The sequence below is a fragment of the Symphodus melops genome, assembly GCF_947650265.1.
Source record: "Symphodus melops genome assembly, chromosome: 23".
In the NCBI taxonomy this organism is placed as follows: domain Eukaryota; kingdom Metazoa; phylum Chordata; class Actinopteri; order Labriformes; family Labridae; genus Symphodus; species Symphodus melops.
Window position 1 is genome coordinate 2,484,964 of NC_136713.1, and position 427,260 is coordinate 2,912,223.

Below are 427,260 nucleotides of genomic sequence, written 5' to 3' on the forward strand. Positions count from 1 at the left end.
GTGTTTCCTCTAAAGATGTGTGAGAGGTTTTGCTGTGATGTCCATTTAAAAGGACAGATCTGGAATACATGCTCAAGGTTGTGCTCATTTACTTTATTATTTGTTGGAAATATGTGCAAAGCTGAGCTGACTTCACCAGTTTCACAACGCTTCAGTGTCTGAATATCACTGAGCAGCATTGGGGGTGTCCTTAGACTGTGTTCTGAGTCGATTCAACAACTCTGCAAACAACATCTTTTTGTCTACCTATTATTGTTAATTCAACAACCTTAAACAGACTAGACCAAAAGTTCACCCCGTCATCATCTACATAAAGAGGTTTCCCTTTCACCGGAGGCAACTGGAAAAAATCTCCAAAATTTGGGAAAAGTCCCCAGTCTGTTTTATTTGCCTCAATCTGCCATGGATATAAATAAACAGCCTATGATTAACAATAGATCTCATCAATGATCAGTATCTGAAGATCACTATACTTGGCTCGCAAAGTATTAACCTTTTCCTCACCCAAAGGAGTGTACGGTAAGCGTACATCCTTTCCAATAGAAAAAGTGCTATGAATAGTTGTTGCATGCAAATTGTATGCAGCAATCCCTGTAGGAGCTGTCAACAAAACACAAGTGTTGTCAGGATGATGACAAGCTGTTGACGACAATCTCGTGGCCTCATATTGAATAGCCTTGATTAAATGGCTCTTTCCTGTACCAGCACCCTCTGTGATAAACGCGTGCAAAGGATCTGGCTTGTTACCTCCTATTTTTTTTTTTTTTTTTTTTTTTTTTTTTAAACGCCACTGACGGATCTGATTGAAGACAGACAGCTGTTTTTCATTCAGAGATCTACACTATAAAAAAGGATTTTTGTGGGTAGTAAATAAAATCCATATCAATTGTTTAAGTTATACTTAAAGAATATAAGTCAGCAAATGAAATGCAATATAATAGGTAGATTTTACCCTCTTTACCTATTTTTTAACAGTACCAGTTTCTCCACAAATAAATTGAATAATATCTACCTAAAGATTTTAGGTGTATTGAAGAGTGCGCATGCGTCATCACGTCTTTGCTGAGGACAACTTATTGGCCGGACCCACCAGTCGTGGTTTGGCATTGCGGTGGAAGGTAGGATTAATATTGATCATAAAACAATGTCATTCAATGAATGAAAGTATGAACACATTTATTAGTTTGATATATCGCACGTTTAATCTGGAAGCCATTGTTAACGAATATATTCAGGTGACTTTCCTTAATGTTAGCATGGCTAACACAATTATGTTTTGTTTCTGGATAACAAAAATACGTGAGTTGGTGGTCAGAATGTAGATTCACTAAAAGTAAATAAGCTACATAATGTGATATTTAATTGGGGGTTAAATTCACTGCTCCTCTAGCTAACTTTCTATGGTCATAATAATGTCATATGTGGCACTGTATGTCCTTCCTCGACTACCGTTGCCACCATTGCTATGGTGACACTTTTTTGTCACACAGTCACAACGTGCAACATGGTGTTGGCGTAATATTGATCAAGCGTTAGCGTTAACCTCCTGTACATTTAGACAACCAACAGAGACGGGATAAACTTAAATTTTCATATCAGCTCTGCGCGTGCAGAGAGAGAGAGAGAGAGTCACGCTGAACAGACAGCAGTTCAACCGGATCAGAAGTAAGATGTAAAGTAGTAATAAATGTGCAATGATGAATTCACGTTCTTAACCAAGATAGCACAACAGCTCCTTAAAAAGTCTGTGCGTTTGCTTCCTAGCTGCTGGGTAAATATTATGTTACTTTACACAATTATGTGAAGCTCAACTACTACTTGAAATGCTTGATGTGTCGAGGCAAGTGTGTAATATTTCATGAGTTTTTGTCAACATGCTGCTAGCCAAACTATTTATGTCCTGACTAAATCTTAAAGTTTTAACACAATCCAATGTTCTGTTTGTTTCTTTCTGTTATACAGCATGATCTATGAAAAGCATTACTAAGGTACAGTATGTCAATTTTCACAAAAGATAGATAGATACACTTTAGATACATGCACTGAACACTGAGCCTTCTAATATAAAGAAAAATGTGTTTATTTTCAGCCAAATTAATTCACTGTTTTTTAATGTAAATAAAATGTACACAGGATCTGTTTAGATGCTGTTCATGTGTGTTCTTGTGTGCTAAATTACAAAACATTTTCTGCCAAATTACTGATAAACTAGCACTTTTTAGATGTATAGTAGTGTCTGACATTCTGTTTGTCTTTTGCAGTTGGATCTACTGTATATTGAAGGGCTATTTGACAACCTGGTGAAACACAGGTATGTTTTCCTGGCATGAATTTACCAGACTATGACTGAACACTGTGTTGACACGTCAAACTGAGGAATGAATTGGTTGTGTAAAATATGTACCTTTACTACATCAAAACGCCTTCTGAAACACTGTCGGTTACAACATGGGCATTTTGGTCGAAGCCTGTCTATACCATGTCTGCATGCTGATTGTCCTTGCACCTTTAGGACCTGGGGATCATTACGGACACATTTGTCCAGGTATCACTCACAGAACAATGAAGCAGGACAGCCCCTCTCTTTTACATGCCTAGTGTGCAATTCATGCTGTTTCCACACAGAGAGGCAATATTTTGAGCACCTTGGTGACCACCTGAAGAAAAACTGTGTCTTGTGTTTTTCAAGGATGTGAATATAAAACAAATTTATACACAACATTCCACAGTCATAAGAGCAGGAAACATAGTCCACATTCACTGGAAGATTTCAAGAACTCTGTTTTTCATGAAAACAGAGACAAAGAAGAAGAAGAAGACAAAGAAGAAAGCGCTTTTGAGGAAAGTGAAAACTACTGTGAATCTGTCCTTGCAGAAGAAGTGGATTTGAATGAGACAATAACAAAGAGGCTGGGCTTACTCCTCCTTAAATTGAATTGCATTTACAATGTATCAAATTCATGCATCAATGACCTAGTTGATGAACTGAATTTCTTGACCTCACAGGCATCTGGCCCAGTCATCAAAGACATCATACTGAGCACTTTAAGTAAGCACGGCTGTGTTTTCCAAGATTCAGTGATTTCAGAGCTGGTGAAAGATCTATGCCAGCAAAACCCTTTCACTGCAGCCTTAGGTGTGGATGGACCTTTAAGCATGTTATCGAAGAGACCAATTTGTAAAGGAGCAACTGTTAGTGACTGAGCCTGTTGAGTACATACTTGATAGTAGCCAGAATAAAACCTTCCAGTATGTACCTATCCTCCCAATGTTGTCTCAGCTTGTGGACAATACAAACATTCAAGACACAATACTTCAGAATCAGAGAAAATCTGATGTTTCTTCTGGATACAAATCACTGCATGACGGATCTTTCCATAAAAGAAACAGCTTTTTATCTGGAGAGGAACTTACGCTCCCACTCATTCTTTACATAGATGAGTTTGAAGTATGTAACCCTCTTGGGACGTCCCGCAAGAAGCATAGAGTCACCTCTGTCTACTGGGTGTTTGCAGACATCCCTGCAACCTTGCGATCTACTCTGTCTTCCATTTACCTTGCCATCCTTTGTAAAGCCACTGATGTCAAGCAATATGGATACCAAAAAGTGTTGGAGCCCTTGCTTAGAGATTTAAAATACTTGGAAGATGATGGTATTTTTGTGCCAAGTCTTGGCAAAGTGGTTAAAGGCACTGTATTTTCGGTGGTCGCTGACAATCTCGGTTCTCACTCTCTGGCAGGGTTTGTTGAGAGCTTTTCTTCCTCATACTTCTGCCGCTTCTGCCTTGGAGAGCGTTCAATGATGCAGGAGCATGAAGTTAGAGAAGGACTGTTTCCTCTTCGGACTATGGAAAACTATTCTGAACAAATGGAAGCTGCATTGGCTAACAGCACTCAAGCTCATCACTGTGGTGTGAAAAGACAGTGTCCCATCAGTGACAGATTGAGCTTCTTTCATGCCACATCAGGTTACCCCCCTGACGCTTTGCATGACTTGCTTGAGGGTGTGGTACCTTTAGAACTGGCGCTTTGTGTCAATGTCTTTGTCAAGAAAAAATATTTTTCTCTCGAGGAACTGAACCACACCATCTGTCGGTTTCCTTACAAGTGGAGCGATAAATCAAACTGTCCACAGCCCATTCCTCTAACTTATGCATCATGCAAGAGTGTAGGAGGCAATGCGCATGAAAACTGGTGCTTGTTGAGGTTGCTAGCTTTTATGATTGGTGACAAAGTACCAGAAGATGACACAGCCTGGCAACTTTTGATGACCCTGAAAGATGTTGTGGAGCTTGTAATGGCTCCTGTCCACACAGATGAGACCCTAGGATACCTGGAAAGCAAGATAAATGAACACCGCTACAGGTATTTGGGTGTGTTTCCAGATGAGAACTTAAAGCCTAAACATCACTTTCTTGAACACTATCCATGGCTTACAACTGCTTATGGTCCTCTTGTGGCTCTCTGGACTATGCGTTTCGAAGCCAAACACAGATTCTTCAAAAGGATTGTGAGGCAGACTGGGTCCTTCAGAAACATTCTTATGACATTGGCAAAAAAACACCAATCGATGATTGCACATCACACACACACTAATATTCAACGGCCAACACTCTCCATTTCTAGCTTGAGTAAAGTAGCAGTGGAGGTGTTAAAGGACAACATTAAGGAGCCCATTGCAAGGAAGTTTCCTGGAGTAGGGGTTGTGAACATGACCAACAAAGTCACCATTTTAGGCACTGACTATTGTGTCGGAATGTTGTTGCCTTTCGGATCAACGGGAGGACTGCCTGACTTTGCAGAAATACTCCAAATTATGATCGTACATGACAGACCTGTCTTTGTTCTGAGGTTGCTAAGTGGGTGGTACCATGAGCACTTGAGGAGCTTCAAAGTTGAGCCTACAGGAGATATTGAAGTCGTTCAGCATGCCGAAATGAAAGATTCATACCCCCTGGCTGCTTATAATACAGCAGATGGTTGAATGGTTTCCCTGAAACACTTCATTTGCACGTCATAGTAGGTTTTACACTTTCAATGGAATAATTCAATTATAATGCCATATCAGTTATTGTGCTTATACAATGTACAGTAACTAATACGATTGTAAAAAAATCTATTCTTTCTCCTTCCAGCTGATTCAACACAATCTCCAAGCAACAATGTCAGTCCAGTTGCGAGTCATCATCGAAGACCATGATATACGAAAGATGAAGCTGCCCTTGGGAATTCTTGATACAGTGGATGATCTTATCTCAGTAATCACTGACACATTCCAATTGCGAGGGGAATTTGCACTATTGTATGAAGACAAAGATTTTGGCAGCCAATTTTTTAGTGTCACCTCAACAGCTGACCTGCATGACAAGGCCACTGTGAAAATGGTACGAAAAGAGCCATTGATCACCCTTGACTTGCTTCCAGTCGATGATTCAGGTCCTCCCTCTACATTGAGTTCAGCAGATTCCTACTTTGCAGATCACAGTGAAGTGGACACGTCCCTTGGAGAAGATTGTGCATCATCGAGCTCTCAGGACACAATTATTCTTCCTTCTTCGTGCCGTTCTGCTCCTTGGCCAGTGCCATTTGTGATCCCGAAGTTTTCCCGTGATATTGAGCTTATTCTGGCAGAGGCAAACAAGACATATCATGACTCCGGAAGACACTTCCATGATCCAAGTGTTAAATCGGCTATTATGCAAAACCTTGCAGAAGCCATTTTCTCTTACTCAGCTTATCCTTCAAGTCTGCAAATAAATTCTGTTGCTCAAGCCCTTGTTGAGAAGTTTCCATGCCTTAAAGAGCCAGGGTCCTTTGCTGGGATGTATGGTTGGCAGCAACGCCTCAAGTACAAGATGCACAATTACCGTGCCAAGTTGAAATCGCGAAAATATGCCTATCCTGAAATAGAAGTGAACACATTAAAGAGGAAGAAACCAGCTGATGCCGCCCCAGCCAAAGCCATAAAAAAACCAAAGAAAGCAGAGGTTAATTACCTCCCTCCACATCCTGTTGGAGAAAATGAGGACTCATTGGAGAAGGAAAGGGTTGATTTAATCGACGAAATAAAGAAGAAAAACAATGCAAAAATAATTGGGGAAAAGATGTCTAAAACCTTTTCAGTCCGGAGAGCTGAGGTTGTGACCCTGAGCCCTGCTGTCAGTGTCTTCAAAGAGAGGTGGCCCGGATTGTTCAGTAAGGCTCAAGTAAGAATTTTTTTTTTTTTTTTTAAATTGTCTTTAAACCATAAATGTATATTTGTATTTATAAAATGAATCTGCTAGTTTCAGGTATTTTAGAATTCCAGAGAAAGTTGTGATTGTTGAAAATTCTTTCCCTTAATGGATTTTTAGATCAAGAATGAATTCCGACGCATAACCACTGTACCCTTGGAAGAGACATTCATGCGGAAGCTGGACGACTACACACCACGCCTTCTGCAGCTGATGCGTGTTAAAGGAGGAGCTGCTGCTGCAAGGATGCATCATCTCCTCAACACTGTAGATGAGGTAATTCTTCAGTTTTTCTTGAAATTTGCAAAACTGTTTGCAGATATGAGTATAGTAACTTAATGCATTTCATTTTAGTCCCTTAGTATTTAGAAAAAGAGGGATGTGATTGTCAGTTGCATCATCGACTATCTGGGTGAGCAAAAGGAAGAACTATTCCTAGACTGCCAGGTATGTTATTAATTAATAGTTAACTCTGCCATAATTTTTACATTTCCGACCACTCAATTTTATTAAACAGATGAATATGACTGTTTTTTATTCATAGGAAGAACATGCTGTACTTTTGATCCAGTAGATGTCACCCTTGAGCTCCAGCATGAGACCAAAGCAACTCTAGCTACATTGTTGTGTTAGCAGGCTGATGGGAGCACTCTTTGAGTTGCTCGTAGTCTCACACTACACAAAATTACCTTGATCAAATAAGCAATGAATGCAGTGTGTCCTTTTTTCTATAGTCCCTAAATTAAACGTTTTTATATGCAAGAGGATGAACACAGTGTAAATACAGCTCAGAGAACATCACAGACACTAGATAGTTAAGAGAAGAGCGATATTTCCAGAGAAAATACCGGATTTCTTCTTTATTTATGTGTAGAATGTCAAACATTCATCCTTTAACCGTATGGGACGAATACCTCTGGATTGCCTTAGTTTGTCACCTGCTTGTAGTAAATCACTAAGTCTTCTTAATGACCTTTTGTTTCTAAATAAATGACTTAAACAAGAAAACCTTTAATGTAACTCAAAAGCACAATGTTTATATAGATAGCTTAAATAAAATGGATTTTTTGTTTATTTTCTTCCAGGAGGACGTACATGAGGACCACACAGACAAAACCATGAAGCTGCTGGTGAGCCATAACCCCATGGCTGAGGTTGATCCAGTAGTTCTATTTCGTATAGGCTTCGCCCTCTAAGGCTATCGCTATTGGGTTTATCCCTCGCGCGCATGCGCAGCACTGAAAAAGTTGTAGTCCACGCCCACCCACGATGTGGGCCCCTCCCACGGTCAACCTGCCGGTATATAACCGGAAGGGACCGCGTGTTCTGTTCCCTCTTTTCTTCAGGCGTTTAAATATGCACAAGCACCTGCAAAAAGAACATAACGTAAGCATGTCCACCTCCATCCGTGTGTGTCCACAATGTCAGACCGGGTACATCTTGCCGGCTGACTCTCACCGTCTCTGTGAGGCCTGCCTCGGGCCGGAGCATGCCAGCTTGGCATTAACCTCACGGGCGACGTGTAGCAGCTGTCTACGCCTTCCCCGTGATGACCTGCAGCGGAGAGTGGAAACCTTCGCTGTTGCTGCAGAGCCGGTGTGGCAGGTGGGGGAGTACGCAGGGGGTCGGGAGATGGGCATGCTGGACCATGGAGAGGAGTTTGCGGATTCACCGTACTCCATCCGTGGATCGGTGTCAGGGTCTCCCATTCCTCCCCTCTCCCTGCCGGGAGAGCTGGAGGATGCACCTGACACCGTCACCGAGTCAGATTGCCCAGGCTCTCCTGGGAATCAGGCTGCGAGCCGCTCACAGCTCCCGCCGATGGCGGGGGGTCTGCTTCAGGAGCTGCCGGGTATCATTAGAACGGCTGCAGCTCGACGGGGCCTCACTGTGCCGATGGCACGTGAGGAGGAGCCAATCGATGAGATGGCGGGGGATTTTCCGCTTCTCCGGCCGGTCCGGCGGGACCCGGTGTGGCCGCGGTTCCCGGCTCTGATCCCCTATCAGGAGGGGGCAGCGGCGGATCCGAAGCTCCTGAGGGCTCCGGTCGCAACCTATACATCCATCACAAAAGTGGAGGGGTTTACAGACCGTGGGTTCCCTCCAGTGCCGCCTTTGGAGGCTAACCTGACGGCTTTTTTCGGGGTCCGTGCGGGGGGCTTGGGGAGACGTCCTGTCCCTCCATCAAGCCAGGATCTGTTAACAGCGCGCCTGACAGACAGGTCGCACCAATGTGCCTACCAGGCCTCTGCTGCAGCTAATAATTTGTCCTTATTAGCCCATTCTATGTCGAGACTGGCGGTCCAGTCTACAACAATGGCACCAGAGGAGGCGTTGGAGATCAGAAAGGCATCCAGTGCTGCCCTTTCTCTGTGTGCCACCATTGCGGTTGCGACGGCGAGGATTGCAACGTGGCAGACCCAGGTGCATCGGCACATCTGGCTCCAGCGGTCACCCATCCTCGAAGCTGCCAGGAGGCAGCTTGTTGAGGCTCCGGTCAGCCGTGAGGGGCTGTTCGGGCCACAATTCGGGGCCTTGGCGGATAGTCTGCGGGTGGCAGCAGAGGAGGCGGAGGGGCTCCGCCGCCATGCTGGTTGGAGCAGGCCGGGGCCACGTCAGCGCGGTGGCATACAGCGCGGCTGGCAGCAGGCCAGATGGGCTGATAGATCAGGAGGACGTCCAGCTGCGGCGACAGCTTCCCGTCCAGAGGAGTTTCCTCGGCGACAGCCCCCACCAGCGCAGACACGCAGGGGTACAAAACGCCCTGCCACTTCCCCCGCCGACCAGCCTGCGAGGCAGCAGTGGCGGCGCTGACATGAGGTGGGGGGTGTTGAGTGTATGAGCGGTATTGATAATAAAGCAGTTAATACTGGTTCCATGGGCTCCTGTTCTGAGTTTGTTCAGTCATGTTGCCCTGTCACCTCCGCACCTCCCACAATGAGCATACAGCCAGCTCGTTTTTTTGCAGAAAAACCAGCTGGGCTGTATGAGTCAACTGCAACGTCTGTCGCGAGATGCATGCCATCTCCTCGGTCCTCTCTTCATCGGAGTGTTTCCTCACGAGGTGAGCTCTTCGGTGGACAGGTGGGGGGCCACCATGAGCCCACGAGTGCTGGTTTGGTACGTCGTGTGGACTTGTCTCTTCCGTCTCCATCCTCTGTGTGTGAGCCTCTTCGGGCTCCCCAACAGCCCTTTCAAGTCGGGCCCCCCTTGGGCTGCACGGGAGCTCGCTCCATGTGCAGCGGCGGTCGGGGCTCTGATGTGGCTGATGGACAGGGGGGCGGAGCCTCCTCTACAGGTACGCCCGCTCTCGGAGCATTACTCCGTATGGCGGGATGTATGTTCCCTGGACAGCTGGCTGGACAGACTGCTCCAACGGGGTTACGCCCTGCAGTTTGCGTCTCCCCCTCCACAATTCAATGGGGTAGTGGAGACGATCATGCCATCCAGGGAGGGGCGCCTGGCTCTTCGGTCAGAACTGCAGGAGCTCCTGACGAAGGATGCCATCTCCAGAGTGGAGCGAGAGGAGGAGAGCCGGGGTTATTACTCCCGCTACTTCCTCGTGCGGAAGAAGACAGGCGGGATGAGGCCCATCCTCGACCTGTCTCTTTTCAACAAGTCAATTGTGGTCAGATCATTTCATATGCTGACAATCAAACGGGTTTTGGAGTGTGTTCACCAGGACGACTGGTTCACGTCCATCGACCTAAAGGACGCCTACTTCCATGTCCCCATCCTCCCGAAGCACAGGCAGTACCTGCGCTTCGCGTTCGAGGGGACATCGTATCAATACAACCGTCTGCCGTTCGGTTATTCCCTGGCCCCGCGCACTTTCTCCAAGTGCATAGAAGCAGCTCTGGCTCCGCTTCACCGGGCAGGGATGAGAGTGTTATTTTATCTGGACGACCTGTTGTTACTGGCTCGCTCCAGAGAGGAAGCAGCTCTCCAGACGAAGGCGCTCGTGTCTCATCTGTCGAGATTGGGGTTCATTGTGAACTGGGCAAAAAGCTCCCCCATCCCATCCCGGTCCATAATGTACCTGGGGGTGATGTTGGACTCGGCCAATATGTCAGCGCGGCTCCCTCAGCAGAGGGTGGAGGCGCTGAGAGGATTATTAAGCCGAGTGAAGCCACACAGCACGGTGACAGCTCTCACTGTCATGCGGCTGCTGGGCATGATGGCGGCAGCCCATGTTGTTATTCCTCTGGGCCTGCTCCACATGAGACGTCTGCAGCGGTGGTTTATCCGTCAACGCATCGATCCCCGGCTGCAGCGGAGACGTCTGCTTCGCGTTCCTTTATCCGTTGCGTTGGACTTGGGGGGGTGCCCCTGGGAAGGGCTACGTCACGCATCTCGGTGTTCACAGACGCATCTCTCTCCGGGTGGGGAGGGACGTGTCTGTCCCGAGCAGTAGGAGGAGTGTGGCCGGCGCGCATGTCCCTCCACATAAACGGGTTGGAGCTGCTTGCGGTGTGGGAATGTTACGAATATTGGTCAAGATTCAGATTGATCAGATCCAAGAGGAGTCTGACATTCCTCTGGAGAGGCCGGAGGCCCTCATCTTCACCCTCCACCAGATGTCTTCACACAACTCAACTTTATGATCCTCCTCCCTCTCTGCTTTCGACAAGACCCTCAGTTTGAACCCTTCAAACCTGAAGTCATAAAGGCTATCGCATCCCATGTAAACATTTTCAAAGGGCTTCATTACGCAGAAAACATATGGAACCACATTTTTTCCCTTCATTAATAAATCGTATTGACACTTGGAAAACACTTCTGCCACGAACCTCTGATTTGCAAGACAACTTAATCTCTCCCTAAGGAATGTCTGAACCTGGACTGAACCCCATTAAAATGAGGGGAGATCATATGCTCTCATTTTCAGATGTATATTAACCAATATGTATTTCTCATTTTCAGATGAACAATCTTTCTAAGGACATTTCAACTAATGCTGTCTTTCAAACCAGACTCAGATCGGACACTCTATCACGAAGTTATTAAACAATTGGGTTATCGTTTGAAGTCACGGCCTCTGTTCAAAGATTGTCATGGAGCACCAGTGCCATCTAGTGGTTCTTTTAAATCAATGTTTTATTCAACAGGCAAGACATCAATTCTACGCTTGAAAATTTTTGCATTCATGGTCTGATGTTATGTTTCGTTTCAGTTTCATGTCTGTACATGTTGTTTCATTGTTTACGTAGAATTAAGAACTCTGGTATGGTGTTTTGGTTTACGTTAGTTTAGTTTCAGAACTTTAGAGTCATGTTTCAGCCCGCCCAGAGACGCATCATCCTGAAGGGGCGTGGTATCCTCAACACTCTATTAAAAAGGCCGTGCAGCCGTTATATCTTCGGCTGGTCCCGTAATTTCGCTTTTAACTTTGTGGAATTTGTAAGTTTTCTTTTGTTTTACACTGACTTTTGTTCGAGATAAATGATTTTTGGACTTAGTACTTCTTGTTTGCTTCAATTGAAAGTTTTATCACTTCTGGACGATAATTTTTGGATTTCTCTTTTCAACAAAGACTTGAATGATTCGTCATCTGAATTAAACTGAATTGGCCATTTCAGTTTAAGCAGAGAATTGACGAACGTTTATCAATATTTTTTTGGACATTCATCCGAGCTGGGAAAAGCTGACGGAACGCACCACGACACTTCTGGGTTCATCGCTAAATCGACTCCGACCTGTTCACTAAGGTGGACCACGGGCTGTAAAACTGGACAGAATCTTCTCAGAAATCCCTTCTCCAAATTACAGTACCACTGGGCGGACTCGTTTTTCAGCGAATACAGTAAGATATTCAACAGTTGGTTGTTACTCAGAAACAAGTGTCGAGAGTGTCCTTCGTTTGAAAATTTCCCCTGGCTCTATCCACCGTAATATAGTTCCACCCTCTTCTTTTATAATTTTTATTTTTTTTGTTTTCGTTCAATAAAATTCTGATCCTAATCTAGTTAATAGTTTTGGTTAGACAGACGTAAACAACACCATACTGAATTGAATAAAGAAATAGTATCTGTTACCTCTGGTTTTACATATATATCCGATGCTCCTTTAAGATCGTTCATTTCTTTGTTCATCCTTATTAATTAAAAATAATCACGTATAAAATTCAAAGGTGTGTTCGTGTTTGATTCAGTGGTTGAACGTTTTGAGAATTCATATACTTAGATTGAGACTGGTTAGAAATAATAAATCCCTGAATTTATGGTTTTTATAAGAAATAAATTTATCAAATTTTTTATATCTAATAATTTTATTGATTTCCAAAATTAATAAAAATTGTTCCTGGTGAGCCAGGTGGTGCCCTTCTTCTTACGAGGTTTGTTAATCCATTTAACGCAATATAAATGGTAGTTTTCCGCGACAGGAAGTAGTTGTTCACTTCTTCCCCCTGCTAAAGAATCATCATGTGCTGATCCGCACAGACAACAGGGCGACAGCCGCCTATATCAATCGCCAGGGCGGGGTGCGTTCAGCCCAGCTTCTCGGCATAGCCAGGAAGCTGCTGGTCTGGGCGAGTACACGGTTTCTTTCTCTCCGTGCTCTGTATGTCCCCGGTGAACTGAACCGGGGAGCGGACATCATGTCAAGGGGGGGTCCTCATCCGGGATCTTGGACCCTTCACGCAGACCTGGTTTCCCAGTTATGGGAAAGGTTCGGCAAAGCAGAGGTGGACATGTTCGCAGCACGCGAAAATGCACAATGTCCCCTTTGGTTCTCCCTGAGCGCAAAGGGCGACCCTCCTCTCGGGGTGGACGTTTTTCGAGCTTCCTGGACAGAGTGAGGAAGGAGAAGCTGTGCGCCATTCTGATCGCCCCGCTGCGCGAGCATGCAATATGGTTCCCGTGTCTACGTCAGATGACGTCAGGCGAGCCCTGGGAAATCCCTTGGAGAGGGGATGCCCTCTCGCAGGCAGGGGGCGTGCTCACGAGCCACCCGATCATCGGCCAGCGTCTCTGGGCTTGGCCGCTGAACGGACACATCTGGTAAGTATGGGGCTGGCTCAGGATGTGGTGCGCACTATTCAAGGCGCTCGGGCTGCCTCCACAATGGCATCTTACGCTGCAAAGTGGGCTGCGTTTCAACGCTGGTGCGGAGAGAGAGAACTCTCCGCTACTGCGTGTCCTCTGCCTCAAGTGCTTTCTTTCCTCCAGTTTTTAGTGGACCGAAATCTGGCATTTAGCACTATTAAAACATACACGGCGGCAGTTTCATCATGCCACGAAGGTTTTGGTGACCGTTCGGTGTTTTGCCACCCGCTGGTGAAGCGGTTTTTAAAAGGGGTACAGAGGCTTCGGCCGGTGGTGCGCAGCCTGGCCCCGCAATGGGATTTGGCACTGGTGCTGCGCGCACTGATCGTGGCGCCGTTTGAGCCTTTGGATCAGATTCCCCTACGTTTTCTGTCGACTAAAACGGTTTTGCTCTTAGCTCTGACGTCGGCAAAACGTGTCAGTGAGCTGTCAGCTCTCTCTGTGGCTCCGTCCTGCCTCAGGATTCAGGAGGACGGTAGTTCGGCTGTATTACGACCCGGCGTTCATGCCAAAAGTCATCACTAGCGGGTTCAAGTCGCGAGTGATTACGCTGGAGGGGTTTTTTCCTCCTCCCCATACATCTGGGGAGCAGGCGACCTTCCACCTGCTGTGCCCAGTGCGCGCTCTGGCATGCTATGTTGCGCGCACAGCTGCCATACGCTGTTCCAGCAGCTGTTTGTACACTACAGGGCACATTCTGTGGGACAGCCCCTGTCAACACAGCGGCTGTCACACTGGCTGTGTGACGCCATCACACAGGCTTATATCGCCTCAGGAGCTGAGCCTCCGGTGGGCATTCAGGCGCACTCCACCAGGGGAGTTGCTTCCTCGGCTGCCCTGCACGGGGGCGTGACGGTGGACGACATCTGCACGGCAGCTTCGTGGTCCTCTCCGTGCTCCTTTGTGCGTTTTTATCTACGGGATGCTTCCCGTTTTCTCAATGTCTCACTCAGTGCTCAGCACTCTGTCTGCGTAAGAGTGGGATGTTCCATTTTTTCCCCTGATGCTGTCAGGCGGAAAATGGTTGTTCGGGGTGTTGTTGTGCTTGTGGTACCTTCCGGACCCAGTGTGGCATTGACTACATCCTGCTTCGCCTCTAACCCAATAGCGATAGCCTTAGAGGGCGAAGCCTATACGAAATAGAACGTTAGTTACGTACTGTAACTCCAGATTCTATGAGTATAGGCGCAGCCCTCTAAGCGGTGGGCCCCACTGACTCCGTAACGGCTGAAGAAAAGCCCTTTATTGGGGAACAGAACACACGGTCCCTTCCGGTTATATACCGGCAGGTTGACCGTGGGAGGGGCCCACATCGTGGGTGGGCGTGGACTACAACTTTTTCAGTGCTGCGCATGCGCGCGAGGGATAAACCCAATAGCGATAGCCTTAGAGGGCTGCGCCTATACTCATAGAATCTGGAGTTACAGTACGTAACTAACGATGTCTCTATTGTGATAGAGGGCAACAAGGTGCTGAACGGATGTAGAAATCGAACCGAGGCATGTATGCTGTTAATGGGAATCATCTACGCTCTTAACCTTGAGTATCCTAAGAGTCTGAAATATACCTTTGAGGTATTCCAGAAGCTTTTTTTGGAGCTTGATGGATCAAAGCTGTTCAAGAAGGTACACAGTCTCAAAACTAAGCTTTTGGAATGAACTTTTGCACATGCGGACTATCTTTTGCACACTGTTTTATTTTGTCAAACTAACACCATAAAGTTAAATGTTTTATTTTGTATGGTGCAGCACTGTTTTTGCTCAACTTTATTTTAATTTGTGAAAGATATTTGATGCATATGTTCTGCATATTTGTAAGATAAAAAGTAAGTAATACAAAAAGTTATTTTGTTTACATGTGATATATTTTGTTATATATTTTGTTTACCTAATGTTTATTTTGAAAAATAATTTCTTAATTAAAAACGTAATTGACAGTATATATATATATTGTCTCTTGTGTCTGGCATTAATTTTTGAGTTAAACAAAGCTTATTTTAAAAAGCATTGACTAATTAGTTATTTTGGTTAATAAATATTAAAAAATATTGGGTACATGAAATATCCCTTTCTACAAATATGCTACAATCATGAGTAGATAATAATTTTTAAAGGGTATTTAGTTGTAAAATTTATTTCAAAAGGTTAAGTAGACTCTACCTAATATATTTACGTATATTATAGTTGAAACGTTCGGGTAATCTTTACTGAAATAAATAGGGTATAATTTACACAATCAAACTGGATGCAAATTGTTACATCAATTTTATTGAGTAGATTCTATAGGTAGCTTTTTATAGTGTAATTAAAGACAAGCCATCAGGTCGAGACATCACGTTCCTTTTCTCCAAATGAGAAACGTCTTTACTGCTAACAGCCAAATCTGGAATGATCTCTACTTCTTCCTAGACGTGTTCGTTGATGATCCGGTCTTGCTGACACTCTAAACGCTCTGCTTCCAGCTCTGGACACAGCTCCCCCCAAGCATCTTCAAAAACACCTTCAGTACCAACTTGATTTTGAATATCATCCAACTCATCAGCTTCCATTTCAAACCTCCTATTCTCATCAACACATGACTTGACTGAATGTCTTGAGCCATCGCTAAAACAAATGTGACCATTCTTCTAAAACTGCTCATATGTCTCACAGTGTGGGGGTTTCAGATGAATGTCAAGGCGGTATGGAAGAAACAACTGCATAATACTGTGATGAAATAATTCTGTATTTTTTGTTTCAGAAAAACGTGCGTGCCTTACAACAGCAGGTTGTGTTCGTGTTTTTTTTACAACAAAACCACAGTTGTTCTGAACTTGTATCCGTTTTTTTGACTTCTCATTTTTACTTAAAATGCGGTACTCGGAAGCAAAAGTTGCCATGCACATATTGAAGACACTGTCATCCAGCCTGTTTTTGTAGCGATCAGCAAAATGTCTTCTGACGTCAGATCATGTGATGATGATGAGGCCTTCTGTTGTAACACTTTTAAAGGCAACCTCATTTTAGCTATATTGTCCCCTGTTGGTACAAACACTACTTTCCTTGAACATTCCTTGAGATGCATATTTGTCATTAGTCTACAAACAGCCTCCTGAGCAGAGACATCTCGGTTATGCAGATAAACACTACCTAGTTTTTTTAAGAGCATTTTTAGCATTAGGATTTTTATCTTTTGAGGCTTCTCTTTGAGCATTCCCAACAACAACCCCATCTCCCTTTCCGACTTAGACGTATAAGAAACGACGTAGACAACACGCGCATATGGATCCACTACAAACTATATATGTATATCTAAATTAGCTGACCATCACTTTAAGAGTGGCTTACTGTAGGGATTGATCCAAACTTCATCGAGGTCAATTTTCCACACCGTGTATTACAAGCTAGTCGTATGTATGCAGCCTCAAAAGTAGATTGACTAATGCCAACACTTTTAAACATCGCCTACAAACTATAAAAACTAAACTTCTCATCTGATTGAGCCTTCTTTAATGCTGTCAAAATTTCTGCTGCTCGCTCTGCCGACATTACATTTGGATCGTTAGGAGTCTGTTTTACGCATTAACAAGGTGCTGAAGAATCAGTCTTAAGACAAGACAAGATAATCCTTTATTCATCTCACGAGCTGAGACATTTTGTGTTACAGCAGGATAGCAGAAGAAAATCACTCCGTGCAACAAAATTAATAGATAAAAATATAAGTGGAGAAAAAAAAAAGCATCAAAAACAGTAATCAAGAGCTAGTACGAAAAAGAAATGTGCATCAATTAAAGAGCTATTAAAAAACATACCTCAGAAAGGAACAGTTGAAATCCCAGTAACTTAAAGATGTAAGTCTGTATAAACAGAATGAACACTATCATGCACACAGTGCATATAAGGAGGGAATGTTATTGCACAAATTGTCCCATAAATAAATGTTGCAATGCAATCAAATTTAAGAATAAAAATACAGACACCACCAGAAAAAATATTGCATTTGACTTGGATGTTGAATTTGACAGCCATAGCAGAGCTCGCCCCCAAAGTCCTGCACAGCTAGATCATAAAAGTGATAGACCACTGTTTTCACCCCGTCGTAAAGGTGTAATATTGGGCATTGGTTGGCACATTCAGCTTCCTGTAACCACTGCTACTGAGAGGGATCCATAGGAGGGGGTACACTGGTTAGAGGACTGAATTCTGAGGAGTCTGTGCCGCCTGGAACATCAGAGGAGAATGACAATCCAGAAACGATTCCACGCTCCATGCTGTAGAGAACAAGGAGACATTTTATATGATATACCAATCACCCCCAATGCTTATGATAAAACGCAAAAAACAACCCACCTATTAGTTATCATTTGTCATTGTGGATGATGATCTTTGGGGTACACAGAGGAAGAGGCCTCGAGATTTGTGTGACAGGCGTGATATCACCAAAAAACAGACGCTTTCTAATGCTTTCATAGCAAGTATTGATTCAGTCTCTTCTGATAATCTCGTCAATTTCATTGAACACTCTTTGCATACTCCTCAAATCACACCAGTGAATGAAAAAAGAACAAAAACATTTTAAACCAAGAGTCACATTTTTGAAGTGTTAAAGGATAAGGATGTAATCTCCATTGCTTCGCCTCAATCGTCACAAACATTCAGGAAAATAAACCCATCTGATTATATTGTGTAGCGATCAGCCTCAACTCTGTAAAGCTCAAGCCCCGTCACACTCTCATTCACTGTGAGACATACTCTGTCTCAGGGAATCCACACTGCTCAAGGTCCGGGCACAGAACGAAAAACTTTCCAATCTTTCACAGACAGATGCTCAGTTTGGATAACCGCCTGATAAGTCTACACTGATATGGCTCCCAACCCACATTTTTACACAACCATCCCTATATTCAACAGAGTATGCATACCCATTCAGTCCAACTGTGTCAATTGATGCCAACTCCGATGAAGTAAGGCCACGTGCTCTACGCCTTCTAGGCCTACGTGGGGCATCAGTACATGTCTCAAATGGCTCGTCACCGGTAGACATACCTGCAGCATGGTTGTCAGCGAGGACATCCAAACTTGCAGAGGTATTCATGATCAGTCTTTCCAAATATAGGAAAACAGGCATTAAAAAAGAAAAGAAAAAAGAAAAAAAAGAAAAAAAGTGAATGGGTTGAAAACACCGAAAAACTACATTTATATTATCTGTGAATTCAAATACACCCACTAAGGAAACAAACCTTATTGACGAGTATTCTGATTGGTGTTTTTCTCTTTTTATGATTGACTCAAATTCTACTCCTCCTTTCCGATTTCCTAACACACCTTGTGAAACTCTTACCTATGGCAGGCCTCAAGGGAAAACACCATAGAACACCAAAATCAGTTTCACTAAGAGACCTTGATGAGTCCTACTGAGGGCTCAGAGTTCACTAAATATCCATTGTTTGTTCAGGGTCAACAACTTGAACATTTGTACGCCTATAGTGGACTCTTGGGTATATCCAAATCCACTCCATGTATCGATGTTCAGCAATTTCATCCACAGATAACCCGATTTCATCGGGTCACGGATCAAGCATTTTCACATACATGACAGGTAGATCTGGAAGTGGCCACATAACCGGTTGAAAATGCTCTGGGTGCACGTACGGGTTCATGATCACATAATGGATCATCAAAACTAAATCTTTATCCGAGAAACACAAAGGCAACCCCCCTATTTTTTTCATGTTTGGTGCAAATCCCCCACATTTCCTGCTGGTCAGCATCAGGGGGGGTCACACAAAAAAAAAAAAAAAAAAAAAAAAAGACATTCTTGGAAATAAACCTGGAGAGAAAAAAACATTAGTCACCCCAATAAAACAATTAGGTCAGGTCATGACTCTGTTAACTCCATTAGACCCTTTAAATAAATACACTTTTGATAGTGGCCAGGATATTTAATGAAGTAGTCCCCTTCTGGTTCATGTCGCTGGAACTGGCCAATGGTTGTTTTATTCCCACATGTGCCACCCACAGCACCAAGACACTGGGGGAGGCCATGCATCTGTTCAGATTTCTCCAAAAGTGAATGCACTGAAGTTTCAGTTGTTGGCAGTCGTATGTATCTGGGTCCCAAGTGCACCGTTACAGCTTTACACACCTGCCGAACATTTTTTGATTCAACCTGCCCTGACAATCCAAACGCATTTGCCGTTTGTTTGGTAATCTCCCTTCGTCTGCTAAATAATGAAGCATGCGGGACACTTTTTTTTTTAACACCAACTGTTGATTGCATGATAGTAGACCGCACTTCAATGTGAGGACGAAGTAACTCCAACAACGGCAGGAGTGAGGACCAGAACATACGGAAATTTTCACAAAAAAGTGCCTGAACAAAAAAACGTTGTGAGGGCATCCACTTTTGTCACAGGCAGTGACGTTTCAAAACGCAAAACCCCGTTTATTGACGTCCATGCAAACACAAATTGAGAATTCGCAAATCTTCACTTTGGTCGGAGAATTTTAAAAGCTTCGTTTTTGATGCTGTCAATCTGCATTTTCGTGTGGCTGAGAGGCAGAAACATCTTCGTTTAGTGAGATACCCGGCTACGTGTGGACGGGGCATCAGTTATTCTAACAATTCCACTGGAAAAAAAACAAAAACAAGTGCAAACAATTCTTTGGTATGATAGGTTAATGGGACTTGCCAATGTTTCGCAAGTACATTTTTTTAATTATTTCCCTGACAAGCCCTCAATTGTTATGAAGGACAGAAGTCACAGAGAGGGAAACTAACAAATAGGATATTGCACCTTCATAAAATAACAAAAATAAGGCCTTTGGGTTTCTAAAAGGAGAGGTGGAGTTATAAGTCTCCACAGTCATCTACTAATTCTACTGAAAGAAAGCAGACAAACTAAAGAATCTGGCCTCAAACAAAAGTTGGAACCTTTTGCAACTTTTTTTGAAAGCCTCTTCCCCATTCCCAACCTTACAACACTCTTTCCACAAACAGAGACGTAAACTGAAGGTGTTGACTCTCTGGTGTCACACGCCTAACTGAGGGAAAGAACCTCCTTTTATAGAGCAGCCAGGCTGATGAGCAAAGGCTGGGTGCAATGAGGACAGGTGTTCTCAATGATCAGCTCGTTAGAAGCGCTGGAGGTCACAGGCTACCTCCATCTGTAACAGTGACATATTAATCTGGAACACTGTAGTTAAACTCAAACCATAAACACAAATAGCTAGTATCAAAAAATACCAATTCCCCATTAGAAAAGCAAATAGTTGTTAATGTTCAGAACAACACAAATTGCCCCACTGTACTGAGTAGAGTAAACTTCAGCCAAAAAGCAAATGACCAATCATTCAAATATGAATCGTGACAGACAATGAGCAACTAGAATGTTTTTTCCTGTACATGTTGGATTTTGCATCTCTTGCAATGCTAAACTTCAACAGAGCAACCGACGGTTAGTGGAGGCAGACCGCTGCAGAAACAACAAAGGGTTTTACATTGATGTAGCTGGCATCTATGTCGAGGAGAAAAGGATGACTAATATCAGGAGCTATTAGTACAGGTGCTGTGGCTAAGAGTGCTTTTATTTTTTTGAAAGCAATCCAGTATTCTGGGGTCCAATGGTAAAAGACCTTTGAGCTGGTGAAGTGTGTAAGGGGGGGCTGCTACTTACGCAACATTTCTGCAAAATTCCATGTCATAGCCAGCCATCCCTAAAAACCATTTGAGCTCCCTGCGGGAGGTAGGCACGGGAATGTTTATAATGGCCTTTACCTTTAATAATAATACATTTTATTCAAGGACGCCTTTCATGACACTCAAGGTCCCCTTACAGAAAAAATAAAAACACAACAAAACATTAACACTATAAACTACATAACCTTTGAAGCCATATTTAGCACCTCCCCTGTCCAACCACTTTTCCCAGGTAATCAACAGTGGCTTTAGCAATCTCAGAACTTTCTAAGTTGGCAGTTAGGTTAGCTGTTTTTACCTTTCAAACACCGCTCTGACAGGCTTGAGATGTTCGGACAAGGAGTTGCTGGATACTACATAATCAATGTACGCCTCTGTATTGTTGAGACCCTGCAATACCATGAGCATTAGCTGTTTGAAAGTGGCACAAGCGTCCCTTAAACCGATTGGCATCCTATAGTCAAACAATCCATCTGGAATCACAAATGCAGATATTTCTTTGGCATGCTGGGTTAATGCAGCCTGGAGGAACATGTGAGTGATGTTCGCTATAGTTTTTTTATTTAAATGACCATGTGAACCATACTATTTAAGCTGAGAAAACAATGGCTGTACTTTTGGACAGCTGAATATTTTTCATGGCACTAAAACAGCAACAAAAATAAACTTCCCCATCGGTCGTCTAGGACGTCGGTTTTAAAGATAATCTTCTGGAAGGAGATTCTGTGACACGTGGACGATTTTATTTTGTAAAGTGTCTTGAGATAACGCCTGTTATGAATTGACGCTATATAAATAAAGATTGATTGATTGATTGATATGTAACTGTTATAGATGGAGGTAGCCTCTGACCACCAGCGCTTCTAACGAGCTGATCATTGAGAGCACCTGTCCTCATTGCAATCAGCCTGTGCTCATCAGCCTGGCTGCTCTATAAAAGGAGGTTCTTTCCTTCAGTTAGGAGTGTGACACCAGCGAGTCAACACCTTCAGTTGACATCTCTGTGTTTGTGGGGAGAGTGTGCGTGTGTATGGGGAAAAGGGTGGAGAGAAAGTTTTTGAATCAGTTTAGTTCTTCTGGGATTTTCACTGAGGAGTGGCAAAAACATTGGGAAGCATTTTTATCATATAAAGAATGAGGCGGCACAAAGAAGGGAGGAAGTTATTACTAAGATCAGACTTGGGCATAGTACTTCAAACAAGATACTGCAAGAGAGTATATAATGCACTTCTTGTCAAAGGGACAGGTCAATTGTTGTCATTTTTCAGTTTGAACCAATGAGAACACAGCATTAGGATTAAGGCCCTCTTCTTTCATCCAATGGGATGTTTCCACATCACAAGTGTCTCTCCCCCTTTCATCCAATGAGACTGCAGCATTAGGATCCTAGCTGTCTGACCAATGAGAGGATGCTCTGTCTGGATCAATGAGGCAGGAGGGGGGTCAATGAGACGCTACATTGTCTTGGTTTTTAAACCAAAACTGAAATAAATAATATAAATAATAAAAAATAATAAATTATTAAACTAAAATAAACTGTGAAATGTGATGTGAACTATAAAATAATTTCATGCATGCATAACAAACAAACAAAAAACACCATTTGAGGAATTCACTCTCCTAGCTGTACACTGTAGTGACCTATGCATGAAAGGATTAAACAACACTTCAAGTGTCAAAACACCACAGAAAGATGATGTAGGGATTTTCAGGAGCGAATACCTGACCAATGATTAGATTGGGTTTTATAAAATTTAGTTGTCAAATTAAATTGAATAAGTTTACTTATTAATAAAAATCAATAATTATTATTAAACTGAGTTTAATAAACCTCGGAGCACCACCCTGTAAACGGGGAACAACCAAAATATTACAAATATCAGTCTCAAAATACTTAATTAAATACCAATATCATCAATATACCTTCTGTATTCAATTGAAGGTGGGAAATCTGAACACAAAGCCCTTTCACCCAGCCTAAGTCACAATGTGAATACACAGTAATCACAAACAACTGCTCTTTAAATTATAACAATTTATTTAACAAAGAAACATCAAGTTAATCAATGAAACTCAATCAAACAAACAACTATTATAAACTAAACTACAGGTAACAAACAAAACAAACAAGCGTGGCACGTGTGTGCGTGTTTCTCTGAGAGAGAGAGAGATCAAAATGGCAGCGTGGTCACGTGATGGCGGACACAGAACACAGGTCTATTGTCTAGAGACGGAGTCAAACTCTGTCTCTACCTGATCTATGTTTCTGCAGCGTCTGGAAAACCACAGATCTCTGTGTGTGTGCGTCTGCCGAAAGGTGTGTGCGTAAAAGGTAGAGAGAGAGAGAGAGAGAACAGCGCACCTTGAAAGCTCAATCTCAGCCTGGAACTCACGCACAACTCAGAGCATAGTTAACTTCACTACCAGAAGCCAGTGGCTGAGTTTGTATCAGACGGCGTTCACACTAGTCTTTCTGATAATGAGTCTATTACCCGGTTATGACGCGAGAGTTCACAGAGAAACACACGGGACGCAGCGGCCCAAATAAAGAAAACAAAAGAGGTTTTACTCTCATAAAACCTAAGACACAGTGGTCAAACACCAAGCAAATATTATCACCGTTTCACAAAAATAACTCAGTTATTAAACACACTCTCTATATCTAACTGCCCAGACCTAGCTAAGCCTCACTTGGAACCGTTTTGTCCACGGTTGATAAAAGAAGCAACAAAAGGGTCCTACGCTGGGACGGTCTCTAGCCGTCTCCCTGCAGTTGTTTGGAGATGGCGGCGCGTCAAAAGGGGTTGAGCAGGGCCGTGGTGTCCTCCGTCGAGCGAGGTGATCTCCGTGGATGTCCTTTCTTTACAGGACGGAACGAGACGTAATCCTTACCATCTCTCTCAATACCGTTTTAATACGGGAGAAATAGACGCTCTTCTTGGAGATGCGTTCAAATGGATGATCTGAGCTCGGAATTTAGGATGTCGGTATGCTTCAAGGCCTTGGATTAGCTGCGCGCCTAAACTTTTCCAGGTACGAATATTGGGATCAAATGTTCAACAACACCCATAAAGGTATCAACAGTCAGCAGTGGACACAATTCAACTGGAAAGTCAAAATCAATTTGAAGTTGTGTTACAGATCCCTCTGCTGCCCTCTGCTGGAGACAATGCAGTAAAACAGGTGATCTTATGCACAAACTCTGGGACTGTTATTTCAAAACACTGGAAAAATATTAAAGAGGAGAAAATTATGAAAAGTGAAATTCCATGAAAGGTTAAGTTCAACCTACTTGGTGTTATACCGGACGATATTTTCACTGCTGACAGAAGATATATTCTGAATATTTTATTATTGGTCGGCAAGAAAAATAAAACGGCAAAATGGAAGAATGTTAAACCAGCGAATGTGGCTGAATGGAAGCAAAGATTGAGACAAGTTTATCTCATGGAAAAAATGACGGCATTATTACAGATCATTGCATGATGTGTCATAACGCAGAGTTGCATCATATGCAGTATGTTTTCTACCTGTCTTTTTTTAGTTGTTTTTTTCTCTGTTGTTTTGCATCACTGATCTTGTCTCAAATTCTGTTCTATGTTTTGAGGTGAAAAAAAGATAAATAAAATTTTCAAAACAAAAATGTTTTAACTACCTTCCAGTGTCATTCCCAGCCTCTCCCATGAATTGAACCTTTCAGGGGTTGACTGGGGAGCTGTTCTTCTGGCGCTGCCACAGCATCAGTCCAGGAGATCCATTCTAGACACGTGTGACCCGTGTGTACGTTCTGCGTTGTGTTCTGCTGTTTCGGCAAAGTCTCAGGAGACAGCTTGTAGTTCTTGTATTCTGTATTCAACAGATAAAAGTACAATCAACAGGTCGTGTGTGGAGTCAAGCATCTCCCCTCTGAGCAAACTGTCAACGGCTCTGCGTTTACAATCATACATGACACATTCATTCATAATAAGTTCAAATAGAGAGATACATGTACATTAAATACAACATCATACACATACTTAAGTCAGAAAACCTCTTTAAGGACCAAAATGTTCTCAACTACATGAGAGAACATCAAATGTCACACAATTCATCTGTCTGTGGTGTTTTGACACTTTGTGTTGTTTAAGTCAGAAAACCTCTTTAAGGACCAAAATGTGCTCAAATACACTTCTAGACTTCTTTACTGCAATTTGCCCGCAATAGTTTCTTCCATCTAATTTTATCTGACTATCTTTCTAAAATAGGTTCACATCTATGATCTGTTAGACATATATATGTTATATGATCTGAGATTATTCAACAGTGTGAAAGTAAGAACGAGGAACAGCAGATCGAAAGTGTAGAAGAAATAATGCATAGGAGGTATATTACTTACTCAACGGAAACCATAAATAAGTTAAAATGTCATGAAAATATGTTTTTAAAACTGTCCCCCCCCAAGGCGACCCGGCCCGCGGGAAGTGAGTTTTGACGAAATATAAAGTACAAGTGGGTCGCGAACCCGGACCCGTTGGGCGACAACGCGTAACGCTACCTCTCAGCGTCATTGACCAAGTATGTTGTCCATCACCAAAGTAATTAAAAGTATGCATTTCGACAGACACACACACACACACGCACCTATAAGCACACTTTACCATGTTGCTGTCCGTGGTGCTGAAAGTTGATAAATTGTATAAAGCACTTTTCAGCACCTGGTGGTTGCTCAGCTTCCTCCATGTGTTCAAATCATCCATGTTACATTTTATTTAATGCATTGACTGCACATTATTGATTGATCATTGCGTCAGGAGAGAGAGAGAGAGAGAGCGATAATAGGCTATTTTATCTTTTGTCCTACCCTCTCCCCTACATCTTCTTGAAAACTGAAAACCCTGAGAACACATTACTAGAACCATAAAACAAAACCCAATATGATGACTCCTTTAATCTTCCTCCTTCTTTTCCCACTCTTCATCCTTCTTCCCCTCCTCCTCCCCCTTTTTTCCCTGTCCCTCCTCAACACCTCCGGGTTTTACCATTTTAACAATACCCCCCTTGACCTGAATGTGGATTGGGAAGGGTAGCGTTTTGAGATGAACTGATAGTTCATCCCACATCTCTGTTTTAATCAGAGGCATCTCGTCACTCTCCAGCAGGAGAAGGAGCCAGCCAGGTTTGCCCTCCACTTCTCCAGCCCCCAGGCAGTTAACAAATTGGTCGGTGCAGGTGTCCTGGTGGCAAGAAACTAACATGAGTCAAAACTGCTGAATACAGTGATTGGTGCAATAATGAAATCATCATTCTTATGGCTAGCTATTAAAACAAAAACAAACAAAAAAAACCCCAACCAGTTATTTTTTCAGACTGAATTTAGACTGCCTTACCAATTTTAAACGATAAATGTCGTTTACATATCCCTCCTTGAATTTCAATTGTACACAAATCTTAAAATGTACAGTTTTTTGTTTGAATCTCTGCATTTATATTTGCACTTTAGAAACATTCCTTACCTGAAACTGTGACTAGTTTAAGATACCAGATTAGGTAAGAAAAGAACAACCAGGAACACCAGTTTACTGTGCTGCAGACCTCGTCTGTTTTCTAACTAAAGTCAGCAAACAAGCGGGTGAAACGGGACATGAGCAAAGAGCAGAGCAGTGTAGTGTTAGCTACATTTTCTCCTATTAAAATCAATAGCTAGCTGAGAGACTTCATAAAAACGTACCTGCAATGTTGTATATTGGGTAGACTGGGCATTAAACCCATAGACACCGTCGTTCCCCTTTAAGTGACTTACAGTCAACATGGACCCAACTGCCACTGGCAAGATGGCGACCTCTCTCCATAACGTGACCTTCATCCTGGAGCTGTCCTTAAATGATAAGATAAAACAGAATTACGTTTTAAATGGGGTTGATCTAGTTTGCATACGTTTCAGAAAACAACAATGTAATGTAATGTAAATCATTCCACAACGATAGAATAAATGAGTTACCTAAAACAGGCCAAACATTCAAATTGCAAAATAACTACAATTAGTTAATAAATAAATGAAAGAGCACTGCTAAGAATCTGTCCAGTGCATTCTCATCAATCATTTCTGTTTTACTTAAAGAAATCTTTGGACATTTACTCTCGATCTCTGAAAGGAGGATTATAACTTTCATTGTTACAGGTGCTTCTATTCTCTCTATTTCAGTCCAATGCTGAAGCCATCTATGCTGCTAACACACTCTAAACAATAAGACAAAGACACAGGCTGAGAGAGAAAAGGTAGAGAAAAAAGAGTGACAGACGGAGAATGCTTACTAAATCTCTATTACTCTACTTACTGCCTCGAGCACACTTTCTCTCACCTTGTCCCTCCCCACATTAACGGGTTTGATGTTGGAAACCTGAAGATAAGAATTTATTTTTTGTAATTGAACATTGACAATGCACTGATCTATGTATGAACACATTTGTGTGCATGTTGTACTGACCTCTACCACCTTCCCGTTCAAAGTGAAGAGGCCTTGCAGCCCCCTCACTTCTCTTATTGCCCTCTCTGGACTCGGAGGGGTCAGCAGAGACCCTGTATACGCAATTCCTCTGCGATATGCAGAGGAGCACTTTTGAAAAGGCGTGTGTCACTGGTGATTGAAACACCATATGGAGGAGCGGACCCATGGAGTCTGTAGGAAGGATATACCCTTGCCCCAACTGAAACTTTAAAGTAACAGATTCAAATAGGGTGGTCTTTTTAACCGTCTGTCCATCTGTGAACACAACAACCCTATTAACTTTTTTTAATGAGGGTAGCACCTCCTCTCCCTCAAAAGTCCATTTCAAGGCCCTCACCTCAGTTTTTTCTTCCAGAAAAGAAATGTGAAGCGGGGGGGTTTGAAGTAGCATGGGTGATGCTGGTCACACACTTGGGTTATTTTCATCTAAAAGAAAAAAAAAAAGCAAATACATTTTGTTAAAGAGGATACGCTCAAATACATACTGTAGTATTACCAATAATAATAAAAGTTGCAATCATTTATAATGTCATTTTAATTATCTATAATTGTCTTTGTACATTAAATATATACAGTATCATTAAAATGATATCAAAAATAAAATTCAGAAAATAATGAACACAATTAATTATAATTAATAATATTTTAATTTAATGCACAGCTATACTGTTATTATTTTAACATATACAATACTATTATTTAACCAATCTCTTTTTTTATCTACCATTTTGTAAATTCCTCATGACTGATTGACGGCAGCCTCACAGCCCCTCCCTGTATGTGACCGACTCTTTGTTCATGTACCAGCTTGTCCATGTATTTCCGCATTTACTCATTCATGATACAATCCTCTCTGTTATATAAAATTTGGCAATTAATATAAATAGTTAATATATTGAGCTATTAGGAAGACGATATTGAACCAACATTATTCGTGAAGTCAAAAGAGTGGCAACTTGCTCAATTTTAATTTAGTTCTAAGTTCGTTTCCTTGGACATTACTCGACATATAAATATTACATGTCTTAAGCTGTATTATATTCCTCACAATGAATACACAATATTATATACACATAAGACAATAAGCTAACATTTCTAGCATAAAGGCTATAATTAGAAAATCTTCTCCTTACCATTGTTTCTCTCTCTCTGGATGATCAAAGACTGACAGGTGCCTTTCAGCAGTTGAGAGCAGGACAGACAGTTTGTACACGATTGGTCAAAGTTTATGTTGCTATGTGAAAATTGTTTGTCCAGACAATGAAAGTAGCCAATCAAAACACTATCTGAAAACCCATTATACATCAAAGCACATTTTAGTGTTTGATGTTACCCACTCCACCGGACACACACACAACTGTTAAAAACTTCACAGAAACTTCAAAGTCAAAGTTATGAGGCTTTGAAGGAGCTTGAAAAGTTGAACATTTCTCCATTCATTTGAATAGCGACTCATTTTGTAGAGACTGCATGAGAAGTGGTCTGCTGGGGAGGAGGGAGCACAGAGAGAGAGACAGGAAGAGACTGAACAGACTGGTCAGGAGGGCCAGTTCGGTCCTGAACTGACTCTGTAGAGGAGTCAGTTCCCCCCCCCCCCCCCCCCCCCCCCCCCCCCCCCCCCCGCCACACACACACACACACACCCCTGCATGACACATTAGCAGAAGAGCTATAAACAGTGTGAAGTGTGTGTGAGACATTTGAAGTAACATTATGTTTAAAAACTTCATAAACCAGTAGTGCAGTGGCAGCATGTGCGTCACCATGCATAGAGGCCACACAGAGAACCAGGGTTCAACTGTGGCCTGTGGCCCATCTCCCACACGCCTACCCCCTCTCTCTCCCTCATTTCCAAAAAAATCCACTTTCTCTCCAAATGCAAGCCTGAAAAATGTTTTTTAAAAAAATAAATCACAAGTAATTGGAGTTTGACTTTCATGTATTTTTAAAATGACCAGATAGATAAGACCACACTTGGGTAGTATAGCCTAATAGTTACCTCTCTCTAAGTTGTGTGTGTGTTGGTTTATATGGTATCGACTGACAAAACACCTGACATTTCACCTGGGGAAAGTGGATATTTGGTATTAGGGTGACACGGCCAGTGTCGGCCTAATTCAAGACTTGTTTTTACATTTTTTTGGGTCAAAAATAAATATTGTTTCTCAAAAACAAGTGCAAAATGAGCCCACTACACAGCTGGGATAATAATCAGATGTTGATTCATTTCTAAACATCATATAAATAAATGTGATTTTTTGGAATACCCAGACCTGTAATTTTGTGTGTGTGTGTTGCATCCAAACGGCAATTTTAGATTTTTATTTTTTTTTTAATTTACACACACTCACACACAAACCCGGAAATAAGCTGACTTCATTTGAATGTGGGCGTGTCTGAGACCGGAGTCGCGGGAGACTTTTCTGGCAGTGAAAGTTAAGGTAAGCAACACATTTATATATTTTCTGACATCTGGTGTAAGTTTGAAATGAAGTGTAAGGTCATTTTTTTAAGCGCTCCGGTAACTTGTTAATGGTACTTTCACTGAAAATGACGCGATATTTAATGCACGTTAAAATAAAAGGGGGATTTAAACAGTTACGTTACTGACAATGTCCAATTCCTATCCCTAGTGTGGCGTTTTTAGTTTACAAAATGTTATTAGACCGGAACACTTTACTCTACTTGTACCTGTAACAATGACAATAAATGCATCTGATTCTGATTCTCTGCTGATTTTACTTTCATTAGCGAGAGCTGCTGCGTGTCTGGTTAGTGTAGCTGTGCACCGACGCGCACGTGATCACGGCGGCCTTTAAAGCCACAAGTAGACCTGCTCTGATCAGCTACAATCAGCTGGGTCCTTATATACTATTAATTGTTTCATTAAAAATCAGACCAAATAGGAAAAGCAATCATGTAAATAACAATGTCCCTAAATTATTGTGAGTAGTGTGTATACAAGTTTTCACAATGTAACCTTTCCATCAGCAGAAAATCTACAAAGATGTACACTGGAATAAACACTAACATAATAAATCAAAATTCAACTCAGTCGCTAAAAAATAATTTTAAGTTACATAATGCATGTATGCAAGACAATTCAAAAATTTAAAGTTTCTGTGTGGAAATCACATTTTTACTGTAGTGAGCTTTCACATGGATGCATGCTTTTAAAGGTGCTATATAAATATAGTTATTAATACTATGTCTCTGTCTAGAAGGTGATTATGTTAACCCTCCCTCTGTCTCTGGACACATAGGGTTACAGTACACACAGGAATGCAGAGGCGTTTAAACCCAAAGGAAGATGCAAGGTGCTGTATTGCCTCTGGGAAGGACAAAGGTGACCTCGATGTCAGGTTCATCAGCTCTTTTAAGGGTAAGATAGGTCTGACTAAGGACTGTTGGCCTTATAAAATGTCCTGGTTCTCCTGACTTCATCACTTGTGTTTGTGTTTTAACAGGGCGGGGCGTCTTTGCTTGTGCTCCGTTTGAAAAAGGAGACTTCCTGTTGGAGTATCGTGGTGAACTAATAAGCAAACAAGAATGTGAGAGGAGACAGCGAGTTTATCACAACAAGCTGAAGGTCTTCATGTTTGAGTTTCGCTATAATGGAACATTTTGGTGGTATGTATTAAAACAGCTTTATTTCAGTGACTTAACACAGAGCATTTGATAGTCCAGATCTTAATAGGCTCTTAATCCATAAAATATACATGTGCATGCTTTGCAAAAACACTTGAAAAAGGTGAATATATGTAGAGCTTCAGAGTGCTCTTGAACAGCTCATAACTAGGTTTTAATAAAAATAATAATAATGATATTGATGATAAATGAAGCTGTCACAATGCTGTGATGAAAGGTAAACACTTACATATCTACCCTACATGTGCTTTACTCACGTTAAACACTTGACTTATCATACGTTTGTTTTAAAATGCCTAAACAGCCGTGTGCTTTATCTTCTTTAGTAAAAACTTCAGATGATCTATTCATATTTATTTTATTCAACTTTTTACTCGGTCCACTAAAGTCCTATAGTCCACTGTCAGTTGTTTACATTCTTTCATTGTTAGTGAACTTCGTGGGTTTTAGATTTGTGTCTCTAATTATCTTCACAATAAAGCAATCAAGACTGTTTTCTTTTTAAGATGCTTTACCAAATGAGTGCATCAAGACTAAATATTCATTTTGGAGACTTGGACCAATAATCTACCAGAATTGTTCTCCAAGTATTTCATTTGCGGCATTTGGTGCTTTTTCTGAAGTATGAAATCGGATGATAATAATAATAATAATACATTTTATTTGTAAAGCACTTTACATTTTTAAAAAGCTCAAAGTGCTACAGAGTTTAAAAGGATAAAACAGGTTAAAAAAAAACATTAAAAAGCGAAAAAAGGTTACAGAAAGGCTTTTCTAAAAAGATACGTTTTGTCGCAAGAGCGCGGGGATCTCGGCTAAGCAGTTGGCATTTTTAGGAATTATTTTAATATCCTAGTTTGTTGCTCTTATATACTACTTGACCTTGAAACCTCGACCCTGCCTCACTTTGATTGCTTGGTCTGGGCCGAGTGTGAATCTCGTCAGGAGGACCAATAACTGCCTTTCATCAAGATATCGCTGCTGCCTTGAACTAGAACATCACTATTGGTTATTAGGAGCGGTTAAAGAAATACACAGTTTATTCAGCTTGTATACCTTTAAAGTTATTGAGTTATTACAGTTTTGAAGTCATTCCCCTCTATGGTCAGATCATAGGCTGTTAATACTGGAAAGGCCGCCTTCACAGCCGTTACCTGGAGGGGACTCTCCTTGGGTCTCTCACACCCTAGTGGGTCCTAACCACTTTAAAGTGGAGTGTCCCTCCCCAGTCTATGTTTCCTCTCTGGTATTGGAACAATGGGGACAAAAAGCTTCTTACCTTAGTCTTCTATCCCTTTGGTCCGTCGTGGTCCAACGAGAGGAAAATATAAGATCTAAAAGGAAAAGGGTTTTTGTTGGAAAGTCCTTACAATGGAAGGTTTCCTTTTATTTTATAATAACACAATTGATTAAACACAGAGATTACAAAATAATACAAATCCTACAAAAGAGTGCTATTCTCACAGTGAGTGACTAGAGCTAAATAAAAGAGAATATAAATCAGTTGATCACAGGTGCAGAACAAGTGTAGAGCAAAAGTCAAGTCCCAAAAAGGAAGACTGAACCAGAGAGAAGCTTGTGCTTCCCTCCTATATACTCTGGTTGACTCTCAACATCTACGTCATGAAAATTTCAATATTCATTTTGGGTTACGTCAAAAATAATGTAGCAAAACAAGACATGTGGTTATATGTGTGTTTCTCATGCAGCTGTAGGACTCTCCCTTATCTCTAACAGGGCACTTCTACGCACCCCACTATGTGAGCAGTCCATTACCCCCAATAAGATTTACAGCCTGCACTTCCACAAGCGGTTTTATGACCGCCAACTATTCTAACACATAATAATATGACACTCCTTACAATGTTATAAGTAAACATTATGCATGTTATACATATCAACTTTTTATGATCAGGTTTATAAAAGTTAAAATATGACTTGTGATGAGCTAAATTCAGCCTGAACTCAGCTTGAGTGGAAATTCTCCTGCGAGGGGGTCAAAGTGTCAGCCGAGCTTTCAGCTGTTGACGATGAGCAGTCTCCCTCGCTTCAGACCGGTGTGGTGAATCATCTGGGATCTTTCAACAAGCCGACAGCCAATCACCACGTACGCTCTGAGCATGCCTGAGAGGAAGTCCCCACCACAGCACAAAGAAAATCACTCATGAGTTTCTCCTCTCCTCCGACGCTAGAAAACCCTCAACATCCTCATCTCCACCCTTCTGTCCTTAAACCACCTTTAACACCACCTGCTCTCTGCTGGCTCAGACAGACAGCAGAAACACTGTCAATCCCCCAGCGCTCCCCTCACCGCCCACAGGTGGCGCTCTCCTAGGTAAAACATTCATAAAAACAGCACAATGACAAAGAGACATAGATATGAAAGTAGAGCATGGATAGCATCATGATGGACGTGAGTGGGATGAGGGACACAAAGACCAACAGGACCTCCTAAAAGTGTCCAGACAACCATGCCTACAGCTTATTAAAAAGCCATCAGCTGATCAGGTATGTGTTAGATTTAGGCCTCCTAGCATCAGTGAGCCTCCTCCCTGTGCAGAGAAGTCTAAACTCTGCATGCAGGGGGCCTTTGCCTTCTGAGTGGCTCTTACAGGGTTAGTTTGTGTATTTGTTTGTTTCAGTGCAGGAGGCTCGAACCTTCATATCACGTCTTCCTGCTCCTCTGCAGCTTCCGCCTGTGCTGCAGAGTCGGCCGACACGTTCTCATACAGGACGTCGAACTGAGGGGAGAAGATTTGATCAGAAACAGATTTCATCATCTCTCTCTCTCTCTCTCTCTCTCTCTCTCTCTCTCTCTCTCTCTATCTGTGTGTCTCTCTCTCTCTCTCTCTCTCACCTCGATCATCTCTGCAGGTTCGTCTGGTTCAGTGGTGGAGTTCACACTTTTCATCCACCTGGGTTCAGTCAGAAAACAATAAATCCACATAGAACAAGATGGCAGTCATAAAGAACAGAATGAATGTTGATGGTTTGACCTCGTCCACAGAGCCAGGAGGAGATGAGGACTCAACAAGAGGAGCAGCAGAGTCCACCTGAGGATGGTTTTTACTGAGTATGAGATCCCTAAGAATGAAAGAGAGATATGTGAGACACTTCAGAGGAAGGAGGAGACTGAAACATCACTTTTCCTTTCTGTGATCCTCTCTGTTCATCATTCAGTCTGACACCATGGACGAGACAAGGATGTTTTTTGAAGCCGGCTGTAAACATGTTCATGTCTGCTGTAAAAACAGGCTGTTTGAATGGGTGTGTATGTGACTTCCTGTGCTGCTGCAGCCAGCCTCTAGTGGACATTCCAAGAACTGCAGGAGTTTATATTTCTGCTTCAGCTTCATGTTTCAACAGTGGAGGTTGCTGCTTGGTTGGTAGGTAGAAGTATCTTTATATCACTCTATTTATTGAGTGTTTTACTCACATGGGAGGTTGACAGAGACGTGTTTGGAGGTCGTTCTCCCCAGCGTGTTCTCAGCTTCACAGTAAAACTCCCCGAAGTCAGACGACTGGATGGAGCTGAAGACGAGCGTTGCTCCTGAAGATGTGTGATGAGGGTTTAGAGGTCTGTCCACCTTGTACCAGGTGTAATTAGCTGCTGGGTTAGCATCACTGCTACAGGTCAGATTGACTGAAGAGCCCTCCTCTATCTCACCGTGGGAACTCAGTGACACAGAGGGAAGCTTTGGAGCATCTGGAGGGGAATCAGAGAGAGCGTTGTCACTCACATCAGATGGTGATGTGTTATATAGAGCAGCTTTGGTTCTGAAGTGGAGGATCACACCTGCTGAATAAACCTTTTTACTGTTGCTTGTTACGATTAGGAGTCTAAAGGAGAAATATGTAACGCTGACACCTAGAGTTCAAAATGGGTACTGCAAACCAGAGCCGGCCGGAGGCATAAGCGAACTAAGCGCTTGCTTAGGGGCCCCCAAAGAGCACTGTCGTGGAGTGTGCAAAGCGCAGGTAGAGTCAAAAAAAAGAGACGGACAAATCCTTCAGGTGCAGAAAAAAGAAAAGATGTGTAGCCATAATTAGCAGGCAGCTAGCTGGAGAACAGCAGGAGTTTACAGGGGTTTGCTGGTGGCACAGTGGAGCCGCTCATGTCTTCTTTTGCTTGGCGCGGGCGGCCCAGGTTCACGTCCAGCTCGTAGCGGTTTTTCTCACGTCTCTCCCCACCACCCTCCTCTGCATTAAAGGCTGTAAAACTCCCCAAAAATATATGTTTTTATAAAAAAAGCTAAATGTATCTTTTAACTGGCCGTTCAAATATTCATGCTACAGGAATTTAAGACTAATAGACTGTAGACTGACTAATAGACTGTAGACTGACTAATAGACTGTAGACTGACTAATAGACTGTAGACTGACTAGTAGACTGAGCTCTCTCTCTGTACACAGTGAACATTAAATATCAATTAGCTACAAAAAAAAGGAGTTAATTTAAGACCAATATGTACAAGACTGATGAGACCAGATGACTTTTCAGTAAATACAGAGCTTCAACCCCAGGCCTCTCTTACAGCTGTTTTACATCAGGAACAATATGGACACCCTGGACCGGTCTCATTTATGTTCTCAACTGGGCCCCCACCATGTCTTTATAAAGGACATATGTGAAGACATGCCAGGCTGACCATAGGATCATGTAAACAACCCTGCCAGAGCCACGAGCAGTTTATAATAGCTGTGTGAATGATCAACAATCAATATTATTGGCAGAAATAGAGGGCCCCAAAATCAACTTCTGCTTAGGGCCCCATGGAGGCTCGGGCCGGCTCTGCTGCAAACAAAAATAGCAGAGCAAACAGACGTTGTTCTGTCTGGTCCTGTGACAAACTCCTGCTTGTAAAAGTTTACGAGGTATGTATTGAAAGTGCATCAACCGGCAGTGGAGGAATACGGACGCCATTTTGGCTGCATTTGGAGCAGAAGCGCTTTGATGCAAGTCGGCGACACGAGAAGCGTTCAGTGAAGCAGGAGGAGACTTGTGTCTCCGGATGCTGGAAGCATTTGAAGAGAGAGACGACTGCTGTTATTCACCATCAACTTCACACCTACGTGTTCAGTATCTGCAATGCATGCTGGGAGTATGAGTCTTTTAAGAAAAATGCAGAAATGTCCCAATGCTCGCTCACACACACACACAGACACACACTCACACACTCACACACACACACTCACACACTCACACACTCACTCACACACACACACACACACACACACACACACACAGTTCCCTGGTGATGCCCCTAAAGGTTCATTAAACTCAGTTTAATAATAATTGTTGATTTATAGAAATAATCAACCAAAAAAACTATTAATGTTAATTTGTTTAAAGCTCACTTTATCATCTCGCTCTCTACACAGCTCCTTGATTGGCTGATTGATCATAGAGGAAGAGAGCCGCTCTCTGATTGGTCCTTTAAAGGCTCTGTGTGATGGTGTGAATCAGTGAAGACTATAAATAAACTCACACAGTGGAGGAGACGGGAACTTCTCTTGTCCTCGTAGAGCACAGGAATAACTGTCTGTATGAAGAACCTGATTGGATGAATAATCAGGTGATGTTTCATTTTTGATTTCTTCCCCATTCTTGAACCAGATGAAGGAGGGATGACTATAACATCTGGTCTCACACGTAAAGATGAGTCCAGTCTCATCTTGTCTTCTCACCTTCACCTTGAGATCTGAACATGAGTAGAAATATCAGCACACAAACATGCAGAAATAAATACATGTATATACAGCATGTTAGAAACTGAGCTCAGAGAATAAAGTCTGAAATGTTACCTGTGACGTACAGGTCGACCTCATCTCTCTCTAAATATCTCCTCATGTTTCTCTTCATCATGAACCTGTATCCACCCCCGTCTCTCAGTCTCACGTTTGTGATGGTCAGAGTACAGTTGTTCCTCACACAGGTCCTCTGCACACGGCCTGAATACAGGGGGTGTTCTGTAACATCTTCATCATGTTCAGGATATGTAGACCAAAATGTTTCCTGAGTGTTAACTTCATGGTTTATTCCCTCTGGGATTATGATGATGCAGCTCATCTTCACAGTCAACCCTTTATAGGCACAGATCCAAGAAGGAGAGCACGTCACTCCAAAGACCTCCTGACCCTGAACCGCTGCAACACAGAGCACATCAGGAACAACCATCAACATTCAGAACTTTAAGAGGAAAAAACCTCAACATATCTGAACGTCTAAAAATCCTCTGATCATGATTCTATCAGACTGTAATCACTTTAAAGACTCAAAAATATATAAAGACTTTTTTAAATGGGTGTGTATGCATCTAAAATGTTATTTTTTAGCAAAACACAAAACGTGTTCGTCTCTCCAGAATAAGATGCTGTCGTTGCTGCTGCCATGTTTGTTTTGCGTGGACGTCACTTGGCTGAGTCTGCACCTGTGCAGGTGTTGGCAGCTGTCAGAAACCAGGGTAAACAGTATACATGCCACACGATCACGTTTTCTTTCAGAGTTCTCCAGGTAGCAAAATCGGGTTTCTCAAAACCAGGATGAGGGCGTATCCAAGTTTCTGAAATCAGGATCGGATTTACACGCACAAATACAAAACCAGGAAACTCAAGTCCATGTAAACACACTGAGTGTTTGTCGTGTTACTGAGAGTAACAGGGATCCTGAAACACAAAGAGCAGAACAAAGCGCTTTTTGACGGTCTCTGCCTCAGGCTGGATGGACTCCGGATTTTAAATCAAGTCCAGTCTAGACCACCACGGATCCACTATTAATCCACGTCATTACTGAGATTAGAAGGGAAACGTCTCTTTCTAAAAGAACAAATAACTTCAATTCTTTTGTAGTTAGATTTTTATCCCCCGGTTACAGACGAAACCTTCCCCATGTTACGCTTCCATCGCTGCAACACCTGTTGACCTGATAACTGCTCTCATATCTGGCAAACCCAGGGGCGTCCAAAACGACCTTCAAAGCCCCGCCTACCTTCTCTGGTCCAATCAAATCCAGAGCATTCAGGAGCAGAATCTAAAGTTAGAAGGAGGACATACTGGCTGCTGCATTGTTGTCAGAGAAGCTTCAACACAGCAGGTTTCCTTCATGATCACACAGGAAGAGAACAGCTCTCTGATTGGCTGATTGATCATAGAGGAAGAGAGCAGCTCTCTGATTGGCTGATTGATCATTGAGGAAGAGAGCAGCTCTCTGATTGGCTGATTGATCAGAGAGGAAGAGAGCAGCTCTCTGATTGGTCCTTTAAAGGCTCTGTGTGATGGTGTGAATTAGTGAAGACTGTAAATAAACTCACACACTGGAGGAGACGGGAACTTCTCTTGTCCTCGTACAGCACAGGAATAACTGTCTGTATGAAGAATCTGATTGGATGAATAATCAGCTGATGTTTCATTTTTTATTTCCTCTCCATTCTTGAACCAGATGAAGGAGGGATCACCAGAACATCTGTTCAGACACCTAAAGATGAGTTCAGTCTCATCTTGTCTTCTCACCTTCACCTCGAGATCTGAACATGAGGAGAAATATCAGCACACAAACATGCAGAAATAAATACATGTATATACAGCATGTTAGAAACTGAGCTCAGAGAATAAAATCTGAAATATTACCTCTGACTCTCAGGTAGACCCCAGATCTCTCTGAATATCTGCTCATGATTCTCTTCATCATTAACCTGTATCTACCCTCGTCTGTCTGTGTCACGTTTGTGATGGTCAGAGTACAGTTGTTCCTCACACAGGTACTCTGCACACGGCCTGAATACTGGGAGTCTTCTGTAATGTTTACATCATATTTAGGACGTTTAGACCAAAATGTTTCCTGAGCTTTAACTTCCTGGTTTGTTCCCTCTGGGATTATGATGGTGCAGTTCATCTTCACAGTCAATCCTTTATAGGCGCAGATCCAATCAGGAGAGCACGTCACTCCAAAGACCTCCTGACCCTGAACCGCTGCAACACAGAGCACATCAGGAACAACCATCAACATTCAGAACTTTAAGAGGAAAAAACCTCAACATATCTTAACGTCTAAAAATCATCTGATCATGATTCTATCAGACTGTAATCACTTTAAAGACTCAAAAATATATAAAGACTTTTTTTTTTGTGTATGTGACTTCCTGTGCTTCTGCAGCCAGCCTCTAGTGGACACTGGAGGAACTGCAGAAACAATCAGGAGATAGAAACTGTTTCAGAGCAGATCTGTGAACAAAGTCTGCTTTAGAACAAATGCTGCAGGAGTAAAGTCTGAGAACATGCATGAATAATAAAACACATTTTCATCTGTTCTTTGGTTTATGTCAAGAAAAGAGGCGATCCAAACTGTGGCGTCTCTCAGTGGTTTAAGTTTGTACCAGCTTCACCTACAGGTACATGTTTCTTTTTGCATAGATTTACTATATATGTAGTCTGTTGTTTGACTTGCACATCGCTCTGTATATATACACATATACTTACTGTTATTTCCTGTTACTACACATCTGTTCATCACTGTTTATATTTCTGTTTACATCTTTAGTCCAATCACAGTCAACTTATACCTCCACTCTTCTTTGATATATTTCACTTTGTAATTTAACATTTTGTATTTAAATTTCGACACTTTTGTTTTCTTTGTCTCATTTTAGCATCACTGCACTGTCGTTCATTTACTGCTCTGTTTGCCCCCCGACGAACAAATAAAGTTTTTCGAATTGAATTGAGGTCCAAATAAAGTCACCTGAAGCTGATCCACTTTTCACACAGGTGAGCTTCAGTGTGCATGAATCCCTCCCACACTTCCTCTTTTTAGTCCCAAAGTGAGTGAAAGTGTGGATGTGAAGTACCTGACACAGAGAGGAGGACGAGGACGATGAAGAGACTGGCTGCTCGGATCAAACTCATGGCTGCTCCTCTCCTCTCTCGCTGGGACTTTACGGACGATCAAACATGTTAGCAGGTGGAAGAAGAAGAAGAAGAAGAAGAAGAAGACAGCAGCACTCAAACATTAGCAGACATGTTGAGGAAGGACTCTACTTCCATGTGAAGAAGAGGATGGTCTGAAAGAAGAGTGTCCTCTGCAGGCAGTGAGCCCAGCACACAGATCACACTGTTTTTAATGACTACACTTCCTGCCTCTTTACATGATCAACATATTAGATAAGACAAAGAGCAGGAAGAAGGGGGGGGGGGGGGGGGGGGGGCTGAAGCTCCATCCATCCATCATCTATAGCTCTTTGAGCTGCAGGGGGGCTGGAGCTGATCCCAGCTGTCATGAGGTGAGAGGCGGGGTTACACCCTGGACTGTTCACCAGCCAATCACAGAGCTGACATGTGGAGACAGACACTCACATTCACACCTCCAGACAGTTCAGAGTCAGCAGGTAACCTAAGCAGCATGTGATTGGACGGTGGGAGGAAGCCGCAGAGAGCGCACGCCATGCAAGGGGAGAACATGCAGACTCCACCCAGAGAAGTCACGCTGCACCCGTGACATCACACACACACACACACACACACACACACACCATGTTCACTCCCCTGCTCTCAGGGAAGGATGCTGCTCGCACACATGAGCAGATTCCGGAACAGCTTCAACCACAGAGCCGTCTGACTTATGGGCGGGGGGGTGCAAACACTCTGCAAACACCCCCCACGGACTCAGAGACATCAACACCCTCAACTCACAACTCAGTGCAAAATATTGATTGAATTTCCAAAACTTTATTTGTCCCTGGGGTCAGTTCAAAGACACACAGAGCAGTAATCTCCCATGAACATTGTCATTGGAGTTTTGACTTAAACACAGGATATGTGAGGGTTAGGATATGAGCCCATCACTCTGTAAATGTGTGCATGTGTGGAGGAGGGACGAGGGCGGAGCCTGGATGCTCCAACACAAACTTTGTTCTGCTGTATTTCATCTGTTAAAGGACACAAACGGGACGTGTCTGACTGGAATGTCTTATTGTATGTTCACCTCTTTGCTGCCTGGGCTTCTTCTTTGTCAATGTGACAACCTGCATTCAAATGTAAACATTCATTACATTTCATCAGCTACATTGAAGACGTCTCTGCATGTTGGCTCTCATTTGCATGGCAGAGTCCCAGATAAGAACAGAAGGAGATGCACGAGTTGATAAGTCTGCGTCTTTACGGGCACTGATATCAGATATGACAGGATGTTGTGCTTTTGTTGCCTGCATGTTTTTCATGTTGCACAAACTGGTGAGAAATGTCTGACGTTTGTAGACGACCGTGGAAATGAGCAGGAAGAGAAGCAGCAGGACGCCACGATCACAGTAATGACAAAGGAGGAGCCATGTGCCAGAACATACAGAGTGTTATTTCAAAGAGTGGACAGCAGAGAGTCAAAACGTTTTCATGATGATCAACAGCCACCACTTTCTTCTTCCTTTTAGACATCAGGGATTTCTGATGTTTGTCAACAGGCTGGCCAGTAGGGGGCGTCCAAGAGCTAACAACATGTGCAACTCTTGCAATGAGTGTAGGAAAGCTCCCTAAGAGGCCCCGTGTGACTGTGAAGTGGCACAATATTCCTGTGAAAGTGAAGTTTGTAAAAGTCCCCTGTGCTGTGAGTCCAGAGTCCAGAATCAGCACTGAGCTGCAGACTGAACAAACGCCTCTTTCAGACACTTCTGACAGGAAGACCACCATCAATCTGAAGTGTCAGAGCTCCTCTTCATCATGTGTGTGAAGTGTGTTGTTGTAAATCCACTCTGATCCTGTATTTGATCTCGTCTATCAACCCCTCTATTTCAGCCCTGCTCACAACAGGCTGTTTCTGTGTCTGTAGCTTTAAATATGTAAATGAGCTGTGTCTGACCAGCTTTTATTAAGTTCATTAGTTTTTTAAATGTCAACAGAAAACAGACAACACGTTTAGGTATTTAATAAGCTGTGTGTGTTTGTGTCAAATGAAAGTCAGCAGTGTTCAGTAACTACGATGACATGTCAAGTTTAGTGTCATTATATTTCTCAGAAGAAGAAATAAAAGCAAAGATGATGGAGGCAGGAAGAAACATGCTTTTCTTTCTTTCATTGACTCAATGAATTTCCATTTCAGTCCTGCAGACCGACGTCCTGCTTTATCTCTCTCTGTTGGTTGGTCTGTCTGCCTGTCTCTCTCCTTTCACCAGCCAATCACAGACAGAGTAGGGCGGGTCCTCGTGGGACGTGAATGATTTTTGTTTGTTTGACCGTCTGATTGGATAGATAAATAAACTCAGGTGTGAAAGATGACAGATGTTCCCCTCTCTCTTCCTACTTCTGCTGAAAGTCTCCGATCTGAACCAGTTTCTAAACCTGCCTCTTATTTTTTTAGGGCTTTTATGAATTTTAGGCTCAAAAAGATTTCAAATCATTCGAGCAGATCGTTTCAGTCTGCAGCCGAGAAACAGGCTGAAACAGAGTCAAAGCTGACGCGTTTGTCCCTGACAGGCTCCGGTTGTTTATGACACTATTACAGAAAGGAGCCTGCAGAGAGAGAGAGAGAGCTATTATTACACAGGAAGTCATTTAAAACATGAAAAGGGCCGATGATGAAAACAAGCACCTTGAAGAGGCGCAACATGCAAACGTCCGACGTTAAAGGAAGAGTGTGCCACATGTTCCTCATCAGTATCTGATAACTGCAGTGTGTCCTGTGTGAGTGTGTGTGTGTGAGTCCTGACTGTCTCCAGTGAGGGAGAAGCTGGAGTCCTGCTGGCTGTGTTGTTGTGAGAGCTGTGTTTACATGGACAGGACGGCCGGCTCCTCCCCTTGTGTATAAAAGCTGTTTGAGTCAAGAAGAAGAAGAACATACTCACTGATTATTGGATGAAGAGTTTTTACATGATTCTGTGTCACTTTACATGAAGCTAACTAAAGAGCACTAACATTAGCATGCTAACACTACAGTGGAGGAGGCGTGGCCAAACAGCTTTAGTTTGTTTTAGCTTCATGTTGGAGCTCGAGGGCGACACCTACTGGTCGCACATTCTTCCTTTAAAAAGTGATTAATTACTGGAGCAAGATCTGAGCCTGTTTGTCTCCTGAAGTGACAGTCCTCATCGTGTTCATGTTACTTTAAAGCCCCGTGACCAGCCGGCGTTTTCCCGCCCCTGTCGAAGAAGAAGAAGAAGAAGAAGAAGAAGAAGAAGAAGAAGAAGAAGAAGAAGAAGAAGAAGAAGAAGAAGAAGAAGAAGAAGAAGAAGAAGAAGAAGAAGAAGAAGAAGAAGAAGAAGAAGAAGAAGAAGAAGAAGAAGAAGAAGAAGAAGAAGAAGAAGAAGAAGAAGAAGAAGAAGAAGAAGTTAAAAAAAACTATGCAAGAGTCTGAATCAGGGCCCAGATCATAACAGTAAGACATGTGTAAATTAGCTTCTGAGTGAAAGTTGGCTTTCATGGGATGTAGTCTGATTTGTGAACTGAATTATGAGGGTGATAACTAAAAGATAAAGTAAACGTATAGTCTAGTCTAGTAAAAAGTGAGAATTGAATGATGCTTTAAAAGAAGAAGTGAAACGTTTGGCCAAAGTGAATCTTTGGTGATCAATGAGAGAAATAGAGGAAAATTGTAAATGAGTCGACTAAAGAGAATGGTGGAGTTCTTTGGAGGTGTGTGTGCTAATGGATCCTGGGTGTGTGACAATGTAGGCTGCAGGACAGTCTTTTTTTGTTTGTTTGGTTGGGTGTTGAGCTCTGTGTAATGTCTGTGTTTATGTGTATCTGTTCAAATGTGTTTAGCTTGATGTATTGGTGTGTGCTTTGTTTGTGTGATCACTTTTTGTGGTGTTGGTTTGATCTGACTTTAAGAGGATCTTTAGACAGGATGTTCACTCTCTGATGGTCAGCTCATACTGGAAGTTGTTGTTAAATTTAAGAGGTGGAGCAAGAGGAGGTGCTTTAAATGTGTTAAAGAGTTTCTTGCTTCTGAGAGAGGAGAGAGAGCCACCTCCCTTCTTTTTCTCTGTGTTAGATAAGAGAGATACAATAAAGTCAAGGAGATATCAGAGTATCAGAGATCAATTTAACTCCAGTTCAAACTTCAACAACTTGTACATTTATCCCTCATCCTGAAAATGACCCATTTAGTTATTTTTGGGAAATAAATAATCATTGAAATATTCAAATATTGTTTATTGTTTACATCTTTTATCTTATTGGTAAGATAATTCAATTAAAAGTACACTAACATTAATGATGAACATAAAATAAAGCTGAACTACATTGTGTCACACTTTTTAAAACAAAAATGATAATAGTTCTTTTTAGTTTTGAGTTCACTTTTATTTTTCGATCTTGAATTGTCTTTTGTTTTATATGTGAAGTTTAAATATTGCATTGTGTTTTTTAGAGTGATTAAGACATGAACCTTCTGTCTTCTATTTGTTCTATGTTGTGTGAGAGCTGGTGTAAAAGCAGTGGCAGATGAGAAGACACCATGCAGTGATTCATGGACACTGAAGCTTTGCAGATAACAACTCAGAGGAATCCTGAATTCAGCTTGATCAAGGCCAGTACCATTTTATTCACAAACTCTTTCAACAAACACCTGCATTTATCTATGAGCGCATGCATTTGTAAACTAGTAGTTTATGATATGTGTGGTTGGTTTTTGCATATAGGATGATGGTAAATTAAAGGGTAATTTTGAGGAGGAATCTTGGCAACAGACTGATTAATTTATGCATTTGGTTGATTAATGAAGCAGTGTTGGTTGGGTTGCTTATTGTGTTGGAAAGTTGATTTGATCTGTTGAGTGCTGTGAATGTTGGTTTCATTATCTGAGGAAGGTTTAGTTTGATGTGAGTTGTCTTGAGATGGAACATTGATTCTATTTCCATAGTTTGGAGATAATTGGGTGTGATTGGATGTGTTAGGTGATACAGAAGTAATTGTACTTTCATAGTAGGAAGATTGTTTGTCTCTTTTTGGAGTTGGTCAAATTGTTGTTTTTAGTGTGGTAGCAGAGTGCTATATTTGGTGTCTTAAATGTCTGCTATATTGATACTGGATGTTTCAACTGGATCAATAATTTGTCTATCTAGTTTTTGATTAACGCTGTTTGATTGACATTTCAATGAAATAAGAGGATCAGTCTCATGTCAAAGAGGACTTGAGGTTTCAGTAGGAGGCAGCAGAGACGAGGGCGCAGGAGAGCGAGGAGCTGATGGAGAAGAAGTTCTCCCTGCTGCAACGTTTGATAGAAAAACTATATCAATAAAAAATTCAAATAGGAATGATTTATTTTGTTATATATTTGTTATGTTTGCTATGTTTAATATTATTTTAATATATGTTTTAATTTTATCTGGACTATGAATGCATGAAAGTGATTGAACAAGAAAAGAATTGAATTGATAACTTGTAATTCATTGATTAACTCATTTGGAGAAAAGCAGCATGATTCACTACAGGTGCAAACTGAATCACAAGAAAATAATCTGAGCTTCCTCGCTGTCACGCACTGCTTTAATCCTCCAAGAAAATATTTAGATTGCACATTATTTACTGTACTGCCAGCTACCTAACTTAGAGAACAGACGATAAGCAGACTTGTCTCAATATTTAAAATGATAAATAAAAGGATGTGACATAAAGCTTCAGTCCCAGTGATGAATAAGTATCAAGGAGTCGCTACTCGTACTTTGCCTCAGGAAAACAAGGTAAGAATATCAGAAATACAAGAGCAGGTTGGAAGCATCTTTCTCTTCTTCCAGTCCTCATAGCTTCTGTATACAGTTAGCCTGGCACAACAGGGAAATGGAGTTTCTGATGGAATTAAGAAAAATTATAACCTAATGGTAACAGTATGAAGAGAATTATTACAACCTTGCTTCACAGTATCCTGTCTATTGTGGAGATTATCAACATGAACTAGTATAGCTATAATAAAAAACAACCAGCAGAAACGAAGTTAAACTAAACTTTGATTTATTTAACACAAAAAGGTAAAGTCTATTTCTATTATTTAAAATCTATCGCTAATATTCTATATTTATTATATTGGGGTATTTACATTTAATTTTAATCAGACTTAAAGCTGATCGTTTGCTCTTCCTGACGTTGTTTCCTCTTTTCTAGATCCTTGCTTGTGTTGTACTTACTCTCTGATGTACGTTTAGGGTCAGCAGTTGCTCAGTCTGTAGGGATTTGGGTTTCCAATGCTTCCAGTGGGGCAGCCGCCGCACTGACATCTCTCCAATAATGGAGATTCAGGCCTGTGTGTGTGAGAAGCATGACTCTACAACAACAGAGTGTGAACCACAACTTCCCCCTCTGGGATTAATAAAGTATTGAAAATAAAAGAAATAAAATGTTGTTGTTGCTAAGTGAATTGTAGAATCACCACCTCTCACCTAGCTACAATGCTGTTTTGAATTCTCACCCAAAACAACTGAATCCCAGTCCCACCTTGGAACATGTGACCCCAACGACCCACAGATGACTGGGGGAGGTGATGACTCGAGGCTTAAGTAGGTCAACATCTCAGCTAATGACTCTGATGGGAGTCATCCTTGATCATTGGTATGCTAATGATCCACAGAGGCTTATATTTCTAGCTCCGTCCTCCAGATAGTTTAGAAGTGAAGAAGCCTTCTGGAGGAGAGGTGAAACGTCTTCAAGATCTTCAACCAGTCCAGTTGTCTTTGGATCAAGCTTTGACTTTTCCTTCTGGGAGTCTTGGATGTGGGGTCAGATGTCCGGGTTTCAGGATCTTAAAGAGCTCTTCAGACGGCGGCTGCTCACTGCGGTTATCACAGATATATCAGAACAAACAACAACAAGTGGATACGAAGAGGAGCTCCACCGACAAAGAAAACTGCTGCAGGTGATGTTAACACCGGAAATCAAGCTGCACAGAGCAGGTAGGTTTTCTTCCCACTGCTGGAAACGTGTTTCATGGAGCAGAGCCATTAGCTAACATCCATAGACGAACAGAGAGTCACAGTGTTAGCCACAGCTAGCTCCTGCTAACAACATCATTGACTTTACTGGACTTAAACTCTCTTTAGTCTGGACTTACTGGACCTCAACACTCTTTAGCGTCCTTTACTGCTCATCTCAGTCTGTAAGAAGCTGCTTTGTAATCCTCCGTCCTGCCGGTGAGAAATGACGAGTTGTATGAAGCGGTCCGTTCATTCACAGTAGTGCATATAGATCTATCCACCCATGGCTTCTGGTTAGGGAAAGTCCTGACAGTTACCATGGGAACGGCATTGTCTACTAGCATTGCTATGAAGTCCGTCACAACTGATCAGTCTAAGTTAATGTTTGTTTACTGTGTCCTGCAGATGTCCAGCAGCTGTTGGTGAGTAAAGAAGAGCTTCCATCTGAGCAGCAGGAGTGGAGCCACATTCTGGACCAGGAGGACACTAAGCCCGAACACATAAAAGAAGAACATGAGGAAGTGTGGATCAGTCAGCTTCAAGGACTGGAGGAGGCTGATACCACCAAGTTCCCCTTCACTCCTAAGAATGAGCTCAAGACTGAAGACACTGATGAATCAGAGACTGAAGTCAAGACTGAAGACTCTGATGAACCTCAGATTGTTGACAGGGATGATTGGCATGAGACAAGAGAAAATCTGACAGACATAAACTTAAAAAATAAGAAAATAAAGACTGAAAAGAGACCATATATGTGTTCTGAGTGTGGTAAAACTTTCACCCAGAGAGGAAATCTCAGTCAACACAAGTTGGTTCACACTGGAAAGAAACCCTTTAGCTGCTCTGAGTGTAGTAAAGGTTTTACCCAAAGAGGAAATCTGACCCGACACATGTTGGTTCACACTGGAGAGAAACCCTTCAGCTGCTCTGAGTGTGCTAAAAGTTTTACGCAAAGAGGAAATCTGACACAACACATGTTGGTTCACAGTGAAGAGAGACCCTTCAGCTGCTCTGAGTGTGGTAAAAGTTTTACCTGTCGAGGAAATCTGACCAAACACATGTTGCATCATGGTGGAGAGAAACCCTTCAGCTGCTCTGTTTGCAGTAAAGCATTTTATCAAAAAGGAGACCTAACCAAACACATGATGGTTCACAATGGAGAGAGACCCTTCAGCTGCTCCGAGTGTGGCACAAGTTTTACCCAAAGAGGAAGTCTGACCAAACACATGTTGGTTCACACTGGAGAGAAACCCTTTAACTGCTCTGAGTGTGGTAAAATTTTTAACCAAAGAGGAAATCTGACCAGACACATGTTAGTGCACAGTGGAGAGAAACGCCTTCTGCTGCTTTGAGTGTGGTAAAATGTTTAGTTCTAAGGTACATCTGACCCAGCACGTTAGTTCACACTGAAGAGAAACCTTTCACCTGCTCTGAGTGTGGGAAAAGCTTTTGATTTAAGCGATGTCTCACCAGACACATGATCATTACATGAAATGCTAATCCTGTTCAATGGTAAAAGATCCAAAATGATACAAGTGAATAACATCACTCATGTGTATTCATCAGTATGTATTGACTAACAGATGTATAACGGCTGTTAAAAAGGGACATAAGACAGTTCTATTAACAGAAATCTGTCTCTACTTTGTTGACATTGATGTGTTGTTGCTGACATATGAAGCAGTAAGTTGGGAGCAGCTATGATGTTTGAATGTAAAGGCTTTATATGAAACAGTTACAGTGTAAGGATCCTTCTTCTCTCCTGATATCTTCTCTTCTTTCTGTCACTCTGTTTCCTTGGAGGCTGCTGTGTTGGGTAGTTCAAGTTCTTCACACAGCTCATGTGTAACCTAGTAATAAATAAACTGATGGAGAGTGAGAGAGTCTACTTGTTATTTTGTGTCTAGAGTCTAAAGTCTCTTTGCTAAAAAAAAGGGAGTTCAGCAGATCCTGATGCAGAGTGACCACAGTCAGATCAGGTCCAGGTTGAGCTCACTGAAGACCTTTAACCCTCAATAAGAATCCTGCAGTCAGAATACAAAATCAATAAAATGCACAGGATGAAAGAAGAGTGCAGAGGATACTGGGCACAAAACTGCTGCAGTCTTTGAACACAAACTGAATGAACACACCTGGAGATGTCATCTGTCATTCTGGATTTACTCCACAAATTGTTAGAAGAAACAATTGAAAAGCATTATAACCTTCAGTGTGTAGAACTAAATGGAATATGGAAAAAACCCTTCAATTGTGTGAATATTTGTTCTGGTGTCATTTCTCTCTTTGGCTTCCTTTTTGCTGCTTCACTGTGTTAAAAAGGCCAGCTCCACTTGGACTGTTCTAAACCTCCCTCCAACAGTGGTAGGTTCAGACTCTGTAGTGTCTGGCAGTGTTTGAATGAGAGAGACCGGAGAGTTAAGAGTACATTTTTTTAAGAGTGACAACGTTAGAGAAAAGGGTGCTACTTAGTTTGATTTTATGTTTTGTGTGTGTCCATTGAATTATAAGTACATTTAAAAGTTAGTCAGTGATGAATCATCATTTATCCTGGTGGATAAGGAATCAACACAACATACTGCTCTATCTGGTTTTACTTCCTCCACCCATTGAAGTCCTATAATAATAGCCATAATTTCTTCTGTATATACTGACAACTGATCAGGTAATCTTTTCCCAATATTTATTTTTATTGATGGTATGCTTATTCCTATACCTACCCGATCCTCTTCGTCTTTAGATCAGTCTGTATATATATCTATATAATTGTAATATTTTTTTTAATATACTGACTTACCAATATTCCTTTCTCATTGTCTCCCCATTTTCTTTTGAGTTCAATTAAACTCAGATCTACCTCAGAGTCCGGAAACATCCAAATAGGAATAGGAGATTTCATGCATATATTTTCAATCTTATATTCCTTTACTTTTGCTTTTATTTCCCAACCAAATCCATTACCTTTAAAAGAATGACATTCCCAACAATCTTCAATTACACTTTTAGCAGGATTTGTACTATCACTATGTAACCTACTCCAATATGTTAGCATGTGTTTATCACTTCTCAGTTCTGAGGGGGCTTCTCCGAACTCAACCTGGAATGCCTGAATTGGAGTTGATCTCATTGCACCAGCACACATCCTCAGTGCTTTATGAATGACTCTATGTATTTTTAATAAATGAGTTTTGGCTGCTGCTCTGTACACAAAGCATCCATAGTCTATAGTTGACCTCATCGAAGCCCTATATATGTACATGAGTGATATTTTATCAGCTCCCCACTCTTATTCAGCTATTGTTCTCATTACATTTATAATTTTCTTATATTGAGATTTTCATCAGAGTCGTTAGCTGAGTCGTTGACCTACTTACACCTCGAGTCATCACCTCCCCCAGTCATCTGTGGGTCGTTGGGGTCACATGTGTTGGGGTTTTCAGGAGCGAATACCTGACCAACGTTAGGAGCACCACCCTGAAATCAGGGAACAACCAAAATATTACAAATATCTGTCTCAAATTGATTAATTAAATACCACTATCATCAATAATTAATAATCTATATTTAATTGAAGGTGTGAAATCCGAACACAAAGCCCTTTCACCCAGCCTAAGTCACAATGCAAATACACATTAATCACAAACAACTGCTCTTTAAATTATAACAGAATTTATTTAACAAAGAAACATCAAGTTAATCAATGAAACTCAATCAAACAAACAACTATTATAAACTAAACTACAGGTAACAAACATAAACAAACAAGCGTGACACGTGTTTCTGTGAGAGTGAGAGATTTGATTTAACAAAAACACTTTATTTACACTCCTTAACAACTAACAACATACTGTGCAACAAAAAGAAAAACGTTAATTACAATTGAATTTCAGATGCTGAAAAACGGATTGAAGATGAGTTTCTCCTCTTTTACTGAACAGATAATTGCTCCATGGCACCATGTTTCAATAAAATCTGGAAAATTAGCCATAGCTGAATAAAACTTAAAGTCCACCCACACTCTGGCCCTCACCAAAGACAGGAAGAGGTCAGTGACTTCCTTCCCTTGCCTGTTCTCCATCTCTTTTTTCCGGCTAAGGTAGATAGCCACTTTTGCCTGTTCTGACAAAAAGTTTAAAAGTTTCCATTTTACTGCGTTTGTTTTGTTGTACCCTGCTCCAAAGATAAAAACTGTCATGGACCAAGACTCTATAAAACCCATAAAAACATTCTTTAAAACCCCAAACAGATCCCTCAGTCAAACACACTCTGAAAAATGGTTTCTGCAGCTCCACAATAAAAACACTCATTAGACACAGAAGGGTTAAAATGAGACACTAAAGAGTTCGTGGCTATTGCTCCATTTAAAATCCTCCACTGCAGATCTTTTGTTTAGAGGACTTTTATAAAAAAACCTGCCACACTGGCTTGATGTTGTCAGACACTTTTAGCCACTTTGGTGTCGACTCTGTTCTTCTAAACATTCTCATTTATTGTTTTAACACACACTAAAACCAAACCCTTACCTCTAACATTATACAAGTTCAAACATTTATCATCAGTCACTTTAAAATGTTCATTTGGTGCACTAGATTCCATTGTCAGTCCTATTTCAGGAAACGGATCACATCGGGCACTTCCTTTTTATTCCAGTAGTCCTGCAGCATCTCTTTCTCCTCTCTTGTCCGTCTGAGATGCAACAGTCCGAGCACTCTTTCTATGAAACGTGCCGAGCGAAGACCAAGGGCAGAGGTCACCGCTGTTACATTATTCAGTTCAGGCCCAGCTATGTCCACAATCTGTCTCAGTGTAACATTAAAAGTGGAGACGAGAGCATGAGTGAGGCCCATTAGTGATGTGTCCTGAATGTCCAGACGGGCCACCACCATACCTTATTCCCCTCTGACTTTTAAAAGGAGCACTCAGCCCTCCATGCTTCCAGTGGGGCAGCCTCTCCATTAATGGAGATTCAGGCCTGTCTGTGTGAGAAGCATGTCTCTACAACAACAGAGTGTGAACCACAACTTCCCCCTCTGGGATTAATAAAGTATTGAAAATAAAAGAAATAAAATGTTGTTGTTGCTAAGTGAATTGTAGAATCACCATCTCTCACCTACCTACAATGCTGTTTTGAATTCTCTCCCAAAACAACTGAAGCCCAGTCCCACCTTGGAACATGTGACCCCAACGACCCACAGATGACTGGGGGAGGTGATGACTCGAGGTGTAAGTAGGTCAACGACTCAGCTAACGACTCTGATGAAACTCTCTATGTAAGAAAATGATAACTGTAATGAGAACAATAGCTGTATAAGAGTGGGGAGCTGATAAAAGATCACTCATGTACATATATAGGGCTTCGATGAGGTCAACTATAGACTATGGATGCTTTGTGTACAGAGCAGCAGCCAAAACTCATTTATTAAAAATACATAGAGTCATTCATAAAGCACTGAGGATGTGTGCTGGTGCAGTGAGATCAACTCCAATTCAGGCAGGGTAGGTCAACAACTCAGCTAACGACTCTGATGGGAGTCATCCTTGTTCATTAGTATGCTAATGATCCACAGAGGCTCATATTTGTAGCGCCGTCCTCCAGATAGTTTAGAAGTGAAGAAGCCTTCTGGAGGAGAGGTGAAACGTCTTCATGATCTACAACCAGTCCAGTTGTCTTTGGATCAAGCTTTGACTTTTCCTTCTGGGAGTCATTGATGTGGGGTCAGATGTCCGGGTTTCAGGATCTTAAAGAGCTCTTCAGACAGCGGCTGCTCGCTGCCGTTATCACAGATATATCAGAACAAACAACAACAAGTGGATACGAAGAGGAGCTCCACCGACAAAGAAAACTGCTGCAGGTGATGTTAACACCTGAAATCAAGCTGCACAGAGCAGGTAGGTTTTCTTCCCACTGCTGGAAACGTGTTTCAGGGAGCAGAGCCTTTAGCTAACATCCATAGACGACCACAGAGTCACAGTGTTAGCTACAGCTAGCTCCTGCTAACATCATTGACTTCACTGGACTTAAACTCCAGTAAAGAAATAAGATGCTCTTCATGAAGATGCGTTCAAATGGATGATCTAAGCTCGGGAGTCAGGATGTCGGTATGCTTCACGGCCTTGGATTAGCTGCGTGCCTAAACTATTAAATACAGAGAAGCGTGTTGAAACAGGAAGCAGATGGGGTATCCTCGGACGTCGCCAGACGACGTTTGAAAGAGACAGAACACAAGTTGTTCTGGGATTTTGTAACTTGGGCTGTGTGGGGGATGGGTGCACCTTCAGGAAACAGTGAAACAGGAAGCAGAGGGGTGTGGAAGAGAGTGAACAAGGGGAGACGGCCGGTTTTATCCCTCACAAACTTCACACCTATGTGTTAGGTGTGGCAAAGCATTCTGGGAGCACCTACAAGGCATGCTGGGATAAAGAGTCTTTTGTCCTAGTTCTCCAAAGGGACACAGCCTGAACTTTGTCATCCTGGCTGGAACCAACATCTATAAAGAATTTATGAGTTTAACACTTTGTATAAGTTTTCTCTTCTTTATTCCTTTCAGAAACCACACACACAGATTTCTTTACACATTCCTTTAAATGTGTGTGTACACCCTTTCAAGGATTTGTCATTAAACCAATATCAGTGGAACCTGCGATTTGAACAGTGATTTGAACAGTCACATCAGTGCTGGTTGGATTTTTCTCTGAAGTGTTGAGAGAAGCCTCAGTCAGCTGATCTTTTACACTGCTTTTTACACATTTTCTGCTAAGAGGAGAATGACTCTTCCAATCGTCTAGAGGTCAGAGGTCACCGGCCCAATCAGCCCTGTGGTTAATCTGTGGAAGCAGCTCAATACAGTTATGTTACTGTATCAGAGAAAACACCAAGTTATACAGAAGTGAACACCAGAGCTACACACACTGTCAAATTATCATTCACTTCTTTTGAATAGTTTGGAGGAAACTATTATAGTAAAAAGAAAAAACATCTGGTTTAGTTCCAGTGTGAACAGTACAGAGTCAGCAAACCTCTAATCCCAGTCAAGTCTCCAGTCCCAAGAACTCAAGTCCCAGTCAGTGAAGATGAATCCAAGTCCAGTCCCCTGTTAATATCAGTTCATATCAACCCTCAGGTTTCTGGCTGAGGGCTTCACGTATACTGGACTAGTTCTCCTAGGTGTGCAGTAATTAACTGTCTTTGTGATGGGGGATTGATGACTAGTACTTCAGATTTTGTGTGGTGAGTTGTAAAAAGTTGTGTGACATCCATGAGTTTCTTTCTGAAAGGCCCCTTTAGACACACATCTGTGTTGCTTTACAGTGAACCATTCATTTCAAAGCAAAATGTGGTGTGTGAGTGGAGGGTCCATGGAGTCACTGTCTCTGTAACTGTGACACTCATTGATGTTCCTCCACTCATTTGCACCATTGAGTTAGGATTGGCCATCTTAGACTGCACTGTGTCGACCTCCTGGAAAGAGCATTTAAGACAGCAATTTCAACTTGAAAGCATGTACTTTTGGTGACAGCTTTATCTCATTCAGGTCCAGGAGAAGTTCCTGAAGCAGCTCAAAGGTGTAGCACAGAGCCGAGGGCTATGCAAGGTTGAGGGCATCAATCAGTCCCATAAGCAACGTGCAAGATTTGGCTGTGCTGCTGCATCCTGTCAATACCTCCATCCCTTCAAGAAGAATGGAAACATCTACTGGTTCTTCTCCATCAGTACCATGGACCACCAGGATCTTGACTATGTGTTGAGTGGCATCACTGTGACTGTCCTCCTGCAGAAAATCCAAAACTATACGTGGCCTTCTATAGACTATTACAAGAAGTGTTGTATGAAGTATCTTAAAGTCATGCCTGAGTAAACGTCTTCACATTTGGTGGTAAAATACGACTTTGATGCAGAACAACATGTGATTCAAATCACCTGGACATGTGGTACTCAAGTAAAGCTCTTCAGCTATTTGATATGATACTGTGCTAAGAACAATGTGATAACAGACTGATGTGTAAAACAAGGACACAGACATGTGAAGCATACATGTATTTACATGTATTTGTTTAGTAGGACAAGCTCAAATGGGTTGCATGACTACTGAGTTTATTTTTCTGGTTAAAGTCAAAGTTTCTTCACTCAAAGGTTATTTCATGAAACAATGAAACCTTTCTGTGTTTGTTGTTTCTTGCTCTACCAAAAACATAGTGAAGTGTGACTTCAAAGCCAGGTATAAGTGAGTTTAGAAATGAAGAGGTAAGCAGGTTTAGCAGGCAGTCTTCTTTCTCACCAAGGTGTGGTATGAGTCTGTCACGTCTCAGCTCAGTGCCTGGGTTCTGTGAAAAGAGTAATAGTGTCAGTTCCAAACAATCCTTGTACACAAGAAACCATCATGTCAGAAGATATGAATACCTGTGCAGTGAGCAGTGGTTTGTTTTCAAAGAGCAGAGAAGGAGAAGGATGTCACACAGAGTGAGAATTTGTGTTGTGGAGGACAGGGACAGAATGTGTGTGAAACAGGAAGCCTTTAAATCCAACAGAGCTGACTCAGTTGATCCAGATGGGGCCTCAGCCTGGTCTCCACAACACCTCCCCTGCTCTCATCAGGGCAGTAAGCTGGGCTGTATAGTGGTCCAGTTTGGACATGAAGCTTTGCTCCAGATAAATCCTAGCTATTCTCTGAAACTCCTCCTTGATCTGAAATGACAAGGATTCAGAAGTATGACAGTAGTTCATGGTAAATCAGTGACTCATGAATTCTACAGGCGTTTTGAATGCAGGTCAGGGTGAAAAGCTGCAAGCAGCCACTTGGAGACAGAGAAACATTTGGCCTCTGGTTTGAACTTTGAGAGAGAAGTCTGTTTAAAGGTTCTTCATGTTCATGCATTGATACAGGAATCCTACACAACATATGTCCATAAATACATTCTTGTTACAGCCTTAAAGGAACAGAGAACAATACAAAGGCTATACAAATTCATCTGGCACAGATTCACAACACAGAGCAGGCCATCTCTCTTTGAGCTCATCGCTGCTGGACTTCAACCCACAACCTCATGCCTTCAACAGGAACAGGTTTTTTCTGGACTTCCTGATCTTGACTTCCTGAAGAAGCTGCTGTCTCTCCATCTCAACACTGTCCCTACTTTCTCCACTCGGGTGTGGAGGAAGGTGGTTGACCTCCGCCCTCTTTGCTCTCTTGACATTTTTTGCAGGATTTTTCTCAGCAGGGGATTTCCTTGGTGATATCAAGCTCAGGACCAGGTACTTCACGCCTTCTCATTTTGGAACAGTAATCAGCCATCTTGTAATTCAGGTGCTGCTGCCACCTGTACATGCCTGAAAATGAGCTGCCAGCTTCTCTAAGGCATGGAGGCTTTTTTTACCAGAGCTTCTACAACTGCCAATATTTGAGGAGCAGTAGGATAGGCAGTGAAGTGGAATATTTGGTCAGCAAGTTTCTCAAGTATGTCAGAGTTCATGCTTGGATTCTGAAGGAGGGAGCCATCATTTTCACAAGCCACATGTCCTGCTTGAAGGAGGATGTCAACATGAAATGAAAAGGTGGGTATCACAACATGAGTTGGCCATGGTTCAGATGGATGCTCTGGTGGCTGTGCTAGAATGATGGTGTCAGATGAGCTAACCGAGGAACTGTCATCCAAGAAAGACAGAGTCATGGAGTCGGGAGTGGAGAATGCAGCAGGTTCATTGATGGGGCTCAATGTGAGAAGAACAGAAGGTTCACTTTGAACCACTTTGACTGTGTCTTTGTCCTGAATAATATCAGTTGATGTTAGAGTGAAGAATTGGTGATCAAAGTCTTTGTCCAGGTTCATAACAGTAAAACTCTGTGATAGATTAAAGCCAAAAGTTCTTCTACTGTAAAAGGAATCCCAGCTGGTAGGGTTCACTTATGAGTTTGAGTGTCTTCGATTATAACTCCAAGAGAAACTGTTAGAAAATCATGCTCCTGCTTCTAATGCCATCTTGCTCCCGTAATAATAGATCTTAGTCTTGTTGATTGTATAATATGTCATGTGTATCTACCTCTGATGGTTTTGTGAGGGTGCTGTGGGTTTATGGGCGGGATATGTCAGCGAGAGCCTTTATGTGTGTACATTGTATGTAACTGTGTCTGTATTCAATTGTACTGATTGTGTTTTTGTATTCTTAAAAACGAGATGGATCATCTCAAGGGGATATCCAACAAATAAACAGAATGTGTATGATTAAAAGTCGTAGCTGGGCAGGGCCTGACATCTTCATAGCCTTGGTCAAGCAGAACTGAAAAAAAAAAGATAAAGAACAAGGAGACAATTCAATGAGACGACAGGGAAAGAGACTGTGACATGTAACAGCAAGCATTTTAAAAAACAGTTGAACTGTGGAATAATTCAACAAATAAGTCAAGAGGAGACGGTTCATAACAATAAGGCACAAACTGGTTTGAAGGGACCTACTTTGATAAACAGATATGGTGTTTAAGAGAAACCATTCCTCCAGCGTATAGATGTGATGATATCCTATGATGACATCCAGCTGTACTGCTCTTTTAAGCCTGAAGCTGAGCTCCCTACTCCATTGTCTCGTAGAAATTAAAGAATAGCTGAGCGAAGACTCTCTGCAGCTCAATGCAGACACAACAGAAACACTGGTTGTTGCCCCTGATGACTCAATTCCAGGGATTAAGCAGTTCTTGGGGGACCTAGGGCAGTCCGTGAAGCCTAGTCTTAGAAACCTGGGAGTTACCTTCGACAAAGACATGTCTTTAGTGCAGCACTGTAAGCAGCTGACGAGGAACTGAGGAAAATCTCCACACTCAGAAACATGGTTTCACAGAATGATTTGGAGCTTATCATCCACACTTTTGTGTCTTCATGTTTATACTACTGTAACAGCTTGTTTTCCTGTCTGAACAAGAAAGAACCCTCCAGAATCCAATTAATACAAAACTCTGCAGCAAGAATTCTGACCCGTACTAATACTAGGACCCACATGTCCCCTATTCAAAAAGAACTCCACTGGCTGCCAGTGTCCTATAGGTTCAGGTTTAAAATTCTGGTTCTGGCTTTCAGAGCCTTGCATGGTCAGGCTCCCTCGTATATCAGGGATCTGATCCAGCCTTACACTCCTGTGCGAGCTCTGAGGTCTATGGATCACAATCTGATGAAGGTCCCTCCACCTCTTTATCGCACTAGAGGTGACCGGTCTTTCCAGGTTGTTGCTCCGAGGCTCTGGAATGAACTTCCACCGTCTTTGTGCTTTATTGAATCACTTGACACCTTCAAGAGTGAACTGAAGACACTTCTATTTGTCCAGGCTTTTAATGAGCTCCTTTTAGGGCTGCTAGGACTTTTGGATTGTCTTGGCTTGGTATATTACGTGTGATGTTTTTTTAAACTTTGTTGTGAAGCACTTTGTGACCTCTGTCTGTGAAAGGTGCTATATAAATAACATTTACTTACTTACACTTTCATCAACTTCTATCATCACACAGGATGTCAGATATCAAAGCAGTGAAGAATCAATCTGACACCATAAACAAGCTTCCTTCAATAAACACGTATCAAGCTGTGACCTTTGACTCCCTGTTGCTATGGTGATTATTAGACTTTGGTATTTCCTGGTGTCAGGAGACTCTGTCCTGTTGTGACGCAGATCTGTTCTCTGTTGAAGGTAAGAGACACTTTTACCTGTTTTTAAGACTCTTTGTTTAAGTGTCTAAAGAGCTGTAAGCTAACAGTTAGCCACCAGGTTCATTAGCTGCTCTGACTACAGTAGAAGTGAAGGAGACACAATGATCCTCAGTCACCATGCAGGCTATGCTAACCATGCTAACATGCTAACAGGTGGACTGAAGACGAGCCCGCTCTGGAAAGTTTCTGTCACTGAGTTCATCACTTGATCTTCAGTGATTGAAATATTTGAGTGTTGTTCTGAACATCATTTTGATTTAAATACTTTTCTTAGTAAAGTTTTTTTTTACAGTGAAACTCATTCTGATCAAATCCATAAGAAGTTGTTGTAAGTTAATCAGCTGACTGTGTTCTTGGTTAATCAATGACTTGATGAAGGGGTTTGAAGGTTGTTTTTAATCCTTTTATGATTCAAAGTCCTGCAGTGACGCCTCCTCTGATAAGATCAAACTTTATTGATGCTCGAGGATTAATTCAAATGTTTCAGCAGAACAAAGACAGAAAAGAGTTGAAATAAAAACGATAGAATTCATCAAATGACAACAAGATGATGACAGACTTTTTCACACAGTGATTCATGTCCCAGTTTCAGACTGTGCAGTGAAGACATTCAGAAGATACAACTAGTTTAGTACTTCAGCTCATAGATGGATCAGAGCATGGGCAGAGAGGGGGAGGGCCCAGGACGCTGACCAATGGGAGACTTGGCCTTCACATTTACATATTTTTCTCTATGAACACTTTCTGTGCTTAAATGAAAAATTAGATGAAATATGTTGTGGTTTCTCGAGGAAAGGGGCGATCGACAAGAGAGAGAGAGAGAGCTGCAAACCACAGTCAGCTGTTTGTTGGTACCAGTTAGGGGCAATCGACGAGAGAGAGAGAGAGAGAGCTACAAACCACAGTCAGCTGTTTGTTGTACCAGTTAGGGGCGATCAACGAGAGAGAGAGAGAGAGCGCTACAAACCACAGTCAGCTGTTTGTTGGTACCAGTTAGGGGCGATCGACGAGAGAGAGAGAGAGAGAGCGCTACAAAACACAGTCAGCTGTTTGTTGGTACCAGTTAGGGGCGATCGACGAGAGAGAGAGAGAGCACTGATTTTTTTATGACAATAATTAGTGAGGCGCGAGGGGAAATCCTAAATTAATTTGGAGTCAGTTAAAGAAGCTCCTGGGTCAACAAACAAAAGCAGGAAAACAAATTGAACTAAGCCTGAATGGAAACCTGACTAAGGACCCAGCTCAAGTAACTGGAGCGCTTAATCAATACTTTGTTGATTCTGTCGCAACTATTGCACAGAGCTTTTCTGCTAGGCAGGTTAATCTGAGTTTGGCAAACACAACAGAGCCAGCTTTCAATTTTAGTAATGTTCATGAATTAAAGATCACAGAAATTATTAGATCCCTCAAGTCATCAAGAGCAAAAAATGATTTTGGGATGGACACAACAATGATTAAGGATCTTGATCCAGCATTAGCCAAACCCATCACCAAAATCATTAACCTCTCAATATCTCAGAGTGAATTTCCAAGGGTGTGGAAATCTGCAGTTATCACACCAATTTACAAAGCTGGTGATCCCCATTCCCCCTGCAATTATAGGCCCATCAGTATTCTTCCTATTATGTCTAAAGTTGCAGAGAAATGCGCTGCTGAGCAAATTATACATCACCTGAATAACAGCTCTTTCCACCTGCATTCAATGCAGTTTGGATTCAGATCCAACCATTCAACAGAGACAGCTAATTGCTTCTTTATTGAAAAAATCAAATCACTGCTAAATAACCGTGGCTTTGTTGGTGCGGTCTTTCTGGATCTCAGAAAGGCATTTGACACTGTAAATTACAGGGTTCTTCTATCTAAGTTATCCTCCTTTAATTTCTCGGCCGCTGCCCTGAAATGGGTAGAATCCTATCTCTCCAACCGCTCTCAAAGTGTGCGAATACTTAATTATCAATCTGACGCCCTCTGTTTGTCCACTGGCGTACCGCAGGGATCTATACTGGGCCCACTTTTATTCTGCCTGTATGTAAATGACCTGCCAACTGTATGTCCTGAGGTTAACATTCAAATGTATGCGGACGATACTGTTTTGTATGTGCATGGTTTAACAAAAGCAGAAGTTGCTTCCAAACTAACAACCGCAATGGTCAAAATTACAGCAGGGCTTAATCAGTGCTGTCTCCAACTTAACGTGTCTAAAACTGTTGGTATGTTTTTCACAAAAACATATAACTTTAAAGAAAAAGATCCAGACATACTTGTGTCTGGTGATAAACTACAGATTGTAAAAGAATTAAAATACCTTGGCATTATACTTGACTCCAACCTCAACTTTAAAACACATGTAAAAAAAAGTCTGTAAACAAATTAAATTTAACCTTGCCAACTTCAGATTGATCAGAAACTCCATGTTCACTGAAGCAGCCATAATGTACATGCATTCAATGATTTTCTCACACATGACCTACTGTTTGACAAGCTGGTCTCAGGCGAGTCACACCACATTACAACCACTTGGTATAAACAGACAATAAAAGTTTTAGACAAAAAAACAAAGCAATTCCACCACTGTTCAATCCTCACAAAATACAACCTTCTGAGCTGGGAGAACATGATTAAATACCAAAATGCCTGCCTCCTTTATAAGATCATACATGGTTTGGCTCCTCCCCCACTCAGAGATTTTGTAGTCATGCGAACAAATACACATCACTTCACGAGGGGTGTCTCAAGAGGCGACTGCATTATTCCTCTGAGGAAGTGTGCTTTTAGTCAGTCAGCCTTTTCTGTTACAGCCTCTCGTGAATGGAACAACATCCCAACATTGATTAGAGAGCGCAACACTTACCACTCATTTAGTTCTCACCTGAAACACTGGCTAATTAATAACCACATCTGTCAGCACTGAATCAGTTCCGCCCGCTACTGCCATCTAGTGTCTGCTTGTTGGTGAACGTGCCCTGTGTTTTTAATGAATGTGGCCTGCATGTTTTAGTTTGTATTGTTGTGAGCTTCAGGCATAGCTCACTCAATGTTTCATATGTGGCCTGGTGTCATCTGTGTTTATTGTATAATTGTGTTTCATGTTGTCCTGTGTGCACGTCACATTGACTTTGGGATGTTATTGGCAACGTGCTTTTACTAATACCTGTTAAATTTTGTATATTATGTCTGCTCAATGCTGGACAGACGGTCCTGCATGTTAGACATTTTTTACCAAATGCTGCTTCTTGTTTGTCCTGTATGGTTTATGTATTTTCACCTGTGACTGCTTGTCTGTCCACTTAATTACTCTCATGTTGTTCCATTTGTGGCTTTTTTCAATGTTTGAATTTTATTGTGTTTTTTTTAGGGAGCCCTTTATAAAATCTGGCCAGGGACAACAGATGAAAATTAGCCTTTTGGCTAACTCTGGCAAATTTACTGAAATGTTTATTAATATGCACTGTCCCTGTAAAAAAAAAAAATAATAATAATAATAATAGAAGCTGTTTGTGCGTAAATTAAAGTGTGAGTATTCATCTCTTGCATATTTGTCATATTGTTTACTCATATGGATGTTGTTTGGTTGATATGAATGAAAGTCGGAGCCCGCGTGCGCGCGCTATGATCAGACACGTTAATGACAGCTGATTGCGTGCACGCTAATTTACGTCCCTCTGCTCACGTGACTCTGCGCGTCAGCGTGAGATGCGTCATGTTGAGTTAAAGGCACGTTCATTTATAGACTTATTACGTAGTGTTTAGACAGTTGTGATTGAGCCCAAAGTGTTTAGTGTTAATTAAGTATTGTTATTTAGCTTGCCTTTCAACTACGCTAATTCGGCAACCGGATGTAGCAGCTTGCCTGTATGTTTCAAAATAAAAGCATCCTGCTGGTTCCGGCAGTTAGAGGATTTCTATAACAGGAAATGCTCTGTCAAGTTGTTAGCAGTAACTTAACAGGACTGAAATGTTAAAGAGACCTGTGCATTGTGTGTTTGAGTTTGTTAGTTTAAGACAGTGTGAAGAGAAATGTGATTATAACTACTGAATGGCTTTCTGTGTAAATGTATGGTTATATTTGACTGACAATATTACTTTATATAGGTGAAGTCATTTATGTTATTTATGATTGAGACTGTATTTTGTTATTCTTTCTTTTTATAGAAAACCACACACACACACACACACACACACACACACACACACACATGCATAAGTGAAACAACCAGTTCCAACTAGCTGTATGTGCTGCTCTATTGGAAAGTAAAGAAGAGCTGAACAGTGTGAAATCTCTCTCTGCCCTTTCTTTCATCATACTCCCTGGAAACGTGGCCTTAAGTGGTGTTCTGGCCGACACCTTGGTGTGAACCTAGTGACAAACACAGAACGAGCGCCCAGCCTGAGCTATTGTTATTATCTCTACTACAGTGTGTGTGTGTGTGTGTGTGTGTGTGTGTGTGTGTGTGTGTGTGTGCGTGTGTGTGTGTGTGTGTGTGTGTGTGTGTTAGATCATGTCTCCTGTTTCTCTTGTGTTGATCTCTCAGTGAGTGTTTCTGTGTTTCCTCTAAGACTGACTTCAGATCAGATCATGGATGTGAGTTTAGAGGAAGAGGAGGACGGAGCAGAGTCTCCTGGACCCAGCTGTCTGTCTCTGAAGAGTGATCGGTCCAAAGTTGAACCTTATAACTTCAGAACTAAACGTGGACCCTCGGACACAAAGTAAGTCTTCTTAGCAAAGAAACAAACCATGAAAGCTTCTCATCATCCACAGCTGTAGCCCTTTTTATATTTACAGCTTCTTTTATAGTTTTGTCCTCAGAGAGTTTGTTAAAGATTAGAGCTGAAACGATTCCACGAATAACTTTACTAACTTGATTACAAAAATTCATCAAGGAATTTTCGCTGCCTCGAGGCGTCGTTAAGTTTTTGGGTTTTTTTGCGTCATCAAAACTTTGCTATGAGTATAAAACACGTTTAATGTAGCTGCAGCTACCTGCTCCTCTCTCTGACACACAGACACTTCAGCGCTAACACACACACACACACACGAGCGCGGCCCGCCCCTTTTAACTTTTAGTCAGTACACAGTTGATCCGTGATCCATACGACCGACCGAGACCAAGTCAAACCGTCGGCTTTTCTCCGTTCACTCTCTCCGTGTTTGCAGCTAACATAACGATAGCAACGTCCTCTCACAGTCTCTGTCATAGACGAATGTCTATGGTCTCTGTAGTCTGTGAGCGCGCTGCAGGAGCAGACAGAGATACACTTTTAACAATATACAGGCTGATTATCTGAAATGTCTAATGTCTTCAAAGCTAAATCAAGACTGAACTTGTTTGTGGAATAATAATTTAGCAAATTGCTTTCTCAATTAAATGTACTGTAACAGATGTGTAGGCTACACAAAACAGTATTTGCTATTTCAGCCATTAAAACGTGTTTGGCCTGTATTTTTCCATCTACCTGCCGCCTTGACCAGTGAATCAGAAAGTGAATTTGGGACCCTGTCAGTAATATGGTGAGCATCATCAGCAGCTGTAGAGCAGAGGTGGTTGGCTGTAACAAGCAGGCGTTACCATGGTAACTGCAAAGAAGCAGGTTTGTAGGGACGAGCCAAGACGAGTTAAACCTTAATTAAGCAAAAGTATGATTTATTTGATTACTCGATTAATCGACGGTATATTCGATAGAATACTCGATTACTAAAATATTCGATAGCTGCAGCTCTATTAAACATTCATATACATAAAAATATCAAATGTGTTGTTTTTTACAGAGTTCAGAGGAGCAGACAGAGAGCAGAGTCTCCTGTACCCAGCTGTCAGTCTCTGAAGAGTGATCGGTCCAAAAGTCATCCTTATAACTTCAGAACTAAACGTGGACCCTCGAACACAAAGTAAGTCTTCTTACTAACTCTTTGTCTCAAGGGTGGCCAATCAGATTTCATGTACAGGTCACAGTGATGAGTAAGGCGTCTACAACCTGTCACAAATCTCAACGCGCATTGATACACGGTATCCAATGACTGTAAACATTGAGCAGAGGCGCCCATGTACAGCACATCGCCATAATCCAACAAAGGAAGGAAGGCAGAAGAAACAAGAAGTTTCCTCGCCCTGAGTGAAAAGCAGGATTTATTTCTATAATAAAATCTCAGCTTCACTTTGAGTTTGGAGACGAGTTTGGCGATATGTGCTTTAAATGATAGTTCATATTCCAGAAGCAAACCCAGGTACTTGTAGCTTTTGCAAGCTCAATTGTATTTCCTTGGGATGTAAAATTCAAGGGTACATTTGTTGGTTTTTCACGTAAATGTGAAAACAACACGAGCTTTGTTTCATCATAGTTTATGACTAACTTTAGTTCCCTCAGCCGAGACTGGACAACATTAAATGCTGATTGCATAAACTCAAAAGCTTGTGCAACAGATGTTGAGCAACAATAGATGATAGTATCATCAGCATCAAAGTGATACATGGCATTCAACACATTGTTAATATGAATGGAAAATAAAATGGGTCCTAATATCGAACCCTGGGGGACCCCCTTTGAGATTTCTAAAAAGGACAAAGTGGATCCTGCCGATAGTTGTCAAAACATTGTGCTGCTTGCTTTGACAGGCCAATTTGATGTAAGATGTTGATCAATAATCTGTAATCAACAGTATCAAATGCCTTTGAAAGGTCAATAAATAGAGCTACACAACATTTTTTGAAATCAATTGCTTCAAAAATGTCATTCCAAACCTTAAATGCAGCTGTAACAGGGTTATGTTGTTTTCTCAAGCCTGACTGATATTTAGAAAGGACATTATTATCCTCCAAGAAGTCCTTCAATTGATCACTAACTAAAGTGTTAGTCTCGTCGTCTACCTGGCCGCTCGCGCTAGCATTAGCATTGTCCTCATCTTCTCTATCCAGCGAGGTGCGATCTTTGCTAGCGTCGTTAACGTCATCGACTTCACCCACTTTTTACGGTTTATATTTACGTGCGTTTGGCGTTTTTGTAGAGAAAGTTGTAATATACTCGGTACTGAGGCAAGCGTGGGCAACTGAGTGACTCCATGTTGAAATGGAAATTCAAACTGAATCTCGCTGCCATTCAGGTAGACGCCATAACCGGAAGTTAATCTTCATATTTTCTATCAGTCAACCATCAGTTTAGTTCTAAAGACATGTCTTCACAGGGGGATGAAGAGGACTCATGTTAGAGAGGAGGAGACGTCCTGTCCTCAGTATGGAAAAAGATCCAGACCAGGAGCTGGACTGCAGACAGTCAGTCAGAGCAGCACTGAACAAAGTAAGACTGTACACCTTTGTGCTTCTGTGATCTCCTCAAACACGACTTTTATTGGTCAATGTCAAAAGGCTAGAAATTAAAACTCTTTTTACTTCTTTTACAAAAACATCTGAAAACAATAATCAGATTGTATCATTCTCTCTTTCAGTAGATAGAGGTCAGCAGGAGGTTTTAGATCAACATAAGGTCAGTCTGAGGACAAGATGTGAACATGTGACTGAAGGAAGTGATGAAACAGGAAGTAGAACCCCCCTCAAAAGGATCTACACTGAGCTCCACATCACAGAGGGGCAGAGAGAAGAGGTGAACACCCAACATGAGGTGAGACAGATGGAGACAGAGTCTGAAAAGAAGACCGTCCATGAGACTCCAATCAAGTGCCAGGACCTCTTTAAAGCCTTACCCGACCAACAGGAACCAAAGACAGGAGCTCAACCCGCCCAACAGAAACCAAAGACAGGAGCTCAACTCGACCAACAGGAACCAAAGACAGGAGCTCAACCCGACCAACAGAAACCCATCAGAGTGGTTCTGACAAACGGCGTGGCTGGTGTTGGAAAAACCTTCTCAGTGCAGAAGTTCACTCTGGACTGGGCCGAGGGCTCAGAGAACCAAGACGTCAGTCTGCTGGTCCTGCTTTCATTCAGGGAGCTGAACTTGGTCAGAGATAAGCGCTACAGTCTTCTTGAGCTGCTCCGTGTTTTCCATCCAACATTACAGAAGGTGGCAGCAGAGACGCTCGCTGTCTGTAAACTGTTGTTCATCTTTGACGGCCTGGATGAAAGCAGACCGCCATTGGACTTCACAAACAGGGAGGTTGTGTCTGATGTCACGCAGAAGTCATCGTTAAACACACTGTTCACAAACCTCATCAAGGGGAATCTGCTCCCCTCAGCTCTCATCTGGATCACTTCTCGACCTGCAGCAGCCAATCAGATCCCTCCTTCATGTGTTGACAGGGTAACAGAAGTACGAGGCTTCACTGACGCCCAGAAGGAGGAGTACTTCAGGAGGAGGTGCAGTGATGAAGATCTGTCCAGCAGAATCATCTCACACATCCAGACATCCAGGAGCCTCCACATCATGTGTCTGATCCCGGTCTTCTGCTGGATCACTGCCACAGTTCTGGAGCACATGATGAGCACAGAGCAGAGAGGAGAGCTGCCCAAGACCCTGACTGACATGTACTCACACTTCCTGCTGGTTCAGACAAAGAGGAAGAAGAACAAGTATGGTGAGGGACATCAGACGAGTCTACATGAGCTGACGGAGGCCGACAGGAAACTTCTTCTGAAACTGGGGAGGCTGGCGTTTGAACATCTGAAGGACGGAAACATCATGTTCTACCATGAAGACCTGGAGCGGTGTGGTCTGGATGTCACAGAGGCCTCTGTGTACTCAGGAGTTTGTACAGAGATCTTCAAAACAGAGTGTGTGATCTTCCAGAAAACAGTCTACTGCTTTGTTCATCTGAGCGTTCAGGAGTTTCTGGCTGCAGTCTACATGTTCCACTGTTTCACCAACAGGAACACAACAGTACTGAGGACTTTTCTGGGAGAAAAACATGTAAATTCAACTCTTGATGTTTTCCTAAAGGAAGCAATGAAGAAATCCCTGAGAAGTAAGAACGGTCACCTGGACCTGTTTGTTCGCTTCCTTCATGGTCTTTCTCTGGAGTCAAACCAGAGACTCTTAGGAGGCCTGCTGGGTCAGACAGACAACAGTCCAGAAATGATCCAGAGAGTCATCAACAACCTGAAGGAGATGAACAGTGATGATGAATCTCCTGATAGAAGCATCAACATCTTCCACTGTCTGACGGAGATGAAGGACCTCTCAGTCCATCAGGAGATCCAAGAGTTCTTGAAGTCAGAGAACAGATCAGAGAAGGAACTCTCTGTGTTTCAGTGCTCTGCTCTGGCCTACATGCTGCAGATGTCCGAGGAGGTTCTGGATGAGTTGGACCTGCTGAAGTACAAAACATCAGACCAGGGACGACAGAGACTGATTCCAGCTGTGAGGAACTGCAGGAAGGCAAAGTAAGTCCAGATGTGATGAACATTATAAATCAGTGTCATGTACTAATAGTGCTGGTTGACCTCAAATCAATATCACCATTTATTGAACATGTGACCTCAGTTAAGATTAAGAAAAGATGATTTAGTTTTAGTTTTTTCCCTCATAGTTCACTGACATGGTCTCTACTGTAAATGTGCTCCACTATTAAAGCTGGGATATGTTTCTAATGAAGGAGTGAATATCTGATGAACTATCGAGTGGTTATTAAGTGAATATTTAGAATTGAAATCAAATCATCTCTTGAGATGAAAACTACACATTTTAGTTTTAAAGGAGAAATTAACTTCTCTAACAGAGAAACTTTTTTCTTCAGTGTTTTCATTTGACTTGTTTTTGTTGGACGTCGTCTTCCATGAAGACAAAATGTGTTCAAACATCCAGGTCGTGGATTGGACGTGTCTTCACGTGACTCTGTCCTGAAAATAATTAAAATAATTGACATGGGCGAGATGACATCGATTAATTGTTCTGAAAGTCAGTTTGTAATAATGTTAAATTAATTTCCCAGCCCTATGTAATAATTTAATAAACTAAAGTAAATCCTCTCTGGTCACTAAAAACTGTTCCTCTGTTAATGTTCAGGAGAAACAGTCAGTGGTAGTTTTTTTCAGACGTGATGTTTTTGAGGTTTTTGTCCTGAGTTCATAAATGTTTTTGATAGTTGTTTTGTGAACACATTCAGGAGAGAATTCCCAAAGAAGTGACTGAGATGTGTGATAGTGTTAATCCCTGAAAAGAGAGATGCTGTGAGCGCCCCCTTCCAGCCTCTGCAGGCATTACTAGTCAATCATGAGCATCATCTCTGAACATGTCAGCAGGTAGATCACAGATAAAGTGTTCTTACAGGAGATCCTTCACCTCACTACATTTGATTCTTGGCTGACTTGTTTGATTTCTGGATCATTCTGCAGCAGTCTCTGTATTTTCACCTTTATAGAAGTGAGTCAGACGGCTGGAGAATGAGATGGTCCTCCTCCAGAGTCACTGTTCAATGACTTTCAAATGGTTTTCTACTGCAGAGAGAGTCCTCTGAATAGATCCCACTTTAGATCACTATAGACATGAGCTCATCCTAAATCAAACTCCATGTGTTTCCATGTGTAACCCTCCTGGATAAATGCACGTCTTTCTAGGTTCTGGAGGAGCGAGGTCCTGAGCACAGTAACCATAAATCTCACACACACACACACACACACACACACACACACACACACACACACACACACACACACACACACACACACACACACACACACACACACACACACACACACACACAGTTTAAGGAACAGCAGCTTTGTTTGAGTCAAATCAGGATTTTGACCTCTAAATGAAATCATGAGCATGAATGATGTTTACCTTTATTAGTTACAGGATCACTAAATCACATGAACTGGTTTGAATGACTTTGCAAAGCCATAACTTGTTTGCTAACAGGCAGAAAAACGAGCACAATGAAGTGAGCAGCTGGCTGACTGAGACATGTGAAGTGCAGCTTTTTAAGATGACACACACTTCACTCAGTTTCATGACTTCTACAGGAACTCTTCTCACTCCTAACTGATGAATTATCCTCTGTCCATCTTTATCACTTAGTGCTGCTGTTTATCAACTTCTACATTTAACAAGGTGACAACATGGTGACCATCTCTTACTCACTCTGGCTTCATAAAAAAAGAATCTCTCGTCCTGCATCGCAGACTTTTACTTTGCTGCACATCAATCTGCACTGCAAAACTACTGTTGATTTTAGTCGTACAAAACTGCAAAAATAAACTCACTGACTTAGTAATCACAGCTCGAGTGTGTTACATCAAATAAATACAACATGAACTGATGAACTAAACCAATAATTATGTTGTTTATGACTCTTTTAATAACTATTTTAAGCTGTTTTAGCAGCAGGGTTACACATCTGTAACATTTAGTAAATGATTGAAAGATGAAGAATGTGCAGGTTTGAAAAGCAGTGAGGAGACTCAGTGAGCGATTCCACTGATGTGTAAAGTTAAGACCAAACAGGACCTGTCAAACTTCAGTCACCAGATGTGAGACGTGAATATCAACACTTCTTTCATTACTCTTAATTGTCTATTATATGTGTCACTACAGACTTTTTAACTGTGGACTCTCAAAGACTCACTGTGACGTTGTGGCCTCAGCTCTGAAGTCCAACCCCTCCCATCTCAGAGAGCTGGACCTGAGCAGGAACCGGAACCTGCAAGATTCAGGAGTGAAGCTGCTGTGTGAGGGACTGCAGAGTCCAAACTGCAGACTGGAGACTCTGAGGTCAGATCACTGACTGCATTTCACTTTTATGCCGATGACACTATTTTGTATTGTTCTGCTTCATCATTAACAGGTGCCAGACAAAAGCTACAATCTACTTTTGATGCCATTCAGATATATCTTAATCAATTAAGACGTGTGCTCAAATCTGGCAAAACTAAATTGATGTTCTTTTGAAAATCAAGGACAGACCGCTTCACACTTAATAATATTCAGCTCATGCACGCTTACTTACTACTGTGTGTGTGTGTGTGGTCTGAAGATGCTGGATCACAGTCTGAAACTCGTGCAAAACTTGTGAATAATGAAGTTGAACACTAGAAGCCAGAGGCTGAATTTCTGTTAGACAGTGTTTACACTGGTCTTCCTGAACATGAAGATATTACCCGGATATAACGCTAGAGTTCACAGAGAAACACACACGGGACGCAGCGGACAAAGAGCTTTTAAAATAGTCAAACCAGAGACGCAGTGGTCAGATAAGAAGCAAATATTATCTTCACAACTTCACATGAATGACTCAGTTATTAAACACACTCTCTAAAGCTCACTGCTCAGACCTGATTCAGCCTCACTTGTAAAGCGTTTGTCTGCGGTTGAGGAGGGGAAAGGTCCCACCATGAAATCAGATCTCCAGTCTGTTTCCGTGCAGATGAGTTGTGATGGCGGCGGCGGTTCCCAGAGGATGAGCAGGATCGGTGTGTTCTCTGTCAAGCGAGGCGATCTCCGTGGTTGTCCTGTTCATTGCAGGATGGAACCAGACGTGATCTTTACACTCTAAATACCGTTTTTAATTCGGTCTGTGAATAAGACGCTCTCCGAGAATCTCCGTCGAGATGCGTTCAATGGATGATGCAAGCTGGGGATTCAGAACACTGTCATTCCTTGAGGCCTCGGGTTGCCTGCACGCCAAAACATTGAAACAAAGAGCAGCGTGCTGTGAAGCAGGAGTAGACTTGTGTCTCTGGATGCTGGAAGCATTTGAAGAGAGAGAACAATGGGAGACGACTGCTTTTATTCACCCTAAACTTCTCACCAGCATGTGTTAGGTGTTGCAGAGCATGCTGGGAGTAAGAGTCAGCTAAATAACTACTATTCTGGCTGTCCTCAATACAAACAGGGCTTTGTTATCCATTGAGTTTTTTGAGTTAGGCTCAGAGAGAGAGAGAGAGAGAGAGAGGAGAAGGAGGAGGAGCAGGGTGAAGAGGGAGACACAGTGAGATGAGAAATAGCTGAACTGTCAGCTCTACAGAAGACGTGTAGAACTATATTTTAATGCAACATGAACTATATCCATATTAAAGATATTGTCTTATATCATGTTTGAATATATATCCATATATCTTAAAAACTGGATATATCTCCCAGCCCTAATCTGCCGCCAAGACAAGACACGTCCAGTTACATCTCTGATATTTCTCTGACTCTGATCACTGTTGGAAATATTTGATGTAATGTAAATACTAAATACTGGGTTTAGTCCATTTGAAATGAATTCAGATATTTAAATTCGAGCTGAAACGATTCCTCGAATAACTTGATTACAAAAATTCATTGAGGAATTTTCGCTGCCTCGAGGCTTTGCTAAGTTTGTTTTTTTGCGTCATTAAAACTTTGCTAAAACATGTTTTATACTATAAAACATTTCAGCGCTAACACACACACACACACACACACGAGCGCGGCACGCCCCTTTTAACTTTTAGTCAGCACACAGTTGATCCGTGATCCATACGACCGAGTCGGGAACACGTGATCCGGTCAAACCGTCGGCTTTTCTCCGTTCACTCTCTCCGTGTCTGCAGCTAGCATAACGATAGCAACGTCCTCTCACAGTCTCTGTCATACACATACGTCTATGACAGACTGTCTGTCACTGTCTACAGAGACTACTCTCTGTAGTAGTGATGGGAATTCTGCCTCTTTTTAGAGAGCCGGCTCTTTTGGCTCGGCTCACCAAAAAGAGCCGGCTCTTTCGGCTCCCAAGTGGCTCTTCAGATTTTTTGTAAAAATATGCATTATATCAAATGTTTATGATATAAACACACTTTTATTTATACACTCACCTAAACACATAGACACTAAATGGTGACAATGAAGGAACACTGCATCAAATCCTGTCTCTAAAAAATCAAGTTCAAAATAAACATTTCTCCTCTCCTCTTTGCCTGATCATCCCCGGCCTTTCTTGCTGCTACAAATAACTTGATTGACGCTGCCTCTTAAAACTGCGTTACATCGTTGCTCCGATTCATTTAATTGCCGTCCTAAAAAAAAACCTGCAGTCACGTCGGGAGACTCACGACTGTGTTTACTTTCAGTTTTAATGAAAGGAAACTTAAAGAAAAATACGAGGAGGACATAACAGATGTGTCAACCTCTGTCTCTCTCTCCTGTTCGTCTGCTGTGTGTATAACCCCTCCCCTCCCCCTGCTCAGTGAGGACACAGACGCAACCGCACATCTTCACCAATGATATCCGGCTTTAACAGAAAAAAGACAAGACAAAAACTAATCGGCTCCCATCTGGCTTCCAATGACGAGCCGGCTCCTGTCGTTCACTTCAAAGAGCCGAGTCTTAGAGCCGACACATCACTACTCTGTAGTCTCTGTAGTCTGTGAGCGCGCTGAATGCACACAAGCAAATTTTCTCAATTTCCTGATCTGACAAAATGATTGAATCTGTGACTGATCCAACAGAACATAATGCTTTCTCAATTAAATGTAACAGATGTGTAGGCTACACAAAACACTATTTGTTATTTCAGCCATTAACTCTTTCCCCGCCAGAGAATTCTAGAATGTTTGCCAGCCAGCGCCAGCCTTTTTCACCATTTTCACCAATCTTTCAAGACTCACAGAATATTTTGTTCTTTGAATATGTAAATATTGAACACATCAAAAGAAAGATCAGAGCCTCTGCTTTCATATACAAAAAACTATTTTATTCAGTCTTTTTTTATCAGCACTTGAATATCGGCCATTTTCACAAAAAAACAACATTCCGGACAAAAAGCTGAGAAAACAGCACTTTTGTAAAACACACTTATTTTCAAGAAAAAAAAATTTGATTTTGAGTTTACATTTGGATTCTTTTTACTTTTATTTGACAACTACAGTTATATTTTAAAATAAATAACTAAAATAAATAAAAATGATTACATAAAATTATAAAATTTCTTTGAATAGTGTAGCACTACAACATTTACAAACTATATTAGACATTTTTCTTCTCTTAAACACTCAGAAATACTTTGTTTTTACAAACACTTAAATATCATTATTATTTTCAATAAGAAAACATTAGTTGAAGTAAAAGCTTATCAAGAAGAGAGACAACTGTGTCTCCCAGGGAAGTGCCTTCTCCGCAATAGGGTTTCATGTTGTAACAGTACCCTGTGTCAGAATCGCAAATGATGTAGGATTTGAACCCATATTTGACAGGTTTTTGGGGATTGTACACCCTGAACGCTCGCCGTCCACGCCACAGAAGCATACCCTCATCAATGCAAATGTTGGTGTTAGGTTGATACGTTTGACTGAATTTAGATATAAGGTAATATAAGACAGGGCGGACTTTGTACAACCTGTCAGTGCTATTTGCTGGCCTTGATTCATAATCATTGGAGTGTAGAAATCTCCATATGATTTCAAACTGGTTGCGGGACATGACCTTGTTGAAGTAGGGGGTGGCCAAAATGTCATCTGTAGACCCGTACATTTCAAGGTCAGGCTTAGGAATGATATGATCAAGAGCAGCAGCATCATTTAGAGGTCCAGGATTCTCAGTGAAAAGGAAAGTCTTTTGGCTGCCAGTTCATTTCTTTCCACATCAGATTACCTGGACCAGGACCTGCACCTGGCTGGTTTAAAGACCCTCTTGCTTGGTCACCAGGTACTTCACCTCCACCACGCCCATAAGATCCACAGGTCCAACCTCTGCCTCTTTGCTGTGATCGACCTGTAAATAATTAAAAAGACAATTTTTTTATTCAACAGTGTGATGTGCACAAAGAGAGGAACATTATTTTTCGACCTCTTCATATCATATCTTACCTCTTTCACCTTGGGTAGTTCTGTGTAAAGGAGACCTGGGCCTTGAATCCCTGGACTCTGTGTGTAAAATGACAGTAAAATGTCATCAAATATTCATTTGGTAAATAGTTTGTGTACAAAATGAAAGCTAAATTATTTCTTTTTTTTTTATCTTCTCTCACAAATTAGCAGATGCTCTTGTCTTGTAGTATCTAATAATCATACAATCCAAGTAACATACTATCAAACTAAATAAAATATGTTATCATGACTCACCTCTTGCACCTACGTGTGTGTCTGGACCTTGGAGACCTGGATCTTGGAGACCTGGACTCTGTGTCTGGAAATTACAAGAAAAAGTCTGTCAAAAATTCATTTGGTACATCGTTTATGTACAAAACTGAGGGATATGTTATTTCCACGTCACATTATCTCATGAATTAGCAGATGCATATGCTATCACGGTGAATCAAAAAATAACGTGATCATATCTTACCTCTTACACGTCCTGAAGCTCTGAATGTAGGTCCTGAATCCCTCCGCTGCTGTCTTCATCCAGATCAGTTTCACGGAGGTCAAAAAATGAGTTATCAGAGTCTGTATCGATAATTAACTCTAAAGCTTCCGCAGCCGAATATCTCCTTGCTGGCGCCGGCATGTTTGTACTGTTCAAGAGCTTTTATCTCATATATACGGCTAATGTTTACTTTTTGACGCGTGTCAAACTCACATATAGACTGATCGAACTCCACCCGCTAGAAAATAAGGACGAAGAAAATGTTTGTTTTTTTTCTCTCTACTTTCCCGCGGGTGGTCTTGTTTGTTGGTTTTTGACCCCACAGTCCTGTAACTTTTTCACAACATCCGTCAGAGCGCCCCCTATCGTATTACACTGAAAACACCAAATGACGGAAATTTCTGGCAATGGCGGGGAATGAGTTAAAACATGGTTGGTTGTAACAAGCAGGCGTTACCATGGTAACTTCAAAGAAGCAGGTTTGTAGGGACGACCCGAGACGAGTTAAACCTTAATTAAGCAAAAGCATGATTTATTCGATTAATCGATTCGGATATTCGATAGAATACTCGATTACTAAAATATTCGATAGCTGCAGCTCTAATTTAAATGTAAAGATTCAAATAAAATTCAACATATTGTACGTTTCAATCTAAGAATGATCAGGAAGTACAAAAACATGAATGAATCACTATGAAGTCCTTCACTGTGTGAATGAACAGATGATGTGTTCATGTGGACAACATCACACATTCATGTATAAAGCTCACTGTCATCTACATTTACTTCTGTTATTCTTTATTCAGATTGAGGAACTGCAGGTTGTCAGAGATCAGCTGTTCTTCTCTGGCCTCAGCTCTGAAGTCCAACCCCTCCCATCTCAGAGAGCTGAACCTGAGCTCCAACAAGCTGCAGGATTCAGGAGTGAAGCTGCTGTGTGATTATCTGCAGAGTCCAAACTGCAGACTGGAGACTCTGAGGTCAGATCACTGACTGTAATATAGATATGAATATAATAGAAACTGTGTTGACTGTGTTTGAATTTCACCCATTCTTGAGAATTGGGAAACATCATGTCCCAAACAAACAAACTTAAAAATACCACTTACATATGAACTTATTCCTTTTTTTAATGAAAATTCCTTTAAAAGATTTTCATGATGAAACTAATTTGAAATCCCAAATGTTGGTTCTGATTTCTTTGTTTCATGTCTAAACCTGCCCGATGGCAGAAAACAATTTAAAACTTTATACTATTTAAAAAAGAGTCAAACTCTTCAAACTATAAAACCTTCTGATACTAAAGGTGTAAAATACTATTATAGTCATCAACACTTTAAAATGTTGTTTTTAGGAACATTTGGACCTGTTAAAGTTGTGTCCCAGATTTGAGTCAACTCTGTCAGACTTTTACAGAAACATCAAATAATCAGACATAAAAAGAGGTGAGCTACAACATGAAGGACCCCCGTCTTATCCCTGCTTTTAAAAAGGGGGGGATGCTGTTCAAACATGGTTCACATTTTGATTTGTTGAGAACTTGATGAAATGATTTTACTATCAGCTGTGTCTCTACTCGGGCTGTAACGCTACACAAACATTTGGGTTGGGTACGGTTCTCAGTTCTGAAGATTGGGTTGGGTACATTTTGGGTCCAGTAAGGGACCTGATGCAACACTTTCTTTTTCTTTATCAGGAACATTTACAACTTCCCTTTTACACATTGTCTTAAGTTCAGCATGGACAGTTCAGACTTCACCTGCTCAGGTTTCTTTTTCATGACATTTTAAATGAAACATTCAAAAATAACATCAAATCAAATATACTTATAACCAAAAGAGTCTCCAATCAATACAAGAAATGAATGAAATAAAATCATCCATATAGCCTATAGTATATATAAAAAGATGTGTTTTAAATGACAGAGACAAACACTGACACCTTTCTGTTTATGAAGTCAGCACTTTTTAGAGCACAAAATAAAGCTGGGACAGTTTCATCTCACAACTATTCATATTTCCCTCTGTCAATATAAGAAGCTGTAAAAACACAAAGTCCCATTCTGCATGTAATCCACTGTAATAAAAACAGCAGTGGTGTTTGTTATGTCTTTGGCCCGTTCAGAATCATTATCAAGAGGCTGTTTAAATGCAAAGGAGACTTGGCTTTGCTCCACACTCTCTTTGTTCCTGCTTGCAGTGATGTTCACGTTGGCGTGCTATCTTTTTGACTGCCTTAATAAGTTGGACGTGTTGTCAACGTACCCGACAGCTTCACTGCTGTCACTCCTGTGAGCGCTCGCTACACTTGAATTGTGCACTGGCACACAGATTTTAGTCCAGGCTTTCTGTCATGAAAAAGACTTTTGGTTCAAGGCTTTAAAAGCATCAGATCCCGACAACAGACGGGTTCAAATCAAGATTGAAATGAAAAAAGTCCTGAGAAGAGTGGAGAGTGACAGCAGGGCACGAGGACAACAGGAGGGAGAAGAGAAGTTTCAGCCACAGTGGCAGACAGCTGGAGCTGGAACACGCTGCAGCTACATTTCTACTTAGATTAAAGACTAGATCCTGGTAAAGATCAAGGTTATTCACAAAGCATGTCAGTCCTTAAGAGAGCTCCTAAAGTCCAAATGTAAGGATGAAGAGTTTCTCCCTCAGAGAAGAAAGGAGGAGAGAAAGGTGACAGCTCTATCACAGCCTCATATTAATATCAAATAGATTCAGTCCACTCTTACAGTTACCAGCATGCTGAACAAACACTTTAACATCACAATGCTTCAAGACTTCATTGTTGACTGTTATTTTAACATGGGTTTAGTCCATTTGAAATGAATTCAGATATTTAAATGTAAAGATTCTAATAAAATTCAACATATTGTACGTTTCAATCTAAGAATGATCAGGAAGTACAAAAACATGAATGAATCACTATGAAGTCCTTCAATGTGTGAATGAACAGATGATGATCACATCAGTGTGTTCATGTGGACAACATCACACATTCATGTATAAAGCTCACTGTCATCTACATTTACTTCTTTTATTTTTTATTCAGATTGGGGAACTGCAGTTTGTCAGAGATCAGCTGTTCTTCTCTGGCCTCAGCTCTGAAGTCCAACCCCTCCCATCTCAGAGAGCTGGACCTGAGCTTCAACTACCTGCAGGATTCAGACGTGAAGCTGCTGAGTGATCTTCAGAAGAATCCAAACTATGGACTGAAGACTCTGAGGTCAGTCTCTCAGTGTTCTTTAGTAAACCCTCCACATATCAGCTCATACATATATTTACATTCTTGTTGTTTGTTGTTGGAGAAATCCTTTTCTTGGTTCTCTACTACAAAGAGAGTTCAACATATTCAGGGTTTGTTTTCTGTGATCTGGCTTCACTAACCCTGACAGAAGAGATGGTGTTGAACAGTCACATGAAGCTGGTGATCAACCTGAGAAGAGTTTCATAAAAGGGGCGGAGCTATCTTTATATCACCATATATCACCATATCTCACAGACTGTGAACAAACGATATGAATCATATGAAGAAGTTGAAGACAAACAGGCTCAAAGACTAAAGTTACACAGCTGCAGGAACAAATGCAGGAAGGACAACTGACAGAAACAAAGAAACATCAGAGAGGATTCATGTCCAAACTGCGCCTTCTTCTATTTTCCTCCCATGGTTAGTTGACCTTTGACCTGACTATAATAAGTCCTGTTTCTTCTCTGAACTGAATGTGTTGCTCTGACTCTTTAAAGTGGAGAGGAGAACAGTCGGCTGTCAGAGCTGTAGGACAGAACGACGCTGTGTGTGTCTGAGTGTGTGTGGACGTGAAGCTCTCATAACTCAGTGTAAACTCACACTCAGACACCAACATGAAACCGTTCAGTGTTAAAGTCCAAAGGTGGAGTGGGGGCGGAGCTTAGTTACAGCGCTGTGGGGGAATCTGATGACTCCCAGCTGATGAAAATGATTTCTGTCATCTCTCTTCTTCTCTCATTAGCTGGAGATGATCTCTGTGATAATGTGAGTGATCAGGACTCTGGTGGAGCAGAGAGGAGCAGCTGATGATCCACAGAGGAGGAACCTCCACCATCTTGTGTGTGGAGAAGCTCTGCAAGCTGAGGAGAGCTTCATCCATCAGGGACTGACAGAGGAATCAGCTCGCACTTCATTTCAGTCATATTTCTTTTTTTAAATTGTATTTGTAATCACACATATTCAGAGACATTTGTACAGTACAGTCATATGTGCTTAAACAATAGAGTGATTCCTCCTTTTATGTTTTTGTGCTTTAACACAGAACAAAATAAATCAGATGTAAGAGATGAGGTGATCTCCCACTGAAAAGAAAAACAAAGACAAAAACAAAGTATACAGGGGTTCATAACTAAAGGAAAAGCAGTTGAAAGAAAAGATGGGAGTTTAGGGGAGATATAGGATTTTCATTTTATCCAGAGATCCTCAAATGAGTTTTTGTGAAGCTTCAGAGAACAAGTGATCTGTGTCATTGAATAGATTCCATGAACTACATGGTAGCAGTCTTCCACTGGTGGAGGAACATTTCTTTGTTATGGCCTTTCTGCCAGCAATCCTCAGGCTTCCAAATGAGTATTTGGTTTAGTGGATGAATGCAGGTTAGCAAGGAAGACTTGTTCCCATTCCTGGGTAACATCTGACTTTAAAGACATCTGTTGGTTCTCTGTGGATCTCAAAGCAGACGCTGTGTTTTTTAGGACAGAACAGGTGGTAGTGATTTGCTTCCTGTGAGCCACAATTCCTCCAGCAGCTAGAAGAGTCTATGGGTACATCTCAGTTCCCTTAATTGCATCCTAGTGTCCTCCACTTGTGTCTTAGTCCCTCCCAGCAGAGATGCACAGAGATATTGTCTGTCAGTAAAAAGACTTGGGTAAAGTCAGCTCTCTCCTCAGATCTCCTTCCTCTCTCCTTCTTTCAGTATAAGAGCTTTGGGACCATCCTTAACATGGCCGGTCTAGAACTATGTGGGGTTGGGCCCAGGAGCCAGGAGATAGCACTGAAGAGAAGTGAGATAGAGTCTGTGTCATGAGATTTCTGAACAGCTTTAATAAAGTATCTGATCAGACTCTTCCAACCCAATGTTCTCCAGGAGATGGAGCTTGTGATCTTCCACTCAAACTCACAGTATTTTCCCAAAAGCTTCTTCACAGATGTGGAAGTTAGTTTCCTTTTCCCGTTTGTGTTTGATGTAGGTGGTATGTTCTCTGTTTTCCTCTTGTAGCCCTCTATACAACCTGTAAATGATTTGAATCCCAGAGTCCCCTCTATAGGCAGCTATGAAAACTTGTATGAGATTATTGTCAAAGACTTTTTCAGTCTCTGTCATCAAACTGTTTAAATGGTGGCGTATTTGACGAAATCTTGAAGCAAAGAGTCTTTTCAGTGTTTGGAAATGTTTGCTGGTTAAAAAAAGAAGAGTAAGAGGAGAGGCCTTGTTTTGAGGTAAGGTACTTTAAGTACCTCACATGGTTAGTTATTCTCAATAATTAGATTATCTGAAATTATAGATAATCCCCCGTTCAGTGCGACCAACTCCTGCTTTTCTTGTTCTATCCACACTCTTTGGATTTTAACCTTTGTTACTCCGTTCGTCAAGACGGAACCTTTAACTTTTAGCGCGCTAACTTTTCAACTTTGTTTTTTCCAATTTTTGTATTTTATTAACCAACGTTTCTGCTTCAAGTTTTCAATATAACCAGCGGCACCTTTAAGCCTTGAGAAACTCCCGTTAAGGCTCGTGCACGCGCATTTTTAATTAAATCGTTTTTCATCATTTTTGGACATTTTTGGAATTCTTCCTTTTCCCACCATTGACTCTTAAACGATCTCGTTATCTGAACTAACTGAATTGGCCATTTCAGTTAGCAGGAAGTTAGCGATCGTTCATCAACAGAAATACTTTTGGATAAATCTCAGAGCTCTCCGGGAGGCCGTTGGACACTCAGGACGCGACCCAATTGCACAGTAGAACCGACTCCGACCTGAATTGTCAAAGCAGTTCTGGACCGCAGAATTCTTCGGTCCCTCTAAGGCGGATTCGTTGATTCTACAACAAAGTAAGACTCATTCAACAGCTGGTCAAACCTGCAGAGGGTCGTGTCACATCGTGTCCTTTTTACTTCCCACTCTCCTTTAATCTAAAGTTTTTCCTCCGTTCACTCCACTTTTTGTCCCGAACTAAATTAACATGTTTATCAGACAAAAGTTAAACCACAATACCATACTCAAGTCGTCATAATAACATTTATCATTTCTGGTGTTCACCTTCATCAAATATATCAGTCACTGTATTTTGGTTCCACATTCATAACACATTTTATTCATGTCATTATTCTGTTATTGTTCACCTTTTCTTTCATTAAATTCTGCACATAAAACTCAGAAGCTTGTTCGTGTGATTTCAGGTAGTCGATTGATGCAGAATTCATAATTCAGATATGAGGTTGATTTAATTCATAATTAATAACTATCAAAAATTCATAATAACTTTATTAATTCCCATAATTAATACAGTTGTTCCTGGTCAGCCAGGTGGTGCCCTGGTTTTCTTACGAGGTGTGTTAATAATCATTTAACTTTGAAACATTGCACAACACTGGGTAAAAAAAGAAGAGTAAGAGGAGAGGCCTTGTTTGGTCCATCTCTTGTAAGGAACATCCAGTTTGTTGGGGGTGAAGTCGGGGTCATGCCAGCACCACCTCAGTATCTTTATTTCATCAGACAGGCCAGTCCTGCTGATAATACTGAACCATGTTTTCAGGGATCAATTCATCCAGCTATTCCCTTTATCCAGGAGCTTTTTTAACCAATTGTTGATCCCCTAAACATGCCTGGATTGGGACGCTCTCTGACAACTTCTCATCAATAGTTTTCCATCTGGCTCGATAATCAGACCTGCACCAGCAAACCAGGGTTCTCCACTGTGCAGATAAATCATAATGTCTTAGAGCGCCCTTCTTCTTCTGCAGTTGAAGAGTTTGAAATCTTCTCCTTGGTCTTTTCCCTCGCCATATGTACCGTGATATTAGTCTATCCCACTCATTGAACTGTTTCTCTCTTCTTTCTATTGGAAGAAGAGCTATACAGCTATACCATGAATCAGACTGATAATAAGACAGCTTCTTTTATAAGCTCCTCTTAGCACAGGAAACATTCAACCATCTTTTAACAAAGAAGACAACATAATGCCGGCCCACAATGCCTTGCTGCCGCAACGTTTCCATCCAACCGTTGAAGAAGTAAGGATGAGTGAAAAGATCCTTCACAAGATCCTTGTAAATCATCATCATCCAAACAGGCACACATGTATCCTTAAACACAGGCTGATGTTTTCATCAACAATAACAACAAGTCTGCCTGAGCGTCACAAACAAAGTGAATCACTGAACTCATGAACTTCAACAGTGAGTCACTTGTGGACGCGCTGGACAAAGAAAGAGGAAACAGGTGTGATTTGGAGAGCAAAGTGAACAATGAGCTCTCCTCCTCTTCTGAGAGGCCTGATAGGAGGGAGTGGATTCACCTGTGTCACCTGCAGCACAGCTGTTTCTGCTGCTCCTTCAGCTCAGGGATCGAGGCATGAAGAATCTGAACAGGAACAAGTCATCATTGGTCGTACTATCATACTTATTGTGGATTCATGTTGATGTTGGAGTGGACAGGAAGGTGAGCCAGAGCAACCCTTCTCAATGTGACAACCATTCACTGTTGTTACTCCTAGCCTGCTAGCATTTTTTCCTTTTATTTCAATTCCAACCTCTTGGTAGGAGCGGATTATTTCACCGCTAAGAAGGCACCGGGGAACGTTTCTTAGTAGTCCATTTTCACCACGGCAGAGCCACGCCATTAAAATCCACCGTCACATAAACGACACACGTACAAAAAGAAAGAAGTCCCATTGTGGACATCAAGCTAATCTTGGACCCTTCACTCTTTATTTCAGGTAGAGCTCCTCATAGCAACATGGACAGAGACTTGATTTCCTTCCTGAACATGGAGCTCTTGTTACTACTGATAAGAATGTAGTGATACTAATGACTTTCATTGATATCAAATAAGAAGGTCACTCTCATGTTTAGTATTCTGGGCTGCATTGTTGGGCTAGCAGGAAATGATCTCAAAAGGCTTCTATGAGATTCAGATAATCAGTGAGGACAGTCTGTTCTTCTTCTTTTCTCTCCTCCCTCACTTAAACAGGAAGGGGAGGAGCCAGCGCGTCCACGTGAACATGACGTAGATACGACTCAGGCAGCGTCACAGACAACTCGCCTGTCACTCCTTGTAGACAGTCATGACTCCCAGATATGTTCAGAGCATATATTGGATTTCTGCTGTGTCAAATGTGACCTAATCTTCCTTTAACAGTTCACATTGTAGGGACATGATGTTGAATGATGACCATCTTCAACATGTCCTTTAAACATGTTCCAGATGTTCTTGTGGGAATGTTCCCTGCTAGTTGGGCTCTTACTTCCTGTTGTTTGATTGAACCTCATTTTCACGCTTTCGTTCAGTAATAGAAGCAAAGAAAACAGATTTTATTTTCATGCTCCCTGCTCGAGCTGACGCATCACAACACCGCTGCTCGCTACCCGCTCTTTGTGGGGGAGGAGTCAGACGAGTGTGACAGTGACACTGACCCTACCATTGAATATCAGCTTGAAATAAAGCTGAGCTGTAGAAGGTCAAGCTGTGTGCCAGTCTTTTAGAAGTGCATGAATATTGTGATTGGAGGTGGAGTTGGTAGCAACAGGCTTCAAGGGGCAGCAGCTCAAATCTCACCTCGGGCACCAAGTGGGTTTGGGCCGGCTCTGGTAAGTCGTTATGTGACGGGCCTTTAAATGTGTTCCACTTTGCTTGTTCAAAGTAAACTGGATGAAAAGATATAAATTGCTAAAGCAACTAGCAATGCCTTTTCACAGCTGCTAACCAAATCAGCCTCGGATGATGCAAAATGAGGATTTTTTTGTGTCATTGGAGGCTCCTTTTAAGACAAAGAGATAAGAAGCTTTCCTGTCTCAGTGCAAAATGAGGCTGGATGCACAACCATTAAAAACTACTACAAAATACCACCATGTTTCTAATGATACAAGGCTTAATGCATATGGGTGAAGTATCCCTTTAAAAGACGACAATGGCAAGAGTCTAAAGAAAAAACACAAGCACCAGATCTGTCTCTGTGAGAAACACACACACACACACACACACCTATAAGGAGCGCAGTGATGTCACAGGAAGCAGAGATGTTTGAGTGACAGGAGAAGAGAGGACATGGTGATGATGTGAAACATGTGTAGCGTAACTTCTAATGCAGAGTAGCATCTCTAGTGCTTGTTTGGATTGTTTATAATGTGCCAACATGACATGCTCGACCTTTGAACTTTGAAAGATACGTGGTATGATGAGGATGTAAATTCAGAGACGTGCAGAAAATGACGTACAGAGAGAGAGACAGAAGCTCAGTGTGTCAGTCTCAGCTCGTGCAAATCTTTGGCCACAAACTGAACATCTAACTGGTCTCTCTTCTGTGCAGCCAAAGGTCGCCTGAAATCTCCAATTTATTGAGCAAATCCTGTACTGCACAGAGAACACTTCAATCCTTATTGGATGCTTGTGGGTATCATAACCTCAGCTCTCGTTGGATTTCTTTAACAGTTGAAATGTTTCATAAAGCACTCTGTAAGTGGGTCAGTAAATATCGTTAACAACTTGCCAATTTAAAAAATACAATCAAAAAAATATTGCAATCAAGAATGTTTATTGTATGTTAGAACAGTGTTTTTTATCCATCCATCCATTTTCTACCGCTTATCCGGGGCCGGGTCGCGGGGGCAGCAGTCTAAGCAGAGACACCCAGACTTCCCTCACCCCAGACACCTCCTCCAGCTCTTCCGGTGGGACCCCAAGGCGTTCCCAAGCCAGCCGAGAGACATAGTCTCTCCAGCGTGTCCTGGGTCTACCCCGAGGCCTCCTCCCGGAGGGACATGCCCGGAATACCTCCCTAGGGAGGCGTCCAGGGGGCATCCGGACCAGATGCCCGAACCACCTCAACTGACTCCTCTCGATGTGGAGGAGTAACGGCTCTACTCCGAGCTCCTCCCTGGTGACCGAGCTCCTCACCCTATCTCTAAGGGTGCGCCCAGCCACCCTACGGAGGAAGCCCATTTCGGCCGCTTGTATCCGAGATCTCGTTCTTTCGGTCCTGACCCAAAGCTCATGACCATAGGTGAGGGTAGGAACGAAGATCGACCGGTAAATCGAGAGCTTCGCCTTTCGGCTTAGCTCCTTCTTCACCACGACGGACCGATACAGCGACCGCATGACTGCAGACGCCGCACCGATCCGTCTGTCGATCTCACGCTCCATCTTCCCCCCACTCGTGAACAAGACCCCGAGATACTTAAACTCCTCCACCTGGGGCAAAGACTCCCCACCGACCCGAAGAGGGCAAACCACCTTTTTCCGGTCGAGAACCATGGCCTCAGATTTAGAGGTGCTGATCCTCATCCCAGCCGCCTCACACTCGGTAGCGAACCGCCCCAGTGCGCACTGAAGGTCCGAGCTCGATGGAGCCAACAAGACCACATCATCTGCAAAAAGCAGAGACGAGATCCTGTGGTCCCCGAACCGGACCCCCTCCGGCCCCTGACTGCGCCTAGAAATTCTGTCCATAAAAGTAATGAACAGAACCGGTGACAAAGGGCAGCCCTGCCGGAGGCCAACGCGCACTGGGAACAGGTCCGACTTAATACCGGCAATGCGAACCATACTCCTGCTCCGGTCGTACAAGGACCGGACCGCCCTTAGCAAAGGGCCCCGAACCCCATACTCACGGAGCACCCCCCAGAGGGCGCCGCGAGGGACACGGTCGAAGGCCTTCTCCAAATCCACAAAGCACATGTGGACTGGTTGGGCAAACTCCCATGAACCCTCGAGCGCCCGCTGGAGAGTGTAGAGCTGGTCCAGTGTTCCACGGCCAGGACGAAAACCGCATTGTTCCTCTTGGATCCGAGGTTCGACTAACAGCCGGAACCTCCTCTCCAGTACCCTGGAATAGACTTTCCCAGGGAGGCTGAGGAGTGTGATTCCCCGGTAGTTGGAACACACCCTCCGGTCCCCCTTCTTGAAAAGAGGGACCACCACCCCGGTCTGCCAGTCCAGAGGCACTGTCCCCGACCTCCACGCGATGTTACAGAGACGTGTCAACCATGACAGCCCCTGCACATCCAGAGACTTAAGATACTCAGGGTGAATCTCATCCACCCCCGGAGCCTTGCCACCAAGGAGCTTGCCAACTACCTCGGTGACTTCGGCTTGGGTGATGGACGAATCCACCTCTGAGCACTCAGCCTCTGCTCCCTTGGTGGGAGACGTGACAGTGGGATTGAGGAGATCCTCGAAGTATTCCTTCCACCGTCCGACTACATCCTCAGTTGAGGTCAGCAGCTCCCCACCTCCACTGTAAACAGTGTTGGTGAAGCACTGCTTCCCCCTCCTGAGGCGACGGACGGTTTGCCAGAATTTCCTCGAGGCCGACCGAAAGTCCTCCTCCATGGCCTCCCCGAACTCCTCCCAGGCCCGAGTTTTTGCCTCCACGACCGCCCGGGCTGCAGAACGCCTGGCCTGCCGGTACCCGTCAGCTGCCTCAGGAGTCCTATGCGCTACCAACGCCCGATAGGACTCCTTCTTCAGCTTGACGGCCTCCCTTACTTCCGGTGTCCACCACCGGGTTCGGGGATTGCCGCCACGACAGGCACCAGAAACCCTGCGACCACAGCTCAGAGCAGCTGCTTTGACAATGGAGGTGGAGAACATGGTCCACTCGGACTCAATGCACCCAGCCTCCCCCGGGATCTGTGAAAAGCTCGTCCGGAGGTGGGAGTTGAAGACCTCGCTAACAGAGGGTTCAGCCAGACGTTCCCAGCAGACCCTCACTACACGTTTGGGCCTGCCGAGTCTGACCGGCTTCCTCCCCTGCCAGCGCATCCAACTCACCACCAGGTGGTGATCAGTTGACAGCTCAGCCCCTCTCTTCACCCGAGTGTCCGAGACACACGGCCGGAGGTCAGATGACACGACCACAAAGTCTATCATCGACCTCCGGCCTAGGGAGTCCTGGTGCCACGTGCACTTATGAACATCCCTGTGCTCGAACATGGTGTTTGTTATAGACAGACTGTGACTAGCACAGAAGTCCAATAATAGAACACCACTCAGGTTCAGATCAGGGAGGCCGTTCCTCCCAATCACCCCACTCCAGATCTCACTGTCGCTGCCCACGTGAGCATTGAAGTCCCCCAGTAGAACAATGGAGTCCCCAGTCGGAGCACTGTCCAGCACCCCTCCCAGGGACTCCAAGAAGGCCGGGTACTCCACACTGCCGTTCGGGCCGTAGGCCGAAACGACTGTCAGAGACCTGTCCCCTACCCGAAGGCGTAGGGACACGACCCTCTCGTTCACCGGGGTGAACTCCAACACCTGGCGGCTGAGCTGTGGGGCTATGAGCAAGCCCACACCAGCCCGCCGCCTCTCACCGCGGGCAACTCCAGAGAAGTAGAGAGTCCAGCCCCTCTCAAGGAGCTGGGTTCCAGAGCCCAAGCAGTGCGTGGAGGTGAGCCCGACTATATCTAGCCGGTACCTCTCAACCTCCTGCACAAGCTCAGGCTCCTTCCCCCCCAGTGAGGTGACGTTCCACGTCCCGAACGCCAGAAGCTGCGTCCGGGGATCGGGTCGCCGAGGCCCCCGCCGTCGACTGCCGCCCGATCCACACTGCACCCGACCCCTACGGCTTCCTCTGTGGATGGTGGGTCCACAGGAGGACGGGCCCGCGTCGTCCTTTCGGGCTGAGCCCGGCCGAGCCCCACGGGCAGAGTCCCGGCCACCAGGCGCTCTCCTGCGGGCCCCAACCCCAGGCCTGGCTCCAGGGTGGGGCCCCGGCTCCGCCATGCCGGGCGACGTCACGGTCCTATTCGTGTTATTCTTCATAAGTGCAGTGTTTTTTATGAAGAAAGCAAAACAAACAGTTTGAAAACAACTTGAAAACTGAACTGCCAAATGGAGCCTCAGTTCGTTTTTGTGTAAATGTTTACTACAACCTGAACAACAACATGGTTTCTCTCCTGTGTGAACCGCCAAGTGTCCCCTAGGCTGTCCTTTTAGTGCAGATGTTTTACCACAAACTGAACAACTAAATGGTTTCCCTCCTATGTGAACTGCCATGTAGGACTGTGAATCTTCATTTCATGCAAATCTTTTACTACACACTTGACAACTAAATGGTTTCTCTCCTGTGTGAACTGCCAAGTGTCCTCTCAGCTGTCCTTTTAGTGCAGATGTTTTACCTCAAACTGAACAACTAAATGGTTTCTCTCCTGTGTAAACTGACATGTGGGACTTCGGATCTTCATGTTTTTCTCCCATGTGAACTACCAAGTGGAGCCTCAGAGTTCCATTCCAGGGAAATCTTTTACCACAAACTGAACAACTAAATGGTTTTTCTCCTGTGTGAACTACCAAGTGGAGCCTCAGAGTTCCATTCCAGGGAAATCTTTTACCACAAACTGAACAACTCAGTGGTTTCCCTCCTATGTGAACTGCCATGTAGGACTTTGAATCTTCATTTCATGCAAATCTTTTACTACACACTTGACAACTAAATGGTTTCTCTCCTGTGTGAACTGCCAAGTGTCCTCTCAGCTGTCCTTTTAGCGCAGATGTTTTACCACAAACTGAACAACAACATGGTTACTCTCCTGTGTGAACCGCCAAGTGTCCCCTCAACTGACTTTTTAGTGCAGATGTTTTACCACAAACTGAACAACTAAATGGTTTCTCTCCTGTGTGAACTGACATGTGGGACTTTGGATCGTCATGTCATGCAAATCTTTTACTTCAAACTGAATAACAAAATGGTTTTTCTCCCGTGTGAACTACCAAGTGGAGCCTCAGCAGGGCCGCCCCTGGCCAAGTGGGGGCCCTAAGCAGGATTTTATTTTGGGCCCCCCCTTCCAATAACATAATAATAATAATAATAATAATAATAATAAATTACAATTAATAACGATTCAAATGAAGAGTCTCTATCCACAGTGGAACAAGAACTTTATAGATTTGTTTTTGGTTTTAATGGTAAACAACACACTGAAATGATTTTAAATACTAACCTCACAAAATTAAATTGCAATCAATGCAAATATGATTACAACTAATAATAATATGATTGAATTTGATGATATTTCTACATTTAAATATTGTATGTACTTATTTTCACATGTTGTACTTAGGTTCTACATTTCTACACTTTTATACTTCTATTAAAAACATAGATTGATAGGCTATAAACCTGAGCCAACATATGACCACCAACTGGTCAATTAAAAACTCCGTTTTTTTCAATAAAGCTGAATATATTCAGTTAACAAGACATTTACTAAATGGTCATCAGGGCCACTTGAAAATGTCATCTCCAGTCCACATCTAGACACAATTATCATCTCTTCTGTCTCATGATTAGCACGAGCAGACATGCCAGCAGTTTATGTTTATATGTGACTAAGTTTTTTTCTTTTTTATTTCAACAACATACCCACCTTCAAGTGAAGCACGAGCCTCTTCTTGTTTGGACTTTTTCCTTCTTTTGCTAGCTCCCGAATCATATTGACATTTGGAAGCCTGCAAAAAAACTGCCTGCCGGCCCATCTGACCAATCAGCGGGCTTTCAATCATTGCGACTCTTTTTTTTCTCTCTCTCCTGCCTCAGGCTGACTTGGTGGCGGTGCTCTACGCGCGCCTCTCAGCAAAATTCACGCGCACCCTTTGTGCATTTGCAGAGAATGATCATCCTTTATTGATCCTGAGGAAATTCAATTCACTTGCGCAAAATGGGGCCCCCCATGGATCGCGGGGCCCTACGCACAACGCGTGTTCTGCGTTTAGGGAGGGGTGGGCCTGAGCCTCAGAGTTCCATTACATGCAAATCTTTTACCACAAACTGAACAACAAAACAGTTTCTCTCCTGTGTGAACCGCCATGTGGACTTCAGATCTCCATTCTGTGCAAATCTTTTACCGCAAACAGAATAACTAAATGGTTTCTCTCCTGTGTGAACTACCAAGTGTCCCCTAAGCTGTCCTTTTAGTGCAGATGTTTTACCACAAACTGAACAACTAAATGGTTTCTCTCCCATGTGAACTGCCGTGTGGGACTTCGGATCCTCATTTCATGCAAAACTTTTACTAAAAAACTGGACAACTAAATGGTTTCTCTCCTGTGTGAACTGCCATGTGGGACTTCAGATCTCCATTTCGTGCAAATGTTTGACCACAAATTGAACAGTTGAAGGGTTTCTCTCATGTGGGTCCTCATGTGTACCACAACAGCTGCTCGAGAAGAACAACTTATTTTACACACTGAACAGCTGAATTATTGGCAAGTGAAAAGTTTGTGGCTGTAAATGACTGTCTGGATGAAAGTCTCTGTCTGGTTCTGCTCCTCCACAGTCCTCTCCATCAGCTTCTGTTTTTATATGCTGTGTGTCTCTGCTCTCTTCAGTTTGGTTTTCATGAAGCTGTGAGGACTGAGGTTTCTCTTCTTCTTCTTCTTCTTCCATCTTCACAGGGAGAAGTTTGAATGTTTACCATGCTGATATCAAACTCCTCCAGTTGATGGCTCAGTTCCTGCTACTTGAAAGACATAAAGTTACACAAAGCTGAATTGAACCACTGAGAGCATTACTTTACAGAGGGTGGGCAGGAGATGTGTCAGTGGGCGAAGTCACTGTCAGGAAGCAGTATCTGGCTTTAAATCAGATGAAAAGTACCGCCTTTTCTGTAATGATGGTTCAAGAAAGATTCAATCAAACCTTTTTTTTTTTTTTTTAAGAATTAAACTTGTTATAAAGGGTACAGGAGAGAGAGAGAGAGAGAGAGAGAGAGAGAGAGAGAGAGAGAGAGAGAGAGAGAGAGAGAGAGAGAGAGAGAGAGAGAGAGAGAGAGAGAGAGAGAGAGAGAGAGAGAGAGAGAGAGAGAGAGAGAGAGAGAGAGGTGTCCATCAGCCGGGGTTAAAGGTGGAGCTAAACACTGCAGTCTGTTGATTGGTCCCGTAAGACAGCAGCATTAAAAATCCCGGCTGTGTTTAAACAGCTGATTGTTTATTCGTCTGTATTTCTCCTGGCCGCACACAGCCTGCTCTGAAACACAGCTGGATTGTGTTATGTAACAAAGAGCCACATGTCTGCACAGTTTCTCCCTCAGAGCTGTGTTAACTGATATGAAGCGCAAAATACGACGAGGAAGTGACAACTTGAAAGGACATTTTCACCTGCTTTTTGATTGGACGAAGAGCAGCGAGTGGACATATGCAGCGGTGAGTTACTGATTTTGCTTCTGAACAGAAAGTAAATCCATGCTTTCTTGTGTTCTTCATCAATACAGGAGTCATTAATGATGCAGATTACCGGATGTGACATGATGTCGGTTTGGGTTGTCGTTTTAAATCAACGTTCACTTTCACCAAAGCGGTTAGTATCAACACTTGAAGTTGTCAGTGATTAGTAACTTTTTAGTGCATAAGGTAAAGTCACTGTTGGCATGTATGTGTTTGCAGCGTTATAAAACATTGTTGTAAACTCTGTTGTTGCAAACGTTTCTTTCTGAACTCACAAACGTGATATGTGAGACAGCCAAGCTACCGACACGATGCAGCAGCACACCATGATGTTTTCCCAGAGGTCGACCAGCTCATTCATGATGTCACCTGTTGAAGTGCACAAGTGGGATCACAAGGTGTCAGGACTTTATGGCACAATTGAAATGTGTGTTTGTCCACCTCTGTTGTGTACTAAAGCATATAAACAAAAGGAATAGGAAGTGAAATGACAGAGAAACAGCAGGCTTCTGCACCATCACTACTTTTATTGTTGATACTAGTCAATGCTCTTTCTAACATAACATACTGAATGACTCAAGTGTCTTCTTTCACTTTCACTTCACTATGTTTTTGAACGCCGGACTTGAACCCGTAGTGTCATAGTCATTATTTCTTCTTCTACATACGTAAGGCCTCATGTACACTACCTGCTGTAAGTGTCCATTTTACCTGTAAGGAAAGACAATCTACGTCTGCAGGCTGTATACATTCATTTGAATTGAAGTTCATGTAACAGAATGCATTTTATATCCTCTTTAGATGCATCATTGGATCATTCAGTGAGGTGGAAAGCCTGCAGTGGAACGCTGCACGACATGCTGCAGCCAGGTCCACTGCTCCCTCTGTCCCAAAGACAAGTTCAAACCAGCCAGACTTCAGAAGTTCACCTCAAGGAAGCCATTGCATTTGAAGGTAATGCTGTTGGATTTTAGATTAAAGACACACACAGAGAGAAAAAAAGAAAGCGCCTGGACTTTGGAGCGAGCTGAGGAGCATGTTCACATCCTTCGAGCTGTGACGTTTCCTCTCTGCAGCTTTAATGCAGGATGACTTCATGAATGTAATCCAGGCTTCATCACATCTTCTCTGATCTTCAGCTGCTGCTGATCCAACACAGACCATGTGCTTCATGTGTCAGGAAATGAACTCTAGATTCTCCTCAGAGGTTACAGAGTCAGTAACTGATGGTTGTAGACTGAAATCATTGAAGGAACATAAATCAAAGTCATGGCTTCAACAGCTGCAAAATATAGTCTTCCTGACTGAACTTTCTCGAGAAACAAATTCCTCATCCTTTTCTGTATTTATCACTTTCTGCATGTGTTGTGTTCATCTCTTTATTAGAGTCCTATATACACAAGTCTTAGCACAGATTAGGTCGACAGTCAGGACAATCACTGACACACAAAAGATGGTTTGAATGAAATAACATCAGATCACACTTTACAGATCCAGCTTTATCCGACAGCTTCACACAGTAAAACACCTCACTGTTAAATCACACATTAAAAAAAAAACATGTTAAAGCCTCGTGCAGTTTAGAAGAAGAGTATGGAGCGTGACGGTGGAGTTGTTGTGGAGGGTTTTTGGATCCTCTGGGAGTCCTCCTGATCAGGCTTTAAAAAAACTGCTTCAGTCATTTGAAAAACGTTTTCAGATCATACTGTCAAGGTTCAAGGTTCAAGGTTCTTTATTTGTCAATTCCAAAATATGTCAGACATACAGTGAAATCGAAATTACGTTTCCCCCCTCCCCACGGTGCAATGTAGATAAGAAAAAGGTAAATAAAATAAAACAAGGTAAAAAAGAGGTAAAAAAGATAAATAATATTTACATTAATAAACCTAAATGTGCAAAAGTATTAAGTTAAATAAAATGGAGTATAGAACAAGATTATAAGAAAGGTGAAACTTGTGCATGTGTGCAGTGTGCAATAAGTGACCAGGGTTCTGTTTCAGTGTTCAAACAGGAAGAGGTTCCAATGTTCAGTGTTCATGGGGACGGAGGGGAGGGAGGGGAGGGAAGGGAGAAAGGGGAGAGAGGGGAGAGAGTTCAGCTTCCTGACAGCTTGGTGGAAGAAGCTGTTTCTCAGTCTGGTAGAGCCGGCCCGCAGGCTGCGGTACCGTCTCCCCGATGGCAGGAGGCTGAAGAGGCTGTGTGAGGGGTGGGTGGGGTCACTCACAATGCGGGTTGCTTTGCGGGTGAGGCGGGTGCCGTAGAGGTCCAGAAGAGAGGAGAGCGGGACACCGATGATCCATTCAGCCGCCTTCACTGTGCGCTGCAGGGTCTTGTGGTTGGCAGCAGTGCAGCTCCCCAGCCACACAGTGATGCAGCTGGTCAGGATTCTCTCGATGGTGCCTCTGTAGAAGGAGCACATGATGGGTGGGGGTGCTCGTGCTCTCTTCAGCTTACGGAGAAAGTAGAGGCGCTGCTGGGACTTCTTGGCCAGTGATGTGGTGTTGGCTTTCCAGGAGAGATCCTCACTGATGTGGACCCCCAGGAACTTGGTGCTGCTCACTCTCTCCACAGCAGCACCGTCGATGGTCGGGGGGGTTTGGGAGTGGGGGCCCTCCGGAAGTCGACAACAACCTCCTTGGTCTTGTCGGTATTCAGGAAGAGGTTGTTGTCTTTGCACCACGTGGCCAGTTGGCCCACCTCCATCCTGTAGTGCGTCTCATCGTTGTTGGAGATGAAACCGACCACTGTTGTGTCGTCCGCGAACTTCACAATGTGGTTGCTGCTGAAGGATGGAGTGCAGTCGTGGGTCAGCAGCGTGAAGAGCAGGGGGCTGAGCAGACAGCCTCGGGGCCTCCGGTGCTCAGGATGGTGGTTTTAGATGCGTTGCCGCCAACCCGCACAGTCTGAGGCCTCTTGCTGAGGAAGTCCAGCAGCCAGTTGCACAGGGAAGTGCTGAGCCCCAGCTGGTCCAGTTTGCCAAACAGCTGCTGAGGGATGATGGTGTTGAATGCTGAACTGAAGTCTATGAACAGCATTCTGACGTATGAGTTTTTGGAGTCCAGGTGGGTGAGGGCTGGGTGAAGAGCAGAGCAGATTGCATCCTCGGTTGATCTGTTTCCCCGGTATGCAAATTGGTAGGGGTCCAGGGTGGAGGGAAGGGAGGATTTGATGTTGGCCATGACTAATCTTTCAAAGCACTTCATGATGATGGGGGTCAGTGGAACGGGTCTATAGTCATTGAGAGTGGATGGTGATGGCTTCTTTGGAATGGGTATAATGGTGGTCGTTTTGAAGCATGTTGGAACAACAGTCTGCCTCAGAGAAGTGTTGAAAATGTCTGTGAAGACATCTTTGAGCTCCTCTGCACAGTCCTTCAGCACACGGCCAGGGATGTTGCCTGGACCTGCAGCCTTGCGGGTGTTGATGTTGGAGAAGGTTCTCTTCACGCTGGCTGCAGTCAGGCACAGGGTCTGGTCGTGGGGAGGAGGGTGGTCTTCTGTGCGGGCATGATACTGTTTGCTTCAAACCTGGCAAAGAAGCTGTTTAGGTCGTTCAGCAGAGAAGTGTTGTCACAGGTCTGTGGTTTGGGTTTGTAGTCCGTGATGGTCTGGATACCACGCCACAGGCTATGCGTGTCTCTGCTGTCCTTGAAGTGTCTGGTTACTTTAAGTGAGTAGCTATGTTTAGCTTTCCTGATGCCACGGGACAGGTTGGCCCTCGCTGTTCTCAGGCCGACTGCATCCCCAGCTCTGAAGGCGATGTTCCTGGCCCTCAGTAGCCCGCGTACCTCTCCTGTAAGCCATGGCTTCTGGTTAGCCCGGGTGGTGATGGTTCTGGTGGTGGTGACATCATCAATGCATTTGCTGATGTAGGAGGTAACAGTGTCAGAGTACTCCTCAATGTCTGTGTGGTTGTTGTAGGTGGCTGCCTGCTTAAACATCTCCCAGTATGTGGTTTCAAAGCAGTCCTGTAGTGCAACAGAAGCCCCCTCTGGCCACACACATACCTGCTTCAGAACCGGTTTGCTGACTTTAACCCTGGGTCTGTAAGCTGGCATTAGCATTACACTGATGTGGTCAGAGTGGCCAATGTGGGGGAGGGGTGACGCCTTGTAAGCACCTTTAACAGATGTGTAAATCATGTCTAAGGTGTTACCTTCTTTTGTGGGGAAGTTCATGTGTTGATGGAAGTGGGGTAAAACCGTCTTGAGATTTGCATGGTCAAAATCCTCCCGACAACAGGCATCACTGATGTAAACACAGACCCCACCACCTTTCTTCTTTCCTCCTTTAAAAAGGATTCTGTCCGAACGGTAGCATGTGAATTGTTCAAGCTAAGCGGCGGAGTCCGGGACATCATGAAGAAACTCTTAATTTGAAAACAGTAAACATAGTTATTTGAAATATTTCTGTTGAAATGCAAAGTGTGAATAAAATAATAGGTTCAGGCAATAAAAGGGTAATCTTAATTTCATGAATTCATTGTAAAAGATTCTTAAGAACAAACTGTGCTTTAACAAATCAAATTATAGACAATGGAAATTTGTTTACAGTAATAAATGCTAATCAAAATCACAGCAATTAGTTGACAAAGATTTTAAAAATTCTAATTGGTCTCTCAGATGATGAGTTGTTGATTTATAATCTAGCTGTACCTTGTACTTTTTGTGTCCTACTTTATAGTAGATTATTCAAAATTCTGTCCCTGCATGTGTGTGATTGCGTGCGTGTGTGTGGTGCACATATGTTCAATATAGGGTTTCAACCAATTTTTGCCAGACTGACGCTTCAATCTCCATGTGACGTTTTGACTGGTAAAGGCTCAGGGATAAGGCCTATTACATCCACAGGTTGGTATCAGATGATGTCATCTCTTGATGGCCAAAAGAATCGATTGTTGCCTGTGCAGCTCATTGTTTTAACAAGAGCACTGCTCTAACCATCAACATATTGTATGATGCCAGGGTACACATCTCAATCGTAGTTGACTGCACACCACTGACCAATGAACCCCTCATGTAAGTCCAGAATTTTGTGCAGACCTAAATTGTGGGATTTGTCAGGAAGCAATGTGCTGGTTGAGGGGCAAGTGCTTTCCCATGGTTGAAACAGCACTGTTTCTGGACTGAAGCATTTACAGGCATTAGGTACTAAGCAGAAACAGCTCAGGATCCTCCAAGACATTTGACTTGGCTTTTCAGAGATGATCTGAAAAAAATAAAAATCATTCATAGTATGAAATTAATATCAGAAATTATATGTTGGGAGAGAACTGAAAACCATTACCTGATGAATTTTCATATAGCCACAAAATGTCTGCAGCTGAGATGGCACATGCACGTCCATTGCCTCAATGTCCTCTGGCTCAACATAGAATAGCTCTATAGTGGATTTTTGCTGCTGAAGCTCCTTAAACAGCACTCAACATTAGGTACGTCCTTGTTTGTAATGCTTTTTATACTTTACTATTTAAGTGTTTGCTATGTTTGCTATGTTTCCTTTAACTGTTGTTGCACCAAAACACAAAGACAAATTCCTTGTATGTGTAAATTTACTTGCAATAAAAATAAATGGCAATAAAAAAATTCTGATTAAAAAAAAATACACCCACATTTTAATTTTCTAAATAGAACAAAATAAAATATGAGTGTTGAACTCATTGTGTATTTAGACAAGCACTATATCCAATAAATGTATAATTATTATTAACAAACAAAAGTAAATAAGTAATTAAGTAATTAAATTGTCTGAACTAGTCCAGTTCCTTCTCTAAATGTAACCCAGACTTTATATTTACTTTATATTTACATTTGTCATTGTTTCAAACCTCAGCCTTCAGCCTGTCCCTGTATTTGCTTTCATTAGTTGAGATCTAGTTTTTGGCATGAATTATAATAACTGATGATAGTAATCTGTCCTAAATCCATCCACATTTCTATGACAAAGAATTCTTCTTCCCTCCCTTTACTCACCACTCTGAATGGTATATTTCCTTAATAAATGTTGCACATCCTCCTCCCCCCATTACACCTCACAACAATGTAATTATTCACTCTGAAATCTAAGTGATTTTCACGTTTTTTCTTTTTTAAATTCCACATCAGATTGTCTGTGATGTGGTGAACCGAAAGTTTGAACTAAAATTATTCTTTGCAAACAGCTGATTTAATTTCATCTGAAAAAGGCCTTGAAGTGTATATTCCATATTTCCTATCGCTTTTATTTTGAAACGTCATATCAGATTGTCTTGTTATTTCCTGTTTTCAAGCGAGCGCCCATCGCTAGGATGTAGCGTCTATTTCCGGCTCTTTCACAGATAGCCCGTATGTGTGTAGTTTCCGGGGTTGTGTTAGTGTGCGCGTGTGTCTTTAAGGTTGTAGGTAATCACAGTAACGTTGAGTTGAGTTTTCCTCCCGTCAGTCTTGGATGTTTTGGGTCAGATGTCCGGGTTTCAGGATCTTAAAGAGCTCTTCAGACGGCGGCTGCTCGCTGCGGTTTTCAGAGATACATCAGGACAAACAACAACAACATGTGGATACGAAGAGGAGCTCCACCGACAAAGAAAACTGCTGGGTGTGATTTTAACACCTGAAATCAAGCTGCACAGAGCAGGTAGGTTTTCTTTGCACTGCTGGAAACGTGTTTCAGAGAGCAGAGCCTTTAAGCCCTGTATCCACACAGCAGTCTGGTCCGGCTCAGTACAGTTCGGTTCGATTAAACCTGGTCTCGTATGTGTTTCCACAGCCACCCGTGCCCTGTTTTGTAGGCGACGTGTAAGCCGGATGCCAATAGCTGTAATAGCATCACATGATAGCAGCTAACCGCTAACTAATATATTCCACAAAGGAGAAAAACAAACAAACAAAACCAACAATGAAAGACATTCAGCAATGAATCTCCTCTGTCACTGACACGTGACTCTTTATTACTCAGTTAAGCTTTGTTTCAAAGAGGGCTGTGCGCAGCAGAGAAATACAGACTTAAACAAAGTCATTAACAATTCCGTGTCTCGTTTCTTTCCTCAAATCTTTTATCGGGGAAATGTAGAACCTGGGTCTTTGCAGACTCACAGTGACCTAGCTGTCTTTCGTCTTTCTCGCTGTCTCCACCCTTTTGACTTTTTAAATGAACCGATCTCTGTCCTCCAGCAGAGTGAATGGACACAACATTTTCACCTCAGTCCTGTTTGGTTTGGCTAGCAAGGCATGTATGAAGAGGCGTGCCACTGACAAGTACGGGTCCTTCAATGGGCCAAGTTTGAAATGTGCCTTTCTTACAGTCTATGGTTTCTGGTTTAAATGTGCAGTGAATTTTTTATTCAAGTGTGCTATAATTAATCTTGCGTCAATTTTTTTATAACGTGTTAATTTGTGGTGTAATTGATACATCTAATTAACTCGTCAAAGTGATAGCTCTATAAATTACATTTAAATATTATGCATTTCGTTTTACTTTAAAATCATAAACATTTCATTTTTACAAGAGTTTTAATGTTACAACTCCGTATATTTATGTCCACAACTCTTAAATTGATGGAGCTCATGTCCTAAATCATCAAAATATTATAAAATATGTTTTGTTCAAGAGAGGGGGACAGTGCAAGAGAGTTAAAAAAAATACAGTATTAGGTACAAATGAGGTCTGCCAACAATGTGAACACCAGGGTACAACAGTGTGCCTTTTAATATTCATTTTATTAGATTCAGTGTGAAAGGAACTGTGTTACATTGATGAACCTCATGAAATGAAAAATACAGTACAGGGTACAAATACAATGTGTTAATTGATGTGTGTGTTGTAGTATACACTACATTACAGCAACAGGATTGTGTTGTTTGGCAACACGGTGCACAAACACATGAAGCTCCAGAGCCTTGGTCCTTCTGGACTCTTTGCTCAGGACACCAAGATCACGGAGTCTCCTATCAGTAGTGGTGGACCACAGGAAGGTTTTCATCTGTTTCTGAGTGGAGAAACTGCGTTGACAGGAAGGGTCTAAAGAGCTCAAAGAAAACTTCTCTGTATGGTTCAACAAACCAGCTCAAGTGCACTGCATGGCTTTAACTTCCCCACTCTGTATTTTTCTGTTCAAAACTCTGTTGAACTGATGGAGCTCATGCTTTGAATCATCAATGCTTGCATTATACAAACAGTCAAACGAAGAGACAAAGCCATCACTCTGGGGGTTGAGAGGCTGTATGTTTGTCATGAGTTCACATTTGGTATTGGAGAAATGTCTGTTCAACTCACTTAGCATGTTATCAATTACAGGATAGAAAAATGATGTGTGAAACACATCTTTCTCACGTTCTGCCTCCCTCTGACCAACAGTGCTTAGTGTGCATTAGCCACTGAGTCTAGGGCTTGGCATTGTCTGACGTTTTGACACTGATGGAGCAGAATCACACTGCTCACAAATATCCAATACTTCATCCCACAACTTATCAAAGACTTGCCTGTGGTCTTTCAATGTCTGGACTAAGACATTCACTAAGTCAACAGCTCTTGCCAGATCAACACTTTCTGACTGTAACATGTCAGACTGTAGCTTTGTCTCCCCAAACAACTTACGCATGGTCACTAGGTGCACAACAAATTCAAAGTCAATTGGAAGTAGAAGATCACGGGCCTCAACAGTTTTTTTTCACCATGATGTTCTTGAACAATCTGTTGCAGTAGTCGTTTCAGGACAGGTGCAGTGTTCATAATATTGCATAGGGCTGGAAATCGGCATGCCCAACGTGTGTCGCTTAAATGTTGCAGCTCTCTTGTTCTGCCATGTATGTTTTGTGTAGCTGTAAGTTATAGCACTTTCACAATTGTTTTAATGTATGCCTGATTTTCTTGTGCTTGTTTAGCATGTTCTTTGTCAAGGAGATCTGCTAATGTTGCATCAGTTTTAACTGCTCTTTGATTATCCCTCCATGGTATCATTGCACACTTGTGTCGTTCAGACTTTGCATAAACTGAAAACCCTGCATCTCTCGTAGTTGCTGTTTTTTTCCAGTTTCGAAACCCAGGTGGTGAAACAAAAACAGTGTCTGGGGCATTTGGTGTACTGAAATGTCTACATGCAAAGCAACATGTAGAGTCCATTACAGCAGAATACTCGAGCCATGGATGAAGATCATACTAGTTTGGCCTGAAGCTCCGTCTTCTGTCCCCAATCAAAGTGGTGGGGAATATATTTAAGTTGGGCTGCGCTGGTACATCGTTCTTAGACTTGCTGATATATGTAGTAAGATGCACAGTAAACATAGAGCACAACTTAAACACTTGTTTACTTTTGTATACATCTGCATAGAGTTCAAAGAGTAGGCCAAGTATGTGCTTAGAAAAGTAAGGAGAGGTTGCGTGGGTATCGTTTGACTTGTTTTCCCTATCTGATGCTGGGGGTGGGGGGGTCTGATGGTTATGATGGGGGAAAAAATGGGAACATTAGCAGCAGGAACATGGTGTTCAATGCGAATGAGGTTGATTATGAGTTAATGCAATTCCTCACAAGTTACTTTTTATTTTGGTTAATAAAAATTACAAACGTATTTTACATATTACAGTATTTTTTGTCACCTCAGTGGCTTCATTTTTCCAGTTAATTGCGATAGACATAGTGGTTTATCTTATTTTCCTTTTTAGATTGTATAAAATGAATGGATTTAAATGTCCAAATCACATCAACAGACTGCTTTAATCCCTTTGAGTTGAGCACACAAATTGGTGAATAAATTACTCATATAGCCTGTGAATTTGCACAGCGACATTGCCATTATAGAATTACTTTTTCTTAAGTGAAAACAAACATGAGAAAGATGCACACTGCAAGTCTATGTTTCTCTTCAGTTGATTTTTGTTGTGACTGCTGTGCCCGATGCTCTGTGCATGTTTTTAAGTGTTCTGTGATGTATTGTCTTCGCCTGCATTGCCAGAACAGCACTCTCTCTCTCAGTGTGTTGGGATCTTAATGTTTACAGTCTTTGGCCGAGACCTCAGGGTTTACAAGTTAACCACTGGTTATGGTTCTGTCTGGGTAAGCCAGTCATAGGCAAAGTATGGCACCAAGTACAGCAAGAAACAGGTGAGGCAAGATATTAAAGGGGGGAAACAGAAAAAGGTACTTTTTTGACTCTTACTGTGTGAAATAGGAGGAATGTGAGGACGAGAGATGCTTAATTGAGTGACTCTCACTCAGAAATAGTGTCGTGGTGTCATGCGTGAGACTTGGCAGCTCTGGTTATAGAGTTGCTGCGTCAGACTCGCTGGAAGTTCAGTGTGCTTTGGAAAGGTCCACGCAGATCGCCATTTGTATCACAATGGGAGCTAAAGTTTGTACCAGCGTTTAAGATGCACCACCCCACCTATTGTACTGGATGTGTTGTGCGTTCTGTCTGGAAACTCAAGTCTGACGTCACTTTCCTATGCCCCTACATTTGTTTTTTGAGTTTATTTGAATAATGAGAAAGACCTTTTCCTTTAATTTGAATTATGTCCTACAATTCATCCCTGAAGAGACTTTTCTAAACAATGATGAATTTGTTCAAATTGGTGAATAAATTACTAACATACTTATATATGCTAATGTTTTTTTACTTTGTCCTGCAGATGTCCAGCAGCTGTTGGTGTGTAAAGAAGAGCTTCCACCTGAGCAGGAGTGGAGCCACATTCTGGACCAGGAGGACACTAAGCCCCAACACATTAAAGAAGAACATGAGGAAGTGTGGATCAGTCAGCTTCAAGGAATGGAGGAGGCTGACACCACTCCTGTCTCTGTGAAGAGTGAAGAAGATGAAGAGAAACCTCGGTCCTCACAGCTTCATCAGAGACAAACTGAACAGATGGAAACAGGAGCTGATGGAGAGGACTGTGGAGGAGCAGAACCTGAGAGGGACTCAGATCCAGAGAGACGTTTACAACCAGAGACTGAGGTCAAGTCTGAAGACTCTGATGAACCAGAGACTGAGGTCAAGACTGAAGACTCCGATGAACCAGATACTGAAGTCGAGACTGAAGACTCTGATGAACCAGAGACTGAGGTCAAGACTGAAGACTCTGATGAACCAGAGACTGAGGTCAAGACTGAAGACTCTGATGAACCTGAAACTGAGGTTGAGACTGATCAGAGTGATGATTGGCAAGAGACAAGAGACGATCTGTCAGAATTAAAGTTGAAAAATAAGACACTAGAGACTGGAAAGAGACAACATAGGTGCTCTGAGTGTGGTAAAAGGTTTAACAGAAAACAGACTCTGACCGCACACATGTTAGTTCACAGTGGAGAGAAACTCTTCAGCTGCTCGGAGTGTGATAGAAGTTTTACATATAGATGCAGTCTGGCTGCACACTTGTTAGTTCATAGTGGAGAGAAACCCTTCAGCTGCTCTGAGTGTGGCAAAAGTTTTGTTCATAGAAGCGGTCTGGCCGCACACATGTTAGTTCATAGTGGAGAGAAACCCTTCAGCTGCTCTGAGTGTGGTAAAGGATTTATTCAAAGAGGACATCTGACCCGACACATGTTAATTCACAGTGGAGAGAAACCCTTCAGCTGCTCCGAGTGTGGTAAAAGTTTTGTTCATAGAAGCAGTCTGGCCGCACACATGTTAGTTCATAGTGGAGAGAAACCCTTCAGCTGCTCTGAGTGTGGCAAAGGATTTATTCAAAGAGGACATCTGACCCGACACATGTTAGTTCACAGTGGAGAGAAACCCTTCAGCTGTTCCGAGTGTGGTAAAAGATTTACCTGGATAGGCAGTCTGGCCACACACATGTTAGTTCACAGTGGTGAGAAACCCTTCAGCTGTTCCGAGTGTGGTAAAAGTTTTAAACAAAGTCAACATCTGGCCTCACACATGTTCATTCATAGTGGAGAGAAACCCTTTAGCTGCTCTGAGTGTGGTAAAAGATTTAAACGAAGACAACATCTGGCCTCACACATGTTCATTCATAGTGGAGAGAAACCCTTCAGCTGCTCTGAGTGTGGAAACAGATTTAGACAGAAGGGGATTCTGAAGAAACACAGTGAAGTTCACAAACAGGAGGAAGCTAAAAAAGTCTAATTTTATCCTTCACATGTATCCCAGCTCACCAGGCTGCGAGGTATGTTTTCCACCTTTACCATCAGCATTTGAAACAAACTACTCAACGATTGATCGCTTTAGCTCTGTACCCCTTGAATACAGGTCGCAGGTCTGGATACTCTGTAGTTAACCAGAGAGAGGAAAAAGAGAGAGAGAGAGATCTCCACTGTGACGTCTCTTTGAATGCCCTCTTAACTTTGCAGTGGCATTAACCCAGATACCAAATTAACCCTTTCAGAGAACAAGAGAAGTTTAAGAACCGTTGCCTTTTGAAGACAATAAGAATACCTTCTCACAAGCTCAGCAAATGACTCTTGGTTTCTGGTGTGAACCTGAAACTTTTCTGCCAGTTTTCCCTGAGGGGTTCTGTTTCTTTCTGACGTAAAGAAATCCAAATCTCCAACATGAGAATAAAGGGGAGGTCTGAGCAGACTCTGCCAGTAACTGTCCTTGAAACAGCTGGTGCTAAACCATCTTGTCCGGTTGTCTGTTTGTTGGAGTTGTTCTTGGTTTTCAGTTTTCAAGTTTTGACATTTTGTCTTAAACGTGTGAATTCTTTCATTTGTTGTGTTTGACCTACGGATTCTTCTTATGTAAACCGTAATCTTGTGTCTACTTTATTCTGTCTGTTACAGATCAGAAAGTGTTATGCAATCGTTGAATTCGTTTTATTATTTTTGAGTTTATTTCTTCTATGACCCTTCAATCCATGTATCATTTAACTCATATATCATATAATCCTAAGTGCTTTTACATGTTCCATTCATCATGCATGCATGCATTCGTTAGGTGCCTTTGCACCTGCGAGAAAAGCAAAACCACAAACCAACTTGCTCGTGTGAATGTAAGACGCCTCAGTTTGAACTTTGATACAGGTGATGTGACCTCAATTGCTTTTGAGAGTTCAGATGCTGTATGACACCTCAGTGCCCTCGAAGGCACCTCTTTGTTTAAATCACTCACACAGAGGAGTTCACACACTAAACTGTGTGTTAAACTTTGAAATCTTATTTTTTACTTTTCTTTTTCATTTAACTTTATTGATTTTGAGTTTTAAGAAAAAGAACAGTGTCGGATGTTTAACCTTTTAAATAAATCTTTTGAAATCCTTTTTTGACTGAGTCAGCCATTTCTGCACGTCAAGGACATTTTGGCGTTGTGGTAAGCTCCATTCCCAAAGGCTTACAGGTCAGCAGGACTGACACGTTTCCCCCTCCCCTGCTGAAGCCGGGGGAATATCATATTCTACTTGCATCCATCTCAACCTGAGCCGGAAATAGACGCTACATCCTAGCGGTGGATGCTTGCTTGAAATCAGGAAATCACGAGACAAACTGATATGACGTTTCAAAATAAAAGAGATCTGAAATATGGAACATAGACAACTCACACAGCACATTGTGGGGAGCAAAGAAAAGCGACGCAAACAGGGAAATAATAGAAGAACTTTTGAAAGAGTCTATTGAAAGTCACTTGGTGTGTATAAATGATGGTAGAGGAACATAATTATTATGCATACAGGAAACAGTTCAGCACGTAATAGGATAACATCAGACAGGTTTGTGTGATGGTGGACAGGAGCAAGGGACGAGAGAACATGTTCTTTACCCTGTCAGAGATTTCAATCCCAAAGAGAAAAGCTAAATGAAGAGCTGAGAAAAGGTGGGGTTGAAATAATGACTCGTGTTAAATGAGGATGGAAAGCCATGTTTACATTTCTAGAAGAAACTGGATGAGTTCAGACAATTTAATTCATTTACTTTTGTTAAGAATTTAAATTTATTTTATACAGTGCTTTTCTAAATACACAAAGACTTTGACACTCATTTTATGTTCTATTTAGAAAATCAAAATGTGTGTGTATTGTTTTTCATCAGACTCATTTTTTTTTTTTTTTTTTTTGCCAAGTACAATACACAGGAATTTGTCTTGGTGTTTTGGTGCAAAAACAGTTAAAGGAAACAAAGCAAACATTTAAATGATAAAGTACAAGAAGCATTACAAACATTCAAACATTGTAAAGTATAAACAACACAAAGTAAAAAAAAATGTACTGAAATCAAATCAATCTTTATTTATAAAGCGCTTTTCATACTTTAAAAGTAGCACAAAGTGCTTTACATGTTAAAATCACATTAAAATCACATTAAAATCATTCCCACCCTCCCCCCACCCCCCACGCATACAAACAGTATCACACTCATACTCACAAGCCACCCCACTCTCCAACACACACACGCAGACCTACACACAAACACACACATGCACACACACCAGCATCAATAATATGGACAGAAGGCTGAGTACGGATGAACCAGGTAAGTAAACGCCAAAGAGGAGCCGTCTGCATCGAGAGCAGCAGATCGGCCGCGGCCATCAGGGGCACCATCACAGGGTGCCCAGAGGAGGCGGGGCAGAGACCCCTGACTTCCACCCAGGCACCGCAGGACGGCACCCAGGCAGCCACAGCCCTCCACTGCTCCCGACACAGAGGGCTCCCTCGGAGGAAACACTGGCAAGAAACGTAAAATACATAAAACTTTAAAATGAGGCCAAACAATAAGCTGAATAAAGCTAAAACCAATAAAATAATGGTAAGATATAAGTAAACATAAAATGCTAAAATCATAACAGATAAAATGAATAAATATTATTTAAAAGCTAGACTAAAAAGGTGGGTCTTGAGCCTGCTCTTAAAAATATGAGCGTTCTCTGCGGCCCTGAGGTCCTCCGGCAGGCTGTTCCAGAGGCGAGGGCCGTAAAAACTGAAAAAACTGAAATGTTCTGCTTTATTTAAAATATTGATTCAAACATTCATTTTTCAGTATTAACAACCATATTTTAGTCAAAGAAACAACTTTGTACTCACTGAGTTTCCTTAATTACATTTTAATCGGCATAAAATCCTGTTCTGTTAAGTATATCTAATATCAATCTAAAATATAATCTGTGAAGTAACAACAATAGATGTTTATGTTTTTAACCAATCAAATGCAACCCAGTGAAAGTAATACCCTATAAGTCACCATACTGAGATAAAAAAGGACATGTCTCAACAGAAGTTCATTAACCTCAAAGCAGAGAAGAACATAATATGTCCTTATTCAAGACACATTCATATCATCTTACAAATATTTAAACAGGGTATGACGGGTAAGTAAACCTCCCTGCTTAATTTTCAAACAGATAATTTCGAGACATATTTCAAGGTTCAAGGTTCTTTATTTGTCAATTCCAAAATATGTCAGACATACAGTGAAATCGAAATTACGTTTCCCCCCTCCCCACGGTGCAATGTAGATAAAAAAAAGGTAAATAAAATAAAACAAGGTAAAAAAGATAAATAATATTTACATTAATAAACCTAAATGTGCAAAAGTACTAAGTTAAATAGAATGGAGTATAAAACAAGATTATAAGAAAAGTGAAACTTGTGCATGCGTGCAATGTGCAATAAGTGACCAGGGTTCTGTTTCAATGTTCAAACAGGAGGAGGTTCCAGTGTTCAGTGTTCATGGGGGCAGAGGGGAGGGAAGAGAGTTCAGCTTCCTGACAGCTTGGTGGAAGAAGCTGTTTCTCAGTCTGGTAGAGCCGGCCCGCAGGCTGCGGTACCGTCTCCCCGATGGCAGGAGGCTGAAGAGGCTGTGTGAGGGGTGGGTGGGGTCACTCACAATGCGGGTTGCTTTGCGGGTGAGGCGGGTGCCGTAGAGGTCCAGAAGAGAGGGGAGCGGGACACCGATGATCCGCTCAGCCGCCTTCACTGTGCGCTGCAGGGTCTTGTGGTTTGCAGCAGTGCAGCTCCCCAGCCACACAGTGATGCAGCTGGTCAGGATGCTCTCCATGGTGCCTCTGTAGAAGGAGCACATGATGGGTCAGGATGCTCTCCATGGTGCCTCTGTAGAAGGAGCACATGATGGGTCAGGGTGCTCGTGCTCTCTTCAGCTTACGGAGGAAGTAGAGGCGCTGCTGGGACTTCTTGGCCAGTGATGTGGTGTTTGCTGTCCAGGAGAGATCCTCACTGATGTGGGCCCCCAGGAACTTGGTGCAGCTCACTCTCTCCACAGCAGCACCGTCGATGGTCAGGGGGGGTTTGGGAATGGGGGCCCTCCGGAAGTCGACAACAACCTCCTTGGTCTTGTCGGTATTCAGGAAGAGGTTGTTGTCTTTGCACCATGTGGCCAGTTGGCCCACCTCCATCCTGTAGTGCGTCTCATCGTTGTTGGAGATGAGACCTACCACTGTTGTGTCGTCCGCGAACTTCACAATGTGGTTGCTGCTGAAGGATGGAGTGCAGTCGTGGGTCAGCAGCGTGAAGAGCAGGGGGCTGAGCACACAGCCTTGGGGGGCCCCGGTGCTCAGGATGGTGGTTTTTGATGCGTTGCCACCAACCCGCACAGTCTGAGGCCTCTTGCTGAGGAAGTCCAGCAGCCAGTTGCACAGGGAAGTGCTGAGCCCCAGCTGGTCCAGTTTGCCAATCAGCTGCTGAGGGATGATGGTGTTGAATGCTGAACTGAAGTCTATGAACAGCATTCTGACATATGAGTTTTTGGAGTCCAGGTGGGTGAGGGCTGGGTGGAGAGCAGAGCAGATTGCATCCTCGGTTGATCTGTTGCCCCGGTATGCAAACTGGTAGGGGTCCAGGGTGGATTTGATGTTGGCCATGACTAATCTTTCAAAGCACTTCATGATGATGGGGGTCAGTGCAACGGGTCTATAGTCATTGAGAGTGGATGGTGATGGCTTCTTTGGAATGGGTATAATGGTGGTTGTTTTGAAGCATGCTGGAACAACAGTCTGCCTCAGAGAAGTGTTGAAAATGTCTGTGAAGACATCTTTGAGCTCCTCTGCACAGTCCTTCAGCACACAGCCAGGGATGTTGTCTGGACCTGCAGCCTTGCGGGTGTTGATGTTGGAGAAGGTTCTCTTCATGCTGGCTGCAGTCAGGCACAAGGTCTGGTCGTGGGGAGGAGGGGTGGTCTTCTGTGCGGGCATGCTGTTGTTTGCTTCAAACCTGGCAAAGAAGCTGTTTAGGTCGTTCAGCAGAGAGGTGTTGTTGTCACAGGTCTGTGGTTTGGGTTTGTAGTCCGTGATGGTCTGGATACCACGCCACAGGCTCTGCGCAGCTCTGTTGTCCTTGAAGTGTCTGGTTACTTTAAGTGAGTAGCTGTGTTTAGCTTTCCTGATGCCACGGGACAGGTTGGCCCTCGCTGTTCTCAGGCCGACTGCATCTCCAGCTCTGAAGGTGATGTTCCTGGCCCTCAGTAGCCCGCGTACCTCTCCTGTCAGCCATGGCTTCTGGTTAGCCCGGGTGGTGATGGTTCTGGTGGTGGTGACATCATCAATGCATTTTCTGATGTAGGAGGTAACAGTGTCAGAGTACTCCTCAATGTCTGTGTGGTTGTTGTAGGTGGCTGCCTGCTTAAACATCTCCCAGTCTGTGGTTTCAAAGCAGTCCTGAAGTGCAGCAGAAGCCCCCTCTGGCCACACACAGACCTGCTTCAGAACCGGTTTGCTGACTTTAACCCTGGGTCTGTAAGCTGGCATTAGCATTACACTGATGTGGTCAGAGTGGCCAATCTGGGGGCGGGGTGACGCCTTGTATTCACCTTTAACAGATGTGTAAATCATGTCTAAGGTGTTACCTTCTTTTGTGGGGAAGTTCATGTGTTGATGGAAGTGGGGTAAAACCGTCTTGAGATTTGCATGGTCAAAATCCTCCTGACAACAGGCATCACTGATGTAAACACAGACCCCACCACCTTTCTTCTTTCCTCCTTTAAAAAGGATTCTGTCCGAACGGTAGCATGTGAATTGTTCAAGCTAAGCGGCGGAGTCCGGGACATCATGAAGAAACTCTTAATTTGAAAACAGTAAACATAGTTATTTGAAATATTTCTGTTGAAATGCAAAGTGTGAATAAAATAATAGGTTCAGGCAATAAAAGGGTAATCAAAATCACAGCAATTAATTGACAAAGATTTTAAAAATTCTAATCGGTCTCTCAGATGATGAGTTGTTGATTTGTAATCTAGCTGTACCTTGTACTCTTTGTGTCCTACTTTATAGTAGATTATTCAAAATTCTGTCCCTGCATGTGTGTGATTGCGTGCGTGTGTGTGGTGCACATATGTTCAATATAGGGTTTCAACCAATTTTTGCCAGACTGACGCTTCAATCTCCATGTGACGTTTTGACTGGCAAAGGCTCAGGGATAAGGCCTATTACATCCACAGGTTGGTATCAGATGATGTCATCTCTTGATGGCCAAAAGAATCGATTGTTACCTCTGCAGCTCATTGTTTTAACAAGAGCACTGCTCTAACCATCAACATCTTGTATGATGCCAGGGTACACATCTCAATCGTAGTTGACTGCACACCACTGACCAATGAACCCCTCATGTAAGTCCAGAATTTTGTGCAGACCTAAATTGTGGGATTTGTCAGGAAGCAATGTGCTGGTTGAGGGGCAAGTGCTTTCCCATGGTTGAAACAGCACTGTTTCTGGACTGAAGCATTTACAGGCATTAGGTACTAAGCAGAAACAGCTCAGGATCCTCCAAGACATTTGGCTTGGCTTTTCAGAGATGATCTGAAAAAAATAAAAATCATTTATAGTATGAAATTAATATCAGAAATTATATGTTGGGAGAGAACTGAAAACCATTACCTGATGAATTTTCATATAGCCACAAAATGTCTGCAGCTGAGATGGCACATGCACGTCCATTGCCTCAATGTCCTCTGGCTCAACATAGAATAGCTCTATAGTGGATTTTTGCTGCTGAAGCTCCTTAAACAGCACTCAACATTAGGTACGTCCTTGTTTGTAATGCTTTTTATACTTTACTATTTAAGTGTTTGCTATGTTTGCTTTGTTTCCTTTAACTGTTGTTGCACCAAAACACAAAGACAAATTCCTTGTATGTGTAAATGTACTTGCAATAAAAATAAATGGCAATAAAAAAATTATATTCTGATTAAAAAAAAATACACCCACATTTTAATTTTCTAAATAGAACAAAATAAAATATGAGTGTTGAACTCATTGTGTATTTAGACAAGCACTATATCCAATAAATGTATAATTATTATTAACAAACAAAAGTAAATAAGTAATTAAGTAATTAAATTGTCTGAACTAGTCCAGTTCCTTCTCTAAATGTAACCCAGACTTTATATTTACTTTATATTTACATTTGTCATTATTTCAAACCTCAGCCTTCAGCCTGTCCCTGTATTTGCTTTCATTAGTTGAGATCTAGTTTTTGGCATGAATTATAATAACTGATGATAGTAATCTGTCCTAAATCCATCCACATTTCTATGACAAAGAATTCTTCTTCCCTCCCTTTACTCACCACTCTGAATGGTTTATTTCCTTAATAAATGTTGCACATCCTCCTCCCCCCATTACACCTCACAACAATGTAATTATTCACTCTGAAATCTAAGTGATTTTCACGTTTTTTTATTTTTAAATTCCACATCAGATTGTCTGTGATGTGGTGAACCGAAAGTTTGAACTAAAATTATTCTTTGCAAACAGCTGATTTAATTTCATCTGAAAAAGGCCTTGAAGTGTATGTTCCATATTTCCTATCGCTTTTATTTTGAAACGTCATATCAGATTGTCTTGCTATTTCCTGTTTTCAAGCGAGCGCCCATCGCTAGGATGTAGCGTCTATTTCCGGCTCTTTCACATGTATGTGTGTAGTTTCCGGGGTTGTCTTAGTGTGCACGTGTGTCTTTAAGGTTGTAGGTATCCTTTTGGTAAAGGCGAAATTAAGGCATTGATCAAAAAAGAAATGACAAAGAAATGGCCAGTCAGATGGGACAGGAATAAAAATGGGAGGAAATATTACAATTTACAGAAATCTATAAATACACAAGGAGTAAATAGGAAAAATAGAAGAGAGGAGACAATTTTAACTAAAATGAGATTTGACCATACAGGGTTGAATAACACAATGTTTTTGTTAGGTAAAAGAGAAACAGATGAATGTGAGGAATGTGGAGTCACAGAAAACGTTGAACACGTATTGTTCCATTGCAAAAAATATAGAAGAATGAGGATCAGACTAAATCAAAAGATAAGAGAGGTAGGAAGGAAATGGAGTATTGAGGGATTGCTTGGAACTTCAGGAGAAGGAATCAAGAAAACACAGAAAGCTGTGATACAATTTTTGAAAGATGTAGAGATATATAATCGGATTTAGGTCATTATTTATTTATTGTTATTTTTATTTTATTTTATTTTATTTATTTTTTTATTTTTTTAATTTATTTTTAATTTTATTTTCATTTATTTGATATTAAATAGAGAAATATAAAATCAAGCTACATACTCCGGTACAGTAGGTGGCGGTATACACCTTTAAGATATGTTTGTAACCCGCCATTAAACTAAAAGAAGAAGAAGAAGAAGGTTGTAGGTAGTCAGAGTAACGTTGAGTTGAGTTTTCCTCCCGTCAGTCTTGGATGTTTTGGGTCAGATGTCCGGGTTTCAGGATCTTAAAGAGCTCTTCAGACGGCGGCTGCTCGCTGCGGTTTTCAGAGATACATCAGGACAAACAACAACAACATGTGGATACGAAGAGGAGCTCCACCGACAAAGAAAACTGCTGGGTGTGATTTTAACACCTGAAATCAAGCTGCACAGAGCAGGTAGGTTTTCTTCCCACTGCTGGAAACGTGTTTCAGAGAGCAGAGCCTTTAAGCCCTGTATCCACACAGCAGTCTGGTCCGGCTCAGTACAGTTCGGTTCGATTAAACCTGGTCTCGTATGTGTTTCCACAGCCACCCGTAAGCCGGATGCCAATAGCTGTAATAGCATCACATGATAGCAGCTAACCGCTAACTAATATATTCCACAAAGGAGAAAATCACAAACAAACAAAACCAACAATGAAAGACATTCAGCAATGAATCTCCTCTGTCACTGTCACGTGACTCTTTATTACTCAGTTAAGCTTTGTTTCAGAGAGGGCTGTGCGCAGCAGAGAAATACAGACTTAAAGTCATTAACAATTCCGTGTCTCGTTTCTTTCCTCAAATCTTTTATCGGGGAAATGTAGAACCTGGGTCTTTGCAGACACACAGTGACCTGGCTGTCTTTCGTCTTTCTCGCTGTCTCCACCCTTTTGACTTTTTAAATGAACCGATCTCTGTCCTCCAGCAGAGTGAATGGACACAACATTTTCACCTCAGTCCTGCTTTGTTTGGTTTGGCTAGCAAGGCATGTATGAAGAGGCACTGACAAGTACGGGTCCTTTAATGGGCCAAGTTTGAAATGTGCCTTTCTTACAGTCTATGGTTTCTGGTTAAAATGTGCAGTGAATTTTTTATTCAAGTGTGCTATAATTAATCTTGCGTCAATTTTTTAATAACGTGTTAATTTGTGGTGTAATTGATGCATCTAATTAACTCGTCAAAGTGATAGCTCTATAAATTACTTTTAAATATTATGCATTTGTTTTATTTTAAAATCATAAACATTTCATTTTACAAGAGTTTTAATGTTACAACTCCGTATATTTATGTCCACAACTCTTAAATGGATGGAGCTCATGTCCTAAATCATCAACATCTTGTAAAATATGTTTTGTTCAAGAGAGGGGGACAGTGCAAGAGAGTTAAAAAAAATACAGTATTGGGTACAAATGAGGTCTGCCAACAATGTGAACACCAGGGTACAACAGTGTGCCTTTTAATATTCATTTTATTAGATTCAGTGTGAAAGGAACTGTGTTACATTGATGAACCTCATGAAATGAAAAATACAGTACAGGGTACAAATACAATGTGTTAATTGATGTGTGTGTTGATCAACACTTTCTGACTGTAACATGTCAGACTGTAGCTTTGTCTCCCCAAACAACTTACGCATGGTCACTAGGTGCACAACAAATTCAAAGTCAATTGGAAGTAGAAGATCACGGGCCTCAACAGTTTTTTTTCACCATGATGTTCTTGAACAATCTGTTGCAGTAGTCGTTTCAGGACAGGTGCAGTGTTCATAATATTGCATAGGGCTGGAAATCGGCATGCCCAACGTGTGTCGCTTAAATGTTGCAGCTCTCTTGTTCTGCCATGTATGTTTTGTGTAGCTGTAAGTTATAGCACTTTCACAATTGTTTTAATGTATGCCTGATTTTCTTGTGCTTGTTTAGCATGTTCTTTGTCAAGGAGATCTGCTAATGTTGCATCAGTTTTAACTGCTCTTTGATTATCCCTCCATGGTATCATTACACACTTGTGTCGTTTAGACTTTGCATAAACTGAAAACCCTGCATCTCTCGTAGTTGCTGTTTTTTTCCAGTTTCGAAACCCAGGTGGTGAAACAAAAACAGTGTCTGGGGCATTTGGTGTACTGAAATGTCTACATGCAAAGCAACATGTAGAGTCCATTACAGCAGAATACTCGAGCCATGGATGAAGATCATACTAGTTTGGCCTGAAGCTCCGTCTTCTGTCCCCAATCAAAGTGGTGGGGAATATATTTAAGTTGGGCTGCGCTGGTACATCGTTCTTAGACTTGCTGATATATGTAGTAAGATGCACAGTAAACATAGAGCACAACTTAAACACTTGTTTACTTTTGTATACATCTGCATAGAGTTCAAAGAGTAGGCCAAGTATGTGCTTAGAAAAGTAAGGAGAGGTTGCGTGGGTATCGTTTGACTTGTTTTCCCTATCTGATGCGGGGGGTGGGGGGGTCTGATGGTTATGATGGGGGAAAAAATGGGAACATTAGCAGCAGGAACATGGTGTTCAATGCGAATGAGGTTGATTATGAGTTAATGCAATTCATCACAAGTTACTTTTTATTTTGGTTAATAAAAATTACAAACGTATTTTACATATTACAGTATTTTTTGTCACCTCAGTGGCTTCATTTTTCCAGTTAATTGCGATAGACGTAGTGGTTTATCTTATTTTCCTTTTTAGATTGTATAAAATGAATGGATTTAAATGTCCAAATCACATCAACAGACTGCTTTAATCCCTTTGAGTTGAGCACACAAATTGGTGAATAAATTACTCATATAGCCTGTGAATTTGCACAGCGACATTGCCATTATAGAATTACTTTTTCTTAAGTGAAAACAAACATGAGAAAGATGCACACTGCAAGTCTATGTTTCTCTTCAGTTGATTTTTGTTGTGACTGCTGTGCCCGATGCTCTGTGCATGTTTTTAAGTGTTCTGTGATGTATTGTCTTCGCCTGCATTGCCAGAACAGCACTCTCTCTCTCAGTGTGTTGGGATCTTAATGTTTACAGTCTTTGGCCGAGACCTCAGGGTTTACAAGTTAACCACTGGTTATGGTTCTGTCTGGGTAAGCCAGTCATAGGCAAAGTATGGCACCAAGTACAGCAAGAAACAGGTGAGGCAAGATATTAAAGGGGGGAAACAGAAAAAGGTACTTTTTTGACTCTTACTGTGTGAAATAGGAGGAATGTGAGGACGAGAGATGCTTAATTGAGTGACTCTCACTCAGAAATAGTGTCGTGGTGTCATGCGTGAGACTTGGCAGCTCTGGTTATAGAGTTGCTGCGTCAGACTCGCTGGAAGTTCAGTGTGCTTTGGAAAGGTCCACGCAGATCGCCATTTGTATCACAATGGGAGCTAAAGTTTGTACCAGCGTTTAAGATGCACCACCCCACCTATTGTACTGGATGTGTTGTGCGTTCTGTCTGGAAACTCAAGTCTGACGTCACTTTCCTATGCCCCTACATTTGTTTTTTGAGTTTATTTGAATAATGAGAAAGACCTTTTCCTTTAATTTGAATTATGTCCTACAATTCATCCCTGAAGAGACTTTTCTAAACAATGATGAATTTGTTCAAATTGGTGAATAAATTACTAACATACTTATATATGCTAATGTTTTTTTACTTTGTCCTGCAGATGTCCAGCAGCTGTTGGTGTGTAAAGAAGAGCTTCCACCTGAGCAGGAGTGGAGCCACATTCTGGACCAGGAGGACACTAAGCCCCAACACATTAAAGAAGAACATGAGGAAGTGTGGATCAGTCAGCTTCAAGGAATGGAGGAGGCTGACACCACTCCTGTCTCTGTGAAGAGTGAAGAAGATGAAGAGAAACCTCGGTCCTCACAGCTTCATCAGAGACAAACTGAACAGATGGAAACAGGAGCTGATGGAGAGGACTGTGGAGGAGCAGAACCTGAGAGGGACTCAGATCCAGAGAGACGTTTACAACCAGAGACTGAGGTCAAGTCTGAAGACTCTGATGAACCAGAGACTGAGGTCAAGACTGAAGACTCCGATGAACCAGATACTGAAGTCGAGACTGAAGACTCTGATGAACCAGAGACTGAGGTCAAGACTGAAGACTCTGATGAACCAGAGACTGAGGTCAAGACTGAAGACTCTGATGAACCTGAAACTGAGGTTGAGACTGATCAGAGTGATGATTGGCAAGAGACAAGAGACGATCTGTCAGAATTAAAGTTGAAAAATAAGACACTAGAGACTGGAAAGAGACAACATAGGTGCTCTGAGTGTGGTAAAAGGTTTAACAGAAAACAGACTCTGACCGCACACATGTTAGTTCACAGTGGAGAGAAACTCTTCAGCTGCTCGGAGTGTGATAGAAGTTTTACATATAGATGCAGTCTGGCTGCACACTTGTTAGTTCATAGTGGAGAGAAACCCTTCAGCTGCTCTGAGTGTGGCAAAAGTTTTGTTCATAGAAGCGGTCTGGCCGCACACATGTTAGTTCATAGTGGAGAGAAACCCTTCAGCTGCTCTGAGTGTGGTAAAGGATTTATTCAAAGAGGACATCTGACCCGACACATGTTAATTCACAGTGGAGAGAAACCCTTCAGCTGCTCCGAGTGTGGTAAAAGTTTTGTTCATAGAAGCAGTCTGGCCGCACACATGTTAGTTCATAGTGGAGAGAAACCCTTCAGCTGCTCTGAGTGTGGCAAAGGATTTATTCAAAGAGGACATCTGACCCGACACATGTTAGTTCACAGTGGAGAGAAACCCTTCAGCTGTTCCGAGTGTGGTAAAAGATTTACCTGGATAGGCAGTCTGGCCACACACATGTTAGTTCACAGTGGTGAGAAACCCTTCAGCTGTTCCGAGTGTGGTAAAAGTTTTAAACAAAGTCAACATCTGGCCTCACACATGTTCATTCATAGTGGAGAGAAACCCTTTAGCTGCTCTGAGTGTGGTAAAAGATTTAAACGAAGACAACATCTGGCCTCACACATGTTCATTCATAGTGGAGAGAAACCCTTCAGCTGCTCTGAGTGTGGAAACAGATTTAGACAGAAGGGGATTCTGAAGAAACACAGTGAAGTTCACAAACAGGAGGAAGCTAAAAAAGTCTAATTTTATCCTTCACATGTATCCCAGCTCACCAGGCTGCGAGGTATGTTTTCCACCTTTACCATCAGCATTTGAAACAAACTACTCAACGATTGATCGCTTTAGCTCTGTACCCCTTGAATACAGGTCGCAGGTCTGGATACTCTGTAGTTAACCAGAGAGAGGAAAAAGAGAGAGAGAGAGATCTCCACTGTGACGTCTCTTTGAATGCCCTCTTAACTTTGCAGTGGCATTAACCCAGATACCAAATTAACCCTTTCAGAGAACAAGAGAAGTTTAAGAACCGTTGCCTTTTGAAGACAATAAGAATACCTTCTCACAAGCTCAGCAAATGACTCTTGGTTTCTGGTGTGAACCTGAAACTTTTCTGCCAGTTTTCCCTGAGGGGTTCTGTTTCTTTCTGACGTAAAGAAATCCAAATCTCCAACATGAGAATAAAGGGGAGGTCTGAGCAGACTCTGCCAGTAACTGTCCTTGAAACAGCTGGTGCTAAACCATCTTGTCCGGTTGTCTGTTTGTTGGAGTTGTTCTTGGTTTTCAGTTTTCAAGTTTTGACATTTTGTCTTAAACGTGTGAATTCTTTCATTTGTTGTGTTTGACCTACGGATTCTTCTTATGTAAACCGTAATCTTGTGTCTACTTTATTCTGTCTGTTACAGATCAGAAAGTGTTATGCAATCGTTGAATTCGTTTTATTATTTTTGAGTTTATTTCTTCTATGACCCTTCAATCCATGTATCATTTAACTCATATATCATATAATCCTAAGTGCTTTTACATGTTCCATTCATCATGCATGCATGCATTCGTTAGGTGCCTTTGCACCTGCGAGAAAAGCAAAACCACAAACCAACTTGCTCGTGTGAATGTAAGACGCCTCAGTTTGAACTTTGATACAGGTGATGTGACCTCAATTGCTTTTGAGAGTTCAGATGCTGTATGACACCTCAGTGCCCTCGAAGGCACCTCTTTGTTTAAATCACTCACACAGAGGAGTTCACACACTAAACTGTGTGTTAAACTTTGAAATCTTATTTTTTACTTTTCTTTTTCATTTAACTTTATTGATTTTGAGTTTTAAGAAAAAGAACAGTGTCGGATGTTTAACCTTTTAAATAAATCTTTTGAAATCCTTTTTTGACTGAGTCAGCCATTTCTGCACGTCAAGGACATTTTGGCGTTGTGGTAAGCTCCATTCCCAAAGGCTTACAGGTCAGCAGGACTGACACGTTTCCCCCTCCCCTGCTGAAGCCGGGGGAATATCATATTCTACTTGCATCCATCTCAACCTGAGCCGGAAATAGACGCTACATCCTAGCGGTGGATGCTTGCTTGAAATCAGGAAATCACGAGACAAACTGATATGACGTTTCAAAATAAAAGAGATCTGAAATATGGAACATAGACAACTCACACAGCACATTGTGGGGAGCAAAGAAAAGCGACGCAAACAGGGAAATAATAGAAGAACTTTTGAAAGAGTCTATTGAAAGTCACTTGGTGTGTATAAATGATGGTAGAGGAACATAATTATTATGCATACAGGAAACAGTTCAGCACGTAATAGGATAACATCAGACAGGTTTGTGTGATGGTGGACAGGAGCAAGGGACGAGAGAACATGTTCTTTACCCTGTCAGAGATTTCAATCCCAAAGAGAAAAGCTAAATGAAGAGCTGAGAAAAGGTGGGGTTGAAATAATGACTCGTGTTAAATGAGGATGGAAAGCCATGTTTACATTTCTAGAAGAAACTGGATGAGTTCAGACAATTTAATTCATTTACTTTTGTTAAGAATTTAAATTTATTTTATACAGTGCTTTTCTAAATACACAAAGACTTTGACACTCATTTTATGTTCTATTTAGAAAATCAAAATGTGTGTGTATTGTTTTTCATCAGACTCATTTTTTTTTTTTTTTTTTTTGCCAAGTACAATACACAGGAATTTGTCTTGGTGTTTTGGTGCAAAAACAGTTAAAGGAAACAAAGCAAACATTTAAATGATAAAGTACAAGAAGCATTACAAACATTCAAACATTGTAAAGTATAAACAACACAAAGTAAAAAAAAATGTACTGAAATCAAATCAATCTTTATTTATAAAGCGCTTTTCATACTTTAAAAGTAGCACAAAGTGCTTTACATGTTAAAATCACATTAAAATCACATTAAAATCATTCCCACCCTCCCCCCACCCCCCACGCATACAAACAGTATCACACTCATACTCACAAGCCACCCCACTCTCCAACACACACACGCAGACCTACACACAAACACACACATGCACACACACCAGCATCAATAATATGGACAGAAGGCTGAGTACGGATGAACCAGGTAAGTAAACGCCAAAGAGGAGCCGTCTGCATCGAGAGCAGCAGATCGGCCGCGGCCATCAGGGGCACCATCACAGGGTGCCCAGAGGAGGCGGGGCCGAGACCCCTGACTTCCACCCAGGCACCGCAGGACGGCACCCAGGCAGCCACAGCCCTCCACTGCTCCCGACACAGAGGGCTCCCTCGGAGGAAACACTGGCAAGAAACGTAAAATACATAAAACTTTAAAATGAGGCCAAACAATAAGCTGAATAAAGCTAAAACCAATAAAATAATGGTAAGATATAAGTAAACATAAAATGCTAAAATCATAACAGATAAAATGAATAAATATTATTTAAAAGCTAGACTAAAAAGGTGGGTCTTGAGCCTGCTCTTAAAAATATGAGCGTTCTCTGCGGCCCTGAGGTCCTCCGGCAGGCTGTTCCAGAGGCGAGGGCCGTAAAAACTGAAAAAACTGAAATGTTCTGCTTTATTTAAAATATTGATTCAAACATTCATTTTTCAGTATTAACAACCATATTTTAGTCAAAGAAACAACTTTGTACTCACTGAGTTTCCTTAATTACATTTTAATCGGCATAAAATCCTGTTCTGTTAAGTATATCTAATATCAATCTAAAATATAATCTGTGAAGTAACAACAATAGATGTTTATGTTTTTAACCAATCAAATGCAACCCAGTGAAAGTAATACCCTATAAGTCACCATACTGAGATAAAAAAGGACATGTCTCAACAGAAGTTCATTAACCTCAAAGCAGAGAAGAACATAATATGTCCTTATTCAAGACACATTCATATCATCTTACAAATATTTAAACAGGGTATGACGGGTAAGTAAACCTCCCTGCTTAATTTTCAAACAGATAATTTCGAGACATATTTCAAGGTTCAAGGTTCTTTATTTGTCAATTCCAAAATATGTCAGACATACAGTGAAATCGAAATTACGTTTCCCCCCTCCCCACGGTGCAATGTAGATAAAAAAAAGGTAAATAAAATAAAACAAGGTAAAAAAGATAAATAAGTTAAATAGAATGGAGTATAAAACAAGATTATAAGAAAAGTGAAACTTGTGCATGCGTGCAATGTGCAATAAGTGACCAGGGTTCTGTTTCAATGTTCAAACAGGAGGAGGTTCCAGTGTTCAGTGTTCATGGGGGCAGAGGGGAGGGAAGAGAGTTCAGCTTCCTGACAGCTTGGTGGAAGAAGCTGTTTCTCAGTCTGGTAGAGCCGGCCCGCAGGCTGCGGTACCGTCTCCCCGATGGCAGGAGGCTGAAGAGGCTGTGTGAGGGGTGGGTGGGGTCACTCACAATGCGGGTTGCTTTGCGGGTGAGGCGGGTGCCGTAGAGGTCCAGAAGAGAGGGGAGCGGGACACCGATGATCCGCTCAGCCGCCTTCACTGTGCGCTGCAGGGTCTTGTGGTTTGCAGCAGTGCAGCTCCCCAGCCACACAGTGATGCAGCTGGTCAGGATGCTCTTGATGGTGCCTCTGTAGAAGGAGCACATGATGGGTCAGGGTGCTCGTGCTCTCTTCAGCTTACGGAGGAAGTAGAGGCGCTGCTGGGACTTCTTGGCCAGTGATGTGGTGTTTGCTGTCCAGGAGAGATCCTCACTGATGTGGGCCCCCAGGAACTTGGTGCAGCTCACTCTCTCCACAGCAGCACCGTCGATGGTCAGGGGGGGTTTGGGAATGGGGGCCCTCCGGAAGTCGACAACAACCTCCTTGGTCTTGTCGGTATTCAGGAAGAGGTTGTTGTCTTTGCACCATGTGGCCAGTTGGCCCACCTCCATCCTGTAGTGCGTCTCATCGTTGTTGGAGATGAGACCTACCACTGTTGTGTCGTCCGCGAACGTCACAATGTGGTTGCTGCTGAAGGATGGAGTGCAGTCGTGGGTCAGCAGCGTGAAGAGCAGGGGGCTGAGCACACAGCCTTGGGGGGCCCCGGTGCTCAGGATGGTGGTTTTTGATGCGTTGCCACCAACCCGCACAGTCTGAGGCCTCTTGCTGAGGAAGTCCAGCAGCCAGTTGCACAGGGAAGTGCTGAGCCCCAGCTGGTCCAGTTTGCCAATCAGCTGCTGAGGGATGATGGTGTTGAATGCTGAACTGAAGTCTATGAACAGCATTCTGACATATGAGTTTTTGGAGTCCAGGTGGGTGAGGGCTGGGTGGAGAGCAGAGCAGATTGCATCCTCGGTTGATCTGTTGCCCCGGTATGCAAACTGGTAGGGGTCCAGGGTGGATTTGATGTTGGCCATGACTAATCTTTCAAAGCACTTCATGATGATGGGGGTCAGTGCAACGGGTCTATAGTCATTGAGAGTGGATGGTGATGGCTTCTTTGGAATGGGTATAATGGTGGTTGTTTTGAAGCATGCTGGAACAACAGTCTGCCTCAGAGAAGTGTTGAAAATGTCTGTGAAGACATCTTTGAGCTCCTCTGCACAGTCCTTCAGCACACAGCCAGGGATGTTGTCTGGACCTGCAGCCTTGCGGGTGTTGATGTTGGAGAAGGTTCTCTTCATGCTGGCTGCAGTCAGGCACAAGGTCTGGTCGTGGGGAGGAGGGGTGGTCTTCTGTGCGGGCATGCTGTTGTTTGCTTCAAACCTGGCAAAGAAGCTGTTTAGGTCGTTCAGCAGAGAGGTGTTGTTGTCACAGGTCTGTGGTTTGGGTTTGTAGTCCGTGATGGTCTGGATACCACGCCACAGGCTCTGCGCAGCTCTGTTGTCCTTGAAGTGTCTGGTTACTTTAAGTGAGTAGCTGTGTTTAGCTTTCCTGATGCCACGGGACAGGTTGGCCCTCGCTGTTCTCAGGCCGACTGCATCTCCAGCTCTGAAGGTGATGTTCCTGGCCCTCAGTAGCCCGCGTACCTCTCCTGTCAGCCATGGCTTCTGGTTAGCCCGGGTGGTGATGGTTCTGGTGGTGGTGACATCATCAATGCATTTTCTGATGTAGGAGGTAACAGTGTCAGAGTACTCCTCAATGTCTGTGTGGTTGTTGTAGGTGGCTGCCTGCTTAAACATCTCCCAGTCTGTGGTTTCAAAGCAGTCCTGAAGTGCAGCAGAAGCCCCCTCTGGCCACACACATACCTGCTTCAGAACCGGTTTGCTGACTTTAACCCTGGGTCTGTAAGCTGGCATTAGCATTACACTGATGTGGTCAGAGTGGCCAATCTGGGGGCGGGGTGACGCCTTGTATTCACCTTTAACAGATGTGTAAATCATGTCTAAGGTGTTACCTTCTTTTGTGGGGAAGTTCATGTGTTGATGGAAGTGGGGTAAAACCGTCTTGAGATTTGCATGGTCAAAATCCTCCTGACAACAGGCATCACTGATGTAAACACAGACCCCACCACCTTTCTTCTTTCCTCCTTTAAAAAGGATTCTGTCCGAACGGTAGCATGTGAATTGTTCAAGCTAAGCGGCGGAGTCCGGGACATCATGAAGAAACTCTTAATTTGAAAACAGTAAACATAGTTATTTGAAATATTTCTGTTGAAATGCAAAGTGTGAATAAAATAATAGGTTCAGGCAATAAAAGGGTAATCTGAATTTCATGAATTCATTGTAAAAGATTCTTAAAAACAAACTGTGCTTTAACAAATCAAATTATAGACAATGTAAATTTGTTTAAAGTAATAAATGCTAATCAAAATCACAGCAATTAATTGACAAAGATTTTAAAAATTCTAATCGGTCTCTCAGATGATGAGTTGTTGATTTGTAATCTAGCTGTACCTTGTACTCTTTGTGTCCTACTTTATAGTAGATTATTCAAAATTCTGTCCCTGCATGTGTGTGATTGCGTGCGTGTGTGTGGTGCACATATGTTCAATATAGGGTTTCAACCAATTTTTGCCAGACTGACGCTTCAATCTCCATGTGACGTTTTGACTGGTAAAGGCTCAGGGATAAGGCCTATTACATCCACAGGTTGGTATCAGATGATGTCATCTCTTGATGGCCAAAAGAATCGATTGTTACCTCTGCAGCTCATTGTTTTAACAAGAGCACTGCTCTAACCATCAACATCTTGTATGATGCCAGGGTACACATCTCAATCGTAGTTGACTGCACACCACTGACCAATGAACCCCTCATGTAAGTCCAGAATTTTGTGCAGACCTAAATTGTGGGATTTGTCAGGAAGCAATGTGCTGGTTGAGGGGCAAGTGCTTTCCCATGGTTGAAACAGCACTGTTTCTGGACTGAAGCATTTACAGGCATTAGGTACTAAGCAGAAACAGCTCAGGATCCTCCAAGACATTTGGCTTGGCTTTTCAGAGATGATCTGAAAAAAATAAAAATCATTTATAGTATGAAATTAATATCAGAAATTATATGTTGGGAGAGAACTGAAAACCATTACCTGATGAATTTTCATATAGCCACAAAATGTCTGCAGCTGAGATGGCACATGCACGTCCATTGCCTCAATGTCCTCTGGCTCAACATAGAATAGCTCTATAGTGGATTTTTGCTGCTGAAGCTCCTTAAACAGCACTCAACATTAGGTACGTCCTTGTTTGTAATGCTTTTTATACTTTACTATTTAAGTGTTTGCTATGTTTGCTTTGTTTCCTTTAACTGTTGTTGCACCAAAACACAAAGACAAATTCCTTGTATGTGTAAATGTACTTGCAATAAAAATAAATGGCAATAAAAAAATTATATTCTGATTAAAAAAAAATACACCCACATTTTAATTTTCTAAATAGAACAAAATAAAATATGAGTGTTGAACTCATTGTGTATTTAGACAAGCACTATATCCAATAAATGTATAATTATTATTAACAAACAAAAGTAAATAAGTAATTAAGTAATTAAATTGTCTGAACTAGTCCAGTTCCTTCTCTAAATGTAACCCAGACTTTATATTTACTTTATATTTACATTTGTCATTATTTCAAACCTCAGCCTTCAGCCTGTCCCTGTATTTGCTTTCATTAGTTGAGATCTAGTTTTTGGCATGAATTATAATAACTGATGATAGTAATCTGTCCTAAATCCATCCACATTTCTATGACAAAGAATTCTTCTTCCCTCCCTTTACTCACCACTCTGAATGGTTTATTTCCTTAATAAATGTTGCACATCCTCCTCCCCCCATTACACCTCACAACAATGTAATTATTCACTCTGAAATCTAAGTGATTTTCACGTTTTTTTATTTTTAAATTCCACATCAGATTGTCTGTGATGTGGTGAACCGAAAGTTTGAACTAAAATTATTCTTTGCAAACAGCTGATTTAATTTCATCTGAAAAAGGCCTTGAAGTGTATGTTCCATATTTCCTATCGCTTTTATTTTGAAACGTCATATCAGATTGTCTTGCTATTTCCTGTTTTCAAGCGAGCGCCCATCGCTAGGATGTAGCGTCTATTTCCGGCTCTTTCACATGTATGTGTGTAGTTTCCGGGGTTGTCTTAGTGTGCACGTGTGTCTTTAAGGTTGTAGGTATCCTTTTGGTAAAGGCGAAATTAAGGCATTGATCAAAAAAGAAATGACAAAGAAATGGCCAGTCAGATGGGACAGGAATAAAAATGGGAGGAAATATTACAATTTACAGAAATCTATAAATACACAAGGAGTAAATAGGAAAAATAGAAGAGAGGAGACAATTTTAACTAAAATGAGATTTGACCATACAGGGTTGAATAACACAATGTTTTTGTTAGGTAAAAGAGAAACAGATGAATGTGAGGAATGTGGAGTCACAGAAAACGTTGAACACGTATTGTTCCATTGCAAAAAATATAGAAGAATGAGGATCAGACTAAATCAAAAGATAAGAGAGGTAGGAAGGAAATGGAGTATTGAGGGATTGCTTGGAACTTCAGGAGAAGGAATCAAGAAAACACAGAAAGCTGTGATACAATTTTTGAAAGATGTAGAGATATATAATCGGATTTAGGTCATTATTTATTTATTGTTATTTTTATTTTATTTTATTTTATTTATTTTTTTATTTTTTTAATTTATTTTTAATTTTATTTTCATTTATTTGATATTAAATAGAGAAATATAAAATCAAGCTACATACTCCGGTACAGTAGGTGGCGGTATACACCTTTAAGATATGTTTGTAACCCGCCATTAAACTAAAAGAAGAAGAAGAAGAAGAAGGTTGTAGGTAGTCAGAGTAACGTTGAGTTGAGTTTTCCTCCCGTCAGTCTTGGATGTTTTGGGTCAGATGTCCGGGTTTCAGGATCTTAAAGAGCTCTTCAGACGGCGGCTGCTCGCTGCGGTTTTCAGAGATACATCAGGACAAACAACAACAACATGTGGATACGAAGAGGAGCTCCACCGACAAAGAAAACTGCTGGGTGTGATTTTAACACCTGAAATCAAGCTGCACAGAGCAGGTAGGTTTTCTTCCCACTGCTGGAAACGTGTTTCAGAGAGCAGAGCCTTTAAGCCCTGTATCCACACAGCAGTCTGGTCCGGCTCAGTACAGTTCGGTTCGATTAAACCTGGTCTCGTATGTGTTTCCACAGCCACCCGTAAGCCGGATGCCAATAGCTGTAATAGCATCACATGATAGCAGCTAACCGCTAACTAATATATTCCACAAAGGAGAAAATCACAAACAAACAAAACCAACAATGAAAGACATTCAGCAATGAATCTCCTCTGTCACTGACACGTGACTCTTTATTACTCAGTTAAGCTTTGTTTCAGAGAGGGCTGTGCGCAGCAGAGAAATACAGACTTAAAGTCATTAACAATTCCGTGTCTCGTTTCTTTCCTCAAATCTTTTATCGGGGAAATGTAGAACCTGGGTCTTTGCAGACACACAGTGACCTGGCTGTCTTTCGTCTTTCTCGCTGTCTCCACCCTTTTGACTTTTTAAATGAACCGATCTCTGTCCTCCAGCAGAGTGAATGGACACAACATTTTCACCTCAGTCCTGCTTTGTTTGGTTTGGCTAGCAAGGCATGTATGAAGAGGCACTGACAAGTACGGGTCCTTTAATGGGCCAAGTTTGAAATGTGCCTTTCTTACAGTCTATGGTTTCTGGTTAAAATGTGCAGTGAATTTTTTATTCAAGTGTGCTATAATTAATCTTGCGTCAATTTTTTAATAACGTGTTAATTTGTGGTGTAATTGATGCATCTAATTAACTCGTCAAAGTGATAGCTCTATAAATTACTTTTAAATATTATGCATTTGTTTTATTTTAAAATCATAAACATTTCATTTTACAAGAGTTTTAATGTTACAACTCCGTATATTTATGTCCACAACTCTTAAATTGATGGAGCTCATGTCCTAAATCATCAAAATCTTGTAAAATATGTTTTGTTCAAGAGAGGGGGACAGTGCAAGAGAGTTAAAAAAAATACAGTATTGGGTACAAATGAGGTCTGCCAACAATGTGAACACCAGGGTACAACAGTGTGCCTTTTAATATTCATTTTATTAGATTCAGTGTGAAAGGAACTGTGTTACATTGATGAACCTCATGAAATGAAAAATACAGTACAGGGTACAAATACAATGTGTTAATTGATGTGTGTGTTGATCAACACTTTCTGACTGTAACATGTCAGACTGTAGCTTTGTCTCCCCAAACAACTTACGCATGGTCACTAGGTGCACAACAAATTCAAAGTCAATTGGAAGTAGAAGATCACGGGCCTCAACAGTTTTTTTTCACCATGATGTTCTTGAACAATCTGTTGCAGTAGTCGTTTCAGGACAGGTGCAGTGTTCATAATATTGCATAGGGCTGGAAATCGGCATGCCCAACGTGTGTCGCTTAAATGTTGCAGCTCTCTTGTTCTGCCATGTATGTTTTGTGTAGCTGTAAGTTATAGCACTTTCACAATTGTTTTAATGTATGCCTGATTTTCTTGTGCTTGTTTAGCATGTTCTTTGTCAAGGAGATCTGCTAATGTTGCATCAGTTTTAACTGCTCTTTGATTATCCCTCCATGGTATCATTGCACACTTGTGTCGTTCAGACTTTGCATAAACTGAAAACCCTGCATCTCTCGTAGTTGCTGTTTTTTTCCAGTTTCGAAACCCAGGTGGTGAAACAAAAACAGTGTCTGGGGCATTTGGTGTACTGAAATGTCTACATGCAAAGCAACATGTAGAGTCCATTACAGCAGAATACTCGAGCCATGGATGAAGATCATACTAGTTTGGCCTGAAGCTCCGTCTTCTGTCCCCAATCAAAGTGGTGGGGAATATATTTAAGTTGGGCTGCGCTGGTACATCGTTCTTAGACTTGCTGATATATGTAGTAAGATGCACAGTAAACATAGAGCACAACTTAAACACTTGTTTACTTTTGTATACATCTGCATAGAGTTCAAAGAGTAGGCCAAGTATGTGCTTAAAAAAGTAAGGAGAGGTTGCGTGGGTATCGTTTGACTTGTTTTCCCTATCTGATGCGGGGGTGGGGGGGTCTGATGGTTATGATGGGGGAAAAAATGGGAACATTAGCAGCAGGAACATGGTGTTCAATGCGAATGAGGTTGATTATGAGTTAATGCAATTCATCACAAGTTACTTTTTATTTTGGTTAATAAAAATTACAAACGTATTTTACATATTACAGTATTTTTTGTCACCTCAGTGGCTTCATTTTTCCAGTTAATTGCGATAGACGTAGTGGTTTATCTTATTTTCCTTTTTAGATTGTATAAAATGAATGGATTTAAATGTCCAAATCACATCAACAGACTGCTTTAATCCCTTTGAGTTGAGCACACAAATTGGTGAATAAATTACTCATATAGCCTGTGAATTTGCACAGCGACATTGCCATATAGAATTACTTTTTCTTAAGTGAAAACAAACATGAGAAAGATGCACACTGCAAGTCTATGTTTCTCTTCAGTTGATTTTTGTTGTGACTGCTGTGCCCGATGCTCTGTGCATGTTTTTAAGTGTTTTGTGATGTATTGTCTTCGCCTGCATTGCCAGAACAGCACTCTCTCTCTCAGTGTGTTGGGATCTTAATGTTTACAGTCTTTGGCCGAGACCTCAGGGTTTACAAGTTAACCACTGGTTATGGTTCTGTCTGGGTAAGCCAGTCATAGGCAAAGTATGGCACCAAGTACAGCAAGAAACAGGTGAGGCAAGATATTAAAGGGGGGAAACAGAAAAGGGTACTTTTTTGACTCTTACTGTGTGAAATAGGAGGAATGTGAGGACGAGAGATGCTTAATTGAGTGACTCTCACTCAGAAATAGTGTCATGGTGTCATGCGTGAGACTTGGCAGCTCTGGTTATAGAGTTGCTGCGTCAGACTCGCTGGAAGTTCAGTGTGCTTTGGAAAGGTCCACGCAGATCGCCATTTGTATCACAATGGGAGCTAAAGTTTGTACCAGCGTTTAAGATGCACCACCCCACCTATTGTACTGGATGTGTCGTGCGTTCTGTCTGGAAACTCAAGTCTGACGTCACTTTCCTATGCCCCTACATTTGTTTTTTGAGTTTATTTGAATAATGAGAAAGACCTTTTCCTTTCATTTGAATTATGTCCTACAATTCATCCCTGAAGAGACTTTTCTAAACAATGATGAATTTGTTCAAATTGGTGAATAAATTACTAACATACTTATATATGCTAATGTTTTTTTACTTTGTCCTGCAGATGTCCAGCAGCTGTTGGTGTGTAAAGAAGAGCTTCCACCTGAGCAGGAGTGGAGCCACATTCTGGACCAGGAGGACACTAAGCCCCAACACATTAAAGAAGAACATGAGGAAATGTGGATCAGTCAGCTTCAAGGACTGGAGGAGGCTGATACCACCAAGTTCCCCTTCACTCCTGTCTCTGTGAAGAGTGAAGAAGATGAAGAGAAACCTCAGTCCTCACAGCTTCATCACAGACAAACTGAACAGATGGAAACAGGAGCTGATGGAGAGGACTGTGGAGGAGCAGAACCTGAGAGGGACTCAGATCCAGAGAGACGTTTACAACTAGAGACTGAGGTCAAGTCTGAAGACTCTGATGAATCTGAGACTGAGGTCAAGACTGAAGACTCTGATAATCCAGAGACTGAGGTCAAGACTGAAGACTCTGATAATCCAGAGACTGAGGTCAAGACTGAAGACTCTGATGCATCTGAGACTGAGGTCCAGACTGAAGACTCTGATGAACCAGAGACTGATTTCAGTAATGATTGGCATGAGACAAAAGAACATCTGACAGACCTAAACTTTAAAAATAAGAAAATACAGTCTGTCAAGAGACCAGTTATGTGCTTAGAGTGTGGTAAAACTTTTACACATCGAGGAAATCTGAACCAGCACATGTTTATTCACACAGGAGAAAAACCATTCAGCTGCTCCGAGTGTGGTAAAAGTTTTACCCATAGAGGAAATCTGAACAAACACATGTTCATTCACACAGGAGAAAAGCCCTTTAGGTGTTCCGAGTGTGGAAAAATGTTTATTTCTAAGGGACAACTGACCAAACACATGTTAGTTCACAGTGGAGAAAAACTATTCAGCTGCTCAGAGTGTGGTAAAAGTTTTATCCATCGAGGAAATCTGAACCAACACATGTTAGTTCACAGTGCAGAGAAACCCTTCAGCTGCTCCAAGTGTGATAACAGTTTTAGATTTAAGGGAAATCTGACTCGACACATGTTCATTCACACAGGAGAAAAACCCTTCAGATGAAGGAGTAAGTTGGGAGCAGCTATGATGTTTGAATGTAAAGGCTTTATATGAAACAGTTACAGTGTAAGGATCCTTCTTCTCTCCTGATATCTTCTCTTCTTTCTGTCACTCTGTTTCCTTGGAGGCTGCTGTGTTGGGTAGCTCAAGTTCTTCACACAGCTCATGTGTATCCTTGTAATAAATAAACTGATGAGAGAGACTTTCATCTACTTGTGTTATTTTGTGTCGAGAGTCTAAAGTCTCTTTGGTAAAGAAAAGGAGTTCAGCAGATCCTGATGCAGAGTGACCACAGTCAGATCAGGTCCAGGTTGAGTTCACTGAAGACCTTTAACCCTCAATAAGAATCCTGCAGTCAGAATACAAAATCAATAAAAAGCACAGGATGAAAGAAGAGTGCAGAGGATACTGGGCACAAAACTGCAGCAGTCTTTGAACACAAACTGAATGAACACACCTGGAGATGTCATCTGTCATTCTGGATTTACTCCTCAAATTGTTAGAAGAAACAATTGAAAAGCATTATAACCTTCAGTGTGGAGAACTAAATGGAACATGGAAACAAACCCTTCAATTGTGTGAATATTTGTTCTGGTATCATTTCTCTCTTTGGCTTCCTTTTTGCTGCTTCACTGTGTTAAAAAGGCCAGCTCCACTTGGACTGTTCTAAACCTCCCTCCAACAGTGGTAGGTTCAGACTCTGTAGTGTCTGGCACTGTTTGAAGGAGAGAGACCGGAGAGTTAAGAGTTAATTTTTTAAGAGTGTCAACGTTAGAGAAAAGGGTGCTACTTAGTTTGATTTTATGTTTTGTGTGTGTCCATTGAATTATAAGTACATATAAAAGAGACAGAGTTAAACTCTGTCTCTACCTGATCTATGTTTCTGCAGCGTCTGGAGAGCCACAGATCTCTGTGTGTGTGCGTCTGCCGGTGTGTGTGCGTGTGTGTCTGCTGAAAGGTGTGTGTGCGCAAAAGGTGGAGAGAGAGAGAACAGCGCACCCTGAGAGCTCGATCACAGCCTGGAACTCACACACAACTCAGAGCATAGTAAACTTCACTACCAGAGGCCAGTGGCCGGATTTGTATTAGACGGCGTTCACACTAGTCTTTCTGATAATGAGTCTATTACCCGGTTATGACGCGAGAGTTCACAGAGAAACACACGGGACACAGCGGCCCAAATAAAGAAAACAAAAAAGGTTTTACCCTCATAAAACCTAAGACGCAGTGGTCAAATACCAAGCAAATATTATCACCGTTTCACAATAATAACTCAGTTATTAACACACTCTCTATATCTAACTGCCCAGACCTAGCTAAGCCTCACTTGTAACCGTTTTGTCCACGGTTGATGAAAGGAAGAAAAGAGGTTCTGGAGCGGCCTTTCTGCAGTTGTAAGGTGATGGCGGTGCGTGTCCAGTGGGGTTGAGCAGGGCCGTCGTGTCCTCCGTCGAGCGAGGTGATCTCCGTGGGTGTCCTTTCTTTAAAGGACGGAACGAGACGTAATCCTTACAGTCTCTCTCAATACCGTTTTACTACAGGAGAAATAGGACGCTCTTCTTAGAGATGCGTTCAAGTGGATGATCTAAACTCGGAAATTAGGACGTCGGTATGCTTCAAGGCCTTTGGATTGCTGCGCGCCAAAACTTTTAAACAAAGAGAAGCGTGTTGTGAAACAGGAAGCAGATGGGGTATCCTCGGACGTCGCCAGACGACGTATGAAAGAGGAAGAACAATGGGGCATGGCCGGCTTTATACCTCCCAGACTTCACACCTATGTGTTAGGTGTGGTAAAGCATTCTGGGAGTCCCTGCAAGGCATGCTGGGATAAAGAGTCTTTTGTCGTAGTTCTCCAAACGTACACAGCCTGAACTTTGCCATCCTGGCTGGCCCCAACACTTTGATATGGCTCCGTTCACTTTGATTCTTGCACTTATGAAGTGCTTGAATAGTCTGAATGAAGGTCTGCTGAAATCCAAAATGTTCTCCTACTCTTTAAAGAAAGTCCCAGTTGAGCCGATCGAAGACTTTTACCGCATCAAGACTCAACAATACTGCCTGGAGTTTATTCTCATCGATATGTTCAATGAAATGAAATGTTGGGTGAATATTATGATGATAGTATGGTGATAATAAAACTGAATGAACTGAAGAATACACAGAGTATGTGTCTCTTTCTTTGTTTTTCAAGGACTGAGAACCGTAGCCAACCCAAATGTTTGTGTAGCGTTACAGCCCGAGTAGAGACCCAGCTGTGTTAGTTCACTGATTTCACATACACAGGTACATGTGGAAAGGGCGACTCTTTTTGAGACATACATAAATGGCACAGATGTTTGGTCAGAGGTAGGTCAATGATGACTCACGCTCAGTCAATAAACTCATTTTTATTGATTAGATGTAATCAAACGGTGGTCTTCTGTTTCTGATCATATTCGATTTATCCTGTATCAGTTTTGTAAAGTTTTCAATATTGTCATGATCTTGATGTCCTGTCTTGTCTTTAGTTGTCATGTTTTCAAAGTGTTTCCCTGTGTCCAAGTGTTTCTGATTTTTATATTTAGTCTTTGTCTTGTTGTCAGTGTTTCCCTTGTGTGCTTTAATATTTCATAGTCTGGTATTTACGTTAGTCTTTGGTGTTTCCTGTTTTATTTTATATATCTGGTTTTGGTGTTGTCAGTGTTGTGTTTTACTTGTTCTTGTCCTCAGTTTCTGGTCTTGTGCTCTTTGTTCCTTGTTTCCCTCCTGTCTGATGACCTGATGTGTCTCACCTGTGTCTTGTTAACTCCACCCCCTGTTCAGTATATAATGTCTGCCTTCCCCTCATTCTGTGCCAGTTCGTCTTGTATTTTTGTCTCTATGTCGTCTTGTTCCCAGTGTCTGCGTTCCAGCATTTTTCTGTCTTGACTCTTGGAATCTGAACCTGTTAGTGTTTGACTCCCGTGTACCAAACCCTGCGTACAGTTAAAATGGATTTTTGAAACTGCCTTTTACCCTGGAGTCGTGCGTTTGGGTCTCTTCCTCTGATCCGTGACAAATATCATATATAATGTTGTTCATTAGTTTGGTAGCAAATGTTAGCGGCTGATTGATTATACTTTCATCTGGTATGGAGAGGTGTTTTTGAGTCTTAATATATGTCAGTTGTTAATTGATTGATGTAGAGCAGCTGTGATTAATTTTTCTGTGTAGATATCAAAAGGAACTGGTTTTCTGGCTTCATTTTATTAATCTGCTGTTTTAGTGCATAATATATTGAAGTTAGCTTTCTACATGTGTATGATGTATTCAATGTACAGTATGTATCTCTCTATTTGAACTTATTATGAATGAATGTGTAATGTATGATTGTAAACGCAGAGCCGTTGACAGTTTGCTCAGAGGGGAGATGCTTGACTCCACACACGACCTGTTGATTGTACTTTTATCTGTTGAATACAGAATACAAGAACTACAAGCAAGATCTACAAGCAAGAAACACCACAACACACCGCAGAACGTACACATGGGTCACACGTGTCTAGAATGGATCTCCTGGAACATGGACTGATGCTGTGGCAGCGCCAGAAGAACAGCTCCCCAGTCAACCCCTGAAAAGTTCAATTCATGGGAGAGGCTGGGAATGATCCTTGAAGGTAGTTAAAACATTTTTGTTTTGAAAATTTTATTTATCTTTTTTTTTTCCCACAAAGCATGAAACAGAATTTGAGACAAGATCAGTGATGCAAAACAACAGAGAAAAACAAAACAAAAAAAAGACAGGTACAAAAGATACTGCAGACATAGACACTGCTGCATATGATGCAACTCAGCGTTATGATGCACATCATGCAACTTAATAAGAAAGAGAACTAATCAGAATCAGATTTATTTGTCATTGATACAGGTACAAGTACAACAAAATTGCTTTGGTCAAAGAGGACCGATCTGCAGCGATACTTCGCGCTGACCTGGCTTCATCTCGGAACCTTTGGAGAGGGAGGGGGAGGGCGTGTTACAGGTAGGATGCAGGGGGAGGGGGGGCATAAAAAACACTACTTCCATGCTATGCCTGTAGAGGGAGGCACAGATTGAATGCAGGGAAAAAACATTGCCCTTAACACAAACATACAGTAGCAGAGTGTGTAAGGGTGGGAGGGAAGACGGTGTGTGCAGGGAGCGTGGGTCATATGTTTGTGTGTGCGTGTGCCTGGACTCCCCGGGCTCGCTCAGGTCAGAATGTTCTCACTCGCGATAGCCGGCAAAAAACACTGCGTATGCTGCGGAGACAACCTCGGTGTCTCTCAGAGTTAGCTGATAACATTGCGAAAACACAGTCTCACTCAGTGGAGACGTCCTTGGCCTTGGCTCCTCCGGCAGAAACAACAGGTGCATGTGGGGGTGGGGAGGGGGGTTGGAATGGGTAGATCCATCACGTACCCAGCAGCGTTCGTTCCGTCCGGGCAGGTGGACTCCCCCGGTCCAGTTGATCTTGTAGAAAAGATTTTGTCAATTGCGTTGAGAGACCAGCTTATTAATTTCATGTTAGCTAAATTCCGGAGAGACAGAGAGAAGAAACACTCCAGTATCAGACGAGACAGAAGCAATGGGAACACACACAAGGATGAGATAAGATAAGATAAGAAAAGATAAGATTTTTCTTATCTTAAACAGGGCTCATTTCCACGACTTAGAGTTCAACCTTGACAGCCCAAGTTTTTCACTTTGTCAGGTATTTTCCGACTGTGCTCCACCTCCGATCAAAACACTCCCTTTTCATCTGTAATGATGCCATCATCTTTTTCCATGAGATAAACTTGTCTCAATCTTTGCTTCCATTCAGCCACATTCGCTGGTTTAACATTCTTCCATGTTGCTGTTTTATTTTTCTTGGCAACCGATAATAAAATATTTAGAATATATCTTCTGTCAGCAGTGAAAATATCGTCCGGTATAACACCAAGTAGGTTGAACTGAACCTTTCATGGAATTTCACTTTTCATAATTTTCTCCTCTTTAATATTTTTCCAGTGTTTTGAAATAACAGTCCCAGAGTGTGTGCATAAGATCACCTGTTTTACTGCCTTATCTTCAGCAGAGCGATCTGTAACACAACTTCAAATTGATATCGACTTTCCAGTTGAATTGTGTCCACTGCTGACTGTTGATATCTTGATGGGTGTTGTTGAACATTTGATCCCAATATTTGTGTTCTATAATTATATTAGTTTCCAGTTCCCACTTTTCTTTGATATTATCAGTATTCTCTCTACCATCTGACTCAAGTCTTTTATAGAGATGGGAAACATATTTACCTGATGGAAGTGGTTTTTCTGGCATGTTAATAAAATATTGTTCTATTCTGTTTGGATTTTTACTAATTTGTTCTTTTTCTTTAAGATTTATAATGTAGTGGCTCATTTACAAATATCTGTAGAAGTCATGAGAGGGAAGGCCAAATTGTTCCTGAAGTTGGTAAAAAGGATTTTAAGTGAACGTCTTTGAATAATTGATTAGACTTAGACTTAGACTAAACTAAACTTAATTGGTTTATTAATCAGTTCTAATGTTTTTTCACTCCATAATGTCCCGAGACATGATTGCTAGCATAGAGACTGGGCTGTTTGAGGGAGAGGATGGCAGGGGGAAAATGCCTAAATACTTCTTAAATGACTCTAGTTCTTACAAGAATGGTGTCACAATTTCCTTTTGACTGGAAACCTAGAAAACAGCACCAAAGATGATGTTCATGACCTGGAGTTTACATCACTGATCAAGGTGGTATGTTACTATACAAATGATGAATCCTCTGAACGATGCTCTCTGATGGATTGACTTGATGCGGTGCTGCAGATCCTGGCTGTTCCTTTGAATACCATTTATCTGAGTCTGTGGTGAGGACTGAACGTGTCACATCCACTGTTATCTGAGCCAGTCGACTTTGATATCTTCTTCTGACACAGTTAGTGGCCACTCCTGTGGGCGGCAGAATCTGTCCTGGAGGAAGCCAATCATATGGTTTCTCCAGACTCAGCGCTGTTAAGGAGTGAGCGTGTGAATTCCCCTGTTGTCTGAGCCAGTCGAGTGTGATTTCTTCTACTGGCCCAGTTAGTAGCAACTTACTGGGCGGCAGTTATGTCTGGGAGGATGCCAATAGTATGGCTTCTTCAGACTGATGGCTGTTGGGGAGGGAGTGTGTGAACTCCCCTGTTGTCTGACCCAGTCAACTCTGATATCTTCTCCTTGCACAGTTCATGGCCACTCCCCCGGGTGGCAGTATCTGTCTGGGAGGACGCCAATAGTATGGTGTCTCCAGAGCGTGTGAACTCCACTGTTGTCTGAGCCAATCGAGTTTGATATCTTCTATTGGAACAGATAGTGGCCATTCTGCTGTGGGAGTGTCTGTCTGGGAGGCAACAGTAGCATGGTTTCTACAGAGTGTGTGAACTCCACTGTTGTCTAAGCCAATCGAGTTTGATATCTTCTACAGAAACAGATAGTGGCCACTCCTGTCGGGGGCAGAATCTGTCCTGGAGGAAGCCAATCGTATGGTTTCTCCAGACTCAGTGCTGTTAAGGAGTGAGCGTGTGAACTCCACTGTTGTCCGAGCCAGTCGACACTGATATCTTCTACTGGCAGAGTTAAAGGCCACTCCCCCGGGTGGCAGTGTCTGTCTTGGAGGACGCCAATAGTATGGTTTCTGCAGACTAATTGCTGTTCAGCAGTGAGCGTGTGAACTCCACTGTTGTCTGAGCCAATCGAGTTTGATATCATCTACTGACACAGTTAGTGGCAACTCCCTGGGCGGCAGTTATGTCTGGGAGGACGCCAGTAGTATGGTTTCTTCAGACTGATTGCTCTAAAGGACGGAGCGTGTGAACTCCACTGTTGTCTGAGCCAGTCCAGTTTGATATCTTCGACTGGAACAGATAGTGGCCACTCCTGTGGGCGGCAGAATCTGTCCTGGAGGAAGCCAATGATATGGTTTCTCCAGAATAAGTGCTGTTAAGGAGGGAGCGTGTGAACTCCACTGTTGTCTGAGCCAATGGAGTTTGATATCTTCTACAGAAACAGATATTGGCCACTCCTGTGGGCGGCAGAATCTGTCCTGGAGAAAGCCAATCGTATGGTTTCTCCAGACTCTGTGCTGTAAAGGAGGGCGCGTGTGAACTCTACTGTTGTCTGAGCCAGTCGAGTTTGATATCTTCTACAGACAGTTAGTGGCAACTCCCCGGGCGTCAGCTATGTGTGGGAGGACGCCAATAGTATGATTTCTCAAGACTCATTGCTGTTAAGGAGGGAGCGTGTGAACTCCACTGTTGTCTGAGCCATTCAAGTTTGATATCTTCTCCTTGCACAGTTCATGGCCACTCCCCTGTGTGGCAGTATCTGTCTGGGAGGACGCCAATAGTATGGTTTCTCCAGAGCGTGTGAACTCCACTGTTGTCTGAGCCAATCGAGTTTGATATCTTCTATTGGAACAGATAGTGGCCATTCTGCTGTGGGAGTGTCTGTCTGGGAGGCAACAGTAGCATGGTTTCTACAGAGTGTGTGAACTCCACTGTTGTCTAAGCCAATCGAGTTTGATATCTTCTACAGAAACAGATAGTGGCCACTCCTGTCGGGGGCAGAATCTGTCCTGGAGGAAGCCAATCGTATGGTTTCTCCAGACTCAGTGCTGTTAAGGAGTGAGCGTGTGAACTCCACTGTTGTCCTAGCCAGTCGACACTGATATCTTCTACTGGCAGAGTTAAAGGCCACTCCCCCGGGTGGCAGTGTCTGTCTTGGAGGACGCCAATAGTATGGTTTCTGCAGACTAATTGCTGTTCAGCAGTGAGCGTGTGAACTCCACTGTTGTCTGAGCCAATCGAGTTTGATATCATCTACTGACACAGTTAGTGGCAACTCCCTGGGCGGCAGTTATGTCTGGGAGGACGCCAGTAGTATGGTTTCTTCAGACTGATTGCTCTAAAGGACGGAGCGTGTGAACTCCACTGTTTTCTGAGCCAGTCCAGTTTGATATCTTCGACTGGAACAGATAGTGGCCACTCCTGTGGGCAGCAGAATCTGTCCTGGAGGAAGCCAATGATATGGTTTCTCCAGAATAAGTGCTGTTAAGGAGGGAGCGTGTGAACTCCACTGTTGTCTGAGCCAATGGAGTTTGATATCTTCTACAGAAACAGATATTGGCCACTCCTGTGGGCGGCAGAATCTGTCCTGGAGAAAGCCAATCGTATGGTTTCTCCAGACTCTGTGCTGTAAAGGAGGGCGCGTGTGAACTCTACTGTTGTCTGAGCCAGTCGAGTTTGATATGTTCTCCTTGCACAATTCATGGCCACTCTCCTGAGTGGCAGTATCTGTCTGGGAGGACGCCAATAGTATGGTTTCTCCAGAGCGTGTGAACTCCACTGTTGTCTGAGCCAATCGAGTTTGATATCTTCTATTGGAACAGTTAGTGGCCATTCTGCTGTGGGAGTGTCTGTCTGGGAGAACGCCAATAGTATGGTTTCTGCAGACTAATTGCTGTTCAGCAGTGAGCGTGTGAACTCCACTGTTGTCCGAGCCAATCGAGTTTGATATCTTCTATTGGAACAGTTAGTGGCCATTCTGCTGTGGGAGTGTCTGTCTGGGAGAACGCCAATAGTATGGTTTCTGCAGACTAATTGCTGTTCAGCAGTGAGCGTGTGAACTCCACTGTTGTCCGAGCCAATCGAGTTTGATATCATCTACTGACACAGTTAGTGGCAACTCCCTGGGCGGCAGTTATGTCTGGGAGGAAGCCAATGTGGTTTCTCCAGAATGATTGCTGTTAAGAAGGGAGCATGTGAACTCCACTGTTTTCTGAGTCAGTCGACTTTGACATCTTTTACTGGCACAGTTAGTGGCCACTCCAGTGGGCGGCAGCATCTCTCTGGAAAAATGCCAATCGTATAGTTTCTCCAGACTCAGTGCTGTAAAGGAGTGAGCGTGTGAACTCCACTGTTGTCTGAGCCAGTCGAGTTTGATATCTTCTACAGACAGTTAGTGGCAACTCCCCGGGCGTCAGCTATGTGTGGGAGGACGCCAATAGTATGATTTCTCAAGACTCATTGCTGTTAAGGAGGGAGCGTGTGAACTCCACTGTTGTCTGAGCCATTCAAGTTTGATATCTTCTCCTTGCACAGTTCATGGCCACTCCCCTGTGTGGCAGTATCTGTCTGGGAGGACGCCAATAGTATGGTTTCTCCAGAGCGTGTGAACTCCACTGTTGTCTGAGCCAATGGAGTTTGATATCTTCTACAGAAACAGATATTGGCCACTCCTGTGGGCGGCAGAATCTGTCCTGGAGGAAGCCAATTGTATGGTTTCTCCAGAATAAGTGCTGTTAAGGAGGGAGCGTGTGAACTCCACTGTTGTCTGAGCCAGTCGACTTTGATATCTTCTACTGAAACAGTTAGTGGCAACTCCCTGGGCGGCAGTTATGTCTGGGAGGATGCCAATAGTATGGTTTCTCCAGAATGATTGCTGTTAAAGAGGGAGCGTGTGAACTCCACTGTTTTCTGAGCCAATCGAGTTTGATATCTTCGACTGGAACAGATAGTGGCCACTCCTGTGGGCGGCAGAATCTGTCCTGGAGGAAGCCAATGATATGGTTTCTTAAGAATAAGTGCTGTTAAGGAGGGGGTGTGTGAACTCCATTGTTGTCTGAGCTAGTCGACTTTGATATCTTCTACAGAAACAGATATTGGCCACTCCTGTGGGCGGCAGAATCTGTCCTGGAGGAAGCCAATCGTATGGTTTCTCCAGAATAAGTGCTGTTAAGGAGTGATCGTGTGAACTCCACTTTTGTCTGAGCCAGTCGAGTGTGATTTCTTCTGCTGGCCCAGTTAGTAGCAACTTACTGGGCGGCAGTTATGTCTGGGAGGACGCCAATAGTATGGTTTCTCCAGAGCGTGTGAACTCCACTGTTGTCTGAGCCAGTCGAGTTTGATATCTTCTCCTTGCACAGTTCATGGCCACTCCCCCAGGTGGCAGTATCTGTCTGGGAGGACGCCAATAGTATGGTTTCTCCAGAGCGTGTGAACTCCACTGTTGTCTGAGCCAATGGAGTTTGATATCTTCTACAGAAACAGATATTGGCCACTCCTGTGAGCGGCAGAATCTGTCCTGGAGGAAGCCAATCGTATGGTTTCTCCAGAATAAGTGCTGTTAAGGAGGGACCGTGTGAACTCCCCTGTTGTCTGAGCCAGTCGACTTTGATATCTTCTACTGAAACAGTTAGTGGCAACTCCCTGGGCGGCAGTTATGTCTGGGAGGATGCCAATAGTATGGTTTCTCCAGAATGATTGCTGTTAAAGAGGGAGCGTGTGAACTCCACTGTTTTCTGAGCCAGTCGACTTTGATATCTTTTACTGGCACAGTTAGTGGCCACCCTAGTGGGCGGCAGCATCTCTCTGGGAAGATGCCAATAGTATGGTTTCTCCAGACTGGTGGCTGTTAGGGAGGGAGTGTGTGAACTCCACTGTTGTCTGAGCCAATCCAGTTTGATATCTTCGACTGGAACAGATAGTGGCCACTCCTGTGGGCGGCAGAATCTGTCCTGGAGGAAGCCAATGATATGGTTTCTTAAGAATAAGTGCTGTTAAGGAGGGGGGGTGTGAACTCCATTGTTGTCTGAGCTAGTCGACTTTGATATCTTCTACAGAAACAGATATTGGCCACTCCTGTGGGCGGCAGAATCTGTCCTGGAGGAAGCCAATCGTATGGTTTCTCCAGAATAAGTGCTGTTAAGGAGTGAGCGTGTGAACTCCACTTTTGTCTGAGCCAGTCGAGTGTGATTTCTTCTGCTGGCCCAGTTAGTAGCAACTTAACGGGCGGCAGTTATGTCTGGGAGGACGCCAATTGTATGGTTTCTTCAGACTGATTGCTCTAAAGGACGGCGCGTGTGAACTCCACTGTTGTCTGAGCCAGTCGAGTTTGATATCTTCTCCTTGCACAGTTCATGGCCACTCCCCCGGGTGGCAGTATCTGTCTGGGAGGACGCCAATAGTATGGTTTCTCCAGAGCGTGTGAACTCCACTGTTGTCTGAGCCAATCGAGTTTGATATCTTGTACTGGCACAGTTTGTGGCTCCTCCTGTGGGCAGCAGAATCTGTCTGGGAGGACTCCAATAGTATGGTTTCTCCTGTCTGATTTCTGTTAAGGCGGGACCGTGTGAACTCCACTGTTGTCTGAGCCAGTCGACTTTGATATCTTCTACTGACACAGTTAGTGGCAACTCCCTGGGTGGAAGCATCTGTCTGGGAGGACGCCAAAAGTATGGTTTCTCCTCAACTACTCCAGTTTTGTTAGTTTATAACACACTACGTGTTTGTCCACACACATGTCCACAGCGTACAGTTGATCCGCACAGCAGCCATGTTGGATTCTATCTCGTTCATTTCGGACAACTCCGACTTTCGGAATATTAAATGTGGAACTTGGAATTTCACACGTCCCAGTTCAACTCGAATGAAGCACAAGTACTCGAGTTGAAATCAAAGCAAATAGCCAATCATATTTTAGGATTTTGGGGTGGCCAATCAAATTTCAAGGGTGGTGCGTGCCACCCTTGAAATAAAGAGCCCAGGACTCACACTAGGTCATCAATGACCGGGCAATGTACTGGAATTCACAGGTTCTCTTCCCCCTTACAAAGAATGCACGTCGGTTGAATGAACAAGAATAAGAAAAAGCATCAAAGTGAAGGTGTAAAAAGGATGAAGGAGATGACCAGAGATTAATTACCAGTAGCCATCAACTTTTAAGTCCTCCTAAATGACTATTTTTATTCCTAAGACTCATAACACACCATAGGTGGACAAATCTTTGGACCCAAACCTTGCAAAGAACCCGAACACTGTCATAGAAGTAGCGCCACTCATCGGGACAGAAACTGACCTTCACCGTGTAGGAAAGACCCGGAATGAGTCGATACTTGAAAAAAATAACAACAGTTAGAACACGGCTGAACAGCTTGGAAAAAAAACCCAGAGTGGTTTTCTGGTCAGCAGTTTGCAATGAAAAGAAGTACCTTTTTTGTGTATGATGTTTTGAAGTGCTTCGTTTGTGTTGGAATGATATGAATATCCATGACTTCAGATGAGATGTTCATTATTTTCTGAGAAAAAGAAAACAGAGAAATGAACTGAAAGTTTTTTAAAGGTTTGTAAAAGTACCGACTGGCTCTGAATATAGCGACTGATCAAGAGGCTGCTGAAAGTGGCTATGAAGCTCGGAGTGAACTCTGAGCGCTTTCTGAGGCCACATTTACAGTCAAGACACCAGTCATTTTAATTCAACCCTCTCTTTCCTAGACTCTGTAAACTTGACCCTTGACCCCGACACAGCCCACAGACGTCTGGTTCTCTCTGAAGGCGACACAAAAGCTCCTCTTCAAGGGGCGGCGCAGCCTTGCCTCGACACACCGCAGCATTTCGACGGCTGGACCCAGGTGATGTGCCCGAGCCCGCTGTACGACCAGCGCTCTTACTGGGAGGTGGAGTGGAGAGGACGGGGCTCTTCCATCGGCGTAGCGTACGGGGCGTTGAGCAGGAAGGGCTCAGATGCAAGATCCGTGCTCGGCTACAACGCCCAGTCCTGGACCATGGAGCTGTCGGACACCTGCTGCTCTGCCATGCACGACAACGAGAAGAAGGACATACCGGTCATCTACTCCCCCCACCTGGGGATCTACCTGGACCTGTCTGTGGGGACGCTGGCGTTCTACTGCGTGGCGGAAAACATGACACACCTTCACACATTCCGCGCTAACTTCACCCAGCCGCTTTTCGCCGCATTTGGGGTCGGCAGTGGAGTTGGCGTCGGTCTGGATTTTGCCCTCGGACAGTTCAGCTCCAGCTCTGACAGCATCAAGATCTGTCCAATGTGAAGGTCTACATCATCGAAATGTTTGTCAGTGGGTCGACCGCTCATGTCCAGATTAAATAAAAATAAAAGGAAATATTTGGAAGATCTTTTCTTTGATTTTTTTATTATCTTACAGGTATGAGTTGTCCCTAAAAAATACTTGTTAGCAAAGTCGTGAAATCGATTTTAATTCTGTCAATTTCTCCAAAGAATTGTCGGCAACATATTCACGAGTTACAATAAGCAAATGTAGCTAAAAGGCTCAGATTATGAGCTATGAAAATTTGACACTTAGTGTCTGTGTGTTAGCATACTGACGTTATTGTGAAGTTCAGTGTCTCAACAATCAAAGCTGTAGACTCAGATTTGTTTTGAACTGGTGTGGCATTACTGGCTAACTGGGACACTGACTGATGCAGAGGTGAGCTGATGAGTAATGTGCGAATGAAGTAGATGAACAAAGTTTTGTGCCAAAAAAAAAAAAAGCTACGAAAAACAAATTTAAATTGATTCTTGGATTAAACATAAGTCCCGCCTCCGATAGGCAAATGACAAAACAAAGTTTCGACCAATCAGATTTCTGGATACGGCCATGCCCATCATATTCTCAGCTCAGAAAATATACCATTAAGTTGATCATTCAGTTAACACCCAGCTGTGTCACTTAATAAAAGAACAGAAAACAGTCAACGTTTAAGTGTGATGAAGGCTCTCATCCTGCAGCACTGTCCCTGCTTCACATGCTTTACACTTATTCCAAATGTTGTCCACTTGTTAGGTTTTTATAAATCACTATGAATCATTTCTGATGCTGAAACTCAGAGAGCGCTCACTTTGAGGTGGAAATAAAATGTTTGATGAGCGAAAAAGTCAGGATGTAAAGATGAATCGTGACAAAACCATTCAAAGGTGTCGAGGTTCACATCCATGCTCTGAAAAATGACTCTCAATGACACGGAGAACTTCAGCAGCTGCAGAGACAGATTTCCAATTCAAGGATGTGCCGTCGTCTTTTAAATCAGAGCTGTGGAAGCGTTTCATTGTCTCCTAAATGATTTCTGGCTGAACAAACAGAACTTCAAACGCTGCTTCGTCGCACAGATTCAGAGCTTCCCTGCTTTAGTTTGACCAAAGGAGCGTGAAAAACTAACATGGAGAGTTACGGCAGTTTGTGCAAGTTCATCTTGGTCTTAAACGGCTATTTCTTAAACTTGCTCTCTGGTCCCTACGTTTGAATCCCAGAGCTCAAACTAGACTCTCTCAGGTCGTCATGGAAACCATATTTGAAGCTTTAAAACACCCTGACCAATCACATCAGAGGGAAAATGGTTTGTTTGTTTTTAAACACAAACCAAGAGTTTGGAGTCTTTTCTAGAACAGAATCCTCAATTGAGACCTAAAAGGAAAGCTAAGGTCATAAAGCGCCCAGAGTTCACTCCAATTCATAACCACTTTGAGCAGCCTCTCGATCAGCATTAACATATAATCCATCCAGCAAATCCACCTCTTGTGCCTGGCTCACGTTTTATACCTTTAATATTATTGTCTTGAGTGGTGGCTTGGCTTAAAGCTTCAATAAAGATGGCTGACAGTAAGGGGCTTATTGGGCCTCCCCTCTGTCTAACTGACATGACTTTGATATGGCTCCGTTCACTTTGATTCTTGCACTTCTGAAGTGCTTGAATAGTCTGAATGAAGGTCTGCTGAAATCCAAAATGTTCTCCTACTCTTTAAAGAAAGTCCCAGTTGAGCCGATCGAAGGCTTTTACCGCATCAAGACTCAACAATACTGCCTGGAGTTTATTCTCATCGATATGTTCAATGAAATGTTGGGTGAATATTATGATGATAGTATGGTGATAATAAAACTGAATGAACTGAAGAATACACAGAGTATGTGTCTCTTTCTTTGTTTTTCAAGGACTGAGAACCGTAGCCAACCCAAATGTTTGTGTAGCGTTACAGCCCGAGTAGAGACCCAGCTGTGTTAGTTCACTGATTTCACATACACAGGTACATGTGGAAAGGGCCACTCTTTTTGCAACATACTTAAATGACACAGATGTTTGGTCAGAGGTCGGTCAATGATGACTCACGCTCCGTCAATAAACTCATTTTTATTGTTTAGATGTAATCAAACGGTGGTCTTCTGTTTCTGATCATATTCGATTGATCCTGTATCAGTTTTGTAAAGTTTTCAATATTGTCATGATCTTGATGTCCTGTCTTGTCTTTAGTTGTCATGTTTTCAAAGTGTTTCCCTGTGTCCAAGTGTTTCTGATTGTTATATTTAGTCTTTGTCTTGTTGTCAGTGTTTCCCTTGTGTGCTTTAATATTTCATAGTCTGGTATTTACGTTAGTCTTTGGTGTTTCCTGTTTTATTTTATATATCTGGTTTTGGTGTTGTCAGTGTTGTGTTTTACTTGTTCTTGTCCTCAGTTTCTGGTCTTGTGCTCTTTGTTCCTTGTTTCCCTCCTGTCTGATGACCTGATGTGTCTCACCTGTGTCTTGTTAACTCCACCCCCTGTTCAGTATATAATGTCTGCCTTCCCCTCATTCTGTGCCAGTTCCTCTTGTATTTTTGTCTCTATGTCGTCTTGTTCCCAGTGTCTGCGTTCCAGCATGTTTCTGTCTTGACTTTTGGAATCTGAACCTGTTAGTGTTTGACTCCCGTGTACCGAACCCTGCGTACAGTTAAAATGGATTTTTGAAACTGCCTTTTGCCCTGGAGTCGTGCGTTTGGGTCTCTTCCTCTGATCCGTGACAAATATCATATATAATGTTGTTCATTAGTTTGGTAGCAAATGTTAGCGGCTGATTGATGATACTTTTATCTGGTATGGAGAGGTGTTTTTCAGTCTTAATATATGTCAGTTGTTAATTGATTGATGTAGAGCAGCTGTGATTAATTTTTCTGTGTAGATATCAAAAGGAACTGGTTTTCTGGCTTCATATTATTAATCTGCTGTTTTCGTAAATAATATATTGAAGTTAGTTTTCTAAATATGTGTATGATGATGTATTTAATGTACATGTATCTCTCTATTTGAACTTATTATGAATGAATGTGTAATGTATGATTGTAAACGCAGAGCCGTTGACAGTTTGCTCAGAGGGGAGATGCTTGACTCCACACACGACCTGTTGATTGTACTTTTATCTGTTGAATACAGAATACAAGAACTACAAGCTGTCTCCTGAGACTTTGCTGAAACAGCAGAACACAACGCAGAACGTCCACACGGGTCACACGTGTCTAGAATGGATCTCCTGGACTGATGCTGTGAAGAAGAACAGCTCCCCAGTCAACCCCTGAAAGGTTCAATTCATGGGAGAGAAAGAGAAAGTTTTTCACTTTGTCAGGTGTTTTCCGACTGTGCTCCACCTCCAATCAAAACGCTCCCTTTTCATCTGTAATGATGCCGTCATTTTTTCCATGAGATAAACTTGTCTCAATCTTTGCTTCCATTCAGCCACATTCGCTGGTTTAACATTCTTCCATGTTGCTGTTTTATTTTTCTTGGCGACCAATAATAAAATATTCACAATATATCTTCTGTCAGCAGTGAAAATATCGTCCGGTATAGCACCAAGTAGGTTGAACTGAACCTTTCATGGAATTTCACTTTTCATAATTTTGTCCTCTTTAATATTTTTCCAGTGTTTTGAAATAACAGTCCCAGAGTGTGTGCATAAGATCACCTGTTTTACTGCATTGTCTCCAGCAGAGGGCAGCAGAGAATGTGTCTGCTTTTTATTCTCACTGTTTCTTTTTCTAACTGCAGAAACAAACACATGTTCATTTAATGGAAACAATCAAACAGAAATAACAGTGGTATAAAAGTATTCAACAAGAGAAGAGGAAACAGGCTGATGGCCTCTTTTATTTATTGAGCGCTGTAGTTTCCACTCATTTTAATGTGCTGGATCTGAGTCTTTCACTTTCTTCTTCATTTCCTCCAGGTTGAAGAAACATCACACTCATCATCTCACACTGAACAAATTCTCAACAGGACCTGTAAATGATGACAACAAAGACAACACAGCATGTTTGTATTTCACTGTGTTATACTTGTAACCACGACTTAGTGTGACATGTTTTAAATGCATATTAAAGCAGGACTACAGCAACATCTACAGCTGGGTTCAGAGGAGCATGCTGAGGAAAACAAACACTGTTGTATGTGGCAACAAGGTGAAATCATTTCTCCTCTTTAGTCTTTATATAATCCTCTTCAGGTGTAGAGAGGCATCAAACGTTTCAAGTTCAAGTCAATAGTTTAGTTTCAGTCAATGTGTTTTCTGTTTAGTGAGTCACTTAGATAGTCTGGGGTCCATATATCTTGATGTGGTTCATGTCTGATCTGGAGTCCCACTGGAGAAACAGGTGCAGACTGGATCCTCCACCTTGCAGCTGCTGTGATGGCCGCTTTGCTTTGTGGTTGGAATCAACCACAGAAAACAACAACAACCGGAGAGCGGTCATAAAACCACTGAAAAGTGGTCCTCCTTAATCCTGCTGCAACCAAAAATCTTTACCCTCCTTTTGGATAACTTTCACATCGATTTGAAGAAGAATATTCAAGTTGTGTCTGATCTATTTCATGCTATCTGCACGGACTCCGCTCCTTCTCTGTCCCTTCCTCTCTGCCCCTCACAGCCTGTTTTTTCTTCTGTCTGTGAGAGGTGCAGACTCTCCCTCTCAAACAGGAGGTCAGCGACACCTAGTGGACATTTTGACAAACTGAATTATTGAGCGTAACATAAACATGAGCTCCATACAGCATTAAAATAGTATCTGTTATATTCATGGGGCTTACATACTGTTTAAGTTCAGGTATAGAGCAAGTGTCAGCTCACATTTATTTTGACCCTGTGAGCAGTCTTGGTCTGTGGATAGATGAGACATTTCTGTCTCATGTCTGCACGTTGGATCCTTTGACATTTCCAGTCTGTTTGTTGGGACCTATATTTCCCCGACCACAGGAGAGGTCTGATAGAGTCTGCTCTTTAAAGTGTTTCCTATCCAGGACAAATGGTTTGCTCATTAATAGTTCACATGTTGTAGAAAATACACTTGAGCAGCGTGTTGACCATGATGATACAAGTTTGAGGGGGGGAAAGATTCAGCTTTATTTCTCGTCTGTCTTTAACTGAGGTTTCAGGAAGGTGAAGAAAAAGAGGACGTGATCACATCGGGGGAAACTACATTTACACAGCGTGCACACTTATTAGGCAGCTGAGTGTTTTGTCCTCATCATGACTTCAGTGAACACTTTCTGACTCTCTAAATATCAACTTGAACGTCTATTGGATGAAATCATCTCGAGCTGATGTGAATGTTTGCGAGGAGGGAGGTTGAGGTCTAAATAATCCAAAGCTCGTCTCGATGTTTCATCAGCTCCTCCAGATGTTGTTAAAGGTCATTAGAGGTCAAACATTTGAACCTTCAGAGATGAAACTCAGAGTGTTCAGACACTCTGATGATGTTGCTGCCAAACTGTCCTGTGCAATGGACAGAATAGCAGCATGGCTGCATGACTCCAGCCTAACACTCAACATTGATTAAACAGTCTGTGTATTTTTCTAACAAAAAATGCCGTCATGAATGGCCGAACATCTCAGTAAACGGTCAAATAATAAAACATGTTGAAGAGGTTAAATATTTAGGCATCATATTGGATCCAACACTGACCTTCAAGAAGCAGGTAAAAAAACTAAATCAAACTTTAAAATACAATCTCTCAAATTTTAGGCACATCAGATGCTCACTCTCCACTGAGGCATCTATGATGTTTTTGAACTCAATGATCCTCTCCCATATCTCTGACTGTATTACATGTTGGTCTCAGGCAAACAAGTCAACATTGAAATCTGTTGAAAATGTTCATAAACAAGCTCAGAAAATATTTGAAAGAAAATCACGGCAGTGCCACCATTGTCACACACTCAATCAATACAGACTGTTAACTTTTGAACATTTCATTTGATTTTCAAATATCCGGATGGTCCACAAAATCATACACAAAGCTGCTCCCCCTCCCCTGAAAAACTTTGTCCAGCTCTGCTCAGAGACCATCTGCAGAGCCCCAAGGTCCACCACTAGGGGGGAGTGTAGAGTCCCCAAGAGAGGATCTGCATTTGGCCAGTCCTCTTTCTCATACAAAGAATGGAACAAAATCCACCATGAACTCAAAGTAAACACTGACTTCCATCTATTTTCAAAACATGTAAAAAAAAAAAAAAGGATTGTAAACAATCAATCATGCTCTCATTAATTTTATTTTTCCTGCATGTATTTCCTGTTAGAATTCAGTATTGTAACTTTAACGATGCAAACATTACTTTAAAATGAAGCCTTTGTGTGGAGTCTTAGCACATGTGTATTGTGATATGATGTGAATGTATACGTTGTATTGTATTGTGTATGTATCCTGTGGTGATCTGCCCAGGGACTGCAGAGGAACATTAGCAAACTGCTATAATCTGGTACGAAGCCTCTTTTCTCTGTGAGATCAATGATGTTGTTTGTACATGACAACTAAACTAACAAACTAAACTGAGAGAGAAGTTTACACTCTGACACACACACACACACACACACACACACACACACACACACACACACACACACACACACACACACACACACACACACACACACACACACACACACACACACACACACACACACACACACACAGCAGCTCATTTGCTGTAAGTGGAGGAGGGAGGAGCAACACGTGATCCAGACTCATGAGAGGAGGCGGGACAGTGAAAGTGAAAGTGTTCAGTGAGTTCAGACATTTTGTGGACAGAAGTGAAGAGAGAAGTAAAGAGTGAAGCAGGGTGAGTGTTTATCCACAGTTTTTATATCTTCACTTCTGTACTCTCAGTTTCCTCCTGTCAACTGAACACAGACAGTTTCTAATGACGTCACAGCTTACATTCATATGAGCTGTGTGTGTGTGTGTGTGTGTGTGTGTGTGTGTGTGTGTGTGTGTGTGTGTGTGTGTGTGTGTGTGTGTGTGTGTGTGTGTGTGTGGTCGTGTCTGTATGTTCGTGTGTCTTTAGAAAAGGACCAAAGTTACGGACATGTTATTGACTGATATCGCGAGAAGTGAGCCTGCCCATGTGATCAGTCCTGATATTCTAATGAGTGGCACGCAGTATCAACAGATAGATCGATTGATAGATACTTTATTGATCCCGAGGGAAATTCAAGCTGACGAGTGAGCTTCCGTTGTCACGTGATAACTTAATAGAAGCTGTTTGTGCCTAAATTGAAGTGTGAGTATTCATCTCTTGCATATTTGTCATCTTGTTTACTCATATGGATGTTGTTTGGTTGATATGAATGAAAGTCGGAGCCCGCGTGCTCGCGCTATGATCAGACACGTTAATGACAGCTGATAGCGTGCACGCTAATTTACGTCCCTCTGCTCACGTGACTCTGCGCGTCAGCGTGAGATGCGTCATGTTGAGTTAAAGGCACGTTCATTTATACACTTATTACGTCGTGTTTAGACAGTTGTGATTGAGCCCAAAGTGTTTAGTGTTAATTAAGTATTGTTATTTAGCTTGCCTTTCTACTACGCTAATTCGGCAACCGGATGTAGCGACTTGCCTGTATGTTTCAAAATAAAAGCATCCTGCTGGTTCCGGCAGTTAGAGGATTTCTATAACAGGAAATGCTATGTCAAGTTGTTAGCAGTAACTTAACAGGACTGAAATGTTAAAGAGACCTGTGCATTGTGTGTTTGAGTTTGTTAGTTTAAGACAGTGTGAAGAGAAATGTGATTATAACTACTGAATGGCTTTCTGTGTAAATGTATGGTTATATTTGACTGACAATATTACTTTATATAGGTGAAGTCATTTATGTTATTTATTATTGAGACTGTATTTTGTTATTCTTTCTTTTTATAGAAAACCACACACACACACACACACACACACACACACACACACACACACACACACACACACACACTCACATGCATAAGTGAAACAACCAGTTCCAACTAGCTGTATGTGCTGCTCTATTGGAAAGTAAAGAAGAGCTGAACAGTGTGAAATCTCTCTCTGCCCTTTCTTTCATCATACTCCCTGGAAACGTGGCCTTAAGTGGTGTTCTGGCCGACACCTTGGTGTGAACCTAGTGACAAACACAGAACGAGCGCCCAGCCTGACCTCTTGTTATTATCTCTACTACAGTGTGTGTGTGTGTGTGTGTGTGTGTGTGTGTGTGTGTGTGTGTGTGTCTGTACAGTCGTGTCTGTGTGTTCATGTGTCTATGGCTCAATCTCAGTTCCCTTATTTGCACCGAGTGTCCTCCGAGTTGTCTCCTCCACTTGCGTCTTAGTCACACACACACACCTACACACACACATTTCTAATCAAACACACACACACACACACACACACTGTATTATTACTAATCAAACACACACACACACACACACACACACTGTATTATTTCTAATCAAACACACACACACACACTGTATTATTACTAATCAAACACACACACACACACACTGTATTATTTCTAATCAAACACACACACACACACTGTATTATTTCTAATCAAACACACACACACACACACACTGTATTATTACTAATCAAACACACACACACACACACACACACACACACACACACTGTATTATTACTAATCAAACACACACACACACACTGTATTATTTCTAATCAAACACACACACACACACTGTATTATTTCTAATCAAACACACACACACACACACACACACACTGTATTATTACTAATCAAACACACACACACGCACTGTATTATTACTAATCAAACACACACACACTGTATTATTACTAATCAAACACACACACAAACACACACACACACACACTGTATTATTACTAATCAAACACACACACACACACACACACACACTGTATTATTACTAATCAAACACACACACGCACTGTATTATTACTAATCAAACACACACACACACACACACACACTGTATTATTTCTAATCAAACACACGCACACACACACACACTGTATTATTACTAATCAAACACACACACGCACTGTATTATTACTAATCAAACACACACACACACACACACACGCGCACTGTATTATTACTAATCAAACACACACACACACACACACACTGTATTATTACTAATCAAACACACACACACACACACTGTATTATTACTAATCAAACACACACACACACACTGTGTTATTACTAATCAAACACACACACACACACACACACTGTATTATTTCTCATCAAACACAGTTACAGTGTTTAGTGTCTTTACCTGAAGAACAACCTGCAGTCTGTTTCAAAAGGACCGTTTCTACTGACTCAAAGATTTCATTTTGAATTGTCTATAATTATTGATTATTATTAAACAGTTTGGACTGAACCTAGCCTGTTTTTAGACAACCAACTCTGTATTTTATAAACACAGATATTTATGTGTCAGGATACTGAAAATGATTGATTAGAATCTAAATGATGAAACGTTCAGAAGATAAATAAGTGAGAATATAAAACGGACTCCTCTTCATCAGACTCTTTTTAATCCCAGCTCATCACAGAGCGACTCTTTACAAACTCACTGATGTTCATCATCTGTTTAAATGTCCCACGCTCCGTTTAGACTCTTTTTAATCTCCCTCTTTTCTCCGGTATTAAACTCTGCTCATGTTGAGAAGTTTCACTGAAGTCTGATCCTGTGCAGCGTCCAATCAGTGAGTGATGTACGAGAAGGGGGCGTGTCTGTCAGTGAAAAGACTTCCGTGATGTCAGGTCTCCTCTCTCCTCGGTCATCGCTCCTCGGATCAGCCTCCTCTCTCCTCGATCCTCTCTCCTCCGTTCGCTATTAGAGCTTTGGGACGATCCTCAACATGGCGGCTTTGGAACTACTTCCTGTTCGGCCGAGGACCGAGGAGACGGCAAATAAGACACTTGGGATGTACCCAGTGATCCTCAGTCACCATGCAGGCTATGCTAGCCATGCTAACATGCTAACAGGTGGACTGAAGACGAGCCCGCTCTGGAAAGTTTCTGTCACTGAGTTCATCACTTGATCTTCAGTGATTGAAATATTTGAGTGTTGTTCTGAACATCATTGTGATTTAAATACTTTTCTTAATAAAGTTTTTTTTACAGTGAAACTCATTCTGATCAAATCCATAAGACGTTGTTGTAAGTCAATCAGCTGACTGTGTTCTTGGTTAATCAATGACTTGATGGACGTGTTTGAAGGTTGTTTTTAATCCTTTTATGATTCAAAGTCCTGCAGTGACGCCTCCTCTGATAAGATCAAACTTTATTGATGCTCGAGGATTAATTCAAATGTTTCAGCAGAACAAAGACAGAAAAGAGTTTAAATAAAAATGACAGAATTCATCAAATGACAACAAGATGATGACAGACTTTTTCACACAGTGATTCATGTCCCAGTTCCAGACTGTGCAGTGACGACATTCAGAAGATACAACTAGTTTAGTACTTCAGCTCATAGACGGATCAGAGCATGGGCAGAGAGGGGGAGGGCCCAGGACGCTGACCAATGGGAGACTTGGCCTTCACATTTACATATTTTTCTATATGAACACTTTCTGTGCTTAAATGAAAAATTGGACTAAATATGTTGTGGTTTCTCGGGGAAAGGGGCGATCGACGAGAGAGAGAGCTGCAAACCACAGTCAGCTTTTTGTTGGTACCAGTTAGGGGCGATCGACGAGAGAGAGAGAGCTATAAACCACAGTCATCTGTGTGTTGGTAGCAGTTAGGGGCGATCGAGGAGAGAGAGAGAGAGTCAGCTGGTTGTTGGTAGCAGTTTGGGGCGATCGAGGAGAGAGAGAGAGAGAGTCAGCTGGTTGTTGGTAGCAGTTTGGGGCAATCGAGGAGAGAGAGAGAGAGTCAGCTGGTTGTTGGTAGCAGTTTGGGGCGATCGAGGAGAGAGAGAGAGAGAGTCAGTTGGTTGTTGGTAGCAGTTTGGGGCGATCGAGGAGAGAGAGAGAGTCAGCTGGTTGTTGGTAGCAGTTAGGGGCGATCGAGGAGAGAGAGAGAGTCAGCTGGTTGTTGGTAGCAGTTAGGGGCGATCGAGGAGAGAGAGAGAGTCAGCTGGTTTGTAGCAGTGAGGGGCGATCGAGGAGAGAGAGAGAGAGTCAGCTGGTTGTTGGTAGCAGTGAGGGGCGATCGAGGAGAGAGAGAGAGAGTCAGCTGGTTGTTGGTAGCAGTTAGGGGCGATCGAGGAGAGAGAGAGAGAGAGTCAGCTGGTTGTTGGTAGCAGTTAGGGGCGATCGAGGAGAGAGAGAGAGAGTCAGCTGGTTGTTGGTAGCAGTTAGGGGCGATCGAGGAGAGAGAGAGAGAGTCAACCGGTTGTTGGTAGCAGTTAGGGGCGATCGAGGAGAGAGAGAGACAGTCAGCTGGTTGTTGGTAGTAGTTAGGGGCGATCGAGGAGAGAGAGAGAGAGAGCTCAGAGGAGTCAGAACATGAGGAGGCTCCACATTGACTGTTTGACCTGATCACATTATAAATGGAGCAGAATGAACAACAGGAAGTTAACGTTGGATCACTTCCTGTTTTTCTGTCAACAACCCGGGCTGGGTTAGACCATTCTGAATCCATTAATAACACAGTTTCAAAGAACACATGCTGTGAGGCTCGCCCTCTGTTATTCTGCACACACACACACACTGTATGAGTGTGTGTGTGTGTGTGTGCGTGTGTGCGTGTAATATTTGAGTGTGTAAGAGAAGCAGGTAGATGTGATGTTTGTAGACTGACAATGATGATGATGAAGGTGATGATGATGATGATGAAGGTATGTCCTCCACAGGTGAAGCTCTTTGACTGGATGTGACTCCAGCAGCTGAACTGGGTCAGTGTTGCCATAGTGACAGAGGTCAGCTCTTCCAGCAGGGGGCGCTCTGCTATGGATCAGTGTGAGGACACAGAGGAGGGAGTCCCTCCCTCTAAAACCTCTCTGTGTGAGGAACAGGAAGCTCTGAGGTGAGATCACCATCTCTAACTGTCCATGACTCTTCTCCATGTCACAGCATCCCTCCACCTTCATCACTCCATCATCATCATCATCATCATCATCAGTGTCTCAGCTGCTGCTCACAGTAACTAATAATGTAGTGTGTTTGTATCAGGATGCAGGACCAGAGAGCAGACTGTCCTGGACCCAGCTGTGTGTCCATGAAGAGTGACCGGTCTAAAGATCTTGGTCTTGAATTTAAAGATGGACGTGGTGCTGATGGAAGGTGAGAATTAAAAATCCAGTGAATGTTCTGACTCTGTGGTTCAAAGACTCATATCTTGGCTCAGAGCTTCATCATATATGACACATTGTTTTCTTGTGTAATATGTCCTGTCACAGAGTTCAACAGGAGAGCTCCGAGGTTCACAGAGATCCATCAGACCAGCAGGATCTACCAGACCTGGACTCCATCTTTATGGTGTGTTATTTCATAAACTACCATGACAAGAATGTAATGCTCAGTTATTGTTGTGTTTAGAGCAGCTGACCTTCAGACTGACACATGAACCACATGTTGAGTTCTACCACTTTATAGGAAATATCCAGTGTCTCCTTCTGTTCCAGCTGCTGGAGGAGAACATCGTCACCTTTGTGAAGAACGAGCTGAAGAGAGTCCAGAGGGTTCTGAGTCCAGATTACCCAGAATGCTTAGAGAGTCAGAGTGAGGATGAAGAGCAGAGGAGAAGCTGTAAAGAGGCATTTTTTAAGATCACTCTCCACTTCCTGAGGAGAATGAAGCAGGAGGAGCTGGCTGACTGTCTGCAGAGCAGTAAGAACATCTGAACAGATTTCATATTTTAGAAAAAGGACAAAGAGGTTTAAAGTTTAAACTCAGATAGTCATGTGATCTATATCAGGATCTGTTCATTGATCTCAGTTCTGTCTTTATTCAGGAACATTTGGTGCAGAGTGCCGGCGTAAACTGAAATCTAACCTGAAGAAGAAGTTCCAGTGTGTGTTTGAGGGGATCGCTAAAGCAGGAAACCCAACCCTTCTGAACCAGATCTACACAGAGCTCTTCATCACAGAGGGAGGGACTGGAGAGGTCAACGAGGAACACGAGGTCAGACAGATTGAAACAGCATCCAGGAAACCAGACAGAGCAGAAACAACCATCAGACAAGAAGACATCTTTAAAGCCCCACCTGGAAGAGATGAACCAATCAGAAGAGTGATGACGAAGGGAGTGGCTGGCATCGGGAAAACAGTGTTAACACAGAAGTTCACTCTGGACTGGGCTGAAGACAAAGCCAACCAGGACATCCACTTCACATTTCCATTCACTTTCAGAGAGCTGAATGTGCTGAAAGAGAAAAAGTTCAGCTTGGTGGAACTTGTTCATCACTTCTTTCCTGAAACCAAAGAAGCAGGAATCTGCAGGTCTGAAGAGTTCCAGGTGGTGTTCATCTTTGACGGTCTGGATGAGTGTCGACTTCCTCTGGACTTTAAAAACAACCAGACCCTGACTGATGCCACAGAGTCCACCTCAGTGGATGTGCTGCTGACAAACCTCATCAGGGGGAAACTGCTTCCCTCTGCTCGCCTCTGGATAACCACACGACCTGCAGCAGCCAATCAGATCCCTCCTGAGTGTGTTGACATGGTGACAGAGGTCAGAGGGTTCACTGACCCACAGAAGGACGAGTACTTCAGGAAGAGATTCAGAGATGAGAAGCAGGCCAGCAGGATCATCTCCCACATCAAGAGATCCAGAAGCCTCCACATCATGTGCCACATCCCAGTCTTCTGCTGGATCACTGCTACAGTTCTGGAGGATGTGCTGAAGACCAGAGAGAGAGGAGGGCTGCCCAAGACCCTGACTGAGATGTACATCCACTTCCTGGTGGTTCAGTCCAAACTGAAGAACATGAAGTATGATGGAGGAGCTGAGACAGATCCACACTGGAGTCCAGAGAGCAGGAAGACGATTGACTCTCTAGGAAAACTGGCTTTTGAGCAGCTGCAGAAAGGAAACCTGATCTTCTATGAGTCAGACCTGACAGAGTGTGGCATCGATATCAGAGCAGCCTCAGTGTACTCAGGAGTGTTCACACAGATCTTTAAAGAGGAGAGAGGACTGTACCAGGACAAGGTGTTCTGCTTCATCCATCTGAGTGTTCAGGAGTTTCTGTCTGCTCTTCATGTCCATCTGACCTTCATCAAGTCTGGAGTCAATCTGATGTCAGAAAAACAAACAACATCCAGGTGGTCTAAAGTATTCAGCGAAAAACCTGACCCAACACTTTTATACCAGGGCGCTGTGGACCAGGCCTTACAGAGTCCACATGGACACCTGGACTTGTTCCTCCGCTTCCTCCTCGGTCTTTCTCTAGAGACCAATCAGAGTCACCTACGAGGTCTGCTGACACACACAGGAAGTGGCTCACAGACCAATCAGGAAACAGTCGAGTACATCAAGAAGAAGATCAGTGAGGATCTGTCTGCAGAGAAAAGCATCAATCTGTTCCACTGTCTGAATGAACTGAATGATCGTTCTCTAGTGAAGGAGATCCAACAGTCCCTGAGATCAGGACGTCTCTCCACAGATCAACTGTCTCCTGCTCAGTGGTCAGCTCTGGTCTTCATCTTACTGTCCTCAGAAAAAGATCTGGATGTGTTTGACCTGAAGAAGTACTCTGCTTCAGAGGAGGCTCTTCTGAAGCTGCTGCCTGTGATCAAAGCTTCAAACAAAGCTCTGTACGTGCTCACATAACTATCCAGGTTAAATGTAGTTCTCTTTATTCAGAAATAACAACTATGGTTTGTAATTGTTTTCATTTGTGTTCTTCTGAATCCTCTTTAGGCTGGGTGGCTGTAACCTCTCAGAGAGAAGCTGTGAAGCTCTGTCCTCAGTCCTCAGCTCCCAGTCCTCTAGTCTGAGAGAGCTGGACCTGAGCAACAACAACCTGCAGGATTCAGGAGTGAAGCTGCTGTCTGCTGGACTGAAGAGTCCTCTCTGTAGACTGGACACTCTCAGGTTAGTGTACACCTGATACAGATTTTTCCCAGCAGAGTAAATGTTGATCAGTATCAGATTATAAAATTGACTCTGTTCAGCTGCATGGTTGTGTCTGGATGTTACTGGTAAAACAGCTGAGAATGGACCTGTGTGTGTGTGTGTGTGTGTGTGTGGTGGGGGGGGGGGGGGGGTCTGAAGAGGCTGGATCACAGTCTGAAACTCCTGCACAACTTGTCAATAATGAAGTTGAACACTAGAAGCCAGAGGCTGAATTTCTGTTAGACAGTGTTTACACTGGTCTCTCAGAGAGAGAGAGAGAGAGATATGAGAAATTGCTGAACTGTCAGCTCTACAGAAGACGTGTTGAACTATATTTTAATGCAACATGAACTATATCCATATGAAAGATATTGTCTTATATAATGTGTGAATATATATCCATATATCTTAAAAACTGGATATATCTCCCAGCCCTAATCTGCCACCAAGACAAGACACGTCCAGTTACATCTCTGATATTTCTCTGACTCTGATCACTGTTGGAAATATTTGATGTAATGTAAGTACTCAACAATAAAAAGATATATAACATGGGTTTAGTCCATTTGAAATGAATTCAGATATTTAAATTAGAGCTGAAACGATTCCTCCAATAACTTGATTACAAAAATTCATCGAGGAATTTTCGCTGCCTCGAGGCTTTGCTAAGTTTGTTTTTTGCGTCATCAAAACTTTGCTATGAGTATAAAACATGTTTAATGTAGCTGCAGCTACCTGCTCCTCTCTCTGACACACAGACATTTCAGCGCTAACACACACACACACAAGCGCGGCGCGCCCCTTTTAACTTTTAGTCAGCACACAGTTGATCCGTGATCCACACGACCGAGTCGGGAACACGTGATCCGGTCAAACCGTCGGCTTTTCTCCGTTCACTCTCTCCGTGTCTGCAGCAAACATAACGATAGCAACGTCCTCTCACAGTCTCTGTCATACACATACGTCTATGACAGACTGTCTGTCACTGTCTACAGAGACTACTCTCTGTAGTAGTGATGGGAATTCCACCTCTTTTTAGAGAACCGGCTCTTTTGGCTCGGCTCACCAAAAAGAGCCGGCTCTTTCGGCTCCCAAGTGGCTCTTCAGATTCTTTGTAAAAATATGCATTATATCAAATGTTTATTATATAAACACACGTTTATTTATACACTCACCTAAACACATAGACACTAAATGGTGACAATGTCTCAAAATGAAGGAACACTGCATCAAATCCTCTCTCTAAAAAATCAAGTTCAAAATAAACATTTCTCCTCTCCTCTTTGCCTGATCATCCCCGGCCTTTCTGGCTGCAACAAATAACTTGATTGACGCTGCCTCTTAAAACTGCGTTACATCGTTGCTCCGATTCATTTAAATGCCGTTCTAAAAAAAAAAACCTGCAGTCACGTCGGGAGACTCGCGACTGTGTTTACTTTCAGTTTTAATGAAACGAAAGTTAAAGAAAAATACGAGGAGGACATAACAGATGTGTCAACCTCTGTCTCTCTCTCCTGTTCGTCTGCTGTGTGTATAACCCCTCCCCTCCCCCCGCTCAGTGAGGACACAGACGCAACCGCACATCTTCACCAATGATATCCGGCTTTAACAGAAAAAAGACAAGACAAAAACTAATCGGCTCCCATCTGGCTTCCAATGACGAGCCGGCTCCTGTCGTTCACTTCAAAGAGCCGAGTCTTAGAGCCAACACATCACTACTCTGTAGTCTCTGTAGTCTGTGAGCGCGCTGAATGCACACAAGCAAATTTTCTCAATTTCCTGATCTGACAAAATGATTGAATCTGTGATTGATTCAACAGAACATAATGCTTTCTCAATTAAATGTAACAGATGTGTAGGCTACACAAAACACTATTTTTTATTTCAGCCATTAAAACATGGTTGTAACAAGCAGGCGTTACCATGGTAACTACAAAGCAGCAGGTTTGTAGGGACGACCCGAGACGAGTTAAACCTGAATTAAGCAAAAGCATGATTTATTCGATTAATCGATTCAGATATTCGATAGAATACTCGATTACTAAAATATTCGATAGCTGCAGCTCTAATTTAAATGTAAAGATTCTAATAAAATTCAACATATTGTACGTTTCAATCTAAGAATGATCAGGAAGTACAAAAACATGAATGAATCACTATGAAGTCCTTCAATGTGTGAATGAACAGATGATGATCACATCAGTGTGTTCATGTGGACAACATCACACATTCATGTATAAAGCTCACTGTCATCTACATTTACTTCTTTTATTCTTTATTCAGATTGATGGACTGCAGTTTGTCAGAGATCAGCTGTTCTTCTCTGGCCTCAGCTCTGAAGTCCAACCCCTCCCATCTCAGAGAGCTGGACCTGAGCTTCAACAAGCTGCAGGATTCAGGAGTGAAGCTGCTGTGTGATTATCTGCAGAGTCCAAACTGCAGACTGGAGACTCTGAGGTCAGATCACTGACTGTAATATAGATATGAATATAATAGAAACTGTGTTGACTGTGTTTGAATTTCACCCATTCTTGAGAATTGGGAAACATCATGTCCCAGACAAACAAATTTAAAAATACCACTTACAAATGAACTTGTTCCTTTTTTAATGAAAATCCCTTTAACAGATTTTTATAATGAAACTAATTTGAAATCCCAAATGTTGGTTCTGATTTCTTTGTTTTCTGCCATAGGGCAGGTTTAGACATTAAGCAATTTAAAACTTGAAACTATTTTAAAAAGTGTCAAACTCTTCAAACTATAAAACCTTCTGATACTAAAGGTATAAAAATACTATTTACCAAATATAATTTACCGTTATAACCAAATATTACAAGTCTGGAATGAATTCAAACAATCACAAACAACTGCTCTTTAAATGATAACAGAATATATTTAACAAAGAAACATCAAGTTCATTAAACCAATAACTATTATAAACTAAACTACACAACACAAAGTATAAACAAACAAGAGTGGCATGTGTCTGTCTGTCTGTTGTCTGAAGAGGCTGGATCACAGTCTGAAACTCGTGCACAACTTGTGAATAATGAAGTTGAACACTAGAAGCCAGAGGCTGAATTTCTGTTAGACAGTGTTTACACTGGTCTTCCTGAACATGAAGATATTACCCGGATATAACGCTAGAGTTCACAGAGAAACACACACGGGACGCAGCGGACAAAGAGCTTTTAAACTAGTCAAACCAGAGACGCAGTGGTCAGATAAGAAGCAAATATTATCTTCACAACTTCACATGAATGACTCAGTTATTAAACACACTCTCTAAAGCTCACTGCTCAGACCTGATTCAGCCTCACTTGTAAAGCGTTTGTCTGCGGTTGAGGAGGGGAAAGGTCCCACCGTGAAATCAGATCTCCAGTCTGTTTCCGTGCAGATGAGTTGTGATGGCGGCGGCGGTTCCCAGAGGATGAGCAGGATCGGTGTGTTCTCTGTGGAGCGAGGCGATCTCCGTGGTTGTCCTGTTCATTGCAGGATGGAACCAGACGTGATCTTTACACTCTCTAAATACCGTTTTTAATTCGCTCTGTGAATAAGACTCTCTCCGAGAATCTCCGTCGAGATGCGTTCAATGGATGATGCAAGCTGGGGATTCAGAACACTGTCATTCCTTGAGGCCTCGGGTTGCCTGCACGCCAAAACATTGAAACAAAGAGCAGCGTGCTGTGAAGCAGGAGTAGACTTGTGTCTCTGGATGCTGGAAGCATTTGAAGAGAGAGAACAATGGGAGACGACTGCTTTTATTCACCCTAAACTTCACACCAACATGTGTTAGCTGTTGCAGAGCATGCTGGGAGTAAGAGTCAGCTAAAGAACTACTATTCTGGCTGTCCTCAATAAACACAGTGCTTTGTTATCCATTGAGTTTTTTGAGTTAGGCTGAGAGAGAGAGAGAGAGAGAGAGAGAGAGAGAGAGAGAGAGAGAGAGAGAGAGAGAGAGAGAGAGAGAGAGGAGCAGGGTGAAGAGGGAGACAGTGAGAGGAGAAATAGCTGAACTGTCAGTTCTACAGAAGACGTGTAGAACTATATTTTAATGCAACATGAACTATATCCATATTAAAGATGTTGTCTTATATCATGTTTGAATATATATCCATATATCTTAAAAACTGGATATATCTCCCAGCCCTAATCTGCCGCCAAGACAAGACACGTCCAGTTACATCTCTGATATTTCTCTGACTCTGATCACTGTTGGAAATATTTGATGTGATGTAAGTACTCAACAATAAAAAGATATATAACATGGGTTTAGTCCATTTGAAATGAATTCAGATATTTAAATTAGAGCTGAAACGATTCCTCCAATAACTTGATTACAAGAATTCATCGAGGAATTTTCGCTGCCTCGAGGCTTTGCTAAGTTTGTTTTTTTGCATCATCAAAACTTTGCTATGAGTATAAAACATGTTTAATGTAGCTGCAGCTACCTGCTCCTCTCTCTGACACACAGACATTTCAGCGCTAACACACACACACACACACACGAGCGCGGCGCGCCCCTTTTAACTTTTAGTTAGCACACAGTTGATCCGTGATCCATACGACCGAGTCGGGAACACGTGATCCGGTCAAACCGTCGGCTTTTCTCCGTTCTCTCTCTCCGTGTCTGCAGCTAACATAACGATAGCAACGTCCTCTCACAGTCTCTGTCATACACATACGTCTATGACAGACTGTCTGTCACTGTCTACAGAGACTACTCACTGTAGTAGTGATGGGAATTCCACCTCTTTTTAGAGAACCGGCTCTTTTGGCTCAGCTCACCAAAAAGAGCCGGCTCTTTCGGCTCCCAAGTGCCTCTTCAGATTTTTTGTAAAAATATGCATTATATCAAATGTTTATGATATAAACACACGTTTATTTATACACTCACCTAAACACATAGACACTAAATGGTGACAATGTCTCAAAATGAAGGAACACTGCATCAAATCCTCTCTCTAAAAAATCAAGTTCAAAATAAACATTTCTCCTCTCCTCTTTGCCTGATCATCCCCGGCCTTTCTTGTTGCAACAAATAACTTGATTGACGCTGCCTCTTAAAACTGCGTTACATCGTTGCTCCGATTCATTTAAATGCCGTTCTAAAAAAAAAACTGCAGTCACGTCGGGAGACTCGCGACTGTGTTTACTTTCAGTTTTAATGAAACGAAACTTAAAGAAAAATACGAGGAGGACATAACAGATGTGTCAACCTCTGTCTCTCTCTCCTGTTCGTCTGCTGTGTGTATAACCCCTCCCCTCCCCCTGCTCAGTGAGGACACAGACGCAACCGCACATCTTCACCAATGATATCCGGCTTTAACAGAAAAAAGACAAGACAAAAACTAATCGTCTCCCATCTGGCTTCCAATGACGAGCCGGCTCCTGTCGTTCACTTCAAAGAGCCGAGTCTTAGAGCCGACACATCACTACTCTGTAGTCTCTGTAGTCTGTGAGCGCGCTGAATGCACACAAGCAAATTTTCTCAATTTCCTGATCTGACAAAATGATTGAATCTGTGATTGATTCAACAGAACATAATGCTTTCTCAATTAAATGTAACAGATGTGTAGGCTACACAAAACACTATTTGTTATTTCAGCCATTAAAACATGGTTGGTTGTAACAAGCAGGCGTTGCCATGGTAACTGCAAAGAAGCAGGTTTGTAGGGACGACTCGAGACGAGTTAAAGCTTAATTAAGCAAAAGCATGATTATTCGATTAATCGATTCGGATATTCGATAGAATACTCGATTACTAAAATATTCGATAGCTGCAGCTCTAATTTAAATGTATAGATTCTAATAAAATTCAACATATTGTACGTTTCAATCTAAGAATGATCAGGAAGTACAAAAACATGAATGAATCACTATGAAGTCCTTCAATGTGTGAATGAACAGATGATGATCACATCAGTGTGTTCATGTGGACAACATCACACATTCATGTATAAAGCTCACTGTCATCTACATTTACTTCTTTTATTCTTTATTCAGATTGTGGGTCTGCAGTTTGTCAGAGATCAGCTGTTCTTCTCTGGCCTCAGCTCTGAAGTCCAACCCCTCCCATCTCAGAGAGCTGGACCTGAGCTTCAACGACCTGCAGGATTCAGGAGTGAAGCTGCTGTGTGATTATCTGCAGAGTCCAAACTGCAGACTGGAGACTCTGAGGTCAGATCACTGACTGTAATATAGATATGAATATAATAGAAACTGTGTTGACTGTGTTTGAATTTCACCCATTCTTGAGAATTGGGAAACATCATGTCCCAGACAAACAAACTTAAAAATACCACTTACATGAACTTATTCCTTTTTTAATGAAAATCCCTTTAAAAGATTTTTATGATGAAACTAATTTGAAATCCCAAATGTTGGTTCTGATTTCTTTGTTTCATGTCTAAACCTGCCTGATGGCAGAAAACAATTTAAAACTTTAAACGATTTAAAAAAGAGTCAAACTCTTCAAACTATAAAACCTTCTGATACTAAAGGTGTAAAATACTATTATAGTCATCGACACTTTAAAATGTTGTTTTTAGGAACATTTGGACCTGTTAAAGTTGTGTCCCAGATTTGAGTCAACTCTGTCAGACTTTTACAGAAACATCAAATAATCAGACATAAAAAGAGGTGAGCTACAACATGAAGGACCCCCGTCTTATTCCTGCTTTTAAAAAGGGGGGGATGCTGTTCAAACATGGTTCACATTTTGATTTGTTGAGAACTTGATGAAATGATTTTACTATCAGCTGTGTCTCTACTCGGGCTGTAATGCTACACAAACATTTGGGTTGGGTACGGTTCTCAGTTCTGAAGATTGGGTTGGGTACATTTTGGGTCCAGTAAGGGACCTGATGCAACACTTTCTTTTTCTTTATCAGGAACATTTACAACTTCCCTTTTACACATCGTCTTAAGTTCAGCATGGACAGTTCAGACTTCACCTGCTCAGGTTTCTTTTTCATGACATTTTAAATGAAACATTCAAAAATAACATCAAATCAAATATACTTATAACCAAAAGAGTCTCCAATCAATAAAAGAAATGAATGAAATAAAATCATCCATATAGCCTATAGTATATATAAAAAGATGTGTTTGAAATGACAGAGACAAACACTGACACCTTTCTGTTTATGAAGTCAGCACTTTTTAGAGCACAAAATAAAGCTGGGACAGTTTCATCTCACAACTATTCATATTTCCCTCTGTCAATATAAGAAGCTGTAAAAACACAAAGTCCCATTCTGCATGTAATCCACTGTAATAAAAACAGCAGTGGTGTTTGTTATGTCTTTGGCCCGTTCAGAATTATTATCAAGAGGCTGTTTAAATGCAAAGGAGACTTGGCTTTGCTCCACACTCTCTTTGTTCCTGCTTGCAGTGATGTTCACGTTGGCGTGCTATCTTTTTGACTGCTTTAATAAGTTGGACGTGTTGTCAACGTACCCGACAGCTTCACTGCTGTCACTCCTGTGAGCGCTCGCTACACTTGAATTGTGCACTGGCACACAGATTTTAGCCCAGGCTTTCTGTCAGGAAAAAGACTTTTGGTTCAAGGGTTTAAAAGCATCAGATCCCGACAACAGACGGGTTCAAATCAAGATTGAAATGAAAAAAGTCCTGAGAAGAGTGTAGAGTGACAGCAGGGCACGAGGACAACAGAAGGGAGAAGAGAAGTTTCAGCCACAGTGGCAGACAGCTGGAGCTGGAACACGCTGCAGCTACATTTCTACTTAGATTAAAGACTAGATCCTGGTAAAGATCAAGGTTATTCACAAAGCATGTCAGTCCTTAAGAGAGCTCCTAAAGTCCAAATGTAAGGATGAAGAGTTTCTCCCTCAGAGAAGAAAGGAGGAGAGAAAGGTGACAGCTCTATCACAGCCTCATATTAATATCAAATAGATTCAGTCCACTCTTATAGTTACCAGCATGCTGAACAAACACTTTAGCATCACAATGCTTCAAGACTTCATTGTTGACTGTTATTTTAACATGGGTTTAGTCCATTTGAAATGAATTCAGATATTTAAATGTAAAGATTCTAATAAAATTCAACATATTGTACGTTTCAATCTAAGAATGATCAGGAAGTACAAAAACATGAATGAATCACTATGAAGTCCTTCAATGTGTGAATGAACAGATGATGATCACATCAGTGTGTTCATGTGGACAACATCACACATTCATGTATAAAGCTCACTGTCATCTACATTTACTTCTTTCATTCTTTATTCAGATTGTGGGACTGCAGTTTGTCAGAGATCAGCTGTTCTTCTCTGGCCTCAGCTCTGAAGTCCAACCCCTCCCATCTCAGAGAGCTGGGGCTGGGCTACAACAAGCTGCAGGATTCAGGAGTGAAGCTGCTGTGTGATTATCTGCAGAGTCCAAACAGCAGACTGGAGACTCTGAGGTCAGATCACTGACTGTGTCATTCATTTGAATCATTTCAATCCACATCCTCCATTGTTGCACATTTCAGGATTTATATATTTTCAGTACTTGTCTGAATTTAAATCTGTGATATTTAATGATTTAGGAGATTTCTTATCCTTGAAGTTTCTGAATAATTTAGAGATTTGATGTGAAAATGTTTTTGTGACTCTGTGAAGTAAAGTTGAACAAGGTGCACATGAAGCCTCTGGTTCTGTTAAGAAGTGAAATCATGAAGACTTGTGATTGAATAATGTGTGATTTGATAAATGTAGTAACATCACAGAGCTGACTGAGATCAGCAGCCTGTTCTTCATCTGTGCACATGAACAGCTGGATGAATGTTGAGCTGACATTTGGAGGATTTAGATTTAGTGAATACACAATCAGAAATGATCCTCTGATCATTTAGAGAAAACTTGATTCATCAGGACAAAGTGATGTTGAGATACTCATCACAAGCTGAACACATGCGACTGGATTACACATAATTTTTATTTGTTTATTCTTTATTCAGATTGAGGAGCTGCAGTTTGTCAGAGATCAGCTGTTCTTCTCTGGCCTCAGCTCTGAAGTCCAACCCCTCCCATCTCAGAGAGCTGGACCTGAGCTCCAACAAAGAGCTGCAGGATTCAGGAGTGAAGCTGCTGTGTGATTATCTGATTATTTCCATCAGTGTGTTCATGTGGACAACATCACACATTCATGTATAAAGCTCACTGTCATCTACATTTACTTCTTTTATTCTTTATTCAGATTGGAGAGCTGCAGTTTGTCAGAGATCAGCTGTTCTTCTCTGGCCTCAGCTCTGAAGTCCAACCCCTCCCATCTCAGAGAGCTGGACCTGAGAGGGAACGAGCTGCAGGATTCAGACGTGAAGCTGCTGAGTGATCTTCAGAAGAATCCAAACTATGGACTGAAGACTGTGAGGTCAGTCTCTCAGTGTTCTTTAGTAAAGCCTCCACATATCAGCTCATACATATATTTACATTCTTGTTGTTTGTTGTTGGAGAAATCCTTTTCTTGGTTCTCTACTACAAAGAGAGTTCAACATACTCAGGGTTTGTTTTCTGTGATCTGGCTTCACTAACCCTGACAGAAGAGATGGTGCTGAACAGTCACAGGAAGCTGGTGATCAACCTGAGAAGTAAACCCAGAGTTTCATAAAAGGGGCGGAGCTATCTTCATATAACCTATCACAATATCTAACAGACTGTGAACAAACGATATGAATCATATGAAGAAGTTGAAGACAAACAGGCTCAAAGACTAAAGTTACACAGCTGCAGAAACAAATGCAGGAAGGACAACTGACAGAAACAAAGAAACATCAAAGAGGATTCATGTCCAAACTACGCCTTCTTCTATTTTCCTCCCATGGTTAGTTGACCTTTGACCTGACTATAATAAGTCCTGTTTCTTCTCTGATCTGAATGTGTTGCTCTGACTCTTTAAAGTGGAGAGGAGAACAGTCGGCTGTCAGAGCTGGTAGGACAGAACGACGCTGTGTGTGTCTGAGTGTGTGTGGACGTGAAGCTCTCATAACTCAGTGTAAACTCACACTCAGACACCAACATGAAACCGTTCAGTGTTAAAGTCCAAAGGTGGAGTGGGGGCGGAGCTTAGTTACAGCGCTGTGGGGGAATCTGATGACTCACAGCTGATGAAAATGATTTATGTCCTCTCTCTTCTTCTCTCATTAGATGGTGGTCTCCGTCATGTGAGTGATCAGGACTCTGGTGGAGCAGAGAGGAGCAGCTGATGATCCACAGAGGAGGAACCTCCACCATCTTGTGTGTGGAGAAGCTCTGCAAGCTGAGGAGAGCTTCATCCATCAGGGACTGACAGAGGAATCAGCTCACACTTCATTTCAGTCATATTTTTTTTTTTCAATGGTATTTGTAAGCACACATATTCAGAGACATTTGTACAGTACAGTCATTTGTGCTAAAAAATAGAGTGATTCCTCCTTTTATGTTTTTGTGCTTTAACACACAACAAAATAAATCCGATGTAAGAGATGAGGTGATCTCCCACTGAAAAGAAAAACAAAGACAAAAACAAAGTATACAGGGGTTCATAACTAAAGGAAAAGCAGTTGAAAGAAAAGATGGGAGTTTAGGGGAGATATAGGATTTTCATTTTATCCAGAGATCTTCAAATGAGTTTTTGTGAAGCTTCAGAGAACAAGTGATCTGTGTCATTGAATAGATTCCATGAACTACATGGTAGCAGTCTTCCACTGGTGGAGGAACATTTCTTTGTTATGGCCTTTCTGCCAGCAATCCTCAGGCTTCCAAATGAGTATTTGGTTTAGTGGATGAATGCAGGTTAGCAAGGAAGACTTGTTCCCATTCCTGGGTAACATCTGACTTTAAAGACATCTGTTGGTTCTCTGTGGATCTCACAGCAGAAGCTGTGTTTTTTAGGACAGAACAGGTGGTAGTGATTTGCTTCCTGTGATCCACAATTCCTCCAGCAGCTAGAAGAGTCTATGGGTACATCTCAGTTCCCTTCATTGCATCCAAGTGTCCTCCACTTGTGTCTTTGTCCCTCCCAGCAGAGATGCACAGAGATATTGTCTGTCAGTAAAAAGACTTGGGTAAAGTCAGCTCTCTCCTCAGATCTCCCTCCTCTCTCCTTCTTTCAGTATAAGAGCTTTGGGACCATCCTTAACACGGCCGGTCTAGAACTATGTGGGGTTGGGCCCAGGAGCCAGGAGAGAGCACTGAAGAGAAGTGAGATAGAGTCTGTGTCATGAGATTTCTGAACAGCTTTAATAAAGTATCTAATCAGACTCTTCCAACCCAATGTTCTCCATGAGATGGAGCTTGTGATCTTCCACTCAAACTCACAGTGTTTTCCCAAAAGCTTCTTCACAGATGTGGAAGTTAGTTTCCTTTTCCCATTTGTGTTTGATGTAGGTGGTATGTTCTCTGTGTTCATCTTGTAGCCCTCTATACAACCTGCAAATGATTTGAATCCCAGAGTGCCCTCTATAGGCAGCTATGAAAACTTGTATGAGATTATTGTCAAAGACTTTTTCAGTCTCTGTCATCAAACTGTTTAAATGGTGGCGTATTTGAAGAAATCTTGAAGCAAAGAGTCTTTTCAGTGTTTGGAAATGTTTGCTGGTTATAAAAAGGAGAGTAAGAGGAGAGGCCTTGTTTGGTCCATCTCTTGTAAGGAACATCCAGTTTGTTGGGGGTGAAGTCGGGGTCATGCCAGCACCACCTCAGTATCTTTATTTCATCAGACAGGCCAGTCCTGCTGATAATACTGAACCATGTTTCCAGGGATCAATTCATCCAGCTATTCCCTTTATCCAGGAGCTTTTCAACCAATCGTTGATCCCCTAAACATGCCTGGATTGGGACGCTCTCTGACAACTTCTCTTCAATAGTTTTCCATCTGGCTTGATAATCAGATCTGCACCAGCAAACCAGGGTTCTCCACTGTGCAGATATATCATAATGTCTTAGACCGCCCTTTTTCTTCTGCAGTTGAAGAGTTTGAAATCTTCTCCTTGGTCTTTTCCCTCGCCATATGTACCGTGATATTAGTCTATCCCACTCATTGAACTGTTTCTCTCTTCTTTCTATTGGAAGAGTCTGAAACAAACAGAAGATTCTGGACAAGATGTTCATTCTCACAGACTCCATCCTCCACTCCAAGCTTCATATTGGAATTCCATCTCCTTACATCCTCCTGTATTTGTGTCTTCAATAAAGTCGAGTTCATATAAATGAGTCAAAACTTTCAGGATGTTCACTCTCAAGTATTTTATTTGTGTTGTTTAAAGACGGGAAAGAAGTAAGCAATGCTTGAATTTATTGTTACTTTATCTGGCTCTGTTTCTTTTACCATATATCATATAACCATAATGTTCAACTTGTTTTTACTCTTTCTTTTATTAACATATAATCCATCCAGCAAATCCACCTCTTGTGCCTGGCTCACCTTTTATACCTTTAATATTATTGTCTTGAGTGGTGGCTTGGCTTAAAGCTTCAATAAAGATGGCTGACAGTAAGGGGCTTATCGGGCATCCCCTCTGTCTAACTGACATGACTTTGATATGGCTCCGTTCACTTTGATTCTTGCACTTCTGAAGTGCTTGAATAGTCTGAATGAAGGTCTGCTGAAATCCAAAATGTTCTCCTACTCTTTAAAGAAAGTCCCAGTTGAGCCGATCGAAGGCTTTTACCGCATCAAGACTCAACAATACTGCCTGGAGTTTATTCTCATCCATATGTTCAATGAAATGAAATGTTGGGTGAATATTATGATGATAGTATGGTGATAATAAAACTGAATGAACTGAAGAATACACAGAGTATGTGTCTCTTTCTTTGTTTTTCAAGGACTGAGAACCGTAGCCAACCCAAATGTTTGTGTAGCGTTACAGCCCGAGTAGAGACCCAGCTGTGTTAGCTCACTGATTTCACATACACAGGTACATGTGGAAAGGGCGACTCTTTTTGCAACATACTTAAATGACACAGATGTTTGGTCAGAGGTCGGTCAATGATGACTCACGCTCCGTCAATAAACTCATTTTTATTGTTTAGATGTAATCAAACGGTGGTCTTCTGTTTCTGATCATATTTGATTGATCCTGTATCAGTTTTGTAAAGTTTTCAATATTGTCATGATCTTGATGTCCTGTCTTGTCTTTAGTTGTCATGTTTTCAAAGTGTTTCCCTGTGTCCAAGTGTTTCTGATTGTTATATTTAGTCTTTGTCTTGTTGTCAGTGTTTCTCTTGTGTGGTTTAATATTTCATAGTCTGGTATTTACGTTGGTCTTTGGTGTTTCCTGTTTTATTTTATATATCTGGTTTTGGTGTTGTCAGTGTTGTGTTTTACTTGTTCTTGTCCTCAGTTTCTGGTCTTGTGCTCTTTGTTCCTTGTTTCCCTCCTGTCTGATGACCTGATGTGTCTCACCTGTGTCTTGTTAACTCCACCCCCTGTTCAGTATATAATGTCTGCCTTCCCCTCATTCTGTGCCAGTTCCTCTTGTATTTTTGTCTCTATGTCGTCTTGTTCCCAGTGTCTGCGTTCCAGCATTTTTCTGTCTTGACTTTTGGGATCTGAACCTGTTAGTGTTTGACTCCCGTGTACCGAACCCTGCGTACAGTTAAAATGGATTTTTGAAACTGCCTTTTGCCCTGGAGTCGTGCGTTTGGGTCTCTTCCTCTGATCCGTGACAAATATCATATATAATGTTGTTCATTAGTTTGGTAGCAAATGTTAGCGGCTGATTGATTATACTTTTATCTGGTATGGAGAGGTGTTTTTCAGTCTTAATATATGTCAGTTGTTAATTGATTGATGTAGAGCAGCTGTGATTAATGTTTCTGTGTAGATATCAAAAGGAACTGGTTTTCTGGCTTCATATTATTAATCTGCTGTTTTCGTAAATAATATATTGAAGTTAGTTTTCTAAATATGTGTATGATGTTGTATTTAATGTACATGTATCTGTCTATTTGAACTCATTATGAATGAATGTCTAATGTATGATTGTAAACGCAGAGCCGTTGACAGTTTGCTCAGAGGGGAGATGCTTGACTCCACACACGACCTGTTGATTGTACTTTTATCTGTTGAATACAGAATACAAGAACTACAAGCTGTCTCCTGAGACATTGCTGAAACAGCAGAACACAACGCAGAACGTACACACGGGTCACACGTGTCTAGAATGGATCTCCTGGACTGATGCTGTGAAGAAGAACAGCTCCCCAGTCAACCCCTGAAAGGTTCAATTCATGGGAGAGGCTGGGAATGACACTGGAAGGTAGTTCAAACATTTTTGTTTTGAAAATTTTATTTATCTTTTTTTCACCTCAAAACATAGAACAGAATTTGAGACAAGATCAGTGATGCAAAACAACAGAGAAAAACCAAAAAAAAAAAAAAGACAGGTAATAAACATACTGCAGACATAGACACTGCTGCATATGATGCAACTCTGCGTTATGACACACATCATGCAACTTAATAATAAAGAGAAACAAACAGGGCTCATTTCCACGACTTAGAGTTCAACCTTGACAGCCCAAGTTTTTCACTTTGTCAGGTATTTTCCGACTGTGCTCCACCTCCGATCAAAACGCTCCCTTTTCATCTGTAATGATGCCGTCATTTTTTTCCATGAGATAAACTTGTCTCAATCTTTGCTTCCATTCAGCCACATTCGCTGGTTTAACATTCTTCCATGTTGCTGTTTTATTTTTCTTGGCGACCGATAATAAAATATTCACAATATATCTTCTGTCAGCAGTGAAAATATCGTCCGGTATAACACCAAGTAGGTTGAACTGAACCTTTCATGGAATTTCACTTTTCATAATTTTCTCCTCTTTAATATTTTTCCAGTGTTTTGAAATAACAGTCCCAGAGTGTGTGCATAAGATCACCTGTTTTACTGCATTGTCTCCAGCAGAGGGCAGCAGAGAATGTGTCTGCTTTTTATTCTCACTGTTTCTTTTTCTAACTGCAGAAACAAACACATGTTCATTTAATGGAAACAATCAAACAGAAATAACAGTGGTATAAAAGTATTCAACAAGAGAAGAGGAAACAGGCTGATGGCCTCTTTTATTTATTGAGCGCTGTAGTTTCCACTCATTTTAATGTGCTGGATCTGAGTCTTTCACTTTCTTCTTCATTTCCTCCAGGTTGAAGAAACATCACACTCATCATCTCACACTGAACAAATTCTCAACAGGACCTGTAAATGATGACAACAAAGACAACATAGCAGGTTTGTATTTCACTGTGATATACTTGTAACCACGACTTAGTGTGACATGTTTTAAATGCATATTAAAGCAGGACTACAGCAACATCTACAGCTGGGTTCAGAGGAGCATGCTGAGGAAAACAAACACTGTTGTATGTGGCAACAAGTTGAAATCATTTCTCCTCTTTAGTCTTTATATAATCCTCTTCAGGTGTAGAGAGGCATCAAACGTTTCAAGTTCAAGTCAATAGTTTAGTTTCAGTCAATGTGTTTTCTGTTTAGTGAGTCACTTAGATAGTCTGGGGTCCATATATCTTGATGTGGTTCATGTCTGATCTGGAGTCCCACTGGAGAAACAGGTGCAGACTGGATCCTCCACCTTGCAGCTGCTGTGATGGCCGCTTTGCTTTGTGGTTGGAATCAACCACAGAAATCAACAACAACCGGAGAGCGGTCATAAAACCACTGAAAAGTGGTCCTCCTTAATCCTGCTGCAACCAAAAATCTTTACCCTCCTTTTGGATAACTTTCACATCGATTTGAAGAAGAATATTAAAGTTGTGTCTGATCTATTTCATGCTATCTGCACGGACTCCGCTCCTTCTCTGTCCCTTCCTCTCTGCCCCTCACAGCCTGTTTTTTCTTCTGTCTGTGAGAGGTGCAGACTCTCCCTCTCAAACAGGAGGTCAGCGACACCTAGTGGACATTTTGACAAACTGAATTATTGAGCGTAACATAAACATGAGCTCCATACAGCATTAAAATAGTATCTGTTATATTCATGGGGCTTACATACTGTTTAAGTTCAGGTATAGAGCAAGTGTCAGCTCACATTTATTTTCACCCTGTGAGCAGTCTTGGTCTGTGGATAGATGAGACATTTCTGTCTCATGTCTGCACGTTGGATCCTTTGACATTTCCAGTCTGTTTGTTGGGACCTATATTTCCCCGACCACAGGAGAGGTCTGATAGAGTCTGCTCTTTAAAGTGTTTCCTATCCAGGACAAATGGTTTGCTCATTAATAGTTCACATGTTGTAGAAAATACACTTCAGCAGCGTGTTGACCATGATGATACAAGTCTGAGGGGGGGAAAGATTCAGCTTTATTTCTCATCTGTCTTTAACTGAGGTTTCAGGAAGGTGAAGAAAAAGAGGACGTGATCACATCGGGGGAAACTACATTTACACAGCGTGCACACTTATTAGGCAGCTGAGTGTTTTGTCCTCATCATGACTTCAGTGAACACTTTCTGACTCTCTAAATATCAACTTGAACGTCTATTGGATGAAATCATCTTGAGCTGATGTGAATGTTTGCGAGGAGGGAGGTTGAGGTCTAAATAATCCAAAGCTCGTCTCGATGTTTCATCAGCTCCTCCAGATGTTGTTAAAGGTCATTAGAGTTCAAACATTTGAACCTTCAGAGATGAAACTCAGAGTGTTCAGACACTCTGATGATGTTGCTGCCAAACTGTCCTGTGCAATGGACAGAATAGCAGCATGGCTGCATGACTCCAGCCTAACACTCAACATTGATTAAACAGTCTGTGTATTTTTCTAACAAAAAATGCCGTCATGACTGGCCGAACATCTCAGTAAACGGTCAAATAATAAAACATGTTGAAGAGGTTAAATATTTAGGCATCATATTGGATCCAACACTGACCTTCAAGAAGCAGGTAAAAAAACTAAATCAAACTTTAAAATACAATCTCTCAAATTTTAGGCACATCAGATGCTCACTCTCCACTGAGGCATCTGTGATGTTTTTGAACCCAATGATCCTCTCCCATATCTCTTACTGTATCACATGTTGGTCTCAGGCAAACAAGTCAACTTTGAAATCTGTTGAAAATGTTCATAAACAAGCTCAGAAAATATTTGAAAGAAAATCACGGCAGTGCCACCATTGTCACACACTCAATCAATACAAACTGTTGACTTTTGAACATTTCATTGGATTTTCAAATATCCGGATGGTCCACAAAATCAGACACAAAGCTGCTCCCCCTCCCCTGAAAAACTTTGTCCAGCTCTGCTCAGAGACCATCTGCAGAGCCCCAAGGTCCACCACTAGGGGGGAGTGTAGAGTCCCCAAGAGAGGATCTGCATTTGGCCAGTCCTCTTTCTCATACAAAGAATGGAACAAAATCCACCATGAACTCAAAGTAAACACTGACTTCCATCTATTTTCAAAACATGTAAAAAAAAAATAAAAAAAGATTGTAAACAATCAATCATGCTCTCATTAATTGTATTTTTCCTGCATGTATTTCCTGTTAGAATTCAGTATTGTAACTTTAACGATGCAAACATTACTTTAAATGAAGCCTTTGTGTGGAGTCTTAGCACATGTGTATTGTGATATGATGTGAATGTATACGTTGTATTGTATTGTGTATGTATCCTGTGTTGATCTGCCCAGGGACTGCAGAGGAACATTAGCAAACTGCTATAATCTGGTACGAAGCCTCTTTTCTCTGTGAGATCAATGATGTTGTTTGTACATGACAACTAAACTAACAAACTAAACTGAGAGAGAAGTTTACACTCTGACACACACACACACACACACACACACACACACACACACACACACACACACACACAGCAGCTCATGTCCTGTAACTGGAGGAGGGAGGAGCAACACGTGATTCAGACTCATGAGAGGAGGCGGGACAGTGAAAGTGAAAGTGTTCAGTGAGTTCAGACATTTTGTGGACAGAAGTGAAGAGAGAAGTAAAGAGTGAAGCAGGGTGAGTGTTTATCCACAGTTTTTATATCTTCACTTCTGTACTCTCAGTTTCCTCCTGTCAACTGAACACAGACAGTTTCTAATGACGTCACAGCTTACATTCATATGAGCTGTGTGTGTGTGTGTGTGTGTGTGTGTGTGTGAGAGAGAGAGAGAGTGTGAGTGTGTGAGTGTGTGTGTCTCTTATAATATTACATGTGTCATCCAGTAGTAATAGATCCATAGACCTTGATAAGTCAATCATCTGGCAGCATGTTCGAATGTGGAGCTGACCCGAAAAGGTGGAGCTAAACCCTGCAGTCCTCTGATTGGTTGAAAGAATCGTCATTTCCTGTGTTACGTTGGTAAACAGAACTCTGCCGTGTTTAAAGCATTGACTGTAACACATAGCTGATTGTTTACGTGTGTATTTGTCCTCGTCGCACACAGCCTTCTCTGAAACAAAGCTGGGTTGAGTTCTTGTAATAAACAGTCACATGACAGTGACAGAGGAGATGAACTGCTGGATGTCTTCCAGTGTTGGTTTTGTTTATGTAGCGTTTTTCTCCTTTGTTGAATTTATTAGTTAGTGGTTAGCTGCTGTCATATGACGCTATTTACATAGCGGCTATCGTCATCCGGCTGACACACCGTCAAAGTATTGTTTAACCACTAATCAGATATTTAGCGCACCGTATAGAAACCCGTGCAGTAAGCACGTCTGTTAAATGTAGATATTTGCACTGCCTTGGTCAAGCCGTGCAGTAATTTAAAGGTCGTGTTTTTTTTTAAATAGGCCGTGCAAAAAGCGGTTTGGCGGCAGGCTGCCTAAATCTATGTTTGCACTACTCATCACAGCACTATTATCTTATTTAGTCTTGGACATTTTATTTATCTAACTCTCACTTGCATGTCACATGACCTGAATTATTCAGCCTTAGTTTCAAACATTTATATCATCTTGGTTATCTCAAACTGCAGAGAGGTACTTTGATCATGTGTCACCTCATTAACAGAATTGTGTCATGTTAATGAAGATCTAATGAAGCAGCAGAAACATGGAGGATTTAGTTTGCCCTATTCAAGGTTTATATATTCAACATATTCAGATAAAGAATCTGAAGAAACACTCCTCAATGTCAAATCATGTCTTTAATGACAGAGATGAAGGAGCCCTACAATAATACAAACGATTGCAGGATAAGTGAATAGTAATAACTCCCAAATGTGACCATACAATATAACATAGGTCATTACATGTTACAACATTACACATAATATGCAACCGTTGTATTCATTCCGTTTTAAAACATTAAACATTGGACTTACATGAATTAGGCTGAACGGCATAACCAAACACCGTGTCATGAACGTGCGCAAAACAACCAAAATGGCCGGTTCCTAACTGAGCCGATCATAGTAAAATCCTACATTGCCCCCTAGTGGCCAGTGATAAATCCTACAGAATCTACCCTGAAACTACTCTGATCGAGCTGAGACATTTTTCTGTAATTTTAACCTGTGTGAAAAAGTGAGAAAAAGTGTTTAGCTGCCAAACTAATATATCATTACTTAGCGTTATTGAATCTCACCATATTAACATGTAATTTATTTATTTTTGATAGTATGGCCTCCTACATCCTGTAAATATAGGAAATGTATTTTAATAACACAAAGTGAATCATATTTTGACCCACAAGTTCATCATCAAAAACCGTCCTGTAGTCTGGTGGACGTTAGGCTAACAAGCTTCACTTCCTCAGTGTCCTCTTCATTGACTTTGATAGGTGTGTTTTTGTTTGTGCTGTCATTCATGTGATGCTTTTATACACAGCTGAAGTCCCTAACAAGTCAACAAAGTTATTTAAAGTTTAACCACAGCTGTCTTCATACACCAGGAGAGAATCATTATTAATGCTACCTTACAGTAAAGACACTTTAGAGCGACACTTGTTTCCTTTCTCTGTGATCTATTGAAACATGTTTGATACCAACATGATTATAATAATCTACTGATTTATATTTCACTAGTGTCTTCAAAACTGACTCGCTGCCTAAAAAACACATTCCTCAAGAAAAAATGATCCGTTAAATGTCAGTGTTTAAAGTTCATTTAAGTGGCTGTTGGCTCAGCGTTTCAGTTCACCTCGAGTATTTAGTTTACACTAATAAATAATATGAAATAAAGACAAGAATTCTGGTCCTGAAGATGTTTGAATGAGCTGTGAGATGTTTCTACAGTGAAATAAAATATCTCTGTCTCCTTCTCTAACTGCAGACCGTCGTTGACACCTTCACTTCCAAACCCTGAAATGTGAGTTGACGTGCATGAATTATAATTTTGATGTCATGACACATTTTAAAAGTCATCTTGTTACCATTTGGCCTCAGCCAGAAATCACTTATTATTGAGAATGCAAACAGTTTCTGTTAAACAATAGAAAACACATTTTGACACTTGCCAAATGAAACTTAACAGTAGAGTTAGTAACTGGAAAGTTAGTAAAGCTTGTGTTCTCTGTGACCTTCTTCCTGCTCTTTGTCTTATCTAATATGTTGATCATGTAAAGAGGCAGGAAGTGTCGTCATTAAAAACAGTGTGATCTGTGTGCTGGGCTCACTGCCTGCAGAGGACACTCTTCTTTCAGACCATCCTCTTCTTCACATGGAAGTAGAGTCCTTCCTCAACATGTCTGCTAATGTTTGAGTGCTGCTGTCTTCTTCTTCTTCTTCCACCTGCTAACATGTTTGATCGTCCGTAAAGTCCCAGCGAGAGAGGAGAGGAGCAGCCATGAGTTTGATCCGAGCAGCCAGTCTCTTCATCGTCCTCGTCCTCCTCTCTGTGTCAGGTACTTCACATCCACACTTTCACTCACTTTGGGACTAAAAAGAGGAAGTGTGGGAGGGATTCATGCACACTGAAGCTTGCCTGTGTGAAAAGTGGATCAGCTTCAGGTGACTTTATTTGGACCTCAATTCAATTCGGAAAACTTTATTTGTTCGTCGGGGGGCAAACAGAGCAGTAAATGAACGACAGTGCAGTGATGCTAAAATGAGACAAAGAAAACAAAAGTGTCTGCAACAAGTAAAGTGTCAAAATTTAAATACAAAATGTGAAATTACAAAGTGAAATATATCAAAGAAGAGTGGAGGTATAAGTTGACTGTGATTGGACTAAAGATGTAAACAGAAATATAAACAGTAATGAACAGATGTGTAGTAACAGGAAATAACAGTAAGTATATGTGTATATATACAGAGCGATGTGCAAGTCAAACAACAGACTACATATTTAGTAAATCTATGCAAAAAGAAACATGTACCTGTAGGTGAAGCTGGTACAAACTTAAACCACTGAGAGACGCCACAGTTTGGATCGCCTCTTTTCTTGACATAAACCAAAGAACAGATGAAAGTGTGTTTTATTATTCATGCATGTTCTCAGACTTTACTCCTGCAGGATTTGTTCTAAAGCAGACTTTGTTCACAGATCTGCTCTGAAACAGTTTCTATCTCCTGATTGTTATTGCAGTTCCTCCAGTGTCCACTAGAGGCTGGCTGCAGAAGCACAGGAAGTCACATACACACCCATTTAAAAAAGTATTTATATATTTGTGAGTCTTTAAAGTGATTACAGTCTGATAGAATCATGATCAGATGATTTTTAGACATCCAGATATGTTGAGGTTTTTTCCTCTTAAAGTTCTGAATGTTGATGGTTGTTCCTGATGTGCTCTGTGTTGTAGCGGTTCAGGGTCAGGAGGTCTTTGGAGTGATGTGCTCTCCTTCTTCGATCTGTGCCAATAAAGGATCGGCTGTGGAGATGAGCTGCACCATCATAATCCCAGAGGGAATAAACCAGGAAGTTAACACTCAGGAAACATTTTGGTCTAAAGGTCCTGAATATGATGTAGATGTTAAAGAAGACCCCCTGTATTCAGGCCGTGTGCAGAGTACCTGTGTGAGGAACAAATGTACTCTGACCATCACAAACGTGACACAGACAGACAGGGGTGGATACAGGCTCATGATGAAGAGAAACATGAGCAGATATTTAGAGAGATCTGGGGTCTACCTGGAAGTCACAGGTAATATTTCAGACTTTATTCTCTGAGCTCAGTTTCTAACATGCTGTACATACATGTATTTATTTCTGCATGTTTGTGTGCTGATATATCTACTCATGTTCAGATCTCGAGGTGAAGGTGAGAAGACGAGATGAGACTGGACTCATCTTTAGGTGTCAACACAGATGTGATTATGATCCCTCCTTCATCTGGTTCAAGAATGGAGAAGAAATCAAACATGAAACATCACGTGATTATTCATCCAATCAGATTCTTCATACAGACAGTTATTCCTGTGCTCTACGAGGACAAGAGAAGTTCCCGTCTCCTCCACTGTGTGAGTTTATTTACAGTCTTCACTGATTCACACAATCACACAGAGCCTTTAAAGGACCAATCAGAGAGCTGCTCTCTTCCTCTATGATCAATCAGCCAATCAGAGAGCTGCTCTCTTCCTCTATGATCAATCAGCCAATCAGAGAGCTCCTCTCTTCCTGTGTGATCATGAAGGAAACCTGCTGTGGTGAAGCTTCTCTGACAACAATGCAGCAGCCAGTATGTCCTCCTTCTAACTTTAGATTCTGCTCCTGAATGCTCTGGATCTGATTGGACCAGAGAAGGTAGGCGGGGCTTTGAAGGTCGTTTTGGACGCCCCTGGGTTTGCCAGATATGAGAGCAGTTATCAGGTCAACAGGTGTTGCAGCGATGGAAGCGTAACATGGGGAAGGTTTCGTCTGTAACCGGGGGATAAAAATCGAACTACAAAAGAATTGAAGTTATTTGTTCTTTTAGAAAGAGACGTTTCTCTTCTAATCTCAGTAATGACGTGGATTAATAGTCGATCCGTGGTGGTCTAGACTGGACTTGATTTAAAATCCGGAGTCCATCCAGCCTGAGGCAGAGACCGTCAAAAAGCGCTTTGTTCTGCACTTTGTGTTTCAGGATCCCTGTTACTCTCAGTAACACGACAAACACTCAGTGTGTTTACATGGACTTGAGTTTCCTGCTTTTGTATTTGTGCGTGTAAATCAGATCCTGATTTCAGAAACTTAGATACGCCCTCATCCTGGTTTTGAGAAACCCGATTTTGGTACCTGGAGAACTCTGAAAGAAAAGGTGATCCTGTGGCATGTATACTGCTTCCCCTGGTTTCTGACAGCTGCCAACACCTGCACAGGTGCAGACTCAGCCAAGTGACGTCCACGCAAAACAAACATGGCAGCAGCAACGACAGCATCTTATTCTGGAGAGACGAACACGTTTTGTGTTTTGCTAAAAAATAACATTTTAGATGCATACACACCCATTTAAAAAAGTCTTTATATATTTGTGAGTCTTTAAAGTGATTACAGTCTGATAGAATCATGATAAGATGATTTTTAGACATTCAGATATGTTGAGGTTTTTTCCTCTTAAAGTTCTGAATGTTGATGGTTGTTCCTGATGTGCTCTGTGTTGCAGCGGTTCAGGGTCAGGAGGTCTTTGGAGTGACGTGCTCTCCTTATAAGATCTGTGCCGCTAAAGGATCGACTGTGGAGATGAGCTGCACCATCATAATCCCAGAGGGAATAAACCAGGAAGTTAACACACAGGAAACATTTTGGTCTATACGTCCTGAATATGATGAAGATGTTAGAGAAGACTCCCAGTATTCAGGCCGTGTGCAGAGTACCTGTGTGAGGAACAACTGTACTCTGACCATCACAGACGTGACAGAGACAGACAGGGGTGGATACAGGTTCATGATGAAGAGAAACATGAGCAGATATATAGAGAGATCTGAGGTCTACCTGGAAGTCACAGGTAATATTTCAGACTTTATTCTCTGAGCTCAGTTTCTAACATGCTGTACATACATGTATTTATTTCTGCATGTTTGTGTGCTGATATTTCTCCTCATGTTCAGATCTCGAGGTGAAGGTGAGAAGACAAGATGAGACTGGACTCATCTTTAGGTGTGAGAACAGATGTTCTGGTGATACCTCCTTCATCTGGTTCAAGAATGGAGAAGAAATCAAACATGAAACATCAGCTGATTATTCATCCAATCAGATTCTTCACACAGACAGTTATTCCTGTGCTGTACGAGGACTAGAGAAGTTCCCGTCTCCTCCAGTGTGTGAGTTTATTTACAGTCTTCACTGATTCACACCATCACACAGAGCCTTTAAAGGACCAATCAGAGAGCGGCTCTCTTCCTCTATGATCAATCAGCCAATCAGAGAGCTGTGTAGAGAGCGAGATGATAAAGTGAGCTTCCTCTCTGATCAGACTGTTGAGATAATACACAGCCAACAATTATCTTTGGTTTCATAGAGGAACATTTGGTTCTCAAATGAACATTAATAGTTTTTTTTGTTTCATTATTTCTATAAATCAACAATTATTATTAAACTGAGTTTAATGAACCTTTAGGGGCGGGCGGGCGTGTGTGTGTGTGTGTGTGTGTGTGTGTGAGCATTGGGACATTTCTGCATTTTTCTTAAAAGACTCTTACTCCCAGCATGCATTGCAGATACTCCCAGCATGCATTGCAGATACTGAACACGTAGGTGTGAAGTTGATGGTGAATAACAGCAGTCGTCTCTCTCTTCAAATGCTTCCAGCATCCGGAGACACAAGTCTCCTCCTGCTTCACTGAACGCTTCTCGTGTCGCCGACTTGCATCAAAGCGCTTCTGCTCCAAATGCAGCCAAAATGGCGTCCGTATTCCTCCACTGCCAGTTGATGCACTTTCAATACATACCTCGGAAACTTTTGTGAGGTTTGTCATAGGACCAGACAGAACAACGTCTGTTTGCTCTGCTATTTTTATGTAACATCGACTTGAACACGTGTAAACATTTTTTTAAAAACCTGGAAACAAATTCAGGCGACAAGGGGTTAAAAGTTTTGGCGTGCAGGCTTCAAGAAAGGACAGAGTTCTGAATCCTGAGCTCGGATCATCCATTGAACGCCTCTCAACAGAGTTTCTGTCTTATTCATAGACCAAATTAAAAACAGTATTTAGAGACTGTGAAGATGACCACACACACACACACACACACACACACACACACACACTCCTTAACACACTCACACACACACACACATACACACACTCACACTCACACACACACTCTCACACACACACTCTCACACACACACACTCCTGAACACACTCACACACACACTCTCACACACACACTCCTTAACACACTCACACACACACACACACACACACACTCACACTCACACACACTCTCTCACACACACACACTCACACACACATACTCACACTCACACACACACACGGCCGTTTTGGACGCCCCTCGGTTTGCAGCAGAGCCGGCCCAAGCCTCCATGGGGCCCTAAGCAGAAGTTGATTTTGGGGCCCTCTATTTCTGCCAATAATATTGATTGTTGATCATTCACACAGCTATTATAAACTCCTGGTGGCTCTGGCAGGTTGTTTACACGATCCTATTGTCAGCCTGGCATGTCTTCACATATGTCCTTTATAAAGACATGGTGGGGCCCAGTTGAGAACATAAATGAGACTGGTCCAGGGCGGCGGTCCCCAACCCCCGGGCCGCGGACCGGTACCGGTCTGTGAGTCATTTGCTACCGGGCCGCACAGAAAAAAATAATAATTTACATTATTTCCGTTTTATTTGTAATCCGAGTCTGAACACTGTTTTGTTTTGAAAAACCACCGGATTCTCTCGGTTACATCTGAGCTTCATTAAGCCGCTCGTCTCGTCACGTGATACATTACCGCTAATTTTAAACCCACAAGCTAGCAAAATAAAAAACAAACAGACGTCTTTGAAAAAATTCTTTGGGAAGGGGAAAAGGCCCAGTGAGGAGAAAGAAGAAGAACCTAGGACCACAAAGAAAAAGAAACCTTCATTTAACAGGCAATATCAGGAGTCCTACATGAAATATGGATTTATCGCGACAGGTGATTCCCATGCACCAAGCCCGCTCTGCATAATATGCGGCGACCGGCTCTCCAATGAGGCAATGAAGCCTTCAAAACTCAGGGCTCTCATTGATTCAGGGTTATGGTGAGTAATGTATTTTCATGGACTTTATTCTATTTTTGATTTCTTTGTGGAGAATCTTATTGTGAAGGCATGTTTAAGCGTTACCATAGTGACCCGAGAGTGTGGGGACAGAGAGGATGTTATTTCGGCACATTTCATGAAACGCTGTTAACAAAGTTCCATGTGATTACACGGTGGATTCACGTTTATTATTATATTTTACAAAATACCACTTTTTTTGTGTTGATCGTATCATTTTATTGTGTTGTATTTTTCCGCGACACCTTAGAGGCCGGTCCGTGAAAATATTGTCTGACATTGAACCGGTCCGTGGCGCAAAAAAGGTTGGGGACCGCTGGTCCAGGGTGTCCATATTGTTCCTGATATAAAACAGCTGTAAGAGAGGCCTGGGGTTGACTTTACTGTAAAGTCATCTGGTCTCATCAGTCTTGTACACATTGGTCTTAAATTACCTGTTTTTATTTTTAGCTAATTGATATTTAATGTTCACTTTGTACAGAGAAAGCTCAGTCTACTAGTCAGTCTACAGTCTACTAGTCTACTATAGGAGGTCCTGCTGGTCTTTGTCTCCCTCATCCCACTCACGTCCATCATGAGGCTATCCATGCTCTACTTTCATATCTCTCTTTCATGTCTCTTTGTCATTGTGCTGTTTTTATGAATGTTTTACCTGCATAGACCAAAAACACACTTCACTGTCAGAGCTACAGTTACAACTTGAGTTTGATGTGATTTTATAGATGCAGCTGAAGAGGAGACGAGACGAGAGGAGAGGAGAGGAGGCAAGGAGAGGAGAGGAGAGGAGGCGAGGTGAGGAGAGGAGAGGAGGCAAGGTGAGGAGAGGAGAGGAGAGGAGGCGAGGTGAGGAGAGGAGAGGAGGCGAGGTGAGGAGAGGAGAGGAGGCGAGGTGAGGAGAGGAGAGGAGAGGAGAGGAGAGGAGGTGAGGAGAGGAGAGGAGGCGAGGTGAGGAGAGGAGAGGAGAGGAGAGGAGGCGAGGTGAGGAGAGGAGAGGAGAGGAGAGGAGAGGAGGAAGCAAGGAGACGAGGCGAGAGTCCATTGTGACTGAATCACCTGATTGTGCTGTTAATTCGACCTTCAATACTTGAGTTCAGTCAGAGCTGTCTGAAGGAATTTACACTGAATATTTTGAAGGTGGAGAGCTACTGCCATCTAGTGTTTGTAATCTTTAATCCTGTCTATATTTAGACCATGTGATGAGCAGATTATCTGTTCCTACTCAATGAGGAAATATTCTTTCTATACGTCATAGTTTGTTTTCTTGTCTTAAGACCCGACACACCAAGGAGAGCGCCACCTGTGGGCGGTGAGGGGAGCGCTTGGGGATTGACAGTGTTTCTGCTGTCTGTCTGAGCCAGCAGAGAGCAGGTGGTGTTAAAGGTGGTTTAAGGACAGAAGGGTGGAGATGAGGATGTTGAGGTTTTCTATCGTCGGAGGAGAGGAGAAGCTCATGAGTGATTTTCTTTGTGCTGTGGTGGGGACTTCCTCTCAGGCATGCTCAGAGCGTACGTGGTGATTGGCTGTCGGCTGAAGTCTTTGCAGGGTGTTCGAGACATTACACATTTGTTATTATTGAAAATGTGTTTTTATTGTTTGTACATTAAATCAATAATCACAGTATTACAGTATGAACTGGAGAATAAATAGACACTCTGGCGATGTTTATGGTAACGGTACCTCTGTGTAAATGAATAAAATATAAATATTCCAAAATAAAGCATTTTATTACAATAAATGTTTTTGTTTTGTCGTCTTTGAGAATTCATTTTTTGTCAAATGATTGTTTTAATCCTGATTAATCCTTCATGCCAATAGTTCATCACATGTTTGAAGTTCTATTTTTTCAAAGTGAAAAATAAAAATAGTGATGCTTTTATTTTACACGTTGGTCCTGTCTGAAGCTGAGAGTACTATCCTTGCTGTGTGCTTTTATTTTGAAATACAGCAAGGCCCTTCCTGTAGAGCAGGGGTGTCAAACTCATTTTAGCTCAGGGGCCACATGGAGGAAAATCTTTTCCCAAGTGGGCCGGACCGGCATAATAACCGACATGGTATAACAACTAGTGCTGTCAGGAGAAAAAAAAAAAAAAAAAAATCTATTTAATTACAGGATTTGTAATTAATTAATCTCATTTTAATCTCATATCTATTTAAGGTCCCCAAATAAAGAACTCAAATTTCAGGACATTACAAAATTATAGTGCACAACTAATAAAATGAGTACACTAAGAAGAGAAGATTTGAAATCCACATTATTATTGTAGGTGATTTCAATATCCATGTGGATGTTGTTAATGACAGTCTTAGCACGGCTTTCATGTCACTATTGGACTCTATTGGCTTCACCCAGGGTGTAAACAAACCTACTCATCGATTTAACCACACCCTGGATCTTGTTTTAGCCTATGGTATTGAAATTAACAGTTTGTCGGTTTTTCTGGAAAATTCTCTGATATCAGACCATTTCCTAGTAACTTTTGATTTCTTCTTACCAACCTTAACTCCTCTTAATAAAAAAGTGCTCTCTAGAAGTTTAAATGATAATGCTGTAGCTAAATTTAAGGAAGCTATTTCAACTGCCTTTGTTTCAGTACCATCCTCTAACCTAGTTGAAAACTCCTATAATCACTTTAGTCCCTCTCAGCTAGATCAGTTTGTAGATAGTGTGGTTGATTCACTTAGAGTTACTCTGGATTCAATCGCCCCCCTAAAACAGAAGCCAATCAAACGACAGAGATCAGCTCCATGGTACAATTTAGAAACCCGTACTCTAAAACTAACGTCACGTAAAGTTGAAAGAATTTGGCGCTCCACCAAAACGATAGAATCTCGTTTAATTTGGCAAGATAGTCATAATAGATATATGAAAGCTCTACGGCAGGCCCGCACTGCCTATTACTCGTCTCTTATTGAAGAAAATAAAAACAATCCTAGATACCTCTTCAGCACTGTAGCCAGGCTGACAGAGAGTCATAGTTCATTTGAGCCATCTATTCCTTTAGCCCTTAGCAGTAATGATTTCATGAGCTTTTTTAATGATAAAATTCTAAACACTAGAGACAAAATTAGCAACTTACTACCTTTACTTAATGCAGATTCCTCCTATATTTTCGATTCGGCAGAAACGGTTCCAAATTCTGATACTAACCTCGACTGTTTTTTTCCAATTAACCTCGCAGAACTAAATTCGATTATTTCTGCGTCTAAACCATCAACTTGTCTTTTAGATCCAATCCCAACCAAGTTGTTTAAGGAAGTCTTTCCTCTAGTTAGCAGCTCCATACTAGATATGATCAATATATCTTTAGCGTTAGGTTATGTACCCCAGTCATTTAAAGTAGCTGTAATTAAACCGCTCCTTAAAAAGCCTACTCTTGATTCAGGAACTCTAGCTAACTATAGACCTATATCTAACCTTCCTTTTATCTCCAAGATCTTAGAGAAAGTGGTAGCTAACCAGTTGTGTGACTTTCTCCACAACAACAGCTTGTTTGAGGAGTTCCAGTCGGGATTTAGAGCTTACCATAGCACTGAGACTGCACTAGTTAGAGTAACAAATGATCTTCTGTTAGCCTCAGACAGGGGACTTCTATCTGTGCTTGTCCTGTTAGATCTTAGTGCTGCTTTTGATACAATTGACCATCAGATTCTGTTACAGAGACTAGAACAATTGCTTGGAGTTAAAGGGACTGCTTTAAGTTGGTTTAGATCCTATTTATCAGACAGATCTCAGTTTGTGCATGTTCATGATGAGTCCTCTATGTACACCAAAGTTAGCCATGGAGTGCCTCAAGGATCAGTGCTTGGTCCGATTTTATTTACATTATATATGCTTCCTCTAGGTAGTATTATGAGAAAACACTCCATGAACTTTCATTGCTATGCAGACGATACTCAGCTCTACATAGCAATGAAGCCAGAAGACACCAACCAGCTTTGTAAACTAGAAGCCTGCCTCAAGGACATCAGGACCTGGATGACCAGAAACTTCTTACTGCTCAACTCAGACAAGACTGAAGTTATAGTGATTGGACCTAAGAACCTTAGAGAGACTTTCTCTGCCGATATGACGGCCCTTAGTAGTATTAGCGTAGCCTCTAGTACCACTGTTAGGAACCTAGGAGTTCTGTTTGATCAGGATATGTCCTTCGATTCATACATTAAACAAATTTCAAGGACAGCTTATTTTCACCTTCGTAATATCTCTAAGATCAGACAGATCCTGTCACAAAATGATGCTGAAAAACTAGTTCATGCATTTGTTACCTCCAGGATGGATTACTGTAATTCTATTTTAGCAGGGTGCTATGGTAAATCTCTAAAGACCCTCCAACTCGTCCAAAACGCTGCAGCTCGTGTTCTGACTAGAACTAGGAAAAGGGACCACATTACTCCTGTATTGGCTTCTCTCCATTGGCTCCCTATAAAATCTAGAATAGAATTTAAAATCCTTCTGCTCACCTACAAAGCCATAAACGGTCAGGCACCATCCTATCTTAAAGAGTTAATTGTACCGTACTATCCATCAAGAACATTACGTTCCCAGAATGCAGGCCTGCTTGTGGTGCCTATAGTCTCTAAAAGTACTATGGGAGGTCGAGCCTTTAGTTATCAGGCACCGCTCCTTTGGAATCGTCTACCAGTCGGGGTCCGGGAGGCAGACACTAAACTCACCCGTGTCACAAACATCGCAGCCAAATTAATCGGTCTCCCCACTCCCACCCTGTCAGAACTCAACTCAAAGGCCATCACACGCATCGCACACACAATAGCACTGGACACCACCCACCCTCTCAACTGCCACCTCACCATCATGCCCTCCGGACGCAGGTACAGGTCTCTGCTGTGCAGAAGGGCGCGATACGGCAAAAGCCTGGTGCCTGCAGTCATTACAGCCCTAAAAAAAATCCACCTCAGTCCCAACCCCCGGTCCCCCCATAACCATATGCACTGTATGTCCTGTCACTGTATGCCCCATCACTGTCTGTCGCCCCACATGTATGTCCTGTTGTCTCACATGTATCTCCCTTGTGTTCACCCTCTGTCGGCGTGCTGCCCTTAAAACTGTACACTCTGTGGAAAAGAATTTCCCCTCGGGGACAATAAATAAAAAAGTCAAAAAGTCAAAGGTACTTTTAAGAATAGACTTCAAACTTTTCTTTTTGATAAATCTTATAGTTAGGACCAGCTCAGTTATGCTGCTATAGGCCTAGACTACCGGGGGAACTGGCACTAGGATCTCTTATCTCTCTCTCCCTCTTTCTCTCCCAGCTTTCTTATCCACCCCTTAGGAGGGGAGGGGGGACAGCGGGTGTGTATTGTAACCAATGTCTTGTGTCCTGCCTGTCTGTATACTGCTACTGGATGCCTTGAATTTCACTCGGGATCAATAAAGTATCTATCTATCTATCTATCTATCTATCTATCTATCTATCTATCTATCTATCTATCTATCTATCTATCTATCTATCTATCTATCTATCTATCTATCTATCTATCTATCTATCTATCTATCTATCCATCTATCCATCTATCCATCCATCTATCTTATCGTACTACTGCTTGTCATCTTTATATTCTAACCTCTCCTTTTTCTGGGAGTTCCTGAGCTCTCTTAGGTTCCTTGGGACTGTTGGTGAGGATGGCCTCACACACACACACACACACACTCCTGAACGCACTCTCTCACACACACACACACACTCCTGAACGCACTCTCTCTCACACACACACACACACTCCTGAACACACTCACACACACACACACACATACACACTCACTGTTTTTTAATATGCTTATAATCTCAATGGAAGGGGAAATTAGGGAAACCTCAATGTCCTTTTGAGAAAAAATAACGTATTGAATTAAACAAAAAGGTGACTGTTTGGGCTCCTTTAAGAAACTATAGTCAGTCAATAAATTGATACCAATAAAAGCAAATTCTGCCTCTTGATACTTTACATAGTGCTGGTCTAAAGTGAACTCTTCATTACACAAGTAGCAGAGACCCAAACTCAGTTAACCAATGAGGAAGCACTTAATGACAGAGTAAAGGCGTCCAATGGACAGGCAGAAAGCACAAGGAGAACCAGCGTCATTGGTGAACAGCCAACAGCTCAACTGGAAAGACATTGAGTTAGAGAGAGAGGCAGAAAGAGTAATACACATAACAGAGAGGTCAGGTATACCTCTGTCTAAATCTTTCTATATAACGTATTGCAGACCTAAAGTTACACTAGCATAACAGATTCAAAAGCAGTGGGCAATTTTTTTTTTTCCCCTTTCCCTTTAAACTGTATGTGCCAAACAGTCCCACACGAGGAAGATGACTCACCTAACAGTAAACACAAGTTGCACAAGTAGGAAAACAAGCCGTTTCTTCACAAGGTCCACAGTTGCAGAACTCAGAATACACACACAAGTTATCTGGTTCATTTCACCCGATGAATGCTGAGATTGTGATGAAAACACTTTTTGATCCAGCCGGTTCACTCTAAGTAAGGAGGGAGTGTGTCCATCAACATGTGTGTAACTGGCAGAACTGTTTTTTTTTTTTTAAATTGAGGGGTTAACTACGATTATCTCTGAATCAGAATCGGGTTGTATTGCCAATTACATTTACGCACACAAGGAATTTGTGTGTATTGGTGCAAAAGCAATCTAGCTATAACATGCAGTAAATTGTTTGATATAGCATGTCCTGGCACTAGAAACTAACCTAAAAATGAATTGATTTTTAAATTAATCACAGCTTTTAAAAAATAGATATATTGTCATTCTCATTTCATTTTTCAGGTATGGAGCTTGCCATGCGGCCACATAAGTTCTGTGTCCGAACTAACTCCATCCAAACAATCGTAGCCTGAGCAGAGCTTTTGAGCACCAATGTTTGTAGCTCAAGGACTTTAGCACATTGAGGTCAGTCGTGTTGGTCAGTACCCCATGAACACACACGCTGTCCCTCCCACTGGGCAGAGAGCTTTTTCTCAGCAGTGAAGTCGGACACTATTCAGTGGAAGTTTGGTCATGTCTGGACTGCAGGGTGTTCGACTGCTGCTCCTGTGGGCCAGCGCCTGCCTCACGCTGCCCAGCCTGGCCTGGGGAGCTGTGGTCATCTCTGGGGGCCATGAAGCTCAGCAGGTAATTTCACCAACCGTTTTATGCAAATATCTTCATTTAAAACTACAATGTAATGTAAGTGTTGACTAAACCTGGTGACACCAGTCATTTTTTAATCATGTGTGCGTCACAAAGTGTGTTTTCAACTTTATTTCTACTCTTGTTTAACTCTTCTGAACATCTCCTCTTCATGTGGCTGTTTGTCTTAACACGCTGTATTTGTATTTCAGGAGTCAGAAGGAGCTACTAGATCTCTAAAGGTATCTGTAGTAAAAACATACATACAGTCAGTTCTGTCATAAGGTTAAAGATATTGTCTGCATCTCCCAGTTTGTTTAGAATTAAACAAACTGGGCAGTCATTGATGAATTTGAGAACTGAACATCAACACTGAAACAACATTTGAACCATAAAAGAAGTTACATGTTTTAAGTAGTTTTTGCAGCCTTTAATTTTGATTTCTTATAATCTGACAATCAAAATGTCTCCCTTTGCATTGTCTGTCTGCTTGTTTTGTTTTTACAGAAAAGAAGTACAAATGATGATATGGTAAGAAAACACATTTAAAATAAATGAAATATCGAGTTCAGCTGAATACGTCTTCATTGTAAGGGCAAAGTAAATGTAGTGAAGCAGCTGGAACAGATACACGCCCGATAAAACATAAAAGGCTTTTAAAGGTGCATTATGGAGTTTTGGTAGAGAAATGGGAAAGTTGGAGAAACGTAGAGATTCTGTGGTTTATGTTCAAATCTCTCTACACAAACTGTCCTCAGAGCAAAGTTTGGTCCCTGGTTTAAAGATCAAATGCTACGTGAGAAGTTATTGTGAAAATATAGCGCTACATTTTTTCAGTTCTCACACTTCCAAACCTCGCTACCAAATCTACATAATAGTGCACCTTTAAGCTGAACAACGTTGTATCGCTGTTTACAGCTACCAAACAAGAAGACTGTGCTAGTTAAGTTCTATTAAAATGTAGATGTTTCAGAAAACATCCAAGGCTAACAAATGGGGTAAATGTGACACTTTTAATGCTTAAAGAAATATTCTTCTTTTTGGTGCTTTATTATACAGAGACCGCTCAGATTTCTTCACCAGTTGGCTTCATTTTGGTGTTTAACTTTGTGCTGATTTGTTGATCTTCAAGACTTTAATATTAATGTCCTTCCCTTGATGGCCACTTGATCTTTATATAATGTTCCCCTTCTTACAAAGCATAATCGTATCCCATTCCCAAATAAACCAAGGCTATGTAGAATAAACGACTAAGTGAGTGCGCCCTGCAGCTATAGCAAACTCCTCTGATTTTACTGCAGAAAGTTGAAAACATTTAAGAAGTTGATAATTCAGCATGTGTATTGTTCATCTGCAAGTACGCTATGCAAACATTTTTGCACATTTCTTAATCCATGACATCCGTGCAACAAACGTCCTTGCCTATCAGTGCCCTGAAGAAATGAAAATATGTAGACGCTTGAGCAAAACAATTTGAATTGTTACTTAACAGACAACAGAAACGTCCACTGTGTCCATTTAAGGTGTTTAAAGCACATGATAGAGGTTTTAGGATTAAATATTGTGATACTCTGAGAGTCAAATATCTGTCTGTGCCAGATATAAGATACCACCTTGGAAAAATATTCCTCATTTCCTTTGGATATTACCCAGAAGATCTCAAAGAAAACAGAACGCGTGCCGAGGGAATCAAGGCAGGAAGGAATTGCGTCACCCTGACTGAATTCAAATAAAATGCCCTCAGCTCAGGCACACATGATTATTGTGTTGGTCACACATAGATCTTGGATAAATGAAGAATAGACTCCCAGTGAAAGGATAATGGATGTTTGCTTTATAGTGAACAGACTGACAAACACACGTATGTGTTTCTACATGCTGCAGGCTGATTCACAAAAACATTCCCTGGGTAGAACCAGTGACTAAATTGTCTTATAGTCATGTTTTTTGAGCTCCTAATGTGTTCTTATTTAGTACTATATCCACCTGCAATTATCAAGTCAGTTTAGAAATGACACAAAAACGGCAAATACTTTTGTTGCCTCTCTCTCTGCGTCAGGTGGAGGTGTACAGCGTGACGGTGGACTGCACTGTGACGTCTCGTTTCGCTCACACCGTCATGACCTCGAAGGCTCTGAACAAAGCAAACACTTCCAAGGAAATCTTTTTTGAAGTGCAGCTACCCAAGACGGCCTTCATCAGCAACTTCAGCATGTCAGTTGGTTACGTGAACACTTTCACCATATACCCAGTGTTTGCTGGCACCACGTTCACGCTGTCATCGATTCTCTTGTGCTTTAAAGCTCACTTCAACTTTATGTTCTCTGTCTTTCACAGGGAAATTGAAGGTCAGGTGTACGTCGGGGAAGTGAAGGAGAAAGAGAAAGCCAAGAAGCAGTATGAAAAGGCTGTTTCCTCTGGACAAACCGCTGGGCTGGTCAAGTGAGTCTGTTAGGATAAAATATATTTATGAAGCAAACACAGCAAGAAATACAAAACCTAAGTGGATCTCCACTTTGATTTTTGCACTCCCTTGATCTCAGTTGTTTAGTGTCAGATGGTTACTAGTCTGCATTATTGGTCAGTGCGATTTCTCTCTGTTTCATTGTAGAGCTTCTGGGAGAAAGATGGAGAAATTTTCAGTGTCTGTCAACATCGCCGCAGGAAGTAATGTCACTTTTATTCTGACTTACGAGGAGCTACTTCAGAGAAAGCTGGGCCAGTATGAGATTCTGACTCAAGTTAAACCCAAACAGCGGGTCCAGGAGTTTAAGGTGAATCTGTTCTGCTGTGGCCTCCTGGTGATTGTGTTCTTTGAGGTCTTTTAAATGACATAATTACAATTGGTTTCTCTGTCTGTCTGTGTCTTTTTGCCTATGTGGATGACAGATTGTGACCAACATCTATGAGCCACAGGGCATTTCTTTCGTTGATGCCCATGCTACTTTCCTTACTAATGATTTGCTCCCCCTGGTGGAGAAAACTGTGACGGACAAAAAGGTACACAGTCCCTGGAGGTAGTTGTCTCATTCTTTGCCTGCAGTTCCTGGATCAGACTCCCACCCTTTTTACATTCAATACATTATTGATCTAAAGATTTGAGTCGAGCTGACTGTATGCGTCTTTTTTTTATCAGGCACGCATCGTGTTCTCACCGACCATAGAGCAGCAGAGGAGTTGTGCTGATTGTGATGGAACCTTCATCGACGGAGATTTTGTCATCAAATATGACGTGAACAGAGTGAGCGGCATTGGGGACATTCAGGTATGCTGTCACTCAAACGACCCCCCCCCCCCCTCCCAAACACACACACACACACACACACACACACAGTTTGACTGAGGATGACACCTCTGTATGGGAGATATAAATCTATGGATTATCTGCAGAACAACATATAGGTCTATAAACTATATGTTTATTACTGCTTTTAATGGTGATTTCCCCTTCAGATTGTTAACGGGTACTTTGTACACTATTTCGCTCCACCCGACCTGCCCAGAGTCCCGAAGAATGTGGTGTTTGTGATTGACAGGAGCGGATCAATGTATGGGAGAAAGATTGAACAGGTGAGAGACGGTTCAGACTACAAGTGGGACTCTAAAACGTTCGTGTCCCCATGCACACATTTTGCTCATGACTTGTGTGCAGACACGAGAGGCGATGCTGGCCATCCTCAAAGACCTCCACGAGGAGGACTATTTTGCCATCGTCCTGTTTGATAGTGATGTCGTGCCCTGGAGAGAAACACTTTCCAAAGCATCGGCAGAAAATGTGAATGAAGCTTTGGTATTCGTCAAGGAAATAAGAGACAGAGGATGTAATGATCTTATGGACACACTTTTTTATCATACATAATGTACTCACTCTCAAAATAAGAAGAAAAAAAAACAACCTTTTCTTATGTGTTTACCATCTAGCAACCAATTTTAATGATGCATTGTTGGACAGTGTGAAAATGCTTAAAAGAGACAGACAAGAGCAAAGGACGCCAGAGAGGAGCATCGATATGATTATTGCACTGACTGATGGAATGCCAGATGGGGGTGAGTGTGCACTTACTGTGAGGTACATTGAGTTTATGTGAGTGCATGTTTGATTGACATAAAAATAACTATATGATTTGTTTATAAAATATTTTTCATTTCGAAGGCCCTGATAGGATCTTGAACAATGTGAGCCCCGATGTGGTTGGAAACATATCTCTGTTCTGTCTCGGGTTTGGAAATGATGTGGATTACTCCTTCCTGGATTCGTTGAGCAAACAAAACAAGGGATCGGCACGCAGAATTTACGAGGGATCAGATGCAACGCTTCAACTTCAGGTGGAAAGGCTTTGAACCCATTTACGAGATGATAATTAAAACTACTTCCCAGTTTTCCACATTTATACAACGCCTACTTTTTGATGACATTCAACTATAAACTCATAATGTACAAACATGGGTAATGCATTGTGTGTCTGGATTTGTCTCAGGGTTTTTATGAGGAGGTTTCCAGCCCTCTTCTCTTGGACGTTGACCTGCGTTATCCTGGCAATTCAGTGGACTTTCTCACCACTAACCACTTTAACCAGCTGTTTAATGGCTCAGAGATCGTGGTGGCTGGACAACTAGTGGACAACGACCTTGAAAACTTCCTAATGGAAGTGGTTGGCCAGGGGGTGAGCACAAGGAAACAGTTTCGAGACAGTAGTGAGGTCATAGATTAGGTTTGTTTATTATTCTCTTCTCCTCTTTGTCCCTCCTGCTTAGTTTGAAGAAGAATTCAAGGTGCAGGGACCGGCTGGTGCAGTAGACTGGGGCGTGACGTACCCTGATGAGGAATACATCTTTGGAGATTTTACAGAGCGTCTTTGGGCCTACCTAACCATCCAGCAGCTACTGGAGAAAAGGTGAGTTTGAGTTATTTCACTCGAGCTGAAACGTGAAACTTTTTATCTTGGAAATCTGATTGTTCTCATTTAAAACCTTCATCAATGATGCATCCATATATTATCTGAGAGCCAAGAGAGCCAATCCACATATACTATTTGTACTTACAGTAAGAGTGGTACCGCTGACGAGAAAGAGAATGCCACGGCAAAGGCCCTGGACATGTCCCTGAGGTATGGCTTTGTAACCTCTCTTACTTCCATGGTGGTCACTAAGCCTGAAACTGAGGACGGAACAGAAAGGCCGCTCATTGCTGATAAACTGACTGAGGGTGAGAGATTCAGCCATTAGACCGACATGGGAAACTAAACCTAACACGATAGTGGCTACCTGAGGGTGGTGCTGAAGTTACTTTAAATGTTTGTTTTGTGTCCACCTGTTTATTTTGACAGAGCAAAGACAAGAGGCAGAAAGACAGGGTAATACAGGTTTTTTTTTTAACATAAGCATAAAAAGGTTTCTGCGATTAAGAGCATTAAATGCTTTAATTCTAACTCGTCATAATTATATGTTTCAGCTCGATATTATGCTCCTCCATCATACTGGAATAGTTACCAGTCAACACCCTCCTATTTTGGTAAGTAATATTTTGCTTAGCTCGCTTGATGGTTCTAGGAACTAATGTCTCACTCTACTAGTCAGTTGTTTTGTCAGTCCATCTAAACGACAAAGACATTGTTCAGACATTCATGATCCTTAGATGATGAATCATACTCACTTCAGCATTACCCTGACTTCACAGGCGCACAGAGCTGCTTGCATTGCTGTACACTTAGTTTTATCGTCATAGTCAAAATGTTGTTTTGCAAAGACGACATATAAAACAAAGCCATTACTCGTTTTGTCTGTCACTTCTATTTTACTCTGTTGTCACCTGCAGTGGACGGGGATCCTCATTTCATGATCGAGCTCCCAGACAGAAACGACGCACTGTGCTTCAACATCAACGACAAACCAGGAAGCATATTCAACCTGGTCAGAGACCTTAAACAAGGTCAGCCATGAGTCCTTTTTTTTAAGGCTACATGGACTAACTTTGCACCAAGGTTTTGTACATTTAACGTCATGTGCCTGAAAATGAAATCCGACTGTCAAACAGTGAGTGACGGAATCCCCTGTTGTTTCCTCAGGTATTTTGGTCAATGGTGAGATCATAGGAGACAAAATGATTCCCCCTGATGGTAAAATAAACACCTACTTCTGGCGTTTTGGCATCGTCCACGAGACTCTGGGGGTGAGGCTGATTGTGAGCACTCAGGACATCTCGGTCTTTCAGGGTGGCCAACTGGTCAAGCTGCACTGGTCTGATTCAGCTTCACTCAAAGGATCCAAGTTAGTGGCAGCATGTCCCATGGTTACCTCATTCAATAAGAAAAAACTATTCCTCTACATGAGTAAAAAATCCAGTTGAGAATAAATGCTTACCATCTTGTTCCCCTCGCTTGTATATCCTCCAGTATGGATATTCTCTTGATCAAGGATCGCAGCCTCACCGTCACTCTGAAAGACTCCGTCAAGTTTGTCATCCTGCTTCACAAAGTGTGGGAGAAGCACCCGTACCACCGGAACTACCTGGGTTTCTACACCCTGGACACCCACCTTATGTCATCTTCTGTTCACGGCCTGCTAGGTACGACTTGTTTGGTTATAGAGAATTACATTATCATCACTGATTATAGGATATTGTTCGCTGTAGCATTTCTTCTTGGGTTTCTGAAGAACCTGTGAAACCTCCACAATGTTACTACACTGTTAAAGCTCTAGACAATGGCCTGCCTGGTTAACACATCAGCTCAAGGTTTATTTGATATTTTTTGGACTGCAGGAAGTTGGCAGAACAAAGTCAGTTTATTGTAAACGGGTTCAGACATTTATAATGGCTCATGTCCCTCTGGAAACTTCTGGTCATGTTAAAGAGTGCAGGTCATCTGTGAAAAGCGCCTTAGGTTTAATTACTACCCTGCACCTCTAGCAGCTTCATTGCTTGCACAAAGATAATGCCAGTGCTGCCACTCGCAGGTATAATCAGCATCATCTTGTCAGGCCAGTAGATCAAGGATGGCAACTCCACTTGGGGTTCTGACAGAGAGAATCTCAGTATTTCATATTGGTATGCATTTATTGTGATGGTTTATATAGATGCAGCCCACCTTTTAAAGCAATTATAAAAGTGTGTCTTAAAGAGCACCAGAGTGGAAGAGCAAGGAACATACATCTTGTATAAATTTGCCGTGCAGCTAACTTAACCAGGCCTTTATCAAAACCTTCAAGAAACATAAAGAAGAAGAACAGATGACAAAGCAATGGCTGCCTGCAAAAGCCAAGGAGCCCATTCAACACATATTATAATGCCCATTATACAACACAAATAAACAAGATCAGCTTTAGTCTGAATAGCTTCTTCATACACACACTCTGTAGGGTCTTTACATGTTTTATTTATCATTAGAGAACATTTAGGGATTGAATAAATGTACTTCTGAAAGATATTTACCTGTAATGATTGGTCATCCTCCAGGTCAGTTTTACCATGGGATCAATTATGAGGTGTCAGACCTGCGTCCAGGTGAAGTCCCAGAGAAACCAGATGCCACCATGTTTGTGAAAGGACGGGAGCTCAATGTGACCAGGTACATGCAAAAATGACTCGTCAGCATGTAACACGTGTTTTGATTTGATAGGCTGTTGATTTTTGTGACGTGCACTTGAAATATCTGTCAGTGTACATGAAACATGTGTGTGTCCACAGAGGCTGGCAGAGAGACTTCAGGAGGGATGTGAAGAAAGGAGAAAATGTCCCCTGCTGGTTTGTTCACAATAATGGAACTGGCCTCATCGATGGAGAAGCATCAGACTACATTGTTACAGGCCTTTTTAAAACTGTTTAAGAACAGATTATAAATCAATGTCGGCCACATAAATCATTTAAATCAAACCCTTTAAATCAATATTCATATGTGCCTGTATTTACACTATAAATGCTGGTATCATGAACCCATCAAACAAACGCAACACTGTATGGATGACTTCACTCTCTCTTTCAGTGTTACTGCTGGAGTTCCAAAACTAGAAAGCAATAACACATCCCGAAATACGGAGATGTGTCGGAGCAACCTCAGCAATCACTTGTATTCAAATAAATGGGAAAGCTCAGTATGGAATCCAGCTGTGCAGAACAAGATGCATTGTTCATGTTTGATTCAGGTCTTCTCCCTGTTTGATCTTGAAAACAAATAACAGTTTGTTGAATTCAGTGTTTGATTATGTGAGGAGGTCATCTGATGTCTGATCCAAACTCTGATGTTCATCACGTTTATTGATTGTAAGTCCACTGTAGTGCTGCTACTACAAATGATACCAAATCAAAGTTAGGAGTGGTGACACACTGTATTACTGGTCACAGTATAAATGAAATGTTCAAACTGATTCAGGTTTAAGTGAAAAATACACTTAATACATTAACGTTGACTTAATTAATGGTTTCAATTTCTAGATGATGTCATCAACCTCATTCATCTCAGCTTCAGGAGAACTGATGGCTACTTTCATGGAAGGGAAAATCCATCCTTGAATCATGCACTACACACACATACACACACACTCCTGAACACACTGACACACACACATACACACACACACACACACTCACACACTCAAACACATACACACACACACTCCTGAACACACTTACACACACACATACACGCACACACACACACTCAAACACATACACACACACACACACACACACTCCTGAACACACTCACACTCACACACATAAACACACACCCACACTCACACACACACTCACATAGACACACACACACACTCACACTCCTGAACACACTCACACACACACACACACTCACACATTCACAGTCACACTCTCACACACACACATACACACTCCTGAACACACTCACACAGACACACACACACACACACACACACACACACACACACACACACACACACACACACACACACACACACACACACACACACACACACACACACACACACACACACACACACACACACACACACACACACACACACACACACACACACACACACACACACACACACTCACACTCACACTCACACTCACTCTTTTTGATAAATCTTATAGTTAGGGCTGGCTTAGGACCAGCTCATAGTTATGCTGCTATAGGCCTAGACTACCGGGGGAACTGGCACCAGGATCTCTTATCTCTCTCTCCCTCTTTCTCTCCCAGCTTTCATATCTTATTACTGCTTGTCTCTATCTTTATATTCTAACCTCTCCTTTTTTTCTGGGAGCTCCTGAGCTTTCTTAGGTTCCTTGGGACTCTTGGTGAGGATGGCCTGCCCAAACAACCTTATGTCCTTATAGAGATGAAGCTGAAGGATCCAGCACAGGTGGGACACAGACAGGTGAGGAGACAGAGGGTGGAGGAGGTAAGGAGCAGACAGGTGAGGAGACACAGAGTGGAGGAGGTAAGGAGCAGACAGGTGAGGAGACACAGAGTGGAGGAGGAAAGGAACAGACAGGTGAGGAGACACAGGGTGGAGGAGGTGAGGAGATACAGGGTGGAGGAGGTAAGGAGCAGACAGGTGAGGAGACACAGGGTGGAGGAGGTAAGGAGCAGACAGGTAAGGAGAAACAGGGTGGAGGAGGTAAGGAGCAGACAGGTGAGGAGACACAGGGTGGAGGAGGTAAGGAACACACAGGTGAGGAGACACAGAGTGGAGAAGGTAAGGAGAAGACAGGTGAGGAGACACAGGGTGGAGGAGGTAAGGAGCAGACAGGTGAGGAGACACAGGGTGGAGGAGGTAAGGAGCAGACAGGTGAGGAGACACAGGGTGGAGGAGTTAAGGAGAAGACAGGTGAGGAGACACAGAGTGGAGGAGGTAAGGAGAAGACAGGTGAGGAGACAGAGTGGAGGAGGTAAGGAACAGACAGTTGAGGAGACACAGGTGAGGAGGCACAGAGTGGAGGAGGTAAGGAGAAGACAGGTGAGGAGACACAGAGTGGAGGAGGTAAGGAACAGACAGTTGAGGAGACACAGGTGAGGAGGCACAGAGTGGAGGAGGTAAGGAGAAGACAGGTGAGGAGACACAGGGTGGAGGAGGTAAGGAACAGACAGTTGAGGAGACACAGGTGAGGAGGCACAGAGTGGAGGAGGTAAGGAGAAGACAGGTGAGGAGACACAGAGTGGAGGAGGTAAGGAACAGACAGTTGAGGAGACACAGGTGAGGAGGCACAGAGTGGAGGAGGTAAGGAGAAGACAGGTGAGGAGACACAGGGTGGAGGAGGTAAGGAACAGACAGGTGAGGAGATGGAGGTAGAGAATGGGCCTAGTGTTGATGCAGAGCAACAGGCAGCAGGCAAAGTGAGGAGCTGCACTGAGACTGCAGAGGAGGAGATGAAGGAAGAAGAGTCTTCTATGCGTACTCGCTCCAAAAGGAAATTAAAGAATGGTGACAGTATTTTGCAAGAAGGAACAAAAAGAATAGCAAAAAAAGCAAAAGGAAAAACAATAAAAACATCAAAAGAACCTGATCCAAGTTCAGAGGTCAGTGCTGATGAGGACTCTCTTGTTACTGACAGTGAAACACATGAAAATAGATTCTCACAGAGACAGAAAAACAAACAAGAATACAGTGCAGGAAAAATCAAACTGTTTCTACAAACAGCAAAGAATAGGTGGAGGGTTAAAGTAGAAAACTACTTCTCAGACAAAAGACTCTTTTATGAGGCAGCCAGAGATCTCGTTAGAGATAAAGGCAGAGGAACCTTCACTGATCAGGAGACACATAGACTAAGAAAGCTGTTGCCTAAACTGAGAAAACAACTGTTTATGAAAGCTGCTGCTCCTGTTGCTGCTGCTGCTTCTCCTGCTGCTGCTGCTGTTGCTCCTGCTGCTGCTGCTACTGCTACTACTGCTGTTACTGCTGCTACTACTGCTTCTCCTGCTCCTGCTGCTCCTGCTGCTGTTGCTGCTGCTGCTACTACTGCTTCTCCTGCTCCTGCTACTGCTCCTGCTGCTGCTTCTGCTGCTGCTGCTGCTGCTGCTACTACTGCTTCTCCTGCTTCTGCTGCTGCTGCTGCTGCTGCTGTTACTACTGCTTCTCCTGCTCCTGCTGCTGCTGTTGCTGCTGCTACTACTGCTTCTCCTGCTCCTGCTGCTGCTGTTGCTGCTGCTACTACTGCTTCTCCTGCTCCTGCTGCTGCTGCTACTACTGCTTCTCCTGCTCCTGCTGCTGCTGCTGCTGTTACTACTGCTTCTCCTGCTCCTGCTACTGCTGCTGCTGCTGCTGCTGTTACTACTGCTTCTCCTGCTCCTGCTACTGCTGCTGCTGCTGCTGCTGCTACTACTGCTTCTCCTGCTTCTCCTGCTCCTGCTGCTGCTGTTGCTGCTGCTACTACTGCTTCTCCTGCTCCTGCTGCTGCTGCTGCTGCTGCTGCTGTTACTACTGCTTCTCCTGCTCCTGCTACTGCTGCTGCTGCTGCTGCTGTTACTACTGCTTCTCCTGCTCCTGCTACTGCTGCTGCTGCTGCTGCTGTTACTACTGCTGCTCCTGCTGCTGTTGCTACTGCTGATACTGCTGCTGCTGGTGATGATGAAGAAGAAAAAGAAGTTGTTGATGACGACGAAGATTATTATGATATTGATGATGATGATGAAACCACAGAATTCTAGTGTATCTGTCAAAAAGTCTTCAAACGTCCCCTGCCTTCATGTCCTTAAATGAAGAGCTGGAGAGTGTGGTCTGCTGCAGTGAGTTCTACTGCAGCGTCTGGGTCCTTTTCTTCCGGCTCATCTTCTGTGCTCTCTGCTTGGACAAACTGTGTAGGAGTGACTATGTTGTCCACACTGTCTCTTGCCTGCTGTGTTGCTGGATCACCTGCACCAGAGGCAGCTTGTCCCTGCCTAGATCCGTATGGGTTAACACTGAGATCTGGGAAACAGAGCAGCTGGACAGAGTGAACAGAGTCAGCTGATCTTCAGTCAGCAGTGTTTCTCAGACCCACACATCACACAGAGACACTGAAGAACCAGAGCAGAACCCAAAGCCAGGATAGAGAGGTTCAGTGAATGTGGTGTTGAAGGTGTGGAGGTGGATCAGTGTGTCAGAGGAGACTCTGTAGAAGGACAGAGAGCCAGCAGGACAGTCCACATACACTGCTACTCTGTGAGAGACAGACCAGGAGGAGGAGGAGGAGGAGGAGATGTCTGTATCTCTGTCATTGTGTCTGACACAGTAACCTTCATCCGAGCAGCTCAGACTCCAGGACTGATCATTAGATCCAAACACACGTTCATTAAAGTCTCCTCTCCTTCTGATTCCTCTGTAACTCACTGATACAGAGACCACTCCTCTCCACTCGACCTCCCAGTAACAGCGACCAGTCAGACCAGTCCTACACAGCAGCTGATTGAAGTCAAATCTGTCTGGATGATCAGGATATGACTGAAGCTCCTCCACACATGTCACCTTCCTGTTGTTGTCAGACAGTTTCAGTCTTCTGTTCACTGTGTTTGTGTCCAGTTCCAGCTCACAGGCATCTGATGGAGAGAAGGAGACACAACACAGCTGCAGGTTATCATCTGTTCATTCATCAACAACTTTACTGAGAGTCCATCAAACAGTTCATATTCAGCACTGAATGATGTTTGACACCACTGAAATGTAATCATCCACTTCTAATCAACTTCACATGGAGTTACCATGCTGTAATCAAATCCTCATTTTACACTCAATAACTCTCCATTTAAAAAGTCCTCTTCTGTTTTTAAATCCACTAAACTGTCAGATTACAGACATGATGTGTAAATGAACAAGCCCCTGTTACTTGATTGTTTTCAATCAGCTTTATTTGACTCTGTTTTCTAACATCACATCCATATGAGTGTAAAAATACTATGTACTATACAAACTTTATTCAGTGTGTTTGATGGGACTCATTTGAATGGAATGAGCTTATTTGACTTTCATTTGGAGCTGCCAGTCATTTGAGCCTTTGTAAGTCTAAATGTTTGTAATGATTGAGGAAATATCTCTAAAATCAAAGTTTGTTTCTGTTGAAATGTTGTCTCTTTATTGAAGGTGTGTGATCATAATCATGTCTCATCACACAGCTGGAAACTTCTGCTTCCTGCTGTTGGTGTGCTCGAGCGACTCACAGAGCAGCATTTAGTCTGATTTAGTATTCATCATGTTTTTTTTACACCTGTTCTTCATATTGAAGCTTGTTTGAAGTTCTCTGTGTAAAAGCAGAAGAGTAAACTTCACTACACAGATGAAGCAGACTTTGTGTTTGTCCTCTTTCTTTACTTTGACTGTTAACCCTTTGACTAGCAGACTACTAGACGTGGTTCTCCGTGGATCGCCACCTTGCCATGGTGGAAAACCTTGCGTGTTGGAATGAACCTGAGAGCAATGCCGTCTGGAGCTCCAGCTCCTGGTCGGGTCCCCCATGGCGGTAAGGTCGAAGGGGAGGATCCAGACAAAGTGCGATCCAAAGAAAGAAGACCTCAACGGCATACCAGGCGGAGGATGGCAGCTTCTTCAGCCCCACAACGTCTGACAGGCGGATGAAAGGCTGCAACAGGGACGTGTCTCCAGTTGTCCTGGACTTCATGCCACTGGATCCTGACCCATCCCTGCCAAGGACCGTTCCATGGCTGTCTGTGCACCAGTCTTCACACCTTCAACCAAACCACGCACAAGCGTCCACTGAAGAGAATCCACCCTAGCATCCTGGGTTAAGTCCTCTGGCCATCAGTAAATGGTGACGGGGGTAAAGATTGTGAGATCCAGTCCTGACCTGGCACAGTAGGCGGTGGGTGCAAGATCTGTCGCTGGGGTCTTGGACCGAGACACGAGAGGCCTTCAGCAGCTGCACCCATGACTGAGCAGCCCTCTTTAGGATCCACTCTGCTCACCCCCCAGGGGGAAGGGGCTAGAAGAGGTACCCTAAAAACAGTCTGTCCTTACCCGCTCCAGCAACGGACCTTTCTTCCTTTCATCAACCGAGGACAAACGGTTACAAGTGAGGCTTAGCTAGGTCTGGGCAGTTAGATATAGAGAGTGTGTTTAATAACTGAGTTATTATTGTGAAACTGTGATAATATTTGCTTGGTATTTTACCACTGCGTCTTAGGTTTTATGAGAGTAAAACCTCTTTTGTTTTCTTTATTTGTGCTGCTACGTCCCGTGTGTTTCTCTGTGAACTCTCGCGTCATAACCGGGTAATAGACTCATTATCAGAAAGACTAGTGTGAACGCCGTCTGATACAAACTCAGCCACTGGCTTCTGGCACACACATACACACACACACACACATACACACACACACACACACACACACACACACACACACACACACACACACACACACACACACACACACACACACACACACACACACACACACACACACACACACACACACACACACACACACACACACACACACACACACACACACACACACACACACACACACACACACACACACACACACACACACACACACACAAACACCTGTCAGCAGACACACACACATAGATATCTGTGGTTTTTCAGACGCTGCAGAAACATAGATCAGGTAGAGACAGAGTTTGACTCCGTCTCTAGACATTAGACCTGTGTTCTGTGTCCGCCATCACGTGACCACATGTGGTCACGCTGCCATCCTGATCTCTCTCTCTCTCTCTCTCTCTCTCTCACTCTCACAGAAACACACAGAAACACACACACGTACCACGCTTGTTTGTTTTTGTTTGTTACCTGTAGTTTAGTTTATAATAGTTGTTGTTTGATTGAGTTTCATTGATTAACTTGATGTTTCTTTGTTAAAGAAATTCTGTTATAATTTAAAGAGCAGTTGTTTGTGATTACTGTGTATTTGCATTGTGACTTAGGCTGGGTGAAAGGGCTTTGTGTTCGGATTTCACACCTTCAATTAAGTACAGATTATTAATTATTAATGATATTGGTATTTAATGAATCAATTTGAGACTGATATTTGTAATATTTTGGTTGTTCCCTGATTTCAGGGTGGTGCCCCGAGTTTTTATTAAACTCAGTTTAATAATAATTATTGATTCATATTAATAATTAAATAAAGATAATTATTAATGTTAATTTGATAACTAAATTTTACTTTAGAAAACCCAACCTAATCATTGGTCAGGTATTCACTCAAACACCACTTACACCTCCATCTTCTTCCATATATGTAACTTTGTCATTTTATATTTACTTTTTATCTAACACTTTGTTTTCTTTGTCTAATTTTATTACAGCTGCTCTGTCATTCATTTGCCTTTGAATTCCCCCGGAGACAAATAAAGTGTTTTAAATTGAATTGAATTTACAGAGCCTTTAACACTAGGAGCGCCATACGGTCTAATTCACCTTTCCCAGATGATGTCTGTAACTTTCTTCAAATAAATTACATGTATCCTCTGGCACATGACTTTACCTAAATATGTGTTGATTGATGTTTTGAGCTGTTACAGGTTTGTAGAATAAATGACAAAAAAGTTAGAAGCATTTATACCCATTAGCGCCAAAAGTGGTCAAATTTACCAGCAGCCTATTTTTTGCGCCGTTTGTTTTTAATTTACCGTTGCCTAGCAACACGTCCTCGCGCACATCCTTTTCAAGCACGAGCGTACATTCTTTGAGGGAAAAGAATAGATTAGAAGACAACTGAATAGCAGATAAGAGATAAAAATAATAGATATAATAGACAATAGAGTTAGTATGAATAAGAAATAATAAGTTTGAAGAGCAGAGAAGAGAAGAGGACAGAAAAGAACAGAATAGAAAAGAACAGAAGAGAAGAGAACAGAATCGGCAAGTAGCTATAACATCAGCTAATTTCGCTAATCAAAGGATAAGAGGAAAGCAGATTGAATAGAAGAAAAGATAAATGGATAGACAAAAAAGAAATCTGACAGCCAAACAGGCTTTAGAACTTCTCCAAAATCTAGAAGAAGATAATTCAGATGGAGGAGACGTTTCGATGAGCGACTGGGAGATAGAGGACAGTTCAAGTACCGAGTCTGAAGACGAGTACAGACCAGTACCACCACCGCATAAAAAGCAGAGACCTGCCCCAGGACAAGAGGAAAGACACTCTCGAGGTAGGCATACTTTTTTTCTGAGCTATTGATTTCCGCAACAGCAGAACAATATTGTTTTCTAAGTCTGAAAATTTAAAAATCATAGCTGAAAAGATTAACATATAAGCCATATGACACTCCTCCGGACTGGAGCACATTATTACACACAAGAAGTAGGCTAAACTTGCTCTCTGGTTGTGACAAACATTTATGATTAGGCCAAAAGAGTTGAAAGAAGAGTTGACATTGTTTTGAGAGGATTGTTGGCCCTCTCTAACTAGAAATACTAATGTCTGAATCAACAGAGCAACCAGCAGCAGCTGCCCATGCCCTACAAGCAGCAACGCCAACACCACGATTGGAAGATGTGCAAGGTTGGTTATTTTAGTTTCTAAAAATATACTACGTCTATAGGCTAATAAAATATGTTTTATATTTGCTTCGTGGCAAATCTAGGCAACTATATTGTGAGAACATGGATTATTATACATAGTCTATTTTATTTCATTCAGGGAATTCCTGCTTTTATTTGTAGGCTACTTTATGTTCCTAATATTGATTAATCCTCTTGATTTACAGAGCAGCCACAAGGAATGGCAGACCAAAGTCTCCCTATCAGTCCACAAGTGAGAGCGCATTCTTTAGATGCAACAGGTAGGCTACATTTTCCTTTTGCAGCAGCAATAAACCAAACCTCAAAATGTATATATTCTTCTTTTTATTATAGGCTAATTGGATTAGTCCCGGACATAATTGCCACCTACACGGTGCGTTGCATGAAAGAAAAGTTTTAATTACGTCAAAAATATAACTTTAATTTACCCTTTTATGAATCCAAAATATACTATAAGTCCCCAAAAAAAACGAAATATACACTATGAGCCAGAAAGTTCAGTTTAAACTGTCTTTTTAATCTCTTTTTAATCCACAAAAAGCAATCTGCCGACGGTCGCTCATCCACAAATTATACTACCAACACGCTCATTTCAGTCAAAATAACTTTCTGATTGATATGACAGATATATGACGTGATTTTTTTGCAGGGCTGACGCCTACAACTGTGGAAACGGCGAAAGACGGGACACAATGGCAACTCATTAAGCCTGGAGCACAGCCAGGCAGACGTCAGTCGCAAAATGTTTTAACAGAAAATAGCGGCCCTACTGCACACGCAAGAAGGAACATTGATGATCCCCTCAGTGCCTTTTTATGTTTATTTGATAACTCAATGCTTCACCACATCCGTGATTGCACAGTGGCAGAGGCGCACAGGGTGCAAGGTGACAACACCTGGAATGTGTCTGTGGAGGAGCTCAGGGCTTTTATTGCGCTCCTATATGTGCGTGGGACATACAGCGGAAAGAACAGCAGTATGGAGAGTTTTTGGTCAGAGACCTGGGGGATTCCCTTTTTCAACTCAACAATGCCCCGCAACCGTTATAGAGAAATCATGCGCTATCTTCGTTTTGATCAAAAAGATAGCAGGCGTTCACGTCTCTCCAGTGACAAGTTTGCCCTGATATCAGAGGTGTGGGAAAAAAGGTGTGCAGAACTGCATTGCCTGCTACAAACCTGGTGCGCACATCACCGTGGACGAGCAGCTATTCCCCACAAAAGCGCGGTGCCGCTTCACGCAATATATGGGGAACAAACCCGACAAGTTCGGGATCAAGTTCTGGCTTGCGGCTGACGTGCAGAGCAAATACCTGCTCAATGGCTTCCCTTATCTGGGAAAGGATGAGAGCCGACCTGCTGGCCAGCGTTTAGGAGAGAGTGTGGTTTTGAAGTTGGTGCAGCCATTTGAGGGAAAGGGGAGAAATGTCACCACTGACAATTTTTTCACCTCCCTCTCACTTGTCAAACAACTGCGTGCAAAGAACACCAGCCTAGTGGGGACCATGAACAAGACCAGACGGGAGCTTCCTCCATCTGCGCAAGGCAGAGGGGAGTTGTTTTCCATAAAGGTGCTGAAAGCGGAGGGGGCTACGCTGACAGTATACCAGGGAAAAACAAATAAGAACGTGGCCATCCTCAGCACCGTGCATCCAGATGTCGAATGTGGGAAGGACAGAAAGAAAAAAACGGAAAGTGTAGTATTTTACAACTACACGAAAGTTGGTGTCGACGTCCTGGACCAGATGGCCAAACAGTGCTCCACCAAAGGGGGTACTCGCCGGTGGCCAGTGGCAGTCCTTTACAATATCTTGGACCTGGCTTCCATCAATGCACATATTCTGCACAAGAAATGTAGCAGCAAACCCATCGTGAGGAGGGCCTTTATCAGGCAGCTGGCCATGGAGCTGAGGGAGGACCACATCAAAGTGAAGCAGCCCAGCCTCAATGCTTGTGTGAGAGAGGTGCAGCCCGAGCCTAAAAGAAGGCAGTGCCAAATTAACAGCAGCTGCCTGCAAAATAAAACATGGGCCACATGTAAACAGTGCAAGTGCCCTGTCTGTGGCAAGTGCACAAGCAAAGTGGACACCTACTGCGCAGATTGCGAGTAAATAGACATTTAGTGACGCGCAGGTAATGTAAATATATAAATAATTCATTAGGGTAACAGTTTATGAGTAATAAAGAATGCATGTATGTATAGGATATTTATTGTTATTATGTGTATATAGTATGGTTTCGACAGAATTCCTCTTTGTTCTAAATTAAAAATATATTCCTTTCGGCTTTGTTCATTTAAATTAAATTTAAAATTCTACAAAAGAATATATGTAAATATTGTTGTGATTTCAAGTTTATAAAGGTTTATTTGAACCGACATCAATTGTTATCACGTTGTTCAAACAAATCTATTTAGTTCATCTTCGTTAATTAATTAATAAATTCATTTATGTAACCCCCAAGTTCTTGTACTTGTTTTTGTTGCCTCCTTCTTTCACTATGGTTATGGTAAGTTTCCTAACAAATAGTGTAGCCTGTACAATTTGTGGTTGTCTCTTCTGCATTTACTCTCTCCTCTCGACATAGCCTATCGCTGCGGCAACCAAAGGGTCAACATGTGTTTTGATAGCATTGATACATTATTCTAATTACTTGACAAAATGGTATGCTGGGATGTGCAGTGTCGTCAGAACCCGTTTCTGTCAAATACATAAATAAAAACTAATCATAATCTTTCGTGCGGCTGACACATTAATATTCAGGTAGGCTACTTTCCAGCTGCGGTAAAAAATACTGTGAGAATGAACATCTTGTCCAGAATCTTCTGTTTGTTTCAGACTCTTCCAATAGAAAGAAGAGAGAAACAGTTCAATGAGTGGGATAGACTAATATCACGGTACATATGGCGAGGGAAAAGACCAAGGAGAAGATTTCAAACTCTTCAACTGCAGAAGAAGAAGGGCGGTCTAAGACATTATGATATATCTACACAGTGGAGAACCCTGGTTTGCTGGCGCAGATCTGATTATCAAGCCAGATGGAAAACTACTGAAGAGAAGTTGTCAGAGAGCGTCCCAATCCAGGCGTGTTTAGGGGATCAACGATTGGTTGAAAAGCTCCTGGATAAAGGGAATAGCTGGATGAATTGATCCCTGAAAACATGGTTCAGTATTATCAGCAGGACTGGCCTGTCTGATGAAATAAAGATACTGAGGTGGTGCTGGCATGACCCCGACTTCACCCCCAACAAACTGGATGTTCCTTACAAGTGATGGACCAAACAAGGCCTCTCCTCTTACTCTTCTTTTTTTAACCAGTGTTGTGAAATGTTTAATGTTAAATGATTATTAACACACCTCGTAAGAAAAACAGGGCACCACCTGGCTGACCAGGAACAACTGTATTAATTATGGGAATTAATAAAGTTATTAATTATGAATTTGGATAGTTATTAATTATGAATTAAATCAACCTCATATCTGAATTATGAATTCTGGATCAATCGACAACCTGAAATCACACAAACAAGCTTCTGAGTTTTATGTGCAGAATTTAATGAAAGAAAAGGTGAACAATAACAGAATAATGACATGAATAAAATGTGTTATGAATGTGGAACCAAAATACAGTGACTGATATATTTGATGAAGGTGAACACCAGAAATGATAAATGTTATTATGACGACTTGAGTATGGTATTGTGGTTTAACGTTTGTCTGATAAACATGTTAATTTAGTTCGGGACAAAAAGTGGAGTGAACGGAGGAAAAACTTTAGATTAAAGGATAAACTGAACTGTGGGAAGTAAAAAGGACACCATGTGACACGACCCTCTGCAGGTTTGACCAGCTGTTGAATGCGTCTTACTTTGTTGTAGAATCAACGAATCCGCCTTAGAGGGACCGAAGAATTCTGCGGTCCAGAACTGCTTTGACAATTCAGGTCGGAGTCGGTTCTACTGTGCAATTGGGTCGCGTCCTGAGTGTCCAACGGCCTCCCGGAGAGCTCTGAGATTTATCCAAAAGTATTTCTGTTGATGAACAATCGTTAACTTCCTGCTAACTGAATGGCCAATTCAGTTAGTTCAGATAACGAGATCATTTAAGAGTCAATGGTGGGAAAAGGAATAATTCCAAAAATGATGAAAAACGATTTAATTAAAAATGCGCGTGCACGAGCCTTAACGGGAGTTTCTCAAGGCTTAAAAAGTCTTTGACAATAATCTCATACAAGTTTTCATAGCTGCCTATAGAGGGCACTCTGGGATTCAAATCATTTGCAGGTTGTATAGAGGGCTACAAGAGGAACACAGAGAACATACCACCTACATCAAACACAAACGGGAAAAGGAAACTAACTTCCACATCTGTGAAGAAGCTTTTGGGAAAATACTGTGAGTTTGAGTGGAAGATCACAAGCTCCATCTCATGGAGAACATTGGGTTGGAAGAGTCTGATTAGATACTTTATTAAAGCTGTTCAGAAATCTCATGACACAGACTCTATCTCACTTCTCTTCAGTGCTATCTCCTGGCTCCTGGGCCCAACCCCACATAGTTCTAGACCGGCCGTGTTAAGGATGGTCCCAAAGCTCTTATACTGAAAGAAGGAGAGAGGAGGGAGATCTGAGGAGAGAGCTGACTTTACCCAAGTCTTTTTACTGACAGACAATATCTCTGTGCATCTCTGCTGGGAGGGACTAAGACACAAGTGGAGGACACTTGGATGCAATGAAGGGAACTGAGATGTACCCATAGACTCTTCTAGCTGCTGGAGGAATTGTGGCTCACAGGAAGCAAATCACTACCACCTGTTCTGTCCTAAAAAACACAGCTTCTGCTGTGAGATCCACAGAGAACCAACAGATGTCTTTAAAGTCAGATGTTACCCAGGAATGGGACCAAGTCTTCCTTGCTAACCTGCATTCATCCACTAAACCAAATACTCATTTGGAAGCCTGAGCATTGCTGGCAGAAAGGCCATAACAAAGAAATGTTCCTCCACCAGTGGAAGACTGCTACCATGTAGTTCATGGAATCTATTCAATGACACAGATCACTTGTTCTCTGAAGCTTCACAAAAACTCATTTGAGGATCTCTGGATAAAATGAAAATCCTATATCTCCCCTAAACTCCCATCTTTTCTTTCAACTGCTTTCCTTTAGTTATGAACCCCTGTATACTTTGTTGTTGTCTTTGTTTTTCTTTTCAGTGGGAGATCACCTCATCTCTTACATCGGATTTATTTTGTTCTGTGTTAAAGCACAAAAACATAAAAAGAGGAATCACTCTATTGTTTAAGCACAAATGACTGTACTGTACAAATGTCTCTGAATATGTGTGATTACAAATACAATTTAAAAAAAGACATATGACTGAAATGAAGTGTGAGCTGATTCCTCTGTCAGTCCCTGATGGATGAAGCTCTCCTCAGCTTGCAGAGCTTCTCCACACACAAAATGGTGGAGGTTCCTCCTCTGTGGATCATCAGCTGCTCCTCTCTGCACCATCAGAGTCCTGATCACTCACATTATCACAGATATCTCCATCTAATGAGAGAAGAAGAGAGATGACAGAAATCATTTTCATCAGCTGGGAGTCATCAGATTCCCCCACAGCGCTGTAACTAAGCTCCGCCCCCACTCCACCTTTGGACTTTAACACTGAACGGTTTCATGTTGGTGTCTGAGTGTGAGTTTACACTGAGTTATGAGAGCTTCACGTCCACACACACTCAGACACACACAGCGTCGTTCTGTCCTACCAGCTCTGACAGCCGACTGTTCTCCTCTCCACTTTAAAGAGTCAGAGCAACACATTCAGTTCAGAGAAGAAACAGGACTTATTATAGTCAGGTCAAAGGTCAACTAACCATGGGAGGAAAATAGAAGAAGGCGTAGTTTGGACATGAATCCTCTCTGATGTTTCTTTGTTTCTGTCAGTTGTCCTTCCTGCATTTGTTCCTGCAGCTGTGTAACTTTAGTCTTTGAGCCTGTTTGTCTTCAACTTCTTCATATTATTCATATCGTTTATTCACAGTCTGTGAGATATGGTGATAGGTTATATGAAGATAGCTCCGCCCCTTTTATGAAACTCTGGGTTTACTTCTCAGGATGATCACCAGCTTCATGTGACTGTTCAGCACCATCTCTTCTATCAGGGTTAGTGAAGCCAGATCACAGAAAACAAACCCTGAGTATGTTGAACTCTCTTTGTAGTAGAGAACCAAGAAAAGGATTTCTCCAACAACAAACAACAAGAATGTAAATATATGTATGAGCTGATATGTGGAGGCTTTACTAAAGAACACTGAGAGACTGACCTCACAGTCTTCAGTCCATAGTTTGGATTCTTCTGAAGATCACTCAGCAGCTTCACTCCTGAATCCTGCAGCTTGTTCCCTCTCAGGTGCAGCTCTCTGAGATGGGAGGGGTTGGACTTCAGAGCTGAGGCCAGAGAAGAACAGCTGATCTCTGACAAACTGCAGAACTCCAATCTGAATAAAGAATAAAAGAAGAATAAAAATAATGTGTAATCCAGTCACATGTGTTCAGATTGTGATGAGTATCTCAACATCACTTTGTCCTGATGAATCAAGTTTTCTCTAAATGATTAGAGGATCATTTCTGATTGTGTATTCACTAAATCTAAATCCTCCAAATGTCAGCTCAACATTCATCCAGCTGTTCATGTGCACAGATGAAGAACAGGCTGCTGATCTCAGTCAGCTCTGTGATGTCACTACATTTATCAAATCAGACATTATTCAATCACAAGTCTTCATGATTTCACTTCTTAACAGAACCAGAGGAAACCAGAGGCTTCATGTACACCTTGTTCAACTTTACTTCACAGAGTCACAAAAACATTTTCACATCAAATCTCTAAATTATTCAGAAACTTCAAGAATAAGAAATCTCCTAAATCATTAAATATCCAGAGATTTAAATTCAGACAAATACTGAAAATATATAAATCCTGAAATGTGCAACAATGGAGGATGTGGATTGAAATGATTCAAATGAATGACACAGTCAGTGATCTGACCTCAGAGTCTCCAGTCTGCAGTTTGGACTCTGCAGATAATCACACAGCAGCTTCACTCCTGAATCCTGCAGCTTGTTGTAAGTCAGGTCCAGCTCTCTGAGATGGGAGGGGTTGGACTTCAGAGCTGAGGCCAGAGAAGAACAGCTGATCTCTGACAAACTGCAGTACTCCAATCTGAATAAAGAATAAAAGAAGTAAATGTAGATGACAGTGAGCTTTATACATGAATGTGTGATGTTGTCCACATGAACACACTGATGTGATCATCTGTTCATTCACACATTGAAGGACTTCATAGTGATTCATTCATGTTTTTGTACTTCCTGATCATTCTTAGATTGAAACGTACAATATGTTGAATTTTATTAGAATCTTAACATTTAAATTAGAGCTGCAGCTATCGAATATTTTAGTAATTGAGTATTCTATCGAATATCCGAATCGATTAATCGAATAAATCATGCTTTTGCTTAATTAAGCTTTAACTCGTCTCGGGTCGTCCCTACAAACCTGCTTCTTTACAGTTTCCATGGTAACGCCTGCTTGTTACAACCAACCATGTTTTAATGGCTGAAATAACAAATAGTGTTTTGTGTAGCCTACACATCTGTTACATTTAATTGAGAAAGCATTATGTTCTGTTGAATCAATCACAGATTCAATCATTTTGTCAGATCAGGAAATTGAGAAAATTTTCTTGTGTGCATTCAACGCGCTCACAGACTACAGAGACTACAGAGTAGTGATGTGTCGGCTCTAAGACTCGGCTCTTTGAAGTGAACGACAGGAGCCGGCTCGTCATTGGAAGCCAGATGGGAGCCGATTAGTTTTTGTCTTGTCTTTTTTCTGTTAAAGCCGGATATCATTGGTGAAGATGTGCGGTTGCGTCTGTGTCCTCACTGAGCAGGGGGAGGGGAGGGGTTATACACACAGCAGACGAACAGGAGAGAGAGACAGAGGTTGACACATCTGTTATGTCCTCCTCGTATTTTTCTTTAAGTTTCGTTTCATTAAAACTGAAAGTAAACACAGTCGCGAGTCTCCCGACGTGACTGCAGGGTTTTTTTTTTTAGAACGGCATTTAAATGAATCGGAGCAACGATGTAACGCAGTTTTAAGAGGCAGCGTCAATTAAGTTATTTGTTGCAACAAGAAAGGCCGGGGATGATCAGGCAAAGAGGAGAGGAGATATGTTTATTTTGAACTTGATTTTTTAGAGAGGATTTGATGTAGTGTTCCTTCATTTTGAGACATTGTCACCATTTAGTGTCTATGTGTTTAGGTGAGTGTATAAATAAAAGTGTGTTTATATCATAAACATTTGATATAATGCATATTTTTACAAAAAATCTGAAGAGCCACTTGGGAGCCGACAGAGCCGGCTCTTTTTGGTGAGCCGAGCCAAAAGAGCCGGTTCTCTAAAAAGAGGTGGAATTCCCATCACTACTACAGAGAGTAGTCTCTGTAGACAGTGACAGACAGTCTGTCATAGACGTATGTGTGTGACAGAGACTGTGAGAGGACGTAGCTATCGTTATGTTAGCTGCAGACACGGAGAGAGTGAACGGAGAAAAGCCGACGGTTTGACCGGATCACGTGTTCCCGGCTCGGTCGTATGGATCACGGATCAACTGTGTGCTGACTAAAAGTTAAAAGGGGCGCGCCGCGCTCGTGTGTGTGTGTGTGTGTGTGTGTGTGTTAGCGCTGAAATGTCTGTGTGTCAGAGAGAGGAGCAGGTAGCTGCAGCTACATTAAACATGTTTTATACTCATAGAAAAGTTTTGATAACGCAAAAAAACAAACTTAGCAAAGCCTCGAGGCAGCGAAAATTCCTCAATGAATTTTTGTAATCAAGTTATTCGAGGAATCGTTTCAGCTCTAATTTAAATATCTGAATTCATTTCAAATGGACTAAACCCATGTTATATATCTTTTTATTGTTGAGTATTTACATCACATCAAATATTTCCAACAGTGATCAGAGTCAGAGAAATATTAGAGATGTAACTGGACGTGTCTTGTCTTGGCGGCAGATTAGGGCTGGGTGATATATCCAGTTTTTAAGATATATGGATATATATTCACACATGATATAAGACAATATCTTTAATATGGATATAGTTCATGTTGCATTAAAATATAGTTCTACACGTCTTCTGTAGAGCTGACAGTTCAGCTATTTCTCATCTCACTGTGTCTCCCTCTTCACCCTGCTCCTCTCTCTCTATCTCTCTCTCTCTCTCTCTCTCTGAGCCTAACTCTAAAAACTCAATGGATAACAAAGCACTGTGTGTATTGAGGACAGCCAGAATAGTAGTTATTTAGCTAACTCTTCCTCCCAGCATGCTCTGCAACAGCTAACACATGTTGCTGTGAAGTTTAGGGTGAATAAAAGCAGTCGTCTCCCATTGTTCTCTCTCTTCAAATGCTTCCAGCATCCAGAGACACAAGTCTACTCCTGCTTCACAGCACGCTGCTCTTTGTTTCAATGTTTTGGCGTGCAGGCAACCCGAGGCCTCAAGGAATGACAGTGTTCTGAATCCCCAGCTTGCATCATCCATTGAACGCATCTCGACTGAGATTCTCGGAGAGCGTCTTATTCGCAGACCGAATTAAAAACGGTATTTAGAGAGTGTAAAGATCACGTCTGGTTCCATCCTGCAATGAACAGGACAACCACGGAGATCGCCTCGCTCCACAGAGAACACACCGATCCTGCTCATCCTCTGGGAACCGCCGCCGCCATCACAACTCATCTGCACAGAAACAGACTGGAGATCTGATTTCATGGTGGGACCTTTCCCCTCCTCAACCGCAGACAAACGCTTTACAAGTGAGGCTGAATCAGGTCTGAGCAGTGAGCTTTAGAGAGTGTGTTTAATAACTGAGTCATTCATGTGAAGTTGTGAAGATAATATTTGCTTCTTATCTGACCACTGCGTCTCTGGTTTGACTAGTTTAAAAGCTCTTTGTCCGCTGCGTCCCGTGTGTGTTTCTCTGTGAACTCTAGCGTTATATCCGGGTAATATCTTCATGTTCAGGGAGACCAGTGTAAACACTGTCTAACAGAAATTCAGCCTCTGGCTTCTAGTGTTCAACTTCATTATTCACAAGTTGTGCACGAGTTTCAGAGTATGATCCAGCATCTTCAGACCACACACACACACACACACACACACACACACACACACACACACACACACACACACACACACACACACACACACACACACACACACACACACACACACACACACACACACACACACACACACACACACACACACACACACACACACACACACACACACACACACACACACACACACACACAGACACACACACAAGACCAGGAGCCTGTACTAAGAAGTGAGTTTAACATATCCAGGGTCTCTTTGGCTGATCTGGCTTCACTAACCCTGACATTAGAGATCATGATTAACAGTCCTATTGTAGCGGTTTTAAGGGGTCTTTTTTGTAGGGGTGCCAGCCGGTATCTCAACCGACAATGAACAAAGTTGTATAAGATATAAATTTGTTCCAACCACCACAAAGCTATCCTCTAGTTCTTTGAACCAGACATTATTCCATATTAGAACAATCAACAATACACATAAACACTAGAATTTCACACAAAGCCATGAAGTGGAGAATGAATGGAAATGTATTAAATTAACCAAATCTCACGTCCATCAAAAATAACCCACAGTCAGTGTCTTTTCACAGTTCTTCAAGATTTTAGTGACAACAAAAAAGAGCGGGCAGCCGCGGACTACAACGCCGGTAACCGGGATTTACGGACGCCGCCATCTTGGTGTGTACGTACCACTTTTATATCAGGGAGCTCAATGGCCATAGAGGAACGCGTCACAGGGCGTGGAGCAGGCGGAAAAGGTATTTTCCTCTCGGCGGATCGCCACACTATGAAGCTGATTATCAACATGAGAAGTCAACTCTGAGTTTCAGAGAACGGGGCGGAGTTATCTTTATATAACCTATCACAATCATCACAGAGTCTCATGTCAGCAGATCATCATATCTAACAAACTCTGATCAAACTATATTAATAATATAAATATGTTTATTATTATTAAACATCTTTTTTTTTTTCTTCTCGAGCTCTCAAGGAAGACGGACGTTTTTTCTCATCTCGTCCTTGTGTGTGTTCCCATTGCTTCTGTCTCGTCTGAATACACTGGAGTGTTTCTTTCTCTCTGTGTCTCCGGAATCAATCAGCTAATATGGAATTAATAAGCTGGGCTCTCAACGCAATTGACAAGATCTTTTCTATAAGATCCACTGGACCGGGGGAGTCCACCTGGCCGAATGGAACGAACGCTGCTGGATACGTGGAACACATGGAGAGTCGTGTACCTGGGAGTGCTATCGTTGGAAGATGTTGAGCATGTGTACATATTCGGCTTCATGTTCACCAGTCTAATGCTGATTGGCCTTGGCATAGCTCTGGTGTACCGGAAAATTGGGAAGACGGCAGCTCCGGCGGTAGCACCGGGGCTGCCAGTCATGGTAACTGACATGGGCAAAGCTGTTGGAGCACAGACTGTGGCGCTGGCAGAGCGAGGCCGAAGAACGGATGGCATCTGGGGAAAGCTCACTGCGATGAAAGGCGAGTTGAATCTGTTGAGAGACAGACTTGAAAAAACTTTAGGGGGGAAAGAAAAACCTGTGTCCCCTCGTCCTAAAAGAGTTTGTTAGATGCAATTCAGACCCCCAGACAGAAAAGAAAATTTCCTCCACGGCTCTTTGCTGCTGTAACACTGTAAATGTATCCGCTCGTGAGATGAATAAAGGATTATCTTATCTTATCTTATCTTTAAGACAAACAGGCTCCAAAGACTAAAGTTTCACAGCTGCAGCAACAAATGCAGGAAGAACAAAAGGACAAAAAAATGAAAATCAGCGAGTATAAACGTGCAGCTTATTATATTTGTTCCATGGTTAGTTGACCTTTGACCTGACTAGAATAAGTCCTGTTTCTTCTCTGAACTGAATGTGTTGCTGTGACTCTTTAAAGTGGAGAGGAGAACAGTTTGAGAAGTTCAGCTGCAGCTCTGACCATCACAAACAGAGCGGCATGGAGACACTAAACATTCAGATGAAGATATCATTCAAAGACAGAAGAAAATATTCATAACTGAACATCTGTGTGGGGGGAGTTGGTGTCTGTGTGGGGGGAGTTGGGGGGGGGGGGGGGGGGGGGGGCCAAACTCCCCCCACACAGACACCTGGTGTTTTGCCGGAAGAGCCGAGGCCAAGGACGTCTCCATTGAGTGGGACTGTGTAATCGCAATGTTATCAGCTAACTCTGAGAGACACCGAGGTTGTCTCCACAGCACATGCAGTGTTTTCGCCGGATATCGCGACTGAGAACATTCTGACCTGAGCGAGCCCGGGGAAGCCAGGCACACACACGCACACACACACGCACACACACACACACACCCTGCACACACCGTCTTCCCTCCCACCCTGACACTTACTGCTACTGTGTACATGTTTGTGTCCTCGGTAATGTTTTTTCCCTGCATTCAATCTGTGCCTCCCTCTGCAGGAGGGAGACAGAAGAAAATATTCGTAACTGAATATCTTCAACTCAAAGGCTCTGGTGTTTTTTCTGTTGAAGGATATCAGTGAAAAATAATCATGAACTTAACAGACTATAGTCTAATGTAAAATCATGCAGGACACATGAAGTGTCCTCCCCCCTCTTGATCAGCTCCGGGAGCTCCATGATCAAAGATCTGATCTTCACAGTTTGATCTCTTATCTCCAACATAACCTGCTCCGGAGCAGGTTAGGTGTTCAGCGTCAGTTACCATGGCGATAAACCCAGGTAAGAAGTCAACGACCCTCGTAGGACTGAAACCCAGAGTTAACCCTGAAGTGACCTCGCTGACCTCAAATCCTGCTTTGTAGTACAGACCCGAGGTTAGGAGACCTGTGTTGAGTGACCGCCATCATGTGACCACACGTGGTTACACCACCATCTAGATCCCTCGCTCTACCCTCCTTTCTCACACACACACACACACACACACACACACACACTTGTGTGTTTATACTTTGTGTTGTGTAGTTTAGTTTATAACAGTTATTTGTTTGATGAACTTGATGTTTCTTTGTTAAAAATATGCTGTTATCATTTAAAGAGCAGTTGTGAATTAATTAATTAAAGAGCAGGAATTCATTCCAGACTTGTAATATTTGGTTATAACGGTAAATTATATTTGATAATAGTATTTTTACACCTTTAGTATCAGAAGGTTTTATAGTTTGAATAGTTTGACACTTTTTTAAATAGTTTCAAGTTTTAAATAGTTTTCTGCCATCGGGCAGGTTTAGACATGAAACAAAGAAATCAGAACCAACATTTGGGATTTCAAATTAGTTTCATAAAAAAAATCTTTTAAAGGGATTTTCATTAAAAAAGGAATACCATATTTTTCGGATGATAAGTCGCAGTTTTTTTTCATAGTTTGGCCGGGGGTGCGACTTATACTCTGGAGCGACTTATGTGTGAAATTATTAACACATTACTGTAAAATATCAAATAATAGCCCGGGCTATTAAGTTGATCTCATTATTTATCTCATTCACGTAAGAGACTAGGCGTATATCAGCAATCCTCACACACAAATACGTCAACCAATCAAAATTCAGCGGGGGCGGGTCATGGTAGAAGAAGGAAGCGGCGCATTGTTTACCTTTGGAGTTGGTGGAGTTGTGCAGAAGTGACACCGAGGAAGATTTCATTGGATTTAGTGATTAAGAGTGACACTGATTGTTTGGTGAACTTGTAGCAGGTTCTATATGCTGTAATTCTTTGAATGACTCTTACCGTAAAATGTTACGTTAACATACCAGGCACATTCTCAGTTCGCTGTTTATGCGTCATATAAAGTACGCTTATTCAGCCTGTTGTTCTCTATTCTATTTTTATTTTAAAGATGAAAGATGAAATGTCTATTCTTGGTGTGGGATTTTATCTAATAAATTTCCCCCAAAAATGCAACTTATACTCCAGTGTGACTTCTATATGTTTTTTCCCTTCTATATTATGCATTTTCGGCTGGTGTGATTAATTTACAATCCAAAAAATACGTTAAGTTCATGTACGTGGTTTTTTAAGTTTGTTTGTCTGGGACATGATGTTTCCCAATTCTCAAGAATGGGTGAAATTCAAACACATTCAACACCGTTTCTATTATATTCATATCTATATTACAGTCAGTGATCTGACCTCAGAGTCTCCAGTCTGCAGTTTGGACTCTGCAGTCCCTCACACAGCAGCTTCACTCCTGAATCCTGCAGGTAGTTGTTGTTCAGGTCCAGCTCTCTGAGATGGGAGGGGTTGGATTTCAGAGCTGAGGCCACGACGTCACAGTGAGTCTCTGAGAGTCCACAGTCAGAAAGTCTGCAGTGACACATATAATAGAAAATTAATAGTCATGAAAGAAGCGTTGATATTCACGTCTCACATCTGATGATTGAAGTTTGACAGGTCCTGTTTGGTCTTAACTTTACACATCAGTGGAATCTCTCACTGAGTCTCCTCACTGCTTTTCAAACCTGCACATTCTTCATCTTTCAATCATTTACTAAATGTTACAGATGTGTAACCCTGCTGCTAAAACAGCTTAAAATAGTTATTAAAAGAGTCATGAACAACATCATTATTGGTTTAGTTCATCAGTTCATGTATTTATTTGATGTAACACACTCGAGCTGTGATTACTAAGTCAGTGAGTTTATTGTTGCAGTTTTGTACGACTAAAATCAACAGTAGTTTTGCAGTGCAGATTGATGTGCAGCAAAGTAAAAGTCTGCGATGCAGGACGAGAGATTCTTTTTTTATGAAGCCAGAGTGAGTAAGAGATGGTCACCATGTTGTCACCATGTTAAATGTAGAAGTTGATAAACAGCAGCACTAAGTGATAAAGATGGACAGAGGATAATTCATCAGTTAGGAGTGAGAAGAGTTCCTGTAGAAGTCATGAAACTGAGTGAAGTGTGTGTCATCTTAAAAAGCTGCACTTCACATGTCTCAGTCAGCCAGCTGCTCACTTCATTGAGCTCGTTTTTCTGCCTGTTAGCAAACAAGTTATGGCTTTGTAAAGTCATTCAAACCAGTTCATGTGATTTAGTGATCCTGTAACTAATAAAGGTAAACATCATTCATGCTCATGATTTCATTTAGAGGTCAAAATCCTGATTTGACTCAAACAAAGCTGCTGTTCCTTAAACTGTGTGTGTGTGTGTGTGTGTGTGTGTGTGTGTGTGTGTGTGTGTGTGTGTGTGTGTGTGTGTGTGTGTGTGTGTGTGTGTGTGTGTGTGTGTGTGTGTGTGTGTGTGTGTGTGTGTGTGTGTGTGCGTGTGCGTGTGTGTGTGGTTACTGTGCTCAGGACCTCGCTCCTCCAGAACCTAGAAAGACGTGCATTTATCCAGGAGGGTTACACATGGAAACACATGGAGTTTGATTTAGGATGAGCTCATGTCTATAGTGATCTAAAGTGGGATCTATTCAGAGGACTCTCTCTGCAGTAGAAAACCATTTGAAAGTCATTGAACAGTAACTCTGGAGGAGGACCATCTCATTCTCCAGCCGTCTGACTCACTTCTATAAAGGTGAAAATACAGAGACTGCTGCAGAATGATCCAGAAATCAAACAAGTCAGCCAAGAATCAAATGTAGTGAGGTGAAGGATCTCCTGTAAGAACACTTTATCTGTGATCTACCTGCTGACATGTTCAGAGATGATGCTCATGATTGATTAGTAATGCCTGCTGAGGCTGGAAGGGGGCGCTCACAGCATCTGATATCTCTCTTTTCAGGGATTAACACTATCACACATCTCAGTCACTTCTTTGGGAATTCTCTCCTGAATGTGTTCACAAAACAACTATCAAAAACATTTATGAACTCAGGACAAAAACCTCAAAAACATCACGTCTGAAAAAAACTACCACTGACTGTTTCTCCTGAACATTAACAGAGGAACAGTTTTTATTGAACAGAGAGGATTTACTTTAGTTTATTAAATTATTACATAGGGCTGGGAAATTAATTTAACATTATTACAAACTGACTTTCAGAACAATTAATCGATGTCATCTCGCCCATGTCAATTATTTTAATTATTTTCAGGACAGAGTCACGTGAAGACACGTCCAATCCACGACCTGGAAGTTTGAACACATTTTGTCTTCATGGAAGACGACGTCCAACAAAAACAAGTCAAATGAAAACACTGAAGAAAAAAGTTTCTCTGTTAGAGAAGTTAATTTCTCCTTTAAAACTAAAATGTGTGGTTTTCATTTCAAGAGATGATTTGATTTCAATTCTAAATATTCACTTAATAACCACTCGATAGTTCATCAGATATTCACTCCTTCATTAGAAACATATCCCAGCTTTAATAGTGGAGCACATTTACAGTAGAGACCATGTCAGTGAACTATGAGGGAAAAAAAACTAAAACTAAATCATCTTTTATGAATCTTAACTGAGGTCACATGTTCAATGAGTGGTGATATTGATTTGAGGTCATATCACCCAGCACTATTAGTACATGACACAGATTTATAATGTTCATCACATCTGGACTTACTTTGCCTTCCTGCAGTTCCTCACAGCTGGAATCAGTCTCAGTCGTCCCTGGACTGATGTCTTGTACTTCTCCAGGTCCAACTCATCCAGAACCTCCTCGGACATCTGCAGCATGTAGGCCAGAGCAGAGCAGTGGATCTCAGAGAGTTTCTTCTCTGATCTGTTCTCTGACTTCAGGAACTCTTGGATCTCCTGATGGACTGAGAGGTCCTTCATCTCCGTCAGACAGTGGAAGATGTTGATGCTTCTGTCAGGAGACTCATCATAACTGTTCATCTTCTTCAGGTTGTTGATGACTCTCTGGATCATTTCTGGACTGTTGTCTGTCTGACCCAGCAGGCCTCCTAAGAGTCTCTGGTTTGACTCCAGAGAAAGACCATGAAGGAAGCGAACAAACAGGTCCAGGTGACCGTTCTGACTTTGAAGGGATTTCTTCATTGCTTCCTTTAGGAGAACATCAAAAGTTGAATCTACATGTTTTTGTCCCAGAAAAGTCCTCAGTACTGTTGTGTTCCTGTCGGTGAAACTGTGGAACATGTAGACTGCAGCCAGAAACTCCTGAACGCTCAGATGAACAAAGCAGTAGACTGTTTTCTGGAAGATCACACACTCTGTTTTGAAGATCTCTGTACAAACTCCCGAGTACACCGAGGCCTCTGTGACATCCAGACCACACCGCTCCAGGTCTTCTTGGTAGAACATGATGTTTCCGTCCTCCAGATGTTCAAACGCCAGCCTCCCCAGCTTCAGAAGAAGTTCCCTGTCGGCCTCCGTCAGCTCATATGGACTCATCTGATGTCCCTCACCATACTTGTTCTTCTTCCTCTTTGTCTGAACCAGCAGGAAGTGTGAGTACATGTCAGTCAGGGTCTTGGGCAGCTCTCCTCTCTGCTCTGTGCTCATCATGTGCTCCAGAACTGTGGCAGTGATCCAGCAGAAGACCGGGATCAGACACATGATGTGGAGGCTCCTGGATGTCTGGATGTGTGAGATGATTCTGCTGGACAGATCTTCATCACTGAACCTCCTCCTGAAGTACTCCTCCTTCTGGGCGTCAGTGAAGCCTCGTACTTCTGTAAACCGGTCAACACATGAAGGAGGGATCTGATTGGCTGCTGCAGGTCGAGAAGTGATCCAGATGAGAGCTGAGGGGAGCAGATTCCCCTTGATGAGGTTTGTGAACAGTGTGTTTAACGATGACTTCTGTGTGACATCAGACACAACCTCCCTGTTTGTGAAGTCCAATGACAGTCTGCTTTCATCCAGGCCGTCAAAGATGAACAACAGTTTACAGCCAGCGAGCGTCTCTGCTGCCACCTTCTGTAATGTTGGATGGAAAACACGGAGCAGCTCAAGAAGACTGTAGCGCTTATCTCTGACCAAGTTCAGCTCCCTGAATGAAAGCAGGATCAGCAGACTGACGTCTTGGTTCTCTGAGCCCTCGGCCCAGTCCAGAGTGAACTTCTGCACTGAGAAGGTTTTTCCAACACCAGCCACGCCGTTTGTCAGAACCACTCTGATGGGTTTCTGTTGGTCGGGTTGAGCTCCTGTCTTTGGTTCCTGTTGGTCGGGTAAGGCTTTAAAGATGTCCTGGCACTTGATTGGAGTCTCATGGACGGTCTTCTTTTTAGAGTCTGTCTCCATCTGTCTCACCTCATGTTGGGTGTTCACCTCTTCACTCCGCCCCTCTGTGATGAAGAGCTCAGTGTAGATCCTTTTGAGGGGGGATCTACTTCCTGTTTCATCACTTCCTTCAGTCACATGTTCACATCTCGTCCTCAGACTGACCTTATGTTGAACTAAAACCTCCTGCTGACCTCTATCTACTGAAAGAGAGAATGATAGAATCTGATTATTGTTTTCAGATGTTTTTGTAAAAGAAGTAAAAAGAGTTTTAATTTCTAGACTTTTGACATTGACCAATAAAAGTTGTGTTTGAGGAGATCACAGAAGCACAAAGGTGTACAGTCTTACTTTGTTCAGTGCTGCTCTGACTGACAGCTCCTGGTCTGGATCCATACTGAGGACAGGACGTCTCCTCCTCTCTAACATGAGTCCTCTTCGTCCCCCTGTGAAGACATGTCTTTAGAACTAAACTGATGGTTGACTGATAGAAAATATGAAGATTAACTTCCGGTTATGGCATCTACCTGAACGGCAGCGAGATTCAGAGCTCCGACCTATTGGACCCATTTTTGCTTTTCCATTTCAACATGGAGTCACTCAGTTGCCCACGCTTGCCCCAGTACTGAGTATATTACAACTTTCTCTACAAAAACGCCAAACGCACGTAAATATAAACCGTAAAGAGTGGGTGAAGTCGATGACGTTAACGGCGCTAGCAAAGACCGCACCTCGCTGGATAGAGAAGATGAGGACAATGCTAATGCTAGCGCTAGCGGCCAGGTAGACGACGAGACTAACACTTTAGTTACTGATCAATTGAAGGACTTCTTGGAGGATAATAATGTCCTTTCTAAATATCAGTCAGGCTTGAGAAAACAACATAGCACTGTTACAGCTGCATTTAAGGTTTGAAATTACATTTTTGAAGCCTTTGATTGGAAAAATGTTGTGTAGCTCTATCTATTGACCTTTCAAAGGCATTTGATACTGTTGATTACAGATTATTGATCAACATCTTACATCAAATTGGCCTGTCAAAGCAAGCAGCACAATGGTTTGACAACTATCGGCAGGATCCACTTTGTCCTTTTTAGAGATCTCAAAGGGGGTCCCCCAGGGTTCAATATTAGGACCCATTTTATTTTCCATTCATGTTAACAATCTGTGTGAAAATTTGTTGAATGCCATGTATCACTTTGATGCTGATGATACTATCATCTATTGTTGCTCAACATCTGTTGCACAAGCTTTTGAGTTTATGCAATCAGCATTTAATGTTGTCCAGTCTCGGCTGAGGGAACTAAAGTTGGTCATAAACTATGATAAAACAAAGCTCATGTTGTTTTCACATTTACGTGAAGTACCAACAAATGGACCCTTGAATTTTACGTCCCAAGGAAATACAATCGAGCTTGCAAAAGCTACAAGTACCTGGGTTTCCTTCTGGACTGTGAACTATCATTTAAAGCACATATCACCAAACTCGTCTCCAAACTCAAAGTGAAGCTGAGATTTTATTATAGAAATAAATCCTGCTTTTCACTCAGGGCGAGGGAACTTCTTGTTTCGTCTACCTTCCTTCCTTTGTTGGATTATGGCGATGTGCTGTACATGGGCGCCTCTGCTAAATGTTTACAGTCATTGGATACCGTGTATCAATGCGTGTTGAGATTTGTGACAGGTTGTAGACGCCTTACTCATCACTGTGACCTGTACATGAAATCTGATTGGCCACCCTTAAAGGTGCGCAGGTATTTACACTGGCTAAATCTTCTTTATAAAGCTCTTCTTGGTTTGGTGCCGTCATATTTATGTGAACACCTTCAAAGAACCAGAAGCCAACACGCCTTGTGTTCCTGTGATGTTTTAAAACTGTCTGTTCCTCGTGTCCGCACTGAGCTCGGAAAAAGAGCGTTCAGTTTTGCTGCTCCCTCTACCTGGAACTTTCTCCAAAATGACTTGAAAATGGCCGACCTCATTTCACTTGAAGCCTTTGGCTCGATCTTAAAGGACAAAAAACGTGAGGCAATCGGACAGTGTCTGTGTGTCTGAATTGTAACCTGTCATCACAACTCTGCACTTCATCTGTAAACTGATCTGTTCATTGGAATTGTTGTTTTTTTCTTAACTTATTGTCTGTAAACTGTTTTAATCGTGACGTGTGCTGCTGCCCTCTTGGCCAGGTCGCCCTTGTGAAAGAGATCTTGATCTCAATGGGTTAATTACCTGCTTAAATAAAGATGAAATTAAAAAAGAAAGAAAGAAATTCTTCTGTTTGGATTCAGCTCATAGTCTGCAGGGAGATGATTGTTTCTTGTGTTTTAACCCTCCTAAAACATCTGAAGAGACAAAGAGTTAGTAAGAAGACTTACTTTGTGTCCGAGGGTCCACCTTTATTTCTGAAGTTCATACCATGATCTTTGGACCAATCACTCTTCAGAGACTGACAGCTGGGTACAGGAGACTCTGCTCCGTCCTCCTCTTCCTCTAAACTCACATCCATGATCTGATCTGAAGTCAGTCTGAGAAGAAACACAGAAACACTCACTGAGAGAGCAACACAAGAGAAACAGGAAACATGATATAACACACACACACACACACACACACACACACACACACACACACACACACACAGACACAGTAGTAGAGATAATAACAATAGCTCAGGCTGGGCGCTCGTTCTGTGTTTGTCACTAGGTTCACACCAAGGTGTCGGCCAGAACACCACTTAAGGCCACGTTTCCAGGGAGTATGATGAAAGAAAGGGCAGAGAGAGATTTCACACTGTTCAGCTCTTCTTTACTTTCCAATAGAGCAGCACATACAGCTAGTTGGAACTGGTTGTTTCACTTATGCATGTGTGTGTGTGTGTGTGTGTGTGTGTGTGTGTGTGGTGTTCTATAAAAAGAAAGAATAACAAAATACAGTCTCAATAATAAATAACATAAATGACTTCACCTATATAAAGTAATATTGTCAGTCAAATATAACCATACATTTACACAGAAAGCCATTCAGTAGTTATAATCACATTTCTCTTCACACTGTCTTAAACTAACAAACTCAAACACAGAATGCACAGGTCTCTTTAACATTTCAGTCCTGTTAAGTTACTGCTAACAACTTGACAAAGCATTTCCTGTTATAGAAATCCTCTAACTGCCGGAACCAGCACGATGCTTTTATTTTGAAACATACAGGCAAGCTGCTACATCCGGTTGCCGAATAAGCGTAGTTGAAAGGCAAGCTAAATAACAATACTTAATTAACACTAAACACTTTGGGCTCAATCACAACTGTCTAAACACTACGTAATAAGTGTATAAATGAACGTGCCTTTAACTCAACATGACGCATCTCACGCTGACGCGCAGAGTCACGTGAGCAGAGGGACGTAAATTAGCGTGCACGCAATCAGCTGTCATTAACGTGTCTGATCATAGCGCGAGCACGCGGGCTCCGACTTTCATTCATATCAACCAAACAACATCCATATGAGTAAACAATATGACAAATATGCAAGAGATGAATACTCACACTTTAATTTAGGCACAAACAGCTTCTATTAAGTTATCACGTGACAACTGAAGCTCACTCGTCAGCTTGAATTTCCCTCGGGATCAATAAAGTATCTATCAATCTATCTATCTGTTGATACTGCGTGCCACTCATTAGAATATCAGGACTGATCACATGGGCAGGCTCACTTCTCGCGATATCAGTCAACAACATGTCCGTTACTTTGGGCCTTTTCTAAAGACACACGAACATACAGACACGACCACACACACACACACACACACAGCTCCTATGAATGTAAGCTGTGACGTCATTAGAAACTGTCTGTGTTCAGTTGACAGGAGGAAACTGAGAGTACAGAAGTGAAGATATAAAAACTGTGGATAAACACTCACCCTGCTTCACTCTTTACTTCTCTCTTCACTTCTGTCCACAAAATGTCTGAACTCACTGAACACTTTCACTTTCACTGTCCCGCCTCCTCTCATGAGTCTGGATCACGTGTTGCTCCTCCCTCCTCCAGTTACAGGAAATGAGCTGCTGTGTGTGTGTGTGTGTGTGTGTGTGTGTGTGTGTGTGTGTGTGTGTGTGTGTGTGTGTGTGTGGGCCTTTTTCAAACCAACCCCAACACACTCCCTCCTCCAGTTACAGGAAATGTGCTGTTAAAAAAGTAGAACAATGATAAATAAACAAGAGTGAGAAGTTGTCTGTAACATGATTTAATATTCTTTAGTTTTTGCAACAGTCCCTTTAAATATGAAACACAATGAAATAAACAGGTGAACAGAAGGAAGAAAAGAAGAGGAGGCTTTTATTTTATCCTTTAAAACGATAAACAGGTGAAGTTGTTCACGTCTGTATGATCATATTAAATGTCCATCTGAGTTGGAGCAGTGTTTTGGTTTGTTCAAACATGAACACACTGAACTTACTTTAGTACAGGTCACTCCTTCCGTGGCGACCGGACGCAATAGGCGTTACACGTGATCATCGAGTGGGCATCGGTGCAGACTCGCTGGCGGAGGGTTTTATGGCCCACTACCACTCCCCGCTAAGTGGTTTGAGACGGACTTAATATGGCGGGCCCTCCGCGTGGACGCGCAAACGGAGGGGTAGTGGGCGGGGCTAGGGTGTAGTGGACAGTTTGAAAAAGACCCTGTGTGTTTTTGACGGTGTGTTTCCCAGCTCTCCTGAGCAGCTGTTTGTCCCACGCTTCCTTCAGGGGCTGTGTGACGCCCGCTCTGGACTCAGGACTCTGCTTCAGAGGACTATAAAGGGGGCTCGGCCTCCACGTGGACTCACACTTTGATATGTGTGGTGAACATGCAGCCATGCTGATGAGGCCTTTATTCCTCCACAGTGTCAGAGAGAGAGAGAGAGAGAGAGAGAGAGAGAGAGGCTGCTACACAGGAAACACAGCGCAGCAGTTTGGGGGTTCGGTGCCTTGCTCAAGGGTCTGAGCTGTTAAAGCGGTGCAGAAAGGTCGGGGGTGATGTCATAGTGATGTCATGGAGCAGACACAGACAGGCTCTTTAGGGAGATCCAGTCCTCAGGTAAAGTCTGGCTTCACTCTGATCCTGGTCTGATCAGGTCCCAGAGAGAGTCCTGGAGGATCCACATGTGCTGCTCTCTTCTCTGCATCACAAACTCAACTCACTTTAAAGCACATTTGAACTTGAACACAGACTTTCCATGAAAACAGTGTGAAAGCAGTCACTCACTTCAACACTTTAAAAAGTCTCCCTAAATGATCCTTCCAGAATAAAAACCCTCTGAGACAGCTCCAACTCCTGATTTCAAAGTCCTGCAGGTCAAAGTGTCAAATAAACGTCAAGTCCTTTAAAGCATCATCGAGCTGGAAACAGACAAACTGCACTCTCAACCATTCACACACTTTCTCTCTTTCAGGATCAGGTTTCCCTGTTGGATGGATCGTTGCTGCTGCTCTTTTGGTTGCAGGTGTTGTTGCCGGTCTTATCATCAAGCGTCGCTATAACTTAGTTCGTAAAAAAGGTGAGATTGAATAATGAGCATCAACATGATAACAAACAGCTCTTTGTCCTCTGTCAGAGTGGTGTCAGTAGTTGTCTGTCCTCAGTGCTCTTCACTCTGTTTTCTCCTCTCAGTCTGATCACTCCTGATTTTTAGTTTCTTCTTCCTGCAGACGAGGAGAAAGATGAACCAATCAGAGAGCGCGCTGAATCCGACCTTCTAGCTGAGTGAAGTCAGGTAGACTCACGTGCTGTTCCTTCAAACCTCTGACTCTGTCTCTCCAAACTTCTTGAAGCTAATCTGCCTCCATCCCAACATGAAGAAGATTTCATCTGTTTGAAGCATCATGATGATGTCACAGCTCAGATCCACCCAGGAGCTGGTGATCAGCTCTGATTGGACGGCGTGGAGAGGAGGAGCTGTGACGTTTCCTCTCTGCAGCTTTAATGCAGGATGACTTCATGAATGTAATCCAGGCTTCATCATATCTTCTCTGCTCTTCAGCTGCTGCTGATCCAACACAGACCATGTGCTTCATGTGTCAGCCAATCAGGAGCTCTACATCTGTCATCTGATTGTCTTTGTTAGAGGGATTATACAGATGTGTTGTGGTTCATGTAGAACCTCACAGAGGTTAAACATCATCCATACAGAAATAAATCATCATCATGATAAATCCACAGACTGTCACAGTGTGAACTGGAGGCTCTCCCAGTATACACACAGTGTGAACTGGAGGCTCTCCCAGTATACACACAGTGTGAACTGGAGGCTCTCCCAGTATACACACAGTGTGAACTGGAGGCTCTCCCAGCATACACACAGTGTGAACTGGAGGCTCTCCCAGTATACACACAGTGTGAACTGGAGGCTCCAGGGTCACATAACAGGATTTCTTCCACTTCATGATATTGTTGTTTTCTACATAATAAAGCAGAGTGCAGTTTATATCTATAATCTAGTTCAGCATGTTTTATTAAAGTATCATAGAAGTGAGTTATTCTACAGTCAACAGTTTGATTCTGATCCAGATTTACTTCCTGTTTACATCAGTGTCATTTCCTGCACACACACTCCACTGTGTGTTCATTTAGTTTGAGCTTTTATATTGAAGCTTATTTGAAATAATGCATCTTGTATCAGTGTTCAGTATAAAAACATAATAAGTGAGTGAAGTGTAGATTCTCCTCAGAAGTGACCCAGTCAGTCCTGATGCTCACAGACTGAAATCATTTCAGGAACATAAATCAAAGTCTTCAACAGGTGATGTCATACCTGTCAGCCTCTTGATTGGTTGGTTGTAGTTTCCTCTCTGACCTCTGCTCATTTAAAGAGTGCACTCGCTCCTCTTCACCTTCACACTGAACTTTGAACTCTCCCATGTGTGTTTAGCTCTGTTTCCTCCTTTATGAGCCTTTGACTTGAATGTGAAGAAATAAAGCAGAAGTGAAGTTCATACATGCTGACCTGAGGCCCATGGTGATAGACAGCCAATAAATAAGAAGCCTTCCTAACATTTACATGAAAGCCTTCAGCTCTCATGCTTTGGCTTTGTGTCTTATATTTCAGAGTTTGGACTTCCGTATATTTCTTAGTTTCAGTCTTTAGTGTTTCCTGAGTTTGAAGTTGTGTTCTAGTCTTCAGTGTTTCTTTGTGTCCTTCTCTGTTGTCTGTAATATTGTTTCCTGTGTTACTTGTGTGAATGATTCTTGGTGTTTACTTGTTTAGTCTTTAGTGTTTCCACTTTTATTCGGTAATGTCTTCTCCCTGTGATTCTGTTTTCTTCCATCCTTTAGTTCCTTGTAGTTTTCAGTGTTGTCTGGTTTCCTGCCTCTCTGTGTTTCCCTCCTGTCTTGATGACCCTGATTGTCCTCACCTGTCTGATTAGTCTCACCTGTGTCTGATTACCTCTGTCTATATAGTCTCTGTGTTTGCTGACCCTCTTGTTGGATCGTTGTCTGATGTTGGTTGTCGTGGCCTGTTGTTTCTTCTCCCTGCTCCCTGTGTTTCTCCTCGTGGTGTTTTTGGATTTTCTTTGTTTTTGCTGGAGTTGCTTTTCGGAACGTTTTGGATTAATTAAGGTTTTTTTTTAGGTTTTTTTCAAACATTTTTATTGGAGACAACAAAAAGAAAATTACAACTTAGGTATATCATAAAGTTAACGACGTCCTCCATTTTGTAGTCTTTTTTTGACATACAGAACAAATAACACACACACACACACACACACACACACACACACACACACACACACACACACACACACACACACACACACACACACACACACACACAAAAAAAACATCCTCCACAGATCAAACGACTCCAAAATCACGCTATGATGAAATAGGTGGTTCTGCACCCTGTTGCTGAATAAATTCTAGCAAAGGTTCCCAAATCTTTTCAAACGGCTGTGTCCTCCCTCTGACCACATAAGTTAGTTTTTCCAACACAACATAGCTTGCCATTTCCTTGATCCACATGTTTACTGAAGGTAGGTCCAGTAAAGTGCAATCAGCCTTCTGGCCTATAGCAGTCCAAAATCAATCAAGGTTGATTTGCTTGAAGACAGCACAAAGTCTTTCGGGTAGATCTCCAGTACAAAAAGTTTTGCTTGGTGAGGTATATTAACCCCAACAATTCTTGACATGGTCTGTCCCACTTCTCTCCAGTATGTTTGTAGTTTGGGACATTCCCAAAGACAATGGAAGAGGGTACCTGGGGTTATATATGTCCGCATCATCCACTTGTATTGTAACAAGCTCATTTTTGCATTCACAGTTTGTGTCTGGGCTTTAGACGAGCCTCGTTCCATTCCTCCTCTGATATATTCTCCTTAATATCGCAGACCCATGCCTCCAACCTGTCAGTGGAGGATTCTACATGGCATGATAGCAGTGCAGAGTAGTATAAGGATATTTGACCCCTCCCCGAGAGTGCACAAGTGTAAGATGTTCCAAATTTGAGAGTGGAGGTTCAGAGTTAACATTCCTGTATTTGGAAGAAATAAAATGTTTAAGTTGTATTTAAAAAAATGTTTTTTTATGAATTTTGTATTTCAAAATAAGTTCTTGAAATGTAAGTAACAAACCTTCCTCATAGAAATCCCCCACTTTGGCTATGCCCTTTTCTGCCCATATTTTAAAACCACCATCCTTGCTTCCAGCTGTAAAGTTCGAGTTTCCCCATATCGGAGAGAAGTGACAAATTGGATGTATGTCATTGGTATGTCGGTGTGCTTGGTGCCATACATCAATAGTATTTCCCAGGAAGGGATTTTCCCTTCTTTTTTTAAAGTTTTGTGATGTGCAGAATAAAGATACACATTTAGAGGAAGATTTGGCACCGATGTACAAACAACATCATTGATCTCACAGAGAAAAGAGGCTTCGTACCAGATTATAGCAGTTTGCTAATGTTCCTCTGCAGTCCCTGGGCAGATCAACACAGGATACATACACAATACAATACAACGTATACATTCACATCATATCACAATACACATGTGCTAAGACTCCACACAAAGGCTTCATTTAAAGTAATGTTTGCATCGTTAAAGTTACAATACTGAATTCTAACAGGAAATACATGCAGGAAAAATAAAATGAATGAGAGCATGATTGATTGTTTACAATCCTTTTTTTTTTTTTTTACATGTTTTGAAAATAGATGGAAGTCAGTGTTTACTTTGAGTTCATGGTGGATTTTGTTCCTTTCTTTGTATGAGAAAGAGGACTGGCCAAATGCAGATCCTCTCTTGGGGACTCTACACTCCCCCCTAGTGGTGGACCTTGGGGCTCTGCAGATGGTCTCTGAGCAGAGCTGGACAAAGTTTTTCAGGGGAGGGGGAGCAGCTTTGATTTTGTGGACCATCCGGATATTTGAAAATCGAATGAAATGTTCAGAAGTTAACAGTCTGTATTGATTGAGTGTGTGACAATGGTGGCACTGCCGTGATTTTCTTTCAAATATTTTCTGAGCTTGTTTACGAACATTTTCAACAGATTTCAATGTTGACTTGTTTGCCTGAGACCAACATGTGATACAGTAAGAGATATGGGAGAGGATCATTGAGTTCAAAAACATCATAGATGCCTCAGTGGAGAGTGAGCATCTGATGTGCCTAAAATTTGAGAGATTGTATTTTAAAGTTTGATTTAGTTTTTTTACCTGCTTCTTGAAGGTCAGTGTTGGATCCAATATGATGCCTAAATATTTAACCTCTTCAACATGTTTTATTATTTGACCGTTTACTGAGATGTTCGGCCAGTCATGACGGCATTTTTTGTTATAAAAATACACAGACTGTTTAATCAATGTTGAGTGTTAGGCTGGAGTCATGCAGCCATGCTGCTATTCTGTCCATTGCACAGGACAGTTTGGCAGCAACATCATCAGAGTGTCTGAACACTCTGAGTTTCATCTCTGAAGGTTCAAATGTTTGAACTCTAATGACCTTTAACAACATCTGGAGGAGCTGATGAAACATCGAGACGAGCTTTGGATTATTTAGACCTCAACCTCCCTCCTCGCAAACATTCACATCAGCTCAAGATGATTTCATCCAAGAGACGTTCAAGTTGATATTTAGAGAGTCAGAAAGTGTTCACTGAAGTCATGATGAGGACAAAACACTCAGCTGCCTAATAAGTGTGCACGCTGTGTAAATGTAGTTTCCCCCGATGTGATAACGTCCTCTTTTTCTTCACCTTCCTGAAACCTCAGTTAAAGACAGACGAGAAATAAAGCTGAATCTTTCCCCCCCTCAAACTTGTATCATCATGGTCAACACGCTGCTGAAGTGTATTTTCTACAACATGTGAACTATTAATGAGCAAAGCATTTGTCCTGGATAGGAAACACTTTAAAGAGCAGACTCTATCAGACCTCTCCTGTGGTCGGGGAAATATAGGTCCCAACAAACAGACTGGAAATGTCAAAGGATCCAACGTGCAGACATGAGACAGAAATGTCTCATCTATCCACAGACCAAGACTGCTCACACGGTGAAAATAAATGTGAGCTGACACTTGCTCTATACCTGAACTTAAACAGTATGTAAGCCCCATGAATATAACAGATACTATTTTAATGCTGTATGGAGCTCATGTTTATGTTACGCTCAATAATTCAGTTTGTCAAAATGTCCACTAGGTGTCGCTGACCTCCTGTTTGAGAGGGAGAGTCTGCACCTCTCACAGACAGAAGAAAAAACAGGCTGTGAGGGGCAGAGAGGAAGGGACAGAGAAGGAGCGGAGTCCGTGCAGATAGCATGAAATAGATCAGACACAACTTTAATGTTCTTCTTCAAATCGATGTGAAAGTTATCCAAAAGGAGGGTAAAGATTGTTGGTTGCAGCAGGATTAAGGAGGACCACTTTTCAGTGGTTTTATGACCGCTCTCCGGTTGTTGTTGTTTTCTGTGGTTGATTCCAACCACAAAGCAAAGCGGCCATCACAGCAGCTGGAAGGTGGAGGATCCAGTCTGCACCTGTTTCTCCAGTGGGACTCCAGATCAGACATGAACCACATCAAGATATATGGACCCCAGACTATCTAAGTGACTCACTAAACAGAAAACACATTGACTGAAACTAAACTATTGACTTGAACTTGAACCGTTTGATGCCTCTCTACACCTGAAGAGGATTATATAAAGACTAAAGAGGAGAAATGATTTCAACTTGTTGCCACATACAACAGTGTTTGTTTTCCTCAGCATGCTCCTCTGAACCCAGCTGTAGATGTTGCTGTAGTCCTGCTTTAATATGCATTTAAAACATGTCACACTAAGTCGTGGTTACAAGTATATCACAGTGAAATACAAACCTGCTGTGTTGTCTTTGTTGTCATCATTTACAGGTCCTGTTGAGAATTTGTTCAGTGTGAGATGATGAGTGTGATGTTTCTTCAACCTGGAGGAAATGAAGAAGAAAGTGAAAGACTCAGATCCAGCACATTAAAATGAGTGGAAACTACAGCGCTCAATAAATAAAAGAGGCCATCAGCCTGTTTCCTCTTCTCTTGTTGAATACTTTTATACCACTGTTATTTCTGTTTGATTGTTTCCATTAAATGAACATGTGTTTGTTTCTGCAGGTAAAGAAAGAAACAGTGAGAATAAAAAGCAGACACATTCTCTGCTGCCCTCTGTTGGAGACAATGCAGTAAAACAGGTGATCTTATGCACACACTCTGGGACTGTTGTTTCAAAACACTGGAAAAATATTAAAGAGGAGAAAATTATGAAAAGTGAAATTCCATGAAAGGTTCAGTTCAACCTACTTGGTGTTATACCGGATGATATTTTCACTGCTGACAGAAGATATAGTGTGAATATTTTATTATTGTTCACCAAGAAAAATAAAACAGCAACATGGAAGAATGTTAAACCAGCGAATGTGGCTGAATGGAAGCAAAGATTGAGACAAGTTTATCTCATGGAAAAAGATGACGGCATCATTACAGATGAAAAGGGAGCGTTTGGATCGGAGGTGGAGCACAGTCGGAAAACACCTGACAAAGTGAAAAACTTTCTCTTTCTCTCCCATGAATTGAACCTTTCAGGGGTCGACTGGGGAGCTGTTCTTCTTCACAGCATCAGTCCAGGAGATCCATTCTAGACACGTGTGACCCGTGTGTACGTTCTGCGTTGTGTTCTGCTGTTTCGGCAATGTCTCAGGAGACAGCTTGTAGTTCTTGTATTCTGTATTCAACAGATAAAAGTACAATCAACAGGTCGTGTGTGGAGTCAAGCATCTCCCCTCTGAGCAAACTGTCAACGGCTCTGTGTTTACAATCATACATTACACATTCATTCATAATAAGTTCAAATAGAGAGATACATGTACATTAAATACAACATCATACACATATTTAGAAAACTAACTTCAATATATTATTTACGAAAACAGCAGATTAATAATATGAAGCCAGAAAACCAGTTCCTTTTGATATCTACACAGAAAAATTAATCACAGCTGCTCTACATCAATCAATTAACAACTGACATATTAAGACTGAAAAACACCTCTCCATACCAGATAAAAGTATAATCAATCAGCCGCTAACATTTGCTACCAAACTAATGAACAACATTATATATGATATTTGTCACGGATCAGAGGAAGAGACCCAAACGCTCGACTCCAGGGCAAAAGGCAGTTTCAAAAATCCATTTTAACTGTACGCAGGGTTCGGTACACGGGAGTCAAACACTAACAGGTTCAGATTCCAAAAGTCAAGACAGAAACATGCTGGAACGCAGACACTGGGAACAAGACGACATAGAGACAAAAATACAAGACGAACTGGCACAGAATGAGGGGAAGGCAGACATTATATACTGAACAGGGGGTGGAGTTAACAAGACACAGGTGAGACACATCAGGTCATCAGACAGGAGGGAAACAAGGAACAAAGAGCACAAGACCAGAAACTGAGGACAAGAACAAGTAAAACACAACACTGACAACACCAAAACCAGACATATAAAATAAAACAGGAAACACCAAAGACTAACGTAAATACCAGACTATGAAATATTAAACCACACAAGAGAAACACTGACAACAAGACAAAGACTAAATATAAAAATCAGAAACACTTGGACACAGGGAAACACTTTGAAAACATGACAACTAAAGACAAGACAGGACATCAAGATCATGACAATATTGAAAACTTTACAAAACTGATACAGGATCAATCGAATATGATCAGAAACAGAAGACCACCGTTTGATTACATCTAATCAATAAAAATGAGTTTATTGACGGAGCGTGAGTCATCATTGACCGACCTCTGACCAAACATCTGTGTCATTTAAGTATGTTGCAAAAAGAGTCGCCCTTTCCACATGTACCTGTGTATGTGAAATCAGTGAGCTAACACAGCTGGGTCTCTACTCGGGCTGTAACGCTACACAAACATTTGGGTTGGGTACGGTTCTCAGTCCTTGAAAAACAAAGAAAGAGACACATACTCTGTGTATTCTTCAGTTCATTCAGTTTTATTATCACCATACTATCATCATAATATTCACCCAACATTTCATTTCATTGAACATATGGATGAGAATAAACTCCAGGCAGTATTGTTGAGTCTTGATGCGGTAAAAGCCTTCGATCGGCTCAACTGGGACTTTCTTTAAAGAGTAGGAGAACATTTTGGATTTCAGCAGACCTTCATTCAGACTATTCAAGCGCTTCAGAAGTGCAAGAATCAAAGTGAACGGAGCCATATCAAAGTCATGTCAGTTAGACAGAGGGGAGGCCCAATAAGCCCTTTACTGTCGGCCATCTTTATTGAAGCTTTAAGCCAAGCCACCACTCAAGACAATAATATTAAAGGTATAAAACGTGAGCCAGGCACAAGAGGTGGATTTGCTGGATGGATTATATGTTAATAAAAGAAAGAGTAAAAACAAGTTGAACATTGTGGTTATATGATATATGGTAAAAGAAACAGAGCGAGATAAAGTAACAATAAATTCAAACATTAATTACTTCTTTCCCATCTTTAAACAACACAAATAAAATACTTGAGAGTGAACATCCTGAAAGTTTTGACTCATTTATATGAACTCGACTTTATTGAAGACACAAATACAGGAGGATGGAAGGAGATGGAATTCCAATATGAAGCTTGGAGTGGAGGATGGAGTCTGTGAGAATGAACATCTTGTCCAGAATCTTCTGTTTGTTTCAGACTCTTCCAATAGAAAGAAGAGAGAAACAGTTCAATGAGTGGGATAGACTAATATCACGGTACATATGGCGAGGGAAAAGACCAAGGAGAAGATTTCAAACTCTTCAACTGCAGAAGAAGAAGGGCGCTCTAAGACATTATGATATATCTGCACAGTGGAGAACCCTGGTTTGTTGGTGCAGATCTGATTATCAAGCCAGATGGAAAACTATTGAAGAGAAGTTGTCAGAGAGCGTCCCAATCCAGGCATGTTTAGGGGATCAACGATTGGTTGAAAAGCTCCTGGATAAAGGGAATAGCTGGATGAATTGATCCCTGAAAACATGGTTCAGTATTATCAGCAGGACTGGCCTGTCTGATGAAATAAAGATACTGAGGTGGTGCTGGCATGACCCCGACTTCACCCCCAACAAACTGGATGTTCCTTACAAGAGATGGACCAAACAAGGCCTCTCCTCTTACTCTTCTTTTTATAACCAGCAAACATTTCCAAACACTGAAAAGACTCTTTGCTTCAAGATTTCTTCAAATACGCCACCATTTAAACAGTTTGATGACAGAGACTGAAAAAGTCTTTGACAATAATCTCATACAAGTTTTCATAGCTGCCTATAGAGGGGACTCTGGGATTCAAATCATTTGCAGGTTGTATAGAGGGCTACAAGAGGAACACAGAGAACATACCACCTACATCAAACACATATGGGAAAAGGAAACTAACTTCCACATCTGTGAAGAAGCTTTTGGGAAAATACTGGGAGTTTGAGTGGAAGATCACAAGCTCCATCTCATGGAGAACATTGGGTTGGAAGAGTCTGATTAGATACTTTATTAAAGCTGTTCAGAAATCTCATTACACAGACTCTATCTCACTTCTCTTCAGTGCTATCTCCTGGCTCCTGGGCCCAACCCCACATAGTTCTAGACCGGCCGTGTTAAGGATGGTCCCAAAGCTCTTATACTGAAAGAAGGAGAGAGGAGGGAGATCTGAGGAGAGAGCTGACTTTACCCAAGTCTTTTTACTGTCAGACAATATCTCTGTGCATCTCTGCTGGACTAAGACACAAGTGGAGGACACTTGGATGTAATGAAGGGAACTGAGATGTACCCATAGACTCTTCTAGCTGCTGGAGGAATTGTGGCTCACAGGAAGCAAATCACTGCCACCTGTTCTGTCCTAAAAAACACAGCTTCTGCTTTGAGATCCACAGAGAACCAACAGATGTCTTTAAAGTCAGATGTTACCCAGGAATGGGACCAAGTCTTCCTTGCTAACCTGCATTCATCCACTAAACCAAATACTCACTTGGAAGCCTGAGCATTGCTGGCAGAAAGGCCATAACAAAGAAATGTTCCTCCACCAGTGGAAGACTGCTACCATGTAGTTCATGGAATCTATTCAATGACATAGATCACTTGTTCTCTGAAGCTTCACAAAAACTCATTTGAAGATCTCTGGATAAAATGAAAATCCTATATCTCCCCTAAACTCCCATCTTTTCTTTCAACTGCTTTTCCTTTAGTTATGAACCCCTGTATACTTTGTTTTTGTCTTTGTTTTTCTTTTCAGTGGGAGATCACCTCATCTCTTACATCGGATTTATTTTGTTCTGTGTTAAAGCACAAAAACATAAAAAGAGTAATCACTCTATTGTTTAAGCACAAATGACTGTACTGTACAAATGTCTCTGAATATGTGTGATTACAAATAGAATTGAAAAAAAGAAATATGATTGAAATGAAGTGTGAGCTGATTCCTCTGTCAGTCCCTGATGGATGAAGCTCTCCTCAGCTTGCAGAGCTTCTCCACACACAAGATGGTGGAGGTTCCTCCTCTGTGGATCATCAGCTGCTCCTCTCTGCTCCACCAGAGTCCTGATCACTCACAGAGATCATCTCCAGCTAATGAGAGAAGAAGAGAGAGGACAGAAATCATTTTCATCAGCTGGGAGTCATCAGATTCCCCCACAGCGCTGTAACTAAGCTCCGCCCCCACTCCACCTTTGGACTTTAACACTGAACGGTTTCATGTTGGTGTCTGAGTGTGAGTTTACACTGAGTTATGAGAGATTCACGTCCACACACACTCAGACACACACAGCGTCGTTCTGTCCTACCAGCTCTGACAGCCGACTGTTCTCCTCTCCACTTTAAAGAGTCAGAGCAACACATTCAGTTCAGAGAAGAAACAGGACTTATTATAGTCAGGTCAAAGGTCAACTAACCATGGGAGGAAAATAGAAGAAGGCGTAGTTTGGACATGAATCCTCTCTGATGTTTCTTTGTTTCTGTCAGTTGTCCTTCCTGCATTTGTTCCTGCAGCTGTGTAACTTTAGTCTTTGAGCCTGTTTCTCTTCAACTTCTTCATATGATTCATATCGTTTGTTCACAGTTTGTTAGATATTGTGATAGGTTATATGAAGATAGCTCCGCCCCTTTTATGAAACTCTGGGTTTACTTCTCAGGTTGATCACCAGCTTCATGTGACTGTTCAGCACCATCTCTTCTGTCAGGGTTAGTGAAGCCAGATCACAGAAAACAAACCCTGAGTATGTTGAACTCTCTTTGTAGCAGAGAACCAAGAAAAGGATTTCTCCAACAACGAACAACAAGAATGTAAATATATGTATGAGCTGATATGTGGAGGCTTTACTAAAGAACACTGAGAGACTGACCTCAGAGTCTTCAGTCCATAGTTTGGATTCTTCTGAAGATCACACAGCAGCTTCACGTCTGAATCCTGCAGCTTGTTGTATCTCAGGTCCAGCTCTCTGAGATGGGAGGGGTTGGACTTCAGAGCTGAGGCCAGAGAAGAACAGCTGATCTCTGACAAACTGCAGCTCTCCAATCTGAATAAAGAATAAAAGAAGTAAATGTAGATGACAGTGAGCTTTATACATGAATGTGTGATGTTGTCCACATGAACACACTGATGTGATCATCATCTGTTCATTCACACATTGAAGGACTTCATAGTGATTCATTCATGTTTTTGTACTTCCTGATCATTCTTAGATTGAAACGTACAATATGTTGAATTTTATTTGAATCTTTACATTTAAATATCTGAATTCATTTCAAATGGACTAAACCCATGTTAAAATAACAGTCAACAATGAAGTCTTGAAGCATTGTGATGCTAAAGTGTTTGTTCAGCATGCTGGTAACTGTAAGAGTGGACTGAATCTATTTGATATTAATATGAGGCTGTGATAGAGCTGTCACCTTTCTCTCCTCCTTTCTTCTCTGAGGGAGAAACTCTTCATCCTTACATTTGGACTTTAGGAGCTCTCTTAAGGACTGACATGCTTTGTGAATAACCTTGATCTTTACCAGGATCTAGTCTTTAATCTAAGTAGAAATGTAGCTGCAGCGTGTTCCAGCTCCAGCTGTCTGCCACTGTGGCTGAAACTTCTCTTCTCCCTTCTGTTGTCCTCGTGCCCTGCTGTCACTCTCCACTCTTCTCAGGACTTTTTTCATTTCAATCTTGATTTGAACCCGTCTGTTGTCGGGATCTGATGCTTTTAAACCCTTGAACCAAAAGTCTTTTTCATGACAGAAAGACTGGGCTAAAATCTGTGTGCCAGTGCACAATTCAAGTGTAGCGAGCGCTCACAGGAGTGACAGCAGTGAAGCTGTCGGGTACGTTGACAACACGTCCAACTTATTAAAGCAGTCAAAAAGATAGCACGCCAACGTGAACATCACTGCAAGCAGGAACAAAGAGAGTGTGGAGCAAAGCCAAGTCTCCTTTGCATTTAAACAGCCTCTTGATAATAATTCTGAACGGGCCAAAGACATAACAAACACCACTGCTGTTTTTATTACAGTGGATTACATGCAGAATGGGACTTTGTGTTTTTACAGCTTCTTATATTGACAGAGGGAAATATGAATAGTTGTGAGATGAAACTGTCCCAGCTTTATTTTGTGCTCTAAAAAGTGCTGACTTCATAAACAGAAAGGTGTCAGTGTTTGTCTCTGTCATTTAAAACACATCTTTTTATATATACTATAGGCTATATGGATGATTTTATTTCATTCATTTCTTTTATTGATTGGAGACTCTGTTGGTTATAAGTATATTTGATTTGATGTTATTTTTGAAGGTTTCATTTAAAATGTCATGAAAAAGAAACCTGAGCAGGTGAAGTCTGAACTGTCCATGCTGAACTTAAGACAATGTGTAAAAGGGAAGTTGTAAATGTTCCTGATAAAGAAAAAGAAAGTGTGATATATATTCAAACATGATATAAGACAATATCTTTAATATGGATATAGTTCATGTTGCATTAAAATATAGTTCTACCCGTCTTCTGTAGAGCTGACAGTTCAGCTATCTCTCTCGCTCTCTCTCTCTCTCTCTCTCTCTCTCTCTCTCTCTCTCTCTCTCTCCTCTCTCTCTCTCTCTCTCTCTCTCTCTCTCTCTCTCTCTCTCTCTCTCTCTCTCTCTCTCTCTCTCTCTCTCTCTCTCTCTCTCTCTCTCTCTCTCTCTCTCTCTCTCTCTCTCTCTCTCTCTCTCTCTCTCTCTCTCTCTCTCTGAGCCTAACTTAAAAAACTCAATGGATAACAAAGCACTGTGTTTATTGAGGACAGCCAGAATAGTAGTTCTTTAGCTGTCTCTTACTCCCAGCATGCTCTGCAACAGCTAACACATGTTGGTGTGAAGTTTAGGGTGAATAAAAGCAGTCGTCTCCCATTGTTCTCTCTCTTCAAATGCTTCCAGCATCCAGAGACACAAGTCTACTCCTGCTTCACAGCACGCTGCTCTTTGTTTCAATGTTTTGGCGTGCAGGCAACCCGAGGCCTCAAGGAATGACAGTGTTCTGAATCCCCAGCTTGCATCATCCATTGAACGCATCTCGACGGAGACTCTCGGAGAGCGTCTTATTCACAGAGCGAATTAAAAACGGTATTTAGAGAGTGTAAAGATCACGTCTGGTTCCATCCTGCAATGAACAGGACAACCACGGAGATCGCCTCGCTCCACAGAGAACACACCGATCCTGCTCATCCTCTGGGAACCGCCGCCGCCATCACAACTCATCTGCACAGAAACAGACTGGAGATCTGATTTCATGGTGGGACCTTTCCTCTCCTCAACCGCAGACAAACGCTTTACAAGTGAGGCTGAATCAGGTCTGAGCAGTGAGCTTTAGAGAGTGTGTTTAATAACTGAGTCATTCATGTGAAGTTGTGAAGATAATATTTGCTTCTTATCTGACCACTGCGTCTCTGGTTTGACTAGTTTAAAAGCTCTTTGTCCGCTGCGTCCCGTGTGTGTTTCTCTGTGAACTCTAGCGTTATATCCGGGTAATATCTTCATGTTCAGGAAGACCAGTGTAAACACTGTCTAACAGAAATTCAGCCTCTGGCTTCTAGTGTTCAACTTCATTATTCACAAGTTGTGCAGGAGTTTCAGACTGTGATCCAGCATCTTCAGACAACAGACAGACAGACACATGCCACTCTTGTTTGTTTATACTTTGTGTTGTGTAGTTTAGTTTATAATAGTTATTTGTTTGATGAACATGATGTTTCTTTGTTAAATATATTCTGTTATCATTTAAAGAGCAGTTGTTTGTGATTGTTTGAATTCATTCCAGACTTGTAATATTTGGTTTTAACGGTAAATTATATTTGGTAAATAGTATTTTTATACCTTTAGTATTAGAAGGTTTTATAGTTTTAAGAGTTTGACACTTTTTAAAAACAGTTTCAAGTTTTAAATTGTCAGAACCAACATTTGGGATTTCAAATTAGTTTCATTATAAAAATCTTTTAAAGGGATTTTCATTAAAAAGGAATAAGTTCATTTGTAAGTGATATTTTTAAGTTTGTTTGTCTGGGACATGATGTTTCCCAATTCTCAAGAATGGGTGAAATTCAAACACAGTCAACACAGTTTCTATTATATTCATATCTATATTACAGTCAGTGATCTGACCTCAGAGTCTCCAGTCTGCAGTTTGGACTCTGCAGATAATCACACAGCAGCTTCACTCCTGAATCCTGCAGCTCGTTCCCTCTCAGGTCCAGCTCTCTGAGATGGGAGGGGTTGGACTTCAGAGCTGAGGCCAGAGAAGAACAGCTGATCTCTGACAAACTGCAGCCCCACAATCTGAATAAAGAATAAAAGAAGTAAATGTAGATGACAGTGAGCTTTATACATGAATGTGTGATGTTGTCCACATGAACACACTGATGTGATCATCATCTGTTCATTCACACATTGAAGGACTTCATAGTGATTCATTCATGTTTTTGTACTTCCTGATCATTCTTAGATTGAAACGTACAATATGTTGAATTTTATTAGAATCTTTACATTTAAATATCTGAATTCATTTCAAATGGACTAAACCCTTGTTAAAATAACAGTCAGCAATGAAGTCTTGAAGCATTGTGATGCTAAAGTGTTTGTTCAGCATGCTGGTAACTGTAAGAGTGGACTGAATCTATTTGATATTAATATGAGGCTGTGATAGAGCTGTCACCTTTCTCTCCTCCTTTCTTCTCTGAGGGAGAAACTCTTCATCCTTACATTTGGACTTTAGGAGCTCTCTTAAGGACTGACATGCTTTGTGAATAACCTTGATCTTTACCAGGATCTAGTCTTTAATCTAAGTAGAAATGTAGCTGCAGCGTGTTCCAGCTCCAGCTGTCTGCCACTGTGGCTGAAACTTCTCTTCTCCCTTCTGTTGTCCTCGTGCCCTGCTGTCACTCTCCACTCTTCTCGGGACTTTTTTCATTTCAATCTTGATTTGAACCCGTCTGTTGTCAGGATCTGACGCTTTTAAACCCTTTAACCAAAAGTCTTTTTCATGACAGAAAGCCTGGGCTAAAATCTGTGTGCCAGTGCACAATTCAAGTGTAGCGAGCGCTCACAGGAGTGACAGCAGTGAAGCTGTCCGGTACGTTGACAACACGTCCAACTTATTTACTCATTCTCCGCCATTGACGAGATTTTCCGTCAATTGGTGTTTTCAGTGAAATACGATAGGGGTCGCTATGATGGATGTTGTGAAAAAGTTGCAGTACTGTGAGGCCAAAAACCAACAAACAAGACCACCCGCGGGAAAGTAGAGAAAAAAAAAAGAAAATCTTCTTCGTCCTTTTTTTCCAGCGGGTGGAGTTCTATCAGTCTGTATGTGAGTTTGACGCGCGTCAAAAAGTAAACATTAGCCTTATAGATATGAGATAAAAGCTGAACAGTACAAACATGCCGGCGCCAGCAAGGAGATATTCAGCTGGAGAAGCTTTAGAGTTAATTATAGATACAGACTCTGATAATTCATTTTTTGACCTCCGTGAAACTGATCTGGATGAAGACAGCAGCAGCGACAGCGAATGGAGGGATTCAGGACCTACATTCAGACGTGTAAGAGGTAAGATATGATCATGTTATTTTTTGACTTACCGTGATAGTGTAACCCTGGTCTACAAAGCCTCAGTCAATTAAAGCTAGTTAATAAAAACAGCCAATAAGAAATACATTACAAGTGATAAATAGACAATAAATAGATTAACATGGGCTAAAAATCATTTAAATTGTCAGCAATGCTATATTTCATGATAAAATATTTAATTTAGGCTTCAAAACATGTTAAAGGGTTAAAAACTTGTGAATTCATGTTGTTATTTTTAATGGTTTAAAAATGTGTTTAGACTTTTATTTTGAAGAGTCGCGTTGCAGCGTGACCCATGTGATTAGCCACAGCCAACCGGGTTGTTCTTCTCCTGCTGCTGAACGAGGGAGATACGCAGACAGACTTTGCAGAGCTGTTGCTTAAAACAGAGGAAAATAGAGAGAAAGAACGAGTAAAAGTTTATACAGTTATTTTTTGTACTCTGAAGGAGTTAATTTTGTTTCTTCAACCTGTCCGTGACTTGGTGACGTTTTACACACTGTCGAACGGGACTTGGTGAGTGTAAAAATTGTATTTTATTTCAGAAAAAATGTTTTGTCATCATGTATTGGTCATTTCATGGAAATGGAACGCTAAGGTAGCAGATTTATGTTGTTTTATGTTGATGGTGGATATACACGGTAACATTTGGTGCTTAAACGGAGCACATGCTGTAGTTCAATGTCCGGTGATGCTATTTTTTTCCGCCGCCATGATGGCGAGTGCGCCATCTTATGAAGTTCCAAGTAAGCTGAAAAACAGACTTTTATTGATGTTTGAAGCTACCGGATGTATTATTTGATTTGTTTATGAATATTATTTGGTTGTTATGGTAGGCCATTAAGGTTGGGACCAGGAATTCTGAGCGAATACCGGAGTTGGATTTCACGTGTGAGATACAAGATGGCGAGCCACCCAGGGACCCCTTGAACTGTGCAACACACAGAAGTGAAACGCCCTCTGCTGGATGTTGCAAGATTTCACCAAAAAACTGGGAGGATTGATCCATATCTCTGCAAAACTGCAGACGACTCTCTGAGACACCGGATTAACCATTAAAGAGCATATTGCAGGTTAAAAAAAAGTTGAGATTAACACTTCATGTTGTCAGATAAGGGCTGGAGAATAAGTACATCAATTTTCTGTATGCTCTTCAAAACATAAGTGCTCTAATTTAAAGGAGAAAGTGGCTGTTTTTAGTGTAGCTGTTTAGAACTCGCTTTTTTTTCAACAACGCGTCATATGACGTAACGTAAGGGAGTCGCGTTCTGTCACTCTGCTTTGATCGGCTTTATTCATGCGTGTATGAATGAATGAATGAAGCCTTTATTGCCCCTGGGGGAACTTGTCTTATACTGAGAGCATGAAACACTTTACAAACAAACATTTAGAAGGCAGCACAAAAGAATTAAAGCACAAAAAACAGGCTAAAACATGATTAAAGAGGTGTAATGATACGTGGTAGTGAGTGAGAACAGACAGGATGCCTCCCTGCAATAGTTTGTAATTTGCGCGGCGCACATTCGGGTGCATAGTGTAAGTGGCTTGATTATTCATAGTGTGTTTTGGTGAATTATTCCCACAACCTCAGAAAACGATCGAACAGACACGTTGAATATTTCAGCATCAGACACAAAAGCGTTTCCTTATTAATGATTTAAATCTCTGGCTGTTTAACATAAAATATTATATACGCAGACAAGCGTTTAATGATTTGATCTGCTGGAATCCTCTGTTATATTCTCTAGTTTGCGCGTAATAGACACCGGACAGTCTGTATTAATATATGTAGTCATACGATTTATTATAAATCCAACTCTGTTGCAACAGAGCGTGTGTGCGCGCAGTGGGGAAAGACGGAACGCGCGGTTTGGAAACAAACAGAAACACAAGCTCTGTCGGTCCTCTATCCCATTAAAACTTTAAACTTTTTGTAGTAGCCTAATATATGTGCACGCATTAAACTGTGGAGTGTGTGCGCTGTTGTGCATGTTTGTGTGGATTACGTGCGCTGTGAACTCACGTCATACACCATACACTGTATATTCTATAACAACGTGAGCACTGGGCTGCATGAGGAATAAACAATAAAGACAAAGTGCTGCATTAGCACAGGCCGTGAAATCGGGTTCTATGTCTGTCTGTCTCTCCCTCTCTCGCGCACAGCGCGGCACCGTAATACGTTGTACAGATTTGCCGTTTTTACGAGCAACTCCCATACAATGTAAAGGGGAATGATCGGCACTTGCACCTTCTACAAATTGTTTTTTAATGGATTGAATGTGATTACAAACTTTACATATGCTGATGTGAACACAGCACGAGCCCATATATAGCGAGCTGACACCTGTCACTCAGCAGGACGCCTGCTCAGGGTCTCTACTCACACCACAACTTCACTTCTCTCCTGAGGCCGTTATTCCTCTAATCCTGCCTGTTTCTGCTCTCTATCACATCTAATAGGTTCAGAATAATAAGCCAGTGGACCATTATATGTAAAGGAATACATATTTTCTTCCTCTTTATTGACGGGAGTGACACTCGGATCAATGCTTTTCTATGTTAAACAGACGGGGATTCAGCGGGACTCCCTTATATTACGTCACAGCCGAATACGGAAGTAAAGAGCAAAGACGTGCGAAAACGTACTAAAACGTCTCTAGGAGACCCTGTGGGTTATTAATTTCAGAATTTCTTTAAAAACAGTATTGTTAACGTATTTTCCTATGATTAGTTAAGTTTTGTCTTTAACCTGCAATATGCTCTTTAAGGACAATTCAAGGAATAGAGACGCTTGTGATATACAAGTTATTCAGTCTTTTGCTGAATTATTTTGAGTTTTGTGTATTGCATCACTGTTTTTTGTTAACCATACATGTTAATGCTGTAATGGTATTATGTGAAGTGTAAATGTTTTGTTTGGTACAAACAAAAATAAGAAATGGTTGAAACTTAAAAGGGAACTAAACAAAACTTGGACTAAATCTTGAAACTAAAGAACTAGACTTTATTCAGAATAAAGTAAACTCAAATAGATTGAAGGATAAAGCTTGAAATTAATACAAACAATAACCTTGGTTGAAAATAATATCCTTTTAAGCCAAACAATAGGTTTAAATCTAAAAAGGGATTAATAAACTAAATCACTTGAATGAAAGGGAAGAATATTTCATTTTTTTATAAAGTGATTGAAAATCTTATGTTAACTGTATGTCAACTGTTCTTCTGTGTTCAACTAACTATAATAAGCCGGCAATTTAACTTGTTTTTCTGGTCTGTGCTTATTAATGCGTTGTACATAAATCACTGCTCTAGTAGTCGAACCTAATATTGGTCCGAGCATTCTGTAACTACTCCAGAAGGGTTACAATAGCATACGCATCTGCTAATTCATGAGATAACGTGACGTGGAAATAACATATCCCTCAGTTTTATACATAAACGATGTACCAAACGAATTGTTGCATAACATTTTCCAGACACAGAGTCCAGGTCTCCAAGATCCAGGTCTCCTTCTTACAGACCCACCAGAGGTGCAAGAGGTGGATGATAACATGGTGTATTTTTTTAGTTTGATAACCTGTTACTAAGATTGTATGATTATTACACGATACAAGACGAGAGCATCTGCTCATTTTTGAGAGGAGATGAAAAAGAAATGTATCTTTCATTTTGCACACAAACTATTTACCAAATGAATATTTGTATGGCATTTTACACACACAGAGTCCAGGGATTCAAGGTCCAGGTGTCCTTTATACAGAACTACTCAAGGTGAAAGAGGTAAGATATGATATGAAGAGGCCGAAAAATAACGTTCCTCTCTTTGTGCACATCACACTGTTGAATAAAAAAATTGTCATTCTAATTATTTACAGGTCGATCACAGCAAAGAGGCAGAGGTCGGACCTGTGGATCTCATGGACGTGGTGAAGGTCAAGTACCTGGTGACCAAGCAAGAGGGCCTGTAAACCAGCCAGGTGCAGGTCCTGGTCCAGGTAATCTGATGTGGAAAGAAATGAACTGGCAGCCAAAAGACTCTTTTCACTGAGAATCCTGGACCTCTAAATGATGCTGCTGCTCTTGATCATATCATTCCTAAGCCTGACCTTGAAATGTACTGGTCTACAGATGACATTTTGGCCACCCCCTACTTCAACAAGGTCACGTCCCGCAACCGGTTTGAAATCATATGGAGATTTCTACACTCCAATGATTATGAATCAAGGCCAGCAAATAGCACTGACAGGTTGTACAAAGTCCGCCCTGTCTTATATTACCTTATATCTAAATTCAGTCAAATGTATCAACCTAACACCAACATTTGCATTGATGAGGGTATGCTTCTGTGGCGTGGACGGCGAGCGTTCAGGGTGTACAATCCCCAAAAACCTGTCAAATATGGGTTCAAATCCTACATCCTTTGTGATTCTGACACAGGGTGCTGTTACAACATGAAACCCTGTTGCAGAGAAGGCACTTCCCTGGGAGACACAGTTGTCTCTCTTCTTGATCAAGTTTTTGTTCAACTAATGTTTTATTATTGAAAATAATAATGATATTTAAGTGTTTGTAAAAACAAAGTATTTCTGAGTGTTTAAGAGAAGAAAAATGTATAATATAGTTTGTAAATGTTGTAGTGCTACACTATTCAAAGGAAATTTATAATTTTATGTAATAATTTTTATTTATTTTAGTTATTTATTTTAAAAAATAACTGTAGTTGTCAAATGAAAGTAAAAAGAATCCAAATGTAAACTCAAAATCACTTTTTTTTCTTGAAAATAAGTGTGTTTTACAAAAGTGCTGTTTTCTCAGCTTTTTGTCCGGAATGTTGTTTTTTTTGTGAAAATGGCCGATTTTCAAGTGCTGATAAAATAAGATTGAATGAAGCTTGAATAAAATAGTTTTTTGTATATGAAGGCAGAAGCTCTGATCTTTCTTTGGATGTGTTCAATATTTACATATTCAAAGAAGAAAATATTCTGTGGGTCTTGAAAGATTGGTGAAAATGGTGAAAAAGGCTGGCGCTGACTGGCATTCTAGAATTCTCTGAGGGGAAAAGTGTTAAAGCAGTCAAAGAGATAGCACACCAACGTGAACATCACTGCAAGCAGGAACAAAGAGAGTGTGGAGCAAAGCCAAGTCTCCTTTGCATTTAAACAGCCTCTTGATAATAATTCTGAACGGGCCAAAGACATAACAAACACCACTGCTGTTTTTATTACAGTGGATTACATGCAGAATGGGACTTTGTGTTTTTACAGCTTCTTATATTGACAGAGGGAAATATGAATAGTTGTGAGATGAAACTGTCCCAGCTTTATTTTGTGCTCTAAAAAGTGCTGACTTCATAAACAGAAAGGTGTCACTGTTTGTCTCTGTCATTTAAAACACATCTTTTTATATATACTATAGGCTATATGGATGATTTTATTTCATTCATTTCTTTTATTGATTGGAGACTCTTTTGGTTATAAGTATATTTGATTTGATGTTATTTTTGAATGTTTCATTTAAAATGTCATGAAAAAGAAACCTGAGCAGGTGAAGTCTGAACTGTCCATGCTGAACTTAAGACAATGTGTAAAAGGGAAGTTGTAAATGTTCCTGATAAAGAAAAAGAAAGTGTTGCATCAGGTCCCTTACTGGACCCAAAATGTACCCAACCCAATCTTCAGAACTGAGAACCGTACCCAACCCAAATGTTTGTGTAGCGTTACAGCCCGAGTAGAGACACAGCTGATAGTAAAATCATTTCATCAAGTTCTCAACAAATCAAAATGTGAACCATGTTTGAACAGCATCCCCCCCTTTTTAAAAGCAGGAATAAGACGGGGGTCCTTCATGTTGTAGCTCACCTCTTTTTATGTCTGATTATTTGATGTTTCTGTAAAAGTCTGACAGAGTTGACTCAAATCTGGGACACAACTTTAACAGGTCCAAATGTTCCTAAAAACAACATTTTAAAGTGTAAATGACTATAATAGTATTTTACACCTTTAGTATCAGAAGGTTTTATAGTTTGAAGAGTTTGACTCTTTTTTAAATAGTTTAAAGTTTTTAATTGTTTTCTGCCATCGGGCAGGTTTAGACATGAAACAAAGAAATCAGAACCAACATTTGGGATTTCAAATTAGTTTCATAATACAAGTCTTTTAAAGGGATTTTCATTAAAAAAGGAATAAGTTCATTTGTAAGTGGTATTTTTAAGTTTGTTTGTCTGGGACATGATGTTTCCTAATTCTCAAGAATGGGTGAAATTCAAACACATTCAACACAGTTTCTATTATATTCATATCTATATTACAGTCAGTGATCTGACCTCAGAGTCTCCAGTCTGCAGTTTGGACTCTGCAGATAATCACACAGCAGCTTCACTCCTGAATCCTGCAGGTTGTTGTCTCTCAGGTCCAGCTCTCTGAGATGGGAGGGGTTGGACTTCAGAGCTGAGGCCAGAGAAGAACAGCTGATCTCTGACAAACTGCAGGTCCTCAATCTGAATAAAGAATAAAAGAAGAATAAAAATAATGTGTAATCCAGTCACATGTGTTCAGGTTGTGATGAGTATCTCAACATCACTTTGTCCTGATGAATCAAGTTTTCTCTAAATGATTAGAGGATCATTTCTGATTGTGTTTTCACTAAATCTAAATCCTCCAAATGTCAGCTCAACATTCATCCAGCTGTTCATGTGCACAGATGAAGAACAGGCTGCTGATCTCAGTCAGCTCTGTGATGTTACTACATTTATCAAATCACACATTATTCAATCACAAGTCTTCATGATTTCACTTCTTCACAGAACCAGAGGAAACCAGAGGCTTCATGTGCACCTTGTTCAACTTTACTTCACAGAGTCACAAAAACATTTTCACATCAAATCTCTAAATTATTCAGAAACTTCAAGAATAAGAAATCTCCTAAATCATTAAATATCCAGAGATTTAAATTCAGACAAATACTGAAAATATATAAATCCTGAAATGTGCAACAATGGAGGATGTGGATTGAAATGATTCAAATGAATGACATAGTCAGTGATCTGACCTCAGAGTCTCCAGTCTGCAGTTTGGACTCTGCAGATAATCACACAGCAGCTTCACTCCTGAATCCTGCAGGTTGTTGTTTCCCAGGTCCAGCTCTCTGAGATGGGAGGGGTTGGACTTCAGAGCTGAGGCCAGAGAAGAACAGCTGATCTCTGACAAACTGCAGCCCCACAATCTGAATAAAGAATAAAAGAAGTAAATGTAGATGACAGTGAGCTTTATACATGAATGTGTGATGTTGTCCACATGAACACACTGATGTGATCATCATCTGTTCATTCACACATTGAAGGACTTCATAGTGATTCATTCATGTTTTTGTACTTCCTGATCATTCTTAGATTGAAACGTACAATATGTTGAATTTTATTAGAATCTTTACATTTAAATATCTGAATTCATTTCAAATGGACTAAACCCATGTTAAAATAACAGTCAACAATGAAGTCTTGAAGCATTGTGATGCAGAAGTGTTTGTTCAGCATGCTGGTAACTGTAAGAGTGGACTGAATCTATTTGATATTAATATGAGGCTGTGATAGAGCTGTCACCTTTCTCTCCTCCTTTCTTCTCTGAGGGAGAAACTCTTCATCCTTACATTTGGACTTTAGGAGCTCTCTTAATGACTGACATGCTTTGTGAATAACCTTGATCTTTACCAGGATCTAGTCTTTAATCTAAGTAGAAATGTAGCTGCAGCGTGTTCCAGCTCCAGCTGTCTGCCACTGTGGCTGAAACTTCTCTTCTCCCTTCTGTTGTCCTCGTGCCCTGCTGTCACTCTCCACTCTTCTCAGGACTTTTTTCATTTCAATCTTGATTTGAACCCGTCTGTTGTCGGGATCTGATGCTTTTAAACCCTTGAACCAAAAGTCTTTTTCATGACAGAAAGCCTGGGCTAAAATCTGTGTGCCAGTGCACAATTCAAGTGTAGCGAGCGCTCACAGGAGTGACAGCAGTGAAGCTGTCGGGTACGTTGACAACACGTCCAACTTATTAAAGCAGTCAAAGAGATAGCACGCCAACGTGAACATCACTGCAAGCAGGAACAAAGAGAGTGTGGAGCAAAGCCAAGTCTCCTTTGTATTTAAACAGCCTCTTGATAATAATTCTGAACGGGCCAAAGACATAACAAACACCACTGCTGTTTTTATTACAGTGGATTACATGCAGAATGGGACTTTGTGTTTTTACAGCTTCTTATATTGACAGAGGGAAATATGAATAGTTGTGAGATGAAACTGTCCCAGCTTTATTTTGTGCTCTAAAAAGTGCTGACTTCATAAACAGAAAGGTGTCAGTGTTTGTCTCTGTCATTTAAAACACATCTTTTTATATATACTATAGGCTATATGGATGATTTTATTTCATTCATTTCTTTTATTGATTGGAGACTCTTTTGGTTATAAGTATATTTGATTTGATGTTATTTTTGAATGTTTCATTTAAAATGTCATGAAAAAGAAACCTGAGCAGGTGAAGTCTGAACTGTCCATGCTGAACTTAAGACAATGTGTAAAAGGGAAGTTGTAAATGTTCCTGATAAAGAAAAAGAAAGTGTTGCATCAGGTCCCTTACTGGACCCAAAATGTACCCAACCCAATCTTCAGAACTGAGAACCGTACCCAACCCAAATGTTTGTGTAGCGTTACAGCCCGAGTAGAGACACAGCTGATAGTAAAATCATTTCATCAAGTTCTCAACAAATCAAAATGTGAACCATGTTTGAACAGCATCCCCCCCTTTTTAAAAGCAGGAATAAGACGGGGGTCCTTCATGTTGTAGCTCACCTCTTTTTATGTCTGATTATTTGATGTTTCTGTAAAAGTCTGACAGCGTTGACTCAAATCTGGGACAAAACTTTAACAGGTCCAAATGTTCCTAAAAACAACATTTTAAAGTGTTGATGACTATAATAGTATTTTACACCTTTAGTATCAGAAGGTTTTATAGTTTGAAGAGTTTGACTCGTTTTTAAATAGTTTAAAGTTTTAAATTGTTTTCTGCCATCGGGCAGGTTTAGACATGAAACAAAGAAATCAGAACCAACATTTGGGATTTCAAATTAGTTTCAAAGTAAAAATCTTTTAAAGGGATTTTCATTAAAAAAGGAATAAGTTCATTTGTAAGTGGTATTTTTAAGTTTGTTTGTCTGGGACATGATGTTTCCCAATTCTCAAGAATGGGTGAAATTCAAACACAGTCAACACAGTTTCTATTATATTCATATCTATATTACAGTCAGTGATCTGACCTCAGAGTCTCCAGTCTGCAGTTTGGACTCTGCAGATAATCACACAGCAGCTTCACTCCTGAATCCTGCAGCTTGTTGTATCTCAGGTCCAGCTCTCTGAGATGGGAGGGGTTGGACTTCAGAGCTGAGACCAGAGAAGAACAGCTGATCTCTGACAAACTGCAGCCCCTCAATCTGAATAAAGAATAAAAGAAGTAAATGTAGATGACAGTGAGCTTTATACATGAATGTGTGATGTTGTCCACATGAACACACTGATGTGATCATCATCTGTTCATTCACACATTGAAGGACTTCATAGTGATTCATTCATGTTTTTGTACTTCCTGATCATTCTTAGATTGAAACATACAATATGTTGAATTTTATTAGAATCTTTACATTTAAATTAGAGCTGCAGCTATCGAATATTTTAGTAATCGAGTATTCTATCGAATATCCGAATTGATAAATCGAATAAATCATGCTTTTGCTTAATTAAGCTTTAACTTGTCTCGGGTCGTCCCTACAAACCTGCTGCCTTGCAGTTACCATGGTAACGGCTGCTTGTTACAACCAACCATGTTTTAATGGCTGAAATAAAAAATAGTGTTTTGTGTAGCCTACACATCTGTTACATTTAATTGAGAAAGCATTATGTTCTGTTGAATCAATCACAGATTCAATCATTTTATCAGATCAGGAAATTGAGAATTTGCTCGTGTGCATTCAGCGCGCTCACAGACTACAGAGACTACAGAGTAGTGATGTGTCGGCTCTAAGACTCGGCTCTTTGAAGTGAACGACAGGAGCCGGCTCGTCATTGCTCGTGTGTGCGTGTGTGTGTGTTAGCGCTGAAATGTCTGTGTGTCAGAGAGAGGAGCAGGTAGCTGCAGCTACATTAAACATGTTTTATACTCATAGCAAAGTTTTGATGACGCAAAAAAACAAACTTAGCAAAGCCTCGAGGCAGCGAAAATTCCTCGATGAATTTTTGTAATCAAGTTATTCGAGGAATCGTTTCAGCTCTAATTTAAATATCTGAATTCATTTCAAATGGACTAAACCCATGTTATATATCTTTTTATTGTTGAGTACTTACATCACATCAAATATTTCCAACAGTGATCAGAGTCAGAGAAATATTAGAGATGTAACTGGACGTGTCTTGTCTTGGTGGCAGATTAGGGCTGGGAGATATATCCAGTTTTTAAGATATATGGATATATATTCAAACATGATATAAGACAATATCTTTAATATGGATATAGTTCATGTTGCATTACAATATAGTTCTACACGTCTTCTGTAGAGCTGACAGTTCAGCAATTTCTAATCTCACTTCTTTGGTTTCAGGAAAGAAGTGATGAACAAGTTCCACCAAGCTGAACTTTTTCTCTTTCAGCACATTCAGCTCTCTGAAAGTGAATGGAAATGTGAACTGGATGTCCTGGTTGGCTTTGTCTTCAGCCTTTGGAAAGACCTATAAGAGTCAAGAAATCTTCATATGATTGGTTGAATAGTAATCAAATTCCCTAAATAGCAGCACTGCTCAGAACTAACTGCAATCAAAGCACAAATTCCCAAACACTGTTTGACTACAGTGCCAAAATCTCTGGTTTGTTAAAGTGGCTTCCTGTTGAAGTTTCCAGAGATACAATCTGACAGCAGTTCTCTTTTTCTAGTGCAGAGATTTTTTTACAGCCAGAGGCAGTTGAGTTTGTAAAGTGATTGTCCTTAATGGAAAAGACTTGTTGGCTAAGCAATGAAGTTTGAGCTGAAAGGCTGACGATGACACGACCACGCTCACATGTTCCGTCAAATACAGCGTCAGATAAAAATGTCTGTATCTATGTCTCTTTCATGGCCGTTCCATTTTCTTCCCAGCTAATAGGCTGCATAATCGGACGCCAGGGAACCAAAATCAACGAGATCCGTCAGATGTCTGGGGCGCAGATCAAAATTGCTAACGCCATGGAAGGGTCATCGGAGCGCCAGATCACAATCACAGGGACCCCCGCCAACATCAGCCTGGCTCAGTACCTCATCAATGCAAGGTCAGAACTTGGTTTGTTATTTAAAGCCCTTTTTTATTGTGAAAACCACGACACAGGTGTTTGCCATCGATATGATGCAACAAGAAACAATACAATTCAATATGATAACACAGGATACGATATGACACAATATCATGCCACTGTATGCTTGTCTCAAAGTAGAAACTATTCCTTTTCTTCAAATACTCCGGCTGCAGGTTCAGAGACGTGGCGGCCATGTGGAACGATCCATCTTCCATGACCACATCCTGAGATCCCTGACTGGCTCCTCCGTTTGGCCCTTTCCAATGACTGACTACCGCAGACAACCCTGATGAAGCCCTTCGGACTCTGGCTCTGGCTCTCCGAAAAATACTGACGGCCTTCCCGCCCTGGTTTCAAAGCTCTCTAAGCGGCAGGGAGGGGTTGGACGCTTGTTTTGATTTCAGAGAGCCAAATCGATTAATTTGAAGAAGAAAAAAAAAAAGAATAACAAAAAATAAACTTTCTCTGTTGATTAGGTTTTTTAGAGAACTGTTAAAGCATGTTGAATGTTTATTAGGAAACACTTGTGTTAATCTCTCTCTCTCTCTCTCTCTCTCTCTCTCTCTCTCTCTCTCTCTCTCTCTCTCTCTCTCTCTCTCTCTCTCTCTCTCTCTCTCTCTCTCTCTCTCTCTCTCTCTCTCTCTCTCTCTCTCTCTCTCTCTCTCTCTCTCTCTCACTCACAGACCGAATTAAAAACGGTATTTATCAAGGAATGACAGTGTTCTGAATCCCCAGCTTGCATCATCCATTGAACGCATCTCGACGGAGATTCTCGGAGAGCGTCTTATTCACAGACCGAATTAAAACAAAAAAAGTATTTAGAGAGTGTAAAGATCACGTCTGGTTCCATCCTGCAATGAACAGGACAACCACGGAGATCGCCTCGCTCCACAGAGAACACACCGATGCTGCTCATCCTCTGGGAACCGCCGCCGCCATCACAACTCATCTGCACGGAAACAGACTGGAGACCAGTGTAAACACTGTCTAACAGAAATTCAGCCTCTGGCTTCTAGTGTTCAACTTCATTATTCACAAGTTGTGCAGGAGTTTCAGACTGTGATCCAGCCTCTTCAGACCCCCCCCCCCCCCCCCCCACCCCCCACCACAACCACACACACACACACACACACACAGGTCCATTCTCAGCTGTTTTACCAGTAACATCCAGTCATAACCATGCAGCTGAGTCAATTTTATAATCTGATACTGATCAACATTTACTCTGCTGGGAAAAATCTGTATCAGCTGCACACTAACCTGAGAGTGTCCAGTCTACAGAGAGGACTCTTCAGTCCAGCAGACAGCAGCTTCACTCCTGAATCCTGCAGGTTGTTGTTGCTCAGGTCCAGCTCTCTCAGACTAGAGGACTGGGAGCTGAGGACTGAGGACAGAGCTTTACAGCTTCTCTCTGAGAGGTTACAGCCACTCAGCCTGAAGAGGATTCAGAAGAACACAAATGAAAACAATTACAAGCCATAGTTGTTATTTCTGAATAAAGAGAACTACATTTAACCTGGATAGTTATGTGAGCACGTACAGAGCTTTGTTTGAAGCTTTGATCACAGGCAGCAGCTTCAGAAGAGCCTCCTCTGAAGCAGAGTATTTCTTCAGGTCAAACACATCCAGATCTTTTTCTGAGGACAGTAAGATGAAGACCAGAGCTGACCACTGAGCAGGAGACAGTTGATCTGTGGAGAGACGTCCTGATCTCAGGGACTGTTGGATCTCCTCCACTAGAGAACGATCATTCAGTTCATTCAGACAGTGGAACAGATTGATGCTTTTCTCTGCAGACAGATCCTCACTGATCTTCTTCTTGATGTACTCGGCTGTTTTCTGATTGGTCTGTGAGCCACTTCCTGTGTGTGTCAGCAGACCTCGTATGTGACTCTGATTGGTCTGTGAGCCACTTCCTGTGTGTGTCAGCAGACCTCGTAGGTGACTCTGATTGGTCTCTAGAGAAAGACCGAGGAGGAAGCGGAGGAACAAGTCCAGGTGTCCATGTGGACTCTGTAAGGCCTGGTCCACAGCGCCCTGGTATAAAAGTGTTGGGTCAGGTTTTTCGCTGAATACTTTAGACCACCTGGATGTTGTTTGTTTTTCTGACATCAGATTGACTCCAGACTTGATGAAGGTCAGATGGACATGAAGAGCAGCCAGAAACTCCTGAACACTCAGATGGATGAAGCAGAACACCTTGTCCTGGTACAGTCCTCTCTCCTCTTTAAAGATCTGTGTGAACACTCCTGAGTACACTGAGGCTGCTCTGATATCGATGCCACACTCTGTCAGGTCTGACTCATAGAAGATCAGGTTTCCTTTCTGCAGCTGCTCAAAAGCCAGTTTTCCTAGAGACTTAATCATCTTCCTGCTCTCTGGACTCCAGTGTGGATCTGTCTCAGCTCCTCCATCATACTTGATGTTCTTCAGTTTGGACTGAACCACCAGGAAGTGGATGTACATCTCAGTCAGGGTCTTGGGCAGCTCTCCTCCCTCTCTGGTCTTCAGCACATCCTCCAGAACTGTAGCAGTGATCCAGCAGAAGACTGGGATGTGGCACATGATGTGGAGGCTTCTGGATGTCTTGATGTGGGAGATGATCCTGCTGGCCTGCTTCTCATCTCTGAATCTCTTCCTGAAGTACTCGCCCTTCTGTGGGTCAGTGAACCCTCTGACCTCTGTCACCATGTCAACACAGTCAGGAGGGATCTGATTGGCTGCTGCAGGTCGTGTGGTTATCCAGAGGCGAGCAGAGGGAAGCAGTTTCCCCCTGATGAGGTTTGTCAGCAGCACATCCACTGAGGTGGACTCTGTGACATCAGTCAGGGTCTGGTTGTTTTTAAAGTCCAGAGGAAGTCGACACTCATCCAGACCGTCAAAGATGAACACCACCTGGAACTCTTCAGACCTGCAGATTCCTGCTTCTTTGGTTTCAGGAAAGAAGTGATGAACAAGTTCCACCAAGCTGAACTTTTTCTCTTTCAGCACATTCAGCTCTCTGAAAGTGAATGGAAATGTGAAGTGTATGTCCTGGTTGGCTTTGTCTTCAGCCCAGTCCAGAGTGAACTTCTGTGTTAAGACTGTTTTCCCGATGCCAGCCACTCCCTTTGTCATCACTCTTCTGATTGGTTCATCTCTTCCAGGTGAGGCTTTAAAGATGTCTTCTTGTCTGATGGTTGTTTCTGCTCTGTCTGGTTTCCTGGATGCTGTTTCAATCTGTCTGACCTCGTGTTCCTCATTGACCTCTCCAGTCCCTCCCTCTGTGATGAAGAGCTCTGTGTAGATCTGGTTCAGAAGGGTTGGGTTTCCTGCTTTAGCGATCCCCTCAAACACACACTGGAACTTCTCCTTCAGGTTAGATTTCAGTTTACGCCGGCACTCTGCACCAAATGTTCCTGAATAAAGACAGAAGTGAGATCAATGAACATATCCTGATATAGATCACATGATTATCTGAGTTTGAACTTTAAACCTCTTTGTCCTTTTTCTAAAATATGAAATCTGTTCAGATGTTCTTACTGCTCTGCAGACAGTCAGCCAGCTCCTCCTGCTTCATTCTCCTCAGGAAGTGGAGAGTGATCTTCAAAAATGCCTCTTTACAGCTTCTCCTCTGCTCTTCATCCTCACTCTGACTCTCTAAGTATTCTGGGTAATCTGGACTCAGAGCCCTCTGGACTCTCTTCAGCTCATTCTTCACAAAGGTGACGATGTTCTCCTCCAGCAGCTGGAACAGAAGGAGACACTGGATATTTCCTATAAAGTGGGAGAACTCAACATGTGGTTCATGTGTCAGTCTGAAGGTCAGCTGCTCTGAACACAACAATAACTGAGCATTACATTCTTGTCATGGTAGTTTATGAAATAACACACCATAAAGATGGAGTCCAGGTCTGTTAGATCCTGCTGGTCTGATGGATCTCTGTGAACCTGGGAGCTCTCCTGTTGAACTCTGTGACAGGACATATTACACAAGAAAACAATGGGTCATATATGATGAAGCTCTGAGCCAAGATATGAGTCTTTGAACCACAGAGTCAGAACATTCACTGGATTTTTAAATCTTACCCTCCATCAGCACCACGTCCATCTTTAAAGTCAAAATAACGACCCATAGACCGGTCACTCTTCATGGACACACAGCTGGGTCCAGGAGAGTCTGGTCTCTGGTCCTGCATCCTGATACAAACAAACAGCTGCTTCATGAACAAAGATCATCTTTAATCAGATTGTTCCAGTTCAAACTAGCAGATGGATCATCAATAATCAGGAGGCAGAGCTGAAGTTCTCCACAGTTCTGTTTCTATTAAATAAATGATCTGAAAAAAAACGCAGCATGTAAACATGTCAATCAGAACAGACTGATCCGATCAGGCTCATTCTGATGGAGAGGGAGGTTCATGCTGTTGTTGGGATCAGGATTTGAGTCTTTGAACCACAGAGTCAGAACATTCACTGGATTTTTAATTCTCACCTTCCATCAGCACCACGTCCATCTTTAAATTCAAGACCAAGATCTTTAGACCGGTCACTCTTCATGGACACACAGCTGGGTCCAGGACAGTCTGCTCTCTGGTCCTGCATCCTGATACAAACACACTACATTATTAGTTACTGTGAGCAGCAGCTGAGACACTGATGATGATGATGATGATGATGATGATGGAGTGATGAAGGTGGAGGGATGCTGTGACATGGAGAAGAGTCATGGACAGTTAGAGATGGTGATCTCACCTCAGAGCTTCCTGTTCCTCACACAGAGAGGTTTTAGAGGGAGGGACTCCCTCCTCTGTGTCCTCACACTGATCCATAGCAGAGCGCCCCCTGCTGGAAGAGCTGACCTCTGTCACTATGGCAACACTGACCCAGTTCAGCTGCTGGAGTCACATCCAGTCAAAGAGCTTCACCTGTGGAGGACATACCTTCATCATCATCATCATCATCATCATCATCATCATCATCATCATCATCATTATCATCACTATCATCATCATCACCTTCATCATCATCATTGTCAGTCTACAAACATCACATCTACCTGCTTCTCTTACACACTCAAATATTACACGCACACACGCACACACACACACACACACACACACACACACACACACACGCGCACACACACACTCATACAGTGTGTGTGTGTGCAGAATAACAGAGGGCGAGCCTCACAGCATGTGTTCTTTGAAACTGTGTTATTAATGTATTCAGAATGGTCTAACCCAGCCCGGGTTGTTGACAGAAAAACAGCCAGTGATCCAACGTTAACTTCCTGTTGTTCATTCTGCTCCATTTATAATGTGATCAGGTCAAACAGTCAATGTGGAGCCTCCTCATGTTCTGACTCCTCTGAGCTCTCTCTCTCTCTCTCCTCGATCGCCCCTAACTACTACCAACAACCAGCTGACTGTCTCTCTCTCTCCTCGATCGCCCCTAACTGCTACCAACAACCAGCTGACTCTCTCTCTCTCTCCTCGATCGCCCCTAACTGCTACCAACAACCAGCTGACTCTCTCTCTCTCTCCTCGATCGCCCCTAACTGCTACCAACAACCAGCTGACTCTCTCTCTCTCTCCTCGATCGCCCCTCACTGCTACCAACAACCAGCTGACTCTCTCTCTCTCTCCTCGATCGCCCCTCACTGCTACAAACAACCGGCTGACTCGCTCTCTCCTCGATCGCCCCTAACTGCGACCAACAACCAGCTGACTCTCTCTCTCCTCGATCGCCCCTAACTGCTACCAACAACCAGCTGACTCTCTCTCTCTCTCTCCTCGATCGCCCCTGACTGCTACCAACAACCAGCTGACTCTCTCTCTCTCCTCGATCGCCCCTAACTGCTACCAACAACCAGCTGACTCTCTCTCTCTCTCCTCGATCGCCCCTAACTGCTACCAACAACCAGCTGACTCTCTCTCTCTCTCTCCTCGATCGCCCCTAACTGCTACCAACAACCAGCTGACTCTCTCTCTCTCTCCTCGATCGCCCCTCACTGCTACCAACAACCAGCTGACTCTCTCTCTCTCTCCTCGATCGCCCCTCACTGCTACAAACAACCAGCTGACTCGCTCTCTCCTCGATCGCCCCTAACTGCGACCAACAACCAGCTGACTCTCTCTCTCTCTCTCCTCGATCGCCCCTAACTGCTACCAACAACCAGCTGACTCTCTCTCTCTCTCCTCGATCGCCCCTAACTGCTACAAACAACCAGCTGACTCTCTCTCTCTCTCTCCTCGATCGCCCCTCACTGCTACCAACAACTAGCTGACTCTCTCTCTCTCTCCTCGATCGCCCCTCACTGCTACCAACAACCAGCTGACTCTCTCTCTCCTCGATCGCCCCTAACTGCTACCAACAACCAGCTGACTCTCTCTCTCTCCTCGATCGCCCCTAACTGCTACCAACAACCACCGGACTCTCTCTCTCTCTCTCTCCTCGATCGCCCCTCACTGCTACCAACAACCACCTGACTCTCTCTCTCTCCTTGATCGCCCCTCACTGCTACCAACAACCAGCTGACTCTCTCTCTCCTCGATCGCCCCTAACTGCTACCAACAACCAGCTGACTCTCTCTCTCTCTCTCCTCGATCGCCCCTAACTGCTACCAACAACCAGCTGACTCTCTCTCTCCTCGATCGCCCCTAACTGCTACCAACAACCAGCTGACTCTCTCTCTCTCTCCTCGATCGCCCCTAACTGCTACCAACAACCAGCTGACTCTCTCTCTCTCTCCTCGATCGCTCCTCACTGCTACCAACAACCAGCTGACTCTCTCTCTCTCTCCTCGATCGCCCCTCACTGCTACCAACAACCAGCTGACTGTGCTTTGGAGCTCTCTCTCTCTCTCCTCGATCGCCGCTAACTGCTACCAACAACCAGCTGACTCTCTCTCTCCTCGATCGCCCCTAACTGCTACCAACAACCAGCTGACTCTCTCTCTCTCTCCTCGATTGCCCCTAACTGCTACCAACAACCAGCTGACTCTCTCTCTCGTCGATCGCCCATAACTGGGACCAACAACCAGCTGACTGTGCTTTGGAGCTCTCTCTCTCTCTCTCTCGTCGATCGCCCCTAACTGCTACCAACAACTTGCTGACTGTGCTTTGGAGCTCTCTCTCTCTCTTGCTCTCTCTCTCTCTCTTCGATCGCCCCGAACTGGTACCAACAAACAGCTGACTGTGCTTTGTAGCTCTCTCTCTCTCTCTCTCTCTCTCTCTCTCTCCCCCTCAGTCGCCCCTAAGTGGTACCAACAAACAGCTGACTGTGGTTTGTAACTCTCTCTCTCGTCGATCGCCCCTAAGTGGTACCAACAAACAGCTGACTGTGGTTTGTAGCTCTCTCTCTCTCTTATCGATCGCCCCTAACTGGTACCAACAAACAGCTGACTGTGGTTTGCAGCTCTCTCTCTCTCTCGTCGATCGCCCCTTTCCTCGAGAAACCACAACATATTTAGTCCAATTTTTCATTTAAGCACAGAAAGTGTTCATATAGAAAAATATCTAAAAGTGAAGGCCAAGTCTCCCATTGGTCAGCGTCCTGGGCCCTCCCCCTCTCTGCCCATGCTCTGATCCATCTATGAGCTGAAGTACTAAACTAGTTGTATCTTCTGAATGTCGTCACTGCACAGTCTGGAACTGGGACATGAATCACTGTGTGAAAAAGTCTGTCATCATCTTGTTGTCATTTGATGAATTCTACCGTTTTTATTTCAACTCTTTTCTGTCTTTGTTCTGCTGAAACATTTGAATTAATCCTCGAGCATCAATAAAGTTTAATCTTATCAGAGGAGGCGTCACTGCAGGACTTTGAATCATAAAAGGATTAAAAACAACCTTCAAACACGTCCATCAAGTCATTGATTAACCAAGAACACAGTCAGCTGATTGACTTACAACAACTTCTTATGGATTTGATCAGAATGAGTTTCACTGTAAAAAAAAACTTTACTAAGAAAAGTATTTAAATCAAAATGATGTTCAGAACAACACTCAAATATTTCAATCACTGAAGATCAAGTAATGAACTCAGTGACAGAAACTTTCCAGAGCGGGCTCGTCTTCAGTCCACCTGTTAGCATGTTAGCATGGTTAGCATAGCCTGCATGGTGACTGAGGATCATTGTGTCTCCTTCACTTCTACTGTAGTCAGAGCAGCTAATGAACCTGGTGGCTAACTGTTAGCTTACAGCTCTTTAGACACTTAAACAGAGAGTCTTAAAAACAGGTAAAAGTGTCTCTTACCTTCAACAGAGAACAGATCTGCGTCACAACAGGACAGAGTCTCCTGACACCAGGAAATACCAAAGTCTAATAATCACCATAGCAACGGGGAGACAAAGGTCACAGCTTGATATGTGTTTATTGAAGGAAGCTGGTTTATGGTGTCGGAGTGATCCTTCACTGCTTTGATATCTGATATCCTGTGTGATGATAGAAGTTGATTAAAGTGTAAGTAAGTAAATGTTATTTATATAGCACCTTTCACAGACAGAGGCCACAAAGTGCTTCACAACAAAGTTTAAAAAAAACATCACACGCAATATACAAAGCCAAGACAATCCAAAAGTCCTAGCAGCCCTAAAAGGAGCTCAAAGCCTGGACAAATAGAAGTGTCTTCAGTTCACTCTTGAAGATGTCAACTGATTCAATAAAGCACAAAGACGGTGGAAGTTCATTCCAGAGCCTCGGAGCAACAACCTGGAAAGACCGCTCACCTCTAGTGCGATAAAGAGCTGGAGGGACTGAAGGATTAAAGTTGGCTATTTAATCCTTTTCCTAAACGTTGTTAATATAAATCTGACTCCTCTAAATAATTACCTTGAATCTCTCTGTGCATTGATGGGATGAGAGGAATGACTGGAGGCGTCTCTTTCAGGTTAACAGAGTTTATGAACCTGATGAATCAAGAATAGAAGTTACAGAGTCTCTGGGTTCAACACTACGTGGGTCAAAAGGGGGAGTTGATAGAATAATAGGCCTTTTTCTACTTATACTTGGGCGGCAGTAGCTCAGTCTGTAGGGACTTGGGTTGGGAACCAGAAGGTCGCCGGTTCAAGTCCCGGCACGGACCAAGTCCGGAAACTGGTCTGGTAGCTGGAGAGGTGCCAGTCCATTTCCTGAGCACTGCCGAGGTGCCCCTGAGCAAGGCACCGAACCCCAAAAAACTGCTCTGGAGCGCCCGCTGTGGGCAGCCCCCTCACTCTGAGACCTCTCCATTAATGCATGTCACTAGAACCCTGTTTGTGCATGAGTGTGTATCTCATGTGTGTGTTAGACAGAGTGTAAACTGAATTTCCCCTCGTGGGATTAATAATAAAGTATAACTTATTATTATTATTATACTCTGTGTTCACTGCAATAATGTATTGTTGAATAAAGGTTTGATCACCAAATACAAAGGAATGATTAGATATCCATTGTAAGAATGATTGTTGCTCACATTTATATTATATCATCATATCACTCTAAGTGTTTTAATCTAATAGATTGAGATTTTAGTTCAGAGGTTAAAGGTGTTCTGTGAAGAGGGCTTGTAGGAGTGAGTGCACATTCCAACATGTGTTTGATGTGGCCCTTTAAACTGAATCACTCACCAACTCAAACATAGGTTTAGTTTAAAGCCCTGAACAGTTATATAGGTTCAATGAGCCTTGATAGTTAATCACCTAAATTGTCTTCTCCTTAAAAATAATTAGTTACTAGACTAGACGTCTTCCTGTGATAAGAAACAGGAAGTGTCTTCCTCTACAGATTGGAGAAAGGATGCAGGAGTTTGATGCACCAATGAGAGAAGGGGAACCAAACATCAGGAAACACATAATTTGGAAAGCTGCCCAATCAGAGGAAGGAAACTGCACATTCTCAAATGTATAATTTGGTTAGATAATCTCTGTCTAGTGTATAAAAGGGTTCAGGGAAAGATAGTCGGGGCTCAGACTTCATGAACTGACCAGGTATCTGTCTGTCGTCAGGGACTGACCACAGACGATTTTGATTCTCTGCCACATGCTGTAAGAAAATATGCTATCAAACATAGAGAAGAGAACCCTGTCTCAGACCAGACCACTAATAATCATCAATCTATGTCGATGTCTTCAAGAAATTTTGCTAGCAAACATGTGATGAATCCTGGGCAGACGCATACTGTGGTTGATGTACACGGAATTGTTGAACAGGCTCCGTCCATTATCGTCCCCCCTTCTTCCACAGGTTGGGGGAGGGGTTTCTAACACAGACAGTATTTTAGACTCACCTAGTGTCTCCAGTCATTGCACTCAACCTGTTGTAGTACATAGTCAGAACACTAGTCCTCAGGCTGGTCCATCTGTTTCACACAGACCTCTATCAGAAGAATCAGCAGGGGGAGGGGTGTGGTACCACAACTGAAGCAACCAGGGGTAACAATGACACTCGACCCTCTGAAATCCGCATCAGAGAGATACCTTTCTTTAATTCCTCAGAACTACGGCAACGTATTGATTTAAGAGGTATTAATCAGGATCATTTGGATCAATTACCGGGTAGAGTGAGAGAAACATTGACATCTGTAATTGAGCGTGCAGTAGATTATCGGTTATGCAAAGTAATGATACATCCCTAACCGATGATGAATTAGAATTCATAGTCATAGTTGCACGCGGGCAAAGCGGTGGGGGTAGACGTCTAAAATTAGGCAGTGTCCCATATGATGAGATTCTGAGGAGAAAAAGGAAAAGTCTATACATTCCTATGAATACAGACAATCTTTGTTTTTCACATTGTGTCTGAGAATATTTGAACCCGACCATGTCTCCTGATGAAAAACAGGAACATGCTGAAGAGTTACACACATCTTTAGGATTTGAACATTCACTCCCTAGTCTCCCTAGTGGATGTCAGTCGATTTGAAAATCATCTAGATGTTAAAATCATCATCTTCCACCATGTTGCCGGGCAGAAACAGCTTAACTGTTTTGAAACACACGACTCGACACATGAACGCACAATTAAAATGTATTTACACAATGATCATTATTGTCTCATTAAAAATCTCACAGTTTTTTTGGGGCATCTTATGTGTGTTCACTGTGCTATAAAACCTATGAAACCTGACTGCAGCACAAGTGTAGAAAGACATGTGGTACCTGTCGTCGGCAGGGTCACAGTGGTAAGACAATCAAGTGTGAAGATTGCGGGCGCATTTGTAAATCCCAGTTATGTTTTGATCAACACAAACAACCTGAGAGCGAACACAATCTCTTTCCATGTCAGAGGGTAAAATACTGTAGTGAGTGTGGCAATACCTATGTGAGAGTAAATGGCTCACATGTGTGTCCTACGCCAGAGTGCAAGCATTGAACCTGTGTTCGGGGACGAATCAAAGCACGAGTGCTTCATACAGCCTATTGAAAAGCAAGAAATACCATCAAAGTACATCATCTATGATTTTGACTCAATATCATAATGGTCGCCACACGGCTAATTTTGTGTGAACAGATATACCAAACCTAGATTTCACGGCTACACATTTATTGCACATAACGCGGCAGGCTTTGACAATTACATACTGTTAGAGTACTTTGTGAAACAGAAACTGACCCCCATGTTGACTATGAGAGGCAGTCGAGTCATCGTGATGATGCTGCAATGTCATAATCAGCGATGGATTGACTCGTTCAGCTTTCTCCCCATGCCACTGATATCAAACTCCTCCAGTCGATGGCTCAGTTCCTGCTGCTTGAAAGACATAAAGTTACACAAAGCTGAATTGAACCACTGAGAGCACTACTTTACAGAGGGTGTGCAGGAGATGTCTCAGTGGGCGGAGTCACTGTCAGGAAGCAGGATCTGGCTTTAAATCAGATGAAAAGTGCCGTCTTTTCTGTAATGAGGAGACCTCGGAGTTCAACAATCCATCACTCCACATCGATTCCTTGATTGGTTCAAGAAAGATTCAATCAATTTTTTTTTTTAAAGAATTAAACTTGTTATAAAGGGCACAGGAAAGAGAGCGAGAGAGAGCGAGAGAGAGAGGGAGGCGTGTCCATCGACACTACAGCCGGGGTTAAAGGCGGAGCTAAACACTGCAGTCTGTTGATTGGTCCCGTAAGACAGCAGCATTAAAAATCCCGGCTGTGTTTAAACAGCTGATTGTTTATTCGCCTGTATTTCTCCTGGCCGCACACAGCCTGCTCTGAAACACAGCTGGATTGTGTTATGTAACAAAGAGCCACATGTCTGCACAGTTTCTCCCTCAGAGCTATGTTAACTGATATGAAGCGCAAAATACGACGAGGAAGGGACAACTTGAAAAGACGTTTTCACCTGCTTTTTGATTGGACGAAGAGCAGCGAGTCGACATATGCAGCGGTGAGTTACTGATTTAGCTTCTGAACAGAAAGTAAATACATGCTTTCTTGTGTTCTTCATCAATACAGGAGTCATTAATGATGCAGATTACCGGATGTGACATGATGTCGGTTTGGGTTGTCGTTTTAAATCAACGTTCACTTTCACCAAAGCAGTTAGTATCAACACTTGAAGTTGTCAGTGATTAGTAACTTTTTAGTGCATAAGGTAAAGTCACTGTTGGCATGTATGTGTTTGCAGCGTTATAAAACATTGTTGTAAACTCTGTTGTTGCAAACGTTTCTTTCTGACCTCACAAACGTGATATGAGAGACAGCCAAGCTACCGACATGATGCAGCAGCACACCATGATGTTTTCCCAGAGGTCGACCAGCTCATTCATGATATCACCTGTTGAAGTGCACAAGTGGGATCACAAGGTGTCAGGACTTTATGGCACAATTGAAATGTGTATTTGTCCACCTCTGTTGTGTACTAAAGCATATAAACAAAAGGAATAGGAAGTGAAATGACAGAGAAACAGCAGGCTTCTGCACCATCACTACTTTTATTGTTGATACTAGTCAATGCTCTTTCTAACATAACATACTAAATGACTCAAGTGTCTTCTTTCAGCCACTTTCACTTCATTATGTTTTTGAATGCCGGACTTGAACCCGTAGTGTCATTATTTCTTCTTCTACATACGTAAGGCCTCATGTACACTACCTGCTGCAAGTGTCCATTTTACCTGTAAGGAAAGACAACCTACGTCTGCAGGCAGTAGCTCAGTCTGTAGGGACTTGGGTTGGGAACCGGAGGGTCGCCGGTTCAAGTCCCGGCACGGACCAAGTCCGGAAATTGGTCTGGTAGCTGGAGAGGTGCCAGTCCACTTCCTGAGCACTGCCGAGGTGCCCCTGAGCAAGGCACCGAACCCCAACAACTGCTCTGGGGCGCTCTCTGTGGGCAGCCCCCTCACTCTGAGACCTCTCCATTAATGCAGAGTGAAAACCGAATTTCCCCTCGCGGGATTAATAAAGTATATGAAGAAGAAGAAGAATGTATACATTCATTTGAATTGAAGTTCATGTAACAGAATGCATTTTATATCCTCTTTAGATGCATCATTGGATCATTCAGTGAGGTGGAAAGCCTGCAGTGGAACGCTGCACGACATGCTGCAGTCAGGTCCACTGCTCCCTCTGTCCCAAAGACAAGTTCAAACCAGCCAGACTTCAGAGGTTCACCTCAAGGAAGCCATTGCATTTGAACGTAATGCTGTTGGATTTTAGATTAAAGACACACACAGAGAAAAAAAAAGAAAGCGCCTGGACTTTGGAGCGAGCTGAGGAGCATGTTCACATCCTTGGAGCTGTGACGTTTCCTCTCTGCAGCTTTAATGCAGGATGACTTCATGAATGTAATCCAGGCTTCATCACATCTTCTCTGATCTTCAGCTGCTGCTGATCCAACACAGACCATGTGCTTCATGTGTCAGGAAATGAACTCTAGATTCTCCTCAGAGGTTACAGAGTCAGTCCTGATGGTTATAGACTGAAATCATTGAAGGAACATAAATCAAAGTCATGGCTTCAACAGCTGCTGTCATACAGGAAAGAATGAGAACAAACAATAAAACATGCAAAATATAGTCTTCCTGACTGAACTTTCTCTAGAAACAAATTCCTCATCCTTTTCTGTATTTATCACTTTCTGCATGTGTTGTGTTCATCTCTTTATTAGAGTCCTATATACACAAGTCTTAGCACAGATTAGGTCGACAGTCAGGACAATCACTGACACACAAAAGATGGTTTGAATGAAATAACATCAGATCACACTTTACAGATCCAGCTTTATCCGACAGCTTCACACAGTAAAAGACCTCACTGTTAAATCACACATTAAAAAAAAACATGTTAAAGCCTCGTGCGGTTTAGAAGAAGAGTGTGGAGCGTGACGGTGGAGTTGTTGTGGAGGGTTTTTGGATCCTCTGGAAGTCCTCCTGATCAGGCTTTAAAAAAACTGCTTCAGTCATTTGAAAAAGGTTTTCAGATCAAACTGTCGATAAATAAAGGGAAATAAAACAAAAAAACATGAACAAGTCATCTGTTCATTAAAAGATCAATAATTGTAATTTTTTTATTGCTTGACCTTGAACTCCAAATATGTGAAAAATCCAGAGAAACCCTCTTAATGTCATTCCACCTTTTCAACAGCAGATGGCAGCATTGCACTGTTGCTAAAGGGAGGTGGAGGGAACAACCCGTATTGTTGTTTGTGCACCAGCAGATGGCGCTATTCCCCATTTATATCTCACTTCTCCTCTTCATCTGCCTCAGGTCACTTCCTGGTTTCTCCTTCCCCTCTGATTGGTCGTTTTTTTTTTGCCCTCTTTGCCCCTAAATGTGCGCACGCCTGGGTCAGAGTTTGCTGAACAGTTGAACATAAAGTTTGCGTGGGAAATGTAAAGAGTAATCTGTGCGTGGTGTGGATCAGGAGGTTTCTGGTCGAAGCGTTCAGCTGAGGAGGCTATGTAAGTCTTGGTCCCACTCTCAGTTCCCTCCCTCACCATAGCAGTGCGGTGTCTCCATTCATGCATGTTGGTCCCCAAACTGAGGCTGGCGACACGTGAAGCTGTCCGTCTGGTTATTTGGTGACGGCGGGCAATGTCATAAGCTTGAGCTAGGGTGCGTGGTCGCTGTTCTAACAGTTTATGTACAATGTCTACATCGCCCAGAGCGTGTGGAAAAACTTCAACGCCTGTGGCGGCCTGCTCATTATCAGATCTGTCACTGTAGGCTACTGCCACTTGACCATATATGACGTCTCTCAGTTTGTGAAGAGCCTCACCTGGTTTGCGGATCCGCTGTCTCAGCTCGATGGCGACTGCAGAAGCATGCTCTGAAGAGGGGCCATAAAGCATCTCCATCTCCTCCACTAGGCGGCTGTAATCCCACTGAGAGGATCGTGGGTTCCTGTGAGCGATAGCCCCCGCTGCACCCGTCAAACAGAATCTCAGCTGAACAGCCATAGTTTTCTCGGACCAATTATTTGCTTTAGCGCAGCTCTCAAATCTGTGCAGAAACTCTTTCCATGGAGTGGTGCCATCATACTGACCGGGGTGTAAGGAGGGGACTCTCTCTCGATGAACATCGTCATCCTCGCTGTCAGACGAGGGCTGGTAGTATACAGGGCGGGTCTGATGTGCTGGTCACTCAGGGTGCTCACATTTGGGAAGAGAGCACTTTAACTGGCAACTCTGAGGGTCACCTTTCTCTTTTAAATCTCCATTATTATTTTCATCCGGGGAGTGACAGCAAGGGAGCAGCTGCCGGCATGTGTGGGATGGTGTTTCACATGGGGCAGGTGTACTCTGAATAAAACTCCCGGAATGAGCAGAAACAAGGGGGTTTCCCCTGGGTGTCGCCACCGTAGCATTAGGTGGTAATACTGCATTGCACTGCTTCAATGGATGAGCACTGACTTGTTGATAGCACACGTGTGGGCATAGATCTTGGCATTGTGTATTCACATCACAGTCATAGAAACAACAACTGTTCGTATTGGCATCTATGAAGGGATTTGTGCTTGAACACTTGGGCTGGACTGGCATGTGGAACCTTTCGTTCCCTGTTCGCTTCACTGTGACAGTCTCTCCTTCACTTAAGAAGGGATTATAATGTCTTTTATTTCCATCTCTTTTATTCACGTTGTTCGTTTTAATTTCTTCATCACTTACTGCAGTCAGTGTCATGAAAGGGTTGGGGCTAGCAGTGTTTGCAAAAGCGTCCTCAGCCTCGTGGCGTTGGTTGGCGGCCGCCATCTTAGCTCAGGTCGTTAGCGAGGTGCAGGGGTATGGTTTCTCTTGTCGCTAACTTCTGTTTACTCCGGTTACTCACCACTTCTGCTGTAAACGTGAGAGGGCCCTGGCAGAGGTGATGTGTACCCAAAAGGACATCCGTTGCCAGAGCACAGAGGAGGTGACCAAGCTCGTGGTCAAAGAGGTAACGGAGAGGATTAACACGGAGCAAGTAAACGAGAGCGATGAACCCATGGCCTCCAAGAGATTCACAGACAGGTTGAGGAAAATGGCAGCAACTCTTATCGCCATTCTGCAAAAATTTTCCAAAACTGTGAAATTACCATCTAAGTTCAGAAGAGAACAGGAAAGTAAAATAAAACAGGAGACACGACAGGAGGAGGAGCTGGTTGAAGCTGGAGCGAGAAGTCGCAGCAGAACTTCTCTGATTCTCTGATTTAATTAAAAATGCGCGAGCACGAGCCTTAACGGGAGTTTCTCAAGGCTTAAAGGTGCCGCTGGTTATATTGAAAACTTGAAGCAGAAACGTTGGTTAATAAAATACAAAAATTGGAAAAAACAAAGTTGAAAAGTTAGCGCGCTAAAAGTTAAAGGTTCTGTCTTGACGAACGGTGTAACAAAGGTTAAAATCCAAAGAGTGTGGAGAGAACAAGAAAAGCAGGAGTTGGTCGCACGCCAACTTTGAAAGAGATCAGATTGTTAACGACCTGCTTGATGACGTAGATGCTTGAACAGGGGATCAACTTTCTACTGATGAATAAAAGAATAATCTTATTAAAAACATATCGCACTACACCATACTCAAAATGTAATCAAACTCTTATACTGAAGTAACAATGCATTGTGATAACCTTTTAATAAAAACCAAACATGAATCATTATCGAATTCCAGCTTTATGTGGAACACCAGCTTTACTCTGATAGCTTAAGTCAAAAACGACACATGACATCAAACACAGATGGATTTTTAGAAAATGGAAAAAGAAAAAGTAATATCTAGATATATAATTTCAGATGATAATCTAATTATTGAGAATAACTAACCATGTGAAGTACTTAAAGTACCTTCTACGTTTAAACCTCTGGGGGGCAGTAGTGCTCCATGCCAGTTTTAAACAAGAGCAGGGACCATTTGATGACAGTTTGATTTTTTTATATCTTCACGGTACATTGTCGTATCTGAATCCTGGTTGGACGAAAATGTTAGTCTCAATGTCCTAAAACGGTTTCTGATTAGAAGATGCGTATTGAAATTCTTGGAAGGTTTTTTTCCTACGTCTTCGACCCCCTTGGAGATCAGTTTGACGTCAGAGTCATTAACATTGGAATGTCTGTAGGGGGTGTAGAGTCAGAGGGAGAGGGGGAGAGAGAAGCCCTCTGATCAATCTGATTAGATAGATATATTCTACAACACCAGCAAACATTTCCAAACACTGAAAAGACTCTTTGCTTCAGGATTTCTTCAAATACGCCACCATTTAAACAGTTTGATGACAGAGACTGAAAAAGTCTTTGACAATAATCTCATACAAGTTTTCATAGCTGCCTATAGAGGGCACTCTGGGATTCAAATCATTTGCAGGTTGTATAGAGGGCTACAAGATGAACACAGAGAACATACCACCTACATCAAACACAAATGGGAAAAGGAAACTAACTTCCACATCTGTGAAGAAGCTTTTGGGAAAATACTGTGAGTTTGAGTGGAAGATCACAAGCTCCATCTCCTGGAGAACATTGGGTTGGAAGAGTCTGATTAGATACTTTATTAAAGCTGTTCAGAAATCTCATGACACAGACTCTATCTCACTTCTCTTCAGTGCTATCTCCTGGCTCCTGGGCCCAACCCCACATAGTTCTAGACCGGCCGTGTTAAGGATGGTCCCAAAGCTCTTATACTGAAAGAAGGAGAGAGGAGGGAGATCTGAGGAGAGAGCTGACTTTACCCAAGTCTTTTTACTGACAGACAATATCTCTGTGCATCTCTGCTGGGAGGGACTAAGACACAAGTGGAGGACACTTGGATGCAATGAAGGGAACTGAGATGTACCCATAGACTCTTCTAGCTGCTGGAGGAATTGTGGCTCACAGGAAGCAAATCACTACCACCTGTTCTGTCCTAAAAAACACAGCTTCTGCTTTGAGATCCACAGAGAACCAACAGATGTCTTTAAAGTCAGATGTTACCCAGGAATGGGACCAAGTCTTCCTTGCTAACCTGCATTCATCCACTAAACCAAATACTCATTTGGAAGCCTGAGCATTGCTGGGAGAAAGGCCATAACAAAGAAATGTTCCTCCACCAGTGGAAGACTGCTACCATGTAGTTCATGGAATCTATTCAATGACACAGATCACTTGTTCTCTGAAGCTTCACAAAAACTCATTTGAGGATCTCTGGATAAAATGAAAATCCTACATCTCCCCTAAACTCCCATCTTTTCTTTCAACTGCTTTTCCTTTAGTTATGAACCCATGTATACTTTGTTTTTGTCTTTGTTTTTCTTTTCAGTGGGAGATCACCTCATCTCTTACATCGGATTTATTTTGTTCTGTGTTAAAGCACAAAAACATAAAAGGAGGAATCACTCTATTGTTTAAGCACAAATGACTGTACTGTACAAATGTCTCTGAATATGTGTGATTACAAATAGAATTTAAAAAAAGAAATATGACTGAAATGAAGTGTGAGCTGATTCCTCTGTCAGTCCCTGATGGATGAAGCTCTCCTCAGCTTGCAGAGCTTCTCCACACACAAGATGGTGGAGGTTCCTCCTCTGTGGATCATCAGCTGCTCCTCTCTGCTCCACCAGAGTCCTGATCACTCACATTATCACAGAGATCACCAAAATCTAATGAGAGAAGAAGAGAGATGACAGAAATCATTTTCATCAGCTGTGAGTCATCAGATTCCCCCACAGCGCTGTAACTAAGCTCCGCCCCCACTCCACCTTTGGACTTTAACACTGAACGGTTTCATGTTGGTGTCTGAGTGTGAGTTTACACTGAGTTATGAGAGCTTCACGTCCACACACACTCAGACACACACAGCGTCGTTCTGTCCTACCAGCTCTGACAGCCGACTGTTCTCCTCTCCACTTTAAAGAGTCAGAGCAACACATTCAGTTCAGAGAAGAAACAGGACTTATTATAGTCAGGTCAAAGGTCAACTAACCATGGGAGGAAAATAGAAGAAGGCGTAGTTTGGACATGAATCCTCTCTGATGTTTCTTTGTTTCTGTCAGTTGTCCTTCCTGCATTTGTTCCTGCAGCTGTGTAACTTTAGTCTTTGAGCCTGTTTGTCTTCAACTTCTTCATATGATTCATATCGTTTGTTCACAGTCTGTGAGATATTGTGATAGGTTGTATGAAGATAGCTCCGCCCCTTTTATGAAACTCTGGGTTTACTTCTCAGGTTGATCACCAGCTTCATGTGACTGTTCAGCACCATCTCTTCTGTCAGGGTTAGTGAAGCCAGATCACAGAAAACAAACCCTGAGTATGTTGAACTCTCTTTGTAGTAGAGAACCAAGAAAAGGATTTCTCCAACAACAAACAACAAGAATGTAAATATATGTATGAGCTGATATGTGGAGGCTTTACTAAAGAACACTGAGAGACTGACCTCAGAGTCTTCAGTCCATAGTTTGGATTCTTCTGAAGATCACTCAGCAGCTTCATGTCTGAATCCTGGAGCTTGTTCCTTCTCAGGTCCAGCTCTCTGAGATGGGAGGGGTTGGACTTCAGAGCTGAGGCCAGAGAAGAACAGCTGATCTCTGACAAACTGCAGCCCCTCAATCTGAATAAAGAATAAAAGAAGAATAAAAATAATGTGTAATCCAGTCACATGTGTTCAGGTTGTGAAGAGTATCTCAACATCACTTTGTCCTGATGAATCAAGTTTTCTCTAAATGATTAGAGGATCATTTCTGATTGTGTATTCACTAAATCTAAATCCTCCAAATGTCAGCTCAACATTCATCCAGCTGTTCATGTGCACAGATGAAGAACAGGCTGCTGATCTCAGTCAGCTCTGTGATGTTACTACATTTATCAAATCACACATTATTCAATCACAAGTCTTCATGATTTCACTTCTTAACAGAACCAGAGGAAACCAGAGGCTTCATGTGCACCTTGTTCAACTTTACTTCACAGAGTCACAAAAACATTTTCACATCAAATCTCTAAATTATTCAGAAACTTCAAGAATAAGAAATCTCCTAAAATCATTAAATATCCAGAGATTTAAATTCATACAAATACTGAAAATATATAAATCCTGAAATGTGCAACAATGGAGGATGTGGATTGAAATGATTCAAATGAATGACACAGTCAGTGATCTGACCTCAGAGTCTCCAGTCTGCAGTTTGGACTCTGCAGATAATCACACAGCAGCTTCACTCCTGAATCCTGCAGCTTGTTGTCACTCAGCTCCAGCTCTCTGAGATGGGAGGGGTTGGACTTCAGAGCTGAGGCCAGAGAAGAACAGCTGATCTCTGACAAACTGCAGAACTCCAATCTGAATAAAGAATAAAAGAAGTAAATGTAGATGACAGTGAGCTTTATACATGAATGTGTGATGTTGTCCACATGAACACACTGATGTGATCATCATCTGTTCATTCACACATTGAAGGACTTCATAGTGATTCATTCATGTTTTTGTACTTCCTGATCATTCTTAGATTGAAACGTACAATATGTTGAATTTTATTAGAATCTTTACATTTAAATATCTGAATTCATTTCAAATGGACTAAACCCATGTTAAAATAACAGTCAACAATGAAGTCTTGAAGCATTGTGATGCTAAAGTGTTTGTTCAGCATGCTGGTAACTCTAAGAGTGGACTGAATCTATTTGATATTAATATGAGGCTGTGATAGAGCTGTCACCTTTCTCTCCTCCTTTCTTCTCTGAGGGAGAAACTCTTCATCCTTACATTTGGACTTTAGGAGCTCTCTTAAGGACTGACATGCTTTGTGAATAACCTTGATCTTTACCAGGATCTAGTCTTTAATCTAAGTAGAAATGTAGCTGCAGCGTGTTCCAGCTCCAGCTGTCTGCCACTGTGGCTGAAACTTCTCTTCTCCCTTCTGTTGTCCTCGTGCCCTGCTGTCACTCTCCACTCTTCTCAGGACTTTTTTCATTTCAATCTTGATTTGAACCCGTCTGTTGTCGGGATCTGATGCTTTTAAAGCCTTGAACCAAAAGTCTTTTTCATGACAGAAAGCCTGGGCTAAAATCTGTGTGCCAGTGCACAATTCAAGTGTAGCGAGCGCTCACAGGAGTGACAGCAGTGAAGCTGTCGGGTACGTTGACAACACGTCCAACTTATTAAAGCAGTCAAACAGATAGCACGCCAACGTGAACATCACTGCAAGCAGGAACAAAGAGAGTGTGGAGCAAAGCCAAGTCTCCTTTGCATTTAAACAGCCTCTTGATAATAATTCTGAACGGGCCAAAGACATAACAAACACCACTGCTGTTTTTATTACAGTGGATTACATGCAGAATGGGACTTTGTGTTTTTACAGCTTCTTATATTGACAGAGGGAAATATGAATAGTTGTGAGATGAAACTGTCCCAGCTTTATTTTGTGCTCTAAAAAGTGCTGACTTCAGAAACAGAAAGGTGTCAGTGTTTGTCTCTGTCATTTAAAACACATCTTTTTATATATACTATAGGCTATATGGATGATTTTATTTCATTCATTTCTTTTATTGATTGGAGCCTCTTTTGGTTATAAGTATATTTGATTTGATGTTATTTTTGAATGTTTCATTTAAAATGTCATGAAAAAGAAACCTGAGCAGGTGAAGTCTGAACTGTCCATGCTGAACTTAAGACAATGTGTAAAAGGGAAGTTGTAAATATTCCTGATAAAGAAAAAGAAAGTGTTGCATCAGGTCCCTTACTGGACCCAAAATGTACCCAACCCAATCTTCAGAACTGAGAACCGTACCCAACCCAAATGTTTGTGTAGCGTTACAGCCCGAGTAGAGACACAGCTGATAGTAAAATCATTTCATCAAGTTCTCAACAAATCAAAATGTGAACCATGTTTGAACAGCATCCCCCCTTTTTAAAAGCAGGAATAAGACGGGGGTCCTTCATGTTGTAGCTCACCTCTTTTTATGTCTGATTATTTGATGTTTCTGTAAAAGTCTGACAGAGTTGACTCAAATCTGGGACACAACTTTAACAGGTCCAAATGTTCCTAAAAACAACATTTTAAAGTGTCGATGACTATAATAGTATTTTTACACCTTTAGTATCAGAAGGTTTTATAGTTTGAAGAGTTTGACTCTTTTTTAAATAGTATAAAGTTTTAAATTGTTTTCTGCCATCGGGCAGGTTTAGACATGAAACAAAGAAATCAGAACCAACATTTGGGATTTCAAATTAGTTTCATTATAGAAATCTGTTCAAGGGATTTTCATTAAAAAAGGAATAAGTTCATTTGTAAGTGGTATTTTTAAGTTTGTTTGTCTGGGACATGATGTTTCCCAATTCTCAAGAATGAGTGAAATTCAAACACAGTCAACACAGTTTCTATTATATTCATATCTATATTACAGTCAGTGATCTGACCTCAGAGTCTCCAGTCTGCAGTTTGGACTCTGCAGATAATCACACAGCAGCTTCACTCCTGAATCCTGCAGGTTGTTGAAGGTCAGGTCCAGCTCTCTGAGATGGGAGGGGTTGGACTTCAGAGCTGAGGCCAGAGAAGAACAGCTGATCTCTGACAAACTGCAGCTCCACAATCTGAATAAAGAATAAAAGAAGTAAATGTAGATGACAGTGAGCTTTATACATGAATGTGTGATGTTGTCCACATGAACACACTGATGTGATCATCATCTGTTCATTCACACATTGAAGGACTTCATAGTGATTCATTCATGTTTTTGTACTTCCTGATCATTCTTAGATTGAAACGTACAATACGTTGAATTTTATTAGAATCTTTGCATTTAAATTAGAGCTGCAGCTATCAAATATTTTAGTAATCGAGTATTCTATCGAATATCCGAATCGATTAATCGAATAAATCATGCTTTTGCTTAATTAAGGTTTAACTCGTCTCGGGTCGTCCCTACAAACCTGCTTCTTTGCAGTTACCATGGTAACGCCTGCTTGTTACAAACAACCATGTTTTAATGGCTGAAATAACAAATAGTGTTTTGTGTAGCCTACACATCTGTTACATTTAATTGAGAAAGCATTATGTTCTGTTGAATCAATCACAGATTCAATCATTTTGTCAGATCAGGAAATTGAGAACATTTGCTTGTGTGCATTCAGCGCGCTCACAGACTACAGAGACTACAGAGTAGTGATGTGTCGGCTCTAAGACTCGGCTCTTCGAAGTGAACGACAGGAGCCGGCTCGCCATTGGAAGCCAGATGGGAGCCGATTAGTTTTTGTCTTGTCTTTTTTCTGTTAAAGCCGGATATCATTGGTGAAGATGTGCGGTTGCGTCTGTGTCCTCACTGAGCAGGGGGAGGGGAGGGGTTATACACACAGCAGACGAACAGGAGAGAGAGACAGAGGTTGACACATCTGTTATGTCCTCCTCGTATTTTTCTTTAAGTTTCGTTTCATTAAACATGAAAGTAAACAGTCGCGAGTCTCCCGACGTGACTGCAGGTTTGTTTTTTTTAAAACGGCATTTAAATGAAACGGAGCAACGATGTAACGCAGTTTTAATCAAGTTATTTGTTGCAGCAAGAAAGGCCGGGGATGATCAGGCAAAGAGGAGAGGAGAAATGTTTATTTTGAACTTGATTTTTTAGAGAGAGGATTTGATGCAGTGTTCCTTCATTTTGAGACATTGTCACCATTTAGTGTCTATGTGTTTAGGTGAGTGTATAAATAAAAGTGTGTTTATATCATAAACATTTGATATAATGCATATTTTTACAAAAAATCTGAAGAGCCACTTGGGAGCCGAAAGAGCCGGCTCTTTTTGGTGAGCCGAGCCAAAAGAGCCGGTTCTCTAAAAAGAGGTGGAATTCCCATCACTACTACAGAGAGTAGTCTCTGTAGACAGTGACAGACAGTCTGTCATAGACGTATGTGTATGTCAGAGACTGTGAGAGGACGTTGCTATCGTTATGTTAGCTGCAGACACGGAGAGAGTGAACGGAGAAAAGCCGACGGTTTGACCGGATCACGTGTTCCCGACTCGGTCGTATGGATCACGGATCAACTGTGTGCTGACTAAAAGTTAAAAGGGGCGCGCCGCGCTCGTGTGTGTGTGTGTGTGTGTTAGCGCTGAAATGTTTTATAGTATAAAACATGTTTTAGCAAAGTTTTAATGACGCAAAAAAACAAACTTAGCAAAGCCTCGAGGCAGCGAAAATTCCTCGATGAATTTTTGTAATCAAGTTATTGGAGGAATCGTTTCAGCTCTAATTTAAATATCTGAATTCATTTCAAATGGACTAAACCCATGTTATATATCTTTTTATTGTTGAGTATTTACATCACATCAAATATTTCCAACAGTGATCAGAGTCAGAGAAATATTAGAGATGTAACTGGACGTGTCTTGTCTTGGCGGCAGATTAGGGCTGGGAGATATATCCAGTTTTTAAGATATATGGATATATATTCAAACATGATATAAGACAATATCTTTAATATGGATATAGTTCATGTTGCATTACAATATAGTTCTACACGTCTTCTGTAGAGCTGACAGTTCAGCTATTTCTCATCTCACTGTGTCTCCCTCTTCACCCTGCTCCTCCTCCTGCTCCTCTCTCTCTCTCTCTCTCTCTCTCTCTCTGAGCCTAACTCTAAAAACTCAATGGATAACAAAGCACTGTGTTTATTGAGGACAGCCAGAATAGTAGTTCTTTAGCTGACTCTTACTCCCAGCATGCTCTGCAACACCTAACACATGTTGGTGTGAAGTTTAGGGTGAATAAAAGCAGTCGTCTCCCATTCTTCTCTCTCTTCAAATGCTTCCAGCATCCAGAGACACAAGTCTACTCCTGCTTCACAGCACGCTGCTCTTTGTTTCAATGTTTTGGCGTGCAGGCAACCCGAGGCCTCAAGGAATGACAGTGTTCTGAATCCCCAGCTTGCATCATCCATTGAACGCATCTCGACTGAGATTCTCGGAGAGCGTCTTATTCACAGACCGAATTAAAAACGGTATTTAGAGAGTGTAAAGATCACGTCTGGTTCCATCCTGCAATGAACTGAACAACCACGGAGATCGCCTCGCTCCACAGAGAACACACCGATCCTGCTCATCCTCTGGGAACCGCCGCCGCCATCACAACTCATCTGCACGGAAACAGACTGGAGATCTGATTTCATGGTGGGACCTTTCCCCTCCTCAACCGCAGACAAACGCTTTACAAGTGAGGCTGAATCAGGTCTGAGCAGTGAGCTTTAGAGAGTGTGTTTAATAACTGAGTCATTCATGTGAAGTTGTGAAGATAATATTTGCTTCTTATCTGACCACTGCGTCTGTGGTTTGACTAGTTAAAAGCTCTTTGTCCGCTGCGTCCCGTGTGTGTTTCTCTGTGAACTCTAGCGTTATATCCGGGTAATATCTTCATGTTCAGGAAGACCAGTGTAAACACTGTCTAACAGAAATTCAGCCTCTGGCTTCTAGTGTTCAACTTCATTATTCACAAGTTGTGCACGAGTTTCAGACTGTGATCCAGCATCTTCAGACAACAGACAGACACATGCCACTCTTGTTTGTTTATACTTTGTGTTGTGTAGTTTAGTTTATAATAGTTATTTGTTTGATGAACTTGATGTTTCTTTGTTAAATATATTCTGTTATCATTTAAAGAGCAGTTGTTTGTGATTGTTTGAATTCATTCCAGACTTGTAATATTTGGTTTTAATGGTAAATTATATTTGGTAAATAGTATTTTTATACCTTTAGTATCAGAAGGTTTTATAGTTTGAAGAGTTTGACACTTTTTAAAATAGTTTAAAGTTTTAAATTGATTAATGTCTAAACCTGCCCTATGGCAGAAAACAAAGAAATCAGAACCAACATTTGGGATTTCAAATTAGTTTCATTATAAAAATCTGTTAAAGGGATTTTCATTAAAAAAGGAATAAGTTCATTTGTAAGTGGTATTTTTAAGTTTGTTTGTCTGGGACATGATGCTTCCCAATTCTCAAGAATGGGTGAAATTCAAACAGTCAACACAGTTTCTATTATATTCATATCTATATTACAGTCAGTGATCTGACCTCAGAGTCTCCAGTCTGCAGTTTGGACTCTGCAGATAATCACACAGCAGCTTCACTCCTGAATCCTGCAGCTTGTTGTCACTGAGGTCCAGCTCTCTGAGATGGGAGGGGTTGGACTTCAGAGCTGAGGCCAGAGAAGAACAGCTGATCTCTGACAAACTGCAGCCCTCCAATCTGAATAAAGAATAAAAGAAGTAAATGTAGATGACAGTGAGCTTTATACATGAATGTGTGATGTTGTCCACATGAACACACTGATGTGATCATCATCTGTTCATTCACAGATTGAAGGACTTCATAGTGATTCATTCATGTTTTTGTACTTCCTGATCATTCTTAGATTGAAACGTACAATATGTTGAATTTTATTAGAATCTTTACATTTAAATATCTGAATTCATTTCAAATGGACTAAACCCATGTTATATATCCAGTGTTTCATGGTTTACAGCTTTGAGGAGGGAGGACTTAAGTTTGAATTTTGACAATAAGGTTCAAGGTTCAAGGTTCAAGGTTCCTTATTTGTCAATTCCAAAATATGTCAGACATACAGTGAAATCGAAATTATGTTTCCCCCCTCCCCACAGTGCAATGTAGATAAGAAAAAGGTAAATAAAATAAAACAAGGTAAAAAAAGAGGTAAAAAAGATAAATAATATTTACATTAATAAACCTAAATGTGCAAAAGTATTAAGTTAAATAAAATGGAGTATAGAACAAGATTATAAGACAGAAACTTGTGCATGCGTGCAATGTGCAATAAGTGACCAGGGTTCTGTTTCAATGTTCAAACAGGAGGAGGTTCCAATGTTCAGTGTTCGAACAATTAACAGTCAACAATGAAGTCTTGAAGCATTGTGATGCTAAAGTGTTTGTTCAGCATGCTGGTAACTGTAAGAGTGGACTGAATCTATTTGATATTAATATGAGGCTGTGATAGAGCTGTCACCTTTCTCTCCTCCTTTCTTCTCTGAGGGAGAAACTCTTCATCCTTACATTTGGACTTTAGGAGCTCTCTTAAGGACTGACATGCTTTGTGAATAACCTTGATCTTTACCAGGATCTAGTCTTTAATCTAAGTAGAAATGTAGCTGCAGCGTGTTCCAGCTCCAGCTGTCTGCCACTGTGGCTGAAACTTCTCTTCTCCCTTCTGTTGTCCTCGTGCCCTGCTGTCACTCTCCACTCTTCTCAGGACTTTTTTCATTTCAATCTTGATTTGAACCCGTCTGTTGTCGGGATCTGATGCTTTTAAACCCTTGAACCAAAAGTCTTTTTCATGACAGAAAGCCTGGGCTAAAATCTGTGTGCCAGTGCACAATTCAAGTGTAGCGAGCGCTCACAGGAGTGACAGCAGTGAAGCTGTCGGGTACGTTGACAACACGTCCAACTTATTTACTCATTCTCCGCCATTGACGAGATTTTCCGTCAATTGGTGTTTTCAGTGAAATACGATAGGGACGGATGTTGTGAAAAAGTTGCAGTACTGTGAGGCCAAAAACCAACAAACAAGACCACCCGCGGGAAAATAGAGAAAAAACAAAAAGAAAATCTTCTTCGTCCTTATTTTCTAGCGGGTGGAGTTCGATCAGTCTATATGTGAGTTTGACGCGCGTCAAAAAGGAAACATTAGCCATATAGATATGAGATAAAAGCTGAACAGTACAAACATGCCAGCGCCAGCAAGGTGATATTCGGCTGGAGAAACTTTAGAGTTAATTATAGATACAGACTCTGATAATTCATTTTTTGACGTTCGTGAAACTGATCTGGATGAAGACAGCAGCGGCGACAGCGAATGGAGGGATTCAGGACCTACATTCAGACGTGTAAGAGGGAAGATATGATCACATTATTTTTGGACTTACCGTGATAGTGTAACCCTGGTCTACAAAGCCTCAGTCAATTAAAGCTAGTTAATAAAAACAGCCAATAAGAAATGCATTACAAGTGATAAATGGACAATAAATAGAATAACATGGGCTAAAAATCATTTAAATTGTCAGCAATGCTATATTTCATGATATAATATTTAATTTAGGCGTAAAAACATGTTAAAGGGTTAAAAACTTGTGAATTCATGTTGTTATTTTTAATGGTTTAAAAATGTATGTGTACGAGTAAAAGTTTATACAGTTATTTTTTGTACTCTGAAGGAGTTAATTTTGTTTCTTCAACCTGTCCGTGACTTGGTGACGTTTTACACACTGTCGAACGGGACTTGGTGAGTGTTAAAATTGTATTTTATTTCATGAAAAAAATTTTTGTCATCATGTATTGGTCATTTCATGGAAATGGAACGCTAAGGTAGCAGATTTATGTTGTTTTATTTTGAAATGGTGGATATACACGGTAACATTTGGTGCTTAAACGGAGCACATGCTGTAGTTCAATGTCCGGTGATAGTATTTTTTTCCGCCGCCATGATGGCGAGTGCGCCATCTTATGAAGTACCAAGTAAACTGAAAAACAGACTTTTATTGATGTTTGAAGCTACCGGATGTATTATTTGATTTGTTTATGCATATTATTTGGTTGTTATGGTAGGCCATTAAGGTTGGGACCGGGAATTCTGAGCGAATACCGGAGTTGGATTTCACGTGCGAGATACAAGATGGCGAGCCACCCAGGGACCCCTTGAACTGTGCAACACACAGAAGTGAAACGCCCTCTGCTGGATGTTGCAAGATTTCACCAAAGAACTGGGAGGATTGATCCATATCTCTCTGCAAAACTGCAGACGACTCTCTGAGACACCGGATTAACCATTAAGGACAATTCAAGGAATAGAGACACTTGTGATGTACAAGTTATTCAGTCTTTTGCTGAATTATTTTGAGTTTTGTGTATTACATCACTGTTTTTTGTTAACCATACATGTTAATGCTGTAATGGTATTATGTGAAGTGTAAATGTTTTGTTTGGTACAAACAAAAATAAGAAATGGTTGAAACTTAAAAAGGGAACTTAACAAAACTTGGACTAAATCTTGAAACTAAAGAACTAGACTTTATTCAGAATAAAGTAAACTCAAATAGATTGATAAAGCTTGAAATTAATACAAACAATAACCTTGGTTGAAAATAATATCCTTTCAATAGGTTTAAATCTAAAAAGGGATTAATAAACTAAATCACTTGAATGAAAGGGAAGAATATTTAATTTTTTTCATAAAGTGATTGAAAATCTTATGTTAACTGTATGTCAACTATTCTTCTGTGTTCAACCAACTATAATAAGCCGGCAATTTAACTTGTTTTTCTGGTCTGTGGTTATTAATGCATTGTACATAAATCACTGCTCTAGTAGTCGAACCTAATATTGGTCCGAGCATTCTGTAACTACTCCAGAAGGGTTACAATAGCATACGCATCTGCTAATTCATGAGATAACATGACGTGGAAATAACATATCCCTCAGTTTTGTACATAAACGATGTACCAAACGAATTGTTGCATAACATTTTCCAGACACAGAGTCCAGGTCTCCAAGATCCAGGTCTCCTTCTTACAGACCCACCAGAGGTGCAAGAGGTGGATGATAACATGGTGTATTTTTTTAGTTTGATAACCTGTTACTAAGATTGTATGATTATTACACGATACAAGACGAGAGCATCTGCTAATTTTTGAGAGGAGATGAAAAATAAATGTATCTCTCATTTTGCACACAAACTATTTACCAAATGAATATTTGTATGACATTTTACACACACAGAGTCCAGGGATTCAAGGTCCAGGTGTCCTTTATACAGAACTACCCAAGGTGAAAGAGGTAAGATATGATATGAAGAGGCCGAAAAATAACGTTCCTCTCTTTGTGCACATCACACTGTTTGTTATGCCTCCAGTTTAAGCTTGTTTGAGTAATTGTTCTTTGTGTCAGCACCACCTTGTGGTCAGGTATGTTCATTGCAGGTATCTTGGTTAGTAGTGTTACTTCCTGTCATTTTATTGTTTAAACCGGAAGTAGAAAAGTCCGCGATGTCCGCTATTAGCGATCGTTAGCTCCCTACTGTACATGGGTTTCTTCATTTGCCTCTTGCTCAAGCAACGTCTGTGAGTATACTATGTTGACAACATATACTGACTTTAACCGTTGTATATCTTGTGTTTGTAGTAGTGTTTAAATGCATATTATATACATGCTAATCGCTACGTGGCTAAGCTAACGCCGTTAGCATTAGGCTATTGAGCTAATATATTTGCATTTTCATTCTTGGTTCAATACTGTTAGCTCACAATGGCATTCTGTTTGTATTGTGTTTCAGTTTCACAAAAAAAATAAGAAATATAAAGGACCTCAATAAAAGTCTGCGAACCTTCTTCACCGTGGAGTTATTGAGACTGTTTAGCTGATTGGAGAGCTAGCTTCAGCAGTTAGTGAGACCAATACACTGTTGAATAAAAAAATTGTCTTTCTAATTATTTACAGGTCGATCACAGCAAAGAGGCAGAGGTCGGACCTGTGGATCTCATGGGCGTGATGGAGGTGAAGTACCTGGTGACCAAGCAAGAGGCTCTGTAAACCAGCCAGGTGCAGGTCCTGGTCCAGGTAATCTGTTGTGGAAAGAAATGAACTGGCAGCCAAAAGACTCTTTTCACTGAGAATCCTGGACCTCTAAATGATGCTGCTGCTCTTGATCATATCATTCGTAAGCCTGACCTTGAAATGTACTGGTCTACAGATGACATTTTGGCCACCCCCTACTTCAACAAGGTCATGTCCCACAACCGGTTTGAAATCATATGGAGATTTCTACACTCCAATGATTATGAATCAAGGCCAGCAAATAGCACTGACAGGTTGTGCAAAGTCCGCCCTGTCTTATATTACCTTATATCTAAATTCAGTCAAATGTATCAACCTAACACCAACATTTGCATTGATGAGGGTATGCTTCTGTGGCGTGGACGGCTAGCGTTCAGGGTGTACAATCCCCAAAAACCTGTCAAATATGGGTTCAAATCCTACATCCTTCGGACACAGGGTAATGTTACAACATGAAACCCTGTTGCAGAGAAGGCACTTCTCTGGGAGACACAGTTGTCTCTTCTTGATCAGGTTTTTGTTCAACTAATGTTTTATTATTGAAAATAACCAACATTTAAGTGTTTGTAAAAACAAAGTATTTCTGAGTGTTTAAGAGAAGAAAAATGTATAATATAGTTTTTAAATGTTGTAGTGCTACACTATTCAAAGGAAATGTATAATTTTATGTAATCATTTTTATTTATTTTAGTTATTTATTTAAAAATATAACTGTAGTTGTCAAATAAAAGTAAAAAGAATCCAAATGTAAACTCAAAATCAAATTTTTTTTCTTGAAAATAAGTGTGTTTTACAAAAGTGCTGTTTTCTCAGCTTTTTGTCCGGAAGGTGGTTTTTTTGTGAAAATGGCCGATTTTCAAGTGCTGATAAAATAAGATTGAATGAAGCTTGAATAAAATAGTTTTTTGTATATGAAAGCAGAGGCTCTGATCTTTCTTTTGATGTGTTCAATATTTACATATTCAAAGAACAAAATATTCTGTGGGTCTTGAAAGACTGGTTAAAATTATGAAAAAGGCTGGCGCTGGCTGGCATTCTAGAATTCTCTGGGGGGAAAAGTGTTAAAGCTGTCAAAGAGATAGCACACCAACGTGAACATCACTGCAAGCAGGAACAAAGAGAGTGTGGAGCAAAGCCAAGTCTCCTTTGCATTTAAACAGCCTCTTGATCATAATTCTGAACGGGCCAAAGACATAACAAACACCACTGCTGTTTTTATTACAGTGGATTACATGCAGAATGGGACTTTGTGTTTTTACAGCTTCTTATATTGACAGAGGGAAATATGAATAGTTGTGAGATGAAACTGTCCCAGCTTTATTTTGTGCTCTAAAAAGTGCTGACTTCATAAACAGAAAGGTGTCAGTGTTTGTCTCTGTCATTTAAAACACATCTTTGTATATATACTATAGGCTATATGGATGATTTTATTTCATTCATTTCTTTTATTGATTGGAGACTCTTTTGGTTATAAGTATATTTGATGTTATTTTTGAATGTTTCATTTAAAATGTCATGAAAAAGAAACCTGAGCAGGTGAAGTCTGAACTGTCCATGCTGAACTTAAGACAATGTGTAAAAGGGAAGTTGTAAATGTTCCTGATAAAGAAAAAGAAAGTGTTGCATCAGGTCCCTTACTGGACCCAAAATGTACCCAACCCAATCTTCAGAACTGAGAACCGTACCCAACCCAAATGTTTGTGTAGCGTTACAGCCCGAGTAGAGACACAGCTGATAGTAAAATCATTTCATCAAGTTCTCAACAAATCAAAATGTGAACCATGTTTGAACAGCATCCCCCCCTTTTTAAAAGCAGGAATAAGACGGGGGTCCTTGATGTTGTAGCTCACCTCTTTTTATGTCTGATTATTTGATGTTTCTGTAAAAGTCTGACAGAGTTGACTCAAATCTGGGACACAACTTTAACAGGTCCAAATGTTCCTAAAAACAACATTTTAAAGTGTAAATGACTATAATAGTATTTTACACCTTTAGTATCAGAAGGTTTTATAGTTTGAAGAGTTTGACTCGTTTTTAAATAGTTTCAAGTTTTAAATTGTTTTCTGCCATCGGGCAGGTTTAGACATGAAACAAAGAAATCAGAACCAACATTTGGGATTTCAAATTAGTTTCATCATAAAAATCTGTTAAAGGGATTTTCATTAAAAAAGGAATAAGTTCATGTGTAAGTGATATTTTTAAGTTTGTTTGTCTGGGACATGATGTTTCCCAATTCTCTAGAATGGGTGAAATTCAAACACAGTCAACACAGTTTCTATTATATTCATATCTATAATACAGTCAGTGATCTGACCTCAGAGTCTCCAGTCTGCAGTTTGGACTCTGCAGATAATCACACAGCAGCTTCACTCCTGAATCCTGCAGCTTGTTCTCACTCAGGTCCAGCTCTCTGAGATGGGAGGGGTTGGACTTCAGAGCTGAGGCCAGAGAAGAACAGCTGATCTCTGACAAACTGCAGCGAAACAATCTGAATAAAGAATAAAAGAAGTAAATGTAGATGACAGTGAGCTTTATACATGAATGTGTGATGTTGTCCACATGAACACACTGATGTGATCATCATCTGTTCATTCACACATTGAAGGACTTCATAGTGATTCATTCATGTTTTTGTACTTCCTGATCATTCTTAGATTGAAACGTACAATATGTTGAATTTTATTAGAATCTTTACATTTAAAATAAAGCTGCAGCTATCGAATATTTTAGTAATCGAGTATTCTATTGAATATCCGAATTGATTAATCGAATAAATCATGCTTTTGTTTAATTAAGCTTTAACTCGTATCGGGTCGTCCCTACAAACCTGCTGCTTTGTAGTTACCATGGTAACGCCTGCTTGTTACAACCATGTTTTAATGGCTGAAATAACAAATAGTGTTTTGTGTAGCCTACACATCTGTTACATTTAATTGAGAAAGCATTATGTTCTGTTGAATCAATCACAGATTCAATCATTTTGTCAGATCAGGAAATTGAGAACATTTGCTTGTGTGCATTCAGCGCGCTCACAGACTACAGAGACTACAGAGTAGTGATGTGTCGGCTCTAAGACTCGGCTCTTTGAAGTGAACGACAGGAGCCGGCTCGTCATTGGAAGCCAGATGGGAGCCGATTAGTTTTTGTCTTGTCTTTTTTCTGTTAAAGCCGGATATCATTGGTGAAGATGTGCGGTTGCGTCTGTGTCCTCACTGAGCAGGGGGAGGGGAGGGGTTATACACACAGCAGACGAACAGGAGAGAGAGACAGAGGTTGACACATCTGTTTTGTCCTCCTCGTATTTTTCTTTAACTTTCGTTTCATTAAAACTGAAAGTAAACACAGTCGCGAGTCTCCCGACGTGACTGCAGGTTTTTTTTTTAGAACGGCATTTAAATGAATCGGAGCAACGATGTAACGCAGTTTTAAGAGGCAGCGTCAATCAAGTTATTTGTTGCAGCAAGAAAGGCCGGGGATGATCAGGCAAAGAGGAGAGGAGAAATGTTTATTTTGAACTTGATTTTTTAGAGAGAGGATTTGATGCAGTGTTCCTTCATTTTGAGACATTGTCACCATTTAGTGTCTATGTGTTTAGGTGAGTGTATAAATAAAAGTGTGTTTATATCATAAACATTTGATATAATGCATATTTTTACAAAAAATCTGAAGAGCCACTTGGGAGCTCAAAGAGCCGGCTCTTTTTGGTGAGCTGAGCCAAAAGAGCCGGTTCTCTAAAAAGAGGTGGAATTCCCATCACTACTACAGAGAGTAGTCTCTGTAGACAGTGACAGACAGTCTGTCATAGACGTATGTGTATGACAGAGACTGTGAGAGGACGTTGCTATCGTTATGTTAGCTGCAGACACGGAGAGAGAGAACGGAGAAAAGCCGACGGTTTGACCGGATCACGTGTTCCCGACTCGGTCGTATGGATCACGGATCAACTGTGTGCTGACTAAAAGTTAAAAGGGGCGCGCCGCGCTCGTGTGTGTGTGTGTGTGTGTTAGCGCTGAAATGTCTGTGTGTCAGAGAGAGGAGCAGGTAGCTGCAGCTACATTAAACATGTTTTATACTCATAGCAAAGTTTTGATGACGCAAAAAAACAAACTTAGCAAAGCCTCGAGGCAGCGAAAATTCCTCGATGAATTTTTGTAATCAAGTTATTCGAGGAATCGTTTCAGCTCTAATTTAAATATCTGAATTCATTTCAAATGGACTAAACCCATGTTATATATCTTTTTATTGTTGAGTATTTACATTACATCAAATATTTCCAACAGTGATCAGAGTCAGAGAAATATTAGAGATGTAACTAGACGTGTCTTGTCTTGGCGGCAGATTAGGGCTGGGAGATATATCCAGTTTTTAAGATATATGGATATATATTCACACATGATATAAGACAATATCTTTAATATGGATATAGTTCATGTTGCATTAAAATATAGTTCTACACGTCTTCTGTAGAGCTGACAGTTCAGTTATTTCTCATCTCACTTCAACCTGCTCCTCTCTCTCTCTCTCTCTCTCTCTCTCTCTCTCTCTCTCTCTCTCTCTCTCTCTCTCTCTCTCTCTCTCTGAACCTAACTCTAAAAACTCAATGGATAACAAAGCACTGTTTTTATTGAGGACAGCCAGAATAGTAGTTATTTAGCTGACTCTTACTCCCAGCATGCTCTGCAACACCTAACACATGTTGGTGTGAAGTTTAGGGTGAATAAAAGCAGTCGTCTCCCATTGTTCTCTCTCTTCAAATGCTTCCAGCATCCAGAGACACAAGTCTACTCCTGCTTCACAGCACGCTGCTCTTTGTTGTTTTGGCGTGCAGGCAACCCGAGGCCTCAAGGAATGACAGTGTTCTGAATCCCCAGCTTGCATCATCCATTGAACGCATCTCAACGGAGATTCTCGGAGAGCGTCTTATTCACAGACCGAATTAAAAACGGTATTTAGAGAGTGTAAAGATCACGTCTGCACAAGTAGTTGCTAAACCACATGACAGCTTTTGTTTGTTTGTCTGGGACATGATGTTTCCCAATTCTCAAGAATGGGTGAAATTCAAACACAGTCAACACAGTTTCTATTATATTCATATCTATATTACAGTCAGTGATCTGACCTCAGAGTCTCCAGTCTGCAGTTTGGACTCTGCAGTCCCTCACACAGCAGCTTCACTCCTGAATCCTGCAGGTTCTGGTTCCAGCTCAGGTCCAGCTCTCTGAGATGGGAGGGGTTGGACTTCAGAGCTGAGGCCACGACGTCACAGTGAGTCTCTGAGAGGTCACTGTGAGAAAGTCTGTAGTGACACATAAAATAGAAAATTAAGAGTAATGAAAGAAGCGTTGATATTCACGTCTCACATCTGATGATTGAAGTTTGACAGGTCCTGTTTGGTCTTAACTTTACACATCAGTGGAATCTCTCACTGAGTCTCCTCACTGCTTTTCAAACCTGCACATTCTTCATCTTTCAATCATTTACTAAATGTTACAGATGTGTAACCCTGCTGCTAAAACAGCTTAAAATAGTTATTAAAAGAGTCATAAACAACATAATTATTGGTTTAGTTCATCAGTTCATGTATTTATTTGATGTAACACACTCGAGCTGTGATTACTAAGTCAGTGAGTTTATTGTTGCAGTTTTGTACGACTAAAATCAACAGTAGTTTTGCAGTGCAGATTGATGTGCAGCAAAGTAAAAGTCTGCGATGCAGGACGAGAGATTCCTTTTTTATGAAGCCAGAGTGAGTAAGAGATGGTCACCATGTTGTCACCATGTTAAATGTAGAAGTTGATAAACAGCAGCACTAAGTGATAAAGATGGACAGAGGATAATTCATCAGTTAGGAGTGAGAAGAGTTCCTGTAGAAGTCATGAAACTGAGTGAAGTGTGTGTCATCTTAAAAAGCTGCACTTCACATGTCTCAGTCAGCCAGCTGCTCACTTCATGCTGCTCGTTTTTCTGCCTGTTAGCAAACAAGTTATGGCTTTGCAAAGTCATTCAAACCAGTTCATGTGATTTAGTGATCCTTTAACTAATAAAGGTAAACATCATTCATGCTCATGATTTCATTTAGAGGTCAAAATCCTGATTTGACTCAAACAAAGCTGCTGTTCCTTAAACTGTGTGTGTGTGTGTGTGTGTGTGTGTGTGTGTGTGTGTGTGTGTGTGTGTGTGTGTGTGTGTGTGTGTGTGTGTGTGTGTGTGTGGTGTATGGTTACTGTGCTCAGGACCTCGCTCCTCCAGAACCTAGAAAGACGTGCATTTATCCAGGAGGGTTACACATGGAAACACATGGAGTTTGATTTAGGATGAGCTCATGTCTATAGTGATCTAAAGTGGGATCTATTCAGAGGACTCTCTCTGCAGTAGAAAACCATTTGAAAGTCATTGAACAGTAACTCTGGAGGAGGACCATCTCATTCTCCAGCCGTCTGACTCACTTCTATAAAGGTGAAAATACAGAGACTGCTGCAGAATGATCCAGAAATCAAACAAGTCAGCCAAGAATCAAATGTAGTGAGGTGAAGGATCTCCTGTAAGAACAGTTTATCTGTGATCTACCTGCTGACATGTTCAGAGATGATGCTCATGATTGATTAGTAATGCCTGCAGAGGCTGGAAGGGGGCGCTCACAGCATCTGATATCTCTCTTTTCAGGGATTAACACTATCACACATCTCAGTCACTTCTTTGGGAATTCTCTCCTGAATGTGTTCACAAAACAACTATCAAAAACATTTATGAACTCAGGACAAAAACCTCAAAAACATCACGTCTGAAAAAAACTACCACTGACTGTTTCTCCTGAACATTAACAGAGGAACAGTTTTTATTGAACAGAGAGGATTTACTTTAGTTTATTAAATTATTACATAGGGCTGGGAAATTAATTTAACATTATTACACACTGACTTTCAGAACAATTAATCGATGTCATCTCGCCCATGTCAATTATTTTAATTATTTTCAGGACAGAGTCACGTGAAGACACGTCCAATCCACGACCTGGAAGTTTGAACACATTTTGTCTTCATGGAAGACGACGTCCAACAAAAACAAGTCAAATGAAAACACTGAAGAAAAAAGTTTCTCTTTTAGAGAAGTTAATTTCTCCTTTAAAACTAAAATGTGTGGTTTTCATCTCAAGAGATGATTTGATTTCAATTCTAAATATTCACTTAATAACCACTCGATAGTTCATCAGATATTCACTCCTTCATTAGAAACATATCCCAGCTTTAATAGTGGAGCACATTTACAGTAGAGACCATGTCAGTGAACTATGAGGGGAAAAACTAAAACTAAATCATCTTTTATTAATCTTAACTGAGGTCACATGTTCAATAAATGGTGATATTGATTTGAGGTCATATCACCCAGCACTATTAGTACATGACACTGATTTATAATGCTCATCACATCTGGACTTACTTTGCCTTCCTGCAGTTCCTCACAGCTGGAAACAGTCTCTGTCGTCCCTGGTCTGATGTGTTGTACTTCTGCAGGTCCAACTCATCCAGAACCTCCTCGGACATCTGCAGCATGTAGGCCAGAGCAGAGCAGTGGATATCAGAGAGTTTCTTCTCTGATTTGTTCTCTGACTTCAGGAACTCTTGGATCTCCTGATGGACTGAGAGGTCCTTCATCTCCGTCAGACAGTGGAAGATGTTGATGCTTCTGTCAGGAGAGATACGATCACTGTTCATCTCCTTCAGGTTGTTGATGACTCTCTGGATCATTTCTGGACTGTTGTCTGTCTGACCCAGCAGGCCTCCTAAGAGTCTCTGGTTTGACTCCAGAGAAAGACCATGAAGGAAGCGAACAAACAGGTCCAGGTGACCGTTCTGACTTTGAAGGGATTTCTTCATTGCTTCCTTTAGGAGAACATCAAGAGTTGAATCTACATGTGTTTGTCCCAGAAAAGTCCTCAGTACTGTTGTGTTCCTGTTGGTGAAACAGTGGAACTTGTAGACTGCAGCCAGAAACTCCTGAACGCTCAGATGAACAAAGCAGTAGACTGTTTTCTGGAAGATCACACGCTCTGTTTTGAAGATCTCTGTACAAACTCCTGAGTACACCGAGGCCTCTTTGACACCCAGACCACACCGCTTCAGGTCTTCTTGGTAGAACATGATGTTTCCGTCCTCCAGATGTTCAAACGCCAGCCTCCCCAGCTTTAGAAGAAGTTCCCTGTCAGACTTGGTGAGATTCTGAGGACTCGCCTGACGTCCCTCACCATACTTGTTCTTCTTCCTCTTTGTCTGAACCAGCAGGAAGTGTGAGTACATGTCAGTCAGGGTCTTGGGCAGCTCTCCTCTCTGCTCTGTGCTCATCATGTGCTCCAGAACTGTGGCAGTGATCCAGCAGAAGACCGGGATCAGACACATGATGTGGAGGCTCCTGGATGTCTGGATGTGTGAGATGATTCTGCTGGACAGATATTTTTTATCACTGAACCTCCTCCTGAAGTACTCCTCCTTCTGGGCGTCAGTGAAGCCTCGTACTTCTGTTACCCTGTCAACACATGAAGGAGGGATCTGATTGGCTGCTGCAGGTCGAGAAGTGATCCAGATGAGAGCTGAGGGGAGCAGATTCCCCTTGATGAGGTTTGTGAACAGTGTGTTTAACGATGACTTCTGTGTGACATCAGACACAACCTCCCTGTTTGTGAAGTCCAATGACAGTCTGCTTTCATCCAGGCCGTCAAAGATGAACAACAGTTTACAGACAGCGAGCGTCTCTGCTGCCACCTTCTGTAATGTTGGATGGAAATCACGGAGCAGCTCAAGAAGACTGTAGTGCTTATTTGGGACCAAGTTCAGCTCCCTGAATGAAAGCAGGATCAGCAGACTGACGTCTTGGTTCTCTGAGCCCTCGGCCCAGTCCAGAGTGAACTTCTGCACTGAGAAGGTTTTTCCAACACCAGCCACGCCGTTTGTCAGAACCACTCTGATGGGTTTCTGTTGGTCGGGTTGAGCTCCTGTCTTTGGTTCCTGTTGGTCGGGTTGAGCTCCTGTCTTTGGTTCCTGTTGGTCGGGTTGAGCTCCTGTCTTTGGTTCCTGTTGGTCCGGTAAGGCTTTAAAGAGGTCCTGGCACTTGATTGGAGTCTCATGGACGGTCTTCTTTTTAGAGTTTGTCTCCATCTGTCTCACCTCATGTTGGGTGTTCACCTCTTCTTTCTGCCCCTCTGTGATGAAGAGCTCAGTGTAGATCCTTTTGAGGGGGGCTCGACTTCCTGTTTCATCACTTCCTTCAGTCACATGTTCACATCTCGTCCTCAGACTGACCTTATGTTGATCTAAAACCTCCTGCTGATCTACTGAAAGAGAGAATGATACAATCTGATTATTGTTTTCAGATGTTTTTGTAAAAGAAGTAAAAAGAGTTTTAATTTCTAGACTTTTGACATTGACCAATAAAAGTCGTGTTTGAGGAGATCACAGAAGCACAAAGGTGTACAGACTTACTTTGTTCAGTGCTGCTCTGACTGACAGCTCCTGGTCTGGATCTTTTTCCATACTGAGGACAGGAAATCTCCTCTCTAACATGAGTCCTCTTCGTCCCCCTGTGAAGACATGTCTTTAGATCTACATCTACTCCATCTATGGCATCTTTCCTTCTGGACTGTGAACTATCATTTAAAGCACATATCTTCAAACTCGTCTCCAAACTCAAAGTGAAGCTGAGATTTTATTATAGAAATAAATCCTGCTTTTCACTCAGGGCGAGGAAACTTCTCGTTTCTTCTACCTTCCTTCCTTTGTTGGATTATGGCGATGTGCTGTACATGGGCGCCTCTGCTAAATGTTTACAGTCATTGGATACCGTGTATCAATGCGCGTTGAGATTTGTGACAGGTTGTAGACGCCTTGCTCATCACTGTGACCTGTACATGAAATCTGATTGGCCACCCTTAAAGGTGCGCAGGTATTTACACTGGCTAAATCTTCTTTATAAAGCTCTTCTTGGTTTGGTGCCGTCATATTTATGTGAACACCTTCAAAGAACCAGAAGCCAACACGCCTTGTGTTCCTGTGATGTTTTAAAACTGTCTGTTCCTCGTGTCCGCACTGAGCTCGGAAAAAGAGCGTTCAGTTTTGCTGCTCCCTCTACCTGGAACTTTCTCCAAAATGACTTGAAAATGGCCGACCTCATTTCACTTGAAGCCTTTGGCTCGATCTTAAAGGACAAAAAACGTGAGGCAATCGGACAGTGTCTGTGTGTCTGAATTGTAACCTGTCATCACAACTCTGCACTTCATCTGTAAACTGATCTGTTCATTGGAATTGTTGTTTTTTTCTAAACTTATTGTCTGTAAACTGTTTTAATCATGACGTGTGCTGCTGCCCTCTTGGCCAGGTCGCCCTTGTGAAAGAGATCTTGATCTCAATGGGTTAATTACCTGCTTAAATAAAGATGAAATTAAAAAAGAAAGAAAGAAATTCTTCTGTTTGGATTCAGCTCATAGTCTGCAGGGAGAGGATTGTTTCTTGTGTTTTAACCCTCCTAAAACATCTGAAGAGACAAAGAGTTAGTAAGAAGACTTACTTTGGGTCCGAGGGTCCACCTTTATTTCTGAAGTTTAGAATGAAATCTTTGGACCGATCACTCTTCAGAGACAGACAGCTGGGTCCAGGAGACTCTGCTCCGTCCTCCTCTTCCTCTAAACTCACATCCATGATCTGATCTGAAGTCAGTCTGAGAGGAAACACAGAAACACTCACTGAGAGATCAACACAAGAGAAACAGGAGACATGATGTAACACACACACACACACACACACACACACACACACACACACACACACACACACACACACTGTAGTAGAGATAATAACAATAGCTCAGGCTGGGCGCTCGTTCTGTGTTTGTCACTAGGTTCACACCGAGGTGTCGGCCAGAACACCACTTAAGGCCACGTTTCCAGGGAGTATGATGAAAGAAAGGGCAGAGAGAGATTTCACACTGTTCAGCTCTTCTTTACTTTCCAATAGAGCAGCACATACAGCTAGTTGGAACTGGTTGGTTCACTTATGCATGTGAGTGTGTGTGTGTGTGTGTGTGAGTGTGCGTGTGCGTGTGCGTGTGCGTGTGCGTGTGCGTGTGTGTGTGTGTGTGGTTTTCTATAAAAAGAAAGAAAAACAAAATACAGTCTCAATAATAAATAACATAAATGACTTCACCTATATAAATAATATTGTCAGTCAAATATAACCATACATTTACACAGAAAGCCATTCAGTAGTTATAATCACATTTCTCTTCACACTGTCTTAAACTAACAAACTCAAACACACAATGCACAGGTCTCTTTAACATTTCAGTCCTGTTAAGTTACTGCTAACAACTTGACAGAGCATTTCCTGTTATAGAAATCCTCTAACTGCCGGAACCAGCAGGATGCTTTTATTTTGAAACATACAGGCAAGCTGCTACATCCGGTTGCCGAATTAGCGTAGTTGAAAGGCAAGCTAAATAACAATACTTAATTAACACTAAACACTTTGGGCTCAATCACAACTGTCTAAACACGACGTAATAAGTGTATAAATGAACGTGCCTTTAACTCAACATGACGCATCTCACGCTCACGCGCAGAGTCACGTGAGCAGAGGGACGTAAATTAGCGTGCACGCAATCAGCTGTCATGAACGTGGCTGATCATAGCGCGAGCACGCGGGCTCCGACTTTCATTCATATCAACCAAACAACATCCATATGAGTAAACAAGATGACAAATATGCAAGAGATGAATACTCACACTTTAATTTAGGCACAAACAGCTTCTATTAAGTTATCACGTGACAACTGAAGCTCACTCGTCAGCTTGAATTTCCCTCGGGATCAATAAAGTATCTATCAATCGATCTGTCTGTTGATACTGCGTGCCACTCATTAGAATATCAGGACTGATCACGTGGGCAGGCTCACTTCTCGCGATATCAGTCAATAACATGCCCGTTACTTTGGGCCTTTTCTAAAGACACACGAACATACAGACACGACCATACAAACACACACACACACACACACACACACACACACACACACACACACACACACACACACACACACACACACACACACACACACACACACAGCTCATATGAATGTAAGCTGTGACGTCATTAGAAACTGTCTGTGTTCAGTTGACAGGAGGAAACTGAGAGTACAGAAGTGAAGATATAAAAACTGTGGATAAACACTCACCCTGCTTCACTCTTTACTTCTCTCTTCACTTCTGTCCACAAAATGTCTGAACTCACTGAACACTTTCACTTTCACTGTCCCGCCTCCTCTCATGAGTCTGGATCACGTGTTGCTCCTCCCTCCTCCACTTACAGGAAATGAGCTGCTGTGTGTGTGTGTGTGTGTGTGTGTGTGTGTGTGTGTGTGTGTGTGTGTGTGTGTGTGTGTGTGTGTGTGTGTGTGTGTGTGTGTGTGTGTGTGTGTGTGTGTGTGTGTGTGTGTCAGAGTGTAAACTTCTCTCTCAGTTTAGTTTGTTAGTTTAGTTGTCATGTACAAACAACATCATTGATCTCACAGAGAAAAGAGGCTTCGTACCAGATTATAGCAGTTTGCTAATGTTCCTCTGCAGTCCCTGGGCAGATCAACACAGGATACATACACAATACAATACAACGTATACATTCACATCATGTCACAATACACATGTGCTAAGACTCCACACAAAGGCTTCATTTAAAGTAATGTTTGCATCGTTAAAGTTACAATACTGAATTCTAACAGGAAATACAGGCAGGAAAAATAAAATTAATGAGAGCATGATTGATTGTTTACAATCTTTTTTTTTTATTTTTTTTACATGTTTTGAAAATAGATGGAAGTCAGTGTTTACTTTGAGTTCATGGTGGATTTTGTTCCATTCTTTGTGTGAGAAAGAGGACTGGCCAAATGCAGATCCTCTCTTGGGGACTCTACACTCCCCCCTAGTGGTGGACCTTGGGGCTCTGCAGATGGTCTCTGAGCAGAGCTGGACAAAGTTTTTCAGGGGAGGGGGAGCAGCTTTGTGTCTGATTTTGTGGACCATCCGGATATTTGAAAATCAAATGAAATGTTCAGAAGTTAACAGTTTGTATTGATTGAGTGTGTGACAATGGTGGCACTGCCGTGATTTTCTTTCAAATATTTTCTGAGCTTGTTTATGAACATTTTCAACAGATTTCAAAGTTGACTTGTTTGCCTGAGACCAACATGTGATACAGTCAGAGATATGGGAGAGGATCATTGAGTTCAAAAACATCATAGATGCCTCAGTGGAGAGTGAGCATCTGATGTGCCTAAAATTTGAGAGATTGTATTTTAAAGTTTGATTTAGTTTTTTTACATGCTTCTTGAAGGTCAGTGTTGGATCCAATATGATGCCTAAATATTTAACCTCTTCAACATGTTTTATTATTTGACCGTTTACTGAGATGTTCGGCCAGTCATGACGGCATTTTTTGTTAGAAAAATACACAGACTGTTTAATCAATGTTGAGTGTTAGGCTGGAGTCATGCAGCCATGCTGCTATTCTGTCCATTGCACAGGACAGTTTGGCAGCAACATCATCAGAGTGTCTGAACACTCTGAGTTTCATCTCTGAAGGTTCAAATGTTTGAACTCTAATGACCTTTAACAACATCTGGAGGAGCTGATGAAACATCGAGACGAGCTTTGGACTATTTAGACCTCAACCTCCCTCCTCGCAAACATTCACATCAGCTCTAGATGATTTCATCCAATAGACGTTCAAGTTGATATTTAGAGAGTCAGAAAGTGTTCACTGAAGTCATGATGAGGACAAAACACTCAGCTGCCTAATAAGTGTGCACGCTGTGTAAATGTAGTTTCCCCCGATGTGATCACGTCCTCTTTTTCTTCACCTTCCTGAAACCCCAGTTAAAGACAGACGAGAAATAAAGCTGAATCTTTCCCCCCCTCAAACTTGTATCATCATGGTCAACACGCTGCTGAAGTGTATTTTCTACAACATGTGAACTATTAATGAGCAAACCATTTGTCCTGGATAGGAAACACTTTAAAGAGCAGACTCTATCAGACCTCTCCTGTGGTCGGGGAAATATAGGTCCCAACAAACAGACTGGAAATGTCAAAGGATCCAACGTGCAGACATGAGACAGAAATCTCTCATCTATCCACAGACCAAGACTGCTCACAGGGTCAAAATAAATGTGAGCTGACACTTGCTCTATACCTGAACTTAAACAGTATGTAAAGCCCCATGAATATAACAGATACTATTTTAATGCTGTATGGAGCTCATGTTTATGTTACGCTCAATAATTCAGTTTGTCAAAATGTCCACTAGGTGTCGCTGACCTCCTGTTTGAGAGGGAGAGTCTGCACCTCTCACAGACAGAAGAAAAAACAGGCTGTGAGGGGCAGAGAGGAAGGGACAGAGAAGGAGCGGAGTCCGTGCAGATAGCATGAAATAGATCAGACACAACTTTAATATTCTTCTTCAAATCGATGTGAAAGTTATCCAAAAGGAGGGTAAAGATTGTTGGTTGCAGCAGGATTAAGGAGGACCACTTTTCAGTGGTTTTATGACCGCTCTCCGGTTGTTGTTGTTTTCTGTGGTTGATTCCAACCACAAAGCAAAGCGGCCATCACAGCAGCTGCAAGGTGGAGGATCCAGTCTGCACCTGTTTCTCCAGTGGGACTCCAGATCAGACATGAACCACATCAAGATATATGGACCCCAGACTATCTAAGTGACTCACTAAACAGAAAACACATTGACTGAAACTAAACTATTGACTTGAACTTGAAACGTTTGATGCCTCTCTACACCTGAAGAGGAGTATATAAAGACTAAAGAGGAGAAATGATTTCAACTTGTTGCCACATACAACAGTGTTTGTTTTCCTCAGCATGCTCCTCTGAACCCAGCTGTAGATGTTGCTGTAGTCCTGCTTTAATATGCATTTAAAACATGTCACACTAAGTCGTGGTTACAAGTATATCACAGTGAAATACAAACCTGCTGTGTTGTCTTTGTTGTCATCATTTACAGGTCCTGTTGAGAATTTGTTCAGTGTGAGATGATGAGTGTGATGTTTCTTCAACCTGGAGGAAATGAAGAAGAAAGTGAAAGACTCAGATCCAGCACATTAAAATGAGTGGAAACTACAGCGCTCAATAAATAAAAGAGGCCATCAGCCTGTTTCCTCTTCTCTTGTTGAATACTTTTATACCACTGTTATTTCTGTTTGATTGTTTCCTTTAAATGAACATGTGTTTGTTTCTGCAGGTAAAAAAAGAAACAGTGAGAATAAAAAGCAGACACATTCTCTGCTGCCCTCTGCTGGAGACAATGCAGTAAAACAGGTGATCTTATGCACACACTCTGGGACTGTTATTTCAAAACACTGGAAAAATATTAAAGAGGAGAAAATTATGAAAAGTGAAATTCCATGAAAGGTTCAGTTCAACCTACTTGGTGCTATACCGGACGATATTTTCACTGCTGTCAGAAGATATATTGTGAATATTTTATTATCGGTCGCCAAGAAAAATAAAACAGCAACATGGAAGAATGTTAAACCAGCGAATGTGACTGAATGGAAGCAAAGATTGAGACAAGTTTATCTCATGGAAAAAATGACGGCATCATTACAGATGAAAAGGGAGCGTTTTGATTGGAGGTGGAGCACAGTCGGAAAACACCTGACAAAGTGAAAAACTTTCTCTTTCTCTCCCATGAATTGAACCTTTCAGGGGTGGACTGGGGAGCTGTTCTTCTTCACAGCATCAGTCCAGGAGATCCATTCTAGACACGTGTGACCCGTGTGTACGTTCTGCGTTGTGTTCTGCTGTTTCAGCAAAGTCTCAGGAGACAGCTTGTAGTTCTTGTATTCTGTATTCAACAGATAAAAGTACAATCAACAGGTCGTGTGTGGAGTCAAGCATCTCCCCTCTGAGCAAACTGTCAACGGCTCTGCGTTTACAATCATACATGACACATTCATTCATAATGAGTTCAAATAGAGAGATACATGTACATTAAATACATCATACACACATTTAGAAAACTAACTTCAATATATTATTTATGAAAACAGCAGATTAATAATATGAAGCCAGAAAACCAGTTCCTTTTGATATCTACACAGAAAAATTAATCACAGCTGCTCTACATCAATCAATTAACAACTGACATATATTAAGACTGAAAAACACCTCTCCATACCAGATAAAAGTATAATCAATCAGCCGCTAACATTTGCTACCAAACTAATGAACAACATTATATATGATATTTGTCACGGATCAGAGGAAGAGACCCAAACGCACGACTCCAGGGCAAAAGGCAGTTTCAAAAATCCATGTTAACTGTACGCAGGGTTCGGTACACGGGAGTCAAAAACTAACAGGTTCAGATTCCAAAAGTCAGGACAGAAACATGCTGGAACGCAGACACTGGGAACAAGACGACATAGAGACAAAAATACAAGAGGAACTGGCACAGAATGAGGGGAAGGCTGACATTATATACTGAACAGGGGGCGGAGTTAACAAGACACAGGTGAGACACATCAGGTCATCAGACAGGAGGGAAACAAGGAACAAAGAGCACAAGACCAGAAACTGAGGACAAGAACAAGTAAAACACAACACTGACAACACCAAAACCAGATACATAAAATAAAACAGGAAACACCAAAGACTAACGTAAATACCAGACTATGAAATATTAAAGCACACAAGGGAAACACTGACAACAAGACAAAGACTAAATATAAAAATCAGAAACACTTGGACACAGGGAAACACTTTGAAAACATGACAACTAAAGACAAGACAGGACATCAAGATCATGACAATATTGAAAACTTTACAAAACTGATACAGGATCAATCGAATATGATCAGAAACAGAAGACCGCCATTTGATTACATCTAAACAATAAAAATGAGTTTATTGACGGAGCGTGAGTCATCATTGACCGACCTCTGACCAAACATCTGTGTCATTTAAGTATGTTGCAAAAAGAGTCGCCCTTTCCACATGTACCTGTGTATGTGAAATCAGTGAACTAACACAGCTGGGTCTCTACTCGGGCTGTAACGCTACACAAACATTTGGGTTGGGTACGGTTCTCAGTCCTTGAAAAACAAAGAAAGAGACACACACTCTGTGTATTCTTCAGTTCATTCAGTTTTATTATCACCATACTATCATCATAATATTCACCCAACATTTCATTGAACATATCGATGAGAATAAACTCCAGGCAGTATTGTTGAGTCTTGATGCGGTAAAAGCCTTCGATCGGCTCAACTGGGACTTTCTTTAAAGAGTAGGAGAACATTTTGGATTTCAGCAGACCTTCATTCAGACTATTCAAGCACTTCAGAAGTGCAAGAATCAAAGTGAACGGAGCCATATCAAAGTCATGTCAGTTAGACAGAGGGGATGAACAATAAGCCCCTTACTGTCAGCCATCTTTATTGAAGCTTTAAGCCAAGCCACCACTCAAGACAATAATATTAAAGGTATAAAACATGAGCCAGGCACAAGAGGTGGATTTGCTGGATGGATTATATGTTAATAAAAGAAAGAGTAAAAACAAGTTGAACATTGTGGTTATATGATATATGGTAAAAGAAACAGAGCCAGATAAAGTAACAATAAATTTAAACATTGCTTACTTCTTTCCCATCTTTAAACAACACAAATAAAATACTTGAGAGTGAACATCCTGAAAGTTTTGACTCATTTATATGAACTCGACTTTATTGAAGACACAAATACAGGAGGATGGAAGGACATGGAATTCCAATATGAAGCTTGGAGTGGAGGATGGAGTCTGTGAGAATGAACATCTTGTCCAGAATCTTCTGTTTGTTTCAGACTCTTCCAATAGAAAGAAGAGAGAAACAGTTCAATGAGTGGGATAGACTAATATCACGGTACATATGGCGAGGGAAAAGACCAAGGAGAAGATTTCAAACTCTTCAACTGCAGAAGAAGAAGGGCGCTCTAAGACATTATGATATATCTGCACAGTGGAGAACTCTGGTTTGCTGGTGCAGATCTGATTATGAAGCCAGATGGAAAACTATTGAAGAGAAGTTGTCAGAGAGCGTCCCAATCCAGGCGTGTTTAGGGGATCAACGATTGGTTGAAAAGCTCCTGGATAAAGGGAATAGCTGGATGAATGGATCCCTGAAAACATGGTTCAGTATTATCAGCAGGACTGGCCTGTCTGATGAAATAAAGATACTGAGGTGGTGCTGGCATGACCCCGACTTCACCCCCAACAAACTGGATGTTACTTACAAGAGACGGACCAAACAAGGCCTCTCCTCTTACTCTTCTTTTTATAACCAGCAAACATTTCCAAACACTGAAAAGACTCTTTGCTTCAAGATTTCTTCAAATACGCCACCATTTAAACAGTTTGATGACAGAGACTGAAAAAGTCTTTGACAATAATCTCATACAAGTTTTCATAGCTGCCTATAGAGGGGACTCTGGGATTCAAATCATTTGCAGGTTGTATAGAGGGCTACAAGAGGAAAACAGAGAACATACCACCTACATCAAACACATATGGGAAAAGGAAACTGACTTCCACATCTGTGAAGAAGCTTTTGGGAAAATACTGTGAGTTTGAGTGGAAGATCATAAGCTCCATCTCATGGAGAACATTGGGTTGGAAGAGTCTGATTAGATACTTTATTAAAGCTGTTCAGAAATCTCATGACGCAGACTCTATCTCACTTCTCTTCAGTGCTATCTCCTGGCTCCTGGGCCCAACCCCACATAGTTCTAGACCGGCCGTGTTAAGGATGGTCCCAAAGCTCTTATACTGAAAGAAGGAGAGAGGAGGGAGATCTGAGGAGAGAGCTGACTTTACCCAAGTCTTTTTACTGACAGACAATATCTCTGTGCATCTCTGCTGGGAGGGACTAAGACACAAGTGGAGGACACTTGGATGCAATGAAGGAAACTGAGATGTACCCATAGACTCTTCTAGCTGCTGGAGGAATTGTGGCTCACAGGAAGCAAATCACTACCACCTGTTCTGTCCTAAAAAACACAGCTTCTGCTTTGAGATCCACAGAGAACCAACAGATGTCTTTAAAGTCAGATGTTACCCAGGAATGGGAACAAGTCTTCCATGCTAACCTGCATTCATCCACTAAACCAAATACTCATTTGGAAGCCTGAGCATTGCTGGCAGAAAGGCCATAACAAAGAAATGTTCCTCCACCAGTGGAAGACTGCTACCATGTAGTTTATGGAATCTATTCAATGACACAGATCACTTGTTCTCTGAAGCTTCACAAAAACTCATTTGAGGATCTCTGGATAAAATGAAAATCCTATATCTCCCCTAAACTCCCATCTTTTCTTTCGACTGCTTTTCCTTTAGTTATGAACCCCTGTATACTTTGTTTTTGTCTTTGTTTTTCTTTTCAGTGGGAGATCACCTCATCTCTTACATTGGATTTGTTTTGTTCTATGTTAAAGCACAAAAACATAAAAGGAGGAATCACTCTATTGTTAAAGCACAAATGACTGTACTGTACAAATGTCTCTGAATATGTGTGATTACAAATACAATTTAAAAAAAGAAATATGACTGAAAGGAAGTGTGAGCTGATTCCTCTGTCAGTCCCTGATGGATGAAGCTCTCCTCAGCTTGCAGAGCTTCTCCACACACAAGATGGTGGAGGTTCCTCCTCTGTGGATCATCAGCTGCTCCTCTCTGCTCCACCAGAGTCCTGATCACTCACATTATCACAGAGATCATCTCCAGCTAATGAGAGAAGAAGAGAGATGACAGAAATCATTTTCATCAGCTGTGAGTCATCAGATTCCCCCACAGCGCTGTAACTAAGCTCCGCCCACACTCCACCTTTGGACTTTAACACTGAACGGTTTCATGTTGGTGTCTGAGTGTGAGTTTACACTGAGTTATGAGAGCTTCACGTCCACACACACTCAGACACACACAGCGTCGTTCTGTCCTACCAGCTCTGACAGCCGACTGTTCTCCTCTCCACTTTAAAGAGTCAGAGCAACACATTCAGTTCAGAGAAGAAACAGGACTTATTATAGTCAGGTCAAAGGTCAACTAACCATGGGAGGAAAATAGAAGAAGCCGTAGTTTGGACATGAATCCTCTCTGATGTTTCTTTGTTTCTGTCAGTTGTCCTTCCTGCATTTGTTCCTGCAGCTGTGTAACTTTAGTCTTTGAGCCTGTTTGTCTTCAACTTCTTCATATGATTCATATCGTTTGTTCACAGTCTGTTAGATATTGTGATAGGTTATATGAAGATAGCTCCGCCCCTTTTATGAAACTCTGGGTTTACTTCTCAGGTTGATCACCAGCTTCATGTGACTGTTCAGCACCATCTCTTCTGTCAGGGTTAGTGAAGCCAGATCACAGAAAACAAACCCTGAGTATGTTGAACTCTCTTTGTAGCAGAGAACCAAGAAAAGGATTTCTCCAACAACAAACAACAAGAATGTAAATATATGTATGAGCTGATATGTGGAGGGTTTACTAAAGAACACTGAGAGACTGACCTCAGAGTCTTCAGTCCATAGTTTGGATTCTTCTGAAGATCACTCAGCAGCTTCATGTCTGAATCCTGCAGGTTGTTCCCTCTCAGGTCCAGCTCTCTGAGATGGGAGGGGTTGGACATCAGAGCTGAGGCCAGAGAAGAACAGCTGATCTCTGACAAACTGCAGCACCACAATCTGAATAAAGAGTAAAAGAAGAATAAAAATAATGTGTAATCCAGTCACATGTGTTCAGGTTGTGATGAGTATCTCAACATCACTTTGTGCTGATGAATCAAGTTTTCTCTAAATGATTAGAGGATCATTTCTGATTGTGTATTCATTAAATCTAAATCCTCCAAATGTCAGCTCAACATTCATCCAGCTGTTCATGTGCACAGATGAAGAACAGGCTGCTGATCTCAGTCAGCTCTGTGATGTTACTACATTTATCAAATCACACATTATTCAACCACAAGTCTTCATGATTTCACTTCTTCACACAACCAGAGGAAACCAGAGGCTTCATGTGCACCTTGTTCAACTTTACTTCACAGAGTCACAAAAACATTTTCACATCAAATCTCTAAATTATTCAGAAACTTCAAGAATAAGAAATCTCCTAAATCATTAAATATCCAGAGATTTAAATTCAGATAAATACTGAAAACATATAAATCCTGAAATGTGCAACAATGGAGGATGTGGATTGAAATGATTCAAATGAATGACACAGTCAGTGATCTGACCTCAGAGTCTCCAGTCTGCAGTTTGGACTCTGCAGATAATCACACAGCAGCTTCACTCCTGAATCCTGCAGCTTGTTGTCACTCAGGTCCAGCTCTCTGAGATGGGAGGGGTTGGACTTCAGAGCTGAGGCCAGAGAAGAACAGCTGATCTCTGACAAACTGCAGCTCCACAATCTGAATAAAGAGTAAAAGAAGTAAATGTAGATGACAGTGAGCTTTATACATGAATGTGTGATGTTGTCCACATGAACACACTGATGTGATCATCATCTGTTCATTCACACATTGAAGGACTTCATAGTGATTTATTCATGTTTTTGTACTTCCTGATCATTCTTAGATTGAAACGTACAATATGTTGAATTTTATTAGAATCTTTACATTTAAATATCTGAATTCATTTCAAATGGACTAAACCCATGTTATATATCTTTTTATTGTTGAGTATTTACATCACATCAAATATTTCCAACAGTGATCAGAGTCAGAGAAATATCAGAGATGTAACTGGACGTGTCTTGTCTTGGTGGCAGATTAGGGCTGGGAGATATATCCAGTTTTTAAGATATATGGATATATATTCAAACATGATATAAGACAATATCTTTAATATGGATATAGTTCATGTTGCATTAAAATATAGTTCTACACGTCTTCTGTAGAGCTGACAGTTCAGCTATTTCTAATCTCACTGTGTCTCCCTCTTCACCCTGCTCCTCTCTCTCTCTCTCTCTCTCTCTCTCTCTCTCTCTCTCTCTCTCTCTCTCTCTAAAAACTCAATGGACAACAAAGCACTGTTTATTGAGGACAGCCAGAATAGTAGTTCTTTAGCTGACTCTTACTCCCAGCATGCTCTGCAACACCTAACACATAGGTGTGAAGTTTAGGGTGAATAAAAGCAGTCGTCTCCCATTGTTCTCTCTCTTCAAATGCTTCCAGCCTCCAGAGACACAAGTCTACTCCTGCTTCACAGCACGCTGCTCTTTGTTTCAATGTTTTGGCATGCAGGCAACCCGAGGCCTCAAGGAATGACAGTGTTCTGAATCCCCAGCTTGCATCATCCATTGAACGCATCTCGACGGAGATTCGATAATCGAATAAATCATGCTTTTGCTTAATTAAGGTTTAACTCGTCTCGGGTCGCCCCTACAAACCTGCTTCTTTGCAGTTACCATGGTAACGCCTGCTTGTTACAACCAACCATGTTTTAATGGCTGAAATAACAAATAGTGTTTTGTGTAGCCTACACATCTGTTACATTTAATTGAGAAAGCATTATGTTCTGTTGAATCAATCACAGATTCAATCATTTTATCAGATCAGGAAATTGAGAAAATTTGCTTGTGTGCATTCAGCGCGCTCACAGACTACAGAGACTACAGAGTAGTGATGTGTCGGCTCTAAGACTCGGCTCTTTGAAGTGAACGACAGGAGCCGGCTCGTCATTGGAAGCCAGATGGGAGCCGATTAGTTTTTGTCTTGTCTTTTTTCTGTTAAAGCCGGATATCATTGGTGAAGATGTGCGGTTGCGTCTGTGTCCTCACTGAGCAGGGGGAGGGGAGGGGTTATACACACAGCAGACGAACAGGAGAGAGAGACAGAGGTTGACACATCTGTTATGTCCTCCTCGTATTTTTCTTTAAGTTTCGTTTCATTAAAACTGAAAGTAAACACAGTCGCGAGTCTCCCGACGTGACTGCAGGTTTTTTTTTTAGAACGGCATTTAAATGAATCGGAGCAACGATGTAACGCAGTTTTAAGAGGCAGCGTCAATCAAGTTATTTGTTGCAACAAGAAAGGCCGAGGATGATCAGGCAAAGAGGAGAGGAGAAATGTTTATTTTGAACTTGATTTTTTAGAGAGAGGATTTGATGCAGTGTTCCTTCATTTTGAGACATTGTCACCATTTAGTGTCTATGTGTTTAGGTGAGTGTATGAATAAAAGTGTGTTTATATCATAAACATTTGATATAATGCATATTTTTACAAAAAATCTGAAGAGCCACTTGGGAGCCGAAAGAGCCGGCTCTTTTTGGTGAGCCGAGCCAAAAGAGCCGGTTCTCTAAAAAGAGGCAAAATTCCCATCACTACTACAGAGAGTAGTCTCTGTAGACAGTGACAGACAGTCTGTCATAGACGTATGTGTATGACAGAGACTGTGAGAGGACGTTGCTATCGTTATGTTAGCTGCAGACACGGAGAGAGTGAACGGAGAAAAGCCGACGGTTTGACCGGATCACGTGTTCCCGACTCGGTCGTCTGGATCACGGATCAACTGTGAGCTGACTAAAAGTTAAAAGGGGCGCGCCGCGCTCGTGTGTGTGTGTGTGTGTGTGTGTGTGTGTGTGTTAGCGCTGAAATGTCTGTGTGTCAGAGAGAGGAGCAGGTAGCTGCAGCTACATTAAACATGTTTTATACTCATAGCAAAGTTTTGATGACGCAAGAAAACAAACAAACTTAGCAAAGCCTCGAGGCAGCGAAAATTCCTCGATGAATTTTTGTAATCAAGTTATTCGAGGAATCGTTTCAGCTCTAATTTAAATATCTGAATTCATTTCAAATGGACTAAACCCATGTTATATATCTTTTTATTGTTGAGTATTTACATCACATCAAATATTTCCAACAGTGATCAGAGTCAGAGAAATATTAGAGATGTAACTGGGCGTGTCTTGTCTTGGCGGCAGATTAGGGCTGGGAGATATATCCAGTTTTTAAGATATATGGATATATATTCAAACATGATATAAGACAATATCTTTAATATGGATATAGTTCATGTTGCATTAAAATATAGTTCTACACGTCTTCTGTAGAGCTGACAGTTCAGCTATTTCCTCTCTCTCTCTCTCTCTCTCTCTCAACCAGCACGCTGCTCTTTGTTTCAATGTTTTGGCGTGCAGGCAACCCGAGGCCTCAAGGAATGACAGTGTTCTGAATCCCCAGCTTGCATCATCCATTGAACGCATCTCGACGGAGATTCTCTGAGAGCGTCTTATTCACAGAGCGAATTAAAAATGATATTTAGAGAGTGTAAAGATCACGTCTGGTTCCATCCTGCAATGAACAGGACAACCACGGAGATCGCCTCGCTCCACAGAGAACACACCGATCCTGCTCATCCTCTGGGAACCGCCGCCGCCATCACAACTCATCTGCACGGAAACAGACTGGAGATCTGATTTCATGGTGGGACCTTTCCTCTCCTCAACCGCAGACAAACGCTTTACAAGTGAGGCTGAATCAGGTCTGAGCAGTGAGCTTTAGAGAGTGTGTTTAATAACTGAGTCATTCATGTGAAGTTGTGAAGATAATATTTGCTTCTTATCTGACCACTGCGTCTCTGGTTTGACTAGTTTAAAAGCTCTTTGTCCGCTGCGTCCCGTGTGTGTTTCTCTGTGAACTCTAGCGTTATATCCGGGTAATATCTTCATGTTCAGGAAGACCAGTGTAAACACTGTCTAACACAAATTCAGCCTCTGGCTTCTAGTGTTCAACTTCATTATTCACAAGTTGTTTCTGAATCCTCTTCAGACCACACCCACACACACACACACACACACACACACACACACACACACACACACACACACACACACACACACACACACACACACACACACACACACACACACACACACACACACACACACACACACACACACACACACACACACTAGACCAGGAGCCTGTACTAAGAAGTGAGTTTAACATATCCAGGGTCTCTTTGGCTGATCTGGCTTCACTAACCCTGACATTAGAGATCATGATTAACAGTCCTATTGTAGCGGTTTTAAGGGGTCTTTTTTGTAGGGGTGCCAGCCGGTATCTCAACCGACAATGAACAAAGTTGTATAAGATATAAATTTGTTCCAACCACCACAAAGCTATCCTCTAGTTCTTTGAACCAGACATTATTCCATATTAGAATAATCAACAATACACATAAACACTAGAATTTCACACAAAGCCATGAAGTGGAGAATGAATGGAAATGTATTAAATTAACCAAATCTCACGTCCATCAAAAATAACCCAAAGTCAGTGTCTTTTCACAGTTCTTCAAGATTTTAGTGACAACAAAAAAACCAAGAGCGGGCTCTCTTGTGAGTGAGTCAATCTTTGACTGCACCTTCAACAATAACTACAAAAAAACCCAGAGTGAGCTCTCGCTCTTCTCAACCCACATTAAGATCTTCGGCGTGACGGCCATTGAACCAAAATAAAGAAAAAGAAAGTACTCCGACAGGTCGGCGCTACCTCCAGAAACCGGGGATCCGACCTGCTTCAGCGACTCTCCCTTTCCTGAGGTCCAGCCAGAAAGGAGGCACTACTGAAGAACCAACCCGAAACCCGGTACCAACCCGAAAACTCCGGCAATTAATTTACACTGACTTTGTTTCTAAGGCTGGGGCAGCCGCGGACTACAACACCGGTAACCGGGATTTACGGACGCCGCCATCTTGGTGTGTACGTACCACTTTCATATCAGGGAGCTCAATGGCCATAGAGGAACGCGTCACAGGGCGTGGAGCAGGAGGAAAAGGTATTTTCCTCTCGGTGGATCGCCACACTATGAAGCTGATTATCAACCTGAGAAGTCAACTCTGAGTTTCAGAGAACATAAAAGGGGCGGAGTTATCTTTATATAACCTATCACAATCATCACAGAGTCTGCTGTCAGCAGATCATCATATCTAACAAACTCTGATCAAACAATATTAATAATATAAATATGTTTATTATTATTAAACATCTTTTTTTTTTGTCTTCTCGAGCTCTCAAGGAAGACGGACGTTTTTTCTCATCTCGTCCTTGTGTGTGTTCCCATTGCTTCTGTCTCGTCTGAATACACTGGAGTGTTTCTTTCTCTCTGTGTCTCCGGAATCAATCAGCTAATATGGAATTAATAAGCTGGGCTCTCAACGCAATTGACAAGATCTTTTCTATAAGATCCACTGGACCGGGGGGAGTCCACCTGGCCGAATGGAACACATGGAGAGTCGTGTACCTGGGAGTGCTATCGTTGGAAGATGTTGAGGATGTGTACATATTCGGCTTCATGTTCACCAGTCTAATGCTGATTGGCCTTGGCATAGCTCTGGTGTACCGGAAAATTGGGAAGACGGCAGCTCCGGCGGTAGCACCGGGGCTGCCAGTCATGGTAACTGACAAGGGCAAAGCTGTTGGAGCACAGACTGTGGCGCTGGCAGAGCGAGGCCGAAGAGTGAGGCAGAGCGAGGCTGAAGAACGGATGGCATCTGGGGAAAGCTCACTGCGATGAAAGGCGAGTTGAATCTGTTGAGAGACAGAAAGGAAAACCTGTGTCCCCTCGTCCTAAAGGAGTTTGTTGGATTTAATTCAGAAAAAAAAGAATTCCTCCAACGGCTCTTTGCTGCTGTAACACTGTAAATGTATCCGCTCGTGAGATGAATAAAGGATTATCTTATCTTATCTTATCTTTAAGACAAACAGGCTCCAAAGACTAAAGTTTCACAGCTGCAGCAACAAATGCAGGAAGAACAAAAGGACAAAAAAATGAAAATCAGCGAGTATAAACGTGCAGCTTATTATATTTGTTCCATCGTTAGTTGACCTTTGACCTGACTAGAATAAGTCCTGTTTCTTCTCTGAACTGAATGTGTTGCTCTGACTCTTTAAAGTGGAGAGGAGAACAGTTTGAGAAGTTCAGCTGCAGCTCTGACCATCACAAACAGAGCGGCATGGAGACACTAAACATTCAGATGAAGATATCATTCAAAGACAGAAGAAAATATTCATAACTGAACATCTGTGTGGGGGGAGTTGGTGTCTGTGTGGGGGGAGTTGGGGGGGGGGGGTGTTTTGCCGGAAGAGCCGAGGCCAAGGACGTGTCCATTGAGTGGGACTGTGTAATCGCAATGTTATCAGCTAACTCTGAGAGACACCGAGGTTGTCTCCACAGCACACGCAGTGTTTTCGCCGGATATCGCGACTGAGAACATTCTGACCTGAGCGAGCCCGGGGAAGCCAGGCACACACACACACTCATGCACACACACACACTCATGCACACACCGTCTTCCCTCCCACCCTTACACTTACTGCTACTGTGTACATGTTTGTGTCAAGGGTAATGTTTTTTCCCTGTATTCAATCTGTGCCTCCCTCCCTTCGTAACTGAATATCTTCAACTCAAAGGCTCCGGTGTTTTTTCTGTTGAAGGATATCAGTGAAAAATAATCATGAACTTAACAGACTATAGTCTAATGTAAAATCATGCAGGAAACATGAAGTGTCCTCCCCCGTCTCGATCAGCTCCGGGAGCTCCATGATCAAAGATCTGATCTTCACAGTTTGATCTCTTATCTCCAACATAACCTGCTCCGGAGCAGGTTAGGTGTTCAGCGTCAGTTACCATGGCGATAAACCCAGGTAAGAAGTCAACGACCCTCGTAGGACTGAAACCCAGAGTTAACCCTGAAGTGACCTCGCTGACCTCAAATCCTGCTTTGTAGTACAGACCCGAGGTTAGGAGACCTGCGTTGAGTGACCGCCATCATGTGACCACACGTGGTTACACCACCATCTAGATCCCTCGCTCTACCCTCCTTTCTCACACACACACACACACACACACACACACACACACACACACACACTTGTGTGTTTATACTGTGTTCTGTAGTTTAGTTTATAACAGTTATTTGTTTGATGAACTTGATGTTTCTTTGTTAAAAATATTCTGTTATCATTTAAAGAGCAGTTGTGAATTAATTAATTAAAGAGCAGGAATTCATTCCAGACTTGTAATATTTGGTTATAACGGTAAATTATATTTGATAATAGTATTTTTACACCTTTAGTATCAGAAGGTTTTATAGTTTGAAGAGTTTGACACTTTTTTAAATAGTTTCAAGTTTTAAATAGTTTTCTGCCATCGGGCAGGTTTAGACATGAAACAAAGAAATCAGAACCAACATTTGGGATTTCAAATCAGTTTCATAAAAAAAATCTTTTAAAGGGATTTTCATTAAAAAAGGAATACCTTATTTTTCGGATGATAAGTCACAATTTTTTTCATAGTTTGGCCGGGGGTGCGACTTATACTCTGGAGCGACTTATGTGTGAAATTATTAACACATTACTGTAAAATATCAAATAATAGCCGGGCTATTAAGTTGATCTCATTATTTATCTCATTCGCGTAAGAGACTAGGCGTATATCAGCAATCCTCACACACAAATACGTCAACCAATCAAAATTCAGTGGGGGCGGGTCATGGCAGAAGCAGGAAGCGGCGCATTGTTTACCTTTGGAGTTGGTGGAGTTGTGCAGAAGTGACACCGAGGAAGATTTCATTGGATTTAGTGATTAAGAGTGACACTGATTGTTTGGTGAACTTGTAGCAGGTTCTATATGCTATAGTTCTTTGAATGACTCTTACCGTAAAATGTTACGTTAACATACCAGGCACATTCTCAGTTCGCTGTTTATGCGTCATATAACGTACGCTTATTCAGCCTGTTGTTCTCTATTCTATTTTTATTTTAAAGATGAAAGATGAAATGTCTATTCTTGGTGTGGGATTTTATCTAATAAATTTCCCCCAAAAATGCAACTTATACTCCAGTGTGACTTCTATATGTTTTTTCCCTTCTATATTATGCATTTTCGGCTGGTGTGATTAATTTACAATCCAAAAAATACGTTAAGTTCATGTACGTGGTTTTTTAAGTTTGTTTGTCTGGGACATGATGTTTCCCAATTCTCAAGAATGGGTGAAATTCAAACACATTCAACACCGTTTCTATTATATTCATATCTATATTACAGTCAGTGATCTGACCTCAGAGTCTCCAGTCTGCAGTTTGGACTCTGCAGCCCCTCACACAGCAGCTTCACTCCTGAATCCTGCAGGTAGTTGTTGTTCAGGTCCAGCTCTCTGAGATGGGAGGGGTTGGATTTCAGAGCTGAGGCCACGACGTCACAGTGAGTCTTTGAGAGTCCACAGTTAAAAAGTCTGTAGTGACACATATAATAGACAATTAAGAGTAATGAAAGAAGCGTTGATATTCACGTCTCACATCTGATGATTGAAGTTTGACAGGTCCTGTTTGGTCTTAACTTTACACATCAGTGGAATCTCTCACTGAGTCTCCTCACTGCTTTTCAAACCTGCACATTCTTCATCTTTCAATCATTTACTAAATGTTACAGATGTGTAACCCTGCTGCTAAAAACAGCTTAAAATAGTTATTAAAAGAGTCATAAACAACATAATTATTGGTTTAGTTCATCAGTTCATGTATTTATTTGATGTAACACACTCGAGCTGTGATTACTAAGTCAGTGAGTTTATTGTTGCAGTTTTGTACGACTAAAATCAACAGTAGTTTTGCAGTGCAGATTGATGTGCAGCAAAGTAAAAGTCTGCGATGCAGGACGAGTGTTTCTTTTTTTATGAAGCCAGAGTGAGTAAGAGATGGTCACCATGTTGTCACCTTGTTAAATGTAGAAGTTGATAAACAGCAGCACTAAGTGATAAAGATGGACAGAGGATAATTCATCAGTCAGGAGTGAGAAGAGTTCCTGTAGAAGTCATGAAACTGAGTGAAGTGTGTGTCATCTTAAAAAGCTGCACTTCACATGTCTCAGTCAGCAGCTGCTCACTTCATCGTGCTCCTTTTTCTGCCTGTTAGCAAACAAGTTATGGCTTTGCAAAGTCATTAAAACCAGTTCATGTGATTTAGTGATCCTGTAACTAATAAAGGTAAACATCATTCATGCTCATGATTTCATTTAGAGGTCAAAATCCTGATTTGACTCAAACAAAGCTGCTGTTCCCTAAACTGTGTGTGTGTGTGTGTGTGTGTGTGTGTGTGTGTGTGTGTGTGTGTGTGTGTGTGTAGTGTATGGTTACTGTGCTCAGGACCTCGCTCCTCCAGAACCTAGAAAGACGTGCATTTTTCCAGGAGGGTTACACATGGAAACACATGGAGTTTGATTTAGGATGAGCTCATGTCTATAGTGATCTAAAGTGGGATCTATTCAGAGGACTCTCTCTGCAGAAGAAAACCATTTGAAAGTCATTGAACAGTAACTCTGGAGGAGGACCATCTCATTCTCCAGCCGTCTGACTCACTTCTATAAAGGTGAAAATACAGAGACTGCTGCAGAATGATCCAGAAATCAAACAAGTCAGCCAAGAATCAAATGTAGTGAGGTGAAGGATCTCCTGTAAGAACACTTGATCTGTGATCTACCTGCTGACATGTTCAGAGATGATGCTCATGATTGATTAGTAATGCCTGCAGAGGCTGGAAGGGGGCGCTCACAGCATCTGATATCTCTCTTTTCAGGGATTAACACTATCACACATCTCAGTCACTTCTTTGGGAATTCTCTCCTGAATGTGTTCGCAAAACAACTATCAAAAACATTTATGAACTCAGGACAAAAACCTCAAAAACATCACGTCTGAAAAAAACTACCACTGACTGTTTCTCCTGAACATTAACAGAGGAACAGTTTTTATTGAACAGAGAGGATTTACTTTAGTTTATTAAATTATTACATAGGGCTGGGAAATTAATTTAACATTATTACAAACTGACGTTCAGAACAATTAATCGATGTCATCTCGCCCATGTCAATTATTTTAATTATTTTCAGGACAGAGTCACGTGAAGACACGTCCAATCCACGACCTGGAAGTTTGAACACATTTTGTCTTCATGGAAGACGACGTCCAACAAAAACAAGTCAAATGAAAACACTGAAGAAAAAAGTTTCTCTTTTAGAGAAGTTAATTTCTCCTTTAAAACTAAAATGTGTGGTTTTCATCTCAAGAGATGATTTGATTTCAATTCTAAACATTCACTTAATAACCACTCGATAGTTCATCAGATATTCACTCCTTCATTAGAAACATATCCCAGCTTTAATAGTGGAGCACATTTACAGTAGAGACCATGTCAGTGAACTATGAGGGGAAAAACTAAAACTAAATCATCTTTTATTAATCTTAACTGAGGTCACATGTTCAATGAATGGTGATATTGATTTGAGGTCATATCACCCAGCACTATTAGTACATGACACTGATTTATAATGCTCATCACATCTGGACTTACTTAGCCTTCCTGCAGTTCCTCACAGCTGGAATCAGTCTCCATCGTCCCTGGTCTGATGTGTTGTACTTCTTCAGGTCCAACTCATCCAGAACCTCCTCGGACATCTGCAGCATGTAGGCCAGAGCAGAGCAGTGGATCTCAGAGAGTTTCTTCTCTGATCTGTTCTCTGACTTCAGGAACTCTTGGATCTCCTGATGGACTGAGAGGTCCTTCATCTCCGTCAGACAGTGGAAGATGTTGATGCTTCTGTCAGGAGACTCATAACTGTTCATCTCCTTCAGGTTGTTGATGACTCTCTGGATCATTTCTGGACTGTTGTCTGTCTGACCCAGCAGGCCTCCTAAGAGTCTCTGGTTTGACTCCAGAGAAAGACCATGAAGGAAGCGAACAAACAGGTCCAGGTGACCGTTCTGACTTTGAAGGGATTTCTTCATTGCTTCCTTTAGGAGAACATCAAGAGTTGAATCTACATGTGTTTCTCCCAGAAAAGTCTTCAGTCCTGTTGTGTTCCTGTTGGTGAAACAGTGGAACATGTAGACTGCAGCCAGAAACTCCTGAACGCTCAGATGAACAAAGCAGTAGACTGTTTTCTGGAACATCACACACTCTGTTTTGAAGATCTCTGTACAAACTCCTGAGTACACCGAGGCCTCTGTGACATCCAGACCACACCGCTCCAGGTCTTCTTGGTAGAACATGATGTTTCCGTCCTCCAGATGTTCAAACGCCAGCCTCCCTAGCTTCAGAAGAACTTCCCTGTCAGCCTCTGTCAGCTCATGTGGACTCATCTGATGTCCCTCACCATACTTGTTCTTCTTCCTCTTTGTCTGAACCAGCAGGAAGTGTGAGTACATGTCAGTCAGGGTCTTGGGCAGCTCTCCTCTCTGCTCTGTGCTCATCATGTGCTCCAGAACTGTGGCAGTGATCCAGCAGAAGACCAGGATCAGACACATGATGTGGAGGCTTCTGGATGTCTGGATGTGTGAGATGATTCTGCTGAACAGATCTTCATCACTGAACCTCCTCCTGAAGTACTCCTCCTTCTGGGCGTCAGTGAAGCCTCGTACTTCTGTTACCCTGTCGACACATGAAGGAGGGATCTGATTGGCTGCTGCAGGTCGAGAAGTGATCCAGATGAGAGCTGAGGGGAGCAGATTCCCCTTGATGAGGTTTGTGAACAGTGTGTTTAACGATGACTTCTGTGTGACATCAGACACAACCTCCCTGTTTGTGAAGTCCAATGACGGTCTGCTTTCATCCAGGCCGTCAAAGATGAACAACAGTTTACAGACAGCGAGCGTCTCTGCTGCCACCTTCTGTAATGTTGGATGGAAAACACGGAGCAGCTCAAGAAGACTGTATTTCTGATCTCTGACCAAGTTCAGCTCCCTGAATGAAAGCAGGATCAGCAGACTGACGTCTTGGTTCTCTGAGCCCTCGGCCCAGTCCAGAGTGAACTTCTGCACCGAGAAGGTTTTTCCAACACCAGCCACGCCGTTTGTCAGAACCACTCTGATGGGTTTCTGTTGGTCGGGTTGAGCTCCTGTCTTTGGTTCCTGTTGGTCGGGTAAGGCTTTAAAGATGTCCTGGCACTTGATTGGAGTCTCATGGAGGGTCTTCTTCTTTTTAGAGTCTGTCTCCATCTGTCTCACCTCATGTTGGGTGTTCACCTCTTCTTTCTGCCCCTCTGTGATGAAGAGCTCAGTGTAGATCCTTTTGAGGGGGGCTCTACTTCCTGTTTCATCACTTCCTTCAGTCACACGTTCACATCTCGTCCTCAGACTGACCTTATGTTGATCTAAAACCTCCTGCTGACCTCTATCTACTGAAAGAGAGAATGATAGAATCTGATTATTGTTTTCAGATGTTTTTGTAAAAGAAGTAAAAAGAGTTTTAATTTCTAGACTTTTGACATTGACCAATAAAAGTCGTGTTTGAGGAGATCACAGAAGGTGTACAGTCTTACTTTGTTCAGTGCTGCTCTGACTGACTGTCTGCAGTCCAGCTCCTGGTCTGGATCCATACTGAGGACAGGACGTCTGCTCCTCTCTAACATGAGTCCTCTTTGTCCCCCTGTGAAGACATGTCTTTATAATTAAACTGATGGTTGACTGGTAGAAAATATGAAGATTAATCAAACACAATGTAAACAGTCAGATGATGACAGAGAGCAGGTAACACCTTCTTTCTTCTGTTTGGATTCAGCTCATAGTCTGCAGGGAGATGATTGTTTCTTGTGTTTTAACCCTCCTGCTTTCATAAAGACTGAAGAACAACAGTTCCTCTCTCAGTGGCCTGCCAGAATGCCAGACAAGATTCAGGTCTGTGTCCCTTTGGAGAACCATGAGTTATTTACCTGGGAACAGGTCAAAAGACTCTCACTCCCAGCATGCACCACAGGGATACTCTGCAACACCTAACACATAGGTAGGTAGGTAGGTAGGTATCTATGCAAAAGGATGAATACTGACAGAATAAAGTGGGCGTAGTGCAATGATGGATTAGATATAAGAAGTGATATCAAACAGAATAAAGTGGAGTGGTGCATTAAGACCAAATAAAGCATTAGGCGGTTAAGGTGCAGCATAAAGAAACAAGAAAACAGAAAAGGAGGTAGGTAACAGAGTTCACAGCTTAGCATGTCTTAGCTACCCTCATCAAACAGTTTAGTGAGGCTGAGTTATAGGTCTGAGCAGTTAGCTTTAATAACTGAGTTATTCATGTGAAACTGTGATCATATTTTTATTTTATTCAACCACTGCACCTTTGGTTTTACCAGAGTCAAACCTGTATTTGTTGTGTTCATTTGGGCTGCTGCGTCCTGTGTGTGTTTCTCTGTGAATTCTAGTGTCATATCTGGATCATATCTTCATGATCAGGGAGACCAGTGTAAACACTGTCTAACATCAATTCAGCCACTGGCTCCTGGGGATGGAGTAAACTATTCCAGAGTTGTGTGCGAGTTACAGACTGTGATCCAGCCTCTTCAGACACACACTGTTTCTTTTCCCCTCTCTTTCTAACACACACACCTTTCAAGGTCACCTGAAAACAGGGGTCGTGCTGAGCGCCATCTTCTGCTGCTAATAAATGTACTTTGTACTTTGTAAGACAGATAAGATCAGATTACAGCTTTACAAGGTGACCAACCCTACAAGGAAACATCTGAAGAGACAAAGAGTTAGTAAGAAGACTTACTTTGTGTCTGACGGTCCAGATTCTTTACTGAAGTATAGAAACTCATCTTTGGACTGATCACTCTTCAGAGACAGACAGCTGGGTCCAGGAGACTCTGCTCTCTGTCTGCTCCTCTCAAATCTACAAGAACAAACTTTGTGTTATATTTCCATCACATGAATACATCTTTAGATACCACAGCAACAAAACACAGAAGTCTGGGCTCCCAGACGAGGTGATGTTCTTGTGTTTAATGATCAACCTGCACACACAGAAGATCACTGCACGACTAGGACAACATTTGATAAACAGGAAATATGGATGAGAGGAATAATGAGGATGATTTTTAAAATGATTTCTCTTCAAAGTTTAAACTCACTGAATGATTGAAGTAGAAATTATGTGAGAAATGTGTGAAATCATGTATCACTTTGATGCTGATGATACTATCATCTATTGTTGCTCAACATCTGTTGCACAAGCTTTTGAGTTTATGCAATCAGCATTTAATGTTGTCCAGTCTCGGCTGAGGGAACTAAAGTTGGTCATAAACTATGATGAAACAAAGCTCATGTTGTTTTCACATTTACGTGAAGTACCAACAAATGTACCCTTGAACTTTACGTCCCAAGGAAATACAATCGAGCTTGCAACAGCTACAAGTACCTGGGTTTCCTTCTGGACTGTGAACTATCATTTAAAGCACATATCACAAAACTCGTCTCCAAACTCAAAGTGAAGCTGAGATTTTATTATAGAAATAAATCCTGCTTTTCACTCAGGGCGAGGAAACTTCTTGTTTCTTCTACCTTCCTTCCTTTGTTGGATTATGGCGATGTCCTGTACATGGGCGCCTCTGCTAAATGTTTACAGTCATTGGATACCGTGTATCAATGCGCGTTGAGATTTGTGACAGGTTGTAGACGCCTTACTCATCACTGTGACCTGTACATGAAATCTGATTGGCCACCCTTAAAGGTGCGCAGGTATTTACACTGGCTAAATCTTCTTTATAAAGCTCTTCTTGGTTTGGTGCCGTCATATTTATGTGAACACCTTCAAAGAACCAGAAGCCAACACGCCTTGTGTTCCTGTGATGTTTTAAAACTGTCTGTTCCTCGTGTCCGCACTGAGCTCGGAAAAAGAGCGTTCAGTTTTGCTGCTCCCTCTACCTGGAACTTTCTCCAAAATGACTTGAAAATGGCCGACCTCATTTCACTTGAAGTCTTTGGCTCGATCTTAAAGGACAAAAAACGTGAGGCAATCGGACAGTGTCTGTGTGTCTGAACTGTAACCTGTCATCACAACTCTGCACTTCATCTGTAAACTGATCTGTAACTTATTGTCTGTAAACTGTTTTAATCATGACGTGTGCTGCTGCCCTCTTGGCCAGGTCGCCCTTGTGAAAGAGATCTTGATCTCAATGGGTTAATTACCTGCTTAAATAAAGATGAAATTAAAAAAGAAAGAAAGAAATTCTTCTGTTTGGATTCAGCTCATAGTCTGCAGGGAGATGATTGTTTCTTGTGTTTTAACCCTCCTAAAACATCTGAAGAGACAAAGAGTTAGTAAGAAGACTTACTTTGTGTCCGAGGGTCCACCTTTAGTTCTGAAGTCTAAAATGACATCTTTGGACAAATCACTCTTCAGAGACAGACAGCTGGGTACAGGAGACTCTGCTCTCTGTCTGCTCCTCTGAACTCTGTAAAAAAACAACACATTTGTTTTTTTTATGATATGAATCTTTAATAAACTGTCTGAGGACAAAACTATAAAAGAAGCTGTAAATATAAAAAGGGCTACAGCTGTGGATGATGACAAGCTTTCATGGTTTGTTTCTTTGCTAAGAAGACTTACTTTGTGTTCGAGGGTCCACGTTTAGTTCTGAGGTTATAAGGATGACCTTTGACCTTGTCCGAGGGACGAGCTCCTTTACTGAAATCTATGTAACCATCTTTGGACTGATCACTCTTCAGAGACAGACAGCTGGGTCCAGGAGACTCTGCTCCGTCCTCCTCTTCCTCTAAACTCACATCCATGATCTGATCTGAAGTCAGTCTGAGAGGAAACACAGAAACACTGACTGAGAGATCAACACAAGAGAAACAGGAAACACACACACACACACACACACACTGTAGTAGAGATAATAACAATAGCTCAGGCTGGGCGCTCGTTCTGTGTTTGTCTCTAGGTTCACACCGAGGTGTCGGCCAGAACACCACTTAAGGCCACGTTTCCAGGGAGTATGATGAAAGAAAGGGCAGAGAGAGATTTCACACTGTTCAGCTCTTCTTTACTTTCCAATAGAGCAGCACATACAGCTAGTTGGAACTGGTTGTTTCACTTATGCATGTGAGTGTGTGTGTGTGTGTGTTTGTGTGTGTGTGTGTGTGTGTGTGTGTGTGTGTGTGTGTGTGTGTGTGTGGTTTTCTATAAAAAAAAAGAATAACAAAATACAGTCTCAATAATAAAAAACATAAATGACTTCACCTATATAAAGTAATATTGTCAGTCAAATATAACCATACATTTACACAGAAAGCCATTCAGTAGTTATAATCACATTTCTCTTCACACTGTCTTAAACTAACAAACTCAAACACACAATGCACAGGTCTCTTTAACATTTCAGTCCTGTTAAGTTACTGCTAACAACTTGACACAGCATTTCCTGTTATAGAAATCCTCTAACTGCCGGAACCAGCAGGATGCTTTTATTTTGAAACACACAGGCAAGCTGCTACATCCGGTTGCCGAATTAGCGTAGTTGAAAAGCAAGCTAAACAACAATACTTAAATAACACTGAACACTTTGGGCTCAATCACAACTGTCTAAACACGACGTAATAAGTGTATAAATGAACGTGCCTTTAACTCAACATGACGCATCTCACGCTGACGCGCAGAGTCACGTGAGCAGAGGGACGTAAACTAGCGTACACGCAATCAGCTGTCATTAACGTGTCTGATCATAGCGCGAGCACGCGGGCTCCGACTTTCATTCATATCAACCAAACAACATTCATATGAGTAAACAATATGACAAATATGCAAGAGATGAATACTCACACTTTAATTTAGGCACAAACAGCTTCTATTAAGTTATCACGTGACAACTGAAGCTCACTCGTCAGCTTGAATTTCCCTCGGGATCAATAAAGTATCTATCAATCGATCTATCTGTTGATACTGCGTGCCACTCATTAGAATATCAGGACTGATCACATGGGCAGGCTCACTTCTCGCGATATCAGTCAATAACATGTCCGTAACTTTGGGCCATTTCTAAAGACACACGAACACACACACACACACACACACACACACAGCTCATATGAATGTAAGCTGTGACGTCATTAGAAACTGTCTGTGTTCAGTTGAGAGGAGGAAACTGAGAGTACAGAAGTGAAGATATAAAAACTGTGGATAAACACTCACCCTGCTTCACTCTTTACTTCTCTCTTCACTTCTGTCCACAAAATGTCTGAACTCACTGAACACTTTCACTTTCACTGTCCCGCCTCCTCTCATGAGTCTGGATCACGTGTTGCTCCTCCCTCCTCCAGTTACAGGACATGAGCTGCTGTGTGTGTGTGTGTGTGTGTGTGTGTGTGTGTGTGTGTGTGTGTGTGTGTGTGTGTGTGTGTGTGTGTGTGTGTCAGAGTGTAAACTTCTCTCTCAGTTTAGTTTGTTAGTTTAGTTGTCATGTACAAACAACATCTTTGATCTCACAGAGAAAAGAGGCTTCGTACCAGATTATAGCAGTTTGCTAATGTTCCTCTGCAGTCCCTGGGCAGATCAACACAGGATACATACACAATACAATACAACGTATACATTCACATCATATCACAATACACATGTGCTAAGACTCCACACAAAGGCTTCATTTAAAGTCATGTTTGCATCGTTAAAGTTACAATACTGAATTCTAACAGGAAATACATGCAGGAAAAATACAATTAATGAGAGCATGATTGATTGTTTACAATCCTTTTCTTTTTTTTTTACATGTTTTGAAAATAGATGGAAGTCAGTGTTTACTTTGAGTTCATGGTGGATTTTGTTCCATTCTTTGTATGAGAAAGAGGACTGGCCAAATGCAGATCCTCTCTTGGGGACTCTACACTCCCCCCTAGTGGTGGACCTTGGGGCTCTGCAGATGGTCTCTGAGCAGAGCTGGACAAAGTTTTTCAGGGGAGGGGGAGCAGCTTTGTGGATGATTTTGTGAACCATCCGGATATTTGAAAATCGAATGAAATGTTCAAAAGTGAACAGTTTGTATTGATTGAGTGTGTGACAATGGTGGCAGTGCCGTGGTTTCTTTCAAATATTTTCTGAGCTTGTTTATGAACATTTTCAACAGATTTCAATGTTGACTTGTTTGCCTGAGACCAACATGTGATACAGTCAGAGATATGGGAGAGGATCATTGAGTTCAAAAACATCACAGATGCCTCAGTGGAGAGTGAGCATCTGATGTGCCTAAAATTTGACATATTGTATTTTAAAGTTTGATTTAGTTTTTTTACCTGCTTCTTGAAGGTCAGTGTTGGATCCAATATGATGCCTAAATATTTAACCTCTTCAACATGTTTTATTATTTGACCGTTTACTGAGATGTTCGGCCAGTCATGACGGCATTTTTTGTTAGAAAAATACAAAGACTGTTTAATCAATGTTGAGTGTTAGGCTGGAGTCATGCAGCCATGCTGCTATTCTGTCCATTGCACAGGACAGTTTGGCAGCAACATCATCAGAGTGTCTGAACACTCTGAGTTTCATCTCTGAAGGTTCAAATGTTTGAACTCTAATGACCTTTAACAACATCTGGAGGAGCTGATGAAACATCGAGACGAGCTTTGGATTATTTAGACCTCAACCTCCCTCCTCGCAAACATTCACATCAGCTCAAGATGATTTCATCCAATAGACGTTCAAGTTGATATTTAGAGAGTCAGAAAGTGTTCACTGAAGTCATGATGAGGACAAAACACTCAGCTGCCTAATAAGTGTGCACGCTGTGTAAATGTAGTTTCCCCCGATGTGATCACGTCCTCTTTTTCTTCACCTTCCTGAAACCTCAGTTAAAGACAAACGAGAAATAAAGCTGAATCTTTCCCCCCCTCAGACTTGTATCATCATGGTCAACACGCTGCTGAAGTGTATTTTCTACAACATGTGAACTATTAATGAGCAAACCATTTGTCCTGGATAGGAAACACTTTAAAGAGCAGACTCTATCAGACCTCTCCTGTGGTCGGGGAAATATAGGTCCCAACAAACAGACTGGAAATGTCAAAGGATCCAACGTGCAGACATGAGACAGAAATCTCTCATCTATCCACAGACCAAGACTGCTCACAGGGTCAAAATAAATGTGAGCTGACACTTGCTCTATACCTGAACTTAAACAGTATGTAAAGCCCCATGAATATAACAGATACTATTTTAATGCTGTATGGAGCTCATGTTTATGTTACGCTCAATAATTCAGTTTGTCAAAATGTCCACTAGGTGTCGCTGACCTCCTGTTTGAGAGGGAGAGTCTGCACCTCTCACAGACAGAAGAAAAAACAGGCTGTGAGGGGCAGAGAGGAAGGGACAGAGAAGGAGCGGAGTCCGTGCAGATAGCATGAAATAGATCAGACACAACTTTAATATTCTTCTTCAAATCGATGTGAAAGTTATCCAAAAGGAGGGTAAAGATTTTTGGTTGCAGCAGGATTAAGGAGGACCACTTTTCAGTGGTTTTATGACCGCTCTCCGGTTGTTGTTGTTTTCTGTGGTTGATTCCAACCACAAAGCAAAGCGGCCATCACAGCAGCTGCAAGGTGGAGGATCCAGTCTGCACCTGTTTCTCCAGTGGGACTCCAGATCAGACATGAACCACATCAAGATATATGGACCCCAGACTATCTAAGTGACTCACTAAACTGAAAACACATTGACTGAAACTAAACTATTGACTTGAACTTGAACCGTTTGATGCCTCTCTACACCTGAAGAGGATTATATAAAGACTAAAGAGGAGAAATGATTTCAACTTGTTGCCACATACAACAGTGTTTGTTTTCCTCAGCATGCTCCTCTGAACCCAGCTGTAGATGTTGCTGTAGTCCTGCTTTAATATGCATTTAAAACATGTCACACTAAGTCGTGGTTACAAGTATATCACAGTGAATTACAAACCTGCTGTGTTGTCTTTGTTGTCATCATTTACAGGTCCTGTTGAGAATTTGTTCAGTGTAAGATGATGAGTGTGATGTTTCTTCAACCTGGAGGAAATGAAGAAGAAAGTGAAAGACTCCGATCCAGCACATTAAAATGAGTGGAAACTACAGCGCTCAATAAATAAAAGAGGCCATCAGCCTGTTTCCTCTTCTCTTGTTGAATACTTTTATACCACTGTTATTTCTGTTTGATTGTTTCCATTAAATGAACATGTGTTTGTTTCTGCAGTTAGAAAAAGAAACAGTGAGAATAAAAAGCAGACACATTCTCTGCTGCCCTCTGCTGGAGACAATGCAGTAAAACAGGTGATCTTATGCACACACTCTGGGACTGTTATTTCAAAACACTGGAAAAATATTAAAGAGGAGAAAATTATGAAAAGTGAAATTCCATGAAAGGTTCAGTTCAACCTACTTGGTGTTATACCGGACGATATTTTCACTGCTGACAGAAGATATACTGTGAATATTTTATTATCGGTCGCCAAGAAAAATAAAACAGCAACATGGAAGAATGTTAAACCAGCGAATGTGGCTGAATGGAAGCAAAGATTGAGACAAGTTTATCTCATGGAAAAAATGACGGCATCGTTACAGATGAAAAGGGAGCGTTTTGATTGGAGGTGGAGCACAGTCGGAAAACACCTGACAAAGTGAAAAACTTGGGCTGTCAAGGTTGAACTCTAAGTCGTGGAAATGAGCCCTGTTTGTTTCTCTTTATTATTAAGTTGCATGATGTGTGTCATAACGCAGAGTTGCATCATATGCAGCAGTGTCTATGTCTGCAGTATGTTTTCTACCCGTCTTTTTCTTGTTTTGGTTTTTCTCTGTTGTTTTGCATCACTGATCTTGTCTCAAATTCTGTTCTATGTTTTAAGGGGAAAAAAAGATAAATAAAATGTTCAAAACAAAAATGTTTGAACTACCTTCCAGTGTCATTCCCAGCCTCTCCCATGAATTGAACCTTTCAGGGGTTGACTGGGGAGCTGTTCTTCTTCACAGCATCAGTCCAGGAGATCCATTCTAGACACGTGTGACCCGTGTGTACGTTCTGCGTTGTGTTCTGCTGTTTCGGCAAAGTCTCAGGAGACAGCTTGTAGTTCTTGTATTCTGTATTCAACAGATAAAAGTACAATCAACAGGTCGTGTGTGGAGTCAAGCATCTCCCCTCTGAGCAAACTGTCAACGGCTCTGTGTTTACAATCATACATTACACATTCATTCATAATAAGTTCAAATAGAGAGATACATGTACATTAAATACATCATACACACATTTAGAAAACTAACTTCAATATATTATTTACGAAAACAGCAGATTAATAATATGAAGCCAGAAAACCAGTTCCTTTTGATATCTACACAGAAAAATTAATCACAGCTGCTCTACATCAATCAATTAACAACTGACATATATTAAGACTGAAAAACACCTCTCCATACCAGATAACAGTATAATCAATCAGCCGCTAACATTTGCTACCAAACTAATGAACAACATTATATATGATATTTGTCACGGATCAGAGGAAGAGACCCAAACGCACGACTCCAGGGCAAAAGGCAGTTTCAAAAATCCATGTTAACTGTACGCAGGGTTCGGTACACGGGAGTCAAACACTAACAGGTTCAGATTCCAAAAGTCAAGACAGAAACATGCTGGAACGCAGACACTGGGAACAAGACGACATAGAGACAAAAATACAAGAGGAACTGGCACAGAATGAGGGGAAGGCAGACATTATATACTGAACAGGGGGTGGAGTTAACAAGACACAGGTGAGACACATCAGGTCATCAGACAGGAGGGAAACAAGGAACAAAGAGCACAAGACCAGAAACTGAGGACAAGAACAAGTAAAACACAACACTGACAACACCAAAACCAGATATATAAAATAAAACAGGAAACACCAAAGACTAACGTAAATACCAGACTATGAAATATTAAAGCACACAAGGGAAACACTGACAACAAGACAAAGACTAAATATAACAATCAGAAACACTTGGACACAGGGAAACACTTTGAAAACATGACAACTAAAGACAAGACAGGACATCAAGATCATGACAATATTGAAAACTTTACAAAACTGATACAGGATCAATCGAATATGATCAGAAACAGAAGACCACCGTTTGATTACATCTAATCAATAAAAATGAGTTTATTGACGGAGCGTGAGTCATCATTGACCGACCTCTGACCAAACATCTGTGTCATTTAAGTATGTTGCAAAAAGAGTCGCCCTTTCCACATGTACCTGTGTATGTGAAATCAGTGAACTAACACAGCTGGGTCTCTACTCGGGCTGTAACGCTACACAAACATTTGGGTTGGGTACGGTTCTCAGTCCTTGAAAAACAAAGACAGAGACACATACTCTGTGTATTCTTCAGTTCATTCAGTTTTATTATCACCATACTATCATCATAATATTCACCCAACATTTCATTTCATTGAACATATGGATGAGAATAAACTCCAGGCAGTATTGTTGAGTCTTGATGCGGTAAAAGCCTTCGATCGGCTCAACTGGGACTTTCTTTAAAGAGTAGGAGAACATTTTGGATTTCAGCAGACCTTCATTCAGACTATTCAAGCACTTCAGAAGTGCAAGAATCAAAGTGAACGGAGCCATATCAAAGTCATGTCAGTTAGACAGAGGGGAGGCCCAATAAGCCCCTTACTGTCAGCCATCTTTATTGAAGCTTTAAGCCAAGCCACCACTCAAGACAATAATATTAAAGGTATAAAACGTGAGCCAGGCACAAGAGGTGGATTTGCTGGATGGATTATATGTTAATAAAAGAAAGAGTAAAAACAAGTTGAACATTGTGGTTATATGATATATGGTAAAAGAAACAGAGCCAGATAAAGTAACAATGAATTCAAACATTGCTTACTTCTTTCCCATCTTTAAACACAAATAAAATACTTGAGAGTGAACATCCTGAAAGTTTTGACTCATTTATATGAACTCCACTTTATTGAAGACACAAATGCAGGAGGATGTAAGGAGATGGAATTCCAATATGAAGCTTGGAGTGGAGGATGGAGTCTGTGAGAATGAACATCGTGTCCAGAATCTTCTGTTTGTTTCAGACTCTTCCAATAGAAAGAAGAGAGAAACAGTTCAGTGAGTGGGATAGACTAATATCACGGTACATATGGCGAGGGAAAAGACCAAGGAGAAGATTTCAAATTCTTCAACTGCAGAAGAAGAAGGGCGCTCTAAGACATTATGATATATCTGCACAGTTGAGAACCCTGGTTTGCTGGTGCAGATCTGATTATCAAGCCAGATGGAAAACTATTGAAGAGAAGTTGTCAGAGAGCGTCCCAATCCAGGCATGTTTAGGGGATCAACGATTGGTTGAAAAGCTCCTGGATAAAGGGAATAGCTGGATGAATGGATCCCTGAAAACATGGTTCAGTATTATCAGCAGGACTGGCCTGTCTGATGAAATAAAGATACTGAGGTGGTGCTGGCATGACCCCGACTTCACCCCCAACAAACTGGATGTTCCTTACAAGTGATGGACCAAACAAGGCCTCTCCTCTTACTCTTCTTTTTATAACCAGCAAACATTTCCAAACACTGAAAAGACTCTTTGCTTCAAGATTTCTTCAAATACGCCACCATTTAAACAGTTTGATGACAGAGACTGAAAAAGTCTTTGACAATAATCTCATACAAGTTTTCATAGCTGCCTATAGAGGGCACTCTGGGATTCAAATCATTTGCAGGTTGTATAGAGGGCTACAAGAGGAAAACAGAGAACATACCACCTACATCAAACACAAACGGGAAAAGGAAACTAACTTCCACATCTGTGAAGAAGCTTTTGGGAAAATACTGTGAGTTTGAGTGGAAGATCACAAGCTCCATCTCATGGACAACATTGGGTTGGAAGAGTCTGATTAGATACTTTATTAAAGCTGTTCAGAAATCTCATGACACAGACTCTATCTCACTTCTCTTCAGTGCTATCTCCTGGCTCCTGGGCCCAACCCCACATAGTTCTAGACCGGCCGTGTTAAGGATGGTCCCAAAGCTCTTATACTGAAAGAAGGAGAGAGGAGGGAGATCTGAGGAGAGAGCTGACTTTACCCAAGTCTTTTTACTGACAGACAATATCTCTGTGCATCTCTGCTGGGAGGGACTAAGACACAAGTGGAGGACACTTGGATGCAATGAAGGGAACTGAGATGTACCCATAGACTCTTCTAGCTGCTGGAGGAATTGTGGCTCACAGGAAGCAAATCACTACCACCTGTTCTGTCCTAAAAAACACAGCTTCTGCTTTGAGATCCACAGAGAACCAACAGATGTCTTTAAAGTCAGATGTTACCCAGGAATGGGACCAAGTCTTCCTTGCTAACCTGCATTCATCCACTAAACCAAATACTCATTTGGAAGCCTGAGCATTGCTGGCAGAAAGGCCATAACCTCCTGCAGACAATCAGCCCCTCTCATTCACCACCACAGACGTCCACGCTGCACTGAGCCGGATCAACGTCCGAAAGGCTGCTGGTCCAGACGGCACCCCTGGGCGCGTGCTTAGAGCATGTGCGGAGCAGCTCACTGGGGTTTTTACGGACATCTTCAACCTGTCCCTCGCCCAAGCAGCTGTGCCAGCATGCTTCAAAGCCACCTCCATTGTCCCAGTGCTGAAACACTCCAGCCCGACAGGCCTGAATGACTACCGCCCTGTAGCACTCACACCCATCATTATGAAGTGCTTTGAGCGACTGGTCCTAGCACACATGAAAATCTGCCTCCCACCCACACTGGACCCATACCAGTTTGCCTACCGCAGCAATAGGAGTACAGAGGATGCAGTCTCCACTGCGCTGCACTCTGTGCTCACACATCTGGACAATAACGACACATACGCACGAATGCTGTTTGTTGATTTCAGCTCAGCATTCAACACTGTCATCCCCTCCAAGTTGAACACTAAACTTGGAGACCTGGGCTTCAACACCTCCCTCCGTCACTGGATAATGGACTTTCTGACCAACAGACCCCAGTATGTTAGGTCAGGACACACCTGCTCCTCCACCATCACACTCAACACAGGCGTACCACAGGGCTGTGTGCTGAGCCCATTCCTCTACTCCCTCTTCACCCACGACTGCAGACCTGTACATGGATCCAACACCATCATCAAGTTTGCGGACGATACAGCGGTGATTGGCCTCATCAGCAACAACGATGACACAGCCTACAGGGAGGAGGTAAAGCATCTGGCCACCTGGTGAGCTGACAACAACCTGCTTCTCAACACCAGCAAGACGAAGGAGCTCATCGTGGACTTCAGGAGAGAAAAGGGAAGCACGCACAACCCCATTCAAAATGTTATAATCACTGTACATATTTAGCACGAACTCTTGCACTTTCTGCTTATTTGCACTTCTGGTGAGATGCCAAACCTCATTTTGTTGCACTATACTTGTATATGTGTAATGACAATAAAGTTGAATCTCATCTCATCTCTCTCATCTCATAACAAAGAAATGTTCCTCCACCAGTGGAAGACTGCTACCATGTAGTTCATGGAATCTATTCAATGACACAGATCACTTGTTCTCTGAAGCTTCACAAAAACTCATTTGAGGATCTCTGGATAAAATGAAAATCCCATATCTCCCCTAAACTCCCATCTTTTCTTTCAACTGCTTTTCCTTTAGTTATGAACCCCTGTATACTTTGTTTTTCTCTTTGTTTTTCTTTTCAGTGGGAGATCACCTCATCTCTTACATCGGATTTATTTTGTTCTGTGTTAAAGCACAAAAACATAAAAGGAGGAATCACTCTATTGTTTAAGCACAAATGACTGTACTGTACAAATGTCTCTGAATATGTGTGATTACAAATAGAATTTAAAAAAAGAAATATGATTGAAATGAAGTGTGAGCTGATTCCTCTGTCAGTCCCTGATGGATGAAGCTCTCCTCAGCTTGCAGAGCTTCTCCACACACAAGATGGTGGAGGTTCCTCCTCTGTGGATCATCAGCTGCTCCTCTCTGCTCCACCAGAGTCCTGATCACTCACATTATCACAGAGACCATAACCATCTAATGAGAGAAGAAGAGAGATGACAGAAATCATTTTCATCAGCTGTGAGTCATCAGATTCCCCCACAGTGCTGTAACTAAGCTCCGCCCCCACTCTACCTTTGGACTTTAACACTGAACGGTTTCATGTTGGTGTCTGAGTGTGAGTTTACACTGAGTTATGAGAGCTTCACGTCCACACACACTCAGACACACACAGCGTCGTTGTGTCCTACCAGCTCTGACAGCCGACTGTTCTCCTCTCCACTTTAAAGAGTCAGAGCAACACATTCAGTTCAGAGAAGAAACAGGACTTATTATAGTCAGGTCAAAGGTCAACTAACCATGGGAGGAAAATAGAAGAAGGCGTAGTTTGGACATGAATCCTCTCTGATGTTTCTTTGTTTCTGTCAGTTGTCCTTCCTGCATTTGTTCCTGCAGCTGTGTAACTTTAGTCTTTGAGCCTGTTTCTCTTCAACTTCTTCATATGATTCATATCGTTTGTTCACAGTCTGTTAGATATGGTGATAGGTTACATGAAGATAGCTCCGCCCCTTTTATGAAACTCTGGGTTGACTTCTCAGGTTGATCACCAGCTTCATGTGACTGTTCAGCACCATCTCTTCTGTCAGGTGTAACCCAGTATTAAAAACAGGATTAAAATATAAATATTGATGTAACTAATATTTGAGTATGTTGAACTCTCTTTGTAGCAGAGAACCAAGAATAGGATCTCTCCAACAACAAACAACAAGAATGTAAATATATGTATGAGCTGATATGTGGAGGGTTTACTAAAGAACACTGAGAGACTGACCTCACAGTCTTCAGTCCATAGTTTGGATTCTTCTGAAGATCACTCAGCAGCTTCACGTCTGAATCCTGCAGGTTGTTCCCTCTCAGGTCCAGCTCTCTGAGATGGGAGGGGATGGACTTCAGAGCTGAGGCCAGAGAAGAACAGCTGATCTCTGACAAACTGCAGCCCCACAATCTGAATAAAGAAGAAAAGAATAAAAATAATGTGTAATCCAGTCACATGTGTTCAGGTTGTGATGAGTATCTCAACATCACTTTGTCCTGATGAATCAAGTTTTCTCTAAATGATTAGAGGATCATTTCTGATTGTGTATTCACTAAATCTAAATCCTCCAAATGTCAGCTCAACATTCATCCAGCTGTTCATGTGCACAGATGAAGAACAGGCTGCTGATCTCAGTCAGCTCTGTGATGTTACTACATTTATCAAATCACACATTATTCAATCACAAGTCTTCATGATTTCACTTCTTCACAGAACCAGAGGAAACCAGAGGCTTCATGTACACCTTGTTCAACTTTACTTCACAGAGTCACAAAAACATTTTCACATCAAATCTCTAAATTATTCAGAAACTTCAAGAATAAGAAATCTCCTAAATCATCAAATATCCAGAGATTTAAATTCAGACAAATACTGAAAATATATAAATCCTGAAATGTGCAACAATGGAGGATGTGGATTGAAATGATTCAAATGAATGACAGTCAGTGATCTTACATCAGAGTCTCCAGTCTGCAGTTTGGACTCTGCAGATAATCACACAGCAGCTTCACTCCTGAATCCTGCAGCTTGTTGTTAGTCAGGTTCAGCTCTCTGAGATGGGAGGGGTTGGACTTCAGAGCTGAGGCCAGAGAAGAACAGCTGATCTCTGACAAACTGCAGACACTCAATCTGAATAAAGAATAAAAGAAGTAAATGTAGATGACAGTGAGCTTTATACATGAATGTGTGATGTTGTCCACATGAACACACTGATGTGATCATCATCTGTTCATTCACACATTGAAGGACTTCATAGTGATTCATTCATGTTTTTGTACTTCCTGATCATTCTTAGATTGAAACGTACAATATGTTGAATTTTATTAGAATCTTTACATTTAAATATCTGAATTCATTTCAAATGGACTAAACCCATGTTAAAATAACAGTCAACAATGAAGTCTTGAAGCATTGTGATGCTAAAGTGTTTGTTCAGCATGCTGGTAACTGTAAGAGTGGACTGAATCTATTTGATATTAATATGAGGCTGTGATAGAGCTGTCACCTTTCTCTCCTACTTTCTTCTCTGAGGGAGAAACTCTTCATCCTTACATTTGGACTTTAGGAGCTCTCTTAAGGACTGACATGCTTTGTGAATAACCTTGATCTTTACCAGGATCTAGTCTTTAATCTAAGTAGAAATGTAGCTGCAGCGTGTTCCAGCTCCAGCTGTCTGGAACTTCTCTTCTCCCTTCTGTTGTCCTCGTGCCCTGCTGTCACTCTACACTCTTCTCAGGACTTTTTTCCTTTCAATCTTGATTTGAACCCGTCTGTTGTCGGGATCTGATGCTTTTAAACCCTTGAACCAAAAGTCTTTTTCATGACAGAAAGCCTGGGCTTAAAGCTGTGTGCCAGTGCACAATTCAAGTGTAGCGAGCGCTCACAGGAGTGACAGCAGTGAAGCTGTCGGGTACGTTGACAACACGTCCAACTTATTAAAGCAGTCAAACAGATAGCACGCCAACGTGAACATCACTGCAAGCAGGAACAAAGAGAGTGTGGAGCAAAGCCAAGTCTCCTTTGCATTTAAACAGCCTCTTGATAATAATTCTGAACAGGCCAAAGACATAACAAACACCACTGCTGTTTTTATTACAGTGGATTACATGCAGAATGGGACTTTGTGTTTTCACAGCTTCTTATATTGACAGAGGGAAATATGAATAGTTGTGAGATGAAACTGTCCCAGCTTTATTTTGTGCTCTAAAAAGTGCTGACTTCATCAACAGAAAGGTGTCAGTGTTTGTCTCTGTCATTTAAAACACATCTTTTTATATATACTATAGGCTATATGGATGATTTTATTTCATTCATTTCTTTTATTGATTGGAGACTCTTTTGGTTATAAGTATATTTGATTTGATGTTATTTTTGAATGTTTCATTTAAAATGTCATGAAAAAGAAACCTGAGCAGGTGAAGTCTGAACTGTCCATGCTGAACTTAAGACAATGTGTAAAAGGGAAGTTGTAAATGTTCCTGATAAAGAAAAAGAAAGTGTTGCATCAGGTCCCTTACTGGACCCAAAATGTACCCAACCCAATCTTCAGAACTGAGAACCGTACCCAACCCAAATGTTTGTGTAGCGTTACAGTGGTATTTTTTAAGTTTCTTTGTCTGGGACATGATGTTTCCCAATTCTCAAGAATGGGTGAAATTCAAACACAGTCAACACAGTTTCTATTATATTCATATCTATATTACAGTCAGTGATCTGACCTCAGAGTCTCCAGTCTGCAGTTTGGACTCTGCAGATAATCACACAGCAGCTTCACTCCTGAATCCTGCAGCTCGTTGTAGGTCAGGTCCAGCACTCTGAGATGGGAGGGGTTGGACTTCAGAGCTGAGGCCAGAGAAGAACAGCTGATCTCTGACAAACTGCATCTCCACAATCTGAATAAAGAATAAAAGAAGTAAATGTAGATGACAGTGAGCTTTATACATGAATGTGTGATGTTGTCCACATGAACACACTGATGTGATCATCATCTGTTCATTCACACATTGAAGGACTTCATAGTGATTCATTCATGTTTTTGTACTTCCTGATCATTCTTAGATTGACACGTACAATATGTTGAATTTTATTAGAATCTTTACATTTAAATTAGAGCTGCAGCTATCAAATATTTTAGTAATCGAGTATTCTATCGAATATCCGAATCGATTAATCGAATAAATCATGCTTTTGCTTAATTAAGCTTTAACTCGTCTCGGGTCGTCCCTACAAACCTGCTTCTTTGCAGTTACCATGGTAACGCCTGTTTGTTACAACCAACCACGTTTTAATGGCTGAAATAACAAATAGTGTTTTGTGTAGCCTACACATCTGTTACATTTAATTGAGAAAGCATTATGTTCTGTTGAATCAATCACAGATTCAATCATTTTGTCAGATCAGGAAATTGAGAAAATTTGCTTGTGTGCATTCAGCACGCTCACAGACTACAGAGACTACAGAGTAGTGATGTGTCGGCTCTAAGACTCGGCTCTTTGAAGTGAACGACAGGAGCCGGCTCGTCATTGGAAGCCAGATGGGAGCCGATTAGTTTTTGTCTTGTCTTTTTTCTGTTAAAGCCGGATATCATTGGTGAAGATGTGCGGTTGCGTCTGTGTCCTCACTGAGCAGGGGGAGGGGAGGGGTTATACACGCAGCAGACGAACAGGAGAGAGAGACAGAGGTTGACACATCTGTTATGTCCTCCTCGTATTTTTCTTTAAGTTTCGTTTCATTAAAACTGAAAGTAAACACAGTCGCGAGTCTCCTGACGTGACTGCAGGGTTTTTTTTAGAACGGCATTTAAATGAATCGGAGCAACGATGTAACGCAGTTTTAAGAGGCAGCGTCAATCAAGTTATTTGTTGCAGCAAGAAAGGCCGGGGATGATCAGGCAAAGAGGAGAGGAGAAATGTTTATTTTGAACTTGATTTTTTAGAGAGAGGATTTGATGCAGTGTTCCTTCATTTTGAGACATTGTCACCATTTAGTGTCTATGTGTTTAGGTGAGTGTATAAATAAAAGTGTGTTTATATCATAAACATTTGATATAATGCATATTTTTACAAAAAATCTGAAGAGCCACTTAGGAGCCGAAAGAGCCGGCTCTTTTTGGTGAGCCGAGCCAAAAGAGCCGGCTCTTTTTGGTGAGCCGAGCCAAAAGAGCCGGTTCTCTAAAAAGAGGCAGAATTCCCATCACTACTACAGAGAGTAGTCTCTGTAGACAGTGACAGACAGTCTGTCATAGACGTATGTGTATGACAGAGACTGTGAGAGGACGTTGCTATCGTTATGTTAGCTGCAGACACGGAGAGAGTGAACGGAGAAAGCCGACGATTTGACCGGATCACGTGTTCCCGGCTCGGTCGTATGGATCACGGATCAACTGTGTGCTGACTAAAAGTTAAAAGGGGCGTGCCACGCTCGTGTGTGTGTGTGTGTGTTAGCGCTGAAATGTCTGTGTGTCAGAGAGAGGAGCAGGTAGCTGCAGCTACATTAAACATGTTTTATACTCATAGCAAAGTTTTGATGACACAAAAAAAACAAACTTAGCAAAGCCTCGAGGCAGCGAAATGAATTTTTGTAATCAAGTTATTCGAGGAATCGTTTCGGCTCTAATTTAAATATCTGAATTCATTTCAAACGGACTAAACCCATGTTATATATCTTTTTATTGTTGAGTATTTACATCATATCAAATATTTCACAGTGATCAGAGTCAGAGAAATATTAGAGATGTAACTGGCGTGTCTTGTCTTGGCGGCAGATTAGGGCTGGAGATATATCCAGTATTTAAGATATATGGATATATATTCAAACATGATATAAGACAATATCTTTAATATGGATATAGTTCATGTTGCATTAAAATATAGTTCTACACGTCTTCTGTAGAGCTGACAGTTCAGCTATTTCTCATCTCACTTCACCCTCCCTCTCTCTCCCTCTCTCTCTCTCTCTCTCTCTCTCTCTCTCTCTCTCTCTCTCTCTCTCTCTCTCCTCTCTCTCTCTCTCTCTCTCTCTCTCTCTCTCTCTCTCTCTCTCTCTCTCTCTCTCTCTCTCTCTCTCTCTCTCTCTCTCTCTCTCTCTCTCTCTCTCTCTCTCTCTCTCTCTCTCTCTCTCTCTCTCTCTCTCTCTCTCTCTCTCTCTCTCTCTCTCTCTCTGCCTAACTCAAAAAACTCAATGGACAACAAAGCACTGTGTTTATTGAGGACAGCCAGAATAGTAGTTCTTTAGCTGACTCTTACTCCCAGCATGCTCTGCAACACCTAACACATGTTGGTGTGAAGTTTAGGGTGAATAAAAGCAGTCGTCTCCCATTGTTCTCTCTCTTCAAATGCTTCCAGCATCCAGAGACACAAGTCTACTCCTGCTTCACAGCACGCTGCTCTTTGTTTCAATGTTTTGGCGTGCAGGCAACCCGAGGCCTCAAGGAATGACAGTGTTCTGAATCCCCAGCTTGCATCATCCATTGAACGCATCTCGACGGAGATTCTCAGGAGAGCGTCTTATTCACAGACCGAGTTAAAAACGGTATTTAGAGAGTGTAAAGATCACGTCTGGTTCCATCCTGCAATGAACAGGACAACCACGGAGATCGCCTCGCTCCACAGACAACACACGATCCTGCTCATCCTCTGGGAACCGCCGCCGCCATCACAACTCATCTGCACAGAAACAGACTGGAGATCTGATTTCATGGTGGGACCTTTCCCTCCTCAACCGCAGACAAACGCTTTACAAGTGAGGCTGAATCAGGTCTGAGCAGTGAGCTTTAGAGAGTGTGTTTAATAACTGAGTCATTCATGTGAAGTTGTGAAGATAATATTTGCTTCTTATCTGACCACTGCATCCTTGTTTGAGACTTTCAGAGTATGATCCAGCCTCTTCAGACCCCCCCCCCCCCCACACACACACACACACACACATACACACACAGTAGTAAGTAAGCGTGCATGAGCTGAATATTATTAAGTGTGAAGCGGTCTGTCCTTGATTTTCAAAAGCACATCAATTTAGTTTTGCCAGAATTGAGCTTAATTGATTAAGATTTATCTGAACGGCATCAAAAGTAGATTGTAGCTTTTGTCTGGCACCTGTTAATGATGAAGCAGAACAATACAAAATATGTGTCATCTGCATAAAAGTGAAATTTGGAGTCAAAACATTTAAATAAATAGTAAATTAAATGGGAACCAATATGGACCCGGAGGGGGGCATTTTGAGTCAACAAAGGTTTGTAGGATATACCATCAACCTGAACACTTTGTGATCTGCTGCACAAGTAGTTGCTAAACCACATGACAGCTTTTGTTTGTTTGTCTGGGACATGATGTTTCCCAACTCTCAAGAATGGGTGAATTTCAAACACAGTCAACACAGTTTCTATTATATTCATATCTATATTACAGTCAGTGATCTGACCTCAGAGTCTCCAGTCTGCAGTTTGGACTCTGCAGTCCCTCACACAGCAGCTTCACTCCTGAATCCTGCAGACCGTTGGAGCTCAGGTCCAGCTCTCTGAGATGGGAGGGGTTGGACTTCAGAGCTGAGGCCACGACGTCACAGTGAGTCTCTGAGAGTTCACAGAGAGAAAGTCTGCAGTGACACATAAAATAGAAAATTAATAGTCATGAAAGAAGCGTTGATATTCACGTCTCACATCTGATGATTGAAGTTTGACAGGTCCTGTTTGGTCTTAACTTTACACATCAGTGGAATCTCTCACTGAGTCTCCTCACTGCTTTTCAAACCTGCACATTCTTCATCTTTCAATCATTTACTAAATGTTACAGATGTGTAACCCTGCTGCTAAAACAGCTTAAAATAGTTATTAAAAGAGTCATAAACAACATAATTATTGGTTTAGTTCATCAGTTCATGTATTTATTTGATGTAACACACTCGAGCTGTGATTACTAAGTCAGTGAGTTTATTGTTGCAGTTTTGTACGACTAAAATCAACAGTAGTTTTGCAGTGCAGATTGATGTGCAGCAAAGTAAAAGTCTGCAATGCAGGGCGAGAGTTTCTTTTTTTATGAAAGAATCAAATGTAGTGAGGTGAAGGATCTCCTGTAAGAACAGTTTATCTGTGATCTACCTGCTGACATGTTCAGAGATGATGCTCATGATTGATTAGTAATGCCTGCAGAGGCTGGAAGGGGGCGCCCACAGCATCTGATATCTCTCTTTTCAGGGATTAACACGATCACACATCTCAGTCACTTCTTTGGGAATTCTCTCCTGAATGTGTTCACAAAACAACTATCAAAAACATTTATGAACTCAGGACAAAAAGCTCAAAAACATCACGTCTGAAAAAAACTACCACTGACTGTTTCTCCTGAACATTAACAGAGGAACAGTTTTTAGTGAACAGAGAGGATTTACTTTAGTTCATTAAATTATTACATAGGGCTGAGAAATTAATTTAACATTATTACAAACTGACTTTCAGAACAATTAATCGATGTCATCTCGCCCATGTCAATTATTTTAATTATTTTCAGGAGAGAGTCACGTGAAGACACGTCCAATCCACGACCTGGAAGTTTGAACACATTTTGTCTTCAGGGAAGACGACGTCCAACAAAAACAAGTCAAATGAAAACACTGAAGAAAAAAGTTTCTCTTTTAGAGAAGTTTATTTCTCCTTTAAAACTAAAATGTGTGGTTTTCATTTCAAGAGATGATTTGATTTCAATTCTAAATATTCACTTAATAACCACTCGATAGTTCATCAGATATTCACTCCTTCATTAGAAACATATCCCAGCTTTAATAGTGGAGCACATTTACAGTAGAGACCATGTCAGTGAACTATGAGGGAAAAAACTAAAACTAAATCATCTTTTATTAATCTTAACTGAGGTCACATGTTCAATGAATGGTGATATTGGTTTGAGGTCATATCACCCAGAACTATTAGTACATGACACTGATTTATAATGCTCATCACATCTGGACTTACTTTGCCTTCCTGCAGTTCCTCACAGCTGGAATCAGTCTCTGTCGTCCCTGGACTGATGTGTTGTACTTCTCCAGGTCCAACTCATCCAGAACCTCCTCGGACATCTGCAGCATGTAGGCCAGAGCAGAGCAGTGGATCACAGAGAGTTTCTCCTCTGATCTGTTCTCTGACTTCAGGAACTCTTGGATCTCCTGATGGACTGAGAGGTCCTTCATCTCCATCAGACAGTGGAAGATGTTGATGCTTCTGTCAGGAGAGATACGATCACTGTTCATCTTCTTCAGGTTGTTGATGACTCTCTGGATCATTTCTGGACTGTTGTCTGTCTGACCCAGCAGGCGTCTAAAGCGTCTCTTGATCATTCTTAAACTGTTGTCTGTCTGACCCAGCAGGCCTCCTAAGAGTCTCTGGTTTGACTCCAGAGAAAGACCATGAAGGAAGCGAACAAACAGGTCCAGGTGACCGTTCTGACTTTGAAGGGATTTCTTCATTGCTTCCTTTAGGAGAACATCAAGAGTTGAATCTACATGTGTTTCTCCCAGAAAAGTCCTCAGTACTGTTGTGTTCCTGTTGGTGAAACAGTGGAACATGTAGACTGCAGCCAGAAACTCCTGAACGCTCAGATGAACAAAGCAGTAGACTGTTTTCTGGAAGATCACACACTCTGTTTTGAAGATCTCTGTACAAACTCCTGAGTACACCGAGGCCTCTGTGACATCCAGACCACACCGCTCCAGGTCTTCTTGGTAGAACATGATGTTTCCGTCCTCCAGATGTTCAAACGCCAGCCTCCCCAGCTTCAGAAGAACTTCCCTGTCAGACTTGGTGAGATTCTGAGGACTCGCCTGATGTCCCTCACCATACTTGTTCTTCTTCCTCTTTGTCTGAACCAGCAGGAAGTGTGAGTACATGTCAGTCAGGGTCTTGGGCAGCTCTCCTCTCTGCTCTGTGCTCATCATGTGCTCCAGAACTGTGGCAGTGATCCAGCAGAAGACCGGGATCAGACACATGATGTGGAGGCTCCTGGATGTCTGGATGTGTGAGATGATTCTGCTGGACAGATCTTCATCACTGAACCTCCTCCTGAAGAACTCCTCCTTCTGGGCGTCAGTGAAGCCTCGTACTTCTGTTACCCTGTCAACACATGAAGGAGGGATCTGATTGGCTGCTGCAGGTCGAGAAGTGATCCAGATGAGAGCTGAGGGGAGCAGATTCCCCTTGATGAGGTTTGTGAACAGTGTGTTTAACGATGACTTCTGTGTGACATCAGACACAACCTCCCTGTTTGTGAAGTCCAATGACGGTCTGCTTTCATCCAGGCCGTCAAAGATGAACAACAGTTTACAGACAGCGAGCGTCTCTGCTGCCACCTTCTGTAATGTTGGATGGAAAACATGGAGCAGCTCAAGAAGACTGTAGTTCTGATCTCTGACCAAGTTCAGCTCCCTGAATGAAAGCAGGATCAGCAGACTGACGTCTTGGTTCTCTGAGCCCTCGGCCCAGTCCAGAGTGAACTTCTGCACTGAGAAGGTTTTTCCAACACCAGCCACGCCGTTTGTCAGAACCACTCTGATGGGTTTCTGTTGGTCGGGTTGAGCTCCTGTCTTTGGTTCCTGTTGGTTGGGTTGAGCTCCTGTCTTTGGTTCCTGTTGGTCGGGTAAGGCTTTAAAGAGGTCCTGGCACTTGATTGGAGTCTCATGGACGGTCTTCTTCTTTTTAGAGTCTGTCTCCATCTGTCTCACCTCATGTTGGGTGTTCACCTCTTCTCTCTGCCCCTCTGTGATGAAGAGCTCAGTGTAGATCCTTTTGAGGGGGGCTCTACTTCCTGTTTCATCACTTCCTTCAGTCACACGTTCACATCTCGTCTTCAGACTGTCCTTATGTCGATCTAAAACCTCCTGCTGATCTCTATCTACTGAAAGAGAGAATGATACAATCTGATTATTGTTTTCAGATGTTTTTGTAAAAGAAGTAAAAAGAGTTTTAATTTCTAGACTTTTGACATTGACCAATAAAAGTCGTGTTTGAGGAGATCACAGAAGCACAAAGGTGTACAGTCTTACTTTGTTCAGTGCTGCTCTGACTGACTGTCTGCAGTCCAGCTCCTGGTCTGGATCTTTTTCCATACTGAGGACAGGACGTCTCCTCCTCTCTAACATGAGTCCTCTTCGTCCCCCTGTGAAGACATGTCTTTAGATCTACATCTACACCATCTATGGCATCTTTCCTTCTGGACTGTGAATTATCATTTAAAGCACATATCACCAAACTTGTCTCCAAACTCAAAGTGAAGCTGAGATTTTATTATAGAAATAAATCCTGCTTTTCACTCAGGGCGAGGAAACTTCTTGTTTCGTCTACCTTCCTTCCTTTGTTGGATTATGGCGATGTGCTGTACATGGGCGCCTCTGCTAAATGTTTACAGTCATTGGATACCGTGTATCAATGCACGTTGAGATTTGTGACAGGTTGTAGACGCCTTACTCATCACTGTGACCTGTACATGAAATCTGATTGGCCACCCTTAAAGGTGCGCAGGTATTTACACTGGCTACATCTTCTTTATAAAGCTCTTCTTGGTTTGGTGCCGTCATATTTCTGTGAACACCTTCAAAGAACCAGAAGCCAACACGCCTTGTGTTCCTGTGATGTTTTAAAACTGTCTGTTCCTCGTGTCCGCACTGAGCTCGGAAAAAGAGCGTTCAGTTTTGCTGCTCCCTCTACCTGGAACTTTCTCCAAAATGACTTGAAAATGGCCGACCTCATTTCACTTGAAGCCTTTGGCTCGATCTTAAAGGACAAAAAACGTGAGGCAATCGGACAGTGTCTGTGTGTCTGAATTGTAACCTGTCATCACAACTCTGCACTTCATCTGTAAACTGATCTGTTCATTGGAATTGTTGTTTTTTTCTGAACTTATTGTCTGTAAACTGTTTTAATCATGACGTGTGCTGCTGCCCTCTTGGCCAGGTCGCCCTTGTGAAAGAGATCTTGATCTCAATGGGTTAATTACCTGCTTAAATAAAGATGAAATTAAAAAAGAAAGAAAGAAATTCTTCTGTTTGGATTCAGCTCATAGTCTGCAGGGAGATGATTGTTTCTTGTGATTTAACCCTCCTAAAACATCTGAAGAGACAAAGAGTTAGTAAGAAGACTTACTTTGTGTCCGAGGGTCCAGATTCTTTACTGAAGTCTATACCATGACCTTTGGAGCGATCACTCTTCAGAGACAGACAGCTGGGTCCAGGAGACTCTGCTCCGTCCTCCTCTTCCTCTGAACTCACATCCATGATCTGATCTGAAGTCAGTCTGAGAGGAAACACAGAAACACTCACTGAGAGAGCAAAACAAGAGAAACAGGAAACATGATCGAACACACACACACACACACACACACACACACACACACACACACACACACACACACTGTAGTAGAGATAATAACAATAGCTCAGGCTGGGCGCTCGTTCTGTGTTTGTCACTAGGTTCACACCAAGGTGTCGGACAGAACACCACTTAAGGCCACATTTCCAGGGAGTATGATGAAAGAAAGGGCAGAGAGAGATTTCACACTGTTCAGCTCTTCTTTACTTTCCAATAGAGCAGCACATACAGCTAGTTGGAACTGGTTGGTTCACTTATGCATGTGAGTGTGTGTGTGTGTGTGTGTGTGTGTGTGTGTGTGTGTGTGTGTGTGTGTGTGTGTGTGGTTTTCTATAAAAAGAAAGAATAACAAAATACAGTCTCAATAATAAATGACATAAATGACTTCACCTATATAAAGTAATATTGTCAGTCAAATATAACCATACATTTACACAGAAAGCCATTCAGTAGTTATAATCACATTTCTCTTCACACTGTCTTAAACTAACAAACTCAAACACAGAATGCACAGGTCTCTTTAACATTTCAGTCCTGTTAAGTTACTGCTAACAACTTGACACAGCATTTCCTGTTATAGAAATCCTCTAACTGCCGGAACCAGCAGGATGCTTTTATTTTGAAACATACAGGCAAGCTGCTACATCCGGTTGCCGAATTAGCGTAGTTGAAAGGCAAGCTAGATAACAATACTTAATTAACACTAAACACTTTGGGCTCAATCACAACTGTCTAAACACGACGTAATAAGTGTATAAATGAACGTGCCTTTAACTCAACATGACGCATCTCACGCTGACGCGCAGAGTCACGTGAGCAGAGGTACGTCAATTAGCGTGCACGCAATCAGCTGTCATTAACGTGTCTGATCATAGCGCGAGCACGCGGGCTCCGACTTTCATTCATATCAACCAAACAACATCCATATGAGTAAACAATATGACAAATATGCAAGAGATGAATACTCACACTTTAATTTAGGCACAAACAGCTTCTATTAAGTTATCACGTGACAACTGAAGCTCACTCGTCAGCTTGAATTTCCCTCGGGATCAATAAAGTATCTATCAATCGATCTATCTGTTGATACTGCGTGCCACTCATTAGAATATCAGGACTGATCACATGGGCAGGTTCACTTCTCGCGATATCAGTCAATAACATGTCCGTGACTTTGGGCCTTTTCTAAAGACACACGAACATACAGACACGACCATACAAACACACACACACACACACACATACACACACACACACACACACAGCTCATATGAATGTAAGCTGTGACGTCATTAGAAACTGTCTGTGTTCAGTTGACAGGAGGAAACTGAGAGTACAGAAGTGAAGATATAAAAACTGTGGATAAACACTCACCCTGCTTCACTCTTTACTTCTCTCTTCACTTCTGTCCACAAAATGTCTGAACTCACTGAACACTTTCACTTTCACTGTCCCGCCTCCTCTCATGAGTCTGGATCACGTGTTGCTCCTCCCTCCTCCAGTTACAGGAAATGAGCTGCTGTGTGTGTGTGTGTGTGTGTGTGTGTGTGTGTGTGTGTGTGTGTGTGTGTCAGAGTGTAAACTTCTCTCTCAGTTTAGTTTGTTAGTTTAGTTGTCATGTACAAACAACATCATTGATCTCACAGAGAAAAGAGGCTTCGTACCAGATTATAGCAGTTTGCTAATGTTCCTCTGCAGTCCCTGGGCAGATCAACACAGGATACATACACAATACAATACAACGTATACATTCACATCATATCACAATACACATGTGCTAAGACTCCACACAAAGGCTGCATTTAAAGTAATGTTTGCATCGTTAAAGTTACAATACTGAATTCTAACAGGAAATACATGCAGGAAAAATAAAATTAATGAGAGCATGATTGATTGTTTACAATCCTTTTTTTTTTTTTTTACATGTTTTGAAAATAGATGGAAGTCAGTGTTTACTTTGAGTTCATGGTGGATTTTGTTCCATTCTTTGTATGAGAAAGAGGACTGGCCAAATGCAGATCCTCTCTTGGGGACTCTACACTCCCCCCTAGTGGTGGACCTTGGGGTTCTGCAGATGGTCTCTGAGCAGAGCTGGACAAAGTTTTTCAGGGGAGGGGGAGCAGCTTTGTGTATGATTTTGTGGACCATCCGGATATTTGAAAATCGAATGAAATGTTCAAAAGTTAACAGTTTGTATTGATTGAGTGTGTGACAATGGTGGCACTGCCGTGATTTTCTTTCAAATATTTTCTGAGCTTGTTTATGAACATTTTCAACAGATTTCAAAGTTGACTTGTTTGCCTGAGACCAACATGTGATACAGTAAGAGATGTGGGAGAGGATCATTGAGTTCAAAAACATCATAGATGCCTCAGTGGAGAGTGAGCATCTGATGTGCCTAAAATTTGAGAGATTGTATTTTAAAGATTGTTTTAGTTTTTTTACATGCTTCTTGAAGGTCAGTGTTGGATCCAATATGATGCCTAAATATTTAACCTCTTCAACATGTTTTATTATTTGACCGTTTACTGAGATGTTCGGCCAGTCATGACGGCATTTTTTGTTAGAAAAATACACAGACTGTTTAATCAATGTTGAGTGTTAGGCTGGAGTCATGCAGCCATGCTGCTATTCTGTCCATTGCACAGGACAGTTTGGCAGCAACATCATCAGAGTGTCTGAACACTCTGAGTTTCATCTCTGAAGGTTCAAATGTTTGACCTCTAATGACCTTTAACAACATCTGGAGGAGCTGATGAAACATCGAGACGAGCTTTGGATTATTTAGACCTCAACCTCCCTCCTCGCAAACATTCACATCAGCTCAAGATGATTTCATCCAATAGACGTTCAAGTTGATATTTAGAGAGTCAGAAAGTGTTCACTGAAGTCATGATGAGGACAAAACACTCAGCTGCCTAATAAGTGTGCACGCTGTGTAAATGTAGTTTCCCCCGATGTGATAACGTCCTCTTTTTCTCCACCTTCCTGAAACCTCAGTTAAAGACAGACGAGAAATAAAGCTGAATCTTTCCCCCCCTCAAACTTGTATCATCATGGTCAACACGCTGCTGAAGTGTATTTTCTACAACATGTGAACTATTCATGAGCAAACCATTTGTCCTGGATAGGAAACACTTTAAAGAGCAGACTCTATCAGACCTCTCCTGTGGTCGGGGAAATATAGGTCCCAACAAACAGACTGGAAATGTCAAAGGATCCAACGTGCAGACATGAGACAGAAATGTCTCATCTATCCACAGACCAAGACTGCTCACAGGGTCAAAATAAATGTGAGCTGACACTTGCTCTATACCTGAACTTAAACAGTATGTAAGCCCCATGAATATAACAGATACTATTTTAATGCTGTATGGAGCTCATGTTTATGTTACGCTCAATAATTCAGTTTGTCAAAATGTCCACTAGGTGTCGCTGACCTCCTGTTTGAGAGGGAGAGTCTGCACCTCTCACAGACAGAAGAAAAAACAGGCTGCGAGGGGCAGAGAGGAAGGGACAGAGAAGGAGCGGAGTCCGTGCAGATAGCATGAAATAGATCAGACACAACTTTAATATTCTTCTTCAAATCGATGTGAAAGTTATCCAAAAGGAGGGTAAAGATTTTTGGTTGCAGCAGGATTAAGGAGGACCACTTTTCAGTGGTTTTATGACCGCTCTCCGGTTGTTTTATTCTGTGGTTGATTTCTGAAGCAAAGCGGCCATCACAGCAGCTGTGTGCTGAGAAAAATACAAGAGGAACTGGAACAGAATGAGGGGAAGGCAGACATTATATACTGAACAGGGGGTGGAGTTAACAAGACACAGGTGAGACACATCAGGTCATCAGACAGGAGGGAAACAAGGAACAAAGAGCACAAGACCAGAAACTGAGGACAAGAACAAGTAAAACACAACACTGACAACACCAAAACCAGATATATAAAATAAAACAGGAAACACCAAAGACTAACGTAAATACCAGACTATGAAATATTAAAGCACACAAGGGAAACACTGACAACAAGACAAAGACTAAATATAACAATCAGAAACACTTGGACACAGGGAAACACTTTGAAAACATGACAACTAAAGACAAGACAGGACATCAAGATCATGACAATATTGAAAACTTTACAAAACTGATACAGGATAAATCGAATATGATCAGAAACAGAAGACCACCGTTTGATTACATCTAAACAATAAAAATGAGTTTATTGACGGAGCGTGAGTCATCATTGACCGACCTCTGACCAAACATCTGTGTCATTTAAGTATGTTGCAAAAAGAGTCGCCCTTTCCACATGTACCTGTGTATGTGAAATCAGTGAACTAACACAGCTGGGTCTCTACTCGGGCTGTAACGCTACACAAACATTTGGGTTGGGTACGGTTCTCAGTCCTTGAAAAACAAAGAAAGAGACACATACTCTGTGTATTCTTCAGTTCATTCAGTTTTATTATCACCATACTATCATCATAATATTCACCCAACATTTCATTGAACATATCAATGAGAATAAACTCCAGGCAGTATTGTTGAGTCTTGATGCGGTAAAAGCCTTCGATCGGCTCAACTGGGACTTTCTTTAAAGAGTAGGAGAACATTTTGGATTTCAGCAGACCTTCATTCAGACTATTCAAGCACTTCAGAAGTGCAAGAATCAAAGTGAACTGAGCCATATCAAAGTCATGTCAGTTAGACAGAGGGGAGGCCCAATAAGCCCTTTACTGTCGGCCATCTTTATTGAAGCTTTAAGCCAAGCCACCACTCAAGACAATAATATTAAAGGTATAAAACATGAGCCAGGCACAAGAGGTGGATTTGCTGGATGGATTATATGTTAATAAAAGAAAGAGTAAAAACAAGTTGAACATTGTGGTTATATGATATATGGTAAAAGAAACAGAGCCAGATAAAGTAACAATAAATTCAAGCATTGCTTACTTCTTTCCCATCTTTAAACAACACAAATAAAATACTTGAGAGTGAACATCCTGAAAGTTTTGACTCATTTATATGAACTCCACTTTATTGAAGACACAAATACAGGAGGATGTAAGGAGATGGAATTCCAATATGAAGCTTGGAGTGGAGGATGGAGTCTGTGAGAATGAACATCTTGTCCAGAATCTTCTGTTTGTTTCAGACTCTTCCAATAGAAAGAAGAGAGAAACAGTTCAATGAGTGGGATAGACTAATATCACGGTACATATGGCGAGGGAAAAGACCAAGGAGAAGATTTCAAACTCTTCAACTGCAGAAGAAGAAGGGCGCTCTAAGACATTATGATATATCTGCACAGTGGAGAACTCTGGTTTGCTGGCGCAGATCTGATTATCAAGCCAGATGGAAAACTACTGAAGAGAAGTTGTCAGAGAGCGTCCCAATCCAGGCATGTTTAGGGGATCAACGATTGATTGAAAAGCTCCTGGATAAAGGGAATAGCTGGATGAATGGATCCCTGAAAACATGGTTCAGTATTATCAGCAGGACTGGCCTGTCTGATGAAATAAAGATACTGAGGTGGTGCTGGCATGACCCCGACTTCACCCCCAACAAACTGGATGTTCCTTACAAGAGATGGACCAAACAAGGCCTCTCCTCTTACTCTTCTTTTTATAACCAGCAAACATTTCCAAACACTGAAAAGACTCTTTGCTTCAAGATTTCTTCAAATACGCCACCATTTAAACAGTTTGATGACAGAGACTGAAAAAGTCTTTGACAATAATCTCATACAAGTTTTCATAGCTGCCTATAGAGGGGACTCTGGGATTCAAATCATTTGCAGGTTGTATAGAGGGCTACAAGAGGAACACAGAGAACATACCACCTACATCAAACACATATGGGAAAAGGAAACTGACTTCCACATCTGTGAAGAAGCTTTTGGGAAAATACTGTGAGTTTGAGTGGAAGATCACAAGCTCCATCTCATGGAGAACATTGGGTTGGAAGAGTCTGATTAGATACTTTATTAAAGCTGTTCAGAAATCTCATGACACAGACTCTATCTCACTTCTCTTCAGTGCTATCTCCTGGCTCCTGGGCCCAACCCCACGTAGTTCTAGACCGGCCGTGTTAAGGATGGTCCCAAAGCTCTTATACTGAAAGAAGGAGAGAGGAGGGAGATCTGAGGAGAGAGCTGACTTTACCCAAGACTTTTTACTGACAGACAATATCTCTGTGCATCTCTGCTGGGAGGGACTAAGACACAAGTGGAGGACACTTGGATGCAATGAAGGGAACTGAGATGTACCCATAGACTCTTCTAGCTGCTGGAGGAATTGTGGCTCACAGGAAGCAAATCACTACCACCTGTTCTGTCCTAAAAAACACAGCTTCTGCTTTGAGATCCACAGAGAACCAACAGATGTCTTTAAAGTCAGATGTTACCCAGGAATGGGACCAAGTCTTCCTTGCTAACCTGCATTCATCCACTAAACCAAATACTCATTTGGAAGCCTGAGCATTGCTGGCAGAAAGGCCATAACAAAGAAATGTTCCTCCACCAGTGGAAGACTGCTACCATGTAGTTCATGGAATCTATTCAATGACACAGATCACTTGTTCTCTGAAGCTTCACAAAAACTCATTTGAGGATCTCTGGATAAAATGAAAATCCTATATCTCCCCTAAACTCCCATTTTTTCTTTCAACAGCTTTTCCTTTAGTTATGAACCCCTGTATACTTTGTTTTTCTCTTTGTTTTTCTTTTCAGTGGGAGATCATCTCATCTCTTACATCGGATTTATTTTGTTCTGTGTTAAAGCACAAAATCATAAAAAGAGGAATCACTCTATTGTTTAAGCACAAATGACTGTACTGTACAAATGTCTCTGAATATGTGTGATTACAAATAAAATTTAAAAAAAGACATATGACTGAAATGAAGTGTGAGCTGATTCCTCTGTCAGTCCCTGATGGATGAAGCTCTCCTCAGCTTGCAGAGCTTCTCCACACACAAGATGGTGGAGGTTCCTCCTCTGTGGATCATCAGCTGCTCCTCTCTGCTCCACCAGAGTCCTGATCACTCACAGAGATCATCTCCAGCTAATGAGAGAAGAAGAGAGAGGACAGAAATCATTTTCATCAGCTGTGAGTCATCAGATTCCCCCACAGCGCTGTAACTAAGCTCCGCCCCCACTCCACCTTTGGACTTTAACACTGAACGGTTTCATGTTGGTGTCTGAGGGTGAGTTTACACTGAGTTATGAGAGCTTCACGTCCACACACACTCAGACACACACAGTGTTGTTCTGTCCTACCAGCTCTGACAGCCGACTGTTCTCCTCTCCACTTTAAAGAGTCAGAGCAACACATTCAGTTCAGAGAAGAAACAGGACTTATTATAGTCAGGTCAAAGGTCAACTAACCATGGGAGGAAAATAGAAGACGGCGTAGTTTGGACATGAATCCTCTCTGATGTTTCTTTGTTTCTGTCAGTTGTCCTTCCTGCATTTGTTCCTGCAGCTGTGTAACTTTAGTCTTTGAGCCTGTTTGTCTTCAACTTCTTCATATGATTCATATCGTTTGTTCACAGTCTGTTAGATATTGTGATAGGTTATATGAAGATAGCTCCGCCCCTTTTATGAAACTCTGGGTTGACTTCTCAGGATCATCACCAGCTTCATGTGAGTGTTCAGCACCATCTCTTCTGTCAGGGTTAGTGAAGCCAGATCACAGAAAACAAACCCTGAGTATGTTGAGCTCTCTTTGTAGCAGAGAACCAAGAAAAGGATTTCTCCAACAACAAACAACAAGAATGTAAATATATGTATGAGCTGATATGTGGAGGGTTTACTAAAGAACACTGAGAGACTGACCTCAGAGTCTTCAGTCCATAGTTTGGATTCTTCTGAAGATCACACAGCAGCTTCACGTCTGAATCCTGCAGCTTGTTGGAGGTCAGGTCCAGCTCTCTGAGATGGGAGGGGTTGGACTTCAGAGCTGAGGCCAGAGAAGAACAGCTGATCTCTGACAAACTGCAGCGCTCCAATCTGAATAAAGAATAAAAGAAGAATAAAAATAATGTGTAATCCAGTCACATGTGTTCAGGTTGTGATGAGTATCTCAACATCACTTTGTCCTGATGAATCAAGTTTTCTCTAAATGATTAGAGGATCATTTCTGATTGTGTATTCACTAAATCTAAATCCTCCAAATGTCAGCTCAACATTCATCCAGCTGTTCATGTGCACAGATGAAGAACAGGCTGCTGATCTCAGTCAGCTCTGTGATGTTACTACATTTATCAAATCACACATTATTCAATTACAAGTCTTCATGATTTCACTTCTTCACAGAACCAGAGGAAACCAGAGGCTTCATGTGCACCTTGTTCAACTTTACTTCACAGAGTCACAAAAACATTTTCACATCAAATCTCTAAATTATTCAGAAACTTCAAGAATAAGAAATCTCCTAAATCATTAAATATCCAGAGATTTAAATTCAGACAAATCCTGAAAATATATAAATCCTGAAATGTGCAACAATGGAGGATGTGGATTGAAATGATTCAAATGAATGACACAGTCAGTGATCTGACCTTAGAGTCTCCAGTCTGCAGTTTGGACTCTGCAGATAATCACACAGCAGCTTCACTCCTGAATCCTGCAGGTTGTTGTAGTTCAGGTCCAGCTCTCTGAGATAGGAGGGGTTGGACTTCAGAGCTGAGACCAGAGAAGAACAGCTGATCTCTGACAACCTGCAGTCCCACAATCTGAATAAAGAATAAAAGAAGTAAATGTAGATGACAGTGAGCTTTATACATGAATGTGTGATGTTGTCCACATGAACACACTGATATGATCATCATCTGTTCATTCACACATTGAAGGACTTCATAGTGATTCATTCATGTTTTTGTACTTCCTGATCATTCTTAGATTGAAACGTACAATATGTTGAATTTTATTAGAATCTTTACATTTAAATATCTGAATTCATTTCAAATGGACTAAACCCATGTTAAAATAACAGTCAACAATGAAGTCTTGAAGCATTGTGATGCTAAAGTGTTTGTTCAGCATGCTGGTAACTGTAAGAGTGGACTGAATCTATTTGATATTAATATGAGGCTGTGATAGAGCTGTCACCTTTCTCTCCTCCTTTCTTCTCTGAGGGAGAAACTCTTCATCCTTACATTTGGACTTTAGGAGCTCTCTTAAGGACTGACATGCTTTGTGAATAACCTTGATCTTTACCAGGATCTAGTCTTTAATCTAAGTAGAAATGTAGCTGCAGCGTGTTCCAGCTCCAGCTGTCTGCCACTGTGGCTGAAACTTCTCTTCTCCCTTCTGTTGTCCTCGTGCCCTGCTGTCACTCTCCACTCTTCTCAGGACTTTTTTCATTTCAATCTTGATTTGAACCCGTCTGTTGTCGGGATCTGATGCTTTTAAAGCCTTGAACCAAAAGTCTTTTTCATGACAGAAAGCCTGGGCTAAAATCTGTGTGCCAGTGCACAATTCAAGTGTAGCGAGCGCTCACAGGAGTGACAGCAGTGAAGCTGTCGGGTACGTTGACAACACGTCCAACTTATTAAAGCAGTTAAAAAGATAGCACGCCAACGTGAACATCACTGCAAGCAGGAACAAAGAGAGTGTGGAGCAAAGCCAAGTCTCCTTTGCATTTAAACAGCCTCTTGATAATAATTCTGAACGGGCCAAAGACATAACAAACACCACTGCTGTTTTTATTACAGTGGATTACATGCAGAATGGGACTTTGTGTTTTTACAGCTTCTTATATTGACAGAGGGAAATATGAATAGTTGTGAGATGAAACTGTCCCAGCTTTATTTTGTGCTCTAAAAAGTGCTGACTTCATAAACAGAAAGGTGTCAGTGTTTGTCTCTGTCATTTAAAACACATCTTTTTATATATACTATAGGCTATATGGATGATTTTATTTCATTCATTTCTTTCATTGATTGGAGACTCTTTTGGTTATAAGTATATTTGATTTGATGTTATTTTTGAATGTTTCATTTAAAATGTCATGTAAAAGAAACCTGAGCAGGTGAAGTCTGAACTGTCCATGCTGAACTTAAGACAATGTGTGAAAGGGAAGTTGTAAATGTTCCTGATAAAGAAAAAGAAAGTGTTGCATCAGGTCCCTTACTGGACCCAAAATGTACCCAACCCAATCTTCAGAAGTGAGAACCGTACCCAACCCAGATGTTTGTGTAGCGTTACAGCCCGAGTAGAGACACAGCTGATAGTAAAATCATTTCATCATGTTCTCAACAAATCAAAATGTGAACCATGTTTGAACAGCATCCCCCCCTTTTTAAAAGCAGGAATAAGACGGGGGTCCTTCATGTTGTAGCTCACCTCTTTTTATGTCTGATTATTTGATGTTTCTGTAAAAGTCTGACAGAGTTGACTCAAATCTGGGACACAACTTTAACAGGTCCAAATGTTCCTAAAAACAACATTTTAAAGTGTTGATGACTATAATAGTATTTTACACCTTTAGTATCAGAAGGTTTTATAGTTTGAAGAGTTTGACTCGTTTTTAAATAGTTTAAAGTTTTAAATTGTTTTCTGCCATCGGGCAGGTTTAGACATGAAACAAAGAAATCAGAACCAACATTTGGGATTTCAAATTAGTTTCATCATAAAAATCTTTTAAAGGGATTTTCATAAAAAAAAAGGAATAAGTTCATTTGTAAGTGGTATTTTTAAGTTTGTTTGTCTGGGACATGATGTTTCCCAATTCTGAAGAATGGGTGAAATTCAAACACAGTCAACACAGTTTCTATTATATTCATATCTATATTACAGTCAGTGATCTGACCTCAGAGTCTCCAGTCTGCAGTTTGGACTCTGCAGATAATCACACAGCAGCTTCACTCCTGAATCCTGCAGGTTCTGGTTCCAGCTCAGCTCCAGCTCTCTGAGATGGGAGGGGTTGGACTTCAGAGCTGAGGCCAGAGAAGAACAGCTGATCTCTGACAAACTGCAGCCCATCAATCTGAATAAAGAATAAAAGAAGTAAATGTAGATGACAGTGAGCTTTATACATGAATGTGTGATGTTGTCCACATGAACACACTGATGTGATCATCATCTGTTCATTCACACATTGAAGGACTTCATAGTGATTCATTCATGTTTTTGTACTTCCTGATCATTCTTAGATTGGAACGTACAATATGTTGAATTTTATTAGAATCTTTACATTTAAATTAGAGCTGCAGCTATCGAATATTTTAGTAGATAGATAGATAGATAGATACTTTATTGATCCCGAGGAAAATTCAAGTAATCGAGTATTCTATCGAATATCCGAATCGATTAATCGAATAAATCATGCTTTTGTTTAATTAAGCTTTAACTCGTCTCGGGTCTTCCCTACAAACCTGCTTCTTTGCAGTTACCATGGTAACGCCTGCTTGTTTCAACCAACCATGTTTTAATGGCTGAAATAACAAATAGTGTTTTGTGTAGCCTACACATCTGTTACATTTAATTGAGAAAGCATTATGTTCTGTTGAATCAATCACAGATTCAATCATTTTGTCAGATCAGGAAATTGAGAAAATTTGCTTGTGTGCATTCAGCGCGCTCACAGACTACAGAGACTACAGAGTAGTGATGTGTCGGCTCTAAGACTCGGCTCTTTGAAGTGAACGACAGGAGCCGGCTCGTCATTGCTCGTGTGTGTGTGTGTGTGTGTTAGCGCTGAAATGTCTGCGTGTCAGACAGAGGAGCAGGTAGCTGCAGCTACATTAAACATGTTTTATACTCATAGCAAAGTTTTGATGACGCAAAAAAACAAACTTAGCAAAACCTCGAGGCAGCGAAAATTCCTCGATGAATTTTTGTTATCAAGTTATTGGAGGAATCGTTTCAGCTCTAATTTAAATATCTGAATTCATTTCAAATGGACTAAACCCATGTTATATATCTTTTTATTGTTGAGTATTTACATTACATCAAATATTTCCAACAGTGATCAAAGTCAGAGAAATATTAGAGATGTAACTGGGCGTGTCTTGTCTTGGTGGCAGATTAGGGCTGGGAGATATATCCAGTTTTTAAGATATATGGATATATATTCAAACATGATGTAAGACAATATCTTTAATATGGATATAGTTCATGTCGCATTAAAATATAGTTCTACACGTCTTCTGTAGAGCTGACAGTTCAGCTATTTCTCATATCTCTCTCTGAACAGGACAACCACGGAGATCGCCTCGCTCCACAGAGAACACACCGATCCTGCTCATCCTCTGGGAACCGCCGCCGCCATCACAACTCATCTGCACGGAAACAGACTGGAGACCAGTGTAAACACTGTCTAACAGAAATTCAGCCTCTGGCTTCTAGTGTTCAACTTCATTATTGACAAGTTGTGCAGGAGTTTCAGACTGTGATCCAGCCTCTTCAGACCCCCCCCACCACACACACACACACACACACACACACACACACACACACACACACACACACACACACAGGTCCATTCTCAGCTGTTTTACCAGTAACATCCAGACATAACCAGGCAGCTGAACAGAGACAACTTTATAATCTGATACTGATCAACATTTACTCTGCTGGGAACAATCTGTATCAGCTGCACACTAACCTGAGAGTGTCCAGTCTACAGAGAGGACTCTTCAGTCCAGCAGACAGCAGCTTCACTCCTGAATCCTGCAGGTTGTTGTTGCTCAGGTCCAGCTCTCTCAGACTAGAGGACTGGGAGCTGAGGACTGAGGACAGAGCTTTACAGCTTCTCTTTGAGAGCTGACAGACACTCAGCCTGAAGAGGATTCAGAAGAAAACAAATGAAAACAATTACAAACCATAGTTGTTATTTCTGAATAAAGAGAACTACATTTAACCTGGATAGTTATGTGAGCACGTACAGAGCTTTGTTTGAAGCTTTGATCACAGGCAGCAGCTTCAGAAGAGCCTCCTCTGAAGCAGAGTATTTCTTCAGGTCAAACACATCCAGATCTTTTTCTGAGGACAGTAAGATGAAGACCAGAGCTGACCACTGAGCAGGAGACAGTTGATCTGTGGAGAGACGTCCTGATCTCAGGGACTGTTGGATCTCCTTCACTAGAGAACGATCATTCAGTTCATTCAGACAGTGGAACAGATTGATGCTTTTCTCTGCAGACAGGTCCTCACTGATCTTCTTCTTGATGTACTCGGCTGTTTTCTGATTGGTCTGTGAGCCACTTCCTGTGTGTGTCAGCAGACCTCGTAGGTGACTCTGATTGGTCTCTAGAGAAAGACCGAGGAGGAAGCGGAGGAACAAGTCCAGGTGTCCATGTGGACTCTGTAAGGCCTGGTCCACAGCGCTCTTGTTTAAAAGTGTTGGGTCAGGGTTTTCTCTGAATACTTTAGACCACCAGGATGTTGTTTGTTTTTCTGACATCAGATTGACTCCAGACTTGATGAAGGTCAGATGGACATGAAGAGCAGCCAGAAACTCCTGAACACTCAGATGGATGAAGCAGAACACCTTGTCCTGGTACAGTCCTCTCTCCTCTTTAAAGATCTGTGTGAACACTCCTGAGTACACTGAGGCTGCTCTGATATCGATGCCACACTCTGTCAGGTCTGACTCATAGAAGATCAGGTTTCCTTTCTGCAGCTGCTCAAAAGCCAGTTTTCCCAGAGTCTTAATCATCTTCCTGCTCTTTTTATTCCAGTGTGGATCTGTCTCAGCTCCTCCATCATACTTGATGTTCTTCAGTTTGGACTGAACCACCAGGAAGTGGATGTACATCTCAGTCAGGGTCTTGGGCAGCTCTCCTCCCTCTCTGGTCTTCAGCACATCCTCCAGAACTGTAGCAGTGATCCAGCAGAAGACTGGGATGTGGCACATGATGTGGAGGCTTCTGGATGTCTTGATGTGGGAGATGATCCTTCCTGCCTGTTTCTCATCTCTGAATCTCTTCCTGAAGTACTCGTCCTTCTGTGGGTCAGTGAACCCTCTGACCTCTGTCACCATGTCAACACACTCAGGAGGGATCTGATTGGCTGCTGCAGGTCGTGTGGTTATCCAGAGGCGAGCAGAGGGAAGCAGTTTCCCCCTGATGAGGTTTGTCAGCAGCACATCCACTGAGGTGGACTCTGTGACATCGGTCAGGGTCTGGTTGTTTTTAAAGTCCAGAGGAAGTCGACACTCATCCAGACCGTCAAAGATGAACACCACCTGGAACTCTTCAGACCTGCAGATTCCTGCTTCTTTGGTTTCAGGAAAGAAGTGATGAACAAGTTCCACTAAGCTGAACTTTTTCTCTTTCAGCACATTCAGCTCTCTGAAAGTGAATGGAAATGTGAAGTGTATGTCCTGGTTGGCTTTGTCTTCAGCCCAGTCCAGAGTGAACTTCTGTGTTAAGACTGTTTTCCCGATGCCAGCCACTCCCTTTGTCATCACTCTTCTGATTGGTTCATCTCTTCCAGGTGAGGCTTTAAAGATGTCTTCTTGTCTGATGGTTGTTTCTGCTCTGTCTGGTTTCCTGGATGCTGTTTCAATCTGTCTGACCTCGTGTTCCTCATTGACCTCTCCAGTCCCTCCCTCTGTGATGAAGAGCTCTGTGTAGATCTGGTTCAGAAGGGTTGGGTGTCCTGCTTTAGCGATCCCCTCAAACACACACTGGAACTTCTCCTTCAGGTTAGATTTCAGTTTACGCCGGCACTCTGCAGTTACTGTTCCTGAATAAAGACAGAACTGAGATCAATGAACAGATCCTGATATAGATCACATGACTATCTGAGTTTAAACCTCTTTGTCCTTTTTCTAAAATATGAAATCTGTTCAGATGTTCTTACTGCTCTGCAGACAGTCAGCCAGCTCCTCCTGCTTCATTCTCCTCAGGAAGTGGAGAGTGATCTTCAAAAATGCCTCTTTACAGCTTCTCCTCTGCTCTTCATCCTCACTCTGACTCTCTAAGCATTCTGGGTAATCTGGACTCAGAACCCTCTGGACTCTCTTCAGCTCGTTCTTCACAAAGGTGACGATGTTCTCCTCCAGCAGCTGGAACAGAAGGAGACACTGGATATTTCCTATAAAGTGGTAGAACTCAACAGGTGGTTCATGTGTCAGTCTGAAGGTCAGCTGCTCTAAACACAACAATAACTTAGCATTACATTCTTGTCATGGTAGTTTATGAAATAACACACCATAAAGATGGAGTCCAGGTCTGTTAGATCCTGCTGGTCTGATGGATCTCTGTGAACCTGGGAGCTCTCCTGTTGAACTCTGTGACAGGACATATTACACAAGAAAACAATGGGTCATATATGATGAAGCTCTGAGCCAAGATATGAGTCTTTGAACCACAGAGTCAGAACATTCACTGGATTTTTAATTCTTACCTTCCATCAACACCACGTTCATCTTTAAAGTTAATAGGACGACCCATAGACTGGTCACTCTTCATGGACACACAGCTGGGTCCAGGAGAGTCTGGTCTCTGGTCCTGCATCCTGATACAAACAAACAGCTGCTTCATGAACAAAGATCATCTTTAATCAGATTGTTCCAGTTCAAACTAGCAGATGGATCATCAGTAATCAGGAGGCAGAGCTGAAGTTCTCCACAGTTCTGTTTCTATTAGAACAGTATCTCACTCAGAATACAGCCAACAGCTGCTGCGGTTACATGGACACAAATAATCTGAATAAAAACGCAGCATGTAAACATGTCAATCAGAACAGACTGATCCGATCAGGCTCATTCTGATGGAGAGGGGGGTTCATGCTGTTGTTGGGATCAGGATCCATGTACACACTGGATCTAATGGTGTCTACCTGACTGGGGTCAAATGGTCCTGACTGTTGTTGGGATCAGGATCCATGTACACACTGGATCTGATGGTGTCTGCCTGACTGGGGTCAAACGGTCCTGACTGTTGTTGGGATCAGGATCCATGTACACACTGGATCTGATGGTGTCTGCCTGACTGGGGTCAAACGGTCCTGACTGTTGTTGGGATCAGGATCCATGTACACACTGGATCTGATGGTGTCTGCCTGACTGGGGTCAAACGGTCCTGACTGTTGTTGGGATCAGGATCCATGTACACACTGGATCTGATGGTGTCTGCCTGACTGGGGTCAAACGGTCCTGACTGTACATGTCTGTCCCAGTAAAGTGACGTGTTTCCATCAGAGCCTGCTTACAGTCTGTGATCAGAGCACAACGTCATCAATGATCTTTGAGTCATTATAAAGTTTAGTCTCCACTCTTGATCCATGAGGACGACTCTCTCTCACCTGTCTCATCTGGATCATATTTGTGTTTTTTGTATTAAAGTATCGTATAAAAGCCTTTCATACGATTTCAAACAACCTTGTTTTATACAAATATTACATGACGGTAAAAAAGAGTCCACTTTGGAGCGATAGTTGGCGTCTTTCCCAGCGAGCTGCAGTAACATGTCTGATATCAACAGATTCATTGTAAACTGTTCATTCATATGATATCAACGTTGTCGTGCTAGCATTAAAACTGATTCTGCTACGTCTGCTTAAAAACATGTTTACCATCAGCTGAGACAAAGAATAATGCAGAGTTAATAAAAGTCAGAGCTGAGAAGAACTAATACAGCCTGATTTTAAAGAAGCAGCAACTCATGTTTAAATTTTTTAAAATTTTTAATTCCTACCTTCCATCAGCACCACGTCCATCTGTAAAGTGAATAAAACGACCCATAGACCGGTCACTCTTCATGGACACACAGCTGGGTCCAGGACAGTCTGCTCTCTGGTCCTGCATCCTGATACAAACACACTACATTATTAGTTACTGTGAGCAGCAGCTGAGACACTGATGATGATGATGATGATGATGATGATGGAGTGATGAAGGTGGAGGGATGCTGTGACATCGAGAAGAGAAGAGATGGACAGTTAGAGATGGTGATCTCACCTCAGAGCTTCCTGCTCCTCACACAGAGAGGTTTTAGAGGGAGGGACTCCCTCCTCTGTGTCCTCACACTGATCCATAGCAGAGCGCCCCCTGCTGGAAGAGCTGACCTCTGTCACTATGGCAACACTGACCCAGTTCAGCTGCTGGAGTCACATCCAGTCAAAGAGCTTCACCTGTGGAGGACACACCTTCATCATCATCATCATCATCATCATCATCATCATCATCATCATCATCACTGTCAGTCTACAAACAGCACATCTAACTGCTTCACCTTCATCATCATACCTGCTTCTCCTACACTCTCAAATATTGCACATACACACTGTATGATAGATCAAACACATTCTTCTTTCCTTCCTTTGAGATCACTTTGTAGCTCCAACTGCTACCAACAACCAGCTGACTCTCTCTCTCTCTCTCTCTCTCCTCGATCGCCCCTAACTGGGAACAACAACCAGCTGACTCTCTCTCTCTCTCTCCTCGATCGCCCCTAACTGCTACCAACAACCAGTTGACTCTCTCTCTCTCTCTCTCTCCTCGATCGCCCCTAACTGCTACCAACAACCAACTGACTCTCTCTCTCTCTCTCCTCGATCGCCCCTAACTGCTACCAACAACCAGCTGACTCTCTCTCTCTCTCTCTCCTCGATCGCCCCTAACTGCTACCAACAACCAACTGACTCTCTCTCTCTCTCTCCTCGATCGCCCCTAACTGCTACCAACAACCAGCTGACTCTCTCTCTCTCTCTCTCTCCTCGATCGCCCCTAACTGCTACCAACAACCAGCTGACTCTCTCTCTCTCTCTCTCCTCGATCGCCCCTAACTGCTACCAACAACCAGCTGACTCTCTCTCTCTCCTCGATCGCCCCTAACTGCTACCAACAACCAGCTGACTCTCTCTCTCTCTCTCCTCGATCGCCCCTAACTGCTACCAACAACCAGCTGACTCTCTCTCTCTCCTCGATCGCCCCTAACTGCTACCAACAACCAGCTGACTCTCTCTCTCTCCTCGATTGCCCCAAACTGCTACCAACAACCATCTGACTCTCTCTCTCCTCGATCGCCCCAAACTGCTACCAACAACCAGCTGACTCTCTCTCTCTCCTCGATCGCCCCAAACTGCTACCAACAACCAGCTGACTCTCTCTCTCTCTCTCTCTCTCTCCTCGATCGCCCCTAACTGCTACCAACAACCAGCTGACTCTCTCTCTCTCTCTCTCCTTGATCGCCCCTAACTGCTACCAACAACCAGCTGACTCTCTCTCTCTCCTCGATCGCCCCAAACTGCTACCAACAACCAGCTGACTCTCTCTCTCTCTCTCTCCTCGATTGCCCCTAACTGCTACCAACACACAGATGACTGTGGTTTGTAGCTCTCTCTCTCTCTCGTCGATTGTCCCTAACTGGTACCAACAAAAAGCTGACTGTGGTTTGCAGCTCTCTCTCTCTCCTCGATCGCCCCTTTCCCCGAGAAACCACAACATATTTAGTCCAATTTTTCATTTAAGCACAGAAAGTGTTCATATAGAAAAATATGTAAATGTGAAGGCCAAGTCTCCCATTGGTCAGCGTCCTGGGCCCTCCCCCTCTCTGCCCATGCTCTGATCCGTCTATGAGCTGAAGTACTAAACTAGTTGTATCTTCTGAATGTCGTCACTGCACAGTCGGGAACTGGGACATGAATCACTGTGTGAAAAAGTCTGTCATCATCTTGTTGTCATTTGATGAATTCTATCATTTTTATTTGAACTCTTTTCTGTCTTTGTTCTGCTGAAACATTTGAATTAATCCTCGAGCATCAATAAAGTTTGATCTTATCAGAGGAGGCGTCACTGCAGGACTTTGAATCATAAAAGGATTAAAAACAACCTTCAAACACGTCCATCAAGTCATTGATTAACCAAGAACACAGTCAGCTGATTGACTTACAACAACTTCTTATGGATTTGATCAGAATGAGTTTCACTGTAAATAAAAACTTTATTAAGAAAAGTATTTAAATCACAATGATGTTCAGAACAACACTCAAATATTTCAATCACTGAAGATCAAGTGATGAACTCAGTGACAGAAACTTTCCAGAGCGGGCTCGTCTTCAGTCCACCTGTTAGCATGTTAGCATGGCTAGCATAGCCTGCATGGTGACTGAGGATCATTGGGTACATCCCAAGTGTCTTATTTGCTGTCTCCTCGATCCTCGGCCGAACAGGAAGTAGTTCCAAAGCCGCCATGTTGAGGATCGTCCCAAAGCTCTTATAGCGAACGGAGGAGAGAGGATCGAGGAGAGAGGAGGCTGATCTGAGGAGCGATGACCGAGGAGACACGAGAGCTGACTTCACGGAAGTCTTTTCACTGACAGACACGCCCCCTTCTCGTATATCACTCACTGATTGGACACTGCACAGGATCAGACTTCAGTTTAATAGGGGAGAAAAGAGGGACATTAGAAAGAGTCTAAACGGAGCGTGGGACATTTAAACAGATGATGAACATCAGTGAGTTTGTAAAGAGTCGCTCTGTGATGAGCTGGGATTAAAAAGAGTCTGATGAAGAGGAGTCCGTTTTATATTCTCACTTATTGATCTTCTGAACGTTTCATCATTTAGATTCTAATCAATCATTTTCAGTATCCTGACACATAAATATCTGTGTTTATAAAATACAGAGTTCGTTGTCTAAATACAGGCTAGGTTCAGTCCAAACTGATTAATAATAATCAATAATTATAGACAATTCAAAATCAAATCTTTGAGTCAGTAGAAACTGTCCTTTTGGTTTGAAACAGACTGCAGGTTGTTCTTCAGGTAAAGACACTAAACACTGTAACTGTGTTTGATGAGAAATAATACAGTGTGTGTGTGTGTGTGTGTGTGTTTGATTAGTAATAATACAGTGTGTGTGTGTGTGTGTTTGATTAGTAATAATACAGTGTGTGTGTGTGTGTGTTTGATTAGTAATAATACAGTGTGTGTGTGAGTGTGTGTGTGTGTGTGTGTGTGTGTGGACATAAACAGGTGTTCGGCTGATTGACAGCTGAACGTGATCAGCTGATGTCGCGTCATGTGACGCTGTCGAGGAAACGACGTCTCATGTGTCTTAAAGCTGATTTCCTCGGTCCTCTCTCCTCGGCTTCGTTTCCTCCGTGCATCTCTGGTGGGCGGGACTAAGACGCAAGTGGAGGAGACAACTCGGAGGACACTCGGTGCAAATAAGGGAACTGAGATTGAGCCATAGACACATGAACACACAGACACGACTGTACAGACACACACACACACACACACACACAGTAGTAGAGATAATAACAATAGCTCAGGCTGGGTGCTCGTTCTGTGTTTGTCACTAGGTTCACACCAAGGTGTCGGCCAGAACACCACTTAAGGCCAAGTTTCCAGGGAGTATGATGAAAGAAAGGGCAGAGAGAGATTTCACACTGTTCAGCTCTTCTTTACTTTCCAATAGAGCAGCACATACAGCTAGTTGGAACTGGTTGGTTCACTTATGCATGTGAGTGTGTGTGTGTGTGTGTGTGTGTGTGTGTGTGTGTGTGGTTTTCTATAAAAAGAAAGAATAACAAAATACAGTCTCAATAATAAATAACATAAATGACTTCACCTATATAAAGTAATATTGTCAGTCAAATATAACCATACATTTACACAGAAAGCCATTCAGTAGTTATAATCACATTTCTCTTCACACTGTCTTAAACTAACAAACTCAAACACACAATGCACAGGTCTCTTTAACATTTCAGTCCTGTTAAGTTACTGCTAACAACTTGACAGAGCATTTCCTGTTATAGAAATCCTCTAACTGCCGGAACCAGCAGGATGCTTTTATTTTGAAACATACAGGCAAGCTGCTACATCCGGTTGCCGAATTAGCGTAGTTGAAAGGCAAGCTAAATAACAATACTTAATTAACACTAAACACTTTGGGCTCAATCACAACTGTCTAAACACGACGTAATAAGTGTATAAATGAACGTGCCTTTAACTCAACATGACGCATCTCACGCTCACGCGCAGAGTCACGTGAGCAGAGGGACGTAAATTAGCGTGCACGCAATCAGCTGTCATGAACGTGGCTGATCATAGCGCGAGCACGCGGGCTCCGACTTTCATTCATATCAACCAGACAACATCCATATGAGTAAACAATATGACAAATATGCAAGAGATGAATACTCACACTTTAATTTAGGCACAAACAGCTTCTATTAAGTTATCACGTGACAACTGAAGCTCACTCGTCAGCTTGAATTTCCCTCGGGATCAATAAAGTATCTATCAATCTATCTATCTGTTGATACTGCGTGCCACTCATTAGAATATCAGGACTGATCACGTGGGCAGGCTCACTTCTCGCGATATCAGTCAATAACATGTCCGTTACTTTGGGCCTTTTCTAAAGACACGAACACACACACACACACACACAGCTCATATGAACGTAAGCTGTGACGTCATTAGAAACTGTCTGTGTTCAGTTGACAGGAGGAAACTGAGAGTACAGAAGTGAAGATATAAAAACTGTGGATAAACACTCACCCTGCTTCACTCTTTACTTCTCTCTTCACTTCTGTCCACAAAATGTCTGAACTCACTGAACACTTTCACTTTCACTGTCCCGCCTCCTCTCATGAGTCTGGATCACGTGTTGCTCCTCCCTCCTCCAGTTACAGGAAATGAGCTGCTGTGTGTGTGTGTGTGTGTGTGTGTGTGTGTGTGTGTGTGTGTGTGTGTGTGTAGGTGTGTGTGTGTGTGTGTGTGTAATCTTTCCTCCATCATAAACCACAGACTCGTTTCTCATCATCTCACCAGTGTTAACTGATAATTATTATTGAAGAGCTTTTTCTAACACACATTTTTACAGCTCCCTTAAAGAGAATTGAATTTGACTGTAAAATAAACAGCAATGATAAAAAACACTCAGCTGATAGAATTGTAGCAGACCCGGCTGGAACAATGGATGACTCTCTGGTTGAGTGATGGTTTATGATCACTTTTATTTCATAGATCAATGCAATCATCACAAACACACCGTAAGAGCTGTGGAAAGAAAACTCAAATAGGAAACAACCATTAAACATAAACCACGTACCAAATATACAAATAGAACACATAGCATACCCATTTACAATAAAATCACATGTCAACAAACTATGATATAAACTAAGAATTCATCAAGTTCATTTTAAAGTGAACATTTTGTCACATACATGTGTTCAAAACAACAGTGAAATTCAAAACTCATGACTGAAGCCAAAGTTACAACCTAAATCAAAGGCAACAAAAACAAAAAAACAATATATAAAACTCACAACAATAATTGGTCATTTACAAACAGGCCTATAAAACCTTATTTATAAAAAAAAGGAAAAGAGGCACATCATAGAGGTTAGCACTGTAATAATTGACCTTAACTTTAAACTATCTTAAATCCAGAGGTAAACTCTGAACGTGATGTTATAAAACCATCACAGTGAAGTTTCCTGAGGTCGATGCTACAAAGCAGGATTTGAGCACAGCGGGGTAACTTTAGGGTTAACTCTGGGTTTTCAGTCCTACGAGGGTTGATTACTTTTTACCTGGGTATATCACCATGGTAACTGATGCTGAACACCATACATACCCATGTCGAGAAAGAAAAACAAAAAAACAACATATATATACCTATGTCAAAAAATGAAAAAGAAAAAACATACATAGCCTTGTCAAAAATATGCAAAAAAACAACATACATACCCATGTCGAAAAAATAAAAAGAAACAATATATATACCCATGTCCAAAAAAAATAAAAACATCCATACCTATGTCGAAAAAACAACACACATACCTATGTCCAAAAAAAGAAAAAAAGAACATGCATACCTATGTCGAAAAATGAAAAGAACAACATACCCATGTTGAAAAAATAAAGAAAACAACATCCATACCCATGTCTAAAAAAAACAACATACATACCTATGTCAAAAAAATACAAAAAAAAACATACATACCTATGTAAAAAAAACAACAAAAACACCCAACATTTATACCTATGTCAAAAAATGAAAAAAAACAACATACATACCTAATATCAGAAAAATGAAGGCAAAAAACATCATACATACCCATGTCAAAAAAAATACAAAAAACAACATATACCTATGTCGAAAAAATAAAAAACAACAACATACATACCCATGTCAAAACAATGCAAAAACACCGACATACATACCTGTCGAAAAATACCATGTCGAAATAATTTAAAAAAAAACAAGAAAACTACTAGCATAGTAGTAGTGCAGGATTTTATTGCAGATATTCACCAATATTACGAGATCATTTCACCAGTTAAAAAGGATTTAATTTGAGTTTCATTGTTTTGCACTAACAGTTCTTTCTGGCTGTCACCAGAAGAGGGTGCTATAGGCCTCTGAATTAAAACAAGCAGTATCAATCCCAACAGTGTCAAGCATGTACATGCACAGTTAGGTGACCATCTTGTCTTCATTGCATATTATTTCACAACTGTAATTGAGGGATCAGCACATTACATGTCTGTTTATATATCTCTATAGACCAAAAATAGATCTAAGAAAATGATCTCTATCAGATTATTTTTCCCCAATATTGGTTTCAGGATCGGCCCCAAAAACCTCATATCAATCAGACCCTTGTGTTTGGTGAAGGAACACACAGCTGATTGTTTGGGAGTAGTGTTGATGAGGTTAAGTGCATGTTCCTTGGTAAAATTAAAAAAAAAAAAAAAGTAAGTTATGTATATTTATGCATACCATGTAGTAGTCACAATGGTAGAGCTCTGCATTGGTGAATAGCAGAGTCCCTGATGAAGATGAAGACGGCTCTCAGGATGAAAGAGGGTTATTTTGGCATCAGTAATCTCCAGACATTGTTGTATATGAACAGAATTAAACAACAGAAAAATAAATTTGAAGTATTCTGGATATGAATGTAGTTCCTGGTACAATGAAGCTTTCTGAAGAAATTTAACGTTTGAAGTTACAAAATCTGTTTTTGTGTTTTTACTTTCTGAAATATCTTGGATAGTTGAAGGTGATAGAAAATATATATTTTTAAAAGCATTTCAAACCTGAACAGACAGAAAATAGTGATAGCTGGTGAGAGAGATGAGATAGAGTCTATATCCCCCTGTACATGGTCTTCACATAGGAGAAGTACAAATGATAATCCGAGGACTGTACAAATGAAGGAGATAATCACATATTAAACAGACTGATTTCACAATTTAATTTCTGTAAATATGTTTGTCAACTTTTTTCTGATTTTATTCCTCCTTTTTTTTTTTTAGCTGTTCAACAACCAAATTTACCCCTCAGTGTGCAACATAACTGATTGGCTATCTAAGGAGCCAAGGGTTGTCAGATTATTCATAATCTAATGGTGATGAATGCTGGTTGGAGAGGCCTCCTGTGAATTTTTGCCTCGGGCCCCAATGAACTGTAAGATTGGCCACTGTTGGGTTAGCTAAACTAATCTAACCAACGATGACTCACGCTTCATACTTTAGCACACCAGGGGTCAGTAAGGAAAAGAGTCTTAATTAACATTTCATAAACAACACGTATACGTATATGGTACACAGGCATACACTATAATGATAGAAAATACATGTCTGGCTTAGTTGGAAGGGTCGGCTGACTCTCAACCGAAAGGTTGGGGGTTCTGTCCCCAGGTCCTGCAACCACATGTCTGATGTGTACTTGGGCAGGAACCCTTACTGCTCCAGCTGCTTTGCCGGCAGGGGCGCGTAATGTGTATGAATGCAAAGTGACTTCTGATGGTCCCTCATTTGGAAGGCGTGTGAAACTACAAAATCGCCATATAAAGCTTTACCATTTACCATTTACCATAACTACATTATGTGCTGTCGTTAAACATAGAGTAAAGTTGTTCAGTCAAAAAGCACCCATCAAAAACCAGAATCAAATACATACATGAAAAGAGACACAAAGCATTACTGTATTTTTTAAATTCTAATTTGATCATATTGTTCCTCTAGTTATTAATGCATAATCAACACATACTGTTTTCTTTCAAATATGACCAACCTCTCCGGGAAAGTGAAGTGTCTCGTTGAAAGTTTAGCTGCACGATTCTTCATGAGGGACAAGAGGGTCTGACCAGCCGACGGTGGTGCAGTTGTGATGCACTTTACCTGCAAAATAGCAATCAAATCTAGTGTCTGTCACAGCTCTCTGATAGAAATGTGAGCTAAGGAAATGTATAGATGTGAAGATCATGTGCCTCTAAGTATCCAACCAAATCCCTTTCCTTGCATATTACTCAGTTATTCAAGTCATATCTCACCTTCTGAATGGTTTGGACAAGGTTGAGAGACAGTTTGCCGATGGCCAGCAGTTCAGGCCATCCCACAGTCCTTTGCAGTAAACACTGGTGTTGCTTTCTTGACAGGTCAGAACAGAAAATTACTCTTTTATTTTGCATGCATTTTGGAAAGATTCTTTAGGCGTACAGATTCTAGGAGTAACAGTACAAAGGTGTGTTCAGGGTGCATTGTATTTTTGTGACCACTAGAGGTCATCGGAACACCTATTGCCTGCAATTAAAGTATGACGAGAGGCTGGCATGGTTCTCAAAAGTTTCCATAGTTTGATTTAACACTTTTTCATTCTTACCTGGCCTAAGAGTAACACTCCAATAAGTCCAACTCTTTTCATTGTCTCTGATAGGTTGAGCGACTGTTTCAAGAAAATGAACCCACATCAATCTGATAACAATAAAAAACGAGCATCCTGCCATGCAGAAGATGTATGACACGTCTGAAAAATCAAATAGACCCAATCAGAATGCCGATATGTAAAGTGGCCTACAGTCATCTGATCAAGGTTTTTTATCTAGAAAGCACTAAAACTTCCTGTTAGTACTTTCAAAAGAAAGTGCATTTTGGTTTATTTCACGTGTGATTAAAAGGAAGGAAACAGATAGCACATTTAAACGTTTGCTAACATAATTTCTTCTTACTCAAATATGCAATGCATGTGTAGCCCACAAACAGAATGAAACTCCTGTTTCGCCAAATAGACCGACTTATAAATCGTCGTTAGCTTTGCTTTGAAAGGAAACGTGTCTGCTTCCGGGCTGTGCTGTCGCGCAATTGGTTCGCTGCAGTTTCCCCACGGCTCGCTCGTCCCGCCCCCTTTCCAGCGCTGTCAACGTCGGTGTCATGGCAACGTCGGTGTCATGAAAACGTCGGTGTTTGGTAAGTGGGGCGCTTTCACAACAAAAACGGGAATTAACTGAACAAAAAATGACGGGATATGGCGGTTTTATCTGGGAAAATAAGTGTTAAAACCCACTGCCTAAATCTTGAGTAAGTTCTAAAGTTCCATTTTCTGAAATGTTTCTAGAAAGGTTTATTTAATTTTATATATTTTAATATTTTAATTTAATATTGAAGATATTATGATGCTTCCCAACATAACACTATGTCCTTGACTGTCCTAAATCCCTCTTACATTTCTCTCTTTAGGGATTCAGAGCTCAGCTGACCCTATAGCCAGGATGGACACGCTCCTCTCCGAGCCGCAGATGCTCCATAAGTCTCTCCAGAGGGTGACTCCCATGATGCCTCTGTGCCAGCTGGTGGAGGAGAGTAGGAGTACATCCAACATCCCCAATCCTCTGCTGGAATCAAGTATAAACCAGACATCAAAAACCTTCCTCGAAGTCGCAGTGCATACTTTCTTCTTGGTTATTTTTTTTTTTGCTGTGGTTGAAAAATTGCTCAAAAATAGCTAACAGTATTTTTTAAATGTATGAAAAAGTACTTAAAAAAAAGCCTAGGCTATTTTCTTCTTTCCATTTAGTATTTTATTTCCCCGACGCAGAATTCTTTGCCAAACTGAAAAGCAACAGCGTGATCCGAGCAGACCCCTCCGAGCTTCACTTCAGCGGGTTTGAGCTGGGGAAGGATTACGTAAAGATACTGGTGAGGAAATCCTTTTTTTTTTTTCCCCCACTCACTTTCAAATTCAGATAGTACATAGTAGATGTACTGTGAGTTTTCTTTTGTGTTTTAAATCTTTTTTTTGACAGAGAATTGAACATGGCTGAACATGCATTGAGCTTTGACCTAATGTCTCGCTCATAGTTCAAGTGCTTGCTGTTGCACTCGCCCTCTACAGCAGGGATCTGACCTCCAAAGGCTTCCAATCTGGTTCCCGTAATATCAACTTTCTCAAGTGCAAAAAAACATCGAAATGTAATTCCAAGGCTAAAACACTTGCATTAGGTTAATGGGACAGATTATATCTCTGACACCAACTTCTTCACATCAGGCTTGTCCAGCTTATGTCCGTCCCCCACACAGTCTGTCAAGAAAAAGCTGGCCCTTATACAAACGCAGGTGATTAGTAAGAAGAGTTTTGATTGACTCAGTGTGATGGTTTTCCAAGTTGGAGCATTCATTTCTCATGAAAGCTGAATGTAACAGCTATAAAGAGAGAGTGCACCAAGATGCAGGCAATGGCAACTACTGTAGGTACTGTGAGGCCAGCATGTACTGTACCTGACGTTTGAACGTTGTAGATTTAAGAAGGAAGTATGTCACAAAAAGGGTTTTCGCGAGTGCACAAGGTTGGAGGAAAAAATAATCTGTTTTTCTTTTTCTCAGAAAATAATGAACATCTCATCTGAAGTCATGGATATTCAAATCATTCCCACACAAACGAAGCACTTCAAAACATCATATACAAAAAAGGTACTTCTATTCATTGCAAACTGCTGACCAGAAAACCACTCAGGTATTCAGCCGTGTTCTAACTGTTGTTATTTTTTTTTCAAGTATCGACTCATTCCGGGTCTTTCCTACACGGTGAAGGTCACTTTCTGTCCCGACGAGTGGCGTTACTTCTATGACAGTGTTCGGGTTCTTTGCCAGGTTTGGCTCCAAAGATTTGTCCACCTGTGACGTGTTATGAGTCTTAGGAATAAAAAGAGTCATTTAGGAGGACTTAAAAGTTGATGTTGTCATGGTTACTGGTAATTCATCCTTTTTTACACCTTTACTTTGATGCTCTTATTCTTGTTCATTCTTTGTAAGGGGGAAGAGAACCTGTTAATTCCAGTACATGCCTACCCGGTCATTGATGACCTACACATCCCCCCTCACATCCACCTGTCAGAAGTACCACTTGGACAAAGGTGAGTATTTATACCATACACTGTGAGTCTTGGGCTCTTTAGTGGGCAGATTTTCTGACCTTCTGTCTACCTGAGGACTTTCCTGTCTATCAGTATTTAAAAAAAAGTAACCTCATGCTTTCTTGTCCACCTGTCTCTAGTGTCTCACATGCTATACCCCTGAAATGCAGTTGTCCTATTGACTTTGAGTTCCAGCTGTTTGTCATTCAACCCAACGAAGCGTTCTCCATCAGTCCTCTTACAGGTATGGACTCAAGACATTTTGAGCAGTATAATATGAGGAGAAGACGTGTGGCCGACTCCATTTTTAAGAAGATGAAAAGAATGTTTCTATTCGCTTGTTGCTTAAAGTAGATATAAGTGGAGAAAGAAAGTGGTAAATAAGTACAAAAAAAAGTGTGAGAACCTACACTGTCAAGTGCGTGTCTAGTTTGTGCAGATTGTCCCCACTTGATAGGACATCCCCCAACTGAAGCATACAGGACTCCACTCTTTGCGTTTAGCTGCTTTTATTTCTTTTGCAGTCTCTCTTCTTAGTAGTTTGCAACAGTTTGCAACAGTTTGCAGCAGTTTACAGTAGATCACAGTAGGTTGCAGTAGGTGGAAAACCCTCAAAACAAACAGAGAATGCACATTTTTTAGCACTCTTATGGTTTTGCAATCACAAAATAAGAACATGAAATCACAAAATAATAATTTCCACTGGCCTACTAAATTTTTAAACTTTTCCTTTTACTAAATTTTAGCAAATCAAAATTTCATTAGTTTTTTAAATAATCATTTCATGAATCAAAAATGCAGATAAATACAGTTCCAAGAATCTCATTTAAATATTCACAATAAACAATCAGTGGTTTTAAACCAAATGAGTCCCATGTCCATGCATTTGGAATCCCAGGTCACTCGCAATGTAAACTGTCACGATCCGGGGTAGGAAACAGGAGAGGAGGACCCATGTGCAGAATAAACTAATTTATTAACAAAAGATGAAACAAAAACTTACAAGGAAAAATCCAAAATCCAAAAATCACGACGAGAAGAAACACAGGGAGCAGGGAGAGGAAACAACAGGCCACGACAACTGACATCTGACAAAGACAAGAAAATGAACCAACAAGAAACTGAGGCAAACACAGAGACTAAATAGACAAGGGGTAATCAGACACAGGTGATACTAACGAGACAGGTGAGGAACATCAGGGTCATCAGAAAGGCGGGAAACACAAGGAACAAAGAACACAAGACCAGAACACTGAAGACAAGTACAAAGTAAAACCCAACACTGACACCATCAAAACCAGATCTACAAAATAAAACAGGAAACACTAAAGACTAGACTTAAAACACAAGACAGGAAATAAACTAACAGGCAACATAGGAGGACACAAGGAAACACATGAAGGACTAAAGTAAACACACTAAGAACATACATACACCGAACACGAGGGAAATAATAAACTAAAACAAGATTAAATACAGAACAAAAATCAAACCATGACATAAACATTGATTGCAATGCTTAGCGGCTGTTCTTCAGGTGTCTTTTGACAGTTTGGAGGACATCGCCTGCACAGTGGACTTTGGGGACGTTTGGACAGTTTTGGCTCGCGCTGATCACGTTAATGAGCCTGTCTTTTCTCCTTCACCTGGATTCCAATTCTGGAATCACTGACCTAGGTGTAGATGAAATGTGTGCACACATAAGTCATGCCCTCACTCTTCCAGGTGTGATACCAGCTCATGGTGAAGTGAAGATTATTGTGACCTTCAGTCCTGTCCAATACCAGACTTCTCAAGTCACCATCCAGCTGATCATCTCACAGTTCAACACCAAACCCTACCTATGCACCATCACCGGGAGCTCCGCCCCTCACCACGCCCCCAGGTCATTGGACAAAATGAGTATCTTTATCGTTTTAAAATGCACCAGATCGTCCGTCCAGTGAAAAATAAAAGATGACATTTTCCAGTGACAGATGAAGAGATACCTTCTGCACACTGATCAGTCAGTGTTAGAGTCTCTTCTATGCTACAGGTTTATTTTAAGTCTGATGAATATAGTTTGTATTCATATGTTTCATTCTTATACAGCTATAAGAAGTGAGTCTGGAAAACTCACGACATCTTATCTTTGCACACAACTGTCTTTGTCTTTGTTGAGTGTTTGTTTCTCAAACGTGTCACATTTGTCTATTTACTTTGTGATTGTGATCCCCAAGAAACAAGGCTTTAAAGTGTCTCTAAAAATGCAACAGATAACCTTGAGGATTCATTATCTATGTAATAATTTGTGTAAATTATGTAATCTGGATTTTTTTTTGGACCAGTATGACCAACATTACTCCCTTACTTTTCACTACACGTTTTATTTGAGATTTTTACCCGATCAGACATTGAGCAAAGAGGATGTGGGTACGAGATACATCCCCTGTAGGCGGCAAAACTCCAGGGAATAAGAGCGCCTCTCTATAAGGTTGAAAGACTTTCAATAGACGCTTGGCTCTGCATCTTTTCTCCGGGCGGCCGCTTTCTGCAAACGCTCTCTCCTCAATGAAAACACTTGAAAAAAGAAGCTGGTGCTCTGGAGAAAAAAGAAAAGAAAAAGCCTTATGCTGTCTTTCAAATCTATTTTATCCAACAAAAACATTCCCTGGTTCCAGGAAGAGTTACACTGTCAATGTCATGGTTCACTCTTGTTACGTTTTTGTCTCCTTGTGTTACTTTTATTTGATTGTTTTCTGATTTAGCCTTCACTGTTTCCTGTTTTATTTTGTAATTTCTTATCATTGTGTTTTAGTGTGTAGTTGTTGTTACATTTTCTACTTCTCTGTCTGTCTTCAGTGTTTCCTGATGATTTTTGTACTTTTGTTCTTGTCCCCAAACAACACAGTATAAAACTCTCAGGGATTTATGAGGTTTATCAAAGTCTAAATAATTCGATCAAAGTTTGAGCACATTTCATCATCAGTTTTTCTTTTGTTGTTCATGTTATTTGCTAGTGAGCGTGGAGGAATGCCAGCTAATGGAGAAGCAGTGCCTGCAGCGTATAATCGACTGTTACCTGCAACCCAAGTGTCTCGATGTCAAGTCAAATACAGGAAGACCAAGGAGGGTGAAAAAGCAAAGGTACAGAAGTGTATGTGCTCACAACTTCATTCAAAAGCTGACGTGGAAGTTTGGTGTCAAGATGGTGAAAAAACCTGGTTTGTGTTCATCCTGAAATAAAGCCTCCAGTCGATGTGTGGACCCATGCAGGCGTGGCAAAGATGCTGATAAAAGACGTCAGTAAAGCCAGTTCTAAAGACCTGAGGGGAGGTAAATGACATCAAATACACTTTATTTGACTTTATTGATCATCAGTCCTTGTGTCTTATTCAGGTGTGTCATATTTATTTCTTTAATTCAGGCCATCGAGTTTAAAAAGCATTTCAGGTACAAATGAGAAAAGTATCTTTCTTGCTTGTTTCCACCTTCACTTCAGCAGACTGTGGCAGCATGAATGGTCTGCAAAAGAGGAAGATAAAGGAGACGCTCTTCAAAAAAAAGGTCGAACAGAATGTGAAGGACTTGCAAGCTAACCAAATCAAATGGTACGTACTGTAGTTTAGCACGTTTCTGTCCCGTCGCGTGGTTGGAGTTTCCTGTGAAAATCAACGTGGGTGAGGGAGGACAAGAGACTTGATGCATTGATTATTATTGGGAGCGATTCATAAGAGAAGGACCCTGCATGCAGCTACTTAGGTTGTTTGACTGCAGCAAGAAAAAGAAGTCTCTGTATGTTAGAGGGGAGGGACATTAGTATTGGGATTCATTTTTACAAAGTAGTCATATATGATCCACGATGATGCAGACGAAGCTGTGATCCCTCTCTGATGAGACTGGTTGAGCACAACAATGATTGTCAGTATTCACAGAAATACACAAACAGCTGAACGGCTTTGTCGGGTTGTGCAGTTGAAGCCTCGTTTGAAGCTTTGGGGTTTCATCCGCAGGGAAACAGTGACATCTAGTGGGCGCCCTGAAATTAGAGTAACCAGTTCAACCGAAGCAGGTCACTGTTTCGATCTGAATGTTTTGCAATAAAAGGCATGAACAGAAAAAAAACAACTGTTCACGTATCTGAGTGAATTGCAGACAGGTGGAAAACAAAGGTCTGCACAGGTGTGTTCAGCTCCTTAAAAGCTGCATGAAGGATGATGCTTCCATCCAAAGGATCTTCTTCAGGCCTGATGAGCCACTGAACTGCAATACAGTGATTAAAATACAAACACCTCAGGGTGATTGCACCCCTATTACTCACACAAGGAAAACACATCACAAAGGATTTTGCAGATTTTGAAACGATACAAATTTGTTTCTTGTGATCTTTAAGAAACGAAAAGAAACAAAAGAAAATGCTTTTATGGGAAATAACATTTTCTCTGTGTGTTTTTTTCAATGCTTGCTTTTCTATTAATCTCTGTATTGAGCTTGTTTCTATTGTGAAATACATTGTCTATACATTTTAGGACAAGAATTGAATAAGTATAAGTTCGGGGGGTTTTTTTCCAGGCAAGTCCGCCTCGGTGACGACCCAGTTTCAGAGGACAGAAGGAGGCAGATAACAGAGGAGAAAGAGGTCGCACGAAGTGAATGCATCGTAAGAGAGGCTTGTTATTATTCACACTGCAAGTTGTGTTCATGAAAGCAGCAAGTTTCAGTTTGCACACTCGAGTCCTCAGTTGCTTTAAGAAGCAGCATTTTCCCTGCAAACACACCAACATGTACTGCTCACTCTTCAGCTGCTCAACCACAAAAACATCCAGCTCGTGGTGCTTTTTCATTTCAACAGGTCAGTGTTAAGCTGTAACTGTCCTTTCAACCTTTTCAAGGCCTTTGATGGAGCCCGGTCTCTGCAGCTTTGCCACGCTTCTCAGCAAAGACAAAGAGCCCTCACGCTGTTTCAGCAGGCAGCACGCAAGGTAAACACGTCCAAATACTGTGATGTCACTGAGACAAGACTTGTGTCTCAGTGCGTGTAGATGCACTGTGCGCTCCTCCTTCACATGCACAGATGAAGCCTGTTGAAGCCACACGCCCGTGTATAAAGGGACGTACGTTTTGATCATGTAATGGGGACATTTATTTTAAAAATTTGATTTTCTATTTTTATTGTATTATTTCCCATGGACGTCTGCTTTGGACAAAACAATTATATTTAAGCTTTGATATGATACAGTTCAATTAAATTACCCTCAATTTCCAGTTAATTTCCAAAAATTCACATTTAAAGTTTCCGATTTGTAATATATTTAAAACATTCCCAATCCTACCTTCCCATGGAAAGTGTTTTTTTAAATGTAGTGGACATTTTTGTAAACAGAACGACGAGCATGGTCTTGTTACCTGCTCTTTTGTTAATGTTAACAGACAAACAGTAAGGTCCTTTACCAAGTGAATGAATGAATTGATGCTATACAAATAAAGATTGATTGATTGATTGATTGATTTACTGGAAACTTTCCACCCCTTTGCAACCCCAAAAATAGATAAACTTCCATCTTCTGTCAGGGGAATACAAGTGTTTGTACAGACCCATTTCCTCACTTCATCCATGTGTAAGTCTTCCAATGTCGGGCCCAATTTACATTTAGAGTGGAGTAAAAAACAACAACATAATATCTCTCCTAGTGGTAATTGAAATAAAAGTAATTGAGCTTCTTGGGTAGGAACCCTCTGGAATCTCATTGTTTGGATAAGAGACTTTGAGTGTGGCTTGTTTGCCTGTTTTTAATTCAGCAAACAACTTTTCTGACAATGCATTAAAAACAACAACAATCAAGCTTGTAGAGTGAAGCTTGATGTGATCATCATAAATCAAATGGCTGCTGACTCCTGGGACTTGTGTTCGCTCCACTGTAAAACAATGAGATGATATTTCTTCCTTCTTTCCTCACACATAAAAGAATGAGCGTAAACAATGATGCTGTATGTACCCGTATACACAGTTCAATTTTATACTCTTTTATTACTTCGTTTTAGATGCATGCCACACTTGCCTCTGAATATCTGTGACTCGCTTCATGTGAACGGTCAATACAAAGTACAATGATCTCTTCTGTCTCTTCCAGGTCGTGATCAGATGTCGGATGAATCATCGACTAACCTGTTTGAAAAAACTGTCAGAAGGCCTGAAGAAAAGTGTTGATTGTCCTGTGACCTCCTCATTCACAAGTAATTTCAATACGCTTATGTCTGAGTAAAAAATGCGTTGGCTCATTGGCTCTTTTCATTCAATATGCCTGACGACATTCATATTGATTCCATAATGACGTAATATTGGTATCCCAGTCTGTGGATTTACAGCACGAGAGAGCACGGCACAGTGGGAGCTCCACACACACACACATCATCAGACATGCACACACACACAGTCTCACTACTACTACTCTGTGGGTGATCACAGAGTATCACTGATTGGCTCCCTTTCTCCAGCAGCAGTCACTGAGACTCATGGGTAATGTAGTATTCACAGCACTGAGTTGAACTGCAAATTAAACTTGAACACTTTGAAGTAGCTTTGGTGCCCTCTAGTGTTCACTCCCATTAAACAACAGGGTCTTGAAAAAGACACTCTTGAAGACGCCCTTCTTAGAACATCCTGTGTGTGTGTTTGTCAGCCGTGTTTCACTGAGACCTAACGACACACGATCTGTTCACGTTTCATCTGTATTTTTTGTTGTCACAGCTTTTTCAGTTTGCCGGACGACTTGTGATCAGAGAATCTTGCCTGCCAGAGTCTTCCCGTTTTCTTATCCCAATTTTAGTAATGAAACTGATCTGCTGGTGAGTATTATATAACTGACACCAACCTGGAATGACTAAAGCAACTCTGCAGAGAATAATTCTCCACATATACTGTGTTAAATTACATAAAATTCAGCCTTTGTTTGACCTCTTCTTTGCATATAAACCATATTTCTTTGCATCCTAGTCGATCCACTAAAAACATTCTTTGATCCATAACTTATAATGCCATGTGTTGGTAATAGAGTCCTCATCAAAACACAGAAAATAGATCACATCAGTCGAGTTCTGAGGTGTTTACACCGGCTGCCCATCTGTCAGAGAACAGATTTTAAAATCCTGCTGCTGCTTTATAAAGCGCTTAATGGTTTACTGCCAGAATACGGGTGATTAACTAGGAACCATCCAGACAGCTCAGGTCATCTGGTAAAGGTTGCTGTCTGTCCCCAGAGTCAGAACCAAACGTGTCGTCAGCTTCTAGCTTCTTTTATCTGGAACAAACTCCCAGAAAACTGCAGGTCAGCTGTATTTTCTCTCAGCTCTTTTAAATCCAGGTTACAAACCTGTTGACAGCTGCCTTTAAACTAAATCATGTTCATAAAGATGTTGATCTTTCACTCTGCACTGTAACTTTTAATTATTTTAATTTGTTTCCTTAAATCAATTTTATTTCAGTTATTTTTACTTGAATAATTTCATTCCTTTTTCAAAGTTTCTTTTCTGTCCTCTTTCATGATGCTCTTTGATGTCTTTTGTGAAGCACTTTGAATTTCCTTGTTGTTGAAAGATAATTATTATTTGTCTTCCAGGCTAACAGTCTTTTGGACACACTGCCTGTGGATACTACTGATAGGAATGTGACGACACAGATTCCTTTCTTCAACCTTCAAGTAGGTCGATCGCACATAAGAATCAGATCAGCACTGAGCAGCAGTGATCAAAAGTAATAGAGTACATTTATTCAACCGTGCGACATTCTCCTTTTTCATTTTTCTACCACATTTATCGATTTGCATTTTCTTTCAAATTTTATTTGAAGCTTTTATGTGCAACATGTTAAAATGAAAAAAAATATGTCATAATACTTAAATTGTTACATATAAGCAAAAAAAATTAGTTGGTGGTCCAAACCTTTTTTTTAGTTAGCAATCTTCAAGGTAAGCTGTGTTAGCCATCGCTATCATCTGTGTCTTTGTTCTTTTGATTTTAAAAGTTAAAGGACCAAGATGTAAATCATAAAATTACCTTACTATATCATCACCAATAAAGGAAACGTGCGATGCTGGCTTCTTTTAAACATTGTAACAGTCAGTATAAGTTCACACAGTGAAGTCGGTCATATACTGTAAGTTTGTTTTCACCAGAGAATCTGCGGCTTAAAGCCACCTCCACATGGCTGTTTCAGACTGTCAGGCAAACCACCAGATGTTGTAGCGATGCCCGTCCTAGATAGCCTCAGCCTTTTTCTAATTAGCAGAAGAATAACGAGGAGACGAGGAAAAACGAGGAGATGCATATGTAAAATGGTGAAAGAACAAAGAAAGCTTTGGAGACAGATGCAGAGCTGGATAAATAGTGAAGCTTCAGAACATCGACTTTAGGGAGGAGATGGTTCTCTCCAATATTTTAAAATTGGACTGTACCCATTATAAACACAAGGGGCCAGTTATAGATTATTGGTGTTGTTTTTCAACCCTAGGCACCTCAACACTACAGGCTCATGGGCTACCACCCTGTGTCAGCGTTGGAGGCATTTCATTCTTATATTCCCACTATTTTGGACAGACAACTTCGCACTGGAGCTCTGGTAACATTGCAGAGTGAAAGACACAACAAAAATAAGAAAACATGTTTTCATTCTTCGTTCAGTTATTCAATCTCATTTTCATTATTCCTCTTTTTTTCCCACTTTGTTTTCAACTTTTTAGAACGAGTTGGTGCCCAATGACAATCAAACGCAATCTCCCACAGCAGAGCGTCGACAGGGGAATGAACAGGAAGAGGAGGACGTGGCCACACGGGAGGATCACAGTCTCACCTTCAGCATCCCTGAAGCTCTATTCAGACCTTTTCAAGCACATCCACTCAGAGTCTTTGTAAATACATGTCCCCTTTAAGTCTGAAAAATAATTATTCATGTTTCTACGTAGGGTGCTTCTTTTTTAAGGTGGTATCCAAGCAGTTTGTTTTTGACTCATTTTCTGTCTTTGCCTAAGAATCCAGCTCCAGGCCTGCAGAATTACAAAACAACCCCAAAATACCTTGAGAGTGACCTTCATTTCCATCTCTGCCCTGTGCCCAGGTAACTAAAATACAACAACCCATACTGTTGAGTTCTGTCCCAGAATAACAGCCAGAACATAGATCAATAAGCAGGACAGTATAAAAGGATCACTAAGCGTGACCAGAAAAAAAGAAAGAAAGGGCTTTGTTTGTGCAGGTATACAACACCTGAGAGCAACATCTGTGACGTTAGGACACAAACCTCACGCGCTCCGAAGACGCTTCTGGATCACCAGGTAATTTATTATAATAAAAAAAAATATTACCAGCATTAATCAATCAATCTTTATTCTTATCGCTATGAAAATAAAGATTGATTGATCAGCCGCCACGTGCTTACTTTACTGCAACAATGACTCGGAACGACGGTGTTTGAAGACAACGTTTTGTCTCAGTGGCCCCAACCTGTTTTACAAAAGCAGGTAAAAAGCTCGTTGTTATGTTTAAAGAAAGCAGGTAAACCTATTAGCTTAATCCGTCATAGTGTGAAAGGCGGAGCAAGAAAAAAACTTTAACAGGCAGAAATCTTCAGCAGATCTGGGCTGATGATAGAACAGCCATCTGCTAAACTGGCTTGAAAACGGGATTGGGGGAGATGGAATAAGAAAGAAGGATGGGGGGGGACAGATTGGTTGTTTGGTCATCCTTACCGACAGTCCTGAGGAACCTAAGAGAGCTCAGGAGCTCCCAGAAAAACAAGAACATGGTAATAACATACATGGCCTTTCCCCTCGTGTTACATGTTGGCATAGTAAATGCTAAATGGACTTGAGCTTGTATAGCGCTTTTCTAGTCTTCTAGAAAAGTGCTACTCAAAGCACTTTTACACCACAGATCACACCTACCCATTCACACTGATGGCTGGTTATGTGGCCCATCCAGTAACTAACTCCATTCACACACATTCATACGCTGCGTCAGGGGTGCTTGAGCAATTTAAGCATCTTGCCCAAGGACACATTTTGCACAGACGTGTTGCTTGCTGGGGATCGAACCCTCGACTTTCTGATTGAGGGACGACGACTCTACCAACTGAGCCACAGCTGCCCCAAGTGATTTACCTCAGAGGTCCCCAAAACACGTCTGCAAAGTTTCCAGCTCCTGCTCCACCCCTCTAGATCAGCCCTGCTCAGAACAGGCTGTAGTTTAAATGTAGACACACTGCGTCTGACCACGCCCCTCTCTTTAAAGGGATGTGGCTTTGGTGTTCTATCGATCCATGTTGTATTGTTTATGGCTTTGGTGTTCTATCGATCCACGTTGTGTTGTTTACGGTGAGAAGCCAGACAAGGAGGGCAGAACAAACTGTTCTGTGGGAGTGTCACCCACCTGGGGGAGGGGCTACTGCCCTTTGTGATGTCATGAAGGGAAAATCTCCGAACAGCCCGTTTGAGCACACATTTAAGTGGAGCAGGTTAAAGACGGAGAGGATGGACTTTTCTCATAATTGTGGGGTTTGAGGACAAACTAGGAACACATCATGTTCGAAAAACATGAGTGTGTTGTTTCACACGTCACCTTTAATGCTTCACAAACTTCTATTCATCAGTCTTTGACTTTCTTTGTATTGATTGACTCTTTCATCCTAAACATGAACCATGTTTTTATTATACTATTTTAATTTTGTTTAATAGATTGTCCCACCTTGAAGCATTTTAATGCTGGAAACGGTAAAACTAGCTACCGATGCAGATATGACTTCTCCTTTTTTTTTTTCTTTTTTTTTTAACCAACAACAGGTAGCAAGTCCAGGGCACACCCATACTGTTGAGTTCTGTCCCAGAATAACAGCCAGAACATAGATCAATAAGCAGGACAGTATAAAAGGATCACTAAGCGTGACCAGATAAAAAGAAAGAAAGGGCTTTGTTTGTGCAGGTATACAACACCTGAGAGCAACATCTGTGACGTTAGGACACAAACCTCACGCGCTCCGAAGACGCTTCTGGATCACCAGGTAATTTATTATAATATAAAAAAAAATATTACCAGCATTAATCAATCAATCTTTATTCTTATCGCTATGAAAATAAAGATTGATTGATCAGCCGCCACGTGCTTACTTTACTGGAACAATGACTCGGAACAACGGTGTTTGAAGACGACGTTTTGTCTCAGTGGACCCAACCTGTTTTAGAAAAGCAGGTAAAAAGCTTGTTGTTATGTTTAAAGAAAAAGCAGGTAAACCTATTAGCTTAATCCGTCATAGTGTGAAAGGCGGAGCAAGAAAAAAACTTCCCTTTAACAGGCAGAAATCTTCAGCAGATCTGGACTGATGATAGAACAGCCATCTGCTAAACTGGCTTGAAAACGGGATTGGGGGAGATGGAATAAAAAATAAGGATGGGGGGGGACAGATTGGTTGTTTGGTCATCCTTACCGACAGTCCTGAGGAACCTAAGAGAGCTCAGGAGCTCCCAGAAAAACAAGAACATGGTAATAACATACATGGCCTTTCCCCTCGTGTTACATGTTGGCATAGTGAATGCTAAATGGACTTGAGCTTGTATAGCGCTTTTCTAGTCTTCTAGAAAAGTGCTACTCAAAGCACTTTTACACCACAGATCACACCTACCCATTCACACTGATGGCTGGTTATGTGGCCCATCCAGTAACTAACTCCATTCACGCACATTCATACGCTGTGTCAGGGGTGTTCGAGCAATTTAAGTATCTTGCCCAAGGACACATTTTGCACGGACGTGTTGCTTGCTGGGGATCGAACCCTCGACTTTCTCGATTGAGGGACGACGACTCTACCATCTGAGCCACAGCTGTCCCGAGTGATTTACCTCAGAGGTCCCCAAAACATGTCTGGAAAGTTTCCTGCTCCTGCTCCACCCCTCTAGATCAGCCCTGCTCAGAACAAGCTGTAGTTTAAATGTAAACACACTGCGTCTGACCACGCCCCTCTCTTTAAAGGGATGTGGCTTTGGTGTTCTATCGATCCACGTTGTATTGTTTATGGCTTTGGTGTTCTATCGATCCACGTTGTATTGTTTATGGTGAGAAGCCAGACAAGGAGGGCAGAACAAACTGTTCTGTGGGAGTGTCACCCACCTGGGGGAGGGGCTACTGCCCTTTGTGATGTCACGAAGGGACATTGTTTCGCACATGTCACCTTTAATGCTTCACGAACTTCTATTCATCAGTCTTTGACTTTCTTTGTATTGATTGACTCTTTCATCCTAAACATGAACCATGTTTTTATAATACCATTTTAATTTTGTTTCATAGATTGTCCCACCTTGAAGCATTTTAATGCTGGAAACGGAAAAACCAGCTACCGATGCAGATATGACTTCTCCTTTTTTTTTTTTTTTTTTTTTTTAACCAACAACAGGTAGCAAGTCCAGGGCACAGGAAAATTAAGACTTTTCCTCAAGTCTCCTTGAACTGTTTGTCCAATCAGCCTGGTCTCACTTGTGACTGGACCCTGCGCAGGTAAACAAGAACTCAATGATGATCAGTGATCTCTTTAACACACAGAACATAACAAACATTTATAAATACATATGTTTGCACGGTGTATTTTATCTGACATGATCGCTAACTGTGCTGCTCTGCTTTTCACCTGTTGTCTCCTTTCCATTTTCCACTTTCCTGAGTGATGGAGATTGGTCACCATATTATTGCCGGTGTCTTTTTTCAACGTTTGAATGTGTGTCGGTGAGAGGAATCTCTCTGATTGGCTGTTCAAAAGGTTTTATTGAGCAGTTTGGATACTGCCGCTCGAGTATCTGGCTTCTCATTATTTGCTCTCTCTGCCTCTACTTTTCTTATCCCACTAAAAAAACAAGGGCTGACAACACCAGTGATGTTCTTTTTCACCAGACATTAATTTTGATAAGAAGTGCTATTAGACGCACGACAATGGTCTTCTTGTATTCTGACGACAGAGAGCCTGCTGGCATGGAGGGTTATTTCCTCATCGAATGCGCAGAAGACAAGACAGTCGTCCTGGTGTGTCTGCATATACATCCTGGTGCATTATCACTTGTTGACATTTCTTAATTAATTCAATTCAATTCAATTAAAAAAAAACGTTATTTGTCCACCGGGGGCAATTCAGGGCACACAGAGCAGCAAATAACGACAGTGCAACTATACTAAAACTTTTAACCAATCAACAAGAATAAAGTGTAAAAGAAGAATAAGTGTCAGGATGTTAGTGTGTGTTAGTACAGGTTAGAATAAGTGTCAGGATGTGTGTGTGTTAGTACAGGTTAGAATAAGTGTCAGGATGTTAGTGTGTGTTAGTACAGGTTAGAATAAGTGTCAGGATGTTAGTGTGTTAGTACAGGTTAGAATAAGTGTCAGGATGTTAGTGTGTGTTAGTACAGGTTAGAATAAGTGTCAGGATGTTAGTGTGTTAGTACAGGTTAGAATAAGTGTCAGGATGTTAGTGTGTGTTAGTACAGGTTAGAATAAGTGTCAGGATGTTAGTGTGTGTTAGTACAGGTTAGAATAAGTGTCAGGATGTTAGTGTGTGTTAGTACAGGTTAGAATAAGTGTCAGGATGTTAGTGTGTGTTAGTACAGGTTAGAATAAGTGTCAGGATGTTAGTGTGTGTTAGTACAGGTTAGAATAAGTGTCAGGATGTTAGTGTGTTAGTACAGGTTAGAATAAGTGTCAGGATGTTAGTGTGTGTTAGTACAGGTTAGAATAAGTGTCAGGATGTTAGTGTGTGTTAGTACAGGTTAGAATAAGTGTCAGGATGTTAGTGTGTGTTAGTACAGGTTAGAATAAGTGTCAGGATGTTAGTGTGTGTTAGTACAGGTTAGAATAAGTGTCAGGATGTTAGTGTGTTAGAACAGGTTAGAATCCAGTCACAGAGTGAGATACGAAGAACAGAAGAGAGGAAAGTGTCAGGATGTTAGTACAAGTTAAAAACACACAAGTCACAGTCAGATACAGAGAACAGCGTCGACGTGAGATGTAGAAAGACGTGCATGTGTCAGATGAAAGCAGACATGTGAACAGGTGTATGTGATGTAAACATGCAGTAGACTGTCTGTATAAACAGAACTGTAGTGCAGAAAAAGATATAAGTGGACAGTGATCGGACTAAGATGTGATCAGACATGATACATATATGTAATGAACAGACGTAACAGAACTATAGTGCAGTAATAGAGTATAAATATTATATATAACTATAAGCTATATGCAGATACCTCCAAAAAAGAAAACTCTGTGGCTACAAGAAGAATCTTTAACTAAAGGATTGTCTGCCTTCAATCTGATTCAAAGCAGCAGCAGCCCTTGGGCTCATCAGGAGAAACATCTCTGTGTTTTCTACACAGGTCTTTGGGCTACAGTGCAGATATACTCTGCACAGATTCACCTGCTCCTTTAAGTGGACCTCCTGTTGAGCTTTCTCAGCTAACGGACCAAACGTGAGCACATTCAACTTCTTATGGTCATTTCTTTTTTTTGTGGATGAATTTCGAGTTGTATCTGATTTGATGCTCATATTCTGTGTGTTTGTTTGTAGGTATAAAGGCTCCAGTGTTCGACTATCACCAGAGATAATCAGAGCAGAGTTCTTGACATGGAAAGCTCCAGTCAGCGCAAACCTCACTCGAGGCATGACACTCAGGTAGGGATGTTGGCTTCATTTATGGATAACACACACACACACACACACACACACACACACACACACACACACACACACACACACACACACACACACACACACACACACACACACACACACACACACACACACACACACACACACACACACACACACACACACACACACACACACACACACACACACACACACACACACACACACACACACACAGCTTTATCAATCAATCAATCTTTATTTATCAATTCATAACAGATTTTATCTCGAGACACTTTACAAAAGCAGGTAAAGGACCTTCCTATTTGTCTGTTAACAAAAGAGCAGCTAAGGTCTTGTCTGAGTTGAGCAGTAAGAAGTTTCTGGTCATCCAGGTCCTGATGTCCTTGAGGCAGGCTTCTAGTTTACGAAGCTGGTTGGTGTCTTCTGGCTTCATTGATATGTAGAGCTGAGTATCATCTGCATAGCAATGAAAGTTTATGGAGTGTCTCCTCATAATACTACCTAGAGGAAGCATATATAATGTAAAGAGAATCGGACCAAGCACTGATCCTTGAGGCACTCCATGGCTAACTTTGGTGTACATAGAGGACTCGTCATGAACAAACTGAGATCTGTCTGATAAATAGGATCTAAACGTTGGTTTAGATAGGATAAAGCAGTCCTATCCTAAACCATCCAAGCAATTGCAATCTCTGTAGCAATTGTTCTAGTCTCTTTAATATAACCAGATACAATATTTATTAGCTCCCGTTTTACACACAAGCAAATACATTACTTGCACATGCCAGATAACTATTTACAGTAATACTACTGTTCATAGTGTACTTGCGTACTTAATTACAACAGTCACCTTCTTTTAGAGCTAAAGTAACAAATGACTTTGGCACGTTGTTTTGATGCCTGTTTCAAAAGTAAACCCCCATCCTAGAAAACAAAAGCATTTGTTATTGGAGAACTTTATGTATAAACACATTCTACTCATTGAAAGTTGATTGGGTGTGTGTTATTTGTCGGAACAGTAATATTAACTCCTCCATTTTTCCCATCATGTGAAATTGCTCTTTTACAGGCACTTGGGGGAACTTCAGATGGAGGCGTCGGAGTTAAACACGATTGGAAGAAGAGTGATGACCAGGCTGATGCAACTTGAAGCCAATGACAACCAACCTGCAGTCACTGAAACGCAAAGCAACGTTTTACACATCCAATGATTAAAACACGTGTTCTTGTATTTATGTGACTGATATATTTGATGAAGGTGAACACCAGAAATGATAAATGTTATTATGACGACTTGAGTATGGTATTGTGGTTTAACGTTTGTCTGATAAACATGATAATTTAGTTCGGGACAAAAAGTGGAGTGAACGAAGGAAAAACTTTAGATTAAAGGATAAACTGAACTGTGGGAAGTAAAAAGGACACCATGTGACACGACCCTCTGCAGGTTTGACCAGCTGTTGAATGCGTCTTACTTTGTTGTAGAATCAACGAATCCGCCTTAGAGGGACCGAAGAATTCTGCGGTCCAGAACTGCTTTGACAATTCAGGTCGGAGTCGGTTCTACTGTGCAATTGGGTCGCGTCCTGAGTGTCCAACGGCCTCCCGGAGAGCTCTGAGATTTATCCAAAAGTATTTCTGTTGATGAACAATCGTTAACTTCCTGCTAACTGAATGGCCAATTCAGTTAGTTCAGATAACGAGATCATTTAAGAGTCAATGGTGGGAAAAGGAATAATTCCAAAAATGATGAAAAACGATTTAATTAAAAATGCGCGTGCACGAGCCTTAACGGGAGTTTCTCAAGGCTTAAAAAGTCTTTGACAATAATCTCATACAAGTTTTCATAGCTGCCTATAGAGGGCACTCTGGGATTCAAATCATTTGCAGGTTGTATAGAGGGCTACAAGAGGAACACAGAGAACATACCACCTACATCAAACACAAACGGGAAAAGGAAACTAACTTCCACATCTGTGAAGAAGCTTTTGGGAAAATACTGTGAGTTTGAGTGGAAGATCACAAGCTCCATCTCATGGAGAACATTGGGTTGGAAGAGTCTGATTAGATACTTTATTAAAGCTGTTCAGAAATCTCATGACACAGACTCTATCTCACTTCTCTTCAGTGCTATCTCCTGGCTCCTGGGCCCAACCCCACATAGTTCTAGACCGGCCGTGTTAAGGATGGTCCCAAAGCTCTTATACTGAAAGAAGGAGAGAGGAGGGAGATCTGAGGAGAGAGCTGACTTTACCCAAGTCTTTTTACTGACAGACAATATCTCTGTGCATCTCTGCTGGGAGGGACTAAGACACAAGTGGAGGACACTTGGATGCAATGAAGGGAACTGAGATGTACCCATAGACTCTTCTAGCTGCTGGAGGAATTGTGGCTCACAGGAAGCAAATCACTACCACCTGTTCTGTCCTGAAAAACACAGCTTCTGCTGTGAGATCCACAGAGAACCAACAGATGTCTTTAAAGTCAGATGTTACCCAGGAATGGGAACAAGTCTTCCTTGCTAACCTGCATTCATCCACTAAACCAAATACTCATTTGGAAGCCTGAGCATTGCTGGCAGAAAGGCCATAACAAAGAAATGTTCCTCCACCAGTGGAAGACTGCTACCATGTAGTTCATGGAATCTATTCAATGACACAGATCACTTGTTCTCTGAAGCTTCACAAAAACTCATTTGAGGATCTCTGGATAAAATGAAAATCCTATATCTCCCCTAAACTCCCATCTTTTCTTTCAACTGCTTTTCCTTTAGTTATGAACCCCTGTATACTTTGTTTTTGTCTTTGTTTTTCTTTTCAGTGGGAGATCACCTCATCTCTTACATCGCATTTTTTTTCCCATCTGATTTTTTTTGTTATGTGTTAAAGCACCAAAACATAAAAGGAGGAATCAGTCTATTGTTTAGCACAAATGACTGTACTGTACAAATGTCTCTGAATATGTCTGATTACAAATACCATTGAAAAAAAGAAATATGACTGAAATGAAGTGTGAGCTGATTCCTCTGTCAGTCCCTGATGGATGAAGCTCTCCTCAGCTTGCAGAGCTTCTCCACACACAAGATGGTGGAGGTTCCTCCTCTGTGGATCATCAGCTGCTCCTCTCTGCTCCACCAGAGTCCTGATCACTCACATTATCACAGAGATCCTCTCCAGCTAATGAGAGAAGAAGAGAGATGACAGAAATCATTTTCATCAGCTGTGAGTCATCAGATTCCCCCACAGCGCTGTAACTAAGCTCCGCCCCCACTCCACCTTTGGACTTTAACACTGAACGGTTTCATGTTGGTGTCTGAGTGTGAGTTTACACTGAGTTATGAGAGCTTCACGTCCACACACACTCAGACACACACAGCGTCGTTCTGTCCTACCAGCTCTGACAGCCGACTGTTCTCCTCTCCACTTTAAAGAGTCAGAGCAACACATTCAGTTCAGAGAAGAAACAGGACTTATTATAGTCAGGTCAAAGGTCAACTAACCATGGGAGGAAAATAGAAGAAGGCGTAGTTTGGACATGAATCCTCTCTGATGTTTCTTTGTTTCTGTCAGTTGTCCTTCCTGCATTTGTTCCTGCAGCTGTGTAACTTTAGTCTTTGAGCCTGTTTGTCTTCAACTTCTTCATATGATTCATATCGTTTGTTCACAGTCTGTGAGATATTGTGATAGGTTATATGAAGATAGCTCCGCCCCTTTTATGAAACTCTGGGTTTACTTCTCAGGTTGATCACCAGCTTCATGTGACTGTTCAGCACCATCTCTTCTGTCAGGGTTAGTGAAGCCAGATCACAGAAAACAAACCCTGAGTATGTTGAACTCTCTTTGTAGCAGAGAACCAAGAAAAGGATTTCTCCAACAACAAACAACAAGAATGTAAATATATGTATGAGCTGATATGTGGAGGCTTTACTAAAGAACACTGAGAGACTGACCTCACAGTCTTCAGTCCATAGTTTGGATTCTTCTGAAGATCACTCAGCAGCTTCACGTCTGAATCCTGCAGCTCGTTCCCTCTCAGGTTCAGCTCTCTGAGATGGGAGGGGTTGGACTTCAGAGCTGAGGCCAGAGAAGAACAGCTGATCTCTGACAAACTGCAGCCCCTCAATCTGAATAAAGAATAAAAGAAGAATATAAATAATGTGTAATCCAGTCACATGTGTTCAGGTTGTGATGAGTATCTCAACATCACTTTGTCCTGATGAATCAAGTTTTCTCTAAATGATTCGAGGATCATTTCTGATTGTGTATTCACTAAATCTAAATCCTCCAAATGTCAGCTCAACATTCATCCAGCTGTTCATGTGCACAGATGAAGAACAGGCTGCTGATCTCAGTCAGCTCTGTGATGTTACTACATTTATCAAATCACACATTATTCAATCACAAGTCTTCATGATTTCACTTCTTAACAGAACCAGAGGAAACCAGAGGCTTCATGTGCACCTTGTTCAACTTTACTTCACAGAGTCACAAAAACATTTTCACATCAAATCTCTAAATTATTCAGCAACTTCAAGAATAAGAAATCTCCTAAATCATTAAATATCCAGAGATTTAAATTCAGACAAATACTGAAAACATATAAATCCTGAAATGTGCAACAATGGAGGATGTGGATTGAAATGATTCAAATGAATGACACAGTCAGTGATCTGACCTCAGAGTCTCCAGTCTGCAGTTTGGACTCTGCAGATAATCACACAGCAGCTTCACTCCTGAATCCTGCAGCTTGTTGTTAGTCAGGTCCAGCTCTCTGAGATAGGAGGGGTTGGACTTCAGAGCTGAGGCCAGAGAAGAACAGCTGATCTCTGACAAACTGCAGGTCCACAATCTGAATAAAGAATAAAAGAAGTAAATGTAGATGACAGTGAGCTTTATACATGAATGTGTGATGTTGTCCACATGAACACACTGATGTGATCATCATCTGTTCATTCACACATTGAAGGACTTCATAGTGATTCATTCATGTTTTTGTACTTCCTGATCATTCTTAGATTGAAACGTACAATATGTTGAATTTTATTAGAATCTTTACATTTAAATATCTGAATTCATTTCAAATGGACTAAACCCATGTTAAAATAACAGTCAACAATGAAGTCTTGAAGCATTGTGATGCTAAAGTGTTTGTTCAGCATGCTGGTAACTGTAAGAGTGGACTGAATCTATTTGATACTAATATGAGGCTGTGATAGAACTGTCACCTTTCTCTCCTCCTTTCTTCTCTGAGGGAGAAACTCTTCATCCTTACATTTGGACTTTAGGAGCTCTCTTAAGGACTGACATGCTTTGTGAATAACCTTGATCTTTACCAGGATCTAGTCTTTAATCTAAGTAGAAATGTAGCTGCAGCGTGTTCCAGCTCCAGCTGTCTGCCACTGTGGCTGAAACTTCTCTTCTCCCTTCTGTTGTCCTCGTGCCCTGCTGTCACTCTCCACTCTTCTCAGGACTTTTTTCATTTCAATCTTGATTTTAACCCGTCTGTTGTCGGGATCTGATGCTTTTAAAGCCTTTAACCAAAAGTCTTTTTCATGACAGAAAGCCTGGGCTAAAATCTGTGTGCCAGTGCACAATTCAAGTGTAGCGAGCGCTCACAGGAGTGACAGCAGTGAAGCTGTCGGGTACGTTGACAACACGTCCAACTTATTAAAGCAGTCAAAAAGATAGCACGCCAACGTGAACATCACTGCAAGCAGGAACAAAGAGAGTGTGGAGCAAAGCCAAGTCTCCTTTGCATTTAAACAGCCTCTTGATAATAATTCTGAACGGGCCAAAGACATAACAAACACCACTGCTGTTTTTATTACAGTGGATTACATGCAGAATGGGACTTTGTGTTTTTACAGCTTCTTATATTGACAGAGGGAAATATGAATAGTTGTGAGATGAAACTGTCCCAGCTTTATTTTGTGCTCTAAAAAGTGCTGACTTCATAAACAGAAAGGTGTCAGTGTTTGTCTCTGTCATTTAAAACATTTTTTTATATATACTATAGGCCAGGGGTGCTCAATTCGTCTATCGTGATCTACCAGTCGATCGCGAAGGCAGTGTTGGTAGATCGCAAAGCATTATAAAGTAGACGTCAGCCTATCGTCGGTCCTCACTATGAAAAAAAAAACGGCTCCGCGCCTCCATATATTCCTCTTAAGTTTCGTTTCATTAAAACCGAAAGTAAAGACGGTCGCGATGTTACTGTATTTGCTGAATGAATATTAAGGTTCAAGGTTCTTTATTTGTCAATTCCAAAATATGTCAGACATACAGTGAAATCGAAATTACGTTTCCCCCCTCCCCACGGTGCATTGTTGATAAAAGGGTACGGTAAATAAAATAAAACAAGGTAAAAAAGATAAATAATATTTACATTAATAAACCTAAATGTGCAAAAGTATTAAGTTAAATAAAATGGAGTATAAAACAAGATTATAAGACAGGTGAAACTTGTGCATGCGTGCAATGTGCAATAAGTGACCAGGGTTCTGTTTCAATGTTCAAACAGGAGGAGGTTCCAATGTTCAGTGTTCATGGGGGCAGAGGGGAGGGAGGGGAGGGAAGGGAGAGAGGGGAGAGAGGGGAGAGAGGGGAGGGAGGGGAGAGAGGGGAGAGAGGGGAGGGGAGAGAGTTCAGCTTCCTGACAGCTTGGTGGAAGAAGCTGTTTCTCAGTCTGGTAGAGCCGGCCCACAGGCTGCGGTACCGTCTCCCCGATGGCAGGAGGCTGAAGAGGCTGTGTGAGGGGTGGGTGGGGTCACTCACAATGCGGGTTGCTTTGCGGGTGAGGCGGGTGCCGTAGAGGTCCAGAAGAGAGGGAAGCGGGACACCTATGATCCGTTCAGCCGCCTTCACTGTGCGCTGCAGGGTCTTGTGGTTGGCAGCAGTGCAGCTCCCCATCCACACAGTGATGCAGCTGGTCAGGATGCTCTCCATGGTGCCTCTGTAGAAGGAGCACATGATGGGTCAGGATGCTCTCCATGGTGCCTCTGTAGAAGGAGCACATGATGGGTCGGGATGCTCGTGCTCTCTTCAGCTTACGGAGGAAGTAGAGGCGCTGCTGGGACTTCTTGGCCAGTGATGTGGTGTTGGCTGTCCAGGAGAGATCCTCACTGATGTGGACCCCCAGGAACTTAGTCCTGCTCACTCTCTCCACAGCAGCACCGTCGATGGTCAGGGGGGGTTTGGGCGTGGGGGCCCTCCGGAAGTCGACAACAACCTCCTTGGTCTTGTCGATATTCAGGAAGAGGTTGTTGTCTTTGCACCACGTGGCCAGTTGGCCCACCTCCATCCTGTAGTCCGTCTCATCGTTGTTGGAGATGAGACCGACCACTGTTTTGTCGTCCGCAAACTTCACAATGTGGTTGCTGCTGAAGGATGGAGTGCAGTCGTGGGTCAGCAACGTGAAGAGCAGGGGGCTGAGCACACAGCCTTGGGGGGCCCCGGTGCTCAGGATGGTGGTTTTTGATGCGTTGCCGCCAACCCGCACAGTCTGAGGCCTCTTGCTGAGGAAGTCCAGCAGCCAGTTACACAGGGAAGTGCTGAGCCCCAGCTGGTCCAGTTTGCCGATCAGCTGCTGAGGGATGATGGTGTTGAATGCTGAACTGAAGTCTATGAACAGCATTCTGACATATGAGTTTTTGGAGTCCAGGTGGGTGAGGGCTGGGTGAAGAGCAGAGCAGATTGCATCCTCGGTTGATCTGTTGCCCCGGTATGCAAACTGGTAGGGGTCCAGGGTGGAGGGAAGGGAGGATTTGATGTTGGCCATGACTAATCTTTCAAAGCACTTAATGATGATGGGGGTCAGTGCAACGGGTCTATAGTCATTGAGAGTGGATGGTGATGGCTTCTTTGGAATGGGTATAATGGTGGTTGTTTTGAAGCATGTTGGAACAACAGTCTGCCTCAGAGAAGTGTTGAAAATGTCTGTGAAGACATCTTTGAGCTCCTCTGCACAGTCCTTCAGCACACGGCCAGGGATGTTGTCTGGACCTGCAGCCTTGCGGGTGTTGATGTTGGAGAAGGATCTCTTCACGCTGGCTGCAGTCAGGCACAGGGTCTGGTCGTGGGGAGGAGGGGTGGTCTTCTGTGCGGGCATGCTACTGTTTGCTTCAAACCTGGCAAAGAAGCTGTTTAGGTCGTTCAGCAGAGAGGTGTTGTTGTCACAGGTCTGTGGCTTGGGTTTGTAGTCCGTGATGGTCTGGATACCACGCCACAGGCTCTGCTGTCCTTGAAGTGTCTGGTTACTGTAAGTGAGTAGCTGTGTTTAGCTTTCCTGATGCCACGGGAAAGGTTGGCCCTCGCTGTTCTCAGGCCGACTGCATCCCCAGCTCTGAAGGCGATGTTCCTGGCCCTCAGTAGCCCGCGTACCTCTCCTGTCAGCCATGGCTTCTGGTTAGCCCGGGTGGTGATGGTTCTGGTGGTGGTGACATCATCAATGCATTTGCTGATGTAGGAGGTAACAGTGTCAGAGTACTCCTCAATGTCTGTGTGGTTGTTGTAGGTGGCTGCCTGCTTAAACATCTCCCAGTCTGTGGTTTCAAAGCAGTCCTGCAGTGCAACAGAAGCCCCCTCTGGCCACACACATACCTGCTTCAGAACCGGTTTGGTGACTTTAACCCTGGGTCTGTAAACTGGCATTAGCATTACACTGATGTGGTCAGAGTGGCCAATCTGGGGGCGGGGTGACGCCTTGTAAGCACCTTTAACAGATGTGTAAATCATGTCTAAGGTGTTACCTTCTTTTGTGGGGAAGTTCATGTGTTGATGGAAGTGGGGTAAAACCGTCTTGAGATTTGCATGGTCAAAATCCTCCTGACAACAGGCATCACTGATGTAAACACAGACCCCACCACCTTTCTTCTTTCCTCCTTTAAAAAGGATTCTGTCCGAACGGTAGCATGTGAATTGTTCAAGCTAAGCGGCGGAGTCCGGGACATCATGAAGAAACTCTTAATTTGAAAACAGTAAACATAGTTATTTGAAATATTTCTGTTGAAATGCAAAGTGTGAATAAAATAATAGGTTCAGGCAATAAAAGGGTAATCTGAATTTCATGAATTCATTGTAAAAGATTCTTAAGAACAAACTGTGCTTTAACAAATCAAATTATAGGCAATGTAAATTTGTTTAAAGTAATAAATGCTACATCAAAATCACAGCAATTAATTGACAAAGATTTTAAAAATTCTAATCGGTCTCTCAGATGATGAGTTGTTGATTTGTAATCTAGCTGTACCTTGTACTTTTTGTGTCCTACTTTATAGTAGATTATTCAAAATTCTGTCCCTGCATTTGTGTGATTGCGTGCGTGTGTGTGGTGCACATATGTTCAATATAGGGTTTCAACCAATTTTTGCCAGACTGACGCTTCAATCTCCATGTGACGTTTTGACTGGCAAAGGCTCAGGGATAAGGCCTATTACATCCACAGGTTGGTATCAGATGATGTCATCTCTTGATGGCCAAAAGAATCGATTGTTACCTCTGCAGCTCATTGTTTTAACAAGAGCACTGCTCTAACCATCAACATCTTGTATGATGCCAGGGTACACATCTCAATCGTAGTTGACTGCACACCACTGACCAATGAACCCCTCATGTAAGTCCAGAATTTTGTGCAGACCTAAATTGTGGGATTTGTCAGGAAGCAATGTGCTGGTTGAGGGGCAAGTGCTTTCCCACAGTTGAAACAGCACTGTTTCTGGACTGAAGCATTTACAGGCATTAGGTACTAAGCAGAAACAGCTCAGGATCCTCCAAGATATTTGGCTTGGCTTTTCAGAGATGATCTGAAAAAAATAAAAATCATTCATAGTATGAAATTAATATCAGAAATTATATGTTGGGAGAGAACTGAAAACCATTACCTGATGAATTTTCATATAGCCACAAAATGTCTGCAGCTGAGATGGCACATGCACGTCCATTGCCTCAATGTCCTCTGGCTCAACATAGAATAGCTCTATAGTGGATTTTTGCTGCTGAAGCTCCTTAAACAGCACTCAACATTAGGTACGTCCTTGTTTGTAATGCTTTTTATACTTTACTATTTAAGTGTTTGCTATGTTTGCTTTGTTTCCTTTAACTGTTGTTGCACCAAAACACAAAGACAAATTCCTTGTATGTGTAAATGTACTTGCAATAAAAATGAATGGCAATAAAAAAATTATATTCTGATAAAAAAAATACACCCACATTTTAATTTTCTAAATAGAACAAAATAAAATATGAGTGTTGAACTCATTGTGTATTTAGACAAGCACTATATCCAATAAATGTATAATTATTAGATAGATAGATAGATAGATAGATAGATAGATACTTTATTGATCCCGAGGGAAATTAACAAACAAAAGTAAATATATATATATATATATATATATATATATATATATATATATATATATATATATATGGTATATTTCCTTAATAAATGTTGCCTCACAACAATGCAATTATTCACTCTGAAATCTAAGTGATTTTCACGTTTTTTTATTTTTAAATTCCACATCAAATTGTCTGTGATGTGGTGAACAGAAAGTTTGAACTAAAATTATTCTTTGCAAACAGCTGATTTAATTTCATCTGAAAAAGGCCTTGAAGTGTATGTTCCATATTTCCTATCGCTTTTATTTTGAAACGTCATATCAGATTGTCTTGTTATTTCCTGTTTTCAAGCGAGCGCCCATCGCTAGGATGTAGCGTCTATTTCCGGCTCTTTCACAGATAGTTTCCGGGGTTGTGTGCACGTGTGTATTTAAGGTTGTAGGTAATCAGAGTAACGTTGAGTTGAGTTTTCCTCCCGTCAGTCTTGGATGTTTTGGGTCAGATGTCCGGGTTTCAGGATCTTAAAGAGCTCTTCAGACGGCGGCTGCTCGCTGCGGTTTTCAGAGATACATCAGGACGAACAACAACAACAACATGTGGATACGAAGAGGAGCTCCACCGACAAAGAAAACTGCTGGGTGTGATTTTAACACCTGAAATCAAGCTGCACAGAGCAGGTAGGTTTTCTTTGCACTGCTGGAAACGTGTTTCAGGGAGCAGAGCCTTTAAGCCCTGTATCCACACAGCAGTCTGGTACGGATCAGTACAGTTCGGTTCGATTAAACCTGGTCTCGTATGTGTTTCCACAGCCACCCGTGCCCTGTTTTGTAGGCGGCGTGTAAGCCGGATGCCAATAGCTGTAATAGCATCACATGATAGCAGCTAACCGCTAACTAATATATTCCACAAAGGAGAAAAACAAACAAACAAAACCAACAATGAAAGACATTCAGCAATGAATCTCCTCTGTCACTGACACGTGACTCTTACTCAGTTAAGCTTTGTTTCAAAGAGGGCTGTGTGCAGCAGAGAAATACAGACATAAACAAAGTCATTAACAATTCCGTGTCTCGTTTCTTTCCTCAAATCTTTTATCGGGGAAATGTAGAACCTGGGTCTTTGCAGACACACAGTGACCTGGCTGTCTTTCGTCTTTCTCGCTGTCTCCACCCTTTTGACTTTTTAAATGAACCGATCTCTGTCCTCCATCAGAGTGAATGGACACAACATTTTCACCTCAGTCCTGCTTTGTTTGGTTTGGCTAGCAAGGCATGTATGAAGAGGCGTGCCACTGACAAGTACGGGTCCTTCAATGGGCCAAGTTTGAAACGTGCCTTTCTTACAGTCTATGGTTTCTGGTTAAAATGTGCAGTGAATTTTTTATTCAAGTGTGCTATAATTAATCTTGCGTCAATTTTTTTATAACGTGTTAATTTGTGGTGTAATTGATGCATCTAATTAACTCGTCAAAGTGATAGCTCTATAAATTACATTTAAATATTATGCATTTTGTTTTACTTTAAAATCATAAACATTTCATTTTACAAGAGTTTTAATGTTACAACTCCGTATATTTATGTCCACAACTCTTAAATTGATGGAGCTCATGTTCTAAATCATCAAAATATTATATATTATGTTTTGTTCAAGAGAGGGGGACAGTGCAAGAGAGTTAAAAAAAATACTGTATTGGGTACAAATGAGGTCTGCCAACAATGTGAACAAAACACCAGGGTACAACAGTGTGCCTTTTAATATTCATTTTATTAGATTCAGTGTGAAAGGAACTGTGTTACATTGATGAACCTCATGAAATGAAAAATACAGTACAGGGTACAAATACAATGTGTTAATTGATGTGTGTGTTGTAGTATACACTACATTACAGCAACAGGATTGTGTTGTTTGGCAACACGGTGCACAAACACATGAAGCTCCAGAGCCTTGGTCCTTCTGGACTCTTTGCTCAGGACACCAAGATCACGGAGTCTCCTATCAGTAGTGGTGGACCACAGGAAGGTTTTCATCTGTTTCTGAGTGGAGAAACTGCGTTGACAGGAAGGGTCTAAAGAGCTCAAAGAAAACTTCTCTGTATGGTTCAACAAACCAGCTCAAGTGCACTGCATGGCTTTAACTTCCCCACTCTGTATTTTTCTGTTCAAAACTCTGTTGAACTGATGGAGCTCATGCTTTGAATCATCAATGCTTGCATTATACAAACAGTCAAACGAAGAGACAAAGCCATCACTCTGGGGGTTGAGAGGCTGTATGTTTGTCATGAGTTCACATTTGGTATTGGAGAAATGTCTGTTCAACTCACTTAGCATGTTATCAATTACAGGATAGAAAAATGATGTGTGAAACACATCTTTCTCACGTTCTGCCTCCCTCTGACCAACAGTGCTTAGTGTGCATTAGCCACTGAGTCTAGGGCTTGGCATTGTCTGACGTTTTGACACTGATGGAGCAGAATCACACTGCTCACAAATATCCAATACTTCATCCCACAACTTATCAAAGACTTGCCTGTGGTCTTTCAATGTCTGGACTAAGACATTCACTAAGTCAACAGCTCTTGCCAGATCAACACTTTCTGACTGTAACATGTCAGACTGTAGCTTTGTCTCCCCAAACAACTTACGCATGGTCACTAGGTGCACAACAAATTCAAAGTCAATTGGAAGTAGAAGATCACGGGCCTCAACAGTTTTTTTTCACCATGATGTTCTTGAACAATCTGTTGCAGTAGTCGTTTCAGGACAGGTGCAGTGTTCATAATATTGCATAGGGCTGGAAATCGGCATGCCCAACGTGTGTCGCTTAAATGTTGCAGCTCTCTTGTTCTGCCATGTATGTTTTGTGTAGCTGTAAGTTATAGCACTTTCACAATTGTTTTAATGTATGCCTGATTTTCTTGTGCTTGTTTAGCATGTTCTTTGTCAAGGAGATCTGCTAATGTTGCATCAGTTTTAACTGCTCTTTGATTATCCCTCCATGGTATCATTGCACACTTGTGTCGTTCAGACTTTGCATAAACTGAAAACCCTGCATCTCTCGTAGTTGCTGTTTTTTTCCAGTTTCGAAACCCAGGTGGTGAAACAAAAACAGTGTCTGGGGCATTTGGTGTACTGAAATGTCTACATGCAAAGCAACATGTAGAGTCCATTACAGCAGAATACTCGAGCCATGGATGAAGATCATACTAGTTTGGCCTGAAGCTCCGTCTTCTGTCCCCAATCAAAGTGGTGGGGAATATATTTAAGTTGGGCTGCGCTGGTACATCGTTCTTAGACTTGCTGATATATGTAGTAAGATGCACAGTAAACATAGAGCACAACTTAAACACTTGTTTACTTTTGTATACATCTGCATAGAGTTCAAAGAGTAGGCCAAGTATGTGCTTAGAAAAGTAAGGAGAGGTTGCGTGGGTATCGTTTGACTTGTTTTCCCTATCTGATGCTGGGGGTGGGGGGGTCTGATGGTTATGATGGGGGAAAAAATGGGAACATTAGCAGCAGGAACATGGTGTTCAATGCGAATGAGGTTGATTATGAGTTAATGCAATTCCTCACAAGTTACTTTTTATTTTGGTTAATAAAAATTACAAACGTATTTTACATATTACAGTATTTTTTGTCACCTCAGTGGCTTCATTTTTCCAGTTAATTGCGATAGACATAGTGGTTTATCTTATTTTCCTTTTTAGATTGTATAAAATGAATGGATTTAAATGTCCAAATCACATCAACAGACTGCTTTAATCCCTTTGAGTTGAGCACACAAATTGGTGAATAAATTACTCATATAGCCTGTGAATTTGCACAGCGACATTGCCATTATAGAATTACTTTTTCTTAAGTGAAAACAAACATGAGAAAGATGCACACTGCAAGTCTATGTTTCTCTTCAGTTGATTTTTGTTGTGACTGCTGTGCCCGATGCTCTGTGCATGTTTTTAAGTGTTCTGTGATGTATTGTCTTCGCCTGCATTGCCAGAACAGCACTCTCTCTCTCAGTGTGTTGGGATCTTAATGTTTACAGTCTTTGGCCGAGACCTCAGGGTTTACAAGTTAACCACTGGTTATGGTTCTGTCTGGGTAAGCCAGTCATAGGCAAAGTATGGCACCAAGTACAGCAAGAAACAGGTGAGGCAAGATATTAAAGGGGGGAAACAGAAAAAGGTACTTTTTTGACTCTTACTGTGTGAAATAGGAGGAATGTGAGGACGAGAGATGCTTAATTGAGTGACTCTCACTCAGAAATAGTGTCGTGGTGTCATGCGTGAGACTTGGCAGCTCTGGTTATAGAGTTGCTGCGTCAGACTCGCTGGAAGTTCAGTGTGCTTTGGAAAGGTCCACGCAGATCGCCATTTGTATCACAATGGGAGCTAAAGTTTGTACCAGCGTTTAAGATGCACCACCCCACCTATTGTACTGGATGTGTTGTGCGTTCTGTCTGGAAACTCAAGTCTGACGTCACTTTCCTATGCCCCTACATTTGTTTTTTGAGTTTATTTGAATAATGAGAAAGACCTTTTCCTTTAATTTGAATTATGTCCTACAATTCATCCCTGAAGAGACTTTTCTAAACAATGATGAATTTGTTCAAATTGGTGAATAAATTACTAACATACTTATATATGCTAATGTTTTTTTACTTTGTCCTGCAGATGTCCAGCAGCTGTTGGTGTGTAAAGAAGAGCTTCCACCTGAGCAGGAGTGGAGCCACATTCTGGACCAGGAGGACACTAAGCCCCAACACATTAAAGAAGAACATGAGGAAGTGTGGATCAGTCAGCTTCAAGGAATGGAGGAGGCTGACACCACTCCTGTCTCTGTGAAGAGTGAAGAAGATGAAGAGAAACCTCGGTCCTCACAGCTTCATCAGAGACAAACTGAACAGATGGAAACAGGAGCTGATGGAGAGGACTGTGGAGGAGCAGAACCTGAGAGGGACTCAGATCCAGAGAGACGTTTACAACCAGAGACTGAGGTCAAGTCTGAAGACTCTGATGAACCAGAGACTGAGGTCAAGACTGAAGACTCCGATGAACCAGATACTGAAGTCGAGACTGAAGACTCTGATGAACCAGAGACTGAGGTCAAGACTGAAGACTCTGATGAACCAGAGACTGAGGTCAAGACTGAAGACTCTGATGAACCTGAAACTGAGGTTGAGACTGATCAGAGTGATGATTGGCAAGAGACAAGAGACGATCTGTCAGAATTAAAGTTGAAAAATAAGACACTAGAGACTGGAAAGAGACAACATAGGTGCTCTGAGTGTGGTAAAAGGTTTAACAGAAAACAGACTCTGACCGCACACATGTTAGTTCACAGTGGAGAGAAACTCTTCAGCTGCTCGGAGTGTGATAGAAGTTTTACATATAGATGCAGTCTGGCTGCACACTTGTTAGTTCATAGTGGAGAGAAACCCTTCAGCTGCTCTGAGTGTGGCAAAAGTTTTGTTCATAGAAGCGGTCTGGCCGCACACATGTTAGTTCATAGTGGAGAGAAACCCTTCAGCTGCTCTGAGTGTGGTAAAGGATTTATTCAAAGAGGACATCTGACCCGACACATGTTAATTCACAGTGGAGAGAAACCCTTCAGCTGCTCCGAGTGTGGTAAAAGTTTTGTTCATAGAAGCAGTCTGGCCGCACACATGTTAGTTCATAGTGGAGAGAAACCCTTCAGCTGCTCTGAGTGTGGCAAAGGATTTATTCAAAGAGGACATCTGACCCGACACATGTTAGTTCACAGTGGAGAGAAACCCTTCAGCTGTTCCGAGTGTGGTAAAAGATTTACCTGGATAGGCAGTCTGGCCACACACATGTTAGTTCACAGTGGTGAGAAACCCTTCAGCTGTTCCGAGTGTGGTAAAAGTTTTAAACAAAGTCAACATCTGGCCTCACACATGTTCATTCATAGTGGAGAGAAACCCTTTAGCTGCTCTGAGTGTGGTAAAAGATTTAAACGAAGACAACATCTGGCCTCACACATGTTCATTCATAGTGGAGAGAAACCCTTCAGCTGCTCTGAGTGTGGAAACAGATTTAGACAGAAGGGGATTCTGAAGAAACACAGTGAAGTTCACAAACAGGAGGAAGCTAAAAAAGTCTAATTTTATCCTTCACATGTATCCCAGCTCACCAGGCTGCGAGGTATGTTTTCCACCTTTACCATCAGCATTTGAAACAAACTACTCAACGATTGATCGCTTTAGCTCTGTACCCCTTGAATACAGGTCGCAGGTCTGGATACTCTGTAGTTAACCAGAGAGAGGAAAAAGAGAGAGAGAGAGATCTCCACTGTGACGTCTCTTTGAATGCCCTCTTAACTTTGCAGTGGCATTAACCCAGATACCAAATTAACCCTTTCAGAGAACAAGAGAAGTTTAAGAACCGTTGCCTTTTGAAGACAATAAGAATACCTTCTCACAAGCTCAGCAAATGACTCTTGGTTTCTGGTGTGAACCTGAAACTTTTCTGCCAGTTTTCCCTGAGGGGTTCTGTTTCTTTCTGACGTAAAGAAATCCAAATCTCCAACATGAGAATAAAGGGGAGGTCTGAGCAGACTCTGCCAGTAACTGTCCTTGAAACAGCTGGTGCTAAACCATCTTGTCCGGTTGTCTGTTTGTTGGAGTTGTTCTTGGTTTTCAGTTTTCAAGTTTTGACATTTTGTCTTAAACGTGTGAATTCTTTCATTTGTTGTGTTTGACCTACGGATTCTTCTTATGTAAACCGTAATCTTGTGTCTACTTTATTCTGTCTGTTACAGATCAGAAAGTGTTATGCAATCGTTGAATTCGTTTTATTATTTTTGAGTTTATTTCTTCTATGACCCTTCAATCCATGTATCATTTAACTCATATATCATATAATCCTAAGTGCTTTTACATGTTCCATTCATCATGCATGCATGCATTCGTTAGGTGCCTTTGCACCTGCGAGAAAAGCAAAACCACAAACCAACTTGCTCGTGTGAATGTAAGACGCCTCAGTTTGAACTTTGATACAGGTGATGTGACCTCAATTGCTTTTGAGAGTTCAGATGCTGTATGACACCTCAGTGCCCTCGAAGGCACCTCTTTGTTTAAATCACTCACACAGAGGAGTTCACACACTAAACTGTGTGTTAAACTTTGAAATCTTATTTTTTACTTTTCTTTTTCATTTAACTTTATTGATTTTGAGTTTTAAGAAAAAGAACAGTGTCGGATGTTTAACCTTTTAAATAAATCTTTTGAAATCCTTTTTTGACTGAGTCAGCCATTTCTGCACGTCAAGGACATTTTGGCGTTGTGGTAAGCTCCATTCCCAAAGGCTTACAGGTCAGCAGGACTGACACGTTTCCCCCTCCCCTGCTGAAGCCGGGGGAATATCATATTCTACTTGCATCCATCTCAACCTGAGCCGGAAATAGACGCTACATCCTAGCGGTGGATGCTTGCTTGAAATCAGGAAATCACGAGACAAACTGATATGACGTTTCAAAATAAAAGAGATCTGAAATATGGAACATAGACAACTCACACAGCACATTGTGGGGAGCAAAGAAAAGCGACGCAAACAGGGAAATAATAGAAGAACTTTTGAAAGAGTCTATTGAAAGTCACTTGGTGTGTATAAATGATGGTAGAGGAACATAATTATTATGCATACAGGAAACAGTTCAGCACGTAATAGGATAACATCAGACAGGTTTGTGTGATGGTGGACAGGAGCAAGGGACGAGAGAACATGTTCTTTACCCTGTCAGAGATTTCAATCCCAAAGAGAAAAGCTAAATGAAGAGCTGAGAAAAGGTGGGGTTGAAATAATGACTCGTGTTAAATGAGGATGGAAAGCCATGTTTACATTTCTAGAAGAAACTGGATGAGTTCAGACAATTTAATTCATTTACTTTTGTTAAGAATTTAAATTTATTTTATACAGTGCTTTTCTAAATACACAAAGACTTTGACACTCATTTTATGTTCTATTTAGAAAATCAAAATGTGTGTGTATTGTTTTTCATCAGACTCATTTTTTTTTTTTTTTTTTTTGCCAAGTACAATACACAGGAATTTGTCTTGGTGTTTTGGTGCAAAAACAGTTAAAGGAAACAAAGCAAACATTTAAATGATAAAGTACAAGAAGCATTACAAACATTCAAACATTGTAAAGTATAAACAACACAAAGTAAAAAAAAATGTACTGAAATCAAATCAATCTTTATTTATAAAGCGCTTTTCATACTTTAAAAGTAGCACAAAGTGCTTTACATGTTAAAATCACATTAAAATCACATTAAAATCATTCCCACCCTCCCCCCACCCCCCACGCATACAAACAGTATCACACTCATACTCACAAGCCACCCCACTCTCCAACACACACACGCAGACCTACACACAAACACACACATGCACACACACCAGCATCAATAATATGGACAGAAGGCTGAGTACGGATGAACCAGGTAAGTAAACGCCAAAGAGGAGCCGTCTGCATCGAGAGCAGCAGATCGGCCGCGGCCATCAGGGGCACCATCACAGGGTGCCCAGAGGAGGCGGGGCAGAGACCCCTGACTTCCACCCAGGCACCGCAGGACGGCACCCAGGCAGCCACAGCCCTCCACTGCTCCCGACACAGAGGGCTCCCTCGGAGGAAACACTGGCAAGAAACGTAAAATACATAAAACTTTAAAATGAGGCCAAACAATAAGCTGAATAAAGCTAAAACCAATAAAATAATGGTAAGATATAAGTAAACATAAAATGCTAAAATCATAACAGATAAAATGAATAAATATTATTTAAAAGCTAGACTAAAAAGGTGGGTCTTGAGCCTGCTCTTAAAAATATGAGCGTTCTCTGCGGCCCTGAGGTCCTCCGGCAGGCTGTTCCAGAGGCGAGGGCCGTAAAAACTGAAAAAACTGAAATGTTCTGCTTTATTTAAAATATTGATTCAAACATTCATTTTTCAGTATTAACAACCATATTTTAGTCAAAGAAACAACTTTGTACTCACTGAGTTTCCTTAATTACATTTTAATCGGCATAAAATCCTGTTCTGTTAAGTATATCTAATATCAATCTAAAATATAATCTGTGAAGTAACAACAATAGATGTTTATGTTTTTAACCAATCAAATGCAACCCAGTGAAAGTAATACCCTATAAGTCACCATACTGAGATAAAAAAGGACATGTCTCAACAGAAGTTCATTAACCTCAAAGCAGAGAAGAACATAATATGTCCTTATTCAAGACACATTCATATCATCTTACAAATATTTAAACAGGGTATGACGGGTAAGTAAACCTCCCTGCTTAATTTTCAAACAGATAATTTCGAGACATATTTCAAGGTTCAAGGTTCTTTATTTGTCAATTCCAAAATATGTCAGACATACAGTGAAATCGAAATTACGTTTCCCCCCTCCCCACGGTGCAATGTAGATAAAAAAAAGGTAAATAAAATAAAACAAGGTAAAAAAGATAAATAATATTTACATTAATAAACCTAAATGTGCAAAAGTACTAAGTTAAATAGAATGGAGTATAAAACAAGATTATAAGAAAAGTGAAACTTGTGCATGCGTGCAATGTGCAATAAGTGACCAGGGTTCTGTTTCAATGTTCAAACAGGAGGAGGTTCCAGTGTTCAGTGTTCATGGGGGCAGAGGGGAGGGAAGAGAGTTCAGCTTCCTGACAGCTTGGTGGAAGAAGCTGTTTCTCAGTCTGGTAGAGCCGGCCCGCAGGCTGCGGTACCGTCTCCCCGATGGCAGGAGGCTGAAGAGGCTGTGTGAGGGGTGGGTGGGGTCACTCACAATGCGGGTTGCTTTGCGGGTGAGGCGGGTGCCGTAGAGGTCCAGAAGAGAGGGGAGCGGGACACCGATGATCCGCTCAGCCGCCTTCACTGTGCGCTGCAGGGTCTTGTGGTTTGCAGCAGTGCAGCTCCCCAGCCACACAGTGATGCAGCTGGTCAGGATGCTCTTGATGGTGCCTCTGTAGAAGGAGCACATGATGGGTCAGGGTGCTCGTGCTCTCTTCAGCTTACGGAGGAAGTAGAGGCGCTGCTGGGACTTCTTGGCCAGTGATGTGGTGTTTGCTGTCCAGGAGAGATCCTCACTGATGTGGGCCCCCAGGAACTTGGTGCAGCTCACTCTCTCCACAGCAGCACCGTCGATGGTCAGGGGGGGTTTGGGAATGGGGGCCCTCCGGAAGTCGACAACAACCTCCTTGGTCTTGTCGGTATTCAGGAAGAGGTTGTTGTCTTTGCACCATGTGGCCAGTTGGCCCACCTCCATCCTGTAGTGCGTCTCATCGTTGTTGGAGATGAGACCTACCACTGTTGTGTCGTCCGCGAACTTCACAATGTGGTTGCTGCTGAAGGATGGAGTGCAGTCGTGGGTCAGCAGCGTGAAGAGCAGGGGGCTGAGCACACAGCCTTGGGGGGCCCCGGTGCTCAGGATGGTGGTTTTTGATGCGTTGCCACCAACCCGCACAGTCTGAGGCCTCTTGCTGAGGAAGTCCAGCAGCCAGTTGCACAGGGAAGTGCTGAGCCCCAGCTGGTCCAGTTTGCCAATCAGCTGCTGAGGGATGATGGTGTTGAATGCTGAACTGAAGTCTATGAACAGCATTCTGACATATGAGTTTTTGGAGTCCAGGTGGGTGAGGGCTGGGTGGAGAGCAGAGCAGATTGCATCCTCGGTTGATCTGTTGCCCCGGTATGCAAACTGGTAGGGGTCCAGGGTGGATTTGATGTTGGCCATGACTAATCTTTCAAAGCACTTCATGATGATGGGGGTCAGTGCAACGGGTCTATAGTCATTGAGAGTGGATGGTGATGGCTTCTTTGGAATGGGTATAATGGTGGTTGTTTTGAAGCATGCTGGAACAACAGTCTGCCTCAGAGAAGTGTTGAAAATGTCTGTGAAGACATCTTTGAGCTCCTCTGCACAGTCCTTCAGCACACAGCCAGGGATGTTGTCTGGACCTGCAGCCTTGCGGGTGTTGATGTTGGAGAAGGTTCTCTTCATGCTGGCTGCAGTCAGGCACAAGGTCTGGTCGTGGGGAGGAGGGGTGGTCTTCTGTGCGGGCATGCTGTTGTTTGCTTCAAACCTGGCAAAGAAGCTGTTTAGGTCGTTCAGCAGAGAGGTGTTGTTGTCACAGGTCTGTGGTTTGGGTTTGTAGTCCGTGATGGTCTGGATACCACGCCACAGGCTCTGCGCAGCTCTGTTGTCCTTGAAGTGTCTGGTTACTTTAAGTGAGTAGCTGTGTTTAGCTTTCCTGATGCCACGGGACAGGTTGGCCCTCGCTGTTCTCAGGCCGACTGCATCTCCAGCTCTGAAGGTGATGTTCCTGGCCCTCAGTAGCCCGCGTACCTCTCCTGTCAGCCATGGCTTCTGGTTAGCCCGGGTGGTGATGGTTCTGGTGGTGGTGACATCATCAATGCATTTTCTGATGTAGGAGGTAACAGTGTCAGAGTACTCCTCAATGTCTGTGTGGTTGTTGTAGGTGGCTGCCTGCTTAAACATCTCCCAGTCTGTGGTTTCAAAGCAGTCCTGAAGTGCAGCAGAAGCCCCCTCTGGCCACACACAGACCTGCTTCAGAACCGGTTTGCTGACTTTAACCCTGGGTCTGTAAGCTGGCATTAGCATTACACTGATGTGGTCAGAGTGGCCAATCTGGGGGCGGGGTGACGCCTTGTATTCACCTTTAACAGATGTGTAAATCATGTCTAAGGTGTTACCTTCTTTTGTGGGGAAGTTCATGTGTTGATGGAAGTGGGGTAAAACCGTCTTGAGATTTGCATGGTCAAAATCCTCCTGACAACAGGCATCACTGATGTAAACACAGACCCCACCACCTTTCTTCTTTCCTCCTTTAAAAAGGATTCTGTCCGAACGGTAGCATGTGAATTGTTCAAGCTAAGCGGCGGAGTCCGGGACATCATGAAGAAACTCTTAATTTGAAAACAGTAAACATAGTTATTTGAAATATTTCTGTTGAAATGCAAAGTGTGAATAAAATAATAGGTTCAGGCAATAAAAGGGTAATCTGAATTTCATGAATTCATTGTAAAAGATTCTTAAGAACAAACTGTGCTTTAACAAATCAAATTATAGACAATGTAAATTTGTTTAAAGTAATAAATGCTAATCAAAATCACAGCAATTAATTGACAAAGATTTTAAAAATTCTAATCGGTCTCTCAGATGATGAGTTGTTGATTTGTAATCTAGCTGTACCTTGTACTCTTTGTGTCCTACTTTATAGTAGATTATTCAAAATTCTGTCCCTGCATGTGTGTGATTGCGTGCGTGTGTGTGGTGCACATATGTTCAATATAGGGTTTCAACCAATTTTTGCCAGACTGACGCTTCAATCTCCATGTGACGTTTTGACTGGTAAAGGCTCAGGGATAAGGCCTATTACATCCACAGGTTGGTATCAGATGATGTCATCTCTTGATGGCCAAAAGAATCGATTGTTACCTCTGCAGCTCATTGTTTTAACAAGAGCACTGCTCTAACCATCAACATCTTGTATGATGCCAGGGTACACATCTCAATCGTAGTTGACTGCACACCACTGACCAATGAACCCCTCATGTAAGTCCAGAATTTTGTGCAGACCTAAATTGTGGGATTTGTCAGGAAGCAATGTGCTGGTTGAGGGGCAAGTGCTTTCCCATGGTTGAAACAGCACTGTTTCTGGACTGAAGCATTTACAGGCATTAGGTACTAAGCAGAAACAGCTCAGGATCCTCCAAGACATTTGGCTTGGCTTTTCAGAGATGATCTGAAAAAAATAAAAATCATTTATAGTATGAAATTAATATCAGAAATTATATGTTGGGAGAGAACTGAAAACCATTACCTGATGAATTTTCATATAGCCACAAAATGTCTGCAGCTGAGATGGCACATGCACGTCCATTGCCTCAATGTCCTCTGGCTCAACATAGAATAGCTCTATAGTGGATTTTTGCTGCTGAAGCTCCTTAAACAGCACTCAACATTAGGTACGTCCTTGTTTGTAATGCTTTTTATACTTTACTATTTAAGTGTTTGCTATGTTTGCTTTGTTTCCTTTAACTGTTGTTGCACCAAAACACAAAGACAAATTCCTTGTATGTGTAAATGTACTTGCAATAAAAATAAATGGCAATAAAAAAATTATATTCTGATTAAAAAAAAATACACCCACATTTTAATTTTCTAAATAGAACAAAATAAAATATGAGTGTTGAACTCATTGTGTATTTAGACAAGCACTATATCCAATAAATGTATAATTATTATTAACAAACAAAAGTAAATAAGTAATTAAGTAATTAAATTGTCTGAACTAGTCCAGTTCCTTCTCTAAATGTAACCCAGACTTTATATTTACTTTATATTTACATTTGTCATTATTTCAAACCTCAGCCTTCAGCCTGTCCCTGTATTTGCTTTCATTAGTTGAGATCTAGTTTTTGGCATGAATTATAATAACTGATGATAGTAATCTGTCCTAAATCCATCCACATTTCTATGACAAAGAATTCTTCTTCCCTCCCTTTACTCACCACTCTGAATGGTTTATTTCCTTAATAAATGTTGCACATCCTCCTCCCCCCATTACACCTCACAACAATGTAATTATTCACTCTGAAATCTAAGTGATTTTCACGTTTTTTTATTTTTAAATTCCACATCAGATTGTCTGTGATGTGGTGAACCGAAAGTTTGAACTAAAATTATTCTTTGCAAACAGCTGATTTAATTTCATCTGAAAAAGGCCTTGAAGTGTATGTTCCATATTTCCTATCGCTTTTATTTTGAAACGTCATATCAGATTGTCTTGCTATTTCCTGTTTTCAAGCGAGCGCCCATCGCTAGGATGTAGCGTCTATTTCCGGCTCTTTCACATGTATGTGTGTAGTTTCCGGGGTTGTCTTAGTGTGCACGTGTGTCTTTAAGGTTGTAGGTATCCTTTTGGTAAAGGCGAAATTAAGGCATTGATCAAAAAAGAAATGACAAAGAAATGGCCAGTCAGATGGGACAGGAATAAAAATGGGAGGAAATATTACAATTTACAGAAATCTATAAATACACAAGGAGTAAATAGGAAAAATAGAAGAGAGGAGACAATTTTAACTAAAATGAGATTTGACCATACAGGGTTGAATAACACAATGTTTTTGTTAGGTAAAAGAGAAACAGATGAATGTGAGGAATGTGGAGTCACAGAAAACGTTGAACACGTATTGTTCCATTGCAAAAAATATAGAAGAATGAGGATCAGACTAAATCAAAAGATAAGAGAGGTAGGAAGGAAATGGAGTATTGAGGGATTGCTTGGAACTTCAGGAGAAGGAATCAAGAAAACACAGAAAGCTGTGATACAATTTTTGAAAGATGTAGAGATATATAATCGGATTTAGGTCATTATTTATTTATTGTTATTTTTATTTTATTTTATTTTATTTATTTTTTTATTTTTTTAATTTATTTTTAATTTTATTTTCATTTATTTGATATTAAATAGAGAAATATAAAATCAAGCTACATACTCCGGTACAGTAGGTGGCGGTATACACCTTTAAGATATGTTTGTAACCCGCCATTAAACTAAAAGAAGAAGAAGAAGAAGGTTGTAGGTAGTCAGAGTAACGTTGAGTTGAGTTTTCCTCCCGTCAGTCTTGGATGTTTTGGGTCAGATGTCCGGGTTTCAGGATCTTAAAGAGCTCTTCAGACGGCGGCTGCTCGCTGCGGTTTTCAGAGATACATCAGGACAAACAACAACAACATGTGGATACGAAGAGGAGCTCCACCGACAAAGAAAACTGCTGGGTGTGATTTTAACACCTGAAATCAAACTGCACAGAGCAGGTAGGTTTTCTTCCCACTGCTGGAAACGTGTTTCAGAGAGCAGAGCCTTTAAGCCCTGTATCCACACAGCAGTCTGGTCCGGCTCAGTACAGTTCGGTTCGATTAAACCTGGTCTCGTATGTGTTTCCACAGCCACCCGTAAGCCGGATGCCAATAGCTGTAATAGCATCACATGATAGCAGCTAACCGCTAACTAATATATTCCACAAAGGAGAAAATCACAAACAAACAAAACCAACAATGAAAGACATTCAGCAATGAATCTCCTCTGTCACTGACACGTGACTCTTTATTACTCAGTTAAGCTTTGTTTCAGAGAGGGCTGTGCGCAGCAGAGAAATACAGACTTAAAGTCATTAACAATTCCGTGTCTCGTTTCTTTCCTCAAATCTTTTATCGGGGAAATGTAGAACCTGGGTCTTTGCAGACACACAGTGACCTGGCTGTCTTTCGTCTTTCTCGCTGTCTCCACCCTTTTGACTTTTTAAATGAACCGATCTCTGTCCTCCATCAGAGTGAATGGACACAACATTTTCACCTCAGTCCTGCTTTGTTTGGTTTGGCTAGCAAGGCATGTATGAAGAGGCACTGACAAGTACGGGTCCTTTAATGGGCCAAGTTTGAAATGTGCCTTTCTTACAGTCTATGGTTTCTGGTTAAAATGTGCAGTGAATTTTTTATTCAAGTGTGCTATAATTAATCTTGCGTCAATTTTTTAATAACGTGTTAATTTGTGGTGTAATTGATGCATCTAATTAACTCGTCAAAGTGATAGCTCTATAAATTACTTTTAAATATTATGCATTTGTTTTATTTTAAAATCATAAACATTTCATTTTACAAGAGTTTTAATGTTACAACTCCGTATATTTATGTCCACAACTCTTAAATTGATGGAGCTCATGTCCTAAATCATCAAAATCTTGTAAAATATGTTTTGTTCAAGAGAGGGGGACAGTGCAAGAGAGTTAAAAAAAATACAGTATTGGGTACAAATGAGGTCTGCCAACAATGTGAACACCAGGGTACAACAGTGTGCCTTTTAATATTCATTTTATTAGATTCAGTGTGAAAGGAACTGTGTTACATTGATGAACCTCATGAAATGAAAAATACAGTACAGGGTACAAATACAATGTGTTAATTGATGTGTGTGTTGATCAACACTTTCTGACTGTAACATGTCAGACTGTAGCTTTGTCTCCCCAAACAACTTACGCATGGTCACTAGGTGCACAACAAATTCAAAGTCAATTGGAAGTAGAAGATCACGGGCCTCAACAGTTTTTTTTCACCATGATGTTCTTGAACAATCTGTTGCAGTAGTCGTTTCAGGACAGGTGCAGTGTTCATAATATTGCATAGGGCTGGAAATCGGCATGCCCAACGTGTGTCGCTTAAATGTTGCAGCTCTCTTGTTCTGCCATGTATGTTTTGTGTAGCTGTAAGTTATAGCACTTTCACAATTGTTTTAATGTATGCCTGATTTTCTTGTGCTTGTTTAGCATGTTCTTTGTCAAGGAGATCTGCTAATGTTGCATCAGTTTTAACTGCTCTTTGATTATCCCTCCATGGTATCATTGCACACTTGTGTCGTTTAGACTTTGCATAAACTGAAAACCCTGCATCTCTCGTAGTTGCTGTTTTTTTCCAGTTTCGAAACCCAGGTGGTGAAACAAAAACAGTGTCTGGGGCATTTGGTGTACTGAAATGTCTACATGCAAAGCAACATGTAGAGTCCATTACAGCAGAATACTCGAGCCATGGATGAAGATCATACTAGTTTGGCCTGAAGCTCCGTCTTCTGTCCCCAATCAAAGTGGTGGGGAATATATTTAAGTTGGGCTGCGCTGGTACATCGTTCTTAGACTTGCTGATATATGTAGTAAGATGCACAGTAAACATAGAGCACAACTTAAACACTTGTTTACTTTTGTATACATCTGCATAGAGTTCAAAGAGTAGGCCAAGTATGTGCTTAAAAAAGTAAGGAGAGGTTGCGTGGGTATCGTTTGACTGATGCGGGGGTGGGGGGGTCTGATGGTTATGATGGGGGAAAAAATGGGAACATTAGCAGCAGGAACATGGTGTTCAATGCGAATGAGGTTGATTATGAGTTAATGCAATTCATCACAAGTTACTTTTTATTTTGGTTAATAAAAATTACAAACGTATTTTACATATTACAGTATTTTTTGTCACCTCAGTGGCTTCATTTTTCCAGTTAATTGCGATAGACGTAGTGGTTTATCTTATTTTCCTTTTTAGATTGTAGAAAATGAATGGATTTAAATGTCCAAATCACATCAACAGACTGCTTTAATCCCTTTGAGTTGAGCACACAAATTGGTGAATAAATTACTCATATAGCCTGTGAATTTGCACAGCGACATTGCCATATAGAATTACTTTTTCTTAAGTGAAAACAAACATGAGAAAGATGCACACTGCAAGTCTATGTTTCTCTTCAGTTGATTTTTGTTGTGACTGCTGTGCCCGATGCTCTGTGCATGTTTTTAAGTGTTTTGTGATGTATTGTCTTCGCCTGCATTGCCAGAACAGCACTCTCTCTCTCAGTGTGTTGGGATCTTAATGTTTACAGTCTTTGGCCGAGACCTCAGGGTTTACAAGTTAACCACTGGTTATGGTTCTGTCTGGGTAAGCCAGTCATAGGCAAAGTATGGCACCAAGTACAGCAAGAAACAGGTGAGGCAAGATATTAAAGGGGGGAAACAGAAAAAGGTACTTTTTTGACTCTTACTGTGTGAAATAGGAGGAATGTGAGGACGAGAGATGCTTAATTGAGTGACTCTCACTCAGAAATAGTGTCGTGGTGTCATGCGTGAGACTTGGCAGCTCTGGTTATAGAGTTGCTGCGTCAGACTCGCTGGAAGTTCAGTGTGCTTTGGAAAGGTCCACGCAGATCGCCATTTGTATCACAATGGGAGCTAAAGTTTGTACCAGCGTTTAAGATGCACCACCCCACCTATTGTACTGGATGTGTAGTGCGTTCTGTCTGGAAACTCAAGTCTGACGTCACTTTCCTATGCCCCTACATTTGTTTTTTGAGTTTATTTGAATAACGAGAAAGACCTTTTCCTTTCATTTAAATTATGTCCTACAATTCATCCCTGAAGAGACTTTTCTAAACAATGATGAATTTGTTCAAATTGGTGAATAAATTACTAACATACTTATATATGCTAATGTTTTTTTTACTTTGTCCTGCAGATGTCCAGCAGCTGTTGGTGTGTAAAGAAGAGCTTCCACCTGAGCAGGAGTGGAGCCACATTCTGGACCAGGAGGACACTAAGCCCCAACACATTAAAGAAGAACATGAGGAAATGTGGATCAGTCAGCTTCAAGGACTGGAGGAGGCTGATACCACCAAGTTCCCCTTCACTCCTGTCTCTGTGAAGAGTGAAGATGATGAAGAGAAACCTCAGTCCTCACAGCTTCATCACAGACAAACTGAACAGATGGAAACAGGAGCTGATGGAGAGGACTGTGGAGGAGCAGAACCTGAGAGGGACTCAGATCCAGAGAGACGTTTACAACTAGAGACTGGGGTCAAGACTGAAGACTCTGATAATCCAGAGACTGAGGTCAAGACTGAAGACTCTGATGAACCAGAGACTGAGGTCAAGACTGAAGACTCTGATGCATCTGAGACTGAGGTCCAGACTGAAGACTCTGATGCATCTGAGACTGAGGTCCAGACTGAAGACTCTGATGAACCAGAGACTGATTTCAGTAATGATTGGCATGAGACAAAAGAACATCTGACAGACCTAAACTTTAAAAATAAGAAAATACAGTCTGTCAAGAGACCAGTTATGTGCTTGGAGTGTGGTAAAACTTTTACACATCGAGGAAATCTGAACCAGCACATGTTTATTCACACAGGAGAAAAACCATTCAGCTGCTCCGAGTGTGGTAAAAGTTTTACCCATAGAGGAAATCTGAACAAACACATGTTCATTCACACAGGAGAAAAGCCCTTTAGGTGTTCCGAGTGTGGAAAAATGTTTATTTCTAAGGGACAACTGACCAAACACATGTTAGTTCACAGTGGAGAAAAACTATTCAGCTGCTCAGAGTGTGGTAAAAGTTTTATCCATCGAGGAAATCTGAACCAACACATGTTAGTTCACAGTGCAGAGAAACCCTTCAGCTGCTCCAAGTGTGATAACAGTTTTAGATTTAAGGGAAATCTGACTCGACACATGTTCATTCACACAGGAGAAAAACCCTTCAGATGAAGGAGTAAGTTGGGAGCAGCTATGATGTTTGAATGTAAAGGCTTTATATGAAACAGTTACAGTGTAAGGATCCTTCTTCTCTCCTGATATCTTCTCTTCTCTCTGTCACTCTGTTTCCTTGGAGGCTGCTGTGTTGGGTAGCTCAAGTTCTTCACACAGCTCATGTGTAACCTTGTAATAAATAAACTGATGGAGAGTGAGAGAGTCTACTTGTTATTTTGTGTCTAGAGTATAAAGTCTCTTTGCTAAAAAAAAAAGGGAGTTCAGCAGATCCTGATGCAGAGTGACCACAGTCAGATCAGGCCCAGGTTGAGTTTACTGAAGACCTTTAACCCTCAATAAGAATCCTGCAGTCAGAATACAAAATCAATAAAATGCACAGGATGAAAGAAGAGTGCAGAGGATACTGGGCACAAAACTGCTGCAGTCTTTGAACACAAACTGAATGAACACACCTGGAGATGTCATCTGTCATTCTGGATTTACTCCTCAAATTGTTAGAAGAAACAATTGAAAAGCATTATAACCTTCAGTGTGTAGAACTAAATGGAACATGGAAACAAACCCTTCAAATGTGTGAATATTTGTTCTGGTTTCATTTCTGTCTTTGGCTTCCTTTTTGCTGCTTCACTGTGTTAAAAAGGCCAGCTCCACTTGGACTGTTCTAAACCTCCCTCCAACAGTGGTAGGTTCAAACTCTGTAGTGTCTGGCACTGTTTGAAGGAGAGAGACCGGAGAGTTAAGAGTTAATTTTTTAAGAGTGTCAACGTTAGAGAAAAGGGTGCTACTTAGTTTGATTTTATGTTTTGTGTGTGTCCATTGAATTATAAGTACATATAAAAGAGACAGAGTTAAACTCTGTCTCTACCTGATCTATGTTTCTGCAGCGTCTGGAGAGCCACAGATCTGTGTGTGTGTGCGTCTGCCGGTGTGTGTGCGTGTGTGTCTGCTGAAAGGTGTGTGTGCGTGTGTGTGCGCAAAAGGTGGAGAGAGAGAGAACAGCGCACCCTGAGAGCTCGATCACAGCCTGGAACTCACACACAACTCAGAGCATAGTAAACTTCACTACCAGAGGCCAGTGGCCGGATTTGTATTGGACGGCGTTCACACTAGTCTTTCTGATAATGAGTCTATTACCCGGTTATGACGCGAGAGTTCACAGAGAAACACACGGGACACAGCGGCCCAAATAAAGAAAACAAAAAAGGTTTTACCCTCATAAAACCTAAGACGCAGTGGTCAAATACCAAGCAAATATTATCACCGTTTCACAATAATAACTCAGTTATTAAACACACTCTCTATATCTAACTGCCCAGACCTAGCTAAGCCTCACTTGTAACCGTTTTGTCCACGGTTGATGAAAGGAAGCAAAGAGGTTCTGGAGCGGCCTTTCTGCAGTTGAAAGGTGATGGCGGTGCGTGTCCAGTGGGGTTGAGCAGGGCCGTCGTGTCCTCCGTCGAGCGAGGTGATCTCCGTGGGTGTCCTTTCTTTAAAGGACGGAACGAGACGTAGTCCTTACAGTCTCTCTCAATACCGTTTTACTACGGGAGAATTAAGACGCTCTTCTTAGAGATGCGTTCAAGTGGATGATCTAAACTCGGAAATTAGGACGTCGGTATGCTTCAAGGCCTTTGGATTGCTGCGCGCCAAAACTTTTAAACAAAGAGAAGCGTGTTGTGAAACAGGAAGCAGATGGGGTATCCTCGGACGTCGCCAGACGACGTATGAAAGAGGAAGAACAATGGGGCATGGCCGGCTTTATACCTCCCAGACTTCACACCTATGTGTTAGGTGTGGTAAAGCATTCTGGGAGTCCCTGCAAGGCATGCTGGGATAAAGAGTCTTTTGTCGTAGTTCTCCAAACGTACACAGCCTGAACTTTGCCATCCTGGCTGGCCCCAACACTTTGATATGGCTCCGTTCACTTTGATTATTGCACTTCTGAAGTGCTTGAATAGTCTGAATGAAGGTCTGCTGAAATCCAAAATGTTCTCCTACTCTTTAAAGAAAGTCCCAGTTGAGCCGATCGAAGACTTTTACCGCATCAAGACTCAACAATACTGCCTGGAGTTTATTCTCATCGATATGTTCAATGAAATGAAATGTTGAATATTATGATGATAGTATGGTGATAATAAAACTGAATGAACTGAAGAATACACAGAGTATGTGTCTCTTTCTTTGTTTTTCAAGGACTGAGAACCGTACCCAACCCAAATGTTTGTGTAGCGTTACAGCCCGAGTAGAGACCCAGCTGTGTTAGTTCACTGATTTCACATACACAGGTACATGTGGAAAGGGCGACTCTTTTTGAGACATACATAAATGGCACAGATGTTTGGTCAGAGGTAGGTCAATGATGACTCACGCTCAGTCAATAAACTCATTTTTATTGATTAGATGTAATCAAACGGTGGTCTTCTGTTTCTGATCATATTCGATTTATCCTGTATCAGTTTTGTAAAGTTTTCAATATTGTCATGATCTTGATGTCCTGTCTTGTCTTTAGTTGTCATGTTTTCAAAGTGTTTCCCTGTGTCCAAGTGTTTCTGATTTTTATATTTAGTCTTTGTCTTGTTGTCAGTGTTTCCCTTGTGTGCTTTAATATTTCATAGTCTGGTATTTACGTTAGTCTTTGGTGTTTCCTGTTTTATTTTATATATCTGGTTTTGGTGTTGTCAGTGTTGTGTTTTACTTGTTCTTGTCCTCAGTTTCTGGTCTTGTGCTCTTTGTTCCTTGTTTCCCTCCTGTCTGATGACCTGATGTGTCTCACCTGTGTCTTGTTAACTCCACCCCCTGTTCAGTATATAATGTCTGCCTTCCCCTCATTCTGTGCCAGTTCGTCTTGTATTTTTGTCTCTATGTCGTCTTGTTCCCAGTGTCTGCGTTCCAGCATTTTTCTGTCTTGACTCTTGGAATCTGAACCTGTTAGTGTTTGACTCCCGTGTACCAAACCCTGCGTACAGTTAAAATGGATTTTTGAAACTGCCTTTTACCCTGGAGTCGTGCGTTTGGGTCTCTTCCTCTGATCCGTGACAAATATCATATATAATGTTGTTCATTAGTTTGGTAGCAAATGTTAGCGGCTGATTGATTATACTTTCATCTGGTATGGAGAGGTGTTTTTGAGTCTTAATATATGTCAGTTGTTAATTGATTGATGTAGAGCAGCTGTGATTAATTTTTCTGTGTAGATATCAAAAGGAACTGGTTTTCTGGCTTCATTTTATTAATCTGCTGTTTTAGTGCATAATATATTGAAGTTAGCTTTCTACATGTGTATGATGTATTCAATGTACAGTATGTATCTCTCTATTTGAACTTATTATGAATGAATGTGTAATGTATGATTGTAAACGCAGAGCCGTTGACAGTTTGCTCAGAGGGGAGATGCTTGACTCCACACACGACCTGTTGATTGTACTTTTATCTGTTGAATACAGAATACAAGAACTACAAGCAAGATCTACAAGCAAGAAACACCACAACACACCGCAGAACGTACACATGGGTCACACGTGTCTAGAATGGATCTCCTGGAACATGGACTGATGCTGTGGCAGCGCCAGAAGAACAGCTCCCCAGTCAACCCCTGAAAAGTTCAATTCATGGGAGAGGCTGGGAATGATCCTTGAAGGTAGTTAAAACATTTTTGTTTTGAAAATTTTATTTATCTTTTTTTTTTCCCACAAAGCATGAAACAGAATTTGAGACAAGATCAGTGATGCAAAACAACAGAGAAAAACAAAACAAAAAAAAGACAGGTACAAAAGATACTGCAGACATAGACACTGCTGCATATGATGCAACTCAGCGTTATGATGCACATCATGCAACTTAATAAGAAAGAGAACTAATCAGAATCAGATTTATTTGTCATTGATACAGGTACAAGTACAACAAAATTGCTTTGGTCAAAGAGGACCGATCTGCAGCGATACTTCGCGCTGACCTGGCTTCATCTCGGAACCTTTGGAGAGGGAGGGGGAGGGCGTGTTACAGGTAGGATGCAGGGGGAGGGGGGGCATAAAAAACACTACTTCCATGCTATGCCTGTAGAGGGAGGCACAGATTGAATGCAGGGAAAAAACATTGCCCTTAACACAAACATACAGTAGCAGAGTGTGTAAGGGTGGGAGGGAAGACGGTGTGTGCAGGGAGCGTGGGTCATATGTTTGTGTGTGCGTGTGCCTGGACTCCCCGGGCTCGCTCAGGTCAGAATGTTCTCACTCGCGATAGCCGGCAAAAAACACTGCGTATGCTGCGGAGACAACCTCGGTGTCTCTCAGAGTTAGCTGATAACATTGCGAAAACACAGTCTCACTCAGTGGAGACGTCCTTGGCCTTGGCTCCTCCGGCAGAAACAACAGGTGCATGTGGGGGTGGGGAGGGGGGTTGGAATGGGTAGATCCATCACGTACCCAGCAGCGTTCGTTCCGTCCGGGCAGGTGGACTCCCCCGGTCCAGTTGATCTTGTAGAAAAGATTTTGTCAATTGCGTTGAGAGACCAGCTTATTAATTTCATGTTAGCTAAATTCCGGAGAGACAGAGAGAAGAAACACTCCAGTATCAGACGAGACAGAAGCAATGGGAACACACACAAGGATGAGATAAGATAAGATAAGAAAAGATAAGATTTTTCTTATCTTAAACAGGGCTCATTTCCACGACTTAGAGTTCAACCTTGACAGCCCAAGTTTTTCACTTTGTCAGGTATTTTCCGACTGTGCTCCACCTCCGATCAAAACACTCCCTTTTCATCTGTAATGATGCCATCATCTTTTTCCATGAGATAAACTTGTCTCAATCTTTGCTTCCATTCAGCCACATTCGCTGGTTTAACATTCTTCCATGTTGCTGTTTTATTTTTCTTGGCAACCGATAATAAAATATTTAGAATATATCTTCTGTCAGCAGTGAAAATATCGTCCGGTATAACACCAAGTAGGTTGAACTGAACCTTTCATGGAATTTCACTTTTCATAATTTTCTCCTCTTTAATATTTTTCCAGTGTTTTGAAATAACAGTCCCAGAGTGTGTGCATAAGATCACCTGTTTTACTGCCTTATCTTCAGCAGAGCGATCTGTAACACAACTTCAAATTGATATCGACTTTCCAGTTGAATTGTGTCCACTGCTGACTGTTGATATCTTGATGGGTGTTGTTGAACATTTGATCCCAATATTTGTGTTCTATAATTATATTAGTTTCCAGTTCCCACTTTTCTTTGATATTATCAGTATTCTCTCTACCATCTGACTCAAGTCTTTTATAGAGATGGGAAACATATTTACCTGATGGAAGTGGTTTTTCTGGCATGTTAATAAAATATTGTTCTATTCTGTTTGGATTTTTACTAATTTGTTCTTTTTCTTTAAGATTTATAATGTAGTGGCTCATTTACAAATATCTGTAGAAGTCATGAGAGGGAAGGCCAAATTGTTCCTGAAGTTGGTAAAAAGGATTTTAAGTGAACGTCTTTGAATAATTGATTAGACTTAGACTTAGACTAAACTAAACTTAATTGGTTTATTAATCAGTTCTAATGTTTTTTCACTCCATAATGTCCCGAGACATGATTGCTAGCATAGAGACTGGGCTGTTTGAGGGAGAGGATGGCAGGGGGAAAATGCCTAAATACTTCTTAAATGACTCTAGTTCTTACAAGAATGGTGTCACAATTTCCTTTTGACTGGAAACCTAGAAAACAGCACCAAAGATGATGTTCATGACCTGGAGTTTACATCACTGATCAAGGTGGTATGTTACTATACAAATGATGAATCCTCTGAACGATGCTCTCTGATGGATTGACTTGATGCGGTGCTGCAGATCCTGGCTGTTCCTTTGAATACCATTTATCTGAGTCTGTGGTGAGGACTGAACGTGTCACATCCACTGTTATCTGAGCCAGTCGACTTTGATATCTTCTTCTGACACAGTTAGTGGCCACTCCTGTGGGCGGCAGAATCTGTCCTGGAGGAAGCCAATCATATGGTTTCTCCAGACTCAGCGCTGTTAAGGAGTGAGCGTGTGAATTCCCCTGTTGTCTGAGCCAGTCGAGTGTGATTTCTTCTACTGGCCCAGTTAGTAGCAACTTACTGGGCGGCAGTTATGTCTGGGAGGATGCCAATAGTATGGCTTCTTCAGACTGATGGCTGTTGGGGAGGGAGTGTGTGAACTCCCCTGTTGTCTGACCCAGTCAACTCTGATATCTTCTCCTTGCACAGTTCATGGCCACTCCCCCGGGTGGCAGTATCTGTCTGGGAGGACGCCAATAGTATGGTGTCTCCAGAGCGTGTGAACTCCACTGTTGTCTGAGCCAATCGAGTTTGATATCTTCTATTGGAACAGATAGTGGCCATTCTGCTGTGGGAGTGTCTGTCTGGGAGGCAACAGTAGCATGGTTTCTACAGAGTGTGTGAACTCCACTGTTGTCTAAGCCAATCGAGTTTGATATCTTCTACAGAAACAGATAGTGGCCACTCCTGTCGGGGGCAGAATCTGTCCTGGAGGAAGCCAATCGTATGGTTTCTCCAGACTCAGTGCTGTTAAGGAGTGAGCGTGTGAACTCCACTGTTGTCCGAGCCAGTCGACACTGATATCTTCTACTGGCAGAGTTAAAGGCCACTCCCCCGGGTGGCAGTGTCTGTCTTGGAGGACGC

At 41.7% G+C, this 427,260-nt stretch overlaps 19 protein-coding genes and 8 long non-coding RNA genes across 32 annotated transcripts in view; 14 read left to right on the forward strand and 13 right to left on the reverse strand.

Annotated features, from left to right (window-relative positions):
* Nucleotides 1-25,794: 25,794 nt before the first annotated feature.
* On the reverse strand, nt 25,795-27,557 carry LOC306819012 (uncharacterized protein). The gene is made up of 4 exons (XM_079336766.1): nt 27,421-27,557; nt 27,271-27,333; nt 26,664-26,810; nt 25,795-26,169 (listed from the first exon to the last, which is right to left on the reverse strand). The coding sequence occupies exons 3-4, from the start codon at nt 26,796-26,798 to the stop codon at nt 25,882-25,884; spliced, it is 423 nt and encodes a 140-aa protein (XP_079192892.1). The 5' UTR covers nt 26,799-26,810; nt 27,271-27,333; nt 27,421-27,557; the 3' UTR covers nt 25,795-25,881.
* Nucleotides 27,558-32,438: 4,881 nt separating this feature from the next.
* On the reverse strand, nt 32,439-33,423 carry LOC306818990. The gene is made up of 2 exons (XR_013778456.1): nt 33,327-33,423; nt 32,439-33,213 (listed from the first exon to the last, which is right to left on the reverse strand). It is a non-coding gene; the product is annotated as an uncharacterized lncRNA (long non-coding RNA).
* A 186-nt stretch (nt 33,424-33,609) lies between these two features.
* On the reverse strand, nt 33,610-40,692 carry LOC306818800 (B-cell receptor CD22-like). Its single transcript, XM_079336519.1, has 9 exons — nt 39,933-40,692; nt 38,716-39,057; nt 38,400-38,612; nt 36,895-37,236; nt 36,579-36,791; nt 34,526-34,795; nt 34,086-34,173; nt 33,947-34,004; nt 33,610-33,830 (listed from the first exon to the last, which is right to left on the reverse strand). The coding sequence occupies exons 1-9, from the start codon at nt 39,988-39,990 to the stop codon at nt 33,750-33,752; spliced, it is 1,665 nt and encodes a 554-aa protein (XP_079192645.1). The 5' UTR covers nt 39,991-40,692; the 3' UTR covers nt 33,610-33,749.
* Nucleotides 40,693-46,608: 5,916 nt separating this feature from the next.
* LOC306818728 (uncharacterized protein) lies at nt 46,609-48,413 on the forward strand. Its single transcript, XM_079336439.1, has 2 exons — nt 46,609-46,955; nt 47,382-48,413. Exons 1-2 carry the CDS (start codon nt 46,775-46,777, stop codon nt 48,326-48,328), a joined length of 1,128 nt encoding a protein of 375 aa, XP_079192565.1. The 5' UTR covers nt 46,609-46,774; the 3' UTR covers nt 48,329-48,413.
* A 12,798-nt stretch (nt 48,414-61,211) lies between these two features.
* On the forward strand, nt 61,212-173,248 carry LOC306818935 (protein NLRC3-like). Its single transcript, XM_079336673.1, has 15 exons — nt 61,212-62,372; nt 63,216-63,365; nt 64,426-64,545; nt 154,742-154,852; nt 154,969-155,047; nt 155,194-155,398; nt 155,523-157,326; nt 157,433-157,606; nt 159,911-160,084; nt 163,634-163,807; nt 165,882-166,055; nt 166,832-167,005; nt 167,175-167,455; nt 167,779-167,948; nt 171,692-173,248. Exons 2-13 carry the CDS (start codon nt 63,235-63,237, stop codon nt 167,224-167,226), a joined length of 3,372 nt encoding a protein of 1,123 aa, XP_079192799.1. The 5' UTR covers nt 61,212-62,372; nt 63,216-63,234; the 3' UTR covers nt 167,227-167,455; nt 167,779-167,948; nt 171,692-173,248.
* On the forward strand, nt 97,555-104,464 carry LOC306818949 (uncharacterized protein). The gene is made up of 2 exons (XM_079336701.1): nt 97,555-97,894; nt 101,882-104,464. The coding sequence occupies exons 1-2, from the start codon at nt 97,723-97,725 to the stop codon at nt 103,330-103,332; spliced, it is 1,623 nt and encodes a 540-aa protein (XP_079192827.1). The 5' UTR covers nt 97,555-97,722; the 3' UTR covers nt 103,333-104,464.
* On the forward strand, nt 111,043-117,848 carry LOC306818948 (uncharacterized protein). The gene is made up of 3 exons (XM_079336700.1): nt 111,043-111,107; nt 111,781-112,019; nt 115,266-117,848. Exons 2-3 carry the CDS (start codon nt 111,848-111,850, stop codon nt 116,714-116,716), a joined length of 1,623 nt encoding a protein of 540 aa, XP_079192826.1. The 5' UTR covers nt 111,043-111,107; nt 111,781-111,847; the 3' UTR covers nt 116,717-117,848.
* On the forward strand, nt 124,446-129,863 carry LOC306818950 (uncharacterized protein). Its single transcript, XM_079336702.1, has 3 exons — nt 124,446-124,510; nt 125,187-125,425; nt 128,670-129,863. The coding sequence occupies exons 2-3, from the start codon at nt 125,254-125,256 to the stop codon at nt 129,698-129,700; spliced, it is 1,203 nt and encodes a 400-aa protein (XP_079192828.1). The 5' UTR covers nt 124,446-124,510; nt 125,187-125,253; the 3' UTR covers nt 129,701-129,863.
* On the forward strand, nt 151,991-154,060 carry LOC306818976. Its single transcript, XR_013778439.1, has 2 exons — nt 151,991-153,699; nt 153,737-154,060. It is a non-coding gene; the product is annotated as an uncharacterized lncRNA (long non-coding RNA).
* Nucleotides 173,249-175,098: 1,850 nt separating the features above from the next.
* On the forward strand, nt 175,099-184,535 carry LOC306818361 (uncharacterized protein). 5 transcript variants are annotated; one of them, XM_079335913.1, is made up of 8 exons: nt 175,099-175,580; nt 177,837-177,872; nt 178,323-178,407; nt 179,305-179,646; nt 179,750-179,962; nt 181,087-181,428; nt 181,532-181,744; nt 184,415-184,535. In XM_079335913.1, the coding sequence occupies exons 3-8, from the start codon at nt 178,350-178,352 to the stop codon at nt 184,486-184,488; spliced, it is 1,242 nt and encodes a 413-aa protein (XP_079192039.1). In that variant the 5' UTR covers nt 175,099-175,580; nt 177,837-177,872; nt 178,323-178,349; the 3' UTR covers nt 184,489-184,535. The 5 variants fall into 5 exon arrangements, with proteins under 5 accessions (XP_079192039.1, XP_079192038.1, XP_079192037.1 ...); XM_079335912.1 differs by lacking the exon at nt 175,099-175,580 and adding an exon at nt 177,031-177,427 and having other exon boundaries at nt 177,460-177,872; nt 178,129-178,407; XM_079335911.1 differs by lacking the exon at nt 175,099-175,580 and having other exon boundaries at nt 177,031-177,872.
* Nucleotides 184,536-190,704: 6,169 nt separating this feature from the next.
* LOC306818667 (inter-alpha-trypsin inhibitor heavy chain H3-like) lies at nt 190,705-199,238 on the forward strand. Of its 2 annotated transcripts, none has more exons than XM_079336351.1 (22): nt 190,705-190,833; nt 191,043-191,072; nt 191,338-191,361; nt 192,890-193,044; nt 193,168-193,272; nt 193,442-193,604; nt 193,720-193,830; nt 193,967-194,095; nt 194,284-194,400; nt 194,483-194,651; nt 194,752-194,877; nt 194,984-195,156; nt 195,309-195,494; nt 195,586-195,725; nt 195,876-196,036; nt 196,158-196,184; nt 196,283-196,342; nt 196,646-196,759; nt 196,896-197,097; nt 197,223-197,395; nt 198,284-198,395; nt 198,515-199,238. In XM_079336351.1, the coding sequence occupies exons 1-22, from the start codon at nt 190,720-190,722 to the stop codon at nt 198,651-198,653; spliced, it is 2,730 nt and encodes a 909-aa protein (XP_079192477.1). In that variant the 5' UTR covers nt 190,705-190,719; the 3' UTR covers nt 198,654-199,238. The 2 variants fall into 2 exon arrangements, with proteins under 2 accessions (XP_079192477.1, XP_079192478.1); XM_079336352.1 differs by having other exon boundaries at nt 195,882-196,036.
* Nucleotides 199,239-202,769: 3,531 nt separating this feature from the next.
* On the reverse strand, nt 202,770-204,394 carry LOC306818801 (stonustoxin subunit alpha-like; the record flags this gene model as incomplete). The annotated part of the gene is made up of 2 exons (XM_079336520.1): nt 202,770-203,360; nt 204,184-204,394. The coding sequence occupies 2 exons, from the start codon at nt 204,392-204,394 to the stop codon at nt 202,774-202,776; spliced, it is 798 nt and encodes a 265-aa protein (XP_079192646.1). The 3' UTR covers nt 202,770-202,773.
* Nucleotides 204,395-210,812: 6,418 nt separating this feature from the next.
* LOC306818854 (NLR family CARD domain-containing protein 3-like) lies at nt 210,813-265,076 on the reverse strand. Its single transcript, XM_079336578.1, has 11 exons — nt 264,994-265,076; nt 263,893-263,992; nt 263,309-263,481; nt 263,049-263,159; nt 262,643-262,753; nt 262,448-262,526; nt 262,097-262,301; nt 260,115-261,972; nt 259,835-260,008; nt 242,481-242,654; nt 210,813-212,830 (listed from the first exon to the last, which is right to left on the reverse strand). The coding sequence occupies exons 3-11, from the start codon at nt 263,383-263,385 to the stop codon at nt 212,815-212,817; spliced, it is 2,805 nt and encodes a 934-aa protein (XP_079192704.1). The 5' UTR covers nt 263,386-263,481; nt 263,893-263,992; nt 264,994-265,076; the 3' UTR covers nt 210,813-212,814.
* LOC306818853 (uncharacterized protein) lies at nt 212,837-350,653 on the reverse strand. The gene is made up of 16 exons (XM_079336577.1): nt 349,316-350,653; nt 348,122-348,271; nt 325,968-326,168; nt 325,693-325,812; nt 324,132-324,251; nt 300,072-300,221; nt 298,991-299,088; nt 296,955-298,842; nt 294,637-294,813; nt 291,832-292,005; nt 284,970-285,143; nt 281,328-281,501; nt 279,078-279,251; nt 256,515-256,688; nt 254,265-254,438; nt 212,837-213,777 (listed from the first exon to the last, which is right to left on the reverse strand). Exons 2-16 carry the CDS (start codon nt 348,250-348,252, stop codon nt 213,444-213,446), a joined length of 4,263 nt encoding a protein of 1,420 aa, XP_079192703.1. The 5' UTR covers nt 348,253-348,271; nt 349,316-350,653; the 3' UTR covers nt 212,837-213,443.
* LOC306818869 lies at nt 218,118-219,011 on the forward strand. The gene is made up of 2 exons (XR_013778377.1): nt 218,118-218,222; nt 218,448-219,011. It is a non-coding gene; the product is annotated as an uncharacterized lncRNA (long non-coding RNA).
* On the forward strand, nt 287,054-290,266 carry LOC306818863. Its single transcript, XR_013778368.1, has 4 exons — nt 287,054-287,190; nt 287,514-288,499; nt 288,684-288,740; nt 289,401-290,266. It is a non-coding gene; the product is annotated as an uncharacterized lncRNA (long non-coding RNA).
* On the reverse strand, nt 308,271-316,013 carry LOC306818860 (ribonuclease inhibitor-like). Its single transcript, XM_079336590.1, has 4 exons — nt 315,829-316,013; nt 310,818-310,991; nt 310,093-310,266; nt 308,271-309,319 (listed from the first exon to the last, which is right to left on the reverse strand). The coding sequence occupies exons 1-4, from the start codon at nt 315,978-315,980 to the stop codon at nt 309,310-309,312; spliced, it is 510 nt and encodes a 169-aa protein (XP_079192716.1). The 5' UTR covers nt 315,981-316,013; the 3' UTR covers nt 308,271-309,309.
* On the reverse strand, nt 329,902-331,918 carry LOC306818873. Its single transcript, XR_013778380.1, has 2 exons — nt 331,273-331,918; nt 329,902-330,391 (listed from the first exon to the last, which is right to left on the reverse strand). It is a non-coding gene; the product is annotated as an uncharacterized lncRNA (long non-coding RNA).
* LOC306818772 (uncharacterized protein) lies at nt 332,740-342,692 on the reverse strand (the record flags this gene model as incomplete). The annotated part of the gene is made up of 6 exons (XM_079336490.1): nt 332,740-334,803; nt 335,868-336,434; nt 337,231-337,404; nt 337,951-338,124; nt 339,714-339,887; nt 342,550-342,692. 5 exons carry the CDS (start codon nt 342,690-342,692, stop codon nt 336,416-336,418), a joined length of 684 nt encoding a protein of 227 aa, XP_079192616.1. The 3' UTR covers nt 332,740-334,803; nt 335,868-336,415.
* Nucleotides 350,654-355,045: 4,392 nt separating the features above from the next.
* Nucleotides 355,046-363,580, reverse strand: LOC306818855 (NACHT, LRR and PYD domains-containing protein 12-like). The gene is made up of 8 exons (XM_079336579.1): nt 363,506-363,580; nt 363,155-363,359; nt 361,234-363,037; nt 360,954-361,127; nt 359,157-359,333; nt 356,905-357,078; nt 356,180-356,353; nt 355,046-355,406 (listed from the first exon to the last, which is right to left on the reverse strand). The coding sequence occupies exons 1-8, from the start codon at nt 363,506-363,508 to the stop codon at nt 355,397-355,399; spliced, it is 2,721 nt and encodes a 906-aa protein (XP_079192705.1). The 5' UTR covers nt 363,509-363,580; the 3' UTR covers nt 355,046-355,396.
* Nucleotides 363,581-366,053: 2,473 nt separating this feature from the next.
* Nucleotides 366,054-366,505, reverse strand: LOC306818864. Its single transcript, XR_013778369.1, has 2 exons — nt 366,462-366,505; nt 366,054-366,358 (listed from the first exon to the last, which is right to left on the reverse strand). It is a non-coding gene; the product is annotated as an uncharacterized lncRNA (long non-coding RNA).
* A 3,748-nt stretch (nt 366,506-370,253) lies between these two features.
* LOC306818867 lies at nt 370,254-371,492 on the reverse strand. Its single transcript, XR_013778374.1, has 3 exons — nt 371,266-371,492; nt 371,138-371,230; nt 370,254-371,076 (listed from the first exon to the last, which is right to left on the reverse strand). It is a non-coding gene; the product is annotated as an uncharacterized lncRNA (long non-coding RNA).
* Nucleotides 371,493-372,436: 944 nt separating this feature from the next.
* On the reverse strand, nt 372,437-374,119 carry LOC306818686. The gene is made up of 3 exons (XR_013778342.1): nt 373,930-374,119; nt 373,601-373,697; nt 372,437-373,448 (listed from the first exon to the last, which is right to left on the reverse strand). It is a non-coding gene; the product is annotated as an uncharacterized lncRNA (long non-coding RNA).
* A 405-nt stretch (nt 374,120-374,524) lies between these two features.
* On the forward strand, nt 374,525-392,420 carry LOC306818802 (cilia- and flagella-associated protein 221-like). Its single transcript, XM_079336521.1, has 26 exons — nt 374,525-374,624; nt 374,784-374,948; nt 375,121-375,242; nt 375,927-376,013; nt 376,098-376,193; nt 376,356-376,456; nt 376,597-376,700; nt 378,182-378,353; nt 379,456-379,582; nt 379,684-379,771; nt 379,938-380,046; nt 381,008-381,095; nt 381,328-381,417; nt 382,567-382,669; nt 383,184-383,281; nt 384,052-384,132; nt 384,942-385,049; nt 385,171-385,338; nt 385,459-385,544; nt 385,683-385,761; nt 387,265-387,291; nt 387,345-387,482; nt 388,869-388,969; nt 390,832-390,924; nt 391,023-391,127; nt 392,197-392,420. Exons 2-26 carry the CDS (start codon nt 374,816-374,818, stop codon nt 392,336-392,338), a joined length of 2,646 nt encoding a protein of 881 aa, XP_079192647.1. The 5' UTR covers nt 374,525-374,624; nt 374,784-374,815; the 3' UTR covers nt 392,339-392,420.
* A 9,464-nt stretch (nt 392,421-401,884) lies between these two features.
* On the forward strand, nt 401,885-408,716 carry LOC306818571 (uncharacterized protein). Its single transcript, XM_079336231.1, has 2 exons — nt 401,885-402,141; nt 406,134-408,716. The coding sequence occupies exons 1-2, from the start codon at nt 401,967-401,969 to the stop codon at nt 407,582-407,584; spliced, it is 1,626 nt and encodes a 541-aa protein (XP_079192357.1). The 5' UTR covers nt 401,885-401,966; the 3' UTR covers nt 407,585-408,716.
* A 6,635-nt stretch (nt 408,717-415,351) lies between these two features.
* Nucleotides 415,352-420,795, forward strand: LOC306818846 (uncharacterized protein). Its single transcript, XM_079336571.1, has 3 exons — nt 415,352-415,416; nt 416,090-416,328; nt 419,560-420,795. The coding sequence occupies exons 2-3, from the start codon at nt 416,157-416,159 to the stop codon at nt 420,588-420,590; spliced, it is 1,203 nt and encodes a 400-aa protein (XP_079192697.1). The 5' UTR covers nt 415,352-415,416; nt 416,090-416,156; the 3' UTR covers nt 420,591-420,795.
* Nucleotides 420,796-424,100: 3,305 nt separating this feature from the next.
* The window catches only part of LOC306818773 (diacylglycerol kinase zeta-like), a gene marked incomplete at its 5' end in the record, with an annotated part of 6,932 nt that continues 3,772 nt past the window's right edge, over nt 424,101-427,260 (forward strand). Inside the window, one exon of the mRNA XM_079336491.1 lies at nt 424,101-424,104. Coding sequence (XP_079192617.1) covers nt 424,101-424,104 — 4 coding nt within the window. The remainder of the gene's footprint in view (nt 424,105-427,260) is intronic.

Coding starts and splice junctions, on each gene's coding strand:
- LOC306819012 (XM_079336766.1), bottom strand. CDS start 26,798: ATGAAGGTCACGTTATGGAGAGAGGTCGCCATCTTGCCAGTGGCAGTT. Junction 26,170..26,663: donor CCCAATATACAACATTGCAG/GTACGTTTTTAT, acceptor TCTTGCCACCAG/GACACCTGCACCGACCAATT.
- LOC306818800 (XM_079336519.1), bottom strand. CDS start 39,990: ATGAGTTTGATCCGAGCAGCCAGTCTCTTCATCGTCCTCGTCCTCCTC. Junction 36,792..36,894: donor GGTCGACCTGTACGTCACAG/GTAACATTTCAG, acceptor ACTCATGTTCAG/ATCTCAAGGTGAAGGTGAGA. Junction 34,005..34,085: donor CTCCTGGCTCTGTGGACGAG/GTCAAACCATCA, acceptor GACTGAACCCAG/GTGGATGAAAAGTGTGAACT.
- LOC306818728 (XM_079336439.1), top strand. CDS start 46,775: ATGTGGGGTCAGATGTCCGGGTTTCAGGATCTTAAAGAGCTCTTCAGA. Junction 46,956..47,381: donor AATCAAGCTGCACAGAGCAG/GTAGGTTTTCTT, acceptor TGTGTCCTGCAG/ATGTCCAGCAGCTGTTGGTG.
- LOC306818935 (XM_079336673.1), top strand. CDS start 63,235: ATGGATGTGAGTTTAGAGGAAGAGGAGGACGGAGCAGAGTCTCCTGGA. Junction 63,366..64,425: donor CGTGGACCCTCGGACACAAA/GTAAGTCTTCTT, acceptor TGTTTTTTACAG/AGTTCAGAGGAGCAGACAGA. Junction 157,607..159,910: donor TGTAGACTGGACACTCTCAG/GTTAGTGTACAC, acceptor TTCTTTATTCAG/ATTGATGGACTGCAGTTTGT.
- LOC306818949 (XM_079336701.1), top strand. CDS start 97,723: ATGTCCGGGTTTCAGGATCTTAAAGAGCTCTTCAGACGGCGGCTGCTC. Junction 97,895..101,881: donor AATCAAGCTGCACAGAGCAG/GTAGGTTTTCTT, acceptor TTTGTCCTGCAG/ATGTCCAGCAGCTGTTGGTG.
- LOC306818948 (XM_079336700.1), top strand. CDS start 111,848: ATGTCCGGGTTTCAGGATCTTAAAGAGCTCTTCAGACGGCGGCTGCTC. Junction 112,020..115,265: donor AATCAAGCTGCACAGAGCAG/GTAGGTTTTCTT, acceptor TTTGTCCTGCAG/ATGTCCAGCAGCTGTTGGTG.
- LOC306818950 (XM_079336702.1), top strand. CDS start 125,254: ATGTCCGGGTTTCAGGATCTTAAAGAGCTCTTCAGACGGCGGCTGCTC. Junction 125,426..128,669: donor AATCAAGCTGCACAGAGCAG/GTAGGTTTTCTT, acceptor TTTGTCCTGCAG/ATGTCCAGCAGCTGTTGGTG.
- LOC306818361 (XM_079335913.1), top strand. CDS start 178,350: ATGAGTTTGATCCGAGCAGCCAGTCTCTTCATCGTCCTCGTCCTCCTC. Junction 178,408..179,304: donor CGTCCTCCTCTCTGTGTCAG/GTACTTCACATC, acceptor TCTGTGTTGTAG/CGGTTCAGGGTCAGGAGGTC. Junction 179,647..179,749: donor GGTCTACCTGGAAGTCACAG/GTAATATTTCAG, acceptor ACTCATGTTCAG/ATCTCGAGGTGAAGGTGAGA.
- LOC306818667 (XM_079336351.1), top strand. CDS start 190,720: ATGTCTGGACTGCAGGGTGTTCGACTGCTGCTCCTGTGGGCCAGCGCC. Junction 191,073..191,337: donor GAGCTACTAGATCTCTAAAG/GTATCTGTAGTA, acceptor TTGTTTTTACAG/AAAAGAAGTACAAATGATGA. Junction 195,495..195,585: donor TGGAAGTGGTTGGCCAGGGG/GTGAGCACAAGG, acceptor CCTCCTGCTTAG/TTTGAAGAAGAATTCAAGGT.
- LOC306818854 (XM_079336578.1), bottom strand. CDS start 263,385: ATGGATCAGTGTGAGGACACAGAGGAGGGAGTCCCTCCCTCTAAAACC. Junction 262,302..262,447: donor ACCTGGACTCCATCTTTATG/GTGTGTTATTTC, acceptor CTTCTGTTCCAG/CTGCTGGAGGAGAACATCGT. Junction 260,009..260,114: donor AAAGCTTCAAACAAAGCTCT/GTACGTGCTCAC, acceptor AATCCTCTTCAG/GCTGAGTGGCTGTAACCTCT.
- LOC306818860 (XM_079336590.1), bottom strand. CDS start 315,980: ATGACTGGCAGCCCCGGTGCTACCGCCGGAGCTGCCGTCTTCCCAATT. Junction 310,992..315,828: donor TCCAACGATAGCACTCCCAG/GTACACGACTCT, acceptor CTCTTTATTCAG/ATTGTGGAGCTGCAGTTTGT. Junction 310,267..310,817: donor TGCAGACTGGAGACTCTGAG/GTCAGATCACTG, acceptor CTCTTTATTCAG/ATTGTGGTGCTGCAGTTTGT.
- LOC306818853 (XM_079336577.1), bottom strand. CDS start 348,252: ATGGATGTGAGTTCAGAGGAAGAGGAGGACGGAGCAGAGTCTCCTGGA. Junction 292,006..294,636: donor TGCAGACTGGAGACTCTGAG/GTCAGATCACTG, acceptor TTCTTTATTCAG/ATTGTTTCGCTGCAGTTTGT. Junction 281,502..284,969: donor TGCAGACTGGAGACTCTGAG/GTCAGATCACTG, acceptor TTCTTTATTCAG/ATTGTGGAGCTGCAGTTTGT.
- LOC306818855 (XM_079336579.1), bottom strand. Junction 363,038..363,154: donor GGCTGACTGTCTGCAGAGCA/GTAAGAACATCT, acceptor GTCTTTATTCAG/GAACAGTAACTGCAGAGTGC. Junction 357,079..359,156: donor TGCAGACTGGAGACTCTGAG/GTCAGATCACTG, acceptor TTCTTTATTCAG/ATTGTGGGACTGCAGGTTGT.
- LOC306818802 (XM_079336521.1), top strand. CDS start 374,816: ATGGACACGCTCCTCTCCGAGCCGCAGATGCTCCATAAGTCTCTCCAG. Junction 375,243..375,926: donor AGGATTACGTAAAGATACTG/GTGAGGAAATCC, acceptor TCTTTTTCTCAG/AAAATAATGAACATCTCATC. Junction 376,194..376,355: donor GTGTTCGGGTTCTTTGCCAG/GTTTGGCTCCAA, acceptor ATTCTTTGTAAG/GGGGAAGAGAACCTGTTAAT.
- LOC306818571 (XM_079336231.1), top strand. CDS start 401,967: ATGTCCGGGTTTCAGGATCTTAAAGAGCTCTTCAGACGGCGGCTGCTC. Junction 402,142..406,133: donor AATCAAGCTGCACAGAGCAG/GTAGGTTTTCTT, acceptor TTTGTCCTGCAG/ATGTCCAGCAGCTGTTGGTG.
- LOC306818846 (XM_079336571.1), top strand. CDS start 416,157: ATGTCCGGGTTTCAGGATCTTAAAGAGCTCTTCAGACGGCGGCTGCTC. Junction 416,329..419,559: donor AATCAAACTGCACAGAGCAG/GTAGGTTTTCTT, acceptor TTTGTCCTGCAG/ATGTCCAGCAGCTGTTGGTG.